The sequence below is a fragment of the Mus musculus genome, chromosome 14 (genome assembly GCF_000001635.26).
Source record: "Mus musculus strain C57BL/6J chromosome 14, GRCm38.p6 C57BL/6J".
In the NCBI taxonomy this organism is placed as follows: Eukaryota; Metazoa; Chordata; class Mammalia; order Rodentia; family Muridae; genus Mus; species Mus musculus.
This window is the reverse complement of record NC_000080.6, coordinates 55,324,305-55,877,401: the sequence shown is the minus strand read 5'-3', so window position 1 is coordinate 55,877,401 and position 553,097 is coordinate 55,324,305. Positions and strand designations below refer to the sequence as shown.

The window sequence follows — 553,097 nt, the reverse complement described above, 5'->3', positions numbered from 1 at the left end:
TCAACAGAAAACAAACAAACAAACAAACAAAAAACATGGTATTTTTGAATTTGTGAAGCATCTCACTCTGGACCAAACTGAAAAGGAAAAGATGATTTTGTATTTTTAAATTTTATTTCATGTGTGTGACTGTTGTGCCTACATGTGTATATGTGCACTGTGTGCATGTCTCCAGCAGGAGAAAGTCAAGAGAGGGAGCTAGGAGGCTGTTAGCTGCTCTGTGGGTGCCGGGAAACAAACTTAGTTACCTCTGCGAGAGTGACACTGATCTTAGCAGCTGAGCCATCTCTTCAGTGCCCAAACTAACACTATGGGATTGTTTTAGTCAGGGTTTCTATTCCTGCACAAACATCATGACCAAGAAGCAAGTTGAGGCCGGGCGTGGTGGTACACGCCTTTAATCCCAGCACTTGGGAGGCAGAGGCAGACAGATCTCTGTTTTGAGACCCTGTCTCAAAACAAACAAACAAAAAAGAAGAAGAAGAAGAAGAAGAAGAAGAAGAAGAAGAAGAAGAAGAAGAAGAAGAAGAAGAAGAAGAAGAAGAAGAAGAAGAAGCAGCAGCAGCAGCAGCAGCAAGTTGGGGAGGAAAGGGTTTATTCAGCTTACACTTCCACACTGCTGTTCATCACCAAAGGAAGTCAGGACTGGAACTCAAGCAGGTTAGGAAGCAGGAGCTGATGCAAAGGCCATGGAGGGATGTTCTTTACTGGCTTGCTTCCCCCTGGCTTGCTCAGCCTGTTCTCTTATAGAACCCAGGGATGGCACCACCCACAAGGGGCCCTTCCCTCTTGATCACTAATTGAGAAAATGCCTTACAGCTGGATCTCATGGAGGCATTTTCTCACCTGAAGCTCCTTTCTCTGTGATAACTCCAGCTGTGTCAAGTTGACACAAAACTAGCCAGTACAGTGATGCACTACTAAAATACGGAGACACCATAGACTGAGACATTGGGGTGTAACTCAACAGCAACATAAAAATGTTTGCAGAGGAGAAGGCATGAGTGACAGACAGTTCCTGAGTGGCATCAGATATGTCACACAGATCCAGCCTCTGTTCTAGTCACATACCTTCAGTGAGTTGTTGCCTCACCTCTATTAAATGTGTCGGGTCTGGAAAGCAGGTAGCCTAGTGCCTGGCAAATACTCAGTATATATGAGTTGTTAATGTGTGGATTAGTAAACAGTAGAAAGCTGTGGGGTCCCAGGGGTCTTGGGCGATCTCCAAAAGCAGATGGGATGCTTTGGGTTCTAATGGCCCTTTACCTGTTTCAATGTTCCTCTGGGTGTGTTCAGGTTTACAGTGAACACAAAGGTTTAGCCTAGCACAGTGGCATCAGACTCACAGGTGCTTATGTGAGTTTTGACCCTAGAATAGGAGGGCTGTATGGTTTGCATTAGGTGAAGGGACCGTCTATTCTGTGACTGTCTACACTCCTCAGTCAGATATGAGAAAGCCCAGCTACCAGTGCCCTGAGTGAGAACACCGTGTGTGGAAACAAAGGTGCTAGTGTCTGTCAGTTAGCACTGTCTGCATGCGGGACTGTGGGCAAACTTTACTTACTCTCCAGAAAAGCAAAGGGAATCTTAGCCAGGCATGGAAGTCTGTGCCTGTAGTCTCAAAACATGGGATGTGGAAGCAAAGGGTAGGAAATTCTAAGTCAGCCTTAGCTATGTAGTAAGTTGGAGGCTAGCCTGGGTTCCATGAAACCCTGTCTCAAAAAAAAAAAAATATGCAGAGAGACACATAAATCTCTAGTAGAACTTTGTAAAGTAACAACAGATCTAGACTAGAAAAGGACAGGAATTTGCTGACCACTTATCAAAATGACCTTCCACTTCAGCATCCGTAATCTCGCCCTCTCTGACCTGCATGCACTACCTAGCGACCTTTGCTTTTGCAGGAGGGGCTCTGGGATGACCTTTCTGGATACCACAGGTCGTGAGCCTCCGACTTTGCTCCATGGGCTCTCACTTGCCTTGTATCAAACCACACTATGTTGGGTCCGCTTATCTCTCTCTTCGCCTGACTTTGGACTCCAGGAGGCAAGGGATTATGCCCTTCACATTACCTGTTCTCCCCTCCACTCCTAGACAGAGCATGACACATAGTAGGTGTGTTTTGAACAGAAAATGAATGGGGTCACATCTGCACTTCAGTTCCTACCTAGCACCCACATGGTGGCTTTCAACTGTAACCATCCCAGCACTCGGGAGGCAGAGGTAGGTGGATTTCTGAGTTTGAGGCCAGCCTGGTCTACAGAGTGAGTTCCAGGACAGCCAGGGCTAGACAGAGAAACCCTGTCTCGAAGGAAAAAAAAAAAAAAAAAAAGGAAAGAAAAGGCAGCAGCAAAAAGCCAAGGCCCAAAGTCAGAATGCTTAGCCAAGAGTCCTTACTTGAAGAACAAGGGTTTCCAGTTCAGGAAGAGCAGTGAACCCCCACAGATACCCCCACTCTCACTCCCCCCCCCCCCCCAGACAGGGTTTCTCTGTGTAGCCCTGGCGGTCCTGGAACTCACTCTGTAGACCAGGCTGGCCTCGAACTCAGAAATTCGCCTGCCTCTGACTCCCAAGTGCTGGGATTAAAGGCGTGCACCACCACCGCCTGGCACCACCCCCCCTTTATCCCCCCCCCCCAATTCGGAAAAAAAAATTAAACATTGGCTCCATTTTAACTGATTTATTGAAAAATAAAAATCACTTGAAAGCATATGATGGGAATTGTACTTAACAGAAAGAGGTGTTTGAATATAGCCCTGGGGCTGGAGAGTGAGGCTGACTAACGTAGGAAAGGGGGGCGGGGGAGGGGAGGCAAAGCTAAGGTGGTGGGAAGAAACAGTACCTGCTAAAAATTCTACAGCTAACCTTTCAGCACCCCGGGGAGCTCCCAGCATCTATTTCTGGGCAGGGTTTGCCAGCTGGATTGGCTGAAGAACAGCATTCAGGTAGTTTATCTAGAAGGGTTAGGAAACGAAACGGCATCAAAGGGAACAGAGGTACAAAATCTGAAAGGATTCTCATGCTTAAACATGTTGCTAGAACCCCTATCGTGGTGAACCTGAAGTCACGAAGGTTCATCCGGGTCCCAGCTCAGCCACCAACTAGCTGTGTGACTGCGGGCAAGTCATTTCCCTCTTTGCTCTGTTGTGAAAGCTGGGCTCAACGCCAACCTAGCCTCAGGACCCAGCATTCTGCAGCGTCCTGTCTGGCAACCTGAGCTCAGCCAGATAACCGGATCGGCTCCTCGAGAAATGAGCTACTAGGAATCGGAGCCAGAACGGCCTGGTGCTGACCTTTCTCTCCAGATCGCGAGCTCAGCTGTGTGGAAATGCAGAGCGGTGAGAATCAGCCCTCATGATAATGAAAAGCCCACTCCTGCTGCGACAATGAGCTGGGCACACCGGCTGTGAGGGAGCGCCACACAGAGGCAGATTCAGGGTACTGCAGCTGACCAGAACAAAGCAGTCCCATCGAAGGAGATGGGTAAACTGCACGCAGTAGAGGGTTGTGAGCTTTGGCAGTGGGTGAGAGGAGTCAGAGGAACAAGAGGAAAAGCCACCCAGTGCCCGGCCGCGTGTCAAACTACACACATCAGATGCCCTCCCCTTAAAGCAGAGCGTGAACACCACTGAACCTAATAGAAGCAGCTCTTCCAGTACAGAGGCCACGCTTGGTATCAAAGTCCTCGACTCCTGTGAGGTGACCACCATCACAGCAGGGGTCAGGAATCATCTCTGTTGACTGGAATCAAATGAGGTAGGCCAATTCATCCCCTCCCACCACCTCCCCTTAAGAACAGGTAGGTGGCTTATGGCTGATCACCTCCACCCAGAGACAGCAAGCATCCTGGAGGCACGGGAAGGCTACTGCTGTCCCGGTGCTGGCAAAGGAGGCCGACTGGAGAACTGCTACCTTCTTGCTGCCAGTGTCTGTGCCATTGAGAACTCCAAGAGCAGAGGCTTGCCAGATGCAGAATGTACGGGGAGGCACTAGCATAGGGGGAGAGCTGTGATACCCACCCGGAGGTCCAAATCCACACTGTGAAGTGTAGTGTGTTGGGTGAAAGACACTGGAGAGGGGTGCACACACCAATCTACACCTGAGCGTGTAAGAGGGGAAAGGTGGCACTTGGGGAAGATCGTGAGCCCGGCCAACTTTGTTAAGGAGACTCCTTTGCTCCCAAGGGTAGAACTGCCAGAGCCCAGAGCCCCCACAGGACAACCTTTGGCACATTCTCCAAGTACCCCTACCTGGGGATGTGTTATAGGGACATCCACCCCTAGCTCAAGGCAATTCAGCAAAGCTTTACAAAGGGAACTTCTCCGCACAAGGCACAACTGAGGGGGGCCCCCGAAGAGCTGAGAGCACTGCTCAGATCAGAAGGGAGGACTAGCAGCAGAAATGCGGGGACCCGAGCGGGCAGATCCCTGGCTGCTCTGACTCACTGCTCCACGTCGAGGGACAGGGGCGTGTCATGCTTGGGAAAGGCCTTCATCAGACTGCTAGGATAGACACAGCCCAGCTTGTCTGGGACTGGGAAGCCCCACACCCTATAGAGTGATAGGCTCAACCGGTCCCCAATATAGAAAGGACCCATCCATTTGGCACTGCTGCCATTCCTGGGGAGAGACAACAAGAGGACCTGGTCGCCCACACTCCACTCGTTCTCCTGGCTCTCCCTCTTGAAACGCCTGTTCTCGGCCTTCTCGCTGGCCTTCTCGGCCACTCTCCAGTGGAGGTCCAACAGCTCCCGCATCAGCTGCAGCAAGAAAGCGTCCATCTTGAGCCCTTCAATGTTCGCCCGGCTCATCTCCCACCACACGGGCTCCATCAGCTTCATCTCGCCCCCGGTCAGCACCTGGAACGGTGTGGCCTCTGTGGTGGAGGCCCTAAAAGCCAGGTGCAGCAAGGGCAGAGAGGCCGCCCACTTCTTGCCATACAGAAAGATGAACTCCTTCAGGGCCCTCTTGAATTCCCAGTAGGCCTCTGAACTCATCAGGCAGGGGAACTGGAGGGCCCTACTCAGTGTAGTCACTTGGGCTCCCAGGGCCAGCCCACAGCTCACCAGAACATGGCGGGCAAACTGGGGGCCTTGGGCGGCCTCCAGTCTGATGGGAACGCCCCACCTTGCAAACACATGCTGGAGGAGCACCTGGGCCACAGCCACGTGCGTATAGGGCTTCAGAGGGAATGCCTCCACCCACCGGGTGTTGGCATCGGCCACAATGAGCACGTGCTTATGTCCCTCCTCACTTACAGTGACTGGACCCACCACCTCAATCTGCAGACTGGACCAAGGGGCTGTCGACCTGAGAGGCCATGGGGACTCGATAACTTTCAGCTCCCCGCCTATGAGATTCCGGGGGATGCAGAACAAACAGCTCCTGCAGTAATCTCTCACGTGGTCCTGCATCCCAGGCCACCATCCCAGCAGCCTCACCGTCTTATAGGTGTCCTCTAGCCCCTGGTGTTCCCCAATGGGGCTGTCATGCACAGAGAAAATCAGATCCCTCCGAAGTTGCCTTGGGACTACCCAAACCCTGGGATGCCTTTCCCCCTTGAACATGAGCAGGCCACTGTCTTGGTCCAGGCTGAGTGAGTTAAAGGCAGAACTGAAAGGGGAGGGCCCGGACAATTTCTGTCCTGCCTGCAACTTGGCAATGATATCGGCCAGGGTGGTATCACTCAGCTGTAAGGCCAGCAAGTTGGGCTTCCTGCCTTTAGGATGGGGAGTCACCATTGGCACTGGCACATCCTTTGGCAAATCCCACCACTGCCCGCCCCCTTGGGCACCCTGCTTGGCCAGAGTGTCCACTGTCACAGCAAACAGAGAGCCCCGATAAGAGGTTCGGTAGATAAAGGGAAGGGGTGAAAAGCCAGACGTGAGAGAGATGATGTAGGACAGCAGGCTTGGATGAGGTAGTGAAGCCCCGTCAGATGACAGGAAGCCCCGGACTCTCCAGAGGGGCAGGAGCTCCCAGAGAACGCTGAAGATCCAGTTGCAGTGGGTGAGGAAAACCACAGGGTGCTGGGACTGGCCGAAGCGCTCTAAGCCGCAGGCCACGGCTGCCAGGTGGGCGTATGTGGTTGTGTAAGGAGAACAGGAAAAGGCAAGGGAGACTGGAGGGCTGGTGGGCGACAAGATGTAGAGACCAAAGCCAGCACACAACTCATCGTCACGGTAGAAGCAATAGCCAGACACATGGACACAGATAAAAGTAGACAGGTCAGAAGAAGGAGGCAGAGGCTGGAAAACTCGGGGCATGGAGGAAGGGGGTGTCAGCAGCTGGTTCTCCCCCAGCAGGCCCTGGAGAAGGGACAATTCCAATTCCCTCTTGCCTTTGTCCTGCAGCAAGAGAGACCACCGAATCAACCACGCTTTCGAAGCCCTACGGCTATCCCATGCCTCATTATCCACCGTGGTCCGGGAGGCATAGGAAAGACGTAGAACCACTGGATTGTCTCCAACGCATCGGGCAAAATGCTTGAGGGCCCAAGCCACAGCATAGGGGCTGTCCCCCCCTGACTGAGGACCCTCGCTGTCTTCATCGGGGAGGAGAGGTTTCGAGGTATAAGCGATGGGGTGCTTCCTTCCTGAGTGCTCCTGGTGCAAGCTAGCTGTCAGTGACACTTGGCTGACAGTCACTTCCAGGTAGAAGGGCAGGTTGGGGTTGGGGGTTGACAGGCAGAGGGCGCACACTAGGGCTCGTTTCAGGGCCAGGAAGGACTTCTCGTGCTCCTGGTTCCACTGCCAGTCCGGCTTCTGCTTGAGGAGGCCGTGCAGGGGGCCCACGAGATCTTCATAGTCAGAGATAACATCCCGGTGGGAATCCATGAAGCCCATGAAGAAGGATAGCGCGGTGAAGTTGCTCGGGATGTTAAGCTGCGCCAGCTGGGCCAGAACCTGCTGACAGGGAGCCTTCCCATCCCAGGGGACATCCAGGTACGGAGAGGACACCACAGGCAGAAGGTCGATGTCTAAAGTCCCCTCAGAGGGGTCATGCAGGCTGAGACACTGGAGGATTTCCTCGGAAAATGAAGGGCACTCGACCCCAAACACCGACACAGGGTTAGTGTCCTGCTCATCTTCTTCATCGGGCTTTGGGATTCCTGGCTCCTCTTCCAGGCTTCCCTCCTCCTTCCCTGCTTCTTCTACGTCCTGTGGATCCTCCAAAGGTTCGGCGTCAGCGTCATCACTCAGTTCAGAGATGCTGGCTGAGCTGGGAGGCAGGGTCTTCCACACCTTCAAGAAATTGCCAATGTCCATGTCCAACCTATTGCCAAAAACAAGTAGAAAAATGAGAGGGGCGGTCCCAACCCCACAGATTATCGGAGGGGAAAGCCGCATGTGTGACCACCCCACAGAGCCTACTTCACTCGTGGTAGGGGTCAGTCAGGAGCCAGCCCGTAAATACTTGCTCTCGAGCTTACACATGCTAGAACTTCACTCAATATGGGTTCTTCTGTGCTTTGAGGATGGATCCAACGGAATCCTTACTGACTGTAGCGGTCACTTTTAATTTTCAGCTGCACACAACCTACAATCAGCTGAGAAGGCGGTCTCAGCAAAGGACTGTCTAGCCCCAGTACCTGTAGGCAGACCTGTGAGGGATTGTCTTGATTACACTGAAGTGAGAAGACCCTCCCACTATGGACGGTTCCATTCCCTAGGCGGGGAGATCCAAGATTGCAAAACAAAGCAAGTGAGCGGAGCCCCAGAGAGTTCTCTTCTGACTGCAGACATAACATGGCCAATTCTTCCCAAGCTCCTGCCACTGGGACTCCCCTCCCCCAAGCCTATTGAGCTGAAATAACCCTTTCTCCATAGTTTTTTTGGTTTTGTTTTGGTATTTATTTATTTATTTATTTATTTATTTATTTGGTTTTTCGAGACAGGGTTTCTCTGTGTAGTCCTGGCTGTCCTGGAACTCACTTTGTAGACCAGGCTGGCCTCGAACTCAGAAATCCGCCTGACTCTGCCTCCCGAGTGCTGGGATTAAAGGGGTGCACCACCACGCCCGGCTTTCTATAGTTTTTTTTTGCTGGGGTATTTTATCACAACAGAGAACAAAACAAAATAAACTAAGACCATGGATCACTTAAGTCAGTTTTAAGCCAGTGGCTTGGTAAGAGATGACTGGCACTATTACCTCAGGATGACACTCCAGGGGAAGGTCAGCCCTGGAGGGGAAGCCTGGGGGAATGAGATGAGAGATGGTCGGGGTGGGAAGGAAGCAGTGTCCTGTCCATGGACCCCAGAGCACGGGGAGAGGGGGGGGGGGGATGGGCAGTAATCAAATGGCAGAGAAGCCAGAGGGTCAGAGTTGCCACAAACTAGTTCTGCCAAAATGACCTTGGAAAACTGACTTGAGTCTCATCTATGAAATGAGGATTATGGTCGTTTACACCTAACTGAAATTGTGAGCATCAAAGGAGAGGAACGTGGCGGCGCTAATGTAGACAAGGCTCTCTTGAACATGAGGAAAGAAAAACAAGCCTGTTTCCTGTCACACGTCACCAGCAGCCTAAAGTAGAAATAGTCAAATGACCCCAGCCCAAGAACAGGTTCTTTCTGCCTGCTAGGCACACATGGAATGGAGTGCCACACAGCTGCTCAAGTGCGCCATGTCAATTTGCATGACATAGCTCCGAAGACAGCAAGAAAAGGCTGAGCCCAAATGCTGGTTGTGGAAATAGGCATGAAAAGGCTCATGGGAAACATTAAAAGCGTAATGTAAATGGTGGCTAAAAGCATCAAAATGTGGCAGAAGCGTGAAGGTGTAAACAGTCAAACAGTCCTGTTCACTACTGAGAACTAGGTAAATGTTGACTAGCACTAAGTTTCTGGTCCGAGGAATGCCTGGGAGGTAAAGGCTGACAAATTACCTGTTTGGCTTCTTCAGAAATTCCTCCAAGGTGGGGCCGTCACGGCCCAGGGGGTCATCTGGTACCATAAAGAGACTCCCGGCAAAGGTGAAGGGCAGCAGGCTAGACCCACGGGACAAAGAGGCAAGGTCAGAGGTGAACCCAAGAGTCAGCCACACCCTGTTGCCTGCACAGGTCTGTCTGTCAGCTTGTCTGTCTGTCTATCTGTCTCTCTCTCTCTCTCTCTCTCTCTCTCTCTCTCTCTCTCTCTCACACACACACACACACACACATTTACCAGCAGGCACTGGCAAGCCCTACTCTAAGGCTTCTTTTCCTGCCCCAGTGTCTTCTCTGCCACAGGCTGTCTGACATCACTGGGAAACAGCGGCTCGAGTCCCCAGAGAGTCTCACCGATCTTTGACCATCAGTTTCTTGGAATTATTCATGAGGATGTGGATCTGCTCATTGGTGACAATGACTCCATCTGTCTCCTCTGCCAGCTTTACCATGAACCTGCAAGGGAAAAGGAAGTCACTAACGGTCCAGCAACCAACCTCCCCTCTCATCTTCTGGACCCTCTGGAAAATGAACTAGAAGTCCCTGGAGGGTCAGAAAAAAACCTCTGCTCTCTGTGATCCAGCCAAGACTATAGAGCACATCCTCTCTTCTGTGTGCCCATCTGGGATCCCAGCATCCCCCCAGAAGGTGTATTTGTTGCATAGAGCTCCCCAAATGTATATACAGCCACACACCCCTCTCGCATATGCAGGCTCATGCAACACAGAACCCACCCTCTGGTTCATGTTCACACATGGGTAATTTCTTTCTTTCTTTTTTTTGTTTGTTTTTTTTTTTTTTTTTTTTTTGTTGTTGTTGTTTTTTCGAGACAGGGTTTCTCTGTGTAGTCCTGGCTGTCCTGGAGCTCACTTTGTAGACCAGGCTGGCCTCAAACTCAGAAATCCACCTGCCTCTGCCTCCCAAGTGCTGGAATTAAAGGCATGCGCCACCACTGCCCAGCTACATGGGTATTTTCTACTCCCATCTTTTCACCTGTAAAATGTAGATAAAATACCTGCCCCGTGTTGCTGTAATAATTAAACTGAGTCTAATTCAGTGTCTAATTCAGTGTCTAATTCAGTGTCTAGTGTACAACACACAATATTCTTCATCAAGATGTACATCTACATACATACCAACACGTAAAATCACATGGCTTAATAAACAAACCCATTCTCCAGAGGATCACTTTCCTTCTAAGGAAGGCTGTAACCAGGAAAAAGAGCATTCCCTGGGCTCTCACATGCTGTTCTCCAAGTGCCCAGAAGAGGGCGCTTCAACAGAAACATCACCTTCCCTTAAATCCTTGCCTGGATTTAGAGGATTTAACGGACTCTCAGGAGTCAGATCTGGGAAATGGGAAGCTTGGCTGGCCCTGCCTAGCCCTTCATGGGCTTAAAGGCTATATGGATTCCAGGGAATACAGGAAAGAAACAAAACCTCTCCCTACCCAACATGTGAGGTGCTGAAGAGAAGTCAAGATCGGCCTGCTGGGCATCTGGGCTAGGACTACAGCAGGACCTGCCTTCCCAGTCCTAGTACAAGCAGGGTCACTGGACATCTGGGCTAGAACTACAGCAGGACCTGCCTTCCCTACCCTAGTACAGGCAGGGCCACAGACTCCCCTGGGCATGCTGGTGCTGAAGGTTGGCAAGCAGAAAGGGTGTCAACGTTTAGTAACCAGGCCCATCTAACTCCATTTCTATAGCCTTGCCCAAGGACCCGCCTATGTAAGGTTCCATATACACCTCCTCCCTGCATCAGAGCTTGAGGAACGAAGATTGAAGGCATTCCTCGAGATAGGAGCTTTACCCCAAACTGGCACCGAAAAAGTTAGGGTACCTCGAATGCTAAGTGGATGTGCCTCATGCTCACCCAATTGAACAGCACCTCAAACTGCAATCTAATGCAATGGGTTGGATGAGCCTCGTGATCATGAACCTCTAGAGACCACGGAGAAAGAAAGTCAGGACACTTGGGGGAGCACACCGCCTGAGTTCCAAAGATGGTAACGACCTTGCGCTTGGGAAGAGCCATCCTTCAGCCAACTCCTCATGTATGTGCCAATCCCTGCTCTCAGACATAGCATTTGCCTCCATTTCCCCTATAAGAAGATGAGGTGGGACACCGTCCACCCTGAGCCCCACGGAGGGACAGAGCCCGGCATACCTGTAATCGTAAGTGGTGATCTTTTTGCCATTCTCCAGCTGCGAGGGAGTGATAGACAGCATCTTCAGTCTGTGAAGCTTCGTCAGAAAGTGGCTCTCTGAGGATGACACAACAGAGGGATAGGGAAAGGGCTACGTGGGAAAGACCAAGGTGGGGTGGTAGAAGAATGGGCCAGAAAGGCAAAGAAAAGAAAAGTCAGGTGACCTTGAGCATCTCACCTCTCACCCTCCGGTTTTTCTTCAGCTGCCAGGTGGGTACGAACACGGTGATCTCTCGGTGTCCGCGATTCCAGAAGTACTGCACGGCCATGGCGATGCCTCGGCACGAGAAGAAGTGCTGCAGGCCATGTCTGTGAGACGGTGGGAATGAGGGAGCTACGTTCCAGACGACCCTGCCTCACCATTCATGCCTTGCCCTGAGACCCAAGCAGGTAATGTCCCAAGAGCACTGAAGATGCCAGCACTACCCTCTCCCTACACCCTCCGCCACCTCTCTCTAAAACGGGCTCTCTCCTTGAAGTCCTAGCTGTCCTGGATGGAGCTTACTACGTAGACAAGGCTGGTCTGGAACTCACAGAGATTCCTCCTGCCTCTGCCTCCTGAATGCTGAGCTTAAAGGAGTATGTGCCATCAGACCTGGCCTGCCGCTCTGCCCTCAAACAGCTGCCTAGAACTTAAAGGCAGAAGAAAAAAAAATCCTGACTACCTACTGTGTGCCAAGAGCCTGATCTGCACAGATAACTACTCTCCCGTGTGACAGATGAAGCACATCTCTGCACTCACACCTCTACAGCAAACAATTTGAACATGCAAAACAATCTCTCAGGTGGGTTGAAGTCTGGAAAAGCTTCTATTAGGTTTGGGGCCAGGTCTTGAAGTTTGAGCTACCAAAGAACCAGTTTGGGTCGAGCATGAACCTTTGCAGCAGATAGCTCTGACCCCAAAGGCCAAAAAAAGAAAAAAAAATCTCTGGCTGTCTCAAAAAACATATGTAAAATTTTTCACCTCTCAGACTCTATCTACATCTACCTAAGAATAAAGACGATTCTGTACGCACTACCTACCGTGCAGTAGCCATTCAGCCTGGGCCCTTCCCTCTCTCTTTTACTCCCATAGAAGCTCTAGAAGGAATGTCTACCCAGCACCCCAGCACGTCCAGCCCATCAAATACTTACACCATGGCCACACTGCTGCCGTCAATGACCACTCTCCTCAGCCCTGGATTTCCAGGCTCCTCAGACAAGTTCATCTCGAACGGTGTGTTCAAGGCCTCGTTGTACCTCTGGAAGCTGGTCACTATGTTGGTGCCCTGGGAGTGAGGTGACAGCCTCTGGGACCCCTCCCAAGCCCCAAGAAGTCCTTCCTTTAGGAACTGATGCTTACTTCTGGAGGGCACGGTGCTACTGGGCTGGAAACCCTGCCTTCCGGGCTTTCCCTGGACCTTCAACATGATGGCTCTATTCTTTGAAGCCTGAACCTCACTCAGGAGTTGGGCTACATCCACGGTCGGCCCCGCAACTGCTGAAGCTGCAGGCGCTTTGGGAACTTCAGACCCTGCTGTAGCTATGGTCTCACTTTGAACTTTGGGGGTCTGGAGGCCTGCGAGTGTTTTCACTGAAGGTGTTTTCTGAGCTGTAGGAGTTTGTGGGGCTGTGGGCGTGGCAGGAGCTGCTGGTTCTGTTGGAGCCGAAGGCACTTTGGGAGCTGTGGGCTCTGTGTACACTGCTGGCTTCTTTAGGGCTGTAGGCACTTTGGGGGTTGCAGGCAGCCCCTCCCCGGTGGGTGGGTGTTCAACGTTGGACACCTCTGCAGCCGTGGCCACTTGAAGAGTTTCAGACACCGTTGGAGCTTCGGGTACTTGAGCCAGTGGCCTCTCTTGAGCTGTGGATCCCCCTTGCTCTGTGGACAGTGCTAGAGAGAACGGCTTTTCCAGGCCTTTACAATCTGACAGTGAAATTCCTTTATCTCCCACAGATGTTGAAGACTGCCCTACTTGCAGAAGTCCCGGGCTAACCTTCTCTTTGATACCACAACCCCCTGGCACCACCGATAAACTGATGATTTTGGAGGGAATCTCCGGCCTCGGGCTATGCTTTAGGGCTGTCTCCCTCCCTAGGTCCCCACCTGGTCTACAAGCTGGGCTTCCTGCACTGGACAGAGGAACCAGCTCTTTCTGCTTCCATTCCAGCTTTAAGGGCAAAGGATTCCGTCCTGGCAGCTTCAGCTGAATGGGGCCCGTGGGCCTCTGCCAGAAGGGGAAATTTAAGCAAGCCTGGGACAGGAGCCAGGCTAGGTGAAGAGACTGCAGTTCATTGATCTTCCAGAAGGTGGCAGCAATGGTCCCTGGCCACGAGGGCCCAAAGGCTGTCCCAGGGGCCCAGACCTTCCAGGATGTGTACGCGCTCAGAGCTGACACTGGCAACAGCAATGAGATTCTCTCTTCATTCTTCGGTACCTGCTTTTGCTGCAAGAGGGCTTGTGTGGGATTCTCAGAGTCCTGGCTGCTGGTGTCTTGTGTAGCGGTCCCTTCCTCTCCAACACTGTTCGTTTCGTCACCTTGCTTGTTAGACTGGTCCCTAGAGAAAGTCCAAGTTCGTGGCAAAGGTGAGAATGGCAATTTGGTCCCGAATTACTACTATTTCCTGGGGGATCAGGATCAGGGCAGGGGCGGAGAAAAACCCCTTTTCCAGTACTTACCGTGCTAGCTGGTCTGCTGTCTCCTGCGCCGGAGGGCTCTGAGCTTGGGTCAGGGACCCAGCGGCTCCCGAACTTGTTGTTTTCTTTGAATTTTCTGAAGCCCGATTCAAGGCTCCTATCTCTTGGAGCGTCCCGGGGCTCTCTTTTATGGTCACCAGGGATGCGCTTTCCTTCTGCTGCCGGGCAAGGCAGATCAGGATCTCTGGGTTGGGGCAAGTACCAGAGATGCCAAAATGGCCGAGCCACTCAATGATGTCTTCCTTGCCGGCAGCATCTCGGACCAAACTGAGAAGCAGCTCCTGGACTGCTGGAGGAAGCTGCAGCAAGTCTCCTGCATACTTGTCACAACGGATCCACACCAGAGCCCCAAAAGCCCGGGTCACCTCTGTCTCCCAAACCCCTCGAGGGGTGATCATTGGGGCAGGGCCCCAGCGCAACCGTGCCACCAGCTCCTCCAGCCAGTTCTGTGTCATGGTAAAAGACTCGGTCAGCCCACCCACCATTAAGGAGCCAGGGGGACCAGGCACCAGGTAGGCCAGGGTACTCCAGCAGAGGCAGTCCAGGAACAAGCCTTGTGCCCCAAGGAAGGCGCAGTGCAGGACTGGTGGGTAGCGAACCTCCTTCCATAGCTCTGGGTTGCACAGACCTTTCAGATATTCCTGGGCAGAGGGATAGAACAAAAAGGACCAGCCCTCTGTTAGTGGCTAACCCCAATCTGTCCCTTGTACCTCAAAACCTAACCTCTCACTAAGCTCAAGCTGACCCATGCTGACACCCCCAAGGTCAGATGCTCTCCCTCGGCCCCACTCCCTCTTTCCAGGGAACAGTGACAGAATGAATGAGAGCTCAGAGGGAAGAAAAGATCCAAGTTTGGAGCCAAAAGACCTCATGCTTAGTTCTAACTTGGCCTTAACAGGCAAGGAAGGGTTGTAGGAAGTCTGCCATCTTCTCAGGACCTCAGTGTTTTCACCTATAGCATGGCAAGTTAAATTAGATATGCTTGGGTCCAGGCCCTCCTTGGCACCACAGAACTGTGTAGCACCTGAGGGGAAGAAAGCTACACACTATTAAGTACTCTCATGTGCCTAGAACGTGGGCAGCTTCCCTCCCAGCTGCGTCTCGTCATCCGTTCCTGCCTCATGCGTCTACTGGAAGCCTCAGTGAGCTAAGTGAGCTTGGCTTACAAGGACAGGGCCAGGCACAGCCTGTTCCCATTCTATGGACTCATAAGAGCTTACCCAACTGCACACAGCTCAACAATGTCTACACCAGAACATAGCCTATGTCTACCTGACTGAAATCAGAGCTCTCCGGAGAGCTCCTCTGGCTGACACAGTGACTTCCAGGTAATCCTGTAGGATTCCAGCTTAATCCCCCTTCAGAAGCTCTCCAGCAAGCACAACCTGTACCTGTAACCATGGTAACTGTTGCCCAGTGGTGAAGATAAGTTGCTGGGCCAGTGTCCAGAGGAATATCCTACAGATTCACATAGTGTCTAAACAGGAGGAGGGCCTCAAGTTCTCAGGCTGACCAGCCCTCACGTTTGCAGGAAGAGCCGCTGGTTTCAGCTACTTACAGGCATGATCCAGTGATCTTCAAGAGCTCCTAAGAAGTCTCTGAGACAGCAGCCCAAGCGAACTGAGGTCACCCTCGTGACCTTTTACACCCATACTCTTCAGAACCCCCACCTTCGTGCCTTCCCTGACAGTTCCATCCCGTGATAAATGCTCCTCCTCCCGCCTCCCGCCTTTTAAATCTCTAGCAGCCATCTTGAAGCCCACACTAGCACCTCTGCTCAGGGCACAGGACATTTCCCCCTGCTTTAGCTTGTGACTCCCTCCTTCCTGGGTCTTCCAACAAAGTCTGATGGGCTTCCCACCCGAACCTCATCTGGTCTCACTCCCAAGAGAGAGCAAATGTGCATACAGCTCTCACCTTAACAAATGTTCCCCACATCCTGACTATGTAAAGCCAGAGGCAGGTTGAAGAAGAAAATTGTGGGTGATTTCTTTGAAAAAAAAAAAAACTAATGGGATTAGTGAGATTGATCTGTGGGTAAAATGCTTATTGCACAATCATGAAGACCTGAGCTCAGAGCGCCAGCACCTAGAGCTAGAGCAGTGGTTCTCACCCTGCGGGTCCCGACCCCTGTGTGGACAAAGTCAAAGGACACTTTTGCAGGGGGCACCTAAAACCAACGGGAAACACAGATATTTACATTTCAATTCACAGCAATAGCAGAATTACTGTTATAAGGTAGCAACCAAATAACCGTATGGCTGGCAGTCACCACAGCATTAGGAACTGTCTGAATGGGTGGCAGCAGCACTGGGAAGGCTGAGAGCCACTGCCCTAGACTGATGGAAGCAACCCAGAGGCTCACTGGCCAGCCAGTCTAGTCAGTCAGCGAGTTCCATGTTCAGTGGAAAATGCTACCTCAAAAAGGTAGGCGGGAGGAGCTGGAGAGATGGCTCAAGGGTTAAGGGTGTTTGCTACTCTTCCAGAGCACCCAAATTCAATTCCCAGAACCCATATCTGACATCTCACAACAGTCTATGACCTCAGCTCCAAGGGATCTGTCACCTTCTAGCCTCTGAGAACACCACACTTAGATGGCACACTTGCGCTCGCTCATGCAGGCTCTCTCTCTCTCTCTCTCTCTCTCTCCACACAGAGAGAGTTTAAAATATTTATTGTTCCATCAATAGTTCACCATTTTTATGAATGGTATAGCAATTGAGATCATTTTGAAACAATAAATATGGACTAATATTTATTAAGACCTTATGTGCCAAGCACATAAATTATCTGATATATTCCTCTCAGTTCTACAAAGGCACCCTTCATTACCTTCCTTTCAGATGAGAGAAAATCACACGTTCAAGCATGGATACCCAGCACGGTGACCCTGAAGTCTACGGTCTTCCCCATGATATACACCAAAAAGCAAAGCCAGACAAGGAACAGCATTTACAGTATTTACAGTCCAGAGAGTGATCTGAACAATCCACAGATAAATGACACCAAAAAAATTGGAAAAACGTCAATAAAAGTGATATTATCTCTAAAAACGTATTGCCCAATATTCCACAGATCCTCTGTCAATTTGAAGTTAAAACATTTAGCACTGATCAATATCACTCCATGTGTGCTTACAACTCCCCAGGACTGTCCTTCCTTTTTACAAGTCAATGTTCAATCTGCCTTCAAGGACCACCCCAGTATACACAAAGGAAAACCGAAAAGGCAGAGAAACACGACAGAACCAAGAAGCTTTAAATTCAGAGTGAAGGGAATGGGAAAGGCATAGTTCTTAAAGAAGGAAACCAATCTGAAAACCTGTTACTCCTAACACACACAGAGGAGGGAGGGAGAGAGAGAAATAGAGACAGACAGACAGATAGACAGACTTCCCTTCCTCCAAAAGGCTTATTATCATTCTCTTCTCAGAAGCATATTAAACAATATGTCACACAGTAAATAGGACATTGTTTTTGAAAACAGCACACATGTAACTTTAACATTATAATGTGGTAACAGCAATGAAAGACCCAACGAAAGGGTTGAAAGATAGTCAAGCAAAAAAAAAGCCAGAGTTAGGGCTGGAGAGATGGCTCAGCGGTTAAGAGCACTGACTGCTCTTTCAGAGGTCCTGAGTTCAAATCCCAGCAAACAACCATCTGTAATGCCCTCTTCTGATGTGTCTGAAGACAGCTACAGTGTACTACTCATGTACATAAAGTAAATAATTCTTAAAAAAAAAAAAAAGCCAGAGTTAGCCTGTTAGCCAGTGCTCGATCCCAGCACTAGAAGGCAGAGGAAGCTGTATCAAGGCCAGCCTGGTCTACACAACAAGTCCTGGGACATCCAGGGCTACATAGAAAGACTAAAAATAAAAAGCCAAACTTAGAAAATAGAAAAAGCTGGGAACTGGAGAGATGGCTCAGTGGTTAAGAGCTCTGGCTGCTCTTCCAGAGGACCTGGGTTCAACTCCTAGCAACCACATGGTGGCTCACAACTGTCTATCACTGGATCTGATGCCCTCTTCTCGTGTGCAGGAACACATGGAGGCAAAGCACTCATACATAGAATACATAGCCAAATAAACATTTTAGAAAGCGGAAAAAGCAAACCATAGGAGAAAGGTAAAGAGCCCGCAGAAAGCTTATCTAGACAGGAACCCAAGAGGGTAACGGGGTGGCAAGGGCCAGCAGCCCCAAGTCCCCCAGGCAGAACGAAGACCATGAAGTCCAGGAGGAAGGTGGAGGGAGAAGCAAGCAACATGGGAAATAAAGACAGATGTCCACACAAAGCAGGTTCACTGAGAAGACGCAGCCAGCTGGAGAACACTACAAGCTTGCTCAAGGGAAACCATCTCAGTCGGAGGAGCAGGACAAGAGCAGCCTCGGGCTTCTCAGACGCTAGATGTCAATAGGGTGATGTCTACACATTACAGAAGGAAATGTTTCCCTTTTCACTCAATACCAGCTAAACTACCAATCAGGTGACCTTCAAATAAGCAACCTGAACGTGTAGATTACAACACATCTTTCCTCCTGGGCAATATGGGGTAGCATGCGGCTCCATGAAAAAGCCTGAGTCCTGGGGGAAAATATACTTATAGATAATATATATATTATATACAAATGTTTTATACACTTAATCCATTCTCTGCCGCCTTAACAAAATACCACATGTTGGGTCATTTAAATTAAGCATAATTTCATTTGGCTCCAGGTTTTAGAGACTGTGAAACCCAAGAGCACTGCACCAGCATCAGCCCATGCTGAGACAGAGAACACACAGGAGAGCCCCCACACGTATAACTGGCCCATGTCATCATAAGCAACCCACCTCTTTTTTTTTTTTTTTGGTTTTTCGAGACAGGGTTTCTCTGTGTAGCCCCAGCTGTCCTGGAACTCACTCTGTAGACCAGGCTGGCCTCCAACTCAGAAATCCGCCTGCCTCTGCCTCCCAAGTGCTGGGATTAAAGGCGTATGCCACCACACTGGGCACAACCCGCCTCTTAACAGCCATCCCTCTTACTACCCTTATGATTCCAGTTAAATTGTAACATAGATCTTGGTAGGGACAGGCAGAGCATAGCAGCTCTACAGAGCAATCTTCAAAACAAACACACACACAAAAAAAAAGAAACTGAGAAAAGAGCTAAACAATGTCCTGGAGATAATCAAGAGGAGCCTAAGGATGTATTTGTCTGCTCTACCATCACTACTGAATACTGACAGCAACTGCCTGTATAGGATCCAACTCATTCATACTGCGTGTGGCTCGGGAAGCAAACCACTTCTTGCTTCAGCATTCCCTCTGCTGGGGCACTGTCTTTTTAACTCGATAAAACCACTGATGAGTGCTGGAGCAGGAAGGTTGTGAGCTAGACACCAGCCTAAGCTACATGCTAAGGTGATGCTAGCCTGGGCTACATCCACATAACTAGACACTATCAAAAGAAAAGAGAAGAAACAAGCGAGAGGAAAGGGAGAGAAAAGGAAACTACAAATGGATGAGCTCCACCAACCCAGGAAAGAGAATGGATTTAACAAAGAACAAGATAACAGATGCCAGGAGACCCGTAAACATAAACGGAAGCCGCAAGGTGACAGACAGCTCAAGGAGCCTAAAGCCAGGGCTGTCCACAAGAGACTACCTGCAGCTACATAGGCTGGCTGCTAGAGTTTGGAATGTCCTTCCAAATCCCATTTGTAGGGACCTGTCCTCTGATGGACCCTCTCGGTAGATGGTGGGACCTCAGGATGTGGGGTCTAGTGAAAGGAAGTGAGGTCACCAGGATGTGCTCCTAAGTGGATAATGAGATCCCTGCCCTGCCTTTCCTGTAGCCTCAGCTCCTCTGAAGGGAAGAGGCCTCCTCCGCTGCCGTCTGCACTCACTGTGACACTTGGTACCACTACAGGCTCAAGTGAAGCCTGCTTCTTTATAATGGTTTTCCTCAGGGAAAGGAATGCTGTGAGGAGCTAGGAGAAGGTTTAAGCATCGGCAATCTCTACATAGAAAGGCAAGCAATTTAGAAAGGAGTTTTAACCTTGGTTAAACCATAAAAGCAAAAAGAAAACAAAGGCCCCAGAGTATGTCCTACCTGGATGATGAGTGTAGAGGCATGATGGAGCAAACCCTAAAGATAGGTTTAGAGAACTGAGACCAAACATGTTGGAAAGGAAGAGGGAGTGTTGGTGTGAGGGAGCTAACCCCTCACGTGCAGTAACAGGAAAAAGAAATTACACATGTTCCAGGACAGCCAAGGTTACACAGAGAAACTCTGTCCCGAAAACAACAAATAAAAATTTAAATTAAAATAGTAATAATAATAATAATTTTAAATTTATATTTAAACAAAAAGAGATTAGGTTCTCAGTGACGACACAGATTTGTAGGCAAACATTTCCTAATCAGCTCACAGGGAAGGTGTACAACCCTGATTTAGAGCACTTGCCAACGTCTGCGGTGTAAATATTCTCACGGTGGCTGTAAATAGATAGCTCTCCAGTAGCTTGCAAAGTTCCTAAAATTCTAACAATGAGTTTGTGAGAGCCAAACCCAGCACACACCTGACCACAATCAATTTCCACGGCCCTGCTCACTGAGTGCCATTGACATGCCAACTTCCATCTCACAGCAGAGACTCCAGAAGCCACCTCCACTACCGCTGTCTTCAGATTCCCCATCACCTATATCCATCTTCTCCAAAAACAAGAGAAGTAACCAAGTTGCCTGTCCTGTCTGGTGACACTCAACCCATCCTCATAGTCCTTTATGCAGAATGGGGCAGAAGGGATGCCAGGTTCAATGTGGGGCTCACTGAGCCACTGTTCAACTCCCCTCTCCACTTGGTAATTTCGCCTCAGGGGAGCCAGTTTCCCCCGGATTTGTTTTCCTACCTGGGATGTGATACACAGCACCATTTCTGATATTTCCGAAATCCTGCCACTGCATAAGAACTTTAAAACACAAGTTTAACAGAGTTTTGTTTTTTGATTTTTTTTTGTTTTCAAAAAGCAAGCACAAATAATATAAAAACATACTGGATTCTACTTTAGGTGAGCCTGCATCTTTCCTGACCCTTCTTCCACAGAGACCAGAACAAACAACCTCACGGTTCTTCCTCCATCTCTCCCAAGAGATGTATGGAAGGCAACAACCAGAAGGCAAAACTCCAGGTCCCTAGAGCTACGATTGGAGTCGGCCACACTGCATCCTCCTGACAAGGCATCCTCATAATAGGAAAGGCTCACATAGCAGGTCATCAAAGCCCTTCAGCTTACAAGACATCAAGCTAGGGAGAAAGACTTGGTCCCTTATAAAGCTAGTTACTAACAGCAGCACCTAACTTCTGCCCCGTGTTGTTCTTTATGTTTTGCCAAAGTATTTGAGCAGGCATTCTTTCAGTTGGCCCTCACAATTCTTACATGAGAAGAGTGTTATTACATTGTTTCACAAATGAGGAAAAAAAGTTTCAAGATGGCTGAATTATTAGACCAGGGCCTCTTCAAACTATGCTTCTCTATTTGGGCTATGATATGGAAACGTGTCAAATCCAGACCTTATCCTCCCCACATTCCACTGTCCCTTGCCCTCACCCCCTCCCCCTCCTTTTCTTCCTTCTGTCCCCACCAAGAAAGGAAGTTACCCAGAATCCCTGCAAGCTGTTCCCACCTTCAACAATGCCTCTCTCTGGGGCAAAGAGGGACACAAGAGGAAACTGACAGAGCCCCTGGATCCACTTAGCAGGGCTTGGAGTGAGAAACTCAGGGGTAAAAAACTATAGCCCAAAGAGGCTGTGATGCTGACAAGCTTGAAGCTGACTTGAAGTTTAAACAAGAAACACAAAGTGGAGCATCTCAAGCAGTGCTCTTCAGGGGCCCAGGGGGAGTAAGTGGCTCAGTGGCAGAGGGCCTCTGTGGTATGCACAGGCCCTGGGTTCAGTCTCCATCTTTAGGGAGGCCCTGGTCAGCTGATTAGTTCTCCATGAAGGCTGAGCTGTGGTACTTTAACAGTAACGGAAAAAAATTAAGAACATAAAGAACCCAAAAGCCTCTTCTTAGCTTATCCTACACCAGCCTCTGAAACTAAGGGGCCCTGCACATCTGTTCTCTGGGCAGACACCTCTCCCCTCCCCCAGCACCTCTGTCAGAACTGGAAAAGTGCTGATGCAGCAGCTTAATGGGCGTGTTTAGGGAGAAATTTCCCAGCCTCCCCTTCCTTCTGCTGGCTGTGTTCCGGGCCTCCCCTACCTAGGCCCTGACCAACTGAGATGTGGGTAGAGCTTCAGCCAAAGGGTTAAAGACTAGCTTGTATCCGAGAGAAGGGAGTCCAGAGCATTCCTACTGGAGAAGATAAGGGAATCTGAGGGAGTAGGGGGCCCTTGGGTGTGACTGAACCAGAGGGAGGAGCCCAGGCAGAGAAGCCAAGATGAGCGTAAAAGGGACAAGCTGCAACCTGGCCTCTCCAATATCCAGCTCCATACAGCAGGCCCTTTCATCTCAACGTCCATGATTCCCTGGCATCCCAAGGCACTGCCTTCCAGAACAGATGCATCCTACTCTGCCGGCAGGGTCCTAGGTTCTACAACCTCCACCAACCTACTCCTTCCTGACTCTGATGACTGAGGCAGACCCTCACCCTCTCTCTCTCTCTCTCTCTCTCTCTCTCTCTCTGAGTCCTACTGCTTCGTCTATAAACTGCCAACGCCACTCTACAAGTGTCTCTAGGGCCCTCCTCTGGTCCCAGTACTCAGAGAAACCGCCCAGGATTTAAGCAGACAGAAAGAACGGAGGCCTTCCAGTGTCTTGGTGAGAACAAAGACATATGTTGCAGAGGCCACAAAAATGCAGGCCCTTAAACTGATCCCAAGATGGAAAATCTGGGCCTGTTTCTGACCAGAGAAGGCTGGTAGAAAGAGACTCTCAGCAGAGGTTCTCTCAGCACACTTAAAGGACAGAAGTGACATGTAAGAGAGGGGTGGGGCAGAAGGGAAAGAAGGAAGCAGAGGGACAGAGCAGGGGCCCCGCAGATCTGGAGGGAGGGAGGCCCAGACCCTGCAAGCCAAACAGCAGGACAAGCTCAACACCTCTGGGGACTCTTGACTGTTCAGGAGAGAGGGAGAGGATCTGACTAGGAGGGAAAGGAAAGAACAAAACGAAGCTGTTTACCTTGGCTTTGCCCGTATTTTCCCGGGGCCCCTCCAGCTGCAGCCAAAAGTAAGGGGTGTCAGGACGGCTCTGGAAAGCGGTCACCTTGACCCTGAAGATGCGCTGGACTTGCAGCCGCTGCCGGTGTACCCGGGGCTTCGATTTTGTCTGCACCATGAACCATTCCTGCGCTGGGGGTTTACCCCCCGACAAAAGCATGGCTGTCCCTCCGGCCCCTGGAAAGCGTGAGAAGTGTCACGGGTCCCAGCACCGAGGCCCCCAGCCACCTAGCCCTGCAGCCTAAGCCACGCCTCCCCTCCTTGAGGCGCGCCCCCCGCCACCGCCTCCCTGCTGTGGGTTCTGCGACCCACCCGCCAGCGCTCCGCGCCCGCCCTCCCAGCTCCGTCCCTTTCCGCCGCAGCACGGGAGACAAACCCTTCCTGCTAAGGGTTGTAGCTAGGGGTGGGACCGAGCGGATTCCCGCCGCCCTTCCTCCCCCTCAACCACCACCCCCTCCTCCCCTTCGACCTCGAAGCCAGGCCCCCTGGATAAACTCGCCTGAGCTGCTGGATGGCTTAAAGGGGCGCTGGAGACTGAGGGAGGGAAGGAGAGGAGGCTGGGCGGGAGGGAGAGGGCCAAACAGGGTCTTGGAAGCAACTGCCTTCCACCCAAGTTTTGTGTTCAGGGGTCAAAGTTCCTTCCTCGAAGGAAGGAAAAGGAAGGATTGAAGAGTTGATCTCTGAGACCCTGGTTTTAGATTCCAAGCAGTGTTCTACACACACACACACCACATACACACCACACGCGCACACACACCACATACACACCACACGCACACACACAAACACATCACACACACACACACACATGATCCTTGGTCGTCTGGACTTCCCTTGAAAACCCTTTACTACACCCATCTCTTTGTGGCAGGAAAGGGTTAAGGGAAAATGGGGTGGAGAGACCACAGAGGCTAGGGCCTGTAGAAACTATGGGCTGGAGACCAAGCAGGACGTAAAGGGTTACAGCTCTGACCCCCACCCCCACTCTAGTCTGGGGACCGCCTGGAACTGGCTCTAGGCCCAGGCCCTGCGGAAGCCCCCCAGGGCTGGAGGGGCAGGGGGTTAGCTGCCAGAGTTTTCAGGCTCGGGTTGTTTAGGAGAACCCCTTTTTTTAGCAAGTGTGAGTTAGAGTGTGAGGAGCCAGTGGGAGGTAGGGTCTCCAATCATCCTTATCCACAGCCATATGGTTGGCATCAGTGGTCCAAGACTAGCCCTGGGCTGGGGACACTCTCAAAACCCGAGCTGCCTTGGAGACATGCTCAGTACAAAGAACACTTTATGTGGTCTTGTAGCCTGAAGTAGCCTGGCACTGGGAAGGCACAGTCTGCAGCTGGGGCCTCGAGAGAACCTTACTTTCCAAACAAACCAAGAGTCACAGTCTGACAGACACAAGTATGACCTGACCCACGGGAACAAAGGACAGCTATTTTTTTTTTTAAACTGAGTCCTTTCCTAGGACATCGGTGTTACAGAGCCACCGATGTGTGTATGTATGCAGGCCAGTGGGGAGGTGCACGCTGTGCAGAAGGGGCCCAGGGGGAAAAGATTCAGGTTACTGCCAGACTAGACTGGATGGTCAAGCCCCACCTTTACAAGGTCTCATCCCTGGAATGGAATTCAGAGAAATAAAAGGTGGGTCTGTGGGGTTCTGGGTAACGAGTTCTTCAACCCTGCCCCTCCAGAAGGCTTTGAAGTCAGAGGCTGTCTGAGTGACCCCACTTCTCTCCACTTTCCCTGCCTTTAATTGTACTATCAAAAGGCAGGCTTGGCAGGGCACATCAGAAACTCCGGGTTTGCAGAAGGCTGAGCCCAGAGGCCCTGACTCAGAAGAGGATGGAAGGGTGTGCCTCAGTTTCCCTTCCAGGAGCAAGGGAGCCACACAGCCTCTCCCCACCCCTTCTGTTAGTGATGCTAAATTCTTTCTGCCAGGGCTAAAGATGTCAGGGAGAAGCCCCAGGTTTAATCCTATGTTCAAAGAGGCCATGCAGAGGGCAGAAAGAAGCCATGCATAAGACACTTCATAAACAGATCCTTTTAAAGCAACTTATTTAAACTTTTGTGCTTGGTTGCTTTAGCTCACAGACATGGGGGTAATAGTCCAAGGCCCAGGATGGACATCAGCTCTCACAGGTAAACTTACATAATTCAGGCAATGAATTACATACCAGCGTAGCTGTGTACAGTGTACTGCGACACTTGCTAACTGGTAGTCAGTCTCCTTTCCCAGATCTTGTCTTCCTCCCCATCTCAGCTCAAGCCAATGTGTCCTAGAGATTCTCTACCCTAGAAATTCTCTCCTCCTGGACTCAGCCCTTACCACCTGCTAACCCAACCACGTGGAGAAAGTGGATTTGGCCAAAAAGCTGGCTATCACCCTTTGTCAGGAATGAGCCTACGAACCCTCAAACAAGTCAGTAAATCCCTTGGTCAGAGCTCAGGTGTCCCCTCTGCTAATGTATTCACTGAGTCAAGTTTATTCAACAATTTCAACAGGTATTTATCTGCTAGAAGCCAGGCTCTTGGGTACAGCTTTGACTTGGGTATCTATTTGCTTGTTGGAATGGGTCCTATATGACTCAGACTGCCCTAGAATTCACTACATCATTCGAACTGGCCTTGAAGTAGAAGCAATCCTCTTGTCTCTGTCTCCCGGAGACTGTGATTACTTGCATGCACCAACATACCCATCTTCTCTTAACAAACTTTGATCCGTGTATCCTCCCAGTTCCAGCTCAACTACATTCGTCGACTTTGAGGGGGAGAACGGGAGTGGAGGTTTTGAGACAGGGTTTCTCTGTGTAACCCTGGCTGTCCTGGAACTCGCTCTGTAAACTAGGCTGACCTCAAATTCAGAGATTCTCTGCCTCTGTCTCTCAAGTGAATACTGGGATTAAAGGTATCTGCCACCTTGCCTGGCCTACATTCATTAGTTCTTTACTTACAACATTAGGTTGAAAGGTGCTTGCTTTAAACCTGGCACAGGCTCTTGGCAGAGGATCCAGGTTCAGTTCCTAGCACCCACATGGTGGCTTACAACTGTAACCAGACTTTTACTACTTTGTAGGTTCTTTTTTAATCTGGCACAAATCTACCTTGAGTAGAAGGGTCCTGGCTACAGAAGAAGTAAACATCGGATAAGTGTCTAAGCAGAAGCCCCACCAGGAGTCACTTGCAGGAGGAATGAGAGGCCTCCAAGTCAAAAGATCATGCGGATTAAGGGCCCTGCCCAGGGAGCTTGATGGATGATAGGTTCTTATCATTCCAACGCTTCGGAGGGAGAGGCAGTTCTGTCATTCAAATACCTATCCCAGGTCCACACCCATCTGAGTCCCCGGGGATGGGGTGGGGAGCTTTGTGAACCAGATAGCCCTGCCTGGGACCTTTCTGTGACAATGTCTAAGAGGCCAGCATCTCCTGGACTTCACTGTATTCTCTAAGCAGCTTTCATTTACGGGTGGCTCACATTAGAGTAGAAGTGGCTTTCTGGAGATGTACAGAGATGTCAGAGTCTAAACAGACCGAAGGAGGCAAGAGTCAAGGGACCAGCTTCTAGATCACTACATAGGGTGGTTTCCCACAGTGCTCAGTACGTAGGTGGGAAACATGGTGTTCTCAGAAGAGGTGGCTGAAGATGGTTTACAGAGGGGTCTTGCCAGGCAGTGACTCCTGTCAGTCGGTAACCCACCACTTGGGAGGTAGAGGCAGGAAAACCAGGAGTTCAAGGTACAAGTTTTTCTGGGTTCTAAGGTGTTGGTGGTACTTTTTAAGCTAATGTGTGTGTGTGTTTGTGTGTGTGTTCAACTATTTTATGCTAAATTAAAGACAAACAGCTGGAGAGATGGCTCAGTGGTTAAGAACACATGTTGTTCTTGGCAGAGGACCCAGTTCAGTTCCTACCTAGCACCCACATGGTGGCTTACAACTGTAACCAGACTTTTACTACTTTGTAGATTCTTTTTTAACCACCCTTCTCCACCCCATTCCAGCCTTCCAACTCCCCAACACTAGGTAGGAGAGAACGAAGGTTAGAGGAGAGAGTGGGCATTGATATCCTTAGACTACTTCCTGCTGATTAGGGGTGTCTAGTTCCTCGGGGCAATTTTGATCTTTTCTGTCAGAATATCCAAAACTTCTCTTCATCACTTTGCACATGACCACTTGACAAATCAGCGAAAAGATCAGATCAGCTCAGGAACTTTGGAACTCTCCGGAAGGGAGAGGCTAATTAAGATTCCCCAGGCCACAGGGTGGGAACTGACCTGTGTGTGGGTGGGGACACATTCAGCTGGACAGAGCATTGCCCACCTTCAGCCATGGGAAGTCCTTGTCACCTCATTCCCTAAAGACCAATCAGTTTAAAGGGCGCACTGTTCTGCCAATCATATTGTGCCTAGTTGCTGATGCTCTATTCAGCCCCCGAAAACCATATAAAAACTCGCCAAATGGGTGCTGGGGTTCACGGTCTGGGACAACCCCAGTGCACTGGAACAATAAATTCCTCTTGCTTTTTGCATCGATCCCAGCTCCACGTGGTTCACTCAGGGGGTCCTTAGTAAACTAAGTCTCCCCGGAGTCTTACACCACAACAACACAACCTGCAACCCACAGCAGCAACCAGTGCATCCCTCTTGGGACTCCAGCATTTATGCACCCTCTCGAGTCCCCAGAATTTCAAATGTCACACACAGATAGTTTTTTAGAAACTACCTGCATCTGGCAAAATCATGCCCCAGCTACAGCACAAGGCAAACATGTCTGTGTTTTTTAAAGAAACCAAAAGTCTCACTACACGCAATCATACTGAACTCTGGTTCCAGGGTATCAGATGCCCTCTTCCGACCTCTGAAAGAACCAGTGTGCATACATACATGCAGGTAAAACACATACATAAAATAAATCAAATATTTTTAATTTTTAAATTAAAATCAAGGGTAAAATGCAAGATACCATTCTAGCCTGTGCCCTTACCTCTCACTGTCTTATTACTCGTAAGTGGGTGACTCTAGGGGCACTTGTGCCACAGCACACATGTGGAGATCAGAGGACAACTCTGGGGAGTTATTCTCTCCTTCCATTTGAGTCTCGGGGACAAACTCAGGTTAACGTGCCTTACAGTGACCATTTTCGCTGGCTAAGCCCTTCCAACCCTATCTTTATTGGATTTACTCAATTATTAAATTTGGCGATAGGCCTCATGTAGCCCAGGTTAGCCTCAGTCTCCCTATGTAGTCAAGTATAATTTTAAACCACTAATCCTCCTTCTTCCAACTGAGTCCTGAGATTACTCTAACCTGGTTTATGTGTCCTGGAGATCAAACTGAGGGCTTTATGGACGCTAAATGAGCACTCTACCAACTGAGCCGCATCTCCAGCCCCTACCTTTTTTTTTATTTGTACGGTTTTGGTTTTGTTTTGTTTCATTTTGTTTAAGGGGGAAAAACTACTATCAGGAATATCCTTGCTATTTTCTGGACTTTAGGAATCTAGTTCATAGGTTAGATCGCCTTACGCCTTACTTCCTTGTCTATTTTGCCATGAAGGGAAACGTATAAGTAGAAAACATATGTGCACTAACCAAGAACAGCCTTTCCTCTCAAAGTTCCTAAGCGGTCGGCTTTATCTGTCCTTGACTATAGAACAATGAATAGATCTGCCATGTGACACACTGCCGACAAACAATCCCATAACTAACACTCCTGCACCTAAGGCCTGCACGTACATTCCCAGAACTGAATTGCTTTAGTAGAAGATATGCACAAAGGGACCCTTTCTCCAGATTCGTGGAAAGTATCAAGACAGTTAAGACGATGAGCCAAGCTGGGCAGTGGTGGCATACGCCTTTAATCCCAGCACTTGGGAGGCAGAGACAGGCAGATTTCTGAGTTCGAGGCCAGCCTGGTCTACAGGGTGAGTTCCAGGACAGCCAAGGCTATACAGAGAAACCCTGTCTTGAAAAAACAAAAACAAAAAACAAAAAAAAAAAAAACAAAACAAGACGATGAGCCAATGGTAGACCAATTCCTAAAGAGAAGGAGATGCACACGTGCATGCTAGGTGTGTCGTGCTGGTTGTACAGTGTGTGTGTGTGTGTGCATGTCTGTGTGCATGTGTATCTGTGTGTGTGTGTGTGTGCATGCGAGCTCAAGTGTGTGCATGTAGTATCAGAATTCATTCTCCTGCTTTCCATCATTTTTAGATTACTTATTTAATTCACTCATTTTTCAGAGATCTTGCTATGTAGTCCAGGCTAGCCTTGAACTTGTGATTCTCCTGCTCCAGACAAAGTGCTAGGATTATAGACATATGCTGCAGAATCCCCCTTTGCTTTCAGACCCCCCCAACTTTGTATTGATTCTTTGTGAGTTTCCCATCATGCACCGCAGTCCCACTCATTTCCCTGTCTCCTTGTATTCACCCTACACCCTGACAACCTCCCCCCAAGGAAAATAAGAAATGAACAAAAGACAAAACAAAGCATAGAAAACACCTCGTGGAAGCTGTCGTGTGTCACCGTGTGTCCCACAGTATAACCCTCTGTCCACACATCTACACTTCCAGTGAGTTCATTGCAATGAGTCATTGGTCTGGTTCCAGGCCTCTGGCTTCCGACACACCATCAATATTAGATCCTCACAGGACTCCGCTCAGATACCCTGCTGTTGTCCTGTGTCACAGAGATCCTGCAGCTTTGGATCTGCAAGACTGGCCCTTTCACGAGGGCCAACAGCTCACAGGGGATGTAGATTTGGGGTGGGGCAACCCAAAACCCTGCATCTGGGCCTGGATGGTAGCTAAATTGGTCAACCTCCCTTATCTGTATCACCAGGTGAACTCTCCCTCAGTGTTCCCAGCTAGCCTACACTATGCCACCTCCAGCATTGAGCAGGGTCAGGTCTCCTGCTCTCAGGCCCTTAGGCTCACTATACTGTTTTGGTGAGGCTTGGGGCCTACTCTGCCAAGTACTGCAGCCATGAAAGGTCTAGGCCAGCTCTCAGACTCTCTCAGGGCTGGCTCACCTGGGCCCCTGCCACCAGGGCCAGCTCTATTGTGCGGCTCATGCAAGGGGCAGGGCCTGTCCTCCCAGGTGCTGCCATCAGTGAGAGGTCGAATATAACCAAGGCCCACGCAGTAACCTATAAATGACCTTGAACTCTTAAGCTTCCTGCCATCACTTTCCAAGTGCTTGATCACAAACACAAACCACTAGGCCAGTATCAGTCATATTAGAAACTCAGAGATCTGCCTACTTCTGCATTCCCCACCTGGCTGCTGCCACCTGGCACAATTTTAATATTAACAGGAGAAAGGTGTGTGTGTGTGTGTGTGTGTGTGTGTGTGTTACATAAATGCTCCAGTACCTAAATATCTCTGCCATTAATAATTTCCTTTCTTTCTTTCTTTCTTTCTTTCTTTCTTTCTTTCTTTCTTTCTTTCTTTCTTTCCTTTTTTTTGTGGTTTTTCGAGACAGGGTTTCTCTGTATAGCCCTGGCTGTCCTGGAGCTCACTTTGTAGACCAGGCTGGCCTCGAACTCAGAAATACACCTGCCTCTGCCTTCTGAGTGCTGGGATTAAAGGCGTGCACCACCACACCCGGCAATAATTTTCTTGCCAGTGTGATGGTTCACAATTTAAAATCCTCTAAATAGATTGAGGCAGAAGGATCACCACAAGTTTAAGACCAGCTAGCTGGGCTACAAACTGAGACCCTATCTCAAAGACAAAGAAAAAGCTCTGTATCTCACATGATGAGCCTGTTTTGTACCATTCTCCACAACTCGTTTCTGAACCAGACACCTTGAACTACTTACTATCTTGGTTTGAGCTGGCAAGATTGTCTGCCCTGGTGGCACACCAGATCCAGTGATTTCTGCCTTGCCTCTGTCCTGGCATATTTTTTAGCCCTTGTTAAAAGAACCATCGGGCTGGATTCATAAGGATCTACTCCTCCACACCTGGTCCACATCTACCACCATGAAGCCCTCGGTGCTCTTTGAAGGACTAAGTCTAAGGAACAAAATTTTCAGCTGTGCTGTGCTGTAGCAGAGGGCAAGGTAGAAACACTTTGCCAGTGAATACCTGCAAAGAGGCTGGAGGTCTCTGGGGAAAGAACCAGTGGTACTGAGTGAAGGTTACAGAGAGGAGCGGGAGGGACCGAGGTGGTCACTCAGCAGGACTAGAGGTCAGAAGTCATCAGAGTTAAGCAGAACGGAGAGGAGAGGAGCCCTGGACAATGTCAAATGATTAATGAAAGCCACTCTGAAGCTCAGCGCCCACTCTCATCCAGTCACACATTAAACCCTGCAGATTGACTGTTCTTTGTTTCAACTTGTGTCTACAGTGTCCATCATGTGCCAAGCAAAGTTCTAGGTGTCTGGAAGAGAGCCCAGAGGAGACCAGTAGGAACCAGAGTGTGTGAGCTCACAGCCCTATATACCAGAGTGGAAATGACAGAAACTGCACAACGATTTTATTATAACTACATTAACTATTATGAATAAAAACTAACGCTATATGTCATGTAGGTTTCTTAAACCAACTGTATGTGCCTCCTTGTGCTAGATTCCAGAAATGTTATCATCTAAAAAAAAAAAAACAACAACAACAAAAAAAAAACCGTTGGCCAGGCTTGGTGGTACACACCTTTAATCCCAGTGCTCAGGAGGCACAGGCAGGCAAATCGATATGAATTCAAGGTCAACTTGTTCCACATAGCAAGTGCCAAACCAGCCAAGGCTACATAATGAGGCCCTGTCTTAAATAAATAAATAGTGCATACATTGGTTTTAATTTAATTTAATTTAATTTATTGGTAGTTCTGGGGGTTGATTCTAAGGCTTCAGACATGCTAGATTGATAGAAGTGAACTATACGCCCAACCTTATTTTTCCTATTAGAAATAAAATACAAATGAAAAACAAGGCATGTGTGTGTGTGTGTACATGTCATATCATGTATGTAGTGGCCAGAACAACTTTCAAGAGTTAATTCTTTCTACCTTGTGGGTCCAAGAGGTTGATCTCAAATTTTCTGCCTTTATCCACTGAGCCAGTGGCTTTTACTTTTTATTTTTTTAAACAAAGTCTCACTGAGTTTCCCATCTGCCCTTGAGTTGACTCCGAAGCTCGGGCAGGACTTGAATTTGAAATCCTCCTGCCTCCCCTTGCTGAGTATCTGGGACTCCAGGCTTGCTCCACTGAGCCCAGCTTGGACTTTATTTGCAACAGTAGTTTCAGTTCAGAGATCATTTAGTGGAAAGAGTAGAGTTCCCACCTATTCCTACCTTTCTTGGCAACTTTGTGCACCATCAACATCTGCTCCAAGGTAATCAAAATCAATGAACATTGGTACATCATCATCAACCCAGATTCCTAGGCTACATTAGAGCCCCTGCTGGCCTGTGGTCTTACTCTGTCGCCTTCCACCTAAATTGCCTTGAGACAGGGCCTCTCACTAAACTGGGACTTCCCAGTTCTCTGGTATGGTTTTATGGCTGGCCATGGAGTCCTTAGGATCTGCCCATCTTCACATGACCCCCAACACTGTAGTTACAGCTGAACAATATTGTGCCAGGATATTTCAGTGAGTGATGAGAATTCAGACTGGGGTTCCCATGCGAGCCAAGCAAGCAATCTATCAAACCATCTCCCCATCCCATTCTATTTTTAAATAAATAGGAACAAAATAATGTATCTAAACAGAGACCACCAAGTCCAGGTGGAACAGGGCCTGTGAAGTTCCCAGGAGGAAAAGCGGTACAGTCAAGTTAGTGTCTTATGGCCAGCTGGCTCATTTGAGGCTTCTCTGGTCTGACCACGAGAGTCTTATCTTCTGAGCTTTATGGGTGCAGATGCTGCAGACACCATTTGCCCAGACTACTGTAACCACGGTGAAGTTTTTACAGAGGATTCTCTGTACTCCATAATAAACCCAGCCTCTGGCTAATTGAAGAACATCACTTTCTCCGTGGCACGGGCTTCCTCGAACATGCTGAGTGACCCCTTAGCAACAGTTTTCTGTTATCACTACCCATGGAGAACATTTGGTGATAGAGGTTGGATATAGTGGTTAAAAACACCAGCTCATGCCACGCATGGTGGCACAAGTCTGTAATCTCATCAATTGGAACTGTATCGGTAGGAAGATCAGAGTTCAAGGAGAGCCTCAGCCACATAAGATCCTAGCTCAGAAGGGGGGCAGGGTTAGGGCACACCCAGATCCAGAATCTACGCTCTCACTCTAAAAATCCCACTCTTTTCAACTTTAAAGGTTAATAGTCTCGATGATGAGTTATAGGTGAGATGCCCTGTCTAAACAGGACAGAATTCATTCATCTTAGTGACTTACTACCAAGTCTTTCTTTTACAAAATAAATAAATAAATAAATAAAAAGTGTAATAAACTTGTGTTCATGATAAATTTTATTTTATTTTTATGTTAGCAACTCTGGATGATAGTAAAATATGACCCCAGACCTCTCCCATCCTGATATGCACATGTGACATTGTTAGACACCCCCTCCCACATTCAGAGCATAGTCCACCGAACACATGCCCAATCTGGCTTTCAGCTTGTGTTTACCAGTAGGATGTTGGGAGGGGGACACTGAGCTAAGTAAGACCTTACAACTTTGACTTTGGCTGTCTTCCAGTGTTCTGCCCTCATGTAAGGGATCCCAGGATAGCCAGAAGAAAAGGTCACATGGTCAATAAAAAAAATCTGGCTTCAGACCTGGGAGACAGAACTAACCAGGCACTGAACACAGTTCTCGAGTGTGCCGGGATGAACCAACTACACAGTTGTGAGGATGTGAAACCAATGTCACTGTAAGCCACTGACCTGAAGCAGATCATAATGCAGCCACAACAGTGGCTTAAGAAGTTATTAAAGTACCTTGATAACCAAGCAGACACTTCCTCTTAAGACATCAACTCCTGCCAGGCAGTGGTGGCGCACACCTTTAATCCCAGCACTCGGGAGGCAGAGGCAGGCAGATTTCTGAGTTTCAGGCCAGCCTGGGCTACAAAGTGAGTTCCAGGGCAGCCAGAGCTACACAGAGAAACCCTGTCTCGAAAACAAACAAACAAACAAACAAAAACAACAACAAAGAAAGACATCAACTCCTAGCGGGGCGGTGGTGACACATACCTCTAATCCCAGTACTTGGGAGGCAGAGGCAGGTGGATCTCTGTGATTTCAAGGCTACCCTGGTCTATAGAGTGAGTTCCAGGACAGCCAAGGCTACACAGAAAAACTCTATCTCAAAAAGAAATCAACTTCCTGAGTATGGGAAACATATCTTTGCTGATGTTTCTGGAACCTACCTTTTTTCTTTTTTAAGATTTATTTACTTATTACATGTAAGTACACTGTCGCTGTCTTCAGACACTCCAGAAGAGGGCGCCAGATCTCGTTATGAATGGTTGTGAGCCACCATATGGTGGCTGAGATTTGAACTCAGTACCTTTGGAAGAGCAGTTGGTGCTCTTACCCGCTGAGCCATCTCACCAGCCCCTGAGCCTACAATTTTTTAAAAAAAGAATTATTTATTATACATAATTACACTGTTGCTGTCTTCAGATGCACCAGAAGAGGGTGTCTGATCTCATTATGGGTGGTGTGAGCCACCATGTGGTTGCTGGGATTTGAACTCAAGACCTCCGGGAGAGCAGTCAGTGCTCTTATTCGCTGAGCCATCTCGCCAGCCCGAGCCTACCATTTTTTACAACTAAATAGTGAATAACTTCTTGTGGACAAACTCATAGAACTATACCACAGACTTGTGACAACGGCAGCAACTGCAGAACAAACTTCACCTTGTATCCCACAGAAATCCTCATCTGATAATCCCATCCAAGTCAGCATTCTCCAAAGAAACAAACCAACAAAGGAGAGGCAAGAACGACTGTGAGACTTATTACCAGAATTGGTTGATGTGACTGTGGTGGTTTGAATAAAAATGACCCCCAAAGGCTCATCTAACTGAATGCTTAGTCACAAAGAAACGAAACTATTGGAAAAAATTAGAAGGATTAGGAGGTGTGTCCTTGATGGAGGAAGTGTGTTACTGTGGGTGGGCTTTGGGCTTTCAAAGCCAATGCCAAGCCTCATCTCTCTCCTGGCCTATGGATGTAGCTCTTAGCTACCTCCACAGGATCTACCAGCTGAGGCTCTATGCCTCCAGAGTGCCGCCATGCTCCCTCCCATGATGATACTACACTAAAGCTCTGAAACTGTAAGCAAGCCCCCAATTAAATGATTTCCTTTATCCAAGTTGCCTTGGCCCTGGTGCCTCTTCACAGCACTTGAACTTGACTAAGACAATGATTATGAAGGAAAGAATCTCACATCCTGCCATCTGCAGGCTGAAGAAGCACAGGAACCTGTGGTTAAATTCAGGCCAGACTCAAAGACTTGAGAGGCAGTAGCTCCGATGTCTGAGGGCAGGAACTGTCCTGGCTCAGAGAGAATCTGTCTTCCATCTACCTTTTTATTATATTCAGGTTCTCAGATGACTCGATATCCCCGTCTCTAAGGCTGGGATTGGGGGGACAGACCTTCTATACCTTAAAGTGATAAAGGCTTTCAGAAACCCCCCTCCAGATTTACCCAGAAACAATAGTTTACCAGCTTTGAATATTCCTTAGTTCGGTGAATGTGAAATATCAAATTAGCCACCACCGTGGATGTGGTGGTACACACTTTTAATCATAGCATTCTGGAGAGACAGACAGATCTCTGTGAATTTAAGGCCAGCCTGGTCTACATAGTGAGTTCCACACCAGTCAAGGCTACACAGTAAAACCCTGTCTCAAAAAAAGGGGAGGGGGGAGCTGGTGAGATGGCTCAGAGGGTAAGAGCACTGACTGCTCTCCCAGAGGTCCTGAGTTCAAATCCCAGCAACCACATGGTGGCTCACAACCACCCATAATGAGATTTGATGCCTTCTTCTGGTGCGTCTGAAGACAGCTACAATATATATATATTGTATATATATATATATATATATGTATATATATATATATATATAGAGAGAGAGAGAGAGAGAAAGAGAGAGAGAGACACAGAGAGACACAGAGAGACAGAGAGACAGAGAGAGAGGCAGAGACAGACAGACAGAGAGAGACAGAGAGAGAGAAAGCCACTACAAATTCTCATGGAAAGAAGTCTACTTTCTGGTTGTCAAACCCACTGTCATCCAGAGAAGTAGCCAATTGTCTTAACTGCTGAGTCATCTCTCGAACCCAGTGATAGCTGGGAATCACAGGAGTAGGGAGCCTCATTTGCAGACTTGTCCAGATTGCTTTCATTGATGTGGGAATCCCCACCCCAAATATGGGCAGTCCAGACAAAGGGGGCGTGGCAGATGGCACTCAGTTGCCTTCACCCTTGCCACTGATGCTAATTCCTTCAGTGACATCAGACGATGTGGGGGCAGGGTGTGTTTGAACTTCAAAATGGAGAAGATAATATAAAAAGCAATCCAAAAACTCATCTTCCCTGTTCTGAAAAGCCATTCTCACTGTGTGTGTGGTCGCTTTGAGTCAAGGCAGGTCAAGGCCTTGGTCCTCTCTTCTTCTGCCTTTCGCTCCTAGGAGACAGTGGACACAAAAGACTTCTCTCCAAAGCTGAATAACACCCTTAAAACCTCAAAGGATGGGGTAAGGAAGGAGGTGAGTGGGGGCAGACCCCAAATTCAGTCTCTCATTCTCTTGTTCACTGCCCACAATTCACTTCTTTGATTTTGCCCTTCAGATGAGGCGGGGTGGCTGGCTGTAGTTGTCCTGAACAAGATGTGCAACCCTAAGAGAAATAACACAGTATCCAAATGAGACCTGACTCTGGGAGCACTGGTTACAAGTCGGAAGTTCTTTCTCAGGGCTGTGTGGTAAGTTCACTGAAAGGCTGCTGTGGACCTTCCTTTTAATCTGATTTCATCTACATAGTAAAGAATTGGCGGCAATCTGGGGTAAATTATAACTGAGTCTGCACTTAGGAGGTTCAAATCCCAGCTCTCTCCTTGGTCATGTCTGATTGTGTGCATGGTATTTAATCCCTCTGTGCCTCCGTTTCCTTATCTGGGATGACAACGTCCCAGGATCACTTGGAGAAGACTGACAGGAATGAGCCGTGGATATAAAGGGCTTGCTTAGGCGCCTGAGGTAGAGCTGGGACTCCCGCCGCCGCTGCCGCTGCCCTTCTTTATAACTCTCTGACCTGGGTTTGCAGCTGCACCAAACTCGGAGTTAAACCATGAGAACCCTCTCCCCTCAGCACACCACACCACAGCTCTGTCACGGCACAAGGCAGTCACTGCCCCTTAGAAGCTTAGCTTACCGTTTAATAAAGGAGGCAGGGACATTTCCCTCAAAATATGTGTAGTAACGCAACTCCACAACTGTCTCAGTGTTCAATCGCTGTGGAGAGACACCATGACCACAGCAACTCTTATAAAAGGAAAGCATTTAATTGGTGGCTCGTTTACAGTGTCAGAGGGTTAGTCCATTATCATCGTGGCAGGGAGCATGGCAGCCTGCAGGCAGGCACTGGGGCAGTAGCTGAGAGCTACTTTCTGATCCATGACAGAGAGAGACACTCTAGGCTTGGCATGGGCTTTTGAAAGCTCAAAGCCCATTCCCAGTGACACATTTCTCCCAACAAGGCCACACCTCCTAATCCATCTAAGCCTTTCAAATAGTGCCACTTGCTGACAACTAAGCATTCAAGTATATGAGCCCTTGGGGGCCATCCTTATCCAAACCACCACAATGACTGTTAAATGACGAGGAGGAGGAGGAGGAGGAGTCAGTCTCTCTGGTGGGGTTGGGGTTGGGGGGAGCAGCCTGAGAAAAGGCAAAGGAGGACACTAGATGTGAAATTGTCACAAGAATGTGACATTCCATTTTCTAACCTTTCTCAGAAGTCCCGCCCTCCTGCCCACTCTGCCTCCACTCCTCCACATTGTTTGTTGCTGGTGTCTGCTGTCAGGCACCTGCCCTGCACTTCTGGATGTTAGCCTCTGGGCAGTCTCAGAAGAGAAGCACCCACCTGGAGCACCTAGGATAACATTGGCTCCTGGCTACCAGCCCTGCCCAGATTCTACCTCACTGTGGTAGAGATTGCTTAGAAGTCCTCAGGCCTTACTAGATAACTCAATATCCATCAGAGAGAGCAGGGAGAGCTATTTTCTCCAACTCCACCCAGCGTCTGCATCTATAGTCTGGACCCTAGACACTCCTTGGCTCGGGATAACAGCATTGGGAATACGTTTTCTTTTCTAAGAATGTATGGTTGTCCTTTCCTACCACTGTCCCCGACAAGACATGTGAGCCCAGGGAGTTATTTCAAAGAGTAGTTGAAAACCACAGATAGACTTCCCTTTCTCTGAGGTCCCAAAGCCTCTAGCTGCCTGTTACACATTGTTTAAATAATTATTTTATATATGAGTGCTCTATCTGCATATACACCTGAGTGCCAGAAGAGGGCATCAGAGCACATTACAGATGGTCATGATCCACCTTGTGGTTGCTGTGAATTGAACTCAGGACCTCTGGAAGAACAACCAGTGCTCTTAACCGCTGGGTCATCTCCCTAGCCCACTTGCTACACTTTTTGTTTGTTTGTTTTTCGAGACAGGGTTTCTCTGTATAGCCCTGGCTGTCCTGGAACTCACTCTGTAGACCAGGCTGGCCTCGAACTCAGAAATCCGCCTGCCTCTGCCTCCCGAGTGCTGGGATTAAAGGCATGCACCACCACGCCTGGCACTTGCTACACTTTTAGAAGCAAAGAATTGCTTTTTTCTGGCCCACTGATCTAATCCAAAGGTTGGTGCACAGCAAGAGATCAATAAATGCTTATGAAACAATGTAGCTAGGGTCCCATTCTGCCTAGTGACTGGATGAAGGGTCACATGGTTCACTGAGGGCTGAGCTCAGCCCTCCCCATGTCCTGTTCTCCGACCCCTCCCTTAGTTCCTCCTATTTAGGCTGAGCAGGAGGCAGAAACCAGGTTTCTTTTGTCTAACCTGCTGCAAAATCCTTCTTTCTGCTCTTCCTGGCAACATCTCTTCACATAGGTTCTAACTCTAAACTATCATGTACACACAAATGTAAACACACATGCTCTGACCAAATAAATAAATGTTTCTCTATTATGACAAAGTGCATGTCAAACTTCTTAGGTGGTCAATTAAAGTGTTTGTGTTTCACTTCTTTCTAGCTCTTCAGATGTGGCTTCCAGCACTGTTTGTGTGTTTTGAGGAAGTGGTCCAGGTAGCTCCAGTTGACATCAATCTCCATGTATAACCAAGTCTGGCCTTAATTCCTGATCTGATTGTCCTGCCTCCACCACTCATGCGCTGATATCAGAGGTGTGTCCATCAAACAGGGTTTGGCTTCATACACTTTAATCCGCAGACACAACCCTTGCTCTTGTCTCTATCTTTTTCCCAGAAATCCTCTCCCCCCTCCCCGCCCCCAAGCCAGCCTAGAAACATCCCTTTAGTAAAATATTCTTCAAACTTGACCTTGGGCTCAACTCTCAACATCTCCACAGGAATATATCATTTCTGCCTCATAGCTCCTATCATCCACCTCACTCTAATTCTAGGCAGAAAGGACTATTCCCTCTAGAGACATCACTGGACATTCAAGCTCAAGGCCGTAGTACGACACTCGTGTCCCCACTGCAAGACACTGAGTTTTCATTGCACTAGAGCCTTGCAGAAGTCTGTGGGGAACAAAGGGCCACCGAAGTAAGGTACTAAAAAAAGCAATCAAGCCCTCACACGCCCTGCATCCGCAATTTCTAGGATGTGTGAGATGACAATTCTGTGTGGCCTTTTTCTCAAATACAACTCAGAAAGTCCAGCAGCAAGACCTCAGGCCTCACATAACTGACTCCAAGCACAGCCAAAAACTCAAGTGGAAGGCAGCCTGGCTTACTCCTTTCCAAGTACCTTGAAGGCCCAGAGTTCCAGCCACAGGCGACTCGGAGAGTCCCAAGAGCGGCTGCTTCAGTAACAGGGCTCCAGGATTTGCCTGAGACCATCCTTGAATTACCCTGTGAAATGAACTTCTCTAATGAAACCTCATCTGTGTACACTGATTAGAATCTCACAATGTAGAGCAACAGGATGCTGCTGACCAAGGGCCAAAATTACCTTGGGCTATCCTTAGTTCATTTGGTAGCTGTCTAAATCTCTCTCTGTACCTGACCAACATCTCTGTAGCTACTGGGAAAAGCTCTTGAAACATGAGGTGAACTTAGCCGACTGCTAGGCCCACCAACCCTAAAACTAAGAATTTTATAATCTGCAGCAGAAATCCTCCTGCGCTTCTGTAGCCCACCTATCTGATGAAGCCACCCATGTAAAACATCCATTTACAACTTTCTCTTTCAACTTTTTCAACTTTTTTTTTAAGATTTATTTATTTATTATATGTAAGTACACTGTAGCTGTCTTCAGACACTCCAGAAGAGGGTGTCAGATCTTGTTACAGATGGTTGTGAACCACCATGTGGTTGCTGGGATTTGAACTCCGGACCTTTGGAAGAGCAGTTGGGTGCTCTTACCCACTGAGCCATCTCACCAGCCCCCAACTTTTTTTTTTTAATGTGTGACTTTAACTTCGAGTAACCTCTTTCATGGTAGACTATGTCATTCGAGGCCTCCTGGATCATTCATTGTCTGTGGTCACTCTTGTTTGTCTCAGAATAAACCGCCTCTTAATCAAAAGCTGACCAGGTGGATGGACGGGGGGGGGGGGGGGGGGGGAGGGGAAGGGTTGCAATGAAAGGCTCCACCTCATGTCTCCATACGACCGTCTGGGGGGGGGGGAGGGGAAGGGTTGCAATGAAAGGCTCCACCTCATGTCTCCATACGACTGTCTCCCGAGACTCACACACACAGACATGATTAGGACTGGGAAATAAAACTATGCTGGAATCTGACACTTTTTAGTTCTCAACCTCCTGAGCTGAAGAATTGCCTACTATGTTCTTTAAAATGCACGGACCCAGTGGGCAGAGCAGTCACACTCTGAAATCTCAGAGAAACAGGACTGCAGCAAGTTTGAGACCAGCCTAGGCTATATACTGAGTTCCGGGCTAGCTTGTCAAATAAATAAACAAATTGCAGATACCTCCCCAAAGAAATAAAAACAAAAGTGCAGATATCTGGGTCCTACACTTCAAGAACATAACTGAGTAGATTAGAGGTTGCTCAGAAATCTCCATTGAAAAAACAAAACCAGAAACCTGGGGAATATTGCTCAGATGGCAGAGTGAGTGTGTGCTGACCATAAACACAGCCTTGGGTTTTACTCCCAGCATTGCATAAAACTGGGCATGCTGGCTGACACCTATACATCTCCCAGTCAGGAGATGGAGAATAAGAAATTCAAGGTCATCTCATGTCTTAGATACAATATGAATTCCAGCTCAGCAGACTAAGAAATCCTCCAGGCTGACACTTGGTAGCTTCTCAATAAATATCTGGCCATGGCTGAGCGCTAATGTCCTGGCAGGAGATGAAACCAGCTGTTATAGGAGGTCTGTGGTGGTGGGGAAGAGGATTGCCCCCCATGGGTGCATATATTTGAACATTCGCTCTACTGTCGGGGTGCTCTTGCGGGGGAGTTACAAAACCTTTAGGAGAAAGAACCTTGCTGGGGAAAATTTATCCCTTGGGCTGGGCTTTGGGGTGTTATAGCCTTCCCTCCCCTGCCCCCACCCCACTTCATGCTCTCTTTCTCTGCTTCCTGCGTGTGGATAAGATGTGGCCACTCTGCCTCTTGACCCTACTGCCACACTTTCCCCACCACTAAGGACACCCGTCCCTCTGGAACCCTAAACCAAAATAAACTCTTTCTTCTAAGCTGCTCTTGGCCATAGTATTTCCACAAAACAACAGAAAAGTAACCATTACAAGACAGCAAACCCCCATTGCTATAGCCCTTCATTCAAATGGAGACTAACCCACCCCATAGGAGGTTAGGGTGGAACCCAGGAATGCTATAAATAACTAATGTGTCCCATGGTCCCTTCCAACAGGAAACTGATAGGATAATGACTCTGGATTGGGGATGGTTAGAAGGGATTCTTAGACACACACACACACACACACACACACACACACACACACACACACACACACACACACAGGCCTAGTGAGCTGAGCAGTTGATGTTGATTTGGTTTGCAGCAGCTTGCTCTAGGGGGTAAAGGAAAATGATTACAAAGCAGCAGTGGGCCGAGGTTAGAGGTCACTTGGACTCCTCAGTCTTCCAATCCTGAGCCAGTTTCTGTGGCTTTCCAGGGACTTCCCAGGGCTATCCGGAGTCTCCCTGTTTTCCAGGAGTTCAGGAAAAGTCCCAGGGCCATCAGCATTCAATGGGCATGAAGCTCCCCGGAGGCCTGGAGGTGAGGCTACGTTGCCAAGGACCGGCTCTCTGAATGGCTTGGGTGTACACTCTCAAGGTGAATGGAGTCCATCAAGCTGGTTGGATACTATGTCTACCCATGTCTGCCAGGCTCTAGGTAAGCAGGTAAGATGGTTTGCCTTTCCCTGGCTCATTGCACCCCAGTCTCATAGACGGCCCAGATAGGACACAGAGCCCAGAGAGGACACAGAGCAGGCTTCCTGCCTGGATCTATTGATGACAATGGATGTAGCATCTATGTAGGAGGCCAGCATGGACACATCTGCAAGATAAGCCTAGCGCTTCATGCCTGCCTTAAGCCCCAAGGAATTCAGAGCTGTTAGGAAAACTGCTCAGCTTCCTGCAGCCTACTACTAATGTACAGTGTTTCCAGACTGACCACATAAATGTCAGGGGTAGGGGGTCCTGTGGGTAGGCCATGCCAACGCTTCCTTGTCCCCCGCCCCCCACCTCCACTTCAGAGAATTTGGATCAGCATGGCCAAGTATGCAGTGGGACAGGAATCCAATGTGCATCGTGCCGCTTGTGAAGCTGTGTGATTTTAGGCATCCAGTGTGCAGTGTGCATCGTGCCGCTTGTGGAGCTGTGTGATTTTTAGGCAAGCCCTGTCCTCTCTTGGAACCTCAGATTCCTCTTTCTCTAAATGTGAGAGAGAAACTAGACTGTCGTTTTCTCACCTTGACTATAAATCAGAATCATCCGTGGGGTGGCAAGACACAGGAACCTGAGAACTCAAAGATTCTGAGGGCCTCAGCCCCAATATAAGGAACCTGAACCTCCAGGGATAGTAAAGAAGCCTGAGGAGGTCTTGAATCTCCACCTCAGCTCCAGCCAGGGGGCCTCAGGAACCCCTGTGTGCAGCCCCCCAGGTCCCTCCATCAGGAAGATTCTTAGGACTCGTTGCTCCAAGCCAGACCCCATCTCCTCTCAACGTCTCAGGCTCCTTGGGCCAAAGCTGGAGTAAGCTTATACCACCCCTTTCTCCAAAGAGCTCTGGAGCCTGAGGCACTGGTCAGCGAGCAGTTTATTACCCATCAACCTGTCCAGCCTGTTAGCATCACGGCCTGCACGATCAGGACATCATGTTCAGCCCAGTCAGTTCTGGCCTCCAGCCTCAGGCTCCACCCTCATCCCCTGTCCCCCACACCCTTAGTCCCTTCCAAGGCAGCACCAGGCCTGGGGGTCACACCTTTGCTGGGAGAGAAAGGGAAAACAGGAAGCTAGAAGCTGGGCTAGGAGAAACTAGAGTTGGCCCCAAGCTTCTGGAGCCAGCACCCCAGTTAAGAGGGCAAGGCGGTGGGGCTTCGGGGACCACTACATGTGGTTCAGGCAGGAGGCTCTTCTCCAGGACGTGCAGGGAAGCCACTCAGGTCTCGGCCAATGATCTCACTCACTGTAAAGGAGGGGCGGTTGAAAGATGGGGCTAAGGCAGATCTTTTCCTTTTTCAGAGACCGCCCCTCCCTTCAATTCCAGGCAGGCCTCCAGCTAGGGCACCTCTGGATTCCTCTTTGGCTGGGCCTCAGTTTCCCCAGTGTCTCATAACAACTGCTTCTAACTAAATTTTGCCCAACTCCATCCCTGCGGGTTCCCAGCCCTGCATCTTGGCCTTCTCCTGCCAGCTTGGCCTACATCTGTGGCAGCAGGTCAGAAGTAGGTGTGGTCAGTTGGGAGAAAGAGACAAAACCGGGAAGATCTTCTTCACCAATGTGGACTATAGTCACCAGGGAAAGATAAAGTGAGGGGGCGAGACTCAGCCTGGCTTTCCACAAGTTATGTCCCTCCCTGAAACTCACTGCCTGGATCTACAAGTCAGGGGACCAGAAGAAATGAATGGTCTTGAAATACTTCTAGGGCTGAAATTCTGTGATTAGGGCAGAGACAGAAAAAAGGATGGAACAGGTATTTTGTGTGCCCTTCAGAATTAAATTACTAAATTCAGGTGGACACACACACACACACACACACACACACACACACACACACACACACACACTCACACACCAAGAACTTGCTTCCGAGACCACTGACTAGCCCTGGGAGACTAAGAATGCCAAGTCCCTGACAGCCAAGCTCCAGCCTTCAGCAAACATGCAAACTGATCTCTCGCACTCACTTACACTCGCAGCCCCCAGTCCCACACCCACCTTCCTCCAGGGTGATACCCTGGATAGGTACACTGTCTCTGAAGCCGCTGCTGTAGCCACCCCTGGCTTTCTCCTGCTCCGAAGCCCCCTCCCCAGGGGTATAGCCTGGCCCCACCTCATTGTAGCCCTCAGGAGGTAAGGGGTGGATGGCACTCTGGGGATGGAAGGGGTCTTCGAGTGGTGGGGAGGAAGGCAGTGGCGGCCTAAAGGGGGCTGGAGGGGAGAATGGAAGCCCCAGGGCAAAAGAGGAGCCCTGTCCTCCATATTGATCACCAGGAAAGGGGCGCGGAAGGAAAGAGACTGAAGGTAGGCGGGCACAACCTGTGGTACCCCCAGTCTCAGGGAACATCCGCAGGCCAGATCTATAGGACGGTGGGGGCCCCGTCTGGGGGTACAGAGCGGGTGTGCTATAACCAAAGCCTTCTGACAGATAAGGAGTCTCATAAGCAGGGTCTTCATGGGGATAGGAGGGGTAAGGGGGCCTGGGCGGTGAGAAGTCCACGTCAGGGCCAAAGGGGGGACCCGATGTGGAAGGGAAGCCCCGGAGAGATGAGTCTGGTAGGGGCTCCTCCTTGAAGACCACTAGGAAGATGAGGAGGCAGGAAGGAGGCTGGTGAGGTTCTGGCCACCGGTTCACACCTTTCACCCTCCCTCCCTCCCCATCCACCCCTGAGCCCCTCACATGGGGTCCACACCCTCTCTCCCCACCACAGGCAGTCTTAGAGCGCACCAGGTAGGAACTTGAAACTTTGGGTAGGACTGCGCTTCCTCCGTCCATTGGAGACGTAAAAGTAGACCTGGACTGGTCGGGACACCCGCTTGTTGCTGTACTCGGGGATGGTGAGAGTCAATGTCACCTAGGAGAAGAGAAGATGGGACAGAAGTCCTTGGAGGTCTCACATCACCCCAATCCTTCCTTGGACCCAGCCCTTAGCTCCTAGTTCCAAGGCTGAGGAGTTAAGCCCGTTGCGTTGAGATCTCCCTACTGGAGCAACTAAGCCCTTCCGGACAGAAAAAGTTACTCTGGACGCCACTTCCTGGTTTCTTCCACCCTTCACCCCACAACCAGGTTGGGTCCCCCAGGGGATACTGGTACCTCACTGCTCTGCAGTCGGTTCACCGCTGCCTCTTCCTCCCACTGCAGTTTTCCATCTATTGAGGAGATAATGAGCTTCAGCCCCGCCCTAGGGTCCACTCCTGCCCCAGTCCTCTGCCCTGTCTCCTACGACCGGAGTCAACATCAGACTAAAACGGTTCTTAGCAGGTCTGGCACACCTAGAATATACTAGGTGTTTAGCCAATGAAAGAGACAGGAATGGAAGGCAAACTAAAGCAAAGGAAACGCCTGGGACTTAGAGGGAGTTAGTGTTAATAGCAGCCCAGGAGACCTCTCACCTACTAACTCGCACATCCCCTCCCATGGTACCAGCAAGCCCACAGTAGGGAGGAATGGTCCCCACCCTGAAGGGAGGCGCTAAGACCAAGGCTAATAGTGTGGAACCTCTGGAGTTTCTCTGACCCAACTCCAGGATGCTAAACGTAGATCTTGGGGCTGGGCTGCCAGTGAGCAGGGTGGAACGAAGGAGAAGCCCACAGTTTGGTGGCTCAACCCAGACTTCTAAGTCTTCCATTTCTCCACTCCTTAGACTCATCTTGGGGCACCCCACAGGCTCTCATGATCACAGTTATGCTTTTATCTCAGGATAGGCCCAGGAGAATCTGTGACAGTGTGAGTTCTTTGTTCATATACTTTATCTTCATGAGAGTAAACCCTCAACGCCAGTTCCTCTTCAGTAAGCAAGATGTGCATTTCTTTTTTTATGATTTATTTATCTTTAGATTTTATTTCATGTGCATTCATGTTCTGCCTGCATGAGAGTGTCCGATCCCCTGGAATTGGAGTTACAGACAGTTGTGAGCTGCCATGTGGGTGCTGGGAATTGAACCCAGGTCCTCTGGAAGAACAGCCAGCGCTCTACACCACTGAGCTACCTCTCCAGCCCGAGATACGCATTCCTTGCCTTTGCTCACTATCCTTGAAGTTTTAGATTGTGGTCACATCCATCTCCCCATGAGAAGCTGTACACAAGGAGGAGAGGTAGATAGAGAAGCTGGGGCTTAACTTGGTAGTTTTGTGACAGTGTCAGAGTTTCGCCCGCTGGTTGTTAGCTCTCCTTCCTGCCTCTCCTCTCTCCAGTAGGTACTCACCAGGACCCCTCTCAATGAACACCACTTTAGAGTCTGGCAGGAAGTTGGAACCAGTCAACACTAGCTCCTCCCCTCCTCTCACAGAGCAGGCACTGGGGCTGTAGGTCTCCACCTGGGGCAGCTCCTGGGCCGAGCGCTGGGCTGGAAGGTAATATAAGAAGGAAGCCTGGCTGGGCTGAGTGGAGAAAAGACAGCCCTCTCCACCACAAGCAGCCTTAGAGGAGCCCTCTTTTCATGGTAAATACAAAAGGTAACCAATAACAACCTGAAACCACACAGCCTGAGTCTCCTGAAGCAGACACAGAGCAGATAGGTACAGGTTCATCTGGCATCCCCAAGGCAGAGTCTACAGCAGAGGCAAACTAAAATACCACCTTCACCTCTCCCTTATCATCATAGAACAAAAGCTGAGACCTTTATCCCGCTACTCAGGACACACAGAGCACAGGATACTATGTAGCAGAAATAGGTGGCAAACAGACAAAAGAGCTGCAAGACAGAAAGAACTGGCCAGGGCCGGTTTTGCTCACAGCACTCGATGGGCACTGATGCTGCCTGCACAGACACGACCTTCCCGCCGCCCTGAGGCACGTGCACACGGAACACCAGCCGCACACGCGTGTTTTTGCGCCCGATGTCTGTCTCACCCTTCCGTAGCTCAATGTCTGAATTTCGAAGCTTCAGGATTCCAGCACAGTCAATGCTGAAGGCAAAGGAGAGGCGGTAAGCCTTTTTAGCCAAAGCTGGGACAAGGATGCATTTCTCCAGAGGGGAAGTCCCCTTGTCCTCAGTCCTCGGGCCACTAGTGTCTAGCTAGGGGTGCTTAGAGGGACTATTTTCTAATCTAGAGATGGCCTCTCCAGAAAGCTCCCCAATCTCAAAACTACCTTCCTAAACATTAAGCATAGAAACTGGCGGGAGGTGTGGGGTGTAGCTTGGTGGCAGAGCCCTTGCTGAGCATGTGTAAAGCCCTAAGTTCAATTCCCAGGACTTTAGGGGTGAGGAAGAGGTTCAGGTTCCCTGGGGGCTTACTTGGCAGCCATGTTGTTCTCTGGGAGTAAGGTCATCTCCAACACTTTGGTACCACTGACTACAGCTTCATAGCTGGCTGTAGCCACCATCTTGCCAGTAATCCGGTGCACCTGGTAGAAGGCATGGGGCCGCAGGCTCCTCTCATCTGCAGTGCCAATGAACATCTGCAGAGTCAATGGCTTCTCACTGTAGCCTAGGAGCTGACAAAGGGAGACAGAGGCCACCTATTTGAAAGCCCCAGTGTCTTCTAACCTTTATCCATCCTTGGATTTTCATTCCAAGGACAGGAATGGTGAGAGATAAAGAATATCCTATAAGGGATTCCCTGTGGGAAACTGGGGCATCAGTTGTAGAGAAAATGTGGCCTGGAGTTCACAGTGTTATTCTTGGACAGCCCAAACTGGGCTGGGCAAAGGAGGAAGAGCTTCCAAGAAAGATTAGCCCAACTCAATATAGAGAAAACCTAACTCCCAGTGACCTTTGGCCTCAGCTGAAACCCTCCCCCACATCTGGCAAGTCACCATTTTCCAAAGTAGACTTGAGGCTGATGTCCCATGGGATAAGGGGGGGGGGGGGAGGAAGGGGGAAGGAGAGCAGAAAAGAAGAGTAGAAAGTATATCCGGGTCCTTGCTGTGTACCCTTCCTCCCCCAGTTCCAGTCCCTCCCCTAGGCTGTCTGCAGGGTCACAGCTGAGAGTGTGGGAAAGGGCAGTGCCATGATTCTGTGTACAGAGGAAGCCATTTGCAAGAACCTGGGACTGGAGAAGAGAAGGCACGTGGGGCCTGCCTTCTGCCCTTACCTTGACCACAGGGTGGCCTCCAGGAGCAGCCTTGACAGCCCCCCGGCTGCCCTCAGTCTCATAGTGAGCTCGGTGGTGTGCTCTAGGCTGTACCTCGATCCTCAGCTCCAGCTGCTCATACTGGCTGGGTAAAGGCCAGTCCAGGGGAGGTAGGGCAGAGGTCCTGGATAGAAGAGAACAGGGTTGCCTGGAACCTCAGACCCACTAGGATCGCAATGGGTTTGGGAGGGAGAAGGAAGCACAGATACGGGAGAGATAAGGAGCCACAACAGAAGTAAATTCTAAAAGTCTAGAAACAGGGGAATTGATAAGGAACTGAGTCCTTTGAAGAGGAGGGTGTGGAAGATGACAACAGCCTGAGAAACTGCCTTCTCCCAAGGTCTGGACACAGGATGTGGAGGCTTTAGCAAGAAACAGAAGAACCCACAGGCCATGCTGGTCCTCCCACCTGGGAGCTCAGGCACAGCGCAGAAATGCCACTTTAGACCAGAAAAAGCATCGAAGAGACTAAGGACAGAGCCTATGAAAAACCTAGTGTTGGCTACTCTGCTACCAGGCCAACTCCTTCCCACTAGTTGGGGTTAAGTAGGTAGGATTGCAAGGGCTAAGGGCTGCTTTTCTGGACTCTCAACTGGTAACTGCCTCTGTGTGTGTGTGTGTGTGTGTGTGTGTGTGTGTGTGTGTGTGTGTGTGTGTGTGTACATGTGCGTACACACAGCTGATATTTGACAATAACTAATGCAGAGCAAGGCTACTAGTGGCTAGTAAGTAAAGACCCAGGAGGATGCTGAACCATTAGACAGTACAGCCCTGCACTACAAATTTCCCAACTCAACAGCAGATTTTGAGGTTGAGAAACTGACCTATTGGAACCCCAGAGGACTCAGCTTCCCTCTAGAAGCTTGTAAGGAAGGAGCCACCTCAGTGTGACATCCTGAGGTCTGAGACTATTGAAATGGGCAGGATTCTTTGAGAGTAAAAAGGATAGAAATGCCAAGTTTCAATATAAATTCTTTGACTTGCAAATGTATGTAACTTTATTTCAATTTGAAGTGATGCTCTTAAGCGCTGGACCTAGAAATTAGCAGTTAGAGGAGGGTTTCTTGTACTGGAGCATCGGCTTGTTCTATCTGTTCTGTCTAAATAGCCAGTGGCTAACTAAGATCAGCCTGCCTGTGCGAGGCCAGGGCTGGAGGTGTAAGAAACTCTGAAGTGACTCCATTTTGCCTGTTTCTCTTAGAATACGGAAGGGTGGGGGTGAAGAGGCTTTTTCTAATAGGTTCACAGGAATCAGCCATCTACAGCTCAGCCCACTGTCAAGACAGCTGGCTTTTTTTTTTTTTTTAACTAAAGTGACTTAAAACCAATTTTTGGTTTTAACTGTGGCCATGTTATTGTAGAAGCTCTTATGAGAGATGGAGCACACCAGGAATTATATGACTTGTCTTTAAACTCAGCCTTTGACCCCTAGAATGGGTTGAAGAGCTCAAGCGTACAAGATCTGGCCCTCACCTGAAGATGGGGCTGTGTCCCCCAATCCGGGCCTTGGACCAAGCAAGGGGAGAAGGCACTGCTAGGTAATCCATGCCGGCCACCTCTTTCCGCAGAGCCCCCGGAGCAGCCACAGAGTCCTCTGTACCGGAGGGTAGCTTCCCATTGCACGAGGGAGGCTCTTCAGACCGAGGCAGGGCCACTGCTTGCTCGCTAGAAGTCCTCCGAGTTTTCTGAGGGATGCTCTCGGTTGGTGGAGCACCCACATAGTCAAAAGGGCCAGGGGAACTAGGGTCCCGGACCAGAGGCAACGGGGGTGGTGGAGGTGGCTCTGGACCTTCTTCCCCAAGGCTGCCTCGGCGGGACAAAGCTGGGGAGGCCGAAGATGGGGTTCCGGAACTGGAATAGCGCCGCTTGCCGCAGGGAGAAGCAGGCCGAGGGGAGGCTGGGACGGGCCCAGGAGCGCTGAGGAGTAGCCAGCTATCCTCTGGCGCTCGGCCTCCCGAGCTTGGACCGTATAGGCTCCAGGGATCCTCCGGGGTCCATGGCCTAGGAGAAGCCCGGGGCGAGGGCAGCGGAGAGCTCAAGCCAAAACGGGAGGCTGCTTCATTAAGTTCAGACTCCACCTCGTCGCACGCTGCATACAGGGCTGCCTCGTCGGAGGCGTCCGAGAAGAAGCTCCACGAAGACAGGCTGCTGCTGCCAGGGCTCGGGCTGAAGAAAGCGCCTCCGCCCTGACCTCCAGCCTCTCGATAGCCCCCAAAGCCTTCTGGTGGAGGGTAATCTCTAGGAGAGCCGTCCCCCCAAGTTTCAGATGTGTCCTCTAGCGAGGTCGGCGGGTCAGGCGTGGGAGAGATGGAGGTAATCCGGATGCTGGGACACTCAAGAACACGACCACCCCCAGCACCCCCTGCATTACCTCCTGGGCCCCCCAGCCTCACCGACCTAGCTGGCTGGCTCTCCCAGGTGCCAGGTGAAGGGGCGGGACGGGGCGGTGGTGAGTGCATCCCTGGCCGAGGGGGTGGGGGTCGGGGAATCCCAATAGGGGCAGCACCATAAGGAAGGGGTTCCCCCAGGGCCAAACGACAGCATGGAGGGGTATCCTCTGAGTCCAGCTCTGTCAAAATGGAAGGGAAGTAGAGGGAGAGAGAGAGAGAGAAGCTGGTGAAATGTCTACGTTTCTCGGATGGTCAGCCCCTGAAGCCTGATATGCTTAGCTAGGAGAGGTTCCCCTAGTCTCCGGACAAAAGCAAAGTTGAACATCACAAGACAGAAAAGAGATACAGGCATGCCAGGACCTCATACTCTAACACTCTGGTCCTGGGCAGGTGGGCTGGGGTGGTTTGGGGAATTCTAGAGCCAGGCCTGGAGGTGTGCTTGCCCAGGCTCTGGGCTGGGCTGGGGGCGACTCACACATGAACCCAATTAGCGACGGTTCCCAAACCCCCAAATGGTGCTGGCAGAAACCCCAGTTACCATCGCAACTGTGGCCTGGGGGTGGGAGGGATGGGGGCATGTCTGTGGTGACGAGGGGAGGTGACTCCTCCCTCGCCCCCCCCAAAGGGGGCGGGGGTGCAGTCGAAGGGTGATGCGTGCGGGGCCCAGCCAACGGGGGGGGGGGGGAGAGGGGGTAGCGGGCAGCGCGGATTCCGTGCAAGCGGCGGCCGCCGCCCCCGACTCGTTCCCCGCCATCTGCCTCTCATTGCGGCCAGACAGGGGGAGGGGGAGGGGTGTCCCTGCGCTGCCCGAGGGAGCCCCCAGCCCCAGGCGTCGCGTCTGCAGAACCAGGCCTAGGTCCTAAAGCCTTTAACTCCAGGGCCAAACCTCCCCTTCCCAAGCCGGCACCTCCGGCTCTTGGGGGCCAAGGTTCCCTTCCGCACCCCATCCCAGAGACAGTCGGCCTAGCCGGCAGGCGGCGCATAGCCAACAACACCCCCACTCCCACCCCAGTTAGGACCTAAAAAGGAAAAAAAAATGATGCCGTGGCCCCCAGCCTCACTTCCACAGCCTTGGTAGTCCCTCAGCTCCCTTCATCCTCTGACCCACCTCACCCTCTCACACACCCCAGGCTCCCAAACTGGAGATTTCCTGGCCCTTCGGTCACTGGCCAAAAGACCCCTACCCAGCCCCGCACTAACCTTCCCCAGGACCCCCAGGGCCCAGCGGGGGGGGCTCCTTTTCCTCTCCGAACACCAGCTTAAATTCCAGCTCCTCATCCTCGCAGCTTGCGGCCCCCATGGATCCGGCCGGAGCCCCCAGGTCCCGCCTGGGTGGGAGGGGGAAGCTCTGGACGCTGCTGTAGCTTCACGCGAGGGTAGCTCCCTCCCTCCCTTTCTCTGAGACGCCCCCTCTTCTGTCGCTGCCGCCTCCCTCCGGACGCCCCCTCGTTATTATAGAAACTTTTCCAAACTTTTTTCTCCCAAACTTCTTCAAAGCGGCCCCCCCCCAGCCTGTCTCTGATTGGTTACCCGGGATGCACCGGCCCCTCCTCCATGGATGAGATGGGAAAACCACGCGCCCCTAGTTCCCCCCCCCCCCGCCCCCGGTCATCTCTCCAGTCCCACCCCCTCCAAAGAGGGAGAAAAAACTGAATTGGAAAATGGTCCCTTCAAACGTTATAGAACCCTAATGGTACCTATTGGCCCACAGTTGTGACAATCATTTCCCACCGAAAGCCCAAACCTCAGCCTATTTAGTCCCAGCGTAGGGGGTGGGGAGGTCCGGGTCCCCTCGCCTTAAAGAGGCCATATTTTTGTCACCCGTCCCCCATTGTAGCAGGCCCACGGTACATTCTGAAGAGCAGGATAGCCAAAATCTCCCAAGAAAGGGCACCTCACTGTCCTTTCCATCCAAATCTTGAGTTGAAGAGAGATCTGGGATTGAGAGAGGCTCTGAGCTGCTCTGTAGAGGAGGCCATTCCTCCACCCTCGCTGAGACCACTCTACCTGGACCTCCAAGGAGCCTTTGCAGTTCTTAGCCACCACCTCCACAAGCCACCCCCCACCATTCCCTTAAGATGAAGAACTTCTAGCTGTCCCAGAAGCCTCTCAGAACTTTCGAACCCCAGGAAGCCTTTGAAGGCCCATAGCCCGCTGGGCGTAGATCCAGGCCAGGCTTTGCTGATACCCTTGTCCCAGCCACCTAGATAGGCCATTAATTAGCCTTGGAGGAGATAGTCGGCTCCTTCGTCCCAAAAGCTGCAGATCTCTGGGCTCGCTGATCCCAAGACGTTCTGCTCCCGGCCATCCTAAATTCCTGGCCGGGTTTAGAAAAGGCCAGAAGCTAAAAACTTAGGCCCACCGGCTGGACACCTGTCACCTGGGCAGGGAAGGAAGACCCGGTCAGGAGTTTCTAGGAAGGGCGAGCATAAAGAGGTCCCATTTGGAAGAGAAAGAATAGAACGGGAGATTCTTGATTCGGACTGGAGGCGCTGCAAGACAGGGGAGCAGTCACCATTCTCCTTGCATGCTTACCACATGCTCCAAACTTCCCTAATAAACCTGGCAAATCTCCAGTCTCTAAATCTCTCAGGCTCCGACCCGCGTCCCCCAACAGCAAACCCCAGTCCAGCACCTAAAGGGTTAAGCGCCGGCCCTCTGGTCAGACGTTTACAAACACTCGGGAGCCGGGCGGGGACCGCGCCCATTACTCTAATGAGAAACAGGCTCTGCGGGGCAGAGGGAAGGGGGGCTGGCCTGGCGGGCCTCAGCTCCTTGGCGGCGGAGGCGGCGCCCCTCCCTCCCCTCAGTCCTCCCTCGAGCCAGTCCTGGGGACCCCCCCAGCCCCCGGGGACCCCAGTGACGTGCGGCGCTGCCCCGGCTGCAAGCCCAGGGCCGCGAGGCGGGAGGGGCAGGGAGGAGAAGCTTGGCGGGCGGGAGAGAAGAATGTTCCGAGGCCGAGCCGGGAGAGGGCCTGGTTTGATTCCCCCCTCCCCGCCCCCCTCTCTCCCCTTGGGTTCTTCTCAGGTTACATTCCCGTCTTGCTTCACCTCCGAACTGGAGGAACTCACGGTTAGGGGGCGCGAGGAACACCTCGAGAACATCTACCACCCTGCACCTAAGAGAAGGGTGGGCAGAGGTGGGAATCCAAGGAGAACAGACCCGGAAACTCGGCCGGGGCCCTGCTCCCTCATACCCCCCGCTCAGCGGCACAAGCAGACGCGCACATTCTTTTCAAATGTCATATTTCCTTTGATCCTGGGCAGTGTTTCTCCATATGTCTGGCTCAGCCTCTGCCCAGCAAACCACCTCCCCACCCACCCCGCTTTGTTTTCCTGGAGAACCCTCCCCCTTCCCTCGTCTGGAAGACCAGGGCTGGCTGACTTCGACTTTCTTTCCCTTCTCCTCCCAGTGACTCAATTTCCCCACCGTGGTGTTGCAAAAGAAAGGAGGCAGAAGAGAGAACAGTTTGGCGCGAGTGAGGTATTAATGTCAATGATTTCTCAGAAAGACAAACTATTTTGGAGTAGGGCATCTTCTATTGCAAACTCTCCAGTCTGCCGAAGCTTAGACAGAGGGACAGAACATATGACCTCTGATTTGTCCACATTGGCCTTGAGGTCGAGGACTGGTAGTTAAGTTTAGGTTGTCCTACACTACTGCCCCCTGGCGACCACAAAGCACAGTTGCCCTTCCTTCCTCTTGGCGGTTTCTCCTGCCACCTTGTGGGTTTTATACCTCCTCTGCCCCCTAGCGTACCCACCTGAACAGAGTTCACTTGTAATTAGACTTTGCTTTTTGCTTTGTTCTGTTCGTTCAGTTTGGTTGCTCTAAAGCAGCTGTTCTCAACCTGCGGATCCCCGAAACCATCAGAAATACCAGATACTTATATTATGATTCATAACAGTGGCAAACTTACAGTTAGGAAGTAGCAACGAAAATAATTTTATGACTGAGGGTCAGCATAACATGAAGAATTAAAGGATCGCAGCATTAGGAGGGCTGAGAACTACTGCTCTAGAGACGGTCTCAAGTAGTCCAGATTGTCTTGGAACTCCTCTTTATCCTTGTCTTTCCCCCTCCCACGTGCTGGAATTTTAAACTAATCATGCCTTTCCCTGTTTGTGTTCTGTATTCTAAAAGGTATTATTCTATAGATTTGAAAGTGGACCTTACATTGCATACACTAGAAAGATTTTGCTGATAGGACCCTGATATAGCTGTCTCTAGTGAGACTACGCCGGGGCCTAGGAAACACATAAGTGGATGCTCACAGTCAGCTATTGGATGGGTCACACGGCCCCCAATAGAGGAGCTAGAAAAAATACCCAAGGAGCTAAAGGGATCTGCAACCCTATAGGTGGAACAACAATATGAACTAACCAGTACCCCGGAGCTCTTGTCTCTAGCTGCATATGTATCAAAAAATGGCCTAGTCGGCCATCAGTGGAAAGAGAGGCCCATTGGTCATGCAAACTTTATATGCCCCAGTACAGGGGAATGCCAGGGCCAAAAAGTGGGAGTGAGGGGGGTAGGGGAGTGGGGGGGGTATGGGGGACTTTTGGGATAGCATTGGAAATGTAAATGAGGAAAATACCTAAAAAAAAAAGTGGACCTTAGTTTTTTTTTAATTATACAAAATGCATTCTCTTTGTAAATGATCCAAGTCAGACAAAATATGTAGTTATTTCTGATAGTCCAGTTTTGTATCTATTTAGTATATGCTTGAAAACAAACACGATCTTTTATGTGCACGAGATCATGGTAAACATACTTTTTTTTAAGATTTATTTATTTATTATTTATATGTAAGTACACTGTAGCTGTCTTCAGACACTTCAGAAGAGGGAGTCAGATCTCATTATGGATGGTTGTGAGCCACCATGTGGTTGCTGGGATTTGAACTCGGGACCTTTGGAAGAGCAGTCGGGTGCTCTTACCCACTGAGCCATCTCACCAGCCCAACATACTTTTTCTTGACTTGCCTTTATGTCCTCAATTAATAAACGGCAGCTGGATCTCGTGTCAGGCTTGTAATCTCAGTTCTCAGGAGACTGAGACAAGGGGATGTACCAGTTAGAGGCCAGTCCTGGCTACATAACAAGAGTCTGTGAGAAAAGAAAGGGGGCGGGAGAGAACATTATCTATAGATCTTCTATAAGTACATGTGCATCTATCTGAAAGTGGCAATTACTCATAGGCCTGGGAAATCCCACGTTGCCTGCTGCGATTCGGGGAGTCATCGACAACATTACCATGACCTGAGCCCTGTGAACTACAATGAGGCAGCAATAGCATCATGAATGTTTTGGGGGTAACCAACTTCTTTCTGGTTGGATTTGAGGTCTGATCCAAACACATGCTTGTTTGGTACTGTAAAGGTGACCGGAAATCCATGGCTGGTAGCTCTCAGTGGTAAACCTACCTCGGAGTGTGGGCTCGGGTCCTGGAGGCTTCCCACCAACATCTCCTGCCCAGCCAGGTGAGAGGATTCAGGCCAACGGGAGCAGGGAAGGGGAATCACCTCCGCCACTGCAGCTGCCTCCACCTCCAACTCTGCCGCTTCAGTTGCTCCAAGACACTGCACCAGTCACTCTGTGCTGAGGGCCAGGCTGAGCCAGCAGAAGGCTGACTAACCAATGAGGGGTGCGGGGAGCTTCTGGGGACATGTTCAGGTGAGTAGATCTCTTCCCTAAGCGATGGTGTTACAGCTCTTATGACAAAAGCTCTCAGACGACAGAGTAGTTCTCACACACCTTTATTCCTTCTGGATAGGATCCTTATAAACAGTTTTAGGTGGGTCAGGGTCTGACAGCAGGTACTTCCCATTGGCTTGGTCTGAGAGCTTGGGGATACCTTATCTACCTGTGGGAGGTTTAGGGTGCTGCTCCTACATGACTAATGGCTACAAACCTCTCTACGGGGGGGGGGGTGTAGCTATGTGACGGGACTGGTGCCTGAAAATAGGCAAAATGCCTACTGTCCCTTCAGAATCTCCGGGTTTCAAGCCTTAGCTCAACCAGGAGCCAGGCTACCTCTCACAGCCCGCCGCCCCACAAAGAAGTGTCAAACTGTTCTCTAAATGTGAAGTTCTACATTCTAATCTTGTAAGCCTTATTAAATCTAAATCCTCAGGTGATTGAAACCGGGAGATACTCATAGCTACATCTTGTCCTCATACTAGCCCTGTCCAAAAGGACCTAGCTCCCTCCTGCTTCCTCTCTACCTCAGTCCAACCCGAAAGTCCCACCTACTCGCCCAGTGATTGGCTCCTTTATTCATTAGGGGATTGGTTCACAAGAAGTCACCTGAGTATGACTCACTCCTTGTCCCAGGCCCTTCCAGGAGAGTGGAATTAGCATCAACATACAAACAACACCAGGCCCATCCACAACAACATGCACAACATAAATTGGACTCAGTGTGTTATTTTTAAAAAACAAAATATTATTAGGTTGGGTCTAGAAAGATGGATGGTTCAGTGGTTAAGAACACTTGATGTTCCTCCAAGGGATCCAGGCTTTGTTCCCCAGTACCCAAATGGTGGCTAACAACCATCTGTAACTCCAGGTCCAATGTATCTGATGCCCTCCTCTGGCTTCTGAGAGCACCAGGCATGCATGCGGTACACAGACATACACACAAGCAAAACATACACACATAGTGAGATCTTTTCTCAAGAAAATAATAAAAATCAAAAACTCTATAAGAATTTTTTTTTTAGTATTGGTTGTGATTAAACCAATAATAATCGATAGCCAGAAAAGATATGCAGGGCCAAGCGTGCTGACGCAAGCCTTTAATCCCAACATGCTACACCAAAGCAAACAAATCTCTGTGAGTTCAATGCCACCCTGGTCTACACTGAGAGATCAAAGCCAGCCCAGGGCTAATAGTGAGGCTCTGTCAAAAGAAAGAAACAAAGAGACTGGGTGGAGGAGATAGCTCAGTGGGTAAAACTCTGGCTGTGCAATTGTGAGGACCTGAGTTCAAATCCCCAGAGCCCACATAAGGGTGCATTAGGTAGATTGCTTCTGCAATCCTGCTATTTCTCAGGCAAGATGAGAAGACTCTTGAGACAGGAGAGGCTCTGAAAGCTCACAGGCCAGCTAACCTGATATAGTTTAAAAAGGCAAACAAAGAGGTGCTATCTCCAGGTGGAAGGCTAGGAGATAACCAAGATCGTCTTTTGACCTAAAGGCATACACCTTAGCACAGGCATTGCCCCCTTCACTATGCGTTCAGACACACACACACACACACACACACACACACACACATAAAGAAATGCAGGTTGTAAATAAATAAATAAATAAATAAACAAATATATTTACCTCAAATACATAGTAATGCCAAATATATATGGGTAGATCAGTAGGTAAACGGCTGTATGATAGAAAGTGTTGCAGTATATCCCCAGCCCCAATAAGCCCATGCAAAAACCACACAACTCAGTTACAATATTTATAAGCTGCACCCCTAGATTGGGCATATGTATACCACTACACTACTCTATTCCCCAGCTATGAGATCCCTTGCTACTTGTGGCTTCTCAAAGCCTCGTGGTTCTTCTCCATCTTCCTTCCACCTCCTCTTCCTCTCTCTTCTTCCCTTCCCCACTCTCTATAACCTCCAGCCCCCCTTTCCCCTCCACTGCCCAATCACAGGCTCTAGCCTTTATTTGACCAGTTAAAACAGGGAGAGGTTCACACGAAATCACCTGAGTATGTGATCCACTCCTCAGGGCAGCCCCTCTCAAGGAAGCAGAATTAACATCAGAATACAAACAGTACCAGGGCAATCCACAACAAAAAAGTATTGGATTAATCATTGAATTATATTACTATTACATCATATGTAATATATTATTAATATAACTATTGCAATACACAATTGTTATAATTATATTAATTGTAATATATAATTGCTATAATTATGTTAATATATTTTCACATGTATATGGTGTGGGTATGTATATGTGTGTTCACATGTTTGTCTACATGTGAAGGTGCAAAGTTGATGCTGGGTTTCTTCCTTGGTTGATCTCCACTTTACATATTGAGACATAATCCCTCTCAGAACCTGTAACCTCAGATTCAGCTAGTCTAGTTAAAAGTAGCTTGCTCAGTGGATACAGTGTCTCTGCCTTAAGTTTAGGATTCCACAGTGCAGTCCAGTCCATCATAGCAGAGAAGTCAAAGTAGCAGGAGCCTGAAGTAGAGGGTCACACCATCCCCACTGTCAACAGCAGAGAGCAATGAATACATCCATGCTCCCTCCTTTGCTAGCTTGTGCTCAGCTCTATCTCTTACACTGTCCAGGACCCCCAGCCTAAGGAATGGTACTGCCTGTGTAGTGGGTTGGGTCTTCCCATATTAAATAAGGCAAATGAGATAATCCTTCACAAACAGGCCTCAGGCCAACCTGATTTAGAGAATCTGTCCTTGTCATTCTCTTTCCAGGTGACTAAGTGTGGCAGGTTGGCAAAGCTACCTATCACACCCACTGAGTCATCTTCCCTTTGGTTTTAAAAAAGGGGAAACTATATCTGATGGCAGAGTGTAACCCTACTCGCTGTTAAACCTGATGACCCAAGCTCAATCTCCAAGGCCAGCATGGTGAAAGTAGAAAACTGTCAGGACTGAGACCTGGGAAAGCAGCTGAGATGCCTGTTTAACCTACCAAAATTGACCTAGCCTCCAGGTTCTTCCAGCATCCCTCAGTCCCTACCTCGCATACCCGACCTTCTACCCTGAAATTTCCAGTCAAGGGTCTGGGCTTCCCTTCCCCCCAGAAGCCCTTTCTTACAGAATCCAGACATTTTGGTCCTCCCCCTCCCCCCACACCCACACACAAGTATACTTTCTCTTTCTTCCCCCTCCCCTCTATGTCCCTCCTCCCCAGCTCCTGTGTGCCCCTCCCCATGGCAACTTCCATGGCCCCCTTCCTTGGGACCAGTGAACTCACTGGAGAGCTGCTTCCCAATAAACCTGCAGCCTGCCTTTATATATACTCTAATCTGGCTGGAATCAGCTTATTTCACCAGTGGAGAAATAACTTATCAGGAATCAACTCCACAAAGTTGTCCTCTGATCTCTATAAACACACCAAGGCAGACACACACACACACACACACACACACACACACACAAACACAAATAAATATGATATATTTTAAAAGAGGAAACATATCACATATAAGTCTACCATAGGAATAAATAAAAATTATAATTTTTATATTGAATCTTAACTTTTTTGAAATTTATTAGCAACTGTCATGAAGCCAATGCAACTGTCTTTCTACATATTTTTTTTCTTTTTAAATGACACTTTAATTTATTTATTGTGTGTCCATGCCACGGCACACACGTGGAGGTTAAAGGATGTGCTGGCTGGGTTTGTGTGTCAACTTGACAAAGGCTGGAGTTATCACAGAGAAAGGAGCTTCAGGTGAGGAAATGCCTCCATGAGATCCAGCTGTGGGGCATTTTCTCAATTAGAGATCAAGGGGGAAAGGCCCCGTGTGGGTGGTGCTATCCCTGGGCTGGTAGTCTTGGGTTCTATAAGAGAGCAAGCTGAACAAGCCAGAGGAAGCAAGCCAGTAAGCAGCATCCCTTCATGGCCTCTGTATCAGCTCCTGCTTCCTGCCCTGCTTGAGTCCCAGTCCTGACTTCCTTTGGTGATAAACAGCAATGTGGAAGTGTAAGCTAAATAAACCCTTTCCTCCCCAACTTGCTTCTTGATGATGTTTGTGCAGGAATAGAAACCCTGACTAAGACAAAGGACAATTTGTGAAGTCGGTTCTCTCCTACTTTGTGGGTTCTAGATATAGAACTCGGGCCATGAGGCTTGGAGCAAAGCCCTTGCCTGCTAATCCATCTCACCAGCCTCAAATATATCTTTAATTTTAGTTGTTGTTGTTGGTGGTGGTGATGGTGATGATTGTTAGTGGTGTCTGTTCTGTAAGAATCATAATGGGTGACCAGTTCTCCTCTGATGTAGACTGGCCTTGCTTTGCCAGCATGCTGGCTCATGTTTGCACCATGGCTCTCACATCCTGGTTTGTACCACTTGAGGTTATCAGAAAAACAGAACAAATAGGACATTTGCTATAGGGGACTGGCTTACTTGGTTATGGATGCTGACAATTACACAATCCTCAGTGCAGATCTACAGGCTCAAGACCCAAGAGAATCAGAGGTACAGAAGATATCTGAAGGCTGCCCGGTAGACAACCCTCTTAGAGGGAGTGAGTCCGTTTCGTTTCATATAGGCCTTTCAGCTGAATGGACGAGACTTACCATATCGCTGAGAGCAAGTCTGCATTTATTTAAAGTTCACCAATTTAGATTTTAATCTCATCAAAAAAAAAATCTTTCCACGTTGATATGTAAAATCACAAGGGCCATAGCGAGGTTGATAGAACTTAGATGCCCAGACGGCTCAAAACCCTGAGGTTGATCCCCAGCGCTGCATAAACTGTTAGCAGGAGTCTAAGCTCCCAGCCGAAGGATTAGAAAGTCAAGGTCACCCTCAGTGATGCAAGGAGTTTGAAGCCAACCTGGGACAAAAGAGAACGGCCTCAAAATAACAACAAGGTTGTGTACCCCCGGGAGCAGCGTGTCCATCTCCTGTGGTGACATCCAGGAAACACAGGGAAGTAGTTACCCATCGCAGGTGTGATCATCAGCCAATAAAGACCTACACTCGAGGACAGCTCAGCTTCCCATTCTTTGTGTGTGCATTTCCGGGGCACTAACCTTGATGTAGCGGGAAATATTTAAAAATGCAATCCATGCTAGCTGGCAGGCCCCAGCGGGCTGGCTGACCAGGCGCTGGTGGGCGTGGTCAGCCTGTTCTCATCTCGTGGAGACTCTGACTCAGAGCTCAGAAATCTCTCCACCCAGTTTGCTAAGTTCCCACTGTAGATCACTGTCACGCAAGCCCCACACTTCCAGTTTTCTGTGGCTGGCTGGGGTGGCCCGCCATCGTACCTTTTCTCTCTGGTACCCAGTCGAGCCGCCGCGTAAAGGAAAACACGCACAAACTTAGTTCGGAATCAATGGTAACTCAATCACTGGGCGCAACAACAAACATCCTAGTTATAAGCCATACTAAATTAAATCCTCCGGTAGCGGATCCAAACGGATCCGCCACCTGAAACGGGGTCTCCGCTATCTACATCTTCGCCTCTATCTCGCCTCCTCCAGCCCAATCTCCTCTCCCCCTTCTCTGGCCACCTGTCCGACCGGAAGTTCCGCCTACTGGCCCAGTGATTGGTTTCTTTAGTCACATAAAGTGTCACATGAAGTCCTGAGCACGTGATTCACTCCTCGTCCCAGGTGCCCTTCTTGGGGAAGCTGAAATAGCATCCAAATACAAACACCACCAGGGCTACCCACTACTTCTTGAGTCTAAAGCTGCTACTGGAATATCTTATGACAGTCTCGACAAAACACCTACCACCGGCTTTTCCTCCTTCCTGGGTCGCAATCTCTGTTCCCTCGCCCTCTTTTTCTGAAATACCCCCATTTAAAACATTGCATGGGGTCCTGTCCTGGCTCAATTTCTCCTTTTGCAAAATCCAAGTTAGGTAGCGTCCTCTCAGTGGCTGCTAACTCCATGACTCCTTCCCCCTTCAGTACCAAGGTTCTGTTTCTCTGACCTCAGTCCACTGGTCTGTATGTACGAGGGAGGGAGGATGGTTGGTTGCTTGTTTTAGACTTGGTGGTTTGATTTTGTTTGTCTTGTTTGTTCTGGCACTGCTGGAGATAGAACCCGGAGCATCCTGAGTTCTAAGACATACTCTACTTCTAAACTTTGTCTCCCACCACACCCTCTTTTAAATTTTATTGAGATACATTGCCATGTATTTACAATCCTCCTGCTCTGGCCTCCTAAGAAGCTAGTATTACATCTCTACGCCACCATGCCTGGCCCCTGCTGTTCATTTCAACTAGCCTTCCATGAATCCCCACAGCCTGGTCCCGCGTTTCCTCTTGCCGGCTCCGCTCAGATCCCCTGAGGCCGCGGCATGTGGTTCGCTACATCCATACCTGATCTGCTTCCACAACTGTATCCCTTCTATATCTGACTTTATGACCTGATCGTTATGTCAATATCCTAATACAGAAACTTAAAGATTCTGACTTTCGCATCCCCCAGATCTTCCTATTAATACCGCAGAAATAACTCTAGACTGGGGCTCTTCTTCTCCACTCCCATTGCATTAATTCCATTCTCAACAACCCTTGACTTTGCTTTAACTACAAACTTTAGTTTCCCTGTCTTCCATTTCAATACACATCCCACACAGCCACTGCCTTGGTCTCTATAAATCATGGATCAATCTGATCCTGTAACAGCATAGTCTTTCCAGTTTCCAATATTAAAAAAAAAAAAAGCAAACCCTGCATGCCTTTTGCAGACAACTCTGGACTGCTTTCAGCCCAAAGCAATGGGTGCATAGGTATCCTCTGTGCACACTTGAGTTATTTCTCCTCTGCACTCCATGGAAGTAGCTATGGTTCTGGGTAAAGCATCTTCTTCCACTACAGCTGACTCAAGGTATATAGATTCCCTGTTCATAGTTTTCCTATAAAAACAGCAACAGTGCTGGGCAGTGGTGGGTCATGCCTTTAATCTCAGCACTTGGGAGGCAGAGGCAGGCAGATTTCTGAGTTCGAGGCCAGCTTGGTCTACATAGTGAGTTCCAGGACAGCCAGAGCTATACAGAGAAACCCTGTCTTGAAAAAAACAAAACAAACAACAACAACAAAAACCACCACCAACAAAACCACTCAACTAGTCACTTTCAAAATGGACATCCTCAAAAACTAAAAGAAAATTTTAAAGAAAATCCATGAAGTACACACCAGAAGTATGTTCCGTTAAAAAAAAAACTAAATAAATAGAAAGACAAGTTGGGTTGGATTTTATCAAAAGTAAAACTTTTGCCCCTCATATTAGGTTGGTATAATCTTGAGAGGGAGGCAGATACAGGGGATCTCTATGAGTTCAAGGCCAGTCTGGTCTAATTGAGAGTTCCAGGAAAGCCATGACTACATAGAGAGATTCTGTCTAAAAAACAAAAACAAGGGCTGGAGAGATGGCTCAGCAGTTCTCAGCAATCTCATGGTGACTCACAAAGATCTGTAAAGGGATCGGATGCCCTCTTCTGGCTTCCAGGAGTACATACAGACACAGCACTCATATATTAAATATAAATAAATAAATAAATAAACAAATAGCAAAACAAAAATTTTTTTGCCCTTCAAAAACTACTTTGAAGAGAAGACAAATTGATGTGTATAATAATCATAGCAATGAAGTGGCTGAGATGAGAGTACTGTTCATTTTAGGCTAGCCTGGGGTACACATTGAAAGAAAAAGAGAAAGAAAGAAAGAAAGAAAGAAAGAAAGAAAGAAAGAAAGAAAGGCAGAGAGAGAGAGAAAGAGAAAGAAACAAACAAAGAAAGAAACAAAGAAAGAAAGAAAGAAACGAAGGAAGGAAGGAGGAAGGAAAGAAGAGGCAAAGAAAAAAGAAAGGAAAAAAGAAAAGAAAGAGAGGAAGGAGAAGAAGGAAGGAAAAGGGAGGATAAGTCAGGAAGAAAGTGGTTTTTTGTTTTTTGGTTTTTTGTTTTTAGATTTATTTATTATTTTATGTAAGTACACTGTAGCTTTCTTCAGACACACCAGAAGAAGGCATCCGATCTCATTACAGGTAGTTGTGAGCCACCATTTGATTATCGGGATTTGAACTCAGTGCTCTTAACCACTGAGCCATCTCTCCAGCCCAGGAAGAAAGTGTTTTAACTGACATCTATAAAAGGCTTGTATCCAGAATATATAAATGCCTTGTAAAACTTAATTATGAAATGTCCTTAAAAAGGAGGTGGGGGTGGAAGAGGCTGGAGAGATGGCTCAGCAGTTAAGAGCACTGACTGCTCTTCCAGAGGTCCTGAGTTCAATTCCCAGCAATCAAATGGTGGCTCACAACCATCTGCAGTGGAATCCGATGCCCTCTTCTGGTGTGTCTGAAGACAGCTACAGTGCACTCATACATTAAATAAATACATCTTTAAAAACAATGCCAAAAAAAAAAAACCCAAAAAACAAAAAACAAACAAACAAAAAGAGCCGGGTGTGGTGGTGCACGCCTTTAATCCCAGCACTCAGGAGGCAGAGGCAGGTGGATTTTTGAGTTCGAGGCCAGCCTGGTCTACAAAGTGAATTCCAGGACAGCCAAGGCTACACAGAAAAACCCTGTCTCAAAAAAACAAAAAACAAAAACAAAAACAAATAAAAACAACGGAGAGCAGTGTTGAGGGTGCAGCTCAGTGGTACAGTGCTTGAGTGCTTGCCTATCATACTCAGTCCCTGGGTTCATTCCCAGTCCTGAAAACAGCAAACCCACCAAACAACAAAACCTCAGTAATAAGACAGCAAACAGTCCAGTAAAATGCAAGCGGGCCACTGTGGTGGGGCAAGCCTTTAACCCCAGCACTAAGGAGGCAGTGTATCTTTGTGAGTTTGGAATCAGCCTGGACGACACAGTGAGCTCCAGGCCAGCTGAGGCTACATAATAAAACCCGGTCTTAAAACGAGTTTTGAAAAGTAAGATGTAAGCACATTTTTTGAAAAGGGTAACATGTAAGCACTGTTGTTGTTGTTGTTGTTTGCTTGCCATTTTTGTTTCTTGTGGTGGTGGCCACCCTGAAGCTCCTAAGTAGATCAGACTGGCCTTAAACTCACAGAAATCCTTTTTCCTCTGCCTCCTGAGTATGCCCAAAGTATCTTTCTTTCTTGTCTGTTATGTAATCCAGGCTGGCCTCCAACGTATAATCCTCCTGACATTTGCCAATTTCACAAAAAGTTAAAATATTATCTACCTACCAGATGGCTGCGCCATTCCATTCCCAGATAATTATTCACAACTGAAAGTCTATGCCACATTGGGAGTGTGGCTCAGTGGTAAAAACTCACCTAGTCTGCATAAGGCCCCGAGTCTGATTCCTTACCACACAGGGGAAAATCATATCCGTAAAATAAGCAGAGGCGTGCGCCACCTGTACAGTGGAAATACCACTTACCAATAAAGGTATGATCTGCTGATACAACAGCACGGAGGGATAATGATCTTGCCAATCAGATGTACAACCTGCCAGCACACAGAACATGGAGGAATAATAATCACATGTCACAAAAGAGGTCAAGACAAAAGATACATGCTGTGTAATTCCATTTATATAAAATAAAAACTGCAAGCCAATCTAAGAGCACAGACTGTGGTTGTCAGGAAAGAAGAACAAGTAAAGGACAGAACAGGGGACTGAGAGGGACACACGGACACTCTGGGGTGATGAATATGCATGCTGTCCCGCTGTGGTGCTGATATTAGTACAAATGTAATTCTGATCAAATGCTAAATATTCTGGTTCAGTGAAGCTGAGCTAGCTTTAGAGAAACTAATAGCTCTGCTTAAAGAATGGTACCTCAGCCCGCGGAGTCTCTGGACACCTGCAAGGAACCACACAGGATTCCCCACGGGATCCTAAGACCTCTGGTGAGTGGAACACAGTGTCTGCTCCAATCCAATCATGTGGGACCTGAGACTGCATTAACTAGGGAAGCAGATAACCCGGTCTGAGCAGGGGCACAAGTCCCTTGCGGTTCACTCCAGCAGCGGACTTCCTTGTGCACGGAGTTTCTGGACACCCCCAAGGTCCGCACAGGACCCTCAAGGGATCTTAAGACCTCTGGTGAGTGGAACACAACTGCTGCCAGGAGGCAGGTTTGAACACCAGATAGCTGGGCACCTTCCCTGCAAGAGGAGAGCTTGACTGCAGAGAGTACTCTGACCACTGAAACTAAGGATAGAGCTAGTCTCCCAGGTCTGCTGATAGAGGCTAACATAATCACCTGAGGAACAAGCTCTAACCAGAGACAACTATAACAACTAGCTCCAGAGAATACCAGATGGCGAAAGGCAAACATAAGAATCCTACTAACAGAAATCAAGACCACTCACCATCATCAGAATGCAGCACTCCCACTCCATCTAGTCCTGGGCACCCCAACACAACCGAAAAGCTAGACCCGGATTTAAAAGCATATCTCATGATGATGGTAGAGGACATCAAGAAGGACTTTAATAACTCACTTAAAGAAATACAGGAGAACACTGCTAAAGAGTTACAAGTCCTTAAAGAAAAACAGGAAAACACAACCAAACAGAAGTCCTTAAAGAAAAACAAGATAACACGTCCAAACAGGTGATGGAAATGAACAAAACCATACTAGACCTAAAAAGGGAAGTAGACAAAATAAAGAAAACCCAAAGTGAGGCAACGCTGGAGATAGAAACCATAGGAAAGAAATCTGGAACCATACATGCGAGCATCAGCAACAGAATACAAGACATGGAAGAGAGAATCTCAGGTGCAGAAGATTCCATAGAGAACATCGGCACAACAATAAAAGAAAATACAAAACACAAAAGGATACTAACTCAAAACATCCAGGAAATACAGGACACAATGAGAGACCAAACCTACAGATAATAGGAGTTGATGAGAATGAAGATTTTCAACTTAAAGGGCCAGCAAATATCTTCAACAAAATTATAGAAGAAAACTTCCCAAACATAAAGAAAGACATGCCCATGATCATACAAGAAGCCTACAGAACTCCAAATAGACTGGACCAGAAAAGAAATTCCTCCCGACACATAATAATCAAAACAACAAATGCACTAAATAAAGATAGAATATTAAAAGCAGTAAGGGAGAAAGGTCAAGTAACATATAAAGGCAGGCCTATCAGAATTACACCAGACTTTTCACCAGAGACTATGAAAGCCAGAAGAGCCTGGACAGATGTTATACAGACACTAAGAGAACACAAATGCCAGCCCAGGCTACTATACCAGGCCAAACTCTCAATTACCATAGATGGAGAAACCAAAGTATTCCACGACAAAACCAAGTTCACACATTATCTTTCCACGAATCCAGCCCTTCAAAGGATAATAACAGAAAAAAACCAATACAAGGACGAAAATCATGCCCTAGAAAAAGCAAGAAAGTAATCCCTCAACAAACCAAAAGGAAGACAGCCACAAGAACAGAATGCAAACTCTAACAACAAAAATAAAAGAAAGCAACAATTACTTTTCCTTAATATCTCTTAATATCAATGGACTCAATCCCCCAATAAAAAGACATAGACTAACAGACTGGCTACACAAACAGGACCCAACATTCTGCTGCTTACAGGAAACCCATCTCAGGGAAAAAGACAGACACTACCTCAGAGTAAAAGGCTGGAAAACAATTTTCCAAGTAAATGGTCTGAAGAAACAAGCTGGAGTAGCCATTCTAATATCGAATAAAATCGACTTCCAACCCAAAGTTATCAAAAAACACAAGGAGGGACACTTCATACTCATCACAGGTAAAATCCTCCAAGGGGAACTCTCAATTCTGAATATCTATGCTCCAAATGCAAGGGCAGCCACATTCATTAAAGACACTTTAGTAAAGTCAAAGCACAAATTGCACCTCACACAATAATAGTGGGAGACTTTAACACACCACTTTCATCAATGGACAGATCGTGGAAACAGAAACTAAACAGAGACACAGTGAAACTAACAGAAGTTATGAAACAAATGGATCTAGCAGATATCTACAGAACATTTTATCCTATAAAAAAAAAGGATATACCTTCTTCTCAGCACCTCACAGGACCTTCTCCAAAATTGACCATATAATTGGTCACAAAACAGGCCTCAACAGATACAAAAATATTGAAATTGTCCCATGCATCCTATCAGACCACCATGGACTAAGGCTGATCTTCAATAACAACATAAATAATGGAAAGCCAACATTCACGTGGAAACTGAACAACACTCTTCTCAATGATACCTTGGTCAAGGAAGGAATAAAGAAAGAAATTAAGGACTTTTTAGAGTTTAATGAAAATGAAGCCACAGCATACCCAATCCTATGGGACACAATGAAAGCATTTCTAAGAGGGAAATTCATAGCTCTGAGTGCCTCCAAAAAGAAACTAGAGAGAGCACACACTAGCAGCTTGAAAACACATCTAAATGCTCTTGAAAAAAAGGAAGAAAATTCACCCAAGAGGAGTAGATGGCAGGAAATAATCAAACTCAAGGGCGAAATCAACCAAGTGGAAACAAGAAGAACTATTCAAAGAATTAACCAAACGAGGAGTTGGTTCTTTGAGAAAATCAACAAGATAGATAAACCCTTAGCTAGACTCACTAGAGGGCACAGGGACAGCATCCTAATTAACAAAATCAGAAATGAAAAGGGAGACATAACAACAGATCCTGAAGAAATCCAAAACACCATCAGATCCTTCTACAAAAGGTTATACTCAACAAAACTGGAAAACTTGGACGAAATGGGCAAATTTCTAGACAGATACCAGGTACCAAAGTTGAATCAGGATCAAGTTAACCATCTAAACAGTCCCATATCCCCTAAAGAAATAGAAGCAGTCATTAATAGTCTCCCAGCCAAAAAAAGCCCAGGACCAGATGGGTTTAGTGCAGAGTTCTATCAGACCTTCAAAGAAGATCTAATTCCAGTTCTGCACAAACTATTCCACAAAATAGAAGTAGAAGGTACTCTACCCAACTCATTCTATGAAGCCACAATTACTCTGATACCTAAACCACAGAAAAGTCCAACAAAGATAGAGACCTTCAGACCAATTTCCCTTATGAATATCGATGCAAAAATACATTAAAGCATTCATCCATCCTGACCAAGTAGGTTTTATTCCAGGGATGCAGGGATGGTTTAATATACGGAAATCCATCAATGTAATCCATTATATAAACAAACTCAAAGACAAATACAACATGATCATCTCGTTATATGCAGAGAAAGCATTTGACAAGATCCAACACCCATTCATGATAAAAGTCTTGGAAAGATCAGGAATTCAAGGCCCATACCTAAACATGATAAAAGCAATCTACAGCAAACCAGTAGCCAACATCAAAGTAAATGGTGAGAAGCTGGAAGCAATCCCACTAAAATCAGGGACTAGAGAAGACTGCCCACTTTCTCCCTACCTCTTCAACATAGTACTTGAAGTCCTTGCCAGAGCAATTCGACAACAAAAGGAGATCAAGGGGATACAAATTGGAAAAGATGAAGTCAAAATATCACTCTTTACAGATGATATGATAGTATATATAAGTGACCCTAAAAATTCCACCAGAGAACTCCTAAACCTGATAAGCAGCTTCGGTGAAGTAGCTGGATATAAAATAAACTCAAACAAGTCAATGGCCTTTCTCTACACAAAGAATAAACAGGCTGAGAAAGAAATTAGGGAAACAACACCCTTCTCAATAGTCACAAATAATATAAAATATCTTGGCGTAACTCTAACTAAGGAAGCGAAAGATCTGTATGATAAGAACATCATGTCTCTGAAGAAAGAAATTAAAGAAGATCTCAGAAGATGGCAAGATCTCCCATGCTCATGGATTGGCAGGATCAACATTGTAAAAATGGCTATCTTGCCAAAAGCAATCTACAGATTCAATGCAATCCCCATCAAAATTCCAACTCAATTCTTCAACGAATTAGAAAGAGCAATCTGCAAATTCATCTGGAATAACAAAAAACCTAGGATAGCAAAAACTCTTCTCAAGGATAAAAGAACCTCTGGTGGAATCACAATGCCTGACCTAAAGCTTTACTACAGAGCAATTGTGATAAAAACTGCATGGTACTGGTATAATGACAGACAAGTAGACCAATGGAATAGAATTGAAGACTCAGAAATGAACCCACACACCTATGGTCACTTGATCTTCGACAAGGGAGCTAAAACCATCAAGTGGAAGAAAGACAGCATTTTCAACAAATGGTGCTGGCACAACTGGTTGTTAACATGCAGAAGAATGCGAATCGATCAATTCCTATCTCCTTGTACTAAGGTCAAATCTAAGTGGATCAAGGAACTTCAGATAAAACCAGAGACACTGAAACTTATAGAGGAGAAAGTGGGGAAAAGCCTCGAAGATATGGGCACAGGAGAAAAATTCCTGAATAGAACAGCAATGGCTTTTGCTGTAAGATCGAGAATTGACAAATGGGACCTCATGAAACTGCAAAGCTTCTGCAAGGCAAAAGATACCGTTAATAAGACAAAAAGGCCACGAACAGATTGGGAAAGGATCTTTACCTATCCTAAATCAGATAGGGGACTAATATCCAATATATATAAAGAACTCAAGAAGGTGGACTCCAGAAAATCAAATAACCCCATTAAAAAATGGGGCTCAGAGGTAATCAAAGAATTCTCACCTGAGGAATACTGAATGGCTGAGAAGCACCTGAAAAAATGCTCAGCATCCTTAATCATCAGAAAAATGCAAAGCAAAACAACCCTGAGATTCCATTTCACACCAGTCAGAATGGCTAAGATCAAAAATTCAGGTGACAGCAGATGCTGGTGAGGATGTGAAGAAAGAGGAACACTCCTCCATTGTTGGTGGGATTGCAAGCTTGTACAACCACTCTGGAAATCAGTCTGGCAGTTCCTCAGAAAATTGGACATAGTACTACCGGAGGATCCCGCAATACCTCTCCTGGGCATATATCCAGAAGATGTCCCAACCAGTAAGAAGGACACATGCTCCACTATGTTCATAGCAGCCTTATTTATAATAGCCAGAAGCTGGAAAGAACCCAGATGCCCCTCAACAGAGGAATGGATACAAAAAATGTGGTACATTTACACAATGGAATACTACTCAGCTATTAAAAAGAATGAATTTATGAAATTCCTAGGCAAATGGATGGACCTGGAGGGCATCATCCTGAGTGAGGTAACACAATCACAAAAGAACTCAAATGATATGTACTCACTGATAAGTGGATATTAGCCCAGAAACTTAGTATACCTGAGATATAAGATTCAATTTGCAAAACACATGAAACTGAAGAAGAACGAAGACCAAAGTGTGGACTCTTTGCCCCTTCTTAGAATTGGAAACAATCACCCATGGAAGAGTTACAGAGACAAAGTTTAGAGCTGAGACAAAAGGATGGACCATCTAGAGACTGCCATATCCAGAGATCCATCCCATAATTAGCCTCCAAACGATGACACCATTGCATACACTAGCAAGATTTTGCTGAAAGGACCCTGATATAGCTGTCTCTTGTGAGACTAGGCCGGGTCCTAGCAAACACATAAGTAGATGCTCACAGTGGATGGATCACAGGGCCCCCAATGGAGGAGCTAGAGAATGTAACCAAGGAGCTAAAGAGATCTGCAACCCTGTAGGTGCAACAACGTTATGAACTAACCAGTACCCTGGAGCTCTTGACTCTAGCTGCATATGTATCAAAAGATGGCCTAGTCGGCCATCACTGGAAAGAGAGGCCCATTGGACTTGCAAACTTTATATGCCCCAGTACAGGGGAATGCCAGGGCCAATAAATGGGAATGGGTGGGTAGGGAAGTGGGGGGGAGGGTATGGGGGACTTTTGGGATAGCATTCTAAATGTAATTGAGAAAAATACATAATAATAAAAATATTTTAAAAAAAGAAAAAATTATACAAAAAAAAAGAATGGTACCTCTTCAGGTTTCCTGATTAAAATTCACCCCCAAAACACAGAAAACAAATCTGGGTTCCAAACTGTCATCTGTCTGTCTATATATGGATTTGACTTGATTACTTAACCCCATGTCCACTCTCCTCATTCAGCCCACTCTCTGACAAGAGCTTAGTATGAAGACCAGGCTGGCCTGGAATTCACTGTGTGGCTCAAGCTGACACACTCACGGTGATTCTGTCTTGCGCGCACTCGACTGGCCAGGAAGAATGACGCTGCAACAGGATCCTTCTGCACACGTTTATTGGGAGAGCTTGATTGTAGAGGCGAAAAGACTTCGAGCCCAGAACTAGTGCTGCTTTTATAGGCCTAGGAGGGGCGTGTCTCACACCCGGATTGGTTATGCACTAAGCCTCATTTGCATGTTCCTCATCTGATTGGCTACTCTCTCTCAGTACCTTACAGAACCTCATTATCATACCTCATTTGCATGTCTCACATCTGATTGGTTATACTCTCAGTACCTTACAGAACCTCATTATCATACCTCATTTGCATGTCTCACATCTGATTGGTTATACTCCCAGTACCTTACAGAACCTCATTATCATGCCTGGGCCAGGCAGTGTCTTTGCAAAAAACTTTACTGCATATGTACACATTGGTTGTTTGTCCAATCTTATGTGTGGTGGCCAGCAGTAGTCAGTGCCACTCAGCAACGGCACATGTGGCTTCCCACATCTCCCCCTGTTTGTTTTAATAAAATGAGGCTGGACTAGGCCTGTGCAATTATGCCCATCCGCCGTGGCTCCTGTTTTAGGTCGTTCCTCTAATGTCACAGCCTTACCCGTCATAGGGTAACCCTATCGCCACCGGGCCCCATGTCTTAGGTTGGGCTGTGCACGAGGAAAGTTGCCCGTCTCTGGATACCGCAGTGCTGTGTGACAATAACTGCTAAATGACCTAGGGCGAACTCTGCAAAAGAGGCCAGCCAAAAAATGAATTAGTGGGGAAATCATGATCACCCTATTGATGAGCAAGGGCTGATCAATGATCGTTGAGTCTCTCTCATCTAATCTCATGCTGACTAATTCTTGAGCATAGATAACCAAATTTCAGGGGAGGAGCCGTTTTCAATAGCTAAAAGTGCCTGAGTTATAATCACCTTGTCACGTTTTTGTTGAGTTCTGAATTTGCATACCAATCAGAGCATGAACACCAGTCCACAGCATATGGCAGCACCAAACAAAATCACTCCCACCCATTCCTTAAAGTAAGAAAAAGCAGAGGTAAGCCAAGAGGTAAAGTCTCCAAGGGTCACTGGTTCCACTCTGGTCCCATTAAGGTTCAGGATCTGCATCTGCAGCCTCGTCTGCAACCTTTCCAGCTCCTGCGACCAGTTCCCCTTCAGGTAATTCGATAGGTCTGTACTTTTAATAAAAGAATTATTAATGTACCTATTGGGAGTAATGCACACATGCAAAGTGGATGCCACACAACTCATTTGTATGACATCCATCAACTGTTCCATGTCATGTTGTAAAATATCCACTCTCTGATTCACTAACATTAACCCTGAGGTGATAAGAGAATCCACCCTTTGCAGGGTAAGCAATGCCTCAGACGTTTTTTCTGCTATCTGACTTATAGTGTCAGCAGTATTAATTTGATCTGCCCAATTAGAGATAATCTTTTTCTTAAAAAATATAGAGGGTGTAAAAGGTTTATCCACATTATGCACAAAGCATAATGTATAATTTAAATGAAAACTAGTACTCTTATACACCCGTGGCACTTGAGGAGTTTGTCGTGCATAAGGCACATCCAAAAAACATTCCTTTGCAAAAAACAAAGGCTAGGTAGAAGAATTGGAATGTACCGGTAAAGGTACTGGCCATGATCTTACTATGGCCCATAAAGGTATACTTATCCTGGTTTCAATCATCAGGAGCAGGAGAATCATCTTGGGGTTCATCTTGCTCTTTCAGGGTCCTTGTCAGTCGCGTCGGGACCCAAAGTGAATTTTCTTCACCCTCTGGAAAAACACAAATAGCTCCCCGGGACCTGATTAAGATAGGATCCGGGCCATACCATTTATTATCAAGGACATTTTTCCATTTGACCATTTCATTGGGCGATTGAGGCCATTGTCCATGCCTTTCAGCTGGTGATCTTCCAGCATCATCTAATTTTAGAAAATTAAGAGTAAATATTGCAAGGGATAGAGCCATTTTTGGCGTCATAGCCTCTATTTCCCCTTTCTGTTTTTGCAAATATTGTTTCAGAGTGCGGTGGGCTCTCTCAATGATGCCTTGGCCCTGTGGATTATAGGGCAATCCAGTAATATGTTTTACTTGCATTTGTTTGCAAAATTGGCTAAATTTAGAAGAAGTATATGCAGGACCATTATCTGTCTTTAACACTAGGGGCTTGCCCCATGCAGCCCAAGCCTCTAAGCAGTGAGATATGACATGAACTGCTTTTTCCCCTGTCAAGGGAGAGGCATGTAGGACACCAGAACTGGTATCGATGGATACATGTACATATTGTAATTTCCCAAAAGATGGGATATGCGTGACGTCCATTTGCCAAACATCTAGGGGTCGCAATCCGCGAGGATTAACACCCACGGAAGGTGCATTAATAAATTCTACACATTTACCACACTGTAGGACAATATCTCGGGCTTCTGTTCGTGTGAGCTCAAATTTTTGTCGTAATGTAGAAGCAGGGACATGATAAAGCTGATGAAAATTCTTAGCACTTTCTATAGAACTTTGTGATAGGAAAATCATGTCTCTGGTGGCTGAGTCAGCAATTGCATTTCCCTTAACCATAGGTCCAGGTAATGATGTATATGCTCTAATATGTTGAATATAAAAGGGATGCTCACGCATCAAAATACAATTTTGTATTTTCCTCAAAATTTCAGATACTGGACTAGACTGCTTAAAATTTCCGGCAGTCTCTAATGCTAGAACCGCATTAACTACATAAACAGAATCAGAGATAATATTTATGGGCATAGGAAATCTTTTAAAAACTTCTAAAACCACCAAACATTCTACCAATTGAGGGGCTCCTGGTGTAAATTGCAACCTTACAGCCTTTTCATTGATTACATAACTTCCAATTCCTGTTTTTGATCCATCTGTATAAATATCAATGGCTCCCTTTATAGGGGTATTAGCCGTTACCTTTGGAAATATTACTGGATGTAATAACATAAAATGTAATAACGGATGTTTAGGATAATGATTATCAATTAAACCAGAAAAACTGCATCTAAGAATGGCCCATTCATCTATAGTAGCACACAGTATTTGCATTTGTGCGACAGTATAAGGGACAATTATGCTATCAGGCATTTTTCCAAAGTGAGTAATTGAAGTTTTTATCCCTTTGTGTGCCATGTTTGCTACCATGGTGGGATAATGCTCTATAGTCTTATTAGGGGATATATGTGGATGTATCCATACTAAAGGACCATCTTGCCATAACACAGCAGTTGGCAAATTTATGGTTCTTAATATGCATAGGTACAAAGGTTCTTGCTCATTTATACGGTTTAACTGTGCATTTTGGATAGCTCTTTCCACCTTTTTTTTTTTTAAAGATTTATTTATTTATTATATGTAAGTACACTGTAGCTGTCTTCAGACACTCCAGAAGAGGGAGTCAGATCTTGTTACGGATGGTTGTGAGCCACCATGTGGTTGCTGGGATTTGAACTCCTGACCTTTGGAAGAGCAGTCGGGTGCTCTTACCCACTGAGCCATCTCACCAGCCCCTCTTTCCACCTTTTAAGAACATCAGAAGCCTCAGGTGTTAACTGTCTCAATGAGGTAATATGTGATTCTCCTTCTAAAATTTGAAATAAAGGTTTTAATTCCGAAGTAGGGATCCTTAAATAAGGTCTAATCCAATTTATATCTCCTAATAATTTTTGAAAATCATTTAATGTCTTTAGATGATCTTTTCTTATACTAATCTTTTGTGGGGTGACACATCGTAAAGTAATAGTGGCTCCTAAAAAATGACTAACATTAGACTGCTGTACTTTTTCTGGTGCAATAATCAAGCCATTATTTTTTAAAGTTTCATTAAGCAAGCCATAAGCTTGCTGTATACTTTCTTCTTCAGGTCCACAAATCACCATATCGTCCATATAATGACAAATTTTTAAGGAGGGGAAACCATCCCTAACCGGTTGCAAAGCTTTTCCTACATATAACTGACATATTGTAGGGCTATTTGCCATTCCTTGGGGTAATACCCGCCATTGGTACCTTTTATCAGGCTCCATATGATTAATAGAAGGCAAGGTAAATGCAAATCTAGGTTTATCTTTCTTATTTGATGGAATGGAAAAGAAACAATCCTTAATATCTACTACTATAATTCTCCAATCCTTAGGTAGAGCTGAGAGTAGGGGGAGTCCTCTTTGTACAGGACCCATAACTTGCATTTGTGCGTTAATGGCTCTTAGGTCATGTAACAATCTCCATTTACCTGACTTCTTCTTTACAACGAAAATAGGGGTGTCCCAGGGTGATTGAGTGGGTTCCACATGTCCCAGGTCTAATTGTTTTTGTACTAATTCTTTAGCTGCTTTTAACTTCTCAGAGGGTAAAGGCCACTGAGGCACCCACACCATGTCCTCCGTACGCCATGGAATGGGCAAAGGCTCCTCAGTGGCCCCTAGAAAAAACTCAGCCCTTTCTTATCTACTTTTTCTGTGGCTTTAACTGGTGAAATTCTACCTTGTAAGTTTTTTCCAAGACCTAGTCCAGGTATATATCCCATTCCTTTCATCATTTCCTTGCTTTTCTGAGAGTAATCATTAGTCAATATAAAGTTCATGGCTGACAACACATCTCTTCCCCATAAGTTTACAGGTAAAGGGAGTACATAAGGTTGGAAAAGCCCTGTTCTTCCTTCTTTATCTTTCCATTGTAAGGATTTTGCACTTATAGTTGGGGTAGCCTCATATCCTAATCCTTGTAAGCTATGTGACGATTGATTAACAGGCCAAGAAGCGGGCCACCAATTACTGGATATAATGCTTTTATCTGCTCCTGTATCCATTATACCTTGAAAGGTTTTTCCTTCTATTTGTAATTGTAAAGTGGGACGATTATCCAAATCTAAAGATATGTAGGCCACATTAGTTCCTGTAGAACCGAGTCCCTTATCCCCTCGGGAATCCTGGCTACTAGGGAACATGTTATGCAAACTAGGAAGAATCAGTAATTGAGCAATGCGATCTCCAGGAGAAATGGCTACAATACCTCGGGGTGCAAAACACATAATCTTAACTTGTCCCTCATAATCTGAGTCTATAACTCCGGGATGTATCATCAATCCTTTCAAAGCAGAAGAGGACCTACCCAACAGTAGGCCCACTGTATCCTTTGGTAAGGGACCTCTAAAGTCTGATGAAATAGGTTGGCACCCCATTTGAGGTGTAAGAATTACTCTGGAGGTGGCACAGATGTCCAATCCTGCTGAACCCGGAGTGGCTCTCCTCAGTCTCTGGGTGGCCTCATGGACACTGTGGTCTGAAATGCCCCATACATTTGGGGGCCCTGGGGACGGGGGCCCCTCACCCCGTTTTTTGGCTGTTGCACTTTAAACTGAGGTATTGGCCTTCCTTTTATATCTCTGACTGATCTACATTCATTTGCCCAATGTCTTCCTTTCCCACATTTTGGGCAAGTACCTGGTTCTATCTTTTCAAATCTATTCTTTCTACCCTTTGTACACTGCTTTTGCATATGACCTGTTTGTCCACAATTATAGCAGGTTATTTCTTTTGCTTGCGCCATCAAAACTGCGGCAGCCAGCCCTGCATTTGAAAGAGGTCCTCCTATTTCTCTACAGGCTTTCATCCATGCTTGTAGCCCTTTCCCTTTCCATGATGTGATAGCATTTCTACATTCTTTGGTACATTGCTCATAAACTAATTGTTCAATTAATGGCATTGCGGCCTCAGCATCACCAAATATACGTCCTGCCGCTTCCATCATGCGAGCCACAAATTCAGAGAATGGCTCATTAGTTCCCTGAATAATTTTTGTCAAGTTACCAGATACCTCTCCTCTATTAGGCAATGCTTTCCAAGCTTTCACTGCTGCCTGATTAATTTGATCATAGACCTGCACTGGGTATTCTAATTGATTGTTTGTCCATATACCCTGACCTGTAAGCATTTCAAAGCTCCATGCTTGTTGCCCTGCAGTAGCATTAGTACGGGCCTGACTCAAACACAGATCATGCCATATAGACTTCCAATCTAGATACTGTCCCATCGTAAGACATGCCTTTACCACACTCATCCAGTCAAAAGGAGTCATGGCATTGTGAGCCAATCTATCAATTTGGGACTGAGTAAATGAGGCATTAACTCCATAGGTCCTTACTGACTCTGCTAGCTCTTTTACTTGTTTATGCGATATTGGCTCATAATATCGCTGTTGAGCATGATCCTGAAAAACAGGAAAAGCCTGACATATTTTTTGCAACCCTTTAGGAGTGCAAAAAGAGTGACCATTGCCAATTGCTTTCTTATCTGCATAAGGCGGAGTAGGTGGGGGAGCACTGAAACTCCTCCCTATTGGACCAGATCTTTCTGCCTCATACTCCGCAGCAGCCTCCTTCAAATCTTCCTCCTCTCCTGTTGATAATTCGGAATCCTCTGAGCTAGACAATTCTAATGACTCAGAGTCCTCGAGAGGAGGGTAAATTGACTTAATTTTCTGCTTTTTACTATTTTTTATACTATTTTTTGTATCTTTACATTTTGGGAGTTGACAAAGCCATGATATAAGATCAAGGCAAGAAAGATAGCAACCCCAGCAACAATTATCAGATCTATTTCGTAGGAGAGCATGCCTCTCACATTAATTTCTTTCTACTTACCGGTACCGCCGTTCCTCAGCTGAAGAGTTCTGAATCCACTCCGGATCCTTCTCAGCAGTCTGTTTTGCAGGAACACTTCATTACCACCGTTCCCCAGCTGAAGAGTTCTGAATCCACGCTGGATCCTTCTCAGCAGTCTGTTTTGCGGGAACCTTTATTAACTGCTCCTTCCCCGTGATGCAGTTCTGAATCCTCCCTGTAGCAGGGGGTCTTCGCTCGTGCCTGAAGATGTTTCTTGTCCCGGGTTTTCGGCACCACTTCTTGCACGCACTCGACTGGCCAGGAAGAATGACGCTGCAACAGGATCCTTCTGCACACGTTTATTGGGAGAGCTTGATTGTAGAGGCGAAAAGACTTTGAGCCCAGAACTAGTGCTGCTTTTATAGGCCTAGGAGGGGCGTGTCTCACACCCGGATTGGTTATGCACTAAGCCTCATTTGCATGTTCCTCATCTGATTGGCTACTCTCTCTCAGTACCTTACAGAACCTCATTATCATACCTCATTTGCATGTCTCACATCTGATTGGTTATACTCTCAGTACCTTACAGAACCTCATTATCATACCTCATTTGCATGTCTCACATCTGATTGGTTATACTCCCAGTACCTTACAGAACCTCATTATCATGCCTGGGCCAGGCAGTGTCTTTGCAAAAAACTTTACTGCATATGTACACATTGGTTGTTTGTCCAATCTTATGTGTGGTGGCCAGCAGTAGTCAGTGCCACTCAGCAACGGCACATGTGGCTTCCCACAATTCTGTCTTCCCCACCTGCCAAGCACTGCAGAGACAGATGTACAACGCCTTGTCCAGCTTCTAGAAATGATGTTCATGTAGGTTAGAGAGATGGCTCAGCATAAAGAGCTCTAGCTGCTCTTCCAGAGAGCCTGGGTTCAATTCGAAGCACATACAATTCGCCAATTCAATTCGCTAACTGTCTGTCTCTGGGAATCCAGTGCTCTCTCTGGTCTCTGTGGGCACTGCACGCATGTGGTGCACAGACAGATGTATAGACAAAACACCCATGCACATAAAAAATACATAAACATTTTAAGTAGGGCTGATACTATGGAGCCTCACAAGCTCGTGCAATGACAAACAAGAGTCTCTAACGCATCCCAGGTGCCAGTGTACATTAGGCCCCAGCTCTGAGGTGGTGGGATTTGGCTCTGTTTGCTTTTTTTTTTTTTTTAATTCCGTCTTTCCTTGAAGACAGCAACCCTCGTCACAGAGACCATCCTAAGGAAACAACGAGAAAGAAGCAGAGGAGACGGTAGATCTTGGATTGTGTTCCTCTGAGAACACAGCCTAAAACCTAGATTGGTGCCTTCATGAGGGTGGGTGGGCTTCCAGAAGGAAGAGAGGAGAAAACTCTCTTCAGGGAGGAAGAGGGTGGTTTTTTTGTTTGTTTGTTTGTTTTGTTTTTTGCCTCTCTCTGGTCAGGAGTCAGTCCCTCCAGAGACCATCTTAATTGGTATATATAATAAGGCTGTGTCACAAACCTCAGGAGGAACAGGAAGCTGGGGACCACCTTCAGAACAACCAGTCTTGTGTCTTCTCCCCACAATCCTGTCAGCTGCTGAGAAGATGAGGAGACAGGCCTTGTCAAGACCAGCAAAAGGCCTACCACAGCTATGGCTCAAACCAGAGGCCACCCGAGGGCTTACATACAAAGCACCCTGACTGTGGCCCCAGGCACAGCCTCAGTCAGCAACATTGTATCAGGCAGACAAACCTAAAGGGACTTTCAGCAGCGACCACGCCCTAATCTTGATTAGGGTGGCAAACCAGGGCTACTAACTTCCTCAGTAACTCCCTCAGGACAGGTGTCTGGGAGAAAGGAGAGACTGTGGGAAGAGTGAGTCACTCCAGCGGCCCTGAGAGGAAAGGGTGGAGCTGGCTGTTTATCAGAAGGAAGTGTTAGCCATTTGTAGCAGTCCTTACATCAGCTTTCTCTGTTCGACAAGGAAAGCTGAGGCTAAACGCACCTCACATTGGAAATTCAGGAATGCTGGCTGCAGTGATAACTGCTACCTAAACACCTGTCATGTGCCAGGTTTCATTCCATCCCCACAATAACCGAGCCTAGCAGGTACTATAATTAATCAAAACACAGAGAGATTAACCAAACAGCTGCTAGTTAACAGAGCAGAATTTTATTACTGGCACCAGAGTTTGTTCCTTGACCACTAGACAATACTCCATTTCCTGTGTGTGTGTGTGTGTGTGGTGTGCATTTTAAAATGTGTTATCACCAGGCTGATCTACTTAGTAAGTTATAGGACAACCAGTGCTATATAATAAGACCCTGTCCAGAAATCTTACACGCGTTCTCGCGACCGGCCAGGAAGAACGCAACAAACCGGAATCTTCTGCGGCAAAGCTTTATTGCTTACATCTTCAGGAGCCAGAGAGCAAGAGAGCAAGAGCTCTATTGCTTACATCTTTAGGAGCCAGAGCGCAAGAGCGCTAGAGTGCAAGAGCCAGAGCAAGAGCTTTATTGCTTACATCTTTAGGAGCCAGAGAGCAAGAGAGCAAGAGCCAGAGCAAGAGAGAGAATGGCGAAACCCCGTCCCTTTTAAGGAGAATTATTCTCCGCCTAGGACGTATTACTCCTTGATTGGCTGCAGCCCATCGGCCGAGTTGTCGTCACGGGGAGGGCAGAGCACATGGGGTGGAAAACTACCCTTGGCACATGCGCAGATTATTTGTTTACCACTTAGAACACAGGATGTCAGCGCCATCTTGCAACGGCGAATGTGAGGGCGGCTCCCCACACAGAAATAAATAAAATGCATGACCACCCTTATGTCTTACATGAATCTTCCATATATATTGTTGGCTCATTCGATTTTAGAAATAACACATGCCTTTAATCTCTGAGTCTGAGGCCAGCCTGGTACAGAGCAAGTTCCAGGACAGACAGGACTACACAGAGAAACCCTGGCTTGAAAAACTGAAGAAGAGAAGGAAGGAAAAGGGAGGGGGAAGGAGGGAGGGAAAAAAAGGGAAAGGAAAGAAAAGAAAGTACCGTATTACACCAAGAAGAGAATCTGTTAGGAGGATCAGCCTGCCCCACTGGGATGAGACGGGTTAGGAAATCAGATCCTTGGTATTAGCTGGACACAGTTAGCAAACAGAAGGGCTCTAAACTACTGGGTGTGTTATATAAGTACTTACGCAGCCACAGCAGTTATGGCTGCTCAAAATACTTTAAGATTTTGTTGTTTTTATTTTAGATGTAGGAGTGTTTGGCTGTATGTATACATGTGCACCATGTGCATGCGTGTCCACAGGACACCAGAGGAAGGTGTAGGCAGTCATAAGCTTGTATGTGGGGGCTGGGAATCGAACTCAGGTCCTCTGCAAGAGCAGTCAATGCTCTTAACCACTGAGCCATCCCTCCAGACCCCTCTAAAATCCTTTTAGTCTGTCCACACTAACAAAGAGTTGAGGTAAGTCCCCTTTTCCAGTACCCTTGCCTTAAGGGTTTAGATGAGGGGCTTAGGTTCTGTGAGTAGAATTTGCTGGGACACACTCTACATTCCTCTCTGTGAGGGAGTGGGGGAGGGTTTTCCATTCCTGAGACAGGAAGCATGGTGGTACTTGATCCAGTGGCTTTGTGAAGGCATCTCAGCTTCTATACAGAAAAGCAAGGGATAGGCCTTCCAGAAGGAAGCCAGAAGGGGGCGTGGCCCTGGCAGCAACTTAGGTCTCCTTTTTCTGTAGCTCTTTTCTGCCCAAATCCTGGAACTTGTTTTATGACTCATCAAATGTAGCAAAGTTCCCCCAAAGTGTCAGATTGTCGTTACTGTCATTGTTTTGATTTTCTTTGTTGGTTTTGTTGGTTTGGTTTGGTTTTGGTTTTCTGTTTTTGCAGTGTTTTGTTTTCCCCTAGGGATATTTCTTCTTTTCTGGTGAGGTATACTTCCTAACAGTTAAGTCAGAGACAAGGAACCTGTACTGCCACCTTAAAAAACAAAAACAAAAACAAAAACAAAAACAAAGGCTCCTTAAAACTTTGTTTACATCCAGGTCAAAACAAAACAGGGGAGTTTCCAATTTCTTCATCTGCAGTGTGTCTGTGGCAATTTGCTGACAATGCCTTATGAATTACCAACTAGGAGAAAGGCCAGTTCTTGTCACCATTGGCGCTAATGACATGATGGTGCCTGGGGAAGGAAGAAAACAGAAAGTAAACATAGAACTTCCTTGTTGGATCACAACACCCTCTGAACTGGAAACACACACACACACACACACTCACTCACTCACTCCTCCAAGTTTATCTCTGTCAGAATCTTACCATAGGCAAACTCCACGGCCTAGTAGTTTCAGAAAAGTTAGGCAGCAAAGCGTTTCAGAGTCAGAGTGTTGCAGAGAGGAGAGGGAAATGGCTTCATCTCGGTGCAGGGCCCTAGGGGAGAACAGGAGGCTGCAATTCAGTGCACACCTCATAAATCCATCTCAGAAAAAATTAGAATGTCAAGTTTTAAATAAGGATACAGAGGGCTGGGGAGATGACTCCGTAGTTAAGAGCACTTGTTGCTCTTCCAGAGGTTCCAAGTTTAGTTCTCAATGATGGAGGCAGGTGGCCCACAGCAGCCTCTAACTCCAATTCCACGGGATCTGATACCTTCTTCCACCATCATCTAAATGAACAACATAAAATACAAGAAAATAAAAATCCATGAACCCCTATCTGGGAACAACTCCTTGGAACATATTCCAACTTGATCATTCAGTTTTGTTTGAGACAGAATCTTACAAAGTAGAACAGGCTAGCCTCAAATTCACTATCCTCCTGCCTCAGCCTCCCTTGTGCTGGGCCAATATATCTACCTCTTATTCAGATATTTTTCTAAAGAGGTTTATACACACTTCTTTTTTTCCTCTTATTGCTTCTTTTCGTTTCGTTTCGTTTCGTATCTATTGTTTGAGATAGGCCCTCTCTCACCCTGTAGCTCAGGCTGGCCTCAAATTTGGAAATTATCAGATGACCTTGAATTTCTCATCTTCTTGCCTAGACCTGAAAAGTGTTTCGATTACAGGCACACATTATCATTTCCAGGGTTTTTGTTGTTGTTGTTGTTGTTTGTTTGTTTGTTTGTTTGTTTGTTTTGATTTTTCGAGACAGGGTTTCTCTGTGTAGCCCTGGCTGTCCTGGAACTCACTCTGTAGACCAGGCTGGCCTCGAACTCAGAAATCCGCCTGCCTCTGCCTCCGAAGTGCTAGGATTAAAGGCGTGCACCACCACTGCCCAGCTCATTTCCAGTTTTGTACTTTTCTTTTATTCTTCCAATAAAATTTAATGTCTACACTCAGCTAAAATGCTTATTAATACAAATCGTTAAATATTCATTAAATTATCTTCATATACCCCCATCCTCTCCTCCCCTTTTTTGAGGCAAGGTCTCAGGTAGCTCAGGTTGGCCTTAAACTCACTATGTAACTAATAATAACCTTGAACTTCTGGTTCCCCTGCCACGACCAGCATAGGGCTGGGATTATAGCATTCCAGACCTGCACCACAGCTCCTAGTTTACACACAGGCTGGGATCTAACTCAGGGCTTCTAGCAGGAGAGGAGAGCACTCCCCAAGATGATTTACAACCCCCACTCCCTGAATCTCTACTCTGATACACGCAACCTTATTTTTATCAGCTCCTTCTTACTTGTAAAATATGTGTAGCTAAAAGTGCATCATTTTACGTATTTAAGATATACAGTTCAGTGGGATCAATTAAGTACATCCACACTGTTGCTGTTATTACCATCTATTAATAGAACATATTAAAAAAATTTTTAAAGAACAAGAAAATAATTTTTAAGGTCCCAGATAGATTGGGGGGGGGCGGGGGACATCAGCCAAAATTCCTGTACTCAAATGGCAGAGCTGGAGTCACAGCTGAGCATATCAGTCCCCTGGAAAAGAGCCTCCTTTAAATTTGGCAAAGATAGGCAAGGCTATTGAAAAGCTTAGTGTAAGGAGCAAGGAGGTTTAACATGTGTAAATTTGGAATCACACCAGAAGAGGAGAAAAAATGTAAACACCGATCTTACATCCTGCCAATGTATATTTTTCAAGGAGTGAAAAGACAACATTTCTAAAATAATGAACACACACCTCCCCTCCACAGACTAAGACATCCCTAACGATGGAAACTAAGATTTCAGGAACTCGCTGAGCGTGGTGGCGCACACCTTTAGTTCCAGCACTCGGGAGGCAAAGGCAGGCTGGTTTCTGAGTTTGAGGCCAGTCTGGTCTACAAAGTGAGTTCCAGGACAGCCAAGGCTACACAGAGAAACCCTGTCTCGGGGGAAAAAAAAAAAAGAAAGAAAGATTTCAGGAACTCTGAAGTGCAGCAAGGAGAGCATGTTTTCCAGCACACTCAACCCAAATAACTGAGCATCCTTCCAAACCCTCGCTGATGAGAGGGGTGACTCTCTTTTTCCAAACAGCATCTGCTGTGAGCACTTCTACCTCCGAAAAGAACTAGAAGCTGGGACTCAAATAACTTCTGTACAATAATGTTCACAGCACTGTCATTTACAATGTTTGAAAGGAGAAAACCAACCAATGCCCAGGATGGATGAATGGGCATAGAGGTGTGGTATGCACTGTGCTAGAATATTTTCAGCATTTATGGATATTATTTAACCTTAATAAAATTCAGAAACATCCCATAACATAATTTACCTCGAAGATGTTGTGTCTGAATCCAAATGAAGTAAACCAGTCAAATAAGATAGCATATGGTTCTTCCTCCTCCTCCTCCTCCTCCTTTTTTTTTCTTTTTGAGACAGGGTTTCTCTATGTAGCCCTGTCCGTAGACCAGGCTGGTCTAACTCTGCCTCCAGAGTATTGGAATTAATGGTGTGTCTCTTTTATAAGGCATCTGAAGTGTTCGTCAGTGAAGGTTGGGGAGTAGGAATGAGGTGGGAATGGTGTTTTACTGGGCCTGGGAAGAAGGAATGGGGAGTAACTATGAAATTGCTCCAGAGTGTTAGCTTGAGGTTGGATCTTCCTACTAAGGACTGAATGCTAGGGCTGACTATCCAGTTATTTCTACCTCCAGCCACAACTATGCCACTGAGTGATAAAATATAGGGATCTGTTGGCTACTTCAAATTTAATTTGATTTTTTTTTAATCTGCATGTAGTCTGTGACCACACGCATGCCTAGTGCCCACAGAGGACACAAGAACGTGTCAGATCCCCTGGCATTGGAGTTACATACAATTGTTTGCCACCATGTGTGTACTGGGAATCAAGCCAGGGTCCTCTGGAAGACCAACCGCTGATGAGCCATCTCTCCAGTGTATACTGGGAATCAAGCCAGGGTCCTCTGAAAGACCAACCGCTCATCTTCACTGATGAGCCATCTCTCCAGCCCCTACCTTAAACTCATTTTTACTTATTTATTTAGAGACAAGGTTTTGCTATGTAGCTAACCTGGCCTCAAACTCCTTATGTAGACCAGGCTGGTCCTAGAGGTCTGCCTGCCTCTGCTTCCTGAGGGCTGGGATTAAAGGTGTGCACCACCAGTCCTGTTACCCAACAGTCTGACACTCTAGGATCTTGAAAAGCTTTCATGGAGAATATATGCCATGCTTGCCTGAAGCATGAATCAGAGTATTTACTTGCCAAAGGTATCACACAAGGGGAAGGGTGGGAAGCCCTTAGAGCTGCTACAGAGGCCATCACAGCAGCAGTGGCTCGATTGCAGGGCCAGCACACCTATCCTCATTACAACACCCTGGCATAGACCCTGGGCCTTCCAGCTCCACAACCCCTACTTAGTAGCTGCTCTTGCTGAGCAGGGATTCCAAGAGGTCCTTTAGTGCATACTGCGTGCCTCATACCTTACCTGCACCACAGGTAGATTTATATAGCCCAGAGGCATTGTCAAGAAGAATAAGCTAACTTGAGCTGGAGTGTGTGTGTGTGTGTGTGTGTGTGTGTGTGTGTGCCGCTTAGTAGGCAAAATTCTTGTCATGCAAGCATGAGGACCTGAACTCATATTCCCACAACTAAAGTGACATTGGGGACAGTAGCCCATGTATACCATGCCAGTGTTCCTACAGCAAGATGAGAGACAGGAGAATACTGGGACATTAACAGGCTAACACATAGCATTATGCACACAGCAGAGAACAAACTGACCCTATCTCAAACAAGGTCGAACACCTACACACACACACACACACACACACACACACACACACCATGACATGCACCCCTTCACCACATGCATGGTCATGCACACACATAAATAAATTTTAAGATAAATAAGAAAGCCAAGCATGGTGGCGTACACCTTTAATCCCAGCATTTAGTCAGGAGGCAGATGCAGATGGCTCTCTGTGAGTTTGAGTCAACCTGGTCTGTATACTCGAGTCCCAGATCAACCAGGGCTCCAAAAAGAGACCCTGTCTCAAAAGTAAGTAAGTAAGTAAGTAAGTAAGTAAGTAAGTAAATAAATAAATAAATAAATAAATAAAATAAGGGCTACCTTGGTGGAGCAGAACTCGGTTCTAAACTAGTCCCATACTTACTTGGCCAAGCGATTTAAACTTTAAGTACTTGGGTTTCCTCCTCTATAGAAAAGAAAACACGGTTGATCTAAGAAGCCAGTATGTGTACCTGGCCCAAGACAACCCTTACTAGAAGCGTTACTCCGTGATCTTAGGACCATAAAATCCTCCTGATCTCCATCCTCCCTTCATCAAAATGTGGTTGGCAAGCGGTGGAGCTAAGGGGTCCAAGAGAGACTGGCTATCGTGGGGAGTCAATCGTTCCTGGATGGTGAGGACACCTTTTGTGGCACGCCCAGTGCCTGGGCGCTTCTCGGGTGGAAGCAGTTTCAAGGCACGTGCACAGGAAATAGCCCCAAAGTTTTCAATGCTCCACCCCAGGGGGCGGAGATAGAAGGAGCCTCTTATTTGAAAGGGAAGTTGTGAAGTCGCTCATTCAAAGTCCGGGGGAGCGACCTGGGAAGCGGAATTCGGGGCCTGAACCTCCGTGCCTTGACCTACTGATTGTTCCCTTTGCAGACCCTGCCTTCCTCTCAGTCCACACTCCGAGCCGTAGACGTCGGGTTTCCAGCTCCGTCTGTGCACACATAACTCCAGGAAGCCGCTAGCTCCCGACGATGTCTTCTGTCAAGTTATGGTGAGTGGGGAGTGAGCTGTGTCTCCGGCACACCCACACAGGTGGCCCGGGGACACACTCAAAGGACGCCTTTTCTGAGGCAGGGGACAAAGCTGGGGGTGAGGCGGGCAGCAGTGGGGAGGCTAGACTCGCTGCCTACGCTGCCCACGCGCAGTCACGGAATCCCGGAGCTTGGGAGACAGAGGATGCGCTAGGCTGGGGGATGGGCCCCCTACCGGACAAGAACCTTTCTCAGGCCTACTGGTGCGTCAGCGGTTCCTCTGGTGAGCCGTGAAGAACTGAAGAAGCTGGAGTTTGTGGGTAAAGGAGGGTTCGGAGTCGTGTTCCGGGCACACCACAGAACATGGAACCATGATGTAGCAGTCAAGATCGTGAACTCGTGAGTGACCCCAGCTGTAGTCAGAGTGTGGTCACGAGCCTGAGTGGGGCAAGGGTGGGGTCTTCCAGAGCGCAATCCAATTTTGGCCCCCTTTCGGCGTGTAGGAAGAAGATATCCTGGGAGGTGAAGGCTATGGTTAATCTTCGTAATGAGAACGTTCTGCTCCTGCTGGGGGTCACTGAGGACCTCCAGTGGGACTTCGTGTCCGGGCAGGCTCTGGTGACAAGATTCATGGAGAATGGCTCCCTCGCAGGGCTGCTGCAACCCGAGTGCCCTCGGCCCTGGCCACTCCTCTGTCGCCTGCTGCAGGAAGTGGTGCTGGGGATGTGCTACCTACACAGCTTGAACCCTCCGCTCCTGCACCGGGACCTCAAGCCCTCTAACATTCTGCTGGATCCAGAGCTCCACGCCAAGGTTAGTCCATCTACAACCTAGTGTAGACTTGGGACCATGTTGAGTACCTGTCCCTCTGAATACAAGACTACACACATGACAAGACCCAACTAGGAGTTTTATTTCTAGTCATACCAGGTGACCCTCCTTACCAGACGCCCTTCTTAACCCCCTGGCTCAGTTCCACAGGCCTAATGCACCCTCACGGACCCAGGCTGACTTATCTCAGGCCTGCCCATCAGCAACTCAGATCTCCTGCTAAGTTCTCAATGACTTTACCTTCCCTCTGGTCCTCCATAACACCTTCCAAAAAGCTGAGGCTGCTGCATCTTCTGGGGAGCAAGAGAGGGAAAAATCTCTGACCCCCCCCTTCATCTAATACCTTCCCTTTCCTTTCCTTTACAGCTAGCAGATTTTGGCCTGTCCACGTTTCAGGGAGGGTCCCAGTCAGGGTCAGGATCAGGATCAGGATCCAGGGACTCTGGGGGCACCCTAGCGTACTTGGACCCAGAGCTGTTATTTGATGTCAACCTGAAGGCTTCTAAAGCGAGTGATGTCTACAGGTAAACCATCCACCCCAAACACACTCCAAATCTCTATACCAATTTGGGCCCTTCTAAAGGGAATGATACAGGAAAGAAGTCTCGCCAGAGGCCATCTAAGCCTCCATTTGTGTCTGTACAGCTTTGGGATCCTCGTGTGGGCAGTGCTGGCTGGCAGAGAAGCTGAGTGTAAGACTCCAAATGGAGTACCCGAAAGCACCTAAACCCCCCTGGAGCCCTCCCTTTTACCCTGACCCACTAACACACTGCCCTCTTCCCACCTCACCTCTCACTTGGATGACTCTCCCTGCTCCTGTCCGCGATAGAATGGGCTGTCCCCTCATTTCATGAATTCCTTATGTTATCCCCCAACTCCAGTGGTAGACAAGACTTCACTAATCCGGGAAACAGTGTGTGACAGGCAGAGTCGTCCTCCACTGACAGAGCTGCCTCCAGGTAGCCCTGAGACTCCCGGCTTGGAAAAACTGAAGGAGTTAATGATTCATTGCTGGGGTTCCCAGTCCGAAAACAGGCCATCCTTCCAGGGTGAGTTGGCCGTATCTCTGGCAACTAGGGTAGGCTTGGGTCTTCAGCAGGGAGCTCCTCCAAGGAAAGAAATCCGACTCATATACAACTCGCTGTTGTCTTTCAGACTGCGAACCAAAAACCAATGAAGTTTACAATCTGGTAAAGGACAAGGTAGATGCTGCTGTCTCCGAGGTGAGTTTCTAGCACTGCCTTCCCATCCAGGAACTGTTGGGAGATGGCACAAGTGGCTCCCTTAACCATTCAGTTTATCTTCACTGGCCACCATTATTTAATCCTTGGTTGTCATTCCCATTCACCAGAACCTACTCCTTAGTCTCCAGAGACCAAGAAAATTTTCACTGGGGTTTACTTTGGCTGCCCCAGCTCCTGACAACAAGGTCCCCCTGTCTGCACAGGTAAAGCATTATCTGTCTCAGCACAGAAGCAGCGGCAGAAACTTGTCTGCCAGAGAGCCAAGCCAAAGAGGCACAGAAATGGATTGCCCGAGGGAAACCATGGTTTCTAAAATGCTGGACCGCCTGCATTTGGAGGAACCCTCCGGACCAGTTCCTGGAAAATGTCCTGAGAGGCAAGCACAGGACACATCAGTTGGGCCTGCCACACCAGCAAGGACATCTTCTGACCCCGTGGCTGGCACTCCTCAGATTCCACATACTTTACCCTTCAGAGGCACAACACCTGGGCCAGTCTTTACTGAGACTCCCGGTCCTCACCCCCAAAGGAATCAGGTGAGACACTGGCAAGACTAGAGCACACCCTCTTACCCAGGAGAACTGCACGGTGATGAGATTAGGCTCTTGAATAGAAAGCCTGAGAGCTCTGTGTTGTTTGCAGGGAGATGGAAGACACGGCACTCCTTGGTATCCCTGGACCCCACCGAATCCAATGACAGGTACCCATTCTTCATTCTCTCTTGCTCTCCCCGCTCAGCTCTCCCATCACCTTCCTCCTCAGCACTTATCTATAGACATGAGTTACTCTGGAGGTGGGAAGGAATGACTAGAGATCATCTAACCCGATCTGCCTCGTTTAAGACGAGGAACATGACATCCACTAGGAGAGGATCCCACTGAGGTCACACAACGAAAGAAAGTCGGGATTGGCTGACTTTTCCCAGCACAGAGTCTGTGAGCCCCCACAGTTCCTTTATTGATAAGCAAGTCCAGAAGGTCTCCCATCAAAGACACCCAAACAGCAGGCACTACTCTTTGAGCTTCTACAAGACTAATTCTGAAGAGGCACAGCTCATACTGGGACGCAGTAGCTAGCAGGTGAAGACCCTGCATTTGCATTCCCCAGGGAGATCACAAGGTGTCGCTGCCCCTTTCCCCAAAGTGCTTGTCAACTTCATCTTTCTAACCTCTGAACCCTCTCACCATCACCTCCTCCTTTCCTCTTAAAGGGCCACCGGCTCTCGTCTTCAACAACTGTTCTGAAGTGCAGATTGGGAACTACAACTCCTTGGTAGCACCACCAAGAACTACTGCCTCAAGTTCGGCCAAGTATGACCAAGCACAGTTCGGCAGGGGTAGGGGCTGGCAGCCCTTCCACAAGTAGACTTCAGAGAATCACTGCAAGAGCCTGAAGTGTGCCATTCAGCGTGGCAATAAAAAGCACGTTTTAAGCAACCTGGACTGGCTAAGACAGTCCTTGCCACTTCCTGAAGCTCACAACATTCTGTGAGGACAGTTGGACCTACACCCAAACTGACTCTTGACCCATCTCCTTAAAGTCAATAAACATAGCATGTTAACTGTGAGAGAGTCTGAGGTGTCAATCCAGGGCATCAGGGATGGACAGCCAGGAGCTGGCTACCCTGGAGGGGGGGGGTGAGGTGTGTGTGGGGGGAGTTGGTGCTACAGGAAAAGGGGACCTGGGGACCAGATATTGAGATATAGGCCACCTCCTGGCTCATAAGGTCAGGGTCCAGCTGGTGGCAGGAAGGAATCAGGGGCTCTGCTCTCTAATGCTCCAGTCTCAGGGTAGGGTACTTCCTCCAGAGCTCAGGGCTGATACCACCCTAAGCCTAGGCTGACAGGAGAAAAGTTCTCCCTTTTCTCCTTGATTTTGAGCACTGGGTTTTGGGGCCCTGGTGAAGGAAGGTGTCTCAGGAAATTCGAAGGCACCCCAGGCTTTCTAGACCACCACACACCTGCTGCACAGACCTCCTGCACCTTGCTTTCCTAGGCATGGCAGCAGGGTTTTTTGTTTGTTTATTTGTTGTTTTGATTCTCTGTATCCAAGAATTGATAACTATATCCAACAAAAAGGAACACCAACTCAAGGAGCTGAAAATGGCCAGACAGTTCACACTTGGCCACATCAGAGGGACCAAGAGTGAACGGGAAATGTCACTCCTGACCTCGCCCACACCCCGGCCCCAGCTGGTACCAGGACACCCCCCCACCTCCCCGCTTTCTCCCAGGCTTTCCTTGGCCTCCCCACTTCCAAATGTTGTATCCTTATCTTGTCACATCCCTTTGTCGTCCCCTTACCCCGTTACCTCGTGTTTCTCCCACGGCCCACCTGCTCATCGACATCGTCGTCGTCGTTAAAGAAAGAGAGAAGGTGATGATTAGAGAATGCAATCTGAGCATGGGAAGCAGCCAGGGGAGTCAGGCTCCAGAACGGGAAGGGGCTGGGCTGTATCGCGGGGAAGTGGGAGGGGGCCTTGGCGCCAAGAGGGAAGTGCCAGTCGCCCGGCAGGCCCTGAGCCACTAGCAAAGCAGCGAAGGTGAGTAGTAGCCATCCCACCCAGGTTCCCTCCTGGAGCCTAGCTTTGCTGAGAGAACTTCTGGAGCTTGACCCAAAGCGGTGAGTCTGCGGCACCTTCTTCTCAGCTCCAGCCAGGACACTAGCACGGTATGGTTTGTGGGAAGGATAAAGAAGTCCTGTCACAGCTGGGAGCCCTGTGAGAGAGCACTTAGCAGGGAACCCTATTGCTGCTGAAAGCTTAGTGGCTTGCCCGAGAGTGGCTTCGGGAGAGATGGGAAAGCGCGGTGGTCCGGGCCAGGTTATTGACTCAGCGCCCTGTGATCCCTAGGGCAGGGGCTCCGGGCTGGGGCGGGGAAGACCATGGCCCGCCTCTTCAGTCCCCGGCCTCCTCCCAGCGAAGATCTCTTCTACGAAACTTACTACAGCCTGAGCCAACAGTACCCACTGCTGATACTGCTTTTGGTCATTGTGCTCTGCGCGCTGGTGGCACTGCCCGCCGTCGCCTGGGCCAGCGGCAGGGTAAGATGGGCTAGATGTGGGAGCTCTAGGCAGGGGCTGCCTCGGGCTGGGGACATTTGAAGATCTGAGATTTGCGAGGTCTTTTAGTTAATAATGTCTTTGCTGGGAACCAAAAACGAAGCGTTGAACCTCGTCATGAATTGTGACTCTGGTTACATGTGACAGAGCTCTCCACCCTCTAAGCTTAGTCTCTGGGTCTATACTAGGACGTAAGTGAGTCCCGAATGCTTCTCGCTGTGTTCTATTGGTTCTCGAGTAAATCCAACACCGGATTTTCCATTTTTCCAGAGAGGAAACTCTACTCATGTCCCTGGGGAGAGTCATTTCCTGACTTTTTCTCTATCCAGATTTGGGAATGTGGGGCTGCTAGCTGTGCCCACAGACTTCCAAAAGATAGTTTTTGCCTTCCTCCATCTTTTTTTGTTTTTGTTTTTGTTTTTTCGTTTTTATTCTGGGCAAGAAAGGGGAACTATTCCACTCTGGGTTTCCCTTTCACTCCTGGGAGGAAAGGTGGGGCAAATGACTGGGAACTAACCCTTGTCTACCCCAAGTCCTGAAAGAGGAGGGACGAGAGGTAGGGTAGTACTGGGGCTTATAGGTTAGAGGAAAGGCAGCCACTCAGAACTCAGTGCTGGGGGGGGCGAGGGGTTGCAGAAACTTGGGCTGCCCTGGTAGACATTTGTCAAGTTTAGTGGTTTGGCTTCAGGAGAAAGGAATTCTTTCTCCCAAGCAAATTAGCCATTTGGATGACATTCACTCCGAAAGCCAAGCGATGCCACCGTTCTCCTTTACCTGTGGGGATAGCCGGGCAAGTCTAGAGTCCCTTGGCTTGAGAGATAGGGACAGGAGGACCAGGAGCTCAAAGTTCTCAGCTGCAGTGAGTTGGAGGCCAGCCCAAGCTACATGAGCCCCTGCCTCCAAACTAAATAAGCAAACAACAAACAAACAAACTCTAACACACCTGCAATGTAGAAGAGCACAGGCTTGCAAATAGCCAAGAGTAGCCCGGCCTCCTGGGTAGCTCTCCCTCGTCCCATGCAAATGTCTGAGATATATTAGGTGGAGCCAGGTGACACTGCTGACCTCTGTGGATAAAACAGTAGGGTTTTAGAAATTTCTCTTGGCTTGATCTAATGTGAAAAACACGTGTCAGTGGCCCCTGTTTCCTTGTGTATGGTTTTTTATATTATTATTCATTTATCTGTGTGTGTGTGTGTGTGTGTGTGTGTGTGTATGTAGGTCAAAAGACAACTCAAAGGTATGAGTTCTCATCTTTTACTACGTGGATTCTGCAAACTAAGCCAGAACATTTGGTGGCCCCCACCATTCCCCACTGTAGCATCTCACCAGCCCTATATCCTTTGTGCGCATGCTTTTCAGATACTTTGCTGAGCTGGTTTGAAGGACACCTAACTTGCTCTTTCTCACCTTGAGAGAACTTCAAAGTATCTCCTCCCAGCCTGGCTTCAGATATCTTTTCTCCGCAGGAGCTGACCTCAGACCCAAGCTTCCTGACAACTGTGCTGTGTGCTTTGGGTGGCTTCTCTCTGCTATTGGGGCTTGCTTCCCGGGAGCAGCAACTGCAGCGATGGACACGACCTCTTTCTGGTCTCATATGGGTTGCATTACTGGCTCTGGGCTATGGATTTCTGTTCACTGGGGGTGTGGTGAGCGCCTGGGACCAGGTGAGGAAAATCAAGGCTTGGGGGAAGGTGAACCTCAAATTTAGACCCTGGGCGCAACATCACGGGCATTCAGCTTCCCACACCCTTCTCCAGGTGTCTTTTTTCCTCTTCATCATCTTCACCGTGTACGCCATGCTGCCCTTGGGCATGCGGGATGCTGCTGCTGCGGGAGTCATCTCATCCCTCTCGCACCTGCTGGTCCTTGGACTGTATCTTGGGTGGCAGCCTGAGTCACAGAGAGCTCTGCTACCACAGGTAAAAATGCAAGTGGTGCCGATAGTGTGCCCAGAGCTGGCTCAGCTGTTTAGTAATGCTGTGAGCATTATCCAAGACATGGCTCGGCCCTCGCAGGAGCCAAGCATTGATAACACCCCTATAGCGACCTCTAGTGTCGCTGCTACATCAGTGCACCATGCCTACCTTTGTCAGAAGAGGGCACTATAGCCATTGGGAAATCAGTCAAGATTCTCTCGCGGGTACAGAAGTAAACCGAGGAGCATTCGTGGAAAACGTGAATCAGAACTGGAGTAGTTTCTTGCAGCTGGAATGGGCTCAGGAGATGAATATGGAAGAATAGCACTCTAGACAGAGGAAATATACATGCAAGATAGCTAGGCCTAAGCGGTCAGGTTGGTTCCACAGCCAAGAAAGAGTCTATAGCAGAGAGCAGAGAAGGAAAGCAACCAACTCTTCCGGATGGATGTCACAAAGTGGCTCCTATTGTTCTGAGATACCTAGGTCCTTAACCATAGAGCCAGCTCTCCTCGACCTGTGTTTGGAACCAACTCCAGCTACACAGATAGACTCCCCCACAGACTAGAGATAGGGGAGTGGTACACTTTCTAAGTCTGGCCTTTGCCCACAGTTGGCAGCAAACGCGGTATTGTTCCTGTGTGGGAACGTGGTGGGAGCGTACCACAAGGCCCTGATGGAGCGAGCATTGCGGGCCACGTTCCGGGAGGCTCTTAGCTCTCTGCACTCACGCCGGAGGCTGGACACTGAGAAAAAGCACCAGGTCAGTAGGACCTAAGAGGCAGAAAGGGACAGCAGCTCAGAAAGAGCAGCTTCTTAGCACCTTCTTTCTAAGTGGCTCTGGGTAATTCATTTGCCTTCCTCAAGTATTTTCTTCCTTTATACAACTGTGACTGTTGCCTGCCCATGGGAGATTGTTGCTAGGCACCAGTTGAAACCCAGTGGGATAGCTGGGGGTGAGACCCTTGCTGCACAAACCTGAGGAGGTGAGTTCAGATCCTAGAACCTAAGCAAAGGTGGACGGAGACAAGGAACTCGGCAAAGCTGACCTCTGACCTCCACCCATACACTGTGGCACATGCGCCCACAAATACATACACCATTCAACAATGATAAATTAAATCTTGGTCGGGTGTAGTGGTGTGCTGTGTCTTTAATATCAGCTCTTGGAAGGCAAAGGCAGACAGACATACCTCTGTGAGTTTGAGACCACCCTGGTTTAGATAGTGAATTCCAGGCCATCCAGAGAAATACATAGTAAGATACTGTCTCAAAATGATGATGATGATGGTGGTGGTGGTGGTGGTGAAAGTTATTATATTAAAGGAAGATTTCAAATTTAGGTGTTGACTTTAGTCCCTAAAAGTGACCAGGACAGATTGGAGTGCTGGAGTCCTGCTGGGTGGACTGGAAGAGTCGGGGAGCTACTAGTAGATAGCATGTAATATGTGGGAGCCTGAATAATTTGAAGGGCCAGGGTTCTTGGTTATAGGGCACAGCAGGGTAGGAGGGGTATCACTCATGGGGCCTTCTCCAGGAGCACCTCCTCTTGTCTATCCTTCCTGCCTACCTGGCCCGAGAGATGAAAGCAGAGATCATGGCCCGGCTGCAGGCTGGACAGCGCTCACGGCCAGAGAACACAAACAACTTTCACAGCCTGTATGTCAAGAGGCACCAAGGAGTGAGGTATGAGGCAAGCCAGCCGGAGGGGAGGTCCCCTGGGCTGCCGCCCTGGCCCTGTTACCATGGCTCACCCCGTTATGTACAGTGTGCTGTATGCTGACATCGTGGGCTTCACGCGGCTGGCCAGCGAGTGTTCCCCGAAGGAGCTGGTGCTCATGCTGAATGAGCTCTTTGGCAAGTTCGACCAAATTGCCAAGGTCAGAGGGGTTTCCCTCTCCACCCCGGGGGGCGGGGGGCGCTAGGGAACCTCTTGCAAGGAAAGCACACATCTTCTAAGAAGTCTTATACTGTAGCCAGGCCAAGCTCCCAAATAATGCGGTAGAACTAAGAACCGCTCACAAACACTCCCACTCGGGAAACTGTCACCATCCCCGAGAGACCTCCCCACATCTGATCTCCTAAGCATGATACCTCCACATCTGTGCAGAGATCTCCAGACATGCTTTCCTTGGGAGGCCTCTCCAGGAGGAATTTCTGTTCCCTATAGCACAGCTTAGCACCTAATCAGGCATGGTGGATGGTGGACGGCTACATTCTAAAGAGGCGTTTGCCTCTTTGCTTCTCATCCTGATATCATGAGCTGATAGAAATGCACTGTACATCTACCCAAACTGAGGAGAACCACAGACACTCCAGTCTTTGATTATTCCTTCTGATGAAGACATTGCCCGAGAGACCTCAGTCCCATATCAAGGGACGCCATAGATCTGACCTAGACATTCCAAACCTCAGAAGTTCTCCAGGAATGCCACAGTTGCTCCCCAACTTCCCCCAACTCCCTCCTACCCCTCTGGCCTCTAACCAGGTTCCTCTACACACCCACACACATACTCCCAGGAGCACGAATGCATGCGGATCAAGATCCTGGGAGACTGTTACTACTGTGTCTCCGGGCTGCCCCTCTCGCTGCCTGACCACGCTATCAATTGTGTGCGCATGGGGCTGGACATGTGCCGGGCCATCAGGTCAGCTCTCGTGTGTGAGCAGGAGAAACTGAGAGCACCAGGTGTTGGGGAGGGGGTGCGGGAGGCAGGGTGGCAGTCCTCCTGGAGAAGAGGAGAATCATGGCAGCACTAAGCTTGTCCCACACTCTGCTCAGGAAACTTCGGGTAGCCACCGGTGTGGATATCAACATGCGTGTGGGCGTGCACTCGGGCAGCGTTCTCTGTGGAGTCATTGGGCTACAGAAGTGGCAGTATGATGTCTGGTCCCATGATGTCACATTGGCCAACCATATGGAAGCAGGCGGTGTACCAGGGTAAGTCCTGGAGCCTGAAACAGCTACTCAAATGGCCGGTTGAGTCTCTCACAGGCTGCTATCCTGTTCACAGTCCCTTCAGACAAGTGCAGGGAAATTCTGAGATGCTGGGCAGCCCTCCCTACAACATGGGTCCTTTCTTGAGGACACAGCTCTGGGAATAGTTTTTGAAAGAAACTAAAGGTTTCGAGGCTTTTCCTCCTGACTCTCACTGTTCCTTACTTCCAGACGAGTGCACATCACAGGGGCCACGCTGGCCCTGCTAGCAGGAGCTTATGCTGTGGAGAGGGCAGACACGGAACACCGAGACCCATACCTTCGGGAGCTAGGAGAACCTACATACCTGGTCATTGATCCTCGGGTAAAAGCTCAGCTCGGACCTCACAGATTAGACCAAGCAGACCACCTAGTCAACAAAGCCAGCCTTTTCTTTTATGCCACAAACTGAGCTGCTGTGTTGTGATGTGGGTGGAGCAGGCCTATAAGGATGTGGGAGAATGGGGAAATATCTCCTTTTGACTCAGACTTCTCATGTCCCAGGCTGAGGAGGAAGACGAGAAGGGCACCGCAAAAGGATTGCTGTCTTCTCTGGAGGGGCACACGATGCGTCCGTCACTACTGATGACTCGCTATCTGGAGTCTTGGGGTGCAGCCAAGCCTTTCGCCCACCTAAGCCACCTTGACAGTCCCGTGTCCACCTCCACTCCACTCCCGGTGTGTACACCTCCATTATATGCCCCCACGCTCCACTCCCCTCACCCACAGTGAATCACCTGGTAATGTGTAGCATTCCTGAACTGCCTGGTTACCCGAGTCAGTGGTTCAGGCTTTCCCTTGCCTTCCCTTTTAGTTCACCTCAGAGAAATGGAAGCTCCCATAGACACCATGGCCACTGAACCTCCACCTCCCCTTCCCCTGTCACCCAAAGGAAATAGCTACCTATGCCCCACTTCCTTCTGATTCAGTGTACCCATCCCACCAGCAAATGCCTCTGTCAGGGTCCACTGCTACGCTTTCCTGTTCTCTTTAATCCTTCCCAACGTTAAGTTTGTGGGCCACCTGGGTTGTGCCTCTACTCCTTATGACTTACATACGAGGCAGATGAGGTGACAGAAAAGAATTGCTCCTGGCCTTGAAGAAGAAAGGCTCTGTGAGCACACGAGGCAGTGGCAGAGGAAAAAGAATTGACTTGCATCTTATCTGGATGAAGCTGGGGCAGGGCCTCTTACTGCTGAGCCTATTTATAAAACTTGGAGGTGACCTGTGACCCACCCATAATGAAAGCTGTTGAATCACTCCCACCCACAGCTTCTCAGGGTCGGTGCTCAATACAAGGCCAGCTCATGGTCCTAAAAGCATGTACCTTAGAATACTCTCCCCTGTTCTTTCTCCTCCCAAACCTGCTCCATACTCCAACCCCCTTTCTGAAGCTCTTCCAGAACATTCTCTCCCAGAACAGCCTGGTTGGGTTTTTTGAGGCATCTTCAGAGAAGAGACTTCTACATTACACCCCTCTCTTTCCTTTCCCACCCAGTAGAAGCAACTCTCGACATCAGTAAACAGCAGATTCTTGTGGGGGGGGGGGGCGCGCACTGGCAGCCGTAGCTCTAGGAAGGACTTTTTCTAAACACCAGCCTAGTGAAAGAAGAGGTCATAGGGGTTAAACAAGCAGGAGGAAGAGGAAGGAAGACTCCAGGAGCCCACACCCTGTTGTAGAGTGAGGCCTCCAAGGTGCAGAGGGAGTAGTGTGTGAAGCTGGTCACAAGCCCAAGGCCCACGAGACAACCTTGCGTGCAATTCCAGTGATAAAAAGGCCCACCAGAGTGTTGTTGTGGGGGCTAAGAAGTATCAGAGTTGTGAGACAAGCACAGTTTGTCTGAGCGTGTCTCAAAATTGAAGCAGAGCCTCATCAACCCAGAAGTTGGCCTCTGAAGAGTCAGGAAGTCAGTCAAATACTAGCAATTCCAACAACAGCCATTCTGTCTCTTTCCCTCCTAAGAGGGCTTTGAACTCACTATGTAGCCAAGGGTATCCTTGGAGTTTCTGATCTTCCCACCTCCGCCTCTCAAGTGCAGAGATTACAGGTGTGGTCCACTCCACCTAGTTTCATGTGCTGCTGAGGTTCAGATGTGGGGCTACGTGTACTCAAGGCAAATATCTCCTTACTGCTCACTGTGCAACTTTGGAGGCAGAGCAGTATTCGTGCTGAAATGTTCCATCCAAACACTGTTCCTGTCACCGTTTTGTTGTTTGAGACAAGATGGCACTATGTAGCCCAGCTGGAAGCAATTATCCTGCCTAGGGCCTCCTGGGTGCTGGAATTATATGATTCCACACCAACCTGTCCCTCACATTTTTTGGAATGATTGAATGTCAAACACTAGTATAATTCTTGAGAATTATATAAATAGATACTTTTCCTACTTTCATATAACTTATAGACATAGGGAATAGGTAAAAAGCTAAGCATGGGCGTATATGCATACCTAGGCCCCGTATCTAGCATCTGCCACCCCCCTCAGTGGAAGGTAGGAAAGGATGGTTATCATCTTCTTGTACTGGTCTGGGGCACATAGGCCATCCCTTCCCCCCTTGATGGATGCTCTTTTATGCCTGCCTATTTTTATATCTTTGCATATATTGTGTGTTCCTTTTGGCTGAAGAACAGCTATGTGGCTATAATCAAGTTGATTTCCCTTCCATTTCTTTCTTCTCCATACCTTGTCATCTACCTTGACCAGCTGTCTGCTCAGCATAGCTGACCTCACAAAAGGTCAGAGAGGAGTCAATATTTTTTCTATAGTCATTTCAATTCAAGGCAAAGACATTTTTTTAGCACTCGGATGATGGGAAAGTCCCTGCCTTTAGAATCTTCAGTCTTCAAGGAGACACAGAACAGCCCCCCAAATCTAGAGAAGATAAAGGGTTTCCCCGCTGAGTGATGCTCTCCAAGAGGAAATGAAGGTTTTAAAGATGCTGTAAGTCTATAGAGTTATGAAGAAATAGAGTTTGAAGTGCTCCTTGCTAGGTAAGTGGGATTTAGTATAGGATAGGATGGAGGCCATTAGAAGCAGAAGAATCATTCAGATCAAATGCAAACAATCAAGGACATATGTAGATAACTCGGTCAGGTTCACACTCTGTCTTGATGAAGAGGGAATACTCATACCCCCACCATGTGTTCTTTCCACAGGAGAAAGCCTTCAGCCCCCAGTGGAGCCTGGACCGGTGAGGAACCCTCATCTTTGACAGTGGGGCACACTGGGTGAGTCCTCCCTAGAGGACTGCTTTGCTTTGTCTGGGCACTTTTGAGGTAACAGGCTTGGCTGTCATTATGCAGGAGTCGCACCCCCCGGGGACTAGATGATGAACTGGACACTGGTGATGCTAAGTTCTTCCAGGTCATCGAACAACTCAACTCTCAGAAGTATGAAAGCCAGAGGGCTGGAAGCCCAATGGTGGTGTGGTGGAGGAGGGTGGGTGCTCTCCTGAGGGTCTGTAGAGAGGCAAAGAGCTGTCCTAGAGAAATAGCTTCCAGAGGACCTCCACCTGCCCTGCCCTGCTCCATCCGGCCTGATGCTCACACCCCCTTCCTCACACCAGACAGTGGAAGCAGTCGAAGGACTTCAACCTCCTGACGCTGTACTTCAGAGAGAAGGAGATGGAGAAACAGGTGGGCTGGAGAGAGGAGCACCTTGCCCCTGAGAAAGTTTAGGACTTCTATCCCTACCTGCCTTCCCTGGGTCCACATAGTTTTTGACCCTAGGATGAGGGGATTGTGCCTCTTGCAGGAAAGTCGTGCCAGGTGTGGTGGTACAGGACTGTACTTAGGTGGCAAGGGCAGAAGGATCAGAGTTCAAGGCATCCTGAGCTACCCAGGTTACATGACAAAAAAAAAATGTCATCTGTAGAATGAGTCATTAGGGTAGGTTGTAAATGGAGTGGGGACATCTTGAAGAAAACTGGTGGGGTTACATAAATGAATTGGAGGGCAGAGAGTGAAGCTGGAGACCTCACCTAGGGTTGATACCTTCCTGGCTGTGTTCAATACCAACATTCCTTTGCCTCCAGTATCGGCTCTCTGCACTCCCCGCCTTCAAATACTACGCAGCCTGCACCTTCCTGGTTTTTCTGTCCAACTTCACTATCCAAATGCTGGTGACAACCAGGTGAGATGACTTCAGGCAGCAGTGGTGCTGCCTCTTCTGTGTAGAACCCTTTGCCCTTCCTGACCCATGACCCACACTTTCTTCCTTTGGTACCTTCCCCAGCACTGCAGATACCCACCCACATCCTCTGGAGCATAAGTAATAATCGCAGTCCCCATCTTAATGCACACCCTGGGACTGGGGCTGTCACTGAGTGGCAGAGAGCCTGCATCCACTTCATGAGACCTTGGGTTCAGTCCTTGAACAACAACAACAACAACAAAAAGCACATCCTGATCACATTCAACCCCTTATGTCTTTAGACAGTAACAGCATCCTGGTGACATTGTGTTCTTACCGAGAAACCCAAATCTCACAGCAAATGACTGAGATCTAAGATAAGCCCTCAAGCCTAAGCCACTACTTTAAAGAGGAAGGTCTCGTTCAACACTCAGAGGGCTTGAGCCCAGAGGTTGATCTGATTCAGCAATGGCCACTCTTGTGAACTCTCTGCCTCCTTCAATGTTGTCCAGACATTATCAGTTCCTATTTCACTGAAATACTGCTCTAGACTGTCCAGTTCCCAGAACATTATGTCCTATCTTGGTCCCCACCAGTGGCTGGTCTGGATACCTGAGACTTCTTCCTTCCCTAGTCCCTATCTCCCAGTCCGATGGCAGGCACAGCCTCTCACAGCAGAGCTCGTTCTGGCGTTTCAAAGCCTCCCTCTTGTCTTCTCTCAGGCCCCCAGCTCTGATCATCACCTACAGCATCACCTTCCTTCTCTTCTTTCTCCTCCTCTTCGTCTGCTTCTCAGAGCACCTGACGGTAAAGGGGTCTGGGGAGAGGGGTAGTGACAAGCTGAAGCCCTGGCCTTGAACTGGTCTGAAGAAGAAGCCCTAGCCCCGCAGCCATGACACCTCTTCTTCCACAGAAGTGTGTCCAGAAAGGTCCCAAGATGTTGCACTGGCTGCCTGCACTGTCTGTCCTGGTGGCCACACGGCCAGGATTTCGAGTAGCCCTGGGTACGGCCACCATCCTCCTGGTATTCACTATGGCCATCGCCAGCCTGGTGAGGACAAAGGGGGTTCTATCTGTCACCATCAGGGCATACTGGACCTGCTGGGAGTTGAAAGGGAATCCCTGGATATAGAATGACAGCTGACCTAAGACCAAAGGATGCTGGGAGGAGTGTGTGTGTGTGTGTGTGTGTGTGTGTGTGTGTGTGTGTCCTGCCCTCCAGGAATAATCAATGTTAACATCGTTGAATGTCCTTTCTATCTTTTCTGCCTCTGTAGGCATACACCATTCTTAACTTACTTGGCTAAGTTTATAGAATGTATAATCGTTCCTAGAATTTAATAGGAACCATCCCCCAGCCAAATTAAATAGATAGATAGATAGATAGATAGATAGATAGATAGATAGATAGAGGAAGAAAGAAAGAAAGGAAGGTGGCTTAGAGTGTTTAAATAGTTGGCAAGAGCTGACGGTGATTTGTTGACATACTAGTATTCATGGCAATTCTCGAAATCCCTCCTGGCTGTAAGGACCCATCTGAAGTTCTCTTAACCAAACAGGAGTAGCAAAATATGCCCTCTTTTAGGATGCTGGCTTTAACCCATCCCTAGATCAGGTGCAACCCAGCTGAAGCCTCTCCTCTGTGCCCAAGACATTTACTGCCCTTCAGCTCATCTTCTTCCATAGCTCTTCTTACCAGTGTCATCAGACTGCCTTTTCCTGGCTTCCAATGTGTCATCTGTGACTTTCAATGCTTCCTGGGAGATGCCAGGATCCCTGCCCCTCATCAGCATCCCCCTCATCAGCATCCCAGTGAGTGTTTTTGTACAGCCCTGGGTCTCTTTCCCCATACCCTTCCTCATCAGTCCCCAAACTCATAATGTCCAAGAGACATTAGTCATATCTAGTGTCTGTTCCTGTGAATGACAGCCCTATTTGCCCAAGAAACCCTGTGCCATGGGAGAACAGGGACCCTAGGTATTCTCCGGGTATGTCCAAGGGATGTGCCTACCTCTGACCTCCCTTCCCGCCCGGCCCCACAGTACTCCATGCATTGCTGCGTGTTGGGTTTCCTCTCCTGCTCCCTTTTTCTGCACATGAGCTTCGAACTGAAGCTGCTCCTACTTCTGCTGTGGCTGGTGGCATCTTGTTCCCTATTTCTGCATTCCCACGCCTGGCTGTCTGACTGCCTCATTGCCCGCCTTTATCAAAGCCCTTCGGACTCCAGGTATGTACAGTCTCGGGACACACATGCTCTAGCCCTCGGGACTGTGGCTAGGATAGGACACAGCAGACTGTCCTTACCCCCACAGACATGAACCACCCGCAAGGTGAAGGGGGAAGGGGTGCTGAGGGCTCTGTGGGCACTGGGAACAGGAAGGAGGCCATCAGGAAGGGACAGAGCAAGTGACAAACCTGACTCTGATATCTCAGACCAGGGGTACTGAAGGAACCCAAGCTGATGGGAGCGATCTACTTCTTCATCTTCTTCTTCACACTCCTGGTCCTGGCTCGGCAGGTACGAGCTTCAACTCAGTCTGCCAGGGCTTCCCTGTGAGTGTCTGAGCCTTCCCTGTGAGTGACTAAGCCTGGAACCCCATATTGGTAATTTGTCTTCCTTACCTTGGGGCTGAGCCCACGTAATATATCCTCCAGAAACGTCCAAGAGAGAGTTCCGACTCCATTTCTTACTTCTTCATTCTCTAAATACCTCAAGTTCTTACCATCATGCCCCTCCCCTCTCTCTCCCACCCCCAGATCTAAGAAAAAACATGGTTACCAAAAAAAAAAAAAAAAAAAAAAAAAAAAGTCTGATGCCAGTTCCGTAGAACCTAATTTGAAATAGACCTTCAAGGCCATCTTGCTCCAGGACAGTTGTACCTTGAACCTATGTCTAAGCTGGGTGTGGAGGTTACAGGGGCCACTTCTCTTATCTAGAATGAGTATTACTGCCGCCTGGACTTCCTGTGGAAAAAGAAACTGAGGCAGGAGCGAGAGGAGACTGAGACAATGGAGAACCTGACCCGGCTCCTCCTGGAGAATGTACTCCCTGCACACGTGGCCCCCCAGTTCATCGGCCAGAACCGGCGCAATGAGGTGACTCCCAGCCCCACACCCCAGAGTCCCAGATGCCACTGAGACTCAACTTGGATGAAACTCTTGGGTCTTACTCATCCTTCCTGGGGTCCCCAAAGAGTGGGTCAGGTAGTCTCCCAAGCCCCTGTCTTGTCAGAGCATAGTCTCGGACTTTGTTCTTGGTGACCACAAAATCTGTGCCTCAAGTTTCTGTTTAGAAGGAACGTCTTTTGGGCTAATACCTCAGTGGAAGAGCTTGCCTACCATGCAGGAGGCCCATGGTAGGGAGGAAGGGATGGGGTGGGGGTGGGGGGTTGGGGGGGGGATGGAAGCAGAGGTAGAGGAAGAAGAAGAGGAGGAAGAAAAAAAGCAAACACGAATCTTTCCTGTCATGACCATACCATCCTTTCAGAAGCCTAGTCAAATAAGTGATGGAATTGTCCAAGAACAATTCACCCAGCCCTCTAGCTCTGCACTACTCAACATGGTAGCTGCTGGCCATATGTGGCCATTCAGACTTAAATTTTAATTAATTAAAATAAAGACTCAGTTCTCTGGGTCTTAATGGGTAAACCCTGTCAACGTGGACTACGCATAAAGGTGGAAGGAGGGAATTAACTCCTGAAAGTTGTCCTTGGAGCTCTACACACAAGCTGTGGCACACACATACACACACACACACACACACACACACGATTAACTTTATTAATTAAAATAATCATTTCAAAACAAGTAAATGGGGCCATTTTGCCACTCCTCTTCACACCCTGAGTCCTGCCATAGCTCCTCTCCACCTCAGCCCTCTTCAAACGCATTCCCCTGGGTAAGGCATGAGGCTGCTGGCCCAGGAGCTGAGTCTCCCCCTCCTCGTGTTTGTAGGACCTCTACCACCAGTCGTACGAATGCGTTTGTGTCCTCTTCGCGTCGGTCCCAGACTTTAAGGAATTCTACTCTGAATCCAACATCAACCACGAGGGGCTGGAGTGCCTGCGGCTGCTCAATGAGATCATTGCTGACTTTGATGAGGTCCAGTCTCCTGTCAGCTTTTCCCCTCACTTCGCTCTCCTGGCCACGAGGCCTAGCCTACTCTCCCGACATCTCTGACCCTCCCTGTCCTCCGATACATGAGCTCTATCCCTCCACTGCTCCTTCCCACCATCATCTCCAGCCCTACAAGCCTGGTCCTTTAGCCTCCAAAGGCCTGCGGCAGGCTAAGGGATGGTGCAAGCAATAGAGACGGGAAACATGGCCTCTTTTCTCTACAGCTGCTCTCCAAGCCAAAGTTCAGTGGAGTAGAGAAGATCAAAACTATTGGCAGTACCTACATGGCGGCCACAGGCTTAAATGCCACCTCTGGACAGGATACTCAGCAGGTACAGTAGCCCTTTCCAATCAACCTTATTATGGGCTTCTATTGGTGGGCTTGTTCATAAGTTGGACTTTTTTCTGTGCCCCCATTGGCCCATCGTGGTGGGTGGACCTAATGACCAGGATTCTGAGAGAAGCTGCAGTCATCTGGGCACCATGGTGGAATTTGCAGTGGCCCTGGGGTCTAAGCTGGGAGTCATCAACAAGCACTCGTTCAATAACTTCCGCCTGCGTGTGGGTGAGGGACCTCCTTTGCTGGGGCAAAGGCGAGGGTACCTCCTCTCCCCTCTCCCAGCCGTTCATTAGCTGCTCGCCAACTCATTCCTGGACACCCCCTCTTCAGACTTACTCCCTTGGCTGAAGCATAAAGCTGTTAGTTCAAGAGCAAAGAGAGCCACCCTTCCCTTCCCTAATCCACTCTCCTCCAACCCCAAAGACGCTCTCTTATAAAAACCACCTGCCCTTTCCATTTCCCCTAATCTTCTTCTTCAGTTTGCTCCCCACCCCCACCAAAGCCTGCATTTCTTATCAGGGTTGAACCACGGACCAGTAGTAGCAGGGGTGATTGGGGCGCAGAAGCCACAGTACGACATCTGGGGGAACACAGTGAATGTGGCCAGCCGAATGGAGAGCACAGGCGTTCTCGGCAAGATCCAAGTGAGAATCACGTTGGAGGCATGAGGGGAGGGGACAAGGCTAAGGCCCCTCTACACTCCCTTACCCACCCCTCTTCCAATTGCAGGTGACTGAGGAGACAGCGCGGGCCCTGCAGTCCCTGGGTTACACGTGCTATAGCAGAGGCAGCATCAAGGTCAAAGGCAAAGGGGAACTCTGTACCTACTTCCTGAACACAGACCTGACGCGGACCGGATCTCCCTCAGCATCCTAGGCACCTGAGCTCCCCTCTTCGAAGATCCTCAATAAAATGTCTCCGAGCATCTGTAGCCTCCGGATGCAGCACCGTTTCCTCCCAAGCCGTCTTCCTAGGCCTCTCTTTCTGGGGGGAATCTTGTTTTACTGGGGTTTGCTTCTGAAAGATGGCAGATACTGATGCCCCAGAATTCTAGATGATAGCATCTGATGACCAGAGTCCCCAGCAAGACTTCCTTGGGAGATGGGGAGAAGAAAAACCATCTCCCAGGACTCTGCTGAGAGGATGAAGACCACTGCCTCGAAGACAAGGCAGGAAGTTAGGTTTGAACAATCAAGGCTACTTACCGGGAATGCCAGCAAAGACATTTCACAAGAGCTGGTTTTCTCAGAAGGGCCCTGAGTCATGACTCTGGAGTGATGATCTCACACAGCGAGTTCTTATAACAAACTCCTTTAGGAGTAAGTAGTGTGCTTCTCTAAGCGGGATGTAGGTGACCTATTTCAGAATTAGGAACATAGGGCTATATCGGCCCATGTGTCCCTTCGAAAATTGTCAATCACAGGGAACTAAGGAACTGTTGAGAGGGACTCCACCAGAGTGGTCCCTCTCTAAGACCAATAAACCTTTCAGTATCCCCACAATACACACCTCACTCACAGGCTTAGCCGATTTCAGACTTTAGTTTTAATCGTGAAGCTGCCTGCAGAAGCCAGGCCAGAGCATCCTGTCTCTCTGCCCTGACTTGCCCCACCCCTCCCTCTCTTCCGCTTAAGCCCAGTCCCCAACATGTTCTCCTCCAGGTACAGAAGTGGGTCAGGCCAGAGTTATGAGTTGTGTCATAACCCAGCCTACTGCAGTTCACTTCGAAGACTCAGGAATGGTGGAGGAAGTCATGAAGCTGTCGGTGGGGCCAGGCTCAGGACAGGCAGGTGTGTCCTTCGGGGTCTGGACCAGAGTGCCCCCGCGGCGGGTGCTGGACACCTCCGAGCCAGTGCCCTCCAGTAGCTTGACCACGAAGCCCACGCCCGCCGAACGCAGCAGGCCGCCGCCCGCGCACGCGTACAGCACCGGGTTCACGCTGCTGCTCAGGAAGGCCAGCGCGATGAGCACATAGCGGGCCAGCCTCAGACGCTGCCCCGCAGGGCTGTTCTTGTCCCAGCCGGCCACTGTGCGGCCGGCTTCCACCAGGTTCACCAGGTGGTAAGGCAGCCAGAAGGCGGCGAAGGCCAGGATAATGAGCACCACCAGGCGGCCGGTGCGGCGACTACGGCGGAAGCGCCGAGCCTGCAGCCTGCGCCCGATGTCAGAGTAGCTGGCCACCACCGCTAGGAAGGGCAGCAGGAAGCCCGTGATGGCTTCGAAGAGCAGATGGAAGACTTTATGCTCTTTGTTGGGATAGTTCGGAGCGCAGATCAGAGTCCTGTTGTTCCATTTTACTGTACGGTACACAAGGACCGGTATGGCCAGCAGAAAAGACACCACCCAGATGCCTGCCAGCACCCATCGGGCAAAGGCCTTAGTACGAACCTTTTGGGACATAAAGGGGCGGGCCACTGCCAGTGATCGGTCCAGACTCATGATGGTTATAAGCAGGACACTGGCATACATGCTTATTCCACAGACATAGTGGCACAGGCGGCAACCCATCTCTCTAAAACTCCAGGTGCCTCGAGCCAGAAAGTGGAGGAAAAAGGGAGCAGTGAGCAACACAGCCAAGTCGGCCAGGGCCAAGTTCAGCACCAGCAGGGCGGTGACCGTGCGTTTCTGCATCCTTTTCAGGATGCTCCACACTACAAAGCTATTGCCAGGAAGCCCCACAGCCAGGGCCACAGACAGTAGAACAATGGGCAACAGAGACAGGGACATGCCACCAGGAGAAGAAGGTGCTGCAGGAGATGTAGTGTTTGCAGCCATCAAAAGGACCTAGAGAGTGAAAGTGGACACACCCATGAGGGGAAAGCCAAAGGATTCTTGACCCCCAGCCACATCAAACTAGCATGGAGTACTCTGGTCTCCAAAATCAGAAGTTTCAGAGGCACCTTCAAAATATGTCACCCCATCACTGTCAACCTCATTGCTCTTTTTTTTTTTTTTTTTTTTTTTTTTTTTTTTTTTGGTTTTTTGAGACAGGGTTTCTCTGTGTAGTCCTGGCTGTCCTGGAACTCACTCTGTAGACCAGGCTGGCCTCGAACTCAGAAATTTGCCTGCCTCTGCCTCCCAAGTGCTGGGATTAAAGGCGTGCACCACCACGCCCTGCCAACCTCATTGTCTTAAAGGCGCCTGGTTGAATAGAAAGACTAATTTCCTAACCAGGCTGTGGGGCCCCTTCTTTGCTTCAGACCCAGTTGCAAAATGTACAGCAACAGCAGTATTTCCAAAACCCTTCACACTCGTTTCCTTAAGAGAGCCTGGAACCCAGCACCAGGCTGGGAGACTTTCCTCAGCACTGTGCACGCCTTGAAAGGCTAACTCCTCTATCTCCCAAGAGGCCACTGTCCACTTTCTCCAGTCACCTACCCACACTCTCTAGAGCTGACCATGGGGCACCAGGAAGAGCAGGGCAGGGAAGAGTTAATGGACAAGAACCATCCCTTTACAGAGGTCGGGCTTTCTTTGGGGATTCTGTCTCACCATCTCTTCAAGTTATAATTGACACACACACCATACTGACACACACACACACTCACCCACAACACACTGACATTCACATACACACTCAAACACACACACCATACTCACACACACACACACACACTCACACACACACACACACTCACATACATACTCACCCATAACACACTGACACTCACATTCATAAACACACACAACATACTGACATACATTCACACACACACATAAACACACTCACACACACATACACACACACCACACACACACACACACACACACACACACACACAGACACCATACTGACTCTCTCACACACAACACACTGACGCATACATAAACACACACACCATACTGACATACTCACACACATACACATAAACATATTCAAATACACACACACACACACACCATATCATTCCTAGGATACTTACAGGGTTTCCCTGATGCTGATCAGAAGGTAATGTCTTGTCTAGTTGTTGGATATACAATCCTTGAATCTGTCTTAGTGCCAGGGTCCTGGTCCCACTTCTAGGTCTGTCAGCTAAGTCAGCCAGAGAGGAAGTACCACAGAGCAGAGCAAAGGAGGCGGGGCGGGGGAGCATCTTCCTGAGGGTGAGGCTGAAAACCCCCACACCTCCCTTCACTGTTGGGGTGGGACAGTCTGTGTTCCAACGCAGTCCAAAAGAGAGGAAGACTCTTTGGGTGGGGCTAAGTGAGTAGTAGCCAGAAAGGGGCAGTGAAGTAGGAAAGAGGGGTGCCAGGAGTGACTTGGCTTGGGGTGTGGTCTAAAAGTGCAGGTCTAGACAGGAGGAGTGAGCAAAGTTACGGATTGAATTGTAGGAGAAGGAAGCAAGGGAGAAGGCTAAGATTGAGACTGCTGATTTTAAAAATATTATCTTTGTACTTCACATTAACAACCTGCACATGCTGTAGTTTTTTGATTAATGCGCTTTTAGATTAGGTTGACCGCCTATGTTCTGTGTATTGTTGTGAGTTAGGGTATCATGGTATTAAAAACAGCATATTGGGGTCAAGGCCACCCTAGGCTATATGGGAGAGAGGAGAGAGAGAGAGAGAGAGAGAGAGAGAGAGAGAGAGAGAGAGAGAGGAGGAGGAGGGTTACAAAGAGAAAGAATATCAATGAGAATGTGAAAAAATGAAAGAAGAGAACCACAACCTAATCTTGACTTCAGGCAGGTCAGACCACAACTGTGGTGTGGCTATAAGAGACAAGCCACATCCAGCACTGCCCGTTCCAGGTTAACCAATTCTCCATTCTTTATGAGAGACATCAAAGTCTAATTGATCTCCTTCATGACACAAAATACGGATGTCTTCCCCTTACCTTACCCAGGCCATTTAGCAGCCCTGGTGGACTTTCCTTCTGGGATCTAGGCAAGAATCCACACTTCTTTCCTGTATCCCTACAGCCTTGTACCGTCTGGTTTCAACTCTGACAGGGAGAATGTGGGCTAAGCTAGGGGATACTGAGAATGAAGAAGAGACAGGATGGCTCAGGGCCAGCAGCCCTACCTCCCTCCAGCCCTACCACAAGAGCATCTAAGAATTTGTAAAGCCACCACAGCCTTCTACTCCCCTCGACAAAAGAAAGGATGCTGGCTCTCTTTGAAGTGTCCCGTAGCACCAAGAACACAGCCCTCCAGTCTGCACGGGCCTTTCTGTTTGTCTTTCACTCTGTCACTTCTTAGGCAAAGCAGCATAATGGTGATCACTGATGTCCCTTTTGTCCCCCAGTGCCCTCACCTGCTGTCAGTTGAGAAAAGCCAGATCAGCATTGGCCCAGTAACTGTCAAGCAGAGGATATGATGAAAAGGGGAGCTGAAACCACAGCAAAAACAGAGGGCAGAGTTGAGGAAGGATCTCTCTGACCACATGGGGTGTGTAAGGTGGAGAGTAGACAGCAGAGGAAGGTCAGGAACCTCTGCTCCAGAGCACCAGGACAGGACGGACTCTGTGTTTCAGAATAAAGCTTTGGGTTCAGAGCTCCAGGGTCACCCACGGCCCTTCCTAGCGGACAGTGGGTTATCTTTGCACTTTCTCCCCACTCCATCTTCCTTGGGAAGCCATCTTCCCTCCTCCTCCAGAGCCTAGGCATGCTAAGCACACTTCCTCCCTGATTCAGAAGTCACGTCAACCCTGGTTTTGGTGTTTGTAGCATGACCCTGGAGACTGAGTTTCCTTTTTGTGTGTGTGTGTGTCGGCCTCTGCCTGAAGGGTGAGAAATACCATTGAAGTAGAGCCCAGAGTAGCCACTTGGGAGGTCAGCTGTCTCAGTTTGCTGGGGACTGATGCATGTGGGAACAGGAATTCTGAGGGCTAGGAAGAATGGTCTGAGCCAACTAGGATGGACTGGTTGTGTGTGCAGCCATGATGCTCCTTAAAGGAAAAAACAAAAAAAAAAAAACAACAACAACCAAAACCCAAAAACCTTGCATTCTACTTTCCCCCTAATCAAAGGGGTCATTCAGGTTTTAGATCTGATAATAAAGAGATTCCAAAAGATGGAGGCTAGAAGTAATAGAGAAGGGTGAGGAACATCAACAACAGGAAGAAAAGACGGAGAAAGGGAAGGCACTGCCTTCCTGTGCATGGCTTTCAGTTTTCCAGATACCCCTGCCATTCCCCACACGTGGTGGCGCACACCTTTAATTCCAGCACTTGGGAGGCAGATTTCTGAGTTCGAGGCCAGCCTGATCTACAGAGTGAGTTCCAGGACAGCCAGGACTACACAGAGAAACCCTGTCTCAGGAGAAAAAAAGAAAAAAAAAAAAAACAATCTTCAAACTTCCCCTTTTAAAGCAACCTCTGGCTCCTGGGTTTCTTCGTAGGCCTGGTGGTTTATAGGGGGTATGCAAGGATGAGCCCAGGGTCAGAGGGAAGTGTTAAGTATTGGGGTCCCAGGTTCCTGCACCCCCATCCAGCCATGTGCTTTTGTCTCAGTGCCAACCACCAGTCAAGCAGGAACACTTTCCCTTCACGCTACACAGACTTCCTTCCCTGCTCGTAGGCCAGTTTCTTCCTCCTAAATGCTTCTAAGAATAGATTTTATCCACCCCCATCCAAACTCTAAAGTGGTTCTCCAGATAGGCCTGGGGAGGCAGACGACCTGGATGGGGAGGCAGGACAGAAAGCCGCTGAAGGCTGACACCATCCAGTCCTGACCTGTCTTGGTAGAGCTTGAGAGAGCTTCAGTACACTCCAGGAGCACACTTAAGCCATCAGCGAATGGCTTCCCAGGGTATTTCACAAGAATAGCTACTGGCAACGTGTAAATAGTGTTGGTACACGGATCCAGGCTGTACTGTAAGCACAAATTTTGAACATAGGCCACAGTCACCCTCACAATGCCATGGTTTGGAGGAATCAGGTTCAGATAGAGAAATCCTTATTCAGCCAAACTCAAACTGCAATCAGAGAAGGGTCCTCAAGTACTCCAGAGCTCTGGGAACACAATGAAAAGTGGTAGGGGAGCCCCAAGGTGGGGTTTAGGGTCTTGTCTACCATTCTTGACTGTCTTTCTCCGTCTTGCCCCCATCTCCGCCTCCAGGGTCTCCATTGCCCCTGCCCTGCCCCATTACTTTCAGCTTAGGAGTAGTTCGGAGTTCCATGGTACCCTCCCTAGAGCGGCTGCCCCCTCGGGCCTCCCCAGAGCCCTCGAAGAGTCGAGTAAGGAACCGAGGCCCGGCCCGCGGCAGCAAATCCCCCGCAGTGAAGACATAGAGCACTGGGTTGACGCTGGAACTGAAGAAAGCCAAGGCTGTAGTTCCAGCGCGCGCCGCCTGGCCCGCCCCGCCGAGCCTGGCCAGGGGTCCTTCCGGCGGAGCGAGCGCGGCCACCGCCTGTAGGAGATTGACCGCGTGGTAGGGAGCCCAGAGCAAGCCAAAGGCCAGCACGATGGCGCTCACCAGACGACCCACCCGTGTGCCTTGTCGCCCCGAGCCCCAGCGCGCTCCTCGCAACCGCGCCAGCGTCACGCCATAGCAGCCGAGCACGGTCCCAAAAGGCAAGACGAAGGCAGTCAGGGTCTCCAGGCTCAGATGAGCAGCTGCGTGCACTGGCGATGGGTGGCACAGCTGACACACGCGCCCGCCCCAGAGGTGGCGGTAGACCGCGGCCGGGACGGCGAGCACCAGGGCGGCCAGCCAGACCCCCAGCAGCAAGCGGCGGGCCAGGGCCGGGCTGCGCAGTCGGGGAGCCAGGAAGGGCCGAGTGACAGCCAGGCAGCGCTGCAGGCTGAGCAGGCCGGTGAGCAGCACGCTGGCGTACATGCTGAGCGCGCACACGTAGTACACCGCCTTGCAGCCCACCTGGCCCAAGGGCCAAGCCTCTTGGCTGAGGAAAGCCACAAAGAGCGGCGTGAGCAGCAGCACCGCGCCGTCGGCCAGGGCCAGGTGCAGCACAAGTGTGGCCGCCAGTGGCCGGCCCGCCGTGGGCCGCCAGCCCGCTAAGCTCCATACTACGAAGCCATTGCCTGGCAGTCCCAGCAACGCCGCCAGCAGTAGAAAGGCAGTGCCGGTGGCCCGCGAGCCCTTCCAGCTCAGTAGTGTCTCATTCCCAGGCGGACGGTAGCAGACAGACATCCTTCTAGGGGGAGAGCTGCAAGAATCCAGGGAAGGGGACATTCAGGATTGGGGCAAAAGCCCACACGACCTCTGATGCTAGATGAGAAGGAGCGTGCCTCCCCCAAGTTCTCGTCACCTTGCCTCTCTTCTCTCCAAGAAACCAATTCAAACAGCTCCTTAGAACCTGTGGCTTCTGTCCTCAGTCAAACCTTCCCACCTTGGTATGTTCCCAGAGGTCGCTGGTACCAAGGCACTGGTGTTCCCCAGTTCCGTTGTAGACAGTCACTGTCTCCACTTCTGGCCTTCTGCATACCTGCCTCTGTATCTAATCTCAGTCTTTGTATCTCAGGGCTAAGGTGGCTGTAAGGAGTAAAGGAGAATGGGCAGATCTACTTACCCGCTGGGAGAGAACAGCATTGGGGGGCGCAGAGAGATTTAGGAAGGTGACAGGTGAAGCCAGCTGCTGTGGATGAGGTGCCTAATCCTGCCCCGTGCCTGTCACATTTGCGGAGAGGATGAGTCAAGAATGGAGAGGGACAAGATGGTGCTCACCCTGGGCCCTCCTTCATCCTACTCCTTCCCATCACTGACAGGCCCAGGCATGTGGAGGCCAGCCTCCCCAGGAAGCAGGATAAGGCTGAGGTGCAGAGAAGGCTCAGCCTGCGGAGAAGAGCAGTTGTACCTGCTAACGACTGCTCCCACATCTCCCCACCTCTGGCCCCAGTCCTTTCAGCCCACCTCCTGCAATGTTTATGTTCTATCTAGCCTCCATGGCTTGCAGGCAACAGAGAAGTAACCCAAACAAGGCGCTCTCCCAGCTGCTCTCCTTTTGCTTGTTTCAACCTTCCGTTCCTGCGGAGTGTCCTCTTCTGCTTCAGTTTCTTTGGGGGCCTGTCAGAGCCCCTCCACCCTACAGCTATTACTCAGTTGCCGGTGACATTTCAGTGTAATACATGATGCTCAGGCCTAAGGCTATGCATTTGGGTAATAAGAGCTTACAACCTGGTTTAGGGGTGGAGATCATAACACTGGGGAGGGACGGAACATATTAAGATCAGGAAGAAAAAAAAAAAAAGATCAGGAAGAAGGCTGAAGAAATGGCTCAGTGGCTAAGAACATTTGCTGCTCAGCCAGAGGACCTGGGTTTGTTTTCCAGCACCGTGTTAGGCAGCTCATAACTATTTGGAATTCTAGCTCAATAGATTCTAACACTGACTCTGACCTCCACCTCTCTCTCTCTCTCTCTCTCTCTCTCTGTGTGTGTGTGTGTGTGTGTGTGTGTGTGTGTGTGTGTGTGTGTGTCACACACACCAGGAAGAGGAGAACAATCCAATGCATTGCTCCCCATGACTAGCCATCAGGACCCTGAGGTATACAGAATACCTAAGGCAGAATAAAACTAGGGCATGCCCATTGAGGGAGGATTGCCCTAGAGGTGTTATACCCCTATAATTTGCCCTTGATTGGTGCCTGAAGTGGCCCTGGCTGGGGCTCCAGCTGGCATGAGAAATGAAGCTGGCTAGGTCACAAAGCTGTCCAGGCACTTTGTGTTTCTCAGGTGTAAAGGGCTGCAATATATGTGCCGCCACTAGATGGTGCTAAACCTCTTTGTGCGCAGCTGCGAGAACACAGCCAGCCAAAGCCACCAGTCCGTCTCCGGGGCTTTTGCCCAACCCCTGGGGGCTTTAACCTATCCCCAGGGTGCATGAGGATCATGGGTGTTGCTACCAGTCCTAGTTTAGACACGTCACCAAAAGTATTTAAGCCACACACTTTCTGAGCCTTCTTTGTCTACCTCACTATGTTTAAGAAGTAAAAGTTAACCGTGGAAGAACCTGGTGTGTCCTGTGTTTATTTCCCGCGGGACGGGGATAAGCTCGGGATACTCAGGACTCAAGAAGCTAGGGAACTAGGAGAGCCTTGGAGGCTCCCAGTCAGGAGAACAGGGACTGTGCTCAGTTAAGGGGTTTACTAACAGTAAATCTCAGTTTCTGTGCAATTATCCATCGTGGCTACAGTTAACATCAGACATGAAACCTTGGCCATCACAACTAAAATTCTTAGACTGAGGAGAGGCTCAGTCCTTGCTATACAAGTGTGAGGACCTGTATTCGGCACCCAGAAACCATCTTAAAGGGGTACATGGGTTGTAATCCTGGTGTTGGCAGATGGAAACAAGTGGGTTTCTAGGGCTCACTGGCCAATGATCCTAACCAGCACAGCAATTTCCAGGCCTATTGAAGACCTTGTCTAAAAGAAAGAAAGAAAGAAAGAAAGAAAGAAAGAAAGAAAGAAAGAAAGAAAGAAAGAAAGAAAGAAAGAAAGAAAGAAAGAAAGGAAGGGAGAGAGAGAGAGAGAGAGAGAGAGAGAAGGGAGGGAGGGAGGGAGGAAGGAAGGAAGGAAGGAGGAAGGAAGGAAGAAAGAAAGAAAGAAAGAAAGAGAGAGAGAGAGAAGGGAGGGAGGGAGGGAGGAAGGAAGGAAGGAGGAAGGAAGGAAGGAAGGAAGGAAGGAAGAAAGAAAGAAAGAAAGAAAGAAAGAAAGAAAGAAAGAAAGAAAGAAAGAAAGAGAGAGAGAAAGGAAGGAAGGAAGAAAAGAAAAAGAAAGATAAAAAGAAAATAAAGAAAAAGTTGTTACCCGAGGAACAATATCCAAGTCCTCCAGCTTCCATATGCATGTGTTCTCTCTCTCTCTGTCTCTCTCTCTGTGCTAAAGGCTAAAGTCCTGACACTCCTCTGATTAGTGTAGTGGGGATCATAGCTGGAGATACATTTTGGGGGTGAGGGGTGGTCTTTTGAGACAGGGTTTCTCTGTGCAGTCCTGACTGTCCTGGAACTCACTCTGTAGGACAGGCTGGCCTCGAACTCAAGAGATCCACCCATCTCTGCCTCCCAAGTGCTGGGATTAAAGGTGTGCGCCACCACTGCCCTGCTGGAGATACATTTTTAATTAGCAAACCAAAAAAGATGAGAGTAGTGTTGGCTCATAGACACTGAAGCAGGCATTTCAAGAGAATAAAGCCAGAAAGAAAAAATGTTTAGCCAATCCTTCTCCAACCAAAGAGCGGATACGCAGGAAGGCCAGGGTTCCAGAAAGGATCCTGGTGATGCTGGTTCTGTAGATCAGAATCCAGTCTCTCATCAGACACAGTGTCCCTCCTTTCATAGTCTCCAAGTCTCTTCAGCACATTTAGCCCAGGCTTTTCCAAAGACTGAAGTTTATAACTTTCCAGTAGGTGGCGGCAGTCAGCAGGGCTCACATGGAATGTTCCATCTCTGGGATTGTGGGCCAGAAACTGTTCTAACGCTGTTCTAATAGGAAGATGAGTTCAAGGTGGCCAGTGTGGACTATAAAGTAAAACTGTATTTGGATGAGGGGGCGGCGGATCAAATATCTAACTTCATCCTTCACATCTCTAAAGAGACACAAACGGCGGACTTTGGTTACTTCTACCACTTCACATAGGCTCCTCCTCCTACCCTCTTCGACTTTGTCCCTCTTACTGACCAGGCAAGGGGGTCAGAGTCCACGCTTGACTCACCTCTCACTTTACCAGGGCTAAGATCTCAGCTTTATACAAAAAAGCAAGAACAACAGAGAAGCACCCAGCCCCAAAGCAACAGGGAGAGAGTCACCTCCCCCATCCCTCTGCATGGAGTACCTTTCAGCCTTCAACCCCAATGGCCTGCTAAGGTGATGTCTAACCCTTGCCTCTATATGTCAACCCTAGGGATATGGGCAGACAAGGCAAAACAGCCCAGGAAGACTCACTTCCCTATCTCCTCTACAGATTTCTCTCTTTTTCCCTCTGACTCTTAAATTACTATTTTGTTCTCCCTCTAAGTCTCTCCTTTGGATCTGTAAACCTAGACCCTCTAGCTACCCCACCCCCCACCATTATCAACAAGTTTGCCAACCCCCCCCCCCTCCTTACTCCTGTTTTGTTTCCAACCATCAGGTCAGTATCCACTGTGAGCTCGGAGTTAAGCCGTAGGGTCTGGAACTCAGCTCCTCCACCTCAGCGACCCTTCCGTGTCTGTGATCATAAGCGGACAGTCCGGAAAGGACTGACAGCTGCCAGCCTCCAAGAACTGCTAGATAAGGTAAGTGGTCAAACTTCTGGGTTCCTAGAACAAGGAAGCCATGGGACTCATGATAGTGGGGTCAGGGAGCAGGAAGTGTGCAGGCTCCATGATTGCCACACCTTCAGAGGTCGAAGAAACAGTAAGCCAGTGACCTGTTTGCATTTGAGTAAATTAGTCTCTGAGTAGTAGGCTTTCTTTGGCAGAGGAACAGTAGGTAACAAGGGCTGGAGAGATGGGCTCAGAAGTCATGGCAACTTGTATGTCTTTTCATAGTGCTAGGAATCAAAACTCTAGGCGAGGGCTCTGCCACCGATTTAAATTCCCAGCCCTTGATTTCTATGAAAAAGCCAATTTCAAATCCTGTTTCTGCCACTTGTTAGCTGTCAAACAATGGGAAAATATTCAACCTATCAAAACCTATTGTTTTGTTTTTCAAACAGGCTCTCACTTTTTAGCTCAGGCTGACCTTGAACTCAAGAATAGAATCCTCTTGCTTCAGGCTTCCAAACACTGAGATTAAAGACGCATGCCTCAAAACCTAAAAAAACTCTTTCAATGTTGGGCATCAAAGCCAGGTCTTTCAGCAGACTGGGCAAACAATTTCTTCTGAAGCGCAGCTCCAGCCTTCAGTTTGTCTACACAAGGGTCGAATAAACTGTCTTTTACAATTACTGAATAAATGGAAAGTCCTTATAGTTGACAGACATGGACAGGGGATGTATCTCAGCTTTTATCTTTTTAATGAGGTCAGTCAACAGACAACTGGAGCAGATGTTTATTTAACAATCTAGTTAGTAAAGCTAAGCAGAATCCTCTGGAGATTAGAGTGGCCTGCCCTAAGGAGGGAAGCAGCCCGAGGTGTGTTGTGCTAGGTGACTTGAGGTTAGGTGGCTTTCTTCCCCAAATCACAGTGGACTGGGCCTGCCTTTTGGAGTATTTTCTCATGTGGTCCCTACGAAAAGAGGTGAGGGAAAGGAGAGAGAGCCCAGCAGTGAAGAGCATGCACTGCTCTTCCAGAGACCCAGGTTGAGTTTCCCAGCACCTACCTGGTGGCTCACAACCACGTAACGCCAGCTCCAGAGAATCCAATGCCCTCTTCTCCACACATTCACATAAGCATAGTTCCCATAAACATTTAACAATAAAAATTTAGGGGCTGGAGAGATGGCTCAGTGGGTAAGAGCATTGACTGTTCGTCCAGAGGTCCTGAGTTCAAATCCCAGCAACCACGTGGTGGCTCACAACCATCTGTAATAGGACCTGATGCCCTCTTCTGGAGTGTCTGAAGACAACTACAGTGTACTCATATAAATAAAATAAATCTTTAAAAATAAAATAAAAATTTAAAGGAAGCTGTGTCAAGCCACAGGATAATCAATGTGAGGTCAGGTCTGTTTAAGATTCCCTTTGATAGTGTTTACACATTGGTCAAAACCCTGGGGCCTCAGTTTCTGGTGCAAGGGAATGACTTAAGCACAGCTTCAAGGATGCTCAGTCACAAGAGGTCTATCAGAAGGCACAGCCACTAAGATGTATGGTTACCTCCGCCCAGCTCCTTCCCTACAGGGTGGTCCTGCGGAATCTGATTCCTGGGAGAGGTGCAGGTTTTAGGAGCTATCCTTAAAACTGAAGTAGAGCTGGCCAACCAATCACATGTTTTAGACCAGCACCTCGTGCTTGCTCCTTGAGAGGGCCTTACAGGAGTCAGTGAGAGCCCCGCTCCTCCTGGTCACCTTGACTGTTTCTACCCAGCCAAAGCCTTTTCTTTCTCACCCAATTGTTCCTAGCCTCACTACCTTAACCCTGACGTTCCTTCTATGGCTCACACGTTTGCACTTGGCAAACAGTTTCACTTGGCCTCAGGAAGGTTAAATGGTGCTAACTTAGAAAACAATTGTAGAGAACAGGAAAGCATAGGACGACACTGCAGATAAGATAGATCAGACAGGTTTCATCTGGACAGACTTGGAGTCAGGGTCCAAAACTGTTGAAGTCTGGTTTTAAACTTCTGGACTCCAGTGATCCCCCTGCCTCTGCCTCCTGAGCAGCCAGGACTGTAGGCGTACTACCACACCCGGCTATGACTGATTTGTCATTCAGTTCCAGTAGGAGTGGCTCAGAGAGGAGCAAGAGTAGGTACGGAGGGAGGGAAGGAGGGAAGGAGGGTAGATAGGTAGGTCTGCTCTGTGAAGGTCTATCAACAGCTACCATTTCTGTTGGGTGGTCATGGTCTCACATACTTTTAATCCCAGAACATGGGAGGCAGAGGCCAGTGACTCTCTTGAGTTTGAGGCCAGCCTGGTCTACAGACCAAGTTCCAGGACAGCCAAAGCTACACAAAGAAAGAACTGCAACTTTTAGGAAGGATGAGATGAAGTGTTCATGTCTACAATCCCAGGACCCAGCAAACTAACACAGAATTGCTAAGTTTGGGAGCAGGCTGCACTACACCAACACCCTGTCTCAAAAAAAGAAATAAACAAACAAAACCCCTACAGGGAAGATGGCAAAACACCTGGAGGTAGAGCTGATATGCCAACCAGCGTGAGGCTGACGGGGCCTCCCTTCCTGCCTCTTGTCACTGACAGGTCCTGGAGACCTTGCTGCTACGTGGAGTGCTAACACTGGTCCTGGAGGAGGATGGGACTGCTGTGGACAGTGAGGACTTCTTCCAGCTGCTGGAGGACGACACGTGCTTGATGGTGCTTGAGCAGGGCCAGAGCTGGAGCCCCAAGGTGAGAGCCCCACAGTGGGGCTGCTTAGGTCTCCACTCCTTTCTGGTCCTCCCTGGCTTCTTCCCTGGCCTACCACTGACCTGTGGGGGCACAGGCTCTGGGGAGCTGTGAAGGACATCAACCATTAGATGACATTGGGAAGACAGATCCGGCACTGACAGGATTAGTGGTGGTTCCCAGGGTATGAGGGCAGGTCCACTTCAATGATGAGAATGTCCCACAGAGTGGGATGTTGTCATACGGCCTAGGACGGGAGAAGCCAAAACACAGCAAGGACATCGCCCGCATCACCTTCGATGTGTACAAGCAAAATCCCCGAGACCTCTTTGGCAGCCTCAACGTGAAAGCTACATTCTATGGACTCTACTCCATGAGCTGTGATTTCCAAGGAGTTGGCCCTAAAAGAGTACTCAGGTCAGAGACCAATCTGTCATGCAACCCTCGGATCCATGTATCCCATAAACTCCCCCTTATCAGCCCCCCACACCAAAGCATCCAACCCCGACCTCCTTGCAGCTTCCTTTAACTCTCTGATCTCCACTCTGCCCTCCAGGGAGCTCCTCCGTTGGACTTCCTCGCTGCTGCAAGGCCTGGGCCATATGCTGCTGGGCATCTCCTCCACCCTTCGCCATGTGGTGGAGGGGGCTGATCGATGGCAGTGGCACGGGCAGAGACACCTCCACTCCTAATGAGATCATGCTTTGAGCCTGTGCTGAAAGACTGGTTCCATGTGACACAGGAGGGTAGTAAAGGCACCATCAGGCTTGGGGTCTGCAGTGTACCCTAGGTAACCAAGCTGACTCCATCCTAACAGATCTGCACACTGCCTTGTTCCTCTGGCCTGTACATCTTCCTGAAGAATGCTACCTGTCTTCCCTCCACTCCTGCCTTCCACATACCCTGCAGAACCACAGCCTTGTCCCCTGCATCCTGATCCCACCGTAATCGCTGCTTCATCTAGGTTCTTACTGACGCCTACCCCTAAGATCCTGCATACCAACGGCCACTGTCCCTAGCTTTACTACAAGATAACTTTCCCCTAAAAAATAAAATAAAAATATTTCCAAGAAAAATACAAAAGTCTTTACCAGTATGTCTTGGGAGAGGGGAGAGAATAGCAGATGGACATAGAGATTAACAAGATCTAGCTGCCACAGAGCAGGCTAGCCTTGAATTCTTGATATTCTTGTTTTACCCTCTGGAATAGTAGGTTTACAGTTTTGTGCATGTTACTACATCTGGCTGCAGTAAGACTTTTGGATCCAATGTAAACAGGAAGGGTAAGCATGTTCCCCTCCCCATCAAGACCGAGTCCCGTTGCAAGTCTCAGTCTTCAAGTATAGAGCTCAATGCCCGCCTCCGCTTGGCCACAGTACTTTGCTGTTGTTCCCAAGCCTCTCGCCTCTTCAAGAAGGTAGTAAGGGCCACATTTCGAGCCACATGGTGGCCAAAAGGATCTTGAATCAACTCCTGGTTCTTTTCTCCTGCAAAGAAAACCACTCCTACTTAGCATCACCCATGTTTAAAGACAAACTCTACTTGAGGTAAAGGGCCATCCATTTTCAATCAACACTGGCCTGAAACAGGAATTACAGAACACCTCACCCATTAAAGCCGGATAAAGGGGAGGAGTAAGAGACTACACAACATCTCTGCAGAATGCAGAACCAGACTGCACTTTTGAAATCTGCTGAACCAATCAGCTACCGGGTACAGAAGGAGCCTAGAAACCACTCACCCAATTGGCAGTGGTACTCACCCAATTCAGCAGCAATTTCCTTCCGAGCCCCCAAAGCTGCTCCACTCCAGATGGCATCTAATACACGGCTGCCATGGCGGCTACAGGCAAGAGCCACATACTGTCCCTGAATAGAGACAAGGAAGGTAAAGTCCCTCCAGGGAAGTACACAGGTGTGTTCTGGAAACGGAGAAATAACTTCAGAAGCCCTGAGAGGCACAGTTTAAACAACACAGGAACTATGGACTGATCCTGCCTCCAGCTCTCAGGTCCAATCCTGAGATTGGCAGCTCATTTCTCTAAAGCAGTAACGGAGGGGACTAGAGCACAAGTCTAACCTTTAGGGTCTTCAGCACACGACGACGCTGCTTGTGTGTCACTGAGGGGCTACTCAGGATGGCATCAAATACATGAGAGCCAGCGGGGCTTTGGGCCAGAGTCAGAAGCTGTGGTCCGGTCAAGGCACTCAGACTTCGAAGTACAAGTCCAGGATTAGAAAAATACAGCAAATGCTGGAGCAGTAGAGACCCAAGTACAGTCACCTCCCTCAGCGCTCTGGCTGTGGCCATTTCAACCTGGGAGTACAGAAATAGGGAATTAGGAAGCAGGTGGATGACGGCATCGCTAGGTTACTGCACCCTTTTCAAAGGGGTCAGAAGTCTCATGTTAGCCCAAGGGGTTTCCCAAGCCCTAAGAAGCCTGGCCCCCAATAGCCCTATCTTACCTGATGCTCTGCAGGCACAGCCCCCTCCTCCTCCATTAGTTCATAGTATACCTCATAAGCCAACAAAGCAGCAAAGAGAGGCACGCAGGCTGCTTGCCGGGACGGGGGCTCTGCACAATGAAATGCCTAGATAGGAAGACAAAGCACAGTGACTCCTGAGATGGACCCCATCTCTAACACCGTGATTTTCCAGACAGATAAGATCTGGCTCAACAGCAAAGGATGCTCCATGACTGTAGAGTCTCGCCTGCCTTGTTCTCACTCCCAGCCTCTTAACTGAATTCATTTATCCCTCAAAGTTCTCTATGTTCTGGAGGATAAATTTCATTTCAGGGCTGTTCTTAGACTCATCTGTCTCCCTATCTATAACCCCCTCAATATGTACCATCCCACATCCAGATTAGACAGATCTCCACTAGAGTTAGGTCAGGGCCTGGACGGACTGAGAAATAACACCCACTCACCTCAAATAACAGCTGCAAGACCTGGGCTTGGTGAGTCCCAACCCTGCGGCAGGCTTCCACCAGGGCGACGACGACCCCTGGGTGGCCCTGGGCCAGCACCATTTCCAAGGCAGGGCTCAGCTCCTCAAACACAAGGGACAGCTGAGAGGAGACACAGATTGAAGAATTGTTGACAATCAATTAGTGACTTCCTATAAAGTTAATCAGAAAAAAACTTCCTACTAAAAAAATTCTAGAGAAAACATAAAAAACACTGTCAACATCAGATTATTCACTGTGCTGTGTAAAACCCAGAAGATAACAGCCATGGAGGGACCACCCGACCAGGGAAGAGTCTAAAGTTCCTTTTGTAGAAGACAGGGAAAACCAAGGGCAAGGTGGGTCTAGAACTAAACCCACCCTTCTACTCCATGTGCCAACCCAAGGGCCACAGGAAAACCCTCTGTCGTAAGCAGCAGGAAAGCTACGACACTGGCTTCAGCACTCCTGCGGATTTATAGACAAGATGACACAGAACTTTCCAGATGCAAACTTGAACTTAGCAGATTGGCAGTCAGATCTGAGAAGCTAAAACCAAACCCTAGGAGAAGGGTCCCTCCACCCTAATCCCTGGAAAACACCGTTTCTCTGTCTGAATAACTTCTCATGGGGGATAGGTAGTAATGTGTCAGAGAAGTACAGAGACCAGCACACAATAAAATGATGCCCCAAAGCAGGGCACTGGTGGTGCACACCTTTGATCTCAGCAGTCAGGATGCAGACATAGATGGATCTTGTTGAGTTCAAGACCAGCTTGATTTACAGAGCAAGTTCTAAGGGCTACAGAGAAACCCTTTCTCAAAAAACCAAATAATAAAAATAATAAAATAGCAAATAAGTAAGTAAGTAAATAAATAAATAAGGCCCAATGATTAAGAATAGCAGAAGAGACCCAGGCCACGTTTCCAACTCACCAGCTCAGGGGAAGTGATTGCATCCAGCAAGCGCTGCAAAGGGAAGTTCGCAATGGGATGCTCAGCCAAGGAGCATAGCTGACCCTGGAAGTGGTCCTTATAGAGGCGCTGGAGTCTCTCTGCTTCTAATACCAGCAGCACCTGCTCCAAGAGTCTAGAGCTCGTCTGATCCCGAAGAAACAGGAGTAGAGGGCTAGAGGTAAGAAGAGTGAGACCGGGGCTAGAGAGGCAGCTCTGTGGTTAATAGTCCTTAATGTTCCTGCAGAGGACCTGGCTTCACAGGCCCTCTCCTGCCCTCCACTACAAACACAGTACACATACATATACACAGGCAAAAGACTCATACAAGTGAAGTAAAAATGAAGTCTTTTCTTAAAGAGCTGGGTTTGATGGTGCACACCTTTAAGCTCAGCATTCAAGAGGCAGAATTGAGTTCATGGCCAACCTGGTGTATATAGTGAGTTCTAAGCCAGCCAGTGCTACATAGTGAGACCCTGTCTCACATAGATGAAGGATGAGACTGGGGCTTGAGAGATGGCTCAGTGGTTAAGAGCACGTACTTACTGCTCTTGCAGAGGACCTAAGAAGTTCAGTTCCACCGGACAGTGGTGGCGCACACCTTTAGTCCCAGCACTCGGGAGGCAGAGACAGGCGGATTTCTGAGTTCGAGGCCACCTGGTCTACAAAATGAGTTCCAGGACAGTCAGGGCCACAGAGAAACCCTGTCTTCAAAAAACCAAAAAAAAAAAAAAACCAAAAAAAAAAAAAAAAAACTCAAAAAATCACCACCACCAACAACAAAAGGTTCAGTTCCCAGCATGCACAAGGCTTAAAATAAAATTAAGTCAGACATGGCTGACTTTATTCCCAGCACCCAGGAGACAGAGGCAGAAGGATCTCTGTGACTTTGAGACTGGCTAGGACTGGCTAGGGATACACAATGAGACTGTACCTCCCAAGTACTGGGGTTAAGTTGTGTGTCACCGCCCAGCGATAAGTATTTTTGGGGAGATCAAAGAGTGTAAACTCACCCAGAAATAGCTACACCACATTATCTCATTTGTCTCAGACAACACCCCCAGCTGTGGTGACCCCTGAAGACATGATCACACCTGCCATCTGCTGAAGAATTCCGAGAACTCAGGTAATCAATGACTGCATCGCAGAGGTGGGCACAGTGCTGAGGTAATTTTTGGTGGAGGACTTGTAAGGCCACCTGAAGACAAAAGCTGGAGATCTTGTCGGTGATAAATACTGTAGGAAACGCAGAAAGAATTTAATACCTTGTCCCAAACCCAGATTACCTGTACAACCTCAAAGCTCAGCCAACAAGGAAGATTACATATACAAAAATATCAACAGAAGAATGCCTTATAGCATTAAACCTGACAGGTGTTAAGATAGGAATGACCTGATGTAAGGGTCCTGCTTGGTGGGAACCCCCAGAGAAGACCCTAGACACCTTTTCTACTTCCCTTCTGCGATGGTTCCTCTTGACTGTCCACTTGATGGGATTTACAATCACCATGGAAACTAACTTCTGGGCATTTCTGTGAGTAAGTTTCTGGAATAGGTCTATGAAGGTGAGCACACCACCTGTGGGCAAATGTGGGTAGCACCACCCATAAGAGCAGCATTTATCCACCTGCTTCCTGACTTGATAAGAGTGTAGCTTTACCATGATAACCTCCCTGACATAACAGACTATACCCTCCAGCTGGGAGTCTAACTTTTTCTTCCTTAAGTCACTTTGATCCGGTATTTCCCTCTGAAACATGTAAAGTAATTAATACATCTTTTTACCAGCAATGTCCTTCAGAAAGCAGGCGCTCAGGTCCTGAAGGCGATTCAAGAAGGTTTTAGGAACCTCAAAATCAGTTGGTTTACATTCCCGAGCTGAAGTCCTCTGTGTTTCTAAAGAAAGACCAAGAACATGAACAACAATGAGATTACAGATAGCCAAGTGTTGGAGTTCGTCAAAAGACCCTCTTGCTCACAAAAACTACAGAGACGGCCATCGCTGCAAACTACATGAGGATTTTTATTATTCCAACATGTTGGGGACTCCCCTCCCAGCATGCAGGCAAGAAGAAAGACCTAGAACAAAGAACACACTTTTTTATACCTTTGTAAGAGGCAGATACAAGCAACAGGGTAGTGGTCTTATTTTCATTGGTGTAGCAAGTAACCTTTTCAGGCATTGGTTGGTTTGTATAGTGACTAAGTAACCCTTTGGCCTAGTGACTCACTTTGCCTGCCCCCATGGTGGGTTATTATGATTTGGTCAGCAAAGCAGTAATACATTTTGAACTTATGGGTCAGTCACAGCTATTCACAGGGAATCCTAGCAAGATCAGGGCGGCTTGTGATTTATCTCGAAATTTAAACTGAGGCAGGGTTTCTAAGACTGTTATCTGTGTTATAGCTCATTTTTGAGAATAGCTAATCTTGCTCTGGCAGCTATGGTCATCATGCTCTCTTGGTCAGTCCTCTCAGATGGGGAAGGGGCCGGGTGGTATTGAACTATTGAACTTGCTTACATTGGCAGGGAAAGGGGAAATTCCTCAAGCAGCAGGGGGAAGGGGAAAGCTTCTGCAAACAGCTTTGGTGCACATGAGCCAAGCTAAAGACTATTATTTCTTCCCAAGTAGGAAGGAAAGCACCACAGAAGAATAAGGGCTCAGCTTGGAGATGCAGGACAGGTGAGTGCCTCTTGTGGAGGAGTAAAATATTCTTTCATTTTTTTCTCCAAGGATCTTAAACTCCCTTCCCTATGGTCCAGGGCTCAAATTTCTCAGCCAGGATTTATAGTATACCAAAACCAGACTTCACTTATACTCTCTAAGTGTGTTTTCCAGTACTTTTAGTTCTGCTTTTGTTTGTTTGTTTGCTTGCTTGTTTTTGTTTTTTGAGACAGGGTTTCTCTGTGTAGCCCTGGCTGTCCTAGAACTCACTCTGTAGACCAGGCTGACCTCGAACTCAGAAATCCACCTGCCTCTTCCTCCCAAGTGCTGGGATTAAAGGCGTGCACCACCACTGCCCAGCTCTTCAGTATTTTTAAATGTAGGTTACATTCTATGACTATAACAAGAAACAAAGTTAGTGGTCTCAATTAGCATTTTTATTTTAATTTTTATCTTTTTATATGCATTACATCCTATCCATTCCTTTATCTCCACTCCTACCCAGTTCCCACCTCCCCACCTTCCCTCTCCCCCAGATCCACTCTTTCTGTTTCCCTTCGAAAAACAAAACAAACAGGCCTCCCAGGGATATCAATCAAACATGGCATAACGGATTACAGTAAGACTCCGCACAGATGCTCACATCAAGACTGGATGAGGAGACTCAGGAGGAGTAAAAGTGCTCTCAGTGTAGGCAAGAGGTAGAGATATTCCCCACTCCCACTGTTGTCCAAGCTGCACAACCATAATGTATATGCAAAGGGCCCAGCTCAGATCTATCCAGGGTCGGAGATTATTACTTTAGTCTCTGTGAGCCCCTATGAGCCTGCGTAGTTGATTCTGTGAGTCATGTATTTGTGGTGGCCTCAATCCCTCTGGCTCCTAGAATCCTTCTTCCCCCTCTTCTGCGAGGTTCCCCCTAGTGTTTGACTGTAGGTCTCTGCATCTGCTCCCATCAGTAATTAGCTTTTTTTTTTTTTTTTTAAGATAGAGAATAAAATTTAAAAGGAAAGAAAATATCAGAAAAAGAGGTAGCATGTGGAAAGGGTAAGGGTATCTTTTTCTGAACTTTTGCTTAGATCCAACATCCACACACAAATCACATTAGGGTTAGAAACAAACTTCCCAGCCAGGTGGAAAGGCATACGCCCGTAATGTCAGTATTAGAGAGGCTGAGGCAGAAAGTCAATAAACTGGACACCAGCATAAGCTTACATAGTAAGTTCAGACCAGCATGTGCTACACAGTAAGAACTTGCCCAAAAAACAAAGCAGCCGCCAAGTGGTGGCGCACACCTTTAATCCTAGCACTTGGGAGGCAGAGGCAGGTGGAGCTCTGAGTTCAAGGCCAGTTTAGTTAGGCATGGTAGCAGCACAAGCCTGCAATCCCAGCACTTGGAAGGCAGGAGCGAGCAGGAGCATCAAGGCCAGCCTGTGCTACAACCCAAGTCAAAAGCCAGCAGGGCTATCTGGGAGACTCTGTCTCCAAAGAAAGTATCGGAGCCGGGAAGGTTATGATAAGAGTGATTGCTACTAAGCCTGACAACCTGAGTTCAATACCCAGAACCCACATGGTGGAAGGGGAGAACTGACACCCACAAAGTCGTCTTCTCCCCTCCACAAGAACACTCCAGAAGGCACACACATTCGAGTGTGTACACATGCCCAGACGTATTTAAAAAAAAAAAAATTCTTACTCTGAGTTGTGGAAATAAAAATGTGAAACACATTGCTCCCTCTGTGTCTCTGCTAGTAATAGTTGGTCCTTGAATTCAAGTGTATCCATCCTTACTAGGCACACTATACTTTGGCCTTCCAGGTTCTGCCCCAAGGGTCTGCTGATTCTTTACGGTCAAGTTTCACCACAAAGATGAACTCTTCTGTTTACTGGCTTCGGAACTTCCTGACCACTCCTGCTCACCAACCCCTCTTCCCTTTCTTACAGTACTTACCAGACGACTGGGAGCCACGGGGCTTGCCTCTCTCGGACTCCAAAAGAGTACCTCCCAAGACCTGCAGCAGAGTTCTGACCACGAAGCTGCCATGCGTGTCTCCACAGAAGAACAGAAAATCATCACACACTTCAGCGGCTAGTCCCAGGACTAGCTCCTCCAGAGTTTGCGAGGGACCACCCTCCTCCTCTTCCTCCTCCTCCTCCTCTGCCTCCGCAGGACGCCTCAGCAATCGAGGTAGCTGCAGCAAAGCACTTTGTAATACGTGGACCCCACACCGATGACAAGCCACGAAGCGCAAGTTGGGGCGCAGAGCGGCCCACACTCGACACAGGGGTTTCAAAGGACTGAACCCCAAAAGCTCCTGCAGCATTTCGCTACCAGTCCTGTTCGTGGCCAAGGCTAGAGCCTGAGCCTCCACTTCCTTCAAAATATTGCGCGCCATCAACTCTTTAAAAAAAAAAAATGGGGTCATAAATAAACCGTTAGGCTGAGAGGAGGAGAAGACTTACCCATCACTTAGCCAAGACCTCCCCTGAAAGTTCGGCGTGTGGGTTTTCCACTTAACCCACGGCGTTAGCTGCTCCTACCTCGTTCTTCGGCGGCGTCGGGAGCCACTTTTAGCGCTGACAGCGCCCGTCGGAAATATCCAAGAGCCTCCGGGCTCAGATGCGGGAGAGCCTCGGGGGCCTGCTCCGCACGCGCGGCTGCCGGCAGCCGGGGATAACCATCGCGGCCGGGAGGGGGACGTCCCGAACCCCGGGCCGCGCGTCCCCGCCGGCCGGCACCCGAGAACTGGCGTCGCGCTTTGTGAGCGGAACGCGGCCCCAACCCCATGCGTGCTTTGGGACCAGCCGTTCACGCTTCCCGGTTGCAGCTCCCACAACCGCCGGCGCGCTCCGGACGCACGGGGACGTCATGAGTCTGCGACGGGGCGGGCGGGAGGGCATGATGGGCGTGGCTGCAGGTCGCCCTTCCCCATTTGCGGACTCCACCCCACTGGGTCTGACCCTGGAACTCCAGGGCTATCTTTGACTGGTTCCATATCATCGTTATCCGCACCCGGACTTCCATCCAGGCACGCACTCCAACGTGGCAAGAATCAAAGTTCTCAAACTATAGATCTGGCGATCTGGGCAGAAAGAAACCCAGAGGCTGCGTCTGCTGCTGGTAAGGCTCTGACCACTTCAGGGGTCAGGGATTCGCGGTTCTCCGTGGGTCTGGACGGGTAGCCAGAACTCCAGAGAGCCCAGGACTCTTCGTGGCCATACCCTGTTAGGCTGCATTGCCAGATTCCCTACCAAGTCAGCTTCACTCAGAGGTTCGTGATAGTATTGTGTGTAACGCTGGAGAGTCCTGGGACTCTCCTAAAAGGACAGCCTGGCCTGAGACTTTGACTCAGGTATCCTTCTGTCAAATTTCTCTCCCCTCAAAATAGTCCAAACTTGTCTAGCCCTCACAGAGACCTGGATTCAGCACACAATCTACAGGATTCCCTCAAAGCGACTCTTTACCTCCACAGATATCCCCTTTGATGTGAGTCATGGTAGCGCCTATGAAGGGCCAAGTGTGTGTGGTAACTGGTGCCTCCAGGGGTATTGGCCGTGGCATTGCCTTACAGCTTTGCAAAGCAGGTGCCACAGTTTACATTACCGGCCGCCATCTGGATACGCTTAGAGCTACTGCCCAGGAGGTAAGTGACCACCTGAATTAATCACTGTGATTACTATACCCCCCCCAACAAATCGCAATGTTTACTGAATACCATAAATAATAATCTAGGATTGATTTTTTTTCTACCAAGAGAGCTTAATGGGAAGAAAAATCTTTCTGTTTGAGAGTTTCAGGTTTTGCAAAGAAAAAAAAATTGTACTGGTGGCTTCCTCTAATTTTCCTCTTCCCTGGCATTGGGTTTTGCATGCCTTTGATGCCAGCACTCAGGAGCCAGAACCTCTCTGTGATTTCAAGGTCTACATAGTGAGTTCCAAACCGGCTACAGAGTGAGACCTTGTGGGGAGGAAAAAAGCCGGCATGGCATGCATGCCTATATAACCCAGCACTGGAGACATTGGGCCAGGAGATTTCAAGTTGAAGGTCAGCTTGAGCTATGTAGTAAGACCCTCTCAAAAAAGCTCTTAGGCTTTAGTTGGCTTAGATTGGTGATCCAGTTAGAAGACGATTTAAGTTTTAGATAGTTCACCCTGGCTGGATTGTGAAGAAGTGACTTGAAGAAAAAGACTTGAAGTCAGGCGAGGCATTGCTGCAGTTTGAGCAGGACAGAAGCAGGACCCTGGGCTCACCCCTGGAGAATAGGTACTCTTCTTCCTCTGGTGGGAGGGTCACATTTTTCAGAGGCAAGGCAAAATAGGAAGTAGCAGTAGTTTATGCCTAATAGCTTTAGTTTTTCACTGTGGAGTCAGAGCATTGGTTGAGTGAGGGAAGGAGCAGAGGCTGAGTAAGAATTCCAAGTGAGCAGCAAGGGAGTCGGAAAGGACAAAGAGGATGGTTACTTCTGTCTGAGAGTGGACGCCATGCCTCATCTCTTGCCTGGAATTAGCAGAATAATTACAAAGTAAGGTCTTGCATATGGTAGCCCTCAGTGAAAGCGGATGTTAAATCTGAAGTCCAATGTACCTTGCTCTGTTGTGGGAGGTGCCATTGTGGTGAAATTCCTAAAGCGGACACCAGAGGGAGCCATTGCATGGCCATGTCCCAGCTGTTGGCTGAGTCCTGAGCTCTCAGTTCCTAAACTTCACTGGAGTTCGGAAAGTGACACTGCTGTGAACTCATCCTCGCTGTCCCTCTCCAGGCACAGTCCCTCGGGGGCCGGTGTGTACCCGTGGTGTGTGATTCAAGCCAGGAGAGTGAAGTGAAAAGCCTGTTCGAGCAAGTAGATCGGGAACAGAAAGGGCGGCTAGATGTTCTGGTCAATAATGCCTATGCTGGCGTCCAGGTAACCTTTTAACTCGATCCAACTCTACATTCCAAATCCACCCTTGAGTCTTTATCTCCATTCGTGGTCCCATTAGCCAGCCCTTTATACCTTCATGCCAATCAGTCACCCTTATGTCTTCTAGGCAATCCTGAACACCACCAACAAGTCTTTCTGGGAAGTGCCTGCCTCCATTTGGGATGACATAAACAATGTTGGACTCAGGTGTGTGCTTCACTGCCAGAGCCTGGGCTCCTCTTGTTTAGTAGCCCCAGAGCCTGGGCCTTTTCCTATAAGGACTTTCTCCTCTGGCTTCCCCATCTCTTTCAACTCCGTTCTACTCCATTTGTCCCACTTACTCCTGGAGAAGTCCCATGCCTGTGGGTTTGCACCTAAGAATATAACCTTTTTTTTTCCCCCACGTGTGTACGTGAGCATGCATATGTGATAGGGGTGTGTAGGTGTGTTTCTGTGCCTACCTTGGTGCATGCAGAGATCCGAAGACAAGTCCAGAGAGTCAGTTCTCTTTCTCCACATCTTTCTGTGAGTTTCGGGCTTGAGCTTGGCTTTCCCGGCCTGCACAGGAAGCAGCCTTTGCCTACTGAGCCACCTCAGCCTGGGAATGGCAGTCTTTGCTTTGTCTCAGTTTGTCTTTTTTGCTTTGGTTTGATTTGGTTTGGTTTTTGAGACAGGGTTTCTCCGTGTAGCCTTGGCAGTCCAGAAGTTCTCTCTATAAACCAGGCTGATCGTGAACTCAGAGATCTGCCTGCCAAGTGCTGGGATTAAAGGCATGCCCTACCTCCCAACTCAGGGTTTTCTGACAAGATGGCAGCCTCGTTCCAGCCTCATTCTTTGCCCATCCAAGTACAAGTCCCAGAAGGAGGATTCTCTCAGTGTTGCACACAGCCCATGGGCTATGTTTTAAAAAACTATTAGAAGGAAAGCTCAAATGATTAAAAGGATGGACCAATTAATGTAGCGTGTCTATGCCCCTGTCGGTTGTGATCACTCCACACGTGTCATTCTACTTCCTTCTAATTCATTCTCAGCCCTGCTGCCCTCTCCATCCCTCGCCTCTCAGCGAGGTCTCTCTTCTCCCGTTAGTCCTGTCACTTGTTTCCTGTTTCCCTCTCTATTTCCCACCTTCCTCAGAGAGCTTCCTTCCCTGTATACGTGTGTATACATGTATAGTTTTAAACCTAGGGTCCACATATGAGAGATAACATGGTATTTGCCTTTCTGAGTCGAGCTTACTTTGCCAGATGTGGTGGTGCACGCCTTTAATCCCAGCACTCAGGAGGCAGAGGCAGGCATATCTCTGTGAGTTTGAGGCCAGCATGGTACACTAGTATCAGGACACCCAGGGCTATGTAAAGAGACCCTATCTCAGAAATAGTAACCACAATAATAATTGGTTTTTGGTTGTATCCATTTTCCTGCAAAAGAGGTGGTTTCATTTTTCTTCTTCTTCCCATTAATTTATTTTTTCACATCCTCGTCACTCCTTCCAACCCCACACCCTTTTCTTTACAGCTGTATAAAATTCCATTTTGTATCTGTACCACCTTCTCCACTCCATTTATCCACCCATTAGTGGATGGACATCTAGGTTGGTTCTATCTCTAGACTGTTGTGAGTAGGTCAGCTGTAAAGATGCAAATCTCTGTGTGGTTTGTTCACTTAGAGCCCTGCCCAAGTGTAGGGAGGTTGGGTGGTGATCTGTCTGTTTCTGAGAAATCCCTGTCTCGCCATCAGCAGTGACTAGGCTTCTCCTTTGCCCACACCATCACCGGCCCTTGGGAACTGTTTGCTTGATGAAAGCCACTCTGACTAGGAGGAAATGGAATCTGAAATTAGTTTTAATTTACATTTCCCCTTGTGGCTATGGTTATCGAACATTTTCTGGGTATTTATGTGGCTATTTGCATCTCTTCTTTGAGAACTTTCTATTCATCTCATCTGCTCATTTTATTACATGGTCTCATCTAGCCCAAGCTGGCCTCAAACTCACTGTGTAGCCAAGGGTGTCCCAATTCTCCCGCCTTCACCTTCATGGTGCTGAGATTATAAGTTTGTTCCATGAACCCAGCTGACCAGATACATGGCTTGACACACCCAAGAACTATCTTATGTTTACGGTGCAAGAGCCCCATTATATGTCATGCATACTCTCTCTTGTCTACCATTAATTGTATCAGGTTTTCCCTTGGAATGGCCTATACCTGATTTCCCTGGTCTTCAGCTATTGCTATGCAGCCTCTATACTGACCACAGATACTGAGGACTTGAGAAGCAACTGAACCAGCATTCACACAATTCATTCCTTCTTCTTCTTCTTCTTCTTCTTCCCTGACCCTGTCTAGAGGCCACTACTTATGCTCTGTGTATGGGGCACGGCTGATGGTGCCAGCTGGCAAAGGACTCATCGTGATTGTCTCCTCCCCTGGGGGGCTGCAGCATATGTTCAATGTCCCTTATGGTGTGGGCAAAGCTGCGGTAAGGATCAAGGCACAGGAGTTGGGGGGTACACAGCAGTGTTGACGGTTGGTAATGGTCCACAGCTGTCAGAGTAGTAAGACCTTCACCTCTCCCTCCCCCCCCCCCTCTCTCTCTGTCCCATGCACTGATCGTCCTTTGTGTGGACTTCTATTCATCTGCCAGAGTAGGTATCAAATGTGGGAAGATGGTGGCAGAAACATCAGGGCCCTCGAGAAGGATGGGGGCCTGGGGTATCCTCTTAGACTCAGAGGAAGGTGAGGTGGGCAGGTATCCAGGGTCTCATTTCTGCCTTCTCTCCCTCCATAGTGTGACAGACTGGCTGCTGACTGTGCCCATGAGCTACGGCGTCACGGAGTCAGCTACGTGTCTCTGTGGCCAGGGCTGGTGCAAACAGAAATGGTGAAGGAGTTTATGGCAAAAGAGGATACTCCTGAGGACCCTCTATTTAAGAAGGTTGGCAAGGGAAGGGGAGGGGAAACAGAGCAGAGGCAGCTCTCCAGTCTCGAGAGCAGTGACAACTGTAAGCAGGGCCTGGGGTGGCAGTCTGTTTGTAATCCACCACTCACGAGGCAGGGGCGAGGGGATCTGTGGGACTTCAAGGCCAACCTGACTGAGGTCTGGGCCAGCCAGGGCTACATAGTGAGACTAATAAAGCGAGAAAGAGTAGTTGTTCCCACGTACCAGGTACTTCCTAGGGCAGACAGACACAGGCTGAGCACACAGCACATTACTTCTTTTAATCCTCTAAAGCAGTTAATAGCTCCATTTTATAGACAGTGACGTGGAAACCCAGAGAGCCTAAGCATCTTGACCCAGGGCTGAAAGTGTGGCTGTAGAGCATTTGCTTAAGTGAGCTGGGATAGGCTCAGTCCCTCTCAATGAGAAATGACAGGAAGGAGGGAAATGTGCTCCATGGTAGATGTCATAACAGGACAGGCTCCCTGACACCAAAGCCCACATAGTGACCTTGCCCTGACCTAGAAGGTCTAGACACTACTTGGGACGCTTTGATCCTTCCGCTTATGCGTGGGGAAGGGAGCTGTAACGCTTTCTAAGACATGGCCGTGCGCGTCCTGCCTAGGGTTTGTGTCTGTCTGGGACAGAAGGTGACAGTGGCGAAGGCACAGGCAGCGCTCTTGGAAAATAACCCCTAACTTTTCAACCTGTTTTTTAGATGAAACCAGATTTCTCATCAGCCGAAAGTCCAGAAATGAGTGGCAAGTGTGTGGTGGCCTTGGCAACAGGTGATGATGGCACTTAGTGACAAAGTCCATCTTTGGGGCGCTCACAGCCAGTTCCTAAATTTGGTGTGGGAGATGACTAGACACTGTTGCCTTTTCTGTCTGTTGGAGCTCTGGGGGCAGGATTCCTGGTTGGGGTCTGCTATGATCTCCTGCCGGGTAGTGTGGGCTGGAGCCTTTGTGTGAGCACAGAGAGCGTCTGCTCAGGGCTGCAGTGCATAACACAGCCACACTCTGTCCCAGTCCACTGTCGTCACTCGGCACCACTCCCAATGCCCACCATCTTAACCATATGTGTGCCCACAGACCCCAATATCCTGAACTTGAGCGGGAAGGTGCTGCCGTCCTGTGACCTTGCTCGGCGCTATGGCCTTAAGGATATCGATGGTAAGTGTTTGCCCTGGGCCAGCTTTAACCAATGACTGTGTGCCCTGCTCCTTTCTCCCAACTTTTCAGCCAGAGTTGGGGTGTCCAAGAAGAACGAAATAAGGGTCTACCTTCCCTTCTGTTATTCCCAGGCCGCCCTGTCAAAGACTACTTTTCTCTGGGCTATGCCCTCTCACAAGTCTCCAGCCTGGGATGGCTGAACTCCTTCTTGCCTGGCTTCCTCCGTGTACCCAAGTGGGTCGTCACCCTCTACAACAGCAAATTCTAACCTCCTGACCTGCCATCCCAGCCCTTCCAGAACCTCGTCTTATTGAGGCTCAGGTGGGTGGGGCTGTCTTGGTAGAACAAACCCGCTTTCCCACATACTCATGCCCTCACCATGAAGAGAAGGTGGCTGCAGGAAGTCTAGTGCATTCTGGGGGCTCTGGTAGGTTCTTTGTGCCTTTTCCCTGTCTCTACATCTTAATATTTTGCTTGAGTAATTATAAGTGCTTATAAATAGAAGTTAATAAAGGTCTCATCTCCCCTTCAATATGTGAGTTCTCATTCTGTATTAAAGTGGTAAATGTTTGAGAAAAAGATTCAATGATGAAAAAATGTATAGGTTCTCAGGCTGAGCTGGTTTAGTGGATACAGCTCTCTCAGAACAAGCTTGAAGACCAGATTCACATCCCAGAAACCTTGTAAAACTGGATGCAGTAGCGGCCTGTATGTAACTCCACCAAGCCTGTGTGCAATAGGAGACATAAGTGGGGAAATCCCTGCAAGCTCTCCTGCCAGCCAGCCTGGTGCACACAGCGACATGCACACAGTTATGCTGAACAGCTAAAGACCCTACAGAAACAAGGTAGAGGTGAGTACCAACAGCCAGGATTGTCCTGTGACCGACATATGGGGCATGTACCCGAGTTCACATGCACATTCACACCTTGTAATCACATTAGCTAGATACAGTGGTGCACGCCTTTAATCCCAGCACTGAAGAGGCAGAGCCAGGAGGACCTCTGTGAATTCCAGGCCAGCCTGGTCTACATAGTGAGTTCCAGGAAAGACAGTGAAACTCTGTCTCAAAAATTAATTAATTAAAAGTGGAGCCCAACACACACTTTTAATCCCAGAACTCAAGCGGCAGAGACAGGTAAGTCTGAGGCCAGCCTATTCTACATAGAGAGGTCCAGGCTAGCCAGGAATACATAGTGAAATCCTGTCTCAAAAAATAAAATGAGACACGGACTGCTCTTCCAGAGGTCCTAAGTTCAATTCCCAGCAACCACATGGTGGCTCACAGCCATCTGTAGTGGGATCTGATGTCCTCTTCTGGTGTGTCTGAAGAGAGCAATAGTGTACTCATATACATAAAATAAATAAATCTTTAAAAATAAAAAAATGAGAATCAAATGCCTAGGTTCTAAAGGGCTCCAGTCTATCATGAGGCTCTCTCCTTCATTGTTGCTCCCGCTCTTCCTCATAAGACCCCTCCTAGGGGTCCTGCTAGGGGGCTGAGTCTCTCCCACTCACTCTCCTCTTCCACCATCTTTCCAACAATACCTGCTGCCTCTGGGCTTCCAACACAGACAGATCCTGTAGTGTGCTTAACTTCCTGGAACGGGGAGAGAAGATACTGTCTGATTCTAATTGGACGGAAGCAGCTGATGGTGCTGGCACCCTCACCCTTCCTCTTGGGACAGTATCACCTGAATGAGTCACCTTCCACAGAACTAAGTGCATGAATACTTCAGGGCTACCTCCCAGAGCAAGCTGTTTCTAGGAAGCCAAGGACCATTCTGCAAGAATGACGGACTGAAGACGTCATCAAGCCCCAAAGTAGAAAAACACTTGGGAAGCAGTTCTAGGTCGTTTGATGGTCGGGATACGTAAGAACCACCCAGGCAGGCATTAGGTGGTTTTGTTTTTCATTTTTTAAACATGGCCTCTATCCCCATTTTTATGTTTGGTTTTGACCTTTGATTGTAACAGCAGATTGTGGTTCTGTAAGTAAATATTACTAAAGAGGAACAATAAAGAAATGGCTAAATCAAGAGCCGGAAATTGCAGGCGATTACAGATAATGGTTTTAAAGCGGTGCAAACAGCAAACAGTAAGCCAGACCGTTAGGAGAAGAGCTGCTTCTTGCTTATAGGAGAGGACTTGATGTTGCAGGAGGTTGGTTGCTTGGGTTTTTCAGACAAGGTATTACTATAGACCTCAGTCAGTCTTGGAACTAGTCCAGTCTGGCTTCAAAGTCCAGATCCTTCTGCCTCTCCCCCCAAGTGCTGGAATTACAGGTATGCACTAGGACATGCACCACTGAGCTTTCTCAAAAAAGCACTTCAGGGCTGGAGAGATGGCTCAGCGGTTAAGAGCACTGACTGCTCTTCCAGAGGTCCTGAGTTCAATCCCCAGCAACCACATGGCGGCTCACAACCATCTGTAATGGGTTCCGAAGCCCTCTGAAGTGTACTCATATAAATAAAATAAATACATATTTTAAAATAAATAAATAAATATTTAAGAACAAAATGCTGTGGACGTGGCTCAAGGCAGAGCCCTTGCCCAGAGTCCCCAGTCAGGGGACTGGGGGTGTGGCTCTGGGTAGAGTATGAAGAAAATCCCGAGTCTCATCTTCAGCAGGATCCATTCTTGTAAAACAACCATTAAAAAAAAAAAGCACTTCAAGGAGAGCTGGGGGTCACCCTAAGGATGCCTGGCACTATGCTAGACTCTGGTCTTACGTCTCCTAGTGCAGGGATTCGAACAGTATGCCGGCTAGCTTTATCAACATGACACAAACTGAAAAGAGGGTCAGCCGAAAAGAAGAAGCCATAACTGAGATATTGCCTCTGTCAATATGGCTTACGGGCATGTCTGAGGGCCATCTTCCTGATGAATGTTTGATGTGGAAGGGCCCAGACCTCTGTGGATGGTGCCACCCCTGGGAACCCCTGGTGCTGGGTTTGTATCATTAACAAGCTGAGCAAGGCACGAAAAGCAAGCAGTGAGCAGCCTTCTTCCTCTACGATCTCTGCTTCAGTTCCTGCCTTGGCTCCCTGTGAATGACGGACTCCAGTGTAACAGTGTAAACTCAAATAAACCCTTTCCTCCTCAAGTTGCTTTTGGTCATGGTGTTTATCCCAGCAGCAGAAAGCACACCAGGACGCATGGAGCTCTCTTGTGCCAAGAGGTCTACACTCTCAGTGGGCTGCTGCTGTTTACTGCTCTCACCCCACAGCACCCAGGGCACTCAGCCAAGGTCAGCTATGGGAGGTGGGTAGGTTTCCCTAGCCAGGGTTCCACTCCAGGCTCAGCTTAGAGTTAAGCCAAGGAATCGCAAGTCTGCCTGCCCTAGAATGTCGGGAGTGGAACTGGAGGCCACCTGCACTTAACTTGATAATGGGGAGTCAGGAGAAACCCTTTCCTTGGACCTACAAGGGATGTTGGGAAAGAGGCAGAGAGAAGTATTGGGGCCCCTTCATGTAACCTCTGTCAGCAAATATTATTTATGCCCGGTCAAGTGAGGAGGTCTTGGCGTTCCTCTTGTTGGAGGGGCAGTTCCAGAAGAAACCAAAAAGCAGAAACAGACATGGCCTGAGCCTCCCTCAAAGGGCCTGTGCCTGAGGAACATGGGTGACTCAACTTCACTGTCACTTTAGCACAAAGGAACAGCCAGCGTTTATTAGGAGCTTGCAGTGACTACCTAGATTTTGTTGGGTTTGGGATGGAAACCAAGGGAAGCTTAAAAATGAAAGCTTTATTATCTCAGCACTCAGAGAGTCGGCCAGTTCAGGATCTGAACCAAGTTCCCAAAGGGAGATTGTACAACATTTTTAAAGGATTGGAACACAAAGCAAGGGGTAGCTGGAAAGAGCTGCAATGTTATCTAATTGTATTGTGACTTTTTGGGTTAATCAAGGCAGTACCTGTTGCAGACTGAACTGTATTCAAGGCACTGAACTGGCTTCAAGGTCTTTAATTCATTCCCTTAGACAGTAAGTCCAGAGCTCAGAGTGATAAGGGGACAAAGGAGCAGGCCAGTGGCATGTAGTTAATTAGGGCATAACAGGCAATAGGTTACATATTTTTACAACTTATGCACCTTGGTTTAGATAACAGCACGTTTTATATTCCTTACTAGCTAACAGACAGTTAAGAAAACATTTGGAGAAATGGAATAGATGTTCGTCTCTAGGCCTGAGAACGTGAACTTTTTTGACCCTGCCAGTATGATGGAATTGTCTCTGAGATGTCTGAACTCAGACAGCTGTTTACAGCAGAAGCTATTCAGCTTCAGGGAAGTCCCCAGCTCTCTAGGGCATGGGACGCTGCCCTATGATTAAATGGAGTCTGAAAACGAAATGGTGGTACTTAGAATAAGTTTCTTTTATTTGTTCCCAACAATAGCACTCCATCTTTTCGCCTGCCCTGTAAAGCAATGCTTTGCAGTAAAGGAAACCACAGCTTTGAAGAGTTGAGCAACTTGTCCAGGGTTGCAGCTATTTGCAACAGAAGAGGCTGGATTCAACCAAACACATGCAATCCAGGAATGCGAGCTCTTTCCCCTGTATCAGGTCTCTCTGTTGCTTAGCGTCCCGTTTGGTTTGGGCTTTGGAGAGCTTTTTTTGTTTTCTGCAGAGGGAGTGTTGAGGTTAGTAGACAACTGAACAAAATCAGTTCATTCGCCTCCAGGACTCCCTGGCCAAATTCAGTCTTGACCGTCCCTAGGTCCCACGGCCCTTTCTTCCTCCAGATCTCTACTTGAGCACGTCTCCAGTACCACTCACTTCCCAGGGCTCTCAGGCCTCCAGCCCAACTCCCAGGCCCTTTTCTGCCTGCCATAATTCATCCTGCAGAGTCCATCTCAGCCTTCTAGAAGCTTCTGGGTTTTCCGATCTTGCTTTTGCCCCCTTCTGGGAACGTTTTCCTGTGGCATCCACTTGAGTCTTGACTAGTATGAGAGACATGGATGTCCTTACCTGTTTCCTAGGTGAGACTGAGAAACCATACCCCAAGCCAGTGCTGACTCTTGGGCCTCTCATTCCCACTTCCGCTGTTGCTACCTTCCCGGCACGGAAGTCTATATCCTGAAGCACCGAACCAAATAGTACTAAGCCATCCAGAGTGTGGCAAACTTCAATCTCACCGGTCCAGTGAGCACCAGTGATGAGAGGCGCTCCTCTCAGGTGGGTTGGAAGCCTATGGCAGGATCTGTTCCCAGGCACGAGCCTTCTGAGAGCTCCTGCCTCCTAGAACGAATGCATCTATCCTTCTTGCCTGCTCAGGGACCCGGAAATTGGAAGATTACTTCCCAGTCAGTAAGGCTATCAGCTGTAGGAACCATGAATGTCTCTTGGGGTCCTTCCAGTCTCCCTTATCTCTGGGCCAAAGCTCTAGTCTGAGTCATGGTGTACAAGGGAGACGAAACGACACAGCCTTGCTTACGTCAGCAATCCTGACCGAGCATTCCCCTTCCTTACCAGAGTTCTAAGCTTCCGCACCACTCCCTGTTTGCTCCCTTTCAGTGCTCCTATGAAAACTCGAGTACCCACCCTGCCTGACTCACCTGGCCCATGCTTCTTGTCGTCACTCCCGATATGCCCAGCTTCTCTGCTAATCCCTCACCAGCCCAGGGAAGAACAACCTGTCTTGCTCTAGCCGCCATGGCTCACCAAATATTCAGCCTGGCTGTCCTGGAACTCGGTCTATAGACCAGGCTGGCCTCAAGCTCACAGAGATCTGCCTGCCCCTGCTTCCCAAATGCTGGGATTAAAGGCGTCCACCACCACATCTGGCTTTTAATTTTTCTTTTGAGAATCTCATACATGAGTACTATAGTTACATCATTTCTACCCTTCTCTCTCCTCTTCCAATTTCCTCCCATCCCCTCCAATTCCCTCTCAAATTCATGACCTCTTCTTTAATTATTATCATATATAATATCTAAATATGTCATATATATCATATATGGTACATATCATATATATGACATATATAATATGACATATATGTGTGTGTGTATATATATATATAATCTAAAACACCTGCTCAGCCCTTTTAATGTTGTTCTTATGTACATGTGTTTAGGGATGACCACTTTGGGTTGGATGACCTATCAGAGGTTGCATCCCTAGAGGAAATTAATTCTCCCTCCCTCAGAAGCTTTCAATTCCCTGAATCTCTTCACTAGAGGTGGGACTTTGTGAGGTTTCCCCTGTTGGCACTGGCATTATGCCTGTCCTGTAGGTGACCATGTTGCTGAGATTTCATGGGTGTAGCTTCCCGGCCATAAGTCTAGAAGACACCATCACGCAGCAGGGTGTCCTGCTCCTCTGACTATTGTTTTTCTGTTTCTCTTCCCTGATTTCTCCTGAGCCTTAGGTGTAGGGGGTTGCATCATTAATGTCACTTGTTCTCTGTATTTTGACCAGTTGAGAATCTCTATAGGACCCTCTGTCTATAAGAAAAAAGAAAAAGAAGCTTTGGTGAAAAGTAAGAGGTACAACTTGTCTGTGGTTACAGGGGTAAGTATTTAGAATATTGTTAGACACTATATTTGTTTAGGGGAGTGGCAGTAGTAGGTTCTCTTCTGGGGTCTATGCCCCTCCAATCAGTGGCAGTTGGTTGGGTTTTCAGTACCAGGAATAAATTTCCTCCTATGGAACATGCTTGAGTCCAGTTAGACCGTTGTTGGTTACACCCAAGGTTTAAGTGCCTGCCCCAAGAAACCCTGTCTAGAAGAGGTATGAAGGGAGGGGTTAGAAAATGCCTTACAGCTGGATCTTATGGAGGCATTTTCTCAATTGAGGTTTTCTCCTTTAAGATAACTCTAGTGCCAGGTGTGGTGGCACACGCCTTTAATCCCAGCACTCGAGAGGCATAGGCAAGTGGATTTCTGAGTTCAAGGCCAGCCTGGTCAACAAAGTGAGTTCTAGGACAGCCAGGGCTACACAGAGAAACCCTATCTTGGAAAAACAAAACAAAACAAAGATAACTCTAGTTTGTGTGTCAACTTGATGTAAGACTAACTAGCCTAGTGTGTGTGTGTGTGTGTGTGTGTGTGTACATACACATATATATGTCTGTATATATACATATATATATTTCACATGTACATGTGTGTGAATACACAAACATATAAACACAAATATATTTGTATATATGTAACACACATATACATGTATAATTAAATTTGCTTTTATTTTTACACGAATGGGTGTTTTGCCTGGTTGTATGGCTATGTATCACAAGCACACAGTGAACATGGAAACCAGAAGAGGATGTCAGATACTCTTGTACTGGAGTTTCAGATGGTTTGAACCATGTGGGTACTGAGACTTGAACCGGGGTCCTTTGGAAGAACAGCCAGTGTTCTTAACCACTGAAGCATATCTCTATACCCTTATATATGTATTTTTAAGTAAGCATATAAAATAATGTTTCCCTATAGCATTTTAAAGCATCTTTAGTAGTACTTCGCTTTCTTTTTTTATAAAGATTTATTTATGTGTGTGTGAGTCTATACTGCCAATGTGCAGATGATGCCAGGAGCACTGGCTCTTCTGGCTCTAGAGTTATAGGCAGTTGTAAGCTACCCAACATGGGTGCTGGGACCTGAACCCAGGTCCTTTGGAAGAACAGCAAGTCTTTTCTTCTTCTTCTTCTTCTTCTTCTTCTTCTTCTTCTTCTTCTTCTTCTTCTTCTTCTTCTTCTCCTTCTCCTTCTCCTTCTCCTTCTCCTTCTCCTTCTCCTTCTCCTTCTCCTTCTCCTTCTCCTTCTCCTTCTCCTTCTTCTCCTCCTCCTCCTCCTCCTCCTCCTCCTTCCTCTCCTCCTCCTCCTCTTCCTCCTCTTCCTCCTCCTTCTTCAAATGTATGAGAGTACACTGTCGCTCTCTTCAGACACACCAGAAAAGGGCATCAGATCCCATTATAGATGGAATTGAACTCAGGACCTCTGAAAGAGCAGTCAGTGTTCTTAACTGCTGAGCTATCCCTCCAGTCCCGCAGCAAGTGTTCTTAACCACTGAGCTATCTTTCCATTCCTTTCCAAGACCCCCAGTGCTCTGTGGAGTTACAAAGACCAGCCAGCTATGTTTCAGTATAGGGTTTGATCTCCTCGGGATGCTTATGATGCTCTGAAGTCATCCGTTGTATATATTTCCTTTTACAAAGTCTGTCTCCCCCAACCAGAATGTAGATCTATGAGAGAAGGAATCTTATCTTGGATCGTGGTGTGGAACTGTGCTGGTAACCAATCATTTTGGTTGATGAATGACTAGCTGAATTCTATGTTTACCAAGTAGCTGCTACAGTGAAGGAACCTTGATGGGAAGAGAAATGCAGGCAAATACATTTCTTTGGGTAGTTTACAGCAGAATTGGAAGCAGGGCCCTGCACCCCACACGATGAACTAGAATGTAGTCACAGGACCATAAGACCTGGTGCCAAGAGGCACAGAAAAGATGTGCAAACAAGCCCCAAGCCAGCCCAGCTCTGGGCTCTCTTCTTGCAAGAAGCCTACCTTATTCCTAGACAACGCAGTGCTCCAGCTCAGCACACCCAGTACCACGTGCTTTTGCTTATGGGATTATCTCCATCATGCAGAAGGTTCCGTTGGACAGCCCTGTTTTAGCTCATGCGGTGGGGATTATATCTGTTTGTCTCATGGCCATATCCCCTGTGCCAAAGATTCCAGCTCAAGGCCCTCAGTTACTACTGTGCAGTGAATGGATGGGACAGGAAAGAGCCAACACTTATCCTTTGAGTTCCCCTCCCAATCAAGGAGCTCACATTCCCTCAAGTGCCCACAGTCTCTCATCCTGTTCCTTGGCTCAGGATCGTGCTTCTTCGTACTAACATTGCATGTACCCTAAATTAAATTCAACAGTGCCACTGTAAAGTTGTTCAACAGCTTTGCCAGGCTGCCCGGCAGTAGGCATCTTGGCCATATTCCCAACCCTTCAGTACAATTTTAAGCCTCATCAACCAGAATGCAGAGTCTGGCTCCCATGGCAGAAGCTCAAGTTCTGGCTCCAAGAGTCTTTTGAGCTTTTCCGTCTCTTTTCCCAGCTTCTTCTCCTTGACCTCTTCCTCAAAGACAGCACCCTGAGTCAGCGCCTACCACTTCCTAGGTGAAATAGGATTCTCTGCGGCAGGGATTTTCCCTGTGGGGTCCTTTTGGCTTTTAGGCCCAGCCCTTGGGTTGCACCCTTTTATTCACAGGCTAGGCTGTTCCCTCTCCTTCCTCAGCCAGGATGAATGCTGTGTGCACAGCATTTTACCATTGGTCATCAAGAGATTTCGCCAGGCTGACTCAGAAGGAACGAGGGTGTTGGGACACTAGAAAGAATCCAAGTATTCAAAGAGCCTTAGAACTCTGATGGGAAGAGTGAAATGCGGACATTCATGAGCTCTGAGTCTTCTGTTCCCCTGCTCAGCGATCAGAATCTTGGAAAGTTCAGGACAGGACACACTTGTCCCTGAATGTCTTCTATTGCCTCTTTCTTTGGCTGGCTGGCTTTTTTTTCTTTTTTTGAGACAGGGTTTCTTTGTGTAACCCTCGCTGTCCTGGAACTCCCATCTATAGTGCAGGCTGGCCTCAGACTTAAGGATCTGCGTGCCTCTGCCTCCTGAGTGCTGGGATTAAAGGCATATGCCACCACTGCCCAACTTTACTTCATTACCTCATGGATAGTACATTTACCACTATTCATTGAGACCCAATCCACCTTTGGCCAGCTCCAATGAATAGAGTCCTTCTTAATGAGTCTGTGTTCTCACTGGAGAGATACAGGACTGAGCTGGAAAGGTGGCCAGGAGTTAGGAGCTTGCACTCCTCTTGCAGAGGACCAGAGTGCAGTTTCCAGCATCCAGATCAGGTAGCTCACAGCTACCTGTAACTCCAGCTCCAGGGATCCAATGTACCTCTGGCACTCACCACATGCACACAGACACACAGACACACGGACACACACAGAGAGAAAGACAGACAGACACACAGACACAGAGAGAGACAGAGAGAGAGAGAGAGAGAGAGAGAGAGAGAGAGAGAGAGAGAGAGAGAGCAGGAGATTAGTGTTGCTACTATGCCAAGATTTTGAAAACTTATCTTCTGCCACCTGAGACTTCTAGTTCGGCCTCCGAGGTCATGGGCTCTCCTCACCATCTTGACTTTTCCCTCCTGACTACAGGTTGTCTCTGTGCCTCTTAAAACGGACCACATACTTGCACATAACTGCCACCAAGCCTGGGGCCTAGGAGCCCTCCCACTCTGGGCATTAAAGCTCCCTTAGAATCACTCAAGGACACGTTGTGCTCTGCTAAGGACATGTTGTGCTAACATGTTCTCTTAGCAGCTCTAAGACAGCCAGGACCCCTGTCCTCTCAGACTCCTGTGTTACTCCACCTCCCACACCGTTGCTCTGATGCAAACTACCATCTGAGAACCAAAGAGTTTGACTTTGAGATTATTCAAGCTATCAAATCCACCCCATCAAACTGGCCATCCCATAATCCAGTATTTATCCGTCATTGGAAAAAAAAAATGCCACCACTAGGGACCTGGCACAAAACTGACACAGACATTAGTTAGTGTTATCTGATGCAACCCCACCCAGTTCACCATCCTGAGGCTAATCTATGCTGATAATACTGCTGATCACTATAAAAGCACTATGATTCAAAAACCTGACTCCAACCCTGGCCCCCATCTTCAGCCCAGGGGGTGCATGACTTTCTTCACTGGGTATCTTTGGGCTGCTGGGAACTCACTGGGTCCCCTCCTCCTTTGACATCTTGCTCAGTAGAGGCCAAGGGTAGAGAGAAAGAATCTGATGCTGGGAGCAGAGGCAGATCACAGTCACAGAAGATAACGACTAGACACTTCATCCCTGGAGCCAAGAGAAGGCTGCCAGACTGCTGCACATGAGGGGCCCTACTCAGTTCTTCCCCTTCTGATTCTTTTCCTGTAACTTGGTCTTAGCCTCTCACCCTTGCCAACCTTTGAGTTCTCCTCAAGGACCTCGGAGCCTACTTATGCAAATGTTTAAGCACCTATCACTTGAGACTTGCTGGAGCAACACCCACACCTGACCAGGTTCCCCTTTCTGGTTCCTTCCCTGGGAGGTAGGAAGCATGCCCAGAAACCTCCAGCACCCTGTTGCTCACTTCCTCCCATGTTTCCTGCCTTCCGTGTGTTTTAGTAGAGTACAAGTGTGCAAGCCCAAGCTGGAGAGACCGGGAGCAAATTTGTCTTCTGGAATCTGACAGGCTGGACACCAGGCTCTCTCACCTCTGAGCACAGAGCCTCCAGCAGAGTCCATCTCCTTGTCACACCAGCTGTATAGTACCCAGCTATGATGATGGCTGTGAATAATGGCTTTGGGAACACAAACACCCTCTCTCTTTCCATTGTTCATTCTCCCTCTGCTTCCCCGGTGATGCTGCTCCATCCAGCATCCAGCACTCCCAGCCCTGCCCTAACCACGACTCTACCAAAGCTCATTTGTGGGTTCCCTCATCTCCCTTCTCCCTGGATGGCACATTCCCTGGCACAGTGTAATTACTATGTGCACATGCCTAACACCCACGCTAACCTCTTCTGCTCTGACCTCTCTCCAGGCAACCGTTTCTTGCGCCTCAGGGCACCCCCACATCAAACCCAACACAGTAGAAGTGGCCCTTTCTCTTCTCATGCGGCCCTCCCTACAACATTCCAACAGCTCCATGGAAACCGCAAATTCTCAGGTGTCTCCTTTATAAGCTGCTGATCTATGAAATCTTTGTTGGGGTAGCCTGGTCTTATCTACTGCCAGCCCTTCTTGTCACCTCGGAAGTAGGTGCCCTTCCCCGCCCTCCAAGCACACCTGTTATCATCTAGGCATCTTGATTGGGCTCGTATTCTCTGCCAGTTAAAGGGTGAGAAAAATCTTGAGCTCAATAGGCAGCAGCAGGAGAAATCTCAAGCGCAGCAGACAGAGGGCAGGCTGAAGGAGTCAGTAAAGAAAGGTTTTCCATCAGGGGTGAAGAAGCACGGGAGAGAGAGCATCTGCAATGCTGAAGGCCAGTCTGTCCTTGAGGCCTGGGGGTCTTAAGGGTCTTTGAGGGGTTAAATTTAGAGTTGGTCAACTTGAATAAAAACAGGAAGGCTGGTAGGTTCACAAATCTGGACGAAATGTCTAAGGTCTGGCCTTGATCTGATCAGGCTGCTCCACAGGCAGGGAGCCTTATTGGTGGGAGAGGAAAGTCCACCGGGCCTTTGTTTGAAATTGCAAGGGTTTTGTCTCAGGAGAGGAGGATGAAGGAGAAAGCCAGCCATCTTGAAAGTTCACCATCTTTATTATCTGGTCATGGCTCCTCTTCCCATGTGACTGCCTAACCAGAAGTCTGGTCTGACTGCTAGCCCTTCTCCCCACCCACATGACTCTGACTGACATGTCCTGCCTGTAGTCTGCTGAGAATGATTTCTAATTACCATCTCTATTCCCTATGAAATTCCTAGTCCCTCACTAACCCAGTCTCTCCTCTGTGCCTGGGAGAATTTTAAAACAGAAGGATCAGATCTGCAACCTTATGATGTGTGTACTCTTAAGGTATGTGTATGTTATTCTTTTTTTGGTGATTGTAGGAAGAATAAAAGAAACAGCAGAAGTTTAAGGGAAAAATTATTACAATCAACAATGAGATTTATAGTAAGTCCTTTTAGCTTAACTTGAGTCCAGGACACACTACTGGAGTTTTAGGTTCAAAGTCTGGACTATAGCTATGCCAAACAGCTATGCTCAGTCACCTGTTCCCAGTATACCAATCAAGAAAGAAGGAATATATCTTCTTTCCTGCCAGGACACTTACAGTGAGGTGTCCTTCTGCAGACTCCCATGGGCTCCTACCCCACTCAAGTTCAAGACTCACAAGAGATCTGATCTACTCAACTCCCATTCAGTTCTTGCCTATACCTCCCAGTAGCTATGTAAATTTAATATCTCTCTCCTTCTTCTTCCTCCTCCACTCCTCTTCTTCTTTTTTGGTTGTTTCAAGATAGGGTGTCTCTGTGTAGCCCTGTTTGTCTTGGAACTCACTCTGTGTAAACCAGGCTGGTCTCCAACTCAAAAATCAATCTGTCTCTGATTCCTGTTTGCTTGTGCTGAGATCAAAGGTGTGTGCCACCACCACCTGGCTTCCAATTTTTCAGAAAATAATTCATCTGGTCAGTGGTGATGGTGTGCACCCTTAATCCAGAACTAGGGAGACAGAGGCAAGTGATTCTCTGAGTTCCAGGCCAGATTGGTCTATAGTGTTAAGTTCCAGGACACCCAGGGCTATACAGAGAAACCCTGTCTTGAAAAAAAAATTTTGAAAAAGAAAGAAAGGGCCGGGCATGGTGGCGCACACCTTTAGTCCCAGCGCTTGGGAGGCAGAGGGAGGTGAATTTCTGAGTTCAAGGCCAGCCTGGTCTACAGAGTGAGATCCAGGACAGCCAGGGCTACACAGAGAAACCCTGTCTCGAAAAAAAAAACCATAGAAACAAACAAACAAACAGAAAAAGAAAAAGAAAAGAGAGAGAGAGAGAGAGAGAGAAAGAAAGAAAGAAAGAAAGAAAGAAAGAAAGAAAGAAAGAAAGAGAATTCAACTGCTCAATTGCATTAGCCACATTTCAGCCTGGGAGCCTGGGACTAAAGCAATAGTTTGAGACAATGCATAGAATGAATGGGGTTTTTTTTGTTTGTTTTTTTTTTTTTTCAGTGTCAAGAAAGTCAGAGGGCTAAGGGCATGGTTTATTGGCTCCGTTTGCTTAATACCAACAAGGCCCTATAGTCTCCAGTACTGAAAAGAAAAGGAGAGGTGGGGGTTGCAGGCTGGGGAGGTGGCTCTGTGAGTAAAGTGCTTGCTATATGACTGTGAAAACCTAAGTTCAGCTCTCCAGCATCCAACAGCCACGTAAAAGCCTGTATTCATACGTAACCTCTGCAGTGGGGGTAGGGACTACCACAGCAGCCTAGGAAGCCGGCTGAGGTGTGGCACTCCAGAGTTAGTGAAAGACCCTATATCTTTTGGTTGGTTGATTGGTTGGTTGGTTGGCTGATTGGAACATGTTCTCACTATGTAGCCTTGGTGTGGTAGCACATGGAACTCATTGTGTAAACCAGGCCTCAAACTCATAAAGATCCACCTGCGTTTGCTTCTTGAGTTTTGGGATTAAAGGCGTGACCTCACGCTGCCACAGAGAGTTCTATTACACAGGGCTTCACTAACCATAACCTCTAAGACAGCAGAAATAAAATTTGGTTTTGGCATAGTTTGACTTGGTTGTTTTGCCTGAGACTGGATTCCTGAAGCCTAGCAGTCTATGGCAGGCCAGGCCTGATGCTAAAGACCAGTGATCGAATACACACAGAGGACCCCAGGTTCAATGCCTGCCTCTTCCTTACTCCCTGTACCTCTGGAGCATGGCTGCCTGCCGAGCTTTGACTGTGGCTCACGGTCCCTTCCTTCCTTCCAACCAACTCATATTTGGGCTCTGCTCAGGGTCCTGGAAATACTGTGTGTGCCGATGCCCTCCACCCCCTCTCTGTTTCCTCATTGTGTGATGTGGGTGATGATACCTACTTATGCCCACAGTGCTTTAAGCAAGCTGACTAGTCTTTACCGATGTTCAAATCCCTGCTTTCACAACAAACAGAAAAATCTCTGCAAATATCAGCGCACAGCTGCCTGCTTCCCACTCCCTCGAGGTGAAGGCCAACTATAACTCACAATGACTCCTCTTGCCACTACGTAAGAGGCTTGTCATCAATTCTTTTATTCTTATCTGTGAGGGCACCTGGCTTAGCATCCCTCTGCCAGCTGCCTGAGTCTGTTTGGTTTCTCACCCGCAGCTGCACGCCACACATGTCTGACATGCCCTTCCTGCCTTCTCTTTCCAAAACACAGGCCCCTCCTTTTTTGAATGCAGATGTTTTTCACAATACTCACTTCCTCTCAAGCCTGCCTGACTCAGCTTTGCCAGTTTCAAGATTGCTAATTATTTAATCGGCTCCCTTGCTTACCTCACCCTTCCCCCGCCCCCTTCCCTCCTCCCTTAGTAACTATGATGTAACACTGTGTTTGGCAAACCTTCACCGGTTGGCATCTGTATTTCTGGTATCTGGTTGCATGTCTGAGTGCCTACAGAACAAGAAACAAGATCCAGAAGTTGCCAAACAGCAATAACAACAAAATATGGATGTTGAGGGGAGACTAGCCCAGAATCACGGCTGTCTTACCTGGTACTTACTACTACTACTTGGGTGGCCCTCAGCAAGCTAGTAATCTTTTTGAACCTCCATTTCTTGCATGTTTGTCAGGAAAAATAAAAATAATAACTATAATACCTTTGCTATATTATTATTTACTGAGTATTTATTCAATATAGTCATTATTCAAAGCACTTCACACCGGTAGTTTATTTAATCACAACATCAACTCAAGCATCTAGATAAATTTTTCTTCTATGATTGTTTTGTTGTTGGAGCTTTTTGTTTGTTTGTTTGTTTTGTTTGTTTCTTCGTTTGTTTTTGAGATTACATAGCAGAAACTAACCCGGAACTCCTTTTCTAACCCAGGCTGGCCTTGAACTTGGGGTTCTTTCTCTTGTCCCATGCCTTGAGGTTACAGGTGTTCTCTAAGACATCCAATCCAGCCTTTTAACTTTTTCACTTAACATCTCAGTGCATATCCCAGGCTGGCTTCAGACTCAGGGCCTTCCTGCCTCAGCCTCCCAAGTGCTAGGATTGCAGGTGTGAGCCACAAAGTTAGGCTGAGACGTATTTTTAATCACTCTGCTTTGGCTTCCACATGTGGTCCTCTGTGTGTGTGTGTGTGTGTGTGTGTGTGTGTGTGTGTGTGTGTGTGTGTGTGCGCGCGCGCTCACATGCATTAAAAATACAGAGCTCCCATCACAGTGCCAGGAGCAAAGATAACCAGTGACTCAGCTGTTTCCCCCACTGGGACTGAAGTACACAAGGCCAGAAGAAGCATCTCTTTTCTTCTAGAATACGTTACCTAAAAGAGGACCTAGAAAAGGGCTGGGCAGGTAGTGGATACTTTAAATCTGTCTCCATGGCTCACGGTGAATGAAAGTAGAGAGAACACAGGATGAAGAACATTGCAACAGCCTTAGTGGCAACTGCACTGAATGGTTATTAAAGAGACTAAAAAGCTTTGAGAACACTGCCACTTAGTGCAACAATGATGATAAAGCTGGCACTCAGAGGGGGGAGACGGGGGGGGGGACTCTTTTTTAGCTTTTAGAGTTTGAAATATCTCTAGGACATATAAGCGAAACTACATTTTTCTTCTTTCTGGTTTTTTAGACAGGGTTTCTCTGTGTAGCCCTGGCTGTTCTAGAATTCGCTCTGTAAGCCAGGCTGGCCTCTAACTCAGAGAACTGCCTGCTTCTACCTCCTGAGTGCTGGGATCAAAGGCAGTGTGCCACCACTGCCCAGTGATACTCAATTTTTAAAAAAATTAGAAACCTCACTATTATCTTAAACTCTAGACCCTCCTGTGTCGACCCCCTGAGAAGCTGAACATTACAAACAGCACCACTGCCTCTAGCTTTTGACCATGTCAACAAATACATATACTGCTATATAATTGTCACTATCATTATGCTTGTGGACGTCTGGACTGGAGAGAGGTTTGGGTGCCATATAGTAACCATGAATGTAGATGAAATCAAGAGAACAGGAAGGAAACCGAGAACTTTTGGCAGCCAGAACTCGCTGATAGCAGGTTGCTGGAGAAACTTCTTCACTTAGCCTGGAAAGGGACTCTAGCCAGCCTGAGTTTGGCAAACATGGCTCTGTCAGGCCTTGCCCTTCTCTCCACTCCCTCTGTCTTGCTAAAAACGTTAGATTGAGTTCCTAAAGCTAGCTACCGAGATCCGTTCCCTTATTCACCTCATCCTAACACAGGATTTCCCCTTTTACCTTTATAAACTGCCACTCTCCTATGGGCCATGCCTGTCTCCTCTCTATTCAAAGACAGTCCTTTGTCCCCTCTTCGAGAGAAATACCTGCCCCCCCCGTCCCCCCCCTCCCCTCTTCTCTTTCCCCTTCTCCATCTCCTGTCTTGTCTCTTATTCCTATACTTCGTCCCTCTAGGGCAAATAAAGCTCCTTTGTCCTGAAAACTTGGTCTTGGGGTGTCCTGAGCCGATACCAGTCCCTTCAAGGCTGCAGTTTGAGTTGCGAATGGGAAGAGCCAGGCCTGCAGGGGGCGCAGCGCCTCGTCTCCGCACCTCACACAGCACGGAGCCGCTCTAGCCACACTGGGACTCGGTGGCGGCCGGAGTTGCACGTCCTGGCACCTCCTCCCTGAGCAGGTGAGTTCGCCGGTGGAGGAGGGGGTGCAAGGGTCCACGGGACGGACGGACGGGCGGGCGGGCACTGCTCTCTATATGCGCGGCGTGTGCCTCGGCCCTGACGGGTGGGGCTTCGGAAAGATCCGTGGGGACGGAGGCCGTGGTTGTGGTGAGCGCTTCCTCCTGACCTCACAGTGCCAGCCGCCGGCCCCCTTTTAACTCACGGGGATCCTTATCCTGGGCCTGCTGGCAGCTTCCGGGAAACACCTGGGGGGCGGGGCCGTGTGGGCGGGGTTCTGTGATTGACATCTCTTTCGGCAGATTGAACGGGCTGCCTCCGGACCCCTCCCCTATCGCCAACGCTGAGCCGAAACCATGGTGAGAACCCTGAGCTCAGCCCCTTTCCCCTGCATGCCCATGCCCTCATCCCACGTGGCTATCTCGGCCGGGCTTCTGCAAGACTGCCCTTGCGAGGCAACCGGCGTTCATATTATCCTATCCTCATATCCCTGGTAGCATGGGCGCCTGAAGGTGAAGACGTCCGAAGAGCAGGCAGAGGCCAAAAGGCTAGAGCGGGAACAGAAGCTAAAGCTCTACCAGTCAGCCACTCAAGCTGTCTTCCAGAAGGTGGGGCCCTCGGAGGTAGTCCCCAATAATACAAAGACCAAAAGCTTGACCCTAGAGTCAAACTGTAGGGATCCAAATTTTGATTCTGTCTGTTGTTGCTGTATTGCCTTGTTCGAGTCACTGGAACTGCCTTCATCTGTAAAATGGAGCTGATGATTGCACAACCTGTGTACGAGTATTGCAAAGATTAAGTGAGAAAATACCTGTTAGGCCATGTAAGGTTTTGCACAGTACCTGTTGCATAGTGCCACTATTGACTGGTTCAGAGTTTATAATGTTTAACCTAGAGCTGGGGAAAGGCTGTGGTCCCTGACCCTATAACCTGTCTTCACAGCGGGAGGCAGGCGAGCTGGATGAATCCGTCCTAGAACTGACAAGCCAGATTCTGGGAGCCAACCCTGATTTTGCCACCCTCTGGAACTGTCGCAGAGAAGTGCTCCAGCAGCTAGAAACCCAGAAGTATGTAGTAGTTCAGGTCTCTGCCCTGGCCCTCGCCTGGGTGCAGAACTGGAGGAGGATTGGGGTAGCCGGGCATAGAGATAGGATAGTAGGGGGACCAGATACAAGAAGGGAGGGACAAGTTGGGGTTGGATGTTGGAAGGCTCTAACCCCCCTTTCTCTTGGGGTCCAGGTCCCCTGAGGAGTTGGCTGCTCTTGTGAAGGCAGAACTAGGCTTCCTTGAGAGCTGTCTGCGTGTGAACCCTAAGTCCTATGGCACTTGGCACCACCGCTGCTGGCTGCTGAGTCGCCTGCCTGAGCCCAACTGGGCCCGGGAGCTGGAGCTGTGCGCTCGCTTCCTCGAGGCCGATGAGCGGAACTGTACGTGTCCACAGTCCTGTCCCTACAAACCTCATGGGCCCCGCATCCTGGTACTGGGTCCTCAGAGCGGGGAGGGATACACAGGATCTAGCACCAGCATCCTGGTAGTGCTGAAAGGGATGGCGGAACCAGATGTATGTATAGGAGCAGTCTATGTAGTTTGCATGGAGGAATTGCTAGGGCTCTCTGAGGAATTCTGGGGGCCGTCAGTACAGTAGCTCCTCTTTGTCCTGCGTCTGAGATAGGCTCCCTCCCTCAACCTCTCTAGTTCATTGCTGGGACTATCGGCGATTTGTAGCTGCACAGGCTGCTGTCGCGCCTGCAGAGGAACTAGCCTTCACTGACAGCCTCATCACCCGGAACTTCTCCAACTATTCTTCCTGGCATTATCGCTCCTGCCTCTTGCCCCAGCTGCACCCCCAGCCAGACTCTGGCCCCCAGGGACGGCTCCCTGAAAATGTACTGCTGAGAGGTGAGTGGGCCTAGACCAGCAGTTCTCAACCTGTGGCTTGCGACCCCTTTGGGAGTTGACCAACCCTTTTCATTGGGATCGCCTAAGACCATCAGGAATATCAGGTATTTACATCATGATTCATCGCAGTAACAAAATTACAGTCAGCAAGGAGCAAAGAAAATCATTTTATGGTTGGGGGGGTCACCACAACATGAGGAACTGTGTTAAAGGATTGCAGCATTAGGAAGGTTAAGGACCAGTGGCCTAGAGGATCCTGGCAAGGATTTTGCAGGAGCACCCAGTCCTGATGGCTGCCTAGCCCCGCTCTGCACCACCTTATTTAGCTCCTCCTCCTCACTGACACACGCAGTTCCTGTGTGACGCTTGGGCTGGAGAGAGTTGGGATCCTACCATGCTGACGCAACCTTCCTGGCCCCCACAGAGCTGGAGTTGGTGCAGAATGCCTTCTTTACTGACCCCAATGATCAGAGTGCCTGGTTCTATCACCGCTGGCTCCTGGGGCGGGGTAAGCAGTGGGGGAAGGGCAGGATGTTTGAGACTTAGAAAGAAACAAAGATGACATTTAAGGTAAACCGAGGCTGTTTCTCTCCCTAGCGGAGCCCCACGATGTTCTGTGCTGCCTGCATGTGAGCCGGGAAGAGGCCTGTCTGTCAGTCTGCTTTTCTCGTCCCCTGATAGTGAGTCGAGCTGTTTTTTTAAGCGCATCGTGGTGAGACCCTGTGTCTGAGGCCATGAGGGCTAAGGAGACTTTCTTTGTTCCCCGTGGCAGGTGGGCTCCAAGATGGGGACCTTGCTACTCACGGTTGACGAGGCACCTTTGAGTGTGGAATGGAGGACTCCAGATGGCAGGAACCGGCCCAGCCATGTCTGGGTATCCCGGGATTGGTGGGGCAGGATTAGGGTGGGACAGTCAGAAAAGCAGTGAGGTAGCATGTTTCCTTGACCAGTGCTCTAGCTCTGTGACCTGCCTGCTGCCTCTCTCAATGACCACTTGCCCCAGCACACGTTTCGTGTCATCTGGACAGGAAGCGATACCCAGAAGGAGTGTGTGCTTTTAAAAGGTGATGCTGTCTAAAGCTCCCCTTGCCTCGCCAGCCCCCCAGCCTTCTCTCTCCTCTCCCCACAGTGTCCCATCCAACTACTTAACCTTTCCCCTAGGTCACCAGGAGTGCTGGTGCCGAGACTCAGCCACTGATGAACAGTTGTTCAGGTGACAAGAAACCCATGGACAAACAGAGGGTCTAGACACTAGGCAGTTGGGGGCAGGAGACATAGGCCCCGGGGAAGGAGGATGGCTTAGAACTCTGGGCTGTAGGCAACATGCCTTCCCTAACCTTCCCGCTCTCAGGTGTGAGCTGTCCGTGGAGAAGTCCACAGTGCTACAGTCCGAGCTTGAGTCCTGTAAGGAGCTGCAGGAACTGGAGCCTGAGAATAAATGTGAGAGCCTAAGCCAGCTCCCAAAAACCACACGGAGAGAAAGCCTTTCCAGGGAACTTCCCCGAGCAGAGGGTCTCAAGAGACTGTACACCTTTCTCCCCCTTCTCCCTAGGGTGCCTGCTGACCATCATCCTCCTGATGAGGGCACTGGACCCCCTCCTCTACGAGAAAGAAACACTGGAGTACTTCAGTACCCTCAAAGCAAGTTGGGCCTTGGGGAAGACAGGCCAGGGGAGGCCCAGTGGGCCATTAGGAGGCAGTGACATCCCCCCCACCCCATAACTGCCTGCTTCCCCACCAGGCTGTGGACCCGATGAGAGCAGCCTACTTGGACGACCTGCGCAGCAAGTTCTTGGTGGAAAACAGTGTTCTCAAGATGGAGTATGCTGACGTGCGTGTGCTGCACCTGGCTCACAAGGTATGGGCTCAGCATGGGCCCCTTCCTCCTGCTGTCTTTCCCACCAGGTTGACCATACCGTCTTTCTTCTAGCCTGCTCCTTGGTTAGGTCTTGCTTCCTGCCAGTCAGTTCTTCATCCTGCTTGTTTCCTGGTTTTAAGTCCTGACCCATCAAAGCTGGACTAGGAATGTGTAGCTCATTGGTAAGGCCCTGGGTTCAATTCCCAGTGTTGCCTTTTACCATCCATCTGTGCATTCCTATGCCTTTCACACTGAATGGGGCCCCAGAACCTAAATCCCAAATCGTTTCTGAAGATTTCTAAAAGCTGTCCAGGTTCTGCTTTTTGTGTTTCTAGTCATCTTTTTTTTTTTGGTTTTTCGAGACAGGGTTTCTCTGTGTAGCCCTGGCTGTCCTGGAACTCACTCTGTAGACCAGGCTGGCCTCGAAATCAGAAATCTGCCTGCCTCTGCCTCCCAAGTGCTGGGATTAAAGGCGTATGCCACCATGCCCGGTGTTTCTAGTCATCTTAACAAATCTGTTGTACCTCGTCACTGCAGACCAGCACAGGCCCACTCCTAGCTTTCTGTTTGCTGTAGGACATGCCACTCTCCTCTGTCCCACACTTGAGGTTTCCTCTCCCCATCTCCTCTCACTAACCACCCTTCCATAACCATCTGTCTCCTGTCCCTGACATAGCACATACTCCTATACACCGGGCTGTTTGTTTCTTGCACACGGTTAGCCTCCAACAGGGGTCTTGTAAGATCCGTGTGGAACACAGAACAGGTGGTTGAAGATGTCCTAGCACCTGCTGAGTGTTTTGCCCCTCTCCTCCCAACACCCCCCAGGATCTCACAGTGCTCTGCCATTTGGAACAACTGCTCTTGGTCACTCATCTTGACCTGTCCCATAATCGTCTCCGAGCCTTGCCCCCAGCCCTGGCTGCTCTGCGCTGTCTCGAGGTAAAGTATCGATTCCCTCCCATTCTGTCTGGAGTGTCCCTTTTCCACTCAGAAGTTTGCCTGTGTTATAGCAGGACCTTCTGACCTCTGACTACTGCAGGTAACCGCTTTGCCACCCCCCTGACTACCCAGGCTGGCCCTGTGAGCTTTTTCACACACCTAAGCTGGTCATTCCGGGCTGTCCATGGCTTGTACTAGTTCCAGGCTGTGTGTTTGACCTTATGCTCCCTCAACTTCCTGCTCCTCAGGTGTTGCAGGCCAGTGATAATGTCCTGGAGAACTTGGACGGCGTGGCTAACCTTCCCCGGCTGCGGGAGCTGTTACTATGTAATAACCGTATCCTTCCTTCAGTCTACTGTGCAGACAGTTTCTAGGGCAAGGAGCAGGCTGCAGGGGGGCAAACCGCAGAGGCAGAGAGCAGACAGCTCATAGGGCAAGGAGCAGCCTGCAGGGGGACAAACCACACACAGAGACAGGGTCATCTCAAGGCAGGACAGGAAACAGGGCTTGGGCAGGGTGAGCTGAAGGGAGATGATTGCCTGAGGCTGTCTGTGACTATGATTAACTTCGACTCTGGAGTTCTGTAGCGTGTGACTTCACAAGCCAGAGTTCACAGGCAGGCAGCCTGTGGAGATCCTTAGGAACCACAGAGTAGTCTAAAGATCAGGAAGGTCCATATTTTAAAGAATTCTTTGATCCCTCTTGAAATCGGAGGGTTAGAGCATCTTTGACCCACATTTCCACATATCCACTTATAAATACTAAGAGCCACTTTGAGAGCCCTCTCCACCTCTATGCCCGCACAAGGTCCTGCTTCCCACAGTCCCCTCTTCAGCTAGGCATTCTACAGTCTGTAAGAAACCATCAGACTTGCTTCCAAGCAGCAGCTTCCAGCTCTGGAGTGTCCAGTAGCAGACAGTGGGTGGGGTAGAACTATTGAGCTTTCCTTGACTCCACCGCCCAAGGCCTCCAGCAGTCTGCTGCACTTCAGACTCTTGCCTCCTGCCCCAGGCTAGTCTTCCTCAACCTGCAGGGCAACTCGCTGTGCCAAGAAGAGGGCATCCGGGAGCGTTTGGCTGAGATGCTACCGTCCGTCAGCAGCATCCTCACCTAGGAGGCCCCATCTCACCCTCACCCTTTAACTTATTGGGACTGAATAAAGACTGGAGAGGCCCCTCTAGGCTGCCAAGCTACCATTACTGCTGCCCTGACAACACTTCCTCCATTACCACCACTGTGCATTTTGGAAAAAGGAAGGGAGGGGCTCTCTGGGGTATGGGGCCACTGTCCTGTGATTCTGTCTACCAAGACCCTCAGTGTTTATGGCTGGTCAGGACCAGGGCTGGGTCTGAGTTCACCATCAGTTTTGGGCTATCGTGGTGCCTGAGCTTGAAGCTGGGATAGGAATTAGGATCAGGTTGTGGTTTGGACTGCTCATCAGAAGAGCTGTCTCGGGGCTGGAGAGATGGCTCAGCGGTTAAGAGCGCTGACTGTTCTTCTGAAAGTCCTGAGTTCAAATCCCAGCAACCACATGGTGGCTCATAACCATCTGTAATAAGATCTGACACCCTCTTCTGGTGTCTGAAGACAGCTACAGTGTACTTACATATAATAATAAATAAATCTTTAAGAAAAGAAAAGCTTTCTCACCGGGCAGTGGTGTCACAGGCCTTTAATCCTAGCACTTGGGAGGCAAAGGCAGGCAGATTTCTGAGTTAGAGGCCAGCCTGGTCTACAGAGTGAGTTACAGGACAGCCAGGGCTATACAGAAAAACCCTGTCTTGAAAGAACAAAAACAAAAAGCCAGAAGAGCTGTCTCTAGCTGGAAAAGACTGTGAACCTTTCTCCTGTGAGCCTGCCACCTTCAGCCTTTCTGCCCTGGCCCCCGTTTTACTCACAACTGAGTAGGCTCAGGACCTCTCAGTGTTTGAGGAAGAATGTGTCACAGCATCTTGCCCCACCCGGTTCAAATGACAATATTGGTCTCTGTGGATTACATTCTGTGGTTGAAAAGCCCTTGGGAACTCTGGTCCCATTTGATCCTCATACACTCAGGGATGAGATGATTAAAACATTTGAACTGACAAACTGTTCTGACCTGCCCAGGGTTGCTGAGCTCTGCATGCTGAAGCCACATACTAAACTCTTTGCTTTAGTGATTTAGCGCTTTTCCTGTTTCTATATTAATATAGAATGATTAAACAGAGGCCTGGCCTCAACTTGCCAAGGTATTTAGATGGGAGTCTACTCCTGAGGTGCACCCCACTACACTGTTGTGGCTTTGAAAGCCGCAGGGAACAAGGGCTCGAGGGAGTGGCTCAGGGGTTAGGGCAATGAGTCAACCTTAGCATAGTGGGAAAAGAGGGTGACTGGTTAAAAGAAGAAGAGTGTAGCAAAACCAGGCACTTTCCTGCTTCACTGGAATCTGCCGGGCACACGTGTGCTCACATGCCCCGCCCCTTGAAGCCACTCCTCTTCTTGTATCCTAAGTGATACACAAACAGTCCCCAAGTGAAGCCCTTTGGCTGACCCGCCACACACCTGCCTTGAATTTTGGTCTTCATTGCTATGTGTTAGAAGTCTGCTAGGTTCCAAGGCTTGCCAGCTGAACAGGGAAAAACTCACACCATGCTTACTGTCAGCCTTCTTCTGTAATCCCAGCACTTGGGAGGTTAAAGCAGGAGAGTTACTGTGAGCTCAAAGTCTGCCTGGGCTATATGTGAGATCATTTCAAAACAAACAAAAAACAAAAACAAACAAAAAAACCAAACAACCAATCAGTGTATATGTAGATCCTGGAGCTGTTCCTACTTCCCTGGATACCTTTGTACAGGATACATTTCCAAACAGATTGCTGCCTAGGATGCTGCTTTGTGTCTGTCTTTCTTTTCTTTTCTTTTCTTTTCTTTTCTTTTCTTTTCTTTTTCTTTCTTTTTTTTTTTTTTTTTTTGCCAATGCTATTTTCACTATCTTTGATGGTGGCCCATGGAGCGGAGTGAAGAGGTCCTAGTTGTCGGTGCGGTGCCTCGGACAGGGCCAGAGAGAGCCTCCCTAAAGCTGTCTGGCTCCTCTCTGCCTTGGGGCAGTTTTAATGACATCTCTGACGGTTCACCCAGAGCCAGGGCAGGAGCTGGAAAGGACAGAGAGTGTGTTCCTGGAGCCGGTTGGTCTGGATTCTCAAGAAGAATTCCAGGCTGCAAATGAGGGGAAATGCTTACCTCCAGCTGATGAGACACTCTCAGTGAAAGAAGGGAATACCAGGTAGCCTGGGGAGGAGGCTCCTGTCCACCCAGACCTGAAAGCAAGCCAAGACCTAAGCCTTCCCGAGACTTTCAAGCTGGGAGGATCTCGAACTTAGAAGAAACAGAGATAGCCCACTCATTCTGGGGGCTGTGGAACAGCTGAAAGAGAGACAGAAGGGTGCAGTATGCTGAGGGGCATGAGAAGACCTGGTAGAGCTGGCTGGTCAGGGACTGACAGGTGGAGCCAGTTTGAGGGCCTGGCCGCTGATGTCATCTGTCTGCAGCCTGAGGTACTGGGACCTTCCTAGGCAAAAGAAGTTCCAGTCCCAGGGACCAGTTTCACAGGGCCAAGCCCGGTGGGTGCTACAAGAGAGCTTAGCAGCAGGGCCCTCTGAGAGCAAAAGGAGGCATCTCCAGCTAGGGAACAGATCTGCCCTGCAGGCCTGAGTGGAAGAGCCCTTCTCTTTGCTCTCTGAACACCTAGTGTGGTAAGAATCAAGTTGGTGTGGGATCCGTCACCAAACGCCTTTCCTTTTCACTTCAGCCTCAGGTCTGACAGAACTTTGATCCGGACCCCCTCCTTAGCATGACCTCAGTTCCTAGAAAGGAGAAAGTGGGTGGAGCCAGTCTTTCCCGCCCCTACCAGAGGACAGCCCCCAGAGACTGGCCTCTTGACAGGAGGGATGAAGCAACCCTCTTCCCCTTTTCCCAGAAACTCGGCCCCGCCTCCCCTCCCCTCATAAACTGCTTACCCGGCCCGCCCTACACCTTCCACTCGCGTGGCTACGTCCAGCCTGTTGGTCCCGTCCCAAACGCCCTGACCTGCTCCACCCGGGCCCGGGACCCGGTGGTGCCATCACCAACACCGCTGCCAGGTGAGAGGCTCCAGCTTACACCTTACCTCAGTGCTGAGCCACAGCGGGCCTTCGCTGTCAAGGGACACACAGCCCAAGCCCAGAAAGGACCGATCTCCAGTGCGTACCTGCTGTGGGCTGAGACCCAATTTTCCTGGGGCCAAACTCTGCTTACGCCTGCTGTGCCATCTCCGCAGCCCTGCCTGAAGTTTGTCCAGACGTGAGGCATGTCGGGGGACTCTGACCCCTATGCCTCCTACCTGCTGTTAAATAGTCCTAGAGGCTGGACCTCTAAACTGAGAAGCCAGCGGGTGGAGAGACCGATATATACAGGGTTTGGAGGTGTTCTCTTAGGCAACTGTGCATTTCCTCAGATGGATCTTCAATGGTTTCTCCACTGGACATCTGTTTTTTAGTATGATTTGAGAGTGTCTATAGCAAGGTGGAGAGGAGGTTTTTCTCTGCAATATAAGGTGCTTCTTCTGGGTGACTGAATAGGGTCTTTGGGGCATCTCAGGGTGAGAATGTGATTATCCCAGTCACCTAGCTGGTACTGAACCAATTTCTCTGGATAGAGTTTCTGGGTGGGTGGGATGGACATCCCAGGCACAGGAGATCTGAGTGAATGAGCACCCTCTGTCTCTTCTACACAGGCACAATGGAAGGTCCTCGCTCAGACGTGGGCCGCTGGGGCAGGAGCCCCTGGCAGCCCCCTACAACACCGTCACCGGAGCCAGAGCCGGTGCCGGAGCCAGACAGACGCTCGCGCTCCCGCCGAGGAGGAGGCCGCTCCTTCTGGGCTCGTTGTTGTGGCTGCTGCTCATGTGGGAACAGAGGGGACGATGACTGGGGACCTGAACCTTCTGGCTCCAGAAGCAGAGGGACCAGCTCCCGGGGTAGGGACTCTCGGGGTGGCCGAAGACCCGAGTCTCGGGGCAGTGGTGTAAATGCAGCTGGAGATGGCACCATCCGAGGTGAGATTACACACCTTAACCTAGAGCTGAGCCTTTATGGAACCTAAGGTTTATCCTGGCATCTCTAAGGGGGCTTCTGAGACTTCTGAGGAGGGACTGGGCTCTTCGTGAACTCTTCACTGACCCATGGATGTGGTTTCACAGAGGGAATGCTGGTTGTGACTGGTGTGGATCTGCTGTGCTCACGATCAGACCAGAACCGCCGAGAGCACCACACGGATGAGTTTGAATATGATGAGCTGATTGTGCGCCGTGGGCAGCCCTTCCACATGATCCTTTTCTTGAACCGGGAATATGAGTCCTCTGATCGCATTGCCCTTGAGCTCCTCATTGGTGAGTGGGACCTGGAATGGGAAGGGTAAAGCCCCTAGACTTGAAGGGCTGGTGTTAGGTTAGAGAGGTCTTTAGGCTCCTCCCCGGCACTCCTCACCTCTGCCAAAAGAGGCTGGTGCCGGATTCATAGTGCTCCCCTAGTGGTGCTCTCAGAAAAGATGTGGTCCTGCAGTTTCCTCAAGCTGGCTTTCCACAAGCCTCCAGAGGCAACTGTCTTTCTCACAGTGCTGGCCCCTGTGTCTCCTTCAGCACGGTTGACTCCATGTCTCCATGTGCCCCTCTTTCTGGGTCTTGCTGGGTCATCCCCCTAGCCCCCATCTATCAATCTCTCTGCCTTTTTATCACAAGGCCCAAGGCAGGTGCCTCCCTCACCATGTTGCCTGGTGACCGTTGACTGCTCAGGCTGGTGATTATACAGCTACTGGGGGCGGGCGGGTGACTCTTCTAACCCTTTGATTACAGCCCAGCCATGCACACCCCAGTCTCTAATTTCCCAGGTACCCCTACCACCTCCAGAAATGCTCTGGGCTCTAGAAGCAGTGACCCCAGAGAGCCACTCTGCCCTTTAGTATCTGGAGTATTCTTTCCTATGGGGCAAATGGATTGGATTCAATTCTCTCCTTTTAGTCCTGTAGGACAGTAGTGACAATGGCCCCAGTGTCCCCTCCCCACTTGAGTTCATTGTCGGGGAAACAGGTTTGGGATGTTGGACTGGGGTTCTGCCCTGACATGCGGGAGAGCACGGGGCGGCCACCAAGCTGCCCTAAGGAAGATTGTCACAGGCTGGTGTGGTAACTACTTAGGGACACATAAATTGGCTCATAGACACTGGGTGGGGTTGAATGAATTCCTAGTCTCTCCCCACTTCCAGAGCGACTCGCTCACTGCCTAGTTGCTGGTCTTGTTACTCTAGGAAGCAATCCGGAGGTGGGCAAGGGCACCCACGTGATCATCCCAGTGGGTAAGGGAGGCAGTGGTGGCTGGAAGGCCCAAGTGACTAAGAACAACGGACACAACCTAAACCTACGCGTCCACACCTCCCCCAATGCCATCATTGGCAAGTTTCAGTTCACTGTCCGCACCCGCTCTGAAGCTGGAGAGTTCCAGTTGCCCTTTGACCCCCGCAATGAGATCTACATCCTCTTCAATCCCTGGTGCCCAGGTAAGCCAGCTGGGGTCAAGAGCAGAGGGCAGGTGGGTCAGGACTTCCTTTCCTGAGATCCAGGTGGGTGTCTGGACATCTGGTCATAGGAAAAGACACCCTCCCATTGTCCAGGAGAGGAGACTGAGGCCCAGTATAGAAAAGAGTCCCACCTCACTTCTGATAAAGGGTCCTGGCCACAGCCAATCTTTCTCACCATCCTTCCTTAGAGCAGTCCGATTAGGCTAGAAGCACCCCCAATCCCACCCCCACCCCCACCCCATAGGGATGAGTCCTGCAGACCCGGCAGAGGGGAAGGCAGGGCCCTTGAAGAAAATAGATAGGATTTGCAATTTATTTTCTGGGGATACAGAGGACATAGTGTATGTGGACCATGAGGACTGGCGGCAAGAATATGTGCTTAATGAGTCTGGAAGAATCTACTATGGAACAGAAGCACAGATTGGCGAACGAACCTGGAACTATGGTCAGGTATGGCTGGGCTCGCATCCCTTTCTTTCTTTCTTTCTTTCTTTCTTTCTTTCTTTCTTTCTTTCTTTCTTTCTTTCTCTCTCTCTCTCTCTCTCTCTCTCTCTCTCTCTTACTTTCCTTCTTTTTTTCTTCCTTTCTCTCTCTTTTGTTTTGTTTTTTTGTTTGTTTGTTTGTTTTGGGTTTTTTTTTTTTGAGACAGGATTTCTCTGTGTAGTGTTGGCTGTCCTGGAACTCACTCTGTGGACCAGACTGGCCTTGAACTTACAGAGATCTACCCACCTTTGGCTCCTGAGCACTGGGGTTAAAGGCACATGCCACCACTGGTCTTGCACACTCATTAAAGGGAGATAGAAGTGAGGGACATGGTGGGCCGACACTAGCCTTTGGTTTGAGCATCACTTGAGGAGCTGTCATGACCTCTGCCCTCCTGCCTTCTAGTTTGACCATGGGGTGCTGGATGCCTGCCTGTACATCCTGGATCGGAGGGGGATGCCATATGGAGGTCGTGGGGACCCAGTCAGTGTCTCTCGGGTTGTCTCTGCCATGGTGAGCACCTCTGTATCTCTAAGCCCTATCTGTGCCTTCCTGCCCTGCCCTTTATGGATTTTCCATCCCTGTCCCTGAAGAGATTTTTCACCCCTTCTCCCTCCCCTCCCCAACCCCCTCTATCCCACCTCACCTTTCATTGTTTCTGTCCTGGCTCCTTTGGAATGTAAGGCGCCAAACCCCAAACTTGGCACACCCAGTGTTCACATTCCAGTGTTACAGCAGATGGGTTGGGGGAGGGATGGGCAGGTTTAAGTTGACCTCTCAAGAGGTTGCAGTGTTAGGGGTTGGGGAATCCAGAAGGTCCTAAGCACCTCCCCAAATCCAGCCGCACCCTATCTTTTCCTGGGCAGGTGAACTCCCTGGATGACAATGGAGTTCTGATTGGGAACTGGACCGGTGACTACTCTCGAGGCACCAACCCCTCAGCGTGGGTGGGCAGTGTGGAGATCCTGCTCAGCTACCTACGCACCGGCTATTCCGTCCCCTACGGCCAATGCTGGGTCTTTGCCGGTGTGACCACCACAGGTAGTACAGGGAATGGGCCAGGAATAGCCTGGGCTCTATGAGGAGGGAAGGGTTCTATTTCTGCCCAGCCCAACTATGGCTACAGGATAGGGTGCCACTAAGGGTGGATGATAGCATGACCTTAATTATCATTAATTAGTGTCTGCAACTGAGAGGCCTAAGGGAGAGAAAGAAGAGGCAATAGTCCGGGTCTGTGTCAAGCAGGTGGCTTTGTAACCCACACTGCTTTGCAGCCCAAAGGACACCTGGGTCTTCTGACCCCTAACTGTGATGGTCCCTCCAAGCTTGGCAAGTTCAGCACCCTTTTCTTCCTGCGGATGCCGCACACACAGCCAACCTCTGCCCCAGCCCTTACCCCTGGCTCTTCCACAGTGCTCCGATGTCTGGGCTTCGCTACCCGTACCGTCACCAACTTCAACTCTGCACACGACACAGACACCTCCCTCACTATGGACATCTACTTTGATGAGAACATGAAGCCACTTGAACATCTGAACCATGATTCTGTTTGGTGAGCACAGGGTGAGGGGTGGCCTGTCATGTGCCCTGAAGATGACCTGAGGCTTGAGTATGGATCGGGGCTGGGAGGACCTGAATGGGAACCTCAGGCCCAGAGCCCCCTCCTTGCCCCTCTAGGAACTTCCACGTGTGGAACGACTGCTGGATGAAGAGGCCAGATCTGCCCTCAGGCTTTGATGGGTGGCAGGTTGTGGATGCCACACCCCAGGAGACCAGCAGTGGTAAGGCAGGCCTTGCCCAGACCCTATCCAGAACATCTCCAGCTCCTGTATGTTAGCCCCGGTCTTGGCTAGACAGCCAAATCTATAGTTCTTTGTATGGATTTATCAACTGAACCACCACCAAGCCATTAGTTTATTTTCCTCTCTTTAGCTACTTGACTTAATTTTATTTTATAATTTATAATGGTTAATATACTGAGATGGTTCAAAAGTCAAAAGAGATTCAAGAATATTCAGTAAGAGGTTTCCCTTTCCTGATAAGCTCATTATTCTTACTTGCTTTTTTTTGTTTGTTTGCTTTGCTTCGCTTTTTTCGAGACAGGGTTTCTCTGTGTAGCCCTGGCTGTCCTGGAACTCTCTCTATAGACTAGGCTGGCCTCTAATTCAGAGTACTGGGATTAAAGGTCACACCACACTGCCCAGTTCTTACTTGCTTTTTAATTTATATATCCCAGATACAATTAATTAAAAGACACGCATACAGAGAGAAAAGTTATGAGTAATAAATGTGTGAATGGAAGGACAAAACGGTATTGAATTGAATAAGATAAAATATAACAGTTTCTTATTTTCCCTTAGATGTCTTTAAAGTAAATTTCTATGGGGGGGAGTCCCAGGAGTCCCACCCAAAATCTTTTCATCAGTCTTGGTCCATCAGATTTCCAGCAATAGGATCTAGTAGTATGTATCTATTTCTTCCCAGTCCTGGTTTTGAACCTGGGGCTTTGAGCATGCTCAGCATCCATTTTTCATTCTCTATTTCAAAAGTTCCTGGTAATTCTTATGGACACCCATGTTTGGAACAAACCTCCATGCCAATGGAACACATGGTAAATGCGGCTCTGGGAGGCAGAATGGCTTTGTCTGGGTCTCCAGCAGAATGAGGCCTAGTTTCCCTTCTTTTTGTTCCCCTGTTCACTGCATTCATGTGCAGTATAGAGAAATCAGGGCTCAGGCAGAAAACAGCTCTGTAACTGTCAGATCTGACCTGGGCGACACGACCTGTCAGTCGCTTATCTCTTCTCTGCATCCGCAAATGCTGTCTCCATAGCAGTAGCCCTGTTCTTGGCTCTGCCCTCGTGACCTCCTCTCCCTCTGGCTGCAATGCTCCCTCCAGGTTACTCAGCCTGTCCCACCAGCTACTTCCTTCTCTCCTCCACCTTCCTAGAGTCAGACAGCCTTGGCCTGACTTACATTCTTCTGCCCATTTCCCAGAACCCTCCCTGTCAATCATCTATGTAAAAAGGTGTCCTGGGTTGCATAACCTAGCAATGCTCACCGTGGACTTGGAGACTTGATCTCTGGTCCAGCTCTAAGAAGTAATGGGGTAGGTGTCAGGCAGGGGCCCTCACAGGATGGCCAGGGCTTCGGTCTACCACGATTACTTCTTAGATGAGTGATATTGGCAAGGAAGTACCTTACACCTTTGTGTTTTGTATTCTGTGTGTGTGTGTGTGTGTGTGTGTACTAGAGACCATATGGTGTGGTTGGGAGGATTAAATGGACACCATGTAGCATGTAGCATGCTGACAACATTACAGCTGCTAAGTCGGTAGAAGCTTTCCCAGCTGTCTTATAAGGTCTTGGCATCCGTCACACTGGCTAGGCCTGTTTCCCCATCTGCCGAAGGAGGCCAGAGCATTAGGTGTTAAGGTTCTTTCCTATTGGATAGCCCTCACCTCCTGTTTTCACTTTCTGTCCCAGCCTGCCCATTTCAGCCAGCTCGCCATGGTCCTCGGTAGGGAACCCTCCTGAGTATAAGGACAGTCCCTTCTTGCCCACCACCCTTCTCATTTCCCAATCAGGAAATCAGAGAGTGCTGCAAAGCTGAGGTGTTTCTGAAGGGGTGCTCGATGGTGCTACCACTGCTCTCAGCCAACCAGAACCATTATAGGTCCTGGATTGATTGTGATGAAAGACTGGGGGAGGGTGTCCTGCACTCTGAGATTCATGGACAGTGCAGCCTGCCAGCTCAGAGAATGTGCTAACAACCTGGTTATCAAGTTGGGCTGTCCGCAGGCCCCTCCCACTCCCACCCTGCTGTTGGAGCCTCGTGTGGCCTCTAGACCAGACCACAAGAGGACCCCTTGGCCTTCTTAGACCCATCGCCTGCTTCATTTCCTAGGCATCTTCTGCTGTGGCCCCTGTTCTGTGGAGTCCGTCAAGAATGGCTTAGTCTACATGAAGTATGACACACCTTTCATTTTTGCTGAGGTGAGGGCTGGGCTCTAGGTGCCTCCTCTAGCAAACAGTCTGAAGTGACCAGAGCCTTGGCTTCAGTCCTGAACACTCTGGTCTTGACTTCCCCGCTGACTGACTAGCTGTGTAACCTCGGGCAAGTCACTCATTCTAGAGTCATGGTTTCCTCAACTGTAAAAAGGAGATAATAATGGCTGCCTCGCTTCCTGTCCTCAGGATCAAAAGAGATAATGGATATGGGGCTGCTTCATTAGTTATAAAGCAAGCGAATACGCACAAGGAATTACTGTTATTAATGCCAAAATGGGCTACAAGGAGCCTCCTAGGCAAGCTTCTTCCCCTGCTTTCAGAGCATGGCAGGTTGGCCCTGCCTGCAGTCCCTAGAGTTGAGGGAAGGTACCGGGGTCTCGCTCGCCTGTCTTCCTGGCCCTTCAGTCCTGCTGACCTTTGCTCACCACAGGTAAATAGCGATAAGGTATACTGGCAGCGGCAGGATGATGGCAGCTTTAAGATAGTGTACGTGGAAGAGAAAGCCATTGGCACACTCATTGTCACAAAGGCGATCCACTCCAACAATCGAGAGGACATCACCCACATCTATAAGCACCCAGAAGGTAACATGCTCCCAGCCCAGCCCGCTCCTGGCTGAGGGTCCCCGCAGAGCCTGTGCCTACCCCAGCCAGAGCTCAAACGCACCTTTGACCTCAACCCCCAGGCTCAGAAGCAGAGCGGAGGGCTGTGGAGAAGGCGGCAGCCCATGGCAGCAAACCTAATGTGTATGCCACCCGGGACTCCGCTGAGGATGTGGCAATGCAGGTGGAGGCGCAGGACGCTGTGATGGGGCAGGATCTGGCTGTCTCTGTGGTGCTGACCAATCGTGGTAGTAGCCGACGCACTGTGAAGTTGCACCTCTACCTTTGTGTCACCTACTACACTGGTGTCTCTGGGCCTACCTTCAAGGAGGCCAAAAAGGAAGTGACATTAGCCCCAGGAGCCTGTAAGTGGTCCTTCCTCAATCCTGTCCCTAGATGGTATTCCCTCTACCTAGATGGTGCTCCCTTCCCAGCCCTGCCCCTAGATGGTGCTCCCTCCCAGCCCTGCCCCTAAATGGTGCTCCCACCCCAGCCCTGCCCCTAAATGGTGCTCCCACCCCAGCACTGTCCCTAGATGGTGCTCCCACCCCAGCCCTGCCCCTAGATGGTGCTCCTATCCCAGCCCTGCCCCTAGATGGTGCTCCCACCCCAGCACTGTCCCTAGATGGTGCTTCCACCCCAGCTCTGCCCCTAGATGGTGCTCCCACCCCAGCCCTGCCCCTAGATGGTACTCCCTTCCCAGCTCTGCCCCTAGATGGTACTCCCTCTCCTGCCCTGCCTCTGGGTATCCAAGTACTATGGCTTTCACATGGAGGCCCTACAGCAACAGGCAGCAGTTCTGGGGAAACTTTCTGGGGAAGAAGGCCTGTGATTACCATGCATTTTCTTCCCAGCGGACTCTGTGACCATGCCTGTGGCCTACAAGGAATACAAGCCCCACCTTGTGGACCAGGGGGCAATGTTGCTCAATGTCTCAGGCCATGTCAAGGAGAGTGGGCAGGTACTAGCCAAGCAACACACCTTCCGTTTGCGCACCCCAGACCTTTCTCTTACGGTGAGTGCAGCTTTCTGGGACTCATGGGGGTAAATAGAGACCCAGAGCTTGAGGCTAAGGAAAACTGTGGGCAAGGGGAGCACGCTAAGCCTGAGACAAGTTACCCTGATGAGCCTTTTCGGAGAAGGTTAAAGTCCAGATCTGGCCTTAGTTTCCTCATCAATAAAATGGGTTCTCAGGTCCAATTCTGTTTCATATTCAGATTGCAGAATGAATATGAGTTGCCTCCTCAATTTTTGAGGTAGCTTCTCTGAAGGACTGAAATGTGGAACTTGGCGAGATTTTGAACCAAACACATTTCTCCCTTGGGTACAAACTGTGGGCTGGCCAGGGTCTCTGATGAGGGGTGGATTTCTCTCTCACTCAGTTACTGGGAGCAGCAGTTGTTGGTCAGGAATGTGGAGTACAGATCGTGTTCAAGAACCCCCTGCCTGTCACCCTCACCAACGTCGTCTTCCGGCTCGAAGGTTCTGGATTACAGAGACCCAAGGTCCTCAATGTCGGGTGAGTCACCCAGGCTGCCCTGAGCCTCGGTTTTGCTTCTCTATTTTGGTCAGGACCCCACAGAGCAGCTTGGGGGGCAGCTGGCAGTCTCTGGCACCTCGGACCAATTCAGCCCAACCAGTGTTCAAGACTTGCTGAGTACCTCAAGTTGCGCTGTGTCCCTGCCCTGCCTCACCTGTTAATTAGGGAGCTGAAACTCACATGGAAATCATTAGCAGCCCATCCCTAACACTTGCCAAATATAGAAGTGTTGACCGTGCACTCTCTCGGGAGGATTATCTCATTTGGAGATCATGCAGGCCCTTTAAAGGGCATTAGAGACCATCATATAATAAAAAGGGGAGCTTTGGAACTTGAAAGACTTAGGTTCAAGACCCTGCTCCACTGCTCCTGACTAGGTCTCTTTGGCCAGGTAGGTGCTTTCTTTTCTTCTAAGCCTGTGTGGGCTCACTTGTCCAGGGAAGATAGCCAAAGCCTCTGGTTACTTAGTCCAGCCTTTGGTATAGCTAGTCTCCGCTGTATGAGTGGGAAGGCCAGTGGTCTCAGCCCACAGCTCAGAAGGGCAAGCTTTCCCCTTCAGTGACACAAACTACCCGGGGTCTCTGCTTGCTGCGTGGTCTGTGCAGTGAGAACTGAGCCCTAATCCTCAGGCCCTCAGCTAGCTTGGATCTGATCTCCACTGGGTGAGGCTCCGGACCCAATGAGGGCACTCGGCACTTATGTTTCTGTGCCTATTGCTGTCACCTGGCACAGACATGTATCACTCACTCTTCTCAGGAAGAGCGTGGAGGGAAGAGAAGGCAGAGGAAGGCAGTTTTCTCCTGACAGGAGTGGTCTCCTGTTCTAAGAGAGGGGCTGTGAGAAGGTGTAGAGTAAAGGCCCCTCACCTACCTTTCCCTTCATACCTTACACTGGTAGCCACTACTTTTGTTATGAGGCCAAAGATGAGTTTATTGTCTTGTTCTTTGGCCTAGCCTGGGACTCAGGGGTTGTCACATCACAAAGTAGCACAAAATGAACCCTATGAGGGCCTCTAGCAGTTCAGATGACAGGGTGTAAGATGTGCCCTGGGACATTCCCACCACAGTGGAAAGGCGTTTTAGGCTCCCTAGATGCACACACCCTTGCCAGGCTCAGCAGCCCCTGCGGCTCTTGGGCTGCTTCTCCCCCAACCCTCCACCAGAAGTACAGGACCACTGTGCTTGGTGCAAGGAGAGGTGGCCTCTTTCTTCTGTGGACGGCTTGCATGGTATCTACCGTACCCTCATCCTCTCCTCTGAGGGCTCCGGATTCCAAGATGGGTGTTACTATGCCTCTCATTTACACATCAAAGGCTGTGGTATGGAGCTCAATTATACCACCAGGTGTGACACCCCAGCCTGGTGACTGGCCACTAAATAAACATTCCAGGACTCACTCCTCCAGTTGACTGTGTCACCGGAGAGGCTGGAAGTTCTTGGGAATTTCCCCCAGAAGCAGAATCACACTCTCTCAAAATCTTTAATGGCCTAAATCCCTTCTCGAAAGGTGGGCTTGACTTTGGAGACAAGGCCAAAGCCATTTAAAGATTAATTACCAAGGAAAACAAGCAAGGAGATATTAATGTCTGTATCATTTAGAAATTACGCATAACACAAAGGAGACATGGGTGCCTGTACCTGCCTGTGAGGGATGGAGAGGGAGGAGGAGCCAGAGAGCTGGAGTATCAGTTGCCAAGGACAGTTTCATCGCCAGCAGTTAAGGATCAGCCCAGCTTTAGCTGCTGACTTGCTCTCAGCTTAAACTCAAAAGCAGGGGTGGAAGCCAGGCCTGGTGGCACACGCTCTTAGTACCACCCCTTCAGAGGAAGAGGAAGACAGATCTTTGTGAGCTGGAGGCCAGCCTGGTCTAGAAAGTGAGTTCAGGACAGCAAAGGCTCTGTTACACAAAGAAATCCTGTCTCGGAAAAAAAACAAAAACCAACCACCAACAACAAGAAGCGATGCGGCAAGGGTCTCATCTGAGCTATCAGAATGAGTCTGGGGAAGATTTTGACATTCCTACTTTGAAAGTAGACAGCAGTTTTTTTTGGGAGGGGGGGGTGAGGGCAGAAATAATATTAGTGGTTGTAATATAAAGATCAGCTTCTGAAATACAACAACTCATTTATAGTAGACGTTTGAAGGCTCCTGTAAGGCTAAGCAACCTTTAACTGTCCATCTATAGAGAAATGGGGGAAAACTAAGGACACAAAGGTGTGGCCAGTCAAAGCATAACCTGTTAAATTATAGGCTTAATTTTGCTTCCTGTCGGAACACTTCAGAAACCATCTGACCACCTCATCTCACTTTGATGCATGTCTGTGTTATGAACCAGCAAGCGAGGGCCAAAGAAGTAGCTTGTCTAAAGCCACACAGTTAACTAGTGGACTACTAGTCAGGTCCAGGGACTCCTCAGAAGCAGCCGCCAAGCTGAGTGTTTTGCCCCAAGGAATGCTCATCTTCAAAATTAGAGGTGCCAGCTTGTTCCCTAGGCAGCCCACTTCATGGGGTCTAGGGCCAAAAAGGAACCCTAAGGCAAGCGTGGGTTGAATTGGCAATAGGAAGTGCAGGTTTAGGAAGAATTGGGAGATTTTCTAAAAGCCATGAATAGACTCCATATAAATGCAACCATGTTCATACTTAAAATGCAGAGTGTCAGGTGGGATGGTAAATGCCTGCAACTGTAGTACTTGAGAGGGTGGAAAGTTCAAGGCTAGCCTCAGCCACGTAGGGAATTTGAGACTAGTCTAAGCTTCTTGAGATCCCCTCTAAAAAAACCCAATAGGTCAAAGAATAAAGTACGTAGGTTGAAGGAAATGCCCAGAAAAAGAAAAGATTGATTCTCTTGGGGACAGGAGGTGCTGGGGTGGGGTGTGAGCTAGGACCTGGAGAATAAGGATGGAAGTGGCAGAGCTAGGAGCTCAGGGCAGGGCAGGCACGGCCGGCCAACCATGCAGAACGAGGTGGAGGTGAGTTTGTGTGAGGAGAAGATACTCGGTGGGGCAGGTCCACGGGAAGAATGGTGGGGGTGATGCAGCTGCGCCAGGGTGGGGGCTGAGTCAGAGTGAGCCTGTACGTCAGGTTAGGGAGTTGACTTCTCTTTCAGTGAGCGCCAAGGATGCCCAGCCCTTGAGGGATTTAGCTCCCTTCCCAGTGATTAGCAGCAGCAGGCTAGGGAAAAGCCGAGAGGAGTCTGGAGAACCCGTGACTGCCACGGGTGTTCGGGTATATATTTTCAGAGCTCCCTGAGGAAAAGGCAAAGGTGTTGGTGTCACACTTTGGTGTCACACACATGCACACACAGAGATATGAGAACGCATGTCATTTTAGAAATGCCAAATGTCCTTTTTCCTGGCTAACAAACAGCCTTCAGTACATAAAGTTGTTCCTTCTTTGTGAGGACAACTGGGCAGATTTCTGGCAAAACTGAAAGCATTTGGGATCCCTGTTGGGCCTCCAGGTCTTGCTCTAAAGTGCCCTTGGCCTTGACACCCTGGTGAGGTGGGGTGCTTGAGATAGGGCAGCAGTGGAGAGAAGAGCAGTCCAGGCTACTGTGGAGAGCATCAGCAGTCTCCATCCAGGTGGGAGAGGGAGGGAGGAGGTGAGGTGCCGGGGAGGCTTTAGTGCAAGTAGCTGGGTGTGTAGGTGCCATCAAGCTGTGTGGAGGTGGCCAAGGGTGGAGGCGGCCCCCCGGGGCGGAGGCTCTGTCCGGGTTGTGGGTGTAGATTCCAGGGGAACCCAGAAATACCTGTGTGTTAAGCTCCACCTCTTGCTTTTTCCTTCCTGGCCACACTGGGTCAGTCCTTGCTTGACTCTACCCGTAGCCAAGGTTCATGACACTGTCTCTGTCTACAGGGACATCGGGGGTAATGAGACAGTCACACTGCGCCAGACGTTTGTTCCCGTGCGACCAGGCCCCCGCCAGCTCATTGCCAGCCTGGACAGTCCACAGCTTTCCCAAGTGCACGGTGTTATTCAAGTGGATGTGGCCCCAGCCTCTGGAGGCAGCGGTTTCTCAGATGCTGGAGGTGACAGTCGCTCTGGGGAGAACATACCTATGGCATATCGAGGTGGAGCTTAACCCTGGGCCAGGAGCAATGGGACTGGAATCAGATGAACAAGGACATTGCCCCAAGATGGGGCCCCACCACAGAGTAGCTCCCCAGGCTCAGACAGGAAGACTGGGGCACCTGGGGAGGCAGTCGCTCTTCATTTGTGCTGATAATAAACTGGTTTTTTTTTTTTAATAAAGATGCTGTTTAGTAGTCCTGTCTGTCTAGGCCAAGAAGTATGGAGTCACATTGTGCTGGAGGGTTGTTTTTTTTTTTTTTTTTGGTTTTTTTTTTTTTTGTTTTTTTGTTTTTCGAGATAGGGTTTCTCTGTATAGCCCTGGCTGTCCTGGAACTCACTTTGTAGACCAGGATGGCCTCAAACTCAGAAATCCACCTGCCTCTGCCTCCCGAGTGCTGGGATTAAAGGCGTGAGCCACCACCGCCCAGCTAGGTTGACTTTTCTTGAGGCTCTAATTCTGAGGATTGTGGCTGGAAGGTGCCATCTCAGTCACCCTGGAGATAAAGCATGCTTAAATTGATGGCCACCACACCTAGCCCAAACTGTATTTTCAAATATTCTTGTCTAAATGAGGCGTGATAGCACAGGCCTGTGATCCCAGTTACTTGGGAATTAGGAGGATCTAAAGTTTAATACCTGCCTGAGTTACAGAGTGAGTTCAGTGGCAGCTTGAGTAACTTAGGGAAACTGTGTCCCAAAATCAGGAGTGAAAAGAGCTCTGAGATTATAGTACAGGAATAGAAGACCAGGCACAGAGTCTGCCTGGTGCACTTAAGGACCTGGATTTGAAGCCATTGCACTAGAATGAAAAAAATTTGCAGAACTTTAATAGAAGTAATTATGTTCAGTGTTGGAAGTATGCAGATATAACAGGGGACAACAAGGTGGCTTTATAGGGAAAGATGCTGCTACCAAGACTGACAACCTAAGTTCAATCTCCAGGACTCAATGGTAGGAGGGAGCCGGTTCTGAGTCTCACAAGTTGTCCTCTGACCTCCACATACACAGCATGGCAGCATTCAGAAGGCTAAGGCAGGAGAATCATGAATTTGAGGCCAGCCTGCGCTACACAGCAAGACCCTACCTCAAAGCCAGCAAGCAGTTGGACATGATGCCGCACACTTTTAATCCTAGCACTCACAGGGCGGAGGTAGGTAGATTTCTGGGTTTGAGGTAGCAAGTTTCAGAGCAGCTAGAGACACATAGTGAATCTCTGTCTCAACAAACAAACAAGCAAACGAAAGAGAGAGAGAAGATAAGACGATAGTTTTGCTTCTGGGCCACTTTCAGATTCTCCTGAACCTCTGTGGCTTCAGCCATCTCTGTTCAGTCAATGGGCGCTGGGTAAGTAACTCGGGGGTTCCCTGAAGTACTTCCTTATCCAGCTAGACCTTCTACACAATATTAGCCATCCTTGTGGTTTTAAGGACCACCAGCTCTCAAGCTTGCTTATTTACCACCTTCCTGTACCTCTACTAGATATCTGATGGACACTCCAGATACAATATGACTAAAAATTAAATTCCTGTCTCTCCATCATATTCTCCTGCAGCCACCCCCATCTCTGTAAGTAACGGCTCTGCTGTCCCCAAATCCTTGCACTGGAAATCTTGAAGTTACATTCTTCTGCATGCTACCATCAGTCTGGGCTAATCTGGTGGCTCTTTCTTTACGCAACCATGCCCTGAAGCTGACTGTGCCCACTGCATCTGCAGCCAGCAGCGGCCAACTATTCTTCCATCCTTTCCCCAGATCACTGTGTTGAGCTTCCTGGTTATTCTCCCCACTTGCCCTCTCTTTGTTCATCACTCAGCCACCATCAGAATACAGTGAATGGTCACATCCACCCTCTGCTCAAAGCCTAGCGTGCTTCAAAGCCCGGCTCTTCTGACTTGTTCCTCTGACCCGCACCTTCCTGTCCTGCAGTCTCAGTCCTGGTCTGGGCTTTGCCCTTTGGCTTTCTTGTCTGTGCTTCTGTTTCAGGGACTCTGTGTGACTTCCTCCTCTACTGGAACAAGTCCTTCCCCCAGACATCTCAATGTCTTGCTCCTTCACCCCTGTTTACTCTTTGTGGTCCAGGTTGATGGGACCCTCCTTACCACTCCATTTAAAAACACCTACATAAACTCCTTTTCCCTGTCTGTTCCTTTTCTCTGTAGCTCACGGCATATATCCAATTCTTTGTATGGTAGACTTGTTAGCAGATTCTCTTTTTCCAATCTGCCTATCACAGTCCATGCTTCAACCTTGCACTCCTCCTGCCCCAGTTCCCCAAGTGCCATTTAAAAGCTCACATATCTGGCTCAAATATATTTTTTTCCTTTTCAATTTATTTTATGTATGTATGTGTGCATATCATGTGTGTTCTGGTACCTGTGGAGATTAGGAGAGACTGTCCGGTGCCCTGGAACTGGAGTTGAAGCAGGCTGTGAACTACCATGTGCTACTGGGAACTGAACACTGGTTCTCTATTAAAGCAACAAGTGCTTTCAACCACTGAGCCATCTCTCCAGCCCCCATGCATTTTTCATGGAATGTTGTGTGTAGAGGGATTTTTAATCTAGCCACATGGCTACTCTGGCTGGAATACAGACATGCCCTTAGTGCATACTTATAATCCCAAACAATGAAGGTAAACTTAGTTTGCACAAGGAAGCACCAAGTTTGGAAGTGATGTCTGAGTGGCAGAAAAAGTGACGAATCAGAGAAAGATTTGACAGAACAGGGTATACCCAAGTCTGGTGAGAACAGATAGGAAAGGGAAGTGAGTTAAGAGGAAGCAGCACAGGGGAGAGAGGGCAGTTTTACTGGGACAGTCGTACAGACACAGGCTGCAGAGAGAGAATAAGCCAGACGCATGTGAAGAAGGAGTGAGCCAGAGAATGTGAAGCCAGAAGATTAGAACAAATTGCCAAAGGTAGTGGGAAGCCAAGCAGCACAACTTAGTCGGAAGCTGAAAGAAGCCAGTCTGAGTCAGTCAGCATGGAGAGGAGTCCGAGCAGCTGAGCTGACCAGCCAGCCAGAGTTCAGAAAGAGCTAGGAAGGGGAGATTATTCAGCAATAGGTCTCAGAGGCTGCGAACATTCTAGGCCTAGATTAGATAGTACAGAGTCTAGAAGCTGCCAGGACTAGACCCAGGTTAGCAGACAACGCAGTCAGCTTCCAAGATGACAATTACATCAGGGGAATAAAAGTTACTCTTCCAGTTACGTATTCATGGCCTCAGGTGTTTCATAGTGTCAATTCGGAAGTGAATAAAAAAAGAAATTAAAAAAAAAAAAAAAGAGGGCATGAGTGATCCTAGGTATGGTGGGGGAGACGATATGAGGAAGATCTGAGGGAGAGCATAGCCAGAGGCAGACACATCCGGGAAGAGTCCAGAGCAAACATGACCCTGAGAAGAGAGGTCAGAGGAAGGCAGGAGACTGAAAGACCACGAGGCCAGGAAAGTAAAGGGTACAAAGGGCCAGTGTAGCCAAAATGGCTGAATTCTATAGAGAACAGCTGCAGGGGGAAGGGCAGCCCAGCCCCTGGGCTGGAGAAGTCAGGGTAAGGAATGGAGTATGCCAGCCATACCCTGCAAAGGATAGGGACTGAGGGACACTAGGAAAACCTAGAGGCCGGGTTTACTTTGATAGGCTAAATAGGTACCCCAGTTAGCTGTTTGTTTTGGATTTGAGAATTAACAGTAAGCTGACTCTAAATTAGCAGTTTTCACATGACTTTAAAAGTAAGTGATGGGGGCTGGCGAGATGGCTCAGTGGTTAAGAGCGCCGACTGCTCTTCTGAAGGTCCCGAGTTCAAATCCCAGCAACCACATGGTGGCTCACAACCATCCATAACGAAATCTGATGCCCTCTTCTGGAGTGTCTGAAGACAGCTACAGTGTACTTACATATAATAAATAAATAAATCTAAAAAAAAAAAAAAAAAAAAAAAGTAAGTGATGTAGCTGGATGTGGTGGGCATTCCTTTAAAGCCAGCCCTCCAGAAACAGAAACGGGAGGCCAATTCAGCCAAGGCTACATAGTGATATATGGGTTTTGTTTTTGTTTTTGCTTTTTGTTTTTAAAGCAACTAACTTTTTAAAAAAGGAACAGACTTATTTTCTGATGATTTTTTAATGCTAAGTAATATTAAAATGTTTTAAAATATCTAAAAGGCACTCTCGCTCTCTCCCTCTCTCTCTTTCTTCTCATCTTCCTCCTTTTCCTCTTCTTCCTTGCCCTCTTCTTTCTGTGTGCTTTTCCCTTTTTCCCTTCTTCCTCTATCCCCTCCCACTTCCCCATGGCAACTTCTCTGATCTTGGTCCTTGGAGCCAATGAACTCATCCACCCAAGAGCAGCTTCCCAACTATACACACACACACATACACACACACACACACACACACACACACACACACACACACACACACACAGAAGGGTCAGCAAGATGGCTCAGTGGGTTAGGCACTTGCTGTCAAGCCTGACGAGTACTGAGTTTGATCCCCAGATCCTCCCATGGTGGAAGGAGAGAACTAATAGTTGCAAGTTGCCTCTAACCTCCTATAGTATGCATATGACCCTCACACATACTCACAAGTATCTATAAAGGAGCCAGAAGATCGGATGGTGGGATGGCAGTCATACCATTTGGCAGGCAGAGGCAGGAAGGTTTCAAATCTGAGGCCAGCCTGGGATACATGGCAAGTTCCAGCTCAGTCTGCACTCAAAACCCTTATCTTAAAAATAGATAATATAAATAAAAAAGATATGGGATGATGAGCGGTTATGTGCACATGCTGAGATTATTTTATGTGTATGAATGTTTTGCCTACGTGTATGTATTTGTACCATGTGTGCACATGCCTGGTGCCCTTAGAGATCAGAAGACGGCATTGGGTCCCCTGGAACTGGAGTTACAGATGATTGTGAGCCACCATCTGGGTACTGGGAACCAAAGCTGGGTCCTCTGCATACTCTGTATGATTGATTGGCTTGTTAGCAAAGTCTCTCTTCACAATCTGTGCATCATAGTCCAAGCTTTAAGTGCCCTTAATCACTGAGCCATCTACCGAACCCCCAACTACTAAGAGGCTTTTATATAAGGGGCTAGAGTAGCGAAGGATGACTTAACCTTAGATGTGTGTGGCTCTGTCCCAAACGTCTTCATTCTGAAGACCACTCACCAGTGTCATGAAAAGAGCTCTGCATGACGAGAACTGATCTGGCCATGGTGGTGAAAAGACGCCCAGGATGCTAAGGGGCCTAGAGAGTGCCTAACCTTCCTTGTTTGAGCAAGAGGGCTACATGGAGGCAGTTATCAGAACAAGCCAGGGGTATACTAAAATGGTTAGCATTCTTGCATGGCATAGGTGATGCCCTAGGTTGATTATCCTCATGTGTAAAGAAACATGAAGACATGTACACTGGGAAGATGCGGTGTGCCGAAGGCTGGCGTGTAGGCAAGCACAGAGGCAAGGGATAAATAAGCCTGAAGACAGCCTGGCCAGGTCAGTCAAAGTTCTTTCTGCAGACTGTTTTGAGGATCTCTGTGGCAGAGTACTTGCCAAACATGCATCATGAGGCCCTGGGTCCAATCTCCAGCACTGCAAAAAATTCTCTTGCCATCTTTTTGGGGATTTGGGCCTTAGTGTGTGTGGTGTGTGTGTGTGTGTGTGTGTGTGTGTGTGTGTGTGAGAGAGAGAGAGAGAGAGAGAGAGAGAGAGAGAGAGAGAGAATCTCATGTCACACTTGGTTGGCCTGAAAGACAAAGTGCTGCTGGAATTACAGACAGACTACCATGGTTGTGTGAGACCCTGACTTAGAGTGTTTCTCCCTGGAAGGTAAAGCCCCTGGACGTTCCCCAAGCTTGTTTTCCCTGATCTCTAAAAATACAGCCAGAAAGAAGCTCTTTGTTCTCTATAGCCAGCAAAAAGCCTTTTTGTTTCTGAGCCTTACAGCCAGAGATGCGATAAATGTAATTTTACCAAGGACATACGGAAGAGAAGAACACTCCTCCCAACTCCTCCCAATTCCTCAGCTAGCTGTTAAAAGCCCCCTACTATTACTGCTTGGGGTCAAACTCCCCTGCCCTGCACAGCTGAAGGAGTTCGTCCTCAGCTAGCTGATAATAAAACCTCTTGCAGTTTGCATCAGGTGTGGTTTTCTCTAGCGTCATTGGGGTGCTGGCCAGCTCATCCCGGGACTTGAGAGGAGGCCCAGCTTCGGGGGTCTTACAGCTGGACTTTCTTCCAATGCAAAGGGGACCTTTAAGTTAAGGATGTATGGTCAGTTTTTCAGTCCACCAGGTTTTAATGAAACCAATATGACAAAAAAAAAAAAAGGAATAAAAAAAAATCAAAGCATCTTTGGGCTGGATATAGAGTGTAGTCCCCTTAGGATGAAAGACAGCAAACCTGAAATAGAAGAAATAGTAGACAAGAAGGGTGGCCTTGGTTGTAGAAGCAGAACTGATTGGTGATCAGTTAGATTTCAGAGGAGGAAGGACAGAGGTAAGGGCTCTGGCTTGGATGTCTAAACTCATCGTGCAGTGAAGACAGATGATATGCACACCATATGGTGCCCAGAAAGAGTAGCCGATCTTAACAGGGAAGAGGACTTGGTTTTCCGTTCATAATAGAAGCAACTTAGAAGTTACTGTGGGGAGCAGATAAGTCCTGAGTGAATGTATATGGTTTGACATGAACACAGCCATGATAAGGACCCCAATGTCTCAGACTCATGGAAATGGCAAAGCCTTCCCCAGGTCAGGCTCAAGGAACTGACAAGAGACTTCCCTTGGGCGCGGTGCGTGAATGCTAAGTATGCGCAGAAAGTACTAGTCCCCATGGCCTCTGGGACAACTGCAGTAGGAGACTGCTTCCGTGTAGAGACTCCTACAGAGATTTGCTACGCATGCCTTTTTGTTCAGCTGTATATAATTAGTCCGCCTCCGCGATCCATAAAGAAACACACTGGGTTTCAGGGTTGCTGTTACTGTTGGTGCGTCCATCAGAGCACACCGCCCACCAGATTCCAGCCTTTCTGTACTTGTGTCTGCGTTTCTGTCCTTTCTTCGTTCCCTCAGTGCCCCCTTCAAGTCCATCCCTGTGTCGTAGAGCGCAGCAGGCTCTCAGTAGCATCACCACAAGAAAGAAAAGCACAGAAGGCTGGAGACAGGTTAGCAGGGGAAGTGTCTGCCAAGCAGGACAGAGGAGCTGAGTTTCATCCCTAGAGCCTGCAGAAGCAAGGAAAGAACCAATTCCTAAAAGTTGTCATTTGACCTCCACACAGACTCTGTGGCTTGTTCACACATGTACCCAACACACACAAACACACACACACAGAGAATGATAAAATTAATAAAAATGGAATGAACTTCAGGTCAACAACACTATGTAGATTATCAGAATTATGAGCACAAGTCAGGTGTGGTGGCTCACATCCGTAATTCAAGTACTGAGAAAACTGAGGCAGGAGGATGACCATAAATTCAAGGCCAGCCCAGGCTACAAAGGAAGTTCCAGGCTAAATTGAGTTATAGAGTGAGACTCTTGTCTAAAAAAGAGAGGAAGAAAAACGTGTGAGTGCAAGGCAAACTGCTCTCCCCAAACTGGAGAGGAGGAGGAAGATTCGGAATTACAACAGCAGGAGAGCAGGGATTCCGTGGGAACCAGTAACACATGAAATACAAGGGACAAATAGCTGGATGCTCCACATAAATAACATGAGTTCTAGTCTCCAGGGGCTGGGTCCATTCTTAGGCGCCTCCACGTTCACAGCTTTGCTTCTGGAAGCTTTCCCAGCTACTCAGTGAAAACTATAGGAAAGTCCCCTAGGCTTCCCACTTTTCTTCTTCTTCTTCTTCTTCTTCTTCTTCTTCTTCTTCTTCTTCTTCTTCTTCTCCTTCTCCTTCTCCTTCTCCTTCTCCTTCTCCTTCTCCTTCTCCTTCTCCTTCTCCTTCTCCTTCTCCCCCTCCCCCTCCCCCTCCCCCTCCCCCCTCCCCCTCCCCCCCCTCCCCCTCCCCCTCCCCCTCCCCCTCTTCCTCTTCCTCTTCCTCTTCTTCTTCCTCCTCCTCCTCTTCCTCCTCTTCCTCCTCCTCCTCTTCCTCCTTCTTTTAGATATGGTTTCACTATATAGTCGTGACTGGCCTGAAACTCCCTGTGTAAACCAGGCTGGCCTTGAACTCCAAGGTCTGCCTGTCTCTGCCTCCCCAGTACTGGGACTAAGGTGTGAACTATGAACTGTGGCTTTAGGCTTCATTCCACTTTTTCCCCCAGTTATTTATTTATTTATTCACTTTACATACTGATCACAGTCCCCCAGTCCAACTCCATCCCCCTCAACTTCTCCTCTGAGAAGGGGGAGCCCCCGCCCAGGTATCAACCCACCCTGGCACATCAAGTCACTGAAGGACTAGGCACATCCTCTCTCACTGAGGCCAGACAAGGCGGCCCAGTTAAGAGAACAGGATCCACAGGCAGCTCCCTGCTCCAGTTGTTGAGGACCCATATGAAGACCAAGCTGCACATCTACTACATATGTGCTAGGGCCTAGGTCCAGCCCATGTATGCCCTTTGGGTGGTGTGGTTCAGTCTCTGGGAGCCCCCAAAGGTCTAGGTTAGTTGACTTTTTGGTTTTCTTGTAGAGTCCCTATCCCCTCATAGTCCCTCAATTCTTCCCTCACCTTTTCCATGAGACTCTCCAATTCTATCTAATGTTTGGCTGTGGGTCTCTGCATCTGTTTTAGTCAGCTACTGGGTGGAGCCTCTCAGAGGACAGTTATGTTGGGTTCCTGTTATAGCCCTCATTAATAGTGTCAGAGATTGGTGCTTGCCCCGTGGGATGTGTCTCAAGTTGAGCTAGTCATTGGTTGGCAGTTCCCTCAGCCTCTGTTCCATCTTTGTCCCCATACTTCTTGTTGACAGGACAAAATTTGGGTCAAAGATTTTGTGTGTGGGTCGGTGCCCTTATCCCTCCACTGGGAGTCCTGCCTGGCTACAGGAGGTAGCCTCTTCAGGCTCCTGTACAATAAAAGAACTTCTGGAGCTATTATTCCACCCGGAACAAAGCCTGCCCTCAAAGAAACTAACCCTGGGGCTGGAGAGACTCTTCAGTGGTTGAGAGCACTGGGTGCATTTCTAGAGGACTGGGGTTCAGTTCCCAGCACCAACATGGAGGTTCAGCCATTTGTAACTCCAGTTCCAGGAGATCACACACCCTCTACAGACAGCAGGCTCACTTGGTGCACTTACACATATAAATAAATCTTTAAAAAGAAGGACCAAAGAAAGAAGAGATAGAGAAAGAAAAGAAAGGGGGGAAGGGGAGGAAGGAATGGAGGGAGGGAGGGAGGGAGGGGAGGAGGGAGAGAGAAAGGAAGTTAGGAAGTTAGGAAGTTAGGAAGGAAGGAAGGAAGGAAGGAAGGAAGGAAGGAAGGAAGGAAGGGAATTCACCAGCTCAAGTCACTAAAAGTCCAGTTATTCTGGAAAAGGAGATGTTTTCAACTTTAGCTCCTCCCACCCTTTACAAGGGAAACTCAACTCCAGCCTACTCTGGCTTTCATGTTTACCTCTAAGGAGACAAGAGGAATATATGAGCCTAAGAAACACTTGTGAGAGTCGCAGCTCTCAGCACAAATTCTAAAAGACACCTACACAAGTGTAGGACAAGAGAATGCTCTCAACCCCTCCCAGACTCCTCTCCACCCCCTAATCACAAGAGCTCTTATAGGGCTGGCGAAGATGACCCTGCAGGCAGAGCCACTGGCTATGAATTGATCCCTCGAACCCATGTAAAGGTGGGTGGAAAGAACTGACTTCACAGATTGGTCCTCAGACCTCCATATGTTCATCGTAGCATACGTGTACCCAATAATTTTTAAAGGACAAAACAGAACTCTTGGAAAGTAACAGGAATATAAGAGAAAACCTGAACATGTTGGATGTTCAGAAGTTTCTAGAAGTTGGGCGTGGTGCTAGACATCCACAACCTCAGAACTTTGGAGATAGAACTAGGATGGAAAGTTCAAGGCTATCCTCAGAACATAGCCGGTTCCAGGCTAGCCTGAACTACATGAGACTCTGTCTCAAAGAGGAGCTGGGGGGAGATGGCTCAGCAGTTAGCAGTTAAGAGTGTTTGCTGCTCTTGCAGAGGACCAGGGTTTCTTTTCCAGCATCCACATGACTGTAGCTGGTCTTTGGCTACTTTGTGGATTCTTTTTTTCTTCCACCCTTCTCCACCCCCTTTCTACTTTTCAACCCCCTAATACTAGATAGGAGAGACAAAAGGATGGGGTGGTGTGGGGGGAGAAAGAGATCCCTGAACAAAGTCAGGGGTTGAAAAAGGGCTGACATTATTGCTAGACTACTTCTTGCTGATTAGGGGTGTCAAGTTCCTAGGGGAAATTTGATGTTCCCCATCAGGATATATAATTTCTTCTTTTTTGTTTCTTCTTTGTGCATGACTACTTAACAAACTGTGACCAACGACCCAAAGCACCTCTGCGGCGCTAGCAATTACATATCCTCTTAAAAGTCCCCAGAATTTCAAATGTCAAACAATTGCAGAAACCTCGTGCAGCTGTTAGAGCAAATCATAGTCAGCTGCTGTGGACAGTTGGAAGCAGCCCCACATCCCACTCCCGGGACTAAAACAAAAACACACCCTATGTTTTTTTAAAGAAACCAAAACCCGCCGGCGTGGTGGCACACGCCTTTAATCCCAGCACTTGGGAGGCAGAGGCAGGCAGATTTCTGAGTTCGAGGCCAGCCTGGTCTACAGAGTGAGTTCCAGGACAGCCAGGACTATACAGAGAAATCCTGTCTCAAAAAAACGGAGAAAAAAAGAAAAGAAAAGAAAAGAAAAGAAAAGAAAAGAACAAAGAAACCAAAACCCCAAGCTACACACGTCACAACACATGTCAATTCTATATGTCAAACTACACACGTCACAGCACATGTCGATTCCCAACAGTCTGTGACTGCAGTTAAAGGATCAGACACCCTCTTCTGGCCTTCACGGGCACGAGGCATGCACGTGTGCACATATGTACATGCAGGCAAAACACTCAATACACATAAAATAGAAACAAATCAATCTTTGAAAAGAAGGGAAAAAAACAGCGAAAAGAAAATCTGCCAAAGATCAGTTTTGACACTAAAGGGGAAACCAAGGCAGGCAGGGAGGTGGGGCGTCTGAAATTGGAGTTGCGGCTAATACCAGCTATCAGTGGATGGGTTTTGGGTGGTGTCTGCTGATAGCAGTGGACAATTTATGGGATTAGCACTGCTAATGGAACAAAATTTAATTATCTGGGGTGGGCAAGAATGCCTGGAGAGAAACCCTGAAGAAGCCGAAGGAAAAGAAACGGATAGAGAGAAGGTCATATACATGTGCGTGCGCGCGCGCACACACGCACACACACACCTTGTCTGCGCCTGACCACATGTTTCATCAATTTCACAAGTGCACAAATGTTGGGGTTTTGTTTTGTGCTTACACAGGAATTTGCACGTCCACTGCGGGTCCCTGTCAACAGTTGTTTTTTTGACTGGTCAATAAAGAGCCAGCAGCCAATGGCTGGGCAGGTGGACAGAGTGGGGACTTTGAGGATTTATGGAGAGAAAACACTGGACAAGGTGAAGGAGAATCGCCAGGGCAGAAGGTAGGAAGAGGATACAAACATGAGGGCTGTGGAAGACAGAGACCCAACCATGGAAGAAAACTCAGGGAAAAGCAGCCTCAGGGGCCATCTCCCATTGGGCCTTGGGTAGCAAAGATAAAGTATAGGTTTTCGAAAGTAATAACTCAAGAATACTGGAGGAGAGTGTGTTAGCCACATGGAGGTTCAGGAGTGGCCCAACCATTAAGCTAGTTCAGGCATATTAAAAATAATTCTGCACATTTGTGTCTTTCTTTTGGGGCTCCAGAATGTTGGGGTGGGTGGAATTATGCCTCCCCAGTCTTGAAGAGTGGATTAGCAGTCTTAACATTCCACACATGCATACACATATACCTACATACGTATGTATGCTCATAAATATACACATATACCTACATACGTATGTATGCTCATAAATATACACATATACCTACATACGTATGTATGCTCACAAATATACACATATACCTACATACGTATGTATGCTCATAAATATACACATATACCTACATACGTATGTATGCTCATAAATATACACATATACCTACATACGTATGTATGCTCATAAATATACACATATACCTACATACATATGTATGCTCATAAATATACACATATACCTACATACATATGTATGCTCATAAATATAGACAGACATAGAGACATATACATTTGGTGAATGGAGCAGAGACCCAACAGCCACACTTTTTTTTTCTCTCAGCCTTTTTATACCTTCTTGGACAAAAGTTCTTTATAAAAGTACCTCACAAAAAAAAAAAAAAAGTACCTCACAGATAAAATGTTACACAAAGGAAAGTTACAGAAGTTGATAGTAAGTTCAAAGCAGTGTTTCATTTATAACCTCATTATAAGTTCAAAGCAACAGTTTCACATGGCCTTCTTTTACCATGGTGCACACCTGTGGCTGCATCCTTGGACCTGACCTAGAACTAATGTTTTTCCTTGATCACAAATCTGTCTCAAGCCTATTTGTCTTCTTAGTACAGTTTATAAAAGCTCATTGTGTTCCTTATTATGCGGCCTTTACTTACTATTCTATGAGGAGGGGGCACATTCTAGTCTTGATTCTAACATCTTATTCTTGCATCTTTCTGGCAAAACAACTAAAACTATCTCCTTAGACTTTCTTCTTAAAATTATTTTAATCAAGTCAGGAATGCTATTAAGCCATTAATTCATCTAAACAGCATTAATTCATGAAAGTTCATCTTCATGTTGACCTGTAGGAAGTTTGCCCAATGGGATGGGCTATCTCCCAGGAGGTAATCACACCAGGTTATAGGCAGTGAGGGTCTCCCAGAGTCCACTCACACCAAGCCAAATAAACGAGGATTATGGCAATGACAAACATGAGAAAGCACATTAGTAGCAAGAAGCAATCCTGGGATGAAGTCTCTCGTGCCATGACTCACCAGAGAGCACCCATTGTAGTCAAGCAAGATGGAGGGCCATCTCCAGGGAGCTCAGTTGCCTACTTCAGCTTTTCCTGCATGGCATCCGCCAGAAATCTATAAAGAACATTAAAGACAAGCAATGTGTCAATACTAAGTACTAGAGGAATTTTAGTCTAACATCTACAGCTGCAACATACACTAAACACAACCTAACCTCTAGCCAAATAAAAACAAAAACCTCGCAGACTAAGGACTGATTTCCTCAGTTTCTTTAATTGGCACATCTGAAGATCTGAAGTCCCACAAAAAATTCTTTGGCACGCTAAAACAAACAAACAAACAAACCCCAAGCAAAACATACACACAAACTTTAAATTTTCAGAGCAAGCATAAGAACCAGACTCAGACATGGCAAATGGAATGGAATTATTATACTAAAAACTTTAAAACTACGCTCTGGGGCTGGAGAGATGGCTCAGCGGGTAAGAGTACTGACTGCTCTTCCAAAGGTCCTGAGTTCAAATCCCAACAACCACATGGTAGCTCACAGCCATCCATATGACACCCTCTTCTGGCGTGTCTGAAGACAGCTATAGTATATATATATATAACAATAAATAAATCTTTGGGCTGGAGCAAGCCAGCAAAGGTCCTGAGTTCAATTCCCAGCAACCACATCATGGCTCACAACCATCTGTACAGCTACAGTGTTCTCATATACATAAAATAAATTAATTAAAAACAAAAAACTATACTCTGGCTTCTAACAGGAAAAGTGGACGAGCTGGAAGACCAGGCAGGTAATGTGCACAGAGAATTCTAAGGAAGAACTGGAAGGAAACAACACTGGTACTGGGACAAAGAGTGCCTTGGCTCCTCTTGCTATTCTGAGTTTTCTGGGTCTGTGCTTATGGACAATTCTCAGTCATTGCTGTTGAAGAACCCTGCTATTAAGGTTTCAAGCCACCATGTCCTGATAGCTCTCTGAACTCTATACAAAATGGAGGAGTCCCTTTCTCATCAGGGCTCCCCTTTCTCTGCCTAACTTTATTTGGAGAGTATCTCTGAGCAGAGTGACCTCATCTGAAGAATGACCCCGTGCATGACTGAGCACACAAGTCACAACTTCCTGCCCTTGTGATAATTACACACGGTGTTACGATCAATCGGCCCTCTCCACTCTTAGCCCTAAGAGCCCTTATATACCCTAACCCTGGAACAATAAACTAGACTTGTCTCACGGAAGCTGTCTCAGTCGTCTGAACCTGTTCTCTGCTCTTGCTTCCTCTGTCCTCGGGCCAGGGGCCAATGACCCTCCCCACCCAACCCCCAGGAGAAGGAGAACCACAGTTGCTTCAAACATTACTTCATCATCTATTCTTATTGTGTGTATGTGTGGCATGAACTTTTCCTGGGGAGAATAACTGAGCCTCTGAGCTTGAAGAAATCAATGTCAATGAAAATTTCCAAAGCTAGGGCTCATGCAAGAGCCTACCAAGCATGCACAAAATACCACATAAGCCAAGAGTGGTGGTGCACACCTGTAATCTCAGCACCCGGGACATAGAAGGCAGAAGGATAGGGAGTTGAGATACCCTTGGCTACATAGCAAGTTTGAGGCGACGTTGGGATGTATAAGAACTTTTGTAAAAAGCGGAAATGATTCCAAAACTGAAATGCAAACAATAGAGGAAAGTAAAAAAGATATAATGTCCAAGAAGTGTTAAACTACAAATGGTACAGCATACTGTTGTGAAATGCTGTCTGCTGAGCAGAACAGCCACTACCATCTTTTTTTTTTTAAAGATTTATTTTATGTCTGTGAGTACACTGTAGCTGTCTTCAGAACAGGGCATAGGATCCCATCACAGATGGCTATGAGCCACCAATGTGGTGGCTGGGAGTTGAACTCAGGACCTCTGGAAGAGCAGCCAGTGCTCTTAACCACTGAGACATCTCTCCAGCCCAGCCATCACCATCTTAACCAGAGCAGCTTACCATAAGATACCTGTAAGAGCCATCTGGGTGCAGCCTGTTCACATTCCTCCAGGGAAGTAGGGGAAAGAGTCCTGAGACCCTTGCCTGAGATTCCGGCCACTCTCCTGAACCTCTGTCCTAGCTGTGTGTAATTGGGCCCTAACTTCACGTGCTCCTTAGAAATAATAGTATAGAGTGTGGAAGATTAACTGGAAAGAGATCTCCATCTACAGCTATAGAGAACTTGTCATTCATGGAAAGATGAGTCTTTTTAGTGGCATGTTGTTTGGGGGCCACCTACATGCCTGAAGGCGATACCTACTGGTTCACAAAACCACACTTGGGTAGGATCATTACTTTGGTCTGTCATTGTCCTATTCGGGATAAGCAGCTGCTGTTTCACCTTCCCAGGAAAGTCCATTCAACACAGACACACATTGTTATAGGATATTTGAACCTGTTTCTAGCTGTGGTGTGGCTCAGCCCTTAGTACACACTTTTAATCCCTCTGGCTGGAATACAGACAACCCTTCATACACACCTTCAATCCCAAATAATCAAGGCAAAGTTAGTTTGTTGAAGGAAACAGTCATATTTGAAAACAGTTTAATTGAGTGGCAGACAAAATGATGGATCAGAGAAATATCTGACAGAGTACAATCTGCCCAACTCTCAGGAGAAGAGAGAGGAAAGGAAAGCTACTTAAGGGAGAGAGAGAGACAGACAGTACAGGAAGAAGAGAGTACAGTAACGGAATACATTAGAGTTTGTGGAATTGAACCTCAGTCCTCTGTAATATCAGTTAGTGCTCTTAACTGTGGGACTATCCCTCCATCCCCTTAATTTAATTTTTTAAAAATACTGTATTTATTTTTATTTTATGTGCGTTGTTATTTGTCTACATGTATGTCTGAAATGAGGGTGTCAGAGTCCCTGGAACTGGAGTTACAGTTATGAGCTGCAGTAGGGGTGCTAGGAATTGAATTCAAGTCTGTGGAAGAGCAGCCTGTGCTTTTAACTGCTGAGCCATCTCTCCAGCCCCCCTTAACTTAATCCTTAACCTTGAAGGCCATTAGACAGTGTTCTCTGGTCTAATTTCATCCTTTCCTTCCTACTAGTTTCAGCACTTTTGTTTTTGCCTGTGATTGTGTGTGTGTGTGTGTGCAGGTTGAGTATCACTCAGCTCTGTGTTTGTGATGGTATTTGTTCTGCTTGCTATTCTGAGTTTTCTGGATCTATGTTTAGTATCTATCATTAATCGCTTCTCAGCCTTTTGGCTAAGATCAAGTGTAGTATCTATCATTACTTTGGGACACTTCTTAGTCATTGCTCCAAACATTTCTTCATCCTCTAGTCTCACTGTGTGTAACAGTAGTTTTTATTTACCTGTCTCTGTCTGCTAATCTAGGCCTTGTATGGAAGCGTCTAGCCTCCAAACTATCTAATCTAGGCCTGGAAGGTTTTCAGCCTCTGAGATTTTCTTAGTTAGGTTTTCACTGCTGTAAAGAGACACCATGACCAAGGCAACTCTTATAAGGGACAACTTTTAATCAGGGTTGGCTTACAAGTTCAGAGTCTCAATCCATTATCATCATGGCAGAATGCATGGCAGTGTCCAGGAAGGCATGGTACTAGAGAAGGAGCCAAGAGTTTTACATCTTGTTCCAAAGGCAAACAGGAGAAGACTGGCTTCCAGGCAGCTAGGAGAAGAGTCTCAAAGCCCACCACAGTGTCACACTTCTTCCGACAAGGCCACATCTACTCCAACAAGGCACACCTCCTAATAGTGCCACTTACTCTCTGGGCCAAGAATATTCAAACCACCCCAGAGTTATTGCTGAATAAACTCGCCCCTTTTTAGTTCTTTCTGACTTCTGTCCATCTGGTTCAACTCAGCTGTTCTGGCTCAAACTCTTCTCCCAGCTGACTAATTCAATCTGGCTTCTCTGAATTGCTGTTTGACCTCAAACTAACTTTAGCAATCTTTTCTAATCTTCTGGCTCTTTCTCATGTTCTTACTTGTTCTGTCTTTACCTGTGCATGCCCCCCCCCCCTCTGTAACCTCCATCCCAGGAGACTTAAATCTTCACCTGCCCTCCATGGGCACTCCACACACATGGTTCACAGACATACATTCAGACAAAACACTGGTCCACATTAAATAAAAATAAAGTATCAAAAGAGTTAAATTAATACATGATAGCTTTAAAAAGGAAATTAATTTCTCAGCTTTAAAAACAATGTGTAACTAGATTGGACTTCTACCCAGAACCATGCAAGCAACAAGGGAGTAAAGTATTTACAGTACTGAAAACAAGGGGGAAAAAAAAAAACCCCATCTCACGCCGGGATTTAGAGGTGTGCACCAGCACACTCTGTGGGAAAATTCTTTAGAAAAAATGAAAGTGGGGCTGGAGAGATGGCTCAGCGGTTAAGAGCACCGACTGCTCTTCCAGAGGTCCTGAGTTCAATTTCCAGCAACCACATGGTAGCTCACAACCATCTGTAGTGGGGATCCAATGCCCTCTTCTGGTGTGTCTGAAGAGAGTAATGTGTACTCATACATAAAATAAATAAATCTTTAAAGAAAAAATGAAAGTGGTAAGGTCAGAAATGACAGAAAAAAATATGAAGAAAACCCACTTCAACATTAACATCCAGTGTAGTACTTTGGTACTGGGTCTGGAAAGGCTCTGAATACTGATCTGGAGAACCAAGGCAAAGTGTGAGCCATGAGTCTGGGAATGGAGGAAACCATTCAAATAATGGGCAGGTTTCATAAAATTCCTGCAAGGTGGGCAAGGCAGATAATTAATTTAAGCAACAAAGTAAAGCTGTACACAGTGTGCCCGGTTCTGTCCTTGGGGAGAGCAAGAAGAGTCAACCCACTAAAGGACTCCATCAAGTTAGTGCTCAAAAGAAACTTGGAAAAGGAAGCCCTTAAATATTATAAACTACACGAAACAGCAAAGATGTGGCACAGAAAAGCATAAAACGGCTGTCATCCTACTGTCCAGGAGAACCCTGACTAGCCCTAGGATATTTCAAACTATATTCGTTTAGGCACCGGCGAGTCAGGACAGGAGGGCGGAGTTACCACTCAGGCCTGTGTTTGGTTTTTTGAAACGAGCGAGCGCCCTCTTCTGTTTCGCGAGAGGAATGGCAGAATTTTTCCTGGGAGCGGCTGGCGGCCCGGGAAGGGCTTGGCAGACGCTGATTCAGACACCTAGGTTTACAGCTTGCAGGGGTGATGGAGAGTGACGCTAGGTCGTACGTCACTTTCACAGTGCAGGGGACCTCGTGACGTCACAGCTCCCTCCGCGGCCTCTTCCGGGGAGGGAAGCCGCGCGCCCAGGCGGAAGTGACGTACTCCTGCGTTTCCCTCAGTGGCGGCATTTTAAGTTTAGTGATCTGGACAGGTTGATACACTTAAGTCACCGCCTGAGAGGAGACTGCGGGGTTCCCGTGGCTCCGCGAAATGGGCCCAGCTGGTCCGCCGACCTTCCGGTGCAGATGAGAGAAGCGGGGCTCCGCCTACGGGAGCGTCCGGGAAGCCTGGGTTGAACGAAAGGAGGAAAGGGCGCCCGCGGGCCATGGCCCCACCTCCAGGGGTAGGTCCCGCGTCTCTGCGGTTTGCTGCCGCCGCCAGCTGGCTGGTAGTCCGCCGTCGCCGCGTAGAGCACTTCCCGAAAGTGGTGGAGTTTCTGCAGTCCTTGCGCGCTGCTGCCCCCGGCTTGGTTTGCTACCGGCACCATGAACGCCTGTGTATGAGCCTAAAGGCCAAGGTACTAGAGAGAAGGACGTCTGGTTGGGACTAAGATCGGCTGGAAAAGGGTAGGTGTTCTGAGCCCTGTACCGTGCAGGTGGTGGTGGAGCTGATCCTGCAGGCGCGACCCTGGGACCAGGTCCTGAATGCCCTGAAGCATCACTTCCCAGCAGAGTCCAGAACAGTAAGTACCACTGGACCCCGAAGCTGTGAGTGCTATCTTGGGCAGACCAAACTCAGGCCTGATGCAACCAAGTTGCCCCTGGGTCCTAGCGACACCTCCTCACCCAAATTTTCCTGTCTTCAATATCCTCAACAGACAAAAGAAGACAGGAAGCTTTTGGAGGCACGGGAAAATTTTTGCTTGCTTGTGAAGCACCTGTCAGAGGACCCGCCTTCGAGCCTGCAGGTGAGAATGGTTGGTTTGGAGGATGTTATGGGATTCCTGTTTTGTTTTGTTTTGTTTTCTAAAATTCATCTGACCTGCTTCACTTTCCCACATACAGGAACTAGAACAAGACTATGGGGAATCCTTTCTAGTTGCCATGGAAAAGCTGTTGTTTGAATACTTGTGTCAGCTAGAGAAAGCACTGCCTCCAGTCAGAGCACAAGAGGTTGTTGAGAAAGAAACACTTTAAGGGCGGAAGGCTGGGTGGCTTCCCCGAGAACTATGATCTTCCTATCTGTCGCCTTGCCCACAGCTTCAGGATGCTCTAAGTTGGAGTCAGCCGGGCTCGTTCATCACTTCTTCGGTTGCTTTGCACCAGTATGGTATGGACATGGGGTGGACATTTCCAGGTAAGAGGATCAGCGGAGATAACTAGCAATTTGGAGGTTAGTGTTTAGCTCTACCAAACCTGAGTCAGCCGAATGGAAGTTATATGGGCCTGTAACACAAACCTGAGTTTTAACCTAGTTCTAATTTTATAAGGCATCTTATTTTATCTTTCAGAGAGCTCTACTTCTGGCTCAGGGAATCTGATAGAGCCCATGGAAGAGAGTCCTCATCAGCAAACCAGGCCAGCATTCCACAGTCCTCTGCCTAAAGCTAAGCTTGGCCCTCACCAGCCAGCTTCACTGGAGCACCCAGAACACTTAGCTGGCCACCGCTTTAATCTGGCCCCTTTGGGAAAGCGAAAATCCCGATCACATTGGACATCGGCAAAGGCGTGCCATAAAGAGCGGCCCACAGTCATGCTACTCCCATTTAGGAACATGGGCTTACCAGCTCAAGACTTATCTAACCCTAAAAGCAGGGAAGAACCCGGTGCGGCCTCAGCAGCTTCTGTGGGAACAGAGCCAGTCTGCACGGAGGAGGCTAAGACTCCATCTCGGCCTTTGGGGAAAAGGGCATTAGAGGAGACCCCACCTGACTCACCGGCTGCAGAGCAGGAGTAAGGGTCTCTTCTCCTTCCTTAGGAATACTTTCCCTGCCTGCTTCCCTTCTTCACCCAACCTTTCCTTTGCCTTCACCTCAGGAACAGTGTGAATTGCGTGGATCCTCTAAGACACTCATCACCGCCTCTTACAGTCAAGAAACCAGGTAAGCTTTGGACCAGACGGCGTTGGGACTTTCCAAGGCCTGTGCTCACCTAAAAGTGGGTCTAGGTTTTGTTTCTGCTTATTTTTTTCGAGACAGGTTTTTTCTACATAACCCTGGCTGTCCTGGAAATTGATATGTAGACCAGGCTGGCCTTGAACTCAGAGATCCCCCTGCCTCAGCCTCCAGAGTGCTGGGATAAAAGGTGTGGGCCACCAAGCTAGGCTAAGAAAGAGGTTTTAATTGTGGTTTCTTTCCTGCAGTGCTGTCCCCAACCCCGTGTAGCTCTGTTATTACCATAGGGGACTTGGTTTTGGACTCTGATGAGGAAGAAAATAACCAGAAGGAAGGGAAGGTGAGTGGGAAGAAGCAGAAAGCCAAGCCAGAGGGCGGGCAGAACAAGGCAGGGATACATGTGAAGTGTTCCCAGTTATAGGAATTATGCTTTCTTCTCTATAGGAGTTTTTGAAAAACTACCAGAAGACGAAGTTTGACACCTATATCCCCATGTTTTGTGACTACATCCCGTAGTGTCCTGCCTATTCCTTTCTGGCTACCTAAACGGTTCTCACTCAGGTCCTCTGGAATATTCTCTGCACTCTGTCCATCTTCTGCTGCAGCTCTGCATGCAATTTAGTGGAAAAGAAGAGGAAGTCCAGACTTGAGTTGCCTGGCTACATTGCTGAAAGCTTTGTAGCACTTGAAAATTAAATATTGATTTGTTTCACTATTGATGGGAAGAAGGGGAATAAAGACTTGCATAGGTCTGTGTAGGTCATTCCTCCGAAACATAACAGGCTTCTCTTAGCTGGTTGAGGCCCTTCTCATATTTACTCCTTTGGCAAGAGTTTAGATTTACATAGAAGGGTTGAGAGAGCCTGGAAGGGAAACTGTCCTTATGCCATCCTAACAGTCATCCCTAAGGCCAGAATACACTTTGTAAACTTGCTTGCTACCAAGTTAGCTTAGGCTGGCGTCGCTGCTTCCTGAGAATAACATTCATTTCCCTGGATCCTACTGGGTCAGGGTCAATCCCAGGAGGAGCATCTAGATGCCAGCCTGTGCTGGAAGCCCAGCATCCATCTGTATGAGAGTGTTTCAAGTATAGAAGAACGTCTAAGCTGTTTAGACACGTGATGATGTCATTTAATGAAGCTGCTTAACATGATTCCCGCAGCCTTCCCTTTCCAGACCAAGGGCTGCCATTTCTGTGTGGATTAGCATCTTCCTAATCTTCGGGGGCTGTCCCCAGGGTCTCATTTGTTGATCTCACGTCTCCTTCCTCGCCTCTCCCGTAGTGCCATAACATTGTGCAGCTAGAGGCATGGGTGAGTAGAGTGAGAGCTGGAACTGAATTAGGCAGCCACCACCACAGGGGCTGCAGTGGGAGAGGCACGCCCTGTCGGGAGGCTCCAGTGGCAGTGCTGCTGCCTCAGGAAAGTAGGCTTCTTGGGTCTACTGGGAATTGCTGAAGATTGGATTCACTTGCTGGGTGACTCGGATAAAAGTAGTTCTCCGGCTTAGTTCCTTCAGTTTAGCAGCCCCTACATACGTGCATGTAGACCGGATGCCTCCTAGGATGTCACGAATAGTATGTTCCACATCGCCTTTAAAGGGGACTTCTACTATCTTTCCCTCTGAGGCCCTTGGAAAACAAAAACTTTTATTACCTCCTCCTGCAGAACTCTTTAAGCCCAGTTACTCATCCTGTCTCTGACATTTATACCCCTTCACCGTTTTTCTCTCAGGAGTGATACCGTACATTCCCCAGAGGGTATGACAACATCTTTCATAGAGTCGTCACCAGGAACATTCAGGTGCTAGCCTTCCACACATACCTGTACTCAGCCACACCTCCTGAGTACTTCTTCATGGCCATTTCAGAACTCATTCCGTAGAAGAGCTTATATTTCTTGCCATCTCTCTCAATGAGTTCGCCACCTGATTCACTGTGCCCGGCCAGCATGCCACCCAACATCACAAAGTCAGCCCCTGCCCCTGCCAAAAACAAGAAGTTGAAAAAGATGCATCTGGCCGAGGTACCTATAAAGGCACCATCAAAAAAACAGCTTGTGTGAGTCTCACTTCCTGCTGGGTCTGTTTGCATAGCTGATCCAAGTTCCTTGAGACTGCCTCTACTCTGGCCTCTGGTCCCCAGTGGGACTAACTTCCCCAAGAGTTTTAAAGACCTAGAAGTTCCCTGACTGGCTTCTGCTTTTCCAATCTTCATTTTACAGTTCCCAGCTCAGTATGACTTTGGTTCTAAGACAATAGGTCTCCAAATTTTATAAAGATCACCTTGGGAATAGAAAAATGAATATTTGTAGTTCTGTTCCTCAGGGTGATTTTGTAGGTTAGATACAGGGTTTAGCAATCTACATTTTCAATCTAGGGCATGTCATAAATGGCTCTGGCTTACGCTTGGGAGGGTCAAAATCTCAGGATTTCCTCGATTGCTTGTTCCCAGGTGACACTTTAGGTTCCTGAGGAGGTCACTGGTTTATATTATGATTCTAAATGGCTCCTTCAGCTGTGTCTAGCTTGACATCTTGCCCTTAGACCCTCAGAGGTGATTTATCTTCTACAGGATCTTCCTGCCGTGCCCTCCCAGTCTCCTTACCAAAAGCCTTTGCCACATCCCCAGGACAGCTGCAGCCTCCATCCTACAAAGTAAGGAATGCTGTGAGAGACAGCATAGATTTCTCAAGACTTCTCAACTGCCCATGTCAAAGGACTAGAACTAATGTCCTGACCAGGACTTCACCAGAGCCCCACCCTACAGAAAACAGTGGCTGCTGGGCAGCCACAAACCCTCTCCAGGTCTTGAGTCTTACTGAGATGATATGGCCTTTGAGGCCATGAGCAGCATCTGCACACTCCATCACTGCACTGAGCTGTGGATACCCCACTCCAGTTTTCTTCCGAGTTGTACAGACAGAGCCTGGGAAGAGGGACAGAGGTGAGAGTAAACTGGCCTATGGTTTTGCCTCCAACGGGACAGATGAGACGATGGTCCCAAGGAACCAGCTTACCAGGACCAATTCCCACTTTGATGATGTCAGCCCCAGAAAGGATTAACTCTTCTACCATCTCTCCTGTTACCACATTTCCTGCCTGAGACAATAATCAAAACAGAGCACTCTTAGGGTCGGTGGTGGAGAGCAGCTTTTGTGCTTTCATATAATCCATGCCTCAACTGTGACCTTCCTATTATAAATAAAGGGTACCTAGAGCCCTCAGGACTTTCCACCAACTCCAAAGGACCTAGATTCCCAGTTACCCTTCCCATCCCACATACATACTTTGACTTAGTGTGAAGGATAGAGGAAACAACATTGTCTAGGGTAAAAACAGGACCAGAATGACCTTTAAGGCAGCAAGGTGGGCAACAAGATATAAAGTGGCATTAAAGAGCAGTTGTTGAGTCAGAAACCCCACTCAGATCGACAGTAGTGCCCTTTCATTACTAGGGGACTGCTGCCCAGTCCTGAAGCTCTCTACCTTGAAAAACATGGACAGTCACAGGAATGTGGGTTAAAATATCCATCTGCCCAACAGAATGTGGACAGTGCGACACCCCCCTTCAATGCTGTGAAGAAAATGAAGCCTTGGATTTTATCTCTAATAAGCTTCTAAAAAATAAAACAATAGTTTTATATGATGCTTTTTGTTGTTAGTTTGAGACAAACTCAGGGCTGGTCTTGAACTGCTTCTATCCCCCAAGTACTGGGACTATAGATAGGTATCAATGTCAGGCTTTCACGTAACACTTTCAATTGTAGCACAGGACCACTTCAGTAGACAGACGTATGTACAACAGGTATGGGTAACGTTTGTAAATGTTCCATGTTTTTTAAGTCCTTGATTAATGAACTATGAATTTTGAATCATGACAGTAACATGTAGAATAGAAATATCATGATGCAGCAGAGACCAAGTACTGATATAACAACATGAAACGTCAGGAAAGAGGAGACAAAAGTAATGATAATAGAGTGTGGTGGTGCATCCCTTAATCCCAGCTCCAGAGGCAGGCAGGTCTCTGAGTTTGAGATCAGACTGGTCTATAGAGTTAGATTCAAGGCAGCTAGAGATACAGAAGCCTTGTCTCAACAAAGCAAAATGTAGAAACTTACCATGATGGTGTGTTGGGGGAATCGCTTCCGTACATCCTTTACAAATTCAACAAAATGTTCAGAGTAGCCGTTAGCCACATCCAGGCATATATATTTGACTTGGGGAATAGCTTCCAGGATCTGTTCCAGCTGCTCAAAGTCAGCAGAGCCTGAGCCTGAGCTGGCAGCTAGACACTGTGGAGAAAGCATCAGACAACCCGCGGCATTGCATCAGAAATGAGGTAGTAAGTGGCCAATAGGGAAGGTTGAATTCCAAGAGCCCCCCCCCCCAAAAAAAAAAGGATTCCTGGAAAACTAATGAGCAGGGTAGGCCCAGGGTTACCTCAAGACAGTCAGGATTCTGGCTAGCAAACTCTTGCCACTGATGGATGCTGTAGTGCTTATGGATGGCAGTGAACAGGGAGAACTGAAGAGAAAAAAGAACCATTAAAAGGGCAGAGACTTTATTAGGCTATCGAGATATAGCTTTGTACTGCCTGGAAAGAAGAACAGTATAAGGAAGTTCATGGTTGAGCTGACTCCGACCACTGTTAGTCCTACAATCCCAGTACAGCCTTTACTCTCATTAGCACTTGTCTGGTATTCCTACCAAAGTACTGTGGCCCAGGTTGGATTTCACCTTCTAGCACATTTATTGTTCATGACCTTAAAAGTGGTAGGGACATGCTCTTGATACCGTAAAACAAGTAACAGGGCTGGAAGAACTAAGGAGGATAAATGGAGAGGGAACTAAAGAGGATAAATGGAGAGGGAGTTTGTCTTCACTCAGCTCCAAGAGGATCCAGTTCTCAATCTGTTTTTCTCTCTTTTGATTTCCTGGCTGGCAGTAATCCAACAAGTCACACACACAGTTAAAAGCTTAAGACTAAGGCTGGCGAGATGGCTCAGTGGTTAAGAGCGCTGACTGCTCTTCCGAAGGTCCGGAGTTCAGATCCCAGCAACCACATGGTGACTCACAACCATCCGTAACGAAATCTGATGCCCTCTTCTGGAGTGTCTGAAGACAGCTACAGTGTACTTACATATAATAAATAAATAAATCTTAAAAAAAAAAAAAAAAAAAAGCTTAAGACTAGCGGAGCAACAAAATACTATTGCAACCATTCTCTTTTTCTGCTGGAAAAGAACAGATTTTCCATGTTAGGGACATAAACATGCAAATATCAATGTTATCTCCTAGGCAAATTTAAAAAGACTGATTCTCTGGCAGTGGTGGCCCACACCTTTAGTCTCAGCACTTAGGAGGCAGAGGCAAAGAGAGCCTGATCTACAAAGCAAAGTTCCAGGACAGCCAAGGTTATACAGAGAAACTCCGTCTTAACTAAATAAATAAAACTTCTGACTCCTGAAATTGCAAATATCTCAATATTCTGAGGAAGGTACTGAGAATGCTGGCGTTTTTGCTTTCTATATGTGCAACCCCAAGAGTCAACAGGTGGTTGAAACAGCACAGATTTTACAAGTGAGAAGAAACACAAGGAAGTCATGTATCAGCCAGCCACAGGGAGTTCTATGCATAAAAGCTGGTATTCTGCTTTCTCTGTAAAAATCAACTGTCAACAAGTTCATAAAAGCTATGGTGGTCAGCAGGTCTTAGAGATATGTTGCTGTGCTAAGTTCACCTAATCCATACAAACCCCAAGAAACACTTTTTTTTTTTTTTTTGGTATCTAATTTATTTTTTTAATCATTATTGAGACTTGGCTATATTTCTAAAATTTGGTTTCTGTAGTACTTGTCCACAGTATTGAAATCCATTTCCCAGTAAGGTTCATGAATTATAGCATGCCTTTTTAACAGATTTGCCAATTCCCCAAATCCACCTGTCAGAGAAGACAGACAAGATAATAGCCAAAACCCTGAAGAATTAGTAAATGGTAACAGGAATAAAGTAATAAAACTCCATAATTATCAATCTCAGAGAAAGCACAACAAACATTCTACAAAAACAGAAAAACAAACAAACAAAAACCCAGGTCTTTAAGGCCAACAGCCACAAACAGAAACAGAACCCACCAACTAGGGATACTAGGATTAATCAGCAAAGCACATTATGTTCTCAAAAGTGCCCAGGCAACTATCTACCTTCTCAACTACATGCATAGAGGCAAGTGATATTACTGTCAGGAGCAGTGTCTTCCATTTTCAAAGGGAACAATCTGTATTTAAGAACAAAACTTCCATTTGGGATAGATCTCAGAAACTCCCAGGAACCTAAAAGAACCTTAAAGAAGTGAAAAATTAAAATAATAGTAGGCATACAAGAAAACTAATAAACTCCTTTTTTCTGTAATATCCCAGGTTGAAAATTTTTAAATACTCAAAACAGTATTTAATTTCTGGACTAAACAGTGACTGCTTAATGTTCAAACAATGACTGACTGAAGAAATGCATGTGCTTGGGTTGACCTGGGTGGGCACTGGAAGAATTTGGTAAAGTATATAATTTATGGGAGATTATAATAAAAAAGATGAAACAGATCTAAATTTGAATCTCACTAGTTCAGACAGATCTTTGAACTGATCAAATGGTTCTTAGTAATGGAAAAAAAAATAGTAAACACAACATTCTGTTAATTGCCAGAGACTGGGAATACAGATGCAATTCCTCTGTAGCCGCTAGCTGGGAGAAGATCTGGTAGGGGGCATAAGGTTAATCTCACCTTACAGAGAACCCTAGCCATTTCAAAAGTGCCCACGGTATCCATATTGGCAGCAATGACAGGGATGCCACTGTACATCTGCTTTGAGTTCCGGAACGAAAATGATCTTGTGAGCTCTACCTGCAGACATTAAGAGGACATTAAGATTTCATTCATTCAGAAAATATGTATCGTTCTCGAACCTGACAGCTTTCTTGGACCTGGTCCATTAGAAGCTTGAGGTAAAAATAAATAAATAAATAAAAACCAAGGAAGACAACTGGCTCACCTCACTTCGAGACTTAAGAGTGCTGCGTTTGGGCCTCAACAGGACATCCTTGAAGTCAAGTTTCACATCATTATCAATATGAGGCATGATGCAAAGCTGGAGTTAGATTTAAAAAAAAATGAGGCTGTAAGACTGGGAAGTAACAAAGTTCGCCTCTCACGCTTAAACTGTGTAAAGTCAGATCAGGGTGTGGTTCTTCAAGTCTCCCTGGGACCATCCAGTGTCTGGATTATCCTAATGCTTCAATCCCAGGTATGATTTTTAGGGAGAATTGGGAAGAGATTATGGTTCCTGAAGGTGCTTCCTTACCTAGTTACTCTCCCTTTTTTCGCCCCTGCAAAGGGCAACTTAGAGTAAGAAGCTAACTTAGGGATGAGAAAAGAGATTTTAACCAGCTTCCGGCATAGCGGTACTCACTTCCTGTTGCTTTGACTCAGGTGGCAGTTGACCAAAGATTCTTTTGCTTAGCAACTAGCCGCGTGCAGCCTCGATGAGCCTTCAGGGCCACTCGAACGAGTTCCGCTAATTGCAAACTCGACTACCCAAGGAATTCTAGCTTCGGGCGCTGTGCAAGGCCTTCTGGGTAACAGAGTCCACACACTCAAGCTGCCGTTGAGTGCGAGCGGCAGAAGAACTACAACTCCTAGGATGCAAAGGACAGAGCTGCCTCCAGGCATGATGGGACAAGTAGTTTGTTCCGTTCCAGCTCGCCGCTAACACCAGTTCGGTGGCCACGCGCGGGGTCTCAGGGCGCCGTCTGGCTGTTCCTAGCCGACTTGCCTTTCTCTTTACAACCCCACTGACACAGAACACGAGGGCACTCCTGAGCGTTTCGGGAACCCGGTGGAAAGAGGAGAGGGTGGGTCCAGAGAGTGACCCGGAAGCAGAAGTGTTCCTTGCCGTGGAGTGCTGGGAAGCGGCAGCGGCAGCAGCGACCACAGCGGGAGAAGCAGCACTCTAGCCGCCTGCAACCCCAACCTGGGAAGAAGATGCTAATTAAAGTGAAGGTGGGAGCGTTTCCAGACTTTCCAAGACTCGGTGCAGGGTTGGCCGCTGCGCCTTAAGGGAGAGGCGGGAAGGAAAACCATGCCTTTCCTGAACTTGGAGGGCTGACACCCTCGGGGCCCTGCGCGAGGCTTGATGGGAACTAGGGGGACCCCGGGAGGCTTTGAGCTCTGGAGGCCGATCCAGCCTGAAGACTTCGGGTCTTACAAGGAAGCCTGTCCTACTTTCTTGCCAGTCTGTATTCAGACCCAGAAGGAGGCAGCGTTTGTCCTGGTCTCACTGTATTCAAGCCCTTGCAGTCATAGAGAAGGCCTGGCAGCAGCTTGGCTCCTCACTCCAGAATTTTTTGGGAAAGCTTTGTCCCCTGTTCTTCATGCCTAGATTGTATACTTCTCTCAGGCCCTAACACAGGCTCCCTCCAGAGCACAGCACTGATTAGAGTCTGATGAAAGTGAGGGCCTTTCAGTAGCTAGACTACGAGCCAAGGTTAGTGTCTCACCCGTCTTACAGTAGCTAAGCTCGGAGTGGTACTAGGCACCTTCTGTCGGAACTGGACATTAAGAACTAGCCTCATTTCTTTGGCTAATTTAGGCTACTTATCGATGCGTTGGTTCTTGGTACTCTGTCTTCAACTCCCGTAGATGTTCAGTTTTAAACCCATCAGGCCATTCTGCTGTACATTTAGACAGAGACACAAAAATGATAATAATGAGGAGGCCTGGCATTAATCTGACCTTTTCATTGCTGTGTTCAGTCTATCTTCAGTTACTGGACACGTCAACTATTAGCCTTTTTTTCTACATTCCTTCCAAAAAAAACTTTAATTAAAGATTGAAGTCAGAGGGCAAGTTGATGATTACTGTTTTTCAGACATGGGTAATCTATGAATTAGCAATAGGTCTTTGACTCTTTTTGTTTGTTTTGTTTTGTTTTTGGAGACAGGGTTTTTCAGTGCAGCCCTGGATGTCCAGAAACTCACTCTGTAGACCAGGCTGGCCTCGGACTCAGAAATCCGCCTGCCTCTGCATCCCAAGTGCTGGGATTAAAGGCGTGCGCCACCACTGCCCAGCAGGTCTTTGAGTTTTAAACACCATTTTATTCTTTGTTTTTAATATATACAACACTGTGTTTTGGGTAGGCTCAGACTTAATGGATCATAAGAATGATAGTCCCTCCCTGTTCAGTGGATCTATGATGGCGGTGGTGGTGGAGGTGGAGGATTACTTGGGATTTTGAACCAGCCTCTGTAGCCTAGGCTGCTCTCAAGCTTGTGGAGATCCACCTGTGTTAGCCCTCTAATTGCTAAGACAAGCAGCCCACCCCCAGCCCCCCATCCACAGTCTCACAGCCTGCTGCATGTGAACCGCCAGAGGCTAGGATTACAGGCAGACATCGTCTTAATATTGTCTAACTTCTGTTCTGCAGCACCTGCCTATTCTTTTTTTTTAAATCGCATCTTTAGTATATGTGTGTGTATGGGTGCTGTCCGTGCTTATATGTCTTGGCACCTGTGTGCCTGGTGGTGCCCAAGGAGGCCACTAGATTCCCTGGAACTGGAATTACAGGTAGTTGTGAGCCACCATGTGAGTTCTGGGATCCAAATCCAGCTCCTTGGAAAGAGTGCTCTTAACCACTGAGGCATCTCTTTAGCCCCACTTCTATCTAATATTAATCCCTTTGTCCATCTCTTTCTTGCACACACACATACACACACACACACACACACACACTGTGAATGTTCTTTGGACATTATTCATTTTTCAGCTGTTTCTCTGTATTGCTGATTTCTTGCCTATCTATACCACTTTCTTCTTCACAATTAAGTCCTTCCTGGTTTTGTTTTGTTTGGAATGGCGTAGGACATTATGTATGGTAGCTACCAGCCTAAACCATTTCTGAATGAAATGTATTACCTTATGTCTGTGGACCTCAAATAAAATGTAGCATTTTCTATCATAAGTTACCTTCCCATTACCTTAATCGAGGGTTAATCCTGCTAGTCTGCCAGGTATTTGGAACACAGTTTTGTTTTTTTGTTTTTTGGGTTTTTTTTTTGAAAGATTTATTTGTTATGTATACAGCGTTCTGGCTGCATGTATGCCTACAGGGGAGAAGGGGGCACTGGATCTCTGTGAGCCACCATGTGGTTGCTTGAAACTGAACTCAGGACCTCTGGAAGAGCAGCCAGTGCTCTTAACCTCTGAGCTATCTCCAGCCCTTCTTTTCTTTTTTTATAAATATCTTGAAGTGGAATTACTAGGCCGTGTAGATGTTATATATAACTTTAAAAGAACTGTCAAATTGTTTTCCAGGGAGTCTACCAGTTATCTTCCCAGCCTGCAGAAGCTGGGATGCAGCATTCCAGTTGCCTTATTACATAGTGAGACCTTGTCTCAAAACAACAAACAAAAACCTCCAATCCATAATATAGAGATCTTTCACCATCACAGTATGATAACTTTGTATCAAGAATATCTCCTGGAAACATGTGGTAGTGCATGTCTTTAACCCCAGTACTCAGGAGGTAGAGGCAGGCAGATCTCTGAGTTCCAGGACAGCCTTGTCTACAAATGGAGTTCCAGGACAGCCAGGAACATTATACAGAGAAACCCTGTCTCAAAAAAACAAAACAAAAACAAACAAGGAATGCCTTTTAGGCCTGGAGAGTCAGCTCAGTGAGGAAGAGCACTTGGTCTGTAAGCATGAGGGCCTGAGATTCCCAGCACCCAGGAAAGGGCAGGCCTGTCATGGCTGCTCACACCAGACCAGTGGTGAGACTCTGTTTCAAAATATGTGTGTAGACATACATTTTTTGCAACCTACTTCGAATAAGGGTTCAACCTCTCCTCTAGCCCACCACCCAGCAGAAGTAGTGGAAGAGAAAAGTTACTAGTTCAATCTTCTTTGGCAGCAGTTCAGTCCCATACTAAACACCAAATACAACTCAGCAGCTGCAGAACAGTCCTCTAGACACTAGGCATGAAATGGCAGCTATAGACCAGTCCTTTCAGCAATCAGACATCAGGCATGACCAGCAACTGGAGTTCAATCCTGAAGAAACCGGCAGGTTCACCAACCAGCCTGAGGGGAGGCCGCAGAAGCAATAAGCTGCTGCAGGAACCTCGAGAGCAGTTCTTGGGCGAGTTTTTCTTAGCAACGCTGTATAAGGCGAACCCGTACGTGTGTGTGTCGTTAGGGAGTGCAAACCAAACCAAGGCTCAGTGCTGTCTGTGGGGTCATATTATACACCTTCATCAAGCAGCCTTTCTCCTGTGCCTGTTTCAGGATAGCAGTGTTGTTGCACATGTTTGCTTTAGGAAGATATCCTTTCACCCGTGTGCCCCAGTAAAACTTCATTTGATGTAACTAACTTTCTGATGAAACTAGAAGTTTCCACTTCCATTGTGCGTGAAGTTTCCACTTCCATTGTGTGTGAGCTTAATAACATTAATTTTTATTATTGACAATTTAAAGCCTGTACAGAAAACCAAACCAAAATGGGAGTGGTACCACATATCTGTAGTCCTAGCGTGTGTGTGTGTGTGTCTGTGTCTGTGTCTGTCTGTGTGTGTTTTGTGTCTGTGTGTGTTGGAGGAGGGGTAAAGGCAAGAAAAAAATCAATTCACGGTTGGCTGTGCATTGCAGACCAAACCCTGAGTCACTGGGGACTAGGAAAAGTATGACTTCTGTCTTCTTTTCAGTTTCTTTCAGATTGTGGCCATGCTTTCCTAGACTCTTGGCTTTTTCTCTCATCTCTCATTGTCTCTGTCTGTACTACCCACTGCTCCTTGTGCTGTGTGGCTGTCCACAAACACAAGCAACACACTGTTCTCCCTTTGTATTCCTCCTTCACACAGCTGCCAAGGTTACAGCTTGCCTGCCCTGGGGTTTTTTCTTTAAACTTAAGTAAACTTATCCTTAAAAAGTGCAAGTTATCCTATGCTATGTAGCAAGTATTGGCTACATAGCACAGCCTAGGATACACCTTAAAATAAAAAATAAAATAAAAATAAAAATAATACATAATAATATGTATTATTCATCCATAGAACCATATCATCTCAAATTATCATCTCATGGACATTGTTGTATGTCAAACTCCTCCATCCTGATATTTTGAAACAAAGCCCAGATGTGTGTGTGTGTGTGTGTGTGTGTGTGTGTGTGTGTGTATTTGTGAAAGAATTGCCACGCAGAAAAAGTTAGATGACTGGTGGGCATGGTAGCACATGCTTTTTTCTCATGAGTTCAAGGTTAGCCTGATCTACATAGACAGTTTCAGGTCCCATCTCAAAAAAACAACAAAATTAAATGACTTTTTACTATCACCAAATGACCCACTGTTCATTTGGTTTATCTGGCTTTCATATTTATTTTTTAAAATATACTTCACTTTCTTCCTCATTTCTTATCAGTTGCTAGTTAGATCACAGACTGGACTATTCTTTATATATTATATCCATGATTTCACTGGAAGCTATAAAATGAAGTTACTAATTCTGTTGCTTCATAGAGTATCAAGAATGTTTGAGTTGTTTCCAAAATAGTAGCAGTTAATATGTACACTGAAATGTGATTAGTGAAACTGAGGAATTTAAAGCTGATTATATTGAATTTTAATTAATTTAAAGCTTAAAAGTGAGCTGGGTAGCCATGTCTGGTAGTGTGTAGGTCTGAAACCCTAACTCCTGAGAAGACTGAGGCAGGAGGAGCCTAAGTTCAGGCACAGTATGAGTTCAAGGCCAACCTACACAACTTAGAACCTCTAAAGAAAGAGTGGTGGTTAAAAGCATTTGCAGTCCGGTTCCTAGCACCCATCTGGCAGCTCACGACCATCCATAACTCAAGTTCCAAAGGACCTGGCACCCTTTTCTGGCCTCCACAGGCACCAGACATGCACTAGGTATGTTTATATACATTGAGGCAAAGCACTCATTCACATAAAAATAGTTCTTCCAGCACTCAGAAGGCAGGGGCTGTTTGAGGCCAGACAGGGCCACATAGTGAGACCCTGGCTCAATAAACAAATCAATCTTTAGGGGTGCAAAAGAAGCCTAAGGATACAGCTCAATGAAGCTCTCACCTGACATGCAGAGGAGGAGCAGGAGGAGAGGAAAAGAGAAATCAGAGCCCGTAAGGTGGGGCTTGAACCTGGAGACTCGGCTCCTCGGGAAGCTGAAGCAAGAGACTCATCTGAGCATAGAAGTGTTTAAGATCAGCCTGGGCAGCACAGCAAGGACAGGTCGCAAATGTAGGAAAAAGGGGGGCCTTTGATTGAAAATAAATATCCATGAAGCTCAGCTGTGGCTCAGTGCTCTGGAGACAGGCCAGCAGATCTCTGTAAGGGCAGCCTGCTCAGTGAGCTCGGCTAGGCAGGACTACACAGTGAGACCTGCTGTAAAAACAAATCTGCTCCCACTTCTTAGCAAGAATCGCTATAGTGAGTTCTTTATTTTTTCCTCTGTATGTACATATGTGAATGTAGGTATTGATACATAGTTATACATTCTTTAAATAATTACAGACTGTAGTCAAATGAGATGGCTCAGTTGGTAAAGGCCTTGCCGACAAGCCTGGAAACCTGGAGTTCAGTCCTCAGGACCCACATGGAAGGAGAGAACTGAGTCCTTTAAATTGCCCTCTTACTTCCACATGAATACCATGTAACAAGGATCCCTCACAAACATACAGGTCAGAAACTAAAGGAGTGTAATGAAATAATAAGATTTACATTTTCACTATTTATGCTAGTACATAAAATAATCTGTATTTTACTTTTTATTATGTTATAGAGCCCAGGGCGTCATGCATGATAGGCAGGTACTCTACCACCAGAGCTACATCCCTAGCTCTAATTTTGTGTTTTTGAGATGGGATCTTACTATATGTCCCAGGCTGCTCTCAGTACCCGGGAGTGCTGGGATAATAGACTGCTCTTTCAAAAGACCTAGGTTCTGCTTCTTAGCACCCATCTGGCGGCTCATAATCATTAGTAGCAGTTCCCTGGGATCCGATGCCTTCTGGCCTCCACGGGCACTGATGCATGTGGTGAGCAAACATTGCAGGTATAGCACCTACACACATAAAATAGAAATAAAGGCTTACCAGGCAATGGTGGCGCACGCCTTTAGTCTCAGCACTTGGGAGGCAGAGGCAGGCGGATTTCTGAGTTCATGACCAGCCTGGTCTACAAAGTAAGTTCCAGGACAGTCAGGGCTACACAGAGAAACCCTGTCTTGGAAAAAAAAAAAAAAAAAGAAAAAGAAAAGGGCTTAAAAAATAAAATCAGCTATCATAGAATGCACCTATAATCATACTGCTTACAAGGTAGAGACAGGAGGATGTCAAATTTGTTGCTGGCCTGAGCTACAGAGTGAATGAGGTCAACCTGAGCTACATAGTAAGACCTTGTCTCGGAATAAAACAAAACAAGACAAAAAAAAATTTTGGTGCTATTGGTGTTAAAAGTGTTAATGACATTGACTGAGACAGATAAAGGCATTATATATTGGAAATGTTTGAATTGCATTTATGTTTTGTATATATATAAATGCATGCTTGTATGGGCATGTAAAGGTCAGAAGACAACTGTGCAGAAATTGGTGTTGTCCTTTTCATGTGGGACCTAGGAGTTGAACAAAGGTGATTGGGTGTGGCAGCAAGTGCTTCCACTCATTGAACCATCTTGGGGAAATCACATATTAAAGATCCTTGAAGTTTGAAGGGAGAAGGGAGGGTATTGAAGAAAATAGAAGGAAAAAAAAAAAAAAACCTAAACTAGGCCAAGTGTGGTGTTTGTGGTCAGGATTACTGCAGGCCCTTCAGATCTTTCTGTAAGAGCACATACCGAAGCCGTTGGGCACACTCCTAAAATCACAGCAGTTAGAGAAAGCTGAGACAGGAAAATTACAAGGGTGAGTTCCAGGCCAGTCTAGGCTGCCTAGTCAAAGCAATACAAAAGATGATGGGTGGATTAGAGGTTGTGTGAATCACAGATTTACAGTTTGTACACAAATATATTTGGTTACCTAGTTTTAGCCTGTGGAAATCAAGCAATTTGAGTTGGAGTTTAGGATTTAGATAGAATTCTGGGACACTAGGAAAGAATATAATGTTCAACTCTAGCATTTCAAAAAAAATCTAGTTGGTGGTGATTACTTGTGCCCTTGAAAACTCTTTGCATTATATAAATGTAATTTGTGCCCTGGGATAAAGTCCTTACTTTAGGATTGCTTAACCTAGTTCAGTTGTCATTGCATCTCATCCAAAGAATTCCTGATATTCTTGCTGACTTGGGGTGGGGGTGGGGAACGGCTTGTGGCATTAAGGGGATCAAATGGGTTCGCAGAATGCTGTCTTACACTGCCTGATGACATGGGCTGTGGCACAGCCTTCTGATTCTTCAGGGTAGTATTGCTGAGAATATATACATAACAACTCTCAGCAGAGAGAACCCCAGAGACCAAGATAAGATGTTACACTTAGAACATGTCTTGCCAGGCAATGGTAGTGCATACCTTTAATCCCAGCACTTGGAAGGCAAAGATCAGGGCCACACAAAATAAACCCTGTCACCAAAAAAAAAAAATTCTTCTATTTTTGTGAAAAGACACTATGATAAAAGAACGTATTTAATTTGGAGCTTACCGTTTCAGAGGGGAAGTCCAATACTATCATGGCAGAGAGGATGGCAGCAGACAGGTAGGCATGGTTCTGGAGCAGAAGCTAAGAGCTTAAACCTCAGTCCACAAGCATGAGGCAGAGAAAGAGAACATGGCTTGGGCTTTTGAAGCCTCCAACAAGACCACACCTCTAATACTTCCCGTTCCACCAACTGTGTGCCATGTATTCAAACATGAGCCTATTCTCATTCAGTCCACCACAGAAAGCACCTTGGTATCGGGCTGTGGGACTTACGCCATCTTTGCCTGTTTTAGACGCTGACTGGGAAGGAGATTGAGATAGACATCGAACCCACAGACAAGGTGAGTCAGGTGCTCAGCGTCCTTTCTCTGTATGTGTGCTTGCATGTGTGTGCTTGCATGTGCTTATGACCTTGGTCCTTTCCTTCTCAGGTTGTCTGTCTATACAGCCTTTGTTCTTAGCATTGGTTTGTTTGTTTGTTTGTTTATTTTAGTTTTCCGAGACAGAGTTTCTCTCTGTGTACCCCTGGCTGTCCTGGAACTCAGACTGGCCTTGAATTCATAGAGAGCAGCCTGTCTCTACCTTCCAAGTGCTGGGACTAAAGGCTAGTATTTGTCTAATTCTAAGCAGCCTCTGACCACTTGTTTCTCCAAAGGTGGAGCGAATCAAGGAGCGTGTGGAAGAAAAAGAAGGGATTCCCCCCCAGCAGCAGCGGCTCATCTACAGTGGCAAGCAAATGTAAGCTTGGGTGGGAAGTGAGGTATAGCTGCCTTGTGTGAGGATGAGTGCAGGGGAAGGTGACGAGGCTACAGGTTCATCGGGCCTGTGCTGCTTCAGTGTGTCCCTGCTTGCCGCTCTTTCGCAGTCTGATGAAGCATATAGAATCTTCTCAGAATATAAGAGAAAGCATAGAATATTCCAGACTTAGAGTAAAATAGATTGGATTGTAAACTAATATTGAGCTAGTTAACAAACTACTAAAACAAATTTGTAGAATAGTAATATATGTGCTTTTATATGCCTTTAAATTGATTATGTTCAGGTATGTATTTATAGGTATATACGCTTGAGTACAGGTGCCCTCAGATTTCAGAGCTGTCAGATCCTCCTGGAACCTTATTTAAATGAGATTGTGAGCCTCCTGAAGTGGGTACTGGGACCTGAACTCAGGTCCTCTGCAAGAGAAGCAATTTGAGCTTTTAACTTCTGAGCCATCTTTCCAGCCCTCCTTATTAACATCTTATTAGAAGGTCTAATGATTAGTCTGATAATTGCTTTTTTCTTGTTTTTACATTTTCAAGATACTTGCAAATAGTCATAATGTGATATCATCTAATTTCTATTGTGTAAGCTATCATATTGTTAACACTGTGGGTCTCTGTATTCAAAATTAAATACTAATTACCCTTAGAGGTTAGTAAAAGAATATTTTTCTCATACAGTTTCATAGGCCTCTCAGAGATCCACCAAACTCAGGTTACAAATGCCCATTTTAGATGGATTTCTAATGCTTTTTCTTCTCTGTAGGAATGATGAGAAGACAGCAGCTGATTACAAGATTCTAGGTGGTTCCGTCCTCCACCTGGTGTTGGCTCTTAGAGGAGGAGGTGGTCTTGGGCAGTGAAGAAACTTGGTTCCGTTTACCTCCTTGCCCTGCCAATCATAATGTGGCATCACATATCCTCTCACTCTCTGGGACACCAGAGCCACTGCCCCCTCTCTTGGATGCCCAATCTTGTGTGTCTACTGGTGGGAGAATGTGAGGACCCCAGGGTGCAGTGTTCCTGGCCCAGATGGCCCCTGCTGGCTATTGGGTTTTAGTTTGCAGTCATGTGTGCTTCCCTGTCTTATGGCTGTATCCTTGGTTATCAATAAAATATTTCCTGGCCATCTGGACTCTTTCTTCTTGACACAAATAACTGAAATCCAAGTGGCTATAACCAGTAGAAGTAGAACGGTGGAAGGAAAGGTGCTGCTCTTAGGTTAGTTTTGAGAAGGTGTGGGTGGGATAGGGTGGAAGGTGTCTGACTTTGTAGTGCCAGCTGGCCTAGAACTATGTAGACAGACTATATAGACAGACTGGCCTCAAATTCACATGGATTTGTCTGCTGGGATTAAAGGCATGTGCCATCAGCCTGGAATATTCTTTCTTTTTTTTTTTTTTTTAATTTGGTTTTTCGAGACAGGGTTTCTCTGTGTAGCCTCGGCTGTCCTGGAACTCACTCGGTAGACCAGGCTGGCCTCGAACTCAGAAACCCACCTGCCTCTGCCTCCCGAGTGCTGGGATTAAAGGCGTGCGCCACCACGTCCAGCTTGGAATATTCTTTATTTTAAAACAGGTGTTTGATAGGTATCCCAGGCTGGCCCTGAACTCTTGTTTTGTTGTTTTTGTTTTGTTTTTGTTTGTTTGTTTTGTTTTTGAGACAGAGTCTATATAGCTCTAGCTGTCCTGGAACTTAGTATGTATACCACGCTGGCCTTAAACTCAGAGATCTGTCTGCCTCTGCCTCCTGAGCATTGGAATTAAAGGAGAAGGCCACCACACCCTTGAATTTTTAATCCTCTCTCCTTTGCCTACCTAGTAGGTGGGATTACAGGCATGACCCACCTGGCTTGGCTTTTCAACTGAAAAACATTTTATTCCATTATCCCAAATGATTCTGGATGGGTTGTGTCCCCTGCACACTGAGCCCAGGGGAATTATTTCTTCAAAGTTCTAAATACCAGTTTAGCCCGCTTTTGCACTCCACCTGTGAAGCAAGCTCAGGTAGTGTTTGGTCCTCGTCCCGTAGAAGGATCACTAGACTAGGAAAGCCTACTCCAATGTGGGCTTCGGTCAGTTCTAAGCTCACAAGTGCCAAGTGTTGTCACACTTCCTGACTCCATGTTAAATGACTCCCTTGGTAATTTGAAATCGGACATGGTAGCTAGCTGTGGTGGTTCACGAATGTAATTCCAGCACTTGGGAGGCTAAAGCATGAGAATCAAGAATTCCAGAGCAGCCTAAGTTGCATACCTAGTGAATTAAAGGTTACCCTTGCCTTCATAGTGAGATCCTACCTTGAGAAAGGAAGAAGGGGGGCGGGGAGAGGGGGCGCGGGCGTCTGCAGCAAGAATAGTTTCAGAAATTGGCAAGCACTACAAATCCATTTGTACAAACTCACATCTGTTAAAATACTGTTGCTGAGGACGGTAGAAACCAAAAGAAATCCTTTCCCAGGGCAGCCCTCCTAGCCCTTCACAGTGGCTTGAAGAAAGTCTCAAAAACCTTACGGACCCACCCCTTTATAAGACTAGATTTTCATTCATTGCCCATGCTGATCTCAACCCCCTGCCTAGGCCTCCTGTGTAGCTGTGGTTAAATCACTTTGGGGTGCAGACACTACATTCTTTCTGCTTATACTGTTGCTGAAGACTAGTTTTTTATACTGTCAAGATTCTGACATGAAGACAAGATGAGTGCAGAGTAATAAACTCATGAGATGAGGTCTCAATTTCAAGACAGAAGTGCACAAAGAAAGCTGTGGCTTCTCTAGTGAGAAGTGAGTTGGGTGGTGTAAGGAATACTTTGTGGCCCGCGCCTTGGAGGGAGGTGTGGTCGCCGGTTGCAGCTATTCTCCCCGCAGAGCCTCCGAAGGCGCTCTTGCGCTGTCGGAGGAGGCCGAGCGACGCTCTAGTCACCCGGGCTTTGCCGGTTCTCTGTGGCTCGCCCGCCGCCTACTTGGCCGCCATAGAATTGGGACACACTCAGCGCCAAGTTTGGATTTGCGGGTGGATCATGACGCGGCTGCCAAAGCTTGCGGTTTTTGATCTGGGTAAGGAACGGCAGGGGGATTTTATAAGGCGCTTCCCTTTTCCGCTCCCCGCGGTAGCTAAGTGTCTGCACTCCTCCAGCTTGAACCTTCTTCCTCCTTCCTCTTGCAGATTACACGCTCTGGCCTTTCTGGGTAGATACACACGTAGACCCCCCATTCCACAAGAGCAGGTGAGACTATAAGAGGTATGGGACCAGAAAAGACATTGCGGGAACTGAGCGTTCTGTCATATTCTCCAGCGATGGAACTGTACGAGACAGGCGGGGCCAGAACATCCAATTGTACCCGGAGGTGCCCGAGGTCTTGGGAAGACTGCAGAGCCTTGGCGTGCCTGTCGCCGCTGCTTCTCGGTGAGATAAGTAACTGTGCTGCAGACTCAAGTAGATGCATAAAGAAATTGCACTTAACTCCCTGAGTACCGAAAACTAGGAAGTGCAAATGTAAAAATATTTTCGTTGCTTTTCTTTCTTTCTTTTTTTTTCTTTTCTGTTTGTTCGTTTGTTTTTGTTGCTGTTGTTTTCGAGACAAGGTTTCTCTGTGTAGCCCAGGCTGTCCTGGAACTTGATCTGTAGACCAGGCTTGCCTCCAACTCACAGAGATCCACATGCCTCTGCCTCCCAACTACTAGGGTTAAAGACATGCGCTATCCACTGCCCGGCCTTCGTTGCTTTTCTATCATTAGCTTTCTGTACTTCTAAATTACTAAAGATTAGTTCAGCGCTAGCTATGTCGGAATCTCTGGAACTGAATAACAGGGCAAAGTTGTCCCTTTATCCCCTTATACCTAACTTTGCCTGCATCTCTGGCACTCCCCTAATGCATGTATTTAATGCCTTTTTTTTTTTTTTTTTTTTTTTAAGGACAAGTGAGATACAAGGGGCCAACCAACTCCTGGAGCTCTTTGACCTTGGCAAATACTTTATTCAGCGGGAAATCTACCCAGGCAGCAAAGTCACACACTTTGAGAGGTAGGCAGACAGCTGGTGTGGGAGCAAGTGGACTACAAAAGAAGTCAGCTTGACAAGTGGTTACCCCTGCCTTGTTCTTCACAGGTTGCACCACAAGACCGGAGTTCCTTTCTCTCAGATGGTCTTCTTTGATGATGAGAATCGGAATATCATAGACGTTGGCAGACTTGGTACTGAGTCACTGCTGGGGGGTGAGGGGGGGGGAGTTCTTAAAAGAAGATAAAGTAAGTGTAGGGTGGGTAGTATACGGCAGAGCCTTGAAAGTGTGGTAAAATGTGACTGCTCTTTGTTCCAGGCGTTACCTGCATTCACATCCGGGATGGGATGAGTCTTCAAACGTTAACTCAAGGATTAGAGACATTTGCAAAGGCCCAAGCTGGACTCTGAGGTCCAATCCTGTGGATAAGCCTCATCTGCAGTGTAAAACTAAAATCAAGAAAGCCTTGTCAGGGGCTCTTGTATTAAAGTGTCCACGTGTGACAGTCAGGGTTCTGCCACCGTATGGGTTGTTTCCATTTTTCTTTTCTTTTTCACAAAGATTTATTTATGTATATGATACTGTCATTGTCTTCAGACACACCAGAAGAGGGTATCGTATCAGATCCCATTACAGATGGCTGTGAGTTACCATGTGGTTGCTGGGAATTGACCTCAGGACCTCTGGAAGAGCAGGCAGTGCTCTTAACCACTGAGCCATCTCTCCAGTCTGTTTCCATTTTTCTAACATGTAAACTGAAGTTGTGTCCTGATTAGAGTGCACCAGGTTGTTGTTTCCTTGTGTTGGAACCCACCCTGAGACCTCCTCCAACGGTTTCAAATAGTGGGGTGCCATAACGCTGTGCATTTCTTTGTAGGGACTAAAAGTTAATACTGTTTGGAAATAAGGTTGGGGCCGGCCGGCCTTTTCTGGTAGTAGGGAGTAGCTCAGGAATGAGCCAACCATAGCACGAGGCTTTGTCCCTCCAAGGTTTTAATTGCGCTATATCCTGATTGATGATGTCATGGCTATCTATATCCTGGAGGGATTGGCCAAGGCCCTTCTCAGAATGGTGATAGTCTAGAGGAAGGCAGGCAAGCCGAGGGATAGAGGCGGGAGAGAGAGAGCAATGAATGGACTCTGGACTCGGCAGACTCTTTAGGAGGTGTGACCCTGGGAGACATTGGGCCTCCTGGGAGGTGCTGGCCAGAAGGGAATGGGAACAACAAGAGCCAGGCAAGAAGAGGCCCAGGAGACAGGCTGGCCTGAAAACCTTGACCCAGCCTGGCACCCTGTTGCCAGAGGCCAACCTTATCCAACCGCCTTGTCCCAGTCAGCCTTGAGCTGGACTGAGTCAGGGGGTGTGAATGGATGGTGGTGAGACAATTGTTAACTCCTGTGGCATGCATGGGCTTGAGGGGACTGCTTTCCAGGTGGCTGTATCCAGTCGTTTCTAAAATGTTGTTGCTTACTTCATTTGAATAAAAGAGATCCAAAGTGAAAAGGAAAGACAATTTTCTTTAAGCTGTATCTGCTGATATGGGTGTGTCTAGAAAAACTCATTGGCAGTATAATGTGCAACTCAGCAATACAGATGATCCCAAAAAACCAAGGCAGCATAGATGTAGGCTCTGGATACCATGTTCAAAAAGGCTTACCGTTTTCCCGGTGTGACACTGAGGTAACCCTGGGAGGAGCCTTCACGACACATATACCCAATTACAGTAGTTTATGGAAAGCTGGCCGTTCTGAGTTTGGGGGATGTGGGGGATGTAAAAAGGAAAGGATGTAGGAGCGTAGATGGCGAGATGAGCAGGTCATGAAAGACCTTGTATATTCCAGAAGCATTTTTGGGTTATTATCCCGTCAGCAATGCAGAGAGGATGGGAGGGTTTAAAGCAGGCAGAAGGCACCAGACTTTTATTTGCAAAGGTTATTCACTATAGAAATGGGGGGAGAGACTGGTACATTGTCTTCCCTGTACCCCAGTCCCTTGAACTTCCTTTAGTTTGATCATGTAGAGCAGGATCTTTGACATCAAGACAGACAGCAAGTGGGACAGTGGTCATCAAATGTGACTTAAAATGAAACTAAGAAGGTGCCAAAGAACATGGGCTTTGGAGTCTGCTTGCTTCTTTTATTTTCCTCTTTTGAGTCAGGATTTTGCTATATATAGTCCTGGCTGACCTGGACTCATGTGAAGGTCAGACTGGCCTCAAACTTACAGCTATCCTCTTGTAGCAGCCTTTCAAGTGTTGGTATTTTTAGGTATGTGCCACCATACCCAGCACAACATTTTGATCACGACTTAATCTACTGAACATGACTCCAGACAAAAACATTTCAGTCTTTGTGCTCGTCTTCATATTTGTCCAGTGACACCAACACGTTCATTATAATTACTTAGAATGTACACCTAGCATACACTGTGTACTCAGTAACTGGTAGCTAATACTTTTCCTTCATACAATACGGGTGTGCTCCATTGGACTCTTGAAGAAAAGGAGGGTTTAATTCCTGAAGAAACAATACAGAAACTGGAGGAGACAGAAAAAATACTGATCAAGAAACTAGAACTGGAGTTACTGGTAGTTTTGAGTTATCAGATGTGGTGTTGGGAACTGCTGGGTCCTCTATAAGGTTTTTTCTCTTTTCTTTTTGGTTTTGTTTTGTTTTGTTTTGAGACAGGGTTTCTCTGTGTAGCCCTGGCTGTCCTGGAACTCACTCTGTAGACCAGGCTGGCCTCGAACTCAGAAATCCACCCGCCTCTGCCTCCCAAGTGCTGGGATCAAAGGCGTGAGCCACCATCGCCCGGCCTTTTTGGTTTTGTTTTGTATGTGTTCTTTTGTTTTGTTTTTGATACAGGGACTTGGTACCCCTGGTTGTTCTAGAACTTACTATGTAGACCAGGCTGGCCTTAAACTCAGAGATCTCCCAGCCTCTCTGTCTTCTGAGATTTTTTTTGTTTGTTTTCAATTTCTTTTATTTTTGTGTATGTCTCTGTGTGTTTATGCCACATGTGTGGGTGTCCACAGAAATCAGAGGAGGGTCTTGGGTGCCCCAGAGCTGGAGTTAACAGGCAATGTGAGCTGTCTCATGTGGGATGATGGTCCCTGCATCTCATGTGGGATAGTAACTGCATCACAGTTGGGATGGTCACTACATCTCAGGTGGGATGGTTCCTGCATCTCATGTAGAATCACTATATCTCATGTGGGATGCTCACTGCATCAAAGATGAGATGGTGGGAACCAAACCTGTGTCCTCTAGGAGAACAATAAGTGCTCTTAACAACTAAGCCTTCTCTCCAGCTTGCACTTCGAATTTCTTAAACTTCTCAAAATATACACATGTCTTTAATGATTAGAAACCTTGCTTTCTTCATGAAAGATCCTTTTGCTAGTCAGGGTATTCTAAGCAAAAACGATTCATTTTTAAAGCTTCTTTAGGGAAGAAAGTATAAAATCCAATGTGAGGCTATATGATGGAAGGACTTGATGGTGTGAGGTGAGAAAGCCAATGGTGGCTAGGGGCTTCAGGGAAGGGAGGCTGAGGGAAGAGCGCCCTCTGATTCCTTGGCAGTGTATCCTGTTCTTAATGACGTTGGAAAGGCAGAGGGACTGATAGCTAACATCACAGAACAACAGGAGCTGGCCCAGGAGATCTCGGGTGCCATTTCTCACTCTGTGGGTCTTGGAGATGACAGGGATGAAGTGACTGGGGTGAGAGAATATTAGAGGGGTCAGAGAATATTAGAGTATTGGCAAAAGCATGTGGCTGCTTAGAAGGAAACCTGAGAGAAGCTATTGGAACAAATTTGGGAGAGAACTTCAAAAGTGGGCTCTTTGGGGACTGGTTTGTTTTCTTGGTGTGTTCTGGTTGGTTTTTTTTTTTTTTTCCTTTGTCTTTGACCAATCTTGTCATCCCATGTTGAGGATGAATTGCTGCAAGAGCTAGAGGAACTGGAGCAAGAGGAATTAAGTCAGGAGCTGATAAGTGTGAGCAACAAGGAGAAAGAACCCCCAAGTTGGATTGCCTAGGTTGCCTTAGACACATCTGTCTGCAGGGCCAGGACCCAGAGCTCACTGTTAAAGACTTAAGAGGGTAAAGATATGAGGCGAGGCTATTGCTTATTATTACTGTCTGTATCATCTGTCTCATCACAGAGGATCCCCGAGAACCCGCAGCTGCTATGGCTATACAGGCTGCTGACTGTGTAACAGCATCTGACTGAAAGGGAATAGGGTTGAAACCCAGAATCCAGCCTGTATTCCACTCAGCAAGCTGTGTCCCTGGTTTTTGAGCGGCAAATGCAAGTGATAAGCCTCTTTTGATTGTTTTTCCACTGGTTCTGGGGTGCTGTGGGGGTGAACCTCACTAAGCAGAAGGAGCACATCTTTTGATTTTTTTTGCTGGAGAGAGACAATTCAGCAGGCTCTAGGTGTCAGAGCAGGTGCTGGTGCGAGTTCTAAGGCCTTAATACTTCCTTCTTTTTTGGGGTATCTCAACCTTGGAGCTTCCAGAAAGGATGAAGACGAAGACGCACTAAATGATTGGCAGGTTGAGCATCCTGAGGAGTTTGGTTGTCTGTCTTCTGCTGTCCTTAGTGCCAAATGCTGAGAGCTAGAGAGCATAACTTTGGGTTTTCCTGCTGAGGTGGCAGTGTGCCTGTCTGAGGAGGACACCTTGTTCTCCCTTCTTTGGCTGAACTTTGAAGAAGGATATTGCTGCAGAAGGAGCCCCTGGGTTCCCTTCTTTTTGGTAGCAGAAGATGTCCTTTTCTCCCCAATAAAACTGGGTAGGTGGATCTCTAGTGTCAATATGTCTATTGTTACCTAAGATTCTCCCTCCTGGTTCTGAAAGCCTTGGGTTTTTTTGTTTTTGTTTTTGTTTGTTTGTTTGTACCTAATCTTGTACTATTTTTAATTTTATTTGTAAAGTTTTTATTTTATTTTTAAGATTTATTTATTATAATATCTAAGTGCACTGTTGCTGCCTTCAGACTCACCAGAAGAGGTCGTCAGATCTCATTACAGGTGGTTGTGAGCCACCATGTAGTTGCTGGGATTTGAACTCAGGACCTTCAGAAGAGCAGTCAGTGCTCTTAACTGCTAAGCCATCTCTCCAGCCCCTGAAAGCCTTGTTTTAAGTAGTAAAAAAGACTTCATTAGTCATAAAGGAGGGTTGAAAACACAAATGGCTCTGGGCAGTGGTGGTGCATACCTGTGATCCCAGAACTTGGGAGGCAGAGGCAGGTGGAGCTCTATGAGTTCAAGGCCAGCCTGATCTACAGATGGAGTTCCACACAGCCAGGGCTACACAAACAAAACAAACAGCAAAAAGGAGGAGGGGAGAAAAAAGAAAATAAGCAAATGACCATTTCCAATATCTGACACTACGTTCTGGGCAGTTTCACCTTTCGATTGGATTTGTCATGGTGTTGCCTATTGCTAAGGTTAAGAATCTGCCATCAAGGGCTGGTGAGATGGCTCAGTGGGTAAGAGCACCCGACTGCTCTTCCGAAGGTCAGGAGTTCAAATCCCAGCAACCACATGGTGGCTCACAACCATCTGTAATGAGACCTGACGCCCTCTTCTGGAGACAGCTACAGTGTACTTACATATAATAAATAGTAAACAAATCTTTAAAAAAAAAAAAAAAAAAGAATCTGCCATCAATACCAGGTGTGGTGGCACGTGCTTTTAATCACAGTACCCAAGGAGGCAAAGGTAAGCAGATATCTGAATTCAGACTAGCCAGAGCTGCACAGCCAGGGTCTACCATGTCCCCTATCCCCACCCCAAAAATAGAAAGAAAAAGAAGGGGAACTTTTTTATTTATCTTATAACCATACTGATAGTCAGATATTTTATTTATCTTATAACCATACTGATAGTCAGATATGGTGGCACATGCCTGTAGTCCCAGCACTCTGGAGGCTAAGACAGGAGGATTGTGAGCTTTAGGCTAGTCTGAGCTATAGAGGAGGTTGTAGGATACTTGAAGGAGGGGGAAGAGGGAAGAAAAGGGAAAGGGAGGAGGGAGAGAAGGACAGATCATAAGGAGCCAATCTGAGTCTTTCTCATTGCTTTGGCTCAGTTATGCCCCTAACAAGCTAGCCCATTTTCCTTTTGCAGGGATAAAAGAAAAGTAGCTTTCTTTCTTTTGTTTTGTTTTGTTTCAAGACAGGGTTTCTCTGTGTTGTCCTGGAACTCACTCCGTAGACCAGGCTGGCCTCGAACTCAGAAATCCACCTGCCTCTGCCTCCCAAGTGCTGGGATTAAAGGTGTGCACCACCACGCCTGGCTAGTAGCTTTCTTTTATCCAGTGAACTAACAGTTCACTAGAGGGCTTGGCTTGAACTCTGTTCCTTTGGTATCTAGGAGCTGTGGTTTAAGGAGCCCTGGATCACTGCCATTCTTTCCGTAGTGGTTAACGTGATACTGGAGAGAAAAGAAAAGGTACCCAGAAGCCAAGACCGTCCCATTCCCTTTTGTTAACTCTGCTTTCCAGTGAAAACTTTTACCCAAGTTAGGAGCAAACACAGAACAGATGGAATGATGCCATTGCTTTCAACTGGAAATGGGCAGAGCCCAAGTCAACACAAAACTAACCCCCCTCCACCTTCATCCCCCACCCCACCCCCGTCCCATCTGCCACTAGAACATTAGAGAACAAAAATGTGAAATAAGAGCCTCAAACTCACAAACTCAGTTGGCACAGTAAGGCTTCCCCAAGTCAATTTCATTAACTGTCCCAGGTGTCAAGAGTACTGGTTACAGGCTCTGGGCAGAAATCTACCCCTACGCAGTGGTCTCCACGAAGACTCTCAAGGAAAGAAAGCCTTTGACCCTACGTGGTGAAACTAATTAGGTTTATTTTATAGAAAAGATTTCCCCCCAGTCTTTCTTGCTTTTTTCCTTGGCCTCCTGCCTCAGCCACTTTCAGGTTGTGATTTCCAAGGACTGGTGCCGTTTAGCAGAGCTGGTGGGTTGGTACATGGCCTCGAGCAGCCTGATTTCATTCGAAGGTTGCTCAGGCTGGAACTTGAGCATCCAGGGGTCCCTGAGGACATCTAGGATGGTGGCACGCTTGGTAGATTGGCGTAGCAGCTGGAGGATCAGGTTCTAGGGCAGGGGAGAGAGAGGGCTTGGCTGAGCTTGCCCCCACTTTGTGAGCACAGGCACTGAGCAGCTGGACCTAAGGAAGAAGCAGGATGGCCCATCGCACTACTCTGGTGAAAGGGGCTGGGGCCCTGGTTTTATGCTGGAGCCCTGCAAAAAAAGAGAAGAGCTCTTGCATAATCCCTTTTGCCCTAAAGGGATCATTGCTGGGACCTAATTACCAAGCATATTTAAGGTTTGAAGCTCAGTGGTTGACCCTCTTAAAGCCTTGCCACCACTTTGAGTAGGAGCTCTGGCATGACAAAAGCCAACCCTGGGGGGAGGAAGAATGTAGTTGGAAGGCCTAAATTTGGTATTTCCTTTCCCCTCTCCATGGGTCATCCCTAAGGCCTCAGCCCTCCTGGGGGAGCCAGCACCTTGCACTCCTGGGAGATGGTCAAGTTAGCTGGGAAAGTGACCTCCTTCTGGGTTTCTCTCAGCAGCTTCTTGAGATTGGTGTCATCAAAGGGCAGCCGTGCAACCACTAGAGTGTAGAGGATGACGCCCATGCTCCAGGTGTCAGACAGGAAAGGGTTGTAGGGCAAGCCTAGCAAGATCTCCGGGCAGGCGTAAGCAAAGCTGCCACAGTAGGTCTGGCTGAGGTGGGAAAGGCTGTTCATTTGGCGGTAAGAAGGGCTACTATGCACAGGCTGGCTAGAAGGCACCATCTTGGCGAAGCCAAAGTCCGATATCTTCACATTCTCCCGCTTGTCCAGCAACAGGTTCTCCAACTTTAAATCCCTACCAGCAGCAGAAAGGCTGGGGGTCAGGCTGGGGAGAGGGCTTAGTATTAGACCGGGAGCTGAAAAGAAGGGGTCAGAGGCTAGAGATGAGGACAGGACAAGTGGGAGTGAGATGTCTATGGGAAGCAAAGCCATGGAGTTGTGAGCAGAGCCCAAAAGGGAGAGAGGATGGTACCTGAGGACCACTAGTTCACCATTGTGTATAAAGTGCTCTCACACAGTGGATACAAGTGTCCTTGACCAGATGATTACAATATGGTGAACAAATGGACCTAGATATTGAGAGAAGTCAAGAGAAAAGGACAGAAAATGGGCAATATGCATAAAACTCCCTTAAGATTCCCAAAGCCCAGTCCGGTGACTATCCTCACCGGTGCACGATGCCCTTGCTGTGCAGGTAGGCGATGCCCAAAGCCATCTGGGAGAACCACTTGCCAGCAAGGGTCTCAGCACAGGCCCCATATCGTTGGATCCATTCGAGGACATCACCGCCCTGAGCCAGCTCCAAAATGATGTATACTCGGGATGTGGTCTCAATGGCCTGATAGAAGTTGATGAGGTACTTGTGCCGTAGGACTTTCATTACCTGATTCCAAAAGAGGGAACCATCAAACCTGGCAAACTCCCACCGTGCTGGCCTTTCTCCACTCTCCCATTGCTACTTACTACTTCGAAACAGAATCTGTTGGTGTCTGGGTAAATCCCATTTTGCATTTTTACTTGAGGGGACATTGGATAGTGAGCTGAATATTTGCACATAGGAAAGAGGATATATATATATATATAAGTTACAGAAGTTTCCTAAGTTCTGGTTTGGAGGTTTCTGGAGCCACCCTTTCATAGTTATACCCCTAAGATACCTCAAGTAGCTTATTAATAAGCCTAAGTTCCTTCTTTCAGCTCCCTTTCTGACCTGTATCTCACGTGGTAGGAACTTGTTGAGATAGTCTTCAGAGGCCTTCTTCTTCGAGATGATCTTGACAGCCACCATGACCTTCTGCTTTGTGTAGTATGCCTCATAGACAGTTCCATAGGAGCCATGGCCAATGATCTTGCCCACCTCATAACCATACTCCTCCATGACAGAGCGATAGGCTGGGGTGGCTGATGCTGTTTCCGAGGTGTCTCCCTTCCCCATGATGTTGGGCTTGCGCAGTGGGGAGCTTTGATACTTAGAAGCCTCTGTCTACGGAGAAGCCACCTTGAGCTCCTGAAGGGAGGGTACTGAAGTGAAGTTAGGGTCCCAGTGTTTACCAAGTCACACAAGGCTGGGATGCTGGGCTCGGCCCTTCACTAAGAACTTGGAAGGGGAAAGAAAAGAACATTCTTTTTGTCTTGGCTGGCTGTTGTTACTTCCATATCTTGGTTACAGAACTTCCAAGGTCCCAAGTTCCATACACCTTTATTCATCATTGGCCACAAAGCTTGAAATGAAGTGCAGTTCGGAACACATTCATTACAAAAGGCACTTTACACAACCTGGTAAGTTCCCTCTGTGGCTCCTCTATGTTACTGAGTATCTGCCATGTGGCATATAATATGCAGAATATACTATGTTAAACTAATGAACAATGTCCCCAGAGTACCCATGCTTCTATAATCCAGCGTGAGAAACATGTCAGGGTGTATACAGGACTGCGGTGTTGAAGCACAGTCTGCATTCAGTCTTGACCTGTGTTCTTGCTTTACACGGGATGCTCCTGGGTTTTCCCATCCATTTAGTCACTCATCCACTGGAGCAGCATCAGTTTCCAGTTTTCAATTTTGTCTTGTTTTCACTGTTGATTAAGCCTAGGTCCTGTGTATTCAAGGCCAGCACTCTACCATCAACCCACATCTCCCCAGTCCCTCCGTCTATGGGGCAATCTCAAGCTTACTTTTCTCAGACTCTCACATCCTCCCCTAGGGCTCTCACACACTCTCAAAGCTCCAGATTTCACGTTTATTCTGATGGCTCCTTGTGCAGATTTCACCCCCAGATACTGGAGTTCAAGATCGTGCCTATTTGCTTACTCAATATTACAGGAACATATCTTCTCTCTACACCTCAAATTCATATCCCAAACAGAACTATTTCCTACTCTAAGACTTCCATGTTGTCCTGAACATAGACATCAAATATCATACCAGCACTGTCAGCCTTGGTGCCTACATCCAATGTGTGGTATCATCAAATCCTGTCTCTTTAACCTATTTTTCATTCATAAAGCCCTTGAAGGGTCTAGAGAGAGATCACTCAGCAGTTAAGAGATCTTGCTGTTCAAACACAAAGACTGGGTTCAGTCCCAGCATCTACAAAAAAGCCAGGTGCAGCCCCAACCCTGAGTAAGGTGGACACAAGAGCATCACTGGAGTTTGCTGACTTTCTCACCTACTCCAGAAATGCCAACTTCATGTTCAGTAAGACCCTGACCCAAAGGAACAAAGCAAAGAGTGATGGAAGACATCTGATGTCCTCCTTTAGCTTCCATATGAATACAGGTGCATGTTCTTATACTCACAATTGCCCATACACCATACATATAAAAACAATGCATTCACATCTCTGTGCCCACTGCCATTCCCACTTAGCACAACCCTCTATCAAATAACTGGTCACTTGCAAGCCTGTTGCTCCCCTACAGTTGATGCATTTATGTGTGGACACGTGTGCCCACGCATGCAGAGGCCAGAGCAGGACATTGGGTGTTTTCCCGTCACACTTCCTTATAGCCTTCCCAATGAACTGGAAGCTTGCCATTTTGGCTAATGTGGGTAGCCAGTGAGCTCTCTGCATCCACCTCTCTCTACCATCCGATTCTGGGGTTACAAGTATATGGGGTTTGCATGCTGGCAGAGGAAGTTATGTTACTCACTGAGCCCTTTCCCTAACCTCACAGATCTGATTTTTATTTCCATTTAAGACTAAGTTGAGCCGGGTGGTGGCAGCGCACGCCTTCAATCCCAGCACTTGGGAGGCAGAGGCAGGCGGATTTCTGAGTTCGAGGCCAGCCTGGTCTACAAAGTGAGTTCCAGGACAGCCAAGGCTATACAGAGAAACCCTGTCTCGAAAAACAAACAAAAAAAAGACTAAGTTGAGGCTAGAGACATGGCTCAGTGATGGAGAGTGCTTGCTGCTCTCGGAGAGACGCAGGGTTTGGTTCTCAGCACTCACAGAGCAGCTCACAGGCACCTGCAACTCAGTTTCAGGGCAGGCGATACCCTCTTCTGGCCTCTATGGACTCTTGAAGAAATGAGGTGCACATAAACTCAAGCAGGCAAATACATAAATTAATCTAAAACAATCTATTGTCTGCTGATTCTCAGGATCAAGTTAGTACCATTACACAGCCCTATAATAAATTTTGCCTTTCCAATTTTGCCTCTTGCTTTGTTCTTTTACCATGGGGCCTAGCATCTCAATATGTATCCTAGGCTGATCTCAAAATTGAAATCCTCCTGGTTCTCAAATATGTTACAGCTATGTGCTTTTTGTTTGATTTGTGGATCTTTCTCTCTCTCTCTCTCTCTCCTTCCCTCCCTCTCTCCCTCTTTCAGAAAGGGTATCCTTATGTATCTCAGGTTGGCCTTGAATTTTGAATTTCAGATTCTCCTGCCTTAGCCTCCCCACCAACCCCTTAAGTGACAGGGGTTGAATCTACAGCCTCTCACATGCCAGGCAAACGTCCTACTTCTAAATCTATGAGCTATATGCCTGCTTCTTCTTTTGACAGTCTAACTTGCCCATGTAGGCACCAAGCTTGCAATAGAGGCTCACCTGGGCCTTCACAGCAGTGCAGATGCCAGCCTGTGCCAGCTCAGCACCTTCTTCTCTTCCTCTTCTGGCAAATGCCTACTTCTCCTTCAGAATTTAGGATTTCCTGGTTTTCAAGGTCTCTGTTAGTCTTGGCTTCGCCTCCCAAGTACTGGGATTATATGCACACACGGCCACAACTGGCCATAACTGCTCATTTTACTTCACCCACCCAATAGGTTATACAGAGTTTTCAAGTGACAACAGATGTTTGAGAAGCTGGGGCTGGAGAAATCCTCAGTAAAGTACTTGCTTCATAAGCATCAGACCCTCAATTCGATTCCTAGCGCCCGGGTAAGAACTGGTGTACGCCTGTGACCTCAGGGCTAGGGAAGGAAGCACAAGCATGGAAAGCCCTGGTGTTCACTGGTCAGACAGCCGAGCCACATCAGAGAGCTCCAAGTTCCAGGGAGACAGCGTGGGGAACCTCTAGCATCCACACATTGTTCACACTCCTCTAACCCCAGCACGTGGGAGGCAGACGGTCTCAGTGAGTTCCAGGCCAGCCTGGTCTATACATACTGAGTTCCAGGCCAGCTAGGGCTACAAAGAACCTGCCTCAAAACATCAAAAGTCTCAGGTAAGAATGTGGACTCTACCTTATAGAGAGGGAAGCTAGAAACAAAGCAGAGGCTGGGGGATGGGCTGCAAGTCTCAGTTGAAAGGAAGAACAAGTTTAGGGAGCGACTGAGTGAGAAGGGCAGGGTCTTAGGGTTTCTATTGCTGTGATAAAACTCTGTAACCATGAGGAACTTGGGGAGGGAAGGGTTCAGTTTTACAGCTTGTAGTTCATAATTCAGGGAACTCAGGAAAAGCTCAAGGGAGGAGACCAGAAGCAGAAACTGCTGTGGAGGCCATGGAAGAGTGCTACTACTGGCTGGCTCCCTATGGCTTGTTCAGCCTGTTTTCTTATAGTTCCCAGTACCTTAGCCCAGCAACTCCCCCCACCCCCACTTATCACAGTGAGTGGGCCCTCCCATATCAGTCAGAAGATCAAGAAAATGCACAACAGGTTTGCCCACAGGTCCATCTGGTAGAGGCATCTTCTCAACTGAGGTTCCTTCTTCCCAAATAACTCTAGCTTGTGGCAAGGTCACATAAAACCAGCCAGCACAGGCAGGAAGGTGTGGTCAGTTCTTCTTATATGATTTTGGGTGGCAAACTTGGGCATGACTGGTGCACGCCTGGAATCTGAGCACTCAGGAGGCAAAGGTAAGAGGATTCAGTTGGTTTCTGTCTCCTTGCTGTGAGGTTTGCAAGCGTGTGGAGGTTACAGGACCATGCTGGGTGGCTTCCATCGCTGTGCTGTTTTCGCTGTGATAAAACACCAGGACCAAGGCAACTTATAGAAAATAGTTTATTGGCACTGTAGTTCCAGAGGGTCATGTGCTGAACTGCGAGCAGAAGTTGAGCAGACTCAGAGCCTGCTCCAGCACCATCAGTACCACTCTCAAACAAGGTCACACATCCTAAACCTCCCGAAACACCGCCACCAAGTGGGAACCAAAACTTTGAATGCCTGAGACAATGTGGGGCCTTTCATTCGAATCACCACAACCTGGGATGTTTTTGTTTGCTTTGAGACAGGGTCTCAAAACTAAATATCTTCCAATATAAGTGATGACACCATAACTGACTTGTCAGGTCCCACCTACTGAGTATGTGGCCCTGCTGGCACCGCAGGCCCAAAGTCTATTGGAATTCAGCTCTACAACCTGGTACGATTAAAGAACTGCCCAGAGTACATCACAGTTAAGGAGATGCACCCCAGTACTGCTCATCAATGTGCATTAACCAGGCCTGGATAGGTGGTTTGGTAATAAACTGGTAATAATCTCTCATCACAAATAGAAGGTATACCAATTTGTTCAAGACAGAGAGAGAGAGAGAGAGAGAGAGAGAGAGAGAGAGAGAGAGAGAGAGAGAGAAAGAGAAAGAGAGAGAGAGAAACATCCAATATTTCTATGTGAACCCAGAGTATTCCAGAAAGTTAGTATACCTGGAGTAGCATCAGGATATGGCTCTGTAAGGCCTCGTGTTAAGCTATTTTCTACTCTACGTTGTTCCAGTCCAAGTTTGTTATACATAAAAATCAGAACTTGTCAAAAAAAAAATCAGTAGTTAAGAGATCTTTGTGCTTGCTCTTCCAAGATCCTGGGTTTAGTTCCTAGCATCCACACTCAGCAACATGTAACTCCCTCTAATTCAAGCTACAGAGGAACCAACATCCTCTTCTGGCCTCCTTGGGCATCCCTACATCTGTGGCATACATACACAATTGTTTTAAAGCTAGATAGATATGAAAAGGTAGAAATAAAAACAAGAGCTGGGCGGTGATGGCGCACACCTTTAATCCCAGCACTCGGGAGGCAGAGGCAGGCGGATTTCTGAGTTCGAGGCCAGCCTGGTCTACAGAGTGAGTTCCAGGACAGCCAGGGCTACACAGAGAAACACAAACAACAAATGTAGCACAGTGGCTCACCCTGAGACCCCTTGCTGAGGCAAGAGAATCGCTGTAGGTCTGAGGCCAGATGAGGCTGCCGAGACCCGTCTCAATAAAACCTCCAATTAACCAACCCCAGAACCCGATACTCAGCCCCTTCTCTTCCTGAGGTACTGCCGGTTTAACAGTCCTTCCAGCAGTAGTTTGAAAAATGGTCCCAGAGGAAGGTGGCTCAGAGGCTAGCAAGGTGGTTGACATGAAAGAGTATGGGGCCTCTACATCAAGAAAATGATGGAAAACAAAGAATCAGGAAACAAATCAAGGGAGCTTGCGATTTGAGAGGTGCTAAGAGAAGCTTTGATTTCTGGCTTCACTGGGTAGGTCATCCAAAGAAAACTCCAAAGCATCTTAAGTTATTCCTAACCACAGAACTCAGTCAGGCCTGCCTCAGTACCGCAAGCCTTGCACACACTTGCAGTCCCAGCTACTCGCGAAACCGAGGCAGGGCTATTGCTTCGGCAGCAGTTCCAAGGCCAGTCAGGCAACACAGCAAGACTGACTGTCTTGAGGAGGGCAAAGGGGTCAAAACAAAAGCCACTGTGTCTGGCTCAAGCCTAGCTTCCTAGACTCTAACCGCTTCAGGACAGTGGGTGGATCAGAAAAGAACAGTCGTAGGAGTGAGGAAAGAATGGCTGCTTGTGATTTCTCTCAGTACTTGCTTCCGCCAGAATAGAAAAATTGAAGTCAGCTTCCTTCCGTTTGCTCCCATGTTGCCAAGTGAAAGTCACTGTTCAAAAGGGGCAGAGCCCCTTCACAACAGCTTGAGCCAGACAAAAGTAACGCGTTCAAAGAAACCTGCAAAGTTAGGGAGAAGTCCAAACGTCCCACAGACGAACTTGGGAACAAAATGACGGAAGTGAGATGGTACCTGTAAGCTCTGAAACTCTGAAGGCGGAGACTCAAAAGACCCCGGGTTCGAGGTCTGCAGGGACTCCACATTCAAAAAACAAAACAAAAACCTACTTCCGATCAAAAACCGCGCTGTCGGGCTGGTGAGATGGCTCTGTGGGTAAGAGCACCCGACTGCTCTTCCAAAGGTCCCGAGTTCAAATCCCAGCAACCACATGGTGGCTTACAACCATCTCATAACGAGATCTGACTCTCTCTTCTGAAGTGTCTGAGGACAGCTACAGTGTACTTACATATAATAAATAAATAAATCTTAAAAAAAAAACGCGCTGTCAACCCGCACAACTTGCAGGGTGAAATGGCAAACTGTAGGTGCACCTCACCTACCTCCCGCATGCCTGTTGCCAACAATAACCGGTCCGTGCCTCCAGAAAGCCTCGGAGGGGCACCTTTACCAAGGTGTTGGAGGCTACAGGTCCCTGGCGTGGGAACGCGGCACAAAGCCCCGCCCCGCCCAGGTTAGGGACAACTTTCCGCGTCCGGGCCGACCTCAGCAGCCGGGGGCGGGTGCCGCGCTCCCGCTCCCCAGCTGTCTCTCTCCATCCTAGAGAGGACAGCCCAGCCGCGCGAGAGCCCGTGGGAAGCCGCCCGCGACACACCGGCGAGCATCGCGGAGCTCTTGGCTCAGGAGAAGAGCCTTCCCGCCTTCCCGGAGCTGAGGTCCCCGTCGGCGAAGGCGGAAGTGGTAAGACTGACGTGTCCGGGCTGCGGTGCTGCTCGCCGGGACGACCACTGGCATCGCTCGGTGGCTCGGGGAGCGAGCATCGTGGAATCCGTGGCCGGGCCGGATTGCGGGCGAACCAGAGCTCTTCCAGGAGCATTCGAATGAGCCGAGGGCGGACGCCGGCGACGTGGCAGCAGCCGCGGCAATCAGGCGCAGCGGCGGACAACCCGGAGGAGGTCCGTCGTCAGGTCCTCCGCAAGCCTACCGCTCCGGCGCCGCTGTCTGGAAGACCGGGGCAGAAGCCCAAGGGCAGCTACGGGGCCCCGTGAGGCCACTGGCGCCTCTTTGGCCAGCCGGTACCTCGCAGTGAGGACCCTGGAGCTGCGGCGAGTGCCCCTTCCGTAGCAGCGAGCCCGCCGGGCGTTGCTATAGAAACGGGTTGGCACGCGCAGCCCCGGGCTGGGGAGGCCTAGAGGCGTGAACCCTAGGTTGGGAGTACTATTGAGTGCACGCCAGGCCCCGTCTTTGGGATAGATAAGTTCTGTGGTGTGGGGATCGGGAGGCCGAAGGGAGGAGGTGGAGCCAATGGGCACTTGAGAGACCAGAACCGGGTCATCATGATTTGATTCCTAGTTTCTGTAACCACGGGATTCCCCCAACAGGTTCTGCTGCCTTAAGGATGACAGTCCTAGGGTACCCTCGAAGTTGGAGCTGCCATTGTTTGCCAGTCCTGATACTGTTGCTGGGCATAGGCCATGGGCCATGGGTGGAAGGTGTCACACACTACAAGCCCGGCGACCCTGTCATTCTATATGTCAACAAAGTGGGACCCTACCATAACCCTCAGGAAACTTACCACTACTATCAGCTTCCAGTCTGCTGTCCTGAGAAGATCCGCCACAAAAGTCTTAGTTTGGGTGAAGTTCTGGATGGGGACCGAATGGCCGAATCTTTGTACGAGATCCGCTTTCGGGAGAATGTGGAGAAGAGAATTCTGTGTCACATGCAGCTCAGTTCTGCACAGGTCAGCTGCTCTCCGCGGTACATATCACTCAGCCCTCCTTGCTAGGGACTAAGGGTGCCTTGCATCTATGGTACCTTTATGGAAATTATGTTTGGACTCCAACTACAACCCCGTGTACTTGCTTAGATGTTCCAAACTGACTTTTCAAGATAACATGGATCCAGAGATGCAGAGCGGGGAGCTTAGAGCCTAAGGCTCTTCGCTGTCAGTAATAGGTCCCAGAGTCCTGTGCAAGTCTCTCTCCTTCCGTACATGCCTCTGTTTTTTTCCATGACTTTTTTTTTTACTTTTTAGCCTTCCCTGTTACTTTTCTTTTTTTTCCTTTAGCAAATTTTGGAACTTCTTAATTCCAGTCTTTTTATACTTTGCTCCATTTATTTTTCTGAGACTTTATCCTAGCAAAGAGATCCTTGTTCTTTTTTGGGGCTAATATACCAGAATCAGTCAGTGAGTCTCAATGGAAAACAGTTTTGTACCTAGGTACTTTGGCAGTGTATAAAGACATTTGGTTTGGTTGGTTTAGGGGTTTGTTCTTGTTTTGAACATTGAGATAAGGTCTTACTATGTAGCCAAGGCTAGCCTCAAACCCAATAGTAACCTTCTAAGTGCTGGGATAACAGGTTTGTTCTATACCAGATCTCTACCCATCAACTAAGATAGGCTTTCTCTATGTAACAACAGCCCTGGATGTCCTGGAACTCTCTCTGTAGACTAGGATGGCCTTGAACTCACAAGAGATCTACCTGCCTCTGCCTCCCCAGTCCTGGGACTAAAGGCGTGCACCACCGTAGCCCATCTTGGAAATAATTTTGATTGTCACAGCTCAGTGGTACTATTGGTATGTAGTGTGTAAGGATCAAGGATGCTGACCCCTGCCATGCACAGATCAGTATCTCCCTACAACACAGAATTAGCCAAACCAAAATAGGAGTACCGCCAAGTCTTCAAAACCCTGTTTAACTCTGCGAGGCTTTGTGTAACCGACTCCTGGCTTGTTCTTTACAGGTGGAGCAGCTGCGCCAGGCCATTGAGGAATTGTATTACTTTGAGTTTGTGGTCGATGATTTGCCAATCCGTGGTTTTGTGGGCTACATGGAAGAGAGTGGCTTCCTGCCACATAGCCACAAGATAGGCCTCTGGACACATTTGGACTTCCACCTAGAATTCCATGGAGATCGAATTATATTTGCCAATGTTTCGGTGCGGGACGTCAAGCCCCACAGCTTGGATGGGCTGCGGTCTGATGAATTGCTGGGCCTTACTCACACTTACAGTGTGCGCTGGTCTGAGACGTCAGTGGAGCATCGGAGTGACAGGCGCCGAGGTGATGATGGAGGCTTCTTTCCTCGAACCCTGGAAATCCATTGGTTGTCCATCATCAACTCCATGGTGCTTGTGTTTTTACTGGTGGGTTTTGTGGCTGTTATTCTAATGCGTGTGCTTCGAAATGACCTGGCTCGGTACAACCTAGACGAAGAGACGAGCTCTGGCGGCTCTAGTGACGACTTTGACCAGGGCGATAATGGCTGGAAAATTATCCATACAGATGTCTTCCGCTTCCCTCCATACCGTGGTCTGCTCTGTGCTGTGCTTGGTGTGGGCGCCCAGTTCCTGGCCCTTGGCACTGGTGAGGGGATATGAATTGCTCTCAGGGTAGCAGATAGGTCATTAGAAAAGTTCAGTGAGCCGGGCATGGTGGCGCACGCCTTTAATCCAGCTTGGTCTACAAAGTGAGTTCCAGGACAGCCAGGGCTATACAGAGAAACCCTGTCTCTGGAAAAAAAAAACAAAAACAAAACAAAAAAAAAAAAGAAAAAAAGTTCAGTGGATTTCCTCTTGTGTTCAAGGTGAGAAAGAGACCTAAGGGACTCGGTAGCTCTAGTGCGGATGTGTGTGGGTTTTCCTGACTCCAGTAGAACTAGGAAAATCACCTGAGGGACCTGGGTTAAGGGGGATGATTTCTCTGAGGTCGAGAAGAGGTGTTGGTGAGGCCTAACTGGAGCTTTCCACTACTACCTTACAGGCATTATTGTCATGGCGTTGCTTGGCATGTTCAACGTGCACCGTCACGGGGCCATTAACTCAGCAGCGATCTTGTTGTATGCCCTGACCTGCTGCATCTCTGGCTACGTGTCGAGCCACTTCTACCGGCAAATTGGAGGCGAGCGTTGGGTGTGGAACATCATTCTCACCAGCAGCCTCTTCTCTGGTGAGAACACGCCCTGTTATTGGGTCTGCCTGGACTTAGTAACTAAGAACACATCATGGGTCCAGGGGCAGAATCACAGTGCAGGGGCCATAAGGAGAAGGCTTTGATACTTACATTTACAAGTGTTTTGCCTGCATGTGCAACACATATGTAACATGTACAACATTGTGCAGTTCATGCATATAGTCCCTATGGTAGCCTATGGAACCCTGGAACTGGAGTTACAGATGGTTGTAAGCCACCATGCGGGTGCTGGGAACTGAACCCCGGAGCTTCAGTAAAAAATAGCAAAAAATAGTAAAAATAGCGCTTTTAACCACGGAACTTTCTCTCCAGCCCCTGGGTGGGATGGGGGTAGGGGTGGGGAGTGGGGTCAAAAGACAATCCATCGGAAAGAATATTTCTTTATCTTAGACAGGATCTTGACCTATATAGTCCAGGCTGTCTTTGGGTTTATGATCTTCCAGTTTAACCGCTTGAGTACTGCGACTATAACTCAGGAAAATACCTATTTCTTTTTGAATAGTTAAAAGTTGTTAAGTGGGGGAAAGTGGCTAGACACTGAACATTTGATACGTCATGTGACATAGGCAATGTAGTCCCCGTTGCACACGATGAGGAGACTAAACTAGGACAGGGTCTTACTGTGGAGCCCACGTGAGCCTTTAACTGCCTCCTGGGTTATAGGGTTGTGGGTGCACATCACCATGCCTGGGTTTCAGCCGTTTGCATGTATGTGCTCAAGCGCTTGTGCAAATGTGCGATTGTATGTGTGGAAACCAGAGGGCCACCTCACATATGATCCCTCAGACACTGTCCACCTCTCCTGAGAAAAGATCTCTCATTAGCCAAATAGTCAAGACTGGGCTGCTTGGCTGACAGGCTTCAGTAATGTCTCCGCTGCCCCCAATGCTGAGATTACAAGCATGCGAGCCAGGCGTGGTGGAGCACATCTTTAATCCCAGGACTCAAGAGGCAAGCAGATCTCTCTGAGTTCCAGGCCACTCTGCTCTACTCCTTGAGTTCTAGGATAGTCAGGGTTACTTAGACCCTGTCTCAAAAGAAAAAAAAAAAAGCGTGAACCACTGTCTCTAGCTTTTTACAGGGAGGAATCTGGGAATGGAACGTAGGCCCTCATGATTGTAAGGCAAGCGTTTTATCACCCGAGACAACAGACCCTCAGACATGCTTTCATTTGGTATGTGTACACACATACCTGTGTAGGCTTGCATGTGTGCTGTGTATGCACACGCATTTGGAAGGCAGAGGTCAGGAGCGGGTCCTCCTCAATAGCTTCCCTTACCCTTCAAGGCAGGGTGTCTCACTGAAGTTAGAGCTCACTGCATTAGCTAGACCTGATGACCAGTGAGCCGTAAGGATCCTCCTGTCTCTTGCCCTCCGTCTACTGTGATTGTGAGCTCTGGCCACCGATGTGGCTTATTTTTGTTGTCTTTAATGAGAATGTTGGGGACCCAACTCAGGTGCTCAGGCTTTCATGGTGGGGGGGGCTTTGCTGACTGAACCATTCCCTCAACCCTCCTAAGTAGCATTCTTGAGTTTATTTTTTGATACTATTTTTATTTTGGAGGTAGGTTCATTCTGGATTTCAAGCCAGTTTGCCTTTTCAAAAACAGTAGTAGTCTATATTCTGAACCTTGTGATTTCCAATCTGATGTATTTGACTTCTGTCCCATCCCATTTATATATTTGAAGCATGGCTTTCTGATAACAGGCCCTTAACCCAAATGACTGTTTTATGCTTGGAATTATCAGTGCCATGGCAAGACAGGTTTCTGTAGGTAGGTAGATTTGTATCACTCTTGGACCACAATGATGCAACTGTCTTAATTCTTTTTTTTTGTTTGTTTTTTCGAGACAGAGTTTCTCAGTGTAACCCTGGCTGTCCTGGAACTCACTCTGTAGACCAGGCTGGCCTCGAACTCAGAGATCCACCTGCCTCTGCCTCCCGAGTGCTGGGATTAAAGATGTGCGCCACCACTGGCTGGCCAGCTGTCTTAATTCTTGATGACATTGGGTTGGGGAATGGTGTTTGAAAAATAAAGAATAAAGAATAAACACATAAAAGGACAATGAGCTATAAAAGGGTCAAAGTGGATTCAATCAGCTCTGGCCATCTGGAAGCATAGGTGGGCCCTGTAAGTGGCAGGCTACTTCATCCCTTTCCCTTTAGGTCCAGTCAGAGTGGGGTGTCACGGGGATGTTGCTCCTACTGCTGACCCTCCTTCCTGCAGTGCCTTTCTTCCTGACTTGGAGTGTGGTGAACTCAGTGCATTGGGCCAACGGTTCAACACAGGCGCTGCCGGCCACAACCATCCTGCTGCTGCTGACAGTCTGGCTGCTGGTAGGCTTTCCTCTCACTGTCATTGGCGGCATCTTTGGGAAGAACAACGCTAGTCCCTTTGATGCACCTTGTCGCACAAAGAATATCGCCCGGGAGATCCCACCCCAGCCCTGGTACAAGTCTACTGTCATCCACATGACTGTTGGTGGCTTCCTGCCTTTCAGGTATCCTCACTTTGTACCATGGCCATCCATTTTTGGTGGTTTTGGTTTGGTTTGGTTTTGGACACTAGAGAGTTTTTTGTTTATTTTGTTTTCTGTTTACTTTGTTTTCTTTTTTTGAGGCACTCATAAGGCTCATGGGCACTCGGAGGTAGAGGCAGGTGGATCTCTATTTTTTTTTTTTTCTAGATTTATTTATTATATGTAAGTACACTGTAGTTGTCTTCATACATTCCAGAAGAGGGCGTCAGATCTCTTTACAGATGGTTGTGAGCCACCATGTGGTTGCTGGGATTTGAACTCAAGACCTATTGGAAGAGCATTCAATGCTCTTAGCTGCTGAGCCATCTCTCCAGCTCCTATAAATTTGAGGTCAGCATGGTCTACAGAGTTTCAGGACAGCCACGGCTACAGAGAAATCCTGTCTTAAAAAACAAAACAAAACAAAAACCTTAAGTTGTCCCGCCTTGGATGAGGGCCACCACACCTTGCATTCAGCAGGGTTTTGATTCACCTTTGCCTTTCTCCGCTCTCTAAATACCATAACCCAGTAATAATCCTCAGCTCAGCCCAAGCACAGACCAGGAGTGAGCTTCAGCTCGCTCACATGAGCGTTTCACTGTCAAGCTCTCACTCAGCAAACTGAAAGTAATCAAGTGGGCTTTAAGCCTTGTATTGGAGCTTACAGAACCTGATTTCTGTTTAGTGTTCACAGGCACAGAGAGCTTAAGACCTATGTGTTTTCTCATTCAGTTTGTTAAGTACCTTTTAAACAATACAGAAGGAAGTAAACAACACAGTATCTGCCCCCTCCACTTCTTTCTTGCTCCCATTTTGTAGTAGTGGAGTGTGCTTAGGGCCTCGTGCATCCTTTGGCAAGCACTGTTCTCTGAGCCACATCCCAGCCCTTTTTTACCTTTCATTTTAAGACTGTCTTAAGTTTTCCAGGCTGGCCTTGAACTTGCTTTTTAACCTAGATTGACTTTGAATTTGGCAATCCTCCTGCCTCAGCCTCCCAAATAGTAGTATTATAGATGTATGCCTACTCTAGTTAAGATGGTTGCTTTCAGCCTGTCAGGGAAGATGTTCATGAACCGAGAGCAACTAATAAACTAAGCTAATAGGCAGAAGCCTCCTGGAGCTCTCTTGATCGCCACAGCGCTACCGGAAGATGTGGCTGAGTTTGGCTCCGCGTGCTGTGGCTATGAACAGAGCTTTAATGATGTGCATTGTCTTTTTCTCTTCACAGCGCCATCTCCGTGGAGCTGTACTACATCTTTGCCACAGTCTGGGGTCGAGAGCAGTACACTCTGTACGGCATCCTCTTCTTTGTCTTCGCCATCCTGCTGAGTGTGGGGGCCTGCATCTCCATTGCGCTCACCTACTTCCAGCTGTCTGGGGAAGACTACCGCTGGTGGTGGCGATCCGTGCTGAGCGTCGGCTCCACCGGCCTCTTCATCTTCCTCTACTCAGTTTTCTACTATGCCCGGCGCTCTAACATGTCAGGGGCAGTACAGACAGTAGAGTTCTTTGGCTACTCTTTACTGACTGGCTATGTCTTCTTCCTCATGCTGGGTACCATCTCCTTTTTTTCCTCTTTAAAGTTCATCCGTTATATCTATGTTAACCTCAAGATGGACTGAGTTCTAAGCCACAGAACTCTGGCTCTTTCCTGCTTTCATCATGCCCCATTGATTTCACTTGATAGCTTCTCTTCTGACCGAATTGTGTGATGGCATTGTCGCCTTCCTTCCCTCTTTAGAGAGGACCTGGAAATTAAAAATCTCTATTATATAAGGAATATATATATTTGAACTTTTTAAGTTGCCTTACGTTTTGGTCCTGATTTTTTTTTTCTTTTTACAATTATTAAAATAAAATTTATTAAGAAAAAGGATCCTGTCGTTGGAAGTTTTGGTCTAGTTATAGAAACCCGAGGCCTGTTGTCAATGCAGTTGTTTTGAAAACCCGAGTTCGCTATTGCCACACAAACTCTGGACTCTGGGAACTGTCGGCACAGGGAACCCACGGTGCCGAGGCTCTGTCAGCGGGTGCTCAGGCAGACGGAAGCCCAGACTGACGCCAGCCACCAGCTTTCCGCAGTTTTTGAAGGGAAGCAAGCTGAATCACCCAGGCGACAGGAGAGACGCAGAGTAACGCCCTTTCCGCCGGAAGTTGCTGTCGGAGTCTCCACGTGCCGATCCTCCCCCTCCCCACCCGGCCCTGTAGCAGCGGCGGCGTCGGCGGCGGCTCGGCAGCTGCCATGGAGCCTGCGGGTTTGGAACAGATCCTGAAGGAGCTGCTGCTGCCCGACACGGAGCGCATCCGCCGGGTATGGGCAGGCCTGACCGGGCTACGGGGATGGGGAGGCTGTGGGAAAGGCCCGGTCTTGACCTCCCAGCCTTCCATCAGGCTACGGAGCAGCTCCAGACCATCCTTCGGGACCCTGCTGCCTTGCCCGCACTCTTCGATCTGCTGGCAACAGCGACCGACTCTCAGGCGAGTCACCTGCCCCTCCTTGCCGAAATTCTGAAATTCCTCAATGTGTCCCTGGTCCCGCTCCAGCCTCCGCCCCCTGCGGTCCTAATCTGTTCATCATCTTCTTGGTGCCTGTGATTCTCATTTGGCTGGCAACCTCTTCTCACCCCAGATCCGCCAGTTTGCAGCGGTCCTGACCCGCAGAAGGCTGAACAATCGCTGGCGACGCCTGGCACCTGAGCAGAGGGAGAGGTGGGCTAGATTTAGGATGGGAGGGGCCGGGCCTAGTCTACTTTTTGACAGGCCGAGTACTAAGCCTTTGCCACCTGTCTTCCAGCCTCAAGTCCCTGGTCCTGACAGCACTGCAGAAAGAGACAGTGTAAGTGTGGAGCACCCACTCTCGGGGGTCCTAACTGATTGGGGCTGAGATACTGGACTTCTACCTTCTTTTTCAGCCCCAGACTAGGACTTAATTCAGGCCTAGAAGGTGGAACATGTGAAAACTAAAGTTTTTTGTGATTTATTTTTCATTTTTTAATTTTTTGGTTTTTCTGAGACAGGGTTTCTCTGTGTGGCCCTGGCAGTCCTGGAGCTTACTCTGTAGACCAGGCTGGCCTTGAACTCAGAAATCCGCCTGCCTCTGCCTCCCAAGTGCTGGGATTAAAGGTGTGTGCCACCACTGCCCAACTAAAACCCTAAAGTTTTTGAGAATGGCTGAAAATGATCAGCTAAACCCAGATAGGGAAAACAAGACTGAATTGAATTCAGCCTGTCCAGTGGTGCTGACCGAGCCAGATCACAATGCCCCCCTCCTTTCCTCACCCCCAGCTGTCGGTGGTCTTATGGGGTCTGCCTTAGGAAAGACCGTGCACATACCTGCATTCTCTTTCTGGCCACTCCTTGGGCCTGGGGCATTGTTTGCAAGGGAAGGGTGGTAAAAGGTGTTTCTATATGAATGGACCTCCTCTTTGTAGGCATTCTGTGAGTGTCAGCTTGGCCCAGCTCTCAGCCACCATTTTTCGAAAGGAAGGCCTACAAGGATGGCCTCAGTTCATGAACCTTCTTCAGCACAGCACTCATAGTTCCCATAGCCCCGAGAAAGAGGTACTGGCACTGCCCTGTTGGCAGGAAGGAGGGACAGAGGCTGGATAGACCACGAGACCGTCTCTTCTCCCCTGCTCCTGTACAGGTGGGACTTCTGCTGCTGAGTGTGGTGGTGTCTTCCCAGCCCGAGGCATTCCATGCCCACCAGCACGAGCTGCTTCAGCTTCTGAATGAGACGCTCAGTGACGTCAGCTTTCCCGGAGTGCTCTTCTACTCCCTGCGCACTCTGACTGCCATCGCCCGCTATGTCAGGCCGGATGATGTGGTAAGTAAGACGCTGCCTGTATCTCTCGGTTTCGTGCCCTCGCTTTCAGAAGTCTTGGCCCAAGCTGCTTTCGAGTTTTATTCCGCCTCCCGTTCTTCCTAAGGGTTGAGGGCATAGCGTGTTAGCTGGGCCTGGCTGGCTCCTTAGATGGAGGCTTTGAGGAAGCCTCCAGCTCCTGGCTTCTGGGATGAGACCACCTGCGCTTTATGTGATTACGCTCATTCCTGTGTCTTCCAGTCTCTTGCACGGATGTTGGTGCCCAAAGTCGTTACGGCACTGAGGACTCTGATCCCCTTAGATGAGGTAAGGACAGACGGGAGGGGTCTCCTTTTGGAAGGAAAATGGAGGCACAAGCACCATGGTCCCCTAGAGGAGCGAGTACCCTGTGACTTACTTGTCTGTCTGCAGGTAAAGGCCTGTGAGGCCCTGGAGGCCCTGGATGAAATGCTGGAGACAGAGTTGCCCATCATCAACCCCCACCTCTCTGAGGTCCTCACGTTTTGCCTGGAGGTGAGCCCGGGGTGGGTGCTGCTCCTGCTCGCTGGTTTGCCGTTAAGTTTTCTTGCTTGTTTCTGATTCTTGTCGGTGTCTGTATAGGTGGCTAAGAATGTGGCCCTTGGCGAACCACTCCGCGTACGTGTTCTCTGCTGCCTCACTTTCTTGGTCAAAGTCAAAAGTAAGGTACGTTCCCTCTGGGGAAGTTACCCCATCCTGCTGTCTCCGCCATTAGTTGTGTTTGTAGGCTTAGTCCTGCTCGAGCCCTGGCCCAGCCTTCTCTCCCTGCCTAGGAGACGGGGAGTCTCTGGCTGGGGTCCTTGTGGTTGGGAGGCTGGGATTTTCCCATGAGCCTGTTCTGGGAAGATGCTCAAGGCTAGCCCTCCCCTCTTAGGCCTTACTAAAGAACCGCCTCGTGCCTCCCTTGCTGCACGCCCTTTTCCCCCTCATGGCTGCTGAGCCACCCATGGGCCAACTGGATCCTGAAGATCAAGATTCGGATGACGATGACTTGGAGATCGGGCTGATGGGGGAGACTCCCAAGCACTTTGCTGTACAGGTGATGTATTGGCCTTCTCGTCACTGTCACCCAATACTCAGAGAAACAGACACCTTAAGGGGAGGAAGTATTTTCATGGCTTCGGAGATTTCCATTTACTGTGGTGGGAAAGGAATAGCCAAACAGTGGTTCAGGCCTCGGCAAACCAGAACCATTCACGTTATGGATAGAAGGCAGAGAAGGGGTATACAAGGAGGAGACAGGGCAAGATAGCTCCCATAGGATGTGGCCCCAACTAAGCTCTGCCTTCTGCCTTTGGCTCCTCCTAGTGACTGGCATTAGATTAAGAGATTAACTCATCTTGAGGTCAGAGCTCTCCTGATCTAATTGGCTCTGAAAATATCATCACAGTTTGTCTCCTAAGCACTTCCCAGTTCAGTCAAGTGGATTATTAAAATCAGCCATCGCACCCAGCTGACCTGGTGGACACCTGTAAGCTCAGTCCCCAGCCCTTGGGAGGCTGAGGTAGAACTGTAAGCTTTGGGCAGTCTGAGCCATCCTGTCGCCACAAACATAGAAGCAGCCATCACAGGTGGATCCTGGGGCTGGGTGTTAAATAAGAAGTGGAGGTTAGAGATGGAGTCACAGTCTACCTGGCTCTCCTCAGGTTGTGGACATGCTGGCACTACATCTTCCCCCTGAGAAGCTCTGTCCCCATGTGGTAAGTGTGACTCTCTTGCTCTTACTGGCCCTAGGTAGGTATAGTCCCTTAAAGAAAGCCAAGGGTATTTGGGTATAGATCGTTGTGATGAGCCTGTTGAGAAAGTAGCAGGCAGACTCGTGCTGGGCTCTCAAGAATGTTCCATGTTCTTCCCTAGATGCCCATGCTGGAAGAAGCCTTGCGGAGCGAGGACCCATACCAGCGCAAAGCAGGATTCCTGGTGTTGGCTGTGCTGTCTGATGGTGCAGGCGACCACATCAGGCAGAGGTATTATATTCCATTCCTGTCTCAGGGTGAGCAGAGTCACATGGAGAGGGTGGATGTACATCCTCTGGCTGTCCTGCTACCCCTGTTTCAGTGTAACTAGTTTTATTGGTTATTTTTTGCTTGCTTGCTTGAGATAGGGACTCACTGTGTAGCCTTGACTGGCCTGGAATTCATAGAGAACTGCCTATATCTGCCTCCCAGTGCTGGGATTAAAGATGTGCGTCATCACACCTAGGCCAGCCTTTGTTTTGTTTGTTTGTTTGTTTGTTTGTTTGTTTGTTTGTTTTTAATAGTTTTTTGAGACAGGCTTCTTCAGGGAGCCCTGACTGTCCTGGAATTCACTGTGTAGATCAGGCTGGCCTCAAACGTAGAGATCTGCCTTCCTCTGCTTCCCAAGTGCTGGGATTAAAAGTGCGCCACCACCATGGGGCTGAGACTAGGCTTCCTCTGTCCTGTCCCTCAGACTTTGTTCTTCTGTCCTGCCCCATTCAGACTGCTGTACCCACTGCTACAGATTGTGTGCAAGGGCCTGGATGACCCCTCACAGATTGTTCGTAATGCTGCTCTGTTCGCCCTGGGCCAGTTTTCAGAGAACTTACAGGTCAGCAAAGCTAAATGCAGATGACTACCCCTCTGCTCCACCCCCAAGGCTGGGGGACCCTTGTCCCTTAAACTCTCATCTCTTCGGATGCTGCTGCTGCCATTGGCAGGGGGTGCTCTGTAGGTGAGCCTGACCAGGGTCCTGCTTGCTTCTTCCCCAGCCCCATATCAGCAGCTACTCTGAGGAGGTGATGCCCCTTCTCCTCTCCTACCTGAAGTCAGTGCCGATGGGAAACACACACCACCTGGCCAAGGCCTGCTATGCTCTGGAGAATTTTGTGGAGAACCTAGGTAGTGATGATGGCTGCTGAGAAAACGGGAGGAGGGGAGCAGCACACTGACTAAAGGAGGCACATGGTGCATCTTCCTGAGTTGCTCGCTGCCTGCTGGGAATGAGGGGTGGGGGATGGTCGCACGGGCTGTCAGGCTAAAGGAGGTCAATTTTGCAAAAGCTTAGAGACCTGAGTTGCTTAGTAAAAAAAAACCAAAAACATTCCCACAGGGCCCAAAGTGCAGCCCTACCTTCCGGAGCTTATGGAATGTATGCTGCAGCCATTGAAGAACCCCAGCAAAGCCCGGACCAAGGAGCTAGCTGTGAGCGCCATAGGGGCCATTGGTGAGTCAGAGGACCAAGGAGGCAAAAGTGTGGCTTCGCCCAGAGTCTGTGTCAGGCAGACCCCAGGCCTTGCTGCTTCTGACTGTGTTCTATCCGGTCCTGCAGCCACAGCGGCCCAGGATTCCCTGCTGCCCTACTTCCCTACCATCATGGATCTTCTCCGGGAGTTCTTGTTGACAGGCCACGAAGACTTTCATCTTGTGCAGATCCAGAGCCTGGGTAAGGCCGCTGTCACCTGGTGCTGACCTGATCTCTCCCAGGGCACTTGGGTGTCTTCCTTTGATGAGCAAGTGCTCTCCATGCTTTCCCAGAGAGTAGGGTAGAATACTCCTGAGCGCCTTCCACTCGCCACCCTTGGTTTTCTGGTCTCTGTCCACGTATCAGTGCTCTTGCTCCCACAGAGACCCTGGGAGTGCTAGCACGAGCCCTGGGAGAGTCCATGAAGCCCCTGGCTGAGGAATGCTGTCAGCTTGGGCTAGGGTTATGCATCCATATAGATGACCCTGACGTGAGGCGCTGCACGTGAGTGACCTTTCAGCCTGCCCCGCCTCTCTCCTGCCGCCTACTCACTAGATTGACAGTCCCCTTCCCAGATTCCCAGACACCAATCCTTCAGGTTTGGACACAGCCAGGTTTCCTGGACTTCCCCCCTGCCTCCCCCCACCGTTTTGTCTGTCTGTCTGTCTATAGCAGGCAGTACCATACCGAGTCTCTCTACCTTTATCAGGTACAGCCTGTTTGCAGCCTTATCAGGGTTAATGGGAGAGGGCTTGGGACCCTACCTGCCTCAGATTACCACGCTCATGCTGCTGTCGCTGCGCTCCACTGAGGGCATTGTGGTGAGCAGAGGGTGGGTGTGCTGGGTCAGTTAGGCCAGGCTAGCCCTGTGGAGGGATTTCTCTCCTGGTCCCACCCGAGGCAAAGTCCCCGATCTGCTTGCTTTATCTAGCCACAGTATGACGGGATCAGCTCCTTCCTGCTGTTTGATGACGACAGCGAAGCAGAAGAGGAGGAGGAGCTCATGGATGAAGATATGGAAGAGGAGGGGGATGACTCTGAGATCTCGGGGTAGGAGGGGTGCTCTTCTACTTGAGTGTAGGTTTTGAGCCAGAGGGGGTGGCACACGCCTTTAATTCTAGCACTCAGGAGGCAGAGGCAGCAGGATCTCTGAGTTCAAGGCCAGCCTGATCTACAGAGTGAGTTCCATACACAAAGAAATCCTATCTAGAAAAAAACAAAAACCAACCAGACAACAAATACGTGGTCTTTGATGGTGGTTGTAGCCCCAGTGTTAGGTCTGCCCCCTGCTGGCAGGCGTCGTCACTGCCTCCCCATCCTTCCTTAGGTATAGTGTGGAGAATGCCTTCTTTGATGAGAAAGAAGACACCTGCACCGCCCTGGGGGAGATCTCCATGAACACCTGGTGAGCAGCAGCCCTTCCACAGTGCTGGGTACCACACCCAGCATCCCTCTCCTCACTGCTGTGTGTCTCTCCATAGTGTGGCTTTTCTCCCATTCATGGATGCCACCTTCGATGAAGTATACAAACTGCTGGAGGTAAGTTAGAGGCATCCCCACGCCCCAGTTAGGGTCAGCTTCACCTTGCCCATGCCAGGCATACACCTGCCCTCTTGGTTCCAGTGCCCTCATATGAATGTGCGGAAGTCAGCTTACGAAGCGCTGGGACAGTTCTGCTGTGCACTGCATAAGGCCTCTCAGAGAAGCTCCTCAGATCCCAGCAGCAGTCCCGGTGAGGAGGAGACGTAGCAGGCTGGGAGCCCTGGGGAGTGGCCGGGCCTGACCAAGGCTCCCACCAATTGTGTCTCCAGTTCTGCAGACCTCCCTGGCTCGAGTGATGCCAGCTTACATGCAGGCCGTGAAAGTAGAAAGGGAGCGCCCAGTGGTGATGGCCGTGCTGGAGTCCCTGACAGGGGTGCTGCGCACCTGCGGCAGCCTTGCACTGCAGCCTCCTGGGCGGCTCAGTGAGCTCTGCAACGTGCTCAAGGCTGTGCTGCAGAAAAAGGTGGGCAGGGGGGAGGGAATGGCGGCCATGGGAAGAGGTGTCGGGCCCCAGGAGACTGGACTGTCGGAGGCTCTAAGTCCTCTGCCCACCTTACCCCTACTGTGGAAAGGAGCAGGTAGGGGACCTCAAGCTCAGCTGAATCCGTCTTCCACAGACGGCCTGTCAGGACGCCGAGGAGGATGATGACGAAGATGATGACCAGGTGAGAGCTACAGATAAGAGTGGCCTAGACCGAGGGCCAGCAGTGGGCGGTTCATGCATTGAGCTCAGCCTGTGGGAGCTAGGGCTGCTAAGAGAAGCTGGTGCTTTCCAGAGTGCCACCTCCATCCGAGAAGGGCAGTGAGGAGCTCAAAGGCCAGGCAGGCACTGAGGCTGGGCAGGGTTGGGAGTGATAAACGACGGCTATAAAAAAGCCAACCTGGTATTGGCAGCTCAGCCTGTGTGTGAAGTCAGGGCCAGTCGGCAGCCCCCGAAGCGTCTGCAGCCAGTGGCATAGCGGGGTGGGGAGGTGTGTGATCCCTGAGTTGGCCCAGTGCCTCAAGTCCCTTTCCTGGCTCCACAGGCAGAGTATGACGCCATGTTACTAGAACATGCTGGAGAGGCCATTCCCGTCCTGGCAGCCACAGCTGGAGGACACGCCTTCGCTCCCTTCTTTGCCACGTTCTTGCCATTGTTGCTGTGTAAGACGGTGAGTGCTGTCGTCCAGCCTGACGTCGGAGTCTGCCTATGTATACATGCTGTGCCTGCACCCTTCCAGCTCTGCCACCATGCTGATGTGCACTCCTTCACCCTCCCTATAGAAACAGAGCTGTACAGTGGCAGAGAAGTCCTTTGCTGTGGGAACCCTGGCAGAGTCCATTCAGGGTCTAGGGACCGCCTCAGCCCAGTTTGTGTCTCGGCTGTTCCCTGTGCTGTTAAACAATGCCCGGGAAGCAGACCCTGAGGTGCGGAGCAATGCCATCTTTGGGTTGGGCGTACTGGCAGAGCATGGCGGCTGCCCTGCTCAGGAGTATCCTATGCCTGCAAGAGGGGAAATGGGGTTGGAAGTGAGCCCAGAGATTTGGTGAGGTGCTGCTGCAGGGTGAAGTCTACCAGTGTGTGTATGCATTCCTTAACTATGGACCAGCCACTTCCCTAAGCTACTGGGCCTCCTTTTGCCCCTGCTGGCAAGGGAGCGACATGATCGAGTCCGTGATAACATCTGCGGGGCTCTTGCCCGTGTACTGATGGCCAGTCCAGTAGGAAAAACGGAGCCCCAGGTAAAGGACAAGGCATCAGGTCGGGGTGGAGGGAGGCCAAGGATGGGAAAAGGGACAGGACGTGTGGGCCTGAGATTTCTGTGTATCCAGGTGCTGGCTACCCTGCTACGTGCCCTGCCCCTGAAGGAAGACATGGAGGAGTGGCTCACTATAGGTCACCTCTTCAGCTTCCTGCACCAGAACAATCCTGAGCAGGTAACCCTATTGCTGGAGCTAAGAACCAAGGGAGTGTTAGGCTCCAAGCTAAGGCACAGGCAGAGGAGATGTTACTGGTAACTGGTGCATGGTGAATTTCAGGTTAATTTCTGGCATTCACTCTACAGGCCAGGCTGGCCTCAAATTCACAGAGATCTGCCTGTTTCTGCCTCCCGTTTCATGCCTCTGCTGGGAATTAAAGGCATGCACCACCACTGCCCAGCTGACATTCTTCTACTCTTGTTTTCATTTTGCCTTCTTCCTGAGACAGGGTCTTCTGCATCGCTGACTGGCCCAGCTTCTTACAGAGCTGAGGGTGGCCCTGAGCCCTCAGTCCTCCCGTCCCTCCCTCTGCCTCCCGAGCGCTGGGGTCACCGGCACGGCACACATTTCTGTTTATAATTTTAGCAGTGCTGAGGATGACACCCCGTCTTCATGCCTGCCAGGCAAGCACTCCTACCAGCTGAGCTGCAGCCTTGGCTTCTGTTTTCCTTTTTGTCCACAGAGTTGGCATAAAGTCCGATGAGTGTTTCCCCGGAGCTTCTCTGGTTCTTCTCTCAGGCCAAGCCACCAGTCACAACTTTCCTAGGCTGCTTTCCTAGGTCAGGGGTAGGAAAAGCATTGGCTAGGGAGCCCTGGCCGCTGCTCACCACCCACCATAGATTCCATCTGGCACATCCAGCTGCCTCGGTGGGGACCCGTGCCCTGCGGTTCTGTCACCGTGTGTCTTGGGTTTTTAGTGTTGGGAGTATTTGGATTCTGGGTTTTACTTGCTCTTTTGTTGTTGTTGTTGTTTTGGTTTTTTGTTGTTGTTGTTTTTCGAGACAGCGTTTCTCTGTATAATTCTGGCTGTCCTGGAACTCACTCTGTAGATCAGACTGGCCTCGAACTCAGAAATCCACCTGCCTCTGCCTCCCAAGTGCTGGGATTAAATGCTCTTGAAGCTGACATCTTTGGTTACACATCTTAACCTCTAAAAAGAGGTTGTTACCATGTTTCTTTATTCGGGTTGTGTTGGGTGTCAGTTCAGACAAGCTCACAGGCTTCTGTCCTTGGTTTCAACGGCCTGCTCTAAGCCCTGCTTCGCTGCCCCGGTTGACCAGTTCTATTCCATAGGTTGTGGATGTGGCTTCAGAACTCCTGCGCATCTGCAGCCTGATCCTGCCGGACAACCGGATCCCTCCAGGTGAGGCCGACAGAGGGCAAGGGAGAGTGGGGACAGGCAGGGCTCAGAGAGCCTGAGGTACTATGGGCGGAGGAACCAGGTCCTTCATCAGGCCTCTCTCTATTCTACCCAGACACCAAGGCGGCCCTGCTGCTGCTCCTGACGTTCCTGGCCAAGCAGCACACCGACAGCTTCCACACAGCCCTGGGCTCTCTGCCAAATGATAAAGCTCAGGAACTTCAGGCCATGATGGGCCTCACTTAAGACTATAGGCCACAGGGGCCAGGGGTCCGAAGACCGAGGTCAGCCCTGGTCCAGTTCACCTTACCAAAGACTCTATCCATTGAAGTCAACTGTGCTGTTTTAACAGGGGTGTCTCTGGGGCTGGACATCATACTATAATAAAGCAGAGCTGTGACATCATACTATAATAAAGCAGAGCTGTGACATCATACTATAAGGAAGCAGCTGTGACGTCATACTATAAGAAAGCAGAGCTGTGACGTCATACTATAATAAAGGTGGCCTGTCTTCTGCTTGGACACTAGCTTTCTGCACAAAGGCTAGAGGTATGTGTTCAGAGCTGAGACTGGGAAGGGAGGGGCTGCGCTGAGGACATACTGTCCCTGCAGAAGTCAGAATGCGGTCCACCCCCACTGGACGGCTCAGACAGCCTTGAGCTCCAGAGGTTTAATTCCCTCATTCCCTTGCACATCTGGCTGGCACACACACATAATTTAAAATTAAAAATAAATCTTGAAAAAAAAAAAGAGGCAAAGTCCAGTGAGGCAGGATATGGTTTAATGAACTTGCTCAGGGGAATTTGGGTCCAGGACGAATCAGGAGGGGCCCATATGGCTTCTGTTGTTCCACAAGAAGGATCTTCTGTGTGGACAGCACTGGTCAGAAAAGAAGGCAGGTCACCACAGTATCTAGAGTGTGCTGTAGCAGCCTCTGGCCGGCCTGCCTGTCCCTGCTTTCTTGTACCCACTCACCCAAGAGCAGATAGAAGACCCGAGAAGCCAACTTTCGGGGGCTGAGAGGGGGCACCAGGCTGCTGAAGTCCAGCTCCTTGTTGGCCTGCAGTTTCAGTGCTACTGCCCTGCAGGAATGGAGGGGTGTCAGCTGGGATAACAGCCTGGTCCCACCCCTAGAGGGAAGCCTCTCGGATACCTGAGCACAGCCTCTGAAGAGAGTTCAGGCCTTGGGGGCATCTCCATGGGCACTTCAGGAAGTTCAGGCAGCATGGGCAGTGCAGGGGGCTCGGGCTGCCCCTCCTCAGACCAGGCCCTAGGAAACCAAAGGAATCAGGGAGGGGGGCAGGTAGTCATGACAGTGACAAAGGTGGGGGCCACTAGGCTGTGCGCTTGCGCCACCAGGATGCTTACCACCATTCTGGGGGGATGAGGCTAGTACGAGACTTTTCATCTTCTGCTGCTTCTAGGGAGAGCTCTGTTGAGGGAGAGAGCACTGAGGGAGCCTGCTTGACTCTGAGGAATTGGGGGGCCTTGTAGCCAGACTAGAGGTGTAGTTCAGTGGTGAAGCATTTGCCTGACATGACAAGGCCCAGTGTTCAGTCTCGGGGACTACAAAGCTTCCCTCATGATCTGGAGCCTAGTTTAGACGTGTACAAAAGCGGGAGTGCTGGAGAATCAAATCTATGCTTTCACGTTCTGCGTGCTCCCTCGCTGTCAGACATGGCCTCAGCAGCTAGGGCACTAGCTGCCTGAGACTGGTTAGGACTGTCTCCATTCTCCCCTCCTGTCCAAGTGCTTACCTGAAGACAGCATGAGGGGACCACTGGGCTCCTGGGCCTCCCTCAGAACCTGCAGGCGGGAGAGCAAGAGCTGAGGCCCAAGCACCGAGTGTCGGGATCTCAGTGTGGTGTGCATGAGGAGGCAGCCGGAGCTCGCCAGGGCTGGGGGGCGTCACCTCGATCTCGCTCAGAGCTTCAGTCTTTCTCCTCTCTTCCTCATCTGCTGCTCTCTCTTCCTCCACTGTCTCCTCAGTCTCCAGCTGTGGCCTTTGTCTGAGCATTCTTTGGGGGACCTGGGCACAGTGTGTCCATAAACCTAGGAGTTCTGGGGGTAGCCAGCCAGCTGACAAGAGAGGAAATGGGTTTCAATCATAAAACTGAAGCTCCCAGGCTCTGAAGCTCCCACCTGCTCCAGTCTTCACCATTCTTACAGAGAGTTGGGGTTCTGAAGAGCTCCGCTGGGCTTGTGAGCATCCTCTTGGGAGGCTGGGCCACTGGCTGCAAGATGGTGGAAGGCCATTGGCCCTTTTATGAGCAAGCCCCTTCTTCCTGCCCCTCCTTTGCCATCCTTAGTTCCCAGGGCCCCTGCCCCTGTGTTCAGGCTCAAGACCCGCCCTATAGTGCTTGAGGCTAAGCCAGCTGCTAGCCTGGTGTCTGTATAAGCAGTCCCTCACATCTAGGAAATAGGGCCTTTTTTTGTCAGGTTCCCATTATTCTTAGGAGTTCAGAAGTCCAGCCAGACCCGCATCCCTCTATTCCCTAGGGTGACCTGGGCTGTACTCACATACTCCCAGCAGTGAGCCCCAGTCTGCAGTTGTTCCTCAAACTTCTCCCGAGAGATCTGGGTCTCCTTGTCCCAGAATAATAACTGGCGCCGCCGGTGTCGGCGGGGAAGTGGCCTCTGAAGAGACGGGAGCCTCTTCTGGAGTTGGAGGGAGGCAAAAGTCAGGTTATTCTCCATTTCCCAGCAGACCACCTGTGGGCCCACACTGCCCCTTCTCAGTTGTCTGGGGAAGAAGCGGGGGTAAGGTCCTTACTCAAGCTTACACCGACTGGGAAGCGAGGCCACACCGTGACCTATGGAAAGGGGTATCTTTTACTGATAGAAGCAAAATCCTCACTGTACACTCGGAATGGTCCTGGGCTTAGGGACAAGGGTGTCGTAGGGGAAAGTAAAAAGACAGCTTGGAGAAGAACCTACTCACCTCTGTACTGGGTGGGGCAGGCAGCCGCAGCTCCTGAGGTGGGGTCACCTCTGCAACAATACCCATAAGCCCTCTCACTTTTTTTCTTTTAAAGACAAGGTTTGGCCCTATAGCCTAAGCTGGCTTCAAGTTTATGGCTATCCTGCCTCAGCCCCAGCTTCTGCAAGTGATTGGGCTACAGACACAAGCTCCACAGTAGACTAGTCCTCACTCTTACAGCTACCAGCACAAGAAGCCACCCAGGGTCTCCCTCAGAAGGTGGTGGGTACAGGCTTTTGTCTCTGCTACTGTGCAAGTGTTCTTAAAGGACCCAGTGATGGACACTTACCAGTGAGTAGGGCCCCAGGCTCCCAGCCTGTCATCTTCTGTACCTCAGGAGGGAAGACCTGGCCTGGTAGTGCTTCTTGTATCCCTTCCACCCTGAGGGGAAATAGGCAGATAAGGAAACCCTTCCCAGCAGTGACCCCTTGCCTGGTTCAGGGATTCCTGCTCTTACTGCGCAGGAGCTGGAGGTGAGAGTGCCGAGACCAAACCAGCACCTTCTAGGGCCCGGGGTTCTTCCCTGGATTCTGCAGAAAGAAGATCAGAACGGTTAGGAGAGAGGAGGACAGGACACTGTCCATTCCCAGGTTGGCTGTACAGGGATCTGACCATCCAGTGGTAGTGAAGCTCTCCGCTGTCGGAGAAGCCTGCCTCTCTGACGTTCCTCTAGCAAGATGGCGTCATCTTTCTCTGCGATCAGCAGTTCTAAGTCTCCTCGACTGATCTCTGGGAGATCCTGCTCTCCCTACGGAGAGGGGGAGAGTAGATTTTTGGAGTCTGAGCCTAAGGAAGGCCCCTGGGTCTATGGGGACAGAATGGGGACATGGGAAGGTGGCAGAAGCACAGGGATGCAGTGAGACTGGATGGGGGAACTCACTTCAATCTGCAGCATGCGGATGGGCTCTGCCTCCTGTAAGGTGATGACCTCAGGGGACTGCACGGTGGCCAAGGTCCTGTCTGGAAGGGTAGGAAAGTCATACCGGGTCTACTGCTTCTAAGTTGTTGGGGCAAAAACATGGACTTTGGAGCCTAAGAGCCAGGCAAGTTACTAGCAAATATCCCAAATGCTTTTCTTTTTTGTTTGTTTTTGAGACAGGGTCTTGCTATATAACCCTGGCTATCTTGGAACTCATTCTGTAGACCAGGCTGGCCTCAAACTCAGATAAGCCTGCCTCTGACTCCCCAGTGCTGGGACTAAATATACCATCACCACGCCTGGCTCTGCCTCCACTTTCTGAGTCCTGGGATTACTGATGTCCACTTGAGACTTTGTTTTGTTTTGTTTTTCGAGACAGGGTTTCTCTGTGTAGCTCTGGCTGTCTTGGAAATCACTCTGTAGACCAGGCTGACTTTGAACTCAGAGATCCACCTGCCTCTGCCTCCCAAGTGCTGGGATGAAAGGTGTACACCATCACTGCCCAGCTAAGATTTATTTATTATTATATCTTAAGTACATTGTAACTGACTTCAGAGGCACCAGAAGGGGGCATTAGATCTCATTATGGGTGGTTGTGAGCCACCATGTAGTTGCTGGGATTTGAACTCAGGACCTTTGGAAGAGCAGTCAGTGCTCTTAACCACTGAGCCATCTCTCCAGCGCCCCCCCTCCCCCTTTTTAAAGTAAATGTTTAAATGATCTCCTTAACCGGTCTTAGCTGGCTTTGAACTCAGTACTTAAGCCAGGCATGTGTTGTACTTGGAGTTTTCCCATCTCAGCTCCTCTAGGAGATGGGGTTACAGGTGTGGATCACTGGGGCCAACTGGGCCTGGCTTTTTTTTTTTTTTTTTAAAGTGGTATTTTTCAGCCCTTGGGGATTCTGCACCCTTTTACAGCAAGATTCTCTCTGCTAACCAGGCTTCCTGGGGTCTGGAGTGGCTTCAGGAAGGGTCTCCTTACGAGTTTTTTCCGGGGTTGCAGCCTCTAAAAGGTGTCGAATCTTTGGGAAGAAATTGGGAAGAAAAGATAGGTCTCATCTTTAGTCCTCTGTATCCTCTCTTCACACACTAGGTGCACACTGGACACCTATCTGGCAGTATCTCTATTTTTTATCTTGGAATTTTAGCTTTCTTCTTCTATTTATTTGTTTTTGAGACAGGTCTTATTGTGTAGCCCAGGTTGGCCTAAAAATTGTTTTAAAATACTTTATGTATGTTTGTATGCACCCTTGGAGGTCAGAAGAGGGCAATAGATGTTGGATCCCCAGAGCTGGAGTTATAGGTGGCTGAAGGCTGGTGGTGAAGTCCTGTCCTATGCAAGAGCAGGACACACAACCACTGAGCCATAGTTCCAGTCCTTTCCTGCTTGACAGCTCTCCTCCCTGAGACTTTTTAAAAAAGATTTATCTATTGATTTTATATATACACGAGTGTTCTATCTGCATGTAAGTCACCATGTGATTGCTGGGAATTGAACTCAGGACCTCTGGAAGAGCCACCAGTATTCTTAACCACTGAGCCATCTCTCCAGCCCTCCTTGAGACTCTTGAATTCTTATTTTAGCTTACATTACCACATCCAGTGTGAGTGTGTATGTGTGTAGTATGTCTGTATGTGTGAGTGTGTTTGGGGAATCAAATCTAGGGCCTTGTACATGGTAAGCAAATACTCTACCAGTAGACTACCCCTCCAGCCCTAACAGATGTTTGTGCCATTTGACAACAGTATGTCAGAGGCCACCACCACCTAGTGTCCCTCCTGTCCCGGCCCTAAGCTCACCCCCCAAATTAGCCTGGTCAATTTGTGTTGTCATGGGTAGCTGGTGGTGGAGACAAATTTGTGTACAATTCTAATAGATCTATGAAAAAGCAGCCTTAGCAAAGCATTCAGATTCCAGGCATCATTTACTTTTGGCTTCAAGTGGGATGATTTCATGGAAAGGGTGGCATCTGAGCTAAGTCTGGAAGGACAAGTAGAACCTGACTAGCAGAGAATGACTGGCCACTCTTACACTGTTGGGATGCTCACTGTCACAAGTAATTGTGGCACCTATGGGACATGTGCAATGGGCTGGGGTTTGGGAACTAAGGTGTCTAGAGAAGAGGACAGAGTAGGGATGAGAACCCCTAAATCCAGGTACCGAGGGATCCCTGGATGCTGTTACTGTCTGCATTCAGGACCCGCTGCTTAGATGGGAAATGGTGGCTGGAGTAATGTAATCTAAGTTGTGGGAGATGGAAGAAGACAGGGAAGAAAAGCCAACATAACCAGGTGAAGCCTGAGAGTAGGGTCTCGGTGGTGGGAACGGTGGGAGGTGGCAGGGAGAACACCTCTGGCGAGGACACCATCCTATCAGGTTGGCCCTTTCGTAAGCAGGATCTGGGGCTCTGCTTGCTTGCACCCAGCAACCCCCTTGTTCCATGGCAATGTCCCATTCCTAAATCTCAGCTCCAGAGTGACAGGAACACCAACTAACTCCTCCTCCTACGCTGTTATCTCGTGATTTCTGAGGGGTCCTAAGGGAGTGAACCCTACCTGAGGAATATCAAAAGGACTGGGAAGTCTAGGATCCACAGACATCTTCCCAAAAAAGGGTTCTGGGGCATCTTCCAGCGTCTCCATCATGGCCAGGCAGTTGGGAAGAAGCAAGCTAGGTCTGGGCGAGAACAGGGATGTAAAGGAGAGAGACTGAGGGTGAGTGGGATGGCTCGGCTGGTAAAGGTGATGCCACCAAACCCCACAGTCCCTAATTTCATCCCTGAATTTGAACTAGCATAAGGAAGAGAGCCCACTTTATTGGCTGTTCTCTGACCTCCACATGCATACAGTGCCCTCTCTCCCTACCCCCTTCCCGATCCTCTACCCCTACTCTCTCTCTCTCTCTCTCTCTCTCCTCTCTCTCTCTCTCTCTCTCTCTCTCTCTCTCTCTCTCTCTCTCTCACACACACACACACACACACACACACACACACACACACACACACACAATGCACGAGGCCAAGCAGCTTGGTATGGATGGTTTCAGTCCCAGGGCCTCACAGGTCAGCCTCCTCCATATCAATGCGAATCCGCAGCTGGGCACGATGTAGGTGCTCCAGGATATGCTGGATGTCTTCTGTGGGTGAAAACGGTAAAATAAACAACCTAGTCATGGCTCCTTCAGCTCTAGCCCACCTCTGGAGTCTCTAGCCTTACCCACAAGGTACTGGCACTGTTGAAAGTAGACCCTTATCACACCAATCTGAAGCTGGGCGGAGAGATAGAGGGAGAAGCGGGGGCGGGGCAGCCCGGCCACCGGAGGTTGCACTCTTACCAGCACATAATTGAGGATTTCCTCGCTGGGAGAACAAGAAGCCCTGATCAATGCAACACCCAAAAACCAGAAGCCCCACACCAGCGATTCCTCCCTCTTTTCTGGATCTTACCAGGTCTTTACCACATTCACATTTAGGTATTCACGCTTCACCAAACGGCTGCCTCGGGTTGCTGCCAGCCTGGAGGGGTGGGGGCAGGAACGGCTTGTCAAGGGGAGATCCCACTACCTGGCTCCTGGCATAGCCATCAGCCCTGTGCTCACCAGATGGTGGCGAAGCAGCCTGTGTGGCGCTGAAGCACGTTAGGATAGTAGAACATCTTTGCTCCTGGGTTCACCTTCCCTGCACCAATCCCGTTTGGATCTCAATCCGAATTCTTGAGAATACGAGATTTCCAGCACCATTGAAGAGTAGGAATTTGGACGGGGGTGTGGTAGATATGGATGCAAAAAGCCCAATTAGTAAAACGACTGACTATACAACTGAATTAGGAGGTAACCAAAGACACAGGAGCTAAGCATCCCTCCTTTGGCCATTCCTAAAAAGGTCTGCACAACGCGCACCATACCATCAGGATTCTGTCCAGGCAGAGATGCGGAGCTCCAAGAAAAACCCGGGCAGAGACACAGAACAGATCTTCAAAGAAGACTGAGTCCTCTTCTGGTCAAGAGGCCTTCTTCGACTCTGCTGCCCGCCACCACCACCACCACCACCACCACCACCGCCGCCGCCGCCGTAGTCGTCGTCGTTGAGCTTCTGGACCTTGCTCTAGGTCCTGTCGCCCTCCAGCGGGATCAGGTGCACACTCTCCAAGGCTTTGTACCACCGACAGCCAATGAGAAGCCGCGCCAGAAGAAACTCAAAGACTCCTGGAGCCAGGCAGCAGAACTCAGTTCCAGGCCATAGGCTCTTGGAGAATAGTCGCCAGCCAATCACGAGAATTCTGAGCGCTACCAAGGCATTGTGAGGTGTTCTGGCCAATGGCCTCTCGTTCTCGGGTAGTAACAAGGACTTCGCCAAGGTGCAAAGCTGACCAATAAACGGAGAGAAAATCCAGTCTCTCTCCCTGGCGACAGCTGACAAAGTATCTTTTAGGAGCCGGGGTCATGTGAAGGGCAGATGCCTTGGTGCTGTTTATGATACAGAGATGTAAGAGAAGGTACCTTGCCTGAGCATAGGACCTGTCCTTACTCCTAAATTTCACCAACCCGATTTTGTGCCCAGTAAGGGTCTGTGCTGTGCTAAGTGCAAGAAACTGTGTGAGGTGGCCTTTTATTCAACAAGAAAGAAAACAGCCAAGGGAGCTGTAACTACAAACTCCTATAATCTCAGCTGCTACTTGGAAGGGAGGCAGGTTCAAAGCCAGCCTAGACAATTTGAACACTAGCTCTAAGCAAAAAACAAAACAGGCCAAGAGTGGTGTGCACACCTCTTGAAGGGACTGAGGTAGCAGAATAAACTCTACTATAAGCTGCTGTACTTGGAAAAAGCTACTGCCTGCTGTCCTTGAAGCGATATGCCCCCCAGCATTGAGAGGCCAACATTCCTTTACCCTTTCATGTAATGCCAGGGCTAAGAAACCCCTGCTTGCAGGTTTTTTTCCTTTATAAACCCCTTCACCTAGAGCTGGGGTCACTCTCCTTCCTGTTCCATCAGGAAGGTTTGTAGCCCAAGCTCGAGCTTGAATAAAGACTCTCACAAGTATTTGCATCAGAATTGGGGGCCCTGGTGGTCTCTTGGGGAAGCAGGGGTCTCATGAGCTGGGCATAATACTTTTATCTCAGCAACAGGAGGATCTCTTAAGAGTTTGAGACTGGCCTGGTCTACAGACCAGTTAGGGAGAGATAATGAAATCCTGTCTCAAAAAAAAAAAAAAAAAAAAAGTAAAAAGTAAAAAGTAAAAACTGGGCTGGAGATGTGGAAATGTAGCTCAGTCGTAGAAAGCCTGACTGGCATATATGTGTATATACATATATACACATATGCATATTCACATATATACATATGTACACACATACACACACAAGGCCCTGAGCTCAGCTCAGTACTGCAAGAAAGGGAAACGACAACAACAAAAACCAGCCTTTGATCCAAGCACTCTGAAGCCAGAGTCCCACGAATCCTGTGAGTCTGAGGCCATGATGGTCTACACAGTGAGTTTCAGGCTAGCCAGAACTGTATAGTGAGACCCTGTTTCAAAACCAAGCAAACAAAGCCAAGAACAAAACAAAAAAATAAAGGTGTGTGCAGCCCTGTAACCTCAGTACTTGGGAGGAAGGACAGGAGTTGAAGGACAGCCTTCTTCTCTTCAGAGTTGCACAGCAGCCTGGGCTATCCTGAGGACTAGCTCAAAAACCTAAGAATTCAAAGAAAGCACATATTCTTTTTCTCTTAATCTTTCCTTTCTTTCATTCTTTTTTTTTTTTTTTTTTTGCTTGTTTTTTTTTATTTGTTTTTGTTTTTTTGAGACAGGGTTTCTCTGTGTAGCCCTGGATGTCCTGAAACTTGCTCTGTAGACCAGGTTGGCCCCAAATTTAGCGATTTACTTGCCTCTGCCTCTTGAGTTCCGGGACTAAAAGCATGCACCACCATGCCTCACTTAGGCTCTGATGTTAAGACTTAGTTCTGGCCAGGCATTGGTGGTGCATGCCTTTAATCCTAGCACTTGGGAGGCAGAGGCAAGTGTATTTCTGAGTTCAAGGCTCTGGTCTACAGCGTGAGTTCCAGGACAGCCAGGGCTACACAGAGAAACCCTGTCTCAAAAAAAACCAAAAACAAAACAAAAGACTTAGTTCTGTGGCAACTGATCTGACCTTTGACCCTTCAGTCTGGAGCTCAGAGTAGAGGAGGGTGGAATTTTTCCAGAACGTCTGGCTTCTAGCTAAGTTAAGTACAGTATTTGTCACATTTAGTTGCCTTATATTTACAGCATACATGGCTATGGCCAAAAGTGATTGAGAGGCTGAGTATAGTGACTCATACATATAACCCCAGCACTGAGAGGGAGACTGAGGCAGGAAAACTGCCAGAGTTCAGGGCCAGCCTGGGCTGGATAGCGATTTCAGCTTGGGCTAGTTGAGCCCTTGTCTCAAAAAAAAATAAAACAAACAAACACAGCAAGCAGGGTGTGGTGACATGCTCTTTAATCCCAGCAGTTAGGGAGGCAAATAGATCTCTGTGAGTTCAAGGCCAGCCTTGTCTACCTAGTTAGTTCCAGGACAGCCAGAGCTATATAGTGAGACTCTGTCTCAAGGAAACAAAACCAAAACACAGGCAGAGAGGCGGCTCAGTTGTCAGGAGCAGATTTGCCGAGGATCCAGATTTGCTTTCTCCGAGGCTTCTCACCACCATCTGTAACTCTAGCTGCTGGGAATCTGATGCTCTTTTCTGACTTCCTCAGGATCTTGCATGAATGTGGAACACAAAATATACACAGGTGTGCATGCACGCACACACACACACACACACACGAATTCACACACACACATGCATGCATACACATACACTTAAACATAACACCACAGGGTTTGAGGAACCTGGCCTAAAGCCTAGCTTTTTTTTTCCTTTTTCTTTTTTTCTCCTTCCTTCCTTCCTTCCTTCCTTCCTTCCTTCCTTCCTTCCTTCCTTCCTTCCCTCCTTCTTTCCTTCCTTCTTTCCTTCCTTCTTTCCTTCCCTTCCTTCCTTCCTTCCTTCCTTCCTTCCTTCCTTCTTTCTTTCTTTCTTTCTTTCTTTCTTTCTTTCTTTCTTTCTTTCTTTCTTTCTTTCTTTCTTTGTTTTTTAAAAATTTTTGAGACAGTTTCTCTGTGTAGCCCTGGCTGTCTTTGAACTTGCTCTGTAGACCAGGCCGGCCTCGAACTCACAGAGATCTGCCTGCTTCTGTCAAGCACTGAGATCAAATATATGGGCCACCACCTGACTCCCGAGCCCCATCCTGATAGCTGGGGCAAAGCAGAACTCATACTATCTCTTGTGGACCACACAGCTCCTGAAAGCCTGACTCGGACTTTTGCTGTGTTGAATTCTAATGTTCCCAGGCCCTATCTTACTGGGCTTGGCTACACTGGTTTCTACACATGGCAAGTTACTTTCAGCCACTGAACTTTTGGTGGCTACATCCATTCAGTTCAACAAGCTCTTACAATGTGCCTCTAAGCCGGTGGGGATATACAAAGAACACCCTGTTCCCTCTTCTCAGGGCGTGGGGAGAAGAGATAAGAAAATACAAGTGTGTGAAATGACAACACTGTATAGTTGTAACTTTAGTGTGTGTGGAGAGGTGGCTCAACGGTTAAGAGCACTGCCTGCTCTTCTGAGTTCAATGCCCAGCAACCACATGGTGGCTCACAACCATCTGTAATGGGACCCGATGCCCTCTTCTGGTGTGTCTGACAGTGTACTCATATATATATATATATATATATATATATATATATATATATATATATATATATATATAATAAGTAAGTCTTTAAAAAATAAAACCACCACCAACAAAAAACACATTCACTCTTCCAGAGACTCCAGGTTTGATTCTCAGTCCCCACATCAAGCAGGTCATAGCCATCAGCCATCTGGAACTCCAGCTCAAGGGGACCCTAACGCCTTTGCTCATATCAGCACACAGACACACACAGACACACACATGCATACACATACACCCACATACACACACACACACATACACACACATGCACCCACATACACCCACATACACACACACGCACACACATACACCCACATACACACAAATTAAAAATAATAGAAATTAAAAAGAAAAAATAAGGTTCAATGGGGAACAGGAGAAGGATCATGAGAAGATGTGGGTGACAATGTGGGATATTCAGGGGAACTCTAAAGAGGTGGGATTTTGTAAAGAAAAGACAGATCATGTGACTGCATACAGGAAGATTATATTATCATTATTATTTGGATTTTTGAGACAAAAATCCCTGGCTAGCCTGGAATTAACTTTGCAGATCAGGCTGGCCTTGAACTCACAGAGATTCACCTGCCTCTGTCTCCAGTGTTGGGATTAAAGGCATGTGCCTCCAGTCAACAAAGAACAGTATTATAGGCAAAAGCACAAACAAATGAGATTCTGAGGTAGCAACGTTTAGTGGGGTCCAGGAGCCTAGAGCCAAGCAGTATGAACAAGAAAGGCGAAGGTGGGGTTGGGAAGGAGGATGGGGGCTAGATAACGTTGGGGGTCATTTTCAGGATCTTGGCTGTTACCTTGAGGGAGTTGGGAGTCAAGGTGGACTTTGAACACAGGAGTGACATGAGCACAGGAATGTTAAGAGAGTCTCTGTTCACTGTGTTGAGTACAGGCTGAAGGCAGGCAAGCGTGAGAACAGACAATTGGAAAAGAACCAGAAAGAGATTTGAGATAATGATGACTTCAGTGTGTTCGTAGTGAGTGGAACTGGTCAAGTGTTTCGAGAACAACAGGATCTTTCTTGGCCTAGTTTATTCTTGGCTCACGCTCCTAAGGTGTCAGATACTCGTGGCAGACTCTTGTGGGAGAAGGCAAAGCAGAAGCAAGCTTTATTAAGGTTACAGAAAAATGGAGATGGATAGGAGGCTAAGAGCACACATTGCTCTTCTAGAGGACACACGTGGCAGCTCACAAACAACTATCTGTAATTCCAGTTCTAAATGATCTGATGTCCTCTCGACTCCACGGGTCCCGGGCACTCATGTGGTACACAGACACATGCAGGCAATAACTCCCATACATATAGTAAAATTCAAAACCAAAGAAAGAAATTGAGGAAAAGCGAGAGACTCCCAAGAGTGGGTAGGGGCTCTAGGGGAAGAAAAAGCCACTGAATTTCCTTGTCTGGGATTTTTATAGGGCTGAAACAGAAACTGGATAAAAGATGAGGTAATTGCTTGAGAGTGGTTAGCTCTCTGGGGTAGACATCACTGGGTTGGCCAGTGGATAACAAACATCCTCTGTGCATGTCTGCTTGGCTAATCAGAAAGATAATACTGGGTTGCCCATCCAGGTAGGAGTCGTCGGAGTCCTGCTCCTGGTCCCTGACCTGTATGTACATGGTTTCTTGCTGACCTTGACTGCTGCAGCCATTTGTCATTTGGCTAGTCTTACTACCCTCCGTCCTTGTGTCTCTGATCTCACACCTACAGGATCAGCTTGTACCTTTGCCATGGCCTGGTGTTACCTCTATCACAGCCACAAAGATAACAGCTCCAACCTTCTTGGTTACCCATCCTTAGCTCCTTGTCTTTGGAGTGGTCTAAGGTGGTCTCCTAGGTAGAAGCTTGTTAGATGAAATCTTATCTTCCTGGATGTCAGAATTAGCTGCCATAGAATCAACTGCGTAAGTGCTTTACACATAGTCCTCAAGGGCTTTGGGGAGGAGCAGCTGTCCTGCTGTCACTGGCTTAAAGCCTTTAGCTTACTTATCACATACCCAGTTACAGACCCTCTTCTTCATCCTCAGTGCTCCAGGCTGACAATTTTGTTTTACATTTATTTATTTTATGTGTGGGTGCCCTATCTGCATGTGGACCTGCACACCAGAAGAGGACACCAGATCCCAGTCTAGATGGGTGTGAGCAACCCTGAGTTTGCTGGGAATTGAACTCAGGACCTTTGGAAGAACAGACAGGGCTCTTAACCATTGAGCTGTCTCTCCAGCCCCAGACTGACATTTTAATGTTAGCTTCTGTTCTTATTGCAACATGCAGCTAGTATTTTCACAGGAATCAGCTCTCTCTCTCCCTCCCTCTCTCTCTCTCTCTCTCTCTCTCTCTCTCTCTCTCTCTCTCTCTCTCTCACACACACACACACACACACACACACACACACACACACTTTATGCTTTTATTTTGTGTGTATTGCAGGGGTGCACATGGACCAAGGTGCATGTATGGAAGTCTGAGGATGAATTATGGGTGTTGGTTCTCTCTTGCCATATAGTTCCAGGAATCAAACTCTCAAATCTCCAGGATTAGCAGAGGCCTTTACTCACTAAGTTACCCCACTACCACGTATTACTTTTAAAGTTTATTTTATTTTATTTTTGAGACGAAGTCTTACTTTGAATGTACCTCAGGCTGGTCTAGATCTGCCTCCTGCCCCTGCCTCCTGAGTGCTGGGATTAAAGGTATACACCATCATGTCTAGCCCCTCAAAGTCTCATTTGAAGGAACAATGCCATTTCCCATTTTGGCTTAGATGTAGGGCACAAGAGAAAAAAAAAAAAAAAAAACCAAAACGGAAGACTAAGATATACTTTAGAATAGATACAAAGAAGCTTCAAGGGGATTGTAGAAAGCAGAGGGCACAAAAACAGCATCTGCCTTTGCTAATGGAGTCATTTATTTGCTCTCCTTCTCAGAGGGATAAAGAACAGACTGAGGGGCCGGGCATGGTGGCGCACGACTTTAACCCCAGCACTCGGGAGGCAGAGGCAGGTGGATTTCTGAGTTCGAGGCCAGCCTGGTCTACAGAGTGAGTTCCAGGACAGCCAGGGCTACACAGAGAAACCCTGTCTCGAAACAAAACAAAACAAAACAAAACAAAACAAAACAAAACAAAACAAAACAAAACAAAACAAAACAACAGACTGAAGGAAGAAGAGAAGTCCAAGGCAGCAGAAACAAAGTCGCCCTGTAGGGATTTAAGCATCAGACATGATGCCGTGGGTGAGCCTCTGCAGGCTTCTACGCAGCACTGGAGACCCTGAGGGTGGCGGCAGTCAGGTGACCACAGAACTAATCTGGTGGAAATCATGAGAGCAGGTGTTAAAGAGGCTTTGGGAAGGAAACGCTTTCCCATTTGGTGGCAAAGTTAAATGGAATAACAAGAATGCCAGTCAATAAAAGCTACTAGCTGATGGTGGCGAACACCTTTAACCACAGCACTCTGGAGGCAAAGACAAGCAGATCTCAGTTAGTTGGAGACCAGCCTCATCTATAAAAACGTGTTCCTGGATAGGCAAAGCTCCACAGAGAAACCCTGTCAAAAACCCAAAACAAACACCAAGTAGGCACTCAAGTTTCAGTGAACATGACTGAAACATGGTGCCAGAACATGGCTGTCCTTTTTGTTTTTAAGGCAGGGTCAAGTTGGCCTGGTGGCAGAGACAGGCGAATTCTGAGTTCCAGTCAGCTTGGTCTACAGTGAGTTTCAGGACTACCAGGGCTATTCCGTGAGATCCTGTCTCAAACAAACAAACAAACAAACAAACAAACAAACAAAAGCATGTAGCCCAAGCAGGCCTCAAACTCCTGATTCTCATCCTCCTGCCTCCACTTCCCAAGTATTGGGATTATAGGCATGAACCACCATGCCTGGCCTAGGCCAGACTGCCTGTTGTTGGGCTCAGTAGAGAGGAATCCAATCTAGGCGTAGCCTTCACTCGTGTGAGTGGCTACCAAGGGTGAGCTTGTCCTCACCAGCAGCAGACACAGGAAGTACGGCAACTCTTCCCTCAAATTTCCTCCCCTCTTACGTCCTGGAGGAGGTTTGGACTGTAGTTCCAGTGTCTCTTCCAGGTTTAGACTTCTAGTTCAGGGATCATCCCTAGGTAGGCACATTCTTTTTTTTTTTTTTAAATAATTTTTAAAAAAGATTTATTTATTACATGTAAGTACACTGTAGCTGTCTTCAGACACACCAGAAGAGGGCGTCAGATCTCGTTACAGATGGTTGTGAGCCACCATGTGGTTGCTGGGATTTGAACTCTGGACCTTCGGAAGAGCAGTCGGGTGCTCTTACCCACTGAGCCATCTCACCAGCCCCCAAGGTAGGCACATTCTTGAAGCCCCTAGCAAAAAACTGTGGAGCCAAGATTCTCCTGCATGAAGTCGTCAGCTCTCTTTGCTACCTTTTTAATGCTATAGTAGACACCACATGACCAAGGTAACTTAGAAAAGGCAAAATTTAATTTGGAGCTCACATTTCTAAAGGTTTAGGGTCCATGACCATCACAACAGAGAACAAAGCAGGAGGCAGGCAAGCATGGAGCTGAGGTTGAGAGTTTACATCTGACTTATAAGCATGAGACACAGAGAGAGTGTGCTAGCTAGGAATGGCAAGGGTCTTTGGAAACCTTAAAGCCCATGGCCAGTGACACAACTCAACCAACAACCCCACACCTCTAGTCATCCCAAGTGGTTCCACTGAGGACCAAGTAGTCAACATGTGAGCGGATGGAGGCTGATCTCTGGCCCAAAGAGTTATTTATTATTATATGTAAGTATACTGTAGCTGTCTTCAGACACACCAGAAGAGGGTGTCTGAAGACAGGTGTGAGCAACCATGTGGTTGCTGGGATTTGAACTCAGGATCTTCAGAAGGGCAGTCAGTGCTCTTAATCACCGAGCCATCTCTCCAGCCGCTCTTAGGAAGCTTTTTATTTATTTTTTTTGGAGACAGTGTCACCAAGACTGGCCTTGAATTTGAACTCACAGTCTTCTTGCCTCTTGTCTCACATGTGCCAACTATGTAATACCTCACCCAGCTAAATTTTATTTCAGTCTAGTGAGGACTGGGAGATAAAATATATAAAGTGCTTAGATTTAGAGTTTGGGACTGGGAGGAGCATACAATTCCCTCTGAGATCACACCCTTTGGAACTTTCCAGTTCCTTGGAGCTGAGAGAGAATATAGCTTTAAAAAAAAGGAGATAAAAGTCTCTTCCAGGTTGTCTTTGAGCTCATAACCATTTGGTCTGTCTTCCAAGTGCTGAGATTACAAGTATCCTCAACAAGTCTGCCTCGCAAACTCAATTTGTAAGGAGAAACATCACCCTTGCACTTTCTCTTGGCCATGCTGGATAACACACGGTGATAAGAACCATCACAGAAGCAGGCCGACCAAGAGTGTGGAGAACAAGTCTATTTCCATGGAGACGCGACGATCAGTGTCCCAGAGCAGAGGGTGACTGCTCTGTGTGCTGTAACAGGAACAAGGCAGCTTTCTCCTCTTCTGGAATCTTCTCCAGTAAATGTCGGGCAAAGGCCTGCTCCATCTGTACAAGAGGAAGTGAGGCGCAGGCTGCAGTGAGCACTGCGGGGACAGCCACCACCCTGCGGCCCCTTCCCCTCAGGGACAGTTATTTGACACAAATCAGTCCTGAGGCTGAACTAACCTGCACTGTGATGAGATTCTCTTGGCTATGGCTAGAGCCAGGACTCTCCTCCCAGAAATGTAGGGTTGCTTGGAACTTGGGTGGGGGCCCCTGGCCCTGGAAGTACTGGGCCAAATCTGAAAGAAAAAGGGTCAAGGATTGGAAGGAAGAAGGTAAGGTATGGCTGTCAGTGGTGTATGTCCAGGCACGGTGGTGTACGCCCATAACCCTAGCACTCAGGCTGGGGCGGCGGAGTTGCCATGTTTGAAGTAGCCTGATCTACTTAGTGAGGTCCAGGCCAGATGCTGTGAGAGCTGGGATGGGGTACCATGGGCACCCAAGGCCAGAGCAGAAGCTGTGGCTTAGAGCTGCGAAGAGGCACTATATTGCTGTCCCTGCTGCTGTAGGAAAGGCAGTTCACAGCAGCAGGCGCTCCCACCAGGAGGCTCCCAGTCCTCAGAAGCAGCAGCCCTGCCCACCAACCCCTTGGTTGCTTGTGTACTCTCCCAATAGTAGGGCACCATGATTCTAGGGTCACCCGCACTGTCCTCCATGTTCCTCTCTCTACTCCTCTGCTCGAATTTACAAGCTGTAACTGGAATCTCATGAGTGGATAGAGGGAAGGGACAGTCTCAGGGGAAGATGCCTACAGTGTGTGCCAATGGATGAGGAGAAGGTCACAAGGCTCCTCGTGAACTCAACTGTACACAGTCACATAACCAGGCTGCTCCCCCAAAATGCATCACGTATGTGCTGAACTCCAGCTGAGCCTCATCTACCATGGCCTTGGCTGGGCAAAGACTGCCAGACAGGAACACATGGCCACACAGCATGCGCATCACACAATGTAGGGGTCCCATGCAGTGAGGATGTCCTGCTGGGGATAGTAGTGGGGAATCCCCACTTTAGGCCCAGGGGATAACGAGGAAAGGTAGGTGCTACAGTGCCCGGCTGGGACACCCTTACCTCTACAGAAGTAGGTGGTCTTGAAGAGCTCCACACACTTATTGCTGGGCAGCAGATGAGGACCAGGCCCGGGTGGGGCCTCTGGTGCATTCCAGGAGATGGGGATGGGGCAAAGGCGCTGAACAAAGAGGCCTCTGGAATTGCTGGCCACCAGGACGCCTCTGTCAAGCTGATTCAGCAGGTGCTGGGTAGGCTCCAGTGGGTCGGGTTTGGGAAACTCCACCTGCTCCATGCTGCTCTCCGAGTCTGAGCGCTCAGCCACGAGCCGACAGTCTAGGCTGTGCACCTGGGTCTTACCCACCACTCGGCCACCATAGATGAAGGTGAGCAGCAGCGAGTAGTCTAGGGCCAGAAAAGCACAGCTGTACTAGGCGTGGGAGGAACCTGGAGGCTGCTAAGAAGCCCTCTTCCCACGGGAACCTGAGCACCACGAGACTTTAGAAAAGTGAAGTTCCCTGTAGTCCTGCGTCCTCATTTTGTTAATGGGAAAACTGAGGTCCAGAGCAGGAACCCAAGAAAGCTCTGGGAGATAAGGTTGGCTGCAGGGCTGAGGCAGCTCCTTCTTAGTTAGAGAAGGTTCCTTTTGTCTCATAATGTGGCTCAGTTGAAAGAATAGTTGCCTACCATGCTTAAAGCCCAGTACTGCATAAGCCCTTAGACCCAGCAAAGTAGGAATTCAAGGTCATCTTTGGCTACACAGTGAGTCTGAGATCGGTCTGACTTTATTTATTTATTTATTTATTTATTTATTTGAGACAGGGTTTCTCTGTATAGCCCTGGCTGTGTCCTGGAACTCACTTTGTAGACCAGGCTGGCCTTGAACTCAGAAATCTGCCTGCCTCTGCATCCCGAGTGCTGGGATTAAAGGCTGGGATTAAAAACAAAAGAAAAAAGTAAGGTGCCCCCCTTCTCCTCTTTTCTCCCGTCACTCAGGAGTCATGCCCATCAGAGCTTAATGCCCATGGCCGCCCAGTGTACAAGAAGTCCTTACAGACTCAAGTTTTCTGGATGATGATAAAGAAATCAATGTTCCGATGTGGCAGTTCAAGGATCAAAGTACTTAAGGTGTTTCCTGATGGCGAAAAAGCCCTATAAAGTATGATCGGCCACATGGACTGTTCAATTGGTAGAGAGGTTCTTCTAGGATAAGGTAGGTTGTAAGCTTTGCTGGGTAGACAATGCAGGCAAGGTCAGAGGAAGCAGACCCAAGAGGAAGGGAACAAGGAAGGGTCAGAAAGGCCACACACCTGAGTTCAGAGGAAGTTGATGCTCCAGGAACACTGGGTCCTCTCTAATGGTGGCCTCAGTTGTGCCAGCTCCTGGAGGGGAGGCAAAGGCACTGATCACTCAGAGTGGGACTGAAGAGTCCGAGAGAAAATGTGCAATAGATACCGAGGTAGGGGAAACAGTGCCATACCCTCCTCTAGCTCAGAGTTGCAGTTGCTGTTGCTGTCGCTCCTGTTGCTGCCATTGCCACCACCGCCTATGTTGCTGCCACTGTCTGAGTGGTTTACAACGCCATTGGTCCTCCCATTTTCCTACAGACACAACAGCTCTTGCTGGCACACCCCTCCCTTGGATTATATCATCCTCCCTCTTCCGCTTCCTTCCCGAGCAATCACATCATCAAGGGCTCCCGGAAGGCAGGGATTAGGTGAGTGTCAACTTCTGGGTGGTACCTTTCCTTACCATATTTTCTTCCCTCTCAGGTGACACACAACTGATACTTCGCTTGCATGGTGATTTCTGGTTCCGTGGTTGGTCTGTGGAAATGTTGCAGGCAGAAGAAAGTTAGGTCTTCTACAAAGGGGGTGGGGGAGTGAGTATCTGAAACAACAAAAAGCTGGGCAGGACTAGAGAGCCCAAGAAGGCCTGGAAGCCCACAGAGGGAGGGCTCTTATCTCTATCCTTGTCAGTCTGCCCCTTCCAGGAGCGGCAAGAGAGCACTCACTAGGGAGGGTTCCTGCTGGCAGTATTCGATATACTTTGTAGGGTTCAGCAACATCCATACGACCTCTCTCGGGAACCTCCTCAAATTCGGAACTCTTGTTGAGGGCACAGCGTAGGCGAGTCTTCCAGACAGCGGGGTGTCCTATGTCCCCATCTTTGTGCTTTTCCTTAAACAGTGCCCAAGCCTAATAAGAGATGTCATGAAGAAAAGAAAGTATTATATAACCCAGATGTCCCTCCAAACGGCTGCCTTGCACAGGCTTTGGGGCCTGAAATCAGATGAGCCTACACTGGGTTTGTATTCTGTTATTGCGGGTTTGAAATCCTTAGTCAATTTTGACCATGTCTCTCCAAAAGACATGGTTGGTTCTACTTTCTTTCTTTTTCTTTTTTCTTTTCTTTTTTTTTTTTTTTTTTAAGATTTATTTCATTTATATGAGTACACTGTAACTGTCTTCAGACACACCAGAAGAGGGCATCAGATCCCATTACAGATGGTTGTGAGCCACCATGTGGTTGTTGGGAATTGAACTCGGGACCTCTGGAAGAGTAAGCAGCCAGTTGCTTTTAACCGCTGAGCCATCTCACCAGCCCAGGTTCTACTTTCTAGTATTTCCTTTATCCAAACCCCAAACAGACAAAAGTGCTTTGGGGTGCCTTCAGGAACTCTCACCTTGAATATGGCAGCATCCTGGTCCTCTCGGAAGTCTTGCTTGCCTGCATGCTTCCAGGGAATCCGGAACATGGTCTTGGCTGCATCGTCCCAGCACACCCCTGGGAAATGGCCACTCTCCACCTGCTCCACGATCCAGCTCCGCAGCTTTCGGGTGCAGCGTACTTTGCCTGAGGCCATCCTAGGAAGAGGAAGCAAGATATATGAGAACTCTTTTCATTTCGAGACCAGACTTCACTATGTTATCCTGATTGGCCTGGGACTCACTGTATACACCAAACTGGACTTAAACTCAAGAGATCCACCTGCCTCTGAAGTGCTGGGATCAAAGATATGTGCCGCCATCATGCCCAGGGAGAACCAACAACTTGCAAACCCCTGGCCACCGGGGCCAGCTTCACGCAGAAGCCCTTCCCTGAAGACCCTTCCATGTTCTTTTCTCTCTAGAAACATCCCCAGAGGTTAAAAACTATTTCTTAAAACTTCTTTTGAATATTCCTCGTTATTACACCTGAAAGGAAACCTCAGACATTTGGTCTTGATAAGTTGAAGTGTTTCAGACATGTATTATTTAGGAGAATTCCCTTAATGACTTGTTCCTTGTGGCAGAGTTTTAGCTCCCAAGCATCTACAGAGGCAACATTTGCTCCTAAGGCATCTATCTCCCCAGCCTACTGACCTTCTCCTTACCATACCCCTCTTTGCTAGAGGGGTAGGTGGGGCAGCAGCTGGGGGCAAGGGCGGAGCTGAAGAAATGGGCAGGGCCTGAGGCAAGAAAAACAAAGGTCAACTAAGGCCTTTGTAGACCTTCCTCAACAGTTAAGTTGGCAGCCAGTCTGGCCCTGTGATATCAGTCTCTCAGGCCACATCTACTTTCAGATTCACAAGCCACTCTGACTCTCCCTGCAGCTCAGGGCTCTGGAAGCCCTCACCAGCCCCCTCTCATCGCTCCCAGTTGGTCCCCGCCGCAGACGCAGAGTTGCTCTTACCTGAGCCGCTGAAAAGGTCCCAGGCTTAGCAGGTTCTAGGCTTTTTCTGATCTCTCCTCCCCTTTCTACAGTCCCCACCCTAAGTTTCAATTCTCCTCCGGGGAGGTGCATTTCCTAGAAACCACGTGGTCTGAGTTGCAGGGCAAGCGGTTACCACCAGAGGGAAGCAGCCTCAGTCAGCAGTAGCACCTTGGGCCTGTGGCTCTGTGAGACTCCTCCTTCCTCCCAGAACTACGCCCCGTGTCTGGTTCCCAGGAAGGTTATCTCCAGATCAGACCCGGAGGCTGATGTGTGCTCCCCAACCGTGTCTGCTTGGTAAATGTTAGGTTATTCTCACAGAGCAGCCGAAGTCAATGATGGGAAAAGAGGACGCTGAGCCCAAGCCAGGTGGCTAGATGTGGAGGGTCTCTGTTGTTCCTCCGCGGTGTTTCACATCTTCCCAGCCAGGAAGGAGTCCAGGGGTGGTTGGATTACGGTAGGCTGCCCTTCCAACAGGATTCTGTCCCTCTCCCCCCTCCCTTTCCCTAATGCCCCGGGATGCTGAGGCCAGGAAGAAGGACCACCAAGAAGCCTAGGCCATAAGATGCCTCTTTATTGGTGCTGGAACTGCTGCTGAGGCCTGGGTCAGGAAGTCCCATCAGGACCCGGCTCTCTGCTACTACTTTCTTCTGCGGGCAATACTCTGTCCCAAGGGTACCTCTTCTCTCAGCTTCTGCAAAGGACAGAGGATAATGATATTGGAAACCTGCAGTGGAGAAAATAGGCTGTCACAGGTGACTTTTGGAAGGGCAGGGAAAAAGCTGGATGTGACAGCTTTACCTGTAATAGCCGGGCCTGGTAAGCAGGCAGATCCTCTCCATCCGCGGGCTGAGGAGCTAAATGTAGGTAGCGAATAGTGGCTGTCTCCAGCTCCTCCACTTCATACAAGGTAGCTGGGTCCAGTGAATGGGCATTGATGAGGCTCACGAGATACTCTTTGTAGTGTGCCCTGGGGAGATGAGAGAGCAGAGTATTTATTCTTCCGTTTGATATTAACCACATGCGCCCAACACCTTGTTTTTATTGTGTTATGTTGTACGCACTCACTGGCACTCCCTGTCTCGGTGAACATATGCAAGATGGAGGGCAACGTGTGAGTTGGTCTTCTCCTTTCACCGTGTGGATTTGGGGGACAGAACTCTGGTCCCCCTACTCGGCACTAAGTACCTTTTCCAACACACACAGTTGTCTCACTGGACCACACTGGGATTTTGTTGTTGTTTTGAGACAGTGTTGCTCTATGCAAATGGCCCTGGCCGTCCTGGACACATTGGGATTCTTATTGAGCAAAACCATTAGCCCCTCTGCCTGCTAAACTTGCAGGCAGTGTCAGTCAGTCTCTTATGCTGCCTGCCACTACCCATCTGCACACTTGGCCAGGGGGCCCCCTCTCTTGCTCCCTCCTACTGTGTGAAGGACCAAATGGCCCCAGAGACCTCAGCTTACTGCCTGGGCAGCCTAGCCCTGCTCCCAATGCCACGCTCCATGCGCTGGCAGGCACTCACTGACATAGGCCGGCATAGCCAGGTGGAGTTTCCTTGCCGCAAGCTTCATCCCTGAACCCACTATGGACCTCCTTCTGCTCCATCACTCTGCAGCCCCCTAAGAGGAAGGAAGGAATACGTGTTGGAAGGGGGCTCTGAGCCCAGGGCATCCTGCTTGAGCAGGAGCAGCTGGAGATGGTTTCAGAGGCACAATGACTGATGAAGGCACAATGAAGATCTTGCTGCCCTGCTTTTTACAAAAGTGGAATATGGTCCATAATCACATACTGTTTGTGTGTGTGTGTATATTTATGTAGCTATGACTGGCCCGTCACATGCTTTTAAAACTGCACTCCTGGCTGTTATTTAGCTCCTGCATAGCCAACCACCTTTCTACCTAGAAGGCAAGCAGGGTAGGTTAGAGCCGTACTCAACATCTTTTGTGACCGGCACAGAACCTAAAACTGTAGCCTAAAAACCCAAAACAACCGGCAGGTATCATTAACTACTCAGAGTTAATTAACTAATTAATAGTAGCTCACTATTAGAGCCCATGAGCAGACACTTAAGGGTCAGGCGTTTTAATGATACTTTAGGCAACACGGCTTAGTCATTAGGTGGATATCATCCTCACTTCATCGGCAGAAACAAGCATGGAGAGGTTAATGACCATGCAAAAGAGTAGATGAATGACCCCAGCCCCCAGCCCCCCCAGCCGCTTTACCCATCACAATGGGAGCCCAGTCTACCATCCCCACTTTAGAGGCCTGTCTGACACTTACCTCCAGGGACTGCCCGTGTCCCAGCTGGAGGCTCTGTATTAAACATGACATTATTGTCCTAGGGAGAAGTAGAGACAGGGGCGTCGTTTGCCTCCATCCAGCCACTGTCCCATTTCCCGGCATGCAAGTCTTCCCCACCCTCGCCCACCCTGTGCCCACCCAGCCAGGCTGGCCACCTCTGACCTGCAACAGTTTCTGGAGGCGGGCAGCAGTCCAGTCCCGTAGGTAGAAGAGGCAGTCTCGAGGGTGGTGGCCATGCAGGGACTTTTTCACCTTGCAGTTAGGGTCTGGACATTTCTGGTAAAAATCCAGATAGGAGAAAGAAATTGGAAATTGTTGGAGTTCTGGACTCTCAAAACCCCCATGCAAGGGGGCATGGGCGTGAGAGGAGAGCGAGGCAGAACAAGTCTGGAGCAAGCAGAGGGGGGAAGAGGACAGAGAGACGTTCCCCATTCTACTGACCTGTCCCCTCCCTGGCCCCCGCCCCTCAAGCGCCACAGCAGCCTCCCATACCTTCCCTTCCCCCTCTTTCTGCACTCACATTCTTGGCGTAAAAGGCGTTGTAGCAGCCACTGCAGAACTGGTGTCGACACTGCGTGCAGTGGAAGTGCATGCAGCCTCCCCGGGCCAGTGCGTACGAGAACTTGCATTTCGGACAGTCTGTGAAGTGAGGGCAGCAGCTCAGGGTGAGGGCTTTGCCTCAACACCCAGGCCTTCCAGCAGGGAGCTATTGCCCATCAGACCACTCAGCAGAGGCTAAGCGGGGTGGCCTTACCAATGCCGTTTTCCTGAAGGTACATGGCCAAGCCTTGAGCCTGGTACTCTGGGTCATTGGTGCGTTTCCAGTTCTGGAAATCCTCACAACTCCGTCCTCTGTGCTGCTCCTCCCACTGCAAAGAGGAGGGAAGGAGGTTAAGACGGAAGCTCCGCCCCATGCCCTGATCTGCCTTTCTGGTGTAACTCCTCACACCCAGTGGTCTCGGCTTGTTCACATCCCTGCTGCCCACCATTCACTTAGATCCTAAAACTGAGGGCCACTCGGCTTCATTTCCCCACACTACTACAGTCAGCCATCAACCTCAGTTGTTCCTTTCCAAACCTAACCTCTCTGTGCCCACTGCTACACTTCACTCCAGGTAACTACTGAATACTCCTTCCAATACAGCCTGCTCACTCTACCCCACTCTCCACTTTCCAAGTAGGTATCCGGGAACGTCCGTGGTGCTACTAGCATGCTAATAACCCCGAGGTCCGGGGGTAGGACTACAGGTCTCGTCCTGTTATGTTCTGTGACACAGATCCAAGGTTTCTAGTATCAAGCCAACCTTTTCAAAGACAAATGATTGGTGTCACTCTTTGTGCTTAAGTCTCAAAATAAAAGCCACACACCCGTGTCACTTGGCCTCAAGGGCTGCCCTCTTGTGGATCCAACTAACTATTATATGCCTCTTGCTCTCAGGAACCTCGCTGCTCCCAGCTCAGCTTCTAGTTATTTCTTGGCAGAACTTCTGTCTGTGTAGGATTATGCCCACTCTTCTCTCCTCTCTTCCTCCAAATCCTTCTCCAAGCCTGACTTGTCACCTAGGAATCTCTGTGTTCTCTGTGTGTGTGAGTGTGCACCTGTACGTGTGTGTGTTTGGAGGCCAGGGTATAATACCTTGGGTCACCTCTTTTTGAGACTGGCTAGCACGTCCAGGGTTCCACCAATCAATACAACCTGTCAGTGCTGGAATTACCAGTGTATTCCACCACAGTTGGCTTTAAACTAACTATCTATCTTTCTTTTTTCTTTCTTTTTTTCTTCCTTTCTTTCTTTCTTTCTTTCTTTCTTTGTTTCTTTCTTTCTTTCTTTCTTTTTGTGGGGGTGGGGCTTAAGACAGGGTTTCTCTGTGTAGCCCTGGCTGGCCTGGAACTTGCTCTGTAGACTAGGCTGTCCTGGAACTCACAGAGATCTGCCTGCCTGTGCCCCCCAAGTGCTGGGACTAAAGGTACATGCCGTCACTACCCAGATTAAATTTGTATTTTAAAATTAATTAATTTTAGCCAAGCAGTGGTGGTGCATGCTTTTAATCCCAGCACTTGGGAAGCAGAGGCAGGCAGATCTGAGTTCAAGGCCAGCCTGGTCTACAGAATAAGTTTCAGGACAGCCAGGGTTACACAGAGAAACTGTGTCTTGAAAAATAAGTCAGTTCTCTCCTTTTACTACGTGGGTCCTGGGAAAAGAACTCAGGGTACCAGGTCTGGCGATGAAGCTTTAATCCACATCCATTGAGCCAGCTCACTAGCTCTAACCCAGCTTTCAAAACCTCATTTACTTAATGTGTACGGGTGTTTTGCCTGCATGTCTGTTCGCCGAATGTGTGCTCATGCCCGAGAAGACCAGAAGAGGATGTGAGATGCCCTGGAACTGGAGTTACACCCAGGTGTGAACTGGAGTTACACCCAGGTGTGAGATGCCATGTGCATGCTAGGAACTGAGCCCAGGTCCTCCAGAAGAGCAGCCAGGCCTCTTAATTCCTGACCCTCTCTCCAGCCCTGACCCATCTGTATGCATGAACAGTTTCTGGGGACTGCACTCAGGTCCTCGTGGCTGCATCCAGCACTTGGCTGACTGCATTATCTCCCTAGGTCCCTAGTCAGCCCTTGACGCTTAAGAGAGCATGACTGTTCTATCTGCTAATATTCTCCCTGAGCCTAATACAGTACCTGGCAACAGCTTAGTCAACACTTCTGAAAGCATGAGTGTGGCTCACCTGGCGCTTGCAGCGCACACAGAAGGTCTGGTGACACTGGGGACACGTCGCCTCCAGCTGTTCGCGTTCATAGATGAAGCCAAAGGAACACTGAGAGTATAAGAGCATAGGAGCCATTCAAGACCTGACCCGGTAACACCCCCTGCCCTTGGATCTTCAGTTCACTCTGTTTGTCAGGTTTACCTGGGCGCACCACAAGAACTTGGGGTCTCGCATAAGCACAGCCTCGGTCAGCTTCTTGTGAAACAGGGCATATGCATCGGGGTCTAGGCTCTCTCTGAGCTGGGAACAAGATGCAGAGGTGGTGATAGATGGGTAGGTAAAACCGATTCAAAGCCTAGACCACTTACACCATAGCGCTCTGGCGGCAGTACCTGGATGTCAAGGGTGGAGAAGTAGCTGAGTAACTGAGCGTCATCAGTGAGGTCAGGGCGGCCACAGGCAGGGCACACCATGTCTGTGATGTGCTTCTCCTTCAGGGCAATGGTGAAGTGTTGGCGGAAGCATTCGGGACATATGGTGCACTCACAGGAGATCAGGGCCTGCATCTATGGTGGGAGGAGGGGGAAGAGGGAAAGGGGAATCTGCTGTTAGCCCTGGGATGGGTCAGTAATCTACATGATATACAATAATAACACGATTCTGGGATACACTGGAAAACCAAGGTCTAATTAAGTGGGGAAGGAGAGCAAACCCCAGCACCTAGAGATCCCAGGCAGGTAAGACACACATCTAAAGACAGTCGGACAGAGGGCAACTGGCAATGGAGAACTAAAGAAAAGCAACATGTCTCCAAAGGCATTTACATTTATTCAAAAGTGAAAGGCAATTACATACATGTACTATACATGTAAACACATAAACATACATACACACACACACACACACACACACACACACACACACACACACACACTCAAAACCAAAACCTCAAAACCACATGGAGTCAGACTGAGAGAGACTGTATTTACCTGAAGAATTGCCAACTTTGACCTAGAGTAGGTGGAGCCCAGAATATAATAAAGACCTGTTTCTATCACCTAGATATTGTGATATCAAAGGTTACGATGCTGGTTATAAAGCAGGCAGGAAGGCATTTAACCCCCAGTGTTTGGCCACATAATGCCACATGCCTGTAATCCCAGCACTGGGAACATGGAGGCAAGAGGATCAGCTCATCTAAGATCATCGTTTACCAAATAGCTGTGATTTCAGTTCCAAGAGATTTGGAATCTTTTGACCCCCATGGGCACCCACATACACATGACACAAGCAAAAGCACAAACATACAATAAAAAAAATCTTTAAAAATTGCTACTTTCTATTGGTGTGATTGTTGTGGTTATATTTTCAAATAACATTTCCCTTTTAGAGATATTTATAGATTACTTATTGATATATTTACACGTGTGATAATTGAGACTCACTTCAAAAATAACCCTATGCATATACAAATACATATACATATGCATATACAGACAACAGTATCAGAGAGGAGCAGCAGGCTTACTATATGACTTTTTTTTTATATACTTTTATTAGGTATTTTCCTCATTTACATACTATATGACGTTTTAAATCTATTTTATGTTTGCTACAGTTTAGATCATCTTTTAACTTTTTTTGTTTGTTTGTTTTTTGAGACAGGGTTTCTTTGTATAGCCCTGACTGTCCTGGAACTCACTCTGTAGATCAGGCTGGCCTTGAACTCAGAAATCCACCCACCTCTGCCTCCCAAGTGCTGGGATTAAAGGTGTAAGCCACCATGCCCAGCTTAATTTTTTTTATAGCCAGAATCTTATTATATAGCGCTGGGTAGTCTAGAACTCAGTGTACAACAGAATGGCCTCAAACTCACAGAGATCTGCTTGCCTCTCTGCCTCCTGAGAGCTAGGCTTAAAGGTGTGCAGCAGAGAGCTGGCAAAAGTGGGGGTGCCCGTGAGGGGGCCTAGATCTTTTGTCACTAGGACATGCTCTGAGAGGGCTGCTGCACCCCGTATCTCCCTTTCTTCCTGGCCACAAGCTTAGCACTTTTGCTGACACATATCCTACCTGAAGTGACAGCAAAGGCCCAAAACAGCAAAACCAACAGATGAGAAAACTAAAACTTCAAAAACGGCACGCCAAAATAAACCTTTTCTCTTCGTAAGCTGGGTAATACAATGCCTGAAGGTCTCAACACTTCTCAAACGGGTGCTCCTGTTCCTCATCAGAAGGCTTCAGAGGTGTATGGACAACAGGAGAAGCCAAGGCCATCCAGGCTGAGGTAGCTGCCCAGCAGGAGCCGTCATTCTAAACCCAGGGGCACTAGGTAGGCAGAGGCTTACCCGGTTGCGGGGAAGGGCCCACCCGCACACAGCACATTCCTGGGCAAGCAGTCGACGCAGAAAGGCCCGGTCCTGGCTGTGCCTCACAGCCTCCACCACGTCCAACAACTCATAGTTCCTGGGTGTCTCCTGCAGCAGCGCCAGCGCCAGCTCTGCTCGGCCCCAGCTGGGGAGTGTGTAGACGGCCAGAAGGCGTCTGACCAAGCTCTGCAATGTGATTCAGGAGGAGACAGACACAGTGGTGGTCAGACCCTCTAGGATCTTCTCCCCGCCCCCAAATTTTCTCTTGTTCCTTTAAGTTTGATACTAGGGCCTTGCCTACTCCCAGTACCTGTCTGTCCAGCCCATCCCAGCAGGGAGTGGGTTCAGGGTCTCTGTCCCATAGGCGCTGATGGAAGGGCTCCAGGCGCTGGCGCTGTAACTCAGTCAGGGCCCGAGCCACGTCACCCCCATGCTGGAACAATGCCTGTAGTGACCCTTCCTTAGGCCCAAAGCCCAGGGACTGCAGCTCGTGCACCTGCATTTCAAAACAGTGAGTAAATGTAAAGCCAGCAAGAGAGACTCTGGTGTGCTCACCCTGTGCCACCCCCAGCATAATGGTACCTTCCTCCTCCTGGCCCTCACACACTCCTCTACAGCTTCATCCAGGTTGCCATGGCGATCAAGCCAGGCTTTCCGGGCTTCCTGACAGGAAAAGGCCCCCAGCTCTGGATCCTGTTGTCCAGCAAGCTCAGCCACCATCTCCAGGACGTAGGACAGCTCTGAACGCAACCACTGGAGGGGCACCTCTGTGCCTGAGTATTGGAGAGCTGAGAAGACCTCTTCTGGACTGGCACCCGCAGTTTCTCCTTCCTGAAGAACAGACAACAGCAGAGGCACATCAGGAAAGGAACTCTACTCATTCTCAGCCTAACCAACAGTGGCTCAGCCAGGAATACTGATCGCGTGACCAGCGCACAGCATGCTACCTGCCCTAAGCTTTCAAAGTGAGGCAGCTACAGCTAGCATCCTGGTATCAGAACATTAATTAACCATCTACGGCATCTTCTTTCCCTGACAGCTCAGCCCCATCTCATTCATTCCAGGCCCAGTTATCACCTGGATCATGCTCACGAGCTGGAGACCTTCCTTCCGCATCTTATCTTGGCGTTGTTTCTCTGGGTCTCCACAGGAAGCAGGCAGGGAGGAACCAAGGTGTTGTGAGGACCCTGGCTTTGGGCGTCCCTTTTCCAAAGAGCTGGGATAGGACTGGAGGGCAGGCTGTGTAGGGATGGGGTCTCGGGTTCGGTTGCACATGGCACACACCCAGACAGGGCCTGAATTGCAGAAGGTACAATGGTCACAGTACCACACCTGAGGCTGGGCAGCGGTGAGCAAAGGATCCTCCTGCTGGAAAGGGAGAGAGAAGAATTATCCTACTGACTGCGTAACGAGGCGTCATGACAGAGATACAAGAGAAATACTAGGGGAACCAAAAGAAGACAGAATGTGAGTTCAGAGAATAACTTGAGGTTAACAGGTACAAATGGAGAGCTGGGAAGGCCAGGAACAGGTTACCTTAAGGGACTGTTGGCAAACACCAGCATCATGGGAATCCACCACCAAGCTGGGAGGCTGGGCCAGCCGAGGTCGCTCACATATGGCGCATAGCACAGCTGCTGCCTCATTCTCAAAGGTACAGCTCTGGCAGGCCCATTGATCCCGTGCAGGCTCAGGTTCTAGGCCCCCGGTTCCATGGGAACCCTCTATTCCCGGCACCTTGCAGCCTTTGGGCTGACTACAGACTGCACAGAACACTGCCCAAGGCTCATTTAGTGTGGCACAGGTAAGACAATGCCAGGGCAGACAGGCATTTGCAGGGTCAGGGGAAGAAAGAGAGCTATCTCCCAGGGCCAAGGAGGAGGAGGGGGGCCGTGGTTGGGACGAGGCAGGTAAACTGTAATAGAAGAGCAGATGTGGCCAGCTGAGGTAGAAGTTAGTACCCGAGTCCCCTCACCCCTGCCTCTCCCATTGCATAGGTTATGACATAGGGCTCTGGCCTTTCTGATTGCTGTTTTGTCTGGAACACTCTCATCCCCATATGAGTCAATAATTAAATGATGGATTATTGACAACTTCTTCCAGGAAGCAATCTCTTAACATCATGCTAGGTGTTTAAAATTCTGATCCTTCAGACAAAACTGTATCCATCTACTGCCAACCTGTGTATCATAACAATCTGTCTTATAGTGGCTGCTACTTGCTTAGTGTTTATATCTATAACTTCCTAGGGGGGCTGTTCTCTGTAAGACACCCTTCCATAGAGAACCTGACACATAATAGATACTCAAGTAATCTTCAATTTCCTTCTTAATTTCACTCTCCCCAAGAAGAGAAAGCCTCTCACCTAGAGCTCAGGCTGGCAGTCTGGTGGGACCCAGGCAGGGCTTGGCGAAGGTGATGTGCACGGGACGGATGCCCATGGAACAAAATGTCACAAGCTGGGCACGAGACTTGGTTACAGGCTGGACAGTGCAGTGTGCCTGGGGCAGAACCACAGAGGAAACAGGGACCAGGAGTGGAGCCTGGAAAAACGAAACCAAAAGTGTAAAACTTAACAAGCATATATACTCAGCCAAGATATGGAGTCATGGACCTATCAACAAGCAAATGAAGACGTTTACACATAAAGGCAACTTCTGTAATCACACGCACGCTGGAGCATTAGTTACAAAGAACAAAATCTTGTTATAGAAAGGAAAATGGACAAAACTGGAAGATACCATATTGAGCAAGACAAGCCAAACACAGAAAGACAAGCATCACCTTTATTCCCGCCTCACCACAATGTAGCCCTGGCTGGTTGGCTTGCAAATGACTGTAGACCAGACTAGCCTCAAACTCACAGATCCATCTGCCTCTGCCTCCCCAGGACTAAGACTAAAGATTAAAGGTGTGAGCTACCTACCATGTCTGGTGTCTCTCTCTCTCTCTCTCTCCACCCCACTCCCTCTCTAAGTTATTTACTTTTTATTTTGTATGACACATGCATCATAGAATTCAAATGAGGGCCAGATCCCTTAGCACTGGACTTAAGAATGGCTGTGAACTACCAAGTGGATGCTGGGAATTGAACTATGGCAAGAGGTGCTCTGAACCACTGAGCCGTCTCTTCAACCCCCAGAGTAGCCTTTTTAAAAAGACCAGGCTACACAGTCGGTGAGATGGCTAAGCAGTTAAGATCAAGTACTGCCCTTGCAGCTTGATTCCCAGCACTTGTGTTGGGCAGCTCAACATGGTCTGTAATGCCAGCCGCAGAGGGATCGGTTCTGGCTTCCATGGCACCTGTGCCTACATGCACATATCTACCCACCCACCTTCCACTACTAAAAAGTAATATTAAAGGAGGAAAGACCAGGCTACACTTAAAATTTTGTTATGGGTTAGGGGAAGTCACAAAACAGTCTTTACAACATCTGGACCCATGGTGTGTGGGGGGGAAGGGGGGCTTTCATCTCTTGAAATAAAATACAAATACAGGCTGGAAAGATGGCTCAGTGGTTAAGAGCACGGGCTGCTCCACCAGAGGTCCTGAGTTCAAATCCCAGCACCCACATGGTAGCTCACAACCACCTGTAATGGGATCTGATGCTCTCTTCTGTCACACTGGCATATGTGCAAATACAATGCTCATATACATAAATAAATAAATCTTAAAAAAACAACAAATACAAGAGGAAAGAAAATCCTACATTTGCACCAACTCAGTCTAATATTTTTCTCCCGTAAAGAAGCATACAATACCTTGGGCAGAGGGGCGGGGGCCAGGAACAATCTCCCTCAGAAGGGGGTGAAACTCTGAAAGCTGCAGCATCTGAGAAAGCAAGCGGAGCGTGGGCAAAGTGCTGGGGGCACAGAATCCCATAAACTCAGCCCCCCCCCCCCCCCCCCGTGTTCCATGAACAACACCCTTCCTGCCTTCCTTACACCATCTTCAACGCTCTCTCTTAGCAGCTGGTCCAGTGCATTCTGTCTGGGATGAGTATTCTGCAAACAAGATGATGAAAAGAATTCCCACCTTGAACAACGTTCTCCCTGTAAGCCCTGATCTCCTAACATTCCAGAGGGAGAAAGTGTAACAGAAGCTTCCAGGCTGGCTGCTGCAGCAACAGAATTTCCCTGCACGGGGGTGGGGGTGTCTCAACGTGCCTTGGGGCTCCCAGTCAAGTACTTAAAATCCTTAGAATCAGAAGGTCATCTCACCTGCAACAGCAAACTGAGCTCGGTGCGAAGCAGCAGTACTTCTAGTGTGACAACAGCAACCTGGTATTCATCTGGTTCCTCCTGCCCTTCGGGGAAACTCAATCCATCTGGGCGCTCCTCAGTATAGCCATACAACCGTAGTACATCCCGGCCACCCTGGCACACATTCAGGACCCGGTCACCATCTAACAGACCTCCTAGGCAATAGAGCTGGTCCCCCACTCAGCACACCCTCAAGCCTTTCTGGTCAACCCTAAGCACAGGTCTAGTCCCCTTCTCCGATAAGGTCCAAGAGTTTCACCTGCACAGCATCCACCGTGCTGCGAAAGACGGGGTTATTAAACTTCACTGAGCGCCAATACCGGGGCCGCTGCGGGCTGAGGAGGTTGCGACCATATTTTTCCAGGATGTTCAGGGCCGTGGATAGGGTGTTGAGGTAGTTTCGAGGCTGGGAGCATTCAGAAAAGCAGAGTCGTGAGCCTAGCCCACCTGGCCTCTGAGCCTAGGTCCCCTTCCATGGAGCGCCGGGCGGGCTTGACCTCACCTCCCCATGAGCGTTGCAGCGGACCAAGCGTCCGGCGTCCAGCTGCAGGTAGCGGGCGGCTGGTGGCAGAGAGGTGGCCAGAAGCGGCATGAGCTGCTCCAGGGGAAAAACCTGCGCAGAATCCCACCTCAGGGCGCTCGCCAGCTCCTCGCGGGCCGCCAGGAAGCCTCGCTCCTCGTCTCCCGGCATCCTGAGACTGGAGACAGGCTCAGCTTCTCTGCCCTCCAGGGGCTGGCGCAGGTGCGCGCGGCGCCACAGCAGCCCGGGTCACTTAAGCCACCGCCCCGCTCAGCCCCATCCACGGCCAGGGTTACCGGGAACAGGAAGTCCTGGCAGAGAGGGCGGGACTGTGGGCCACTTTAGAGGAAAAGGAGGGTTCGGAGTGACGGTAAAGCTGAGATCAGGAAGGGTGGCCAGGTCGCCGCCAATGAAGAAGCCGCGGCCCGGGCTCCTCCCATAATGCTACGGAACCTTTTCCTTCCGAATCAGGCTCTCTTCTTCGCCTTCCCTTAAACTATCCCGCCCCTTCCGGAGGGACCCACCTCCCATGCGAGGGGTTAATTTTGCCCAGAGCTTTGCTATCTTTATTTCCATAGTGTTGGTTCTGTTCCATTCCCCGGCGGGGAAGTCCCACCTTATCGGGGACCGGCTCTGGCTGCCCTTAGCCCGGCTCAGGCGGGCTCCTCCCTTCTCTAGTCTGTCCTGAAGGGAAGGCAGTCCCGCTCGTCCTGCTCCCTTCCATCTTGCCAGGCTTTCCTCCTTCTTATCCTTCCTACTCTCTCGGATCCTACTTGGTCCCCTCCTCAGTCTAGCGTCATGGAACCCCACCTCTGGGTACCCCCTTTCCTATTGTCCCACCCTCTCTCAGTCCAGTACTTCCCCTGGACGGTCCATACTATAAGCTCCGCCCTTCTCGAGAGGCCGCCTCTATTTGAGTCTCCGCCGTCCCACGCTTTCCTAGCTCCTCCCTTGGACAGCCCCTGATGATGAAGCCAACACCGCCCTTCCTAGTGGCAACTAGCTGGGAATGGCTGAGGGGGTACTACTCACGGTTGGTGGCCGGCCAGGAGGAGGAGAAAAAAGGGAGGGGGCGTGGCTGAGGGGGGTGGGTCTGGGCCTGGAGAGTGAAAGCGAAAGCTGGGGCTGCTAGCCCAGGCTCGAGAGCTGCCAAGTGGGGGGAAGCATGGCCAAGCCTTGTGGGGTCCGCTTGAGTGGAGAAGCCCGAAAACAGGTAAATGGGAACCGAAGCCAGGAAGGAGTGAGAAGTCCTAACGGAGATAAAGCTCGGTGCTCCTGGGCACCAATGGGGCCTTGCGAGCGAACTCCACCGGCCTCTCTTTCTTTAGGGCTTTCTTTCACTTCTGCTCAGGGATTGCCAGTGCCGTGTCCTCGAGCCAATCTGTGCACTGAGCAGGCTCCTCCAGGGGGAAACTAGCTTTGTGGGACAGGTTTGGGCTAGAGTTGGAAGGCACCTAGGTTGGGAGTGGGCCCTTATTCTATACAAACTAAACCCTAACCAGCATCCGGCTACTTCTGTCTGTGCAGGTGGATGTCTTCAGACAAAATCTTTTCCAGGAGGTAAGTCTCTGAATTCAGTCGATGTAACCCAGAGTCTTAGTGCAGAACTCTAGGGCCACAAGCTCTGAGTAACCCACCAGTTCACCTTAATTTTGGTGTCTCCGAACCTTCATGCTTACTCAAGGTGAACTGCAATGATTTGTTTCTACTTGTAATCTGATCAATCTTAGAACTCTTAACTGCTTTTGCCACTCCCCTTGAATGGAAAGGTAAAGATGTCGCCCAAAGGGAAAACCCCATAGCCCTACTTCTGCCCTTCATGAGATTGGGCAAGTCCCTTTATTTCCAGGGCTAGGGTTTCCTCATACGAGAGTCTTGAGCTCAGTGATTTCCATGGGCCAACTTCTGATACGTATCAACAAACCTCTTGCATGATTATTTTTGTAATGTAACTTGCAGGCTGATGACTTCCTCTGCACTTTCTTGCCACGGAAAATCATATCCCTGAGTCAGCTCTTGCAGGTGAGTAGTATAGACCCCTCTGCTCCATCTCCTGACACCTCTCATCACCCATCTGACGGGCATCAGCATGCTGGGAGCTGAGTGAGCCTGGCCGGGTGTGGTGGCACACACGTTTAATCCCAGCACTCGGGAGGCAGAGGCAGGCGGATTTCTGAGTTCGAGGCCAGCCTGGTCTACAAAGTGAGTTCCAGGACAGCCAGGGCTATACAGAGAAACCCTGTCTCAAAAAAAAAAAAAGGCTTGAGCCTGGGTTGGGAGGAAGAGAGATGGAAGGCTGTGTCTGGTGAAGGGAGGAGGCTGGGTAGTGTCTGAGAATAAATTCTACAGGAGGATTCCCTCAATGTGGCCGACCTCTCCTCCCTCCGGGCTCCTCTGGACATCCCTATCCCAGATCCTCCACCCAAGGATGACGAGGTAAGGCATTCAGTGTGCAGAGCCTGAACTCTAAGCCAGTGGCAACACCACCACAGTGTGGCAGCCTCCAAGACTGTTCTAAAGCTGCTTTCCTTATTTTGCCTTAGATGGAAACAGACAAGCAGGAGAAGAAGGAAGGTAATGGAGACCTGGTGAGGAGGGGGGAGGCTGGTGCAGGGATGTGGGTGACATAAAGGCCCCACTCTCATCTTTCTCTTAGTCCCTAAGTGTGGCTACCTCCCGGGGAACGAGAAGCTTCTGGCCTTGCTCGCTTTGGTTAAGCCAGAAGTCTGGACTCTCAAAGAGAAGTGCATTCTGGTGAGCCTGGGCCCTGGGGGAGGTGGGAAGAAAAGCACAGCACAGCTGTGGTCCAGTCAGAGATGCAGGTCTTCAACCCAGAGACCTAATATATAATAAGACTGGCTTTTGTGTCTTGGATATATATGGATGGATATGTGTGTGTGTGTGTATATATCTAGATATCTAGATATATACTTTTTAATTGTGTGTTTGTGTGCACCCAGGCATGTGCAGGTAGGTTTTCCATTTCGTGTATGTACTGGAATTCACTTTGTAGACCAGGCTGGCCTCGAACTCAGAAATCTGCCTGCCTCTGCCTCCCGAGTGCTGGGATTAAAGCCGTGCTCCACCACGCCCGGCACTTTTTTTTAAAGGTTTATTTATTTATTATATGTAAGTACACTGTAGCTATCTTCAGACAAGAGGGCATCAGATCCCATTACAGATGGTTGTGAGCCACCATGTGGTTGCTGGGATTTGAACTCAAGACCTTCGGAAGAGCAGTCAGTGCTTTTAACTGCTGAGCCATCTCTCCAGCCCCGAAGACTCACTTTTGATTCCCAGCACCCACATAGACGCTCACAGCTTTCTGTGACCTCAGTCCCCAGGGAATCCAACACCCTTTTCTGGCCCATGTGGGCACCAGGCATGCACATGGGACATAGGCATGCATATAGCTAAATACCCATAAAGGGGAATTATAAAAAACATACACGTATAAAAAAATAATAACAAGAAATTTTAAGAAAAGAAGTAGTATATTAGGCCTCAGTGATTTTGTTGAGTGAGTCCTCCTTTTAACATAGGTAATCACATGGATCCAGCACCTGATCCCCAAGATTGAGGATGGAAATGATTTTGGGGTGGCAATTCAGGTAAGAATTGGTGACTGAAGACAGAGTGGGAGGAGACTCAAGAGGGAGGGATGGAAACAAGGCCATCACCCGGAGGTCAGAGGAAGAAGAAACAGGAAAGGGGGGGGGATGAACTGTTGTCTTTGCTTCTCACGTCTCTGCAGGAGAAGGTGCTGGAGAGAGTGAATGCTGTCAAGACCAAAGTAGAAGCTTTCCAGACAACCATTTCCAAGTGAGAGCAGCTGCAGGAACCCAGGGACCCTACAGGGATTCTTGAAGCTAGGCGGTTCTTTCAGAGTGATGGGAGACGGGCGGGGTGGGTGGGTGGATGTGGCTGTTTCCATTCACACACATTCCTTCCTTCTCACAGGTACTTCTCAGAACGAGGGGACGCTGTAGCCAAGGCTTCCAAGGACACCCATGTAGTGAGTGCACAGTCCTCCAGTCCTTTAGTTGAGGCTGGCCCCGGGGGTGGAATTGAGGTGGGAAGAAAGAGGACCTGGTCCTGCTTTTTGACTTATACCATGTGGAAGATACTATTCCAAAAAGCAGAGCTGATTAGGGCTCTAATATCTTCGACCCTTACTTACTTCCTTACTTAATACTGTGTGTGTTGGTGCTAAGATGGGGTAATCTTCCAGCTAATCTCTTCTATGTATGAGAAAACAAAGTTAAGAGTCCCGACCTCCCATGGTGCTGACTCAGTTTGCCTCCTCCTTCCCAGATGGATTACCGGGCCTTGGTGCATGAGCGAGATGAAGCAGCCTATGGGGCGCTTAGGGCCATGGTGCTGGACCTGAGGGCCTTCTATGTGAGTGTGGAGTGAGCTCCTGAGGGACGTGGATGCAGGGGGCGTGGGAAGCCAAGAACCTAACTGTATTCCTTTGGCCTTCCTCTAGGCTGAGCTTTATCATATCATCAGCAGCAACCTAGAGAAAATCGTCAACCCGAAGGGTGAAGAAAAGCCATCGATGTACTGAGCTAAGGATTAGAAGGAAAATAAATGATTTATACTTTATGTATATTACCTGTGTTGTTCATTGAGAGCCTCTGGTGTCTATATACCAAAGGAAGGTGAATAAGGTAATGAAAGTGGGAGAGGGTTGACTGGAGGAATGGCTCAGCAGTTAAGAGCACCAGTTGTTTTTCCAGAGGATCCAGGTTTGATTCCCAGCACCCACAAGATGACTAATAACTGACTGTAACTCCAGTTCCAGGGGATCTGGACACCCTCTTCTGACCTCTGCAAACACTAGATATGCACATGTGATGTACAGGCATACATGTAAGCAAAACACTCATCACATAAAAAACAAAAAAGCCAGGCAGTGGTGGTGGCGGCGTACGCCTGTAATCCCAGCACTTAGGAGGCAGAGGCAGGCGGATTTCTGAGTTCGAGGCCAGCCTGGTCTACAAAGTGAGTTCCAGGACAGCCAGGACTGCACAGAGAAACCCTGTCTCGAAAAACCTAAATAAATAAATAAAATAAAATAAAATAAAAATTAAGTGGTTGCAGGAAGTCGAGGAGGGAGGGACTGGAGGTCCATTGTGTTTTTCACAGATCCTTCTAAAGAACAGGGCAGAGCAGGCCACGGTACTGCACACCTTTATTCTCAGTGCTCAGAGGCAAAAGCAGAGGTAAGGGGTTCTCGGTGTTCAGGGCTACCCTGGTTTACATAGCAAGTTGGGGGCTAACCAGGGCTCTTAAAAAAAAAAAAAAAAAAACAGGGTAGAAGACTGCAGCCATGCAGGTAACCCATATTTTACATATTTGAATATGCCAAGGGTATTTTAATCTGATCTCACGAGGACTTCCTAGTAGAGGTTTTGGATCCCTTGTGGGAGGAGTCAGGCTTTGTGGCTGTGGTATGGGAATGAAGAAGGAACAGTTGGGGAGCTGAGAGCAAGCTTGAGGGGAAATGTGGTTACCCTGAGATGTCTCAGTGCTGGCAGAGAGGAAAGATCTTTAAAAGGCATCAAACTAGAGCATATCACCATCTACTGGACAGTACTGGGGGTGGAATTGACCTTTTATCTCTTGCCCACTCCCCCAGTTGGTTTCTGTCTTTACATTTGTTGGGATTTCCATTTTATATTTAATCTGTGTGTATATGTCTGTGAGCGAATGCCACATGTATGCCACCAGATCCCCTGAAGCTGAGTTCACTACTGATTGTGAACCACCTGATAAGGCGCTGGTAACAGAAATTGGGTCTTGACTGCTGAGTCATCTCTGAGCCTTTTTTTTTTTTGACAAGGTCTTCCATAGCCTGGGCTGGCCTTAAACTATGTAACTGAGGCTAACTTTGAACTCTAGATCCTCTTGCCTCTACCTCAGTAGTGGGATTGATTGCAAGTTTAGGATTCACTTCTGAGAAGGTGGTGGAGACAATGGGCCTCTGCTATGTGGCCTGTTAGATGTTCCAAGGGGCTTTTGAAGTAAGGCTCTTACCCTGTTTTAAAATATGGCATAAGAATATTTTGTGTTCTTATCAGTTTGGCGGATTGGAATTCAGTGCTCATATTTAGTCCCTAAAGGGACTTGAACTTTGCATTAAAGACGTTGCACCACAATGAGGAAGCCAAAGGTCAGGGCTTGCAGTTGGGAAGATTAGGCTCCTTATCTATGGTGCAGGGACAAGGTGACAGTGTTGTCACCATTCCCAGCTAGGAGTGAGTACTTCACCTAGCAGTCTTTGCCCGAAGCCCGTAGGGGCAGGCAGAGCAGGTAAACAGGCGAAGCCAACTTGCAATAACCCGCCAAGTCAGAACTGGGTGTGGTGGCACAGGGTCTAGGGCTTTCAACTTCAGAGACAGAGGCAGAAACCTCGGTGAGTTTGAGACCTGCCTGGGCTGAGACTTTGTGGTATCCTCCTTCCCTCAAACAGAACAAAGCAAAACCCAAAACATAAACTAGGTTATTTAGCTAATATGTCTGTGGGCAATTTTCTTTCCTTTGCCCTAGTGCGTTCTTTCCAATTTGCTCCAGGCCAAAATCAAGACTATTTTTTTTAAATTTTGGATTGGGCAAAATAATAATGTCACACCCTATCAGAGAGTACTGCGGAGGCGGGACTCTTGGTTAGGGTATGACCCTGAGCTGGCCTGGGAGCAAGTGCGCCTGCCCGGGAGTGGCTAGAGAGGGGAGTGATTAGAGGGGGTGGAGCTCGGTGCCTCCCGTTGCAGTTGGACCGAATTCTACCTTGCTAGGGACGGGCTGCAGAGAGTGGTCGCCAGGCGTCAGGGGCATCTTACACCCAAGTGAGAAGGGAGGCACAGGGCGAGGCCAAGCTCGCCTCTGGTGGTCAGGGAGCCGCCTTAGTGGGGGTTCGGGTGCCGGCAGGCCCCGCTCGCTATGGGGGAGGTGGAGATCTCCGCCCGAGCCTACGGGAAGATGTGTCTGCACGCCTCTCGGTACCCACACGCTGCTGTCAACGGGTTGTTGCTGGCTCCCGCGACGGGGTCCGGAGAATGCCTCTGCCTCACCGACTGTGTGCCCCTCTTCCACAGCCATCTGGCCTTGTCCGTCATGCTGGAGGTCGCGCTCAACCAGGTTGCGACATTGAGAACCCCACCCCTTGTCCCTCTTCACCCCACCGACCCCTTTAGGACCCTCAGCCTAAATGCATGCGCAGTCCGTTGACCGTGGTGTGCACTGATAAGAGCCAGAGGCATGATTTAGTTACTGACGGCCCCTTTCTCACGACAGGTGGATGTGTGGGGCGCGCAGGCCGGTCTGGTGGTAGCTGGGTACTACCATGCCAATGCGGTTTTGGATGACCAGAGGTGAGTTGGGAAGCTAGGGGTGGGAAGAGAGATAATTGTGGCAATTGTGGGTGAGGTACAGATGGACCAAAGTCGTTCCTTTTACCTTTATTTTTTTTTTTAATCAAGTGTTGGCAGCAGGGCTGTATGCCAGATATTACTGAGTACAGGAGTGAGGAGGTATCAGAGATCAATATGACAGAATCCTGCCCTGAAGGAGCTGCAGTGGGGGAGGGACAGACAGACTGAGGTGTCTGTAAGAACTGAGGAAGTGCGACCAGTAACTTAAAAGCGACTTTAAAAAGTATATGTTATATAAATATACTCTACAGACCAAATGCATTTGCTATGGGTTAATTAAGTTCGATCTATTGTCATTTGCTTCCCTCTCTGCACTCAGTACATTCGATGTCTTTCCATCTCGGGATCCACCTCACCCTAACAGCTGTACAGTATGAATATGAACAAACTGTAACTTAGTTACTGCAGTGAACATTGAAGTTATCTCAGTTTTTAAATGCAGAGGTCTTATTACAGTAAAAAAAATTTTTTTTAATTATATTATTTGTTTTTTGAGACAGGGATTCTCTGTGTAGCTCTGGTTGTCCCAGAACTCGATCTGGAGACCAAGCTGGACTTGAACTCATATCGTCTGCCTTTGTCTCCTGAGTGCTGCGACTACAGTTGTGTTCCACCATGCCCAGCTAAAAATATATTTTTTAATAGCAGGAAGAAGAAAAAAATATATTTAATATGAGCATGCTAGAATGAGGGACAAAGAGATCTGTTAAAACACTGTTATTCCCCAAGCCTGTCTCCTGGGTGAGTGAAGTTTAAATAAAGGGACAAGGATATCCATATCTAAGCAGTCAGAAGCAAGGCGTGGTCGTGCCTACCACTGACCCCTTTGTATTTTAAGTCATCTGTGACAAGCTGTGTAAACCTCTTGAAGCTGTACATACACAATGAAACAGATGCTGGGAGGGCCTCTGAAGGCCCGCCATTATACCTGGATGCCAAGCCCTGCCATGTAGGTCTGGGTCTGTTTTGACCACAGTGGCCAGATGACATGGGAGAATTGGGGTTCCCTTTTGGGGATTCTTAGTCTTATTAATAAAAGAATTTTAAACTCAATGGCAGGAGCTGGAGAGATGGCTCAGCAGTTAAAAGCACTGGCTGCTCTTCCAGAGGACCTGGGATCAATTCCCAGCACCCACATGACAACTTACAACTGTCTGTAACTCCTGCTCCAGGGATCCAACACCTTCATTCAGACATACATGCAGACAAAACACCAATGCACATAAAATAAAAATAAATTATATTTAAAAATATGTTAAAAAAAACCGCTCAAGGATGGTTTAATTAGAGTTGAAAAGAAAGGCAAGACTCAGAGGAAACAAGCTGTGCTTTCCAGAGAAGAGAGGAAAGAAGGGAAAGAACCATGCCCTATAAACGAGCACAGAGGACAGACTGATCGCAGACAAGCCCAGCACGGAAGTCAGACTCATCCCAGACAAGCAGCCCAGCTTTAGAGAAAGAGTAAGGAAGCACAAAGGATCAGAAAAATCACACTTAGGTTCTGGGCAGCATCTGAAAAGTAACAGGGAAAAAAAAAGTTTTGCCTTTCTGACTCAGGCCTCAGAAAGTTGGGCAGATGCAGCCACACCTCATGGTGGCTCCCAGAGATGGCAGAAACGACTTCAAGTTAGCATTTAAAGTAACTGGTTCCACTGGGGCATGTTCATACATACATACATACTTCTTCTTCTTCTTCTTCTTCTTCTTCTTCTTCTTCTTCTTCTTCTTCTTCTTCTTCTCCTCCTCCTCCTCCTCCTCCTCCCCCCCTCCCCTCCTCCTCCTCCTCTTCCTCCTCCTCCTCCTCCTCCTCCTCCTCCTCCTCCTCCTCCTCCTCCTTTTGGTTTTTGAAGACAGTTTCTCTGTGTACCCTTGGCTGTCCTAGAACTCACTCAGGCTGGCCTCGAACCCAGAGATCCATCTGCCTCTGCCTCCTGAGTTGCAGGATTAAAGGCATGTGCCACCACTGCCCAGCTTCATACTTTATTCTTAATTGTCCCTCCCCATGGAGCTCCCACTGTTCTGCCCCACTTTTGCTGGTCCCTAACTTCCTATCCAGTAAATTCTTTATAGTTTTTTTTGAAAATTTTTTATTATATTTATGTTTTGCCTGTATTATTTGTATACCATGCAGTGCCCCTGGAGGCCAGAAGAGGGCGTTGGGTTCCCCTGGGCCTGGCTATCAGTTGCCATGTGAGTGTAAATTCAAACCCAGGTCCTCTGGAGGAAAAGTAGTTAGTACTGAGCCATTGCTCCAGCCCTGTTCCTTTTTAAATTTGGATGATGAAGGCAAATTACCTTACCCAACGCCTACTTTAGATTTCATCTCTCAGCAGCAGTATCTGAGACCTGTTTCCCACAGCATTGAAGCATCCAGCAATCATGAATCAAGCATTACGCATACCGGACACTCCCAGGCTAGGGGCCGGGAGCACTCGGGAGACCTGGGTCTGCCCTCAGTTGGCTGCTCATTCCTCTGATCTTCCCTCTACACAGCCCCGGGCCTCTGGCCTTGAAAATCGCTGGGCGAATTGCAGAATTCTTCCCCAGGGCAGTGCTTATTATGGTGAGACTGGGGCTTTAGAGTGGGGAGGTGGGGAGGGAGTGGGGGAGGGTCCTTAAGACTCTCACCCTTTGTTCACCCAGCTGGATAATAAGAAATTGGTGACTCGGCCTCGTGTACCTCCAGTCATTGTCCTGGAGAACCAGGGTCTTCAGTGGGTGCCCAAGGACAAGAACTTGTGAGTGCTCCCTTCCCTCTGTCTCTTGGACACTCAACACTTGAGGCTTCTTTTGTCCCTGCCCTACGGCTTCTCCAGACACAGTCCTTAAGTCAGTGTCTAGCCCCATTGTTTCACATCCGTGTTTTCAATTTCAGAGTGATGTGGAGAGATTGGGAGGAGTCACGACAGATGGTGGGTGCGCTGTTGGAGGGCCGGGCTCACCAGCATCTTGTGGACTTTGACTGCCATCTTGATGACATTCGGCAGGACTGGACCAACCAGCGGCTTAACACTCAAATCACTCAATGGAGTGGTTCCACAGATGGAAATGCCTAAGTCAGAAGGGTCCACATACAATAAAGACATGGGCTGGTGGGCAACTATGTATTTATTGTGTTTGGGAGGCAGAGTGAGGGAGAAACCCCAGCCAGTAGGAAGAAGACTGCGTCCAGTCTAGAGTTCCTGGTGAAAAGCAGGAAGGTTTCTGCTATACCCATCACAGAATGAGAGAGGGGGCTCAATAGATCATTCCCTTGGTTTCTCCACGGGGCTTCTTGAGCTTCTCAAAGTTCTTCAGGATGATGTCATATAACACAGCCTATCGGAGCACAGAGTGGTGGAGGTCAGCCACGGGCCCCCCGGTAGTTCTGTATCCCATTTTTAGCTGTTGTCATCCTCCACCCCAAGACTGCTTGGTCAGAAATTTGATGGTCTGGGGAAGGTGCTTCTGTCCACCCCCGCCCTCCTCCCCCTTCCTCACATAAGCATTTCGGATCTCCATGACCATCAGACGGATCTCCTGGTACTCCGCCTCGTCCAGCTCGTGCACCAGCTGCCGATAGTCACCCTGCAGTTAGAAACTCAACAGTTAGCCCTGACTTGAAATCTGTCTTCCCCGGGAGCAGCCTGACCTGGGCCTCACCTACCACGTGGGGCTGCTTGGCTGCTTTGGCCACGGCGTCACCCCTCTCGGAGAAGTACCTGTGGAAAGTGGAAGTAGTATGTAGAGAGTGGAAAGAGAAGGCGGGCGCCCCGGGCCTGTCCCCAAAGCAGAGTGCGCTGAGGGTGTTGTGATGAGGCCACTCACTTGGAGATCTGCGTGTGGAAGCCTTCCAGCTTGGTGTGAAGGTTGGTCATCAGCTCAAACACCTTTTCCTGAGGAAGAAAGTGGAGAGCTGGGGAAGCTCAGGCTGGTTGCACAGTAGGGCTGTAGATTGAGGGGACAGTGCTCTTACCTGGACAGCCACGCCAAAATTATTCCCATCCTCTATCCGAGGTATCTGTAGCTGCAACCAGGTAGTGACCTTGGAGCAAAGAACGCGTCTTGGCTTTATCACCACATCCTTCCTTCCCCTCCATATACATACCCCGACTCCCAGGTTCCCAGTCTTCCCTCGTCTGCCCACATTGAGCCCTGGCCCGGACCATTGAGGACACTGCCTGGAGCCGAGACGAAGGCGGAAGAGCTCACCAGATTGAGTTGCTCAGTGACATCCTTGATCTCAGGTTTTAGGCGTTGCAGGAGGACCACAATCTTCTCATTGCAGTTCACTGGGCCACAGGGGGGACCTGGAGAGCGCGCAGTGGGTCAGGGAATGACTGGGCCACAGGGGGGACCTAGAGAGCGCGCAGTGGGTCAGGGAATGACTGGGCGTGCGAAGTTTGGAAAGGGGAAAGCAGAACCGCAGCCTGGAAGCTCTGGGTCACCAGTGTCTTCCCAGCACCTCGCTTCCCCGTACCTTTGTCGTCTTCGTCCCCTTTCTTCTTCTCTTCCTTCTCTTCCTTCTGTAGGGAGGAAGACAGGACTGAGGCTGATGCTCTCTATGGCTGGCCCACCTCCCAGGTCTCCCAGCTTGCCTCCTGTTGCTTCTTCCGCTCCTCCTTCTCTTTCTCTTTGACTGGATCGGGTACTGGGATGTCCAATGGAGCCTTCAGATTGCTCAGGTTGGCTTCATTGAGAGCTGGCTCCTAGTGGTACGGCTGGAGATGAGGGTGTTCCTCTCATCTCACCCCACCCCCATCCCTGGGCTCCTCTTGAGTCCTTGCCTGGGGAGCCCCCGAGTACCTTTAAGAACGCATCCAACTCTGAGATTTTCTTGGGAAAATAGCTCCCAAGCAGGTTCTCTGTCTGGGTAAGACAGTGGAGGAGGACAGGGTCAGAAGCAAACACCCTTTCCAAGGCAGTGATGTAAGGGCTCACACTGCCCAGCGAGGGAGGCCAGAGTTGGGGGAGCTGGGTGGGGGTGGGGTCCCTGATGAGTTAGGTCTTACCTTGCTACACAGGTCTTCACGGAACACATCCACCTGTAGGGTATAGATAGGCAACCCTTCAGAAACCTAGCTTTAAGGCTAGTTCTTTTGAGGACAGTTCCCTTTAGGTGTAGGGGCTGACTTGGGGAATAGAGAAGCCACATCTGAAGAAAGTCAGATGGGTCCCTATATAGGGTGGCCTGGGGTGGTATGGTAGTTTTCAGCACACCTGAATCAGGGAAGAGTTCAATGGATCCCCAAGGGAGGCTGAATTTGGGGATAAGAATATTTCTGGGCAAGCTGGGTGTGATGGCACACGCCTTTAATCCCAGCACTCAGGAGGCAGAGGCAGGTGGATTTCTGAGTTCAAGGCCAGCCTGGTCTACAAAGTGAGTTCTAGGACAGCCAGGGCTACACAGAGAAACCCTGTCTCGAAAAACAAAACAATCAAAAAATATATATGTATGTGTGTGTGTGTATGTATATATATATTTATTTATTTCTGGGTCACCAGAGTTGTGCAAGAGGCGATAAGAGAGCCCTGTGGCCAGGCGTGGTACCACAGGCCTTTAATCCTAGCACTCCAGAGGTACAGACAGGTGGAACTCTGAGTTCAAGGCCAGCCTGGTCTACATATCCAGTTTCAGGAAAGCCAGAGCTACATAATAGAGGGACCCTGTCTCAAACCAAACAGAACCCTAAGACAGTGGGCAGAGAGAGTGCAGGTGCGTGCCCTTTCCGAGGGAAAGTCTGAGGTGGCTAGGGCAAGTCCCTCTCAAGGTCTCTGTGTGTAGCCCTGGCCCCAAGCCAGCAGACTTCACACTAGCTTCTAGGCTCCATTTCACCCCACTGGACCACAGCCGCCTCACCTACTCCCAAGGGATCAGGTGCTTCTGGCAGTAGCTAGGGAGCAGAACCCCCCCAACCCCCACTCAGGTGAGGGGGGCTAGGAAGTGGGCTCCCCCAGAGCTCTGGTCTGCTCTGAACCACGCCTCTCTAAAGCCTCTACTCCCCACTCGAACCCGCAACGCTCACCTTGGCTTGGGCTTCGGGATGGACCCTCAGTGTGGCCATGGCCAGAGCCGGGGGGTGGTGGTGAGCGCCGCACGAGGAACCTGGGGTGGGCAGCGGGAAGGGAAAGCGAAAGCACAGCTCGAAACCTGCACGGCCTTCCTGGGTTTGGGGAGTGGAGGGACTGGAGGAGGCGGGGACAGCCTACTGAGAGGCGGGGGCTCCGCCAGCAGCCGGAGTAGCGTTTCCGCCCGGCGCTCGGGTCTCTCCGTTTGGCAGCCAGGCCCGCCTCCCAACCAACGCCAGCACCCCTGCCCCTTCCCATCCTCGCCTGCCATTTCCCGGCACCCCCTGCTTCTGCTAGGGCCAGGGCAATAAATAAGCCTTACATGGGGGTTTAAAATCCTTAATGATCTGGAGTATGATCTGGTCTCTCTTCGTCTTCCCAGCGTGGTCCCCTGCCTAATATACTCCCGCCCACCAGACGATTATGCGGAGATGCTGGCACCATCCTTATACAAGAGTCAATCAGCTCTGCACAAAGCCATTGTGGCACCCTCTATTCCCCAATAAACCACTCCCCCACAGCAGGGACTCAGGCCTCTATGATAAAATCCATAAAGACTTTTCTTTCACAATCCTCTTCAAGTCCATTGCTTTCCACACTCATTCATTACACAAGCAAATACTTGTAGGCAGTGTTTATTCAGCTCCAAGGACTCTGCCCTTGAGAAATCTGCAACACTCTTCCCCTTAATGTCCTCACCCAGTTCTCAGCTTGGATGTCAATTTTTCTGAGAGAATGTTCTGCCATCATTCTTCAAATGTTCCGCCACCATTTTTCAGAAAGTACTTTCCCCGCTCAGTACGGCCACTGGCACCTGTGACTCTGATACCAGCCATTTTTGTTGTTGTCATTTGTTTTGTTTTTGAGTCAGGATAATACAATGGTTTAAACAGGAGCCAGGCAAACTTTCTGCAAGGGCTTAGTGATAGCTATTTAGTTTTGGGAAGTGTTAATATGCGGGTAGTAATATAGTAATTATGTGTATGTATGTATATACAAATATGTGTGTGTATATATATATATGTGTGTGTGTGTGTGTGTGTGTGTGTATAAAATCAGAATAGTAATAACCCTGAAAGGAAAGCAGCTCACGAAATTAATTAGTGCAGATGACTTTCAATAGAACTGCCCGGTGTAGTGGCACACGCCTTTAGTCCCAGCACTTGGGAGGCAAAGGCAGGCAGATTTCTGAGTTCGAGGCCAGCCTGGTCTACAGAGTGAGTTCCAGGACAGCCAGGGCTACACAGAGAAACCCTGTCTGGAAAAACCAAAAATAAAATAAAATAAATAAATGAATTATTAACTTATGGATTGGAGATTTTGAGTTTCATGTAATTTTCACACATCCAGAAATATTTTTCCAACTTTTTCTTTCCCGAGACCAGGTTTTTCTGTGTAGCCCTGGCATCCGCAGAGGGAAGCTGGTGCATCTAAAGGCTGCTTTAGTGGTACCGTCCCTCGACATCACAGCCCCCGAAAGACCCGGAAACCAACAGGATGGAAGTCACGTACAGGAAAACACAGGTCAGCAACTTCAAGAAATGATGAGGAAGGAACTTGAGCATCTTACCCTTCCCATTCTCTCTCTCGTCCCGAAAAGAATCGGAGGAGACAGAGCCAGGCCTGGTATGCTTTTATTTCTTTCAGTTATGTTTGCGCATTGAGCGGGATCGAGGGAAGAGCCCGTGGCCTGGGATCCCAGGGGACCAGGGTTGATGGTACCAGCTGCCATAGGTAAGGTACCAGGCAAACGTGCCTACTGCCGCACCCACCACCTTGTGGGTATATTGATGGAAATAGATGACCGTGCAGAGCAGCAGGAAGTTCCAGAGGCCCAGCAGCAGCACATTGAGTAGGAAAACAAGACGCAGTGGGGCGCCAGCTGGTAGCCCATGGGCCAGGTACTTGGCAAACACAGCGGCTTCCTCAGCCATGAGGAGGCAGCAGAAGGTGAGGAGGAAGGTGTGGGAGGAGACAGTGTAGCCCCTCCACTGGTGGCCGGCTGCCAGGCAACTCTTGCGGTCGGGCAGCTCATGCAGCAATAGGCCCTGGGGCAGAGGCTCGAAGCAGGAACCCGTCAGGTCCTCGATGAGTAGGAAGGCACGTCCGGCCCCCCGCCATACAGCTGCCCCCACCACCAGTCGGCTCAGGTGCCTGGCAGTCACTGCTACACGTCGTGTAGCCAGGAACACCACCAGCAGCACAAAGCCCCCCAGGAAGGTGCATGTCCAGCCCCATGCTGAATTCACAAACTTTCTGTGGACAGGAAGTGGAAAAGCTAGTTGAGATCCCCAGTGTCCGATCTCCCCATCCTGACCTGTGTCCCATACATTATCCATTAGGTTTTTTTTTTTTTTTATAACCCCTATCATTTCAATGTTGCCCTTCTCCTTGCAGGACCACAGGGCAACTAGGGTCCACCTTTCCTCTTCCGTCCTTTACTTCCCCGGCACCCCCAGGCTCTTTTCTCTCCCTCTCCCCTCCCCCTCTCCTCCCCCCGACCTTCTCAACCTCCTAGCCTATTTTTAGCATTCAGACTGGCAACAGAACACAGAGGCCTGAAGAAGGAAGCTGGGATCCCAGGGTGTAGAGAGGCAGCTCCTATGGACTTCAGTGGACTCACATGTTGAAGAAGTTGCCGTGGCTAGCGAAGATCGTCCGAGAGTTAACGTGAAACTGCAGAAGGGGCCCAAAGATGACCACTGCTGCCAACCAAGCATGGTAGAGGCGCCGTAAGCAAGGGCTGCCCAGGAGGCGGGCGGCTTGTTCACTTCCAAAGTACAGTAAGGCAGAGGCCACCCAGAGCAGCACCTTGACCAGGCATCCCAGCAGTGCTCGGACTCGGGTCCCGGCCCCCAGCCCTGCCCCCACCGTCGGCCCCCGTTCCATGTTCCCTCCCCTCCCCACTAACTGTCTGCTCTGCTGGAGGCTGAGGAGGGGCTAATGCCCCCCCCCCCTTCCCTCAGACAAGGATAGGCAGTGACAGGTGTGGTAGACACAGGGCAGAGCGCTGTTGGCAGCTGGCAGGCAAGAAAGGGGGGCCAGCAAGGGGCCAGTTTGAGGACTGACGGTCAACATGGTCCTGGCCTTGGGTGGGTGGAAGTGTGTCCTGACATAGCCTGTGTCCTTTCCTGTTAGCTCTGTGCTCTCAGTTCCAGCCACATTCTAGTTGGTGTTTCAGGGCAAGGCCTGCCGTTCCGAGCTGTCCTTGTCCAAGGCCAGCTTGTGTCCGCTTGCCTTATTTTGGCCAGCTGAAGCCCATCTAGGCTCATCTAGACTCTACCATGTTTTTTCCTGCACAGGGAAATCTAGGTCATCAAACCAACCTAAACCTTGGATGTCTGTATTAATCAGAGTTTTCTAGAGGAGCAGAACAGATAGAATCAATCTAAATCAAAAGAGGATTTATTAGAGGGCTTTATCATGGGCGGTGGGCTGCCTAATTCCAAAAATAACTATCTTCCTACAGAATATCGACCAGGTGGCTGTTCAGTCCATGAGGCTAGATGTCTCCGTTGGTCACTGTGCTAGAGTCCCCAAGACCTAGGATCTGAGAGCAATAAGGAATGCCTCAGCAACGGGACACGTGAACTTGCCAGGGAGGGGGAAAGCAAGCAGGCAAAAAGCAAAAGCTTCCTTCTTCTGTGTCCTTTCACTTGGATGTGGCCCCCACCAGATATGGGTCCTTGTCCTGGAGCTTTGAGAACAAAGCATGGTATCATGAGAAGGTGGTGGAAAGGGGGTTGGGGGGGGCATTGGCCCTATAGTTATGGTGATTTCCTGCTGCCATCCAGATGAAGTCTAAGAGGCCAGTTAGTCCCAGGATGGCTGTGCACACTGGTGGTGGCAAAATGAATGCACAAGGTGTCACCTGGTGTGCCACAGCTTATGCTCACCGTGCTAAGAATCAATCAGAGAGACACTCATGTGCCCTGAGGAAGGCAGCTTGTATAAAATGATGGCCGGGTCCTCAGATGATGGGGTGAAGATCCTAAGGAAGGCATCCATCCAGTCTGGCATCCATCACAGTGTTAAGTCTGTTCTCCAGTCAATTACCTGGGCTGCATGGCTCACACAAACCTGGCCTCTCAGTGTGCGCACTGGGCAGCACCTACCTAAGGAGTGCCTGATACTCCATAGCTGTTTCTTTCCTCCATTCTTAAAGCTGGTGGTGGGGTTTCAGAGCAGTGGACACCCACAGAGTACAGAAGGAAATGAACAAGCTAGGATGCCCAGATCATAGGCCCAGTTGTGATTGGGAAAACCAACCCTGAGCCTCTGAACCTGTAAGAGAGCCCCAATTAAATGTTGTCCTTACAAGAGTTGCCTTGGTCATGGTGTCTGTTCACAGCAGTAAAACCCAATCCAAGATAAGGATCAAATCAAGTTCACTGCCAGCCGATCTACCTGGTGAGTTCCAGCCCAGCCTGGGCTACAGTGAGGCTGTCTCAAACAAATAAAGACAATAACAAAACTCAAAAACAAAAACAAGGGCTGGTGAGATGGCTCAGTGGGTAAGAGCACCCGACTGCTCTTCCGAAGGTCCAGAGTTCAAATCCCAGCAACCACATGGTGACTCACAACCATCCGTAACAAGATCTAACTCCCTCTTCTGGAGTGTCTGAAGACAGCTACAGTGTACTTACATATAATAATAAATAAATCTTAAAAAAAAAAAAACCAACAAAACCAAGCAAAACACCCCAACCAAAAAACCAACAACAAACAGTTCTAGAGATCATAAAACCCTAAGAGTTGCTGGGCAGTGGTGGCGCACGCCTTTAATCCCAGCACTTGGGAGGCAGAGGCAGGCAGATTTCTGAGTTTGAGGCCAGCCTGGTCTACAGAGTGAGTTCCAGGGCAGCCAGAGCTACACAGAGAAACCCTGTCTCGAGGAACAAACAAACAAACAAACCCCCTAAGAGTTCATTTTTTTCTTCTGGGATTAAATTTTTATTGTAAATAGTACTGTTTATATTTTGTTAACAGGACTGTAATGATAATATCAGAGAATGGATATTCTGTGGGGCCTTGAGAATTACTAACATTTTTCTCTAAAATGGAACCCTGGACTATAGGTTCTGGATGTACTGTATCTTAGGAGTGAAACGGCAGAGTGGAACTATCCTGGTTATTTTTTTCTCCCTTCCTTTTTCTTTCTTGTTTTGTTTTCCTTCCTGACACAGGGTTTCTCTGTGTAGCCCTGGCTATCTTGGAACTCACTCTGTAGACCAGGCTAGGTTTGAACGCACAAACCTCTACCTGCCTCTGTCTCCTACCAACTGCCTGGCTCTAGTTAGTTTTTTCTTTTCATTTAAAAAAAAAAAAATTTATTTGTGGCCTGGTGAGATGGCTCAGTGGTTAAGAGCACCGACTGCTCTTCCGAAGGCCCTGAGTTCAAATCCCAGCAACCACATGGTGGCTCACAACCATCCGTAACAAGATCTGACGCCCTCTTCTGGAGTGTCTGAAGACAGCTACAGTGTACTCACATATAATAAAGTAAAATAAATAAATCTTTAAAAAAAAGTTACAGTAAAAAAAAAAAAAAAGCTGAGCAGTGATGGCACACGCCTTTAATCCCAGCACAGGTGGATTTCTGAGTTCGAGGCCAGCCTGGTCTACAGAGTGAGTTCTAGGACAGCCAGGGCTATACAGAGAAACCCTGTCTCGAAAAACCAAAAAAAAAAAAAAAAATTATTTGTATTCCATGTGCATTGGTGTTTTGTCTGTATTTATGTCTGTGTGAGGGTGTTGGATCCCCTAAAACTGGAGTTACAGACAATTGTGAGTTGCCATGTGGCTTCTGGGAATTGAACCTGGGTCCTTTGGAAGATCAGTCATTGCTCTTAACTGCTGAGCCATCTCTCTAGCCCTCTAGTTAGTTTTTTCAACTTCACACAGCCTAGAATCATCTGAGAGGAGAACCTCAATGGAGGAATCACCTAGATGGGATTGTCCTATGGATGTGACTGTGGGGTACTGTCTTGGTAACTGATCTAGTAGGAGGGCCCAGCTCACTTTGGACAGCACCATTCCCTGTGCAAGTGATCCTGGGTTCTATAGAAGAGTTAGCTAAACGTAAGCCAGAGAATGAGTCAATGCTGCTCCTCTCAGTGATGGCCTGCTAGTGGGAGTGCAAGCCAGACAAACTCTTTCCCCCTGTAAGCTACTTTGTTACAGTGTTGTTTTAGCTTACTTATGTATATTTTACCTGCATCTATGTCTGTGCAAAACTTGTGTGCCTGGTGCCCATGGAGACCAGAAAGAGGTTGTTCATCTCTTAGGACAAGAGTTACAAGTAGTTGTGATTTTTGTGTACGTGCTGAGAATTGAACCCAGATATACTCCTGAAGAGCAGCCTGAACTCCACTGAGCCCTGGTCAGAAGTTGATCATGGTAAAGAAAGGACACTGGGCCAAGGAGCAAACAGGGAAGGAAAGTTGGAAATGTTTTGAGACATATGTGTGTGTGTGTGTGTGTGTGTGTGTGTGTAAGTTAGAGGACAACTTGCAGGAATTGGTTCTCATCAAGTTTCAGAGCTACTGAACTAAGATCAATAGATTTAGTGCCTTTACCTGCTGAGTCATCTGACCTGCCCTGGACTGTTGTTTTTGGGGCTGGATCTGGTATGTGTCTGCTATTCTAGCTACTCAGAGAAAAATGAAACTAGAGGATTAAGTAGGCACAAGCATTGGAGACCAGCCCAGATAACATAGAGTGAGCTCTCCCTGAAACAAGAAAACAACCCCCCCCAATGACCACCCCTTCAAGTGCATACCCAGTTTATTGCCTTAAACAGCATGACATGTGAGATCTATATATTGCAGTATGTGAAGGAGACCACTTCATCTGAACTTTGGTTTTTCTCTAGGGCTTGGGCTCTCTCCCTTTCTTGAGACAGGGTTAGCTTATCTTTGGCTACTTTGTGGGTTATTCTTACTTATACCCTTCTCCAACCCCTTTCTTCCACCCTTACAACCCCCTAATACTAGGCAGCAGAGGAAAAAAAAAGGATATCAGTGATTGGAAAGGGAAGATGTTATCATTAAGACTCTTCCTGCTGATTAGGGACTTTGAGTTCCTTGGGACAAGTGTTATCTGCTGTGTCAGGTTATCTAACTCTTCTTTTCTTTTTTTGTACACGACCACCTAACAAACTGCAACCAATCTCCTTGAAGGACCACCAATCAATGACCCACCTCTCAGGGTCCAAGCATGTATATATTCTGAAAAGTCTCCAGAATTCCAAATGCCACACAATCGCAGAAACTATCTGCAGGTGGCAAATTCACACTCCTTCCAGAGTGTGAGGCAAAGCACAGGCAGCTATTGCAGTTCGTCTGAAGCGGCTCCACCGCCCAAATGAAAACACTTCCATAGTATTTCTGTGTTTCAAAGAAACTAAAACTCCCACATTGTCACTACAGGGTTCCTCTGTGTAGCCCTGGCTGACTTTGGAATTCACTTTGTAGACCAGGCTGGCCTTGAATTCAAACACCCACCTGCCTCTGCCTCCCCAGTGCTGGGATTAAAGGCGTGAGCCACCATGCCTGGCTGTTGGGATTCTTTTATAACACTTGTGTGTGTGTCTATGGGTGAACAGAGGACAACTTCTGAAAGTCAGTACTCTCCTTCTACCATGTGAGCTCTGGGCATTGAGATCAGCTATGAGTATTGTGGCAGGCATCTTCACTGGGTGAGGGGCTGTGAGTGGACTTGGCTGGTGCTGTTGAAGTGCTGTGCATTTGTGGGTCACCCTCTCTGCATACTGGAACAGTTCCAGAGCAGGGCATGGAGGTGATAAGCAGTGCTTGTCATCTACTACATGATGCAGTTTCTGGGCTGGGGAGGAAAGCCTGTTACTCGCCTTACTACATATTGTGGATCTTTCAAATATTTACTTACTTATTTAATGTACACAAGTACACTGTTGATCTCTTCAGAAACCATAGAAGAGGGCATCGGATCCCCATTACAGATGGTTGTGAGCCACCCTGTGGTTGCTGGAAATTGAACTTAGGACCTCTGTAAGAGCAGTCGGTGCTCTTACTGTTGAGCCATCTCTCCAGCTCCTGTAGATTTTTTTTTTTTTTGAGTCATCAAAGTGTGTTCTCTTATAAAGTAGCACACTCTCTGTTGGAACTTTTTTTTTTTTCCGAGACAGGATTTCCCTGGCTGTCCTGGAACTCACTCTGTAGACCAGACTGGCCTCAAACTCAGAAATCCGCCTGCCTCTGCCTCCCGAGTGCTGGGAGTGGGCCACCACTGCCCAGCCCCTCAGCTGTATTATTTGGCTTTCTGAGATGGGCTCTCAGGTAACCTGGTGGAGCCTCACACTGATGATGGAGCTGAGGGTGACCTTCAGCTTCTGACCCTTTTGTCCTTAGTTCCAAGCAAGAAGATTACAGCATGCACAGCCTCAGCCAGTTTGAACCTGCTTCCCTGAAGTGAGAAGACAACAGACCCCACATAGAAGAAAGGGAAAGTGACACAGACACAGAGCCAGTTTCCCACAGACAGTTTATTGGGAGAGCCACAGCCAGTGAGAAGGTGAAAGAAGTCCTGTTTTATCCTCTTTTGTTGAAGCTGCTGGCCACCAGCAATGATAGGATCCAATGGCGAGTTGGGCCGTATCTGAGACCCATACCTCTCAGACCAGTCTTTTCACTTCAAAGTCCAAGTATGAGAGCAGACATAGTTCTCACCCCAGGAGGTTGCTGAGGCAAACACCTCCCTACCCATCCTGTCCACCCTCGAAGACCTCAGAAAGAAAGGTCTCGGTATACTTGGCCCTGATGGCCACCAATCTAACTCTCAGTGTGAAGACCTGGGCAAAGGGTACTGCTAATGGGTCCATTCAGACCTCAAGTGTCTACACTATGAGCCAATATCTAACATCAGAACATGATTAAACACACTCAAGACTCTTGTAGCCAGAAGCGGCACCCCAGATAATGGATGCCCTGCCACACTCTGGCTAGAGATCGAAATCCAAGCAGACTGGGTATGAATGCACGAGGAAACCACTTGGCCCAGTTTGGGGGTGGTCAGTCCAGGCTCAGCCTGGGCCCAGACCCTGGGTTTCTGTTTCTCACCCAGTGTGAGCAGTTCCTCCACGTACTCCCCAGAAGGGGAAAGGGAGGAGGAGGCAGAGAATATGCTGAGAATTCACCCTACACAGAACTGGAGGTCAGATCTACTGAGGTGAGGAAAAGGCCACAGATGGGCAGGGCACTGGAGTAGGGCCACTGGAACAGACTCTGTTCATGTCAGACTCTGGCATGTCATCCTGGAAGTACTCAGCTTGGCGGTACTGCCACAGACGTAGGTTCCCATCCCACTGCAGAGCAGAAAGTGGCACGAAGTCAGGGGGATGCCCCTCCCAGTCCCAGCTCTAGACACAAGCCGTCCTCCCACCTCCAACCCCTGCAACCTCACCGAACTGCTGACAATCTTTTCTTCAAAGGGATGCCAACTGACATCACGCACACAGGCCTTGTGATTGGTCAGCTTCTTAACAATGTGGCCGCTCAAGAGGTCATATACTGTGCAGGAAAAAAGCCAGAGTAGACAGGGCTGCTGGAGGAACTTCCAACTGCCCCTCAGTCCCCACGGCAGTGCCACTGACTTGCTTCTCAGGCAGCATGGGAGCAAAGGCCACCGCAGAAGATGGTGCTCTGCCTGCTTACTCCTGTCCCTATCTTGGGTGGACAGTATGAACGGAAATGTGGGTATCCCTGGCCCTTAGCTACAATCCCAAGGACTACTGTGACGAAAATGCATGGTGACAATCTCAACACTAGGGAGGTGAAAGCAGGAGAATCAGGAGTTCAAGGCCAGCCCTCAGTATATAGTTCCAAGACCAGCCTGGGTTACATTGTTCTAGTCTCAAATAAAATGAAAAGCAGAAATGCACTGGCTTTAAAACTTGTACCAGTGTCAGGCCTGGTTCATGCCTTTAATCCCAGCACTCAGGAATTAGAGGCAGGTTAATCTCTTAGGCCAGCCTGGTCTACATAGTAAATTCCAGGACAGCCAGGACTACACAGAGAAACCCTGTCTCATAAAAATAAGATAAACACTTTTACCAAGGCATGGAAGGCACCAACAGCCTGGGTAGATGAGAGCACTTGTTCATTGTCTGGCAGGTACACCTCTGCTTTTCCAACTTGAGTCAGTGTGCACTGTGAGTATATGCACATATATGTGGAGACCATAGGTCAATGGGAACTATTTTTGATCACTCTCTATTGAGAATGAGTCTTCCTTATTTGTTTTGTTTTACTTTGTTTTATTTTATTTTTTCAAGACAGGGGAGACAGGGTCTTACTATGTAGCCCTGGCTGTTCTGGAACTTCCTCTGTAGACAAGGCTGGCCTCTGAGATCTACCAGCCTCTACCTCCCAAGTGCTGCAATTAAAGGTGTGTGACCACTGCCCAGCTGAGAAAGTCTCAATGAGACTGGCAGCTTGCTGATTTGGCTAGATTGGCTAGCCTACAAGTCCCAGAACCCTCCTGCATCTGCTCCCACCCTGGGCCTGGGGATCTGCTGCATCACCATGTGTGGGGTCTGGGGACCTGAACTCAGATCTCATGCTTGCACTGCAAGTGCTTTATGCCTGACCTATCTCCTTAGCCTGTCTCTTTCTCATGCCTTCCTCCTGCTTCAGAGCCTCTATGATATCTACTAAGCATGCTGTCTTTTATTCTAGAGGCAGGGCCTTGCTTTATAGTCTTATCTGGCCCAAATTGATGATGTAGTTCAGGCTGGCCTTGAACTCATGGCAACCCTTCACCTCCTAATGCGGAATCTCAGGCATGCATTCCTGTGCCCAGCAACTCAACGCTGCCCTTTTGTCACCTGCTTGCCTCTGTGACCTTTCCCTTTTGTCACCTCCCACCTTTCACCTGTGATCCTTTCCCTGGACTGAATAAACACAGAATTAATTACGCTTTTGGTAATCTATTAACTAGAATTCTAGATTCCCTTTCTTAATTAAAAGTGCTCACAAATGCTTCCTAGTTCCTTGTTTAAGCCTTCCCTGCTCCAAGCTAAATAAAATTTCATTTGCAGTTGTTATCCAAGTGCTCACTGTGTTATAGATGGAATGCCAGAGAAACATGCCTGCCCCTCTTAAGGCCTCACAAGTCCTCACAAAATCCTTACCAACCACTTTGCCAGTAGAGCAGCCACTGTAGATGAACTGCTGGCCGGTGCTGTGGGCTGGGGAGAATCGGCATCGGATCAGAGTGTGAAGCACTCCATGGCCTCTGTAGGTCATCAAGGAGCTGTCACCTGGGAGCTTCAACTTCTTCCAGGCTGGGCAAGGATACATGATGTTGGAGGTGAGCCTTAGATGAGTGACTGTCTGAACTGTCCTGTGCCACTAACTCTTAATGGAGATCACCACTCAAAGACAACTGCTATCCAACTGTACCCGGCTGACTTTCCCCTGTGAGAAAAGTCATCAACATGGCCCTGCTGAGTCGACAATGCCAATGATACTACCAACTCTCCATCCCGGGCCTTAGCTTCACTCTGACCCTTACCGATCTTGGGCACCTGCTGCCAGCGATAGTCCCAGTTTTGCTGTGTGGCAGCCAGTCGTGATGCTTCCATGCCTTCTCGGCTGGAAAAGCGCCTGATATCCCAAAGCTTAATGGTCTGATCTTTGGAGTTGGAGATGAGGTACCGGGCATCACCCTATGAATGAGGAATGGAGAGATGCACGAGAGCTTGTCGGGCTTCCTGCCTGCCAGTGTAGTTCCTCTGCTCTGGGGTCTTGATTCATCCAGATGAGCTCACCTTTGATGCTCTGCTTCAGATCTCCTTATAGCCAGGCTTTTGCCCAGAGAGTTAGGCTGGAACCCCTGCCCATCCCCTCTATTAGCTGGGAAACCCCATCTGCCCTCCTTTCGCCCACCCTGCCTGCTCAGAGAAAAGTCCCTGCCCACCTGGACAAACTCTGGGCTGACATGTCATGATTCCTAGTCTCTGTGTTTCCAGCAACCCACCCAAGAGTGCCTGTCCAGGGACTCAGGTTTGGACACGATCCCATTTCCTAGCTGAAACATCATCACCGTTCACCTAAACTCTACAAAACCCCTTTGCTTCAGCCTGGATGTGTGACTTCACTGACCTCCACATGTGAGATTGGTGAACCCACCCGAGAGCTGCCTAATAAACCTGCCTTTATCCTACTTTTAATCTGGTCTAATCTGGCCTATATCTGTGTCACCGAGGGAGAGAAAATGCCTAACACAGAGTACCAGATGTGTTCCTCATTGTAACTTGGACTAAATTGCTTTCTACTTCTTTTATGATTTCTTTTATGTGTATGGGTGCTCTGCCTACATTGGATCTCCTGGACCTGGAGTTACAGATGGTTGTAAGCTGCTGTGTGTGCTGGGAACTGAATCGAGTCCTCTGGAAGAACAGCAGTGCTCTTAACCCTGAGTCATCTCTGCCCCATCCTGTATATGTAAAGCCCTGCCTTGGTCCTTGCAGACTGATGGGTTCAGAAGACACTTGTGTTTCTTGGCTTAAACACTTCTCCTAAATTCCAGGTCCTGCACACTCTAAGAAGGAACTTTTGAGTTTCCATACCAGTCCACTGTCTCCCCCTCCTGGACAGCCAGAACCTTGAGAGCCCGGCTATGCAGTCTTGTTTGTTTGCCCACCTTACTGTCAATAAAGGTGATGCCATCCTAGTGCCCGGCTATGCAGTCTTGTTTGTTTGCCTACCTTACTGTCAATAAAGGTGATGCCATCCTGGTGCCCGGCCAGTGCACCCACAGGCTTGGGATCATCCTCCCTCATGGTTCGTCGATCCCACACTTTGCAGATGGCATCGTCTCCCCCAGAGAACAGGATTTGGGAGCTTATGTCAGCAAAGGCCACTGCATTCACATCGTCCTCATGAGACTCGATCTAGAGGAGCAAGAAGCTGAGGGTTTTAGGATTTCTCTAGTCTTAAAAATAAGTTAAAGACCAGGAGGAGAAGGCTCTTGTCTCACAAACAATACCTGAAGAGTACGCCGGTTTTGTTCTCGGTCAAAGACATATAGGCAGCCATCATTGGCTCTGTAAGAAATGAGATAAGAGGGTCATAGAGTCAAGACTATTGCTCTGTGTTCTCAGTAGAGTCCTGCTGAGGAACTCAACTAAGGGGTGAGCTCTTGTGTTCTTTCACATATGGAAGGCAGCAGCTTAGCTTTCAAGGAGGCCCGAGACCTGCCACCTCATGCAGGGAACTGGTGAGCAAGAGTAAAGCAACTCGTAATTGACTTTGGAGAAGGCAAGTTGTTTTCCATAGTGTAGTAATCTCTGTAACAGCAGAAACTACCTCTGGCAGAACTCTTACCTCACTAATCAAGGTAGACATTTCCCACAATGCTCACCCTCCTAGTACTTCTCGTCCATCTGAGGAGACTGCGATGGAGAAGACAGCAAAGCGACGCTCATCTGGCCTAAAGGGAGCAAAGGAGGAAGGAGCTAGGCTGAGTGGATGCCCTTTCACTTTTTGTCAATCTACCACACATGTGACAAAGACTATAAAGAAGGGGACACAGAGGCCCACCACCCCATGCTAGCATGCAGATCACCTCTGAGAAGCCAGAAGTAACCCTGTAAACTAGAGCTCACAGGATGGGCAGTGCTCTCAGGAAGCCACACAGAGAGATTGGCAAGCGGTGGACTTGTTCATCTAGGTGGGAGCTCCTGTGCAGGAGGCACTCCTGGAGAAGTCTCTGATAAGTATGACAAGAAAAAGCCAATACCTTAAATCCAGGGCAGTATGTGTGTCTCCTTCCCCATAGATGTTGCAGATATGAACTAAGAGAAGAGAAACAAGAATTCTTTAGGATTGCGGGAAAGAGAATGGAAGTAAAACTAAGGAGGGAGAAGGCAAATGGCAGAGATGTCCGAGCAGCTGGGGAGTGATTTTCTGAGGACACAGCATGCTAGCTTATCTCAGAAGAGAAGAACACACAGGGGCTGGGTTCTGAGGTCCAAAGCTGAAGACACTGCAGAGGTCTGGTCCACACTCACTGTAGTCAGACCAGCTGGAGTACAGGAAGTGGTTTCCATCAGGGGTGAAGGCCACGTCCAGGACACTCCAGCCTACATCCCGAGCCTTGATGCTTTTGAATTTGTGGAATCGGCCATAGCGACAGTCGTACAGTCGGATCGTCTGATCTGCAGAGAGGGTATCAGGCAAAATTATGGGCCATTTTCTTTGTAGTCGTCTCCATCAGACCTCTTTTGCTTGATGTCTCTGAGGTCTCCCTCAGTACACCATCTCAAGGCTAAACATCTCTAAGTCAGGTTTTGAGATTCCTGGGTCTGAGGCTTTCCAGTCTAGTTGGAAGTATATTTTTAGGTTAAGGAAGCTAGTAAGTCTGGGGTCTAGTACCTTGGCAAGCAGACATGAAGATTTGACCATCTTTGCTGTAGATGCCGCAGAAAGCCTTCTGAGAGTAGGTATCAGTGAAGCTTAGATCATTGGGCAAGAAGCTAGAGAAGGGGAGAGAGAGGGAGGCCAGGGAGTGCTGAGTGAGAGGAACTCAGCACAATAGAATGCAGCCATATCCTTTGGCCTTGTATATAATTCCCGTGTCTGTTCTGTCATCCTTTATACTTCCCTAGTTTGATTACTCTCGCAGCTCCAGCCCCCTTCAAACTAGCCTTGGTATTCTGAGAAACCTTTTAACTTGCACCCTTCCAAGTATAGGACACAGGTCTAGCTGGCCCCTAGAGTCTCTCCACCAAACCCCGTACTCACTGAGACATCACTCGAGACTGTTCTCCAAGGGAGAAGCTTCCCCGGTGGCAGAGGCCCCGTTCTCTCTAAATGGAAGGGATTGGGGAATATTGCTAGCACAATTGGAGAGCCACTGTAACCACACCCAGCCCCCTCCTCCGAGGGCAGACAGCCCACAGCACTGGGATGCAGGCTGCTAACACACTCAAGGTTTCCTTGGAAGCTTACTTCCTTTTTCCAGGGGCTGGCAGAACTACTGGCCTCAATAGGTCTGCTGCCAGGCTGAGTGGAGGCAGAAGAGCCTACCTGGTGTAACATCTGCGGAAAACTCTGCTGCAGCGCAGTCCTCCGAAGTCCCAGCCGCCCCGTGGCCAATCCCACCTGTGTCTTGATCTCATTGTATTCCAGCTCCCGGGTGTCGGGGGTCGCATCCACTGGGAGTACCAAAAAAAGTTTTGTTCTAGGGCTTCCAGCCCAGACACGAGATAGTAAAACTGAGCCCACTCGATGTGGTTGGCTCCAAGGATTTCCTCATCTCCTGAATTCTCTCCTTTCCATTTAACCTCCTAAGTTTCAGAAGACTGACTCATTCAATGGTAGAAAGGGCTAGTGAACATCTTCCAACATTAAGATTAGATTGTCAGTTATGCATAGCTTTCATCCTAGCACCCGGGAGGCAGAAGGCAGATCTGGTTTACATTGAGATTTCTAGAACTGCCAGATAGAGAGACCCTGTCTTAGAAACAAAACATAAAGCCAAAAACCTTAGATGGCCTCTCCTCTTACCGGGTGGGTTATATCGATCTCCAAGGCGACCATCCCAGGCACTGTCATGCTCTTCCTCTGAGTCCGAGAGGGCCTGGATGAGCTGTAAATTTGCTGCACCTCTTCCTTGCACCAGTCTCACTTGGCCTCTGCGGAGAGATCCCCATTATAAAGGAGGGATTCCTTCTCCCATCTAACCAATGGCTATCTGGCTCTTAGTCAGTTGGTTCTCCTTTTGAAATTGGATTTTAAGTCTCCTACAAGTCATAGTAGGGCCAGGCAGTGGTGGCGCATGCCTTTAATCCCAGCGCTTGGGAGGCAGGGGCAGGTGGATCTCTGTGAGTTCAAGGCCAGCCAGGTCTACAGAGTGAGTTCCAGAGCAGCCAGGGCTACACAGAGAAACTCTGACTCAAAAATAAAATAAACAAACCAACCAACCCCAAACACACAAAAAAGACACAGCAGGAAACCAGCTTTAACTCTTAAGAGTAAGAACACAGAGTTCTAACAGGTTATGAAGACTGACCTACTAAATTGATTTCTCTCAGGGCTAAATATAATTTTCCCCCAGGGCTAAGGACTGAACCCAGGGGCTCAGTGCATGCTGGGTAAGCTTCTACCACAAAGCTATATCCTGAATTCAAGAGCTAAGAATTAGGAGAGCACTTCCACTTTTCCTTCTATACCCCAACAAAGGCACCTTAAGTGAGAGAAGGTATATTCTGGTTCATGGCTCAAGGGCAGAGTCTGTCATAGCGGGGCCATCAAAGTAGCAGGGCCAGGAACAGCTGGTAACACAGCACTCATAGTCAGGAAGAAGGCGGGATGAATGGTTGGGTTTAGCTAGCTTTCTCCTTTTTATACAGTCTAGGACCCACATGGGAATGGCACCACCCACGCTCAGAGTGGGTCTTCCTGCTCCAATGAACCCAATCGCCATAATCCCTTCCAGGCCTGCCCAGAGAGGCTAAATAATCCATCCCGCCCAGGTGTGCCGTGTCCCCCAGGTGATTTCAGACTCTGTCCAGCTGACAACAACAACAACCCTCACAGCCGTCGGTGTAGGAACGCAACACAGAACACAGGGTCTGCAGGGATACTAGGTTCATCTTTTCCCAAGGAACCGTAGGCAAGCAAACAAAACGTTCTTAGTTCCTGGTGGTCACCCCCTTGAGGGCATTCTTTTCTTAAGAGCAGGGCTAGTAAGGCCGATGTAAACTTGTTTTTCAAGTAAATCCACATGGCTTCATCTCACATGGCAAGTGACTTAGCACCCCCTTCCCAACTCTTTTCACATCTCTCCTTTCCTCCATAATCCCTCTCCCTTCTCTCGTTTTATTTTCTTGGAAAACTGATGACATTTGTGTTGTCACAGCTGAAAAGGCTTCCCTTAGGAGCTCCTCAACTATGAGAGTTGTAAGAACCATTTTGGGTAGGGAGCCACGCAGAGTGTATGGACATCCAGCAGGGAAAGGTCGTTCTGTTCAAACACAACCATTGTCCTGGGACAATGCCATTCCCTATCCTCTGCACTTTTCCTGCCTGAAGTTGAGGTCAAGACATTGTGACACTTAGTGTCACAGCAGAGGGTAAGTTACCTGCGGAGGAGATAGGCCAGTACCTGGGCCAGATCCACATCTTCATCCTCTTCTTCCTCTTCCTCACTACGACGCAGGCCAGTCCCTCTTCGGGACAAGCCCTCAGAGGGTTCTAAGGACCCGGATCCGGCGCTGCTGCTGTTCCGTGATCCCATCTTCTGGTTACAGCATCCTTATGTCTTGCGCAGGGGCTGCTCCTGTCTCCAACTTGGGTTTGGTGAAAGCAAAGCCTGCTGTAGAAATACCAGGGTTTCCAGAAACGGGGCAGAAGCTATCTTTAGAGGGGTGACCCCTCCAGGAGACTGAGATTTCCTTCTCTTTAGCTATGACAGCTCCCAGGGTATCGGGAACATAAACCTTTCTCAATCCTGTGAAGCAAAGAAAGCCATATGAAACCTAGGGTGCAACCCTACCGTACTAATCAGAGTCCACGAAGAGGAATTTCCCATTTTCCTAACCAAACTCACCTATCAAAGTCCCCGGCCCGGGATGGCTGAATCCCAGATAACCTCTCCGACTGACCAATCAAAACCCCTTGCGGAAGAACGCATTTCACTAGCTTATCTCACACAACCAACCAGAGGCGTTAGAACTCAGACCCCCCCCACGCCTCCCTCTACTGACCAATCAGAGCAATTTCTTGCACGGGCCGGCAGCATCAACAGCCAATGAGGTTAGAAGTCAGCCTAACACCCCCTCCAGTTTAGCTTCACGCCCACGTGGTGCGCCGGGGGTGTGTACAACAGGGGGAGGGAAAATGGAGAAGCACCTCCCCCCGGCGTCTGGCGGTTACCGCCCCACGCGAGACCACCCACCAGCCAGGAGCTGTCGCAGGACCCGCAGGGGCGAGGCCCTGTTTACAGCGACTATCGCTGCGGCGCCGGCTAACAGCTCCTCAGTCGCGAGCCTCGTCCGTCACGCTTCTGGCGGCCAGGCCTGCTGACGTCACTCGACGCTCCAAGCAGTCCCTCCCCCTCGGCCCTCTGATTGGATAGCTGAGACCTGTGATTGATAGGTGGGCTGGGGAACTTGCTCAACCCAAGAGGGGCGTTTAGTCGTAGCGGACTGGAATTGGCTGCGACCTGCATTAGACGTAGCGGAACTAGACATCAAGTCTGCGAGGTGGTCCCTTAAGGTCGCTTGGCCTCGAGTGGTTTGTTTGTTTGTTTGTTTTTTACTGCGTGCCCAATCGCTCCTATTCCCTCAGCTCCCAGCAACCCCAGTTCAACCGTTTTCCCCTGGCTGTAGCGCTAGCGGCCTGTCGAAAGCAGTCCTCACTGGTGGGACCTGGGCCTCTCCACCCTGCTGTGTACACGCTTACCAGCGGGGGTCTTGTCTGACGACCCCTGGCTTCCTTTCTTGGTCTTTGCATACGCTCCCTAAGTGCCGCGGCCGTCCCCGGAGCCTTTCCGGTTGCCTTAGTGCGCACGCGCCCCTTGGGTCTGGGCTTTGCCGACCGTCCCTAGGCTTCTGTCGCTCGCCACCTCCCGTTGGTTTATGAGTAACTAGGGTGAGTCCAAGGCCAACCCTACCTTGTCTGGGATGGTTTCCTAGGCCAGAGAGGCGGGCGATGTCGGCCTTGGCCCAGAGGTGGGCCATCGCGAGGACACCTCAGCTCCCGGGGCGAGCATGTGACAGGTTCTGTGTCAGGTTTCCTGGTCTCTAGGCCGGAGACCCCAACATTTTCTCCCGATCCACGCAGGTTGTCACTGCCTTAAAATTCTTAACTGTAAACAAGCGCCCAGCATTTTGTTCTTTGGCTGGTCTCCATTAATTATGTGGACAGGTATTTCAAACATACACGGAACTTTCAGGATTCCTAGGTATTTGGGTTATTTGGCCTGGAAAGTCTGTAATAATTTTAGTATTTTTCCTTCCTTATTACTCTTCTAGTTCTTACAAGTTCTGTAGATATTTTTTAACTGATTACTTGAGGTTATTTTCACAGTGGCTGTTTTTCCACATTTCAGACTTCTTCCACTCCTTGATCTGCTCAAGTCTACTCTTAAAAGTATTTCGTTCTTAAGAGCTGACTGTTTTTTCGTTTTTTTATTACTTCAAATACAGACTTCCCAACCTGATTGTCTTTTTACTTCATTCGAAAATTTTGTCTGCCAATCAAATGTGCCTAGAAGTGCCTTATTTCTACTGGTACACCCTTTCAGAATGTCTAATCTGAGAGATGCTTTATCTTTTTAACCAGTCCTAGCCAGCCCTCATAGCCCTAAACTGTGACCTAGTGATACTGCTATCTGTAATCAAACTTGGACCTACATAAAAATGTATGTTCTGCTTAACAATCACTGATAATAGTGGGATACTGGAAATAAAAGAAATCCAAATATACAATAAGAGGTTGGTTAAATAAATTATGGTCAGTTTTGTACAGTTATAAAAATACCTGGTAGCCACTGAAATGAATTTTTTAGTGGGTTAGGAATATGTCTCTATGGGAGAGTGCTTGCTTGGCATTCTGTATATACTGGGTTCAGTGTATACATTGAACACACACACACACACACACATACACACCAAACAACAACAAAAACCCAATGTTGCTGCAGTTCTTCATAAAATAAAAATAACCGAGGGCTGGAGAGATGGCTCAGTGGTTAAGAGCACCGACTGCTCTGCTGAAGGTCCTGAGTTCAAATCCCAGCAACCACATGGAGGCTCACAACCATCTGTAATGAGATCTGACGCCCTCTTCTGGTGCATCTGAAGACAGCTACAGTGTACTTAGATATAATAATAAATAAATCTTTTAAAAAAAATAACCAAGTTTGGGCCAGTGAGATAGTGAGATGCTTCAGCAGGTAAGGGTGTTTGCTAGGTAATGGTGCTTACTAGGAAGTCTGGGGTTTTTGTTTTTGTTTGTTTGTTTGTTTTTCGAGACTGGGTTTCTCTGTAAATCCCTGGCTGTCCTGGAACTCACTCTGTAGTCCAGGCTGGCCTCGACCTCAGAAATCCACCTGCCTCTGCCTCCCAAGTGCCGGCATTAAAGGCGTGTGCCACCATGCCCAGCTACTACTAAGTCTTATGACTTGAGAGAGAATGGACTCCTACAAATTGTTCTCAGAACTCCTCATGCATACCTCCCTACTCACCCACACCCACCCAAAGAAGTAAATACAAATTTGAAAAATCCAAGCTCATTATGTGATTAAATAACAAAATGGATGATAGCTAAGGTGGAACATGAACAAAACATTATGATTAGGTCCAGAAAAGAGGCCTGTAAAATTTTTTCCTTATTATCGTTATATATGTGTGGATGCATGTGTGTGTAGTGTGTTTGTGTGTTCAGGTGTGTTCTGGTGCATGTGAACATGTGTATCAGTTGATGTAGAGGCTTGAAATGGATGTCTGGTGTCTTCCTCAAAAATTTCCAAGTTATTTATTTGAGAATTCCATACATATATACAGTGCCTCTTGACCACAGCCACTCCAGCTGCCCCCCCATCCCCCCCTCCAAGCCTCCTCCTACTTTCATGTCTTTAAAAAACTTTTACCAACTTATTTTTTGAGACAGGGCTTCTCACTTAGTTTGGAGCTAGCTGATTGGCCCTACTGGCTAGCCAGCAAGGAATTCTTCGGCCTGCTTCTTAGCCCTGGCATTTCAGACATGTGACAAGGGCAGTGCTGGACTTTCCAGGCTGGTACTGGGGATGAGAATGCAGGTGCCCCTGCTTGTATTGACTGAGCCACCTTCCCAGCCTCTTTCACCTGTTTTGATGGCAGAGTTGCACTATGAGTAGGTTTCAGTAAGATCTGTAAGTGCTAAGAAGAGGAGAAGTATCAATAAATTAATAATATGTAGTTGGGCAGTGGTGGCGCACGCCTTTAGTCCCAGCACTTCGGAGGCAGAAGCAGGCAGATTTCTGAGTTTGAGGCCAGCCTGGTCTACAGAGTGAGTTCCAGGACAGCCAGAGCTACACAGAGAAACCCTATCTCGGAAAAAAAAAAACAAAAAATAAAAAAATAAAAAATAATATGTATATAAGAGTCAGGAGGGAGGTGGTAGCACCCCCGTGCCTAAAGGTCACTCCGACATGTGTTGTTGGCCTTTCAATGCTTGCTAAGTTTGTAAAGTGCTTTGAATTTGAGCAGCTTCTGCTGTCCCGAGTTACACTAAGTCACTAACCACAGAGAGGTTTCTCTTCTGTCAGCACCCATTTTTAGACCAAGTTGGCTAATGATTAAGTAAATATCAGTTGGTTGACTTCCTGTTCCACCAGGTTTGGCCTGTTTTGTTTGTGTCCTCGAGCAGCTCCACTAGAGGGCGACCTGGTCTTTGGGGGAAAGGCTGGCCAGTTTTCACATGGGGGGATGGTCCTTCTCAGCCTCTCTGGTTGCAAACAGGAGCCTGGTGATTGTAGGAACTCAGTCTTCTGAAGGGACTGATGCCCCACAAGTGCACACTAAACGAAAGAAGCATTTCCTGTGTAAGATGGAAGGGGAGTAATGTGCTAATTTATCTTGGGACTTTAAAATGTGTTTATTAGAAAACAGTTGGATAGTGATGAAATAGTCTAACACTCTCATGTCGTGGGTCTTTTTTGGGGGAGGGAGCAGCATTTCATGTAGCCTAGGCGGATCTGGAATTCACTATATAGCTGAGGCTAACTCTGACCTCGATGCCTCTCAAGTTTGAATGCTGGGAACTACACCATACCCAGCTTTATATAGAACTTAGATTGACTAGGGCTTCATGCATGCTAGGGAAGAGTTCTACCAACTGAGTTACGTCCCAAGAATTTCTACATCCTTAAGGATTAGATCTGGGGACATTGGGCAGGACAGGATAGATGGTTAAGTGGTTAAGAGCTCTGGCTGTCCTGGAACTCACTCTGTAGACCAGGCTGGCCTCGACCTCAGAAATCTGCTTGCTTCTGCCTCCCGAGTGCTGGGATTAAAGGCCTGTGCCACCATGCCCGGCTGGCTGTTCTTTTCGAGGACAAGTATCCACATGGAAGCTCCCAACCATCTGCCACTCCATTCCTGATACATATGTATACAGATACATGTGCAGGCTGAGCAGCCATACACATATAAAAGGATTTGTGTCCGTGTGTGTGTGTGTGTGTGTGTGTGTGTGTGTGTGTGTGCATGAGTGTGTGTTTTGTTTTATAGAAGAGTATGGTTCTGGGGTTTGAACCCAGGACTTTGCACGTGCTAGGCAAGAATTCTACAACCGAGCTCCATGTCTAGTTCTCTTTTTTTCACTTTTGAATTTGAGACAAGGTCTCCTTGAGTTGTCCAGGATGCCCTGCACTTGCATCCTTACCCCTGGTCCCTCCAGTGGCTGCTCCTGCAGGCATGCCCCACCTCATCCATCTACTAATCCTAATTTTGGACAGTAAGTGCCATAAGATTATCAAGTGTTGTAGTAGTTGAATGAAAGATGTCTCTCATTATCTCTGGTATCTGAATGCTTGGTGCCCTGGCAGTGAAACTCTTTGGGGAGGTCCAGAGGTGTGGCCTCGTTGGAGGAGATAAGCCCATGCTGGTCCCACTTCCCAGTCTCTGCCTCCTTTCTGTTCAAGATGTGAGCTTTCAGCTCCTACTGCCACGCTTCTTTCCGTCATGGACTGACTTCTCTCTCTTCTCTTCTCTTCTCTTCTCTTCTCTTCTCTTCTCTTCTCTTCTCTTCTCTTCTCTCTGTCTCTCTCTCTCTGTCTCTCTGTCTCTTTCTTTCTTATTGTTTCCTCCCCCCCCCCCCAAGACAGGGTTTCTCTTTATAGCCCTGGCTGTCCTGGAACTCACTTTGTAGACCAGGCTGGCCTGGAACTCAGAAATCCACCTGTCTCTGCCTCCCAAGTGCTGGGATTAAAGGTGTGTGCCACCACTGCCCAGCTTAATTTTTTTCAAGACACGGTTTCTCTATGTAGCCCTGGCTGTCCTGGAACTTGCTCTATAGACCAGGCTGACACTGGGCTTTTGAGATCCTCCTGCCTTTGCCTCCTGAATGCTGCGATTACTACCACCAGTTATTTATACATTTGATTTTATGTGTGAATGTTTTGCCTGCATATGCATGAACACACTAGATACATGCTTTACATACACTGAGATCAGATGAAAGATGGAATTAGGGATTATTATGAACCACCATTGGGGTGCTGGGAATTGAACCTGGCTCCTCTGCAGGAGCTTCAAGTACACTTACACCCTGAGCCGTCCCTTAAGCCCCCATCATGAACTCTTCTCCTTCTGGAACTGGAAGCCCAAATAAAGTCTTCTGTATGGTGTTTATCACAGCAATAGGAAAGTAATCAATACAGGAGATTCCTCTTTCTTTAGTACTGGGAAGGTCTGGAAAGAGTGACAGCTCTATGGACATAGTGCACAGATCATGTTTTATTTGCTATTTTTTTTTACAAGTTTTACTATTTATGTGCATGTGCCTGTGTGAATGTGTGTGCATATGTGTGTGTGATGTGTGTATGTACATGTGAATGTGGAGAGCTGCTTCACCTACTATGTGAGTCTCAAGGATTGAACTCAGGTGGTCAGGCTTGGCAGTAGGCATCTCCACCCACTGAGCCATCTTGCCAGCCCTTTGGTCTTTTTTTTTTTTTTTGAGACAAATCAAAGCTGGGTGTGGTTTCTGGTGCCTGTGATCCCAGCACCCAGGAAGCTGAGCCCAGCCTGGGCCCCATATCAGGGCTATACTGTTAGGCTAGTCTCAGACTCTCCACAGTGTGTGTCTGTGGTCAGAGGCATGTGCTGTGTGCCACCATGCTGTTTCCTACTGAAAGATTCCAGTTCCTTAGAGGCTGGTTGATCCCAGGCCTGGGCCAGAAAATATACAAGATGTTTGTACAACAATGCATGTCAGCAGGGAAACAGGCAGGACTGTTAGGATCTCATTAACATGACTCATTCAAGGTTCTGTCAGCAAAGGTAGGAGGACCTGAACTTCAGTACATATAATTAAGTGCAAAGTGTTTAAATCTAGAAGTTCAGTGTGTGTGTGTGTGTATTGTTGTTGTTGTTGTTATTATTATAACTAACTGGCTATCCTTTTGAAAGGCTGGTGAAAGGAGTTTAGTTGGTATAGCATTTGCCTGGAACATACAAGGCTGTGGGCACTGTTGCCAACATTGCATCAACTTGCTTTGGTGATTTTGGCTTGTCTCTGGAGATAGGAGGCAGGAGGACCAGCAATCCTCAAGGCCAGCTTGGGATATATCACACCCTGTTTCAGAAAACAAAAACTAAAGATAATAGGAGACTGAGTCATTTTAAAGATGCTGGATAAAGGAAAGCTAGCAACAGTTGTGCTGTTCATGTAGAAAGTAGGCCACAAGGCAGTGAAATAGAATTAATCTTCCCTTATTTGGGAAGTGTGCCTGTATAAAACGTATCCCAGCTCTTACAACAGGGCCTGAGGGTGTCTGCTTTGCAGATACTTGTGTATTAATTAATCCAGGTATTCATTGAATATCCATGTCTAGATCTTCCCAAATGGATAACTTGAAAAAGATGGAATAGAGGAGACCTCTGTGAACTGATAGATTTTAAAATAAATGTGAAATATATATAAAGTTGGGCAAGCTGGAACATGGCCATAGTTCCATCGCCTGGAAGTGAGGGCAGGAAGATAGCTTGAGATCAGCCACATAGCAAAACTAAGGCCAGCCAAAGCTATGTAGGGTGACCTTGTCTTCAGAAAGAAAGCAAAGCAATGATTGAAGATGATGGTATGTACAGACCACTTCCTAGCACTCACACAAGTCACTGGTTCAACCCCAAACATTTAATCATTTATAAACAGGCCAGGGAAGGCTAAGTGACAGTGTGTAAGTGTCCACATTTTTCTCTGGGTAATGTTTTCTTCCTTCCTTCCCTTCCTTCCTTCCTTCCTTCCTTCCTTCCTTCCTTCCTTCCTTCCTTCCTTCCTTCCTTCCTCCCTCCCTCCCTCCCTCCCTCCCTCCCTCCCTCTCTTTCTTCCTTCCTTCCTTTCTTCCTTCCTTCCTTTCTTCCTTCTTTCTTTTCCTCCCTTCCTCCCTTCCTTCTGGTCTTTCGAGGCAGGGTTTCTCTGTGTAGCCCTCCCTGGCTGTCCTGGAACTCACTCTGTAGACCAGGCTGGCCTCAAACTCAGAAATCCGCCTGCCTCTTCCTCCTAAGTGCTGGGATTTTTTTTTAAAGATGTATTTATTTTATGTGTATGAGTACACTGTAGCTGTCTTCAGACACACTAGAAAAAGGCATGGGATCACATTACAGATGGTTGTAAGCCACCATGGGGTTGCTGGAATTTGAACTCAAGACCTCTGGAAGAGCAGCCAGTGCTTTTAACCTCTGAGCCATCTCTCCAGCCCCTGGGTAATGTTTTCAAGGGTGATTATAATAGCTTATTCAATTACATCTGTTTTCTATACAATGTGTTTGCTGGGTGTTGTGTATATTTCTGTAATTCCAGTCCTTGGGAGAGCACCAATGTAGGCAGGGCTGCACAGTGAGACCTACTTTACAAACCCAACTGGAATGTAAGACAGTGGTAGACCACTTGCGGGCATTCCTGGGGCCCGAGACTCTATACTAGTACTACAAATCAAACAAAACTGAAAAGAACGTGGGAAGGAGGGAGGGAACCAAAACTAAAGCCAAGGCTGGGCATGGTAACAAGCTTGTAATCCCAGCATTTGGGGGGTGGAGGCAGGAGGATCAGGAATTCACCACTAGCTTCTGTAACACATTTTCTGTAACACCAATCTGGGGTGTAGGAAACCTTATCTCAAGCAAACATACAAACTCCAAACAAAAAGCAAGCCAATAAACAAGTCTAAAAACTCAAAATTTCTTTATCATGACTCTTTTTATCTGCTATGTGGGCCAATTTTATTGGCAAAAGTTGTGTTTAAGACGAAGACTTTGGGGCGGGAGAGATGGGCTCAGCAGTTAAGAGCATTGAATGCTCTTCTAGAGGTCCTGAGTTCAAATCCCAGTGACCACATGGTGGCTCACAACCATCTGTAATGAGATCTGATGCCCTCTTCTGGTGTGTCTGAAGACAGCTACAGTGTACTTAGATATAATAAATAAATCTTAGCCAGGCAGTGGTGGTGCACACCTTTGATCCCAGCACTTGGGAGGCAGAGGCAGGCAGATTTCTGAGTTTGAGGCCAGCCTGGTCTACAGAGTGAGTTCCAGGACAGCCAGGGCTATACAGAGAAGCCCTATCTGGGGGTGGGGGTGGGGGGGATGGGGGTGGGGGTGGGGGAGGAAGACCTTGGTGCTGTGAAAGGATCTGGAGCCCGAGCCCCGCTGCTTCTTTCCGGGAAGGCCCTGTTTCTGAATCTTCTTTTCCTGTCCATTTTCTTTTCACGGCTCCTTTCCCTCTTAACAGCAGCGTCAGCTCCATAAGGCCGACTTAAATGGCCAACTCTAGTGATTGGAGTGGAGAGGAACTGCAGCTAAGTGCCTAGAGTGTCTGTTTGGTCTTTGTTGCTAGCTGGACTGCTTTGCCCCACTGACAGTCATCCTGACAACACTGAGGTATGTTCCCATTTTACAGATGAAGGGGTAGAGCTACTGTGTGCAGAAGGCGTTGTGTCACAGACCCATCGCTATTTATGAAGATGAGGCTCTGACTGTTAAATTATACATCTATTATGTTTCTTTTGAGATAAGATTGTGCATATTTGTGTGGCATCACATGATGTTTAGATGCATGCATGCACTATGTGATGTTCAAATTAGGACGAATTTCCCCTCAAACATCATTTTTTTGTACTAAAACAGAAAAGATTAAAAATCCTTCAGGCTTTTGTTTGTTTTTGTATTTTTGAGACTAGGTGTCTGCACCGATTGTTGTGGAACTGGCTCTGTAGACCAGGCTGGCCTCTGCCTCCTGAGAGCTGGGATTAAAGGCCTGTGTCACCAGGCCCGGCCCTTCAGCTCTTTTGTGATGGTGATATCCTTAATGACCTTACTTTCTCGAAGAACACTTGACCTCAGTTGCTATAACCTTGTAACTCGGACTTGATCAACCTTCTCCACCTCCTCTGCCTGCTATATTTTTAGGTGTTGTGTATTCAATTGCTGTGTTCTAATCTCACCTTTAGTAAACCTTTCTTCCCTGACCAGTTTTCCAGCATTTTTGTGGAGAACACTCAGCATTTTCTCATTCAGTTGCTTCTTTTGAGGGTTTTCCCCGGAATTCCATTTTATTTGAAGGGTTTCTTCTTTTTCTTTTTTAAGATTTATTTATTTATTATATGTAAGTACACTGTAGCTGTCTTCAGACACTCCAGAAGAGGGAGTCAGATCTCGTTACGGATGGTTGTGAGCCACCATGTGGTTGCTGGGATTTGAATTCGGGACCTTTGGAAGAGCAGTCGGTGCTCTTACCCGCTGAGCCACCTCTCCAGCCCGGGTTCTTCTTTTTCTAAGTTTATATATTCATCTTGTTCCTAAGGGAAGTTCTCTCTAGCAGATACTTCAGTTCATGTGCGATCATTGCTCCTGTTTATTTTCTAACACCTTATTAACGATCTAGAGAGAACTTCTTGCTCTAGCAGAGCAGAACTCAGTTCAGTTTCCAGCATCCATGTTGTCTCACAACCATCCTAGCTCTGCGTCCAGGGCATCCATTACCAATTCTGACCTTCAGGGCACCAGGTATACACATGGTGCACACACATTCAGGCAGCTATGTTGATATACATAAAATTTTTAATCTTATTCATGTGTCTGTGTGCGTGTCACACATGTGCTGGTAGCCTCAAAGACTAGAAAACTTGGAGTCAGAGTTATATGTGGTTGTAAGCCACCCATTGTGGGCACTAGGACCTGAAGTCTGGTGCTCTGAAAGCGCAGGAGACAGTCGCCAAACTCTTTCCAGTCCCTTATTGCATATTTTGTTATTTCTCTCATAATTGATTTCAGAATTCAGGTGGTTATCTTATTACTAAGCTTCATTCCAAACATTAGTATCATGTAGAATCTTCTCTTCTTAAGAGACAGGTTATTTCTGTGTAGTCCTGCCTGTGCCAGACCTCCTCCTGGGCCCTGGGATTGAAATTGTGCCACCACGCACTGCTCATTGTCCCAGACTTGGTAAGGCTGTTTCGTTGGATACGTTCCCTGGGCGGGGTTTAGAGAGGCGGCTCTACTTGCTTACTATTTTGCCTTTGACAAGTTGTTTGGCTTGTGTTGCTTTCTGCAGAACAGGGAATGGAACCTGTCACTGAGTTACATCCCCGGCCCACTTTTCTTTTTTAAAGATTCACTTTAGGAGTGGAGAGATGGCTCAGTGGTTAAGAGCACTGACTGCTCTTCTAGAGGTCCTGAGTTCAATTCCCAGGAACCACATGGTGGCTCACAACTATCTGTAATAGGATCTGATGCCCTCTTCTGGTGTGTCCGAAGACAGCTACAGTGTACTAATATAAATAAAATAAACTTTAAAAAATATAGGAAAATTCACTTTAATTATGTGTATGTGTGTGAATGTGTGCACGTGAGGTCCCTGTGAGTATCAGGGTGTGAGATCTCCTGGAGCTGCAGGTACAGGTGGCTGTGAGCAGCCCAGTGTGGCTGCTGAACTTCAGTCCTCTTCTAGAGCAGAACTTACTCTTAACCACTGAGCCATTCTTCCAACTGCCTATTTAAAAAATACCTCATATTTTTATTATTGGGAATTTTATGTATACATAATGTCGTTTGATCAAATCCACTTCCCCTGTCCTATTTCCCATCTCTCTCTGAACTGCAAATCTTATTTTCTTTTTAAATAACCCCCTGCTGCCCATATACACAAAGATGTGGGGCATTCACTGGATAATTCTTTGGTTTGTGGTTTTTGAAGACAGGGTCACTGTATACAATTCTCTTGCCTTGTGATAGGGTCCTTCCAAGTGCTAGGATTTTAAGACATGTTATTATGTTCAATCCAACTCTGTATTTTTGAAATGCAAATGGTACTCTGACAATGTGTCTAGAATACAGATAGTGTTCTAGAAGTGTTAGTTGTCTAGCTGGCTTTGGTAGCACGATTGTCAGAGGTAGGGAGAGGAGGATCAGGAGGCCAAGGTTATCTTTAGCTGCACAGTGAGTTTGGAGCCAGCCTGATCTACATGAGACCTTGTCTCAAGGAAAAAATAACAGGTGTGGCTCCTGGTTCCAGGAAGCGAGAGGAAACCAGGAGGCGGAAATTGGTTCTGGAATGGCTTCCTCTGGAGAAGGGGACTTCTGCATCATGTCTATGTGGGACAAAAATACTAACTCAAACACAGAGCAGCCTGCTGTGCTGTGGCCTTCTTTTTTTCTTTTTGGCGGAGGGGATTAAGGGGGCTGACCTGGCATTTGCTATGTAGACCTGGCAGGCTTGCCTGGAGCTCCCAGAGGTTAGGCTGCCTCTGGGATTAAAGGTTTGCATCACTGTACCAGGTTACATTTCTTCAGAAGAGGAATGCCTTCTTCCAGAAGTTCCTACTATTCGAGCCTTCGAGCCAACAGGAGACCGATTAGAAGGAAGCCTATGCAGACACAGGGAAGTGGAAACAAACGCGTGTATAAAAGTGTGCATCTCTTATCAGACAGCATGGGGAGTCCTGTGGCTTGGCCTTCCAACACTCACACATTTTAATGTCAGATTGTTCATGTTTTCTGTGAGCCTGGGGGTTCTCTACCCAAATGGGGGAGCTGTGCTCTTGCTAGCCTAGAGCCTCAGGTCACATTTTTTGTACACGTCCTTCCAGGGCCTCGAGCTCAGCCAACACCTCCTTGGGCAGGTCCTGGTTGACTTGCTCTGTCAGGTAGCCCCGAATATCACGAACCTCCTGCTCCCAGAAGTCCTTGGGGATGGAGAACAGCTGACTGGTGTCCACTGCGCTGAGGCCACTGAGGTCCAGGGCTCCTTCCTTTGGTACTAGCCCAATGGGAGTCTCTTGGGCACTGTCTTCTCCTTCTAATCTTCGGCAGATCCAGTCTAGCACACGAGCATTCTCTCCAAAGCCTGGCCACAGGAAGCGGCCTGCTTCATCTCTCCGGAACCAATTGACATGGAAGATACGAGGCAGCCGGGCACCTTTTTGTCCCTCCATGCTCAACCAGTGTTCCAGGTAGCGTCCAAAGTTATAGCCAAAAAAAGGCCGCATGGCAAAGGGATCATGCATAATGGTCTTTCCTAGGACAGGAGGGAGGGTGGGTTAAGGAAGGGAAGAGTGCCCTGTATCCCTGCTGGCAGAGGAAAAGGTTTACAGTTCTGAGCGAGCTTCAGGAAAAGCGAGGAGACATGATGGGAGAAAGGGAGACAGTGGGAGTAGGGACAGGGAACATGGAGGGTGGGAACTCACCTTTGTGCTCCGCAGCGGCAGTGGACTCAGAGCGCATGGCGCTACCTACAAACACCCCATGACGCCAGTTGAAGGCCTCGTACACCAGTGGTACCCCTGGAACACCAATGAACAGGTTTATGGGCAACCATTTTCTTCCATTTCAGACCCCCACGCCCTCGCACATTCTGCATTCATCATAGGAGACACAGCTAGACAGCAGCTGGAGGTCCCTGTGAGCGGTCCTGTGAGTTTTAAGTACAGGAAGGTGGGGGCATGACTGTAGAGCTGGACCTTTACTACAAACGCACATGCTGTTTACCTTTGGGTCGGCGGCCTCCAAAGATGATGGCATCAATAGGGACACCTTCTGGTGCTTCCCAGGCTGGGTCCATGATGGGGCACTGGCGAGCCGGGACACAAAAGCGCGAGTTTGGATGTGCACAGGGTTCCTTGTCACCTGGCAAAGGAAATGCAAAATACCATCACTTCCAAGGTCATGGCTACTCTCAACCCAGACACATGTGAACACACACAGTGACATTTCACATGTGAACACACACAGTGACATTTCACATGTGAACACACACACAGTGACATTTCACATGTGAACACACACAATGACTTTTTTTTAGTGTTACTTTTCTTTTTTTAAAAAAAGATTTACTTATTATTATATGTAAGTACACTGACACACCAGAAGAGGGCATCAGATCTCATTATGGGTGGTTGTGAGCCACCATGTGGTTGCTGGGATTTGAACTCAGGATCTTACTCGCTGAGCCATCTCGCCAGCCCTCGCGTTTCTTTTCATGATGCTGAAGCTTAACCCCAGGGTCTTACACATGGAGGGCAAGCACTCTACCACCAAGCTCTAGCTCCCGCCCCTTTGCATGGTTTCATCAGCTAATTACAGCCTTGTGTTGTAAAGAAGGGAGCAGGGATGAGGACATCTTCCTGCAAGCATGAGGCTACTTATCAATAAAGGGGCTGCTAGAGAACCCTGGAAGAGGACCTGGGACTTGGCAGGGCGCTTTGGTATAAGTCTTAAGGAAACAGTTAAATATTGGCATGCAGTTATAATAAATTTCTTCCTAGAAACTTTTAGTTACAGGATTATTGTTTATCAAATCTAATTTTCCTAAACCTAAAGCAAAAACTGAGCATGTCAGGTCAATATTTCAAGGAATGGGTTCCCATTAACACACCAGGGAAGGCAATCTCCTGTATCAAAATGCAAAGAGAAATTACTTTTATTACACATTTATTTATTAGTCTATTGTATTGGGACTAGGGGTTGCCATGGGATGCATGTGGGAATCAGAGGATAATGTGTTCAGTTTTCTTCCTCCATGAGGGTCCTGGGAATCTAGCTCAGGTCGTCAGACTTGGTGGTAAGCACCTTAGCATGCTACGGCATCTCACCAGCCCAGTGGTTGATATTAAAGCCTCAGACCGTTGGTGATTTCTCTGTTCCTGCTTAGACCCTGACAGAGTGGGTTGCTTAGGGCATGAAGTCCATCGGGAACATAACCTGGCCAGTCATAACCCGAGGAGCCCAGAGCATTTGGCACCTTCAGGTATGCTGGAGAGAAGCTGGGAGCCAAGTCAGCAGCACGCGTGTGAGCACCACTGGGGAGACTCAGGCAGGTGCCTTCTCCATTGGAAGTAGGGAGTGGGAGCTATGAGCCAACACGTCTATCTCTGGCGCCCAGCCCAGGACCCTGACTCTCTAGTTATATCAGTGAATTCAGAGTTGCGGAAAGGGTTGGGAAACTAGCCTGTAAAGAAGATTATCTTATTTTTTGGATTTCTCAGTTGTGTGGGGCACCTGAGGGGGACTTAATGATGGTGTTAGAGAAAATAAAGGCTGTTCAAACAAGGAGGCTGACTGCTAGGCCAGCCTGCAAAACTCAAGCTTGCCCTTCAGTGACCACAAGCTCTTCCTGGGCTGTGCTCTGTTCCTATAATTGCAGAAGGCAATGGAAAGGCAGTAATGACAGGCTTGGGAAACCAGCCTCTAAGAAAGTCTAAAGCGCTAGCCTGTGTTCATGCAGGATTACAGCATAGGGAGGGATGGGAAGGGTAGGGCAATTTTAGACATAGGCTATCATACAGGGGAACATGGGAGACAAATGACAAAGGAATGTTCGATAGAGGACACAGGCTTCCTTCTTTCCTGATGGGTCAAATGTTACTGGCCCAATTCCTGCTTTAACAGTTCTCCAAATAGTCCTTCAATATAAGCCCATCCAGCTTATACTCACCATTGACAAGTGTTATGCATTTGACAGTATGCTAAACTCCTTTTATTATTATTACTCCTCCCATAATCCTAACAGATGAGTACTAAGATAAAACCCATTCATTTGGTTGGAAAACTGGAAAGCTGAAGGGAAGTTAAATAATTACTTGGATCCCCAATGATTAATTGATCAGGGACACGAACTGAGATCTTGTCTGGTGTTGGAAACTACAAAAAGCTAGGGTTGTAGAGGGTTCTCCATCATTAAAACTGCTGTGCTGGAGTCTGGCTGCTCTTGCAGAGGACACAGGTTCAACTCTAAACCCCTACATGGTGGCTCACAACCGTCTGTAATTCCAGTTCCTGGGGATCTGATAGCCTGTTTACTACATGCACGCGCGGTGCAGACACACTTGTAGGCAGAACACACCTACATTTAAAGTGCTGAGCTCTGGAGCCTTTGCCACAGTACCTCACCCCACATACCAGGTTTCCAGGGCTTTCCCAGCCACGAGGTTATGGTGACACCAGGCGGAAGAGGCTGGTCAATGCCTTCCCAGTACACACCGCCATCACTGGTCTCAGCCACGTTGGTGAAGAGAGTATTACTCTGAATTGTGGCCATGGCATTGGGATTGGTGGCAGCAGAGGTACCAGGGGCCACCCCAAAGAAGCCATTCTCAGGGTTGATGGCCCGGAGTTGACCTGCCAAAAGTAAAAGAAAGGAAAGACCAATTAGGAAAGGTTTAGATGTGAGCCTGGAGGAGGTCCTCCTCTATCCCTTATTTTCTGACAGAGATCTACAGTTGCTAGGCTAATCGGGATATGGGACCATGTTGGCTGTTCAGGAAAAGGGCCCTTCACCTTCACTGTCAAACCTCATCCAGGCGATGTCATCCCCCACACACTCCACTTTCCAGCCCGGCAATGCAGGCCTCATCATGGCCAGATTGGTCTTGCCACAGGCACTGGGGAAAGCAGCTGCCACGTAGCGCTTTTTCCCTGCAGGGTTGGTGATGCCCAAAATCTATGTTGGAGACAGAGGGAACAGAACGAAGTCACCAAAAGTCACGATGGCATAATCTGCATGGATGAGCTAGAGGGTAATGGGGTAGGCAGCAGGAAATGGACACTAATGCTTATTCACTAAGCAGGTGTCCTGCCCCGCTAGAGACTGGGGTAGCACCTCAGCAGCCTGGGGCTAAAACTTCAGGTTTCAGGCTCATCCTCCTGGCACCTGGCAGGAAGGAGGCAAAGCTGAGGCAGATTGCCAAGGCTTCCCCACCCACTCCCCTACCACAGCTGCTCAGTTCCTCACCAGGCCCTCACCAGCATGTGCTCTGCCAGCCAGCCCTCATCCCTGGCCAGGCGAGAGGCGATGCGCAGGGCAAAGCACTTCTTGCCCAGCAAGGAGTTACCACCATAGCCGCTGCCGAAGGAGACGATCTCCCGCTGGTCTGGCACGTGGCCAATCAGGGTTTTTTCTGGATTGCACGGCCACTGGCCCACAGGATCCCCTGGAGACAATGGGGTCATAGTGCTGCTGCCACTGGCATCAGAAACCAGGGTGTCAGGGACTGGAGGGATCAAGGATTGACCCAAGAGACACTTGGAAGCAATAGAATGCCCAGGGGTAGCTAAACCATCTTCTTCAGTACCCATCAGCCCTCGTGCTTTGTCAGACCTGTCGACTGACTTCTGTTCTCCAAATGGTGTTACTCCAGTCCAGAATGCGTCACTGGGCCTCGGGGAATAATCGTTCTACATCCACAATTTCTCCGTGGATGGGTAAGATTTGGGACTCCCTCTGAGTGGAAGAAGGTCTCAGTGTCCTAGATAGGTACTCACCATGTCCAGTCAGGGGCTGGCCCACTGAATGCAGACACTTGATGAAGTCACCATCTCCCAGGGCCTGAAGTACAGGTGTCCCCAGGCGGGTCATAATACGCATACTGGCCACCACGTAAGCCGAGTCAGTGAGCTGCACTCCAATGCGGGAGAGTGGGGAGCCCACGGGACCCATGCTGAATGGAAGCACATACATAATGCGGCCTGTGGAGGAAGATGTTGCTAGGAGGAAGGATTCCAAACCCAGTCATAGCCTCAGCGCCCCTGCCTCTATGTCCCTGCCTCGTTACCCTGCATGCATCCTGGGAATCTCTCGTCCACAGCTCTCTGGAACTCATCTGGGGACATCCAGTTGCCCAGCTGCCCCCTGGCCCCACCAGCCAGGAGAGGCACTGTGTCCCGCTGCGAAGGAGTTACAATCACCGTCTTGCTTTCTACCCGTGCCACATCCTTGGGGTCTGTGCGGGCCAGCCAGCTGGGGGAGAGAGGATTGCCGGGAAATGGTGGCTAGCAGATTTCACTTATCTCCAGACTCACATTTTTTTGTTGTTATATTTTGGCAAGGCAGAGTCTCACTATGTAGCTCCAGCTGTCCTGGAACCTACTATATAGACCAGGCTGGCCTCAAACTCACAGAGATCCACCTGCCTCTGCCTCCTGAGTGCTGGGATTAAAGGCGTGTGCCACTAAGCCTGGCCACTCTTTCTTTCTTTTTCTTTCTTTCTTTCTTTCTTTCTTTCTTTCTTTCTTTCTTTCTTTCTTTCTTTCTTTCTTCTTTCTTTCTTTCTTTCTTTCTTTCTTTCTTTCTTTCTTTCTTTCTTTCTCTCTCTCTTTCTCTCCTTCCTTCCTTCCTTCCTTCCTTCCTTCCTTCCTTTTTTTCTTTCTTTGAGACAGGGTTTCTCTGTGTAGCCCTGGCTGTCCTGGAACTCACTCTGTAGACCAGGCTGGCCTCGAACTCAGAAATCCACCTGCCTCTGCCTCCGAAGTGCTGGGACTAAAGACGTGTGCCACCACCGCCCAGCGGCCACTTTTTAAGTTTAACTTTGACTCTAGGTCTGTCAGCATTATTTTTTCTTATCCAGTTCCAGTTTAGTCCCTTTAGGCTTTGTCTCATTAAGAGGGGTTTTCCCCAAGGCACAGCCTTGGAGCCTCTACCCCTGGCAAATGTTTCATGAAGGAGGAGACAGGCAGTAAGTAGGCCCCCTCCAAAGTAAGAGCTCCAATTTGTAAATTCGTATCAACTTTTTCATTTAATGTAAAAAACGTTCACTTTCCCGTTCCACTTTCCCTTGAAGCTCCCATTCTGGCTCATTCCACTGATGTGGTCTAGAAATATCTGTCTTGGGGAACCCAGAGGGACCTCAGTCTAAGCAGTAACCTTCATCTTGGGGGTTGCTAGTTTCAAGGCTTACCAGTTCTTATACTTGGGGAGTTTGCGGATAAGACCCTGTTCTTCCAGCAGGGCCAGTATGGCAGTGTTCTCAGCCTCGGTCCCATCACAGATGTGGATGCCCTCTGGTTGGCACAGATGCGCACTGCGCGCCACAAAGTCTCGAACTCCAGCCGGCAGCTGACTCATATCTCCACTGAGCACATGCAGGGTTTGGATGCTACGGCACGGTGACCAGCACCAGGGCCTTAGCCCGTGCCGGCTAAGCCTATCAGAGTCAAAACAGAGAGTCAACCATCCAGTGGCTATCATGGGAGACAAGCATTGGTGAGTGGGGCAGAAAGCCGTACCTCTGGGGAGTACCAAAGTGTGTCTGGTTGCAGGCACCATAAGACCAGGTTCTGGGTTGTGGTGGGTATGTGGAGTGAGTTCAGACTACCTGTATCTGTGGCTTTTATGAGGTTTGTGTCTCCCATCGGGGAGGAGAGGCAGTCAAGCCTCTGGTCCAAGAGTGAAGAAAATTGCCCAGATGAGAGCTTCATGAGCAATCTTAAAGAAGCTCTTCCATGGCCTTTTCAATCAGTTTTGATGTTCAAATGGCAGCTACTATTATCTGTCTCCTTCGGTGTAAATGCCTCCAACAGAAGGCATAGCTCCAGATGGTAAAGCCCTCTCCCAGTGCCAGCCAGGCTTTAGGTTAGGATTCTCGAATGAAGACAACGGATGCTGGGGTTTCAGGTAGTGCCTCTGTTCACCTGGGTCAACAAGGGTGGACTAGCCAAGGATGTTTTAACATAGGGAAAACTGGATCAAGAAGAATAATGCCATTGGTCCATGCCTAGATTCCTAGAAGGGCAGGGTAGTCTCTGTATTGTTTGTCCTGCTACCCTCCTGGAAGATAGTAGGGTCTGCTGTGATTGGTCTGGACAAAAGAAGGTAAAGAGATGTAGTTACCCTTCTCACATGCCAGGCCTCACCTGCCAGAAACCCATAGTAGGCCTCGATGGTGTGGGCCTGTGCATTCCCTGGCTCTCCTTAGAAGCCTTAGGGGTTGATGGTAGGGTCAGAACCTGAGAACACAGGCTACATTGCCTGGGAAGGGAGAAGAGAAAGCTCTTGGATGTGGGAGTTTGGGCCTGGGTGGGGTGTTTTCCAGAAGACAAAAAAGGCAGCATACTTTGTGTGGCCCCAGGGGGTGGGGGCACAGCAAGGTAGGTCTCTTTGTGTGTTTTTCTGCACATGACAGTTTCCCTGAGAAATTAATTTTAAATGCATGATCCTGAAAGCTTTGATCCCCAGGTATTGGCTCCAGTTGTCTTATGGGAAGCACAGCTTCTCCCAGCCCCACCCCAATTCTCCTGCACGCCCCTGAGAGGGACCTTCTCTCTATCCTTCATAGACCACTCTCACATGGATTAACCAAGTAAACTGCGAAGAAGAGATAAGGAGTCAGTTTAGACTCTTTTACATCCTAGACCATGGAGAGAGGGGTATACGGAGAAGAGGCCCGGTTGTATGGGGGGTGGGGCAGGGGGAGCCAGCCAGGACAAGCCTGGGGTCCAGGACCTACTGGGGGAAGCCGGCCAAGTTAAAAAGGCAGTCTGCCCTCCTCCCATCTTGCTTGCTTCCTTCCTTCTCTCCCTCCCTGTCTCCCTCCCCCCCTAGTCCCCAGAGGCTTCACTGGGCTTCGTGCCAGGTTCCGTTCTGTTCTCAGGGAGGCTGCAAGTGATGTTTACCTTCTACCGTCTTTAGGGAGCTTTGAGCTCGGGTCCCCGGGGCCTCAAACCCTATGGCCTCAAGGCCTTAATGGTTACTCACACACTGAAAGCTGGACTAGGAGCCCTTGGTCTGAAAGAATTACATCTGCTAAGTAGAGCATTTGCAGAGATAGGGCTCAGGAAGGCAAAGGAGAAGGGGGAGGAGGTTGCGAGTGGCAGCTAGAACAGCACACAAGCCGCAGGGAGGGACAGAAGAGCACAGAGGCTGGCTAGGAAACCTGGCATGGCTGGGGATGGGAATGCGGAGGGGGGGGGGGATGCACCACCGTGAGACCCACACTGATTAATAGCCACCCTGCCAGTCTCTTCCTAGGATGGGAAACAAGCGGAGGAAGCCCGGAAGGTGGAGCGCGGAGTGGGCCCCGGGCTATGGGTCACTCACCGCAGGCCGGGGAGGTACATAGCAGCCATGGCACCTGGACTGGCGCTGCGGGATGGCCACAGGAACGAGCGCAGTCGGGGAGACAAGGAAGGCGGGGAAGGAAGGAGCATAGCAAAGCCAGAGGGAGTTGAGGTTGGGCGGGAGGCGCTTAAAAAGGAGGCGGGCAGTCCCCGGGGCGGAACCTAGCTGGTTCTCTCGCCCTTCTGTAGGCCGGCTCACTAGCCCGGGCTCAAGGCCCCGGGCTGGGTGAAGCCTCCGCCCCACAGTCATCACATCCTCAAGCCATTGGAGGCCGGAGTTCAATTTGGGATCCGCCCACTCGGCCAGCCACGCTGTAAGATACTGATGTAACTTTGAAGGCTGTTGCTCCTTAGAGAAAGCAACCAAGAGATGTCGAATGCAAAACAAGTTAAGAGTGAGGGATGAGACCAGGGCTGGGGAGCCCAGGATAACAAGATGCCTAAACCCTCAAGGTCTAGGTTTGCTTTTCCAGAGCACTCCTAGCCTCAGGCTTTTCTTTTCCAGGGTCCCAGATGCTAACTAAGCTCTCCTTAGTCCTCAAATAATAACAAAACCAAACTATTGTCCGTGCCCAGCTTCTTATCAAGGGAGTTTCCTCTAGCACCATGGAATTGGTGGGGTGTTTCAGGCTTACAGACATATCCTTGGTCCTCTAATGCCCTCCCCCACCTAATCCCAAAGAGAGTCCTTGTGTAATTTCTCAACATTTCATTCCAACTTGAGACCATTGGGTATTCAAATGCTGTACCAACCCAAACTCAACGCATCCATGATGCTCAGAATCCTCTTTCTGGTTGCAGCACTGTGACTTTCTTTGGAGAACCATCAGATCATGTGGGTCTGACCTTGCTTCTCTTAGGGCCAGTTTGTGTGGCCCACACCCTGGCCACAGCAATCAGGATGTTCAGAGACGGGGGCATGGGATCCCTGTCTGAGACCTTTTCTAACCTTTGGACATGAGCTCCTTTTTTTGCTGGATTGCTGAGTCTGTAGAGTCTAAGTTGGGTTCTGTTGGGTGTCAGCTTGATAATGCAAAGCACCAACCTGCCTGAGGCAGAGGCAGAGCAGTGAGACAAAGATCAATAGATGTCCCCTAACCACCCCAGTGGTCTTTATTAAGACTGTCTGAGGGCTTCTTTAAAAACCCCTTCTTCTTTTGGGGGTTAGGATGGAAACTGTGAGCAGAGATGCTCAGTGCTGTGGAGCCTGAGTTATGGCAGGGTCTCCCTAAACAGCCAAGGGCTCTCTTCCTCTCCTACTCTTGCTGGGGTAGGTGGTCCAGAGTTTCTTATTCTTTGGAGGCCATGTGGACCTTAGAGGACTGTGTGGACCTAAATGGTCCACTGCTCTGTTGCTGTAGCCAAATTATCTGTCATACCTGGATATGAGCTTGATAAAGTGGTTATTGAGAGCAATGCTAGTACCACTATCAAAGGTAGAATGGATGTTGCTGTTAAAGTCTCAAGAGGCAACTGGTCCCTATATCAGCCCAGGATGCTTCAATGCCTGCCTCATCATCATCTCCTCCTCCTCCTCCTCCTCCTCCTCCTCCTCCTCCTCCTTCTTTTTCTGAGACAGGGTTTCTCTGTGTAGCCCTGGCTGTCCTAGAACTCACTTTGTAGACCAGGCTGGCCTCAAACTCAGAAATCCGCCTGTCTCTGCCTCCCTAGTGCTGGGATTAAAGGCATGTGCCACCACACCCGGTGCCTCATCACCTTCTTATATCTGCATGTCTGTATTTACTTTTGAATCACAGTCTCCCTATGTAGTCTGGCTGTCCTGGAACTCACTATGTAGACAAAACTGGCATTGAATGCAGAATCTGCTTCCCAAGTGCTAGTTTTAAAGGTATGTGTCACCACACCTCTTGGCATCTCCCAGATGGCAGTTTTCTCTGGGCAGCATGTCAGATCCAGGACGCACAGTGGAAGTAGGGACAGAGAAGGTCATGTTAGTGAACTTACTGTTCAGCTCAGGCATGACCTTTGCCCACAGCTTTGGCTGTACCAGGAATGAAGGGATGTTTTGGGTAGCCCATGGCCATCACAGCACAGCTTTTCGGTGTGTGTGTGTGTGTGTGTGTGTGTGTGTGTGTGTGTGTGTGCGCGCGCGCGCGTGCGCACACGCGCATCTGTGTGTGATCCAAGGTCTTCTAGAGGACAGTAGTCATAAATCCCTTGATGGATGACCTTGGGCCAGGGATTGCTAAGCAGACTGTGGAACAGGGGGCATTGATGACAAACTTGAATGAGATGTTGTACCTCTCCTGGTCCATACCCATCACAAACAGAAAGGGCAGAGATGATGTCCCTTTGGGTCCATCCTCCCAGTCACCCCACCTTTCCTCACAACAGTGAAGACCCCACAGCATACTTGACACCAGCATCCACCCAGCTAATGTTGGAGAGATCAAATTCCTGGAAGATTAAAGACAAATTTCCCACGTGCATCCCAGACTGTACTGTGGAACTTGTCATGGGTGTATAATCATACTGGAACACGTAGACTAATAGTTGAGGCCAATGAATGGGTTGTTGGTGGCATCTGTATCTCCTGTACTAAGAGTTGAAGGCAGCCTTGGTGACCTTGCGCCAACACAACCAAATCCATTCTTTTTAATGTTTACTATCATGTCTCAGATATTAGACTGGCACTTCTTGGAGGAGATGTGGCTGGTTTTGGAAATAGGTGAAGCAGAAAGCCTATATTCTTGTTACAAGAACGAATCCATTATTATTTTACTTAAGCTTATTTTAAGTGGATCCTGCCACTTTCAAAACAAATAATCTTGATTTTTAGTCTCAGAGTTTTGTGCATAAACAGAGATGGCCTCTAAGGGTGGTCTATAGCTGGTCTCCAGTGCTTCCCATCCCCATTACCTTTGTGTCTATAGACCTGTACTACCCTACCCCACACCCTATCCTATAATCCTTGCATCAAAACTGTCCACATTCACCTTGCCTTCCCCATCTTATTCCTTGCCTACACTGTAGGTAGGCCTCAGGGTGTTCACAGTGGTGTCAGAATGGCTGCCTCTTTGAAGGTCATCATCTTGTTCAAAATCTTGCTCCAGCTCTTGGGATTCCCTGTCTCGGGGAATGGTACCATCATCTACCAAGTTTGCCCCAAGGAATATCTCAGTCAGACTAAAGGATTGTTTTTCTAATTTTTCATAGCTATTTAGACACCAGGACCTTTAGAATGGTTCTACCCAATTAGCCACACTTTAGCACAGGGCTTATCTTGTACCTGGCTTTATGTGATAGCTTCCAAGGCCCTTGGACTGCGTCTTTCAACACCCCATCTGTCTTTGTGTACAGCATCAATTTGCATAGAGAAAAGAATTGATATTTATGGTATGGATAGCAGGTGCTAGGTTCTGTGCTAGCAGCTTGTGTACAAGTCTCAGTCTGCAGTGACTTTATCTTGCAGATGTAGACATTGAAGGTTAAATCATTTGCTCAGAGTGGCAAATCTGGTTGGCTGGAGAAAGGGATCTTGGCTCCAGGTCTTTCTGACTCTAATTATCCAGGTTTTTTCCTTCCCTGCAATTCTATTATATACTATTTCATTGGTTTATTGTGAGCTGCTAGACCCTATCTCAAAAAACAAATGGGGGAAAAAGGAAGGACCCAAAGAATCTTAGACTAGGCTTAAAGTCCCTAATCTGGCCCCTAGCGATCTGAGTGATCACCTCCGCCTCCCTCCTGGCCTTCCTGCCATTTCTCTGCTTTAGAGAGAAGAATCTAAGCAAACCAAGTCTCGATTTAAACTGCCCCCTACCAGTGTCCTCTCACGATAGTCACCTGACAAATGACGATTGTGTGAAAGAGTGATCCCACATTCTTTTACCTTTTGGGGACGGTTTCTCTCTATATAGCCATGGCTGGCCTGGATTTGCTGTGTAGAACAGACTAGCCTTGCCCGCTGTGTGCTGGAATTTATGTATGTATGCATGCAGCACCACACCCAGCAAGACCTGCACTTCTTCAGTTCTTTCTCACAACTTCCTTCCTAGCTTCAGGGAGACAGAGCAAGGACATGCTGTAAGGGTTTCTTCCACTATTGTTGCCTGTTCCACTCTTCTTCAGCTTGCTCCCCAATCCCCTGCCTGCACCTCAACTGTGGTCGGCTTCCCCAGCAACTTCAGCCTGTGCCACAGCTGGCACTGTGTCCAAGCAGTACCACCAGGGGGCAGGGTGTGACCTGCAATGTCCTGCTCTGTGGTTTGTTTTGTTTGTTTGTTTGTTTTCTCCTTCTTAGGGACAATCATGGTTTATCCCCTGGATGTCTCACAGATTTGCTAGAGTTGGAACAGTCCCAATTTATCTAAGAGAGATACTTGAAAACATTATAGTAGCTGGGTATGGTGGCACACGCCTTTAATCCTAGGATTTCAGACTTAGAGGTAGGCAGATCTCTGTGCATTCAAGGCTAGCATGGGCTACAAAGTTCCAGGACAGCTGAGGCTACACAGAGAAACCCTGTTTCAAAAACCCTCCCATCCAGAGAGAGAGAGAGAGAGAGAGAGAGAGAGAGAGAGAGAGAGAGAGAGAGGAGAGAGAGAGAGAGAGAGAGAGAGAGAGGAGAGAGAGAGAAAATGAACCATTACTTAGTAAGTATTCAAGTTCCATATATATCTGCATTTTTCGTACACATACATATCTATGATAAAATTGGATATATAAATATTTATAGTAATTGATTGACTGATAATAAAGCAAGCAGGGACTGGAATGATGGTCAAAGTGCCAAGCAAACACGAGAAGCTGAATTTGGATTCCCAGCCCCCGGGTGAAAAGCTGGGTTTGGTGGCAGGCATCCTTTTTTTTTTTTTTTTAAATGTATTTATTTATTACATGTAAGTCCACTGTAGCTGTCTTCAGACACTCCAGAAGAGGGTGCCAGATCTCATTACGGATGGTTGTGAGTCACCATGTGGTTGCTGGGATTTGAACTCAGGACCTTCGGGAAGAGCAGTCAGTACTCTTAACCCCTGAGCCATCTCACCAGCCCTGTGGCAGGCATCTTTAATCCCAGTGCTGAGAGCAGAGACCAGAAGCTTCCCTGTTTACTGGCCGGCAGGTCTCACCAATTTATGAATTCCAGGCTCAGTGAGAGACCCTTTCTCAAAAAATAAGGTGGAGAGCAGTAGAGGAAGATACCTATGCTGACCTCTGGACTTGTGCCCACGCGTGCACACACACACGCACACACACCACACACATTCAAGTCTGGGCTGTATGGCACATGACTGTAATCTGAGTTCTGAGTGTGGGGGAAACAAAGATAAAGAGATAAAGGCTCTCTGGAACTTGCTGGACAGTCAGTCTAGATGAATTTGTGAGTCTCAGGTTCAGGGAGAGAGACCTTGTCTTAAGACATAAGGTGAGCCATTAGGTAAAACATTTAACCCTGATCTCTGGCCTCCATGTGCATACATGAAGGTGTATGGACCTGTATATACACATACACACATGTGAACATGTGCATACATATGTTACATATACCCACTAAAACAAATAGGTTTAAGATAATAAGAGAGTGGGGCTGGAGATCTGGTTCTTCTAGAGGTCCTGAGTTCAATTCCCAGAAACCACATGGGGCTCATAACCATCTATAATGAGATCTGGTGCCTTCTTCTGGTGTGTACACATAATGTAGACAGAATATGGTGTATATTTAGTAAATAAATAAATCTTTAAAAAAAAAAAGAAAAGAGGGGCTGGAGAGATGGCTCAGCGGTTAAGAGCACTGACTGCTCTTCCACAGGTCCTGAGTTCCATTCCCAGCAACCACATGGTGGCTCACAACCATCTGTAATGGGATCTGATGCTCTCTTCTGGGGTGTCTGAAGACAGCTACAGTGTTCTTATATACATAAAATAAATAAATCTTTAAAAAAAGAAAAGAAAAAAATAATAAGAGAGCCGGCCTTATTTGGGAATTTCACATCATGCGCCCTGACCCCATCCACCTCTGAGTTCTCCCAGGTTTGTCCCTGACCCCTGGGCCTTCCCCCCAAAAAGAGAAGAAACAAACAAACAAACAAAAAAAACAAAAAGAAAAAAAACATGTCCAGATTTGTGTTGCCCATATACTTACTGGAACACGGTCAAACTGCCTGTGGCCAGCCCCCTAATGAAAACTGAGCTGGGCAGTGGTGGCACATGCCTTTAATCCCAGCACTTGGGAGGCAGAGGCAGGTGGATTTCTGAGTTCGAGGCCAGCCTGGTCTACAAAGTGAGTTCCAGGACAGCCAGGGCTACACAGAGAAACCCTGTCTCGAAAAAAGAAAAGAAAACTGAGTCCTTCCCCACCGGCCTCCCAGCCAAGCCCCCATTTCCCTTCAGAAATGGGCAGTTCTCCAGGATGTCAACCAAACATGGCATATCAAGTTACAATAAGACTAGGTGCCTCCCCTCATATGAGGCAACCCTGGGGGAGGGAAGGGTCCCCAAAGCAGGCAAAAGAGTCAGGGACAGCTCCCACTTCTACTGTTAGGAGTCCCACAAGAAGGCCAAGCTACACAACTGTAACATGCAGAGGGCCTAGGTCAGACCCAGGCAGGTTGTCTGGCTGTGGGTTCAGTCTCTGTGACTCCCTGTGAGTTCAGGTTAGTTGGTTCTGTGGGTGTCCTTGACCCCTCTGGCTTCTACAACCCTTTCCCCTCTTCCAGAGTTTTTGCCAAGCTCTGACTGACTGCTTTATGATGGCTTTCTTTTTAGGCTGTTACTTTTGGTGGGGTTGGGGGTTGTCACAAAAGCCTTCTGTGTCCCTCCTTCTTAACTGTTTGTCTGTAGTCATCGATACCCCTGCAAAATAGCTTTCTCGCCCTTCACAGTCAGCGGGAACACAGATCCTGGCAATAGCTTGGACCATGCGCAGACATCCACATGATCTCCAGTGTCAGCACATGACAAGGACCTCCACCGGGACCCTGGTGACATCACGGACCACGGACATCAACACAGCCCTTTGCCAAAGCACCAGCCACGGACACCAACACGGCTTCAGGTGGCAGCACAGCCCGCAGACAACAACATGGCTTCAGGCAAGGTACAGACCATGGACATCTGTATGATCTTAGGAGGTAACATGGACTCTAGACATCAACCTGGCTCCCAGGACATCAGGACCACAGACCCAAACATGGCCCTTGGTAACAGCATGGATCACGGACATCCACATGGCACTAGGGCTTCATCATGGCCTGGGGCATCAGTACAGATCTTTGATGCCAGCATGGCCTCTGGGGGAAGTTCAGACCATGGAGGTCTTTCAAAGAGTTCCACTTTAGGAAATGAAGTATTTTTCATCGTAGACTTCCTGTTCAGAGCCAGGGCGCTGAGTCTGTGCAAGCTCCAGGCTGCTGCATAGCACACTGCCAACTCTACTGGGCAATTCCTCCATTGTTCTCAGCCTTCTCTCACACCTGTCGCAGCTGTCTCGCCTCTAGTTCCTCCATCTTTCCTGCCTCTCCATCACATACTCGTTCATCGTGGTGGTATGGGAAGCTGCAGTGTGTCACACAATATATTTTTTTCCCAACAGCTTTATATGTGTATTAGTCAGGGTTCTCTAGAGTCACAGAACTTATGGACAGTCTCTAGATAGTAAAGGAATTTATTGATGACTTACAGTCGGCAGCCCAATTCCCAACAATGGTTCAGTCGCAGCTGTGAATGGAAGTCCAAGGATCTAGCAGTTACTCAGTCTCATGCAGCAAGCAGGCGAAGGAGCAAGAGCAAGAGCTAGACTCCCTTCTTCCAATGTCCTTATATTGTCTCCAGCAGAAGGTGTAGCCCAGATTAAAGGTGTGTTCCTTAAACTCGGAGATTCAATCTTCTGGAATTCATAGCCACTGTGGCTCAAGATCTTCAAACCAAGATCCAGATAAGGATCTCCAAGCCTCCAGATAAGGGTCACTGGTGAGCCTTCCAATTCCGGATTGTAGTTCATTCCAAATATTGTCAAGTTGACAACCAGGAATAGCCACTACAATATGCAAATATTCTTTGTAATGAGTCATTGGTTTGGTTCAAGGTTTCTGGTTTCTGATACACCATCAGTGTGGATCCATGCTCTTGGATGTCCTGCTATTGCCCAGAGCCCAGTGGTCCTGCAGCTCCGGATCTGCAGGGTTAGCTTCTTCACTAGCTCCAGCAGCTTGTGGTAGGAGTGAAGGTTGGAATGGATCGACCCAAAGCACTGGATCTTGGCCTAGATGGTAGCTGAGTTGGTCAGCCCAAGCCTCAGGCAGATGGCAGGGCCTGCCTGTGGCACATGCTTTTAATCCTAGCATTCATGAGGCAGAGGCAGATGGATGGTCACTGTGAGTTCTAGGCCAACATGATCTACATAGTGAGTTCTCAAACAAACAAACAAACAAACAAACAAACAGAATAAGAGAATAATTATGACAGCATACCATGATGAAAGCTGCTTTCTTTTATTGAATGGAACAATGTGTCTTTTATTCTTGAGGCAGGGTCCCTATGTATCACTGGCTGGCCTAGAACTCACTATGTAGACAAGGTTGGTCTCAAATGTACAGAGATCTGTCTGCCTCTGACTTCCTATTGCTGGGATTCATGGCATGTGTCACCATGCCTAGCCTTCTAGTTGCTTTCAGAGTCTTTTTTTTTTAAAAGATTAGTTATTTATTATATGTAAGTACACTGTAGCTGCCTTCAGACACTCCATAAGAGGGAGTCAGATCTCATTACAGATGGTTGTGAGCCACCATATGGTTGCTGGGATTTGAACTCAGGACCTTCGTAAGAGCAGTCAGTGCTCTTAACTGCTGAGCCATCTCTCCAGCCCTGCTTTCAGAGTCTTATTGTAGCCTTCTTTCTATGGTGTGGGGCGATTTACTGCCTACACAATGAGATGAAATATGACATAGGGTTAGGCTACCATTGATCTGATGACATGTCAGAAGGAGAGTCGTTTGTCTTTATCACAACTCTTATATTTTGTGGCTATTAGTAAATAAAATAAAGGTTAAATGAACACAAGCAATATGATAGTAGAGCAGTCCCCCTGCTAACTGACAGCTACCAACCGACCTACTTGGAAGGTAAACAACAGCATGGGTACATAGACTGGGATTTCACTTCCTGGGAGGAACGGGGCAAGAAGCTCTGAGATTTCGTCACAGTGCTGAGAATGGCATTTGTAGTTACTTTTCTTACTGCAGTGACAAAAATATCTGACATAACAAGATGGCAGATGGGGGTTAGTTCATTAACTCAGACTTTTTAGCCCATCATGGCCAACTGTTACTTCTGGGTCCAAAGCTAGACAGATCACCACAGTGACCAGAGATTGTGGAAATGAAGGAGGCTCACCTTATGATAGAAAGCAGAAAATAACAAATACAGAAGGGTCAAATTAAGATGTAACCCCAAGGACACAGCCCTAAAGACATAGTTCTTCCAATGAGGCTCCATTTCCTACTTTCACAACTTTCCAATAATGCTATCAGATTATGAATCTGCCAGGTAATCAATTCATTGATTAGATCAGAACTCTCAAATTTCAACCATTTCCCCAAACCTGACAGTCAGCAACAGCCACCTACCCTCTACTCCCACCTCCCACCCCCATGCACGAACCCAGGGGACACTTCATATTCAAATGAGAATAGTACAGTATCAGAGTTATGAATTTTCTGAGCTTGGAGGTTCACACCTGTAATCCTGGCACCCAGGAACTGAGGCAGGGAGATTACCCTAAATTGGAGGCTAGCCTGGGCTACTGAGTGACACTTTTCCTCAAAAACAAATGGACAAACAACCCAGAAAACTAACTTAATATTTTTGGGCCATGTTTGGCCACAGAGAGTGGGCAACAGGGCAGGGGAACTGATTAAAAGGGACTTGCTGTACCCACTTAAGCCACAGAGAGGTGTAGATAAAGGGGCCCTCTGTACATACTTAAGGACATTTGTGGCCACAGGACACTGTTGGCAAATGCAATGTCCCTTCCTGGGGCAATGTGTCCAGTGGTTGGACCTTCTAAGAATTCTGTAGCTTGCCTCCTTGCTTCAGTTTGGGATAACTATACATGTCTATTGCAGTACCTCAGCACTCCCACCCCCACCCCTGTAGGTCACATTGATTGCACCTGCAACATAATTCAACTTTTCCCTCTCTCTAGCTTTTTCTCTCCCCCCCCGAAAGTCTTTCCCAATAAACCAGTTGTATCCAAGTGGGGACAGGCAGAGGTGGGGGCTACATGTTTATCTTCAGAGCCCCTGACAGTCAAACCTGGTGAGCAGGGAGGACTAGATGGCCCTTGCAAAGTGTCTGTGCCCAAAAGCTGCCTCTCCCACACCACTGGACTTTGGTGTAGATACTGGTTTTCAATATTTGCCCACACTCTTTGGATATGTCTACGTTCTAGCTCTCAGCCCACTCTGCTCCCCTGCACAAACAAAATAACTTTGTCACCACTGACAAGCCCGTAGACCTCCTTGTTGCTTTTTTTCTTTGTAAAGATTTATAGAGTATACTGTTATTCTCCTTAGAGAGACCAGAATGGGGCATCGGATCCCATTGCAGATGGTTGTGAGCCACCATGTGCTTGCTGGGTATTGAACTGAAGACCTCTGGAAGAGCAGTTGGCGCTCTTAACCCCTAAGACACCTCTCCAGCCCTTCTCATTGCTTTTAAGGAAAGCCTAAATCTTGGAAGTGCCCTCCAGGCTCTCCCTTGTCCCTCCCGACCTGTTGACCTATTGTCATTTTGCTCACCTTTGAAAACTTTCTTCCCTCTGGCCACGTTGGCCTTCAGGTTTGTCATTCCGTCCCCCATTCTGCCTGCTTCAGAGCCTTACATCTGTCATTCCTGCAGCCTGGGATCCTCACCCTCTTCCCATATTCAGGCTCGGTCATTTGACCAGTCTTAGTTTAATGTGACTTCTTTAGGTAGCGAGTCCATTCCTCTGAATAAGTAGAATAAGATAGAAGAGGCCAGTGATTAGGTATTGATTTATTGATTTATTGATTGATTGAGTTACAGCACTCCTTGTACTGAGTGCCAAGCTCAGCTTCGCTAGCTGGAGCAGAAGGGCCTGGAGAAATTGCTGAAGCAATGGGCCATTGCCTGTGACGATCCACTCAGTGCCGTACATGCTTCTGTAAGACCCTGCCTGCTCACCCCACCTTGTGGTTTTAGGGCATAAAAGGAGAATACAAACTGGACCCGGGATTGAAGCCTTCTAGGATCTTCAGCCCACCAGTGACAACACCTCTCTCCCACATGGGTGTCGGAATGATTATCCCAGAAAGATGCCCGCAACAACTCCTATCAGGTTACATCTTCACGGCACCTGAGACAGGCTCACTGAGGGAAGGCTTGGGCCACTAAGTCTAATACATAATTTGTGTTGAATTGCTGGCGCCATCATAATAGAAGGAGAGAACTGTCAGAAATTCGTTCTTTTATCTACTCTATTTTTCTAAATAAATAAGTAAACAAACAAATATTGCTTCTTCATGAAATAAAATCTTGTAGCATTCTGCCCTTCTTTAAAGCATCTCAATTAGAAGGGTTTGCTACATTTGTAGTCAGAGGATGGCTTATGCATAGAAGTCCCAGGAAAGCCCAGGTAATATATTCAGATATTTCTCAATTTCAAAATAAAATATGTGTGAATGATTTTTTTCCATTTTTTATTAGGTATTTAGCTCATTTACATTCCCAATGCTATACCAAAAGTCCCCCATACCCACCCACCCCCACTCCCCTACCCACCCACTCCCCCTTTTTGGCCCTGGCGTTCCCCTGTATTGGGGCATATAAAGTTTGCGTGTCCAATGGGCCTCTCTTTCCAGTGATGGCCGACTAGGCCATCTTTTGATACATATGCAGCTAGAGTCAAGAGCTCCGGGGTACTGGTTAGTTCATGATGTTGTTCCACCTATAGGGTTGCAGACCCCTTTAGCTCCTTGGGTACTTTCTCTAGCTCCTCCATTGGGAGCCCTGTGATCCATCCATTAGCTGACTGTGAGCATCCACTTCTGTGTTTGCTAGGCCCTGGCATAGTCTCACAAGAGACAGGTACATCTGGGTCCTTTCGATAAAATCTTGCTAGTGTATGCAATGGTGTCAGCGTTTGGATGCTGATTATGGGGTGGATCCCTGGATATGGCAGTCTCTACATGGTCCATCCTTTCATCTCAGCTCCACACTTTGTCTCTGTAACTCCTTCCATGGGTGTTTTGTGAATGATTTTTTAAAAAATTATTTTTATTTTATATATAAGGATGTTTTGACGGCATATTTGTGTGTAGTTCCTGCAGAGGCCAAAAGAGGGCACTAAATCCCCTGGAACTGGAGTTACAAGTAGTTGTGAGCTGTCACGTGGGTTCTGGAAATTGAACTTGGTTCCTCTGGAAGAGCAGCCAGTGCTCTTACCTGCTGAGCCATCTCTCCTGCCCGAGTATCTTTTTGTTTTGTTTTGTTTTTGTTTTGTTTTGTTTTGTTTTGTTTTGGAGACAGGGTTTCTTCATGTAGCCTTGGCTCTCCTGGATCTCACTTTGTAGACCAGGCTGGCCTCGAACTCAGAAATTCGCCTGCCTCTGCCTCCCAAGTGCTGGGATTAATGGCGTGAGCCACCACGCCCGGCTCATTTTTTTTTTTTTTAAATTAAATGTCGGAGTATCTTTGTGCCTGGGACAAGAGTACAAATAGTCCATAAGCTTTGTGTTTAAATATGTGAAATGAATAATTCATCCAGGCCAAGTGATATGAACCTTTAATCTCAGCTACTTGGGTGGCCAACTAAAAAGATCCAAAGTTCAAGGCCAGGCCAGGCAAGTTAGTGAAACCTTGTCCTCTTACCCCATGCCTCCCCTCAAAAGAGCTCGGTGGTAGAGTGCTTTCCTATCATGTACTAACATTTTTTAAATCTTCCATTTAAAAAATAGAAATCATGGGCTGGAGAGATGACTCAGTGGTTAAGAGCACTAACTTGCTCTTCCAGAGGTCCTGAATTCAATTCCCAGCAACCACATGGTGGCTTACAACCATCTGTAATGGGATCCGATACCCTCTTCTGGTCTCTCTAAAGAGAGCAAGAGTATACTCACACACATAAAATAAATAAAAATACATCTTTTAAAAAATATAAATCATTTAAAGTAATAAATATTAATTTTTAATTTTTCTCTATTTACATGTACATACTTCATAATGGTCTAGAAGGGCTTATTCAAATTTGGCGTTTACTCAGAGTCCTCGGGGCTCTTATCCGGGATGTGGTGATGATGTGAGGAGAGGCAACTCTCAAACTAGGACCATCACTCGGGGCTTGTGTATCAGTAGTGAGGTCCAGCAATGGAAGGGAAATCCCGGGAAAAAAGTCTATGTGATCCCTAGGAGCAGGTCTGAGCTCTTTGTGCAGAAAATTTCTGGATACCTGGAGTATGATTCTCAGGGACCAGGGGTCTGGGTCAGAGAAGGGTGGCTGTCTCACATCATGGGGTACATTCAGCTATAGAAAGACCAGCATGAACCAGGCAGTGGTACCTGGCCTGAACCAGGACTGGCTCAGCTTGCTTGAGCTTATTTGGCCCGACTCCCTTCACTCCTTAGCAGCTTAGCTCTCCCACCTCTCTCCTGAGTCCTCCAGTAAACAAGAGGATCAGGACAGATATGACAGCTGCCTGGTGGGGCAAGTGTCTGGTCAGGTCAACAGCAGGCATGAAGGGGGCTACTACACTAAATGCTGCCAACCTTTTTCCTTTAGGGAAGTTCTAGGATCTCTTTCCCGGATATCCACTGTAAAACCTCATTCCACTGGCATGTATCCCTATTCCTTTCAGCATCCCTATTGCCCTTTTGTGGATGGTTCCTGGCCTTACATTTTCCGCTTCTTTTAAGAAAATAAGCAACAGGTCTTGGTGAAGAGTAACATTTCCATTCGAATAGTGACTCTATTTCATAAACCAAACGAAACGAAACGAAACGAAACGAAACGAAACAAAACAAAACAAAACAAAACACCAAGAGACCTGGGCATGGGAGAGTTGTGATATCTGACCTAAGCCTTCTAATGTATGTAGAGGAAGCTTGGATTCCAAATGTCCTCCAAAGCTGGGCATGGTGGTGCGTGCCTTTACGCCCTGTACTAGGAAGGCACAAGCAGGTAGATCTATGGGTTCAAGGTCAATCTGGTCTACAAAGAGAGTTCTAGGACGGCTAGGGCTACACAGAGAAACCCTGTTTTGAAAACCAAACCAAACCAAACCAATGTCCTCCAAAGGCATTTGAGTTCAAAACTTGTCATTATTGGAAGGTGGTGAAATTTTCAAGAGGTGGGGCCCTGTGGGAAGTCTTCTGGTCTTTGGGTTTTCCCTGAAGGAAGCAAAGGCCTAACCCCTCCCTGGTCATCGGTTGGTACCCTTGAGGGAAGCAGGAGTCCTATCCACTTCCCTTCCCTTTTCTTTTTTTTTTTTTTTGTCCCAGTGATAAGGTGAGTAGCTTTCAGTTGTGTCCTCGCCATAACACTTGACTCACTACAGGCAATACATGATGGGACCAACTGCTCACTGGCTAGGCTCTCCAAGGCAGCAAACCAAAGCAAAGCGCTTTCCGATTAAGTCAATTACTTCAGGTATGTATTGGAGCAATTATGTTAGTGTTAGTCGGTTTTTGTTATTGTGACAAAGTGCCCGAGAAAGATCAAAGGAGGGGAGCCTTCTTTGGGCTAATGGCTTCAGTTTCAGCTGATGGTTGTGGGTGTCCTATTGCTTTGGTCCAAAATCTAACATCACGATGGAAAATGTATAGTGAAGAAGTAAAGAGAGAAAAGAGAGAGGAAGAGGGGGAAGTGGAGGTGGGGGAGAAGGAGGGATGGAGGGACACAGACAAAATGCACCAATGAACTAAGGAGAAGATACACCATTCAAACGCATGTTTTTTCTAGTTAGGCCAATTCATACTGACAGCCAATTCAGTATGGATTCTTCAGCTGGTTAGTTATGGATAAGTTTAACCTCTAATAATATCTCAGTGAAAACTAGCTTTTAAAATATACCGGAACCATAGCAGTGATAGAAAACTAATGTAGGGTGGACACACACACACACACACACACACAAACACACACTTTGAGACTGGGTTGAAGGTAGGCATCTGTGGACCAGTGGGTCTCAAACATTAGTGTGTTTCAGAGCTGTTGGAAGGGTTTATTAAACAGCAGCTGTCTATAACCTACTTACTGAGTTTCTGGTTCTGTGAGTTTGAGGTAAAGCAAAAGAATTTGTTTCTTCAAGTTCCCAAGGGGTGATTTCTTAAGACTGTGGAAGCCATTGTTCCAACAGGCAGGGAATACCCTTTAACTTCTGGAGTTTCTTTTATCACAGCACCTATTTAAACAGCTTCAGGCAGGTTTAAACATCTCCTTGGCTAAGTCCTACTATCCCTGCTTCGGCCCCTACTAGGGGGTGACAGCTCTAAGAGGCGTTAGGCGATTAGGCTGAAAATGTAGGTCACACCCCAGCCGTCTGGGAATGAGCGAGAGAGGAGAAGAGGGACTGAGACACCGCACGGGGAAAAGGTGAGAGGAAGCTGAGGGCTCATGAGGGCATTCACAGAAGTGTGGTGGTGATTGGATTTCAGCTTCTTTTAGTCTCCAGATGAAAGACCAGAGTTGGGATCTCCGCTTTTTCTATCTCTTCTCTCCAGCTGGGCTGCTTGTCTTCGGGATGGGCTATTAAGAGCGAGTTTCTTCATGGAAGCTCATGGCTTATCTTTCTAATACAGTGACTCTGTGAGGAATAAGACGAGTCAGGGTGAAGGTAGGGCAGGGGCTGAAATGTGAGGATGCTTGAAAAGAAGCAGCAGCCCCAACAAGCTGGCTGAGGATGGGCTGGGAACGCGTATATGTCTCCTTGACACGGAGTCTTAAAAGAGGTTTTGGGTAGTATGTCTGGACTCTTACCACTCTAAGCTTTGAGTGATTGGGCTGAGAATTGTGTTTCCATGGAGGGGTGGTGTTTGGGGTCAACATGGCTCTCTATATTGGAAACCAAGCTCACAACATAAGCAAGGTCTGATATAGGAAGCTTCTCTGGGGAAGATGCCGTTTGTTTTTTTCCTTTTTGGAGAACTGATAGCACCTGTCTTTCACTGGCTTCTGAGTCCCTGCCCCAGGCCAATGAGATATGCAAATAAGCCCTTCATCTTATTGGATGAGGCTCGAGGACCACAGATGATCTCAGGGAACCAGTCCTTTAAGAGTGTCCTCTGGGCTCTGTGCCCACAGCCCCCTTGTTCTGAATACAGGGACGACACCAGCCCCTGCTCTATGGAGTATTTAGTCTCCAGGGAAGCTGTGCCTTTCTGGTTCTGACAGTGACTACGTCATCTCTGCCATTACATCATCACATAAAGTGAGTATGTCTGGTGACCCTTGAGGGTCATATAGAGCCCCTCCCCTGATCCCTGCAGTCTGCCTCTACTATATCTTTTTTTTTTTTTTTTTCGAGACAGGGTTTCTCTGTATAGCCCTGGCTGTCCTGGAGCTCACTTTGTGGACCAGGCTGGCCTCGAACTCAGAAATCCGCCTGCCTTTGCCTCCCGAGTGCTGGGATTAAAGGCGTGAGCCACCACGCCTGGCTACCTCTACTATATCTTGCTGTATCTTGTGTAGAATTCTTGCTCTTCTGCACCCTGCCCAACTCCTACACTGACTCCTATCGTATCAGAAAGATAAGCAATCTTCCCAACTAACAGTTTAGCATCTCCCAGTCTCTCGGTACACCACCGTCGCTGTCCTCTCAGGGCTGAGTGGGTCTGTAGAGGACACCTGTCCCCTGAAGAGGGAAACCTTGTCTAGTCTTCTTTCTGGTCAAAGTGTGGACGTCTGAGATTGGTCAAATTAAACAGGAACCTGAAGTCCAAGTGCTGGGGATGAGACTCCCTGAACTTCTCCTCTGGGGGGTGGGCGTGTCTCTTGGCCTTGGGAAGTGTAAACTAGTGAGATGAACTAGCAGGAGGTGAACGCTCAAGGTGTTCCTTGGCTGGAAAGAGAGTTCCTCAGTGTCATAGATTTAGCACACTCTGTTGAATCATGGTTTACTTGAGGGCTTCTTGGGGGTGATATACTTTTGAGCTTGTGTCTCTGCAAAAGATGGGGCTGAGAGGCAGCCTTTACTAAAATTGTGGGTATAGACCTCTCCTTTTAGGGTACTTCTCAGAATTGGTCTTCCACAGAACACTCTTTGGGGGGAGTTTGAAAGCCCACAGTGAACAGAAGGACCAGATAGCCAAGATCATCTGCTCAGACTCGCTTAACACAACAGGTTCTAAAACAAAGACGGTCTGTCTTCATGCTCTCTCATTGGAGAGACTGTCCCCAAGAAGAGAGGCCATTGGTCCTGGTCTTCCTAGAACCTTTCTTTTCCCATGGAAAGTCTCTTTAGAAGAGATTTGTCTATGACTAACCCATAGAGCAAATGAGTAGCTGACACTCCCCTGAAGGCTTTGAGAGATAACAATAGCAGCACAACTACCTTACATCCTAAAATTCACAGCACAGTGTCTTTCCATCGTCCTAACACACACACGCAAACGCACACACACACAGAGTTAATTAAGCAGAAACTTTAATTGCTTGTAGATGGAATGGTGCCTCTGGAGATGACAGAGCTTCTCAGCGTGTCCCAGCACCAGGGTCGGGAGCACTACCATGTTGTTGTTGTTTTTCATGAATCCCAGAGGCACCAAAGGGTACTGTCAACACACCAAAGGCTGTGTTGTCATTCTGTCCTTCAGATCTTCAGTTTCTTGTTGCCTGTTAGGAACTGCCTGGAAGTAGCTGTTCAGGGAAGAGGGGCTGGATCTGTACTCTGGAATCCCAGATCACTAGTTCCAGGGAAATTGGGTCCTGGGGAGGTGTGGGTGGGGGTGGGGTTACAGTGAAAGGGGTGGGAAGGATGGCAGACAGCCTCTCAGTGTTCTACACCTTCCCTCTTTCTTGCAGGAACACCTCTCTCTGCTCAGTCCCAGAATGGCTTTCCCTCCCAGTCCCTTGGCTATGGAATATGTTAATGACTTTGATTTGATGAAGTTCGAAATAAAGCGGGAGCCTTCTGAGGGCCGATCTGGAGTCCCCACAGCCTCGTTGGGCTCCACACCATACAGCTCGGTGCCTCCTTCACCCACCTTCAGTGAGCCAGGCATGGTGGGTGGTGGCGAGGCCCCTAGGCCAGGCCTGGAGGAGCTATATTGGCTGGCCACCCTGCAGCAGCAGCTGGGGTCGGATGAGGTTCTCGGGCTGAGTCCCGACGAAGCTGTGGAGCTGCTGCAGAACCAGGGTCCTGTCTCTATGGAAGGGCCTCTTGGCTACTATTCAGGGAGCCCGGGAGAGACAGGAGCCCAGCATGTCCAGGTGAGTGACCAGGTTAGTCTGAGGGGAGGGAGACCCTAAGGAAGGAGGCCAGCCAAAAGAGGAAGGATAAGTCCTGGAGAGAATTATGAACTGGAAAGAGACAGAACAAGGTCCTTGAGAAAAATCAGAGAAACTAGATCGCCTTTTCTTTTATTTTTTTCTTTTTCTTTTTTCAGACAGGGTTTCTCCGTGTAGTCCTGGCTGTCCTGGAATTTACTCTGTAGACCAGGCTGGCCTCAACCTCAGAAATTCGCCTGCCTCTGCCTCCCGAGTGCTGGGATTAAAGGCATGCGCCATCACTGCCTGGCTAGATCGCTTTTTCAGAATGGTAGGAAATGGTTGAATCATGGAGGACAGAGAGACAAGATTAGGAAGGAGTGGAGAGCTGTGGTTCAGGGCTTTAATCCCAGCATTTGGGAGGCCGACGCAGGAAGGTTTCTGTGAGTTCAGCCTTGTCTAAATAGTGTTCCTGGCTGGCTAGCCATGACTACGTAGTGAGATCAGGTCAAAAAATAAACCAAAACAAAACAAGTTTCGAAAGGGCTTCAGAGGGAAAGGGGTTTAGAATATAAGAGCGTGGTGGTGGTGGTGGTGTGAGCGATTTTGTGGAAGCAAATAGATAAACGATGTTTGGAACCTAACTGGGTAAAGGCTGTGGTTGACGTTGGCTTTTTCAAGGCTCTGAGTCTTCCCCAGCGCCTAACCTTCTCAGATGGGATTGGGACTCATCCTATTAATTATAGACACAGATGGGGGTGTTGAGGGCTTTAGGATGTAATCCAAATCCTTGAGGGTCACTGGGTTGTGGTGTTCAGGACAAGGAAACGTGTGTGGCAAGGGCGGGATCTGTCTGGGCGCGGTTACTCCCGGGACACTGCAGACAACTGAAGGGTACGCAGCGTCCAGAGGCATGATTGGTTTGCCAGAGAGGGGAGGGGCGGAGCCCACACTGTGACACTTGCAGAAGGACCAAGGGACGTGGAAGCCTTGGGGATGGGGGATGGAGGACGGGGGTGGCAGCGTAGCCCCATGGTCCAGGTGTGATAGAATCTGGGGTGAGGTTTGCAGGAAGAACAGTATACAGCAGGTGAGGGTGGAGCCTAGAGGGCTTTATTAAGGGCTCCTTGACTGTCATGGGGACCCGAGTGTGTAGCCGGGTGACACCCGTACCAATCTGGTCCCTGCACTCTTCCTCCGCAGCTGCCCGAGAGATTTTCGGACGCCGCGCTGGTCTCGATGTCTGTGCGCGAGTTGAACCGGCAGCTGCGGGGCTGCGGGCGCGACGAGGCTCTGCGGCTGAAGCAGAGGCGCCGCACGCTCAAGAACCGCGGCTACGCTCAGGCTTGTCGCTCCAAGCGGCTGCAACAGCGGCGCGGGCTGGAGGCAGAGCGCGCTCGCCTGGCCGCCCAGCTGGATGCCCTGCGGGCCGAGGTGGCACGCCTGGCTCGCGAGCGCGACCTCTATAAGGCCCGCTGTGACCGGCTGACCTCCGGCGGCCCTGGGTCCGACGACCACACACACCTCTTCCTCTGAGCCTCTAGGGCAGGGGGTGTGGCGGTTTGGAGGTGGCTGGGTAGATGGCGCTATACAGGAGAGGTAGTACCACTAACCAAATCGCTACCTGTGGTTTTGTGTATGTCTATACAAATATCCCCAAACTTCTGAGCATCGTGGCATGCTAGAGGTTAGATGCTGGTCCTTTGCTGGAGATGAGTTCCCTTCCCTTTTGCAGGTCACGACTCTTCATGATTTAGTAGGGCACTGAATTCTGTAGGAGCTAGTGCCTGTACTGAGGGTGGAGGTGTGGAGGATGGGCAGGTGGCATGCTGAATGGGAGGAGGAAGAGGAGGAGGAGGAGGAGGAGGAGGAGGAGGAGGAGGAGGGGAGGAGGAGGAGGAGAAGGAGGGTGCAGCTTCCCTCCTATCCATATAGTTCTTAATTCAAGGTTTTCAATCTGTAGTGCATTAATGCTGTAATTAACAATGAAGCTGCATTTTCACCGAATCTTTGGACTCTCCATTTTACGACTACTGGACTGTCAGGATTTCAATTTCCCTAAACAAACAGTAATAGGTCAACTCAAAATGTTCTTCTCTGCTCAACCCAGTGGCCTTTAGAGTCCAAAGCAGCAGAACAAGTGCCCTGGATGGGAGCCTGACGACCTGGGCAGTAGTCTCAACTGTGTCACACAGGCTGTATGTCTGTCACCTTAAGCAAAGCAATTGTCACAAGGTTTCTCTCATTTGAACTGGATGACTTCCGACACTGTTTTAGTTTTGGCAGGTCTAATGGTCTCCTCAAGAGGGCCCAAGAGGACTGTACCAAAGGGACATCCTGTTCTGTCTCATCTTCCAGGCTGTAGCTTAGGCAATAGATACACAGCATGCCTGCTCTGGGGACGCTCACTTGTACTGCCTAAGTGGCCCCCTCTAGGCTTCGCTGGCCTCCAAACTGCAGAAGGTGCCCTTGCTACCTCCTGCCTCTCAGAGCTGAAGTGAGACCTCACAGGATAACAGGGAGCCGAGAGACTGTGACTTTTTGTGAATTAAACCTCAAGTTCAAGAAAAACTAATGTTATTGGCTCAGTGTCCTTGCAATTTAAAAAGAGGTAATTCTATATCACTGTGTTGGGTAACTGTTTTGTGTGTTTGCTGAGAGAGAGAGATGGGGAGGAAGGGGGAGAAGAAGTTGTTTTTTTTTGGGGGGGGGGCGGAACGGGTCTACTGTTGTAGCTCAGCAGTTGATTGTTTGCCTAATCTGTGCAGAAAGAGACCCTTTTTGGAGCCGAGCAGTGCACATCTCAGTTCTAGAAGACCAATGCAAGTGGATTGGAGGAGGTGGAGGAACGGTCCAGATGGAGCCTTCCCACCCACCACCGCCACTACCACAACCCAAACCACCCAGGAGCAGCAGTGGCCCTAGCTAGGCCTGTCTGTAGCTGTCCTCCAGGTCTCACAGTTGCCATGGTAACCCAGCCCTCCAGTTCAGCAACATATGGGGAGGGCCTTTGGGCAGAGCAGAAGCTTTGAGTTGGGAGTAGCCACCTCATCAGCTACTGTCATCTGTCCTCTAAGGGGCATAATAAATGGGAGAAGCAGTCCTGTGTGGGGGAAGTGGCTCCCATATGTCTTTCTTCCTTTCTGCCCCCACTCCCCACCCCCTGACCAGCTGTCTCTTCTCTTCCCATCACATTTCTTGTCCCCCCCCCCCCCCACCCGCTGGCCTAGCTCATCCTTCTCGCAGGAGAACGGAACAGGAGTCCTTCGCTCTAGCCCCCTGTACTTTTCTCTCCCTTCTCTCTCTTTGACCAGTGACCTTTCTCTCTGCTCTGGGTTCTTCTCAATGAGGACACACAGCATCTTCCTCTTTTACATCCTTCACTGAAAGGAGAGGCTGGGACAGAGTGAGCCAGCCAGGATCTCAGCTCTTCTTCCGTGCTTTGTGTCCTCTCTTCTTTTCTGTTCTGTAGCCCAGGCTACCCTCCAATTCGGGATCCTTTTTTTTTTTTATTTTAAATTTTATTTTTTATTTTTGTGACAGGGCCCCACTGTATAGTCCTCGCTGGTCTGGAACTCACTTGTAGATCAGGCTGACCTTGAACCCATAGAGATCTATCTACCTCTGCCTCGTCTGCTGGGATTAAAGGTGTATACCACCACTATGCCTGGCCATTCTTTCACTTTCTGAGTGCGGGAATCACAGGCATAACACCCTCCTTTCCCTCACTCTGAGTTTCTGTTGTGTCCTCCTCTGTCCTTCTGAGCTTCAGTCTGGTCCCATTGATTTTCTTGCACCCCTTTCTTATGTGCATGGTATGCAACAGCAGAGACCCTCTTCTCAGACACTAATGCCCACCAACCGGACCTCAGTACACATATGCCTGGTCTCCAGCTGGCACATCTAGGCCCTATGTATTCGCACAAGCAAAGGTTTCATGCCAGAGTGATGAAGACTGTGGTGTTCTGGCTAGGCAGCTCCAGCGCTGGCTCTTTTCTGACCTCGGAGAGTTAAAAAAAAAAAAATCAAGCCTTCCTCATTCTGCTTGAAAACCAGAGAGATTGTGTTATGACTTGCTATCACAGCACACACATTTACAGATGTGTGCTAGCGAACAGTTCTCGCTGCTGCTTCTGATGTCATCCATGAGAGTGCCCAAGTAGATGTCCTGAAATCTGTGCAAGGTCGGGTGCATGAAGGCTCATCCAGAAAAAAAATCAGGCCTTCCAGACCTGATACCCTCTCCGTGCTCCTAATTCATTAGCAGATCTGCTTCATCCCTTCACTTCCCTACAGTCTCTTTGTGGCCTGCCCCACAGCTGTGTGGGGGCTGGGGCTCAGCCCCTGGGATACTCAGCAGGGACTCTCTGGAGACAGCTCTAAGAAAGCATCAGCCTGCCCTCTCAACAGCCCCTCATTACCCTCCCCCATCTCCTGCCATTAACACACATGGAGTTTAGACCCCCCTGGGTTCGGGAGGTGAGGGTTGGGTCCCTAGATCCACTGGCACACAGTTGGGGATGAGGCTGCAGAGACAGCTGCCTGCTGGGGAGGTGTGGTTCAGATCTGGAAAGAGGTTGGCTCCCCGTTGTCTATGGTGTATGTGGGAGTGATGGACTGTCCAGTGGACATCTGAGGCATGACGGGTAGAGGCTGGGGTACTCGGTAGTGGTTCCTTTTATTTACATCCATAAAGTCACAACCACTGGAGGAAGTTATTGAGGGTCCTCAGAGTTGAGGGATATCGGGCTTGGAGAGATGGGACCAGGGCCCATCACTCACTTCCGGGACCCGCAGGGCACCACTGGTCCAAAATGCAGAGACACAGGTCACTGGAATCACAAGGTCAGCACAGGCACCTGAGAGGAGCAGGACAGCAAAAACACCACCACCAGCATTACGCCAGCCAAGATGGGCTATTCAGAAGCTCTGCTTTGAACACCTTTTGTATCCCCCAGAACTCACTGAGAGACTGAAGGGGTGTTGGTTATGTCGAGAGGCAGTCATGGGCTAGGGCTGGGAGTCATAGCTGGCGTGGAGGGCCTGGGAGCCCCGGGACTGATACCTTGGCTGGCATAGTACTCTACCACCTGCCGTGGCACCTCTGCCAGGACACACTTAGCTAGTGCAGAGGGGGCAGCCTGGGAAGGAAAGGAGATTGGTTAGGAGCAGGAGAATGGGTCAGCTGGGTCAAGTGAGCAAGCAGCTGGACTTCAGAGGGCATGGTGGGTTCCAGTGACCTTTGGAGGACATGCGGAGGATAAGAAAGACAGATTTTGGGGGCACGAGTTGTTGAGAAGCCCTGGGAAAGACTATGGAATACTCACGTCCTTGAAGTCCCTGAAGGGCACAAACTGGACAATGTCACGGGCTGCAGGTACCCCCTTTGGGCAACGCAGGGGACCATCATCTCCGTCCAGTAGCCTCATGTCAGAGAAGTCAGCGTTGCCCACACCCACGATGATGATTGACATGGGCAGGCGGGAGGCTCGCACAATGGCTGTTCGGGTCTCTGCCATATCACTCACCACACCGTCAGTGAGCACCAGCAGTACTGAATACTTCTGAGGGCAAGCAGAGGGGGAACATGGGACGTTTCTGTATGAAAGGGCATTGATGCTCTTTCCAAACCCGGGTCCTGACCCTGGCACCATCTGAAGACATGCAGGGCGGGCGGCCCCTGGTTGTCTGTGTTTCCCCCTCACCGTGGCTTGGCCGGTGCTCTGCTCTCGCTGGGCTGGTTCAGCCACACGGTTGATGATAGGGGCCACGTTGGTAGGACCATAGAGCTGGATCTGAGGCAAGCAGCGGCGGTAGGAGGCTATGACCCCTGAGATCTCTGTGGGCACAGAAAAAGAGATGAAGCTGGCAGAGAGCACTCCAGATACAGCAGAATGGTGATTTCTGTTCTAGGCTTGATAGCTCCCAGCTCCTTACTAAGGAGAGGGAGAGAAAGAGAGAGAGAGAGAGTCAGATGGTCCCTGGGGCTGGGAGAAGTAAATGGACAGATGCCGGGTCACAGGGCTGGAACTCTTTCCAAATGAAGACAGCTTTGGATGGGAGGAGGGCCAGGACAAGGAGCTGAGCGCATGGGAGCAGAGTCTGTGGTACTGATGCCGGAGATGTCCAAGCGCCTGTGGCTGGTGGTGCAGCTTGGTGGGGCTCTCCCAGCTTACCTTCACATTCAGGATTTTCTGGGTCAAAGTTGATAGCAAAGTCATGGGAGACCTGTTAGAGTAAGGGAACAGTGAAGTGGTGTCTCCTCCACGTCTCCCCTGCAGGCCTCCTGTCTCTTGGACCCAGCCTACCTCAAAGTTTGGGGGGATTCGAGCTCCGAAGCCAAAAGCTGGGAACCGCTTATCACTGGAGAGAAGAAAAGGCCGTGGAACTCCCAGGGCAAAGCCTTCCTTCCTGATCCTACCCGGACCCCATACCTGTCATAGTCCTGGCAGATACCGCCCACTGTGCGCAAGGCCTGCAGGTAGTGGTTGGGCTGTCGGGGGCTGAGGCAGTGCAGAGACTGGCTGCTCCTTGGGTCCCCATTGGAGGCAGTGAAGTCGATAGCCACCTGGGTGAAGGTAGGGAAGGGACATGCGGCATCCATGAGAACCAACAGGCAGGTGAGGCCAGAGGCAGAGGATGTGGGAAGGCCAGAGATGAGTCTGGGAAAGCCCATAGGCGGCCTCATAATGGAGTAAGGTGTTGGATGCAATGCATGGGATGCCAGTTAAGAGCAGGGAGACTCTGGCTTCCTTCAGTTGGCATGGACTTAACCTCTCCCTTTTTCTTGTGCCGACTCCCGGGGTCTTTACCGTGAAGCTGATCTGGCAGCCACCCATGATATAATCCAGGAAGGTGTGGACTTTTTCCACCTGGCAGATGGGAGAAGATAATGAGGCAGGTGAGGCGGGGTTTTCAGGTGGAAACTTTGGCAAGGCTTCAGTGGGAAAAGGGGAAAGCTTTAAAGGTTGTTGGAGAGGATGGGGTGGAGCAAGTGTTCACAATTTCAATTCCCAGAGCAGGTCTTTAAAGCAAGGGAAGGACGGGCAGACAGACAGTCAGACACTCATGGTCAAGCACCTGTGTGCAAACACACACACACATGCACACACACACACACACACACACACACACACACACACACACAAATAAATGTAAAAAATATAAATGGCTGGAGAGATGGCTCAGTGGGTAAAGAGGCTTGTGGCTAAGCCTGAAGCCCTGGGTTTGATCCCTGGAACCAATATGGTGGAAGGAGACGACTGATACCCAAAAGTTGTTCTCTGACCCCCACATATGCTCCGTAGCACTGGGTCCTCCCAAGTGCACCCCCCAATAAATAAATGTAAATTTTTAAAAATTAAAAAGCAGGCAAGCACGGAGCTGAGGTTCTGACAGGGCAGGGGCAGAGGATGCCTGAACTGGGAACGGTGACTTACGGTGCACTGGGCCAGCACGACTGTCCCTGAGCTCTTGTAATTCTTCTTCTTGTCTCGGTACTTGGGGTTGATACAGTCCCACTGCATCTAGACACGCCCCCAACCCAACACAGAGTCAGACGTTCATCAGATAGACCTCCTTGCCCCTTCCTGCCGACGGTCCCAGGGGAAGACCCTCATGACCCCGTCCTTCTGCCAAGCCTGGGCATTTTCATCCTTTCTATCTCCAGTCACTTAGAATGAGGAGGTTGGCAACCCCCAGGATTCCCTCCCCCACCCCAGGGTCCTGGGGTTAGGATGGGGCCTCTGGTACCTCCTGCCCAGGGTTTGCGGTCCCCTCTTGCATTTCCTGGAATGTGCTGGTGAACTCGCCGATGAAGTCGTGCTTTCCACTGGAGTCATAGTCATATACCAGGAACTAGAGAGAGAGGCAAGGCGTGGGCTGGGGTTAAGGGTGCTCTCTCTGTAGTGTTTCCAAGGCATGTGACAGGGCAGTAGGGACCTCACGGTGTCTAGGCCCCAATCGTAGTCCTTAACCTATCCAGGAGCCACCTGATAAACTTTACTCTCTAGCTCGAGCTGGTAGAGAGTTTGGTCCCAGATAAAGGTACCTCTGTGGGAAGATTAACACGGAGCTGTGAGCTGTTATTTATCCCACAGGGACAAGTGCTTATCACACGAGGGAGAGGGAGGAGGAGGCTTGCTGGACCCTGGGGAAGGTCTCAGACAGCAGACTGGATGCTCCAGGGCTTTACCTTGAGCGGCCTGTGGATGTCACAGCTGCACAAAGAATGCAAGGACAGGCGGAATGGCTCCCAGCTGGGGTTCAGGTTGTTTTTCACCACCTTTGAGAGGTACGAGGGACCTTGTCACCAACTGTCTAAGGTTTTTACTGTAATCTGTCCACCTTCATCCCATACCCCTGCGCACCAACCTCAGTCCTCCAGACCAGTTGGTCACTCTGGTCTCCATTGGTCTTATAAATCTCCATGAAGGGGTCAGACTTGCTGAACAGATCCTGGAGATGCGGGGGAAGGGCGTGTGAGGCTGGTGTGATCTTGGAGGAGGGATGAGAAGGCAGGTAACACTGAGAAGAGAACTGGTCTGGGAGCCTGGGGTCTGTTTGTGGCAGGAAGCCTATGGCTCTCTCTAATGGGGCGTGGATGGGCGTGGACTCTGGGGTTCCGACCTTGTTATCCAGCTTGTGGGCTCTGAAGGTAAGTTGCACATAGTCGTTGGTACCTGATACCTCCTCAGCCACAATCTGTAGAAGGGACAGAGGATTATGAGTCCCCACCCCCACCCCATATACGCTTCCCATAAATAAAGGTGGCCATCAGCACAGTATCACAATGGATGTCCATATGGGGACACTGAACCTTGACCCAAGAGTGACTTTGCCTACCGTGATAGTAGACTTGCCCGCCGTCTTCCCATTCTTCAGCAGTAATGGCTTAGTGACCTTGGTTTGTGACACAATCTAAAGACAGAGGTAGAGGGGAGTGTGGCTGTAGTGTATGCATCTGCCCTGGCCAAGGCTATAGAGTCCATAAGGTTGGCCCTTTGATCAGGATAAGGTGGATTCAATTTCTACAGCAGCCTGAAGAGAGGAGTGGAGGGGAGGGGAGTGCAGTTCAGTGGCAGAGTTCCTGCTCAGCCATGGGTTCAATTCCCAGCACCAAATACAACGACAGCAATAATAACAAAAGGAACACTACATCTGCCCCCCTCTTCAAATGGGAAAAGTAGGTTAAGCATCTTGTCCAAGGGTACACAGCCCATGGGAGGGAGGGATCCAGCCTCAGAAAGAGCTCCTTTCTCTTAGTTTGGCTCTGGAGGCAGAAGCTGATGGCAAGTTAGACAACGTAGGGACTGAGTTGGAATGCAGACCTGGCCCAAGGTGCACTCCGTAGACCCGAGGAAGGTGTCGCTGCTGGGGCTGGTGGCTCCATCCTCGGCATCGAACACGTGGAACTGCAAAGGCTGCTTCTCTTCAAAAAAGTATTCAATGGCCAGCACCCGGGAGAAGACTGGGCTTGAACAGGAGCGAAGCACCTCCGTGCGTTCCACCTGCAGCGGGAGGGATAAGGACCCTCTGGGGACTGAGGCCACTTGTCCCTGTCTGGTACTTCCTGTGCGCATGAGCTCTCCTAGGATTCTGTAAACCCGTCAATTAGTTTCTTTCTTTCTTTCTTTCTTTCTTTCTTTCTTTCTTTCTTTCTTTCTTTCTTTCTTTCTTTCTTTCTTTCTTAGCTGACTTCTGAATCTGGGGTACTGCTGGACTACTAGACCTCAGCCCTCTAGGGCTCTGAACTTCTGGTTAAAATGGCTTGGGCTTATTATTATGTTGGCATGTTTATGTTCGAGGTTATCCGCACAGGTAGGAAAGGTCCTTTGGAATCATCACGTTCCCCATCCCTACTCTGCTCCCCTTTACCCTCCCTCCTTTTTAGGTTAAAGGAAGGTTAGTCAAGGCGAACCCCACCAAGCTGCCCTCACCTCCACCCACTGCTCATCCGAGTAGAGTTTGAGCAGCACACATGGATGCGGCTTTGTGAGCGTGTCTCGGTCCAGCAGGCCATGGCAGGACACCCGCAGCTCCACTCGAGAGGCTCCCAGGGTCATGGCCGGGGGCTCAGGCACCCATCCCATCTCTGGGTCCGACATGGCACTGTGGGGGAAAGAACAGACAACCTGGACCGAGAGGGGAGGAGTTTGTCTCTTGGGGGTCCTGGACCCACCCGTTGCTCTTCTTCTTGAGGTCCTGGGGTCCTAAGGACAAGCTCTTCCCCTGCCCTGGTTGACTTCCTTGATGCTTTAAGCAGCAAAGAGCAGGAGTCCAGAGTCCCGTGCCTCTGTCACTCTGCCAGCCTAGGTGTCATGGATGGGGCTGGAAAAGACTGGAGGACTGGGATAGAAGTGGGTTCCTGGCAGCCTCGGCTCCTAGGCCATCGATTGATTTCTGCTTACTGCTGTCTCAGCACCTTCTGCTATTTCCCGACTGGTCTATGAGCCAGTGCTGCACTCAGTCTTGGCACCAGGGAACCAAACTAGGGCAAGGGGGTGGGGAAGAGGGTGGGGATGCCCTGGAGGTCTGAAGAGGGTGGGCCTCAGGGAAGGAGTCTGCAGTGGACAGGAGGAGACAGGTTGGCAGTGGAAAGGTCTGTGTAAAACTGCCCTGCTGTCTTAGAGTCCCCTACTCACTGTCTGGTTGGCTGATAGGAGAGATAGGTGGTGGGCTTGGGGAGGGAGAATCAGGACTCGGGCTCTGTTGTGAGCTCCTCGGGTGCTTGACAAGCCCACAGTCCTCCCCACCTCCCCTGTTCTCACACTTCTTGGCAACACAGGCACTGTCTCTTAGCGACAGGGTTTTGGGGGAGCCATGGCCCCCACCATGCTGCCCGTGGGATGCATGCGCACCACCCTCCCCCAGCAGAGTCACCAAGCCTCAGGCAGCAGCAGACAGGGGTATGCCGGCCCCGAGTTCATGGCTGGACAGCCCAGCTCTCTGTGCCTGTCCAGATCTCAGGGTGAAGCTATCTGATCCATGCCATGCTTCCTGAGTGAGTGTCCACTGGTGTGCCTGAGTACCCCACCCTCTGTCTGTCCCCCTCTGTCCTGTGTCCCTCTCCAGGAGGGTGTGACAGTCCCGTGTCTCTGTCAGAACCAGGACCGTTCCCTGGCTGGTTACCAGCCAGCCTCCCAAATGATGATAAAGCTTTATAGATATGCGAGGGAGGGTCTGGGCTGCGGCTCTCAGTGACTTCCAGCCACAAGTCTCAGTTAACGTGGAGCCCGTGAGGTAGGCAGGGGCATGTGGTGGAGAGGGGATCAGGTAGGGGTGGCTGGTGACTTCTCTGAGAGCTAGAGGAGATGTTGTTATGGAGACTGGGCCAGGGAAGGCAGGACTCAGGCTGGATTAGGAAGGAAGGATGGGCTCACCTGGGCTCTTAGTGGGGGTCTCCTCTCTCCAGTCTGCAGTCTTCCGCCCTGCCCCTGACTTCCTCGCTGCTCCAGCCGCTGGCGCCAGCTCCGGCTCGGTTCTGCTGCTATTTATGGGGCCTGGATGGGGAGGAGGGGGGCCGCAGCACCAGCTCCCCCCCCCCTGCACAGACTGGCTGGGAGGAAGGAGAGGGGAGGGACAGGGACACTGCCTGGGAGGGAGCCACAGTACTAGGGAGGAGGGCGGGCTGGGGGCAGGCCCAAAGCAGGACCCCCCCGCAGACACAGTGACATACATCTCCTTCACATCACACCCACACCCAGCATCACAGAAACACACACATTGCAGTGGTACGTGCGTGCACGCGCACACACACACACACACACACACACACACACACACACACACATCCACATCCACACGGAGGAAGGATGCGACGCACGGCACCCACGACTCACAGGCTCACACATATCTTGACACTCGCAGGCGCCAGTACATAAACTCACGGTGACACCATGACAGTTATAGCCCCACTGATGCGCACTGGGAAACACACTCTCACAGTACTTTCAACAGTACTACACTTGTTAAGGATATTTGTAGCTACATAGAAAAGAACACTCGGCTGTACTTGTGACACACACACAGACACCTACTCTCACTAACCTGGGATACAACAGAATGTTGATATCCATATACTCCTTAAAAAAAACCATCATGCACCACACTGAATCTCAGGAAATGGCATCCGGTTCCCGAGTTATCCTTTTGTAGGGAAATGAGGACCACGAACATAATGGCCCCACATGGGATCTCATCGTAAGCATACAGCCCGCGTATTGACTGGACATCACCATGATAGACCCGATGGTCTGCCCCACCCCCGCCCCCCAGATCCAACCATTATGGCCACATCTTTGTGGGAGGGGCTGGGTCAGGCACAAAGCTTAAGGAAACAGAAGTTAGTCACTCACAGAGAGCCCAGGGGAACTGAGCAGTTTCTGGACTGCTAATGCCACTGGGGAGACATTTGGGCGTGGTGATGTGGGGGATACTCAGATGTGTTCACTAGGACGCCGGCCATCCCTGTCCCTTAAACTGCTTATGTATTAACTACCTCCTGAGTGCCAGAGACTGGTCAGGTACCGGGGCTTAGTCAGGATAGCTCTTGTGCCTGAGGAGGAAGAGATGTATGAAATAGAAGGACCCACACGGAAATGTTAAGATAATATGAATGCTGTTAACTATAACACATAGTTATGTTCAGGGTAAAATGGAGGCATAATGCAGGAATAAAGCAATCTGAACTTCAAGGAAGGCATCCAGGATGTCAAAAGAGGTTTGGAGGGAGTTCCTGACTTTTAAGATCATATTTGTTAGGCCATACCAGAAATGGCTAACATAAATACAGTATTTTCTTTTCATGTTGTAGAGACCTGTTCTGTATAAGCCACTCTATTGTGGAGGCTTTTCATTTAGGAGTATCCACTGGCAGGGCTGGGGAGAGGGCTCAGCAGTTAGGAGGGCTGGTTGCTCTTCCAGAACCTGGGATCAACTCCCACCACCCACATGGCTGCTCACAACCACTTGTAACTGCAGTCCTAAGGACGCCAATGTCCTCTTTTTGCCACTGTGGGTACTACATGCACAGACATACATACAGGCACGATACCCAAGCACATGAGATAAAAATAAAGGATTTTTAAAAAAACGTTTTATCTACAGAGGGCTGGAGAGATGGCTCAGTGGTTAGAGCACTTGTTGCTCTTGCAAGGAAGCTGGATTGGCTTTCTAACCCACGTGGTGACTCACAACCATCTGTAACCTCAGTACTGGGTGATCTGATGCCCCCGTGTAGCCTACACACACACACACACACACACACACACACACACACACACACACAAAATCTAAAGGAGAGACATAGCCTATAGCTCAGCAGGAAAAGGCTACTGCCTCTGAGCCTGAGGACCTGAGTTTGATCCTGGGCACCCACAGAGTAGACAGAAAGAACTGACTCTCATAAGTTGTCTTCTGACCTCCACATGCATGCTGGTCACATACATGTGGTCACATACATAAAATAAAATGTTAAAAAGGGTACCCATAGGATAATGTAGCATTTAATATGTTACATTAATATGTTACAGGCTTCCCTGGTGCAATGACTGCCATCTTCTAATCCTAGCACAACCTCCAAAAAGCCAGAAAACCACTGTGTTTCCCCGATGCATTCATCTCTTCTACAGCCTTGATTCTGCAATAACCCGTGACTTGTCATCCTTTGTCAGCCGTTCTGCTATTCCATCTTCTCTTGGAACCCCACATTCAGATGCCTGAGCTGTTCTTTACTTTCCCCAACTGTGGCCAAACCCTGGGGGCTCATGGGGAGAGGGTGTGTGTGTGGGAAAAATGCAAAGCTTGCACAGCAGAGACCAGAGGCAGACAGTGATTTTTTTTTTAATTCTATACAAGTGGGGAGAGAGCCCCTGGGCATAGAGGGGCAGAGGTTTACCCTCCCCCCAGGGAAGTGACAGCCTCTGCCCAAAGCTCTCTGTCGAGACAGCTCCAGGCAGGTGTGACAGCCTCCCTGCTTCAGGTCACTCCCTCCCTTCCAGTCCCCACTCCTGCTCCCCTATGCCTTCTTAGTGCTGCTGCCCTGTAGGACGAGGGCTGGCACGGGATGGGAGAGCAGGGGTGGATGGGGCCTGAGTCCTTATGAGGCACATGTCGCGGAAGGCTGGGGAGGGTGTTCAGCAGCTGTCAGTCTGTTCCTGGTTCACTGGTTCCTGCTGGGGACAAATTCAGGGAACCCTGTTTTCTGGGCAAAGAGAGCCAGCCACTCAATATTTGGGCTCGAAGGGGCCATGTTTGACAGGTCAGTGGAAAGGGGACGTGTCTCACCACAGACACCTGTAGGGTCAGGTGGTTGTCTCCTATCGGGTTCCAGTTTGTCACAGGACTGTGCTCGCCGTGTTCTCTTGGGTTTCAGGGGCGCTGTCCTGCGGCCCTGATCAGTGGGTCCTGAAATGAGAGTCACAGCAAGGGGCTCATGAAGCGGGTGCTCATCCAAGCTTCAGCTCTTGGTTGTTGCTTGTCTCTGTTCTAAGGTCCGGAAGGGAGATCTGATGTGGGCACCAAGGCTCCTGACCTTGTCCTTCTGGCTCCTCTTGGTCTTGCTGTGAGCCCAGTCTCAGCCGGGGTTTGTTGGCTCCTGGGGCAGCACTGCTGCTCTCAGTCTCTTCTCTGCCTCCTGGCACCTGGGGGGCCCTGCGGCCCCTGGGCACAGCCACTGGCTTAGGGGGACGTGGACCTATGGGGGGCTCCTGTAGCTAGCAGAGAAAGGACGATGTCGGGCCAGTCAGTTTCTGACTCTTTCAAAAGACCCTCCCCATCCACTGTTGACATTCCTAGGTCTTTCAGTATCTTTGCCCCCTCAGAACACCTTCCCCGTCCATCTTCTGGCTTTCACCTTGGCATTCCTAGTGGGAACCATTCTCTCTGGGAATAAGGCGCCCTGCTTTTCCTCGTCTCCATCCTGGGAAGCTGGGCTAGGGCTTTGGCAGCTGTGGTTTGCGGCACTCTCCTCAGCTGGGGAATAGCAGACAGGAGGAGAAGCTATGGAAATGGCATTTGTTCAGAGCCCTCCTGGTACTTTTCCCATGATGCCCTACAAGGCCAGGATTCTTCCCCCATCCAAACTCATCGGCTCCAGCATCTGTGTTGTCTTCCTTTATCCTCATATGTCCTAGCCACTGCTTTCCATCTGCCCTGAAGCCATCACCTGGGCCTGGCAGGACTCAGTCTTTTTTCCTACTGGAGCAGAGTCAGGATAAAAGACCTCCAGGGTCCACAGACCCAACAGTCTCTCAGGACTGCAGTGCCCTAGGGCCCTGTCAAGGCTGCAGCCTGGAATTTTTTCAGCACTGCCTGCAAGTCTGATTTAGACAGTGGGAGCCTTAGGGAGAGATGCCTTACCACGTTTCCCCGTGACTTTAAGCCACGTGAGCACAAAAGAGGGGTAGGATCTGACAGGTCCTGTGTCTGTGTCTCAGTGCATAGTGCAGAACCTGGCTAACCGTGGTTTACTAAATGAAGGATACAGCCCTGCTTTGGATACTACATCTATAGTCTGGGGCCAGGGACAGAAAATCAGGAAAGCTGCCCCCAGCACTGGTTGGCCTTAGAGAATGGAGTGGATCTGGCAAGGCTTACACTGGCCACTATAGGAGAAGAAGGGAAAAGGACAGAAAGGAACAGGGGGGACAGTGGGGAGTCAGTGGCCCCCAAACCAGACCTGCCTGCTAGGCCCTAGCCTAGGAGTAGGAACTGGGGAGGTTCTGGGTCTCCAGAGAGATTTGGTCTGTGTTGATGCAATCAGGAGCCATATCCTGGGGTCTTTGGGAACTTGGGTTGATGCTGGGCTATCTCACACTTCTTTAGTGGCTTAGGCTGAAGGTCCCCTGAACCCAGAAAGGGGTGGGGGAATAATTCCCTTCCTCTCCTAACCCAATCTTAAGGTAGGAAGTAAGTGACTGGTTTGAGGTCCCGGGTGACTGAGTGGGACTCACACTCAAGACTCTGATCTCTAAGACAGCCAATGCTGCTTCATTGGGGCGCTTTTCTGAGAACCACAAGCACAGGGTTGTAAGCAAGGCAGCAGTGTTTGAGGAGGTATGACACAGCGGATATCTGCTGGCCGCTGGACTCGCCCCCTTTCATAGCTAAGGTGTGCAATGAGGCCCCCTTTATAGCTATAGGACATCTCTGTGCTGACAGTGACCGGGGTACCACCTGTCTCAGAGAATTCTTCAGGACCATCCACAAGACATTTCTCATGTTTCCTTAACACTGGGGAAAACACCTGTGCTCTGAAGTTTGTCTTTTTTTTTTTTTTTTTTTTTTTTTTTTTGGATGTATCTTTAGACACGTTTACATGGTTGACTGACCACTACCTCCCCTTGGGTGAACATTCCCCAGTGTAGGGGACCATGGCATTCATCTTTTTGAGCTTTTGGTGCTGCTGGCTGAGAAAGGGGCTTTACGTACCTATGTGCCACGTGGCCTCTGCTCGGCGCATGGCGCTGAAGCTTGGCTTGGAGCTTTGTGGGGGCGGTGGTGGCTTCCAGGCTCCAGGCCCTGGAGTTGGGGGGAGGGGGTGGGAAGCAAAAGGGGAGAAGGGAGGGGGAAATTAGGAGGCATTGGTGAGAGATGAGCTAAAGGAGGGAGCGGCCAACCTCACCTGCATCATCTGAAGAGCGCCGTTTCTGCCAAGCCTGGGTACTGTCCTCCTGGTCTGGGTCTGTGCCCTAAAAGCACAGCGGAGTCAGGTTGTGAGAAAGGTCTCCTCCACAGAAGGACTGCTGCTGACAAAGAGCTTCTTCTGAGAGGCTCCTGTCAGTCTCAGGTTACTAGTTCCTAGATACTTAGTTCGACTTTGTTTCCAAAGACTAGTACCCATATCACCTTGTGGGCATAAGAAGGTTTACACCAATGAACATACTGGCAGCTTAATAGTTACGTGTTTTAGAAGAAAAATGAGTCTTTAAAATGCCTGTGATTTTAAAGATGATAACGAATAGGTCCAGACTAAATTTGAAAAGGTGAACTGACTTAAATAAAAATACTATGGAAATTTTAATTAGGTGCCTATGCACGAGGTAAAAATTCATCATGAAGGGTGTAACACAAGCCACGGAAGTCTGGAAAACAGAGTGCTAAGATCAAGTATTTTAAGACCCTTCTCCCTTTCACAAGCTCTAATACAGTGGTTCTCAGCCTTCCTAATGCTGTGACCCTTTAACACAGTTCCTCATGCTGTGGTGTCCTCCGACCATAAAATTATTTTCATTGACACTTCATAACTGTAATTTTGCTACTGTTATGAATCATAATGTTACCTGTGTTTCCTAATGGTCTTTAGGCCACCCCTGTGAAAGGGTCCTTCAACCCCCAGGTTGAGAATCACTGCTCTAATAGGTAAAGAAATGAGCCCTGGATTCCATGTCAACAATGTAGAAAGACACGTGCTTAGTCCACTGACCATCAGGGATAAGGGAAGTGAGATGAGCCCACAGGGCCTGACATTTGCCACTCCAGGGCCCCTCACCTCTCGTTTTCCATCAAAGCTCCACCCTTTGGTTCTTCCCAAGCCAGGAAGGGCAACGCCACCGTGCACCCTTGGTTGCTGCGCTGTCCCAGGGGCTGGGGCTCCCTCTCCTGCCTCCAACCTCTCTGTGCCCTAGAACAAAGTCTCTTGTTAAAGGCATGGGAGGATTTCTAGGCATCAGGGGAGCTGTGGGGACACCTGAGGCATCAGGGAGACCCTAGCTCTGGGGGAAGCCCTGCCTACACATAGGAGGGAATCCTTCCAACATCTTCATTTGTATCCAGCATATTCTGGATCATTCTCAAGAAGAAGGGAATTTGAATGGCCAGTGTTCTCCAGAGCCCCACGTCCTAGTATTTTTCCATGAAGGTTGGGTTAGGATCAGGGAGTGGAGCCCTGTGTAGGCCAGGAAAAAGTGGGGTGGTGTAGCACTTCTGGCTCACTTACCATCTTCCTGCAGAAGGAAGATCCTCGGGCCCCTCCAAATCCAGGAAGGAGGCTGCTCTCCTCCTCTGGGCTCCAACAAGGAGATGAGTTATTGCCAAGGCTTGGGGGGTCTGGGCTGGGAGGGCTCTCCTGAGTTGGGGGTGGGGGTGGGGGTGGAGGGAGGAGGAGTCCAGCAGTGGGGGAACCTGGTCCCCTGTCCCCCTTGAAGCTCCGGGGCCGGCGGAAGTGAAACAGGCCTCGCCTCCTCTTCTTCTGGAGTGGAGGCAGCGGTGGCTCTGAGAGGCCTGGTCGCATGGTCCTCAGAGTCCGGGGGTAGCTGGGTGGGGTTGGGAGTGGGTAAGTGACAAGTGCCACATGCAGTATGACAAGCATCCTGCTCTCCTCTGTCACCTAGTCTCCCCTGCACCCTCGCTTGGTTCTCAGGCAGCGAACCCCCAAAAGCGTCTGTCAGAAACCATCAGTGGCCTCTTGAACCTACATTGACTATTTCCCTAGTCTTTCAGCTTCTCCAAATGACACGACTTCTGTACAGTCCCTGGGGAATCTGCAGGACAGGACAGTGATAGAACAGGGTTTTATACTGTAAAGGGCACCTGTCTGGGGCCTGTCACCCCTGACCTGTCCCTAACCCCAGACTCTAACCAGCAGGAGATGCTGGCTCCATATTTTTCAGCCATCATCAGGAGATTCCCAGGCTGGGAAACTAGAGGATGGGTGGGTCAGGAGGAGAACCTGAGGAAATTTGGAGAGACTGGCTAGGGCGGGTTCTCAACTTGTGGGTCGTAACTCATTTGGAAGTGAGCGACCCATTCACAGGGGTCGCATCTCAGATACCTGCATATGGGATATTTACATTAAGATTTGTAACAGTAACAAACTTATGAAGTAGAGACAAAATAATTTTATGCTTGGGGGTCACCACAACATGAGGAACTGTATTAAAGAGTCCCAGTGTTAGGAAGGTTGAGAATCACTGTGCAAGACGTGCTCTGTTGTTGGGGAGTCTCCCCTGGGAGCTGGAGGAGCTTGTGGCCAGCTTGTGTGTGTGTGTATGTGTGTGTGTGTGTATGTGTGTGTGTGTGTGTGTGTGTAGGGGGCTGGGGCTGGAATGTGGGTCATACCTGGAGCTTTCGTCCATGACCCTTCTGCTGAAGAAGTCTTCCAGCCCCTCATCTAGACGGGTGGCCATCCCATTCTCCTGACGAGGCCCAGGCACTGGCACCTGCTGGGAGGAGACTCAGGTGCAGGATGTCCCATCTCCTGTCCTCTCAGGTCTTTCCAGGGCCGTCCCCTTTAGACTTGGCCCCAGGAAATTTTAGACTCCAGTTCAACAGGACATTTCCTAAGCTTATAGGCGCTTAGCTTTATCCATCACTCCAATTAAAACATTACTGTCACTAGCTGGCAAGACGGGTTTATCTCCCTTCCCTCTTTCCTCCCTTCCCTCCTTGTTTCTCATCTTCCCCTCCTTCCTTTTTCAGACAGGGTGGAAAACTTCACTGTGTTGTCTAGGCTGGTTGTGAATTTGTGGGCTCAAGTGACCGTCCTGCCTCAGTCTCCCGAGTAGCTGGGACTATTGGTTTATGCCATCGCACACACAAAGGACAGACTTCTTATCAAATATATGCTGGCCCTTGCCAATCTGGGTCCTAAAGCTTGGAGCCTCAGCTCTGGCACTGCCAAGGAAAGCTGGCTCTGTTGTAGGCTGTTGGAACTTACACTGGGCCGGCCAGGTCCTGGGGGAGTGGTCCTGGGAGGCCTAGGCCTCCCTTGTGTTTGATGCCTTAGTTTATAGCCATGGGTAGGTAGCTCAGATAGGCCTTCCCAGGAGCCACTTGCTGTGGTCTGGCTGGCTCCAAGTCCTGAGAACCATCCAGGAGGGATCCCCAAACTTCCCAGTTGGCTTTCCATGTCCTGAGGGCTCCCACCTGTGGGTGCAGTAGTGTTATAAGGAGAGGAATGGAGAGGCAGAAGAAAGAAAGGCGAGGAGGGCCTGGCAAAGGGTCCAGTGTGGAGGAGGTTAGACCAGTGGTTTTAAACTTCCCTAATGCTGCGACCCTTTATTACAGTTCCTTATGTTGTGGTGACCCCCAACCATAAAATTATTTTCATTGCTACTTCATAACTATAATTATTTTTCTATTTTATGAACCATAATGTAAATTATATGTGTTTTCCAATGGTCTTAGGGGACCCCCGTGGAAGGGTCACAACCCACAGGTTGAGAACCACTGCATTAGCCTGTGGCTGTAAACTCACTGATGAAGGCAGACACTGGCCGGATCTTCCGGCAGCGTTTCTGCTTTTTGATGGCCATAGTGTCCTGCAGAAACGGAGACAAAAAGTGACCAGACCCTCAAAGCCTTTTCTTTAGAGTCCACCCTGCCTCAGGTGGCTGAGGATCTGGAATGAGGGAAGAGTCTGGACAGGCACGGAGGAGGAGAGGCTTAGCACAGGGAGGTGGAGTCCGAGAGGTGGTGGTGGTGGTGGGGTGACCGCAGTCGCGTAGGTTCAGGGAGAGGACTCAGGTGAAAGCAAGGAGGGAAGACTGGGGCTCACGATGTTGGTCCCAAGCTCATCATCCGTTTCCTCGTGGTCATGGTTCCTGCCTCTGCCTCGGGAAGATGGATCCTGCCCTTGGCTTGCCCCTCCGGGTGGATCCGACAGTGTCCTCAGCTGGGTCAGGTGCCGGGCCTGAGGAAGGACAGGCATCATCAGGACCCGGAGGAACGTGCTGACTTCCCTGATCCTGGAGGCGGGGCTGGGGCTTAGAGAGGCAGGAGGGTGCAGGGCAGAGGGAAGGCCTGAGTTCATTTGGGCTCGGCTTGTTTACCAGGCTCTTGTGGGAGTGATACAGCTCCTGGAGGATCTCATCCACTATGGAGTTGGTCAGGTAGGTGACGACGGACAGCTTCACCTCGCTGTAGGTATAGGTGGGGCTGCTCAGCTACTGCCTGCCTGACCCCTGGGCTTCCACCCCTTCTCTCCCCAGACGCCTGAGAATGGACCAGCTGGCTGGGCTGCCCACAGAGAGCATAGTTGCCGTTGGCAGCACCTTGGGTCCAGGATACCCATATCTCTACAGACACGTGTACAGGACGCAGACAGTGATCATTTCAGCAGACACACCTTTCAGCCTAGGTGTGTATGGGCAAAGAGGAACTGAAGGAGGAGAAGGAACGAGGAGGTTCCATGTCAGGAGCACCAGCAGCACAGAGCTAGGTGAACTGGGTGCTACGTAAGCCGTGAGTTGGCTGTTTCACAATGCGTACACTAACTCTCCCTCGCTTTAGTCAGTGGTAGCACCTACATCCAAATGAAATGAAGGGGGTCTAACGAAGATCAGGAAGAAGGGGGCATGTTCATACTCCTGATCTACATACTTTCCTTTGTCTATGTCTCTGAGGAGGCTGTGTCCTGTTTTCAGGAGGTGATTCCTGGTATATGTGTAGTATCTAGAAGTATATACCTATCTATGGGCCACCCTGACCTCTTGGACTCCATCTCAGCTCCCAGATTTCTAGGGCAAGAACGAGTCAGACCCTAAATAGCATGACTGCAATAGTTAAAGATTTATCCCTTATAATGGAAGGCTCTCCATTCATTATTCATCGCTGATAGCTCCAAACTCCCTAAGTGCTCTGGGTCAAATCCAGCCTCCTCCACCCCATGCCCGGCTCTCACTCCAGCTTGTTCTGAATGTCCTGTCCCGCCTGCTCCAGCAGCGCTCCGCGGATGAAGTTCCGGGGCACAGTGACACGTTCTGCCACGTTGCTCAGCATCTTGTTGTGTCCTTCTGCCACCCGCATGGCCACAGGGCACAGTTCCTGTGTTAGGCTGACCATGGATTCCAGAATCACCTGATGAGGAAGAAGGAGTCCCAAGTGGGGAAAGATCAGCGCTAGCACCACAGTGGAAGTTGTTAGCCCATCTATCTAGCTCCCCGTGGTGAGATGGAGGGACCTGACTAAGTCACACAACCATTAGTGTCAGAGCCTTGGATAGCCAGGGTTCTCTGCCTCGATCAGTGCCCTTCCACCCTACCATCCTGACAGGGGAGAGTCAGCCCAAGGATCAGAATCCCTGAGAAGGAGGGGTTGGAGGTCAGGATCCAAGGCTTCAGCTAGAAGAAAAACTAATTCTAAGGCTCTAGGTGTTGCAGGCACAGAGGAGTATGGGGGCGTCTCCATTCTATTTCCTTTGTGCCCTCTGGTCTCTTTGCTCTGACTTCTGTTTTAGTCAACACTGGGCTCCCACCAATGGCCTCCTTCCCCTCCCAGAACTTGCCTGAAGCTCCTTGTCCACAGCTTTGGATACCTCACTGGCTACCGACTCTAGTCTCTGCCGCACAGGCCCATCGTTGGCCAACACGTGACCCAGCTCATAGAGGCTGGGAAAGAGCTGGGAAGGAAGAGGTTCTCTTCAGAGGTCAGAATCGGGCCCCACTAGGTCCCCAGGCTACGAGGACACATGCACGGAGCAATGCTTAGATGCTCCTGGTGTACAACTGGGTGGCCTTCTTGGCTTTCCAGATTGTAGGGAAGGGTGGGGCTGTGGAGGGCTCACCGCCCGGGAGTTCTTGGCGTCCTTGATGAGGTCCCGGGCATAGAGCAGCTCATCTTGCACTGGCTCCAGGGGACATAGTCTCAGGGCCCGCACCTCCTCCTGCACTCGTCCACACAGCCGCTGCAGCATCTGAAGCACAGTGGCAAGAGGGTCGGGGGTGCCAGGTCAGACCCTTTGGGACTCATAGTAGCTGCACACTCATAGTGGCGGTGGTGATACCTCCGTACGGCCCACTTTCTCTCCTCGGAATGCCCTTCCTGAATACCTAGTTGAGCCCCTGGAATGCTCTGTACCCCCTGGCTGCTATTTGCCTGCGTGTATTTAGGGCCCATCATCAGATTATCTCTTTTCTCAGGTCCAGTCTGGGGCACCATGCGATGCCTATGCATCAGCAAGTCACGTCTGTACCCTGCATGCCCCTTGTTCCTGGGAGGGAGGTGTTTACTTGCTCGGCGCTGCTGGTCACCAGGCCCTGCTGCAGCCTGAAGGCTTGCTCCTGAGGGCATGTCTGGGAGTGGTTGTTCCTCACCAGGCACCACTGGATCTAGAGATGATGGAGTGGGAAGGCTCAGGGTTGGGGATGTGGGCTGCTGCCTCTCCGCCCTCCTGCTCTCTCACCCTGCTTAAAGAAACGTGACCCTTCACCTTCTGCCACACATCCTCGGTGCGCTCAGGGGCACTGCGGTAAGCTTGAGAGATGTCGCTCACAGGGAAGGACATGAAGCGCAGTGTATGGTTGCTATGAAACAGTAGTATATAGTTAGGTGGGAAAAGAGACAGAGGGGAGCCCCGCCCCCAAGCCTCTTCTTGCTATCCTGTAGGTCAGGGAACTGGGATGGACCTAGGGTAGTTTAATCTCAGTCCTAGCACAGGGAGGCTGGGGGCCTATGTCAGGACAGAGCTCTGATCTACTCACCTCTCCAGGGCCCTTGCAATGTCCAGGAAGCCCAGGGCAGACGTATTGTTCCGATCCCATAGTATAGTTCTGAGGGAGGGTGAATACCAGTCGACACCTCTCTCTCTGGGTCCTCAGTAAAGACCAGAGGTGTGACCTTCTTTGAGCAACCCCCCCCCCCATAACGAAGCCGACTCAGACATGGTTCCAGAAACGGAGGGCACAGAGGCCAAAGGGAAAATACTCGTATGTGTCAGCGGGTCAGGGATCTAGGTTGAGGGGTGGAGATGCGCGCCTCACCTGAGGGAAGAATTTATCTGCAGCGCCTTCGACAGCATCTTGGCCCCGATGTCCTCCATGCCGTTGCCACTCAGATCCACCTTGGCCAGGCACGTGTTGCTGCCCAGGGCATTGATAAGGATGCTGGTGCGAAGCTTCAGCCTGGAGTCTGCCACGGACAGCGACTGCAGGGACTGAGTGGGAGAACGGAGGTTAGGGTGGGTCCCCATACCACCCACCCACAGGTCCCTCCTAGGCTAGGTCACTCACACAGTCCTCTTCTTGGATCAACTGCACCAGCTTATGCAGGATCTCTTCCAAAGTCCTGTTGGAAGTCAGGGTCAGAGTAGGAGGGGAGGGGACCAGGGACTTGCTATTAGAGGAGGAGAAGGGTGGCCAGAAGTCATCCAGTAATCCAAGAGGACTGGTGGATGGCAGGAACAGGGGCTGTGGGCATAGGAAGGGCTCACTTGGCCTTGACATTGAAGTTCTTTCCTAGGAATAGGTGCTTGAGGGACTTGTTCTTGCCAAGTGCAGGCACCAGCGTCAGGAGGTCTGAGTCAAACCCTGTTTAGTAGATGGGAGAGTCCCGGCCTTGAGGCCCAAGGTGAAGAGAAGAAGTCTCCTCGGGGCTTCACCCCTATGCTCAAAGAGCGGTCTTACTCACCATTATCAGACAGATCTAGGCTGCCTATACAGGTGACAGCCCCCAGCTGCTCCTGCAAGGCCTGGGCTCCTGCTGAGCGGAGCTGCAGGGACAGGGAGTGGGGGTGAGAGGCCAGAGAGGGAGGATGGACGACCGTGTTTAATCTTTAGGGAACAGTGCTAGTCACTCAAGGCCCTGTCTCTAAACCTTGCTACACTGTAACCACCCCTAGGGGTTTCCTTTCCTCTCCCTCAAAAGCCAGCTGCTCTGCAGACAGCTCGCTCCTGCCCTCTGCTGGGCAAGCCTGGTATCAGCCACCCAAAGCTTTAGGGGCAGAAAGATACCGGAGTCTTGAACTTGGATGGCCAGTTTCAGAGGGAAAGGGGTGTGGTCAGTCTAGAGAGCTATTCCCTGTTTCTGCTCTCCACTCTGTGTGTGTGTGTGTGTGTGTGTGTGTGTGTGTGTGTGTGTGTGTGTGTGGCGGAGTGGCAGCATAGAGCTCCGTCTTGACTGAGGGACACTGGTCTGGTGGCTGGGACAGGGGAGACATGGGGCTCACCTCACAGCTGCTAAGGTCCAGGTGCAGATCACTGAGGTGACTGTTGAGGGAGAGGCCCTGAAGAAGTGCCCTGTAGTGGGAAGGTCAGTAGGCCCACATTTACCCCTCCCCAAACACTTCCACGGCTCCCCTGGGCATCTTCCAACCCTTCACCCACCCAACCTGAGGGCCTCCAGGGGCAGCCTTGTGGCTGACAGGTTGACATGGCTCAGGGTGTAGACGCTGCTGAAGAATTGCTTGAAGGCTGGCGGGGCCTCCCGGCCCTTCCTGTGGAGACCCCGAGAGTCAGTAGGGGAGGGCTACGGGCATGGGTTCCTCATCCCTCCCGGCCCCGTCGCCCCCACCTGTGGGAGCAGCTGTTTCGAGCCAGGTTGAGGTAGGTGAGGTGAGAGCAGCAGCCATGAAGGAGGGCGCCCAGAAGCTGTGGAGAGACGCAGCGGCTCTTAAGATCTTGGACCCCCATTCCTGGCATTCCTTTCTCTGAGGCTCCACTGAGAACACCCATTCAGCCTTTTAAAACCCACCTTGCTCTTCAGATGCGGAGGGTAGGGGTGGAGGGTATGTAGGGACATGGAGAGACTCACAGGCAGTGTTTGTATTTGTAAAACAGGACGCTGCAGGCTCCAAGGAGCACTTTCTTAAGTTAGGGGAAAGAAATGTCCTTTCCTGCTAGTAGACATAGAGCCCTGTGCCAGGAATGGAGTGAGGGTCTATTTTTAGGCAAAGCCAGCATGACCTTGTGATCTGAATGAAGTGCATACGGTCTATACTGTGCATGAACCCGAAGTCACCCTTGTATCACCGTCCATGTCTGTGCTCAGGGAAGGAGGGTGAGATGGGAGGCCCCCTCCTGACTTTTCTCAACCCTTTCTGTCTGGCTCCCTCCACCACCAACCCCTCCTCACCATGTCAACGGCACAGTCAGTCCCTGAAAGGTCCAGGTGTACCAAGGCGTTGGGTTGGGCCAGGAAACTATAGAGGGCCTGAGAAAGAAGCAATAGAGGAAGAGAAAAGCGTGGATGCATCTCCCTGCCCCCAGGGGCCATGGGGGGAGTGGCTCCCCTCGAATCCCAAGCATGCTTTTGTAGGTGCTTGAGGCTACCTTCCATGGACTCACATTGGCCTCGTCTGTGGCAAGCAGCCCTGGGTTCTTGCTCAGGTCCAGGTATCGGAGGGAGCTGGCAAAGGCTGGGTTGGCCCCGAAGGTCTGGCCCAGTGCCTGGAGCCCTGAGCACAGCAGGCACTGGGCTGGGTTAGTCCCCATCCTCTTCACCCACGACGATCGCCCCCTCCCCCTCCCCCCCAGCCCCGCGTGATTCCTTTCCCTCGGTGTGCAAGTGTGTGGGCACACCTCTAGGGCTCAACATCTCAGAGGCCGGGGGTCCTGGTGTGAGTACCTCGAGGAGAGATGGCAGTCTTGGCCAGGCACAGTTTGGTGAGGCCCGTAGGGAAGCAGAGGAGCTGCTGGCTCAGGCTGAGGAAACCTGAAGAGTGGAGGAAGCAGGTTGGCGAATGGCCGCCAGCGGAGGGCGAGGTGGAGTGGTCAGACAGGGGCTGGAGTTGGGTGTAGGCCTGGGGTCAAGGATGGAGGTGCTTGGGCTTGGGGCGATCTTCAGGCTGCCAAGGCTCTATTTAGACCTAGGTTTGGGCTCTGGGCTGGGGTAAGGGTCCGCAGTGCAGTGGGGATAGGATTCAGGGCTGGGGCTCACCCTTGTCCTCGATGGGGTTGTGGGACAGAATGAGCGCATGCAGCACACAGCTCCCGTTCTCCCCAAACACCCCGGCCAGCTTCTGGACAAAGTCCCTTCAGGGAAGGGGAGGAAGGATTTGTCCTGAGCTGAGCCCCAAGTCTCCAGACCCTGGCTGGCCCCCCTCCCCAAATCCTATCTGCTCGTCGGGCTGGGTCTATAATGTTAGAGGGCCCCATGGTGGAGGAACAACTTGGGGCTGAGCAGGGTGGTTTTTCCACTCAGGAGTCTGTGGGAGCTGGAAGGTGGGCCTGCCTCCTGCATTCCATACCCGTGGGCATTCTGTACTTCAGCAGGATGTGCTGAGGTAAAGCCCCACTTTGGATTCTTAAGATGGGGGCAGCCCACCCTGCTTGGACGTTGGTGGGACATGAAGTGCATTGTGGGGGAGAGTAAGTTGTGGTGACATCGGGGGCTGAGATCTGAGCCTGCTTTGTGCCTGTCTAAGCACCAGCCTCTGCTGTAAAGTGCGGAGCTAGATGAAACAGCCCAGGGCCTCATATGCTCTGATGTGCCATGGCTCTAGTGAAGAAGGTACAACTGCCCACGGAGGAGCCTGGCCTCACGTCTTAAGCCCAGCATTGTCCAGCACCAGCTCTTCGAGGCTCCCCGACTTGCTGAGGGTATGTAGCACCTGTTCTAGCACTTCTGAGCCCTGGGGACAGAGGGGTCCTGCAATCAAGAGCCAAGAAGGACACTACTCTGCCCGCCTCCCCAGCCGTCATCCTTACCAGTCTCAAGTCTTTGCAGTAGAGTTTGGTGAACCACTGGTTGTAGGCCAGGGCGGCCACCATGAGGGCCAGATCTCTGGGGATATCCGATAGGACAAGAAAAGATGAACCGGTGGCCAGGGCAAGAATGAAGAGTCTAAGGATGGGATGGCTGGGCTGGGGAAAGCTAGATGGGTGGGTGGAGGTGAGCTAGGTGGTAGGAGTTCAGGGGCAGAGCAAGGGCTGTGTGTAGGACCAGAGGAGGAACCCTGAGAGGGACAAGCCATGTCTGGGGATTTGGGGGTTAAGTTTCTGCCCATCTGCTTACCGGCTCTCCAAGTGGCTGAAATCCAAAAGATTGAACTCTCGGTTATCCTCAGCATGGTAGATGGTGTCCACATCCTTGGAGAGGTGGAAGTGGCTCACATTTGCCTCAACCCCCTCCCCGACCCCCTCCCCGAGGACCCCACCTATCCCTGCCAAGTCCCTGCCCAACGCACCCATTGCACCTCCTCTCGGCAGTGGAGTCCATTGTAGTCACACAGGGCAGCGTAGGTCTCAGAGAAGCCACCTGTAGGGCAGGAGATGGGTGGCTGCCATGTTGGTGAGGGGGATGGGAAATCGTCTTGGGCTTCAAGGTACAGTCAAGGTCATTGCATGTGCTAATGTCTGAGCATCCTTCCATGCCATAAACCTCTCATGGTCCAGGAGGCTGACGTCCTCAGGACGGGCAAAGGCCCCTCAGGCAAAATCCATGCCCAGAGGGTTCTGGATATGGGGCAAGATGCTCCAAGACCCATGCTTTCATGTCTGCCCCTGCTTACCACACACACTGTGAGTGGTAGATGTGGAAGTTTCCGAGTTGGGAGATGTGTCTCGGGGTCCCTCTGGGGTGTCCGCATTTCCACGCCGGATCAAACACCTGGAATATGAATAAGTCGTCCCAGAGAAAGGTGGAAAGAGACTCTCAGTGCTTCCTGCATCACGGTGTTTGAGTCTCCAGGGAAGAGCAGAGAGAGCAAGCATTCTCGTTCCAGGAGACCAGATCAACAGGAAGGAGAAATCTACCTTTAGTCTAATCCTTTGGGAGACCCCTTGTCTGCCACTCACCCAGGGCCAGGGCAGACCTTGGAGAGGGCAGAGCTCACATGCCGTGTCACCTGGTCCACACTCTCGGCGGATGGCAGCCGCATGCTCACCGTGCCACGCTCAGTCTCCACCAGGATCTGAGGGGAAGGGATCAGTAGAGCCTCAGACGGCCGTTCCTTCTTCCAGGCGGCCCAGCGGTGGTGGCCTGGGACCCGGTACTCACCTGATTCTGACTGAGTGTGTTGAAGGCACGGATCTCCAGGACATTGAATGAGCTTTCCACCTGGTGGGGAGGGGTGGGGAGGATGCTCAGCTCCTGGTAAGGGCCTGTTACTAGACTTGAAGGGAGTATGCCAGGCAAGCCCTCTCCACCCCCGGAGCCTGACTTACCTTAGCTGGAACTTTAAGGGGAAAAAGGTGGAGACGCCAGGAAGTCAGGGCCTGCAGAGCAGAACATGAACAGCTTAGTGTAGCCTCTTGGGACATAGGGCCTTTGTTGTCTTTTAGCTCCTCAGCTTGGTCCCAAGATACCTTACCCCCTGCATTTCTCCTGCTCACCTTCAGACCCTGAACACTAACCCAGCCTGGTTCTGCCCTCTCCCTTAGGTTTTGTCTCCTCAGCACCACCCCAGCTGATTCTCTTGCCCACCTCCCTTGCCTGTCTCCTCTCCTCCCCCGGGACCGATGCTCTCACCAGCACTCTGTCTTCGAACTTCTTGGGTTTTGTCTCCAGTTTCACACGATGTTGCTGGAGCACAGCCCCCTGGCTCAGGCACCTCCGGATGCTGTCTGCAGATGGGTAGGACCTGCTCAGAACTTTCTCTTACCCCTACCACCCTGACTCCGCTCTCCAGAGAGAGAGACAGATGAGAGGAGAGAAACAGAGACACGTACGTACTAGACAGGGAGGTATGTATGGAGCAGAGATGGTCCTTTTTTTGGTGACTTTGTTATGGGAGGAAAGTAGGGAGAAAACTCTGGCTCCTGGTGTCCCTGAGTCAGGGGACAGTTGCTGAGTGGCACTGTCTGTGGGAACACGTGTCTTACACTTCTGAAGGTGTGAAGGATTTTCCCACCCACCCGTGCACTATAGTAACCATCAACACATATGCAGTGAGTCTCTCTCTCTCTCTCTCTCTCTCTCTCTCTCTCTCTCTCTCTCCCTCCCTCTCCCCCCTCTCTGTAGGGGTTTGGGAGTCCAGGATAGGAATGTTCCTTGACTGTACCCTAGGTGCTCTGGGGTATGAGAATCTGTTTTTTATTATGGCTGCATGCCTGTCTTCTGATGATGGCAGGGAACCGAGTATGGCATTTGTGGGGATAGGAAAGTGTGAATGAGTGCTGGCTTGCATATGAAAGGGGACCGGTGCCAGACAGTTCTTGTGAGGAGGGTGGGGTGAGAGAAGGGTTTAATGTTCCAGTGAGCCCATATCCGTTTTCTGACAGACCCATCCAAGTATTATGTGTGTGTGGTGTGTGTGTGTGTGTGTGTGTGTGTGTGTGTGTGTGTGTGTGTGGTGTGGTGTGGTGTGCATAGATGTGTGCAGTTTCTGTAAGGTGTGTGTACAAACATCTCGTGACTGTGCATGTGTAGGTGTCAGAGATCTCCAGAGTGCAATAGAGCTCTGAGTATCCTTGAGCGTCCTGCTTTCTGCATGGGCTAGCCTGTGCTCCTACCTTTGAGGATCAGGGTTGTGGCAGGGCTGGAGGGTCTGGGGGGGGGTGTAATTAGAGGAAAAACATCTGGGAATCACTGGTCCAGAGAGCTCTTGAGATGTGTGTGGATGGTGGGTGAGGAGAAGGGGGCAGGCTGGGACGGGGGCTGTTGGAAATGAGCCGCAGAAACCTAGCTTTTGGTTTTAGCTTCAGTCGGGGCCTCTGCCTGGACTCCCCTCCTATGCCCCACTGGCCTAGGCGCTAGGGGCCTCTCTAGGGCCAGTTCCGGGGCGGGGCCGGGAGGAGGGAGGGTGTTGAGATAAGCAGCAGTCAGGACCAGGGGCAGCTCCCAACGCCTGGCCCCGCCCGGCGAGGGTGGGAGAAAGCTGGGACTCTCCGGAGGGAAGACTGGATGCTTTGCAGAGGGGTGGGTCAAGAACGCTGAGAATCAGCCCCCAAGAGCGCCAGGGAACTGCTCCTGTCACCAAAGAGCGGGACGGGCGGCTCCGGGACAGGAAGGTTCTGATAGGGTGAGGCGAGTGGGGCAGAGAAGGATGCTCCACGGAAAGCAAAGCTGGGTCTAGAGATTCAGAGGAAGGGACTGCCTAAGAGCGAGGGATGCGTGAGGGGGCGGGAGGCGCCGGGCTGGGGTGTACCGCAGGAAAGCACTGGGTCTCGATGCTCGCGGACCCGGTGTCCGGAGATGAAGGCAACCTCGTACCTTGCAGCTCGCGGGTGAGCTCCACGCTGGCCTTGGCCATGGCGGCCGCCGCTGCTGCTGCCGCCGCCGCCGCTGCTGCTGCAGAGGAGCCGCCGCCGCCGCCGCCTCCCGAGAGGCGCCGCACATGCTAGTCCCGGCTCCGGCAGGGCCCGGCGCTGAGCGCTGCAGTAGCGGCGGAGCCCGCTCCCGTCAGGGGCGGCTGCGCGAGCGCTCCTCCCCCCCGGCTACTGAGCTCTGGGTCTCCCGCCCCTCCCGGAGAGTTGGCCAATGGAGCATGCGCGCTGAGCTTCCGAGCCGCGTGAGACCCCGCGCGCGCTCGCGACGACCCCTCCCGCGGACTACCTCGTGAGAAGCCCGGAGCGCGGCGCCTGGTGTCCGAGCTATCTCAGGGGCGGGGTGCAGCGTTTCTACTGGCGTGCCACCCACGCCTCGGCCACCCGAAGCAGAATTCTTCAATTTCTTTGTTTATGTGCTTCGGTACCCCTCCCCGGGTCATTCTTGTATGGCCCCGCCCTCCCACTCCTTCCAGCTCAGGAACGGTCCAGCTCGTCCTTGCTGACCCTGGAGGGAACTCTGAATCAAGGACGATGCTGCAAAAAGACCTGTCCGAACGTGCGGGAGGGAGTTAGTTCTTCTTCTTCTTCTTCTTTTTTTTTTTTTTTTTTTTTTTTTTTTTGCTCGCTAGTCTAGTCTCGGGGATCCCCGTGGCGTCCTTGGCACCGTCCCTGGGGGTGTGAGGCTAAGAGTAGCACCTGGGAGTTCCCGAGCTACCTCCCCCAACAGCTGGCAAGCAGCTCCGTGGCAGGCAGACGTAACCACCCTTGAGCGGCAAGCTCAGGCCTTGGAGATAGGGAGGAGGGCTAGGGAGAATTCAGAGATCCAGCACTGCTTAGACTTCTCAGATACACTAAGCACCTCACATTGAGAAATAAACACGCACTGATTCAGAGCAACGCGATCATCTTCATTTTATTTGTACCTTATACGTAAATTGTTAATTTCTATCTCTGTTCAGGTCTGTCCCTTCTATCTCTCCTCAAAGTGTCCAGAGGCGAGGATGAGAGGGATTTGATCTTCACTAAAGTAGCCACAGTCTTCTCAGCAAGCCCTTTTCCCACTACCTATCCCCCAGCTTCCCGCCCCCTCCCCAAAGCCGTTTTCAAGGCCATAGCAACAGCAAGGATGCTCATCTGACCACACTTCGACCACAGGGAAAGCAGGAACTTATCACTGGGCAGAACTGATTTTGTGAGGTGAACAAGATGTTAGGTGGTGGCAACGAAGGGCGACAGAGGCAAGGTGGACTGAGCCCGCCCCACACACCTGCCCTGGTAGGCTGTTTCTGGGTCCTCAGAGGCGAGAAGGGGTTCCTCCCCCCACTACTACGGTCTCTCCATTGATGTAACTGGCGTCTTCAGAGCATAAGAAGGAAACTATGCCAGCACAATCCTCTGGCTTGCCTAGCCTGGGAAACAGGAGACAAGGAGAAAGCAATTGTCAAATAGGTTAGCTAGCCTCTCTCATCTGGTTCACAGGACATGAAATTTGCTTAAGAATTATCAGGTGGGAGCTGGTGAGAAGGCTCAGCAGTTAGGAGCATTGGCCAGCTGCTTTCCAAAGGACCCAGGTTTAAGTTTCAGGACACACACACACACACACACACACACACACACACACACACACACACACACACACACACACGGCAGTTCACAACGGTCCAAAACTCCAATTCCAGGGGTGTGTGATGCCTTCTTCTGCCCTACAGGGACAGGAGCACCAGGATCATGTGTGGCACACAGACACGCATGTAGGCAAAACACCCATATGTATTTTAAAAATTGAAAAAAAAATTAGGTGATTTTTCTCAGAACCAGTGTACAACCTTTTTTTTTTTTGCCTATTAAATAGGGTGATTATGATTAGGTGCTTATAATTTATAGATGCATAAATACTGTATCTTGCAAAACCATGTTATATTTAAATATAGAAACACTGTTTTTAGATACCAGAATGCAAAGTCAGGCCGATAAAATGGTGAACAATTATTTGATGTTTCAAAAGAAATGATTTCAACATGTAAATATGCTATTTGAGTGTCAGAGAGTCGGTGCTGATAGGAAACGGCATGACCGAGGCGTTTCATTTGTACGGGTTCAGTGTAAAGATCCTCTTCAGCAATCTATTTTTTGTCCTCTTATCAACACATTTGTTTTATAAGGATGTGCTAAATCACACAGTTTGTACCGTGGTTCTGTATGTTCTAGGGGTGTCAGCGTGAGGGACAGAAAGGCCTAGTGTTTCTCCAACCTCTCTGCACAGTGTAGTCACCCGGAAGGGTTAATAAAAAGAAAAGGTAAAAGATGTATAAATTCTACCATGGGTCAGTTAAAGAGGAGACCCTGGAAGGGTGCAGTAAGCAGGCGCACTACTGAAAGCTCCTCTAGATGCTTCAAACGTGCAGCCGGGATTCAGATGCTTAGGATTAGATGACTCACTGGGGTCCTAGGATGGCAATACTGTTAACCGAGCCTAAAGCTCATGCCTAGCCTCAGCTTGACTTTGGGAGGACTTGAGGAAGTCTGGAGTGTTTGGACTAGTGAAGAGGTAGGCACTGCCAGCGTTTGCCCTTGAGGGGTCAAGCTAGAGCAGCCGGAAGGCAGAGAGAGGCAGTGGACCTAGAACAATGGAGACCTAGCAAAACTGTCTGCGAGCTTCAGCCAGCCCACTGGGGAAGAGAGCAAGTCGCACAGGCACAGTCTGGCCTCAGGACAGCTTCGCAGTGATTTTATTTGGGTTGTGGGATTGTCAGGCTGAGCTTGGGAAACACCACGATCTCCTGGGTTCTGGTCTCCACAGGTGCCAGAGAGGCAGACAGTGGACAAGGGCTCTGCTTTGGGCCAGCTCTGATGCCTTTGGTTTTTGTACTGGAAGCAGTGTCCTTGGTCAGGTGATAGGAGTGATAGGGTCTATGAATCTGTGACATCTACAAGGCTCATGCTGTGTTATCTGTGGGACTGAGAGTCAGGGGAGAGCTTTCTGTCTATCCACACTAACCCTGACCTGCTTACCTTCTGATTTGCATGGCTTCTTTTATGAAGTCCTCTCTTGCTTTCTCCTCCCACAACTGCGGGAAGAAGGGAAATCTTTTCATGTGCAGGAAGAGGGAAAGCACGGAAAGAGAATGGAGGAACACTACAGCCTGTTAGGGAAGGGTTCAAATTCCCAACTCTTGTTGCTTCTCCACTCTCTTCCCTCTCCACTGCCAGTCTCTTCTTCACCCTTTCAAGTCTTATACAGGTATCTTGTTAGGTCTCCTTAGTTCTCATCCACTTTAGGAGACAGGATACAATATGGGTACAGCCTGAATTTCTGACTCTGCTTCACTTGGTAGAGCCCAGTAGGAAAGGGGTATGTGGGAGTCTGACCTAGGGGAGGTGTCTGGTAAGGACAAGGGTATGAGGAAGCATAGGCGGCAGGGATGGAGTTGGGGGGTGGGTTTAGTAGTTGGGTCTGGGCTTCCCCATCCTTTCAAGGGATCTTGGGGTACAATGTTTTTCCTTCTCACCACACTGCTGAATCGAGTCTTGATGAGTCCAGGTGCTAAGCAGTTCACTCGAATGTTCTTCGGGGCCAACTCCGCTGCAAAGTTCTTAGTAAGACCCAGCAAAGCTGTTTTGCTAACATTGTAAGGACCCAGAGACTAGGGAAAGAAGAGAGTTGAGTCTGTTTATTAGTTTGCAGGGTCACTTTTGGAAAGATTCTTAGTCTACAACAAGGGTGGGCGCTGAAAAACAGCACCGCCTGTTAGGGAAGGTCACAGTCAGAGATCGCCTTGTGGTTTGTGTAGGTTAGGGTTCATGGAAGCAAGGTGTCTCTTTTGTGGGAGAGGACTTGGTAGGATGATGGTAAAATACATCTTTGGGCAGTTGGAGGGGTGGATGGCGTAGGATGGAAGGAGCGACAGGTACTCACAGGGAACCGAGTGAAGCCTGCTACAGAACCCACAATCACCACTGAGCCGCCTCTGCAAAGGAAAATGAGCTGAGCTGACTCCCTCCAGCATAAAGAGCGCTGCCCCTGTGGGGCACACATCACCCGAGCTTCCTCTCAGTACCAGTACCCTCGCTTTTCCATCTCTGGCACCACCGCTTTAATCATCATGGCTGTAGCTGTCACATTAATGCTCAAAACCTGAAGGCAATAGAGAGGAAGGCAACATGAGAAGGGTGTCACGGGGCCCAGTGATGAGTCACATGTTCCTTGAAAAACGCCTGTTAGAGTTGATAGAGACCAAACAATGGAACTGCTTAGGGTTCAAGACTGAGTGCGTGCCTCTTATGGCTTGGTTAAGTAGATGATGGCACACTAGGTTAGACGAGGCAGAACAAAGCCAGTTCATCTCTCCTACCCAGCCAGTCCACAGTCAGCTTGACCTCTTGGGACTGCCTACTTTGGTTTTGAGCTGGATTTTAGTACTTCTCCCAAGTAGGGAGAACCTGAGATTGGGCCATGGCCTGGACCTAGAGTGGGCTGGGTTTCTCTAACCTATTATTGGTTTTTGAGACAGGGTCAGTCACTGAACCTAGAGCTTACTGATTCAGCTGACTGGTCAGTAAGCTCACACCATGGCCTTGTTTTCCCAAATACTGAGATGACAGGTACACTGGAGGTTTGATGTCTACTCTTTATGATTTTACAACAAGCACTTTGTATAGGCTCTATACGGGGCTTTACAGTATATAGTTTAGGCTAGTCTTGAACTCGCTGTATAGTCTATGTTGACCTTAAATTTACAGTGATCCTTCTGTCTCAGTCTCCCAAGTACTGGGATTACAAGTGTGTGTCTCAACACTTGGCTTTCTTCTAAGTTTTCTTCTTAAAAGGTTCCAGAGCCAGGCATGGTATGAGAGGGGAGCAGGATACTGGATGCTAACCCTCATAAATGCTTTATCAAGTCCACAACAGGGTGAGCCCTCCACACATGCCCTGGAGGAAAGCGAGGCATTTCCCAGGCCAGCCAAGCTTGTGTGGAGGCCAGTCTACTGCTGTGTCCATCTCCTCTCACCTTGTCCCACACCTCCTCTGTGACATCCATTAGATTTCCAAAGAAAGGGTTGACAGCAGCATTGGAGACCAGGATATCAATCCCCTGGTGACGCTTCAGAGCCTAGAGAGGAAGAAGTCGTGAGTCAGGGCTGCACACGAAGAGATGGATGTTCATTTGTCAATGTTGATATGGAGTTTTTTCTTGGGAGCAGTTGTCAAATGTCTTTCTCAAAGCACATTCTCTCTAAAGCCCCTCTAAGGTCTGATGACATTTGAAGTCATTATTTCTGTGTGTCTCCTGACCTGCTTGTTCTTTGAAGGGCATCTCTGACCCCTCGCTCTTTTCTTTACACTTCTATTTAGCCAGCTCTTTCATCCTTATGTCTTCACCTCTCTCCTCAAATCTATTTCTAGACCTCCTCTTGAGTCCCAGCCCATTTCCTCTAGCGCCACTGCCCATTTTCCTTGAATATGTTACCATGGCCTCGAAGCTGGCCTGTCCACACGTACCCGAATGGAGAGAGATCCCAGGAAAGGATCATTCTTTCCTCATGGTGCACGTGATGACACCTAGGTCTGAGGAAGTTAAAGTTTCAAGGTTGTAACTCAGCAATCACTTTGTAGAGCATCTAAGCGCAGGAAGGCCCATTCCTTTGGTATTTGGGAAAAGTAAAAGGATCCCCTCGGCCCCCGCGGTTACAATGCAGTGGCTGAACTGAGGTCCGACTCCAGCTCTAGTGGAGAGCTGATTCCTGGGAGCCTTCTGCAAGCCAGTCGGAATATTTATGAAGCAGCCGTGCAGGAGACCTGTGCTGGTGAGGACACTAGCCTGGCTCTGAAGCAGCCTCACACTCAGCTTTGATATCATTTGCTCTTCTTCTTCTTCTTCTTCTTCTTCTTCTTCTTCTTCTTCTTCTTCTTCTTCTTCTTCTTCTTCTTCTTCTTCTTCTTCTTCTTCTCCTCCTCCTCCTCCTCCTCCTCCTCCTCCTCCTCCTCCTCCTCCTCCTCCTCCTCCTCCTCTTCCTCCTCCTCCTCCTCCTTCTTTTTTGGCCCAGAAGTACAGAAGAGGCAAGGCAGAGACTGAGGCTTAAGCTGAGAAAGCCAAGAAAGGAGGCACCTCACTTTCTCAGTAAGTTGTAAGTAGGTGGTGAAGGCATTGTCAGGAGTTAGAGGCCACCTTAAAACCAGCCTTTGTATTTGCCCAGACCCTGCAATTTTGAAGCCTTGGGCAAATAGCATGTAATGGGCCCTCAATCAACTTTGTGCCTACAATTTGGCAAAGGAGGGGTGTCATTAACAATGCGCGCCATCTGCCAGCTTCTCCTTTTAACTAATTATTCTTGCTAACTAGGTGCTAAGCTCAGTTGTTTCTACACTGCTAGAGGAATACCCAGGCTGTCAACGTGTTCATTTAACAAAAATTTAAAGTCATAGACTCCACTTAAACCACTACCAATGTGCTTGCTCATGCATTCTAAATGTTGGTATTGTAGCCCAAAAAGACTCAGTCACCTGCCTTCACTCCATGTGAAAAGCCTGCTGACATGTGACAGGCAAGACCAACAGAAGGAAAGTGATATGTGCCATGCTCTGTGACTGTCTGAGAAGGGGAGAGGGTAGTGGACTGAGCCAGAGGGTGTTTGCTTCTGTCTCCCTCCTCTTTCATGCCTGTCTGCACACACAGGGGAGAAGTCTTTGTTGACTGAGCATCACAGAATCATACACGTTCATGAGAAACTGGGTATAAGAATCTCTGCTTATGATCCCAGCTCAAGGGAAGTCGGGGTAGCAAATCACAGGGTCAAGGCAGTCCGAGCTATAGAACAAGACCCTGCCTCACAACCTCAATCCCCAACATAAAAAGCCACCCTCCAAAATGCCAAAAGAGAAAAGACCACGGTGACGACTGTCAGACTTTGCTCTAAACTGTACGATCACCACACTAGCGTGCTTTGGACTGGTCTGTTTTGATGGTTATTTATTTAAGACAAAGTAGGATCAAGTGGGGGAGCCTGGCTTGTGCTGCCACAGCACTGACTGTTCAACTATGGTCAGCCACCTTTGGGGAACATCTGTTCTCCCTTCAGGAAAACAGTGGACACAGGAGAACACTTCAAACTGCTGATGGTCACCCTGTGACTCTCCACCCTGACATCTGTTGTTCAGCCTTCCCAACAGTTGTTTGTTTGTTTTTTTAAATTTTTTTTTACGTATGTGGACGTGTCTATGTGAGAGTATACTGTGTGTCTGTGTGACTTGCGTCTCTTATTCTCATTTCACAATGTAACACATGGTTAGAAAAATCTTCACACTGTCTCTTGAGTAACCCATACTGGTCTCTTAGCCACTGCTCTAGAGCAGGGTAACAGCCAATGGCTCACTGATGCTCGTGGTCCGGCACCTTCTGCATTCATTGTCACTACTTCCAGATTGTCCTTTGAAAGGTCAGTTTTTGCAAGGTGTCCTTAGGCTGTGGAAAAAACAGGGATGAGGAGGAACGACTTTCAGCTCCTATTTTAGCCACAAATCGTGGTGTTACTAATGACATAATTCTTGCCTAGGTCTTGCTAAATCTGAGGTTGATAATTCTCCTTTAGGAGCTGCACAGCACTCAGAACTGTGCATACTGGTTTGTGATTGTACAAATTCAGTATGGGCATCGCTTGGTGCAGAGGCACTGCAGGGGAAGGTCCAGCTTGACCATTTCTGAGTTTCCTGTGAGATAAACCCGGTTTGAAAGAGGTTGGTACCAAATTTTGGCTAAAAATGAAAAATATTTTTCGGCTCTGCCTCACCTCCCCAAAAGGTACCCAGAGCCACAGGTGTGGGTCTTATCAGTACCCACGGGAGGAATCGGGTCCATGTCCACCCAAGCCAAGGTTAAAAGCCCACTCATCTACGGATGAGAAAAATCATTTGATCACCTCAGTTAAGCGTTGCCTTATTTAACTTAATTAATAGGGGGGAGAGAGATTGGAGGCGTACTATTGAAAGGGCAAGCCCTTCACTGCCTCCCACCCAAATAAAAAAGCCAATTGGCCTTGTACTACAAGAGCCGGTCAAACTCCTTCTCCCTGTTTCCCACCTATCATCCAAAAATGCGGAGGAATATCAACTTAGTGTTATTCTTATTATAGTGTATTTCACATTTGTTCAGTCAAACTTAGCCAGAGTTCCAACGCCCTACTTAAAATTCAACTAGAAAGTTACCTACCAAGTACTAATTAGCATTATAAAGTCAGAGCCTACAACTCCAGGCTTTTCAGTTAGTTGTTTACTAAGATAAGAAAGGACAGTCTTAGCCAGATACAGTTTACCATAAGAAAAGTTAAGGAATCCCACGAAAGCAGGTTTTTTCTTTAGCCCTAGATTCCAGGCAGAACTATTGAGCATAGATAATTTTTCCCCCCTCAGGCCAGCTTTTTCTTTTTTTAAATTTTGTTAATAAAAGGGAGGAAATGTAGTCTCCCCTCCCCCAGCCTGAAACCTGCTTGCTCAGGGGTGGAGCTTCCTGCTCATTCGTTCTGCCACGCCCACTGCTGGAACCTGCGGAGCCACACACGTGCACCTTTCTACTGGACCAGAGATTATTCGGCGGGAATCGGGTCCCCTCCCCTTTCCTTCATAACTAGTGTCGCAACAATAAAATTTGAGCCTTGATCAGAGTAACTGTCTTGGCTACATTCTTTTCTCTCGCCACCTAGCCCCTCTTCTCTTCCAGGTTTCCAAAATGCCTTTCCAGGCTAGAACCCAGGTTGTGGTCTGCTGGCCGGACACAACAAGTTTTATCTTGCTCCAAGCTCCACGTGGGTTTTATTTGCTTCACAACTATTGACATTCTTTTGGGAGGTCGTGGAAGTCCCTGAACCCCATCCATGCAGCCCTCTTCCTACTGCAGGATCAGCTAGGTGGACTTGCTGGGGGCCAGAGCATGTTTTCCTAATAAGGCTTTGCTTCTTTTCTTGTGTATTTGCGTGTTCATATGTGGGTGCACATGTGTGTGGAGGCCTGAGGTTGACGTCAGGAGTATTCTCTGGCTGCTATTCCACCTTATTCTTTTGGGTCGGTATCTGTCAGTCAAATCCAGAGCTTGCTCTGGGTATCCCATCTCTGTCTTCTGAGACTGGAATTACAGGTGAGACCTCAGATACACCTGGGACTTATGTGGGAGTTTTAGGCTCAGTCCTCTTGCTTGCAGAGCAAGGCATTTAATACTGAACCACTTCCTAAGCCCCTCCACACCTTATAGGATTTTGACATGAAACTGTGCATGGCTCTGGGTTTGACCCCAGCACTGGTGTGTGTGTGTGTGTGTGTGTGTGTGTGCATAAGCATGTGCACGTGCATGTGTGTGTGCATCTGTGTGTGTGTGCTTACATATGTGTGTGTGTGCGTGCATATGTGTGTGTGCATGTGTGTGCATGTGTTAAATGGCTGTCACTAATCGACCTTTACTTCTCAGGACAAACACTACAATCCCAGGCTCTTCCAGCAGCCTATGCCAGGCAATGCAACTTTCTCAGATTCAAATTCGACCCTTTACAATGCACATTTAAGACTTTGTCCACAGTTCTTTAAAAATGAAATTATCTTGGGGCTGGAGAGATGGCTCAGTGGTTAAAAGCACTGGCTGCTCTTACAGGGGACCCTGGTTTGGTAGCCAGCACTTGTATGGTGGTTCACAACCACCTGTAACTCCAGTTCCAAGGGATATGGCACCACCCTCTGACACACAGTGTAGAGACACACATGCCAGCAAAAACCCCTCATATACATAAAATAAAAATAAATAATGGAATTGTCTTATTTTATATGTCACACTTCAGTCAAGTGTTAAGGCCCCCTCTTTCAAGAAGGCTGCCCACATTATTTCTGCCAACTGTCTGATGTGTTCACTCAGGCTGTGCTTTCTCTGTGAGGGTGTCCTCCCTTGGATTTGGGGGAAGAGTGCACACCCTGAAACTTGGGGGAGACACACCGTCTTTGCAGCTTGATTCACATTTTCTTACACAGCTGGAGATGGGTGCCAAGTGTCAAGTCTGACACAGGCTTAGACTAAAGTTTATTTGGGCACCCAAGGCTTGGCACTACATAAATGGAGGATGTGTCTGGTGGTCTGCTGGCTTGTCCTGAATCACAGGTATTTTTTTTCTGGATGATGAGATGATACAGTCTCTGTAAATACAGGGAGAACAGACCTTGCCTGGGTGGAGTAGCCCACACTTGTATTTCCAGCACTGGGGGAGCAAGCTCATGGCTAGACAGGGCTGCAAGATGAATTACATACCGCTCTGGCTCCAGTACAAGCTCCTGGCCCCCTTAAAACAAAACAAACCAATACTAACAACAAAAAGCCCACATAAGGGTCTGAACACAAGAAATGGCTTGTAGTAGGTAAATGAAACATAGTGAACTGCCTCTCCCCAGTGCCCACGAGCTCTATGAGCCAAAGAACAGGAGAGCATTTATTAACTCAGACCAGGGAACCAGGAGCAGGCATTTTTTTTTTTTTGGGTGGGGGGAGGGTATCTAAGGGATCATGCAAGGTTGAAGGACCAGAGCGACTTTTGAATCTCTGGCCGGGAGAATCTGGTTGTACTTAGACTTTGGGATGCAGACATAACCGAAAAGGGTACACAATAAAAATGTATTGGTGAGAGTCTGGAGAGATGGCTCAGTAGGTAAAAGGATGTACTTTTCTCATAAAGGACCTAAGGTCAGTCCCCAGCACCCATATCAGGTGGCTTATGGCCACCTGTAACTCCAGCTTTAGAGGGTTCAAGACTCTCTTCTGGCCCCCATGGCCACCTACACTAACAAGTACTCCCCTACCATACTCAGAATGAAACATAATGAAATTAATGTTTAAAATAATATTGGTGGACGAGTTTGGGTGTGAGCATTAGGATGCTAACAGGGGTCAGCATGGGTTGTATCTCACCAATGCAGTCCTAGAAACCAGGCAGGAAGGCACAGGCTGCCTTGCCTCCCTTCTGCCATGCCTTGGCCCAGCACCCATATTCTGCCTGCTCACCGTGGTTATCAGCTTTTCTCGATCCTCTGCCTTCCCCACGTGGCACACGATGCCAGTCACACTCAGGCCCTCTCCCTGTAGTGTGGCCACTGCACGGTCCACATTCTGCTGTTTGCGGCTGCTGACGACCACGTGGGCCCCATCTTCAGCCAGGCGCCGGGCGATGGCAAAGCCGATCCTACGAGGGTAAAAGGTGACACACTGTCAAGGCCTCTACCGCAGAGAAGAGGGCGAGAGCATGCGTGGGCTCTGCTTTCAGGCTTTCAGCACTGGACCCTCGCTCTCCCTGTATTCGAGCTTCACGCATTTCTACTAGGTAGAGTAGGCTTTTAATGGTGCGGACAGAAGGATAAGCTCAGATGATTTTATTATGATCTTGTCTTTTACCCCAGTTCCCGGGACTGACATCACCTGCCACAGCCTTCATGACCGATTATTGTACCTATGTCCAGTTGGGAAAGAGGGGAGAGAAATAGATGAGTGTTCAGTTGCCATGGACTTAGGGGCCTTGCTGGAAGAAGCCCATATCCCCAAATACCTCTTACCACACTACAACCTCACAATTCTATCTTTTGATATATTTGGGGGGGGCCTTCACCAAAAAAAGCATGGCTCAAAATGTAAATATCAATTACATATTTTATAATAGCCAGATGTTAGCTTTTCATAGACATCTGCATTACAGATTTTCAAGGAGTTTTTTAATTTAGTAAGGTCCTGTGGGGATTAAAAAACTGGATAGTTGAGAGTGGTGGGTGAGACAGGCTGGGCACGGAGGCCCAAATATACAGACTGAAGTAAAGATCTGGGCACGGGATCCAGGTAAGGGGTCCCTAGGGAGCAAGAACAGCAAGCAGAGCTTTGAAGCCGTGACTGGTTGTTTTGGTCTTCCCAGACTCTAGGTGGAGCTGTCGATTGGGGCAGCCCAGAAGCACCGGGACCTGGGTCCTTCTGGCAGCGCCGAGCTCTCACAAAGCCGAAGGCAACAGTGATACAAGGGCTAGCCTGTGGCAGGGCCAGGTCGGGGATTCGGAGCGATTTCAGGTCCACCATGTGGGTTTCCTTTTTCTCCCTCGGGGTGGCCTTTGGCCGCATCTGAGGCTCGAGGACAACAGTCCAGGAGTTAAAGAGTACTTGTTTCTGGATGAAGACTCTGGCTCTGGTACTCACCCGTCGGTGGAGGCTGTGACCAGGGCCACCTTATTGGAGAGAGGGTTTCGACGAGTCAACCCGGAACTGGCCATCCTCACCGACATCCACGCTTGAGTCCAACCACCTAACAGCCGTCCCGCTTTCTGCATAGTTCAGGCCAGGGGGTTGGGTTGAACTCTGCTAGGGGAGGGGACTGTTCAAAGGGCGGGAGGCTGGTCTAGCTGGGAGAGCTCTGACTTCCCAGACTGCCTGCCCCTCTTCTAGGACCGGCTCTGCGACGGCCCGGGACTAGGCGGGAGCCGCGGCGGTTGCGAGCGCTCCCTGCTGGCGCCCCGCGCCCCTTTGCCTGATTTGGGACTCCCGCAAATTCTCAGTCCAAGTTTCCTTCAAGACCCCCACACCTCTTCTACCAGAACCCCCAGCTTTTCCTGTGCCCCAGCTGCTCCTCCCACTTCTGCTGGTCCACCTTTTTTTGGGATGGGGTCTTAGGAGAGTCGTTGGAGAGGAAGCTTTGCAATTTTATTTATTTTTGTTTTGCTTCCTTAAACTCCAAATAATTCTTCCTTTATAAAAAGCCTGGGTTTGTATGCAGGACTGCACAGACAACTCATTTGGTAAAATGGTTGTTGAGCAAGCATGCTGGCCTGAGTTTGGATCTTCAGCATTAACATAAAAAGCAGGGCTTGTCACCTAACAGCTGTATTCCTAGCTTTAGATACACAGACAAGATGATTGTTGAGGCTTTTGGTCATCTGGTCTTGCCAATCCATGAGCTCCGGGCTCAGTGAAAAACCCCGTCTCAAGAAAAAGATAAGATAGGGAGTGGTAGAAAACAGTCCACGTTGACCTCTCGTATAGGCACATGTGTGCATACCCTACTCCCCCAGCCCCAGAAACACACCATGATGAGCGTAGTAAAAATGCCTTTAGACATGTAAAAAATAGCTTATTCAGGAACCCCACTACACCCATGGCTGTACTGATAACCAGAACATCACTCACTCAGGATAACCAGACACAGTCCTAGCACCCCACGATGCCCATTGGACAGTATCAAAGCAGAGACCAAGGGCAATGCTCTGCTCTGCACAGTTGGAGAGAAGCTACCCAGATCTGCCCTGTGTCTGGAGAGTCTTGCCAAGGATCCTGACCCTCGAATCAGAGACCACTAATAGAGGCTAGACCCAACCTTCAGTTAAGATATGTTACACAGCTGAGAAGCCCTGGGGAGACAGGCTTAGGACCTTAGTTAGGAATTTAGAGAGTGAACCTTGTGTGATGACCCTCTGCGTAAGAAAATAACACACACACACACACACCACACATCACATACAAGAAGGGCAAATGAATGAATGTTTTGAGACTGTCTGTGGAGGTGACACTTGTGCTCCTCACAGTGTCCATGTAGTGAGGGATGAGGAGGCCAGGTGACAAATGTGATAAGTTGTGACAGCTGGCCTAGGCCTGACACTATCTTTCCCTATGGCACAAAGTCTATTGCCAGTGGTTCTCAACCTGTGAGTCACAACCCCTTTGGGTTTGCCTAAGACTATTGGAAATATCAAATTTTTTCATTATGATTCATAACAGTAGCAAAAATTAGTTATGAAGTAGCAATGAAAATAATTTTATGACTGGGGGCCACAACATGAGGAACTGAATTAAAGGGTTGCAGCATTAGCCAGGTTGAGAGCCACTGAGGACTTCATCTTCAGACAGGCAGGAAATGACCACTGTGATACCCAGGGTGAAAAGATGGAGGTCCTGGGTCTATCTGATGCCAAAGGGTCGCCCAGCCACTTCCACAGACAGGGTGGAGATATGGAGACCGGGGAGCGCTATGATTTTCCATGCCCACCCATCTATTCTAGCTCAATAACTAACTGTTATGTGTGAGAGTGCTTGATTAACTGTAAACGACTAAGTATGGAGTGATTATTTTCACCAAACAGTAGTTATTATTACTGCCATAGGCCAGACTCTTCCTTTATGAACCGAGGATGTACAGTAGATGATAAATAAAATTCTCACCAGCTATAGATTCTGAGCCCAAGACTTTCATCTCTGCATCTCTGCCAAGTGGGTTGACCTGATCTCTCTCCCAGGGTCCTGGGAGAATTAGTGAACTTTGATGGCTTAAGAATGCACCACAGAGAGGCATCAACAGAAGCAGTGCCAGTGACTAAACTGGGTCCACCCCTGGAGCTCCCATATACCAGGAAGAAAAGCCGTGTTGGCCCCTGGGCAACCTTCCAGACTCTGAGGCAACATAAGGGACATAAAGACAATAAAGGGAGTTTCTAATATTAACTCAGCAGGTAGTAGTAGTTTGCTCTGCAATTTGTGCTTGCTTAGGTTTTCCTGTCCTTCCTTCCTTCCTTCCTTCCTTCCTTCCTTCCTTCCTTCCTTCCTTCCTTCCTTCCTCCCTCCCTCCCTCCCTCCCTCCCTCCCTCCCTCCCTCCCTCTCTCTCTCTCTCTCTCTCTCTCTCTCTCTCTCTTTCTGGTGTTAGTCTTTTCCTTTAGAAAAGATGATAAAGTGGATGCATTTCTTTATTTTGAGACAGGATTTCTCTGTGTAGCCCTGGCTGTGCTGGAACTATTTTTTTTTTTTTTTTTTTTTTTTGTAGACCAGGCTGACTTTGAGTTCAGAGATTCACCTACCTCTGCCTCCTGAGTGCTGGGGCTAAAGGTGTGCGCCCCCACACCCAGCCCAGATGGGTGGTTTTTGGAGAATGTTGCTTATTGTGAAATCATCAGCTTGTCAACCTTAGGCAGTGTGCTCAGTAGTGAGTCTATGAAACAGAGGTCTGGGCTTTGATGTTTAATAGGATTTGCATTTACTAGAGAATCATTTCATAGCTTAGCGTGGTGGTGCATGCTTTTAATCCCAGCACCCAGGAGGCAGAGGCAGGCAGATCTCTGTGAGTTTGAGGCCAGCCTGATCTACAGATAGAGTGCCAGGACAGCCTGGGCTATACAGAGAAACCCTGTCTCAAACAACAACAGCAAACAACAATAACAAAAACAAACATTTCAAATACATATAAATCAGCTAAGAAGACAAAGCAGAAAGCAGGAGTCCAGTATACAAAGTGTGCTGAGGACTGGATATGGATAGCCAGTGATGTAACAAGCAAGAACTAGGCCTATGGGGGGTGGGGTGGGGTAGGGGGCGGGGCTTCCTCAAGCTGAGAAGTTGTAAGTTGTGTTACTCAGTGCATACTGATAAGACAGCTTGCCTCATGTCTGAGGAAATGCCCCCTAGTCTGAGCCTCATGAATTATTGAGAAGAGGCTGGCAAGTGCCACACTCTTCCTCTCTCACTGTCTGGAGCTAATGCACCCTGGGAATCTTTCCCAGACCGTCACCTGTGTGTGCAGCTGGAACCCAGGGATTTAAGGTGGACTGCTCTCAAAGCCTGGCTTAGTGGAACAGGCCTTAAATGCATATCTAAATGGATGGTGAGTGGGTGAGGGACACAAAGATTCAGGGAAAAGATAGTCATGAAACTAGTGTAGTGTCCCTTTCATATGGGCAAGGTTGAAAATTGGCCTTTAGTGTTATTTCTTTTGGAAGAGCACAGGGGATGTTAGGGAGGGGATTTGTGAAGAGAAAAAAAGGGCAGAAGGAAGCCAAGAAGTGTGGGGTCTCAAACTTCCTCTCTTCATTAAGGATGTTGTTGAAGGTGGGGTAGAGCATCTTTTGGGGGATACATGCTTGTGCAGCAGTAGCTCTCTAGAGTGGGAGCTAGAACGTGAAGTTGCGAGATGTGATACCTCTGCGTATCCTGAGGACACATTTGACACTGAGCCATGCTTCCATCTTCAGGGCATGACTATGCTTCAGAAGAGCTTGGATTTTCTTGCAGTTGGGATCCTTGGATGGTCACTGACTCATGCCTGATCAAGAGCAGTCAGGACTGGGTAACGTGGAAGGGCTGATGTGTGGTTGGGACAACCCCCAATACACATATACTGTCGTACATATATATAAATACACTGTCCTATATATATACACATATACTGTCCTATGTATATACCTATACACTGTCCCACATATATACATATATACTGTCTTAGCATTGTTGGAATTTTCACACAAGTTAACTTCTGTAGAAAGTGATTTCCTATGACTTAGAATTTTACTTTTAAGACTGCTGTAGTTTGGGGTCTTGTTTGTTTTCTTGTGGTGCTGGGGAATCAACCTAGGATCTTGTACATGATAGGTGAGCACGTTGTATATGACTGACATTGTTTTAAAGCCTCTAGTTTAGTTTTTAAAGCCCATGTTTTTGTTTTAGTCATTAAAATGCCCATTCTTTAAATGATAACTATTATACATGTCACAGGTTTAAAAGAGATGGAAAGGTGTGAAAAGAAGTTAGGGGCTGGAGAGATGGCTCAGTGGTTAAAAGCACTGGTTGTTCTTCCAGAGGACCTGGGTTCAATTCCCAGCACCTACACGGCAGCTTACAACTCTTTATAACTCCAGTTCCAGGGGATCTACAGCTCTTCTGAAGACTCCAATGCACATAAAAAATAAAAATAGGGCCGGGCAGTGGTGGCGCACAACCTTTAATTCTAGCACTTGGGAGGCAGAGGCAGGCAGATTTCTGAGTTCAAGGCTGGCCTTGTCTACAGAGTGAGTTTCAGGACAGCCAGGGCTACACAGAGAAACCCTGTCTCGGGAAAAAAAAAATCATGGTAAAAAAAGAAAAGTAGAAGCTATCCTTTCCTTGGCTGACTTAACCCATGCCCCATATATTTTGGCTTTATGCATCCATCCTCAATTTTCTGCACATTTACATGCATTTCTTTTTCTATTAAAAATCCTTCTCACAGGGGCTAAAGAGCTGGCCTATTGGTTAAGGTCACACTGGCTGCTTTCCCAGAGGACCTGGGTTCAATTCCCAGTACCCATATGGAAGCTTACAACTTTCTGTAACCCCAGGCCCTGGGGATCTGATGCATCTGATGCCCTTTCTGGACTCTGAGGGTATCAGACGTGCGCACGGTGCATAGATGTATATGGAGGCAAAGCATCCATATACATAGAAAATCAGTCTTATAAGGGGAATGACGCTGTATACCATCCTTCAGGTTGTTCAAAGTTTTCTCTTTGTTTTACCTCTTCTTTCACTTCTTAAAATATATTCTTGGGGAATGTTGTGAGTGATACATAATAGAGCTACTGTATTCCTTGCTTTTAAAAATAGCTGTACAGGATCCCACTGTGTGGATCATCTGTACAATGTAATATTTAGTCAGCCTCCTACTAATGAACATTTTAGTGGCTTCCAGGGTTTTGCTACTCCAAACAATATTACAGCTGAAACATCTTGAATATATTTTTTTCCTTTTTTTTTAATTAGGTATTTTCCTCGTTTACATTTTCAATGCTATCCCAAAAGTCCGCCATACCCACCCCCCAACCCCTACCCACCCACTCCCCCTTTTTGGCCTTGGGGTTCCCCTGTACTGGGGCATATAAAGTTTGCAAGTCCAATGGGCCTCTTTTTGCAGTGATGGCCGACTAGGCCATCTTTTGATACATATGCAGCTAGAGACAAGAGCTCCGGAGTACTGGTTAGTTCATATTGTTGTTCCACCTATAGGGTTGCAGATCCCTTTAGCTCCTTGGCTACTTTCTCTAGCTCCTCCATTGGGGGCCGTGTGACCCATCCAATAGCTGACTGTGAGCATCCACTTCTGTATTTGCTAGACCCCAGCATAGTCTCACAAGAGACAGCTATATCTGGGTCCTTTCAGCAAAATCTTGCTAGTGTATGCAATGGTGTCAGCGTTTGGAAGCTGATTATGGGATGGATCCCTGGATATTGCAATCACTAGATGGTCCATCCTTTCGTCACAGCTCCAAATTTTGTCTCTGTAACTCCTTCCATGGGTGTTTTGTTCCCATTTCTAAGAAGGGGCAAAGTGTCCACACTTTGGTCTTCGTTCTTCTTGAATTTCATGCGTTTAGCAATTAAATATATATTTATCTTATGCTTTGTGTGCATATATTTGCAGTCTGAATCAAGTGTTTTAAACTGGTGAAAGTCAAATTTCCTTTGAAATGATATAATCAGTTTTGATGGATGCCCCCTCCCCCTCCCTGTACCTTTTTTCTTTTTTTCTTGCTTTCCTTTTAGAGGTAGCCTATGCTACCAAGCCCTAGCTTGTCTGGAACTTATTACATAGACCAGGATGGCCTTGAACTCACGGAGATAGACCTGAGTGCTGGGATTAAAGACTTGTTTTCTTTGAAAGGTGATTTCACCTACTATCCTACTCGTGGATGCACAAAACATATAATGGGTTAAACCTGTCCATGGCATAACTTCTGAGTAAATATCAACACACTGTGGAGTGCATAGGGATTGTGTGTCCCATGCACTTTTAAACAAAAGCTAGGAATCTGGCTGTTAAGAGGAGATACTTGAGTTTTAAAATGTTGGTAACTAATTAACTTTAAACAACCACCACCACCACCAAATGGCTAGATGAGGTGGGAAGCACCTGTCTTTCTGGCTCTTAGGAAGCAGAGACAGGAGGATCACCATGACTCTGAGGTTATCCAGGGCTACACAGTGAGACCCTGTTTCAAGCAGCAGCAGCAGCAGCAGCAGCAGCAAAAAGGTGAATAAAAAACTAAACAATCCCAAACTATAAAAGAGCAAATTTAACCTTTACTAACTAAAGAATTCCCTCCCAAACAAAACAGTGAGTGGATCTATAATTGCTAGAGACGGATGCAATCTTTGCCTACATAAGGGTCCGGGTTATTAATTTTGTGAAATATTGTCCTGTGTACCATTTCACGGTTCCTTTGTATAACTTATTAAATTTCCAATTTTTAATTTTTCCCCATGGCCCATATTCAGGTAGTGATTTGGGAGAGCTATTTGGCAGTCATCTATCCACTCTCTATGGCATCCTTTTCAGGAATCCCCACAGCCCCCACATAAAAGGCTCTCATGGGTCAGGCACGGGCTTCTTCTCCCCCCCCTGTGCTCTGGGCTGCTTTCTTTGTCTGTGTTTGGGAGTAGGAATTGTCCAGCAATCAGGCAGTGCTTCTGTGCTCTCTTCTACTGGCCAGTCCCAGAAACGCCAGGATTATGGTCCTTGTGTGGTCTCCATAGGGGAGCAGAGATGCAGGCTCTGGGGCAGAGCTAAGATGGTAGCAGCCATTCTTGCCCAGTCCCTTGTTTTCTTATTTCTCTACTGTGCCAAGAACTCCATTGAAGACATGGAGGTGGAATGGGTCAGGGTACAGAGTACCACTTAGCCCCTCGCTGGACCCTTATGTAGGCAAAGATTGCATCCGTCTCTAGCAATTATAGGTCCACTCACAGCACTTGGAACTGAATGCAGAGCTTTGTGCATACTAGGCAAACACTTAGCTCACTGAACTCATCCCAGTCAAGCCTCTTAAGTCTTACAATGTAGATCCCAGCCAGTCCTATACTTCTGGGGCATCATCTCAAAGGTCTATCCTCCTCGTCCCTCAGCCCCGAAGTGGAGATTTTAGAGCAAAAGTCCTCTCACTACAGCTTCTGCCAGTTTGAATTGTTCAAGGAGGATCTAAACAGAGAATTCTGGGTTGGGCTTTGGCAGTCTGAGGCTGGTTTCATGGGTCTTTTCATGGAGATCCCTCTGATGCTATGCTGGAAAAAAAAGTACCCTTTTCTTGAAGCATTCTATTTTACTGCAAAGATGTACTTGGCCACAGAACTCACATACACATACACACACGCACACGCACACGCACTCACACACACACCTTTCAAAAATTAGCAGCAATTCTCAGCAATTGTCAATTTAGATATTGACATCTGAATCCACATTAAAAGGAGAAGCATTTCCCTAGAGGTGGCTAGTCTGGCCTCTCTGGAGATAACATTGACGCTATCTTGCACAGTAGTTTCAGCTGCCTTCCCTTGCTTTGGGAACAGAATAAGATACCCAAGGTACAAATAAATCAACCGGTCACAGACCTTGCCAGAGGACAAAGCTGTGTACTTCCGTGCTTTCTCTCCGTTAGGAAGATCAAATTTCTCCAGCAGAACCGGCTCCTCTTTAGTCCTCCGTGCCCCACCCCCTCTCTCTGTCTGTGGTTCTGCCGACTTCCCTCAACGACTGCGATAGAGACGTAGAGGACAATTTGTTTCTTCCCAGAATTCTTTTGGTTATGATGTTTATTTCAGCAATAGAAAGCCAACTAACACAAGAAGTATACTGTTGATCTGTCTGTCATTCATTTCGCCGACTCCTTGTCCGCCTGCAACCAGAGACCCGTTCTACACAGACAGGGACCAAAAGGGTTTGCGGCAGTTTACATACATTTTTACATTTCTCTTTAAAATCCCAGGCTGGCTTTGAATTCTCTCTGTAGCCAAGGATGACCTCTAACTTCTTAACCTCCTGCCTTCAGTGTCTGAGTGGTGGGATGCAGCAGTGTGCCCTCACGCCTGCTTTATGCATCGTTGAGGAGAGAGGTCCGGGGCCTTGCAATACCAGGCAAGCGCTCTACGAGCTGAGTTTCGTGGCACACTGGGAACACTTTTATTATTCACGATAGCCAGAAACTGAGCATCTATTGTTTTCTAGAAGTATCAGTGTCATGTAGGATTTCACAACGAACAATGTTGGTACTTTTTATTCTGTTTTAAGAATGGAGAAACAAGCCTGGCAGTGGTGGAGCACACCTGTGGCAGTGGTGGAGCACACCTGTCGCTCTAATTAACAGGTTATTTATTAACTTGATTAGTGCCTAATATGACCTGGCCGGCCCCCAATAATCAAGACTGAGGCCTACTAGATTTATTTATTCAGCTCTAGCACAATTACTGGAGGGATCACCCCTAATCTCATTTTCTAATGCTAGACTGGCTGCTTCGCAGCAGAGCTCCCCAAGTACTTGCTGTTTGAGGTACACCTGGAATATTTCTGTTCCATCAGTCCGTCCTCATGGGGGAGGGGTGGAGATTTCACTTGAGCACATGTTCCTGGTCTATCACATCTAATGGAGACCTCCTACTCTCTGCGTCTTCTTTCTCCTTCTCCCTTCTTCTTCTCCCTCCTATTTCTTTCCTTCTCTCCTGGTCCCTATCTGCAACCTTAGCCCAGTAACCAAAGTCCTGCCTACCTCTGTTCTCCCCAGACGTTAACCACTTTTATTTAATCAAGAGCTTTAAACCGGGGAACAAAGTTTATACAAGGCCAGTGTACGTGAGAGTTCACTTGTCTGGGGGCAACTGGATCTTGGAGTTCAGAATTTAGCATTTGTATACATAGCACCAGATCAGTCCTCCACGCAGACCTTTAATCCCAAAACTCAGGAGGCAGAGGCAGCTGGATCTCTGAGTTCGAGGCCAGCCTGATGTGATCTAAGTTCCAGTACAGTCAGGGCTACACAGAGATACACTATCTCAAAAACAAAACAAAACAAAACCACCACCTCCAGTAGACTAAAAACAAACAAACAGAAACAAAGACAAAAACAAAACAAAAAAAAGAGAAGAATGAAGAAAAAAATTTCCAGTAGGTTAAATAACAGAGAAAAATGGCTGGACTGAAATCAAAATCCATGACTGCCAATCATAAAAAGTAGGAGTAGAGGACACCTGCTTCATTCCCATGGTTAGGGCCCTTGCACCAGGGGCTGCTCCCTTCTGCTGGTCCCTTTCTCATCTCTGTGCTTCCCCAAAGCCAGGTACTGTATGGTTCAGAGGAGCTAAAAGCACCCGGTGCCCCTGCTTGACTCCTTGGTCATTAATTGACCAAGGTAGGAAGCTGTATATTCTCAGCTCAGTGAACGCCAAGGGCTGCTGTGGAGGTGTGACTCATAAGCACAGTCTTGCCTCTGGTAGGAAGGACTCCAAGTTGTTTTCTGTGGGACTTGGCTTGATATTAGCCTCTTAAATGCCTCACTCTGTTTATCCAGGATACATCCTGCTAAGTGACTTCCTCATGTATCTTTCTTTCTTTCTTAGACTAAGTTCAAGGTCAAAAGTACAGACCCTTTTGTTTCAGCTGTTTATGTGCTGCTGAAAATGTATGTGTATGTGCATGTGTGTGTACACCTGTATGAGTGTATTAGTTCTTATTTAAATTTCATTTCTTGCAGAGAAGCCAAAATATTTAAAAGCTGTCTTCAAAGGTTAGACTAGAACTGCCAATACCTGTACCTCCTTAAACTCTTTCAATTTGTGTACAGTTCACTGAGCTGGAAAGCTTTTTGGGTTCCCCAGAAAAAGAGCTGCAGAACAAATTCCAGGTCTTTATTGCCTACTTGAGCAAAGCGACTTAAAAATATAGTGAATAAAATGTATTAGTTCAGAGTCTGAAAAAAAGCCATCAACTTTGACACAGTTGGCTAGTCTGGTCTTTGGACTTCTCTGGCAGTCAACCCTCCAAACAGCTATCAAAGTTCAGGTTTCCCTGTGCCAAAGTTGATAAATGTAGTGTAAAGGTAACGATAGTTGACTGTCATTTTTTTTTCAGATTAGCAGAGAGAGGAAGATGAAGTTTGCCCAACAGCAGAATCAGAGAGAAGTGAGCTATTCAAATGTGCTCTACATTTGTCCCTGAAGACAAGTTTTGCTAAAAGTAGGTCCAAGATCATCTGATCCAAAAGCCCAGCACGGAGGTGACATCTGGGAGACAGGTCACATGGGTGCCAGTTGCAGCCCTTGCCTGTCAGCATATGATACAACATTGTCTCCATATGAGAAAATAAGAACCTGACAGGATGGTTAGCAAGAGGGGAAGAGTTCTGAGCTCAACAAAGAAAGATGACTGTGGCTGTGAATTAAGAATCTTTGTAGGAAGTCTCTGCTATTGTCTCAGAGGACGGCCATTCTTTCTCAGATAGGTGTGACATGCTGGCACTGTGTGTGGTAGTGTGTGGACTTGTTATTCATCAGCCCTGTTAGTATTCTCTTAGACCAGATACTGTGTATGGGTTTCAGTCCCTGGATGGGAACTCTGACTGTCTCCCATCCCAGAGTGGGATGCTAAACATTTGGCCAGTTTCCACCAGGGCTCCTAGGAGATTTTCTACAAACTTAGTTGCTCAAGTATCAGTGTGATGAGACAATACTGATAGATGCAAGGCTAAGTAACTTTCTTATTTTATACACACACAGCAAGAACCTGTGGCAAGCTAGGAACCAAAATGAGCTTCTGACTCCGGGTTCAGGAAAGCTGTCAAGCAGATGGAGTCTTGCCCGTGGGATCCCAGAAGGACTCAGTTCTGAGTTTTCTACCCTAAGGAGCTCTGGAGTTTCTGAGCCAAGTGTGTAAAGTTGTCCTGTTCTAGGAGGGTGGATAGAGCTGGGACTGATCTGTATTCTTCCTTATCTGCCACATTTCTGTATATACTGTCTGAAATCTGCAAGCCACTCTGGCTGGCCAAGGTTACTCTCTAGGGCTTGTCCTCCTATCTAGCTGAGGGGTCTTTAGCACCAGTCACCCGTCTAATTCCTCATCCACCTTGTCTCTCTGAATATTCTTGCAGGTATGTGGGAAGCACCCATTTCTCATCACCGAAAGGGCAAATTCTCCGCAGGAATGGAATTCGTTGGCATTGGAGACTAAGTCAAGCCCAATGAGTTTGAGTTGTTGGAACCGCTTTCCATGACCAAACTCTCCAAGGTTTTGAGTATTTTATCTCCTGACTGTGTTGAGAGTTCTGTCAGGGATCAGGACTGTGTTAGGCACAGCCTGAAACCGGCAGCCAGATCACACAGGCTCAAAGAACACGGAGGAGTGGGAGGAGGATGCCAGAGATGTTCACAGCCGAGCTGCAAACTCTGGGCATAGGCTGAGGAGGCTGTTGGCTAGAAATAACCAGCCCTGAGTGTTGGGGAGACTTTAGAGTTTAGTGATAGAGGGCTCATGCATGTAGGGGCAGAGGAGACAAACCTTTGACTTTGGGGAACAGAAAGGGTAGAAGAAAAATGGAGGGGTGGTTTTTAGCTGTAGATTTTTACTTGGTTGCTGTTCCTGGGAGGTTTGGTAAGAAAGCGACTTTGGGACTTTTTCCCCAGGAGAAGCTCTGTTTAACCTTATGAGTGACGAGTCCTTTCTGATCAGGACTGTATCATTAACCAACCCTCTGGCTGGCAGTTCTCATGAGGTACAGTGGGGTAGGACAGTAGGGACAGATATCCTTGGGATATGGTGTATGATATTATATCATGGTGTCTCTTCGCAGGAAAAGAACAGTAGCTAAGGCATATCTATTCACACTGTATGTTTGCATACACTTTACAAACATATAACGCTTTCCCCCAAAGCAACCTGTAACTAATCAACTGTATGCTGATTAAGCATCTGTGGGAGAAACACTGTGCTAACCACCACGGGAGATTAAAGGTTTATAGTACAAACTTTGTCCTTGCACTTGGAGATTTTACTGTCCAGTGGCAGAAAGAGGACAAGTCGACAGAACATCTGGAAAGTGATGAACTAAGTGAAAATTTCCCCCACCTCTTGCCCAGCCCTCCATTGCTTTTTCTCCCACAGGGAGGCTCAACCTTGTATTTACAGGGCTCAGTGCAGGTGATAGGGATCTTTCTCCAACTTGTTCCTGATCCCATGAAACTTAGCTGCTGAGGTGGTTTGAGTAAGAACCCCCCCCCCCCCAGTTTCAGATATCTGATTGCTTACTCCCCAATTGGTCGCGCTGTTTGGGGAGTTGGGGAGGATGTTATAGGACCGTTAGGAGATCCAGCCTTACTGGAGGAAGGATGCTACTGGGGGCAGCTTCGAGGGTTTTTTCTCTTAACTTCCAGCTCTCTTCTTTATGTTCATGGTTGAAGATGTGGTCTCTGTTTCTGTAGTCCTGTAGCTATGCTTGCTGCCATGCCTCCTCATCATGATGGGCTTTATCTTTTTTGGAGCCCTAAGACAAAATAAATCCTTTCTCCCATAGATTGCTGTTGGTCACAGTATTTTATCACAGCAGCAGAAAAGTAACATCACAGAAACAGGGAAGTAACTAATATAGTTACTCTTCATAAACAATTACTTTGTAGTCTTTCATTCCTTCCCTGCCCACAGGGCTCAGGGGGCTGGGTAGGGGGAGATAAAGCAGAGGAGGGCGCTTTTATGTGGGCGTACATAGGTCTGTAAGATGAATCCTGCAAAGGCAGCCATCTTCAGATAAAATAGGTTTCATTTCATTGGTTGAAATTGAATGGGGTTGGTTAATTTCGTGACTCAGATGTGCTTTGTTGAACTGATAAGCATCCTCTGAATCTCGTACATGCAGAAAGCAGATAGAAAGTCTCTTGAGAGACCCGTCGTGGATTTCCTAGGGCTCCTCTGGCCGCCTAGTAGTACATCCACACCTTTAAATCCATATACTTCAAATAAACACTGTTGGGGAATGTTTCTGTGCACTGTGTACTCAGATGCTAATTTCTGTGCCCAGGTGATCTGGATACAGTCTGGATGCTGGCATTGCTAAGCATCTCCTATCTCAATGTTGTGGAATATTCTCCATTACCTCTGATAAAGAGGTGACCAGCCAATAGCTGGTCAGGAGAGAGAATAAGGCGGGACTTCCGATTCCCGTGAGAGGGTCTCTGTTGGGGACCACAGAGAGAAGCAATTTGCTTTGAGAAGTCGCCAAAAGGGAGGCTGCCATGAGAGTCTCTAGGAGAGGATGGACAGAGTGGGAACAGCTAGAGAGAGACTAAGAGAGTAGTTAGTGCCACATAGCTGGGAAGTAGGCCAGGCCAGCATGGTCAGGTTAGAATAGTTCAGTGTTTGCCCAGCTATAGTGCAAGAAGTTCATTTGTAAAAATACCAGGTCTCCATGTCATTTTTTTTTCAGGTATGAGGGAAATTGTAGAAAAGCTCCATATTTTTACAAAACATCAATCTTGGACGATTTTTATGCTATAACTTTTCCTTTGGGCATGACGGCATGGTTATTGTGGAGTATAGTTTACCTTGGCCAAGTAGCCCTGGCAACTAACTGAACAGAACAGTATAGAGTTATTTAGGTCTATGGTAATAGTAATGGAGCTATTGAGACTTTCTAGTACAAAAAGGAAGGGAATTCAGCCTTCATTTCTTCCTGCCATTCCCAGCTACACGTGATCTTGGGGACACTTGAGGATGTAGAAAGTGGAAGGTTAGCTGGAAGGTGCTCATTAGGATGAGGCTCCCATGAGATTGTCACGCTTGATGATGTGGGACTGGCAGTGATGCAAGTGATGTTTTGAGTCCCTACTGTAACCTTTCTCCCATGAGCTGTTAGCCAAAAAACAAACAAACAAAAAACAAACAAACAAAAAAAAAACAAAAACAAAATAAAACAAAACCAAAAAAAATAAAAAAAAACCCTGTTGGTTTGCCAAATTGGGATTTGGATCTTGGTTTCTCACTGGTGCTCTATTTGGGCTTAAATAAACATTTGTGTACATTTCCTCAGGAAAAGTCAACTCAACAAATCAATGCCCAAGATGGTATAATATAACCAAAGACAAATTTAGGAGTGACTTGCATGGTCCTTGCTTTGGGTAGCAAGGCATGTAGCTGAGGTTGGACTCTCTAAGAGCGGAGTATCAGTGGAGGCAATCCTCAGGTGCCTACCCTTCCCCTGTGGTAAGTGACTGTGCATCTTCCTGATAAGGTAGCAATCTTATGGGATTTGCTTTGGTTAGTAGGACATGTGACTAAGGATGAGCCATCTTAGGCTGTCTTTGTACCCATCCCATGGTGATGATCTTTCTCTGTGTGGTATGGGATGAATGGGGCCTGCCTGTCACATGGTACCTTAAAAACGGTTGAAGGATGAGGAAACATTGCAGTCCCTGAGAGCAGCATGAGATTTTTGACAAGCTGTTGTGGCAGTTGTGTGACCACTGCTGTGTGTAGTAAGACATGCACCTGAGCCTAAGATGGCTGCCCAGAGAGAGTTTTCTTACGTAAGTGAGGAGTTACGATGGGGAAGCACCACATAGCTAGCTAGTGTTCTCTACCTTAGCCCCTGGTTTCTTAGGTAAATTGGACAGAAGAGGTAGTGAGATAGGCACGGTGGTGTGCTGCTCCTTATGACGGGCGCCTGATAAGGAAAAAAGAGTGAATAGTTTGCAGTGTTAAAGAGCCCTTTCTTGGAATCCATGGGAGAAGTTCATTTTTAAAATTATGTTTTAACTAACTAACTAACTAACTAACTAGCTAGCTAATTAATTATTGTACATTGTAAGGGTCTGAAAATCACTGAAGAAAGACCCCAGACTCAGGTAGCATGCAAAGACAAAGAGTGTTTATTCTACAGAAATAACCAGCATGCAGGGGTCAAACATTCCCCCAAATGGCAACCCTAGACAAAGATGAGCAAGCCTTTTTATAGAGAGCTGGGGGAACTCTCTAGAAGGATTAGATAATCTAAAATTTCATTGGTGCTAGGGGGTCACAGGTGGTCAGTGGTTCTCATGCCTATGCCATAAACATTTAACCATGGAATGAGATAGGGCCGGCCATCCTGCGGTAAGATATTTTCCCATTCTTGTGGTTATCCCCGGGCTGTTCTTTGGAAGAGGGTTCTATGGCCCTTTTCTCTGGATTTTATGGTCTGTTCCTGGAGCTTTTGCCTTATGGCCTTCTTTTTAAAATCAGGCCTGGTCCTTAAACGGAGACAAATGGGGTTCATGTTGTCCTTTCACCATCCCAGCCACAGCACCCCATAATCCTTTCTCCCCTCTCCCCATCATCTCTCCTTCTTTTCCTTTAGAAAACTGGATCATCTCTCCTTCTTTTCCTTTAGAAAACTGGAGGTCTTGTGGGCAGAGTCCAATACAGAAGATCATCTGTAAGCTCTGTGAGGTCACGGCGAGACATGCCTTTGGTCTTAGCACTAAGAAGGAGGATCTCTGAGTTCTAGGCCAGACTGGTGTGTTCCAGGACAGCAAGGTCTACACAGAGAAACCTAGCCTTGGAGCCTACCTGCGCCCCCACCCCCCCAAGAAAACAGCAGGGAAAAATATCCATGATTCAGAATGAAAGTGGGAAACTTAACAAGGGCTGGGTTGTGAGAAAGTCTGATAGCAATTGAGTTAACTGCTTCAGTTGGGAAGGACTTTTAAACAAGTGAAAAGACTCTCTCAGCCTGGCTTACAAGGCTGGGGTGTGGGGGCCATGAAAGCAGCCTCAGGGGTGTGGAGCAGGGAAACTAATGTAACAACTTATGCCTCCTCCAGACAAAGGCAGAATAGTTTGTAATGTTAGGGAACTCTGTCCCTGGGGATTGTGTAAGAAGAAAACAAAGCAGAGGTTCCTTAAGTACTTTGAAGACAGGGTCATTTCAGAATAAACCAGAGAAGCTGCTCAGAGAGGCTGGGGAGAGGAGCTGATCTTACAGGCTGGGGAGGGCTTCCTTAAAGCACTGAGTTTGGGTGCAGGATGGCCACATTAGTGCTTAAAGTAGGATCCTCAGGAATGGTGTATGTGGTGCTGGCTTCAGGAAACCGACGTCTAGGAGAGTTGACACTGAGGGATCAGGGACTATTCGTGGTGGGTTGCCTCAGAGACATGTTCTTGTTTTCTCAGATTGGTTCATTCAAGGCGGTTGAGAACTTGGCGTTCAGCAGGTCCTGTGAAAATCAGGAATTGGAACAATATGGGAAGGGCAGGCACTACTGAGAGAATCAGACACAAGAAAGGCACTCTTCGATTCCCAGTTTTGTTTTCTTTTTCTTTTTCTTTGTTTTGTTTTTAGCCAGACAGGACTGTGCTTACTGGAGAGTTGAAAATTGAGCCAGGACCTCAGAGCTGGTATGGGGTTTTAGTAGCTTCGCCGAGGAGATGTTTATGAAGTAGGAGAAACTTAGATGGTCCCAACTGCCTTAGAGCAGCCTATGAATCAGGTTCTAAAAGTGCTAAGACAATCAAAAGGAGAGAGGGGCCAAGAAAGACAGACGAGGGGGTTTGTCAGTTACTTGAAGGCAAATACTTCAGGATTGCTGTTGAGCTGTAGGTCCCAAGGAAGAGTTGACAGAAAGCCCTATGCCCGCTGGCAAGCTTCTGGAAGACTTTAAAGTCCAAAGAATAGTTTACAGACTGCAGAGCTGATAAAACAGAGCAGGTGTTGGGGCTGAGGTTCGTCACTTGTTAAAAGTGTCCCAAGGACCCAAGTTAAACAAACACAGACTAAACCCTTGCAGTCAAAAGACTAAGCGTGTCTCAGGAGAGGGTAGCTGTGTGCCCAGATTAAGCCCTGCATATTTTCTTCCTTCCTTTCTTCCTTTCTTCCTTTCTTCCTTTCTTTCTTTCTTTCTTTCTTTCTTTCTTTCTTTCTTTCTTTCTTTCTTTCTTTCTTTCTCACTCTCTTTCTCACTCTCTTTCTTTCTTTCTTTCTTTCTTTCTTTCTTTCTTTCTTTCTTTCTTTCTTTCTTTCTCACTCTCTCTCTCTCTTTCTTTCTTTCTTTCTTTCTTTCTTCCTTCCTTCCTTCCTTTCTTCCTCCTCCTCCTCTTCCTCTTCCTCTTCCTCTTTCTCCTCCTCCTCTTCCTCCTCCTCTTCCTCCTCCTCCTCCTCCTCCTCCTCTTCCTCTTCCTCTTCCTCTTCCTCTTCCTCTTCCTCTTCCTCTTCCTCTTCCTCTTCTTCTTCTTCTTCTTCTTCTTCTTCTTCTTCTTCTTCTTCTTCTTCTTCTTCTTTTCTGTGAAAAGATACACTGAAGATGGACATCACTCACCTCATCCATCTCCAAGCAAGCAGCCTGGCTTATGAAGGAGCTCCTGTCCTCACCACAGCACTGTCCCAGACACAACAGATCAGGGGCCAGCCTGAGTGACAAGGTGCTACAGGCTGGAAAGCAGCTCTGTCCCCCCTTGGCCTCGGGAGGGGTCTAACAGCTTGAGCTGGCACCACTGAGAGAGTGTGTGGGGGTACACGGTTACCTCAGTTCCTAGGATACAGAGGGGACAGGGCTGATGGGAAATGGTTGAGTTGTAGAAAGGTAAATAAGGCAGTGCCTCTCATCTATGTCACCTTACTCAGCACTGTTCCCCAAAGACACGATGCATACCAGACATGGGATCATTCCCTGCCACACAGGTCCTTGCTAACATTTTATGTTAGCTCCTGACTCTCGAAGTAATGGGTACTGCCTTTGAGTGGACAGCAGTGGGGCCTTCAGAGATCCATCATCCATGTCTATGCAGGTTTTATTACATGGGTGTTTTAATGCTAACCTTAGAGTGTCTTACAGAGCTGGAAAAGCAGGTAGAAAAACAACAAGACTTTCTTTAAGAAAGTGGTATTCTGCGTGGGTGACGAAGGCATGCTCCAAAGCCATCAGCTGTTAAAAGGAGATCTCAGTGCCAGGGCTGGGCTATCTCCCTATGAGGCTCCTTAAACAGAAAATGCTAATGCTACACGCCTGAACTCGATGGTCAGACTGCATTGCTGAAGACACTTGCAGGCTTTGCCCACAGAGCACGGACACATCAGGGTGGCACTCAGCTGGAACCTCTCCCTGTTGGCTGGCTCATAAAGCACCAGGCAGTGCCGTGAACACCACTGTGGGAGAATGCTAACCAATCGTTCTGCTTAGCTGTGGACTCTGTGAGTTATGCTAGCCAGACATCAGGCGAGTGGGTGTGGTAGTGGTGCAGGCTGTTACAGGGAACACACGGCTCTCTGGTTGTATGTAAGGCTTGTTCCACAGAGGAGACTCATGCCTGAGAGTGTAAGCCATTTTGTTGAGGCCAGCCAGCGGCCCACATGTCCGGGTTCGAGCCTGGAAAGCATCTTGGAATCTGAAAGAAAAGAGGGAAACTAGGCGGTGGCGGGAGAAAGAATGGAGCTAAGACAAGGGTTCTGATCAAAGCTCAATTTTAATATTCAGAACACTGGGTTATAAAGAAGAGGGGAGGGGCCCATTCTCACCAAATCATCTTCGGAGTCCAGTTGCAGGTGACCGCGTAAATACTTCAGAACAGCTAGGCAGCAGGTAGTAGCAGTGGAAGTGGCAGACCGATAGGGTGGCAGACTCCACCCCCATGATCTCCTGGTGATACACAGTCAAACCTGATCAGCCAGATTTCAGGCTGAGGGGGGGAGGTTACAACATTCTATTCTTCCTACAGTCCCTGAATTTCTAATTGGTTAATGAGCTTTGTGAAGGTTCAGTGGACAGTTCTGTCCTCCAAGAACTTTCATGTGCAGCACACATTAACAAAACAATGCTTATATGGGTCTGATCCCTTGTGTGTGATCCTTTGACCTAGACAGGTTTTAACCAGCATTGGGCCAGACTTTTCAACTGTTTCTGGGAACCCATTCAGATTTACAGAATATAATTTAGGTGACTATGTTCTCAATTACCTCCAGAAAGTTCCATAGTACCATTCTACATGTGAAAAGGATATAAACTAATTCGTGATATGTAATAGATGCTTTGGGGTATTTAGATTCACAATCCTGGATTTAGAAAGCCGCTCGGGTTGTAGTCAAGTTCCCAAGCACTACTCAAACTCCCTCCTCTTGGCTTGCTCCATTTGTCACATATAACCCATAGTAATTGAGTCACGGGTTTGATAGTGTAGAACCAAATGAAACTGGAGTTTAAAGGAGAGGTGGAGCTTGCTTGTGTGTGTGTGAGGGGTGAATCAATCAATCAATCAATCAATCAATCAATCTCTCTCTCTCTCTCTCTGTCTCTGATGTTGAGCTATGTCTTTTAGACATACTAGGGTTTAATATTAACCTGGAACAGCAGATGAACTTGGAGTGAAGATTCAACCTGTTCTTTCTCCTTAATGCCATACTCTGTAGCAGGGGGTTGGTTACCCACTTGGTTAGGGCCACTGGACAGGGAATTGGAGCTGCTGTTGGAGATGAAGTGAAAGGAGACTGAAAACAGACAAGAAGGGAAACACAGCCCAACTTCTTCCCACTTCTAGACCTACAGTCTCCTCCTAGTGCTCCCAACTAGCCACCATCTGCAAGAGACTTGGCTGGGATAAGTGGGAAACCAGTTTTCCCAGGCGAGGAGATTTGAGCATCTAGGCTGTGACTGTTCCGCTAGGAACTGAGCCAGTGTTTACTGTTTGCATTAATGAATAGGCATATAGATGTGCATGAAGATTGTCTACTCAATAACTTGGAGTGGTTGCAGCCTTCCCATTTACAGCCTGTCAAAACAGCTCCATCCCTCACCGCTCTGCCACCAGCTACCAGTGATGTCTTTTTGAGATGTGTTTTGACAGTGCAAATGATGTATAATGAAATTCAAAGGAGAGAAAAAAAGAGTCTTGTGGGAGGCAAATTAATTTTTAGTTATTCGAAATTTATAAGATTATTTCTGCCAGGAGTGACCAAAATCTGGTCATACTGTTTGGAATTAATTTTGGCATTTTTTTTCTTGAGGCACACATTTAAAACGTGAGGGAATGAGCTTCCTCAGATGGCAAAAGCACCACTTCTCGGGTGAAGGCAAGCCTGTTCCCCCGCGGCTGGCCTTGGTTGTGTTTCTCAGAAGTTCCCACTGGGGCGTCTAGAGCGGTCCATCTCTCTTGTCTTCTGGATGTGAAGAAGGTGGCGATAACACCCTTGTCCACTAGGGGGCTCTCGGACCTCTCTGGCATACAGACTGGGATGAGATCTGGTGGTGCCTGACACGGTGCTGCCTGTTGGGTTCTAGGTATCTCATACATGGGAGCAGGTCCCGGGGAGGAGAGGCTGCTCTGGTTCTAGAGGGAGAAAATTTCTATTTTATTCTTTTATTTACCCTTTTCATCCATTTATTTTTATTTTTTTGGTTTTTTGAGACAAGGTTTCTCTGTATAGCCCTGGCTGTCCTGGAACTCACTCTGTAGACCATGCTGACCTCGAACTCAGAAATCCGCCTGCCTCTGCCTCCCAAGTGCTGGGATTAAAGGCGTGCGCCACCACTGCCCGATTTCATCCATTTATTTTCACGACTTCATTCATTTTATGCTTACTGGTAGTGGATTTGAAATTGTTAGGAATAGGGAAATCAAAGTAGGGCTGTGTGTGTGTGTGTGTGTGTGTGTGTGTGTGTGTGTACATGTATGCATACATATGAACTTTTCACTTAGTGCTTGCTCTTGCAGTGTAAACATTACTTAACGCTGTAGAAATTGACAGCTGGAAAAATGACCTTGGAAATAATTAATCGTTTCTTTCATTTATTGCCATGGAAACTGACAGATGCCTGAAAGGTTCAGAAACTTTGGACTGCAGCTAACAAGTAGGGGTGTGTGGTCAGATTTTATTTCAGTATTCCAACTTATTATGAGCCTTAAGATCAACAACAAAACACAGAGAGGTATTCTTTAGTGTGTGTGTGTGTGTGTGTGTGTGTGTGTGTGTGTGTGTGTGTGATAATCCAGGTGTATAGAGGCAATGGGAGCTCAGGAAACTTAATTATAGAGTCTATTAAAATGAATTTAAAATTTTTACTAAAGATTTCCAGTGATACAGAAGATAGACCACAGATAAGTTAAGGGAAAATGCGTTAAAATGACTCCCTAAAAGCTTAAATACCCAGTACAAGGCAGTTCACAACTGCCTGTTACTCTAGTTCCAGGGATCCAATGATGCTCTTCTGACCTTCTTGGATACCAGGCACACACGTGGTGTACATATATTTATGTAGGCAACCATTAATATATACATTTTTTGAGGGCTGAGAGAAAAAAATTTAATAAGAAGAGCAATGAACTTAAAAAGCTTTTTAACTTCTTCTTCTTCTTCTTCTTCTTCTTCTTCTTCTTCTTCTTCTTCTTCTTTTTTTTTTTTTTTTTTTTTTGAGAAAGGGTCTTGTTCTGTAGCTCAAGATGGCCTAGAACTTACTATGTGGCTCAGGCTACCCTTGAACTTATGGGGTTTCTCCTGCCTCAGCTTTCTAAGTGCTTGGATCACAGGCACGAGCCACCTGATAAAAGGAGTGATCACAGGAACCACACAAAGCCCAGACAGTGGTTATAGCCTCCTCCTCTTCTTCCTCCTCTTTCTTCTTCTCTTCCTCCTCCTTCTTCTTCTTTGTCCTCCTCCTCCTCTTTCTCCTCTTCTTCCTCCTCTTCTTCATCAAAGAAATTAAGCAGACATTATATGCTCTCAGCAATAATTCTTTATTATTTAAAAATATGATTTTAAAATTGTTTTAGTTTGGGAAAATTAGAATAAAAATAGAGCCAAGACAATGACCATTTGAAAGGACATGGTGAAAATGTTCTTTAAGCCGCACAAAGCAGAAGTGACATTTAAGTCAATAAAAAATTACTTGAGCACTGTATTCAGACTTTTTAGAAAACTAAATTATAAAATGAGACAGTTCAGCAGCTCTGAGAGATTTTGGTGTCCCAACTCCTGAATAGTTAGACACCTGAATAAGCCAAGGAAGTAGAAGGTGCTGAACCTGTAAGGAAACAATATTTTTTCATAACCTTTAGGTTATTAGGCTTTAAAATAGGACAAATTATGTTTTAACAGAGTAATTATGGATATCCGAGGAGAAAATTACTTTAAAATCCTGTTTTCACATTCATCCACATTTTCACAATGAAAGAAGGATCTTAATGTTAAAGACACACATACCTTGATTGCAAGATACAGAGAGGTCAAACTTGGAATGAGCTGGAAGCTAGAGCCCTGCTGTCTAGCTTTTATAGTGTCGGGAGGCCCTAGCTATGTCGGTTTTCAGAGGAGCAAAGGTGTCAATAATCTTACTCAGCTGTAAACTTGAAGAACAGCAATACCAGCCTGACAGGCAAGATGGACACATTTGTGCACCAGTGGCACGATCGTTGTGAGTGTAACCAATGACTCCCTGTTTGATTTCAAGGCCTGCTCTACAGGAGGGAATTCATGACTGGTACTATAAATCCTATTTAAAAGTAATCGTCCAAAAAAAAAATCTAGGAGTAGGGAGGTCACAGGCTCCTGGGAGAGAGCTTGCTTCTGTAGTTTAAATTGACATAACACCAGACTGTGTCCTAAATATTCATGTTTGTATTGATAGACAAATGTTACTTTCACCTTAATCAGAGAAGTTGGTTTTGTTTTTTCCTGGTGAATGGCCATGAATGTAGAGATTCATGGCTGTTGAAGGTGCTGAGAATTTGTGATGGTTGAGTGCCCAGCCCTAACCAAGACATTTATACCATTTTCTCTAAGGTTTAGGAAACATCGTGGAGGAAGGGGTGGAAATAAAGTAAGAGCCTGAAGATAGGGAACAGGGAGCAAGATGCCATCTGCCGGGCATAGCACGGCTGCTATAATCATGAACTCACTGCAGTTGCCAGGGCTTGCGTGGAACCTGCACAAGAATGGGCCAGTGAACTGTTAGACATAGAGAGGAGAAAAACCTCATAAGGTTCTCTTCCTCGCCGATGAGCTGTCGGCTACTGATGGGTTGTGGGGGAGGGAGAGTCAGTACTTACAGTTGTCTATCTGTGGGTGAGCCTACTGGGCTGCGACAGTAGTTCCCAACTGTGGAAACACAGATGGCCCTGGTTAACTCAGTGGGTCACAAAAGGAAAAAAAAAAGTCATGAACCTGGGCTTGTGGGAGGAGTGGGGGCTGATGGGAATGAAGGGAGATGAGAGAGGCATATGGGGTGAGACTGATCAGAATGCATTATACGCTTGTATGAGCTAGTCAAAGAACAAATTTAAGTTATTAATAAAGGGTGGAGCTCAAGAGTAAGATGCCATCCATTGACCTCTGGCCTCTGTACTACACGTACACACACCCTCACAAGCACATACTTATAATTCTTGTATGCACAAAGGAATAAATAAGAAATTAAAAATCCCAAGAACTGAATTTTCCCTAAAGAATATTGTGTTAAATTATTATATTAAATTAACATTATATACTATTAAAATTTATAATATTATTAAAGTACCATTGTATGTAAGTTGGTATTATATGTAAAATTAAAATGTTAACTAAAAAACAACCAAGATGATAGCTAGACACACACTTGAAATCCCTGTACTTGTAGGCTGAGGCAGGAGGATCATGAGTCAATTTGGACTACACAGTGAGACCCATATTAAAACTAGCTAGCTAACTAACTAACTAACTAACTAACTAACTAACTAACACCTCCTCCTAAAAGACTAGCATACTCCTTAAAACAAAGGAAATGAAGCATATATGGGATGAACAATAGAAATAGAGCTGAACTCTTCACAATATTGTTTATAATCAAACGATGAAAAAGTGTGTGTGTGTGGTGTGTATGTCTGTGTGTGGTGTGTGTGGTGTGGTGTGTGTGTGTGTGTGCGTGTGGTGTGTGGTGTGTGTATGTGGTGTGTGTGTGTGTGTGGTGTGTGTGTGCATGTGCACACGTGTGTATATGCATGTGCAGTCACATGCATGAGTAGGTAGAGGTCAGAGGAGAACCTTGTTGGTTGGTTCTCATCTTTCGCCTTGTTAGAGACAAGGTCTCTCTTTTGGGTTTTGTGGTTTGAACACAAAGCAAGCTGACCCACAAGCTTCCAGGGTTTCTTTTGTCCCACACAGAGGGCCCGGCTTCATGTGGATTCTGAGGTTCAACTCAGTTCCTCATGCTTGTGAGGGTAGTTCTTTCTCCACTGTGCCCTGACTCTCCTTAAGTATTTTTAGCTTTTGAATGGCTAAGGATTTGCTAATGTTGTTGCTGAACTCTGGGCAATTCTAACTAGGACAAGAGGCTCGTGGACTACATCTGGAAAGGTAAAAAGATACTTGCCGTCTCTGTTCTGTGGACTAGGGTACTGCGGGATCACAGGGCCTGGGGAACAAGGGGTTATGACTACTCTGTGTGCTGAACTCTTTGATGGATTTTGAAATTGCCATCCTGTGTGTGTCATAGCAGTTAAAAGATGTCTAGGTACAATAAATCTGTTTTACATTGTATTTCTGATTTGAAGTTGGGTCTAATGATCTGAGGATGGAACTGTAAAATCAGTATGGTATAGGGAAACCCAGGGTGTGTGGTCACAGCTACAGGTAGAAAAAGATGAGGAGTAGAGACAACACCAAGACTAGAAGGACAATATGTGGAAAGGCTCTGCCCAGGAGTCCAAGTGAATCAGCAGAGGACTAGTAGAATTTGGGGACTGAGAGAGGAGAAATCTGTGGTAAAAAAGATGAATGGAGATGTGGTACTTTGAGTAAGAATGGCCTTGATAGGCTCATACGTTTGAATGCTTAGTCATCAGGGAGTGGCACTACTTGAGAAGGGTTAGGAGGTGTGGCCTTGTTGGTGTAGGTGTGGCCTTGTTGGAGGAAGTGTGTCACTGAGGGTGGGCTTTAGGTTTTTTAAAGCCAAAGCCAGTCCCAGTGTTGCTCTCTCTTCCTGTCTCCCAAGGATTTGGATATAGTACTCTCAGCTACTTTGCCAGTACAATATCTGCCTCTGTACCTCCATGCTACTGATCATGATGATAATGGCACCAAACATCTGAAACTGTAAGGAAGCCTCAATTAAATGGTTTCCTTTATAGAATTGCCGAGGTCACTGTGTCTCTTCATAGCAATAGACTACTGATTGAGAAAGGAGAAATGGTAGCAGAGAACAGAGAGAGATAGAGATAGAGACACAGAGAGACACACAGAGAGACAGACATACACAGACAGAGAGAGAGACATGAGAGAGAGGAGAGAGAGGGAGGGGAAGGGAGAGATGGAGAGAAGGGCAATGAAGGCCAAGACTGTTATTTGTAGAACATGAATGGAAACTGAGGTAAAGACGTGGCGTGATCTCTCTCTCTCTCTCTCTCTCTCTCTCTCTCTCTCTCTCTAGTCGGTGACTACCCTCTGTCCAGATAGTCGGTGACTACTCTCTGTCTAGATAGTCGGTGACTACTCTCTGCCAGACCTTCTTTAGATATTAAAATTCATATTCTCACATTCATGGACCCAAGTGTTCCCAAGATTTCCAAGTTCTGAAAGCTATAACATCTGAGAGAGAATTTCTCTGTATAGTAGGTAACTAAGCCTGGGACTCCTTGAAATATGTATTTGAAATGTCTACCTCTCTGAGAGAGGACATTTTAACATCCATCTAACTAAAGGGAAGCATGGGGGTGGGGTGGGGGTGGGTTTCCCTGTGCTGTATGGTTCTCATTGCATATTCAATGACTTTGGCCCAAGCACACATTTCAATAGGAAGCCCGGTGGACAAGAACCTGGCCCAGCTGACTTTGCTCCAAAGAGTTACAAATGGCTCCACCAAGTAACACTGGTCGGAGTCTGCCTGGTCCCTTTACACAAACCATGCAGTCTTACTCCAGATTCTGGAGAAAAACGACTCTTGCAGATGAGAATGGAAAGTCTTGCCATATAGCTGCAGCACTGAAGTCTGTTTTAGCCAGCAGAGGAAAATGCACTGTTACATCTCATACTAGACACATTTAAATGATATCTACCGACAGATTAACAAAGCTCTGCAGGTAAATTTAAAGCCGCAAAAGGAGTGTATAAAGATCTTGTCGAATAAATTCCAGCCACACTGCGAAAGTCACAGGATCCCAAAGATTTGAACTTATGTTTCTTATTATTTCAAGTAAAAGAAAAGCATTTTTTCTCTTTCCAGGTTGGCTCAATAATGGCAGTGCATTTTCTTTCTGGTGGCATGGAGGCAGTCTGCCTTCTGTGGGTTTTATTGATCATGTCTGAGTTAATGATAGGAAAGTGTTTGAAGCAGATCTTTGTATGTGTGTGTTTGAGGTGAAACACAAGAAAAAAAAAAAGACAGGCACTATACACCTCTGGGTTCTTGCTGTGATCAAGGTTTGTCTTGGACTTCGCCTCAACCTTTGTATTTTTAGAGGCATGAAAATAACACTTAAACCATAGTTGGCTTTATAGTTGATCCAATTATTGAAGATCAAATAATAATAAAGAACTCTCGTCAGTGACATTCATAGGTATAACCATATTTATGTAATTATAAGGACTAGCTGCATTCAAAATATTTATTTGGATGAAAACTCTGTGTTTGAATAGGAATAGCCCTCATAGACGCCTGTCTATGAATGTTTGAATGCTTGGCCCATAGGGAGTGGAACTCTTAGGGGGTATGGCCTTGTTGGAGTGGGTGTGGCCTTGTTGGAGGAAGTGTGTCATTGTGGGGTGGGCTTTGAGGTCTCAGGTGCTCAGGCTCTGCCCAGTGTGGCTCACTCTCTTCCTGCTGCTTGCAGGATGATCCAGATGTAGAGCTCTCAGCTCCCCCTCCAGCACCATGTCTGCCTGCGCACTGCCATGCTTCCCGCCTTGATGATAATGGAGTGAACCTCTGAATGGGACTAAACCAGCCCCAATTAAATGTTTTTCTCTATAAGAGTTGCCATGGTCATGGTGTCTCTTCACAGCAACAAACTACCTTAGGCACTTTGCTTACTAGAAGACTCTGATTTTGTAATGGATTTTTTTCCTGTGTGTACCTAGGGCAGGTAAGTACCATCTGCAGGTGTCTCTGAACATTGTGTTGAGGAAAAAAGAGATATCTGGGGAGTGGTTGTGCAGACCTTTAACCTCAGCACTCAGGAGGCAGAGACAGGAGAATCTCTGAGTTTGAGGCCAGCTGGTTTACAGAGTGAGTTCTAGGACAGCCAGGTCTATACAGGGAAACCCTGTCTCGAAAAAAAAAAAAAATCAAAAGCGAAACCAAAAAGTGGACAGTTATGTGGGAAAGTACAGAATCCCAAAATTACATAAAAATGAAACAGCCAAGGCACACAGACCAGGTTGCATGTGTGCGTACACATATACATACGCATATATCTACATGTCATGTATGCTGTGCACATTCTTCTTTATGTGTGGTAAAAACTATCACATTATTTCTTTTGTACTCAGGAGCACTATAATGACATACTTTGGGTGATCTCTTTGCTAAAGCTGACTGAGAGTGGTTGGAACCTGTGACAGTACAGTGTTGGTGCTCAGGACAATGGTTGATGGGCAGGGCCCACCATTTCTCTCCCCTGTGGCTCTTGTGTCAGTCTGAGGTGAATTATAGCTGCGGTTGAGGTTGTAGATCCTAAAACTGAGACAGACTGAAGTCTGAGGACTCTGAAGCGAGTTGGCAGAAGTGCTGTACCTGAGAGAACAAACATAAGAAGTGCTAATAACTCTCCCTTCCTTCTAACTTCTGATCACCAATATATTTGCTGTGTGTGTGGTTTTTTGGGGGAGTGGGGGGGGGTCACGGTATTAAAATGTCCGAGAGGAGAGTAAGAAGGAGGCATCTGCTGTCTAAGGGTTGGATTAGCTCTTCCACAATTTTACTGTGATGAGGTTGACCACATGGCTATTTTTAATCCTGGAAAATTGATATAACTAGACAACTATTGGGTCTACTGTGGACATCATGGATATAGCTATTATCCATACTCACAATAAGACTTTAGTTCAAGTTATTAAAAACTATTAACCAAATTTATAACAAATAGTTATATGAACTAAAGTTTCTCCCTCAAAAAAAATCACATTTATGCTAAAGATTCTGTGAGGTTGATCGACTGATTAGAAGTGTTTATGGAGAATCAGTTGTAAATCCAGAGATGAAGTTATCATAGGTCATCATTCGCTTCCTTAATAGACACTCACTGTCCATCCTGTGTCAGACATAACAGTGTCCTCACGCCAGGTAAATCCTTTTGTAAACACTAGCTTCCACCAGCCCCTAAGAATGCCACCAGGTAGCATCTGAGCCCTATCGCACTTTTCTGTTCTGTGTTAGTTGTCCATTCCACTTGTTGTCCCAAGAAATACACGACTTGATTTGTGGTTTTCTTTTGTTCTGTAACTATAAAAACTTTGTGAATTGTTTCTATGTTGGAACATGTTATGTGGAGTAATCTGAATATGTGTTTCTGGGCCACGACGTCTCATATTTAGCTAAGAATAAACTATCTCTTTTTCTCTTTGAAGTGAGACTGTGTTTTTCAAACACAGCTACAGAGTTCCAAGGAACAATATAGAATTTTCTGGAGGGTATATCTGTCATAGATACTGGTATGTTGATAAATTAACATGCCTTCCTTTGACATATTGAATATGTATGTGATCTTGCTATAGAAACAATACATGTTCGCAGTGAGAAATTACTCTGCACCCTTAGAGATAAAAGCAACATCTTTACTTAAGTGCCTGGTCAACTGGAGTTAACACTGAAATAACAGTTGAACTCACAGACGACTTCATTAGTTGATGTATACCTTTGGCTTATGTGTCTTACATACTTAAATCATCCTTAAGTGTTCTTCGGGTCTCAGCCCCAGGTTACACTTTGTACAATTTAAACATGGACAGGAGACAGCAAGTTTGACCTCTCAGGAAGATTGGAGACTTACACAACAAAGATATTAATATTGTCAGAATTATTTTAAGTAGAGTACTATTCTCTTTTGAATAGTTGTTACTCAGGGTCATCTTTGCTCACCTGGAAGAATTGTTTTTCTTTATAAGAGCACAGGAGACTTGACGGCAGACCTGGACTTAACGATGGTTGTGACCCTACACTGCCCTCACCTCCAGCCACCTGTTAGAGGTGTGTCTTTGATACAGCAACCAGGGTCCATTGGCTGCTTCATTCTGTGAATAAACATTTACGGCCCAGTGACCTAATTTCCCTTGTCTCTAACAGGCCTAGTTAGCACACTACTTATCTCTTAGCTAAATTCCACTGGTGTGACTTAACATCTCCTAAGCAAATCTATTAGCAAGTCCTTTATACTACCGAGTCTACCATGTAGAGTTCCTTCTTCAATCTGTAATCTATTTGCAAAGAAGTGGGCCTTCATGTGCTCAGCCCTGAACGACCTGACTTTATTACACACCTCCCCTCAAGGCTCAGGAGTCAGCGAGGAAGAGATGGAAGGAGTGTGAGAGGCAGAGGTAGTGGATGACTTCAAGGAATCTGTCTTCCAGATACAGTGAGGCAGATGCACCTCTGACCTCACTGAGACTGCAAGTGCACGCACCAGACCTGCACAAGCTGAAGCCAGACACAATCCCAGGGCAAAGCGAGGGAAGCAGCGGTGAAGTTCCATCCCTAGCCAGGCAGCTCCTTCATAAATTACAGCTGAGAGAGGGAAAATCAATTCTCTTCAGTGGAGTGATACGCTATTGAGTCACACTTACTGTCCATGATCAATCACATTTCAGGGCAGGCTCCATGCTCAGGAGTAGCTGGCCAGCGCACATTTTAAACTCCATTTTGTTGTGGCCCTTTTTCTCTTTTAGATTAATTTATCTTTATTTTATGTGTATGGATGGTTTGCCTGCATGTATAGTTGTACACCATCTGTGTCTAGTGCCTACAGACACCTCCTGGAATTGGAGTTACAGAAGATTGTTAGCTATCAAGTGCAAGGAATCAAACCCAGGTCACCTGGTGTTAGGAGCAGGTGTGGCGGCAGTCCTAAAGGCGCCAGGGACTGCAGCTAAGTCATATGACTTTCACCTGACTTCCTCATATAAGACACAAACATCTTGAGTGCTGCGCAGGTGTACCAGGATACAGGTGAATCCAATTTGGTGGAGATTTGCCCCTGCTGCCCTGATTAGCTGAAGCTTCGTGCCTGGTGAGGTGGCATGGCCTGCGGTGCGTGGATGAGAGAGAGTATAAAAGAGTGAGAGGCCCAGGGTTCGGGGGAGATATATAAACAAGGGAGATATAAAAACAAGGGAGATATAAAAACAAGGGAGATATATAAACAAGGGAGATATAAAAACAAGGGAGATATAAACAGGGGAGATATAAACAAGGGAGATATATGGAGAAAGAAGAAACAGGACTGAATAAATGTGTGCAGAAGGATCCTGTAGCAGCGTCGTTCTTCCTGGCCTGTTGAGTGCGCGCAACAAGTGGTGCCGAAACCCGGGACAGGACGAGAAAATCCGGGACGAGAAGATCTGAGACGAGAAAACCCGGGAAAAGAAACATCTTCAGGCATGAGCGAAGACCCCCTGCTACAGGAAGGATTCAGAACTGCATCACTGGGAAGGAGCGGTTAATAAAGGTTCCCGTAAAACAGACTGTTGAGAAGGATCCGGCGTGGATTCAGAACTCTTCAGCTGGGGAACGGTACTGATGAAGAGAAAGAAGAAAGATGAAGACTGAATAAACTGCTGTTAGAAGGACTGGTGGTCGTGTCGTTCTTGCTGGTCGAGAGCGGGCGCGACAATTGGTGGCCCGTACGGGGAACTGACTCCCCCACCGAGTTCAGAACTTTCAGCAGTCAGTGGTTGCCGGCAGGGTAAGTTCATGGTGAGTGAAACTTGGGACCCCAGAAGTTTGGGAAGGACCTTGGATAAAATAGAGGCAAGCATAAAGTTGCCAGGAAGCAGGCACAAGGTAACAAAAGGTTCCTGGCTTTGGGACAAGTTAAGGTTCCCGGTTTGGGGACAAGTTAAGGAACTATGATAACCTCAGTGTAGTGATCAATAGATCCTCGCTGTGTAGTTATGCTTTTTTCTCCCATTGACCCTTTGTGGGTAGGTCTGATAGTTTTGGTCTTGTTTGTTCTGATATATGGACTCTGTTACTGTTTGAATCAAGAGGCAGTCAAGACAGGTCAGAAAATCCTTACAGAGCAACAAGAAAGTATGTCGGAAGAGAAGGGCTTAAAAAGAAAAAGGAAAAAGAAAGGAGACACAGTGTTATCAGGTGGACAGAAAGGACAAAATAAAAGAGCCGAGGTGGAGGAGGAAGGCGAATTAGCTTCTGTGCCTCCTCCCTATGCCTCCTCAGCAGTGAAAACTTGACTCTCATATTGACTTCCCAGATGGACACACAGGTGATTGAGGTTATGGTCTCATTACCACGAGGTATTGTGTCCATCTCCCCTGGGGATCGAGTAGATCAGGTGTTGACGTGGGCGAGAGGGTCTGTTTGTGTGTTTCCACAGGACCAGACGGAACCTCTTTGGGTGCCGGAGAGATTGGTGAGACGCTGCAAGAATGAGGCTCCTGATCCAGTTGCCCCTGTGGATGTGGTGGATGATCCCACAAGCACAAAGGATGGAGCCAAGATGAGAGATCCTTTCGTTATTCCAGAAGCCGATACCAGCTCGACATGACATTCAAATTTTTCCACGCTTTTTGATCCCTGAATTCCCCTTAAAGAGATAGCCCCGCTGGCCATCTATCCCTTGCGTCAGGGAAGATGAGCGGGGATGAGAGCCCTGGGATGTATGCTTGTTATAGTGTGTGTGTGTTTTGTGTTTGGCACATGTGTTAGGTGCAGAGTGTGCAGGCCCGCACTTTCGCCATGGTAGCGTAGGCTTTTGCTGCAGTGGAGGCGGGACAATCTCCTCAGATTCGGTTTGCCGCTCTAAAAGAAATTATGCTGCGTTATGCCATGGGGTGCGAGGCTAAGCACTGCACAGAGGATAGCGTTCTGTTGGCATCCTGTGGAAGGCACGTCTGATTGCATGAAGGTTCCGTGTCCTAGTTCCCTTCCCCCAGGAAAAACGACACGGGAGCTGGCCAAGACCTCTCTGGGTGATGAGCCTAAGGGATGGTTTTGTGTAGGGCCCCTATGCTTGCACACTGGGGATCAGACCTCTACCTTCACCCATGAGGCTTGCTTGCAGCAATTAAGATCTGGCCATAGGTTAATTAATATCCTGGCCTTTTGATGCACCTGCCACAAGCAAAACACAATCTCCCCAGGTGTGGCTTGGCATGATAGAGAGGTAGTCAGTGATAAGACTCCCTGGGCATGTCACCAACCTAAGACAGGGATCAAACCAATGCTGTTTGTCACCCAAGGACGGGTAAGGGGCATGGCTGCGGGGGGCTATCTACAGACATTCTCTCTGCCAAAAAAGAAAAAAGGGGGAATTGTTAGGAGCAGGTGTGGCGGCAGTCCTAAAGGCGCCAGGGACTGCAGCTAAGTCATATGACTTTCACCTGACTTCCTCATATAAGACACAAACATCTTGAGTGCTGCGCAGGTGTACCAGGATACAGGTGAATCCAATTTGGTGGAGATTTGCCCCTGCTGCCCTGATTAGCTGAAGCTTCGTGCCTGGTGAGGTGGCATGGCCTGCGGTGCGTGGATGAGAGAGAGTATAAAAGAGTGAGAGGCCCAGGGTTCGGGGGAGATATATAAACAAGGGAGATATAAAAACAAGGGAGATATAAAAACAAGGGAGATATAAAAACAAGGGAGATATATAAACAAGGGAGATATAAAAACAAGGGAGATATAAACAGGGGAGATATAAACAAGGGAGATATATGGAGAAAGAAGAAACAGGACTGAATAAATGTGTGCAGAAGGATCCTGTAGCAGCGTCGTTCTTCCTGGCCTGTTGAGTGCGCGCAACAACCTGGAAGGGCAGCCCAGTGCTCCTAACCACCGAGCAGTCTACCCAGTCCTTGTTTTTACATAAAGTTGGGTGGGTTGGGGAGGGAGGAGTTGGGGGATGGGAATGAGAAAGAATATGGTAAAAATATACTGCATAAAAATCTTAAAGAATAACAAAACTTAAATAGGAAGAAAGAAAGGATGGAAGAAAGGAAGGAAGGGAGGGAGGGAGGGAGGGAGGGAGGAAGGAAGGAAGGAAGGAAGGAAGGAAGGAAGGGGTCATACTAAGTCTTAAGTCGGCATCTGCTAAGAGGTATTTTTCTCTCCTTTATTTTAGAACTTCCTGCTCATTATTAATCTGAATTTTTAGCATAGTCATTCTTAAGAAATATTCAGCAATTGATCTCATGCCCAGTTCATGTTTTTTAATTTTTTAGCGAGGTGATTAAATGAGCGTGCTGGACCAAGAAGGGTAGAGAGTAGAAGAGTGTTGGGACCAGTAGATGGGCAGATGTTGTTTTTCTTATGAGTGAATTTTTAAAATCAGCTCCTTTGAGAATTTTGTATAATATATTTTGATCATATTCACTCCTTCCCATTGTTCCCACCAGATCCACTCCTTCCCCTTACCTGTCCACACACATTTATGTTCTCTTTTTCTTCTATAAGAAACACATTGTTAAGTTTCAAGCCCAGGACAAACAGATGAGGTGCCTATTTAACATAACAAAGCAGACCTGGCCTCCAGGTTCTCCCAGCATCCCCTAGTCCCTATCTGTTACTGGATATGGCTGGCATACCCTGCCCACTACTGTGAACGCTCCATCCAGCCCAGGGGCTGGGCTGTCCTTCCCCCAGAGGCTCTTCCCTGTATAATCCAGACACTTTGGTTCCTCGCCCCTTTGGTACCTTTGACCTGGCTGCTGCAGCTCATTCTTCTCTCTCTCCTCTCTCTTCCCCTCCCCATGTCCCACATGGCCCAGCTCAGCCTGGTCATGATCATTCTGGACTCTCCCGGCTGTGTCTGCCTCTGGCTCTGCTCTCCCACATCTCTATAATAAACTTCATCCTCCATCATACCTAGGAACAGTCATGTCCTTTACTTTCCTTTTTCTTTCTTTTTTTTTTTTTCCTTTTTAGTTCACTCACACACCAAGCGCTGTGTTCCTGTATGCTCTTGGATGTGTGATCTTCAGTGGAGCATGGTCAACTGACTTTCTCCCTCTTCACAGCCATCAATTGCCATTGTTCCTTAGCTGCAGGTGGGACTTTGCTACCACCTCTCCTTTCTGTAATGAGATTTCGACTGGATTGAGCTTTGCAACTCTTATGTGCATTGTCTTAGCTGCTGTGGATGCTTATGTGCCTTGCTGAGTCTAGGAAACAGTGTTCTTATAGTTGGCCACTGACTCTGGCTCTTACAATCTTTCTGTCCTCTTTTCTTTCATGATTCCTAAACCTTGAGTGGGGGTGCTATGTTATACACGTCCTGTTTAGAGTAGAGACAGATAAGTAACATTAAAGATATCTTGAGAAAGTCATATGGAAACCTACTACTGTAGAAGCTTCCTAAAACATCCACATGCACACATATTAATAGATATTCAATGGAGTTACCCTGTAACAGGGCAACCCTACCAGATACCACAGGCCAACAAATGAAAAGCCATAACCAGGAATAGCTTACCTGTTTTGGAGTTGTTGTTCAGTGAAGTCCCATAGATACCCCAAATTACTGGATATTGCCAATGTTCTTGGTTACCCCCAGAACTTGGCGGTAAAACTATTGCCGGAGATGTCATATATAGGAGCACAAGACATAAGGAATTCAAGCTGGTACTGACCTGGGAGCTTCATCACTACTGGCAAGAATTCATAGTGCTGGAAGGTGATGTGCATGCTACCAGAGGAGAAACGTAGGGAGCAGTCTTGCCTAGTGTGCACTTTGTGAGCTGCAACAATTGCTGGCCTGGAAAGATATGTCAGTTGGTACAATCATGGCATGGATATTTTAGGAGTAACCAACCACTTTCTGACTGGATTTAAGGCCTTATCTACAAGTTGAAAGAAAACTGTATCTGACACAGATATCAGAGCCAGGAACTTGGGGCATCTTACATAGGTCATATGAGAGACCTACAATTATTACTGTGCTATATTGGTATAGTATCCCCGATGCACTGTTTCAGGCTAGTTCTCACCTTCATTTTGCAATATTTCCTGCATGATCCCGTTATCCCTCTCCTGGGCTATGGCCATCTCTAGGGTTGCTTCTGTTGAGTGGTTTTATGGCTATCGTCATGTGAATCAGTCTTAAAATCCCCTGTTGGAGAGATATAGGAAATAGGGATACTTGAAGTAAATGAATGTTGCCTGAGAACACAGAACTACCCAGCAGAACAGCTGCACTCAGAATGCTAACCCTGTAATCTCTGTGTTCTCCCCACTCTCCTGGATTGGTTCACATTTAAGGAAACCACGTTGACTATTATTCTGCCTGTCAACACGTGGGGACCAAGGCGACCCCCTTGTCAGATCTGTACCGCTTCATTGGCTTGTAGGGCTGTAGAAGTTGAAAGAAGCAATTGATGACACTAAGCTCATCTCACAACTTCCTCCTTCAGAGGGTTTGAGGCAAGACAGCAAGGAATCCAGACTGGCCTGATGCTCCCAAGTAAGAGAATTTCACCCAAATTCAGATTTAAAAGTTGCCACCAACCATTTGAAGTTTTTTTTCCGGTGTCTGCTTTATGTATAAAATGGCTTGCAAACTCATCCCTATTGGGCAATGTTTGCGAAAATAAAGGAGTCCAGCATTTCCATCTGCATGAAGATGATCTAATAATGTCTATTACAGCTCACTTGCAGAAAGATAAAACCTACATAAAATTTAAGGAACACATATTTTAGGGTTCAGAGAAAGCCTCCCACTCTTCAGTAGCTCAGAGCATGTACACATCTTTGTTTGATCATCTTGATTTTTGTCAGCAGTTTTCACTGGGGAATGAATAAAATGGAGATGATTAGCCCCAAAATAGATCATCTGAGGAAGATGAAGAAAAATCACCTGCCAAGAGAGTCTGTCCTTGTCACCAGCATCCCTCCCAGGATTAAAGACATGCTGCGCCTCTTCCCTCCCCACAAGCTGTGTGTGTGTGTGTGTGTGTGTGTGTGTGTGTGTGTGTGTGTGTGTTTTCAGGCCTCCCTGCTGCAGGCACCGGCTGCCCCAGTCCATATCCACATTCTCAGGACACCGTTCACAGTGTGGAAGCTTCTTCCTTTAACATGAGGACACACTCAGGACTCAAGTCCACTTCTGTCTTAGGTTTATTCCCCTTTGCTTTCACAAAATGATTGCACAAGCAACTGGAGGGGGAAAGGGCTTATTTGTGCCACAATTCCAGGTTACAGTCTGTCATTCTGGGGAAGTTAAGGTACCAGGAACCTGATCAGTTAGTCACATTACATCCACTGTCAAGAGCAATGAATTAATACACATACCCTGTGCTCAGCTAAACTCTATGGCCCTTGCTGGCAGATGAATCAGAATTCTGGTGCATAATGAGCAGCCCCACATACCATAAATACAGAGGCATTATTTCCTCTGTCCTCTCATGCCATTAGTGGAAGAGATGATAAGGCAGCTTAGCATCTTGTCAATTTCCTGTGTTGCCTTCTGGATCGGGAATCTTCTCTTTGCCAGTCCAGATCTACTTTTTAACCTTTCCATCTTTCTTAGACCACAAAACCTGGCCCAAATGAATGTCTATAGACTCTAGACTCGAGCTTTCTAGTGTCTGGTTGGGTTTAGCTGACATATGTCACCAACAGGATGTGGGGGTGAAGTGTGAGAGAGATGGAGGTGCTAATTATTGAAGCTCCATGCCTTCCAGTTCTGGATGTTTCTACATAGGTGGCTGCACCCCACTTCACTGGGTGGGTTGTCCTTATAGTTACTTGCACTGGGCACCAGGGTGTCCTTTTCCTAGGAGGGTTCAGGCCAAGAGATGGTAATGAAGGCAGTAGGCATGGTTGCTTTCCTAAGTTCATGTACACCTTTGGAAGACAGTCCCTTGGCTAATTATGACATCCCCACGGGGTCCGGCTGACTCCTTGGTTTTCTCCCTGACCTTTTTTTCTTATCCTCTTTGCTCCTCCCCTCTGTCTCCCTCATCTGTCTATTTTTCTTTCTATTCTTATTCTCTCTCTAATCTTCATCTCTTCACGTGACATTTATAGCCATATCCTTCACTACAGTAATATTAAGTTTATTTACCTTATTTAGGGGTGAAGATATTCTTCAAGTAGTAAAATAATGAGTTTTTAAAATATGTGAGAAATATTGCTGTTACTGAGAACATAAAAGTGTTTTCCAGAACAACCACTCTGGAAAACAGTTTGGCGGTGTCTTGAAGAGAAACACACACACACACACACACACACACACACACACACACACACACATCTGTTACATGGTTCAATCAGAGCACTCATAAATATTTACTTAAGAAAGCAAGAAGCAGGGCTGGTGAAATGGCTCGGTGGGTAAGAGCACCCAACTACTCTTCCAAAGGTCCAGAGTTCAAATCCCAGCAACCACATGGTGGCTCACAACCATCTGTAACGAGATATGATGCCCTCTTCTGGAGTGTCTGAAGACAGCTACAGTGTACTTACATATAATAAATAATAAATAAATCTTAAAAAAAAAAGAAACAGATTGCTAAAGAATGCTGGCACCCATATGTTTTTTTTTTGTTTTTTTTGTTTTTTTGTTTTTGTTTTTTTTTAAAGAAAGAAAACAAGAAGCCCAGATAGACTTTTACATGAATTTGCATAGCAAATTCTTCATTTAAAATGGCTCAAAAAAAAAAACAAAAAACCAAACAAACCCCTTTGGATATGGTAATATGTGCTCAGGATCCCACAAGCAGGAGGCAGAGTGAGGAGGTACCCGAGTTCCTGGACAACTTGAACAACCCTCCAGGCTCCATCTCAAGGAAACAATCAAGTGCCCCAGATGGAAACAACCAGCAGTTGACTACATAAACCAAATACAGTGCACATCAGAAAAGGAGACTTATTGATAAACACAGCAACCCAGACAAGTCTCAAAACAACTAGGCTAAGTAAAAGAAGTCAGATAAAAGTGTTACAGTTCATGATCCATGTTACCACTACTGTAGAGACAGGACATAAGCCAGTGGTTGTGGGAAGGCCAGAGCCTCAGCGGTTACAGGGAGTGTGGACGAGCTTTGGAAGTGTGGAAGAAATGAATGCATATGCCAATATATCAAGCTGTGCACCTTCAACATATGTAATTTCATGTCTCGGTTCTACCCCAAGGAAGCTGGTAAAAGCAACACGCTGTGATGGGGCTAAACACAGCGTATTAGTTTCCCATTGCAGTTGTGATAACTCACCATGTATTTACTGGCTTAATACAATATATTAGTTCTTATACTTCCAGAGGTCAGAGATCTGAGCTTAATCTCAGGATAAAGTCAATGTGTTGACAGGGCTGGTGTTTCTGAGAGTTATTAGGGGAGAGTCCGTTTTCTTTTCGTCTTCTGTCTTGTGTGCTGGAGACACTGCCTCATCTTTGAGGAGCATCATACTTTCTCTCCCATGGTAAAGTCACCTTCTCTTTTCCTCCCTCACTTTTAAGTACACTGTGAGTACATTAGAACCTGGTTATGCCTGGCAGTGGTGGTGCACACCTTTAATCTCAGCATTCAGGAGACAGAAGCAGGTGGATCTCTGTGAGTTCAAGGCCAGCCTGGTCTACAGAGTGAGTCCCAGGACAGTCAGAGCTGTACAAATAAACCCTTCTCAAAAAATCCAATAAACCAAAACCCAACCCAACCCAACCCAACCCAAATGAACCCAGTCAGATAAATAAGAACAATATCCCCATCTAAAGATCTTTAACCTAATCATACATGTAAAGTATTTTTTTTTTAATCACAGAAGACAATAGTTACAGGCTTGAAGGACTAATATAGTTACCTTTGGGACCAATATGTAGCTTGCCCATAGCTGGCATATTGTTCATTCTGCAAAAAATGCCCATTACCTGCTGTCTGGAAATAGCCTATCCCTTTCTGTTTGCACGGAGGGATTTATAGGCAGCCTTGGCTCCTGAAGAGAAGGAGCACTTTCCAGGTTGGACACTCTCGGAAAAAGCTCGCTGTGCAGAAATCATTAGCTGTGTGCTTTCTTGTGCAGAATTTTAAAGCATCCTCAGGGTATCAGCTTACATGCATCTAGCGTTCTCTCACACAAGCCAGCCTTTGTCTCGAGGAAAAAGCTCAGGCGACTGTGAGAGAGACGGCCATGTTGTGTAGAGCCAATCCTTATCATAGAGGTTTCAATCTGTGGTTTGTTAATTTATCTTTAATGATGGCTCTGGTCTGAATAGTGAAGTCTCGGGAAAATCCTCACCTGGATTACTCTGTAGGATTCAGATCCCAGCCAACATGTACAGCCACCTGTAGGGAGCTTTGCTATAGTGTTCTGATTCCCAAGGGAGGATGGACCTTCTAAGCTCTGTGGATCTCAGGCTCTGGTCTCGCTGTTCTTCCTCAGAAAAGCAGGAGACTAGAAGCTGCTTTATGCCGGCAGATGGGGTCAGAGAGAGGCTTTAGGATGGGGGAGGTAGCGGATGGAGTCAGGTAAGGCTATTGTTGTCTAAGCCTCTGTGGTGGCTGCCTTGTTCCACACCAGCAGGGGCTCAATATGTGGAAGCCATGCCGACTAATCCAAAATTATCTCAAGACTGGGTATTATCCGTTATATGAGCTCCTCCAAAGGGGAGAATCATAAACAAATGAGAAACACAGACTTAAATATGGCCTGTGTACCTGTGTGCATATGTGTCTTTAGCAATGTCTTTGATGCCCCCGGCGTTGTTAGTTCTCAGGCTGCAAAGTGAGGGGCTATCTGCATACACAAAACACTTGCTGAAAGCAGGGGAGCTCGCATTTGTTCTTACTTGCTTCTCTGACAGGCTGGACTCCCACACTTTGTGGAGTCTGGAGACCCTGAAGCCTGGGGAAAAGGTGTAGAGGCAGGGTCAGGCATGGGCGTGGCTTGAAGTTCCTTCCCTTGCCTGAAGGGGTCAGCAAAGGACTAGGTAGGGCAGAAACTTTTTTTGACTCTCAGGAGAGCCCCAAGTCCCCTGGAGGACAGATCTGCCTGGCTGCTTGTGGTTTCTCTGCCCGGATATTGCCAGATCTTGACCCATGTGTTCATGTTCCCTGTTTCTGTCGAGATTCTCAGGTGGGCCTTAGTTGCTGAGACTACAAAGATAAAGATGGGGAATGGACTCAGAGGCCCAGATGGAATGGTCTTCTTGAACATTCCTGGGATGTTTGTGTCCCAGCCAGGGCCTGCAGCCAAGCCACTAATGAGAGGAAGATCATTTCTGCATTAAATAAAATTGTGGCTGAATGAAGATGTAGGAATAAAGTAACAGTTCTAACGACCCCCCCCGAAACCCCCTCTCCCCAAACCTTTCACTTCTCAAATTGCATGCAGTCATCTGACTCCTTGTTTCTGTGCTAGGAAAACGATGGGCCATCTGAGTGAGAGGCTGGAGGAATGGTCATCTTGCTTCTCGCTCTTTGTGTCTGGAAGGTGAAGTTAGCCAGGAGACACCGAGGCAGAGGGGGACAGTAAGCAACAAATGCAGATGCCCTAGACGACATCTCACACTCCACAAGTTTTCTTTGGTTGCCACAAATTCAAAAGTTATATTCCCAGTTAAAAAATATATTCTAACATTTCTGTCTTAATTCAAATATAAGAATAGATCCTTATTACAAAAGAATTAGGAAAACTAAAGCCTCTTTTTGCTTTTGCTTTCAGTTGGCCAGTTGTATTGAGGAAAATATCCTTCTCTCTGTATGTAGTGGCTTAAAAATGTGTTTATGAATATTTGATGCTGTTTTCTTCGAAAGGTAAAGCTTGACGATTTGTGCTGTCTAAGGTCAGAGTGTGAGGGTTAATGCGACTGAGGCCTCTTCTCAAGCCATCACCTCTGGGATAACGGCCATGCTGTGAAGACATTCAGGTAGACACATCTGTAGATGGACATGTCTGGTGTTGAGGAATTGAAGCTTCTTGCCAACAGCCGTGTGAGCAAACCATAAGGAAATGATTAAAGAAAGCTGTGGGTCTACCTCAGCGGCAGAGCAACTACTGTCTTGCATGTCTGAGGCTGGGGGTTCAATTCCCAACACCATAAGAAGTTACTAGCGTAGATCTGCTAACCTGTGAAGTCATAGACGTCTCAGACATCCGATCTCTCTGCAACTCAAGACTTCTCAGGAGCAGCGGCAGCACACACAACCCCAGGCACGTGTCTACACTGACAGAGCACCCACACTATTATATGATGGCTATTTTAATAGCCTGGCTTGTATGGTGGTTGCTGGCATTTGCTGCCCTGGCTGCCCTTGAGAGTTAGAGGCCAGGATGACTCAGGTCCTTTGTCTCGGAAATTCGGCTTCTAAGTACGCTTATGAAGAAAGGGGGGTACACTTGAGTGTATATGGATGTCTGCTGATACCACTGTCAGTGCAAAACCACAGACCTCACCTTAACAGGAAATAAGATTCATTCTGGAGCCAAATATGAATGAGCATGGTATGAGGACACATTTAGGTTACCCCAAATTCCATCTTCCGATGTGAAAGCAGATTCTAGAAGCTTTCATAGTAACAGAACAAAGAAATGTTACAAATCAAGGTATTCTTGGAAACACATTGGCAGAAAGCTCAGAGAGGCATCACAGCCAGGTGGAGCATCTCAGTTATAGGCCTCACGTGTTCTCTGATAGCATTCTTAGACTTTTTATTGGTAGAAAAATATATCTTTTCTTTTCTTAAGGTTGTTAATCAAGATGTTAGGTCTGACACATAGGTGGGTAAGAGATGTCTTGTTAGGAGGCTAAACATGGCTCAAGATAAACTGTAATTGAACTGTAGATCTGAAGCATTTCAACTTCCTAAACCACTGACATTCCCATACCACCGAGCCAGCCAATCAGCCGCTGCAGGCACAGGCACAGCATCCCAAGAATTCTTGTTCATAAAACCTAGTGGTGTAAGGACGGGCTCACTTTCTCCAACAATCAAAGAATAAAGGCAAGCAAGGTTTGAAAGTCAAGTGAAACCCAAATTTATTTAAAGGGGACAGTTTTATTAGTGTTTAAAGAATTCCCGAGGAGGGCAACTATAAATGTCAGAAGCTGTTGGGAGGAGAGTGGAGAGGAGGCCCAAAAGCCATATGATGTTTGAGCTAAGACAGCACAAAGGACAGCCACGTGGCAGCCACATGGTCGGGTGTGTAGCTTTAGAGAAAGAGTAAGGGAGTGTCAGAAAAAGCACATTTAGGTTCTGGCCAGCATCACGGGAACTGCACGAGGGGGCAAGAATTCTGGGAAGGAAAAAGAAATCCATTCTCTATTGAAGGGATGACTACTCCACCTGTCTCCCTTGCGTGGTTTGAGGGCTGTCTCTTCGCCAGGCTACTGACCTGCCCATCTGGATTAACTGGTCTAGGTTTTGGGTAGCTTGGAATATTAGGCCTCTATGAAGGCTAGAGACTTTATCCTTTTGCCCAGAAGACACGGGTTTTTCTTCAATGGGCCTAAACTGTTGCTGTATGATCAACCCCTCTGAGAAGGTAAGCCTAAAATCATTCAGGAGACGGGCTGGAGTGGGTTGCTGGGTATTATCCATTTTCACTACGAAAATCTAGAGACACAGTTCTGATGCTGTCCTCTAGAAGAGAAGAAAGTTTGTTTTATTTTTATTTCTGTGTCTCTTGTATGCGCCTATGTATGGAAGCCAGGAGAGAGTATCAGGTCCCCTGGAGCTGGAGTCGTTGTGAGTCGCAAGATGTGGGTGCTGGGAACTGAACTTGAGTTCTCTGGGAGAGCAGCAACTGCCGAGCCATTTCTCTAGACAAGAAGATATTATTTATGTCTGAACTGGAGTTTCAGCTACCATCCTTCATTCCTTTCCTCAGGAATAGCTCCAGCACTCTTCAGTGCTAATTTAGGTAGAAGAGAGAAACCTGGCATTTCTGTCAATGAACCAAGGACATCCCCACAATTGCTGTGTTTGTGGTCCCTGTCCTCTGCTGCCTCTCTAGCTTCTGCTCCTGTTCCTATCCCTGGTGCATCCAAAAACCTGATATTCATTATTAAAAGTGGTTATATCATTATATAGACTATATATTCCTGTGGTTACATCAAGGGAGTAGTGACTCCATTTACCTGAAGGATCCCGGGACCTTCATTAAGCTTGACACCCCCTCATGCCTATACATATAATTCATTGGAGGCATGGATTGTTGCATGGCTATATTCTTAGGTATTCCTGGAACTCTGAGTTCCATGCGGCATAACTACTGGGTTAAGCCACTGCCCTCACATCTGATCCCACTGTGTTTCCTATAATAGAGCTTCCTGGAAACTGTGGAGTTGTCAGAAACTAGAGGCCGGTAAATGACTCTGTTTCTCCTTCATTCCGTCTCAGATGCAGGAGGACACAGCAGGACAGCGTCCGGGCTGGAACAAGAAGAACTTTTCTTTCTAAGCCAGAATTTTCTTACTACAGTTGGTTATATCATCCCTGGTCTTACAATGGGAGCAGGCTGATTTTCTTTTGGTGTTGACATTGGTTTGGCCACAAGCTTCTTTTTGACAGAATGTCTCCAGTCACAAGACAGGATTCCTACACATGCCCTTGCTCAATCAGCTCAGTGAGAAATGTTTGCAGAGTTAAAGTTATCTCTCCAAGTAATCTTGCTTCAAGTAGACAATACAAGGAAAGAGAGATAGAGGAACTGTCCCAGCTCCATATGGCTGCAAACATTACTGCCATCTCATTTCTATAAAGAGTTCTGGTCACCACACACACACACACACACACACACACACACACACAGACACACAGACACAGACACAGACACACACAGACACACACAGACACACAGACACACAGACACACAGACACACACACACACACACACACACACACACACACACACTACACGCACACCCTTTCCCGCTGCAGAGTGTTTGTCCTTCACTGTTTGGAATAAACAGTCCAGTCTGTTGTGGTCAGATGTCTATCTTTTTCTGCCTTTTGTCTCTTTGCACTGCCTCAGAAATCTAACACTCTTCAAATCTGATTTGGGTATATCTCTGATTCAAGCTTTCTCAGAAATTCCCATGAATTCAGTTAGACAGACATGAGTGACAGAAGCGTCCCATGCTGAGGACGTTTGCGAGAAAATCTTGTGATTGGTAAGCAATGCTGTAGTAGGAAGGTATTCATCTGAGAATCTGTTTATACCTTGTGAGAGCAAAAGTTACATTTTTAAAGTTTTTATTATTGTGCCTAAGAGATCCATAAAAGAAAATTTCCTTTAAACTGCAAGCCCTTTGCCCGAGGACAGATACTCCCTGAGATGCTGGAGGCTACTTTATGCAAGCTAATAAGCCATGTTCTCACTCCCCTAGACAAGTCTGTTTGACCCAACTGCACCTGGTATTCTTGATCACATGTAGGCGGGAGCTATGCAGGCAGGAACTATATTGGGATGTATGCTTGCTCGTGATTGAACCTGGAGGGAAATATGTAGCTTGTGGGGTTGCCTTTACAAGTCTCTGCAATTTGACTTGAGGCCGTTTTTTTTCTGAGAACCCTGGAATGAACCTGGCTAAAGCCCGACACCCTGGCCAGTATTTTATTAAAGCTTGCTTCAAAACTGACTTAAATTTGTGGTAGTGGTCTTATTCTCACTGGTGGGATTAACAAGCCGCTAGGACCAAAGGGTACTGAGTTACAGAGTAGTTTGGGCAGAGCTGGGAGGAACCAGAGAAAGTTACAAACAGGAGATCTAAACAAATCTACCTACCTAAACTACTGTTAATCCCACCCAGTGAGAATAAGACTACCCTGGTAGTAACCCAAGATGGAGTGTGAGGTCTAAAGTTATGTTTAAAATTTAAATTACTGCACTTAAGAGATCTATAAAACAAAAATGCTTTAACCTGTAAGCCTCACTTGCCCAAGGCCAGGTAATTTCCTGGAATGCTGGGGGCTGTTGTTCATGTAAGATAACAAGCCGCAGGGTTTCACTTCTGGATTTAAGATCTACAGTATATGCTGGATCCCATGTAGGTGGGAGCTATGTAGGCAGGGAGTACATCAGGATGTGTGCTTGCTCCCAATTGGATGAAGGTGGGAAATACATAGCCTTGTGGGTTTTACCTTTATAAACATTGGATTAATATAATTCACAGCCATTCTTTGGGAATTCCAGGTAGGGACCTGGCCAGTATTTAATAAAGCTTGCTTCAAATTTGGCACAAAAACTGTGGTAGTGGTGTTATTCTCATCTGGTGGGATTAGCAAGAGCCAGCTCTGAGCTGCTTTCTGCCTTACTCAACATCCAGTGGTCAAGACTATCTTCTGACCTAGATGAATGGTTCCTCATTCTGCTCTTGCTGTGTTTCGACAGACTCTGTGTGTGTGTGTGTGTGTGTGTGTGTGTGTGTGTGTGTGTGTGTGTAGGTCAGAGGTTGACACCTGGCATCTTCCTCAGTTGTTCTCCACTTTATTTTTTGAGACAGTGTTTCTCCTTGAACATGGCTTTCAGTAATTGGCAAGCCTGGCCATCCAGTGAACTCGGATCCTCCTGTCTCTGCCCACTGTAGGGCTGTGCTGGCTTGTAAGGAGCTGCTGGGGTCTGCACTCGCGTTCTCTTACTCATTCTGCAAGTACTTTACACACAGAGCCATCTCCTCAGCTCCTTCCATTGGATTTTACGGCAAATTCTTTGGCTTCTCATCCCGAGGCTGAGCAGATCTGCCTCTGGCCATCTCCCTAGCTTCCTCTTCCTTTGCTTCATCCCCTTCTTTTGTGGTAGACATAAGAACACTCTGTATCTCATGCTTGCACTATCACCCATCACCGGGATTGTCCCTCAGAAGTCTTTGGAAGTCTCTGTTGAAAATAACCACGTCTGCAGGGAAGCTCCTAACCCCACCCCCATTTAGTTTTAGTCATACTCCGTGTCTCATCTTTTTTTTAATAGAACCCAGGACCACCAGCCCAGGGATGGCACCAACCCCAGTGGGCTACGCCTTCTCCAATAATTACTAATTAAGAAAATGCCTTACAGCTGGGTCTTGTGGAGGCATTTTCTCAATTGAGGCTCCTTCTTCTCTAGCTTGTGTCAGGTTAGCACAAAAATCAATCAGAAAAAGGAGGTAGAACAAAACCTAATACAGCAAAATTGGATAAAACAACAAGCAGGAGGAGAAGAGCCAAAGACAAGGCACAGGAAATAGGGACCCACTCTGTTCACACACTCGGGAATCCCGTCAGAACACTAAACCGGAAGTCATGATATCGAACAGAGGAGCCTGCGCAGACCAGACCACGTGGCCTCAGTCTCTCCATTCATTTTCCCAGCTGCACTTTAACCCTGCAGTAAAGCTGATGTCCACGTGGTCTCTGGAAGTCAAGTTGTACAAAGCGGTTTCAGAATTCTACCATTTGCCGTGCTTCAGAAGTTAGCAGAATGTTGCTCTTCGCAATCCTCAGGGCCTAGGGGTGAGCAGAGAAGAGAACACAGATGCCCAGTCACACTGGGGCAGAGGTAGTAGCTCCTGTGGAGGCTACTCCGGGTTTTTTGCCTTGAAGGAAGACATGAAGTGAGTTTTCGATCTCAAGCAATCCCTGTCACATTTAAGCCACGGTCAGTAAGATGTGGGTGTCATAACCCAACAGGGACTACCAGTATTGCTTAAAACAGAGGGTGATATTTTCCCATAGATCTGTTGCCAAGAACTGGAAAACTATCTTAGTTCTTGGGTGAAGTGGCCTAAGGTAAGGTGCACCTTCCCTGACAAAGAATGAAGCAAGAGTCAAAAAAGAGATTCTGTGAGATTTCTTTAAAAATTACATTTTATTTTCTTACTTATTCACTTTGTATTCCGGCCACTGCCCCCTCCTGGTGACCCCCTCCTACAATGTTTTCCCCCTCCTCTTCTCCTCTGAGCAAGTGGAGTGTCCACCCCCCCCCCCCCAGCTGGCACTTCAAGACTGCTGAGGTTAGGCACTTCCTCTCCTATTGAGGCCAAACAAGGCAGCCCAGCTAGAACATATCCCATATACAAGCAACAACTTTTGGGATAGCCCTCATTCTAGTTGTTCGGGACCCACATGAAGACCAAGCTGCACATCTGCTACATATGTGCAGGGACGCCTAGGTCCAGCCCGTGTATGTTGTTTCGCTGGTGGTTCAGACTCTAAGAGCCCCAAGGGTCTAGGTTAGTTGATCCTGCTGGTCTTTCTGTGGAGTTCCTATCCCTTTGGGGGGCCTGCAGTCCTTCTTCCTATTCTTCCATACGAGTCTCCAAGCTCCATCCACTGTTTGGCTGTGGGTGTCTGTATCTGTCTGAGTCAGCTGCTGTGTGGAGCCTCTCAGAGGACAACATGCTCTTGTCTGATGCATAACAGTGCATCATTAATAGTATCAGGGATGAGTGCTTGCCAATGGGATGGGTCTCAAGTTGGGCTGGTTATTGGTTGGCCATTCCCTCAGTCTCTGCTCCATTCTCTGTGCCTACATTTCTTGTAGACAGGATGACTTTTGAGTTGAAAGTTTTGTGGGTGGGTTGGTGTCTCTATTGCTCCACTGGAGTTCCTGCCTAGCTACAGGAGGTGGCCTCTTCTTAGTGAGCTTTTAATGACATCCAAGTATGGGAGCAAGGTATACTTTGAGAGAATGGCTAGGCAAGAAGGCAGAGCAAGAATGAAGAGCCAGCTGCCCCGAGGCTTGAACTGGTTATCCCTGTCACTGAAGTGTGCATGGAAACTGTTCTATCCAGAATGATATGAGCCTAAGGCATAAAAACTTAACCCTCTCTACTTTAACCAACTGAAGAAGAAATAGTTAACCACATTCTATTACTGTTGGCTTAACTCGGTAGTCAAAGATTGGGTGTGGCCTGAAACCTGGGATGGGAGTTTGAGATAGGAGATAACTGACTACATTTATGACCTCAAGCTTACCCGTTAGCTTGATTCTCGATTCTAGTCTTGATTGGGACTAGAAATGAACAGCTAATTGCACTTACTGTCTTCAGGGAGCTCTTCAGCTTTGCGGCCAGTTTAAAGCCACCGCTATCAGCTCATCTTTGACCTAACAGTTAAGAACTCCAAGGGACTGGTCTGCTTCATCTCTTTGTTTTTCTTCAGGCTCATTATCTGCATATTGCCTGAGGAGGCCAGAAGAGGGTGTTGGATGCAGTGAAACTGGAGTTACAGATGGTTGTGATCCTCCCTGTAGATGCTGGGAACTGAACCCTGGTCCTCTGCAGGAGCAGCCAGTGCCCTTAGCAGCAGAGCCTTCTCTCTGCCCCTGGTTCATGTTAAAGAAGTCAGAGAAAAGCATTTGAGGATTGCTTGCTGGAGCAGGGCAGGGGGAGGGTATAGGGGACGATCTATCTGCTTGCTGCCAGTTTTGCATGTGAAAATTTCGAGCTGCTTCTGAGAATGCATTTCCAATATGGATTCCCTGACTCCTGGAATACCCCAACAGACCAGTGGCTGGTTTACTAGGTTAATTTTTTGTGTGTAGTTTCTCTATCCTTGTAAAGGAGATCTCTTTTATGGACAGTTTGTAGTGAGGGCAAGGGAACTTCAGTGTTTCCCTTTAAAAATCCTACATGAATTTCACAACATCTTACTCGGAAAGGTCTATAGGTTTTATCACACATTCAAGCTATCAGAAGATGCTAATGACACACACGTGGCTCGTTCAGTGGTCTTCTCTTTTGCTCAAAGCTAACAGGATTGTTCTGGCCAATCTAACTTGACTAGCATCAGGTAGCTAACCTTTCTTTAAATTAATCTCTTTTTTTTTATAATAAAAAATCCTCTTATGTCAAGCATCATGTATTTTTCTTAAATGCTTGGCTGAACCTAAAATAGAATTGAATCTTTGAAAGGTTAGCTTGATAAAATTATCCAAGAAGAATTACATGTTTACTTTAATCAGTGCTCTTTATTATATGAAAGCATTGGAAGTATAGGATAGTAAGCAATTAATCATAAATGTAGCAGTCTGTGAGTAAGAATATACTCAGAGGTATTATTTTATTAAGACCTTTAAAATTGTCAGTGACATTATGAGGCACAAATAAAGACTTAGCAGGTACAAAATTGGGTGCATTGCATCGGTTTCTAATTTTGTTTGTGTTCTGGAGCCCAAACCTATGGCCTTGAACCAGTATTCTACCCCTGAACTGTAATTTCAGGCCCAACAATTCCCTGATCTTTCATAGATTCAGGTGTGTATGCAAAGTGTTACTTATTTGAAGAAAAAAAAAAGAATAAAATGTATGTTCATTTAAAACCACTGCTTGCCTTCTACTATACAAATATTGATTCTGGGTCAAAGTTGTACCAGTGTAAAATAATTCCTTTTTAAAGGAAATAAGAAAACAATTTATTCTGAGAAAAGCATCCGGGAATGTGAATTCAAATTACTCTAAATGACATGTTCGACTGTGTAAAAGGTTATATGAACTTTTATAGGCACAGCACATAAAAGCTCACCAATCAGTTTTAAGTCCGTGGAGGCAGCAGGAGGAGAGCTTGCAGGGTCAGGGCATTTGTGTGTGCGCGCGCACATGCGCACACATGCACATGAGCGGTGGTGTCTTCTATAGGATTTGGTGGAGGCTGGGGGGTCTGTTAAGGATGGTGATAGGTTCCAAGAATTGTATCTGATAGCCAGAAGGACGTTGGGTCAGATACAGAGGCTGACTTTGTAAATTACAATGGCTTTTGAAAATTACAAAACATAACTCAAGATAACTCTGGCTCTTGGCCCACCACATTTCATCTCCCTGTAATCACCGTGCTCAGGCCAGCCATGGCTGGGCAGTCGGCAGACCCTTCTCTAGAGACGCAGCATCTTCAGAATGCCTTAGGTCACATTGTAATCAGCACATGGGGATTTCATCTTCTGAAACCAGCGTCTGCCCTTGTCTTGGCTGTTGTTAAGCAAGAGAAACCTTGCTCCCAGAGACCCCCGCTTCCCCTGAGTGAGAGGATGTTTTCTCTCACAGAATTTGGCCCTTTTAAGGGTACACCATCAAATCCCACTTATATCAACTCACTGTCTGCCGTTCTCTCACAGTCTAGCTGTTAGGGTGAGTAGAAAATCCAGATGCAGAGGCAGGCTCCTTCTCCCAGGCCGATGCTTGTGTGGACGGGAAGGAAGACGCTGTTGAACCGTTCTGCAGTTTCCCAGGGGTGTTTCAGTAAGGCTTGAGCCTTGTAGCAATGGCAGGAAGGAGCACTATCCCTTATCTTCTGGGAGGTAATTGCCAAGCCTTGCAACATCTTGTCTGGTAGGAGTCTGGCTTGTGATTTGAGCCAACCAGGTGGTAACTGTTAACTCCAAAGGCAATTCCAATTCTCCAAACTCCCAAGGCAATTTGAATAGCCAGAACTGAGTTCAACCTAGACTGTAGGAGGAGTCTGGTGGTTAGATTAAAAACCAGCATTCCTCAGACACTTGCAAAACCAGGTCCGGTCTGCCAAAAGGAGTCATTTCCCTTACCTCTGGCAGAAGGGACATGTGGTTACCCAGTGGTGCCTATGAGCATATCAAAGTGCATGCTGACCTCCAGGTTCCAGTGCCTGACAGTCATCTCAAAGTCCATGCTGGTGCTGTCTCTCATTTTCTAGCCTCTATCCAGCTGCTCTTCTCCCTTCTTTTGCAGACGGCCCTAGCCATGTCCAGTCTGCTGACCATATTTGTTATGGGATACCTGAAGAGAAAAACTCCCAAGAGGCCTGAATAAGTCAAGTGGAGTCTTTATTAACTGCTGATGGGATGGTACCAAGCAGATTAGTGGGAAGCAGCCCTGACCTCTGCTTGGTTTGAGGTTTTAAAAACAGAATTACAATCTTGATGTATACAGGAAGCAAGTGTCATTTGTAGAAGTGGAGAGATAACAGTTAAATGACCAGGCAGTTAACCTGTTATCAGTATGACTTCAAGGGGGGCTGCCATAAAGACACTGCTGGCCTGTCCACTCCACAGCATGGTTAAGGTTTTAGTGTAAATGTGAGAAAGAGAACAGCCAGGGGGTGTGGGAGAGTCCAGAACAGACTCAGGTCTCATTGTATAGGAATTTAGGGCTAGTCACCCAAGATAGTTTTAGCACCAAGAGTAGTCTTAGGAATACATCTAGTCTGCCTTGTCTTTCTCTTCTGGATTCTCCCACACCCCCTGGCTGTTCTCTTTCTCATGTTTACAATAAAACTTTAACCATACTACAGAGTGGTCAGGTCGGCATTTTCTTTATGGCAGCCCCCTTGCATGCAGTCACGCTGTGATTTAGGGTGGGACTTTAGTGCACTGGGTATTAGCACAATCTCCCTGTGGGCTGGAAACTGATCAGTCACATGGATAGTACATAAATCAGCTTTGTGAGGCTATGACAAGATATCCCAGGACATAAACATAACAGAAGAAAGGTGTGTTTTAGTTCAGGCTAAGTGCTGATGGTTGGCTGCCTCCACTGTACATGCCTGTGGGTAAGAAAAAGAATATCATTGGTAGAAGAGTGTGGTGGATCAAAGCTGCAGAGAGATCGACAATGGAAGAGAGGGGGAAAAGTGAGAGGGAAGGGGAGTGAGCGAGAGGGAAGGGAAGAGAGAGGGAGGGAGGAGGAGGAGGAGGAAGAAGAGAAGAGAGTGAAACTGGGAGCATGGTTCAGGGAAAGGACATTCCTTTACAGTATGCTTCCGGTCACCTCCTTTCTCCACCTAGGCCCTACTTCCCGATGGCACGTCATGTTCAGCTATGAAACCATCAATGTTGTAGTGGGCTGGGTAGCATGATGACTGAGGAACACTTTTTTTTTTTTTCTGAGTACTGTAAACCTAAATGCACCATCGCCAGGCCAGTGTTGATTGGATATGCTAAAGGGATCAGCTGGTCCTGCTCATGTCCACGAGGCTTGATTTGAAACAGTATAGGCTATCCAGTGTACAAGAAGGAATCAATGACATGCTAGACACAGAAGTGCTGATGTCAATAATTCTTTGTGTGAGAGCCCAGCCCCATGACCCGTGAATAAAGGGAGAGTTTAGGGAGAGTAACAGAACTGAGGCTTGACTAAAGCAGTGCCCATAGCTGCAGTCATCCCAATATCGTTCAACCGTGCACGAAGTGTGGCCAGAGACTCACGATGCTGCTCCCACTGATCCAGCATTCCCCTTCCTCCTCGATCCTGCTAGCTTCAGTCCATGTTCATGTGGGAGGAATCCCAGTTTCCATTTCCTCTACAGGCTGTTAGAACTCACAGCTGCAGTCATGTAGGTCAGGGGAGATTGAGATCTATTCAAGGTTTTAGTGTAATGGTATATATTAATGCTTGATTGTAATGTGGCCTCTGCCCCAGAAAACTCCAGGTATGAAGGCTCGATCTTCACCTGGTGACACAGCTGACAGATGATGATCATGATGGGGAACTTGTAGCTGAATGGGATATGAGGAGGCAGGTCACTTGGGTGTGACTTTGAAGGATATATATTGTTCCCTGACTCATATTACTCACTTCTAACCAGGCTACAGTCAAGTGAGTGATCAATTCTGTATTCTGCACCACAAGCTTCATTTCATTGCAGAGCTTACGGTGATGGCGCCAAATCACCAAGAACTGAAATCTCTGAAACCAGAAGCCAAAACAAATCCTTCCTCCTTTAATCCCTCCATTAAGTTGCCTTCCTCAGGGCTTTTCATACTCTTGAGACGCTGACACAGTGCCTTTTCTTTTTCTTTTTTTTTTTTTAAAAAGACAGCATTTCATGTAGTCTAGGCTTGGCCTTGAACTTGTTGTGTACCAAATACTGTAATGTATACATTACAGTAAATAATGTAAGATAATATCCTAAGGCAGATAACAAGTGAGAACTGATCTAAATGTAGACACACATGACTGAGCCTGGTTGATAAGCTGGGGTAATTCCAGAGGCTGGACGAAACACTAGAATTCTTAGGCTATCTTGCATTAAGAGTCACCCATAACACTGCAGTCAACTGAAGCAAGTCATAGTCTCACTCTTTCTTTTTCTAAATTCTTCTCTCATACAATCTATCTCAATGGCAACATTCCCTCCCCCCGCCTGCCCTGCCCCCCCCTCCCCCCAGATCCACTGCTCCTCCATTTCCCTTCAGAAAAGAAAAGGCCTCCCAGGATATCAACTAAACACGGCATGGCAAGCTACAATAAGACTAGGCACAAGCTCTCATATCAGGGCTGGAGGAAGAAAAGGGGCCCATGAGCAGGCAAAAGAGTCAGAGATAGCTTCATTCTGACGGTTAGGAGTCCCACAAGACCCCCACAATAAACAACTACCATGTATATGCAGAGGACCTACTGCAGACTCATGCAGGCTCCTTCCTTGCTGCTTCAGTCTCTGTGAGCCCCAATGATCCTCGTTTAGTTGATTCTGTGGGCTGTGTTCTCCTGGTGTCCTCCACCTCTCTGGCTTCTATAATCCTTTCTGCTTCTCTTCTTCCAGGTTCCCCATGAACTGAAGTAATTCGTATTCACATTCTAAACAAAAACCATGCTTGGCTGGTCTGTCTGCATGCCTATTTCTTACTGGAAATATCATAAGCACTATCTATAAACAACCTCCAAATATGAGTATATTTGAATGGGTTCAAAAAAATCAGAATGTGTTGGACTCGAAAAAGTAATCTCTTTTGGTTCTTTGGGTCATTTGAGCTATACTCACTCATACATGACTTTAGAAGAGTTTATAATGCTTAGTTATGTAGACTAGAGATTGTTGCAAAAGCTGATGGGTGCCACCCAGAGGTGACTTGATGGGATTTGATACTGGAACATTCTGGAATAGTATGGTAAGACACAGCACTTAAGAGTCATTTACTAGCTTGCTGAATGAAAGTGAGGACATGACTGCTCCTAGGGATGCCTGAGAAGGTTTTTTATTGTAGGTATGAGGGAAAGAACAGCCAGAGACATCTGGAAGAGTACACACACACACACACACACACACACACACACACACACACACACCAGTCTGGGTCATGAGAGGGGTGGGGGAGAGCAAGAAAGAAAGAGCAGAAAGAGGGATGAGAAAAAGGAGAAGAACCAAGAATTACATAGAAATCAGAAGCTAGGGGAAGGGAATCAAACTTAGGGGCTGGAGAGGGTGGGGTGGGGGTGGGGTGGGGGTGGGGTGGTGAAAAGCTCTGAGAGGAGCCAGGACTCAGTAACTGGTGCTTGGATGTTGAGAGAGCCTGTTGACCAGTGTTTGATGTTTTAATAGGTACCTCAGTTAGTCATTTGTCCTGAGTTTCTTTGGGACCTAACACTTGCTATTGGTCATTAATGGAGCCTGTCTCTATGACAGAAGGGACATAAAATCTTCTGCAACTGGAAATGGTCAGCCTTGGCTTATTTGGGAGAAACACTCTGGTAAAGAAGGGAGAGCCCAGAAGGGCACAGAAATAAAATAGAAAAATGTATCCAGGGACATGTTATAGGGTGAATGCAAAGAGATACATTGTATAAGCAAATAGCTTCTTTCTTATAGCACTGAAGCTAGTGGCTTCTACTGACACGTGGTCTGCTAGCAGAAGCTGCTGATTCATGGGTACCACTCCACAGTGGATGGGCAGCATCTGGCCAGGCAAATGGAAAGGCTCTGATGAGGGAAGCTCAGTGGTCAGCCTAGCGGTCTGCAAGTCTGTTTTCCTTGCAATGATGGGCAGTTGGACTATAATGAGACGCCCTTGGTGTGTGCTAAAACACTCAGACCAAAGGCAACTCAGGAAAGGGCTTATTTGGCTTCACATCCAGATCACAGTTTCATCACTGAGAGAATTTAGGGCAGGAACTCAGGAGCTGAACAAAAGGAGGAGGAACACTGTTTAGTGGCTTACCCATTGGCTTATACTCAGCCAGCTTTCTTATACAGCTCAGGTTCTGGCCAGAGTGGGCTGGGCAGTCCAGTATTAATTGGTGATCATGACTACCGCCCTCCCAGACATGTCCATAGGTCAGTCTAATGGAGACAATTCTTTAATTGATGTTCCCTCTTCTCTGAAGGCTTTAGGTTGTAACAATAAAATTTAACCGGATCATTTGGTTTGGGTTTTGTCTGATTTGTGAACCATGACCAATGATCTTAGTGTATATTCAGGTAGGTGGGCAATAGAATGCACATAATGGGGAACTTACACGGGGCACAAACTCATGGAAATTATTATGAAAATGTAAGAGCACATTGAAACAGAGCAAGCTGATGCCCTTTGGAAGAATTCCCTTCTAGGATTAGAAGACAGTTGGGATTGGCAAAATGGGATTGGCAAATATATTTAAATATATTGATATTTTCAAGGTGCGCATGTAGGTCCTTGAAATAAATGGAATGTAAATATTTTACTAGTGCCAAACACTAAAGCTAGACACATTTCTTATGAATTGAGTGTCAACAAAAACTGTTCTGTCTGCCCAGAAAGGGGACAGAGCTTACAGACAATAATGAAGCAGATTCTCTAGGGGGAAGGTCTTCACATATAGGCACTGCCAATTTTTCTCCTCATTACCGTAATTATGTTATTTTTTGCTACAATACCTTAACCTTTTTCCTTTCCTTTCCTTTCCTTTCCTTTCCTTTCCTTTCCTTTCCTTTCCTTTCCTTTCCTTTCCTTTCCTTTCCTTCCCTTCCCCTTCCCCTTCCCCTTCCCCTTCCCCTTCCCCTTCCTTTCCCTTCCCCTTGATACAGCCATCCAAACACTAGGGCTGCAGCACAAAGTCTGGAGGTGAGGGTGAGCACTACAAAAGACACTGTATCAGTGCTTTCAAGCTTTTAGTCTAGAGTTCCCAAGGTTCCGATGCAGTGGGCGTGTCTCCCCTCATCTGGTAGACTTAGTGTTGACAGGGGAGGCAGATTTCTTGCCTAGTTGGAACTACAGCTGACTGGCCCTGTGCCTGTGTAGCTCTGCCTTATATGCATTTTTTCACTGTGATGAGAAGTTAATACCGTGTGTACTTTTTTTTAAAGACAGCATTTCATGTAGTCTATGCTGACCTTGAACTTGCTGTGTACAGAATTCCACAATGACATCACAACAATATCTTAAAGCAGATAAAAAAACTGACCTAAACATAGGAGTGAGTTCATGTGTGTATACATAGTGTGAGTCCTTTGAATGATCCCTCAATAGATGACACCTTTTCAATGTAAAATAAGGCCTTAAATGGGCAGCGTTCATATGTGGTTCCACGAAGAGTTATTTATTATCTCACTGGGCATCTTTTTTGGGGAGATCCTTACTAAGCTTCCCCCTCTTGACAAGATTAACAATCTTTTAAGGTGAATGAGTTCTTTTGGACATTGATGTGTGGTTCACAAAGTACTTTCTACTCTTCTGTAATTTTCTACTGAAGTTTCGATACGGAACATTCCCTAATAGCCATGTACCGGTTTGTTCTCTAGAATGCTGCCTTTGGGAGATTATAAAACCTTTAGGACATGGGCCCACGTAGGGTCTTTGGGTCACTGGGAGCATGCTCTTGAGCAGAGCAATGGGACTCTAGCCCCTTCCTCTGTTTTTAGTTTCCCAGCTGTGAGGTGATCTATTTAGCTCTGCCTTGTTCTGGCACAAAAACCTCAAATTAATAAGACCAAACAGATCGGGAACTGAGCTTTCAGTGAGTAGAGGATTAGCACAGGTGTTGTGATCGTCACACAAAGCTAGAGAGTTGCATTTCCATTTTGTTGTTTTTTTTTCTTTGCTATATAGAAACAACTTTTTTTTTGTTTTAGTTTGATATAGTTCTACTAATTTGCTTATGGGGAAAAAAAGCAAAAAAACAGAAATAACAAAAGACTAGTGCATTTCTCAAAACCAGGGGTTGGCATTAATTATTTTTCCTAAATAAGAAAAAAATACTTAAAAGCAAGCAAACAAACAAAAAGTAACGTGCACTCAGCTGCTTCTGGACTTTCATTTCTTGGGAAAGTGTTGATTCCAGCTCATTCGTACTACTCATTATTGGTCTAATCAGGTTTTCTGTTTCTTCATAATTTTCTCAGATTGTATGATTCTAGGAACTTATTTCTTCTCGATTATCCAATATTGGAAAACTTACAAACGTGGAAATTAAAAGACACACCCTGAAAATCAGTGGATAAAAAGAAAGAAAACTAAATAGAAAATTAAAACAGGTTTTGAGACAAACAGAAGTGAAAAAGATACCCAAATTTATAGGCTAGAACAAAATATTTTATGAGCAATTTTGTAGCCACAAATGCTTTTGTGATGAAAGATGATGTAAGAGAGAAGCAGCTTTAACCACAAGGAACTAGGAAAGAGCAAGCTAAGCCCACAGTTAACAGAAGAAAAGAAACTAAAATGACTAAGAGATAGGAAACAGTAGGAAAGATCAGATTAACCATGAGTAAATTGTCTATCTATCTATCTATCTATCTATCTATCTATCTATCTATCTACCTTTAAATATTTATTTATTTTATATGTGAATAAACTGTCACTGTCTCAGTAAGATATATAAACAACCAAACTCATAGTCCCTTAGCTAGACTAAAAATTAGAAAGAAAATTTCTTCCAATCTAAATCTCTCTTGGAACCTTGATAGGAAAAGTAGACTATAGGGTTTATATTACCAATATGTTCAATTTTACCAATGTTACAATCAAATAATTTCTTTGCTAAACTCTCTCAGAAGACCAGGTAATCATGATACTCACCTTCTGTAATGTCCCCAGAAGGGACAAAGTCTATTGCCTCATGTCTTAGGAACACTGCTCACTGGTACAGCTAGAAGCTCACTTGAAAAGAAAGTCAGGGGGTTGGGTCGGGCGTCAGAGCCATTACTGCCGGAAAAGGCCCCGCAGAGCTCAGCAGCCAAGATGTGTGACTTCACTGAGGACCAGACCGCAGAATTCAAGGAGGCTTTCCAGCTGTTTGACCGAACAGGCAATGGCAAGATCCTGTACAGCCAGTGTGGGGATGTGATGTGGGCCCTGGGCCAGAACCCTACCAACGCCGAGGTGCTCAAGGTCCTGGGGAACCCCAAGAGTGATGAGATGAATGTGAAGGTGCTGGACTTTGAGCACTTCCTGCCCATGCTGCAGACCGTGGCCAAGAACAAGGACCAGGGAACCTACGAGGATTATGTTGAAGGCCTTCGTGTGTTTGACAAGGAAGGAAATGGCACCGTCATGGGTGCTGAAATCCGTCATGTCCTAGTCACACTGGGCGAGAAGATGACAGAGGAAGAAATAGAGACGCGAGTGGCGGGGCATGAGGACAGCAATGGTTGCATCGACTATGAAGAGCTTCTCCGGATGGTGCTGAATGGCTGAGGACATTCTGTATCCCGAGCCTGTTCCTTGCCCAGTGTGATTTCTGTGTGTTCCCAGAGGCTCCCCTGTCGCAGCACCTTGCCCATCTGGTTTCTTTTGGATGATGTTTGCCTTCACCAAATAAAATTTGCTCTCTTCCTCCTCCCCGCCCCCCCCCCCCCCCCCCGCGCAAAAAAAAAAAAAAAAGTCAGGACAGTCTCTGCTCAATGCTAATAGTCTGGAGACTCTCCTCCCCTGAGATGTTGTGAGGTCCACCTCTGCCATCTCTTCATTTGCATTTCTTGTCTGACATTCTAGGAGATTTGGTCTCAGCACATTCTCTAGTCCTCTGGCTTTTGCAATCTTTCTGTCCCCTCCTCTGCTGTGTTCCCAGATCCTTAGGTGCAGTTGTATTGTAGATGTGTCCTTTGGGACTGTGCTCTAAACTCTGCATTTTGATTGGTTGTGGTTTTCTGCAGTGGTCCATTTGTTGCAAAGAGAGGTTTCCTTGATGAGTGGCGAGGACCACACTTATCAGTGTTTATAAGGATGTATAAGCATTTAGACTACACTAAAAGATGAAATCTCACCAACACGACAAGCTAAACATGAGCTGAACCAGAGCAACATCAATACATGTGCCAAAGTAGACAGTAGAGCCCACAAAGCCTGAACCCTACACACAACTACAGGCAACTAAGGAATGCTAAAGAGAGCAGGAGAAAAAGGGAAGATCACACTAATCAGTTATTAAATACCAATGGCCAGCCACAAAAATATACATACAAGTAACATTACACAGCCTGAGCAGGTTGTATTTAGGAATAAAAAGTGTATATATGTACGTAGGTGTATGCAACAACAATAAAGAGGTCGTGACTTTGAAAGAGAGCAAGGGTGGTTTGCAGATTAGGAATAGGTGTGATGCAATTATATTATAATTTCAAAAACAAAGAAAATAATTAAAAAGATTCTTTGTTTTAAGATGAGTTGAGGTAAAGGAAGGGTAGAAATTGTGGGAGTGGCCAACCAATGACCAGTTGAGCTTGAGATCCCTGCCATGATAGGGAGTCCACCCAGCACTGCCTGGAGGGCCAGGACCCAGAGGCTGGAGAGCCCAGGGATCTAGGATAGAAAATTATTCCTAATAATATTCTGCTATACTTATAAATTGTTGCCTAGCCCAATTGTCACTAGAGAGGCTTCTTCCGGCAACTGAATTAGATACAGAAACCCACAGCGAAACATTAGGCAGAGCTCAGGGAATCTTGCAGAAGGGGGGGAGGGTAAGGATGGTAGAAGTCAGAGGCATCAAGGACACCACATGAGAACCTACAGAATCAAATAACCTGAGTTCATAGGGGCTCTCAGAGACTGAATTACAAACCAGGGAGCCTGCATGGGACTGACCTAGGCCCTCTGCACATATGTTACAGTTGTGTAGCTTGGTGTTCTTGTGGGACTCCTAACAGAGGTGGCAGGCATGGGGTGGGGTGGAAATGGGGCTGTCTCTGATCTTTACCTGATTTGGGACCCTCTTCCTCCTATGGGTTGCCTTGTCTACCTTCACTATGAGGGGAACCTAGTTGTACAGCAACTTAATATGCCATGTTTGGTTGATAACTGTGGGACGCCTGCTCTTTTCTGAAGAGAAATGGAGGAGGAGTAGATGGTGGGTGGAGGTAGAGGAAGGACTGAGAGAAGAGGAGGGAGGGTAAACTGGAGTTAGGATATAGAAAGAAAGAAGAAAAGAAAGAAGGTAAGCAAGCAAGTGTATTTATGTATATGTAAAATTGTAAATAAATTGTATTTATGTATTCATATATATGTATATGTAGCTGGTATTTGCTACTTTGTGGGTTCTTTTTTCCATCCTTTATGCCCTTGGCTTTACCCCCTATCATTAGATAGGAGAAAAGGAAGATTAGAGGAGAGAGAGAGGGAGAGAGAGATATATATATAGAGAGAGGTCCTTGCATCTAATTTCTTTCATCTTGTTTCTTCTTTGAGCCCAACTACAGCCAACAAACTACAGCCAATCTTCCTGAATGACCAACAACCATCAACGCTTCACCAATCAGGGCACTAGCATTTATATACCCTCTGAAAACTTCCCAGAATCCCAAAGGTCACACAATTGCAGAAACTACCTGCAGCTGGCAAAACCACGCCTCTGCTAGAGCATGAGGCAAATCATAGTCAGCTGCTGTGAACGAACAGTCTGAAGCAGCCCCATATCCTCACGCCTGGGATTAAAACGAAAGCACATTCTTATAATATTTCTGTGTTTTTAAAGAAACCAAAATTGTCACTACATGAGTAAGTAAATGTATATACAACAATGTATTTGTTGCAGTTGCTTCCTTATCTCCTCTCCTCCTCACCCCAAACACTCCAGTTACATCTTAAGAAAATCACTTAAGCCTTTGAGCCACAAAATAAAATTTAAAATGTCTCTTCCCCAGGAGGTATAAAAGAACAGATTGATAAATTTGACTGTGTAAAAATTTAAAACTTCTGTTTGGCAAAAGACAAGACAGGCTGTGAAAGTGTAACTGTGGAACATATGATAGAATGGCTAATTGCCTCGATTTGCAAAATAACCATGCAAACGAATGAGGAAATAAAACAACTCGGAGACAACAGGGATGCTATCAGAACACACAGTTCACAGGAAGAGTACGAATGGCCTGCAGAATGATGGAAATGTACCCGTCTCACTTGTACTTAAGAACATCAGCAAGACACAATCTTTCAACTGTATATATTGCCTGCTAAAAAAGAAATTAGGAAGCTTTTCCCCACCCAGTGCTTACAAAAGCACGGGGACATATGCCCTTTGAAAGGTTCTTGGAAAGGTGACTTGACAATATCTATCACATATTTAAGTGAGTGGGACATATATTCTGACTCTTTTGACTTAGAAATCTTCCTACTTAGGATCTGTGAATAATGCTAATATTTCCCATAAGTTTATGTGCAAGAATACCGACAAGAGATATTGTTTAGTAGCAAACTATGTAAAGTTTTATTTCATTTTTATTTATATATGTGGATGTACATGCAGGTGTTTGCAAAGGTCACAGGATTGCACCAGCTGGAGTTAAAGGTAATTGTGAGCATTTTTATGGGGTGCTGGGAACTGAACTCGGGTTCTCTGGAAGACCAGCAAGTGCTCTTAACCTCTGAGCCATTTTTCCAGCCCCAGCAGCAGTAAATTATTTAAAAAAGCACATTGTTAGCAAACACCTTAAAAAGCAAACAAAGATTTATTGGTAACAAAACTTAAACAGAGTGAATAAAATACAGTATCTGCATAAAGGAGAGGTAGATTTGTAGAAGGGGAGATGTCCAAAGTAAACTTAGGAGTGAAAGAGAATCATGTATAAAACAACATGACAAAAATAAATACTACGTGTTCACACACACACATCGTTATTTTTTAGGGAATGTGCAACACACATTAACAGCAGTTTCTATAGAAAGAAATTCCATTTTCGTTTTAAACTTTTTTTTCTCCTTTGGATGTAGATGATCAGGTTAAATCGAGTCTTCAGTTTACAGCATCCCTCTTCACTGATATAGATGGCCTCAACCCCATTCCCCAGTTACATATTTTTTACAATTTCTTTGAGAATTTTATATGTACTTTGATCACACGCATCCAACTCCTCCCAGATCTACCCCCTCCCTTACTCACCCAACTTTGTGTTCCTTGAAAAAAAAAATCCATCAAGGCTCAATTCATGCTGCACAAATACTCTTGGATGTGTGGCCTTTCTTTAGAAATACATTCATGTCACATATGTCAGGAAAGATATTAAACCACAATATTTACCATTACCTTATTACTTTTACCTTGAGTCTTTCCTTTCTAGAGCTCTCTTTGTATACTCTGGCAAACAGAGATCAAATTTATTTTTTCTCTCTAGTGGAACAGTTTCCTGAAACTATTCCTAACCAATGTATTGTTCTGTAATTAAATTAGGCTGTACTATTTATTGTATATTAAATTATAATAAAAACCTAGGATAGCAAAAACTCTTCTCAACAATAAAAGAACCTCTGGTGAAATCACCATGCCTGACATTAAGCTGTACTACATAGCAATTGTGATAAAAACTGCATGGTACTGGTACAGCAACAGACAGGTAGATTAATGGAATAGAATTGAAGACCCAGAAATGAATCCACACAGCTATGGTCACTTGATCTTTGACAAGGGAGCTAAAACCATCCAGTGGAAAAAAGACAGCATTTCAACAAATGATGCTGGCACAATTGGCGGTTATCATGCAGAAAAATTCGAATTGACCCATTCTTATCTCCATGTACAAAGCTCAAGTCTTAAGTGGATCAAAGACCTCCACATAAGACCAGAGACACTGAAATTAATAGAGGAGAAAGTAGGGAAAAGCCTCCAAGATATGGGCACAGGGGAAAAATTCCTAAACAGAACAGCAATGGCTTGCGCTGTAAGATCAAGAATTGACAAATGGGACCTCATAAAGTTGCAAAGCTTCTGTAAGGCAAAAGACACTGTCAATAAGACAAAAAGGCCACCAACAGATTGGGAAAGAATTTTTACCAATCCTAAATCTGATAGGGGACTAATATCCAATATATACAAAGAGCTCAAGAAGCTGGCCTCCAGAAATTCAAATAACCCCATTAAAATGGGGTTCAGAGCTAAACAAAGAATTCTCCACTGAGAAATACCGAATGGCTGAGAGGCACCTGAAAAAATGTTCAACATCCTTAATCATCAGGGAAATGCAAATCAAAACAACCCTGAGATTCCACTTCACACCAGTCAGAATGGTTAAGATCAAAAATTCAGGTGACAGCAGATGCTGGGGAGGATGTGGAGAAAGAGGAACACTCCTCCACTGCTGGTGGGATTGCAAGCTTGTACAACCACTCTGGAAAACAGTCTGGTGGTTCCTCAGAAAATTGGTCATAATACTACCAGAAGATCCAGCAATACCTCTCCTGAGCATATACCCAGAAGAAGTTCCAACAGGTAATAAGAACACATGCTCCACTATGTTCATTGCAGCCTTATTTATAATAGCCAGAAGCTGGAAAGAACCCAGATGTCTCTCAACAGAGGAATAGATACAGAAAATGTGGTACATTTACACAATGGAGTACTACTCAGCTATTAAAAACAATGGATTTATGAAATTCTTGGACAAATGGATGTACCTGGAGGATATCACCCTTAGTGAGGTAACCCAATCACAAAAGAAGTCATTAGATATGCACTCACTGATAAGTGGATATTAGCCCAGAAACATAGAACACCCAAGATACAATTTGCAAAACACAAGAAAATCAAGAAGAGGGAAGACCAATGGGTGGATACTTCATTCCTCCTTAGAATAGGGAACATAATACCCATGAAAGGAGTTACATAGACAAAGTTTGGAGCTAAGACAAAAGGATGAACTACCCAGAGACTACCCCACCTGGGGATCCATCCCATAACCAGCCACCAAACCCAGACACTATTGCATATGCCAGAAAGATTTTGCTGAAGGGACCCTGTTATAGCTGTCTCGTATGAGGCTATGCCAGTGCCTGGCAAATATAGAAGTGGAAGCTCACAGTCATCTATAAGATGGAACACAGGGTCCCCAGTGGAGAAGCTAGAGAAAGCACCCAAGGAGCTGAAGGGGTTTACAGCCCTATAGGTGGAACAACAATATGAACTAACCAGTACCTCCAGAGCTCATATCTCTAGCTGCATATGTAGCAGAAGATGGCCTAGTTGGCTATCACTGAGATGAGAGGCCCCTTGGTATTGCAAACTTTATATGTCCCAGTACAGGGGAATGCCAGGGCCAAGAAGTCTGAGTGGGTGGGTAGGGGAGCAGGGCGGAGGGAGGGTATAGGGAACTTTCGGGATAGCATTTGAAATGTATATAAAGAAAATATCTTATAAAAAATTATAATATATGAGCATTAGTAGTTTCTAAGTTCTTTATTCTATAACATTTATAGTATAATTTGAACATTTTATGCCAGCATCATACACTATTTAATTTTTTATCATGAGACATAACACAAGAAAGATGCATAAAAATGTAGATACCACTTAAGGATTTAAAATAGCCACTCTGGAAGCTAGAGAGGTCTCAGTAGTTAAGGGAATTTGATGATTTTTGTCAAGAACTTGGGTCTGGTTCTCAGGACCTGCATCAGTGCCTCACAGACACCTGTAACTAGTTTCAGGGGATCCTGTATCATTTTCTGTTCTCCCATAGGTACCTGTAAATACACGATGCACATATATTCATAATACATAGTGATCATCTTATCACTACCAGCCAGGCTAAGAAATTATACATAATACATCCAATTCCCTGGAAACCTATGCTTTCTGGGTTTATAAATCTAAAATCATTATCGCTTTTTACTATATTTAAAGTAACCACTCTTGCAAGATAGCTGTTCTTTGCTAAACTTAACAATTATTGCCTACTTAAAATACTCTGTTAAATACACATCAATAACTCCTAAATTTTAGTTTGGTTTGTCTTTTCACTTTATTTAGAAAGATTGTATAGTGGGCATCCTTTATTGTCTGACTCATTTTATTCAACATTATTTTGTCATTGTGTTGCATTTTAAAAATAGTTTTCTGTGGTAAAGATCAATCTCTGACAAGTTACTTAGCATTTTGTGGTGCGACCTTAATCTCTGCCCATTAGGAGAAGTGATGCGTTTCTTGTTCCATCATCTGAGCTGGCACAGTGGGTTGCATTGGTCAGTAGGATGTAGCAAAGGAAACCATGTGCCAATTGTGAGCTTAGGCTGCTGGTAGTTCTGTGTGCTCTAAATATTGGGATCCTGACTCTGTCTTGTGGGCAAGCCTGTGCTACACAGGTGGAGAGCAATATTCATGGATCTGAGCTGAATTGGCCTGGATGTCTAAGCCGAGGCCTCAAAGATGTCAGGATCAGCAAGCTGACTCATCGCTTCTCATGGATGTGAGAAGAGGCAGCTGTGCTTCAGTGGAAACCAGAACTCCCCAGCTGAGCTCAGCCTGAATTGATGGTCCATAGACTTCTGTCTTTTTAAAGTCACTAAGTTTGGAGTGATGTGTCATGCAGAAATAGTGAACAAACACGTACTGAAATAGCTTTCATTGTGTTGTTGATAGATTTTGAGTTGGTGCCCATGAATTGGTTTGCTGTAAATGTTCATAGGAGCTGGAGGTCTGTTGGGCTGGAATTTCTAGCTCATTGAATGTTAACATCATGGCATTAATACTGGTGACTGTTTTCAAGAGTTGTACTACAATCATATGAGAGTTCTCTGCTTTAGGTCAACATATGAAACTGGTGAAACATGAAAAGGCTGGCCTTGGAGATCAGAAACAAGATAAAGATATCATAATGTTCATCTTTTCAACCCTGAACTGGAGATCTGATCTGATGTTGTAAAGCAAACGAATAAGTACAAGCTATAAATACAGGGCAAGAAGAAATGTTATGGTTTGTGAATTATCTGATGATTGTATACATATGAAAATCAAAAGACCTATAGGTAAATTATTAACTCTAATAAGGTTGCCACAACAATGGAATATATAAAAATTGTTTTCAGGATAGTATATTAGCATCAGGGAGGCAGGAAAAAATATAAAGGGGATACATTATTAACCATCTCACAAGCCCCAAACACAGTAGCCCAAAATATGTATGAGCCCTTTGTGGCTACTTAAAATTGTTAAGAGAGAACTCAGAGATAGAACTATGGTCAGAGAACCAATCTTATTGGTTTTAGACACAATGAAACCTCAACCTATGCATCTGTGGAATGGTTTCAAATAAGAAGTGCACTATAATTGTGTCTAAACCTATGAATGTAATATTTATTTTAGCCCTGACTGCTTTCTGGATTCCATTTTTGTTTTTGATTCATAGAACCTTGCTTTTCATACATATAGAGATTCCAATGTAGTCGGAAGACCAGCAACTCCCTAGGAATTACCTGGAGCCCCAGCACCAGAGTGGGACAGCTGAGACATCCAGTCTTGTGTACTGAACAGCTACTAGATTCTTGGCATTTCTGTCAGGAGATAGTCATTGTCAGACTACTAGACTACAACCTGTAAGTCACTCTAACACACACACATACACACACACATACACACACACGATATAAAGATATCATAATGTTCATCTTTTTAACACTGAACTGGAGGTCTGATCTGATGTTGTAAGGCAAGAGAATGAACATTATATATATGTATATATATTATATGTACGTATATGTATATATGAATATATATTCATTCTATATTCTCTCTCTCCTCCCAAATCCACACTCACCACATCAGCTCTGTTCTTTAGAGAACCATGACTAATACACCTTGAAAAATGATTCCTGCCCTCTCCAAATTTGCTTGTTCCCCCTAGTAACTTCTAGGCCTATACATAGGTCATGCCTAAGCATGATCCAATTGTGGGGATACTGGTCATTAAATAAAATCATTCTTTCAGTGCTTGGTTAATAATATAAAACAATGATAGGAACTGGGAGACTAACTGAGGGTGAATATTGAACAGCAGAACTGTTGGGATACAAGGCTGAATTTAACAACTGCACGTGGACACTTGGAGACAAATGGCCCCTGGAAGCCTAGAATAAAAAATAGTGGATGATAAGTAAAATGGAGATGCTATAACATCTTGGCAGAGTGTGAACATGTGGTGAGAAGAATCATAGAGCTAGGTATGGGGGCATTAACCTGTAAACACAGCAGTTAGGATGTGGAGGCAGGGGGACTGAGTTCTGGTCCAGCTTGGGCTACATAGAGAAAATAGCAAGCTGTGAGGACTGTGATAGTGATAGAAACCCTGGCATCACAGAGAAGATGTCAGGTGCTATTCTTCGAGATAAGGAGTTTTCTTTGCAGTAATAACTCTTCTACGGAACTGTAAGCCCAATAGGTACAATGCTCAGGCCTTCTATAGTCAGATAGGCTGATCCAAAAGTCTTCTAGCATTAATATGAATTTCAGAACGATGATGCTTAATTAGGAGAGGAAAAAAAAAGTAGAGTAGTCATAATTACCAAAAAGTGAAGCTAGAGTGCTAAGCAGGCACCTAACTTAGAAGCATCTACATATGTTCAGTGTGCGGAAGCGAATCCTTGTTTATAGAAGTGAATTATGCTTGGAGTTAATTTCCTTCATGTTGTCACAGGGTAGTCTAAAATAGACTTGATTGTCTTGACATTTCACAAAAAGATCTCGGCAGTCTGTTATATTGCTGATGCTATGTTTTTTGGACCTGGTAGATTCGAGAGTGTTAAATACAACATTTGTGTATGTGCCAGAAGGCAGGAAGTAAACATTAGGATAAGGACACTGTGAAATCGAGGAGCTTCAGACATTCAGTGCTCTGAGATATGCTCAGATATCCCTTTTGAGGGAAAGGCAAGGACTGGTACCCTTGACTTCTGACGACTAAGAAAGGGAAAGGGCACTTGGCAGGTAGTTCTCTTAAGGGTCTGGAGAGAATGCTCAGGGGACTGATGTGTCTATGAATGCAGTAGTGGTTCAGCTGTTACGGGCTAACTAAACACTTTCTGATAGAATTTGAGGCCTGCTCCGCAGGTGGGATTTTCTTCTCTGGTTCTGTAATCCTGTAATACAAAGTCCATTGTAGTGAAAGTCTAGGCTCTAGAACAGAACCTTTTACTTTGTTAAGTCATGCTGTAAAGCTGCCTTCTAAATATTTATGTTTATCCCTATAGACCTTGACTACTCTAATCCTTGGCCAGAAAAGTTTTTTTTTCATTTTGCAGTTTGCAGCAGTCAATGGAGAGATATATGACTGGTCAAAGTCCTGAGAGTAAGAGACTGACTACTCAGCTCTACGTGGAATATTTATATACGCACCGCCACCATTAAGACTCAGCGAACTTTGCAGAAGAGGAGGCTGCATGTATGTCAGAGCTGTAGGATGGGGAGGAGTACTGTAAAATGCTGTCTTCTAAACAGGCTATTGGTATCAGAATCATGACCTCACAGCAGCTATGGTTATCCGCACGATAAAATCAAGCCAGCCAGAAATCTGGCATAGGTTGGGTAGATGATTAGTGAGACTCAGCCCATACAAAAGAGCTATTAAAAGTGGGTGGTTACTGGGGGAGGGAGAATAATTCTTTATTTGGCAACACTAACTGGATTAGTGGGTCATAAAAACAAAGACATGAAGTTGGGAGGGGATATGAGGGGGTGATATGAAGGGAGTTGGGGGGTATATGGAGGACAGGTGTGGTCACATTTCATTGTATATATGTATGAAATCCTCAAAGAATAAAAGTTAGCTAACATAATATTTCCATGTATTTATGGATGTAGTTTGATAATTCCACACACAAGTATACATTATTTAATCAAATCAGGATAATTAAAATGATAAATACTTGAAAATGGACAGTTTTCAGATATTTATCATTTCTGTGAGTTGAGAGACTTCAGGCTTTCTAACTTACATGTGTCTGCTATGTCAAGTTCATGGATGTCAAAGTCAACATTTTGGAGGCAGATCTTCCCTTTCTCCAAGTGAGCTCTGTGGATTGAAGTCAGGTCAGGCTGGGCAGCAAGCCCCTCTACCAGCTGAGCCACCTCATCAGCCTGACTTCTAGGTAGCAGTTTTGAATCTTATAATAAATTGTAGACTATAGTTATCCCATTGTGCTGTAAAACACTGAGATGATCTCTCCCACCAAACTACATCTGTTATTTGCCATCTCTCTTCTTCTCCACTACTTTTCCAAGGCTCTAGTAACAATTGTTCTGCGTTTATTTTCCATGGGATCAACGTTTTAGCTTCAACATGGGTGAGAGCATGGAATTCTGTCTGTGTCTGGCTTACTTGGTTCAGTGTAATGCTTCCATTCTATGTATGTTGCTGGGCACTGTCTCATTATTTCTAATGGCCAAACTATCTGACTGCATACGTATGACCCATTTCTTTATGCATTATTCACTGAGGGACACCTTAGTTGATTCCCTATCTTGACTCTGTCACCCATCTCATCTAAGGGTTATTTAATGTGGATCAAGTTTCTCTTGTTCTCTTTGTCCTGCAGCTTGGTTCACAGAAAGTGACACATCTTTGTGCTTTACTCTTTCTATTTCTAGACTTCAGAAGATATACTTCTGTTGGCAGTTTTTATTACAACCTGAGCCTTGCCTATTTTAAAAGACTTTCCTTACATACTGAAATTCCTTCCAGTTGTGAATGAGTCTTACAGGCTATAGTTAGTTTTGCTGTCTCTTGGTAATAGAGGGAGCCTGTAATGTCCCCAGTGAGGCATCTTCACGGCCAACTGTATGCATGTGTAACCCTGGGTAGCGTTCCTCTGGAGAGCTAATTCCTTCTGGGGCATGCGAACTCATGCCAACTTCGACCACCCACTTTCTCTTTTTCTCATTTGACTGCATTTTCTTCAGGTAAAGGTAAGGCTTCAGTGTAACTCATCTTAGTTGTCAACTTGACTGCATCTGGAATGAAAGCTAAAGCCAATGCCACTGGGCATACCTAGAGGGCATTTTCTTGATCAGATTCGTGAAAGCAGGAAAACCCATCCTGAATCTAGGTGGCATCTTCTGGTGGGAGCCCAGATATAAGATGTGGAAGAAGGAAACTTGGCTTTTTGCCTGCTTGCCCTTGCTCTCTCGGTCTTGCTGGCAGGGTTGTCTGTCCTGTTGCCTTTGCATTCCTGTTCTATTAGAAGCATCTCTGGGATTCCAGTGCAGGCTGAAGACCAGACGCTCTCCCCAAATCCTCCAGGCTTTCTGTGTCAGCCTGAGACCGCTGAGACAGCCAGGCTTGTGGTCTCAGTCTCTCCACTGTGAGATGGCAGTGGTTGGACTACTTAGACTGTCTCCGGTAAATTAATATAATAAATACCTCCATTAAAAAGTTGAAAAATATATTTTTATGTTATATTCTGATTCTTTCCCTGCAACTCCTCTTACTCTTCTCAGATCCAGCTTACCTCCTACTCAGCCAAAGTTACACCCTTTCTCTCAAGAGAATGCAAGCTGGCATCTGAAATCATAATAAATAATGATGATAATAATATAAAAACAAACCGATTGATAAATCACACACACACACACACACACACACACACACACACACACACACACACACACACACACACACACACTCAGTTCTGTCCTTCAGAAAACCCTGGCTAGTATAGATTGTAGTTCCAGGAGTGGTTCTAGAATTTCTCTAGGGGATTTGGAACTATCCAGAGCTGGATTTCCAGCTCTACCTTACAAATTTATAAAGAAGTGCAGAGCTGGCAGCGAGCTGATGAGATGAAGATGAAGCAGAAGGAGCTATGGGCATAGACGTGCGGGGCCGTGGTGTGGAGGGAGGTAGGTGTTCACAGGTAAGCAGCATCAAGGGTCAAAAGGTCATGTATGGAGAGGGAGTAATGTCAGATGATACTGGAAGGGGGAATTGGGTCTGTGAGATAGTCTTCATTATAGGCTCATTTTAAGGCACAAGTATAGTAGAGGCACGGTAAGATGAAGAAGGAACACATGTCTGACATGTTAATAATGCTAATAATTCCTTCCTCTCCCTTCATCTGTTGGTAGATGCCATCACTTGATTGTTCACACTCCAGGGAGACAATTTCTTATCTAGAAAACAAATAACAATGGCCAGTTGGCATTGTTAGTAAATCGAGGATACACCAGAGAAAGGAGGGGCTAGAGGACAAAAGGACTGGCCGGTATCCCTAAGAAATCACTTCAAACAAACTCTGGCTTTTCTCATGCAGGCTCACCGAGGGCTACATTTTCAGTATCGTTTAAAAATATTATATATAATGTAAAAATACAATTTTAGTATGAAAACTGTCTGAACTGTCAGAAGCCTCAGATCTCCCTCTGTCCTCATCTTTCCCACAATTAATATTGGTCTTCTCATCCGAATATTCACTCTTCGGTCCTGGAGGGATTTTCTATATCTTTATATGTTGTCTTGGTTACTGTTACTATTGCAGTGAAGAGACATCATGACCAGGGCAAGTTATAAAAGAAAGCATTTCACTGGGGGCTTGCTTACAGTTTCACAGGGTTGGTCCATGCTCATCATGATGGGAGGAATGGCAGTAGGCAGGCTGGTGTGGCACAGGAGTAGCAACTGGGAGACTACACCTTATGGACAAGGAAGAAAGAAAGCATGAGATTGAGCCTGGTGTGAGCTTTTGACACTTCAAAGCCCACCTCCAGTGACACACCTCCTCCCACAAAGCCACACCTCCTCCCACAAAGCCACACCTCCTCCCACAAAGCCACACCTCCTCCCACAAAGCCACACCTCTTCTAATAAAGCCACACCTCGGAATTCTTCCCAAACATTCCACGACTGGGGACCAAGTATTCAAACATGTAAGCCTATGGGGATCATTCTCATTCAAACCACCACTTATGTATTAATATTTGTGTGCTCCTATGTGCATTAATGAATATGCACGTATACTTGATACTGTGTAGGGTCTAACCTTTTATGTTATTCTTCTCAAAATAATTTTTATTATCTTATATTCTTGTTCAAGATGGTAGGTTTTATTATAGCATTTTAAGATGTCTGTTTAGTTCCCAGGGCTCATTACCCTCCATTATATATTGTGCTTCTATGTTTGTTTGGTTTTTTTGAGACAGGGCTTCTCTGTGTAGCAGGCCTGGCTGTCCTGGAACTCACTTTGTGCCTTCCTCCTCCTCCTTAATTAATTAATTAATTAATTAATTAATTAATTAAACCTTATGTTAGTCAGGATTAGTCAGGGTTCTCTAGGCTAACAGAACTGATAGAATGACCATATACAAAGGGGATTTATTAGAGTGTCTTACAGGCTACGGCCCTGCCAGTCCAACAGTGGCTGTCTGCCAGTGAAAATGGAAAGCTCAAGAATCCAGTAGCTATTCAGTCCAACAGACTGGATGTCTCTGTTTGTCCTCAGTATTTGCCAGAATCCTGAAGAAGTAGGCTGTAATGCCAGTGAAGGAACAGAGACTTGCCAGCCCAGAGTGAGGGTAAGCAGGCAAATAGAGAGCGCTTCCTTCATAGTAACTGGTGTCCTTTGTATAGGCTCTTTTCACCAGTAGGCCACCAGAAGGTGTGGCCCAGATTAAAGGAGGATCTTCCCACTTTAAATGATTTAATTATGAAAAAAAATCCCTCATAGGTGTACCCAGCCTCTTAGTTTTAGTAGTCCCAGATGTAGTCAAATTGACAATGAAGAATAGCCATCACAAGTCCATCCCTTGTCAACCTGCCACATAATCATATCTCCTTATGTTATGCTTAATTTCCAAGTAAAAACAATAACCAGGTCATAATTACACCTAAAATGATATAACTATTCCACATACAAACACTATCTATTTAACAAGGTCATAAAATTATGTTTAATGTGATATAAATTATCCCCTTTAAACCACAAACACATTATCAAATTTAGAATATGTGTCAATTATAAATTAGAATAGGTGTCAATGTCCCTTGAGGAACATTATTTTAGTATCTCAAAACTTAAATATAACAGCTGCTGATATATTCTTAATTGATGTTACATTACATGATAAAGAAATCAAGGAAAGAAAACATAAATATTTGTACAAACACATTCTTAAAATATGACAGAAACACTCATGTCAATTATAATCCTCATTTCTGCAACTGGTTATGTGGTCTTAGCTGGTATTTATAACTACTGTCTTCTACTACCCAGCCTGTATTTCCTCCTCTCTCAGAAGGCACCTGAGTAGCCTTGGCTCTTTTCCTGGAGGAGCAGCCCATACCTTCATTCCTCAAGGGTTTGTGTGCTTTGTCGTCCTGCCTGGATTAGGTTGCTGTACTTTTCCATTGACTTTAACCACAGGACATGGTAGCATCAGGAGACATCCTAAAAGATCTCCTGCATTCCAAGACATAATATTTATTACCTTCATTGTGGAGAAACAATCCAACTTTTCATTCGTGGGCTGGATCAATCACCTCTCCTAACACTGTTAATCCTTTCTTAACCTGTTGATTTAAGGGCATCAGATGCCTAAAGTGTCCAGGGGGAAGTCTACATTGCTGGATTAATGGAATGTTTCCTGTAGCTCCTGGCAGGAGTGCTCCTCCCTCTGGAACCAAAAACTTCTAGGCCAGCAGAACTTAAGGTGGCAGAATCAGTGGGTCACAAGGGAAGACAGTGAGTGGAACAATTCCCTTTTCCATCCCTTGATTCCTGGACCCATGGATCCTGGCTATGGGTGAAACTGTATATTATATTGGACACTGATTCAAAGCATATTCTTTCTGCCTTATGGAGAATTCTGCCCCAGCCCTCCATGCTGCTGCCACCTAATTGGTGCTGTAACTGTTTCTTCAAAAGGACATTCTATCTTTCTATCAGGTCAGCTGCTTCAGGGTGGTGGGGAACATGGTTAGACCAGTGGATTCCATGATTGTGGGCCAACTGTTGAACTTATCTGGCTGTGAAGTGAGTTCCTTGGTCAGAAGCAATACTGTCTAGAATACAATGATGGATAATAAGGTATTCTGTAAGTTCACGTACGGTGGTTCTGGTAGAAGCATTATGTGTAGGAAAGGCAAATATGTAACCAGAACAAAGCATTGTCCTTTCTACAGAGCAAGTTGTTCAATGTAGTCAACCTATCACCAGGTCACTGGATGGTCACCCTGGGAAATGGTACCATATCTGGGGCTCAGTGTTGGTCTGTGCTATTGGCAGATGTGGCACTCAGCAAAAATTATTGTTGGAGAATAGAAGTCTGTGTTGTGAAGCCCATGCATTACCTCCATCTCTGCCACCATGGCCACTTTGTTCATAGTCTCACTGGGCAATGACAGGGATGGCTGGGCTTGAAAGAGGCTGCCTGTCCATGAAATGGGTCATCCAGTCTACTTGATTACTAAACTTTGTTTCTGCTGAAGTCACCTTTTGATGAACATTTATGTGAGACACAAGTATCTTCATGTCGTTTACCCATTTGGAGAGATCTACCCACACACTTCCCCAGATGTCTTTCTCACTAATTTTCTTTCTTTCTTTTTTTTTTTTAAACTTTTTCCAATTTTTTATTAGGTATTTTCTTCATTTACATTTCAAATGCTATCCTGAAAGTTCCCTAAACCCTCCCCCTACCCTGCTCCCCTATCCACCCACTCCTACTTCTTGGCCCTGGTGTTCCCCTGTACTGGGGCATATAAAGTTTGCAAGACCAAGGGGCCTCTCTTCCCAATGATGGCCGACTAGGCCATCTTCTGCTACATATGCAGCTAGAGACATGAGCTCTGGGGGTACTGGTTAGTTTGTATTATTGTTACACCTATAGGGTTGCAGACCCCTTTAGCTCCTTGGGTACTTTCTCTAGCTCCTCCATTGGGGGCTCTGTGTTCTATCCAATAGCTGACTGTGAGCATCCACTTCTGTGTTTGCCAGGCACTCGCATAGCCTTCTTTCTTACTCCCTGATCATCCAGCCAATTCATTGGCTACATCCCACAAGTCAGTCAACAATCACATACCTGGCCATTTCTCTTTCTAAACAAAGTGTATGACCATGTCTACTGCTCAAGGTTCTGTCCTCTGAGGATTCCATGATCTGGAATAGTGAGCAGTGAGCAGATTTGCCAGTGTCTTTCAGGGTTGTCCTAGAAAGGGGTTGTGATGCTGCAGCCGTCTACTTCTTGGTGGTGTCTGCACAATTGCAGAACCATCAGTAAACCATTCCCTAGTCTTCTTTTACTCAGTTAATTGATTATAGGGCACAGCCTGTGAGGTGCATGATTGGAGCAGATGATATTGTAGAAACCATAGGCATATGGTCAACTTCTTCATGTAACTTGCTTGTGCCTTCAGGACCTGCTTGGGCCTGATCATGCATATATCACTCCTATTTGACAATAGGTTGCTGCTGTGCATGTTGTACTTTATGGCTTGCTGGGCCAGATAACACTCAGTTCATGATGGGCAGCTCAGGTTGCACAGTAAATTGGTGACTCAATGCCAAATGTTCAGTCTCCACTAATGCTCAAGAGGAGGCCAAGAGCTGACTTTTAAAGGGAGATAGTTGTCTGCAGATGATGTTAGAGCCTTGCTCCAAAATCTATGTGATTCATCTATAATGGCCTGCCAAAGGCTCCAAATAGCATCCCTATCTACCACTGATACCTCAAGTACCATCGGGTCTGTTGGATCATATAGTCCAAGTGGAAGATCAGCTTGTGCAGCAGACTGGACCTGTTAAAGAGCCTTCTCCTGTTCCTGGTCCCACACAAAGCTAGCAGCTTTTCAAGTCACTTCGTAAATGGGCTTGAGTAACATATCCAAGTGAGGAATGTGCTGTCTCTAGAATCTAAGTAGACCCACCAAACATTGTGCTTTCTTGGTGGTGGGAGGGGCCAGGTACAATGACTTATCCTTCATTTTAGAAGGGATATCTCTGCATGCTCTACACCACTGGATTTACCTCCTGCCCACTTGGTCAAATCAGCATAATATCATCAATATAGTTGACTGAAGTAATATTTTGTGGAAGAGACATGATAAAAAGCCCTTTAAACTAAGTTGTGACACAGGACCAGAGATTTAATAAATCCTTGAGATAAAATTGTAAAGGTTAAAATTGCTGGCCTTGCCAACTGAAATTACTTTTGGTAGTCCTTATGGACAGAAACCAAGAAAAAGGCATTTGCTAGATCAATAGCTGCATACCACGTACCAGGAGGCGTGGTAATCTGCTCAAGTAAGGACACCACATCTGGTACAACAGCTGCAAGTGGAGTCATCAATTGATTGAGTTTTCATTCTCCATGATCCATCTGTCTTCTACACTGGTCAAAAAGGAGAATTAAAAGGAGATGCGGTGGTAACCACCATTTCTGCATCTTTAAAGTCCTTCGTGGTTACACTAATTTCTGTGATTCCTCCAGGACTGTTTGTTGAAACACAGTTCAAGAATGGAGTCATGTGAGGAGAATTTTGAGTGCTTGTGAGAAAATTCCAAGAAAACAAGACAAGAGTCTTGTGACTTCACGTTCATTTCTTTAAAATAAACAAAAACAAAAACAAAAACAAACAAACAAACAAACACCAACATGGATTTGTTCTTGGATTGTGCTTTCATGCCCCTTCCGGGTGCAGCAGATAGGCGTGAGCTTACTTCAGATTATTCACGACAACCGGGTATTGTTATTTGTTTATATGCCTCTAAGGAAAAACATGCTTGTGCAGCATGTCGCTTGCCTACCACATGCAGCTTGCCCTTGTGATTGTACACTTCCCTCATGTCATTCCTCTTAACGCTCAGAGTATAAATTGTCTGATGCTCCGAATAAAGTTGGCTATTGCGTGAGAATTTAGAATCTGCCTCATTTATCAGCTCCATTCTCCCAGGTTCCACTGTCTCTAGAGCAGTAAACACTGTTTTTGATTCACTATTTTCCCTTGAAGAGGTAACTACACTTCCATTTGGCCTTTCCAAACATAATAACCCTCATTCTACAGGTCACGGAATTCTACAGGTGAGAAGTTTGCCAATTTCTAGGTATATCTACCCCAATTATACATTTTGAGACTGGGGATACAATCACAGAATAAATTTGAGGATCCAATGAACATACCGTGAGTTGGACTTTAGCCAAAAGTCATTAATCACCTGACCTCTATAAGCCCCTATTTTAACTGGAGGGCCAGGATATTCTTTGAGGGCTCCTGGAATCAGGGTCTATTCAGAATCAGCATCCAATAGACCCTGGGAAGTCTGATGGTTTGTTTCCTTTGCCTCAGTGTACAGTAACCCTGTAAAAGGCCGAAGGTCCCTCTGGGGAAGGACTGGAGAAAGGCTAACAGTAAAACTTTTAGGTATTTTTCTGAAGGTCTTTCCTCAATGGAATCTGGTTGTCCCTTAATTCAAGGGGATCTGGGTCTCCAAACTGGCTCAAGTCTCGAAATCCATTCATGGGCCAAAACTCAAAATTCCCTTTTGCCGCTATCCAACGTAGCCTTTCTTTCATTTGTTTGATTTTTTTTTCTTATACAGACAAACAAAAGTTCAGTTGGCTTATTATCTTCTTACTGCCTGGAAACATCACGGTTGATCAGCCAGTACCAAAGGTCCACATGAGGCACACCACCATCAAATCTATTTTGCTCGTGTTGACCATTGCGGGTCAGGCCATTATGGACACGGCTTTGTCTACGCTGCCCACTGAAGATAACTATGATCACCTTGCCTCTTTTGATTCAGTGCTGCCACATGGCTCCTGCTACTCCAGGGCCAAACTAAACCCACTGAATTTAATTCATCCAACTGAGCAGCAGCATCTCCAGCCCTAAGGTCTGGCAGAAGGAAAAGGACAACAACAAAGCTCTTCCCATGTGCTGGTGCCCCCCTCACCAGTTTGCATTTTGTAGGATTAGTGAAGGGCTTGTCTTCCTGCCTTCCCATTGTGGAGGATTAGGTTTTACACAACGGGTCCACTCTATCACAGCAACATCCCTGAGCCTTAAAATCCCTTCATCGACAATAGGCCAAGGGATATCAGGCATCTCCAGCTTTTATTCAGCAGGTTATCTCTTGACAAATGCTTCAGCCAAATTTTTGATGCCATTTTTAAAAAACTGTGTGAGCTTTCATATTAAACCTAGAATTTCCACTCAGTGGCCTCATATTAATAAACTCAGCCTGATCCAGTATTACATTTCTTTCACAATTATCCCATACCCTTAAAATCCATCCTTATACATATTTTTCAGACTTCTGCTTGAATGAATTAGCACACTCATTAAGCTCTTTAGTCGTGTAGCACATCTCATAGACAACATTTTCTACCTCCCATCCAGGAGCCTGCTTGGCTTATAGTGTAGTTATAGGACCAGAGGCAACTATTGGTAGGACCTGAAAGACATCAGTATGGTCTTGCTTAACATTTTCTTCAGGAAAAATCGCTGATAGGTTAGCAGACGATGAAGGATTAGTTTCCTAGGTCAAAGGCAGAAAACGCAATATTTCCGGCGGCAGGCAGAGTGGGAGTGCATCTTCCACTGAGAGTGGGGAGACTACTTCCTCAGGTAAGAGAAACCCTTGGGAATCCGAAGCTCCAAGTTCTCAGCCTTAATAGGGGCCTCTCTCACATCTCTGTCTCAAGCTACCAGATCCTACTCCTTACCAATTAATGCCCTTACCTCGGCCGCCGACACCCTCCAGAGCTTGGACTTGAATTTTCTTTCTAATTCAGTCAACCTTAAAATGAAGGCTTCTGTCTGAGTTTCTGCATCTTGGGCTCTGTGGCTGCTGAGAGAGGATTTTCTTCCAGCATACGCTTAGAAACCTTTAGGCTGTTTATGTGCATCTGGTACCAGTCCGTTTAATCCAGAGTTCAGGGCTGTCCTTGCCTTATCCTGAGATGCTAGAGTTATTAACTTTATCACAGAGCTCCTTCTTTTCTTTTGTCAATTTATCCAGAGATGTTAGGAGCAACCAACTAGCAGCATCCGTTTCCTTATTTTCCCACAAGTTGTTAAAAGTTTTCTATGCAAAATCACCAAAATCTGTTGCCTCTCACAATTGATGAATCAGGAAAATCAAATGCATTTGTCTCCTTAAGTTTGTAAAACGGATAACACTTTGGGCTTTTAGTACTCTCTGGGCTTCTAGGGAAGGTTTCAGTAACTGTAGGTGTCAGCGAATTGGAAAGCCTATTCCAGATACTAAAAAAAAATTTTTCCTTATACTTCGGCTGCTCTAGAACCACTTCTGGTACCAAATCCTCTAGGCTGGAATCCTGAAGAAGCAGGCTCTAAAGACAGCGAAGGAATGGACTTGCCAGGCAAAGTTAGGACAAGCAGGCAAGGAGGGAGAACTTCTTTCTTTCATGGCTGCCATATAGGCTTCCACCAGAAGGCATGGCCCAGATTAAAAGTGGATCTTCCCACTTCAAATGATTTAATTAAAGAAAAATCCCTCACAGGTGTACCCAGCTGATTGGTTTTTAGTTAATAATAATAATAATCACTTAGACATTTCTGTAAATTTTTGTGTAGTTTCTTGAACTCTTGTTCTAAGCAATGTGACCTACACAAATGTACCCCAGCACCCCCAGAATAGGGTGAATTCTTCTATCCAGGGCATCTCCTTTTGCTGGGATGCTCTCCCCCCAATCCCCAGGGCCTGGGAGATAGTGCAGCGAGTGCCCAGAACTCCTCATGTCCAAGTTTTAAAGCCCTAAGCCCTTGGAAAACATTTACAAAGCTCCCAAAAACCCAAAATATAAGTGGCAAAAACTTTCCAGTAGTTACAAGACCCATGTCAACCTCTGTGTGTAAAGAAGACAGAGGCAACAGAACAAGGATGCGAGGAGAGAGGCGCCATCCAAGGGAAATCACCTCTCAAGCACACTGGGCCATGTTGGGAAAGGCAGCTGCATTGGGAAGGTTTGTCTGCTTTAACGTGGCGTGGCTGCAAAGGGTTTGTTCAGAATTGTCCAGCCCCTACTGCTCAGTGGCTCTACTAGTTTTCAAAGATAAACTTTAATTAAGTGTATTTTTAATTATCACGTGCCTCTGTACATGGCTGCAAGTGCCTGTGAGGGGCAGAAACCGGCACTGGGTGCACTGCAGCTGGAGTGCCAGGTGAGGCCTCTCTAACCACTGAGCAATCCGTCCCCCTGCTCTATCAGCCTCAGTGTCACTGCATATTCACCCTTGCTAATATCTCTGTGGCTCAGAAATCCCTCACAATGATTAAAGCTTCACTCCTTGAAGAACAATTAGGATGGAATGGCTTTTGTTATTTCATTTTTATTTAAAAATATCTTTTTTTTCCCCACACGGGTGAGTGTTTCACTTGCATATACATCTGAGCGCTACTTGTGTACCTGTGGAGGCCAGAAGAGGAAACACATCCCTTGGAACTGGAATTACAGGTGGTTGTGAGTTCTGGGAGCCAAGCCATGGTCCTATGGAAGAGCAGCCAGTGCTCTCAGCCACCCGAGTCATCTCTCTAGCCCATATTTAAAATGTTTTTATCTTTATATGTGTGTGTATGCTGTGTGTGCATGTCTGTGTGTGCCAGTGGCTGAATGCATAGAGACCAGGGAGCCTTGTTCTGCCTTCGTTGTGAGATGCTGTGTATGCCAGCCAATCTGGCTCTTGTCATTCTGTCTCTTGTCTCCGCCTCCCATCTCTCCTCAGGAGCTGAGAGTGCAGACACAGTGCTTCTTTCTGCCTCTGGCTTTAGGTGGGTTCTGGAGATCTGGTCTCAGATCCTCGTGCCTGTGTGGAAAGTGCTTTACTCACTGAGCCACCCTACCAGTCCCTTTGCCATTTTGGATTTCTCTTTTCTTTTCTTTTCTTTTCTTTTCTTTTCTTTTCTTTTCTTTTCCTTTTCTTTTCTTTTTCTTTTCTTTTCTTTTCTTCCTTCCTTCCTTCCTCCCTTTCTTTCTTTCTTTCTTTCTTTCTTTCTTTCTTTCTTTCTTTCTTTCTTTCTTTCTATGAAGAAACAAAATAATGTGTATTCTTGATCACTTCTTTTTTTTTTCCTTTTTTTATTGGGTATTTATTTCATTTACATTTCCAATGCTATCCCAAAAGTCCCCCACATGCTCCCCCGCCCACTCCCCTACCCACCCACTCCCACTTCTTGGCCCTGGTGTTCCCCTGTACTGAGGCATATAAAGTTTGCACGACCAATGGGCCTCTTTCCACTGATAGCCGACTAGGCCATCTTCTGATTCATATGCAGCTGGTACTGGTTAGTTCATATTGTTGTTCCATCTATAGGATTGCAGATCCCTTCAGCTTCTTCGGTACTTTCTCTAGATCTTCCATTGGGGGCCCTGTGATCCATCCAATAGCTGACTGTGAGCATCCACTTCTGTGTTTGCCAGGCCCCGGCATAGTCTCACAAGAGACAACTATATCTGGGTCCTTTCAGCAAAATCTTGCTAATGTATGCAATGGTGTCAGCGTTTGGAAGCTGATTATGGGATGGATCCTTGGATATGGCAGTCTCTAGATGGTCTATCCTTTCGTCTCAGCTCCAAACTTTGTCTCTGTAACTCCTTCCATGGGTGTTTTGTTCCCAGTTCTAAGAAGGGGCAAAGTGTCCACACTTTGGTCTTCATTCTTCTTGAGTTTCATGTGTTCAGCAAATTATATCTTATATCTTGGGTATTCTAAATTTCTGGGCTAATATCCACTTATCAGTGAGAACATATTGTTCGAGTTCTTTTGTGATTGGGTTACCTCACTCAGGATGATGCCCTCCAGGTCCATCCATTTGCCTAGGATTTTCATAAATTCATTCTTTTTAATAGCTGAGTAGTACTCCATTGTGTAAATGTACCACATTTTTCTGTATCCATTCCCTGTACCACATTTTTCTGTATCCATTCCTCTGTTGAGCGACATCTGGGTTCTTTCCAGCTTCTGGCTATTATAAATAAGGCTGCTATGAACATAGTGGAGCATGTGTCCTTCTTACCGGTTGGAACATCTTCAGGATATATGCCCAGGAGAGGTATTGCTGGATCCTCTGGTAGTACTATGTCCAATTTTCTGAGGAACCACCAGACTGATTTCCAGAGTGGTTGTACAAGCTTGCAATCCCATCAACAATGGAGGAGTGTTCCTCTTTCTCCACATCCTTGCCAGCATCTGCTGTCACCTGAATTTTTGATCTTAGACATTCTAACTGGTGTGAGGTGAAATCTCAGGGTTGTTTTGATTTGCATTTCCCTGATGATTAAGGATGATGAACATTTTTTCAGGTGCTTCTCAGCCATTCGGTATTCCTCAGGTGAGAATTCTTTGTTTAGCTCTGAGCCCCATTTTTTAATGGGGTTATTTGATTTTCTGGAGTCCACTTTCTTGAGTTCTTTATATATAGTGGATATTAGTCCCCTATCTGATTTAGGATAGGTAAAGATCCTTTCCCAATCTGTTGGTGACCTTTTTGTCTTATTGACGGTGTCTTTTGCCTTACAGAAGCTTTGCAATTTTATGAGGTCCCATTTGTTGATTCTCGTTCTTACAGCACAAGCCATTGCTGTTCTATTCAGGATTTTTTCCCCTGTACCCATATCTTCGAGGCTTTTCCCTACTTTCTCCTCTATAAGTTTCAGTGTCTCTGGTTTTATGTGGAGATCCTTAATCCACTTAGATTTGACCTTAGTACAAGAAGATAGGAATGGATCAATTCGCATTCTTCTACATGATAACCACCATTTGTGCCAGCACCATTTGTTGAAAATGCTGTCTTTTTTCCGCTGGATGGTTTTTGCTCCCTTGTCAAAAATCAAGTAACCATAGATGTGTGGGTTCATTTCTGGGTCTTCAATTCTATTCCATTGGTCTACTTGTCTGTCACTATACCAGTACCATGCAGTTTTTATCACAATTGCTCTGTAGTACAGCTTTAGGTCAGGCATGGTGATTCCACCAGAGGTTCTTTTATCCTTGAGAAGAGTTTTTGCTATCCTAGATTTTTTGTTATTCCAGATGAATCTGCCGATTGCCCTTTCTAATTCGTTGAAGAATTGAGTTGGAATTTTGATGGGGATTGCATTGAATCTGTAGATTGCTTTTGGCAAGATAGCCATTTTTACTATATTGATCCTGTCAATCCATGAGCATGGGAGATCTTTCCATCTTCTGAGATCTTCTTTAATTTCTTTCTTCAGAGACTTCAAGTTCTCATCATACAGATCTTTCACTTCCTTAGTTAGAGTCACGCCAAGGTATTTTATATTATTTGTGACTATTGAGAAGGGTGTTGTTTACCTAATTTCTTTCTCAGCCTGTTTATCCTTTGTGTACAGAAAGCCCATTTTGATTTTCTATTGTTTCATTGATAATAGGGGACACTGGTCCTGGAAACTCTTTCCCAGTAGTCATTGTTTGCTCACAAAGACCCGTAAGCTTCCCAACAATGCGATTTCCCCTTTGCCATAGTCTTTCTCTTTTTTCAGCCAAGAGAGGATTCATTCTTGAGGTCTCCCAGGGAACACCGTCTATGTCTGGGACATGCGATGTGCAAACGATGCATGCTGGTGAGGAATTCATCATGCACATCACTGGGTTAGCATTCGGGGTAGGAGCTCTCTGAGTGGATCTGGCTGTGTAATTTGGTGTGGTCTTCACACACTCCTGCTTAAGATCTAGCTCTCTTTTCTTCGGACCTCTCTTTGACTCACTCCATCCCATGTCGTGGTTTTGCTTACATTTTCCTCTGAGGGTCAGTAGAAGGGCACTGAGATATATTTTCTGTTCCTTCCATGCAATGATGACCTGACCCAGCCGAGGTAGGGGGCAGTGATGGTTCATGCCCACTATCAGAGAGCATTTGGACTCTGGAGGACCCTGGAATTGAGTTTTCAGAAAGAAAGCATCGATTGCCATCCTGTGTGGGTTAGCTAGCTTTCCACAATTGTAAGAAACTACTGAGGTAATAAGCATTTAAAGAGAAAAGATTTATTCCACTAACACTCCATGGCGGCCATGTGTGGGGATGCAGCAGAACAGCTCAGGTCTTATAGGATGGATAGGAATCTAACGGGAGAATAAGAATCCTGGGGGATGCTCTTCCCTCAGGCACGAGCTCCATGCTGCTCCCTCCCTGTCGTAGAAACAAAGTCGGGTTCAGCTCCCACTCAGGACCACTCAGGTCTTCTCAGAGCATCGACTTTAAGTCTCAGTTTCCTTAGATGAAGAATTAGATAGTAAGAGACCTGTTCACAGAAATGTTTAGGGGCTATTCCACATGCTCAGAAAGCCAATTTGCATCTCCTTGCTTCCAGAACTTTCCCTGCTCATCTCTGACCCTTTATCTGAGATACTCAAGCCGCCATGGTTTGTTTCCTGGCAACTAACATTGTTCTGCTCCTTTTAATGGTAGTTTTGCATTACTATTTCCTGATGAGGTTTTCTTCATCTGTGAAAGCTTTGAACCAAAGTGCACACATGCACACATGTAGAGCACAGGCTTATTTTTAAAAATACTGCAGCACATGGCCCCAGGGTCACACACAGTTCCAATGTGCAGAGGTGAGCCTAAGACCTGGCCTTAGACATGGGGACCAGCCAGCTGCAGTGAAGTTCTCAGCATTGGTATAGCTGGCCCTTGGGGAGCACATGCGCCTTGCACTGTCCTCAGGCTGGCCCACTCTGCATTGAGAGAGGAGACGAGGCCAAGACAGGGACACCTTCCACACCTGCCCCAAGCTCTTGTGTAAGACTGCAGAATCAAGTCCTGTGGAGATGAATAAAGTCCTGTGACTGAAGACTTGTGGGCTCTGCAAGGAACTACGGAGGCCTTTGGGGGTCTTCAGATCCTAGAAAGGGGGCTGGCCAGTGACCTGCCGGGCACTGGGCTATGATGTTCCCTCTTTCATGTAGGTTCTGAGGTCGCTTTAATTCAGATCTATAAGGGAATCTGCGTCACTCTAACCCACCTCTGCATTCCACAGAAAGACTTCAAATGTTCCTCGAGGGCCGAGTCTTCAGAAATAAAGGCAAGGTCAAAAGTTAGAGGACTGTTCGTGCCAGATGCAGTCACGTAGGCTCTACATGATGTGTGCTGTGTGTTCATGAAAGGGCTTCAGAGGGACACTCTGGGATGACCCTGATTTTGATTCTAATGTGAACCCCAAAAGCTGTGGACCAGAGCATCTGAGCAGAAAGGAGCCCGAAGGTTTAAGCTTAGGAGTGCAGATCCCACCAGGAGAACACAGCCCACAGAGTCAGCTAAGCAGGGTTCACAGGGGCTCACAGAGACTGAAGCAGCAGTCAGGGAGCCTGCAGGGGTCTGTGCCACGTCCTTTGTATATATGTTATGGTTGTTAGCTTGGTGTTTTCTGGGACTCCTAACAGTGGGACTGGGGCTGTCTCTGACTCTTTCAACTGCCCCTGAGACTCTTTTCCTTCTATTGGGTAGTCTCTTCTAGCCTTAATATTAGGGGATGCACCTTGTCTTATTGCATCTTGTTATGCCATGTTCAGTTGTTATCCCTGGGAGGCCTGTCCTTTTCTTAAGGGAAATGGAGGAGGAGTGGGTTTGGAGAGAGGGGAGGTGTAGGGTGGGGGAACTTGAAGGAGTGGAGGGAGGGTAAACTGTGGGAAGGATGTATTGTATGAGAGTTCCTGTGGGGCTTAGCTGGGAAGTGGCAGGCACCCTATACTTAGTGGGTAGAAGGGCTTCTGGCCCTTGGTTCTTAACACTTGCCCAAAGTCGGTGTTGATGACACCGGGTGCTAGGCTGTTCACATACTGTCAGAGTCTTTGTTCGTCCCAGCAGGGCTGTTTCACTGACTCTGTGGACCCCCCAGCCTCCGAGGACAGAAGGAGTAGATGGAGAGATGGGGCTTGGGGATCAGATACTTGGGTCTCCTGCATTCTGCTCAGGGAACTGAGCAGAGTAACAGCTCCTGATCATCAGGTTTGGAAGACGATGCCAAGAAGACACGACATTGTGCTCAGTGCCTGTACGTAAGATGAAATATCTCTTTTGCATGGGAGTAGTTCTGAGGAAGCCATTGTTAAATGTTGGTCATTTTCTAGATGGAAAAGGGGAATTCCCTCTCGCCTGACTGGAGCCCCAGACAGCCATACTTACAGGAAGTGGTGCATAGGCTGCCTCTGAGGACACCAAGACCACAGAGCCTTGTCTGGCGAGATAAAGAGGGACAGGATGTGAGCTGAGCACAGCAGTCCTGTGTGTGGTGAGAACAGAGGTGGCGTGGGGGTTTAGGAGGCATGGGGTGAGGAAGAACAGCTTAGGTCTGGTAGAGGATTTACCTTCCTTAGGTCCTCAATAATGTTTATCAGGTTATATTAACAGAGAGGTCTTCTGTGTTTGGACTTTGTTTTTGAAAACAAAACAAAAAACAAAACAAAACCCTGAGAGTAGATTAATATTGTTATGTTAAATGGACATGGTACTAAAACAACTCTTTTATTTTATTTTTGAGACAGGGTCTTCCTATTATGTAGCCCCGACTATCCTGGAACTTGCTTTATAGACCAAGCTGGCCTTAAACTCTCAGATACCTGCCTGTCTCTTCCTCCCGAGTGTTGAGATTAAAGACTTGCACCATGCCAAGCAAACTGACTCTCAATAACTTACCTTTATTCCCGTAGCTCTATCAACCTTCATCAGACAAGCTTCTTTTTGTAGTAGATGAGGCTTGACCCAGGGACCGATTTCAGAATGCTTATCCTAATATGGACATCTATTGTATACCTCCCAAGGCCCAGCAATCACACCAGAAGAGGATGCTGAAAGTGTCTAAGAACCAGAGTTTCAGATGGGCACAATGAAAGTGTGCTTTCCAGACATGGCAGGGGAGTTGTACATAGAAACAGATGGTTGTTGTGACAGCATGCACATGATCTATATAAGCATAAGTCAGACCAAATCCCAGCACCCAGAGGGGAGGTGGCCACGAAAATCCACCCGAGTTGAGGGGCCATTGGCAGTTGATGGCTGCCGGGAGGGGAAGAGTCAGTTTTCTAGCCTTTGGGAGGTCAGCCTTGCTCCGTGGAAGGCCATACCTCCAAGAGTGCAGGAGAGCAGCAGTTGGACATGACAAATTAAAAAACAGAGGACGGGAAGTTGGTGGTCTGGGAGGGAGAATCTGGGAGGAGTGGGCAGGGAGGGGAGAAGGGTAACTGTGATCAAAAAGCATTATATGAAATTCTCAATATCTAATAAAAGACTAGAAACACTTCCTATGTGCTCTTGAATTGATTTTGCTAGGGAATATGATTTTAAAAGCCGTGTTTCAATACAATTTCAGCATGTCTGGTTGGCTCCATCACTTGCTTAGTGCCGTTTTATTGCCTCCAGTATCTCTGGCGCTGCTCTTGTCTTTATTGCTGATATTATTTGGTGTTTTACATTGATTTTTACTAGAAATTTATCGAAAGCACTAGTTTTTTTTAATAAATTCTTGGCTTTATTTATTTACATATTGTATTATTCCCAACCTCTCTTTTTTTCTTTCTAACCTCCTCCCCTCTTTACTTCCCTTTCTTGCTTCCTTCAGAGTGCTAGGGATCAAACACAGGGCCTTACACGGGTAAGCAAGCATTGTTCCTCTGGGTCATGTCCTGGCCTCTGCTCCAGTGACGCCCACTTTGCTATTTTCTTCTGCTTCTGTGATTTTTCTCCTCCCTGCACATTCCGGCTTTATTTAACATAAATGACACAGCACTACGTTAGCACTGCTGTCAGACAAGGAAAGATGATGCTTGAGTCTGAGAAAAGAGATTTTAAAACGGGAACTTTAAGTCCAATGGCTGAGCTGTCCTTGTATTCTGTGTTATACTTTGCTTGTCCTACTTCGGATAATTCTATCCCTAGCTATGCCCAGGGCTCTGACTACCCTGGAATGGTTCCTTCTTAGCCTAAAGGCCAGTTCACAGCAATAAAACCCTTGCAAAGCATGTTCTTGTGCTGAATTAATAATTAATTAATAAGTCCTGTTGCTGGGTTTGCTACCCACCCCAATGGTTTATTTTCCCGAATGAAAGACACACACACAACCTTTATACTTTAATATGTTTTAAGCAGTGCAATAGCTGGGCCGCTGCCTAACCTCCACTACCTCCCGCCGATAATCCCAAGTTACTATTTACTAAATTCTGTGTTCTACCTTGGCCATTCTGGACTCAGTTGGGCAGCCCCCTGGGCCATGCTCTCCCTGTTCTGTCACATGGTGGCTATGTCTTTCTGTTCTCCACTCTTCTTAGGCATGGTGTCTCTCCTCTTCTCCACATTATCCCAGCATGGCAGATTTCCTCCTCCTTCCCCTCCTTCTTCCATTCCTTCTTTCCCTCCTCCTGGTCCTAAGGCCAGGAATCCTAAAATCCCGCCTCTGTCTGTCCTTCCCCAGCTATTGGCTGTTGGCATCTTTATTTACCAATCAGAACCAATTGGAGGCAGGTTCCCAGAAGAGACTTGAAGATGAGCTCATGTAAGCAGTTTTTTTTTTTTTTTTTTGGTGGGGATTGGAGAGACACACAGCATTCGTAAAACAAGCAGCTACACTTTTGTTATCACATCAGATTAAAAGGTAATTAGGGCCAGGCATGGTGGCGCACACCTTTAATCCTAGCACTTGGGAGGCAGAGGCAGGTGGATTTCTGAGTTCGAGGCCAGCCTGGTCTACAGCCAGGGCTATACAGAGAAACCCTGTCTCAAAAAACCAAAAAAAAAAAAAAAAAAAAAAAAAAGTAATTAGGAGGTAGGGACAGGGGATGAGAAACAACAGGTGGTCTTTGTCTTTCTGGGTCTGGGTTACTTCATTCAATACAGTCTTTCCCAGTTCCATCCATTTACCTGTAGATCTCATAATTTCTGTTTTCTTTGTAGCTGAGTAGTGTTTCGTTGTGGGTATGAACCGCTATTATCCATTCATCTGTTGAAGGACATTCAGGTTGTTTCTGTCTCCTGGCTATTGTGAATAGGGGCAATGACCCAAGCTGAGCAGGTGTCTGTGGAATAGGACGGCAAGTATGGGGATGTGCCAAGGAGTGGCACAGCGAGGTCAGATGGTAGATTTAGTTTTAGCTCTTTGAGGATTCTCGAGTTTGCATTCCCACCAATGGCTGATGAAGGTTCTGTCTTTCCCACAACCTCACCAGCATTTGCTGTTAGTTGTTTTCTTGGTCTCAGCCACTCTGGCTGGGATGAAATAAAATCTTGAAGTTGTTCTAGTTTACATTTCCATAGTTGTTAAGGATGATGAACGCTCTTGAGGTATTACTAGCTCCAAATCCTTAGATATGCTGTGAAGTAAACACAGACACCAGCAAAATATAAAGGAACCAAACGTGTGTGTGTGTGTGTGTGTGTGTGTGTGTGTGTCGGGGGGGGGGGGCTTGAGAAGGATATAAGTGAGAGGAGAGGGAAATGAATGGAGAGGGAACTCCAACGGGGAGGAGTGGGGGAACTCGGAGGAAGGGAGGTCAATACAAAAGGAGAAAGAGGGATGGACACATAGGTCTTCTGCCATAAAGCCTAAAGGAGTCATATTACTTTATATTTACCTAAAATTATACACACTATGTATGTTTAAGATATATATCTTAAATAATTAGTTAAGTGTATTTGTATTTAACAATAATAATAATTAAAGAAGACTATCAATTTGAAAGTGGGGGGCCATGGGAGGGGTTGAGGGAGGGTTTCTGGAAGAGGCTGGACAGACGAAAGAGAAGCGGGATAGTGATGTAATTCTCTTTAACTACAATGTACTAAAACCCCAATTTGACTAAAGGTTCTAGACCAGTGGTTTTTCTTTCTTCCTTTTATGTGTGTGTGTGTGTGTGTGTATTCGTGTGCATATGTGCATGTGCACTTGAATGTGTGTGTTCAGGTGTTCATGCGATGTGTATAGATCAGGGGACAAGCTTGGTTACAGTCCCTCAGGTGTTGCGCACTGTCTTTGAGAAGGGATCTCTCACTGATCTGGGTTCTTCTTCCCAGGTCAGGCTGGGCAGCCAGGGCCTTCAGTGGTGACATGTCTGGCTCTCTGGTGTGGGTTCTGTGGAGCAAGCTCAGGTCCTCAAGCCTTGTGAGGGAAATGTGTTATTAACCCTGAGCTCTTTTTCTTCCTAGTCCCGGCTTGGCGGCTTTATATCTTCACGGTGTCTACTGATGTAGTAAGAGTTAGACTACATAAAATTCATCCCACCCCAAGTTACTTTTTACCTGCTCATTATTATTGCGTTTTGGATTGGTTTGTTTGTTTCTACCTCTCTGTCTATTAGTTTAAAAACTTATTTTCTCCTCTCTGAACACTTTTGGAGCTGTTAGCCCAGAAAGTAAAATGGAGCTGTTTAATTGAGATCTAATATTCTTGCCCTGTCTAAACAGCTTAAGAATCTCTTAACAGCATAACGCCGTTTCTATCTTTCTGATGTGAAAATTATTGTGGTACGTTTTTATTTCTTTGAAACTTCTAAACATCTTTGTTTTGGGTAATAGACAGTTTGCTTCATTCATGTTACAATTTCCTTATCTTTCCATCCTTTTTTGCCTCATGTTTCACGGACTGGCTGCCTGCTTCCTCGGCACTGTGAGACATATACTTTAGAACGCCAGTTAGTGACTGACTCCTGCTCAGCCCCAGAGTGCTGGAACTCTACCCTAGTTTTCGGAAGATGTGTTTGTCAAGTATAGAATTTCAGGCTATGAGGACCTTTTCTCCAGCATACAGGAAGCTCCATTTAAATCAGGTCATGAAGAAGGATAATTAGGATTTTAGCAAGTAGATAAGAATGAATGGAAACAATTTAAATGGATTTCATAAAAACCTGCCTTCTTTAAAAGATTGAGGCAATTTTGCTTGCTTAGATCCCAGAATAATAGTAATAAATTTAATATTTTTTATAAATGATAAACTGAGTTTGGTTATTAAGTTATATTTGCACTACCTATGTGATAAACTAGATTGCAGGTTACTTTATTTTCAAATGATATTTATTATTTATTATACTAAATATATATCGATTTTTTTTAACTTCTGGTAGCTGACATGTTTCATCACATGTCACAAGGCTGCTAATCAGCTGAGCTCTTGCTAGACAAGAAAAGGGCGAGCTGAGGAATGTAAGTGGCAGAGGCCCAGCAGTGCTGAGCTTGGATCTAAAGGCAGGCCTCTGACTCAGAGGCCGTGCTCTCCTCTCATTAGCCGTTTACTGCTGGTTCCATGAAGCTAGGTTCTGCAGAGGTGCCCAGGTCAGGTACCAGGAAACGGAAAAAACCCACATTTCAGCCTGGGCATCGTCTGCTTTTGTCTGTTTGTTTTGGATTCATACAATGATGGAAAGGATCATGCTGCTAAAAAAAAAAAAAAAAAAAACCCAAACCCCTAATACCATCACGGCATTGACTTGTGCCCTATGAATTACTCTCTGGTCATTTTTAACCTACAAAAGTGGCATTTCTGAAAACATGGTTTAATCTAATCCCACACCTTGCCTGTGTTAGAACTGGAAGGGAACTTCATAGTCATAATCAGTCAGAAGCGCTGGTCGTATTTCACAGGTGACCACTTTAGTCTAGAGAAGAAACACAGCCCCAGCCTGGGTGCTCACCCTCCTGCACCAGGCGCTCAGCCTGTGCTCTGGAGACTCACACCAGTGTGGGAGGAGCGGGGGAAGTAGTGCAGTCAGAGGATTTCTGTTCTCCCTGGAGATTTTCTGCAAGCTGAGAATGCACTCTGCCACCAAGTTACGTGACCAGCCCCGGAACAAGCATCTTAAAGCAATGTCTGCAAAGCGCTTGGCCCAGAAACAACCTCTGCTGGCCACTCTGAGTTATAGAGGGAAGCTGGCTCTATAGATTGTGCTGACTGGGAAGACTGCTGATGCTGGTCTTCAGAGGAGGAACTGTTATGCAAGGGAAGAGACCCGGAGATTTTTAAAGGAGAATGAGACTGGATCAGGTTGGCAGACTAGAAGGCTAAGACAGCGTTAGGAGGGGGGAGCCTGAGATTCTCGACTAGCTGACATAGGAAAGCTGATATGTGTGTGTGTGTGTGTATCATGGGGAGAAAGAAAATGTATATTATGTAATTAATATGAAATATAAATAATTATGGGAGGGTAGATGGGAGAGAGAGAAGAAGAGGGAATGTGTGTATTTGGGAGCAAGGAGTTGAGATAGGATCTAAAGCAGAACTCACTATGTAGCTGAGGTTGACCTTGAACTCCCGTCTACCACCACACTCAGCAGACAACGGGAAACATTTAATGATGGGGTCGGTCTGCAATGCAGTAAGTAAGAGCTCTTGGGAGTACAACCACACGGTTCCTGCCCAAAACAAACGCCGAACTCCTGGAGAATACAGTTCTGGAAGCATCTCAGGTCACTGAAATCAGTGGGACATCAAATCAGAGAAAGTCGGTGTAGGGCTCCCTCACAGGTGAGGTGGGGCAGGTCAGGCTGGCCTCTGCCCCAGCCTGTGCGGAGAGGCTGAGAGGCAGATGACAGAAATGCCACTGGGTACCTCAGGTTCATCAGTCCTCATGACCCAAGTTACTGCACGCTAAAAGAAATCACTTTCATTTCTTAATTCCAGGTCAACTGTGAGAACTCCTGCCTTTCTTTCTCAAGATTCTCCCCCAGCCCTATTCTTCTTCCAGAAGATTCTCTGACAAATTCCCTGGCCATTGCATTCTCTGGGCACAATAATGGGTCAGGTTCTTTGATTTCTTTACGTGACCCCGAAGTGTGAAAGACAAACTCTTACTGTCCTTGTGTTATTGACACTCCTACTTCCTTGCTCGCTGTTTGATACCAAGTAGCTCCTCCCTTGTGCCCTTCCCCACCCTCAACCCCTGTTTTCCATATGGGGCCGAAGCTGATTCAGTAACAGGGCTGGAGCCTTCACATTCATCTGAAATCAGAGCAAATAAGGGCCAGGGGAGAAGAGATATGATCATGCAGTGCTCTCTCACATTAGGAAACAAGCAAGTTGGAATGGGTACATGATACTTCTGCCAAGGGAAGTTTATTGAGGCATTTGTGGGGTAAGGGGGACATCTTGAAGGTTCAGTACAAAAGGGATCACTTGGTGACTCTGGGATTGAAGGTCTGAGTCTGGGATACCTTTCCTTGTCTCTAAAGGTTCTAGCTCCATCTGGACCAAAGCAGAATCTATCAGGGGATCCAGGAAGGCTGGGTTTCAGGATGATAGCCCACAGGTGCCAGTGACGTGGAATAGGCATCCTTGAGCAAGTAAGGACCTTCACTTCTTTAGATGACATCGGGGAGTCTGAACGCCTGGCCTTGCCCCATGTCAATGAGCTTATGACAGGAAGTGGATGTGTGGCGCTGAGGAGTACAGGGGGGCTCAAGCTTAGGTGGGGAGAGGGTTATCCAAACATTGAGGATGAAATTCTACCAGCCTCTTGTTGGTTCCTCAGATCTCACCTCGCCCCAGATCTGTTCACTGCTCCCTAAAGTGCTTCCTATCAAGGGATTAACTCCTGCAATACACACCAGGAAATCCACACCCACACAGTGTCCCGGGGCCTGTGGGTGAGGAGGAGACATGGAAGGAAGGGAAGTTTTTGTTGTAGTGGCACAGCAAGCTTATTGGTCTGGGAATATACCTGGGCCCAGTCCTAGAGAAGAACAATGCTAAGCAAGGTTGGAGGACAATGGGTTCTCTTTTCAGGAGCTCACACACACACACACACACACACACACACACACACACACACACACACACGGCTGACAAAGCTGGGGTTTCAGCTCTTCTTGCCTTTTATGTCCTCCGACTCCAGGCACTCTGGGCTGCCATTTTCCCAACTCATCTCTCATCTAAACCTTTCCTGAAATATACTGGTCACCTCTCCATTTTTTCCTGAACACTCTATCTCTGACTGAGAACCAGAACTTCTTCCTGTACAACATCTCTGTCTCTGATCAGATCTTGCCCCAGAATCTTCCAGGAGGGTCTGGCGGATATTCTACAAATGGCTGGAAGTACCTTTCTATGCTTCCAAAGTGTTCCCCATCTCCCTCATACCCGGAATGTGTCTAATTTCTGCTCAGTTCTGCTCAGGGGTAATCACCAAGTGACACAAATGGCCAGGCCATCAGCGGAGCCTATAACTGGTTATTCTGACGTGGGTCACCAAAGCAGAATTCCTGTGTTTTACCTCCTCTGCCCTTCACTGTGGCCACCGGCTCCTCCCAATCTTCCGCTTTCCCTACAGGACACACAGTGCCTGACACACAGAGTCCTTTCTCCTTCAGCAGAACCACTGCACTGTCCACATTCTGCTGCTTCCAGCTGCTGATGTCCATGTGGGTCCCATCCTCAGCCAGACTTGGGGCGACAGCAAAGCCAGTCCTACGGGTAAGGATGAAGAGGGTGTGACAACTCAGACTTGGGTTGACCTCTTTCTTCCTTGCTATAGTTTTTGCCCTGAGGTATCAAATTAATTCTCTCTACTAATTCAGAACAGCTAGTTTTATGCCCTACTTCTGGATGGCTAAGAAGGTCAGAGTGGGAAAGAGAGGATGCACAAGTCCTGGCTGTATTGGACCTCTTGTGTCCCTCATCAGATCTCGGTCTCATCTTCTATATAACTGACTGTCCACATCCAGTCTCTCAAGGGCAGGTGCTGCTGTAGAGCTCCTTGACTCGGGGACCTGAGTATTACTGAGTGTCCAGAGGTGTGCAGCCTAGAAGGATAGAGTTATCAACCCATGTGGCACTACCACTCTTGAGCAGCAGTCGTTTGTAGCATTGGTTGAGTTCCCTCTGTCTTCCTCTGATGGGTTGCTCTGCGATACATTCATGTTTCCTACTAAATTTTGAGCCCATGACCCAACAGCCTGTATTGGGCCATGCTGGTAACATGTCTAACACTGGCTTTGTCTTCTGTCCCTTGAAGTTTCTAAGTAGAATCATGTCCTCCAGACTCTTAGGCCTCTTAGGTTTTGCTTTGTGAAGCTGAGCTTAAGACAGAGATGAACAAAATCCAGAGATACCCATAGTTTCCGAATTCCCAAAGGCTTTGCTCTCACCCATTTGTGGATCCCGTAACCACAGTGACTTTGTTAGCCTGTTTGAGTCTGCAGTTTGCTCCATGGCTTGTGATTCTCACACACTGTGCAGCAACAGGGCTCGGGAGTCTCTTCTAATCCTGGATCAGAGACATTGGGCTTGTTTGCTCTTCTTTCTGGTGAGCTTGGTTCAGGGAGGGTGAACTTGAGAAAGGAAAGGCAAGCACAGTTACAACCCCAGCTCCTATAAGGAGCTGGTGAATTTTGGTACTCTGGGCTAGAACCGGGATGGTCCAGTAATCTCTAGTGGAAGTTCAGTCAGGCAGAGGCATCCGACATTTCCACGTAGCACTTGCTGTTCCACTCTCCCTCCGTGTTCTAGGGCCAGTGGTGAGGAGGAGGCAGAGAGGACCAGGATCAGGGAGGGAAGGGAAATTTTTTGTTACATTGGGACACCATTCTTGTTTGGTGTCTCTGGGGGAATGCCTGGATCAAATCCAAGAGAAGAACTTATAAATGTGTTGGGTTGCATTTAGCATTCATAGCTATTATGGGTTTTAGGTTGGGCATGCCTGGGTCAACTGGAGAACCTGCAGCTCTATCCTGTCCAGTGTTCATGAACACAAGGTTTCCCAGAACCAAGCATTTTAAAAATTATTAATTAATTATTTTATTTATTTACATCTCAAATGTTGCCCTCCTTTTAGTCTCCCCTCACAGAGTTCTTCCCCTACCCCTTCCCCTTTGCCTCTGAGAGGGTGCTCCCACTAGCATTCCCCCTCCCTGAGGCATCAAATCTCTACACAAGTAGGCATATCCTCTTCCACTGAGGCCAGACAAGTCAGTTCTCTACTACGTATGTACTGGGGGCCTCAGACCAGCCTGTGTATGCTCCTTGGTTGGTGATAGCCAACCCCCCCTTTTTTTTTTTAACTTGGGTGCTTTTGGCTCTCTGGTGTCATATGCTCACATGCACATACAGTAGTGGTTCAGCAAACATCCATTCACTGAGGTTCCTTAGGACAGTGAACAGCCAATTCACAGGTTTGTTGTGAGAAAACCAAAGAAATAAGATGTACACTAGAACACGCTTTGCAGTGTCTCTGTGACTGCTTAAGGGTCACATGTTTTATGACTTTGATCTTATCTCCAGTCCTGGGATACACTGCATACCCTGCTTCACTGATAATGCTGTTTTCAAGACTTGTAGACTGTTCTTCATTCTGATCCTGGGATTGGGGGTTGGGGGTATGCCTTCTGAGTCCCAGAGCTGATGTTGTCTCTGCCACATGACCATGTGGCTCATGTGTTTGCTTTTCTTGTAACATTCAGCTCCTTGGCCCTGAGTGACGGTGCCCATCAGTTCTAGCAGGTGCTAGATTGGTGTTAAATTTGACCAGGGGCTAAATTTCTTAGAGTTGTCAGGTTGGACCCTGGCTCCCTAAACTGTTAGCTGTGTCAATGCTACTCAGGTGTTGGGTAGAACCAGGCTTTGTATACAAAGTAACTTGCGCTTCCTCATATTTCTTCTGCTCACACCTCCACCCATCTATAGCTGTGAATGTTTCTAGGAAAGCAAGGCTCTTATTAAAGCATTTTGACTTGGTAAATCCTGGGTAAATGTCAAAGCATACGCATGCTTCTGAAGAAACTTTAAAGACAAATTTGGAATCAATGTCCTTGGAATTTAACTCCTACACATCCCATTCACTGCAGGCCTTCGCTTCCTGGGCAGCTGAAGATGCAAAGGAGCTTGAGTGCTTCCTTCCTCTGCTACATCCCTGCCTGTGAGTGTCACCGAGGCAATTTAGTCTCAAATCTATTGGGCTTCATCTGACTACGGTCATAATTATTCTGTGTCCTTCTGGAGGATATCATCCTGAGTGAGGTAACCCAATCACAAAAGAACTCACTTGATATGCACTCACTGGTAAGTGGATATTAGCCCAGAAATGTAGAATACCCAAGATACAAATTGCAAAACACAAGAAAATCAAGAAGAAGGAAGACCAACGTGTGGATACTTCATTCCTCCTTAGAAGAGGGAACAAAATACTCATGGAAGGAGTTACAGAGACAAAGTTTGGAGCTGAGACCAAAGGACCAGAGACGGCCCCAACCAGGGATCCATCCCATAATCAGCTTGCTGGCAATAGCATATGCCAGCAAGATTTTGCTGAAAGGACCCTGATATAGCTGTCTCTTGTGAGGCTATGCCAGTGCCTGGCAAATACAGAAGTGGATGCTCACAGTCATCTATTGGATAGAACACAGGGCCCCCAATGGAGGAGCTAGAGAAAGTACCCAAGGAGCTGAAGTGGTCTGCAACCCTATAAGTGGAACAACAATATGAACTAACCAGTACCCCCAGAGCTCATGTCTCTAGCTGCATATGTAGCAGAAGATGGCCTAGTCAGCCATCATTGGGAAGAGAGGCCCCTTGGTCTTGCAAACTTTATATGCCTCAGTACAGGGGGATGCCAGGGCCAAGAAGTGGGAGTGCGTGGGTAGGGGAGCAGGGCGGGGGTGAGGGTATAGGGGAATTTTGGGATAGCATTTGAAATGTAAATGAAGAAAATATCTATAAAAAATTAAAAAAATTATTTTGTGTCCTGTCTGGGGGAAAGCAAGAACAAAGTCTCTCTCTCTCTCTCTCTCTCTCTCTCTCTCTCTCTCTCTCTCTCTCTCTCTCTCTCTCTCTCTCTCTCTTTCTCTCTCTCTCTTCCCTGACCCATTATCATATCATTTTCTGCTATTTGTATCTGATGCTTTCTCCCTCCCCCTTCTCCTCCCCAGAAAAAAGTATCTGTTGCACTGCTTTTTTTAAAATTTATTTCAATGAGAAATGTGTGTGTGTGTGTGTGTGTGTGTGTGTGTGTTCTGTGCTGGGTGACAAAGATGGCTCTCTTAATTTTGTAAACACTTTGGTGAAAACACTGAGCCTGAGCTGGGCTGGTAGGAAAAGAAACACACGGTTTAACAAGTGTGGTAGAGGCAGAATGTGGTTCACACAGGTTTGGGGACACACAGGAGAAGACACTTAATCTGGGGTGGCAGCAGTTAGAACAGTCGGAACAGCAGTTCTCAACCTGTGGGTTGGTACCCCCAAAGGCATCCTCCTTTGGGGTCAAATGACCCTTTACTTAACAGATAGCCTGCATATCAGATATTTACATTACGATTTGTAACAGTAGCAAATGTACAGTTCTGAGGTGGCAATAAGATGATTTTGTGGCTGGGGATCACCACAACATGAAGAACTGTATTAAAGGGTTGCATCATTAGGAAGGTTGCGAACCCACTGATCTTGAAGAGGACAATATCTGAGCTACTCAAAAAAGAACACTTCTAATGTTGTGGATTAATAAGCAAGGATTAATGCTTATAAAACATATGCTTTTTGTAAAATTTAAAAAGATTTTGGAAAATTTTATAAGAACGTTTAGGGAAAATTTGCAAAAAGACAAAAAGCACCTGGCTTTGAAGTCAGATAAGAGTCTATGTGTTTGTGTGTGTGTGTGTGTGTGTGTGTGTGTGTGTGTGTGTGTGTGGTCTCTCTACCTTCTTTGTCTTAAAAATTAGTTACAAATTAGTGAACTTTAAGTACCTGAGGGCAATGCCGATGACACAGTCTGGGCACAGGCAGTTGTCCCCTGAGGAAGAGTCAACTGATTTGCCCTATCCAGAGTGGGAAATCAGCCTTGTGTCTAATGAGCAAACTTATTTTAGTATATGTTTGACATAAGTGAGGCTTTCTGAATTCATTTTCAAATAAATTGTCCTGTCTTACTGCCTCCCTCATTAATCAATGCATTAATAAACATTTTGGCACTTGCTCATTGTATATTTGTGTGAATCATGATTTTCACCTTGAAAATAAATTATCTCGCATAGAAGAAAATGAAAATAAGATATCATTACGTTAACTGCCACTATCTAAAATATTTTTAGCTTGAGTCAAGTTGACATAAAACTATCCAGGACAACTGTGTGCCTAGTATAAAGCCCTGGGGCAGACTTTGAATTCTTATTTGTCCCTCTCATCTGGATATCAGAGTCACCAGGAGAAACGGTATTTGTAAACGGCTGGAAGAAAACTTCACCTCCGTAGAGAAGGATGGGGTGAGATCATTTCAATAGTATGCATCTGTTACTCCTACAATTCAATAGTATATATACATCAGGGTATCCACCGGGCAGCCAGTATCAATCAGCTACCTGTGACCCTCTTATATGACGGCAAAGGAATTGTGATACTTCCCAGTAGAGAGGGAAAATATATAAGTGGCCTTGGCCTGGTGCCATGTGATACAGGTACTGGAAAGAGCATTGCCTCTTGGAAGGAAGGGTCTTCTCCTACTCAAGGCTTGTCCTTACATGGAGAGGAGGAAAGGCTGGAAGCAGGAGATGGCCTCCTCCAATGCTCTGCGCTCATCAGCTCTCAGGATCTCTGCTCCTGTCCTTGTATTTTCTATGTTAACAGACAAGACTCTCAACTCTGTTGTCCACTCAAGATCTGTCTTCTGTCTTGTTTGACATGGGGTTGGGACTCTCCCTGTCAACACAGCATCTTCTGTCTCTGAGATGAGACTCTCCATTTGCTCCTGCTGCATTTTGTTGGCATGGGCCTTGCCTGGCTGCACCGTGGCCCTAGCTTCTTTCTTGCTTTCCCTTCTGAGTCAAGCCATAGCGATTTTTCCAAGGTGAAGAGTCGATTAAATTCACACCATGGATAGGATTCAGCAATCGTTCCCTTGGATACCGTGATTGGTTGCTTGGCTTCTCAGCTTGAGATTTTGCAGCTCTGCCTCTGACCACCTCCCTAGCTTCCTCTCTCCTTTTGCTGTAGATATAATTCATTCTCACGTCATCCACCATCACCGAATTGTTCCTCCTCCTCTTTCCTCAAGACTCAGAAGTCTTTAGAAGTCTCCTTCTACAAGGCAGCCTCATTACACTGGCCCATCTTGCTCTCTCCTTCTCCAGCCACATTCCATTTTTCATCTATCCCCCATTTCTCATTCCCAAGCAGGGAAGTACCATAAGGGCAAGGCTGATTTATGTTTTAGACTTTACTAGAGTCAATTTGGCACATGACAGTCATTTCTTAGAGTTTCTCTGTCCTATCTCAAAAGTCACATTTTTGTCTTAACGTCTCTTCAGTGGAGGTGTCTTGGATCTCTTATGGGTCTGTGAGGATTGTGTATTGAGATCCAGGGTGTCAATCAAAAGTGAACTTTGGCTGAAGAAGAGGGGCATGCCACACAGATGTTTGTTCTCTGGAAAAGTAAACTTCTTTCCTCTCAGGAGCTCTCTAGAGCAGCTTGTTTCTATTACTAATGAGCTCGTGTGTGTGTGTGTGTGTGTGTGTGTGTGTGTGTGTGTGTGTGTGTGTGTGTGTGTATGGTCTCTCTGTGTGTTTGTATAGGTGTGTACATAAGTATATCTGCATGGAGGCCAGAGGCCAACGTTGGTTGTTTTCTCAAATGCACTTTACCTTAATTTTGGAGGCAGGTCTCACATTGAGCTGGCTGTCCAATAAATTCCAAGGACCCTCCTTACTCTGTCCATTATTGCCAAAGTGTTGGTGTCTTCATGTTTTCAGAGCAGGTACTTTGCTGACCAAGCCATACCCCCAGTTACTTATTTCTTATTTTTGAGACAGGTCTCACGAAGTTAACCAGACTGGCCTTGAACTTGTGGTACTTCAGCTGCAGCCTCCTAAGATTCTGAGATTATAGGCTTATGCCACCAGGCTCAAGTTTCATCATTATAAAACCCATTGAGTTGCCTATAGTATCTCCATTTTATACACAAGGAAACTGAGTCAGAGAGGAGTTCAGTACCCTGTCTAATTGATATAACTATCCATCACTACTGAGCTTTGTCTCCCAGGCTACGTTTTCTACTTCTGAGCCATATTTTTATTTTTAAAGGCTCAGTCATGATACAGATAAATGTTATGATCTTGAAGTCAAATAATTTTGCATGCTGCAGGTGTAAAACCAAGCTAAATACGGAGCCCCTTGTCTCTTCCTGCCTTCAAGGAAGGCCTCCCTACTTTCTACTTGCATACTCTTTAGGGGTACCATTCTTTTTTTTTTATTGGATATTTTCTTTATTTACATTTCAAATGTTTTCCCCTTTCCAGGTCTCCCTTTTGGAAACCCTCTACCTCTTCCCCCTGCCTCTATGAGGGTGTCCCCCCACCCACCTACCCACCCACCCACTCCTGTCTTCCCACCCTGGCATTCCCCTACACTGAGGAATCAAACATAGGGTACCATTCTTGGCTACCATTTCCCTGGTCTCCATTTCAAAGTCATTGGTTTGTGGCAACCTATTTCTCTCTTAAATATTATATGTCTAAAGCTTGCTGGGAAGACACATGGTTTCATTGCCCATTTCGAGGCAGACTTACATACAGGAAATGATTCCTCTTTTACATAAGGCAGTTTTCTTTCAGTTCACGTTTATCGCAGCTGTAAATCCATATATATGTTTTCCTCATGAAAAGTAGTTTTCATCTTTGACAAATTACCTGCCTCTAGAATCTAGTCATACAACTATTTTTTATTTTTATTACTATATTCTGAACCCTATGATTCAATTCTGAAAGGTGGAGCTCATTTTTTTCTAGTTTTAGGAAACAATTAGTTTTTTCCTGTCTTCCAGCAGAAAATTTATACATAGACACATACATACATACTCAGTGCGTTCATATGCAAACATTTTGATAACTACTGATGCCGGGTACATTACCTGATGGATTGTAACATTTTATGCACAGTGGTTCTCATTACTGTTTTTATTGTTTTTTTTTTTCTTAAAATGGTCATTGTAATAGTCTTTAGTGAGGCAACTTTTTTCTTTTCATTCTCTTCCAGTTCTCTCCACCTCTTGAACAAATGGCTTTCTCCACTACACATTCTACCAAAACTCCTCTTCCTATACAACCAACTCTCCCATTCTCGGAACACTAACAGGATTCCCAGGATTCCACTCCAACGTCATTCTGGAATTAATATAGACCCTGAAGGTTCAGGGTTTAAGCCCACAGGACAGACATGTTAGTTCTTTGAGAGTTTCATCCAGTGTACTTTGATAACATTTACCCCTTCGTCCACTTCCTCTCGGATTCACTCTTCCTTGCCTACCAACCCAAAAATCCAGATTCACTGAATCTAATAGAAGAGAAAGTGGGAAAGAGCCTTGAACTCATTGGCACAAGGGGAAATTTCCTAAACAGAACTCCAATGGCTCATGCTCTAAGATCAAGAATTGATAAATGGGACCTCATGAAACTGGAAAGCTTCTGTAAGGCAAAGGACATATTCAATAAGACAAATCAGCAACCTACAGATTGGGAAAAAAATTTTCACTAACCCCACATCCAATAGAGGGCTAGTATCCAAAATATATAAAGAATTCAAGAAGTTAATCAACACAAAACCAAACAACCCAATCAAAAAATGGGGTATAGAACTAAACCGAGAATTCACAACTGAGGAATCTCAAATGGCTGAAAGGCACCTAAAGAAATGTTCAAAGTCCTTAGTGATCAGAGAAATGCAAATCAAAATGGCCCTGAGATTCTACCTTATACCAATCAGAATAGCTAAGATCAAAGCCTCAGGTGACAACACATGGTGGAGAGGATGTGGAGAAAGAGGAACACTCCTCCATTGCTGGTGGAATTGCAAACTTGTACAGCCACTCTGGAAATCAATCTGGAGGTTCCTCAGAAAATTGGAAATAGATCTACCTGAAGACCCAGTTATACCACTCTTGGGAATATACCCAAAAGATGCCCCATCATGCCACAGGGGCAAGTGTTCCACTAAGTTCATAGCAGACTTATTTGTGATAGCCAGAAGATGGAAACAACCTAGATGTCCCACGGCAGAAGAATGGATACAGAAAAAGTGGTTCATTTACACAATGGAATGGTACTCAGCTATTAAAAATGAAGACATCCTGAGTTTTGTAGGCAAATGGTTGGAACTAAAATATCATCCTGAGTGAGGTAACTCAGACCCAAAAGGACATAGATGGTATGTACTCACTAATAAGTAGATATTAGCCAAAAAAAAAAGTACAGAATACCCAAGATCAGTCCACAGAGCTCAAAAGGGTCAACAAGCTGAAGTGCTCAAGTGAGGATGCCTCAGTCCCACTTGGGAGAGACAAAAAAGCTATCACAAGTGTGTGTGTGTGTGGGGGGACCTGGAAGAGGAAGTGGAGGGGGAGAGCGGGAGGGGAGGAGAACCTGATCTGCTATTGGGTGAGGGAAAAGGACTGAAGCCCTGAGGGCTAGCAGAAAGAATGGAAACGGCAGCCTTGGGAGATAGGAGGTTGGGGGGGACCCTCCAGAATGCACCAGAGACCTGGGAGGTGAGAAACTCTCAGGACTCAAAAGGAGAGAACTTAGATGAAATGTCCAACAGTAGGGAGAGGGAACTTATAGAACCAACCTCCAGCAGGAAGACAGGACATCATGTGAGGGATGGGGTTACCATCCTACAGTCACAACTCTGACACATAATTGTTTCTGTCTGAAAGAATTACAGGGATAGAAATGGAGAGGAGCCTGAGGAAAAGAAAGTCCAGCAACAGGCCCAAAGTGGGATCCAGCTCAAGTGGAGGTCTTAAGACCTGACACTATTACTGAGGTTTTGGAGCACTCACTAAAAGGGACCTATCATGATTGCCCTCCAAAAGACCCAACAAGCAGCTGAAAGAATCAGATGCAGCTATTTGCACCCAACCAATGGACAGAAGCAGCTGACCCCTGTTGTTGAATTAGGGAAGGCTGAAAGAAGCTGAGGAAAAGGGCAATCCTGTAGGAGGACCAGCAGTCTCAATTAACTTGGACCCCTGAGATCTCTCAGATATTGGAACACCAACTAGGCAGCATACACCAGCTGATACGAGGCCTCCAACACACATACAGCAGAGCATTGCCAGGTCTGTGTTTATTCAGAGATGATGCACTTAACCTTCAAGAGATTGGAGGCCCCAGGAAGACTAGAGGTCAGGTGGGGTGGGAAGTGGGGCCATCTATGTGGAGACAGGTGGGTGGGGAGGAGGTATGGGATGTGGAACAGTTGGAGTGTGGATGGGGGGGGGTTAAATATGGAGTGTAAAAAATTAATTAATACAAAATTAAAAATCTATCAGGTACAATCTGTACAGTCCATGCTCTTGGATGTATGGCCTTCCGCAGGAGCACGGTCAACATGCCAGGGTCACACCCTTAGGGAAAGTTCATCTTCCCCTCCTGGCAGCTACCAATTGCCAATAGCTTCTTAGCTACTGATCAAATTTAGATCCAATGGCAAACAGGGGACACCCACATTCCCCGCACATCTGTCTGCCAAGAGGGTTTCCACAACTCCTACCTCAAGTTTTTTTTCTAATAGATATTTTCTTTATTTACATTTCAAATGTTATCACCTTTCTTAATTTCCCCTCAGAAACCCCCTATCCTTTCTCTTCTCCCTCTGCTCCCCAACCCACCCACTCCCATTCCTGGTCCTGGCATTCCCCTATAGTGGGGCATAGAGCCTTCACAGGACCATGTGCCTCTCCTCCCATTGATGACCGACTAGGCCATCCTCTGCTACATATATAGCTAGAGCCACAAGTTCTACCATGTGTTTTCTTTGATTGGTGGTATCATTCCAAGGAGCTCTGGGGGTATTGGTTAGTTCATATTGATGATCCTCCTATGGGGCTTCAGACCTCTTCAGCTCCCTGGGTCCTTCCCCTGGCTCCTTCATTGGGGACCTTGTGCTCTGTCCAATGAATGACTGTATTTGCCACTTCTGTATTTGTTAGGCACTGGTAGAGCCTCACAGTAGACAGCTATATCAGGCTCCTGTCAGCAGCCTTTTATTGGCATCTGCCTAGTGTCTGGATTTGGTGGTTGTTTATGGGATCCCCAAGTGGGGCAGTCTCTGGATGGTCGTTCCTTAGGTCTCTGCTCCAAACTTTGTCTCTGTAACTCCTTCCATGGGTATTTTGTTCCCCATTCTGAGAAGAAACAAAGTATCCACACTTTGGTCTTTCTTCTTCTTGAGTTTCATTTGTTTTGCAAATTGTATCTTGGGTATTCTAAGTTTCTGGGCTAATATCCACTTATCAGTGAGTGCATATCATGTGTGTTCTTCAAGTTTTAAGAGTCTGTCCTATTCAGAGTGTTTAGGGAAACACAAGAACTAGCTTACTGTCAAGGCTGTGGTAAAGGACAGGGGTGGCCGGGCAGATGCAGAGATGTAGACAATGAGGTCCTTGTGACCCAAGTGTAGGAGTTCTGTCTCTACTGGGTTAGAGTGGGCTGCCTTCTTGGTGCATGGCTGTGTTCAAACCTTGGGAATCTTCTGAAGCCTACTTCCATCACATAGGCAGAACTGGTTAGCTCACTCTGCAGCTCTCTCTGCTTCCAGCGAAGGGGAGATGGAACGGAACATCATCAGCTCCTATACATGGCTTGTGTTCCTGTGAGTCATGCTCACACCCACGCTCAGGAGAGGCTGCCTGGAGGAAAACACACTCCTTGAACTTTCATCGGCTAGGACCTTATACAAGCGTCAGGATCTTGTTTCAAAAGCTGGAAGGAAGACAAAGATCTAATCCCTCAAAATCCATAGTTCTGGGAAATTCCCCAGATGTACCAACCTTGCTTTTTGGTTTCTGTCATTCTGCCTCTGGCTAACTGTTCTTGCTAACTAAGGTGTGCCAACCCAGGATATGATGGGTTTGTGTGTGTGTGTGTGTGTGTGTGTGTGTGTGTGTGCGCGTGCGCATGTGCGCACGCTAAAAGCTCACACTGAGAAAGGCACCGGGCTGCATTCGGTCCTGAACACCTGGGATAGTTTCAGGCTGGCTATTGAAGACTCTCTGCTGGCTTGAACCCATGTCCGAGTGGTCTTGCCTGGTGCCTCACAACAATTCTTCTTCTTTTGTTTTTAAAGAGTTTAATTTAATTTCATTGCTCTGATTTATTTTATTAAAGACCGTATTGGTCTTTCTAAATTCCGCAGTTACTCACACAGACCAGGAAATTTCAGATCCCTATGGCTTAGCACCTGCTTTCTCAGCTGCTCCGAGCACTGTTCTGAGGTCCAGAGGGTGAAATCCTTTCCTTGAATGTGTTTGTTTTTTGTTTTGAGGGGTAGGTATTTCTCCCTTTCTTACTCCCTTCTTTTCTTTCTTTTTCTTGTCCCCCCCCCTTCTTTTTTTGAAATACTATTTTCATTGATTCTTTGGGAATTACACATGATACACAGGATCACACTCACTTCCCAGTCCTTTCCATGTCTGGCCCCCTTGCCCCCACCATTGTGACCCCCTTTCCAACAACAACAACAACTAAAAGATCCAATTTGTGTTGTCCATATGCTTACTGGGGCACAGTAAAGCCCCCTGTGGCCAGCCCCCTAAAGAAACTGAGTCCTTCCCCCCTCCCCCTGCACCCCTGCCAGAAGTCATCAATTGTGGAGAGCCACACTTCAGCATCCTCATCATAATCTTTAAAAGTTCTGGTTGATGGCTTCCCTTTTAGACTGTTACACTTTGAGGGGTGGGGTGGGGGATAGGTGTTGTTACAGAAGACTTCCATGTCCCTCTTTCTCAGCTGTGTGTCTTTGCTCTTCAACACCACTGCCAAATAGCTTCCTTGCCCTTTCAGTTATAGTTTCTGGCGACAGCACAGACAATGAACATGCCCCTCCACTCCCCTCCTCCCACTGCAGTAGGACCACAGACCCAGACAAGGCCCTTGGAGGCAGCCTGGATCATGGACATTAACTTGGACTCAGGCTGCAGCATAGAACATCTGCATGGTTGCCAGTGGCTAACACAGGCCACGGATATCAACACAGACCCTAGCTGCAGTAGGACCCTGGGCCCAGCCATGGCCCTTGGCAGCATGGAGCAGAAGTCAACATGGCCTCAGGAGGCATCGGAGACCAGTCACATCAATATGGCCCCAGGGGCAGCACATTCCACAAACATCAATGTGGCTTCAGGAAGAACAGTGGTGGACACCTCCAGCCCTGCCCCAGCTGCATAAGTACCACCTACCCTCATGGTCCTCAGTAGCACCACTGACCACGGTGGTTCTCCTTTGAGGCGGTCCAATCCAGGAAATGAGCCACTTCTTATCTTGGGCCTTCATCATTGCCCAGAGCTGGGGTCATCGAGAGCCCGCTGTGTTGTAGGGAGCATGGTGGGGGATGAGTCTGCATCTGTGTAAGCTCCGGGTTGCAGCACACCACCCTGTTGACCACACGGGGCAATGACCATGAGTTCCACTATTGACTTCTCTCACACCTATCACCTTTCTCATGTCTCTAGTTCTGCCTCTCTCCCCAGCTTAAGCCCTGCAACTTCTCCATAGCACATTCATTCATTCATTCATTCATTCATTGTAGTGGCACCTGCAGGATGGTGCCAGAGTGAGGCGGAAGTGGGACAGCCTTCCACTTATCCGGCTTCTGCCTGCTGGGGCCTTGCAACAATTCTTACCTAGCACAAGTGCAAGCTTATATTTATCTGTTTCTGAACACATAATTAGTCAAGAGACTGATAGAACCATCTACGGTATGTTTACATAAAGGTGTTTACACACCAGAAACCACATTGTAACTTGGTTATTCCGTGTAGATGTGTCGCGGAGATCTTCTGAAGAGCACAGAGTGTACTTTACTTAACAGCAGTTTTGCAGTTCAGGATTAAAGAAACTCATGAAAATGTAACGATTCTCCCAACTACAGTTCATCTTGCAGTAAAGCTAACATCCATGTGATCTTTGGAGCTCAAGTTGTGGAAAATGATTTCATAACAGATCTTGCCATTTGAGTGCCCTGGCTCAGTTTGCTCTTCCAAATCCTTGGGGCTGAGCAGTGAACAGAGAAGAAAGCACAGAAAACCAGTCACACCGAGGCAGCAGTAGCAGCTGCTGCTGTGGGGGACACTTTCAGTGTTTCTGTCTTGAAGACATGAAGTAAGTTTTAGGTCTGGAGGAATCCAGATGACTAATGTCACATCTAAGCCTTGGTCACAACCCCACGATAAGGTGTGGGTGCCACAGATCAACACCCATGCTCTTTTGGTTAGGGAATGACACCGTTCTGTAGGTTTGTGGCTAACAGTAGTCTATTCCTTTTGTGTGGTTTCCCATACCCACGGGGTATATCTTCTTCTGCATGCCAGTCAGTGAAGGGACTTCCGTTTTTTTCTTTTATAAATACTAGCTGATTTTCAAAAAATTTTATGTGAGCTCCAATCTTTGATCAGACATTCTAACTCCAGACATGCTAATGAGTACATGGTATATGCTCTATGCAAGAGTAATGGTTTCTCCTGCTGAAAGCCAACAGCATTGACTGTTTCAGATAATCTATCTTGAATAAAACCAATTAGCTAAAGGTTAGGTAATCTTTTTTGAAATTAGTCTTTTTTTTTTCTTCCTCTCCATAAATCTCAAAAAAATCTTAAGTCAAGCATCATACACTTCCCTTAAATACCCGCCTAAGACATTTTTTTTGAAAGGTCAGCTTTGTAGATTTATTTAAATAAGAGTGATAATCAATGTTATTTGCTATATGAAGAAATTGTCACTGTTTTAAGCTAATCAACTAGAAATATGAATAAAAGTAAGACATGAGCAATTTTTTTGAGTGAGATGAGCAGGCTTTATCAAAAGACAAAACTAAAGTTATTTAAAGATGTGAATGGGTTATGTTTGTGATTCTAGAATTGGGTAACATCATTCTGTAAGATATAATTAAGTGTTCCAACAAGGAGGAGAGGTGTGTTTATAAGCAAAGAGCACACATGTGTGTGTGTGTTTGTGGAAGCATATATATGTGTGTTTGTGTGAGCCCATGTGTACATGTGCACGTGCGTGTGTGTGAAGAAAGCAGAGGCAAACAGCTAAGAGTGGGTTGGTTATTTCAGAGTTGTCCTACTCTAATGTGAGAACAGGGAGACAATAGAGAAGCAAATGTTTGGTCAACACAGGTGAAACCAATGTATTTTTTCATAGGATTAAAGCAGGGAACGTTATTCTCATACAGACCAACAGCTGACTGCTTAAGAATTTACCTGTCATTCCTTCTGATTTTTTGGGCAATCCAGTAACAACTTCATCTCAGTAATATAACACTTTAGTGCAAGTGACTCCATTTTGAGTTTTGTTCTAGTCTGTTGGGGTTTAATCCATAAGCTTAGTCCAAAACAATGGCATGCTGTAATTTTCATTTAACAGGCAAAAAAGAAAAAAGAAACAACAACAACCCCCCCCCAAAACTCCAAAACCATAACCCTCCCCCCAAAAAACCCAAAAAACAAAAAACAAAAGCAAACCCAAAACCTAGCAGGTGCAGTTTTGTTGTTGTTGTTGTTTTGTTGTTGTTGTTGTTGTTTTTTCGAGACAGGGTTTCTCTGTGTACCCTGGCTGTCCTGGAACTCACTTTGTAGACTAGGCTGGCCTCGAACTCAGAAATCCGCCTACCACTGTCTCAGTTTTTAAATTCTCAATTAAAAATTTGTATGTCTATGTATGCTGTATACACATGTGCATGGGTCTAAAATTTTACCTAAACTAATGCTTGATTTTGAATGCATAATACTGAACTCTGGGACAAACCTGTGAAAGTATATATAAGTTGCATTTTCTCATGAAATCAGACCATATCAGTCCCTGTTCTTTGATTTTTTCTATAATATTTTGCATTTATTCTTTGAGAAATTTTATAGATATATAAAATATGTCTTAATCATGCCTATCCCCCAACTACTCTTGGATTCCTACTTCATATGCTCTTCTTTAAAAAGAATATTGGACCTACTGAGTGCAATTAGTGCCTCTTGCATACTCATGGGTCTAGGGCCATTCACAGGAGCATGGACAACATAGCAGGAGCCTTGCCCCTTAAGAAAGATGACTTTCCCTCTTCCAGTAGCCATGAACTGTCAATAACTCCTCAGCTATTGTCCTCCGTGCAGGAATACTGACTGGCTTGGTCTTGTGCAGGTACTCACAACGACTGTGGCCCATGAGGACAACGGCCATGTCACAGCCAGAGGACAGCCTTTCAGCACCCCTCCAAAATCTCTGGGTCTTGTACTTCTTCCCTCTATTCCGTGTCCTCCCCGGAGCCTTGGCAAGGTTTGGAGGTTGATATAAATGTCCCGTTTAGCGCTAAGCATCCACAGCTATTTATTCTCAGCGCGTTCACCAGTTATGAGTCTGTGATGTCCACAGCAAAAAGGAGCTTATCTGATCAAGGCTGAAAATGATGGACCTGTAGGTAGACACATAAATATATTTAGAGGAATGATATTTTGTTGTAGGATCTAATGCTAAAAGTAAAGACACCAAGGCCTTTTTAAAAATCTATTTATTTATTTATTTATTTATTCATTTATTTATTTATTTTACTATTTCAAAGTTTAGGCCTTAGCTGGGCAGACTCTCAGCTAGCTCATTTAAGTCAATCCAACTATCTAGTTCCTGCCAGATGGCTTGCTATACCTCCCAGGCCTTTTGTCACGTCTGTCTCCTTTTGTGTATCCTGGTAAAAAGGCCTCCCTTTTTGTTCTTCCCAGAGTCATTGCCTCCCTAACAGGAAGTCCTGTCTTCTGCTTCCTGTGCAGCTATTGGTCTGCAGTCTTTATTCTACAGAAAGCCACATTCCAGTCTGAACCAATCAGCAGCAGGGCAATACTGGATCCACCCCTTTGGGTTGCCTTTTGACAGGGGGGGGGGGGAGCTACACCATCTTCTTCAGGGAAGCTTGCTTTTTAACATGATAATCTCAGAGAATCATCTTTTAGGCAGGTGAGGAGGGACAAGCACTCACATATAGAAAGCTGGTGATGGACCATTCAGAGTACAACACCAAATATTCTGCTCGCATTTTGCTCATTTCCAGATCAGCAGTTAACCTGGACCTGGGAGCTAAAATGAATCCCTCCTCCCCTAAGGTGCTCTTGTCCAGGTGTTCATCACCGCCACAGGAAAGGAAACTAACACCAGAAGGCAGTGTGACTACGGGACCAGCAAGCAAACCAACACCAGGATTTCCTCTGACCTGAGACCTCCAGACATTCTTCCTCTGTTCCTGGTAGTTGTTAAGTAAGCACAAGGAAGCTTGCTCACGAGACATCAGCAGAGATCTCACTGCTTTCCCCTGGGTGGAAGTATCTCTCCTCTCACAGAATTCAGCCCCTACTAGGATACACAAGTGGAACCGCATGTGATTTTCTTCAATTCACAAACTTCTTCCTTGTCTCTCAAAGACAAGCTCTCAGGGTGAGCAGGTATCCAGATGCAGAAGGAGCATCCTCCTCTCGGGCCTGTGCTTGTGTGGAAAGAAATTCTGTGTGCGTATGCATGCATGTGGTGGCATGAGTGTGTGTGCCACTGCGCTTTCCCATAGGGCAGAAGGGGCAATGGGTATCCTATTACATCACTTTCTGCTTTCTACCCTGGAGACAGGGTCCCAGCAATCTTCCAGTCTCTGCCTTCCAAGGCTCTGCGATTGCCCGTGTGCAGATGTGCTCTGCGATTGCCCGTGTGCAGATGTGCTCTGCGATTGCCTGTGTGCAGATGTGCTCATGTGCAGATGTGCTCATGTGCAGATGTGCTCATGTCCAGCTTCTTGTGTGGGTACAGGGGATTCTGAATTCAGGTCCTGGTGCTTGTCCAACAAGCACTTGTACCCACTGAGCCAACTTCCTGCCTTCTGTTTTTTTTGGTAAAACTGGAGACCTGCTGGACTGTAAGGAAAGATGTCCCGAAAGAGGCCTGGTATCCACCCTCATCTTCTGGAAAGTATTCTACAGACCTTGGGATGCTTTGTCTGGTAGAAGTGTTTTTGTGCCCCTCAGGCCTTGGCCCAGCCAAATGGCAACACTGTGATTTAGGTTGAGGTATTTGAGCCACACTAAGGAGGTGATTGAGTGAGGGGCCTTGCCTCACATGGTATCAGCTCGGCTTCCTGGTATGCTGGACACTGAGGTCAACCTTGTGGCTCTATCTGTACCTCTTTGATAATGGTTCAGAGTTCTAGATGCTAGAGATGTAATGAACTTCCTGTGTTGACAATGCTCTGTGTGCTCCTGCATCCGAGTCAGGAAAGAAGTGCTCTCTCCATCCCCTGTGGACAGTGAGACATTCCACGTTTGCTTCCTTTCCTGGGCTCTGCCCCCTGTGTGCTTTCCACGGCTGGTTTTAATCAGTGTCCTTTGTTAGTACAATAGCTCTCACTGAGTTATGTGCATCCTTCTAATGAATTGTTCCTTAAAAGTGAGCATAGTTTAGGGGTCTCCAATCCCCAAACTTGCAAATGAAACTATAAGTGAGGCCCATCTGATGAACTAGGTCCCAGCTTCATAGTTAGGGAACGTTTATAGTTGGCATTTGTAATAGGACTCACTAGATCAACTCTGATCACAATATGAGATTTTGGAGGAGACAGAATAGAAGGGCAAGTTTTGGTTATCCATGCTACAAGTTGTAACTGTATCAGCCACTAAACCAAGTTTCTATGGAATTTAGAAGTGGTAGACTCAACCCCTACAGAGTTGGTTCATTGGGTATGTAAGAAATTCAAACTAACAAGATTAAACTAAATATAAAATTTCCTGGTTATCATCTGTAATAATGATAGTTAAGCTGTTGAAAACAGTTGGGTAGACTAGAAGTACCTGTTGACTGTTTGCAGTACTGACAGGGCTTTTGTAATTTTCCTCTTATTTGGAAGAATTTAGAAACTTGGAGGGCAAAGGTAATGTGCCCCCTGAGTTTGGAATGACTGTGGCAATATTCTGCTGACTTAATCAAGGTAGGGACACTGATAAAGTGGAGGTCGAGGCTAAAATAGAGTAGTGCCAACCACAGCATCAATAATCTCTGATATCGCTCATTAACACACAATGCACAGCAGGCTAATCAAATGGATACTCAGTGATTTAGCCAGATAATACTGAGTTGTTTTTATCTGTCTTGGTTTTGGAAAACTGCCAATGACAGATTGATTTTGTTTGGGAAGAATTCCAACTTAGATTTATTAAATTGCTGTAGGGTTATTTGAATTTAGCATCCATTGTTATAATTTGGTGGAAGGATATTTGGACACTTTCAAGTTCTTGGTTCTATATTAATAATATGATAGTATTTGAAAGTAAAGAAGACTCTATGAGAGCTGACTTATCTGCAGAGGTGATGCATGTGACCAACAAAAGCTGGTTTACAAATCCTTCAAAGGTCCAAGAACTTATCCAAGTGGTCAAATTCTAAGGAATAAACTGGGCCAAAGCTATCCATGACATTTCATAAATGATCAAAAAGAAACTTAATCTCACAACCTGTTTATTAGCCTGTTTGGACTGGGGGAGGATACATAGATCATATCTAGAAATATTGATTGTTGCCATCCATAAACCTGCCCTAGAGAATGTCATAGGAGCTTGAACAGGATCTTCGGGTGTTGGTCAGCATCAGAAAGTCAGAGCAACAAGGGATATGAACCAAGATGGAGGAGCCTTCTTCAGAAAGTGAGAAAAACCTCCTAGCAGCTTTGTGGCTTCCCAAGACCTCATCCCATCTTCTCCATTGTACTTTGCATCAAGGACTTGACCCCTCCAATGCATAACAGGAATCTCAGTCACCCCACAGTCCTCCAGGGCCTGCAACTGAGAAGACCCTGATTCACTGCGGTCTTGGTTCTGAATACACAGCATTGAGCACATTACTACACTAAGCCAGGACCAACCAATGCTCCCTCAAGCACCTCAGCTCAGACTCGAGACTACTGTAAGTTCTGACTTACAGTGTTGTAAATGTACATGCAGAGTTTTCTGCCTTTATGGAGATATAATGGTTTGATTATGTAAAACAAGGATTTAATAGTCTTCTACAGTCGTTTCTCAGCATGTATCAAATTAGTGTATCCTTGGGTTGTGTTGTTAGGATGTTGGATTTTAAAAACTGCTGTTTGGGTTGCTGACTTGAGCACCATAAAAAAGGTCATTAAATGAATTTTAGTTTGAGATCAGTGTATGATTTTACACAGTTCCTGAAATGGTCCTAAGCACCCTCCCTTCTGCCATTCTGTAGGACATATGTATATGAAGTGGCATGCTTAGCACCGATGCCTATGACACCGCTCTGTCTCTTGGGATCTGTGGACAGCTCAGTAGCAGCCTGGACTTCACTTGCATTCTCTGCCTCATCCGATGCCCTCTAACCATCAGTTCTGCTGCTTTGCCCTCAGGGAAGAGTTAGCATGCAAGATTCCCCTTGCATTCTGGTTTCTAAGAAGCCCAATCAGGAGGGAATACCACAGCTGGGGATTGTGGTTCAGTGTCAACATGACAGAGTAGACTTGCAGCCCTCTGACTCCATCCCACCCTGCTCTGTTCTGTTTTCTGTGAGCTTTAGACCCCAGGAGAGGGTGTCTATACCTGATCAGCACCCTTCATCCAAGTACCAGGCTGGAAGCAGGAGCTTGGCCGAGGTAGGCTGAGTCGAGATCGGGTACAGAGGTTGTTCTTGCTCTAGTACAAGGATCAGAAGAAACTTTTCTTGGTTGTAAACAGGGGTGAAACCTCAAGCTTGTACCCCAGGTACAACCTCTTAACCAAATCAAAAGGGAAGATGGAGGCCACAGTCATTAGCAGAATCGGTAAGTTGGGAAGGGAGTCGTCTCCTGCTAGTAGACAGTCATGTTTGCCTAGATGCTTCTCCAAGAGTCACTGCAGGTAGCTGGCAGATTAGGACTGCTGTTGTTGTTGTTGTTATTGATGTTTTTTGTTTTCCCATGGATTAGGATTGAGTTGACATAAGAAATTGGAAGGCACAGAGCCAGGACCTCGGAAATAGCTGGTAGATTTTGCTTTTGATTCAGGCTGGACTCCTCAGATTCTCCTTAAGTCTGATTCGGAAGCAGCCAGACGTGTAATAATTTAAGCAAATTTGCCCTTTCCCTTCAGTTTAATTCAGTTCAGTTCAATCAATATTTATCAAGAGATTGCTCTGTGATGACCAAGTTCTCACAGGTATGGTAACCAGGTGTGGCCGACACAGCAAGAGGAATGAGGGAGGGGTGGGTAGGAGAGGGAGACAGATTGTAGGGTCCCCTCAGGGGGGTGGAGCTGCAGCATTGCTCTCAGGGTGTGAAGGTCCTCCAGGAAAAGGGGGTGCTCTGAGGAGGGTGGAGCTGACAGTGAGTTGACAGGATTGTCAGCAAAAGGAGCGCACAGAATCCTGGACCCAGACCTCTTGGCTGCCTCCACCTGGGTCTCCTGAGAAGAGCTTACACTCAGCTAGTCTGAACACATCCATCTCCTCTCTAACTATCTTCCCCTTATCTGTTTCACCATCATCTCTGTCTCCTCACTTAGACACCTGGGAGTATAACAACGTAGCTCCCAATACCATGGATGTTGGTCAAATAAGTGTCATTTTTTCAGTTGTGTATCATTTTGCTTGCACAATGGCATGATTGTCACGTGCAACCTTAGATGCAGGCCCCCAGCTCTCTGGTGACAATATAAACAGAACACGGTGGATTTTTGTATTATTTACCAGGGAGGATCTGAGCCCTAGCAAGGGCTACCCCAGGGGAGGACTTAGGCATTGGAGAGAGGAAGCGACTGCTGTCTCGTGGACTTTGCAGTTTTGAATTTGAGCTATGTATGGAAAGTCTAGGCGCTTGAGGGCATTGCCAAAAGACAAGCTGTGCTACGTGGGAATTATGCGTGCGTCAGATTTACATTTGAGTTTTCTAAGCAGCTTGACATTTGAGAAGAAAGTAAAAGCTGGCTGAACTATTCAGCCATAACATCTGCTTGGACTTAATTTCCCTAAGGTTTCTGGGTGTCTGTGGGATTCTTCCCTAGCACACAGCTCAGTGAGGCACAGGGCTCTGGTGCGCTCCTGCATCATTTCTACCCTTGATCTAGGTATTTGGTTAAACCTGTTTTTTGTTTTTACCAGATTGCCATTGTCAGCTAGGCGTCTTCCTGTCCCTGTCCCTGGTCCCTGCATTGCAGGAGAGTCATGAGCGTCATCTGCCAATGTCACTTTTGCATTTGGCTCTGGGTTGGAATCTGCTAATTAGAGGTTCTCGCAGGACAAGGGATGCAGAAGTGGAGTCAGCACCCTGGTTGGCAGCTGTGAGCAGCTGCTTGGGCATATGATGTGCATGCAATTCACTTCAGCTTCTGGGCAACCTCCTGAGAATCACCTGTTTAGCGATTGCAAGCAGCTGAGACTGTCAGCAACTTTCCTGACTTTGTGGAAGAGGCAGCAGTTTCTATTGCTCCCTCAGCCATTGTTACCATGGTTTAAGCTTCCAACTACCCATATTAAAACCTTTTCCACTGGCACACAGAAGTGTCTCTTTGATGCCTGACTGATAGAACAGTGCCAACCACACAGACCTCTCCACTCCTGTGATGATTGTCATAGTAGTGATGGGGGTGACCACTGGGTGAGCGCTCTTAGCAAACGCATTAAAAGATTGCGCCAGCAGCTTCCAGCTCCATGGCCAGAGACCCTTGCTGGACTGTAACAGCTATTCCTGGTGGACAGGACAAAGATGGCTACTTTTTACGTCCTGTAACCTTCCATTTGCTAGAGCTCAGTGTGACTGAGGAATTGAAGAACACAACCCTAAGATCTAAGGCTCAGGGAGCATGGTGGAAGAGGAGGTAGAAAGACTATAAGAGGCAGAGGACCAGGTCATTTGCTGTGAGATACTGTCTTCTGTGTATGTCAGGGAGCTGCACCTGGGACATCTTAACGCTGTGGTCTCCTAAGAAGACTTACGTAAGGACAGTACCAGCATGGATGGGGAGATCTCACAGAGCCCATTCCTTGATGAAGAGTTACAGGCAAGTAATGGTTGCTGAGGGGGGTGGGGGATCAGTGTTCTCCAGGAATGAGCCCCCTGATAGGTCACTGAATCCCAAGGGATCAGCTCTAAACACACAAGCAACACTACATGGGCTCAGCAGACTCCATTCATATATACATATGTGTATACATACATGTGTGCTCTGTATGTGTGACAAAAATAACTAAAGAAGAAAAGGATGAGAGAATGCACAGACATCGGAGGAGTCAGAACAAGAAGAGAGGGTGGAAATGAGGAAATACAGTACGCACATATGAAATACAGAATGGCTGTCTAGCTGAGAGTGGGGAAGGCTCACAAAACCCTACCAATAGTGGGGAACCAATGATAGCTGATGGTTTCTGGGGAAAGGAGAAGTGAATGAAAAAAAGAAAAAGAATATGGTTGGTCCTAGGTATGGAGGAGGAGAAAGTTCATTATAGAGATACCGGAGAGCAGAGAGGCAGTGACACTTAGGAGAGTCTAGAATGGACATGACCAGACTGAACTGAGCTGTGTGGGGAGGGATCAAAGGAGGAGGGAGAGCTGGGGAATCAGTAGCAGCCCGGGAGGGTGGGGTGGTGTCAAAGGTACCAAGTGGGTGGGTAGCCAAAATGGTTGGATTATATCCGGAAGAGCATCTGGGGGAAGGGCAGCCCACTCCCTGGGCTGGAGAAGTTTAAAGTATGGGACAAGGCATACCAGCCACACCCTGTAACAGGTAGGGACTGAGGGATGCTGGGAGAACTTGGTGGCCAGGTCTGTTTTGATATCTTAAAAAGGCACCTCAGCCATTTGTCCCAGGTTTGAAACCTAACAGAGTCTAAGTTTTCTTTAAGAGTGGTCCTTGGCAGGTCTACCACTATCTAGTTGATGGCTCCACACCAATGATTATATGGGCAATGCAAATTTCTCTCTGTGATTTATAAAAAGAAAATGAGAACATGAAATTAGGAGGGGTGGGACTGGAGGGTGCATCTGGGGGAGCTAAGGAAGGACTGTGTGTGTGGAGGGGGTTGAAGCTGGTAAATATATTGTATGGATGTGTAACATTCTCAAATAATAAAAAATGTAAAATTCTACATATTTATCTTTATAATCACAGATGAGTGTAGTCCTCAACCCTCATCAAGAAAACTCTTTGCAACAGATGGAGACCATTGCAGAAAACCAAAGCCAATCAAAATGCAGAGCAGTGAAGCCCAGGCCTAATGGATACATCTATAAACTGGATCTGAGGCTCAGGAAACAAAGCAGAGCAGAGGCAGAAAGACAGTAAGAGCCGTGGGATCATGGAGTAAGACAGTAAGAGCCGTGGGATCATGGAGTTAACTGTGAGATCATGTGTCCGAGTAATGTCAAATGTTATACCCATAAAGTCTCACCAGCATGCTGCCAAACATGCTGCCAAACATGAGCTGAACAAAAACACCAGCACCAGACATGCTAAAGGAGATGGGGGTGGGGGGAAGCCCACAGGGTCTCAACTATAGACCAAGAGCTACAGACATTAGGAATGCGGTGAGCAGGAGAAATGGTCTAAGCTTGGGGAAAAGAGGACACCAATCAGTTGTCCAAGACCAAATGGTCAGCCCTGAAAACATACATACAAGTACCATTATTCAGATTGGGAAGGCTATCCTTTGGAATATATATGTGCAAATACATATAGATCCTCGTGTAACAACAATTAATGACAAAAGAGGCCAGGAATTTAAAGGAGAGCATGTAAAGGTTATGGGAGAGTTTGGAGGAAAGAAAGGGCAGGAGAAAGGGATGAGATTGTATTATAATCTCAAAAATAAAATCAATAATTAAAAAAATGAAAAGGAATGGCTGGTTAAATGCATGGCCTGGCTGTAGATGATGGTTGATACTAATTGGTGCAAGTGTCACTGACTGACATTAAGTGAGAGGGACAGATGTCCTTCTGTCTTTGGGCCATCTGGGGACAGCACAGAAGAGAGTACATGGGTCACACGACGGACTCTTGTCCATCTCTGCAGACTCCTATTTCTCCAGTGTTTAGCAGAATATTGAGATAAGAATGACTTAAGGAAGTTGGCCATTTAAACCAAAGGGAGCTAAGGACAATGTGGATGTCAGTGGAGTGCATACAAATCTGTGATGGGGAGCAAGCACTGTAGCCAACAATGCTGGTTCTCATTTCCCATCAGTGTTCAATATTTCCGCAAACAGTAGTTTGTGGCAAGTCCCCACCAGGGGCTTTGTCTGGCCAGAAGACACTCATCTTGAGAGGACAGAAAGCCAAGGGATTCTTTAATAAATTAACAGCGTGAGTGTTTGAACACCTCCACGTAGAAAAGGCACTGTGGTTCCACAAAGACTTAAAAACAGAATTACCATATAATCTAGTAACTCATTGTACTAGACCACAGTCGATCCCTGAAGGGAGTTAGGGCAGGAACACAAGTTAGTGGCTGCAGGAGCAGATGCAGAGGCTGTGAAGATGTGCTGCTTACTGGCTGTCTCCCCAGGTATGGCTCAGCACACACACACACAAACACACACACACACACATATATATATATCTCCCCACAGGATTGCTCACAGGCATTTTCTCAATTCAGATTCTCTCTTCCCACATATCTCTAGGTTTGTGTGTTAAGTTGACAAAACCCAACATAGACATGTCGCATTTCTGAGGCATAGCTCATGAGAAATACTCAGAGGGCACAGAAGTTACAATTATCAGATTTAGCAAATACAGGACCCCCCCCCCCCCACCGCCAAGAAATTAGAATTTCAGGTGAATGACAAGTATTTCCTATTCTATCCCACCTCTCCTCACTCAGCAACTAAAAGAAATTGTTTGTAATCTGTATCTATTTGATAAAGATTTATATATACACTATTCAAAGGATTCTTAAAACTTTGGTGGTAAGAAAACAACCAGATTAAAAATGTACTAGAGATCTAAGCAGACCTCACCAAAGGAGATATGCAAATGATAAACAAGCATGTTTAGAGGTTTTCTAGTCTTTTCCTCACCAGGGAAATGCAAGACAAGAGGATGGAGGGACAGCACAACACACCTATTGGAAAGGCCAAACCCAAAATTCCTGGCTGCAGCTAATGTTAGTAGGCTGTGGAACAACAACAGGAGTGGCTGTTCCCTGCTGCTGGGAAAGCACAATGCACAGAATTCTGAAAGAGAATTTGATGGCTCTTTGCAAAACTAAGCAGGTTTTTTGCATATGTGTGAGCAGTGGGCGTTCATCCTCACTCATCATGACTGTTTGAGTAGGTAGGGGAGTAAACTATGGGGTATCCAGACAACGGAATAATATTATTTGCTTAAGGAAGTTTGATAGTAGTATTTGTGTGTTTATTTGTCAGTGGTGGGGATTGAACCCGGGGCTGCACACTCATAGATTGCCTTGGTAGTGAGACAGGATTCCAAAGAGGAAAACCTTGTACAGTCATCCTACAAAGGAATGACAGCTGAGACAGCCTGTCTTGCCTTAAGCAAAGAACTTCTGGAAGGAGAAGCTTCAGGAGAGAAACTGCAACATCTCCCCTCTTTCTAAGCCCTTCACTCTGCTCCTACACAGGGTCACAGTCAGCTTTTCCCCTTGGCAGAGCCCTCAATTTCCCACAGGAGAGAGGCTGACCCTTGCTTGTTGTGTGTGCTAATAAACACAGTCCCATCTGTTGAAGGTCAGACACCTGTCTCTTTCTGCCTTCTGTCTCTTTACCCTGCCTCAGAAATCAAGTGCTCAAACACTGGGCTGCATCACCATCTTAGACAAAGGAATGTTATTTACTGCTCAAAAAATTAAAGTTATTCTCCATGAAAATCCACGGAGAAAGACTGATGGCGTGTGATTGAGTGAAGGAAGCCATTCTGGAAATGACACTGTGATTCTAAGGGTGTCACATCCTGGGATAGCAAAACTATGGTGACAGTGAAGCTGACCAGTGGGTGGGTATGGAATGCTGTGGTAAAGGGAGGGATGAGCGGGGGAGGTAAAGAGGATTTTAGGGCAATGAAATTGCTCTGTATGATAGTTTAGACAAAGACATGCCACTATATCACAGTTATTCAAATGGCACAACTCTCAGCAGTGGGCCCTGCTGTAAACCATGGACATCCAGGCTTATGTGTTAACTCCACCAGATGAAAATAAGACCATCACCATATTTTTTGAGCCAAGTTTGAAGCAAACTTTATCAAATAAAGTCAGGATACTGGCTAGGTCAGTACCCAAGACTCAAGATTCCCAGAGACGGCTCACAAATCAAGTTAGTCAGATGTTCATAAAGGCAACCCCCACCAGGCCACATGTTTCCTATCTTTGTCCAGTACTAGCACACACCCTGATGTACTTCCTGCCTCCATAGCTCCCACCTACATGGGACCAAGCACTCTCTGAGCAGCTGGGGCAACCAACCTTGTTTACAGAAGAGAAAACACTTGACTTGTGGTCGTTCATGAATAGCAGCCCCCAGCATTCAGGAGGTTACCTGTCCTTGGGCAAGTGGGACTTACAGGTTAGAGGCATTTGTGTTTTATAGATCTCTTAAGCAGAGTAATTAAAATATAAGACATAACTTTAGCCCTCACACATGTCCTGTCGGCATAGGCTCATCAGTGATGACTTTCCTGCTCTGGTGGAAATGATGGTGTGATGGTCTAGAGTATGTGGGAATTTCTGCACTCCTCTCAGGGTTGTAGTGAACTTAAAATCTGGTCTCTTTTTTGAAACTATTTTTTAAAAACATTTTAAGCGTGTGTGTGTGTGTGTGTGTGTGTGTTTGTGTGTGTTGGAGAGCATATACATATGAGTACAGCTATCTATGGAGTGGCCAGATGCCCTGGAGCTGAGTTACAGGCAATTGTGAGCCACCTGATATGGGTCCTGAGAACCAAACTTGGGTCCTCTGCAAGAGCAATATGTACTTTTAACTATTAGGTAGCCTCTCGGGCTCCCAAGTGTTGCATTGTGTTGTGTTTTGTTTGTATGAAACACAGTAAAAAGAAAACCTGAACTGAGACCCACATGAGTTTTACAGTGCACTGATGGCCAGGACCTACAATCTTAGAGTCCCTACTATTATGGGGAGCTCACCAGAGATGATAGTTTCAATTGGCTTTACATTCAGATAAAGCCAATTCGAAGTCTTTACTCCATCTAGCTGGGAACACACCCAATTGTTTGGGGACGTAGATGTGGCCCCCAGTATCTCTAACATGGAGTTTTTAAGGGCAAAATCCACATCTTGTCATCTCTTTCCACAGCCACATGGGGGCTTTGCAAAAGCAAATAGTTTTTTTTTCTTTTTTTTTAATTACGTATTTTCTTCAATTACATTTCCAATGCTATCCCAAAAGTCCCCCCCCCCACTCCCCTACCCACCCATTCCCATTTTTTGGCCCTGGCATTCCCCTGTACTGGGGCATATAACGTTTACCTGACCAATGGGCCTCTCTTTCCAGTGATGGCCGACTAGGTCATCTTTTGATACATATGCAGCTAGAGTCAAGAGCTTTGGGGTACTGGTTAGTTCATAATGTTGTTCCTCCGATAGGGTTGCAGATCTCTTTAGCTCCTTGGATACTTTCTCTAGCTCCTCCATTGGGGGCCCTGTGATCCATCCAATAGTTGACTGTGAGCATCCACTTCTGTGTTTGCTAGGTCCCGGCCTAGTCTCACAAGGGACAGCTATATCATCGTCCTTGCAACAAAGGTTTGCTAGTGTATGCAATGGTGTCATCGCTTGGAGGCTAATTATGGGATGGATCCCTGGATATGGCAGTCTCTAGATGGACCATCCTTTTGTCTCAGCTCCAAACTTTGTCTCTGTAACTCCTTCCATGGGTGATTGTTTCCAATTCTAAGAATGAGCAAAGTGTCCACACTTTGGTCTTCGTTCTTCTTCAGTTTCATATGCTTTACATATTGTACCTTATATCTCGCTATACTAAGTTTCTGGGTTAATATCCACTTATCAGTGAGTACATTTCATTTGAGTTCTTTTGTGATTGGGTTACCTCACTCAGGATGATGCCCTCTAGGTCCAACCATTTGCCTAGGAATTTCGTGAATTCATTCTTTTTAATAGCTGAGTAGTACTCCATTGTGTAAATGTACCACATTTTTTTTGTATCTATTCCTCTGTTGAGGGACATCTGGGTTCTTTCCAGCTTCTGGCTATTATAAATAAGGCTGCTATGAACATAGTGGAGCATGTGTCCTTCTTACCGGTTGGGACATCTTCAGGATATATGCCCAGGAGAGGTATTGCTGGATCCTCTGGTAGTACTATGTCCAATTTTCGGAGGAACCGCCAGACTGATTTCCAGAGTGGTTGTACAAGCTTGCAATCCCACCAACAATGGAGGAGTGTTCCTCTTTCTCCACATCCTCGCCAGCATCTGCTGTCACCTGAATTTTTCATCTTAGCCATTCTGACTGGAGTGAGATGGAATCTCAGGGTTGTTTTGATTTGTATTTCTCTGATGATTAAGGATGTTGAACATTTTTTCAGGTGTTTCTCAGCCTTTCGGTATTCCTCGGGTGAGAATTCTTTGTTCAGCTCTGAGCCCCATCTTTTAAGGGGGCTATTTGATTTTCTGGAGTCCACCCTCTTGAGTTCTTTATATATATTGGATATTAGTCCCCTATCTGATTTAAGATAGGTAAAGATCCTTTCCCAATCTGTTGATGGTCTTTTTGTCTTATTGACGGTGTTTTTTTGCCTTGCAGAAGCTTTGCAGTTTCATGAGGTCCCATTTGTCAATCCTCGATCTTAAAGCACAAGCCATTGCTGTTCTATTCAGGAATTTTTTCCCTGTGCCCATATCTTCGAGACTTTTCCCCACTTTCTCCTCTATAAGTTTCAGTGTCTTGCAAATAGTTTTAAATAATGGGGTTTTTTGTTAGTTTGTTTTTCCAGAAAGGGTTTTCCTGTGTAGACCTGGCTGTCCTGGAACCCACTCAGTAAACCCGGCTGGCTTCAATACCTCCTGAATGTTGGGATTAAAGGCACAGGCCACCAATGCCTGGTAAATCCAGCAGTTTTAACAGAAGCTAAGAAGAGCCCTTAGCTGGAGAGGGTTTGGTGCAAGCAGGTAGTTTAACAGAAGATAAGTTAGCCAGGACATCCTGATCTTTGGTTCCTGGACTAAAGCTGGGTAGTTTTCCATGAGATTCTCCATTAAGGAGATCAAATTCTAGTTAAACCGATAATGGCCTCAGCAAGAAAAAAGATGGAGGAACCTTTGCACTGTCTTCCCACATGCCACCATTACAAACCAGTTTTTTTAAAGTACGAGAATACATAGTTGTGATAAAATTTAAAATGCACATAAAATTTCCCTTTGCCACTGTTATGCCTCTGTATTTCCAGTGACATTTTAACTGTGATACACTTCTGGGCCTCCCTGAAGGCACATGGGTTGAGCACAGATGCTTGTGAGCATGTGAGAGCCTTTACTAACATGACTAGTGCTGTAATGGGCGTTTTGTTCTGCAATTTGCTTTTTATACACAACAAACCACAGAGATTTGTTCACAGCAGTGCGTGTAGAGTCTCATTCTTTTAAGTCTAATAATCGGCACAATCATCTCTCTTAGAACAGATCAGCTTCGTTCTCTTAGGATTCTTTTAGTTATCAAGAATGCAAGGATGTCTTTATTTTACCTACATTTCTGAAGGTTCTGTTTACAGAGCTTTAAATTGGCAGGTCTTTTCTTTCAGCACGTTGACAATGTGTGTCACTTCCTCAGGCTTCATGGTTTCTGATGAGAAAAGGAGTTGTGTGACTTGTCCCCTGTAAGTGACATGTGTCTGCTTCCATATCTTTCAAGAAGCCTTTGTCTTTTAGTTTATAGGAATTGATCATGATGTGCCCGGGTGTAGTTTACCCAGTTTCTCCTCCGCTCCCCTCCCCTCCTCTCCCTCCCACTCCCCTTCTTTCCCCTTCCCTCTCCTCCCCTCCCCTCTCCCCTCCCTTTTCTTTCCCTCACTTTTCCTTCCTACCCCACTCCTTTTACCCCTCCTCTCTCCTCTCCTCTCCTCTCCTCTCCTCTCCTCTCCTCTCCTCTCCTCTCCTCTCCTCTCCTCTCCTCTCCTCTCCTCTCCTCTCCTCCCCTCCTCTTTAGCCCAGGCTGGCCTCAAACTGATAGCAGTCCTCCCAAGTGCTGGGATTCTAGGCTTATTCTCTCTCCCTCCCTCTCTCCCCCACCACCTCTGTGTGTGTGTGTGTGTGTGTGTGTGTGTGTGTGTGTGTGTGTGTGTGTGCATGTGTGTATACATCTGTGGCTGTTCGGGTGCACATATGTATTCAGGTGTGCATGAACACAGATGTATGTGTATAGAGGCCAGAAGTCAACTCTACGTGTTTTTCTTCAGGAGCCATTTATTTGCCTTGTATAGATAGAACCTCTCACTGTCCTGGAGCTGGCTGAGTGGTCGGGCTCTCCGGAGAGTCTATAGTAACTGCCTCCACTTTTCCAGTGCTGAGACTGCAAGCATGCAGCACCATGAGCGGCTTTTAGAGATGGATCCTGGGACTGACACAGGTTCCCATACTTACGTAGTCCATGTCTTAACTGAGCCATCACCCTAGCAATGAGCCTCTGACTTTCAATTGCCCATTTCATGCCCTCCTTAGAAGATTTAAAAAATATTTCCAACTAATATCTAAAGTAGAAATCACAGGATCACAGCTTCACTCCCAAAGCTCCATTTGGGAATCAGGATGAGAACAAAGGTAAACTTTGTATGTGTGTGAAAGGGATTGTCTTGGTTTGATTTTTATTGCTGTGAAGAGACACCATGACCACCACAACTCTTATGAAAAAAAAATTTAATCGGTTTAGTCCATTATTTTCATGATAGGAAGCATGGCAGCATGGGGGCAGACATGGTGCTGGAGAAGAAGCTGAGAGTTCTACATGCGAATCAATTGGCAGGAGGAAGAGTCAGTGGACCACTGGGCTTGACTTGAGATTCTGAGACTTCCAAGTCCACTTCCCAGTGACATACTTCCTCCAACACAACTAAACTTACTCCAACAAGGCCGCAGCTCCTAATAGTGTCACTCTCTATGTGCTGATGCGGCCGTTTTCATTCAAGCCACCACAGGAACCAAACCTCATGAGTGGTAGGCATATGATCTACCATTGCCACAGTCACAAGGGAATTCTTTTGTTTTGGTTTGGTTTGGTTTGGTTTGGTTTGGATTTTTGTCTCTCACAATTTCCTCATTACTGAAACAAGACAGTTAAACGCATAGATGGGATATGTGTGATGGTGAAGATACTTGAATAAGCCATTGACTTGATTTAAATCAAAATCCATCAGAACGCCAACTCCTTGTACTCAATTAGGATTGAGAGACATTTAAACGCTTTGCATTTGGACCTCTAGAAAATAAATTTCTAGAGGATCTGATTTCCTTGTACTTTTGACAAACAAGGACTCTGTACAGCTGGACTTGGAAGCCCACAGTGACATAATCACTAGGGAGGGAGAGGTTTGCTTTTGCTCCCGCTGCAGGAGCTTCATGGACTCTGTGAGAAGTAGTATCAGGAATTATGGTTCTTTCCTTTCCAGAAACCATGTTTTCCTGAAGCTCCCTCTTCAGGCTGAGAAGATGGGACTTCCAAATGCTGAAGGCAGGATGGCCTTCATCACTCTGCAACCACTGGGTTCCACTTGAACCTGCAGCCAAGGTATGAAACCAAATGTAAGCATTTCCATATTCATCAATTGGTGAAGTGGAATTTCTGGAAATGTCGGGTGACAATGCTCATGTGGTGTTTTGCTGACACAGACTCAAGTGGAAAGGCAGACTCACATGTTGTTTTGCCGAGGTAAGACCCTTGGGAAGATACATGATGCTTGAAGAAAGTGTAAATAAGACTCAACAGACAGCGACAGCATGTTTGCATAGCTAGCTTTGCAATGCTTTGTTGCTCTCCAGTCTTCATCTTCAATGATCTTTGATTTGTTGGGAAGAGAACTCTTCCTGGCATCTCAGCTGGTCCTGGTTGCTCCCATGGCTCATTGTGCCTATGAAGTGGAGGCCTGGCAGTTTCCCCTACATCTTGCTACTGATGCCGATGCATTTTTGGTATCTGGACACAAATGAACTGGACTGCTGGTATCCTGATAAACAGAGATTGGAGTCACCTCAAAGAACTACTTCTAAACAGGTCCATGGGCTGGTGAGATGGCTCAGCAGGTAAGAGCACTGACTACTCTTCTGAAGGTCCTGAGTTCAAATCCCAGCAACCACATGGTGGCTCATAACCACCTGTAATGAGATATGACACCCTCTTCTGGTGTGTCTGAAGACAGACACAGTGAATTTATTTATAATAATAAATAAATCTTTGAGCAGGAGTGAGAAGGGACTGAGGGAGCGGTGCTGACCAGAGCAAGCAGATGTCCTAAATTCAATTCCCAGCAACCAGATGAAGGCTCACAACCATCTGTACAGCTACTACAGTGTGTACTCATATACATAAAATAAATAAATCTTTTTTAAAAACCAGATCCACATCCCCTTGTCCTATTTACCATCGTTTCTCCCTACTTTTGGATGGTGGGCTAGAAGGTATGTTGAAGAATTTCAGAACCCTTATTAAAAGTAAATTTTGAGTCTTCCACTAGCAGCCTTCTGATGAAGATATAGACCTCTCAGCTCCTCCTGCACCATGGCTGTCTGGATGCTGCCATGCTCCTACCTTGATGATAATGAACTGAACCTCTGAACCTGTTAAAACTTGTTTCTTAAATGAGATGCCACATCAGCACTGGACTCATGGAGACTGAACATTTATTCAGAAATCCATCGAAGTTGCTATACCCTGCTGCAGACCATGTCTAACAGTAACACTACTCAGGAGACTCTGGAAATAATGAAAGAATCAGAAAAAAAACTGGTGGAAGAATTTGTAAACAAAATAAATTTATATATAAACTCCAAGTAAGGAAGAAGTTGGGAAGGAGGATGGAGAGAACGGTCTGCATCAGGAGACACAGAGACAGACATCCAGTCATGGCCATGCCAGGAAAAGAGCCATGTCTAATTCCAAGTTCAAGTTCAAGGTGTACAGTCTGGCAGTATGTGAGAAATCCTTCACTCCATTTGCCGATGGCCCACTAGACACCCAGAATGCAATTCAACTGCACAGCACAACTGCCACTCTGACAGGAGGAAGAAAAGTCCACAAAAGATGTCTCTGAAAAGGAAGACAAGGACAAAAGCAAAGAAAAGGTCCCGAGGAAGATGCTATCCAGAGACTCCAGCCAAGAACATACCGACTCCACCGAAATAGAGCTACATGAATTTCTTGTAAATACACTGAAAAAGAACCCAAGGGACAGAATGCTGCGGCTAAAGTTAGAGCAAGAGATTCTGGACTTCATCGGTGACAATAACCAGTTCAAGAAGCTCCCTCAAATGACCTCGTATCACCGGATGCTGTTACACCGAGAGGCTGCCTATTTTGGGACGGACCACAATGTTGATCAAACAGAGAAAGCTGTCATCATCAACAAAACCACCAACATGGGGATCCCTGAACAGGGGTTCTCAGAACATATAAAAGATGAGAAGCATACAGAATTTTAACAGAGATTCATTCTCAAGAGCGATGATGCCAGTATGGACTGAGATGGTAACCAGATGAAAGTTCTATTGCAGTGTGGAAGGAGAAGCAAGTCAATAGAAGAGAGAGGAGGAATATTAAAGGGTCTGAGAGAGAGAGTACTTGCCTGACAGACTGGCCAGAATGGATATCTAAATGACATCAGGGGAAACCGGGAAGGGCTGAGCAGCACATCAAGCAGCCAACATAGCAGCACAGAGAGCGAACTCAAATCCCTGGAGCCATGGTCTTGGAGCGGCACAGACTCAGATGGCATTGTCCACAGTATGCGACCACCTGTCACCAAAGCCAGCAGCTTCAGTGGAATCTCCATCTTCATCTTCCAAGGTGACAGCATTGGCAGCAGTGCAGGCGACAGTGCAGGCCAGGCATGGCACTAGGTGCCTCTCAAGTATGCTACCAGGTCACTTTACCCCAGTCTGTCTGGGACCTTCTTCCTTGTACTGCCCAGCAGCAGCAGCAGCAGCAACAGCAGCAGCAACAACAACACCTTCCTGCTCTCCCACCCACTCCCCAACAACAGCCGCCCTTGAATAATCACATGGTTTCACAGGCGGAAGACCTCAGCAGTAACCCCTTTGGACAAATGAAGAATGACATGAGGATTTTGATTGAGACTGTCCTGACTTTCTGAATTTCTCCTGGTAATTTGGTCATTTCTGATGATAATGATTCTACCTGTGCGTGAGCATAGGAGGTCTTACCACCTTTTCCTGTCTTCTTCACTTCCTTGGTTAGGGTTGCCCGAAGGTATTTTTTGAGGCTATTTGGAATGGAACTTCCCCCTGACTTATTTCCCTGTGGATCTATCATTAGCAAAGAAAAAAAAAAAAAAGGATGGCTTGTTGTATGTTGGCTTTGTATCCCACCACTTTACTGAAAGTATTAATCCATTCTAGGAGTTTTCTGGCGAAGTCATTAGGATCTTCATAGCATCATATAATTTGGTTTGAATAAGGATGGCCCCACAGGATCGTATACTTGCATGCTTGTTTTTCAGTTGGTGGAACTGTTTGGGAAGGACTAGAAGGTGTGGACTCGAAGGAGGTGTGTCACTGGGGGTAGGCTTTGAGGTTTCAAAAGCTCATGCCATTGACAATGTCTCTTTCTCTTTGCCTCATACCTGTGGATCAGATGTTAATTCTCAGGCTCCACCAGAGCCTTATCTGCCTGCCTGCTGACTGCTCCCCTCACCATGATGTTCATGGACTCCCTCTCTGAAACTATAATTTCTAAATAAACTCTTTGGTCTATGTTGCCTTGGTCATGGTGTTTCATCATAGTAATAGTAAAAGTAACTGAGACAGAAGTCCAGAGACTGAGCTATTTCTGTGACAGACCCGACCATATTGTGTTTGTTTGTTTGTTTGTTTGTTTTTTGCTTTGGAGAAATGGAGACTATTTTGGACTAAGAAAGCAATTGAATGCTGTAAGCAGGATGTTAATGGGCCATTCCAGTAGGAACTTAGGTGGCTGAGAGCAGAAGCCTCAGAGGCTCTCAAAACAACACAGGCTCCTGCCATTCTTTTTGGTCGCCCAATGGAACGAGTTCAAAAGACCCTATTGCTGATGACACTACACATCTTTATTGTAAGGTATAAACAAATCAAGTTGGAAGTGACCTGGACGATTCCTTCCTGCTGGATGGCTCTCACAGTCTCAGGACAGGATGGCAGGCTACTAGGGGAGAAAATCTTACCCAACTATGAATCCCGTGAACTGCAATGCCAACTTGCCAGGCAAGATGTACTCACTGGTACAATCATGGTATGGCTATTATTAGGATAATCATGAGTCTTGGCTTGGATAAGAGGCCCACACCACAGGAAAGAATTCATGCCAGGCTCTGTAAACCCAGCCAAAAGTCCATGGCTGAGGAGGCGTTAGATCCCACTGAAAGAGCTTACTGTTGTGTAGCCAAATTGAGATGGCCCCAAAATGCCTTCTAAGCTTAATGTGCATATCCACAAAGAAATGTCAGTCAGAGAAGCTGCTCTTCATGACGAATGATGGAGGATGCTGGGACTCACGGGTGCTTTAGGTGCTGAGAATAGGGAAAGTCAAGTATTAACCCGTATGCAGGATGTTTATATCATCCTCTGTATGGCTCAGAGAACATTGTGGAAGAGAAGACAGAAAAGAGAAAGAAGGGCTCTGAATTCCATCTTCTAGCATGATGTAGCTATTGCAATCACGCACTGAATATACAGAGGACTGCATCTGGCAACAGCCAATCATTGATTAGGGATGGGCTCAGGAGGGGGTACCTCTCTCTCTGCTGAGTTATTGGCTACTGGTGGATTCTGGGGGTAGGGAGCAGTCATTATTTTAAGTCATGTATCCAACAGGCACATGAACAGTTCCAAACCTCTGGTCACAGATGATTTCGTTTCAACTCAGAGGGTCACAAACCAAAGCAAGAATGCATGATATTATAAAGGAACTAACAAAAAGAGGTTTATGTTGACAGAGGTGGGAGTGAGGGGGCTGAGAGTAACCACAATGCATTTTATGTGTATGGAATTATCAAAGAGAAGATTTAATTAAAAAACATATTAAAAAAAGAAATAGGAGAAACAGATAAAATGCAAATGCCCTTTCTTATATTTTTGGTTGTCACCCTAACCTTTAACTGCAGAGTCGTCTCTCCAGCCCAGCGATGCCCTGTCTAACAGCAGATTTTGTTATGCAGACTGACTGAGTTAAACAGGCAAGCTGTAAAAATGCCCCTGGTATGGTGGGTTTGGGACCCTGTTCTAAGAGATACTTGTATACTAAAGAGTAAATGAAGGTACAGAGCAGGGAAGAAAAAAAAATTAAAGTGACACAGAAATAGAGAGAAGGAGGGACTGGAGGGTGAGGGAAGAGGACAGGACAAAGAGGAGGAGGAGGGACAAGGAAGGAGGACTGAAAGAGAGGATGGGAGGAGAAAAGGGAGAAGGGAAATGGGAAGGAGGAGGGGTGAAGGGAGGAGGAGGGAAAGGAAGGGGAAGATGAAGGAAGGAGGAGGAGTCAGTATAAAAGGGATGAAGGATGTAAGCAACTACACTCTCTGACCTCACACAAGGCTGGCAAAGCGGGTTCTGGTTCCTACCAGAGGCTTCATGCCTCTTCCTGCCCATGCCCTTCATGCAGACACAGATGAGATATTTGATAAAGGTCCGCTTTCTAACCATTATCACAGAGAAACTAAGTAGTTCCTGTCTGGCCAAATGGTGTGACTCTTTAGAGGGTATGAGTCTCTCAAGACTCAACTGGGCAGTGGGGTCCTCTGCTTGTTGCTATGAGGGGCTGGATCTCTTACTTGTGGCTCAGACCTCAGGGACTAGCCCCAGGGATCTACCTAAGGTGCTTTCTCCATTTGTGAAGGCAGGAGGGCACAGGTATGTAGCTTAATGGAGTTCTGCATGGACAGGCTGGAATGTAGAGGATATTAGGACCTCCGCATAAGGAACAGTAAGGGCCCTGGTAGGAAAAATCCCATCTTCCCTTCTACCAAGTTTTCTAATGCATTCTGCCCCTCTGCCCTACTTTCTGAAATTCTTCAGTGAGATGAGACATCTTTGAATTGTATGCTGGTAGGAATCCAGCAAAGGAAAGGAGACTGCACTTACATTATGCCTCAGAATCTCCTCCTTAGATCCTCCTCCTCCTCCACCACCTCTTCCTCCTCCCCTTCCTCCTCTTCCTCCTCCCCTTCCTCCTCTTCCTCCTCCTCCTCCTCCTCCTCCTCCTCCTCCTCCTCCTCCTCCTCCTCCTTCTTCTCTCTCTCTCTCTCTCTCTCTCTCTCTCTCTCTCTCTCTCTCTCTCTCTTAAACTGAAGCAAGTTCTCCCTATGTTGACTGGTTGGAAGTTGCTCTGTAAACCATGATGGCCTGGAGGATTTGGCCATCATCTTGCCTGTCTCCTGAGTTCTGGGACTACAGGCATGTGCTGCCATATTGAATTCTTACTAAACTCATGTTCCAGTATAGACTGGTTTCCCTGTCCTGAGGGCAAAAGATATCCTGGAGGGAGGGATTTCCAGGCTGCATTTGGTTTTAATGCTTGTTATCTGTTATAAAGGTAGACACATGCAGTAGTGTTCAGAGGTAAAACTTGCTGGGAAGTGTCTGGGTCAGGAAGACTTGGTCGCATGGATGAGCTAGCGGTGCTCTAAGGAGATGGGGCTTGGGGGGAGGGGAGGATTCATCCATGAAGCGCATCTACTGCACAGGTTTGAGGGCCTGAGTAAAAATCCCCATCACTATCTAAATAGCCAGCCACAGCTGTGTTTTTAAAAATCAGAAATAGATTTTTTTCATAAAGAATATTCTGATTATGGTTCCTACTCTCCCAACTCCTCTCAGGTCCTTTCCACTTCTGTACCCACCTAAATACCCAAATACACACACACACTCTCTCTCATACAAACAGGCATCTAAAAAATAAAACAAAATAAGATAAAACAAAAACAGAAAAAAAAAAAGCCAAAGTTAAAACACAAGAAGCGCAGACCCAGAGACACAGATATTTCACATACACAGAAAATACACAAAACAAAATTGAAAACCATAACATATAAGCAAAAGATCTGTGAAGTAAAAAAAAAAAAATTAAGAAAAAAAAGTCCAGATAAAGCAGTGTGTGACAAACAAACAAAAAGCCCCAAATATCAGTGAGTTCACTTTGTGTTGGCCATTGACTGCCTTGCAAGGTGCCTGCCCTTAAGTGTGGTTTGCATACCCACTGAGACTCCACTGGAGAGGACTAGTTTTTCATTTGAATGCAGGCATCAATTGGAGACAGGATCTGATAGGGATAGGGGTTCTTGTCTACTTCTCCTTTCAGCACTGGGACCCCATCTAGCTTAGACATGCGCATGCCCTGTGCACGCTGCCACAGTCTCTGTGAATTCATATGTGCATCAGTCCTTTTGTGTCTAGAAGGCCGTGCTTTCTTGGTGTCCTCCATCCCCATTGGCTCTTACAATCTTCCCGCCTCCTCTTCTACAGAGTTTTCTGAGCTCTGAGAGGAGGGGTTTGGTGGAGACATCTCGTTTAGGAGTATCCCAAGGTCTCTCATTCTCTACACTTGGTCCAGTATTTGTTCCCATCTGCTGCAGGAGGAAGCGTCTCTGATGATGGCTGAGCAAGGCACTGATCTATGGGTATAGCAGAATGCCACCAGGAGTCTATTTATAGCTATGTCCCTTAGAACAGCATTATTTGGTTTTCCCCTAGGCTCATAACCTATCTAGTCTCAGGTCCTTGGCTACCTGGGCAGTGTTGGGCAAGGGTTCCATCTCATAGTGTGGGCCTTAATTCTAGTCAGATGTCAGTTGGTTGCTATCACAACTTTTGTGCCATTATTGCAACAGCATATCTTTCAGGCAGGTCACCAGGTCACCGCTGCAGACTGAAGGGCTTGTAGCTGGCTTGGTGTTTGCCTTTCTCCTCTGGAAGTATGCAGCATACCTTCCCATACCAAGAACACCAATCAGTAGGAGGGAAGACTCTGGTTAGGCACTCGCTCGACTTCTCCATGTTCAGTGAGTTATATAGGTGTTTTCAGCAACAGAGCCTTACCATCAGTTTGTAGAGAGCAACCAATAGCCCTGGCATCAGCCTGGAAGGTTTGGAGATTTCCACCTGGGTCCTCTTGGCCAGCAACTTGTTTAGATGTAACCCGTTCCTAGCACTTGAGGTTTCATTTGGTGGCAAGAGATGTCTGGTTGGGGCTTTATCTCCTCTGATGTTTGATGGTTCAAATTTAGATTTCCTTTATATATGTATATATTTTAAGAAACTTCTACAAAAGTAGGTTTCCATATGACCCCTAAAATGGCCCTTAGTTTTAACTGTCCCTCCTGGTGTTCCTCCCCTCCTTCCGTCCTCCCTCTTCTCTGCTTGAGCCTCCTGTTCCAGTCATTCTCCTGCCACCCGTCCGTAACTATCTATTTTATTTCTTCTTAGAGAGCGCTTTTCCTCCCTCTAGGCCCTTACCCTATATCTAATCTCTGTGGTACATAGACTGTGGCTTGCTTATCAAGGACTTAACGGCTAGCTAATCACTTTTAAGGGAGGATAGAGCACACATGGGTTGCCTCACTCAGGATGATTTTTCCCCCCTAGCTCCATCCATTTATCTGAGAATTTTATGATTTCATTTTTTTACAGCTGAGTAATAAATATTCTATGGTGTAAATTTTCTTTACCTAGTAGTCCACAGATGGACATCTAGTCTAGTTTCAATTTTTGGATATTATGAATAGAGCAACAGTGAATATCGTTGAGCAAGTGTCTCTGTAGTAGGATTTAGAGTCCTTTGGATATGAGGCATGGCCACTTTTGTGGGTTTCCCAGATCTTTGGAGAGTGGAAATAGGACAGTCACTGTAGCTTGCTCACCACCAGCCTAGTGAGAACCCTAGTTTTAAAGAAATAAGGTGGATGATGTCTTCTATCCATACATCATACATCTCTCTCTCTCTCTCTCTCTCTCTCTCTCTCTCACACACACACACACACACACACACACACACACACACACACACAATGGTTGGGGCAGGGAGAATAGGTTTGCACTCTTTGACACTTCTGCCTGTGAGAACATGCCAAGAAAGCACCAGACAAGCAGCAGATGCCAGCAGCTTGATCTGAGACTGCTCAGCTGCTGAACTATGGGAGGAAATGCCTTCCTTTATTTATTCTTTGAAAGTTCCATACATTTCTACAATGTGTATTGATCATACCCATCCACCCTCCACCTTCCCTGTGCCTCCAAACTGCCTCCCAGACTCTCGTCTTCTTTTAGGGATTTTTTTGTTTTGTTTAGTTTTGCCATTAATAGATCCCAGTCCAACCAGTGCTGCCCACGTATTCATGGGTACATGGCAGTGCATGTGGCCATAAGCAGCCTACCAGTGGCCTCAATTTCAAAGGAGAATGACTCTCTCTCTGTCAGCAGTCATAAACTGCCAATAGCTTATAAATTACCTTGTCGGTGTATTCTGTGGACCGAGACATAAATGGACCGAGACAGATGCCCTTCAATTTCTAACAAATTATTGTCCTCTTTTCTGGAACCCAGTGACAGCTCAGAACTTCAGAAAAGAGATAAATAAGCTATGTATGTGTGTGCATGAGTGTTTGTGTATGTGTGCGCATGTGTGTGTGTGTGAGAGAGAGAGAGAGAGAGAGAGAGAGAGAGAGCGAGCCTTGTACATGCTAGATAAAGTGCTGTACTAAACAACTACAGCTAAGACCACTGAAGGGGAACTTTGTTGGAGTAAAGGGCTAAGCAGTATGGCTGATCTATAGTCCATGAAGGAACTGGGCTATCTCTGCCCTTGTGGGTGAATTTTATCTTAACAGTCCATTTAAAAATGTTTCCATTGCAAGAGTCAATCTCCTTCTGTAATAACCCCAAACATTTGACAACCTATGTTTGAGAAGGAAATCGTGTAAAAGGATATTTTGGTTGAGTTCCCCTAGAAAATCCTCAGATACTGGTGTTCATGCAAGCACTCTCTGCAGAAAACACGTGGAAAACAGACCAGGAACAGAGCAGAGAAGCCAGACGAGGAAGACGTGACAAGCTCCTGATCTGGACAAAGTTCTGCAGGCCATGACTCTCAGGAGAGCCCCAGAGAAAGGCTGGAGTGCAGGTTATATCAGAGACTTACTCAACTCTAGGAAATGGTGTTGGCCTTTCATAATCCTGCCTGGGAAGCATATAAGGCAGGATGGAAATGCAGATCCTTCTGTCTTTCTCTGAGGAGAAAGAGCAGTGCTTAAAAGAAAAATCATATGAGCCAACCCTCACCCCCAGTCCCACACATATGTAGCAGATGCGCAGTTTGGCTTTCATGTGGATCTCCCAACAACTGGAGAGGAGCCTGTCCCTGACTCTATTGCCTACCTGTGGATACTGTTACCCCTAACAGGGCTGCCTTGTCTGGTCTCAGTAAGAGATGTGCCTAGTCTTAGAGTGACTTGATGTGTCAGGGTGAGTTGTTACCTAGCAGGGGGGTCCTACTTCTCAGAGGAGAAGGGGAGGGGAGAGGGGAGAGACTATGTGAGGGGGGACTGGGAGGAGTGGGGAGGACTGTGATCAGAATGTAAAGTGAATAAAAAAGAAAGAAAAGTCATAAATTCTGGGAATGGTTGTCAATTTAAATTGTCAAATTGACACCCTTGAGTCACCTGGGAAGAGAGCCTCAGAGAGATTTTCTACATTGGGTTGATCTGTAGATTTGTCTATGGAAAGATTTTTGAACTAGCCAGTACCCCCGAACTCCCAGGGACTAAACCACCAACCAAAGAGCACACATGGTGAAGCACACTATGATTGTCTTAAATTATCTGATGTGAGAAGATCCAGAACACTGTAGGCAGCACCATTCTCTAGGCAGGGAGTCCTGAACTGTATAAGAATGGGGAATCTTATTTAGGGTTTCCATTGCTGTGAAGAGACACCATTGCCAAGACAACTCTTATAAGGGACAACATTTAATTGGGGATAGCTTACAGGCTTAGAGGTTCAGTCTATTATTATCATGGTGAGGAGTATGGCAGTATCCAGGCAGGCATGGTGCTGAAGGAGTTGAGAGCACTACATCTTGTTCTAAAGGCAAACAGGAGAAGACTGGCATCCCCAGGCAGCGAGGAGGAAGCTATCTTCCAAGTAGCTAGAAGGGTCTCAAAGCCTACTCCCAAAGTGACACACTTCCTTCAACAAGGCCATACCTCCTAATAGTGCCACTTCCTAGGTCAAGCATATTCAAACCATCACATGGGGAAATGGAGTTGAGCATACACAAGAAGCCGGTGCACATGCACCCATTCATCCTTGACCTATGATGTGACCTACTGTTTCAAGCTCTTGCCACTGTGACATCTCCACAGTGATGAACTATAACCTGAAATCATGAGCCAAAATAAGTCTTTCTAGCCTAAGTAGACTTCTGACAGGATGTTTTATCACAGCAACAGAAATGAAACTTAGACCCTGACCACTGGAAATAAGAGAGCACATGGAAATTATCAAGAGACCCAAGGGGATTTGAGCAATACATCAACACGGTCCTTTACAGAACACTCCTATGTCATCAAGTGTATTCCCACCTCACATTAAGTTGACTACACACACACCAACAACAGATTTTTGTGTATGACTGTGTGTCCTATAGGAAGTTTGAACGATGAATTGACAGCAGTCTGAATCTACAGTTGCAGCTGTTCTAAATGTTATGATTGATATTCCTGTAGAATACATTCTTTATTTGCTTCATTCTTGGTCCCATTTCTGTCCGTTTGGGTAGCTAGTCATGCTTTTATCAGGCTATAGTTGATAATATTTGCCTATTCAGGTAAAATGGGTGTCTTAGTTAGGATTACTATGGCTGTGACCAAACAGCATGGCCAAAATCAACTTGGGGAAGAAAAGGTTTCTTTGGCTTTCACATCTGGGGGCATAGACTGTAGAGAGAAACCAAGTCAGGAAGTTGAAGTGGGTATGAACATGGAGGCAGGAGTGGATGCAGAGGCCATGGAGGGGAGCTGCTTATAGCCTTATTGCACTCAGGATACCAGCCCAGAGGTGGTACCACTCCCATCAATTACCACTTAAGAAAATGATCTACACACTTGCCTGTAGCCTGGTCTTATGGAGGCATTTTCTCAGCTCCTCTCAGATGACCACAGCTTGTGGCAAGAGATGCTCAGTAGATCCCCTGAGTTGCAGTCGTATTTCTTTTTACCTGCATTATGCAGCCACAATAGCCTGTTTCCTCAAGGAAATCAGTTCATTGTCTTTTCAAGTCTTTAAGACCCACCCTTCCCACCATGTGTGTAAGGGCAGAGGTCAATCCTCGGGAGGGTCTCTCCCGAGCCTAGAGCTCACCGAGTAGGCTAGGTAGGTGGCCATTGAACCCCAGGAATCCTCCTGTTTCTGCCTCCCCTGCATGGGGTTGCAAGTGTGAGCTTCTACTTCTGGATTTTTACATGAGTTCTGAGGGCCAGACGCAAGTCCACCAGCTTGTGTGGTGAACCCTTTGCTGACTGAGCCATCTTCTTAGTCCTAGCAGTCAGAGCCTAACTCCTTTGTTTGCCTGCTACCCTAGAGGCAAGAGGAGAGCAAATTATTGGGTGGCCACCAAGATTTTAAGTTTGCTGGGACTCCTGACAGAAGGCTCCCCATTCTAGGAATCAGAACCTCCAAAGCTGGCAGAAAATAAAGTCACAGAGGTAGGAAGGATGTTTCTTAATGAGCCCTCGGGAATGACAGCAAGAGAGAACACATGGACTTTGCTCCTGGAGACCATGGTCAAACTCAACAATAGCAATGACAGCAGCTACATCCTTGGAAATTAAAAGTTATTTCTAAACAACTCATGCCAAAGAATAATCCTAATGAAAAAATTTGAGCACTTGAAATTGAGTAATTATAGTGTCAAACCTGAAGGGAGAGGCTTCTCGGAGGGACACTTTATTAGTTCCAAGAATTATTGAAAAAAGAATAGCTGGAAAGGAAGTAGCGTAGGCATTCAGTTTTGAGAAATAAGAAACAGGACAGAGACAGGAATTCGAGGAAAATAGACAAAAGAGTAAATAAAGGTATGTCAAACAAGAAGCAAGCCCAAGGACAAACAACAAGCCAGACTCTGGCTCTCTGAAAAGTCACTGCTTGAGACTGGTGACTGCCTGTCAGAACCGATAAAGACAAAAGAGAAGAGAGGAAAAACCAGCACGGGAAGGCAAGGAAGCCAGCGACTGATGGATGCTGTGGATAAGGGAGGGATCACCAAAGAACGGTTTCATTCATTTATGCCAATACATTTACGTGTTAGGATGAAGTTTCTATAAAGACCAAGAGTCCTATACTTTGTTTTGTGAACTGGCAATGAAACGGGGCTCCTGTGTGCTGTGCACAAGCTGTACCATGGACTATACAGCTCCAGCCAACATGGCTTTTCTTTCTTTCTTTTTAACAAATGCTATCTGACAGTGAAAACACCAGGCCTATGATTCTTACAGAGCATTTGTGAGGGAAGGGCCAGCTAATCCCCGATCTTACTCAGACAGCTCAGGGATTAAGCCGGAAATACTTTGGACCTATTTCATGAGATTCACATAATTTTATTTCAAAAGCTGACAAGGACATGATAAACATAAATTTTAGGCTAATGTTCATGAATGTAGATACAAAACCCCTTTTTAAAAGCCACAAAACTAAACTGAGCAATGTATTAAAATGTGAGCTACAAGCAAATTCAGTTCACATGAAGAAATCAATCAGTTTAATTCACTATAAAACATAATAAATGACAAAGACATTATCTTAACGGCTGCAGATAAAAGGACAAACGTCATATCTCAACAGATACAATGCAGGATATCTTGTAATCAAACACAGAGACTCTGCAACTAAACAAATGAGTTTTTCTGTGGAGAAGGACGGAGACTATAAATAGCCTGCATCTGTTCATGTCGAGTGGCACTGCCAAACGAAAACAAAAGGCCTTCCTTCTCAAGTTTCTGTCGCATATAAGGAACTAGAGGCTTACATCAAAATATTTTTTAAAAAATAGCTGATTATAGATTCACGAAAATACCAACATTAAAAACAATGAGACCACAGTGTTCAATTCTTCATTTATTATGAATGATAGTGTTCACTGGTCAGCTGGCTCCCTTGCCAGGCACAAATCATCAGTTACAATTCTAAGGTTGTGTAGCAGTCTTGAATCAGGTCTTAGAAGTGTTCTGGTTTGCATGGAGAGTGGCTCCTACAGACTGCCTTCAGCTCGCAGACCCAGTGTGTGGTGCTGTCTGAAGGCTTTAGTGCCTGGCTGGTGGAAACGAGTCATGAAGGGTGGCCTTGGAAGATGATGCCAGTCCCTGATTCTGCCTGTTCTCTCAGCTCTCTGCTCTCCTAGCCATATGGGAAGTCCTCACCGCGAACTGCCGAGTCACCTTCCTCTGTGGTCTCTGTCAGGCACTGTATCATGATGACTGAAGGAAGATGCCAAGGTTAACACCTAGGGTGAGAGGTGAGGGCGGGCACAACTTTTAAGATAGGAAGGTCACCACTGCCCCCAAAGGAAACCGGTGTCGCTGCTCCATCTGAGTACATGCTACCGGTGTGCAGGCCAATCCCAGGATTAGCACCATCAAGAGATTAGGCTCACTGTCCACTTGTGACAGTTTGAAATGCAAACACGGTCCTATCTTTTTTTCTATTTGAGCTGAAGCTATTGCAGTGGCTGTGAAGGATGGAGGCAGAAGACTGCCTTTCTTTCCATGTTATTGTTATTTTTTAATATATTTGGAGAAAGCTCTCAAGAAATGTCTTTTTCTGTTTAGTACCAGCTCTCAGGAAGTGAAGGTGGAAGAATTACAGGTTAGAGGCTAGACCAGCGTTCTTAGTGGAATACTATCTCAGGACAAATACATCTGATTAATGTCTTAAAATATTTATAGTTATTAAACTGTGATTCGGGGTAACCCTTTAAAAGACAGCTAATGCTGCTCCTTGCTGGGTCATGGTGGCACATGCCTTTAATCCCAGCACTCCGGAGGCAGAGGCAGGCAGATTTCTGAGTTTGAGGCCAGCCTGGTCTACAGAGTGAGTTCCAGGACAGCCAGGGATACACAGAAAAACCCTGTCTCGAAAAACCAAAAAAAAAAAAAATATTTTTTTGGGGGGGGTCCTTTGGAACTGGAGTTATGGATGGCTGTGATCTGCCACGTGGATGCTAGGAACTGAACCAGGTCTCCTGCCAGGACGAGTGCTCTTCACCACTGAGCCATCTCTCCAGTCCTAGCTTCCGATACTTTTAATTTGATAACCTGTTCTCCCCCTCTCATTTTGTTCCTGTTTAGGTTGCTGTGTTTGTTTTAGGCTTACCAACTTTAGAACTGAAAGCCAAATCAGTTCTTGGAAGTCGTTAACACATTCTTTCCAATAAACACACAAGTATTTTGATCTGATTGCAATTTTTAGTATCTTATAGGATATCTTTGACATAAAGGATGTTGGCTGACAGGTGTTCAAAGGTTACACAGAGTGAAGCTGGGGCTGGCGGGTCCCTTTCGGCTCCCGTTTCCTCTGGGTCTTCAGGGAAGACACCATCCCACTCTCTGTGCCTCTGCTGAGCAGAGGTCAAAGCCCACACATCCCTCCTTGGAAATGAGCCAGCTTCTCTTTCCCCGGAGTTGAAAACTCAAAGAAGCTCCGTCTAGAGATTTCTTTTGATGGTGGCTTTTCCAGACAATTTGATGGCATGATGTCCAATCTGTGATCCCTTTTCAACTCCAAACTCTCTTCTTTTCTTCCTCCTTCCCCCTTGGACCCCCACCTTCCTTCCCCTCCTTCTCTTTTTGGTCTTTTCCTCCCCCTCTGCTTCCCTGTCTGCATCCCCTTCCTTTTGTTCTTGTGTTCTTTCTGCAAATGTCTGTTATACATAGCTCAAGAGAGGTGGGGGTGGAGGGCTGAAATCCATTTTAAGGAACTGGCTTGTATGACTGGATCTAGCAGGGGGAGGTTGAGAGGCTGGTGGCTCTGGGAAGAGCTGCTGTCTAATTCAAAGGCAGTCTACTGGCAGAATTCCCTTTTGTTCATGGAAGGCCATTCTTTGTTTTTTGTTTGCTTTTTCCACCTTCAGCTGATTGGATGGCACCCACACATATTGGAGAGTAATTTACTCAAAATCTGATAATGTAAATGCTAATTTCATCCAAAAATTATCTTCACAGAAACATTTAGGATAATGTTGATGAAATACCCAGGCACTGTGGGCCGATTCATGTTGAGACATAAACTAAACCATCACAACCTAACTGCTGTCACCCACACGTATCTCAATAAAGACAATAACTAGGTTATAATTTCACCTCATGGTATGTTTTTCAAAGCCACTGATCTTCTCCTGGGAACATGCGAAGTCCCTGGGTGATGTATGCTTTTGTTGCTATTCTGTGACTTCTACACCAGGACACAGTGCCAGCAAAACTTCCCTGCTATAGTATAAAGCCATCTCTACTCTGAAGCCATCTCTACTCTGAAGCCATCTCTGCTTTGAAGCCATCTCTGCTCTGCTGCTTCCTTGCACTTGGAAAAATAGAAAGAAAGTGAAGTAAAATAGCATTTACAACTCTTACTAAGGGGCATATTATAAGATTTCCGTATAGACCTTGGGATGCAAGCCTGTAATCCCAGCTACAAGGAAGGCTTAAGTTGGAGGATCACAAGTTCAAACCTGGGCAGGCTCTAGTGAGACATCTCAAAATGAAGAGTAAAGGGCTGGAGAGCTGGCTTAGCAGTTGTGAGCACTGGCTGCTCTTCCAGAGGATCTGGGCTCAATTCCCAGCACAGCATGGTGGCCTTCTGACAGTCATTGACTTCAGTTCCTGGGGTTCTGAAAACTCTTTTGGTGTCTACAGGCACCAGGGACACTTGTGATGCACAGATCCATGCAGGCAAACCACCTAAACACACAGAATAAGTAAATAAACACAAATTGCAAAATGGTCTTAAAAATGCATACACATAGGTTTTTGTTTTTAATTAAAATTTTTATTTTAAAAGAAAAAAGGTTTGACCCCTCTGCCCTCTCTCTCTCTCTCTCTCTCTCTCTCTCTCTCTCTCTCTCTCTCTCTCACACACACACACACACACACACACACACACACACACACACACCTCTTTTACATGTCCATTTTCCATTCCTGGGACAGCTTTGGTCTTTGAGGAAAACAAAGCAAAATGAAGGACTTGTTTGTTTTGTGTGCACCACTATATTGTACATAATTTTTTTGAGATTATACTTTGATTGCAGCATTTCTCCCGCCCCTTTCTTCCTGCCAAGCTTCTCCCATATGCCTCTCCTGCTCTCTTTAAAATTTGTGGCCTTTCTTTCTTCCTTCCTTCCTTCCTTCCTTCCTTCCTTTCTTTCTTTCTTTCTTTCTTTCTTTCTTTCTTTCTTTCTTTCTTTCTTTCTTTCTTTCTTTCTTTTCCTTCCTTCCTTCCTTCCTTCCTTCCTTCCTTCCTTTTTTTCTTTTCCCTCCCTCCCTCCCTCCCTCCCTCCCTCCCTCCCTCCCTCCTTCCTTCCTTCCTTCCTTCCTTCCTTCCTTTCTTCCTTTCACCATTATTACATACATACAAATTTAACCTTTTCAGTCCACATGGTGTTACTTGTATGTGTGTTTTCAGGGCTGAGTGTTTGTCACGGGGCAGTTAATTGGTGCGCTCTTCCCTGGGAAGACTTATGTCCCCTGTGCCCAGCTTTCCTCAGTGGCCTATAGTCCTTTGTGTGGGCCTGAGACCTCAAGGGCTTTTATGGGAAATAAATAAATTTAAAAAAAAACATAAAAAAGGGAAATCATGATGGAGTGTCTCAGAACTATTTTTATACTTCAAAAAGAAATAGACACCATGCAAAGAACAGGCACGCTCCCGCCCTGGTTCTTCGCCTCCTTTGAGTTCTAAGTTCATTTCCTTTATCAATACCCCAGCATAGCCAATGTGGGTCTCTCTGCAGTTTGAGGATACGGTCCGTGCTGGGTGAGCTTCCTTGGCACTGCCCTTCCTCTGATGGAAGACAAGATGAGAGAGAAGCAGAAGTGCATCTTGACCCTGTGTGTCGTAAGGGACTAGGTACTGTCCTCTTCTCAGGCTGCCTGGCACACAGAGGGAAGTGTTCGTCACCCTCTTCTCACAGGAAACCTCTTGCCCATTTTACTTTTCCTTTCCTCATCCTGGCTGCTGATTCATTGAAACTTTATGATGGATTTGAGGATTTTACAGAAACTATGTGATGTTCTTCCCTCTGGGGACCAGGAGCAGGGCCTCTGCATTACAAAATGGAGTATATCATCCCCTTCCAGAAGGGACATGGGTTGTATGACAAGAGAGAGCCTGTAAATTCTGTTAGGATTTTTGGATTTCACACTAGGCAGAGAGACAGAGAGAGAGAGAGAGAGAGAGAGAGAGAGAGAGAGAGAGAAAGAGAATGTGTGTATGTGTGTATGTGTGTATGCGATCTCAAAGCCCCACCTCCACAGTGACACACCTCCTCTAACAAGGCTGCACTTCCTCCAACAAGGCCACCGCTCCTAATAGTGCCACTCCCCATGGGCCAAGCATTCAGACACAAGAGCCTGTGGGAGCAGACCTATTTAAATCTCCACAGCTGTGTTTGACTTCTCCCATGTGTGACCTCTCAGGCCTCTAAGGGAAAGAACTGGGAAAAAACAGAGAAGGGAATATCACAAGATGACTCTAGTGACACAGGAGAATTTCCTTGAAGACGGCTTAGAATCAGATGCAGTCTGCAGGTTGGGATTCCCGACAAAAAATTTAGACATGTGTTTATATGAGGAGATCTCAAGATGTCTAAATACTATCGATAAAAGTTCTTTGAGCATTTATAAATTTTTAAACTCTATATTTATGGTACCATATTAATATATTTTGTTTATAATAAAATTTAAACAAAACATAAATTTTTAAAAGATGCAATAAAAATAAATATTAAAGAAGTTGTAGTTTTTCTTGCCTCCTAATGGATGATTTTAAGTCTCCCCTGAGATGAGTTAGCTCTTTGTAGTCTCAAAGAATAAGCTTCAGAAAGGGGGGCAAAGGAGCCCAGCATGAAATACACTGGAAGGCTGTGGATGGCTCCGTAAATCCCAGCCCAAACTCCCAGTCATAAGGAGAGTGTGTAGGTCACCTCTCCTCCCAAGGGCACCCTTGTGATGACTGTAATAAATCACTGTGGCTAATTACATATTTATTCCATTTTCTACGACATGACAAGGTCTAGGGAAGGGCCATTGCTTAGGTAGGGTTTCCATTGCTGTGAAGAGACACTACGACCAAGGCAACTCTCATGAAGGACAGCATTTAATTGAGGCTGGCTTACAGTATCAGAGGTTTGGTCCATTATCATCATGGTGGGAACCATGGCAGCGTGCAGGCAGACATGGTGCTAGAGGAGCCAAGAGTTCTACATGTTGATCTGAAGGCAGCAAAGAGACTAGACTGCACTGGGCAGAGCTTGAGCATAGATAGGACCTCAAAACTCCACTTCCACAGTGACACCTCCCTCTAATGGTGCCACACCTCCTCCAATAAAGCCATACCTCCTAATAGTGCCACGGGCCAAGCATTCAAACACATGAGTCTATGGGGTCCAAACTTATTCAAACCTCCACAGCTGTGTTTAACATCTCCATGGGTGATCATCTTGAAGGTAGTTGGAAAGCCTTTTCGGACAAGGTGTATTACTTAGCGTTTGCTGTATAACAAGTCATCTCAAAACTTGTTGGCTTAAAACGACACAATTTATTATTTTTTTATGTTACAAGTCTATGTTGTTTGAACTGATAATTCTGTAGTGACTTGCTAAATGTGAGGCATTCGAGTGAACCTACCTTACAGGCCCTGCCTGCAAGAACCAGCCCTCTGTACTGTGTTTCCAGTGAATGGTGCTGGTCTTCCCATTTCAATTAACTCAGTCAAGGCAATCCCTCATGGGCATACCCATAGGCTAACCTAATCTAAACAACTCCTCATAGGTTTGCCTAGAGACTTGTCTCCTAGGTAAGTCCAGTTCCTGTCACAGAATATAACACTAACCATCACAATGAATAGAGTCTGAAACTTGTTTGAAAAGAGTGTAGAGATTATAGCAACAAGCACACTTGGAGTATTTCTTTAGCAGTTGTCTAACCTGTTATGATGAATTCTTAGATATACAATATTTCTATTTTTATAAAACTATTCATGTGAATCATTTTAATCAAATATGTATTGAGATGTTATTTACATATAATAAGATGTATTATTTTAAGTGGGTGGCTCATCTTTTGGCCAATACACTGACAAATACATTTTTGTAACTACCACTACAGTGAGGATATAGAATGTATCGTATAGAGTTGGAGAGATGGCTCAGAGGTTAAGAACACTGACTGCCCTTCCAGAGGGCCTGGGTTCAGTTCTCAGAATCACATGGGAGCTCACCACTGTTAGTGGCTCCAGTTCCAGGGGACCTGATGCCCTCACACAGATATGCATGCAGACAAAATACCAATGCAGATAAAAGTAAATAAATCTGAAAAAATACATCATATATAGTTTTTAATGATAATCTACACTCAACCCTAATCATCAACTATCTAGATTGAATTGATTTTTTTTCTAGAATTTTATAGAAATGAACTCCTGTGACATGTGTTTATGCTCTTGAATCCGGCTTCTTTATGAATATGTGCCTCCATGAGCTACATTATTTATCAGTATCTCATTGCTTTTTACAGTTTATTAGCTTTCCGCAGAATGAATATACACACACAGTGTTTGTGCATCCATTTACCTTGTCATGGAAATGTGGGTCACTTCCAGATTGGGCTGTTACTCAAAGATGTAATATTTGTATATATTGCTTGTATGTATGTCTTTGTACATGGATAGTCTTCTTCCTCCTTGGCATCTATGTTAGAGTATAATTACTATGCTATAAATAAACCAATGATGCTATTCAAGTCAAGCTGTCTTCCAAAGTGGCTTTTCCATTTTGCATTGACATCAGAAAGTGAGAGGTTTTGCCAAGTGTGTCCTCTCCAACAGAAGCCTTTGCCAGTCTTTCCCCTTCAGACATCCGTTTATAATGTAGTATCTACTAGGATTTAATTATGCCTTTATTTTGTATTTTTTAATATATTTCCTTTTGTTCAGTGGTAATTTTCCCTATTTTTAATGAACATGTTTAGGTACTTGTGTTTGTTATGTAGTCTAGGTGCAAGTCCTTTTGAAAGTATATAGTCTGAAAATGCTTTCTCCAAGTCAATGATTTTTCCCTTACTTTAAAAAGCCATGTCTTGCACAAACCAAAAAAAAAATTAATTTTGTTGGTATCTAATTTATAAAATTTGTAGCTGGGTTGGATATTCTATTTGAGAAACCTTTGGGGCCAGGGAAGTGCTTTAGCCAGTAAGTGCACTCACTCTGTAAGTTAAATGAACACCTGATTTCAGGTTCTCAGCTGCACCATATAAGCCAGGAGTGAGCTGACCTTGGAGAGGGGAGGGGAAAAAAAGGAGGGCTGCTGGGGCTGGCTGACTGGCAGCCTAGCAGACGAATAGCAGGCCCTGGATTCAATGGAAAAACCTGTCTCAAGGGAACAGGCCTAAGGTGATAGAGCAGGCCACCTGGTCTCCTTCTATGGCCTCAACAGCAAGGAGTTTCCCTATTCTATACACTGTCTTTTCAGTCAATTATTTTTGAACCAAACTATTACTTTATTAATAAAAATCTGACAAGATAAGTTAGAATAACTGCACAGACTGACTGAACCAACAAAAGGGAATTTCATTGCTTTATCATTTGTCACAATGTGATTTTTTTAATATTAAAATTTAAGTTGGCATGCTTTAAAAAAAGAAACGGCTGCCTTTCAAAGGTCATTTACGATTAGATTTCAGTGAACAGGATGGTATAGCATTCTTCCAGGAAAGGGGACTGTCTAAATGTGTTACTACTTTTCTGGTAGTAAATATGCAACAAAAACAGCCAAACAGCAAAGCTCCACCAGATGTGGTACACATCTGTAATCCTAAAACTGAGAGGCTGAGACAGGGGGATATAATGAATTCAAGAGTAACCTGAGCTACAGAAAGAGACCCTCTATTAAAACAAAATCAAAATGTGCCATCCCTCATAGTCAATAGACATAAGTGGTAACACATCTAATGCTTCAAAAATCATGTTCCTTGCTACCCTATATATGATGTCCCATAGGGACACCACTGTCCTGTAGCCAATGTATAGTGTCCTGTGCCCCATTACAGGATAACTCAATATAGACTCTTTTTCTCTCTAGAGGCCATACTCCTATTCTCTGTGTAATTGCCATTTTATATTTTATTTGTAAATGGTTACAAAGCCAAGTGAATTGTTGACTTTTGCCATTAAGAAATCAACAGCTTTCTCTGCATCTAATTAGATCATCATGCGGTTTTTGTCTTTGAGTTTGTTTATATACTAGATTATGTTGATGGATTTCCGAATATTGAACCATTCCTGCATCCCTGGGATGAAACCTACTTGGTCAGGATGGATGATTGTTTTGATGTGTTCTTGGATTCCGTTAGCGAGAACTTTATTGAGGATTTTTGCATTGATATTCATAAGGAAAATTGGTCTGAAGTTCTCTATCTTTGTTGGGTCTTTTTGTGGTTTAGGTATCAGAGTAATTGTAGCTTTATAGAATGAGTTGGGTAGAGTACCTTCTGCTTCTATTTTGTGGAATAGTTTGTGAAGAACTGGGATTAGATCTTCTTTGAAGGTTTGATAGAACTCTGCACTAAACCCATCTGGTCCTGGACTTTTTTTTGTTTGGGAGACTATTAATGACTGCTTCTATTTCTTTAGGCGATATAGGACTGTTTAGTTCACTAACCTGATCTTGATTTAACTTTGGTACCTGGAATCTGTCTAGAAACTTGTCCATTTCATCCAGGTTCTCCAGTTTTATTGAGTATAGCCTTTTGTAGAAGGATCTGATGGTGTTTTGGATTTCTTCAGGATCTGTTGTTATGTCTCCCTTTTCATTCCTGATTTTGTTAATTAGGATGCTTTCCCTGTGTCCTCTAGTGAGTCTGGCTAAGGGTTTATCTATCTTGTTGATTTTCTCAAAGAACCAGTTCCTCTTTTGGTTGATTCTTTGAATAGTTCTTCTTATTTTCACTTATTTCTTATTCTCCACTATTGATTTTGCCCCTGAGTTTGATTATTTCCTGCCGTCTACTCCTCTTGGGTGAATTTGCTTCCTTTTGTTCTAGAGCTTTTAGGTGTGTTGTCAAGCTGCTAGTGTGTGCTCTCTCTAGTTTCTTTTTGGAGGCACTCAGAGCTATGAGTTTTCCTCTTAGGAATGCTTTCATTGTGTCCCATAAGTTTGGGTATGTTGTGGCTTCATTTTCATTAAACTCTAAAAAGTCCTTAATTTCTTTCTTTATTCCTTCCTTGACCAAGGTATCATTGAGAAGAGTGTTGTTCAGTTTCCACGTGAAAAGATAAAAGAACCTCTGGTGGAATCACCATGCCTGACCTAAAGCTTTACTACAGAGCAATTGTGATAAAAATTGCATGGTACTGGTATAGCGACAGACAAGTAGACCAATGGAATAGAATTGAAGACCCAGAAATGAACCCACACAGCTATGGTCACTTGATCTTTGACAAGGGAGCAAAAACCACCCAGTGGAAAAAAGACAGCATTTCCAACAAATGGTGCTGGCACAACTGGCAGTTGTCATGTAGAAGAATGCGAATTGATCCATTCCTATCTCCTTGTACTAAGGTCAAGTCTAAGTGGATTAAGGAACTCCACACAAAACCAGAGACACTGAAACTTATAGAGGAGAAAGTAGGGAAAAGCCTCGAAGATATGGGTACAGGGGAAAAATTCCTGAATAGAACAGCAATGGCTTGTGCTGTAAGATTTGACAAATGGGACCTCATAAAACTGCAAAGCTTCTGCAAGGCAAAAGACACCGTCAATAAGACAAAAAGGCCACCAACAGATTGGGAAAGGATCTTTACCTATCCTAAATCAGATAGGGGACTAATATACAATATATATAAAGAACTCAAGAAGGTGGACTCCAGAAAATTAAATAACCCCATTAAAAATGGGGCTCAGAGCTAAACAAAGAATTCTCACCTGAGGAATACCGAATGGCTGAGAAACACCTGAAAAAATGTTCAACATCCTTAATCATCAGGGAAATGCAAATCAAAACAACCCTGAGATTCCACCTCACACCAGTCAGAATGGCTAAGATCAAAAATTCAGGTGACAGCAGATGCTGGCATGGATGTGGAGAAAGAGGAACACTCCTCCATTGTTGGTGGGATTGCAGGCTTGTACAACCACTCTGGAAATCAGTCTGGCGGTTCCTCAGAAAATTGGACATAGTACTACCGGAGGATCCAGCAATACCTCTCCTGGGCACATATCCAGAAGATGTTCCAACCGGCAAGAAGGACACATTCTCCACTATGTTCATAGCAGCCTTATTTATAATAGCCAGAAGCTGGAAAGAACCCAGATGTCCCTCAACAGAGGAATGGATACAGAAAATGTGGTACATTTACACAATGGAGTACTACTCAGCTATTAAAAAGAATGAATTTATGAAATTCCTAGCCAAATGGATGGACCTGGAGGGCATCATCCTGAGAGAGATAGCCCAATCACAAAAGAACTCACACAATATGTTCTCATTGATAAGTGGATATTAGTCCAGAAACTTAGAATACCCAAGATATAAGATACAATTTGCTAAACACATGAAACTCATGAAGAACGAAGACCAAAGTGTGGACACTTTGCCCCTTCTTAGAATTGGGAACAAGACACCCATGGAAGGAGTTACAGAGACACAGTTTGGAGCTGAGACGAAAGGATGGACCATCTAGAGACTGCCATATTCGGGGATCCATCCCATAATCATCCTCCAAACGCTGGCACCATTGCATACACCAGCAAGATTTTGCTGAAAGGACCCTGATATAGCTGTCTCTTGTGAGACTATGCCGGGGCCTAGCAAACACAGAAATGGATGCTCACAGTCAGCTATTGGATGGATCACAGGGCCCCCAATGGAGGAGTTAGAGAAAGTAACCAAGGAGCTAAAGGGATCTGCAACCCTATAGGTGGAACAACAATATTAACTACCCAGTACCCCCTAGAGCTCATGTCTCTAGCTGCATATGTATCAGAAGATGGCCTAGTTGTCCATCAGTGGAAAGAGAGGCCCATTGGTCGTGCAAACTTTATCTGTCTCAGTACAGGGGAACCTCAGGGCCAATAAGTGGGAGTGGGTCGGTGAGGGAGTGGGTGGGAGTCTTTTGGGATAGCATTGTAAATGTAAATGAAAAAATACCTAATAAAAAAACCAAAATAATAAAAAAGAATTCAACAGCTTTATAAATAATTACATAAAGATTAAGGCAAAAGCTAAAAGGTAGTATTTCATTTATATACATATCTAGAATTTCCAATAGGCATGCCTTTTTCCTCTAGGTCATAGCTTGCCACGAGCCAGAATTTCCTTCAATATTTTTTTTGGCAAGAAATGAATTTACTCACATTTGAACACCTGAATGACTTCATCCCAACTCCACCTGCATGTATATGTGCACCATGTGCACACTTCACCAGCATGGTCCAGAAGAATGGAGCCTGTTGCTTCCTGTGCTAACTTAAAAAAAAAAGGGGGATAAAAAATTATTGCAAGCCACTATATAAAAAGAAACCAAAGTTGGCATTTTTATCTTGTAAAATGCCACAGAATAAATTTCTAGTGGACTAAATACTCAAAGAAAGAAACACAATTGACCAGGCATGGTAGCACACACCTCTAGTCCCACTACTCAGGAGGGAAAGGATTTAAGTTTAAGGTCAGCATGGTCTACAAAGTGAGTTCCAGGGCTACACAAAAAGATTCTGTCTCAAAGAAAAGAATAGAAAAGAAAGGAAGAAAAGGAGGAGGAGGAAGAAGAGGAGGAGGAGGAAGAGGAAAAGAGTCATAGAGGGAGACAGAGACAAGAGAGAGAGAGGAAAAAACCCTGTTTGATTATGATAATAGCAGAATAGCTTATGTCAAACTAGCCTCCTTGATTATTACAACGATAAACCCTAGCTATAGTTTATACAATTCTTGAGGATATTACAGAGAGCCTGATATTAACCAGAAATAAAAGAAGGTTCTATCCATTTTCCTGCAAATGTTGTGTTTTCATTTTCTTTATGCATTCGTCCATGGATAGTCAGCTAGCTGGATCTGTGTTCTATCTGTTATGGATAATGTAGTAAGAAACGTGGATGTGCAAGTGTGTTGACTGGAAGTCCCTTGAGAATGTATCTGGGAGGATCTAGCTGGGACATACGGTAATTGTGTTTTAGCTTTTTGACAATGCTTCTTACTGGTCCCTGCAGTAGCTGCACCCACTAACTTTGTTGTCCAGTGATTAATCAATTCTACTGCATGACTATTGCCTTGCAGCACTTCCCAAATATTGCTTTTTGCATCCTATTCATGTACACCTTTCTCAGTTGTACTGTTGCTCTCCTTGATGATTAGTTAAAGACTTATGCCTCATGGCTTTCTAGAGGTAAAACTTTCACTTCTTCAAATGTATATAACCCAGTTTCAAATGTATGTTTCCCACAGTATTACCTATTATATGAACACCTGAAACTCGGTAAGTGTGGGGCCTTTCACAACAGTCACAACACCGAAAGGCCCCTTCTTCAGATGCCAGTAGCAAGATGATACTGCACGTGTCTATTGGCTGTGGCCTGCAGGTGTCTCCCCATTTCCCTGCTCCTGTCCCAGGCATTTCTCTGCTCCCTCTCTTGCCCTCTATTTATGAACTGGGAGGGAGGCTTTGAATTCATGAACAGAAAAGTGGCACATAGTTTAAAAATGTGGTTCTCTGTATAATGAAAAAGAAAAGCAGACATATAAAGTCAAGAGGATTTTGTTTTTGGAGACTATTTTAATCTGAGTTAGTCAACCAGAAGAGAAAACATGGATTGGTGGTCTCAAGTGACTTATGAGTGCCAGATCATTGCCTTGTTGTCCCTCTTACTGTCCCCAGGGAGATTCACATCCACACCCACTGCAACTCCATGAAGAGAGAGGAAGAAGTAGAGGATACACACACGTGCATGTATATATACATGCATGTGCACACATACACACATGCATATATACATGCATATATACATGCATGTGCACATACACACATGTACACACATTCATGTGTGCATGCATGCAACATGCACACACACACACACACACACACACACACACACACACACACACACAGACTGAAGGGGAAAAGGCAAACATCTCCTTTATGTATTTATTACCCTTGGGCAATGGATGAACTCAGAATTCCCCTCAGGGCAGTCTGAATTTTCCCTTAGCTTTTCACATGAACAGAACAGAAGTCTAAGAAGCATGTGCATTTATCTTGTAGCACTTGTGGGTAAGAAAAGCATTTAAATAGACATAGAGGAAGAGCCAGTCTTGTGATTGTGGCCATGAGCAGAAATTCAGAGCCTCCCGCGTGTCAGTGAGCACAAGATAGGAGGAATTTGCTGAGTGGCAAATTACTTTTTAGCCTTTGAGTATCACAGAGAATGTAGGACAGCCGTTACATTACACGGAAAGTAACAAGTCCAACCAAATATTCTTGCCCTTACAGCATACCCCCCAAATTCATTGTCCATCATCCCTCTGGTACCCTGGGTCCTACACTAATATATCTTCGAGCCTCAGTACTTGTGGGGTGTAATGCAGCCACAGGAACTCTCTCTAAGCTCTGGTAGACTATGACAGGGTGAGTATCATTGGCTAGCCATGGATAGCTGGAAAACGGAACTGACAGCTAATGAGCTCTGGCTTCTACTCTGCCACTCTGGATAACTAATCCATTACATAATCCACTCACACCTTGTTGCACTGGAAGCCATGTAGGGGTGGGAAACAACCCTTTACCTTCAGTCTCCAGCCCCAAGGGCTACTCCTCCAATTCTTTCAAAAGTGATAGGCAGGAGGTGGGAAAGTCTTTCGTGCTGCCCCTCCCATTTTGAGGCTAAACCACCTCCCACCTCCACAAAGACAACCAACAGATATTGCCAACTGCTGCTGACCCTTTGATCCCATGGGACGGAAGCCTAGGAATGAAGCTGCCCAAGACCTCAGTGTGAGGCCAACATTTCTGGTTGTAAACATTACACCGTCAAAACAAGAATGCTTCATCTTGGGT

At 47.4% G+C, this 553,097-nt stretch overlaps 31 protein-coding genes, 4 long non-coding RNA genes and 3 pseudogenes across 149 annotated transcripts; 19 read left to right on the top strand and 19 right to left on the bottom strand.

Annotated features, from left to right (window-relative positions):
• Window positions 1–2,665: 2,665 nt before the first annotated feature.
• On the bottom strand, window positions 2,666–23,287 carry Nynrin (NYN domain and retroviral integrase containing). The gene is made up of 8 exons (NM_001040072.1): window positions 22,976–23,287; window positions 13,791–14,449; window positions 12,269–13,669; window positions 11,313–11,443; window positions 11,095–11,191; window positions 9,280–9,381; window positions 8,887–8,988; window positions 2,666–7,274 (listed from the first exon to the last, which is right to left on the bottom strand). The coding sequence occupies exons 1-8, from the start codon at window positions 23,171–23,173 to the stop codon at window positions 4,442–4,444; spliced, it is 5,523 nt and encodes a 1,840-aa protein (NP_001035161.1). The 5' UTR covers window positions 23,174–23,287; the 3' UTR covers window positions 2,666–4,441.
• Window positions 23,288–43,458: 20,171 nt separating this feature from the next.
• Nfatc4 (nuclear factor of activated T cells, cytoplasmic, calcineurin dependent 4) lies at window positions 43,459–52,607 on the bottom strand. 2 transcript variants are annotated; one of them, NM_023699.3, is made up of 10 exons: window positions 52,266–52,607; window positions 50,149–51,244; window positions 48,637–48,799; window positions 47,838–48,037; window positions 47,336–47,508; window positions 46,806–46,946; window positions 45,694–45,749; window positions 45,328–45,454; window positions 44,598–45,179; window positions 43,459–43,845 (listed from the first exon to the last, which is right to left on the bottom strand). In NM_023699.3, exons 1-10 carry the CDS (start codon window positions 52,363–52,365, stop codon window positions 43,778–43,780), a joined length of 2,706 nt encoding a protein of 901 aa, NP_076188.3. In that variant the 5' UTR covers window positions 52,366–52,607; the 3' UTR covers window positions 43,459–43,777. The 2 variants fall into 2 exon arrangements, with proteins under 2 accessions (NP_076188.3, NP_001161818.1); NM_001168346.1 differs by having other exon boundaries at window positions 43,459–45,179.
• A 1,205-nt stretch (window positions 52,608–53,812) lies between these two features.
• Window positions 53,813–57,374, top strand: Gm41159. The gene is made up of 3 exons (XR_874646.3): window positions 53,813–54,204; window positions 54,478–54,548; window positions 56,447–57,374. It is a non-coding gene; the product is annotated as a predicted gene, 41159 (long non-coding RNA).
• A 26,246-nt stretch (window positions 57,375–83,620) lies between these two features.
• On the bottom strand, window positions 83,621–93,323 carry Gm32092. 6 transcript variants are annotated; one of them, XR_874644.2, is made up of 5 exons: window positions 93,152–93,323; window positions 90,386–90,752; window positions 86,311–86,572; window positions 83,917–84,262; window positions 83,621–83,782 (listed from the first exon to the last, which is right to left on the bottom strand). It is a non-coding gene; the product is annotated as a predicted gene, 32092 (long non-coding RNA). The 6 variants fall into 6 exon arrangements; XR_003951006.1 differs by lacking the exon at window positions 86,311–86,572 and having other exon boundaries at window positions 83,917–84,027; window positions 84,117–84,262; XR_003951004.1 differs by lacking the exon at window positions 86,311–86,572.
• On the top strand, window positions 88,545–92,407 carry Ripk3 (receptor-interacting serine-threonine kinase 3). 3 transcript variants are annotated; one of them, NM_001164107.1, is made up of 10 exons: window positions 88,545–88,785; window positions 89,038–89,164; window positions 89,269–89,578; window positions 89,963–90,120; window positions 90,242–90,288; window positions 90,478–90,645; window positions 90,752–90,819; window positions 91,044–91,376; window positions 91,483–91,540; window positions 92,051–92,407. In NM_001164107.1, exons 3-10 carry the CDS (start codon window positions 89,297–89,299, stop codon window positions 92,203–92,205), a joined length of 1,269 nt encoding a protein of 422 aa, NP_001157579.1. In that variant the 5' UTR covers window positions 88,545–88,785; window positions 89,038–89,164; window positions 89,269–89,296; the 3' UTR covers window positions 92,206–92,407. The 3 variants fall into 3 exon arrangements, with proteins under 3 accessions (NP_001157579.1, NP_064339.2, NP_001157580.1); NM_019955.2 differs by having other exon boundaries at window positions 89,021–89,164; NM_001164108.1 differs by having other exon boundaries at window positions 88,940–89,164.
• Window positions 93,307–108,346, top strand: Adcy4 (adenylate cyclase 4). Of its 5 annotated transcripts, none has more exons than XM_006518324.1 (26): window positions 93,307–93,382; window positions 93,692–93,882; window positions 95,370–95,567; window positions 95,661–95,822; window positions 96,433–96,582; window positions 97,357–97,505; window positions 97,588–97,699; window positions 98,340–98,467; window positions 98,602–98,760; window positions 98,989–99,121; window positions 99,301–99,474; window positions 101,954–101,988; window positions 102,101–102,187; window positions 102,364–102,433; window positions 102,832–102,929; window positions 103,652–103,736; window positions 103,843–103,980; window positions 104,616–104,741; window positions 104,972–105,156; window positions 105,363–105,447; window positions 105,867–106,025; window positions 106,884–107,030; window positions 107,270–107,377; window positions 107,496–107,610; window positions 107,905–108,029; window positions 108,115–108,346. In XM_006518324.1, the coding sequence occupies exons 2-26, from the start codon at window positions 93,724–93,726 to the stop codon at window positions 108,259–108,261; spliced, it is 3,234 nt and encodes a 1,077-aa protein (XP_006518387.1). In that variant the 5' UTR covers window positions 93,307–93,382; window positions 93,692–93,723; the 3' UTR covers window positions 108,262–108,346. The 5 variants fall into 5 exon arrangements, with proteins under 5 accessions (XP_006518387.1, NP_536683.1, NP_001348533.1 ...); NM_080435.2 differs by having other exon boundaries at window positions 93,330–93,462; window positions 108,115–108,344; NM_001361604.1 differs by having other exon boundaries at window positions 93,330–93,510; window positions 108,115–108,344.
• A 563-nt stretch (window positions 108,347–108,909) lies between these two features.
• On the bottom strand, window positions 108,910–111,440 carry Ltb4r1 (leukotriene B4 receptor 1). Its single transcript, NM_008519.2, has 2 exons — window positions 111,309–111,440; window positions 108,910–110,169 (listed from the first exon to the last, which is right to left on the bottom strand). Exon 2 carries the CDS (start codon window positions 110,158–110,160, stop codon window positions 109,105–109,107), a length of 1,056 nt encoding a protein of 351 aa, NP_032545.1. The 5' UTR covers window positions 110,161–110,169; window positions 111,309–111,440; the 3' UTR covers window positions 108,910–109,104.
• Window positions 111,441–113,335: 1,895 nt separating this feature from the next.
• On the bottom strand, window positions 113,336–119,480 carry Ltb4r2 (leukotriene B4 receptor 2). Of its 3 annotated transcripts, XM_006519323.3 has the most exons (3): window positions 119,392–119,480; window positions 115,858–115,955; window positions 113,336–115,494 (listed from the first exon to the last, which is right to left on the bottom strand). In XM_006519323.3, the coding sequence occupies exons 2-3, from the start codon at window positions 115,875–115,877 to the stop codon at window positions 114,396–114,398; spliced, it is 1,119 nt and encodes a 372-aa protein (XP_006519386.1). In that variant the 5' UTR covers window positions 115,878–115,955; window positions 119,392–119,480; the 3' UTR covers window positions 113,336–114,395. The 3 variants fall into 3 exon arrangements, with proteins under 3 accessions (XP_006519386.1, XP_006519389.1, NP_065236.1); XM_006519326.3 differs by lacking the exon at window positions 115,858–115,955 and having other exon boundaries at window positions 119,392–119,479; NM_020490.2 differs by lacking the exon at window positions 119,392–119,480 and having other exon boundaries at window positions 114,173–115,494; window positions 115,858–115,974.
• Window positions 118,978–123,350, top strand: Cideb (cell death-inducing DNA fragmentation factor, alpha subunit-like effector B). The gene is made up of 5 exons (NM_009894.3): window positions 118,978–119,150; window positions 119,416–119,560; window positions 122,131–122,277; window positions 122,501–122,691; window positions 122,831–123,350. Exons 1-5 carry the CDS (start codon window positions 119,110–119,112, stop codon window positions 122,964–122,966), a joined length of 660 nt encoding a protein of 219 aa, NP_034024.2. The 5' UTR covers window positions 118,978–119,109; the 3' UTR covers window positions 122,967–123,350.
• On the bottom strand, window positions 121,768–131,709 carry Nop9 (NOP9 nucleolar protein). The gene is made up of 10 exons (NM_026403.3): window positions 131,382–131,709; window positions 130,792–131,241; window positions 127,960–128,070; window positions 127,269–127,410; window positions 126,157–126,349; window positions 125,204–125,344; window positions 124,740–124,865; window positions 124,354–124,590; window positions 124,037–124,142; window positions 121,768–123,761 (listed from the first exon to the last, which is right to left on the bottom strand). Exons 1-10 carry the CDS (start codon window positions 131,626–131,628, stop codon window positions 123,604–123,606), a joined length of 1,911 nt encoding a protein of 636 aa, NP_080679.3. The 5' UTR covers window positions 131,629–131,709; the 3' UTR covers window positions 121,768–123,603.
• Window positions 131,710–131,717: 8 nt separating this feature from the next.
• Window positions 131,718–138,382, top strand: Dhrs1 (dehydrogenase/reductase (SDR family) member 1). Of its 2 annotated transcripts, none has more exons than NM_026819.3 (9): window positions 131,718–131,961; window positions 132,314–132,484; window positions 133,601–133,744; window positions 133,869–133,948; window positions 136,087–136,219; window positions 136,529–136,675; window positions 137,397–137,466; window positions 137,770–137,850; window positions 137,982–138,382. In NM_026819.3, exons 2-9 carry the CDS (start codon window positions 132,335–132,337, stop codon window positions 138,116–138,118), a joined length of 942 nt encoding a protein of 313 aa, NP_081095.2. In that variant the 5' UTR covers window positions 131,718–131,961; window positions 132,314–132,334; the 3' UTR covers window positions 138,119–138,382. The 2 variants fall into 2 exon arrangements, with proteins under 2 accessions (NP_081095.2, XP_030103746.1); XM_030247886.1 differs by having other exon boundaries at window positions 131,951–132,112.
• A 16,756-nt stretch (window positions 138,383–155,138) lies between these two features.
• Rabggta (Rab geranylgeranyl transferase, a subunit) lies at window positions 155,139–161,538 on the top strand. 4 transcript variants are annotated; one of them, NM_001360387.1, is made up of 17 exons: window positions 155,139–155,201; window positions 155,502–155,558; window positions 155,697–155,807; window positions 156,142–156,266; window positions 156,439–156,626; window positions 156,895–157,098; window positions 157,523–157,606; window positions 157,696–157,778; window positions 157,871–157,972; window positions 158,057–158,162; window positions 158,260–158,311; window positions 158,450–158,538; window positions 158,651–158,739; window positions 158,840–158,956; window positions 159,785–159,898; window positions 160,147–160,234; window positions 160,864–161,538. In NM_001360387.1, exons 2-17 carry the CDS (start codon window positions 155,556–155,558, stop codon window positions 161,010–161,012), a joined length of 1,704 nt encoding a protein of 567 aa, NP_001347316.1. In that variant the 5' UTR covers window positions 155,139–155,201; window positions 155,502–155,555; the 3' UTR covers window positions 161,013–161,538. The 4 variants fall into 4 exon arrangements, 3 of the variants coding, with proteins under 3 accessions (NP_001347316.1, NP_001347317.1, NP_062392.1); NM_001360388.1 differs by having other exon boundaries at window positions 155,200–155,349; NR_153435.1 differs by having other exon boundaries at window positions 155,200–155,349; window positions 158,057–158,311.
• A 1,942-nt stretch (window positions 161,539–163,480) lies between these two features.
• Window positions 163,481–177,393, top strand: Tgm1 (transglutaminase 1, K polypeptide). 5 transcript variants are annotated; one of them, XM_006518809.4, is made up of 15 exons: window positions 163,481–163,628; window positions 164,648–164,968; window positions 165,113–165,301; window positions 166,215–166,463; window positions 166,816–166,934; window positions 167,373–167,480; window positions 167,834–168,008; window positions 168,381–168,519; window positions 168,645–168,748; window positions 170,874–170,962; window positions 171,408–171,561; window positions 171,663–171,944; window positions 172,434–172,594; window positions 172,962–173,098; window positions 176,974–177,391. In XM_006518809.4, exons 2-15 carry the CDS (start codon window positions 164,653–164,655, stop codon window positions 177,197–177,199), a joined length of 2,448 nt encoding a protein of 815 aa, XP_006518872.1. In that variant the 5' UTR covers window positions 163,481–163,628; window positions 164,648–164,652; the 3' UTR covers window positions 177,200–177,391. The 5 variants fall into 5 exon arrangements, with proteins under 5 accessions (XP_006518872.1, NP_001155186.1, NP_001155187.1 ...); NM_001161714.1 differs by lacking the exon at window positions 163,481–163,628 and adding an exon at window positions 163,910–164,015 and having other exon boundaries at window positions 176,974–177,393; NM_001161715.1 differs by lacking the exon at window positions 163,481–163,628 and adding an exon at window positions 163,910–164,114 and having other exon boundaries at window positions 176,974–177,393.
• Window positions 177,394–189,540: 12,147 nt separating this feature from the next.
• Gmpr2 (guanosine monophosphate reductase 2) lies at window positions 189,541–205,167 on the bottom strand. 3 transcript variants are annotated; one of them, XM_011244882.3, is made up of 10 exons: window positions 205,018–205,166; window positions 204,601–204,696; window positions 204,333–204,452; window positions 201,992–202,075; window positions 201,670–201,843; window positions 200,566–200,647; window positions 200,368–200,474; window positions 200,154–200,196; window positions 199,372–199,531; window positions 189,541–190,364 (listed from the first exon to the last, which is right to left on the bottom strand). In XM_011244882.3, the coding sequence occupies exons 2-10, from the start codon at window positions 204,685–204,687 to the stop codon at window positions 190,328–190,330; spliced, it is 894 nt and encodes a 297-aa protein (XP_011243184.1). In that variant the 5' UTR covers window positions 204,688–204,696; window positions 205,018–205,166; the 3' UTR covers window positions 189,541–190,327. The 3 variants fall into 3 exon arrangements, with proteins under 3 accessions (XP_011243184.1, NP_818773.1, XP_006518429.1); NM_177992.2 differs by lacking the exon at window positions 189,541–190,364 and adding an exon at window positions 198,651–199,178 and having other exon boundaries at window positions 205,018–205,167; XM_006518366.2 differs by lacking the exon at window positions 189,541–190,364 and adding an exon at window positions 198,651–199,178 and having other exon boundaries at window positions 204,910–205,022.
• Window positions 193,485–193,568, top strand: Gm25887 (annotated as a pseudogene).
• Window positions 195,243–201,194, top strand: Tinf2 (Terf1 (TRF1)-interacting nuclear factor 2). 2 transcript variants are annotated; one of them, XM_006519080.3, is made up of 9 exons: window positions 195,243–196,012; window positions 196,091–196,177; window positions 196,313–196,402; window positions 196,500–196,607; window positions 196,695–196,791; window positions 196,946–197,387; window positions 197,472–197,536; window positions 197,797–197,888; window positions 200,121–201,194. In XM_006519080.3, exons 1-9 carry the CDS (start codon window positions 195,821–195,823, stop codon window positions 200,205–200,207), a joined length of 1,260 nt encoding a protein of 419 aa, XP_006519143.1. In that variant the 5' UTR covers window positions 195,243–195,820; the 3' UTR covers window positions 200,208–201,194. The 2 variants fall into 2 exon arrangements, with proteins under 2 accessions (XP_006519143.1, NP_663751.2); NM_145705.3 differs by lacking the exon at window positions 200,121–201,194 and adding an exon at window positions 197,993–198,322 and having other exon boundaries at window positions 195,585–196,012.
• A 354-nt stretch (window positions 205,168–205,521) lies between the features above and the next one.
• Window positions 205,522–215,139, top strand: Nedd8 (neural precursor cell expressed, developmentally down-regulated gene 8). Its single transcript, NM_008683.4, has 4 exons — window positions 205,522–205,607; window positions 213,543–213,590; window positions 213,905–213,987; window positions 214,777–215,139. Exons 1-4 carry the CDS (start codon window positions 205,590–205,592, stop codon window positions 214,871–214,873), a joined length of 246 nt encoding a protein of 81 aa, NP_032709.1. The 5' UTR covers window positions 205,522–205,589; the 3' UTR covers window positions 214,874–215,139.
• A 1,811-nt stretch (window positions 215,140–216,950) lies between these two features.
• On the top strand, window positions 216,951–219,513 carry Mdp1 (magnesium-dependent phosphatase 1). 2 transcript variants are annotated; one of them, NM_023397.5, is made up of 6 exons: window positions 216,951–217,064; window positions 217,174–217,234; window positions 217,304–217,414; window positions 217,925–218,032; window positions 218,117–218,202; window positions 218,328–219,513. In NM_023397.5, exons 1-6 carry the CDS (start codon window positions 217,028–217,030, stop codon window positions 218,417–218,419), a joined length of 495 nt encoding a protein of 164 aa, NP_075886.1. In that variant the 5' UTR covers window positions 216,951–217,027; the 3' UTR covers window positions 218,420–219,513. The 2 variants fall into 2 exon arrangements, 1 of the variants encoding a protein (NP_075886.1); NR_028316.2 differs by having other exon boundaries at window positions 217,174–217,414.
• Window positions 219,514–224,862: 5,349 nt separating this feature from the next.
• Window positions 224,863–233,751, bottom strand: Tssk4 (testis-specific serine kinase 4). 7 transcript variants are annotated; one of them, NM_001253889.1, is made up of 4 exons: window positions 226,829–227,218; window positions 226,287–226,501; window positions 225,550–225,943; window positions 224,863–225,283 (listed from the first exon to the last, which is right to left on the bottom strand). In NM_001253889.1, exons 1-4 carry the CDS (start codon window positions 227,051–227,053, stop codon window positions 225,239–225,241), a joined length of 879 nt encoding a protein of 292 aa, NP_001240818.1. In that variant the 5' UTR covers window positions 227,054–227,218; the 3' UTR covers window positions 224,863–225,238. The 7 variants fall into 7 exon arrangements, with proteins under 7 accessions (NP_001240818.1, NP_001240817.1, NP_081949.1 ...); NM_001253888.1 differs by having other exon boundaries at window positions 224,863–225,136; NM_027673.3 differs by having other exon boundaries at window positions 224,863–225,136; window positions 225,550–225,913.
• Tm9sf1 (transmembrane 9 superfamily member 1) lies at window positions 233,596–241,437 on the top strand. Of its 11 annotated transcripts, none has more exons than NM_028780.3 (6): window positions 233,596–234,020; window positions 234,447–234,808; window positions 235,814–236,435; window positions 236,832–237,017; window positions 239,270–239,543; window positions 240,790–241,436. In NM_028780.3, the coding sequence occupies exons 2-6, from the start codon at window positions 234,464–234,466 to the stop codon at window positions 241,181–241,183; spliced, it is 1,821 nt and encodes a 606-aa protein (NP_083056.2). In that variant the 5' UTR covers window positions 233,596–234,020; window positions 234,447–234,463; the 3' UTR covers window positions 241,184–241,436. The 11 variants fall into 11 exon arrangements, with proteins under 11 accessions (NP_083056.2, XP_030103914.1, XP_030103915.1 ...); XM_030248054.1 differs by having other exon boundaries at window positions 233,661–233,805; window positions 240,790–241,437; XM_030248055.1 differs by having other exon boundaries at window positions 233,793–234,020; window positions 239,209–239,379; window positions 240,790–241,434.
• A 96-nt stretch (window positions 241,438–241,533) lies between these two features.
• Ipo4 (importin 4) lies at window positions 241,534–252,002 on the top strand. 5 transcript variants are annotated; one of them, NR_153401.1, is made up of 30 exons: window positions 241,718–241,872; window positions 241,953–242,039; window positions 242,191–242,270; window positions 242,356–242,397; window positions 242,993–243,122; window positions 243,208–243,387; window positions 243,625–243,690; window positions 243,796–243,897; window positions 243,985–244,068; window positions 244,277–244,441; window positions 245,049–245,102; window positions 245,260–245,369; window positions 245,862–245,970; window positions 246,131–246,260; window positions 246,472–246,585; window positions 246,691–246,804; window positions 246,987–247,107; window positions 247,313–247,424; window positions 247,535–247,653; window positions 247,931–248,008; window positions 248,085–248,142; window positions 248,227–248,335; window positions 248,415–248,608; window positions 248,718–248,810; window positions 249,171–249,296; window positions 249,409–249,617; window positions 249,735–249,867; window positions 249,958–250,062; window positions 251,179–251,248; window positions 251,361–252,002. NR_153401.1 is itself a non-coding variant. In NM_001360078.1 (30 exons), the coding sequence occupies exons 1-30, from the start codon at window positions 241,804–241,806 to the stop codon at window positions 251,489–251,491; spliced, it is 3,243 nt and encodes a 1,080-aa protein (NP_001347007.1). In that variant the 5' UTR covers window positions 241,718–241,803; the 3' UTR covers window positions 251,492–252,002. The 5 variants fall into 5 exon arrangements, 3 of the variants coding, with proteins under 3 accessions (XP_017171709.1, NP_001347007.1, NP_077229.4); NM_001360078.1 differs by having other exon boundaries at window positions 248,227–248,329; window positions 248,763–248,810; NM_024267.7 differs by having other exon boundaries at window positions 248,763–248,810.
• A 4-nt stretch (window positions 252,003–252,006) lies between these two features.
• Window positions 252,007–259,400, bottom strand: Rec8 (REC8 meiotic recombination protein). 4 transcript variants are annotated; one of them, NM_020002.3, is made up of 20 exons: window positions 259,049–259,236; window positions 258,744–258,856; window positions 258,592–258,660; window positions 258,362–258,504; window positions 258,206–258,281; window positions 257,702–257,822; window positions 256,083–256,167; window positions 255,108–255,187; window positions 254,840–254,975; window positions 254,685–254,757; window positions 254,517–254,608; window positions 254,189–254,238; window positions 253,768–253,905; window positions 253,415–253,481; window positions 253,160–253,326; window positions 253,005–253,053; window positions 252,616–252,679; window positions 252,401–252,517; window positions 252,223–252,329; window positions 252,007–252,126 (listed from the first exon to the last, which is right to left on the bottom strand). In NM_020002.3, the coding sequence occupies exons 2-20, from the start codon at window positions 258,797–258,799 to the stop codon at window positions 252,041–252,043; spliced, it is 1,776 nt and encodes a 591-aa protein (NP_064386.2). In that variant the 5' UTR covers window positions 258,800–258,856; window positions 259,049–259,236; the 3' UTR covers window positions 252,007–252,040. The 4 variants fall into 4 exon arrangements, 3 of the variants coding, with proteins under 3 accessions (NP_064386.2, NP_001347319.1, NP_001347318.1); NM_001360390.1 differs by lacking the exon at window positions 256,083–256,167; NM_001360389.1 differs by lacking the exon at window positions 258,362–258,504.
• Window positions 259,401–267,371: 7,971 nt separating this feature from the next.
• Window positions 267,372–273,417, bottom strand: Irf9 (interferon regulatory factor 9). Of its 3 annotated transcripts, NM_001159417.1 has the most exons (10): window positions 273,159–273,417; window positions 272,849–272,934; window positions 272,170–272,350; window positions 271,498–271,681; window positions 271,236–271,309; window positions 270,964–271,084; window positions 270,794–270,865; window positions 269,547–269,888; window positions 268,602–268,717; window positions 267,372–268,481 (listed from the first exon to the last, which is right to left on the bottom strand). In NM_001159417.1, the coding sequence occupies exons 1-10, from the start codon at window positions 273,267–273,269 to the stop codon at window positions 268,371–268,373; spliced, it is 1,398 nt and encodes a 465-aa protein (NP_001152889.1). In that variant the 5' UTR covers window positions 273,270–273,417; the 3' UTR covers window positions 267,372–268,370. The 3 variants fall into 3 exon arrangements, with proteins under 3 accessions (NP_001152889.1, NP_032420.1, NP_001152890.1); NM_008394.3 differs by lacking the exon at window positions 272,849–272,934; NM_001159418.1 differs by lacking the exons at window positions 272,849–272,934; window positions 273,159–273,417 and adding an exon at window positions 272,681–272,823.
• Window positions 273,418–273,727: 310 nt separating this feature from the next.
• On the bottom strand, window positions 273,728–285,689 carry Rnf31 (ring finger protein 31). 3 transcript variants are annotated; one of them, XM_006519062.2, is made up of 21 exons: window positions 285,330–285,689; window positions 285,087–285,233; window positions 284,786–284,941; window positions 284,501–284,569; window positions 284,327–284,396; window positions 282,930–283,107; window positions 282,101–282,479; window positions 281,642–281,932; window positions 281,147–281,395; window positions 280,875–281,060; window positions 280,544–280,750; window positions 278,591–278,764; window positions 278,400–278,498; window positions 278,217–278,306; window positions 276,239–276,353; window positions 276,005–276,123; window positions 275,647–275,760; window positions 275,464–275,521; window positions 274,703–274,799; window positions 273,978–274,146; window positions 273,728–273,870 (listed from the first exon to the last, which is right to left on the bottom strand). In XM_006519062.2, exons 1-21 carry the CDS (start codon window positions 285,516–285,518, stop codon window positions 273,817–273,819), a joined length of 3,210 nt encoding a protein of 1,069 aa, XP_006519125.1. In that variant the 5' UTR covers window positions 285,519–285,689; the 3' UTR covers window positions 273,728–273,816. The 3 variants fall into 3 exon arrangements, 2 of the variants coding, with proteins under 2 accessions (XP_006519125.1, NP_919327.2); NM_194346.3 differs by having other exon boundaries at window positions 284,510–284,569; window positions 285,330–285,660; XR_383184.1 differs by lacking the exon at window positions 274,703–274,799 and having other exon boundaries at window positions 273,731–273,870.
• Window positions 285,690–286,300: 611 nt separating this feature from the next.
• Psme2 (proteasome (prosome, macropain) activator subunit 2 (PA28 beta)) lies at window positions 286,301–289,962 on the top strand. Of its 2 annotated transcripts, none has more exons than NM_001029855.1 (11): window positions 286,301–286,380; window positions 286,875–286,907; window positions 287,307–287,369; window positions 287,697–287,783; window positions 287,891–287,921; window positions 288,004–288,101; window positions 288,890–288,958; window positions 289,102–289,169; window positions 289,308–289,362; window positions 289,662–289,748; window positions 289,837–289,962. In NM_001029855.1, exons 1-11 carry the CDS (start codon window positions 286,357–286,359, stop codon window positions 289,915–289,917), a joined length of 696 nt encoding a protein of 231 aa, NP_001025026.1. In that variant the 5' UTR covers window positions 286,301–286,356; the 3' UTR covers window positions 289,918–289,962. The 2 variants fall into 2 exon arrangements, with proteins under 2 accessions (NP_001025026.1, NP_035320.1); NM_011190.3 differs by lacking the exon at window positions 286,301–286,380 and adding an exon at window positions 286,381–286,560.
• A 2,064-nt stretch (window positions 289,963–292,026) lies between these two features.
• Window positions 292,027–295,883, top strand: Emc9 (ER membrane protein complex subunit 9). 3 transcript variants are annotated; one of them, NM_033146.1, is made up of 5 exons: window positions 292,148–292,490; window positions 292,647–292,723; window positions 295,277–295,346; window positions 295,427–295,521; window positions 295,659–295,878. In NM_033146.1, exons 1-5 carry the CDS (start codon window positions 292,293–292,295, stop codon window positions 295,837–295,839), a joined length of 621 nt encoding a protein of 206 aa, NP_149158.1. In that variant the 5' UTR covers window positions 292,148–292,292; the 3' UTR covers window positions 295,840–295,878. The 3 variants fall into 3 exon arrangements, 2 of the variants coding, with proteins under 2 accessions (XP_006519802.1, NP_149158.1); XR_874375.3 differs by lacking the exon at window positions 295,659–295,878 and having other exon boundaries at window positions 292,027–292,490; window positions 295,143–295,346; window positions 295,427–295,456; XM_006519739.3 differs by lacking the exons at window positions 295,277–295,346; window positions 295,427–295,521 and having other exon boundaries at window positions 292,027–292,490; window positions 295,659–295,883.
• On the bottom strand, window positions 295,875–298,908 carry Psme1 (proteasome (prosome, macropain) activator subunit 1 (PA28 alpha)). The gene is made up of 11 exons (NM_011189.1): window positions 298,789–298,908; window positions 297,775–297,807; window positions 297,569–297,631; window positions 297,361–297,471; window positions 297,243–297,288; window positions 296,975–297,072; window positions 296,739–296,807; window positions 296,591–296,658; window positions 296,430–296,484; window positions 296,264–296,350; window positions 295,875–296,101 (listed from the first exon to the last, which is right to left on the bottom strand). Exons 1-11 carry the CDS (start codon window positions 298,825–298,827, stop codon window positions 296,021–296,023), a joined length of 750 nt encoding a protein of 249 aa, NP_035319.1. The 5' UTR covers window positions 298,828–298,908; the 3' UTR covers window positions 295,875–296,020.
• Window positions 298,909–300,449: 1,541 nt separating this feature from the next.
• Window positions 300,450–301,728, bottom strand: Fitm1 (fat storage-inducing transmembrane protein 1). Its single transcript, NM_026808.1, has 2 exons — window positions 301,455–301,728; window positions 300,450–301,087 (listed from the first exon to the last, which is right to left on the bottom strand). Exons 1-2 carry the CDS (start codon window positions 301,718–301,720, stop codon window positions 300,475–300,477), a joined length of 879 nt encoding a protein of 292 aa, NP_081084.1. The 5' UTR covers window positions 301,721–301,728; the 3' UTR covers window positions 300,450–300,474.
• Window positions 301,729–307,336: 5,608 nt separating this feature from the next.
• Window positions 307,337–318,277, bottom strand: Dcaf11 (DDB1 and CUL4 associated factor 11). Of its 19 annotated transcripts, none has more exons than XM_030247846.1 (16): window positions 317,281–317,419; window positions 316,427–316,961; window positions 315,960–316,327; window positions 314,383–314,510; window positions 313,903–314,030; window positions 313,618–313,682; window positions 313,249–313,349; window positions 312,885–313,031; window positions 312,614–312,668; window positions 312,236–312,304; window positions 311,861–311,918; window positions 311,580–311,765; window positions 310,385–310,538; window positions 310,002–310,154; window positions 308,273–308,379; window positions 307,337–308,174 (listed from the first exon to the last, which is right to left on the bottom strand). In XM_030247846.1, the coding sequence occupies exons 3-16, from the start codon at window positions 316,112–316,114 to the stop codon at window positions 308,031–308,033; spliced, it is 1,650 nt and encodes a 549-aa protein (XP_030103706.1). In that variant the 5' UTR covers window positions 316,115–316,327; window positions 316,427–316,961; window positions 317,281–317,419; the 3' UTR covers window positions 307,337–308,030. The 19 variants fall into 19 exon arrangements, 18 of the variants coding, with proteins under 18 accessions (XP_030103706.1, XP_030103709.1, XP_006519144.1 ...); XM_030247849.1 differs by having other exon boundaries at window positions 315,983–316,327; XM_006519081.4 differs by having other exon boundaries at window positions 316,584–316,961.
• Window positions 318,278–327,381: 9,104 nt separating this feature from the next.
• On the bottom strand, window positions 327,382–337,139 carry Pck2 (phosphoenolpyruvate carboxykinase 2 (mitochondrial)). Of its 4 annotated transcripts, NM_028994.3 has the most exons (10): window positions 336,889–337,136; window positions 334,751–334,996; window positions 333,629–333,813; window positions 333,339–333,542; window positions 332,820–333,007; window positions 332,355–332,517; window positions 331,977–332,195; window positions 329,568–329,705; window positions 329,267–329,362; window positions 327,382–329,097 (listed from the first exon to the last, which is right to left on the bottom strand). In NM_028994.3, the coding sequence occupies exons 1-10, from the start codon at window positions 336,915–336,917 to the stop codon at window positions 328,643–328,645; spliced, it is 1,923 nt and encodes a 640-aa protein (NP_083270.2). In that variant the 5' UTR covers window positions 336,918–337,136; the 3' UTR covers window positions 327,382–328,642. The 4 variants fall into 4 exon arrangements, with proteins under 4 accessions (NP_083270.2, XP_030103944.1, XP_030103945.1 ...); XM_030248084.1 differs by lacking the exon at window positions 332,820–333,007 and having other exon boundaries at window positions 327,851–329,097; window positions 336,889–337,139; XM_030248085.1 differs by lacking the exons at window positions 332,820–333,007; window positions 333,629–333,813 and having other exon boundaries at window positions 327,851–329,097; window positions 336,889–337,139.
• A 15,281-nt stretch (window positions 337,140–352,420) lies between these two features.
• Window positions 352,421–358,424, top strand: Nrl (neural retina leucine zipper gene). Of its 5 annotated transcripts, none has more exons than NM_001136074.2 (4): window positions 352,421–352,479; window positions 353,208–353,314; window positions 354,907–355,314; window positions 356,515–358,424. In NM_001136074.2, the coding sequence occupies exons 3-4, from the start codon at window positions 354,934–354,936 to the stop codon at window positions 356,845–356,847; spliced, it is 714 nt and encodes a 237-aa protein (NP_001129546.1). In that variant the 5' UTR covers window positions 352,421–352,479; window positions 353,208–353,314; window positions 354,907–354,933; the 3' UTR covers window positions 356,848–358,424. The 5 variants fall into 5 exon arrangements, with proteins under 5 accessions (NP_001129546.1, NP_001258845.1, NP_001258846.1 ...); NM_001271916.1 differs by having other exon boundaries at window positions 353,188–353,314; NM_001271917.1 differs by lacking the exon at window positions 353,208–353,314.
• A 1,542-nt stretch (window positions 358,425–359,966) lies between these two features.
• Cpne6 (copine VI) lies at window positions 359,967–366,957 on the bottom strand. Of its 4 annotated transcripts, none has more exons than NM_001136057.3 (17): window positions 366,693–366,957; window positions 365,250–365,444; window positions 364,641–364,820; window positions 364,156–364,230; window positions 363,940–364,014; window positions 363,685–363,768; window positions 363,506–363,595; window positions 363,064–363,168; window positions 362,751–362,837; window positions 362,124–362,183; window positions 361,746–361,879; window positions 361,620–361,674; window positions 361,488–361,539; window positions 361,017–361,150; window positions 360,639–360,875; window positions 360,277–360,452; window positions 359,967–360,170 (listed from the first exon to the last, which is right to left on the bottom strand). In NM_001136057.3, exons 2-16 carry the CDS (start codon window positions 365,415–365,417, stop codon window positions 360,315–360,317), a joined length of 1,674 nt encoding a protein of 557 aa, NP_001129529.1. In that variant the 5' UTR covers window positions 365,418–365,444; window positions 366,693–366,957; the 3' UTR covers window positions 359,967–360,170; window positions 360,277–360,314. The 4 variants fall into 4 exon arrangements, with proteins under 4 accessions (NP_001129529.1, NP_001347122.1, NP_001139655.1 ...); NM_001360193.1 differs by having other exon boundaries at window positions 365,250–365,421; NM_001146183.2 differs by having other exon boundaries at window positions 360,639–360,872; window positions 365,250–365,421.
• A 2,172-nt stretch (window positions 366,958–369,129) lies between these two features.
• Carmil3 (capping protein regulator and myosin 1 linker 3) lies at window positions 369,130–386,751 on the bottom strand. 29 transcript variants are annotated; one of them, NR_155103.1, is made up of 40 exons: window positions 386,461–386,751; window positions 386,119–386,280; window positions 384,436–384,530; window positions 384,132–384,182; window positions 383,965–384,024; window positions 383,721–383,878; window positions 383,477–383,574; window positions 383,153–383,223; window positions 382,981–382,995; window positions 382,674–382,749; window positions 382,509–382,597; window positions 381,904–381,998; window positions 381,592–381,678; window positions 381,312–381,421; window positions 381,100–381,177; window positions 380,539–380,615; window positions 380,357–380,461; window positions 380,195–380,264; window positions 379,657–379,738; window positions 379,460–379,556; window positions 379,260–379,314; window positions 379,011–379,183; window positions 378,732–378,800; window positions 378,461–378,554; window positions 378,261–378,359; window positions 377,816–377,944; window positions 377,537–377,650; window positions 376,934–377,109; window positions 376,083–376,170; window positions 375,509–375,943; window positions 374,969–375,177; window positions 374,371–374,471; window positions 373,250–373,565; window positions 372,803–372,934; window positions 371,936–372,002; window positions 371,743–371,832; window positions 370,166–370,284; window positions 369,845–370,025; window positions 369,598–369,717; window positions 369,130–369,482 (listed from the first exon to the last, which is right to left on the bottom strand). NR_155103.1 is itself a non-coding variant. In XM_006519047.4 (40 exons), exons 1-40 carry the CDS (start codon window positions 386,156–386,158, stop codon window positions 369,457–369,459), a joined length of 4,161 nt encoding a protein of 1,386 aa, XP_006519110.1. In that variant the 5' UTR covers window positions 386,159–386,513; the 3' UTR covers window positions 369,130–369,456. The 29 variants fall into 29 exon arrangements, 24 of the variants coding, with proteins under 24 accessions (XP_006519110.1, XP_006519112.1, XP_006519113.1 ...); XM_006519047.4 differs by having other exon boundaries at window positions 369,130–369,485; window positions 370,166–370,311; window positions 374,371–374,474; ... (3 more) ...; window positions 383,763–383,878; window positions 386,119–386,513; XM_006519049.4 differs by having other exon boundaries at window positions 370,166–370,311; window positions 374,371–374,474; window positions 375,509–375,572; ... (2 more) ...; window positions 383,763–383,878; window positions 386,119–386,513.
• A 310-nt stretch (window positions 386,752–387,061) lies between these two features.
• On the bottom strand, window positions 387,062–398,661 carry Dhrs4 (dehydrogenase/reductase (SDR family) member 4). 3 transcript variants are annotated; one of them, NM_001037938.2, is made up of 8 exons: window positions 398,369–398,644; window positions 397,199–397,376; window positions 391,184–391,285; window positions 390,239–390,309; window positions 390,091–390,142; window positions 389,684–389,818; window positions 389,187–389,242; window positions 387,062–387,583 (listed from the first exon to the last, which is right to left on the bottom strand). In NM_001037938.2, the coding sequence occupies exons 1-8, from the start codon at window positions 398,497–398,499 to the stop codon at window positions 387,469–387,471; spliced, it is 840 nt and encodes a 279-aa protein (NP_001033027.2). In that variant the 5' UTR covers window positions 398,500–398,644; the 3' UTR covers window positions 387,062–387,468. The 3 variants fall into 3 exon arrangements, with proteins under 3 accessions (NP_001033027.2, XP_030103712.1, NP_109611.1); XM_030247852.1 differs by lacking the exons at window positions 389,684–389,818; window positions 390,239–390,309 and having other exon boundaries at window positions 398,369–398,661; NM_030686.2 differs by lacking the exons at window positions 387,062–387,583; window positions 389,187–389,242; window positions 389,684–389,818 and having other exon boundaries at window positions 389,825–390,142.
• A 10,203-nt stretch (window positions 398,662–408,864) lies between these two features.
• Window positions 408,865–411,036, top strand: Gm41158. Its single transcript, XR_874641.1, has 3 exons — window positions 408,865–408,960; window positions 409,500–409,648; window positions 409,871–411,036. It is a non-coding gene; the product is annotated as a predicted gene, 41158 (long non-coding RNA).
• A 21,723-nt stretch (window positions 411,037–432,759) lies between these two features.
• Gm52145 lies at window positions 432,760–438,235 on the bottom strand. Its single transcript, XR_003951215.1, has 3 exons — window positions 438,096–438,235; window positions 433,853–433,974; window positions 432,760–433,620 (listed from the first exon to the last, which is right to left on the bottom strand). It is a non-coding gene; the product is annotated as a predicted gene, 52145 (long non-coding RNA).
• Window positions 456,614–457,277, top strand: Gm8894 (predicted gene 8894; annotated as a pseudogene).
• Gm6852 (predicted gene 6852) lies at window positions 526,368–527,858 on the top strand (annotated as a pseudogene).

Coding starts and splice junctions, on each gene's coding strand:
- Nynrin (NM_001040072.1), bottom strand. CDS start 23,173: ATGCTTTTGTCGGGGGGTAAACCCCCAGCGCAGGAATGGTTCATGGTG. Junction 11,192..11,312: donor GAAAAACCGGAGGGTGAGAG/GTGAGATGCTCA, acceptor TGTCATCCTCAG/AGAGCCACTTTCTGACGAAG. Junction 7,275..8,886: donor TTTCTGAAGAAGCCAAACAG/GTAATTTGTCAG, acceptor TTTTGGCAATAG/GTTGGACATGGACATTGGCA.
- Nfatc4 (NM_023699.3), bottom strand. CDS start 52,365: ATGGGGGCCGCAAGCTGCGAGGATGAGGAGCTGGAATTTAAGCTGGTG. Junction 51,245..52,265: donor CCCTGGGGGTCCTGGGGAAG/GTTAGTGCGGGG, acceptor CCATTTTGACAG/AGCTGGACTCAGAGGATACC. Junction 45,750..46,805: donor GTTCATTGAGAGGGGTCCTG/GTGAGTACCTAC, acceptor TCTCCTCAATAG/ATGGAAAACTGCAGTGGGAG.
- Ripk3 (NM_019955.2), top strand. CDS start 88,766: ATGTCTTCTGTCAAGTTATG. Junction 89,165..89,268: donor GCAGTCAAGATCGTGAACTC/GTGAGTGACCCC, acceptor TTCGGCGTGTAG/GAAGAAGATATCCTGGGAGG. Junction 90,289..90,477: donor GGCTGGCAGAGAAGCTGAGT/GTAAGACTCCAA, acceptor CCCCAACTCCAG/TGGTAGACAAGACTTCACTA.
- Adcy4 (XM_006518324.1), top strand. CDS start 93,724: ATGGCCCGCCTCTTCAGTCCCCGGCCTCCTCCCAGCGAAGATCTCTTC. Junction 102,930..103,651: donor CAAATGCTGGTGACAACCAG/GTGAGATGACTT, acceptor GTCTTCTCTCAG/GCCCCCAGCTCTGATCATCA. Junction 103,981..104,615: donor CTATGGCCATCGCCAGCCTG/GTGAGGACAAAG, acceptor CTTCTTCCATAG/CTCTTCTTACCAGTGTCATC.
- Ltb4r1 (NM_008519.2), bottom strand. CDS start 110,160: ATGGCTGCAAACACTACATCTCCTGCAGCACCTTCTTCTCCTGGTGGC.
- Ltb4r2 (XM_006519323.3), bottom strand. CDS start 115,877: ATGCTGTTCTCTCCCAGCGG. Junction 115,495..115,857: donor ATGCTGTTCTCTCCCAGCGG/GTAAGTAGATCT, acceptor GGATTCTTGCAG/CTCTCCCCCTAGAAGGATGT.
- Cideb (NM_009894.3), top strand. CDS start 119,110: ATGGAGTACCTTTCAGCCTTCAACCCCAATGGCCTGCTAAG. Junction 119,561..122,130: donor TCCAAGAACTGCTAGATAAG/GTAAGTGGTCAA, acceptor TGTCACTGACAG/GTCCTGGAGACCTTGCTGCT. Junction 122,692..122,830: donor GGCCCTAAAAGAGTACTCAG/GTCAGAGACCAA, acceptor TCTGCCCTCCAG/GGAGCTCCTCCGTTGGACTT.
- Nop9 (NM_026403.3), bottom strand. CDS start 131,628: ATGGGGTTGGGGCCGCGTTCCGCTCACAAAGCGCGACGCCAGTTCTCG. Junction 131,242..131,381: donor CGACGCCGCCGAAGAACGAG/GTAGGAGCAGCT, acceptor TTTTTTTTAAAG/AGTTGATGGCGCGCAATATT. Junction 125,345..126,156: donor CAATCACTTCCCCTGAGCTG/GTGAGTTGGAAA, acceptor GTCTCCTCTCAG/CTGTCCCTTGTGTTTGAGGA.
- Dhrs1 (NM_026819.3), top strand. CDS start 132,335: ATGGTAGCGCCTATGAAGGGCCAAGTGTGTGTGGTAACTGGTGCCTCC. Junction 132,485..133,600: donor TTAGAGCTACTGCCCAGGAG/GTAAGTGACCAC, acceptor GTCCCTCTCCAG/GCACAGTCCCTCGGGGGCCG. Junction 136,220..136,528: donor ATGGTGTGGGCAAAGCTGCG/GTAAGGATCAAG, acceptor CTCCCTCCATAG/TGTGACAGACTGGCTGCTGA.
- Rabggta (NM_001360387.1), top strand. Junction 156,267..156,438: donor CAGCAGCTAGAAACCCAGAA/GTATGTAGTAGT, acceptor CTTGGGGTCCAG/GTCCCCTGAGGAGTTGGCTG. Junction 157,779..157,870: donor GCTTTTCTCGTCCCCTGATA/GTGAGTCGAGCT, acceptor TCCCCGTGGCAG/GTGGGCTCCAAGATGGGGAC.
- Tgm1 (NM_001161714.1), top strand. CDS start 164,653: ATGGAAGGTCCTCGCTCAGACGTGGGCCGCTGGGGCAGGAGCCCCTGG. Junction 166,935..167,372: donor GAACCTGGAACTATGGTCAG/GTATGGCTGGGC, acceptor CCTGCCTTCTAG/TTTGACCATGGGGTGCTGGA. Junction 168,749..170,873: donor ACCCCAGGAGACCAGCAGTG/GTAAGGCAGGCC, acceptor TTCATTTCCTAG/GCATCTTCTGCTGTGGCCCC.
- Tinf2 (XM_006519080.3), top strand. CDS start 195,821: ATGGCCCCACCTCCAGGGGTAGGTCCCGCGTCTCTGCGGTTTGCTGCC. Junction 196,013..196,090: donor GTATGAGCCTAAAGGCCAAG/GTACTAGAGAGA, acceptor TGTACCGTGCAG/GTGGTGGTGGAGCTGATCCT. Junction 197,388..197,471: donor TCACCGGCTGCAGAGCAGGA/GTAAGGGTCTCT, acceptor CCTTCACCTCAG/GAACAGTGTGAATTGCGTGG.
- Gmpr2 (NM_177992.2), bottom strand. CDS start 204,687: ATGCCTCATATTGATAATGATGTGAAACTTGACTTCAAGGATGTCCTG. Junction 202,076..204,332: donor TGGCTAGGGTTCTCTGTAAG/GTGAGATTAACC, acceptor TTTTCTCTTCAG/TTCTCCCTGTTCACTGCCAT. Junction 201,844..201,991: donor AGAATCCTGACTGTCTTGAG/GTAACCCTGGGC, acceptor CTTTCTCCACAG/TGTCTAGCTGCCAGCTCAGG.
- Nedd8 (NM_008683.4), top strand. Junction 213,591..213,904: donor ACATCGAACCCACAGACAAG/GTGAGTCAGGTG, acceptor GTTTCTCCAAAG/GTGGAGCGAATCAAGGAGCG. Junction 213,988..214,776: donor ATCTACAGTGGCAAGCAAAT/GTAAGCTTGGGT, acceptor TCTTCTCTGTAG/GAATGATGAGAAGACAGCAG.
- Mdp1 (NM_023397.5), top strand. CDS start 217,028: ATGACGCGGCTGCCAAAGCTTGCGGTTTTTGATCTGG. Junction 217,415..217,924: donor CCTGTCGCCGCTGCTTCTCG/GTGAGATAAGTA, acceptor TTTTTTTTTAAG/GACAAGTGAGATACAAGGGG. Junction 218,033..218,116: donor AAAGTCACACACTTTGAGAG/GTAGGCAGACAG, acceptor TGTTCTTCACAG/GTTGCACCACAAGACCGGAG.
- Tssk4 (NM_001253888.1), bottom strand. CDS start 227,053: ATGGGGAAGGGAGACACCTCGGAAACAGCATCAGCCACCCCAGCCTAT. Junction 226,502..226,828: donor TCCTACCACGTGAGATACAG/GTCAGAAAGGGA, acceptor TTTTGGAATCAG/GTAATGAAAGTCCTACGGCA. Junction 225,137..225,549: donor CCATCTCCCAGGAGTGCAAG/GTGCTGGCTCCC, acceptor CCCCTGCCCTAG/AACCTGATCCTCCAGCTGCT.
- Tm9sf1 (XM_030248054.1), top strand. CDS start 234,464: ATGACAGTCCTAGGGTACCCTCGAAGTTGGAGCTGCCATTGTTTGCCA. Junction 236,436..236,831: donor GTTCCTGGCCCTTGGCACTG/GTGAGGGGATAT, acceptor ACTACCTTACAG/GCATTATTGTCATGGCGTTG. Junction 239,544..240,789: donor GGTGGCTTCCTGCCTTTCAG/GTATCCTCACTT, acceptor TTCTCTTCACAG/CGCCATCTCCGTGGAGCTGT.
- Ipo4 (NM_024267.7), top strand. CDS start 241,804: ATGGAGCCTGCGGGTTTGGAACAGATCCTGAAGGAGCTGCTGCTGCCC. Junction 242,271..242,355: donor GCACCTGAGCAGAGGGAGAG/GTGGGCTAGATT, acceptor CCTGTCTTCCAG/CCTCAAGTCCCTGGTCCTGA. Junction 246,805..246,986: donor TGTGCAGATCCAGAGCCTGG/GTAAGGCCGCTG, acceptor TTGCTCCCACAG/AGACCCTGGGAGTGCTAGCA.
- Rec8 (NM_020002.3), bottom strand. CDS start 258,799: ATGTTCTACTATCCTAACGTGCTTCAGCGCCACACAGGCTGCTTCGCC. Junction 258,661..258,743: donor GGCTGCTTCGCCACCATCTG/GTGAGCACAGGG, acceptor CCACCCCTCCAG/GCTGGCAGCAACCCGAGGCA. Junction 253,327..253,414: donor CTTCAGAACCCCAACTCTCT/GTAAGAATGGTG, acceptor CTCTCTTGTCAG/CTGGCTGGCTACCCCCAGAA.
- Irf9 (NM_001159417.1), bottom strand. CDS start 273,269: ATGCACCTCCCCGGAGGAGAATTGAAACTTAGGGTGGGGACTGTAGAA. Junction 272,935..273,158: donor GGACCTTTTCAGCGGCTCAG/GTAAGAGCAACT, acceptor TTCTTGCCTCAG/GCCCTGCCCATTTCTTCAGC. Junction 268,482..268,601: donor AGAATCTCATCACAGTGCAG/GTTAGTTCAGCC, acceptor CCTCTTGTACAG/ATGGAGCAGGCCTTTGCCCG.
- Rnf31 (XM_006519062.2), bottom strand. CDS start 285,518: ATGCCGGGAGACGAGGAGCGAGGCTTCCTGGCGGCCCGCGAGGAGCTG. Junction 278,307..278,399: donor AGTTCTTGTGGTGCGCCCAG/GTAAACCTGACA, acceptor TTATACTCTCAG/TGTTCCTTTGGCTTCATCTA. Junction 276,354..278,216: donor GTGTGCGCTGCAAGCGCCAG/GTGAGCCACACT, acceptor TCCTCTTTGCAG/TGGGAGGAGCAGCACAGAGG.
- Psme2 (NM_011190.3), top strand. CDS start 286,513: ATGGCCAAGCCTTGTGGGGTCCGCTTGAGTGGAGAAGCCCGAAAACAG. Junction 287,784..287,890: donor CTCCACCCAAGGATGACGAG/GTAAGGCATTCA, acceptor ATTTTGCCTTAG/ATGGAAACAGACAAGCAGGA. Junction 289,363..289,661: donor CTTCCAAGGACACCCATGTA/GTGAGTGCACAG, acceptor CCTCCTTCCCAG/ATGGATTACCGGGCCTTGGT.
- Emc9 (NM_033146.1), top strand. CDS start 292,293: ATGGGGGAGGTGGAGATCTCCGCCCGAGCCTACGGGAAGATGTGTCTG. Junction 292,491..292,646: donor TGGAGGTCGCGCTCAACCAG/GTTGCGACATTG, acceptor TTCTCACGACAG/GTGGATGTGTGGGGCGCGCA. Junction 295,347..295,426: donor CCAGGGCAGTGCTTATTATG/GTGAGACTGGGG, acceptor TTGTTCACCCAG/CTGGATAATAAGAAATTGGT.
- Psme1 (NM_011189.1), bottom strand. CDS start 298,827: ATGGCCACACTGAGGGTCCATCCCGAAGCCCAAGCCAAG. Junction 297,073..297,242: donor AGGGGACGAAGACGACAAAG/GTACGGGGAAGC, acceptor CGCGCTCTCCAG/GTCCCCCCTGTGGCCCAGTG. Junction 296,485..296,590: donor TTCCACACGCAGATCTCCAA/GTGAGTGGCCTC, acceptor CACTTTCCACAG/GTACTTCTCCGAGAGGGGTG.
- Fitm1 (NM_026808.1), bottom strand. CDS start 301,720: ATGGAACGGGGGCCGACGGTGGGGGCAGGGCTGGGGGCCGGGACCCGA. Junction 301,088..301,454: donor CACGGCAACTTCTTCAACAT/GTGAGTCCACTG, acceptor TCCTGTCCACAG/AAAGTTTGTGAATTCAGCAT.
- Dcaf11 (XM_030247848.1), bottom strand. CDS start 316,114: ATGGGATCACGGAACAGCAGCAGCGCCGGATCCGGGTCCTTAGAACCC. Junction 314,511..315,959: donor CTGGCCTATCTCCTCCGCAG/GTAACTTACCCT, acceptor ATCTCTCCGCAG/AGGCCAAGTGAGACTGGTGC. Junction 313,350..313,617: donor CAGTCTCGAGTGATGTCTCA/GTGAGTACGGGG, acceptor CCCCTTCTCTAG/CTTCTTGCCCAATGATCTAA.
- Pck2 (NM_028994.3), bottom strand. CDS start 336,917: ATGGCTGCTATGTACCTCCCCGGCCTGCG. Junction 334,997..336,888: donor ATGTACCTCCCCGGCCTGCG/GTGAGTGACCCA, acceptor TGACTCTGATAG/GCTTAGCCGGCACGGGCTAA. Junction 333,543..333,628: donor ATTCCCAGGATGCATGCAGG/GTAACGAGGCAG, acceptor CTTCCTCCACAG/GCCGCATTATGTATGTGCTT.
- Nrl (NM_001271917.1), top strand. CDS start 354,934: ATGGCTTTCCCTCCCAGTCCCTTGGCTATGGAATATGTTAATGACTTT. Junction 355,315..356,514: donor CAGGAGCCCAGCATGTCCAG/GTGAGTGACCAG, acceptor CTTCCTCCGCAG/CTGCCCGAGAGATTTTCGGA.
- Cpne6 (NM_001136057.3), bottom strand. CDS start 365,417: ATGTCGGACCCAGAGATGGGATGGGTGCCTGAGCCCCCGGCCATGACC. Junction 364,231..364,640: donor CGGAGTGCACCTTGGGCCAG/GTCTGCATTCCA, acceptor CTCTGTCTTTAG/ATTGTGTCACAAACCAAGGT. Junction 363,769..363,939: donor CCCACAAGCTGGATAACAAG/GTCGGAACCCCA, acceptor CCGCATCTCCAG/GATCTGTTCAGCAAGTCTGA.
- Carmil3 (XM_006519047.4), bottom strand. CDS start 386,158: ATGGCCAAGGCCAGCGTGGAGCTCACCCGCGAGCTGCAAG. Junction 383,575..383,762: donor AAGGTCTGCCCTGGCCCTGG/GTGAGTGGCAGA, acceptor TTCATATTCCAG/GTGTTTGATCCGGCGTGGAA. Junction 369,486..369,597: donor TGACCCTACAGGTGTCTGTG/GTGAGACACGTC, acceptor ATTTGTCCCCAG/CAGGAACCAGTGAACCAGGA.
- Dhrs4 (NM_001037938.2), bottom strand. CDS start 398,499: ATGCAGAAAGCGGGACGGCTGTTAGGTGGTTGGACTCAAGCGTGGATG. Junction 390,310..391,183: donor CAGAGGAGGTGTGGGACAAG/GTGAGAGGAGAT, acceptor TATTGCCTTCAG/GTTTTGAGCATTAATGTGAC. Junction 389,243..389,683: donor AGACTCGATTCAGCAGTGTG/GTGAGAAGGAAA, acceptor TTCTTCCCGCAG/TTGTGGGAGGAGAAAGCAAG.